The 415119-nt window shown below is 49.8% G+C and overlaps 131 protein-coding genes and 4 non-coding genes across 145 annotated transcripts; 65 read left to right on the forward strand and 70 right to left on the reverse strand.

The window, feature by feature from the left end:
- Positions 1-9111: 9111 nt before the first annotated feature.
- TrAFT101_009139 (uncharacterized protein) lies at positions 9112-9477 on the forward strand (the record flags this gene model as incomplete). Its single annotated transcript, XM_066128540.1, has 2 exons — positions 9112-9301; positions 9353-9477. The coding sequence occupies 2 exons, from the start codon at positions 9112-9114 to the stop codon at positions 9475-9477; spliced, it is 315 nt and encodes a 104-aa protein (XP_065984660.1).
- An 8052-nt stretch (positions 9478-17529) lies between these two features.
- TrAFT101_009140 (uncharacterized protein) lies at positions 17530-19097 on the reverse strand. The gene is made up of 4 exons (XM_066128541.1): positions 18997-19097; positions 18704-18942; positions 18053-18554; positions 17530-17997 (listed from the first exon to the last, which is right to left on the reverse strand). Exons 2-3 carry the CDS (start codon positions 18779-18781, stop codon positions 18336-18338), a joined length of 297 nt encoding a protein of 98 aa, XP_065984661.1. The 5' UTR covers positions 18782-18942; positions 18997-19097; the 3' UTR covers positions 17530-17997; positions 18053-18335.
- Positions 19098-19124: 27 nt separating this feature from the next.
- Positions 19125-19430, reverse strand: TrAFT101_009141 (uncharacterized protein; the record flags this gene model as incomplete). The annotated part of the gene is made up of 1 exon (XM_066128542.1): positions 19125-19430. One exon carries the CDS (start codon positions 19428-19430, stop codon positions 19125-19127), a length of 306 nt encoding a protein of 101 aa, XP_065984662.1.
- Positions 19431-22785: 3355 nt separating this feature from the next.
- TrAFT101_009142 (uncharacterized protein) lies at positions 22786-26646 on the forward strand. Its single transcript, XM_024904550.2, has 3 exons — positions 22786-23182; positions 23271-23873; positions 24645-26646. Exons 2-3 carry the CDS (start codon positions 23372-23374, stop codon positions 26048-26050), a joined length of 1908 nt encoding a protein of 635 aa, XP_024755691.1. The 5' UTR covers positions 22786-23182; positions 23271-23371; the 3' UTR covers positions 26051-26646.
- A 98-nt stretch (positions 26647-26744) lies between these two features.
- On the forward strand, positions 26745-28443 carry TrAFT101_009143 (uncharacterized protein). Its single transcript, XM_066128543.1, has 2 exons — positions 26745-26942; positions 27016-28443. Exon 2 carries the CDS (start codon positions 27259-27261, stop codon positions 28210-28212), a length of 954 nt encoding a protein of 317 aa, XP_065984663.1. The 5' UTR covers positions 26745-26942; positions 27016-27258; the 3' UTR covers positions 28213-28443.
- Positions 28350-30585, reverse strand: TrAFT101_009144 (uncharacterized protein). Its single transcript, XM_024901305.2, has 3 exons — positions 29965-30585; positions 29745-29876; positions 28350-29657 (listed from the first exon to the last, which is right to left on the reverse strand). The coding sequence occupies exons 1-3, from the start codon at positions 30381-30383 to the stop codon at positions 28559-28561; spliced, it is 1650 nt and encodes a 549-aa protein (XP_024755689.1). The 5' UTR covers positions 30384-30585; the 3' UTR covers positions 28350-28558.
- A 1004-nt stretch (positions 30586-31589) lies between these two features.
- On the forward strand, positions 31590-34545 carry TrAFT101_009145 (uncharacterized protein). The gene is made up of 2 exons (XM_024910328.2): positions 31590-32201; positions 32279-34545. Exons 1-2 carry the CDS (start codon positions 31926-31928, stop codon positions 34259-34261), a joined length of 2259 nt encoding a protein of 752 aa, XP_024755687.1. The 5' UTR covers positions 31590-31925; the 3' UTR covers positions 34262-34545.
- A 199-nt stretch (positions 34546-34744) lies between these two features.
- On the forward strand, positions 34745-36232 carry TrAFT101_009146 (uncharacterized protein). The gene is made up of 3 exons (XM_024908990.2): positions 34745-34904; positions 34972-34985; positions 35058-36232. The coding sequence occupies exons 1-3, from the start codon at positions 34883-34885 to the stop codon at positions 35979-35981; spliced, it is 960 nt and encodes a 319-aa protein (XP_024755686.2). The 5' UTR covers positions 34745-34882; the 3' UTR covers positions 35982-36232.
- TrAFT101_009147 (uncharacterized protein) lies at positions 36136-38089 on the reverse strand (the record flags this gene model as incomplete). The annotated part of the gene is made up of 5 exons (XM_024910327.2): positions 36136-36747; positions 36838-37446; positions 37514-37623; positions 37681-38001; positions 38060-38089. The coding sequence occupies 5 exons, from the start codon at positions 38087-38089 to the stop codon at positions 36369-36371; spliced, it is 1449 nt and encodes a 482-aa protein (XP_024755685.2). The 3' UTR covers positions 36136-36368.
- Positions 38090-38258: 169 nt separating this feature from the next.
- TrAFT101_009148 (uncharacterized protein) lies at positions 38259-38888 on the reverse strand (the record flags this gene model as incomplete). Its single annotated transcript, XM_066128544.1, has 3 exons — positions 38259-38408; positions 38505-38594; positions 38688-38888. The coding sequence occupies 3 exons, from the start codon at positions 38886-38888 to the stop codon at positions 38259-38261; spliced, it is 441 nt and encodes a 146-aa protein (XP_065984664.1).
- Positions 38889-39224: 336 nt separating this feature from the next.
- Positions 39225-39563, reverse strand: TrAFT101_009149 (uncharacterized protein; the record flags this gene model as incomplete). The annotated part of the gene is made up of 1 exon (XM_066128545.1): positions 39225-39563. The coding sequence occupies one exon, from the start codon at positions 39561-39563 to the stop codon at positions 39225-39227; it is 339 nt and encodes a 112-aa protein (XP_065984665.1).
- A 1888-nt stretch (positions 39564-41451) lies between these two features.
- Positions 41452-42154, forward strand: TrAFT101_009150 (uncharacterized protein; the record flags this gene model as incomplete). Its single annotated transcript, XM_024904548.2, has 2 exons — positions 41452-41896; positions 41952-42154. 2 exons carry the CDS (start codon positions 41452-41454, stop codon positions 42152-42154), a joined length of 648 nt encoding a protein of 215 aa, XP_024755684.2.
- Positions 42155-42844: 690 nt separating this feature from the next.
- On the forward strand, positions 42845-43603 carry TrAFT101_009151 (uncharacterized protein; the record flags this gene model as incomplete). The annotated part of the gene is made up of 1 exon (XM_066128546.1): positions 42845-43603. One exon carries the CDS (start codon positions 42845-42847, stop codon positions 43601-43603), a length of 759 nt encoding a protein of 252 aa, XP_065984666.1.
- Positions 43604-46240: 2637 nt separating this feature from the next.
- On the reverse strand, positions 46241-48900 carry TrAFT101_009152 (uncharacterized protein). Its single transcript, XM_024901331.2, has 3 exons — positions 47862-48900; positions 47531-47797; positions 46241-47432 (listed from the first exon to the last, which is right to left on the reverse strand). Exons 1-3 carry the CDS (start codon positions 48119-48121, stop codon positions 46595-46597), a joined length of 1365 nt encoding a protein of 454 aa, XP_024755682.1. The 5' UTR covers positions 48122-48900; the 3' UTR covers positions 46241-46594.
- Positions 48901-57659: 8759 nt separating this feature from the next.
- Positions 57660-60221, reverse strand: TrAFT101_009153 (uncharacterized protein; the record flags this gene model as incomplete). The annotated part of the gene is made up of 1 exon (XM_024904547.2): positions 57660-60221. The coding sequence occupies one exon, from the start codon at positions 60219-60221 to the stop codon at positions 57660-57662; it is 2562 nt and encodes an 853-aa protein (XP_024755680.2).
- Positions 60222-60257: 36 nt separating this feature from the next.
- On the reverse strand, positions 60258-60565 carry TrAFT101_009154 (uncharacterized protein; the record flags this gene model as incomplete). Its single annotated transcript, XM_066128547.1, has 2 exons — positions 60258-60431; positions 60491-60565. The coding sequence occupies 2 exons, from the start codon at positions 60563-60565 to the stop codon at positions 60258-60260; spliced, it is 249 nt and encodes an 82-aa protein (XP_065984667.1).
- A 519-nt stretch (positions 60566-61084) lies between these two features.
- TrAFT101_009155 (uncharacterized protein) lies at positions 61085-65009 on the forward strand. The gene is made up of 10 exons (XM_066128548.1): positions 61085-62319; positions 62389-62517; positions 62632-62811; positions 62870-62917; positions 63001-63069; positions 63188-63337; positions 63391-63507; positions 63568-63608; positions 63660-63820; positions 63875-65009. The coding sequence occupies exons 1-10, from the start codon at positions 62214-62216 to the stop codon at positions 64200-64202; spliced, it is 1329 nt and encodes a 442-aa protein (XP_065984668.1). The 5' UTR covers positions 61085-62213; the 3' UTR covers positions 64203-65009.
- Positions 65010-65621: 612 nt separating this feature from the next.
- On the forward strand, positions 65622-67054 carry TrAFT101_009156 (uncharacterized protein). Its single transcript, XM_066128549.1, has 3 exons — positions 65622-65677; positions 65790-65995; positions 66130-67054. Exons 2-3 carry the CDS (start codon positions 65880-65882, stop codon positions 66884-66886), a joined length of 873 nt encoding a protein of 290 aa, XP_065984669.1. The 5' UTR covers positions 65622-65677; positions 65790-65879; the 3' UTR covers positions 66887-67054.
- Positions 67050-68835, reverse strand: TrAFT101_009157 (uncharacterized protein). Of its 2 annotated transcripts, none has more exons than XM_024907094.2 (2): positions 68540-68835; positions 67050-68314 (listed from the first exon to the last, which is right to left on the reverse strand). In XM_024907094.2, the coding sequence occupies exons 1-2, from the start codon at positions 68659-68661 to the stop codon at positions 67153-67155; spliced, it is 1284 nt and encodes a 427-aa protein (XP_024755677.1). In that variant the 5' UTR covers positions 68662-68835; the 3' UTR covers positions 67050-67152. The 2 variants fall into 2 exon arrangements, with proteins under 2 accessions (XP_024755677.1, XP_065984670.1); XM_066128550.1 differs by lacking the exon at positions 68540-68835 and adding an exon at positions 68444-68539.
- A 206-nt stretch (positions 68836-69041) lies between these two features.
- Positions 69042-69536, forward strand: TrAFT101_009158 (uncharacterized protein; the record flags this gene model as incomplete). Its single annotated transcript, XM_024901302.2, has 2 exons — positions 69042-69224; positions 69297-69536. The coding sequence occupies 2 exons, from the start codon at positions 69042-69044 to the stop codon at positions 69534-69536; spliced, it is 423 nt and encodes a 140-aa protein (XP_024755676.1).
- A 769-nt stretch (positions 69537-70305) lies between these two features.
- TrAFT101_009159 (uncharacterized protein) lies at positions 70306-74593 on the forward strand. The gene is made up of 5 exons (XM_024901310.2): positions 70306-70359; positions 70430-70745; positions 70827-71039; positions 71116-73743; positions 73827-74593. The coding sequence occupies exons 3-5, from the start codon at positions 70938-70940 to the stop codon at positions 73926-73928; spliced, it is 2832 nt and encodes a 943-aa protein (XP_024755675.2). The 5' UTR covers positions 70306-70359; positions 70430-70745; positions 70827-70937; the 3' UTR covers positions 73929-74593.
- A 1243-nt stretch (positions 74594-75836) lies between these two features.
- Positions 75837-78368, reverse strand: TrAFT101_009160 (uncharacterized protein). Its single transcript, XM_066128551.1, has 2 exons — positions 78177-78368; positions 75837-78092 (listed from the first exon to the last, which is right to left on the reverse strand). Exon 2 carries the CDS (start codon positions 77428-77430, stop codon positions 77215-77217), a length of 216 nt encoding a protein of 71 aa, XP_065984671.1. The 5' UTR covers positions 77431-78092; positions 78177-78368; the 3' UTR covers positions 75837-77214.
- Positions 78369-78926: 558 nt separating this feature from the next.
- TrAFT101_009161 (uncharacterized protein) lies at positions 78927-79241 on the reverse strand (the record flags this gene model as incomplete). Its single annotated transcript, XM_066128552.1, has 1 exon — positions 78927-79241. The coding sequence occupies one exon, from the start codon at positions 79239-79241 to the stop codon at positions 78927-78929; it is 315 nt and encodes a 104-aa protein (XP_065984672.1).
- A 3487-nt stretch (positions 79242-82728) lies between these two features.
- TrAFT101_009162 (uncharacterized protein) lies at positions 82729-83085 on the reverse strand (the record flags this gene model as incomplete). The annotated part of the gene is made up of 1 exon (XM_066128553.1): positions 82729-83085. The coding sequence occupies one exon, from the start codon at positions 83083-83085 to the stop codon at positions 82729-82731; it is 357 nt and encodes a 118-aa protein (XP_065984673.1).
- Positions 83086-89001: 5916 nt separating this feature from the next.
- On the forward strand, positions 89002-91167 carry TrAFT101_009163 (uncharacterized protein; the record flags this gene model as incomplete). Its single annotated transcript, XM_024910326.2, has 7 exons — positions 89002-89036; positions 89095-89127; positions 89209-89250; positions 89315-89617; positions 89738-89965; positions 90031-90067; positions 90130-91167. 7 exons carry the CDS (start codon positions 89002-89004, stop codon positions 91165-91167), a joined length of 1716 nt encoding a protein of 571 aa, XP_024755670.1.
- Positions 91168-95541: 4374 nt separating this feature from the next.
- On the reverse strand, positions 95542-102463 carry TrAFT101_009164 (uncharacterized protein). Its single transcript, XM_066128554.1, has one exon. It carries the CDS (start codon positions 101771-101773, stop codon positions 95999-96001), a length of 5775 nt encoding a protein of 1924 aa, XP_065984674.1. The 5' UTR covers positions 101774-102463; the 3' UTR covers positions 95542-95998.
- Positions 102464-104869: 2406 nt separating this feature from the next.
- TrAFT101_009165 lies at positions 104870-104957 on the forward strand. Its single transcript has one exon. It is a non-coding gene; the product is annotated as a tRNA-Glu (tRNA).
- Positions 104958-105585: 628 nt separating this feature from the next.
- On the reverse strand, positions 105586-106347 carry TrAFT101_009166 (uncharacterized protein; the record flags this gene model as incomplete). Its single annotated transcript, XM_024904172.2, has 1 exon — positions 105586-106347. The coding sequence occupies one exon, from the start codon at positions 106345-106347 to the stop codon at positions 105586-105588; it is 762 nt and encodes a 253-aa protein (XP_024755668.1).
- A 3331-nt stretch (positions 106348-109678) lies between these two features.
- TrAFT101_009167 (uncharacterized protein) lies at positions 109679-110124 on the reverse strand (the record flags this gene model as incomplete). Its single annotated transcript, XM_066128555.1, has 2 exons — positions 109679-109829; positions 110015-110124. The coding sequence occupies 2 exons, from the start codon at positions 110122-110124 to the stop codon at positions 109679-109681; spliced, it is 261 nt and encodes an 86-aa protein (XP_065984675.1).
- TrAFT101_009168 (uncharacterized protein) lies at positions 109977-112539 on the forward strand. The gene has a single exon (XM_024907092.2). It carries the CDS (start codon positions 110655-110657, stop codon positions 111747-111749), a length of 1095 nt encoding a protein of 364 aa, XP_024755667.2. The 5' UTR covers positions 109977-110654; the 3' UTR covers positions 111750-112539.
- A 2313-nt stretch (positions 112540-114852) lies between these two features.
- TrAFT101_009169 (uncharacterized protein) lies at positions 114853-115062 on the reverse strand (the record flags this gene model as incomplete). Its single annotated transcript, XM_066128556.1, has 1 exon — positions 114853-115062. One exon carries the CDS (start codon positions 115060-115062, stop codon positions 114853-114855), a length of 210 nt encoding a protein of 69 aa, XP_065984676.1.
- A 2374-nt stretch (positions 115063-117436) lies between these two features.
- TrAFT101_009170 (uncharacterized protein) lies at positions 117437-121557 on the forward strand. Its single transcript, XM_024910325.2, has one exon. The coding sequence runs from the start codon at positions 117965-117967 to the stop codon at positions 120116-120118; it is 2154 nt and encodes a 717-aa protein (XP_024755664.1). The 5' UTR covers positions 117437-117964; the 3' UTR covers positions 120119-121557.
- Positions 121558-122389: 832 nt separating this feature from the next.
- Positions 122390-124214, forward strand: TrAFT101_009171 (uncharacterized protein). Its single transcript, XM_024908989.2, has one exon. The coding sequence runs from the start codon at positions 122676-122678 to the stop codon at positions 123879-123881; it is 1206 nt and encodes a 401-aa protein (XP_024755663.2). The 5' UTR covers positions 122390-122675; the 3' UTR covers positions 123882-124214.
- On the reverse strand, positions 124127-127486 carry TrAFT101_009172 (uncharacterized protein). The gene is made up of 3 exons (XM_066128557.1): positions 126297-127486; positions 125477-126237; positions 124127-125422 (listed from the first exon to the last, which is right to left on the reverse strand). Exons 1-3 carry the CDS (start codon positions 127256-127258, stop codon positions 124329-124331), a joined length of 2817 nt encoding a protein of 938 aa, XP_065984677.1. The 5' UTR covers positions 127259-127486; the 3' UTR covers positions 124127-124328.
- Positions 127487-128934: 1448 nt separating this feature from the next.
- SSH4 (Rsp5p-dependent ubiquitination, sorting of cargo proteins at the multivesicular body) lies at positions 128935-132060 on the forward strand. The gene is made up of 3 exons (XM_024907089.2): positions 128935-130077; positions 130144-130449; positions 130529-132060. Exons 1-3 carry the CDS (start codon positions 129825-129827, stop codon positions 131509-131511), a joined length of 1542 nt encoding a protein of 513 aa, XP_024755660.1. The 5' UTR covers positions 128935-129824; the 3' UTR covers positions 131512-132060.
- Positions 132061-132384: 324 nt separating this feature from the next.
- On the reverse strand, positions 132385-133825 carry TrAFT101_009174 (uncharacterized protein). The gene has a single exon (XM_024908988.2). It carries the CDS (start codon positions 133594-133596, stop codon positions 132598-132600), a length of 999 nt encoding a protein of 332 aa, XP_024755659.2. The 5' UTR covers positions 133597-133825; the 3' UTR covers positions 132385-132597.
- Positions 133826-135057: 1232 nt separating this feature from the next.
- TrAFT101_009175 (uncharacterized protein) lies at positions 135058-139591 on the forward strand. The gene is made up of 5 exons (XM_066128558.1): positions 135058-135329; positions 135396-136204; positions 136256-136942; positions 137009-137305; positions 137359-139591. The coding sequence occupies exons 1-5, from the start codon at positions 135226-135228 to the stop codon at positions 138921-138923; spliced, it is 3462 nt and encodes a 1153-aa protein (XP_065984678.1). The 5' UTR covers positions 135058-135225; the 3' UTR covers positions 138924-139591.
- Positions 139420-142190, reverse strand: TrAFT101_009177 (uncharacterized protein). The gene is made up of 4 exons (XM_024902145.2): positions 141819-142190; positions 140912-141748; positions 140315-140841; positions 139420-140241 (listed from the first exon to the last, which is right to left on the reverse strand). The coding sequence occupies exons 1-4, from the start codon at positions 141831-141833 to the stop codon at positions 139842-139844; spliced, it is 1779 nt and encodes a 592-aa protein (XP_024755656.2). The 5' UTR covers positions 141834-142190; the 3' UTR covers positions 139420-139841.
- A 956-nt stretch (positions 142191-143146) lies between these two features.
- On the reverse strand, positions 143147-144632 carry TrAFT101_009178 (uncharacterized protein; the record flags this gene model as incomplete). The annotated part of the gene is made up of 2 exons (XM_024901308.2): positions 143658-144632; positions 143147-143595 (listed from the first exon to the last, which is right to left on the reverse strand). Exons 1-2 carry the CDS (start codon positions 144517-144519, stop codon positions 143147-143149), a joined length of 1311 nt encoding a protein of 436 aa, XP_024755655.2. The 5' UTR covers positions 144520-144632.
- A 593-nt stretch (positions 144633-145225) lies between these two features.
- TrAFT101_009179 (uncharacterized protein) lies at positions 145226-147322 on the forward strand (the record flags this gene model as incomplete). The annotated part of the gene is made up of 10 exons (XM_066128559.1): positions 145226-145340; positions 145400-145723; positions 145780-145823; positions 145890-146100; positions 146171-146435; positions 146490-146595; positions 146652-146767; positions 146819-146975; positions 147024-147083; positions 147230-147322. The coding sequence occupies 10 exons, from the start codon at positions 145226-145228 to the stop codon at positions 147320-147322; spliced, it is 1491 nt and encodes a 496-aa protein (XP_065984679.1).
- Positions 147323-148669: 1347 nt separating this feature from the next.
- TrAFT101_009180 (uncharacterized protein) lies at positions 148670-150573 on the forward strand. Its single transcript, XM_024904166.2, has 3 exons — positions 148670-149249; positions 149366-150425; positions 150502-150573. Exons 1-2 carry the CDS (start codon positions 149096-149098, stop codon positions 149992-149994), a joined length of 783 nt encoding a protein of 260 aa, XP_024755653.1. The 5' UTR covers positions 148670-149095; the 3' UTR covers positions 149995-150425; positions 150502-150573.
- Positions 150574-151807: 1234 nt separating this feature from the next.
- On the reverse strand, positions 151808-152128 carry TrAFT101_009181 (uncharacterized protein; the record flags this gene model as incomplete). Its single annotated transcript, XM_066128560.1, has 1 exon — positions 151808-152128. One exon carries the CDS (start codon positions 152126-152128, stop codon positions 151808-151810), a length of 321 nt encoding a protein of 106 aa, XP_065984680.1.
- Positions 152129-155629: 3501 nt separating this feature from the next.
- TrAFT101_009182 (uncharacterized protein) lies at positions 155630-155893 on the reverse strand (the record flags this gene model as incomplete). The annotated part of the gene is made up of 1 exon (XM_066128561.1): positions 155630-155893. The coding sequence occupies one exon, from the start codon at positions 155891-155893 to the stop codon at positions 155630-155632; it is 264 nt and encodes an 87-aa protein (XP_065984681.1).
- On the forward strand, positions 155890-162477 carry TrAFT101_009183 (uncharacterized protein). Its single transcript, XM_024901317.2, has 2 exons — positions 155890-156803; positions 156920-162477. The coding sequence occupies exon 2, from the start codon at positions 157027-157029 to the stop codon at positions 161461-161463; it is 4437 nt and encodes a 1478-aa protein (XP_024755651.1). The 5' UTR covers positions 155890-156803; positions 156920-157026; the 3' UTR covers positions 161464-162477.
- Positions 162478-162596: 119 nt separating this feature from the next.
- Positions 162597-164200, reverse strand: TrAFT101_009184 (uncharacterized protein). 2 transcript variants are annotated; one of them, XM_066128563.1, is made up of 3 exons: positions 164057-164200; positions 163744-163979; positions 162597-163691 (listed from the first exon to the last, which is right to left on the reverse strand). In XM_066128563.1, exons 1-3 carry the CDS (start codon positions 164163-164165, stop codon positions 162795-162797), a joined length of 1242 nt encoding a protein of 413 aa, XP_065984682.1. In that variant the 5' UTR covers positions 164166-164200; the 3' UTR covers positions 162597-162794. The 2 variants fall into 2 exon arrangements, with proteins under 2 accessions (XP_065984682.1, XP_065984683.1); XM_066128562.1 differs by having other exon boundaries at positions 163744-164200.
- A 191-nt stretch (positions 164201-164391) lies between these two features.
- Positions 164392-168348, reverse strand: TrAFT101_009185 (uncharacterized protein). The gene is made up of 3 exons (XM_024910805.2): positions 166796-168348; positions 166552-166733; positions 164392-166495 (listed from the first exon to the last, which is right to left on the reverse strand). Exons 1-3 carry the CDS (start codon positions 167951-167953, stop codon positions 165229-165231), a joined length of 2607 nt encoding a protein of 868 aa, XP_024755648.1. The 5' UTR covers positions 167954-168348; the 3' UTR covers positions 164392-165228.
- Positions 168349-174429: 6081 nt separating this feature from the next.
- TrAFT101_009186 (uncharacterized protein) lies at positions 174430-178069 on the reverse strand. Its single transcript, XM_024910323.2, has 2 exons — positions 175924-178069; positions 174430-175851 (listed from the first exon to the last, which is right to left on the reverse strand). Exons 1-2 carry the CDS (start codon positions 177623-177625, stop codon positions 175292-175294), a joined length of 2262 nt encoding a protein of 753 aa, XP_024755647.1. The 5' UTR covers positions 177626-178069; the 3' UTR covers positions 174430-175291.
- TrAFT101_009187 (uncharacterized protein) lies at positions 177984-178175 on the reverse strand (the record flags this gene model as incomplete). The annotated part of the gene is made up of 1 exon (XM_066128564.1): positions 177984-178175. The coding sequence occupies one exon, from the start codon at positions 178173-178175 to the stop codon at positions 177984-177986; it is 192 nt and encodes a 63-aa protein (XP_065984684.1).
- A 660-nt stretch (positions 178176-178835) lies between these two features.
- On the forward strand, positions 178836-178914 carry TrAFT101_009188. Its single transcript has one exon. It is a non-coding gene; the product is annotated as a tRNA-Arg (tRNA).
- Positions 178915-179038: 124 nt separating this feature from the next.
- TrAFT101_009189 lies at positions 179039-179118 on the forward strand. The gene has a single exon. It is a non-coding gene; the product is annotated as a tRNA-Arg (tRNA).
- A 793-nt stretch (positions 179119-179911) lies between these two features.
- TrAFT101_009190 (uncharacterized protein) lies at positions 179912-181965 on the forward strand. Its single transcript, XM_024902838.2, has 4 exons — positions 179912-180162; positions 180216-180757; positions 180838-181445; positions 181510-181965. Exons 1-4 carry the CDS (start codon positions 179973-179975, stop codon positions 181670-181672), a joined length of 1503 nt encoding a protein of 500 aa, XP_024755646.1. The 5' UTR covers positions 179912-179972; the 3' UTR covers positions 181673-181965.
- A 4576-nt stretch (positions 181966-186541) lies between these two features.
- Positions 186542-186726, reverse strand: TrAFT101_009191 (uncharacterized protein; the record flags this gene model as incomplete). Its single annotated transcript, XM_066128565.1, has 2 exons — positions 186542-186671; positions 186701-186726. The coding sequence occupies 2 exons, from the start codon at positions 186724-186726 to the stop codon at positions 186542-186544; spliced, it is 156 nt and encodes a 51-aa protein (XP_065984685.1).
- A 6014-nt stretch (positions 186727-192740) lies between these two features.
- TrAFT101_009192 (uncharacterized protein) lies at positions 192741-193088 on the reverse strand (the record flags this gene model as incomplete). The annotated part of the gene is made up of 1 exon (XM_024904159.2): positions 192741-193088. The coding sequence occupies one exon, from the start codon at positions 193086-193088 to the stop codon at positions 192741-192743; it is 348 nt and encodes a 115-aa protein (XP_024755642.1).
- A 339-nt stretch (positions 193089-193427) lies between these two features.
- Positions 193428-193676, reverse strand: TrAFT101_009193 (uncharacterized protein; the record flags this gene model as incomplete). Its single annotated transcript, XM_024901336.2, has 1 exon — positions 193428-193676. One exon carries the CDS (start codon positions 193674-193676, stop codon positions 193428-193430), a length of 249 nt encoding a protein of 82 aa, XP_024755641.2.
- Positions 193677-199476: 5800 nt separating this feature from the next.
- Positions 199477-199791, reverse strand: TrAFT101_009194 (uncharacterized protein; the record flags this gene model as incomplete). Its single annotated transcript, XM_066128566.1, has 1 exon — positions 199477-199791. The coding sequence occupies one exon, from the start codon at positions 199789-199791 to the stop codon at positions 199477-199479; it is 315 nt and encodes a 104-aa protein (XP_065984686.1).
- A 1018-nt stretch (positions 199792-200809) lies between these two features.
- Positions 200810-201112, forward strand: TrAFT101_009195 (uncharacterized protein; the record flags this gene model as incomplete). Its single annotated transcript, XM_024904160.2, has 1 exon — positions 200810-201112. The coding sequence occupies one exon, from the start codon at positions 200810-200812 to the stop codon at positions 201110-201112; it is 303 nt and encodes a 100-aa protein (XP_024755638.2).
- Positions 201113-201301: 189 nt separating this feature from the next.
- On the forward strand, positions 201302-201763 carry TrAFT101_009196 (uncharacterized protein; the record flags this gene model as incomplete). The annotated part of the gene is made up of 1 exon (XM_066128567.1): positions 201302-201763. The coding sequence occupies one exon, from the start codon at positions 201302-201304 to the stop codon at positions 201761-201763; it is 462 nt and encodes a 153-aa protein (XP_065984687.1).
- A 1768-nt stretch (positions 201764-203531) lies between these two features.
- Positions 203532-204197, forward strand: TrAFT101_009197 (uncharacterized protein; the record flags this gene model as incomplete). The annotated part of the gene is made up of 1 exon (XM_066128568.1): positions 203532-204197. One exon carries the CDS (start codon positions 203532-203534, stop codon positions 204195-204197), a length of 666 nt encoding a protein of 221 aa, XP_065984688.1.
- Positions 204198-205567: 1370 nt separating this feature from the next.
- On the reverse strand, positions 205568-208683 carry TrAFT101_009198 (uncharacterized protein). The gene is made up of 6 exons (XM_024902837.2): positions 208015-208683; positions 207566-207914; positions 207345-207502; positions 207158-207292; positions 206390-207099; positions 205568-206334 (listed from the first exon to the last, which is right to left on the reverse strand). The coding sequence occupies exons 1-6, from the start codon at positions 208071-208073 to the stop codon at positions 205820-205822; spliced, it is 1926 nt and encodes a 641-aa protein (XP_024755636.1). The 5' UTR covers positions 208074-208683; the 3' UTR covers positions 205568-205819.
- Positions 208684-209681: 998 nt separating this feature from the next.
- Positions 209682-214378, forward strand: TrAFT101_009199 (uncharacterized protein). 2 transcript variants are annotated; one of them, XM_066128569.1, is made up of 8 exons: positions 209682-209747; positions 209806-211605; positions 211675-212223; positions 212285-212806; positions 212869-213007; positions 213080-213159; positions 213224-213297; positions 213352-214378. In XM_066128569.1, exons 2-8 carry the CDS (start codon positions 211436-211438, stop codon positions 214026-214028), a joined length of 2211 nt encoding a protein of 736 aa, XP_065984689.1. In that variant the 5' UTR covers positions 209682-209747; positions 209806-211435; the 3' UTR covers positions 214029-214378. The 2 variants fall into 2 exon arrangements, with proteins under 2 accessions (XP_065984689.1, XP_065984690.1); XM_066128570.1 differs by having other exon boundaries at positions 209806-212223.
- Positions 214379-215221: 843 nt separating this feature from the next.
- Positions 215222-216630, forward strand: TrAFT101_009200 (uncharacterized protein). Its single transcript, XM_024908985.2, has 2 exons — positions 215222-215595; positions 215806-216630. Exons 1-2 carry the CDS (start codon positions 215293-215295, stop codon positions 216511-216513), a joined length of 1011 nt encoding a protein of 336 aa, XP_024755632.2. The 5' UTR covers positions 215222-215292; the 3' UTR covers positions 216514-216630.
- Positions 216629-219253, reverse strand: TrAFT101_009201 (uncharacterized protein). Its single transcript, XM_024910321.2, has 6 exons — positions 218758-219253; positions 218325-218609; positions 217593-218205; positions 217387-217504; positions 217086-217307; positions 216629-217012 (listed from the first exon to the last, which is right to left on the reverse strand). Exons 1-6 carry the CDS (start codon positions 219032-219034, stop codon positions 216878-216880), a joined length of 1650 nt encoding a protein of 549 aa, XP_024755631.1. The 5' UTR covers positions 219035-219253; the 3' UTR covers positions 216629-216877.
- Positions 219254-220203: 950 nt separating this feature from the next.
- Positions 220204-223593, forward strand: TrAFT101_009202 (uncharacterized protein). 2 transcript variants are annotated; one of them, XM_066128571.1, is made up of 9 exons: positions 220204-220758; positions 220871-221026; positions 221108-221462; positions 221545-221672; positions 221745-221874; positions 221947-222043; positions 222103-222372; positions 222439-222523; positions 222608-223593. In XM_066128571.1, exons 1-9 carry the CDS (start codon positions 220616-220618, stop codon positions 222723-222725), a joined length of 1482 nt encoding a protein of 493 aa, XP_065984691.1. In that variant the 5' UTR covers positions 220204-220615; the 3' UTR covers positions 222726-223593. The 2 variants fall into 2 exon arrangements, with proteins under 2 accessions (XP_065984691.1, XP_024755630.1); XM_024901338.2 differs by having other exon boundaries at positions 220204-221026; positions 222608-222809.
- TrAFT101_009203 (uncharacterized protein) lies at positions 222778-224046 on the reverse strand. The gene has a single exon (XM_024908984.2). The coding sequence runs from the start codon at positions 223918-223920 to the stop codon at positions 222907-222909; it is 1014 nt and encodes a 337-aa protein (XP_024755629.2). The 5' UTR covers positions 223921-224046; the 3' UTR covers positions 222778-222906.
- Positions 224047-224159: 113 nt separating this feature from the next.
- On the reverse strand, positions 224160-226570 carry TrAFT101_009204 (uncharacterized protein). Of its 2 annotated transcripts, XM_066128573.1 has the most exons (5): positions 225905-226570; positions 225324-225841; positions 224927-225248; positions 224714-224856; positions 224160-224625 (listed from the first exon to the last, which is right to left on the reverse strand). In XM_066128573.1, exons 1-5 carry the CDS (start codon positions 226413-226415, stop codon positions 224437-224439), a joined length of 1683 nt encoding a protein of 560 aa, XP_065984692.1. In that variant the 5' UTR covers positions 226416-226570; the 3' UTR covers positions 224160-224436. The 2 variants fall into 2 exon arrangements, with proteins under 2 accessions (XP_065984692.1, XP_065984693.1); XM_066128572.1 differs by having other exon boundaries at positions 224160-224856.
- A 619-nt stretch (positions 226571-227189) lies between these two features.
- Positions 227190-228534, reverse strand: TrAFT101_009205 (uncharacterized protein). Its single transcript, XM_024908983.2, has 5 exons — positions 228341-228534; positions 227998-228222; positions 227855-227912; positions 227584-227751; positions 227190-227518 (listed from the first exon to the last, which is right to left on the reverse strand). Exons 1-5 carry the CDS (start codon positions 228434-228436, stop codon positions 227307-227309), a joined length of 759 nt encoding a protein of 252 aa, XP_024755627.1. The 5' UTR covers positions 228437-228534; the 3' UTR covers positions 227190-227306.
- Positions 228535-229973: 1439 nt separating this feature from the next.
- TrAFT101_009206 (uncharacterized protein) lies at positions 229974-231836 on the reverse strand (the record flags this gene model as incomplete). Its single annotated transcript, XM_066128574.1, has 1 exon — positions 229974-231836. One exon carries the CDS (start codon positions 231834-231836, stop codon positions 229974-229976), a length of 1863 nt encoding a protein of 620 aa, XP_065984694.1.
- A 1058-nt stretch (positions 231837-232894) lies between these two features.
- On the forward strand, positions 232895-233140 carry TrAFT101_009207 (uncharacterized protein; the record flags this gene model as incomplete). Its single annotated transcript, XM_066128575.1, has 1 exon — positions 232895-233140. One exon carries the CDS (start codon positions 232895-232897, stop codon positions 233138-233140), a length of 246 nt encoding a protein of 81 aa, XP_065984695.1.
- A 7903-nt stretch (positions 233141-241043) lies between these two features.
- Positions 241044-243685, reverse strand: TrAFT101_009208 (uncharacterized protein). The gene is made up of 4 exons (XM_066128576.1): positions 243202-243685; positions 242443-243147; positions 242309-242369; positions 241044-242231 (listed from the first exon to the last, which is right to left on the reverse strand). Exons 2-4 carry the CDS (start codon positions 242572-242574, stop codon positions 241237-241239), a joined length of 1188 nt encoding a protein of 395 aa, XP_065984696.1. The 5' UTR covers positions 242575-243147; positions 243202-243685; the 3' UTR covers positions 241044-241236.
- Positions 243686-245610: 1925 nt separating this feature from the next.
- On the forward strand, positions 245611-248980 carry TrAFT101_009209 (uncharacterized protein). The gene is made up of 3 exons (XM_066128577.1): positions 245611-246167; positions 246315-246869; positions 246954-248980. Exons 1-3 carry the CDS (start codon positions 246066-246068, stop codon positions 247767-247769), a joined length of 1473 nt encoding a protein of 490 aa, XP_065984697.1. The 5' UTR covers positions 245611-246065; the 3' UTR covers positions 247770-248980.
- On the reverse strand, positions 247871-250369 carry TrAFT101_009210 (uncharacterized protein; the record flags this gene model as incomplete). Its single annotated transcript, XM_024907087.2, has 2 exons — positions 247871-247881; positions 250054-250369. 2 exons carry the CDS (start codon positions 250367-250369, stop codon positions 247871-247873), a joined length of 327 nt encoding a protein of 108 aa, XP_024755620.2.
- TrAFT101_009211 (uncharacterized protein) lies at positions 249734-252936 on the forward strand. The gene has a single exon (XM_066128578.1). It carries the CDS (start codon positions 250495-250497, stop codon positions 252601-252603), a length of 2109 nt encoding a protein of 702 aa, XP_065984698.1. The 5' UTR covers positions 249734-250494; the 3' UTR covers positions 252604-252936.
- Positions 252937-253420: 484 nt separating this feature from the next.
- Positions 253421-256762, forward strand: TrAFT101_009212 (uncharacterized protein). Its single transcript, XM_024910320.2, has 3 exons — positions 253421-254643; positions 254728-256318; positions 256412-256762. Exons 1-3 carry the CDS (start codon positions 254444-254446, stop codon positions 256436-256438), a joined length of 1818 nt encoding a protein of 605 aa, XP_024755618.1. The 5' UTR covers positions 253421-254443; the 3' UTR covers positions 256439-256762.
- Positions 256763-256885: 123 nt separating this feature from the next.
- On the reverse strand, positions 256886-262090 carry TrAFT101_009213 (uncharacterized protein). 2 transcript variants are annotated; one of them, XM_066128579.1, is made up of 4 exons: positions 261776-262090; positions 259708-261715; positions 259080-259371; positions 256886-259013 (listed from the first exon to the last, which is right to left on the reverse strand). In XM_066128579.1, exons 3-4 carry the CDS (start codon positions 259335-259337, stop codon positions 257157-257159), a joined length of 2115 nt encoding a protein of 704 aa, XP_065984699.1. In that variant the 5' UTR covers positions 259338-259371; positions 259708-261715; positions 261776-262090; the 3' UTR covers positions 256886-257156. The 2 variants fall into 2 exon arrangements, with proteins under 2 accessions (XP_065984699.1, XP_065984700.1); XM_066128580.1 differs by having other exon boundaries at positions 259080-262090.
- Positions 262091-262395: 305 nt separating this feature from the next.
- TrAFT101_009214 (uncharacterized protein) lies at positions 262396-262956 on the forward strand (the record flags this gene model as incomplete). Its single annotated transcript, XM_066128581.1, has 1 exon — positions 262396-262956. The coding sequence occupies one exon, from the start codon at positions 262396-262398 to the stop codon at positions 262954-262956; it is 561 nt and encodes a 186-aa protein (XP_065984701.1).
- A 127-nt stretch (positions 262957-263083) lies between these two features.
- TrAFT101_009215 (uncharacterized protein) lies at positions 263084-265258 on the reverse strand. Its single transcript, XM_024901300.2, has 3 exons — positions 264596-265258; positions 263541-264524; positions 263084-263478 (listed from the first exon to the last, which is right to left on the reverse strand). The coding sequence occupies exons 1-3, from the start codon at positions 265139-265141 to the stop codon at positions 263329-263331; spliced, it is 1680 nt and encodes a 559-aa protein (XP_024755614.1). The 5' UTR covers positions 265142-265258; the 3' UTR covers positions 263084-263328.
- Positions 265259-265543: 285 nt separating this feature from the next.
- TrAFT101_009216 (uncharacterized protein) lies at positions 265544-268949 on the reverse strand. Its single transcript, XM_024902834.2, has 4 exons — positions 268424-268949; positions 267858-268040; positions 266995-267800; positions 265544-266936 (listed from the first exon to the last, which is right to left on the reverse strand). The coding sequence occupies exons 1-4, from the start codon at positions 268568-268570 to the stop codon at positions 265814-265816; spliced, it is 2259 nt and encodes a 752-aa protein (XP_024755613.1). The 5' UTR covers positions 268571-268949; the 3' UTR covers positions 265544-265813.
- A 319-nt stretch (positions 268950-269268) lies between these two features.
- TrAFT101_009217 (uncharacterized protein) lies at positions 269269-271637 on the forward strand. The gene is made up of 2 exons (XM_024908982.2): positions 269269-270039; positions 270093-271637. Exon 1 carries the CDS (start codon positions 269447-269449, stop codon positions 269975-269977), a length of 531 nt encoding a protein of 176 aa, XP_024755612.1. The 5' UTR covers positions 269269-269446; the 3' UTR covers positions 269978-270039; positions 270093-271637.
- Positions 269988-271324, reverse strand: TrAFT101_009218 (uncharacterized protein). The gene is made up of 4 exons (XM_024908981.2): positions 270594-271324; positions 270438-270537; positions 270321-270375; positions 269988-270259 (listed from the first exon to the last, which is right to left on the reverse strand). Exons 1-4 carry the CDS (start codon positions 270870-270872, stop codon positions 270163-270165), a joined length of 531 nt encoding a protein of 176 aa, XP_024755611.1. The 5' UTR covers positions 270873-271324; the 3' UTR covers positions 269988-270162.
- Positions 271638-272111: 474 nt separating the features above from the next.
- On the forward strand, positions 272112-273744 carry TrAFT101_009219 (uncharacterized protein; the record flags this gene model as incomplete). The annotated part of the gene is made up of 4 exons (XM_024901311.2): positions 272112-272249; positions 272323-272400; positions 272475-273320; positions 273376-273744. The coding sequence occupies 4 exons, from the start codon at positions 272112-272114 to the stop codon at positions 273742-273744; spliced, it is 1431 nt and encodes a 476-aa protein (XP_024755610.2).
- Positions 273745-274227: 483 nt separating this feature from the next.
- TrAFT101_009220 (uncharacterized protein) lies at positions 274228-274639 on the forward strand (the record flags this gene model as incomplete). The annotated part of the gene is made up of 2 exons (XM_024901328.1): positions 274228-274498; positions 274581-274639. The coding sequence occupies 2 exons, from the start codon at positions 274228-274230 to the stop codon at positions 274637-274639; spliced, it is 330 nt and encodes a 109-aa protein (XP_024755609.1).
- Positions 274640-276604: 1965 nt separating this feature from the next.
- TrAFT101_009221 (uncharacterized protein) lies at positions 276605-277699 on the forward strand (the record flags this gene model as incomplete). Its single annotated transcript, XM_066128582.1, has 1 exon — positions 276605-277699. One exon carries the CDS (start codon positions 276605-276607, stop codon positions 277697-277699), a length of 1095 nt encoding a protein of 364 aa, XP_065984702.1.
- Positions 277700-279696: 1997 nt separating this feature from the next.
- TrAFT101_009222 (uncharacterized protein) lies at positions 279697-281174 on the forward strand (the record flags this gene model as incomplete). The annotated part of the gene is made up of 2 exons (XM_066128583.1): positions 279697-280198; positions 280252-281174. 2 exons carry the CDS (start codon positions 279697-279699, stop codon positions 281172-281174), a joined length of 1425 nt encoding a protein of 474 aa, XP_065984703.1.
- Positions 281175-281578: 404 nt separating this feature from the next.
- On the forward strand, positions 281579-282460 carry TrAFT101_009223 (uncharacterized protein; the record flags this gene model as incomplete). The annotated part of the gene is made up of 1 exon (XM_024906273.2): positions 281579-282460. One exon carries the CDS (start codon positions 281579-281581, stop codon positions 282458-282460), a length of 882 nt encoding a protein of 293 aa, XP_024755605.2.
- Positions 282461-283236: 776 nt separating this feature from the next.
- TrAFT101_009224 (uncharacterized protein) lies at positions 283237-285283 on the forward strand. Its single transcript, XM_024907085.2, has 6 exons — positions 283237-283377; positions 283440-284174; positions 284281-284377; positions 284443-284681; positions 284733-285031; positions 285095-285283. The coding sequence occupies exons 1-6, from the start codon at positions 283265-283267 to the stop codon at positions 285145-285147; spliced, it is 1536 nt and encodes a 511-aa protein (XP_024755604.1). The 5' UTR covers positions 283237-283264; the 3' UTR covers positions 285148-285283.
- Positions 285284-285684: 401 nt separating this feature from the next.
- Positions 285685-288281, forward strand: TrAFT101_009225 (uncharacterized protein). Its single transcript, XM_024908980.2, has 3 exons — positions 285685-287143; positions 287208-287729; positions 287787-288281. Exons 1-3 carry the CDS (start codon positions 285734-285736, stop codon positions 288012-288014), a joined length of 2160 nt encoding a protein of 719 aa, XP_024755603.2. The 5' UTR covers positions 285685-285733; the 3' UTR covers positions 288015-288281.
- On the reverse strand, positions 288171-290179 carry TrAFT101_009226 (uncharacterized protein). Of its 2 annotated transcripts, XM_024908979.2 has the most exons (3): positions 289876-290179; positions 289487-289800; positions 288171-289412 (listed from the first exon to the last, which is right to left on the reverse strand). In XM_024908979.2, exons 1-3 carry the CDS (start codon positions 289961-289963, stop codon positions 288348-288350), a joined length of 1467 nt encoding a protein of 488 aa, XP_024755602.2. In that variant the 5' UTR covers positions 289964-290179; the 3' UTR covers positions 288171-288347. The 2 variants fall into 2 exon arrangements, with proteins under 2 accessions (XP_024755602.2, XP_065984704.1); XM_066128584.1 differs by having other exon boundaries at positions 289487-290179.
- A 2824-nt stretch (positions 290180-293003) lies between these two features.
- Positions 293004-294104, forward strand: TrAFT101_009227 (uncharacterized protein). Its single transcript, XM_024901322.2, has 2 exons — positions 293004-293262; positions 293334-294104. Exons 1-2 carry the CDS (start codon positions 293114-293116, stop codon positions 293965-293967), a joined length of 783 nt encoding a protein of 260 aa, XP_024755601.1. The 5' UTR covers positions 293004-293113; the 3' UTR covers positions 293968-294104.
- On the reverse strand, positions 294093-294846 carry TrAFT101_009228 (uncharacterized protein). Its single transcript, XM_024911102.2, has one exon. The coding sequence runs from the start codon at positions 294843-294845 to the stop codon at positions 294150-294152; it is 696 nt and encodes a 231-aa protein (XP_024755600.2). The 5' UTR covers position 294846; the 3' UTR covers positions 294093-294149.
- A 1756-nt stretch (positions 294847-296602) lies between these two features.
- TrAFT101_009229 (uncharacterized protein) lies at positions 296603-297261 on the forward strand (the record flags this gene model as incomplete). The annotated part of the gene is made up of 1 exon (XM_024902143.2): positions 296603-297261. One exon carries the CDS (start codon positions 296603-296605, stop codon positions 297203-297205), a length of 603 nt encoding a protein of 200 aa, XP_024755599.1. The 3' UTR covers positions 297206-297261.
- A 462-nt stretch (positions 297262-297723) lies between these two features.
- On the reverse strand, positions 297724-298166 carry TrAFT101_009230 (uncharacterized protein; the record flags this gene model as incomplete). Its single annotated transcript, XM_066128585.1, has 2 exons — positions 297724-298090; positions 298153-298166. The coding sequence occupies 2 exons, from the start codon at positions 298164-298166 to the stop codon at positions 297724-297726; spliced, it is 381 nt and encodes a 126-aa protein (XP_065984705.1).
- Positions 298167-298691: 525 nt separating this feature from the next.
- On the reverse strand, positions 298692-299300 carry TrAFT101_009231 (uncharacterized protein; the record flags this gene model as incomplete). Its single annotated transcript, XM_024910318.2, has 2 exons — positions 298692-299195; positions 299256-299300. 2 exons carry the CDS (start codon positions 299298-299300, stop codon positions 298692-298694), a joined length of 549 nt encoding a protein of 182 aa, XP_024755598.2.
- Positions 299301-299979: 679 nt separating this feature from the next.
- On the reverse strand, positions 299980-303187 carry TrAFT101_009232 (uncharacterized protein; the record flags this gene model as incomplete). The annotated part of the gene is made up of 7 exons (XM_066128586.1): positions 299980-300039; positions 300099-301816; positions 301871-301996; positions 302459-302675; positions 302742-302875; positions 302930-303086; positions 303167-303187. The coding sequence occupies 7 exons, from the start codon at positions 303185-303187 to the stop codon at positions 299980-299982; spliced, it is 2433 nt and encodes an 810-aa protein (XP_065984706.1).
- A 1308-nt stretch (positions 303188-304495) lies between these two features.
- TrAFT101_009233 (uncharacterized protein) lies at positions 304496-306145 on the forward strand. Its single transcript, XM_024901335.2, has 2 exons — positions 304496-304828; positions 304925-306145. The coding sequence occupies exons 1-2, from the start codon at positions 304798-304800 to the stop codon at positions 305872-305874; spliced, it is 981 nt and encodes a 326-aa protein (XP_024755597.1). The 5' UTR covers positions 304496-304797; the 3' UTR covers positions 305875-306145.
- TrAFT101_009234 (uncharacterized protein) lies at positions 305982-308633 on the reverse strand. Its single transcript, XM_024901341.2, has 3 exons — positions 308402-308633; positions 308074-308226; positions 305982-307996 (listed from the first exon to the last, which is right to left on the reverse strand). Exons 2-3 carry the CDS (start codon positions 308157-308159, stop codon positions 306268-306270), a joined length of 1815 nt encoding a protein of 604 aa, XP_024755596.1. The 5' UTR covers positions 308160-308226; positions 308402-308633; the 3' UTR covers positions 305982-306267.
- A 649-nt stretch (positions 308634-309282) lies between these two features.
- On the reverse strand, positions 309283-310505 carry TrAFT101_009235 (uncharacterized protein). Of its 2 annotated transcripts, XM_024908978.2 has the most exons (5): positions 310288-310505; positions 310217-310235; positions 310137-310162; positions 309938-310079; positions 309283-309885 (listed from the first exon to the last, which is right to left on the reverse strand). In XM_024908978.2, the coding sequence occupies exons 1-5, from the start codon at positions 310426-310428 to the stop codon at positions 309455-309457; spliced, it is 759 nt and encodes a 252-aa protein (XP_024755595.1). In that variant the 5' UTR covers positions 310429-310505; the 3' UTR covers positions 309283-309454. The 2 variants fall into 2 exon arrangements, with proteins under 2 accessions (XP_024755595.1, XP_065984707.1); XM_066128587.1 differs by having other exon boundaries at positions 309331-310079; positions 310217-310437.
- A 66-nt stretch (positions 310506-310571) lies between these two features.
- On the forward strand, positions 310572-312551 carry TrAFT101_009236 (uncharacterized protein). The gene is made up of 2 exons (XM_066128588.1): positions 310572-310945; positions 311003-312551. Exons 1-2 carry the CDS (start codon positions 310624-310626, stop codon positions 311869-311871), a joined length of 1191 nt encoding a protein of 396 aa, XP_065984708.1. The 5' UTR covers positions 310572-310623; the 3' UTR covers positions 311872-312551.
- A 725-nt stretch (positions 312552-313276) lies between these two features.
- On the forward strand, positions 313277-316046 carry TrAFT101_009237 (uncharacterized protein). The gene has a single exon (XM_066128589.1). It carries the CDS (start codon positions 314346-314348, stop codon positions 315453-315455), a length of 1110 nt encoding a protein of 369 aa, XP_065984709.1. The 5' UTR covers positions 313277-314345; the 3' UTR covers positions 315456-316046.
- TrAFT101_009238 (uncharacterized protein) lies at positions 315929-317595 on the reverse strand (the record flags this gene model as incomplete). Its single annotated transcript, XM_066128590.1, has 4 exons — positions 315929-316050; positions 316124-316528; positions 316589-316646; positions 316780-317595. The coding sequence occupies 4 exons, from the start codon at positions 317593-317595 to the stop codon at positions 315929-315931; spliced, it is 1401 nt and encodes a 466-aa protein (XP_065984710.1).
- Positions 317596-319812: 2217 nt separating this feature from the next.
- TrAFT101_009239 (uncharacterized protein) lies at positions 319813-320637 on the forward strand (the record flags this gene model as incomplete). The annotated part of the gene is made up of 1 exon (XM_024904538.2): positions 319813-320637. One exon carries the CDS (start codon positions 319813-319815, stop codon positions 320635-320637), a length of 825 nt encoding a protein of 274 aa, XP_024755592.2.
- Positions 320638-320650: 13 nt separating this feature from the next.
- TrAFT101_012054 (uncharacterized protein) lies at positions 320651-322750 on the reverse strand. Its single transcript, XM_024910803.2, has 2 exons — positions 322665-322750; positions 320651-322613 (listed from the first exon to the last, which is right to left on the reverse strand). The coding sequence occupies exons 1-2, from the start codon at positions 322728-322730 to the stop codon at positions 320817-320819; spliced, it is 1863 nt and encodes a 620-aa protein (XP_024755591.1). The 5' UTR covers positions 322731-322750; the 3' UTR covers positions 320651-320816.
- A 443-nt stretch (positions 322751-323193) lies between these two features.
- TrAFT101_009240 (uncharacterized protein) lies at positions 323194-324378 on the reverse strand. The gene is made up of 2 exons (XM_024908977.2): positions 323933-324378; positions 323194-323872 (listed from the first exon to the last, which is right to left on the reverse strand). The coding sequence occupies exons 1-2, from the start codon at positions 324142-324144 to the stop codon at positions 323620-323622; spliced, it is 465 nt and encodes a 154-aa protein (XP_024755590.1). The 5' UTR covers positions 324145-324378; the 3' UTR covers positions 323194-323619.
- On the forward strand, positions 324327-326005 carry SOD2 (Superoxide dismutase [Mn], mitochondrial). 2 transcript variants are annotated; one of them, XM_066128591.1, is made up of 5 exons: positions 324327-324545; positions 324685-324905; positions 324963-325430; positions 325489-325705; positions 325767-326005. In XM_066128591.1, exons 1-4 carry the CDS (start codon positions 324437-324439, stop codon positions 325609-325611), a joined length of 921 nt encoding a protein of 306 aa, XP_065984711.1. In that variant the 5' UTR covers positions 324327-324436; the 3' UTR covers positions 325612-325705; positions 325767-326005. The 2 variants fall into 2 exon arrangements, with proteins under 2 accessions (XP_065984711.1, XP_024755589.2); XM_024910317.2 differs by having other exon boundaries at positions 324513-324905; positions 325489-326005.
- Positions 326006-326856: 851 nt separating this feature from the next.
- On the forward strand, positions 326857-329132 carry TrAFT101_009242 (uncharacterized protein; the record flags this gene model as incomplete). The annotated part of the gene is made up of 2 exons (XM_066128592.1): positions 326857-326867; positions 327299-329132. The coding sequence occupies 2 exons, from the start codon at positions 326857-326859 to the stop codon at positions 329130-329132; spliced, it is 1845 nt and encodes a 614-aa protein (XP_065984712.1).
- A 212-nt stretch (positions 329133-329344) lies between these two features.
- Positions 329345-331366, reverse strand: TrAFT101_009243 (uncharacterized protein). Its single transcript, XM_024905591.2, has 6 exons — positions 331269-331366; positions 331134-331204; positions 330928-331058; positions 330749-330868; positions 329834-330683; positions 329345-329776 (listed from the first exon to the last, which is right to left on the reverse strand). Exons 1-6 carry the CDS (start codon positions 331288-331290, stop codon positions 329546-329548), a joined length of 1425 nt encoding a protein of 474 aa, XP_024755587.1. The 5' UTR covers positions 331291-331366; the 3' UTR covers positions 329345-329545.
- A 1481-nt stretch (positions 331367-332847) lies between these two features.
- On the forward strand, positions 332848-334122 carry TrAFT101_009244 (uncharacterized protein). Its single transcript, XM_024901316.2, has 2 exons — positions 332848-333404; positions 333464-334122. The coding sequence occupies exons 1-2, from the start codon at positions 333210-333212 to the stop codon at positions 333818-333820; spliced, it is 552 nt and encodes a 183-aa protein (XP_024755586.2). The 5' UTR covers positions 332848-333209; the 3' UTR covers positions 333821-334122.
- On the reverse strand, positions 333888-335816 carry MTS2 (26S protease regulatory subunit). Its single transcript, XM_066128593.1, has 4 exons — positions 335661-335816; positions 335539-335595; positions 334670-335476; positions 333888-334603 (listed from the first exon to the last, which is right to left on the reverse strand). Exons 1-4 carry the CDS (start codon positions 335661-335663, stop codon positions 334097-334099), a joined length of 1374 nt encoding a protein of 457 aa, XP_065984713.1. The 5' UTR covers positions 335664-335816; the 3' UTR covers positions 333888-334096.
- Positions 335817-337039: 1223 nt separating this feature from the next.
- TrAFT101_009246 (uncharacterized protein) lies at positions 337040-337995 on the forward strand (the record flags this gene model as incomplete). Its single annotated transcript, XM_024904131.2, has 3 exons — positions 337040-337300; positions 337474-337751; positions 337821-337995. 3 exons carry the CDS (start codon positions 337040-337042, stop codon positions 337993-337995), a joined length of 714 nt encoding a protein of 237 aa, XP_024755584.1.
- A 330-nt stretch (positions 337996-338325) lies between these two features.
- TCA8 (Succinate--CoA ligase [ADP-forming] subunit alpha, mitochondrial) lies at positions 338326-340227 on the reverse strand. Its single transcript, XM_024908976.2, has 5 exons — positions 339948-340227; positions 339835-339863; positions 339637-339763; positions 339485-339573; positions 338326-339410 (listed from the first exon to the last, which is right to left on the reverse strand). The coding sequence occupies exons 1-5, from the start codon at positions 340109-340111 to the stop codon at positions 338821-338823; spliced, it is 999 nt and encodes a 332-aa protein (XP_024755583.1). The 5' UTR covers positions 340112-340227; the 3' UTR covers positions 338326-338820.
- A 323-nt stretch (positions 340228-340550) lies between these two features.
- Positions 340551-342637, forward strand: ELP3 (Elongator subunit). The gene is made up of 2 exons (XM_024908975.2): positions 340551-340954; positions 341011-342637. The coding sequence occupies exons 1-2, from the start codon at positions 340660-340662 to the stop codon at positions 342432-342434; spliced, it is 1719 nt and encodes a 572-aa protein (XP_024755582.1). The 5' UTR covers positions 340551-340659; the 3' UTR covers positions 342435-342637.
- Positions 342638-342830: 193 nt separating this feature from the next.
- Positions 342831-342930, reverse strand: TrAFT101_009249. Its single transcript has one exon. It is a non-coding gene; the product is annotated as a tRNA-Ile (tRNA).
- A 303-nt stretch (positions 342931-343233) lies between these two features.
- TrAFT101_009250 (uncharacterized protein) lies at positions 343234-345653 on the reverse strand. 2 transcript variants are annotated; one of them, XM_024910802.2, is made up of 5 exons: positions 344820-345653; positions 343871-344761; positions 343649-343814; positions 343483-343596; positions 343234-343425 (listed from the first exon to the last, which is right to left on the reverse strand). In XM_024910802.2, the coding sequence occupies exons 1-5, from the start codon at positions 345330-345332 to the stop codon at positions 343337-343339; spliced, it is 1773 nt and encodes a 590-aa protein (XP_024755581.2). In that variant the 5' UTR covers positions 345333-345653; the 3' UTR covers positions 343234-343336. The 2 variants fall into 2 exon arrangements, with proteins under 2 accessions (XP_024755581.2, XP_065984714.1); XM_066128594.1 differs by having other exon boundaries at positions 343383-343425; positions 343649-344761.
- A 1901-nt stretch (positions 345654-347554) lies between these two features.
- TrAFT101_009251 (uncharacterized protein) lies at positions 347555-348418 on the forward strand (the record flags this gene model as incomplete). The annotated part of the gene is made up of 1 exon (XM_024898761.2): positions 347555-348418. One exon carries the CDS (start codon positions 347555-347557, stop codon positions 348416-348418), a length of 864 nt encoding a protein of 287 aa, XP_024755580.2.
- A 664-nt stretch (positions 348419-349082) lies between these two features.
- TrAFT101_009252 (uncharacterized protein) lies at positions 349083-351638 on the reverse strand (the record flags this gene model as incomplete). The annotated part of the gene is made up of 2 exons (XM_066128595.1): positions 351352-351638; positions 349083-350888 (listed from the first exon to the last, which is right to left on the reverse strand). The coding sequence occupies exons 1-2, from the start codon at positions 351364-351366 to the stop codon at positions 349083-349085; spliced, it is 1821 nt and encodes a 606-aa protein (XP_065984715.1). The 5' UTR covers positions 351367-351638.
- Positions 351639-352145: 507 nt separating this feature from the next.
- On the forward strand, positions 352146-354715 carry TrAFT101_009253 (uncharacterized protein). The gene is made up of 2 exons (XM_024901323.2): positions 352146-353867; positions 353924-354715. The coding sequence occupies exons 1-2, from the start codon at positions 352305-352307 to the stop codon at positions 354581-354583; spliced, it is 2223 nt and encodes a 740-aa protein (XP_024755578.2). The 5' UTR covers positions 352146-352304; the 3' UTR covers positions 354584-354715.
- Positions 354716-355037: 322 nt separating this feature from the next.
- Positions 355038-356888, forward strand: TrAFT101_009254 (uncharacterized protein). Its single transcript, XM_024905588.2, has one exon. It carries the CDS (start codon positions 355236-355238, stop codon positions 356634-356636), a length of 1401 nt encoding a protein of 466 aa, XP_024755577.1. The 5' UTR covers positions 355038-355235; the 3' UTR covers positions 356637-356888.
- TrAFT101_009255 (uncharacterized protein) lies at positions 356870-358528 on the forward strand. Its single transcript, XM_024908974.2, has one exon. It carries the CDS (start codon positions 356946-356948, stop codon positions 358305-358307), a length of 1362 nt encoding a protein of 453 aa, XP_024755576.2. The 5' UTR covers positions 356870-356945; the 3' UTR covers positions 358308-358528.
- Positions 358529-359093: 565 nt separating this feature from the next.
- TrAFT101_009256 (uncharacterized protein) lies at positions 359094-359267 on the reverse strand (the record flags this gene model as incomplete). Its single annotated transcript, XM_066128596.1, has 1 exon — positions 359094-359267. One exon carries the CDS (start codon positions 359265-359267, stop codon positions 359094-359096), a length of 174 nt encoding a protein of 57 aa, XP_065984716.1.
- A 1454-nt stretch (positions 359268-360721) lies between these two features.
- TrAFT101_009257 (uncharacterized protein) lies at positions 360722-361827 on the reverse strand (the record flags this gene model as incomplete). The annotated part of the gene is made up of 2 exons (XM_024901334.2): positions 360722-361365; positions 361446-361827. 2 exons carry the CDS (start codon positions 361825-361827, stop codon positions 360722-360724), a joined length of 1026 nt encoding a protein of 341 aa, XP_024755575.2.
- A 582-nt stretch (positions 361828-362409) lies between these two features.
- On the forward strand, positions 362410-363719 carry TrAFT101_009258 (uncharacterized protein; the record flags this gene model as incomplete). The annotated part of the gene is made up of 1 exon (XM_024911101.2): positions 362410-363719. One exon carries the CDS (start codon positions 362410-362412, stop codon positions 363562-363564), a length of 1155 nt encoding a protein of 384 aa, XP_024755574.1. The 3' UTR covers positions 363565-363719.
- A 1549-nt stretch (positions 363720-365268) lies between these two features.
- On the reverse strand, positions 365269-365598 carry TrAFT101_009259 (uncharacterized protein; the record flags this gene model as incomplete). Its single annotated transcript, XM_066128597.1, has 1 exon — positions 365269-365598. The coding sequence occupies one exon, from the start codon at positions 365596-365598 to the stop codon at positions 365269-365271; it is 330 nt and encodes a 109-aa protein (XP_065984717.1).
- Positions 365599-366087: 489 nt separating this feature from the next.
- TrAFT101_009260 (uncharacterized protein) lies at positions 366088-367230 on the reverse strand (the record flags this gene model as incomplete). Its single annotated transcript, XM_024907083.1, has 1 exon — positions 366088-367230. One exon carries the CDS (start codon positions 367228-367230, stop codon positions 366088-366090), a length of 1143 nt encoding a protein of 380 aa, XP_024755572.1.
- Positions 367231-367675: 445 nt separating this feature from the next.
- On the reverse strand, positions 367676-369458 carry TrAFT101_009261 (uncharacterized protein). The gene has a single exon (XM_024908973.2). The coding sequence runs from the start codon at positions 369439-369441 to the stop codon at positions 367912-367914; it is 1530 nt and encodes a 509-aa protein (XP_024755571.2). The 5' UTR covers positions 369442-369458; the 3' UTR covers positions 367676-367911.
- Positions 369459-369774: 316 nt separating this feature from the next.
- Positions 369775-372227, reverse strand: TrAFT101_009262 (uncharacterized protein; the record flags this gene model as incomplete). Its single annotated transcript, XM_066128598.1, has 4 exons — positions 369775-370113; positions 370175-371839; positions 372000-372042; positions 372195-372227. The coding sequence occupies 3 exons, from the start codon at positions 372225-372227 to the stop codon at positions 371637-371639; spliced, it is 279 nt and encodes a 92-aa protein (XP_065984718.1). The 3' UTR covers positions 369775-370113; positions 370175-371636.
- A 2085-nt stretch (positions 372228-374312) lies between these two features.
- Positions 374313-377929, reverse strand: CCR4 (Glucose-repressible alcohol dehydrogenase transcriptional effector). The gene is made up of 3 exons (XM_024910316.2): positions 377811-377929; positions 376161-377686; positions 374313-376082 (listed from the first exon to the last, which is right to left on the reverse strand). Exons 2-3 carry the CDS (start codon positions 377056-377058, stop codon positions 374893-374895), a joined length of 2088 nt encoding a protein of 695 aa, XP_024755570.1. The 5' UTR covers positions 377059-377686; positions 377811-377929; the 3' UTR covers positions 374313-374892.
- A 1913-nt stretch (positions 377930-379842) lies between these two features.
- Positions 379843-380241, reverse strand: TrAFT101_009264 (uncharacterized protein; the record flags this gene model as incomplete). Its single annotated transcript, XM_024910315.2, has 1 exon — positions 379843-380241. One exon carries the CDS (start codon positions 380239-380241, stop codon positions 379843-379845), a length of 399 nt encoding a protein of 132 aa, XP_024755568.2.
- Positions 380242-382034: 1793 nt separating this feature from the next.
- On the forward strand, positions 382035-385542 carry TrAFT101_009265 (uncharacterized protein). Its single transcript, XM_024901320.2, has one exon. The coding sequence runs from the start codon at positions 382882-382884 to the stop codon at positions 384730-384732; it is 1851 nt and encodes a 616-aa protein (XP_024755567.2). The 5' UTR covers positions 382035-382881; the 3' UTR covers positions 384733-385542.
- On the reverse strand, positions 384947-386043 carry TrAFT101_009266 (uncharacterized protein). The gene is made up of 4 exons (XM_024904534.2): positions 385918-386043; positions 385550-385693; positions 385466-385478; positions 384947-385195 (listed from the first exon to the last, which is right to left on the reverse strand). Exons 1-4 carry the CDS (start codon positions 385967-385969, stop codon positions 385141-385143), a joined length of 264 nt encoding a protein of 87 aa, XP_024755565.2. The 5' UTR covers positions 385970-386043; the 3' UTR covers positions 384947-385140.
- Positions 386044-386234: 191 nt separating this feature from the next.
- TrAFT101_009267 (uncharacterized protein) lies at positions 386235-387759 on the forward strand. Its single transcript, XM_024905586.2, has 3 exons — positions 386235-386804; positions 386892-387053; positions 387133-387759. Exons 1-3 carry the CDS (start codon positions 386451-386453, stop codon positions 387562-387564), a joined length of 948 nt encoding a protein of 315 aa, XP_024755564.1. The 5' UTR covers positions 386235-386450; the 3' UTR covers positions 387565-387759.
- Positions 387760-390739: 2980 nt separating this feature from the next.
- TrAFT101_009268 (uncharacterized protein) lies at positions 390740-394676 on the forward strand. The gene has a single exon (XM_066128599.1). It carries the CDS (start codon positions 391328-391330, stop codon positions 394271-394273), a length of 2946 nt encoding a protein of 981 aa, XP_065984719.1. The 5' UTR covers positions 390740-391327; the 3' UTR covers positions 394274-394676.
- Positions 394677-395594: 918 nt separating this feature from the next.
- Positions 395595-397443, reverse strand: TrAFT101_009269 (uncharacterized protein; the record flags this gene model as incomplete). The annotated part of the gene is made up of 3 exons (XM_024904533.2): positions 395595-396902; positions 396978-397159; positions 397239-397443. 3 exons carry the CDS (start codon positions 397441-397443, stop codon positions 395595-395597), a joined length of 1695 nt encoding a protein of 564 aa, XP_024755561.2.
- Positions 397444-400297: 2854 nt separating this feature from the next.
- Positions 400298-403084, forward strand: ARB1 (ABC transporter ATP-binding protein arb1). The gene is made up of 3 exons (XM_024904532.2): positions 400298-401252; positions 401333-402474; positions 402539-403084. Exons 1-3 carry the CDS (start codon positions 400659-400661, stop codon positions 402663-402665), a joined length of 1863 nt encoding a protein of 620 aa, XP_024755560.1. The 5' UTR covers positions 400298-400658; the 3' UTR covers positions 402666-403084.
- Positions 403085-403380: 296 nt separating this feature from the next.
- TrAFT101_009271 (uncharacterized protein) lies at positions 403381-404528 on the forward strand. The gene is made up of 2 exons (XM_024902140.2): positions 403381-403988; positions 404073-404528. The coding sequence occupies exons 1-2, from the start codon at positions 403538-403540 to the stop codon at positions 404387-404389; spliced, it is 768 nt and encodes a 255-aa protein (XP_024755559.2). The 5' UTR covers positions 403381-403537; the 3' UTR covers positions 404390-404528.
- Positions 404529-405243: 715 nt separating this feature from the next.
- Positions 405244-412733, forward strand: INO80 (Putative DNA helicase ino80). Its single transcript, XM_024901326.2, has 5 exons — positions 405244-405928; positions 406022-406653; positions 406990-407310; positions 407595-411942; positions 412016-412733. The coding sequence occupies exons 2-5, from the start codon at positions 406090-406092 to the stop codon at positions 412177-412179; spliced, it is 5397 nt and encodes a 1798-aa protein (XP_024755558.2). The 5' UTR covers positions 405244-405928; positions 406022-406089; the 3' UTR covers positions 412180-412733.
- An 891-nt stretch (positions 412734-413624) lies between these two features.
- Positions 413625-414098, reverse strand: TrAFT101_009273 (uncharacterized protein). Its single transcript, XM_024904530.2, has 2 exons — positions 413872-414098; positions 413625-413802 (listed from the first exon to the last, which is right to left on the reverse strand). Exons 1-2 carry the CDS (start codon positions 413998-414000, stop codon positions 413710-413712), a joined length of 222 nt encoding a protein of 73 aa, XP_024755557.1. The 5' UTR covers positions 414001-414098; the 3' UTR covers positions 413625-413709.
- Positions 414099-415119: the final 1021 nt, after the last annotated feature.

A 415119-nucleotide genomic window follows, 5' to 3' on the forward strand; every position in this document is an offset into this window, starting at 1 on the left:
AATTGCTCTGAGCTCGGCAAGATAAAGAGTATCAACATCCCCTCATAGCCCTTTCCTTGAAATGCATATTTACATATACTAACTACATTGTCTTTTCATCGCCCTACATTTTAAATCACAACCACCACCGCCCCCAACTTACAAACAAGTGGCCTGCGATGGATCCTCATAATAACCCCATCCCTCGTCACAGGAAATACCGCCCCCAAAGTTCTCAGACACGAAAACAACAGTCGCTTACAACATACACATTACTAGTACCTACCGTCTTGTCACATTCTCCCCAAATCTGAACAAAACCAGATTCCACACCCTGTATTCCCCATACCCGATCCCATCTCGCCAAGCAAAAACCCCCATCCCAAACCGTAACAGTTTGTTTACCTTCCAAATGAGAAACAAAAAAAAAATAGAACAAAAGGGGATAAGAAATCTCTCATAAACCCTGTACAATCTCATCATCCTCATCTGTCTGTTCCAAGGTTTCTTCTTCCGAACTTCCGAACTCTCCTCGCCCCATGCAAACGGCCCCCTTCTCCAAGGGGGGGGGAGAGAGCAAAATCCACGCGAGAGCCCTGTCACAAGATCACCGTTTCCGCTCCAGGGGAGGGGGTGAAGAGAAGAAGAAGAAGAAGAAGAAGAAAAAGGACGCAGTACTATGACTATATCACGATGAGAGTTTCCACAATGACAGGGTTCACTGCTTGTATCCGATAGAATAGAACAACAAGGGGCAGTAAGAGTTCTTACCTAGTCAAACACAGGGGTTGAGGTAAGAGTCACTCCCTCTCTCTCTCACTCACTTTCTCTCACTTTCTCTCTCTTTTGTCAAAGTAAACCCCCCCTAACCCCCTCTCTTGCCCTTGATCCCCATTCCCAGTTTTTCCTCACAAAAGCCACGTTTTAGATCAAAACGAACTTTACTCCACACCCGGTCTTACTATTTCGTACAAAAGGGAAAGCGAGCTCCAGTTACCAAGAACTCGGTTCGCCGTTGGAAAAGAAAAAAAAAAAAAAACGGCCCGAGTACTAAAAGAGCACGGAGTTTTGTCTCTGGTAAAATTGGGCATGTCTTGGATCAAAGCGTCTAAATCTCAGACACTTATTTCAGCGGGAGATACAACGGCAGGCAAAACTCTTGGATGAATGACGTGAGTTGAAGCAGGTTCGGTTACATTACAGAAGGAAGCGGAGATAAACAATATTACGAGTAGGTATTACTACATAGCTTTTTTTCTGCTCCCTAGTTCCGTGGAAAATAGTAACATTGTACCATCCGCAACAAGAGAAAATAGAGAAAGAAACAAGTTGACAATCTTCTCTCTATTCAATACACAATGTATAAGTCGTGCTAGTGATACTAGGTAGTAGTGTCTTCACACAAGCATAAAAATATCCAATACTATCCACTTATTCAACTACAGCCAGCGATCGACACTCACTCACTCACACAAGGCAAAAACAAAACAAAAAAGTATGACGAAATCAAATCTCAAAATGAGTAAATCTATGACACGGATATTCAAAAGACACTCTTAACTCGAAAAAACCAACCTTTGGCTTGCACCCCGGTTTCCTCGACCGAACTGTGGAGGAGAGCAGAGCGGGAGGGGGCCAGACTCAAAGATAGAGGAAACCCGATAGACATGCAGAAATAACGATGTATACTCCGTACACGAGAGATTAGCCTATCGCTCGCTATGCAGGCAGGGACAGGCTGCGTCACAAGTTTGACGTCTCAACTGAGACATACAGCCTATATCTTGGCCCCCCCAAACTAAGTACTGCATAACAACTTTAAGCCGAGGCGACATAGTGGGCCCTCGCTCAGCGTGATGCGATGCGATGCAAAGTGCGCCTTGTCGTCTCTACAAGTGAGATCCGCGTTGCATGCAAAGCGTGGATAACGGTGCCTCGATGTGCACATTCGTATGTCGTCTATGGACGCGGAAGGGGTTCCGCCATCGCACCACATCATACAATCATACTACAAGGACTCCATACGTGATGGCACGGATCATCCGTTGGCACGAAAGGGGGGAGGGGCCTTTCCGCGGCCTATTGTTTCTGTAAGAGATTCCTACATCCGCCGTTGCGTGGTTGGTAAGACGATGGATGGACAGTCGCTGGTCTGGATAAACTGGAGAAGCTACCACTATCGCCTTGAATCTTTTCTCCAGACTTCCCTTACTCCGATATTATCCACCGAATAAGGCATGGGCAAGGGGGGTTGACCAAACAAACACAGGGATGTTGGTGCTAGTTTCTGATGGTTCTAAGAGTATCTCCGAAAGGAAATTTCTTTAGAAACCAATAACGTAGACAAAACAGTGTTTTAGCTCCGAGATAGGAGAAAGAGACCACCGTAGTGGCCGAAGATTAAGGAATCCACGGGAACTCTGCCCCTCCTTGTCAACCAGGTTTTACAAAGAAAAGACCACCTACTCCACCAAAAACAGAGAGAGAGTTATGAATATGAAGCTCGGGAGAAGAGATAGTTGTCATGTATGTACAATTATGCACAAAAAAAAGTTTGTAAGGCTATATTAGTGCCCAGAAGGAGGAAAAAACGCCTAGATGTGGAGCTCGTACCTGCGGACTCCGTATGTACAAGCGCCTTACGGTGAAAGAAGTTTGGCGATATGCAAGAATGGAGGGGTTATTGAGTCAAGAAATGCCTTTGACAACCACTAGTCATTGGCCGAATGCAAGCTTATATAAGTCACAAAGGGGCGTGTCGCTCAATTCCCTGAAAGAGAGAGAAAATCGAGAGCACCCTTATTCGGATAGAGCAGATGCCGGCTAGGGATTGCGACGGCAGCAAATCGGTCGCTTTTTCCTTCCATCCAAGGATACGGTACGACATTGACGACAGGCACCATAAAAAACAAAGCCCGATCATCATTCATCTTGGTGGACACGTCTAAACGAGGAAAGGGATGGGCAGAGACAAGTCCATCGGGCCGTGCCATTGGTCAGATACAAACCACACTGACCCTTGACCTGCTGAAGGATGAGACGGAGCAGCCATTGAAATAAACACGCCAGATGGACCGGCGATTGGGTGCCGCGGCATGGTCACTGATTTGTGTCATTTGTTGTGTCTGTGTAACAACGGCAGGAAGATGGAGTAGTATTACTCGGCCTGTATGACCGAGCTGCTACCGTCTGCGCTCCGGACTCCAGACATGTTCCGTACATGCTGCTTGTCGGGCGGCCAATGTAGGTTGATTTAGAGGCATGCCGTATGTACCTCGACATGCATGCCAACGCACTTTGTACCTCCGGAACAAATAGTTTAATGTGCTATTGGTGAGTGGTGGGTGGTGAGAGGCAGTGTGATCCTCAATCGGGCGTTTTCACCGTTGTATTGGATGGCGATGAGCTGCACAAGGTGCATATTCGATCCAAATAGGAAATCCAGCATGACGGCACCCACCATATCATCATACCTGAAAGACCAGACCGTCAACAAATCGTCGTACGAGTGCGACGGTGTATTCCAACAAGAAGGCCCAGACAGGTCCAGGCCAAGCTTCTCGCCCCTCTAAAGTTCGGCCTGACCAAACGGTTGTTGCGACGACTCCAAATGGGCAGCATGTGGTAGACATATTGCATACTGTAGGCCTGGTGGCGGTACGGCAGTAGGCACGTCCTGTACTGTACATAGAACATACATGCAAACCCTGCACCTTTGCGTGCGTGCGTGCATCTTCCCCCCCAACGTGCCGTCGCATTCGTTTGGTCCCTCTCGCGCTCTCCGATCGGTCCTGTCTATCAACATGTTTCGGTAAGATAGGCAATGCATACAGTGCTGTAACGCATCAGACCATTGGCAAAAGAAGCCAACATGAACCGAATTCTGCTTGCCCCTCCCCATCCAGATCGCCTACTCTCGATTCGGATTGTTGCCTCCCGAGTCATATCGCGAATTCAAGCCCATTGCGGTCAAGCGCCCTCACTCGCGCCTCAGGCCATCGCTCTCTGGGAAATCGCGGGCGGAAGCGAGCGCCTAGCCATGACTTAAAGCAGATGCCAGCAAGAGCTCTGCAGATTGGGGCGAATCTCAGCAAGGCCTAGGTTCACCTCGCTGACCGGCTCGACAACCACACGTGGCCGAGCTTATTCCAAGATGCTTGGCCTCGTCGCCATGAGAGCGCCACGCCACGCCCGTCATCCCCACTCTGCCTTTTCTTGCTGTCTGTCCGTTATCTTGAGCCAAAGAAACGATATCCACCAGAGACGGAGACAGCAACCCCATGGCCATGGTCAACCCGTCATGAATGACAGCGGCACGCCCGTAGAGCAATCGTTATCCACCAGCAATGACGAACACCATCTAACCGGTAGTGTCAAAGTTAATAACAGACAGTAGCCGATTTGGTGCTTCGCAAGAGCTTCGCTTTGCGCCGAGGGTAAGACTTCGGGGAGGCGTCCACGCCAAGCAAACCATGAGGCTCCAAGCATCCAAAGAGTCGGGACAAGCAACATGCCTGGATAGCTCCCCCTCCTCGCCATCAAACAGCTGCACCGTCTGCCTCAGCACGCGCCCTCTAATCAGCCCCTTTTTCTGGCGTCTGGAGGTGATTCGTCCTTCTCCGGAATGCTGGTGCTGAAGCCGCCTTTCTGACCACGAATCTCTCTGTAGCTGGGGACTGTCCTCACTGGCAATTCGCCTGCCCTATGAGGGGTCCCCTCTCTCTCTCCCCCCCCCGTCACCCTTCACCCCCCCTGGCCACGATCCCCCGGCAACATCTCCACGCTAATAAGAGTGGTCGCCGACCACTATATTAAGCGAGCGCCACAATTCCCCGTAGTTAAGCGTTTGGTGCTAGTCGGGAGACGGACCCGAACGCAGAGGGCCTAGCGGATGTCAGAGCACATCCCTGGCTGGATTCACGCCGATTGCCGTCTGAGCATGTCCCGCAAGCCGCGCTAGACAAGATGGCCCCCAAAAAACTAAAAGCTGCAAAAATAGACGTGCTCAAAGCTTCTGTTGGTGAGCGGCGCATGAATTTGCAATGTTTTGCGCTGAAACACCCCCGCTCAAGATTCATGAAGCTTCCCGTCCAAAAGGAGGGGGCGAGTGCCATACGTCCAACACACGCATCTGAAAGAATAGACAGTGATCATCCCGTCCCGCCTAGCAAGTACGAGTTCGCCAAAAAGCTGCTTAGCGATGCTACTTTCTCCGCAGCAGCAGCTGTCATCCGTACGTCAGATAACCCTTCCCTGTGCTCGAGGAAACCACTTACATCACATTTCCAAGAGCCCATCTCCCTTCGTTTTCCTCTTTGGACAGCATGCATTGCATGAAGAACGCTAATACACTCGCAACAATACAATAACTTCAGAGGCCAACTAGGTATTCCAACAAAGATGTTGGGTTGCATTGGGCCCCTCCTAACAAGCACAATTGTTCCCACACACAAACACACACAAGCAGAAGTCGAGTGTCAAGGGTATCGGAGTGCCAGGGGGCAATCTCAAAGAGGTTGGCACTGCGAACGCAACGTCAATTTACCGTGATGGCCAATACATACTTGTACCGTGCTTGAGATATGTTCCGTGCCTCCGTACGGAGTCGAGCACGTTTCTGTGCTGCGTGAGCGTCCAAGTGAAGGCTGCGAAGAGGAACAGTAAGCATTGCTGCATATCCATGTATCTCGATTCGCACTCGTCCCAAGCCAATAAAGGCCTCGAATCGAATCCCTTTGCTAGCATTAGCCTTGGGCAAACCCCCTCAAGCCTAATGCATACCAAAAAAGGTTTCCCAGGAGTCAGGTGGGAGCCCTAGATTTCGGTTCTCCGCCACAAGCCCTACGAAGCTAAGCGTTTCCAGCCGGCTGGGACGGATAGACGCCGCCTGGAGAGACATTGCTTTCTCTGATCACAGCCTACCGGCAGATGGGACGCCTCACTTTGCGTGGACCAGTCTCGAACGACAGCCAACGGCGCCTAGAGGTGCTTTTTAGCTCATCAAGGCGAGATTGTGAATGCATGCATAGCCCAAGCCTCTTTTCCCTTGTCGTCTTTGGCTGCTCGCTGCGTTGTCCACACATGCCGCCCCGGGCCATAGACACGTCTTGCCGTGCCACGGTTTTACATGTAAAGGATGGGTGTAGGCGCAGCATTGTTAGCTCCAGCCTTGCCAGGGCTCAACCTTGAGAACGAGAAGCAAAGGGCGTTGGAACAAAAGACGGCACCAGCCGTTCCTGCACAATGTGCTGTACATCCCATGCCGCCTCCTGAGTTCGACTGCAGTGAGCACTTAATTACGCAAGCTAAACTGCACATTTGGCGCAGCACTTCGGCTACAAGATCTGCCTCGAGCGGTCACTGTTATATCTGCCGCTGCAAGGGAAATATGCACTCCTGTGTTAGCGGGCCTCACTAGTCGTGATGATGCTGCAAGTTGTCTTGCAATCCCTATAACTTACCCATGTTATTGATACAGCTAGTGGTTTGTATCGTCTTGGCCCTTTTCTGGAGGCCGTCTCGTAAACTTAAAGTTGTGCTCGCAGAGTCGACGCCAAGCATTCCTTTTTCGTGAGCTATATCGACGCCAGCGTCATTCCCAGCACGTCGGTGTCTGCCATTGCTCTGTTGCCATTTTTGGTTCGCCATAATCCGTCCTTTCCCTTCCTTTTTTTCAGCTTCTTGTGGTTATCTGGAATGGAGCAGGGATGCTAGTAGGACCCCCCTCCAGATTACCGGGTTTGCGTGGCGTGGCGGTCTGCCGGTGGCTTTCAACGTCAGGCTTGAAACCTAGGATGCATATGGATTAGCTGTGGGAGCTCTCCCGTGGCTCTGGACTTGGCCACCACCAGTGGCTTGAAAGCATCCTGAAAGAGCAATTTCCAACAGATGGCCAATGGCTGGTCAATGGAGAGCCGCTGGTGGCCGTGGAGGAACGTATGGCGCACCGCCATTGAGGGGTTCCGCCGCCATGGTAGAGCAAATGAAATGGTCACTGCCCTGCGTCTCCGTAGTGTATCATGTGCAGAGCACCTACTGGGTAACGCGTCCTACATACTCTGAGCACACAAGCCCAGTGCCGGGAATCTCCACTATTCACATGCCTGCGACAAGCAACCCTGCGAAAACATCGTGGGGTTGGGAGCGAAAATACGGGCTGGCCAATCAGAGGCCAAGGTTGGGGTCATGGCATATTGAGCCCTCCAGACAACCCAAAACGAATCAAATCAAATCTCATCTTATTCATGCGATGCAGCCGCTTGCCGCCGCACTTCAGCCCAACATTTGGCATATCTGAGCACGAGAAACACTAATTTCGCTCTCCTGATGTGTTTTTTTAGTTGTCATGGGCCGGAGGGCCAAGGGGGCGCAGAAAAGCGGTGCAGAGTCGATCGGTGACTGGTGCTAGTTTAGTGAAGCGCATGAACCGGTGTACTCGTATGCACTACTAGTCGACGATCAGGATCACGATCCCAACGTGGGCATGCAATCTATCGCAAACTTTGCAAGCTGTACATTCTGCATACAACGGTAGTGGCGGTGTGGCTGACTGACTGCATCAGCATCTTTTCATTCACAGCGCGAGAATCGTTGCCGTGGCTGTGTGTTCATACGGGCAGCAATCCGACCACCGAAAGGGCTGACGCAGGCTTTCCTTCTGTCCTTCTTCTTCTGGCGCTGGAATCACTGATGACCTGCTGTCGATCGCATCATGGTCCTGGATCCTGGAGGTTAGTCAGCGCTCGGCGAACCGAGTGCTTGGGCTACCGGATTGCCGGGGCTGCCAGGGTGTGGGAACAGAGAATTGTGGGCTTCGGCAAAGGGAGCTTCGAAACGCCATCCATACAAGCATACATACTTGTACACCTCTTGCTGCCTCCCTCGTCCCAGCGCTGCAGAACGTCCACACGCCCCCCTTTTCTCGTCCCTCGCACTGGTAGCGTCCCGGCCGCCTCCCACTTCCCTTGCACCCCTGCGCGACATGCTACTATGTATAAACGGGAGAGATCCCTGACGGCGCCTATCTGTAGCATAGTCGTGACAGCATTGCCAGTGATAGTCCATATATCGCGCCATAATACCGCATTCGGCGAGCCACGATAGCTTCTGTCGCAACGTCGAGCTATTGATATTCTCGAGTATCTTTCTAATCGCGCTATTGGTTTTGTGCTTCGTAGTCGGGACGAGTTCTATCATCTCCATAGCTTATCGATGTGATGAGCCTTGTATCATGCATGATGGGGGCTAGCGGCAAATAGCCATGCCTCTTCATAACAGCTCAGGCACTCCGGGGTGTTCGCCTCCAGCCAGGAGAGATGAGGGGAAGAAGCCGAGGACAAGACGCCGGTAGCGAATAGTCCTGCAATCGTGTGTTGGGGGCCAAAAAAGCCCACTGGATAGAATGAAAAGAGAGAATCACCTCGACGCCTCAGCTTCAGGGTAGCTAGCTAGCTTGAAAGCAGCCCTGCTAAGACCCGTGTCTGCCTCAGAACGGGGTCTGGGATAAGACTGTGACCTATTTGCCAGCCTAGCTACTGCATGGCTGATGGACGGCATCGTGAAATGGTTGTCAAAACAATACCAATGCTAGCGCTGAGATCTTGCAGCAGCACTTGCGCAGTTCTCGAACCATGTATCACGTCTATTAAGTCGAGCTTCTGCAAGCTTTGGAGAGAATAGGTAGGTCCCTCGTACGGAGCACAGAGTAAACGACATATTGACCCACACAGCTTGTGAGACATGTGAGTGACTAGTGGCATTGCCATGGACATCAATACTGTTTTTTTCAACGGCCTCGATTTGGACAAGATGCCGCTCAAGCCTGCCACGTTTCCCACCTCTTTGGACTGAGACAGGACGCCAGCTTTAACTCGGGATCCGACGGGCACGCTATGTAGGATCAACAAGAAGCGCGGAAGGGTGCAGAAGGACGACGGCTGGCCAACAAGATGGGGGAAAGAAGCTGCAGTAGGATTTTCCCATGTGCGCCGGACGTGTACTTGCAGGTGCAGTAGCAGGTGCCGCTATTGTACAAGTATTGTAAGGAGAGGCCCGACGAATGGGTGTGGCGCTGCGCTGTGGTCTTGTCTGCGAGCCATCGGAGGGTGCTCTGCGCAGCAGCGTCGGTTCTCAATGGGGAAGAGGGCCAGAACGCTGCATGTCGCGACTATTCGTTCCAAGCGTGAAAATCTATTTTTACGGCCTGTACTCCATAGGAGAGTGTACTCCATAGGAGAGGCAAAGACGCCTCGCGCCATCTCAGAGCAAGCGAGTCCTGCTCACCCAGTGACGCTCGCGCGTCTCGTGTCGGTAGAAGACTTTGGTTAGCGGTATGCTCCAATTGGAGACCGACGAGACTGATGAGGTGACGCAGGCGACGGTCGCCTACACTGCCGTCATACCCCAAGATCTCCAGAAGGCAGCGATGCATGCATCTTCCCCTTGGCTGCTAGCGCTGCCGAAGTGCTACAGGCATTGCACAGAATAACGGGTGACTAACACGGCCAAGGGCTTCCTCCCGACAAGGCTCTGCGAACAAGGCCTAGTGAAGGAAGGTCTTCATCCGCGTGGAGAACCGAGATCGAAGACGGGATGGCAGTATGACGCTCCGAGGACTTGTCAAGGCGGCTAGGTTTCTTTTCTCGCTTTGGCTGGCAAAAGAGAGAGGCCCAAAGCAGAAGCCCATTCGGCTAACCTTGAATGGCAAAGCTTAGCGAATAAGCATGTGACGAGGCTTTAACGGCGAGCTCTCATTGGCCCAACTACGAGAATCGAAGCACGAGCCAATCCGACCGTTGCTTGGTACGTACCTGTCTTGCCATGCCCTGCTCGTACCGTTTGGTGTAGCCAGACTCGGCCAATCATACGGCAGGGCCGACGGCTCCGGTTTCCTGCTAGGGAGAGTGTCTCAGAATGCAAAATCAGAAAGGCTCTCGGCCCTTACCAAAGAGGGACTAGTGTACGAGGTGCAGGGCTGTCGCGTCTGACGAAGGTCGCTAGAATACCTACAACTCATTTCGGAGCACAGTGATGTGATGGCTATGGAATTATTACCCGAAGTGGGCGCGGTAGTGAAACGACATTTGAATGTTCTGTCTCTGATGAGCTTAGCAGAAAGGGCCCGTGTTCCGTAGCCGTTTCTTTCGAGGCTGCCCCTGAAACAAAACGTTCGGCTTACATATGTACTATGTAGTATATGACCTCAACATAGCATGTGCGTGGGATAGACGGTGACCTCATGAAGACATGAAGAGGCATTCCGTATTTAGCCGTATAGTATATTTCGTAATTGGCGGAGGTTTTTTTTTTTTTTTTTTTTTTTTTTTTTTTTTTTTTAAACAAAAGGGGGCGCCCGTTAAGAACCTTGAAATCACTGCCATCGATGTGGTAATGATGGGCGTTGCCGGTTCCTATTATGGAAGTGCCTGCTGCAGCGTTGTTGTCATCAGCAGTCTCCTAGGCAAGGGTGGAGACGCCGTGATGTGATGGACAAATACGGAGCATGCCAGTCGCCAGGCCAGGCCAGGATACAATATGGTAGAACATGCTACAGTGGCATATTACGGAGCCTTCCGCATTGGTTGTGTACATATGGATATGGGTATTGCTCTCAATAGCCGGCCCCACATGTCCTATGGAATTAATTAACAACGTCCTTGGCCTTCCGCAGGCAGCAGAACTGCTGGTGTAAGGATCGTATATACGATATACGAGCAGTGGCCGACAGGCGTGTAAAACACAAGACTATGCTAAACATTGCTTTTACTCGGAGATAAAAGTAATATCCTAGATTTTGGTTTTGATTCCAGATACTACTCATTGCAATGATGCAGTGGAGGACATGCAGTAGCACTGCTACCAAAAGACGAAGCGGGATAGGCCGGCCAACTCGGGAAGTGGGCGCTCAAATGTTGCTTGTCGGCCATTCCGGCTCCGTAAATTTAATTGAGGGGCTTTCTTTTACACTGCAAACTGTCGTTACCCTATTGGGACGGTCCTGATAGTGTATGTTGGCTTCTTAGACAGTCTCGGGAAATGAGCGCCTATCACTGCAACGCAAATCGCACATCTCATCAATTCGTACGAAGATGCAGTGACACAACGCGAGAAACACCCGAGCCGTGCAGTCATGTTAGATTATTCCTGTTTCTCCTTGAATCTGTTTGCGGTGTGGCTGACATGTTGTGAAACTAGCTGAACGGCGAATGCGACTCTGACGTATATGTATATATATATATGGCAGCCTCACACAAGCCGCAACTGCAGAAGCACTGACGGTTGAGCCCGATGCGCCGAGGGGTCACCCATGTCGGTAGCAGTTATTATAACACCGTCCGCTCGTACATGCGTACAGTATAGTTGAGCGAGGGCTTCGGAGGCGGGCATGAGATGACAGAGTACCTAGTAGGGTGACATGCTACCCAATATACTCCGTACGGGAGTCAACCTTGTGTGCGTGTAGTAGTAGGGCGTCGTGGCCGAGCTTTGCAAAATTGATGCACATATTGTTCAGGAGGAGAAGCTTATGCTGAGCATGTGTATGCAATGCTTTCTTCCTCCCTTCCCTTTTCAGCCTCAACCAGGCATGGGATAGAAATACATCCATGGCGGTTGGCAATTTAGCAGTGCATACCAATACAGTGCGAGACACCGCAAGCTTGTACGGAGCAGCATACTTTCTTTGTAGGGCAACGAAGCAAGAAGAGCGGACTCTGCACTGTACTGCACTGTACTGTACTGCACTCTGCGCAGGGTCGACATTGGTGGGGCTCCGCAGAAACGAAAGAATTCGGGAGGATGCGATCGCACTGATTACCGCATTCGATTAGAAGGCGATACGTATCCTTGAGCCGCGAAGAATGAAGAGGACGGGACATGAAGCTCCAATAAGGGCTCGCAGGTAGGGGACTCAACACCCACCCACGACCAGATGCCAGGGTGAGATAGAGATGACAGCCCAGGGCGTGACCTCGTGGACAGAGATTGCGGATGGCACGCTGTGTGGCCGGGACCCTGACGAGATTGCGTGCCGGCAAGATGGGCCATGGACGGGACTGAGGATGAACGTCAGGGATTCGGCCAAAGTAGGGACAGGGTGGTGATGGGGTGCGAGTATCGCGGCCACGTCGTTGGTGCCGATAGGCGCACCCCGGCGGCCATCTAGCCCGACTCCCTCTTGGGAACGGCTAGCCACTACCGTACTGGACGATGCGTGCTTGGCCGCGGTGAGCAGGCAGCGTGACGGCACAAGAACAAAGCCGAGTATAGGCTAGCTTTTTGCTCAGCCCTACAGCGCAGCGCAGCGCTTGGTGCAGCCAGCCAAAGCCCATCAAAGCCACTTTCCGAATAGGGTTTTCTGGTGGCATCGCCGGCGAAGGGGCTTCAGGTTCCAAGTGCCGTGTTAGACGCAGCCACAATACCGATTGAGAGCGAAGCGACGCAGGCCGAAGCCGCTCTAATCTAAATCCAGTTCGCCATGCGTCTCCAGTCCCCCCGATGTGTGAGATGTTTGAACGATCTTGACGGGCGGGGCCCCGAAACGTGTGCAAGACAAAGGCCACGACCCTGCGCCCCTGAACGACCCTACAAGGACAAGCGGGACAACAGCAAAGAATGGCAGCTGTGATGTGCCCCCTGGAGGGAGAGCGAGAGGAGAGCAAGAAGAAAAACGAAGACAAATCCAACAGGATGGGTCAGAGGGCGACAACTTGAGTCCATGATCCCGGGTCAGGTCAATCAACGGGCGTGGCACCCTGGTCGAACATGATGTGCGCTTATTCCTTTCCTTCGAGCCAACGGCGCTCCTCGATTGGCTGTGTCGTATGTCTGCCGAGTCTGAGGTAGCACGGATGACAAGGTTTTTGGTTTGCGCTCCCGTGCTTACAGGCATGGGGCATTTGAAGGACAAGAGACTACTATCTCCAACCTAAAGCTTTTGCCAGCCGGTGCTCGGATGAACATCACGTCACAGCGTTGGCGCCTTGATTACATAACCCGGGGTTGACTCAGTCCTCAAGCCATCAGGACGGGTGCATGACAGAACAGATCTATGATACTTTGGATGGGCAGATGGTGCTTACTCGACTGTCAGTTGGAGCAAGGTCCCTATTTTCTCTTTCTCTCCTTGTTCTTTCTCTCATTTCATTTCTATTTTATATATATATATATATAAGGAAAAAAGAGGCAGCCAACCACTGTCTACTTTTGGCAATTTATATACGAGTGCTTTAGCACAGTAACAAGATTGAGCTACTTCTGTACTACTACTAGTCTAACTACATGTATACTGCTGCTGCTACAGCACTACAAGTACTTATGCTATTTATTAGTGCTACTAGCTCTGTCGAGTGTGCCTCGAGCTGCACGCCAAGATCCATTTAGCAGAGCGCGCTAAGTACCAAATCGACGGGTCAAAAACACCTGCCGCCAGTAGCGAAAGCCCAAAACCGGAGAGGGGGGGAGGGGGTTTGATGCGACGGGCCACTTCGCAAAAGTCATTTTCAGACGGCACAAACGAGACGGGCACTCAGGCCATGCAGCACCGGGTGATGAGTGATCATTCTTGCGAATAACCATGATTGATAGACTTTTTGTCTTTTTTGGCGGTCCCGGCCGGTATGGGGCATGGAGTTTAGGGTCCGGAGACTACGAGAGTATAATCGATGACTTTGTTTCTATTTCCAATGTTTCCAATGTTTCACCGCATACCAGTCAGTACCGAGCGGGAAAAAAAGACGAATTCATTCCAGTCTTTAGGTCCCATCTTGCTGGGACTGCCATGTGCTGCCTGGAACTGGGCTTGCGCAGGTTCGTAGGGCTGAGCTTGCAAATGAATTGCATTCCTCACTGCCAGCCCGTCCTACTAGGTACACACACGCCGCTAATAAAAGGGAGCCAAAGGGGCGGCTACGAGCTCTCAAAAACGGCAGCGCCAGTGGCGCTTGATCGGACCACAACCCCGATGGCTAACTCGGGCGCAGTGTCGAGTTCTCTGTAAAGGTGGGTGGGTTTGTGGATGGGTGGGTGGCTTGATCATGCGAAGTCTCTGGAGAGCATGTAGAAGCGATACTGCAAAGTATTCACGAGTACAGCCAAGAGCACCGGGAATCCTCTCCAGAGGCCAGCATGCGCAATCTTGTCTTGGCCCAACTGCCAATGCCATTCCAGCGCCCGGGGCTGATGAGATGCGCTCCCACCGCGCAGATACGGAGGGCCGGAGCATGTAGCTAATCTGTGCTCCTTATTCGGCACGCACCCTAGATCCCTGACGGCAGTCCTGACCCGCCAATACTTTCCAGTACGAGCACTACGAGCAGCATCCACAGCTTGAAGGATCGCAACCCACTGCGCTCCACACGCACCGCCGGGTAAACTCTGGCAGAGCAGATGCGACGGCCCTCTCGGTCCCGACCAGCTGGTTTGATCTCCGAGGAACCACGCGGTACGTACCTCGTACAGCATAGGTTAGTAGGGCTTTTGGCTCCAGCGACAGGCCGTGTGTGTGAGAGTAAGAATCTCATTCAACATTATCCTTCAACGGCAGTGCGAGTCAACGCCCGTTTCTGTCCTCCCAATTCTTCTGCGCTTGCAAATACTTTTTTTGGCCTCGCGGCCTGCAGGGGGTCCGGGGGCAAGGATGCGGGATGCGACAATACAAGCTCCTGGTGGCGTCTGGAGGCTGCAGCATCACGTCCCATCGTCTCGGCTGTCGCTGTTTGGGGGTGATTTTGCTTTTTGCTTTTCCCAAGCCATTCGCCATCCTGACCTGACCTGACCTGGCGCGTGCTTCTTTCTGAGTGCATGAAATGCGCCGTGGCTGCCAGCCGGGGCGCGGATGATTTACCCAGCAATCCGGTGTTGCACGGACGGTTTGGGGGCCAATTCTGCCTCTTTGAAATCTGGTCTTTGGGCTATGGCGCATGGCGGCGCTTCTGACGACCCAAAGGGAGCTGCCCAGTAGCAGCAGCGCGTTGGCTTTAGGGCGCGATCCACCTGAAGCCATGTGTCGCCAAGGTGGATGGGAAAGGCAATGGGTGTGAAGGCAGAAGAGGCAAAGGGCAAAAGATGCAGCTAGCATGAAGAGAGACGTGGCACCACTTTTGCTGTGCCCAAGCTTCTTGTTCACTAACGAGGTAGCTTCGTCTGATGGCTTTGATGCGATGCATCATGTGTGCTATGCACCGCCATCAGAGGCCCCGGTGGATGTTTCTGGCCAATCAGCGAGGGGTATATACCGTTTTCGTCCCAAACAGGCATTTCCAAGGAGAAACATGAGCTGCCGGAGTGGGGCTTAGGGACAAATAGTTGTGCTGCCTCTTTATGCTTGTTCATAAGAGTCGTCGATGGGCATAACGAAAGAACGAAGCTGCGGTATCTTTCTCCTTTGCCCACATTGCAAATAGCCATTGCGCCGAGAGACAAGCTAAGAGAAGTATTAAGATAATAGTTCACGTACGCCAACGCATCGCATCTTTCACATGCTCCTAATACAGGGCACATACATGAGGCAACACGCAAACTACGTGAGCGTGAGTGCGCGGCATGCACGTCAGCAGCTCTCCTGCGTTTTTGGGGGGGTGGCTTTGTGCACACTGATAGACCACCCAACACAAAGATCACGGGGAAATAAAAAAAGAAGCTCAAAGGCTTGGCATGCAAACCCATCTTCTTGCGATCCTTACCCTTCATTGTCATCCAATTTCCACGTAAGGAGTATTTTTTAAAAGCTAAAGCTAAAGTGATGAGATTTTCGTTCCAAAAAAAAAAAAAAATGGACATGGCATTCTTCGCTACCAATCTCTCTTACTATATTTTGGCGCTGCGCCTCCACCCGCTGTCTCGGGCTGCCCGGCTGTCGCTGGCAAAGCCCCCATTCCCCGCGTGGTAAAGCCAAACGCCAAACGCCAAAAACAAAAATTGCATGTATGTTAAAAGGAGATGAAAGGGAAGAGAAACTATAAGACGGTTTACGCCACATGGGATCTAGAGTACTTAGCCTGGGAAAAGGATGAAGGAGGGGGGTTCGTGCGTGGCCATGAAAGGCGGTGGCTTTGAGACACGTTGGAGATGGAGGGGCAGCCCAGGATAGGATTTCGTTAGGGACCACCCCCCGGTCTGGACTTCGTAATGAGAACCTGTAAAGAGCCATCAAAGTTGTCATCTGGCCAAAAGCAGAAGTCAATGACATTATACATGCTTTGACGAAATGATAAACTCGTAGAAAAATGAGGGGAGATGATTAGTGCAGGAGGAGAGCGAGAGCAAGAGGGGGGAAGGGAGAAAAACGAAAGCCACAGGGTAGCATCGACCACCATATTCTGCCAGCAGGTATTGCTTAGTACGTATCACCATGATGACAACATATCGACTATCTATACTCCTGTCTTCTTCAAGCCAGCTGGGGGCCAAAAAAAAGACAACGACAACAAGAAGGGTTAAGAAAAAAAAACGCACAAGATCTAGAACTCTTCCAGGGCTTCGGGCACCATGCTGCTTTCTTCGTCATTTCGCGCGCGTAACCCCAATATATTGGCATGAAACTACGCAAAACGCTCAGCTGGAGGTCTGAGCGAGACATGGCAAAAGGCACGAGGCTGATTCCTATAACGCTTAGGGTAGAGAAAAAAAAATAAATGAAATCCAAAAATGCTACCGTATGGCACGCCCATGTCATTCTTGCGCGGTCCGGCATACAAGGGCATTGGACTGTTTGGGAATAGTTGGGAGCATCATCTGCCATGGGGGTTCGCAAGCTGTGGCAAGCAAAGCATGGGTAAGAGAGAGGGGGGTTAAAGAAGAGAAGAGCATGGGCCGTTTATTACAGAGTTGTAGTACGGCATGGCATGGCATGGCATGTCTTTGTCTCTTACACGAGGGGAGCGCGCTCCGAGACATTACAGCGCCAAACACAGCAAAATATAGCTGTTTTAGCTCAACGTCCAGGCTGTTGTCGTCATGTAGCGTAGCGGAGGCAATTGATCGTATGCAATATAGCCTAGTAGGTAAGGGCAGAAAAAAAAAAAAAAAAAAAAAAAAAAACAGGGGGCCCCCCTAGCACGAAAATGGCCAAGCTTTTCCAAAAAAGCAGAAATCACGGCTATGCCGCTTTAGAAACCCCCGTCCCCACCGCGCGGGAAAAAAAAAAAAAAGTTTGGGGATGGATGACACTATCTGGTCGATTTGCGCCTTTCCTAAACGGGCTCGAATTCGCGCCGCATCCTAGACAGCGCGCTAATCTTGGAAAAAAGGCGGGACCTCGCTCACCATCTCATCCTACCGCATCGCACCGCGCGCACCAGGGATGGGAATCAGCAACAAGGTCGTAAAAAAGCCAGGAAATGCGAAACCAGGAAAAAAAGAAAAGAAAAATCAGATTTCCAATAAGACAGGACCCCTGGGAAAATCGGGGGGTGTTTGGAAGGAGGAGGAACAGCCGGGGGTTGACAGCCAGCGTGGTGCATATTTTATGGGTCGCAGAGCCTCGCTCGCTCGATTGCTTCCTGTTTCTGCCTGTGGGTATTATTGAGACTACCTACTACTGCTACTATACCCAGGAGAACTAGCATCATGGTACCTACTCGTAGTGCTACCCTCTGTTGATTCTCTTTGTCTGCTTTCATTCTATCCTATCCCAGGAGGACCAGCGGAGCAGGCATTTGCCATGTACAACTGAGCACACACAAACTCGCAAACTCCGCATAGGTACACCCCTATGTAAGCTCGGCCTGATTATCTTGCTCGTTTGTTCCTGCTTCCAAGTATTCTGCCAAGGATCTGGCCTATTCTCATTGCCAATGCCTGCCCCTCCTCTTCCAGATATGCCTGGCCTGGGGGGGCTGTCTGCCTACGGGCAGGCGCGCCAGAGGCATTATCAGATACCAGAAACGGATTCGAGGTCCATTCGATAGCTTCGAAAAAAAGGGAGGGGTGGTGGCAATGAGAAGCTGCTGCTGCTGCTGTGATTATGCCCCAGCTTCCAGGGTGGCCAAAGATGACTGTGAAGGAGTTGAATCTATCACACTGCTGGAATTGAGTGCCTGTTGCTGATGCCACGAGTTACTCGTATATCTCGTACCTCTCTCTATTTCGTAGGCGTGTGTAAGTCCGCGAAAACGCATATACCTTACTGGACTGTAGTAAATAGTACAAGAGCCGCGCATACAAACTGGCGCCAGGCTGCAAGTACCCAGCCACGGTCTTAGTCAGTCGCCCTTCTAGCGTTCCCCATCCAATCCAATCCGGCCCCCATATCCCTGTCCCTTTAATTTATCCAAAGCCCATCTACCGTCGATGCTAGTGCGGAAAGTTTGCATTGCTAGGGCGGAATCGATCTTTGCTCATTCTCGCATCTCGTCGTATCATTCGCCATGGGGGGGAGAGGTACATCGCTCATGTACCTTCTTACCGTCTGGGCATAGCACTGCTGCACTTGGAACCAACACAAGAAGCTTGCAAGAGTCATGAATCTGTTCGCGCAGCAGCGTGCAAAAGTCTCCCTTGTCGAAATGGGCAGAGGAGTCAAAGTGGTATTGCAGGTGTTTCGGCCATGTTGGTGGGCTCCTCTTAAGGTCGGCGAACTTTTTTAATTAGTATTTCCTTATTTTACTTTTTTTTTTTTCTCATATTCGTGCTGTTGGTCCGTTGGTTGCTTTCCTGTTTCTGCTTTCCGGAACAGAGAGAGAGAGAGGGGCTCACCTTACAAAGCCAAAAAAAAACTGATACATACAACGTCTTTTGCGGAATAAGTGCCGTTGGATGTCTTGGGGCTAAAAATACCTGGATTGTTTCCGAATTTATTTCTCATGTCTCGCGGTCTTACCCGCGCGAGCAGAGAGCGAGCGATGCTAGATGGGAGGCGTATAATGGGGCTCTGCTGCTAGGAAAATGGGGCTTGCCGGCAACTGCATGTACCTATCGACGGGTTCTCAGAAAGAGGTTCGGACGCATGTCTCACGGGTCGAGCTGCTAGTTTGCCTTGGTTCAATTAAAGTCAGTCGATATGTGAATCCTTCTGCTTACATGCTGCATCGTATCCGCGGAAAGGAGGGCGCTCAAGCTCAGGTCCAGGCGAAAGACAGCGCACTCGCAACTCTCGCAAACGCCTTGTGAGCCCTACCTGACCGAGTTGATGCACATCCCAAAGAGAGTCACCGGTTGCCATTCCGTCGCGGCTCATGCTGTGCTCCGTCTAATATTCCGTCCTCTTGAGCCGGGCCCAGACGAATTGCCGGATTGGGCCTGCACGTCATTGCCTGCTTGGAGCTCTGCTTGGCAGCCTCTGGGCCTCTTGGAAGACCCTCTTCGCGGTCCCGCTCCGCTCCCCCTGGCCCAATATCATTCAAATAGGTATCCCACGTTATACATTGTGCTACCACCGCCAACGGCCTTCTGCTGTGCCTGGGAATGCTGTTGTGCTTGTAGCAGTAGCTGTACAAGAGGTACTGATACTGCATGTCGGTACATTATTAATGTAAAGGATATATCAAATCTCTTCTTTTGCCTTCCTTTCCCTTTGTCTTGTTGCGTCCTTACCCACCGGCTGACAGAGGTTCTCTACCTATCGCCTTAGTATAGTTACCTAGCTATACCAGCGGACACCTGCACGGGCGCTTGTACCGACTACTGCTCGTCCTTCGTATGTGAGACGAAAAAGACCAGATCGCTGGCTGTGCGCGCACCCGTCGGAGCCGGCGCACCAACTCAACCTCTAGGCCGGATCCGAAGCTGTCATTGGCCGACTTTGTGTGTGGGCGTGTGCATGCAGGGGTGAGCAAGATGAAATTGAATCTGGCATACGGGTCTGGTGGTAGCACAAGCACCGCTATTAGCAACAGCACAGCAGCATGGTATAGTGGTGCACTTGCAGCACTTGCATTCTCAGTCTCCCTTCTTTCGTCCTTTCCGCGCCCTCCCGTGTTGTTGCTCCTGGGTTTGCTGTTGCTGCCTTGTCCTTGCAACTGGCTCGTATATCTCTCTCCTGCGTTGCCCATGTCCCGAAATAGCAGCAATGGATCATGATCGAGGGGTGCCTGCTACATAGTAATGTACCTGCTCCTTCGCGCAAATACGTCTGTGCCGACGCGCGGTTGGATAGGTTTCACAAAATATGCAATGAACGCATGGCGGGCAAGACAGCGCCTGCATGGTACAGGGTACATTCAATACTGCTTCTGGTTGCTTTCCGCCAGCGACCCCTGGCCTGGTAAAGCATTTATCCACTCTCGAAGCTGTATACAGCAAATTGTCCAGAGCAGGTTGCGAGTCTGCTCCATCCGCGGTCCGGCACAATGCCTAGAGACAATTTATTGGAGAGGGCGCGCGCGCGCAATCTGGGAGCTTCGAGCCCGCGGGCCATGTCCTGGCACCAACATGAAGCGGAGAAGGAGGAGGAGCGCTGTAGCCCACTCTGTTGTATGGTGTATATTGCCCAGCAGGTACTCGTACTCCGTCATAGTAGCATTGCTCCATAGTGGCGGTGGTACCCCATACCTACCAGAAGCGCTCTAAATTGCTGTAGCGGCAGTTGAGAGCAGGCATCCAGTAGTATTACAGTAGAAAATCAGAGCCAGGAGAGGTAATGGGATAGGGCCTAGTACCGGTACTAACTAGGTAGGTAGGCAGCATGGCCTTTGAGGAGGATGAGAAGGCTTGCTTAGGGGGCTGCCCCGTCATTACTGCTGTTAGATTCTGACCAAACTCCACCTGGTAGGCTCTGCATCTGCCTTGCGCCTACTGAACCGCTCATCTCTTTAGATACCACCAGGGATTGGATTGGGTGCTTGATGGGACGGAGCCGATCCGCTGCTTGGCCAGACCAGATTTCCGCATCCTCTGGCTCCGTACGGAGTGCCGTGCCTCATTATCGATCTGTTGCAACGGGATTGGCCTGGACTACGAAGCCCGCTGTAATTCTCCGTGCTCTTGAGCGAACCCCTCGATCTGGTGTAAGATGTGCGCCAAGGTACGGTAATGACCGCTGCAATAATATCCTTAAAAGTGCTCTTCTTGTTCCTTTATTCCTCTGCGTCGCGGGAGGATCAAACAAAGACACGGGCTGGCATGGGCACATGATATGTAATAGTTTTTCCATCTCTCTCACCTTCTCTTCTGCCGTATAGTCTACTGTAATCCCTCCCTCCCTGTATGTAGGCATCGTGCAAGTTGCTAGCTGGTCTGCCCCCCTCCCATCCCCAGACCATAACGGTTGGCTTGTAAGCCACATGCACCCAATGATTGACTCTGCGCATGCCGCGAAAAGCCTCAGCCCACAACGACGAGCACGCCAGAGCAGTTTTTAGACAGGCGCTGCAGGCACCGTAGGCAGGCACAGCATCAAATCACGGTCCGGTCTTCTTCTAAAACTTGCTTTCTAGGGCTCTGTGGGGGCCGAAGCAGACGTCTTGTCCATCTCTATCTGCTCTCGCCTGTGTTTTGGACAACCTCATGGCTTCGCTTAGCGACCTGGTCCCTTGCTGGCTGGCCGCCGGCACTCCCACGCGCCCTTGAAGGCTTGCGGCACCGTTTCTTAGTTCAGCCCGGAAGTCGACGTCTTTGCACGCATATCCCGGAAGAGGTGATGGTGATAGGCACTTCGTTCAGCCTCGCACGGAACGAGAGGGCTTCCGTAAAGCACCTAGCACTGGTGATAGAGTCATCAAACTCACCCGCGCTCAGCGCTGCTGATACCCTGCCCGAGCCCTGGTCTGGCCCCCGGGACGAGCACCGTGTACTTGGAACTGAAGCTGAGATCCTGTGCCAGCTCGCAATAAGCACGTTAATCCAATATATACAGAGCAAAAAGCAAGCAGAAGAGTGTGTCATGATGGCCCAAATAGATAGTAGGGACCGGGACCGGGGGGCCAGCAATCCCGTACCTGGATACAAGCAGCGCCACGAAAGTTTGGGGGCGCTCCAGGTAGCGCTACCTGCCCCATTAACCGCTCCCTTCAAGCTTCTGACAGCGCCTGGCAGGTCGCGGGCTGGCTGGCACCCGGAGAACGGCCCAAGTCGAAGCCGAGGTGGCCGGATTTGTCCACTGGCAGGTGGCTGCCGACAGCGCAGTTGGTGACGGCCAGGCCTGGTTTGGCGCCCATCTCAGCAAGCCCGGTACGTACATACTGGCGTGCCTTGCCCAGGCCCGGATGGGGATGGCAGCCTGGCTCCATCGCACTTGCCTGGGAATGAGCATGGGTATCGGGCTTTGAGATATCAGCACGCCTTGGCTGCAGCCACCCCCATGGCGCCCATCCACCCCTCTGCAGTGATACCGACACGGCTCTCCAGTCTAAAAGCTACTCGTACTTCGTAACTTTACATGCTTTTTTTTTTTTCAAGCCTCCCACCAGCACCAGGGCCCGGCATGGGAGGCATCACCACCCCCTTTCAGTGTCTGATCCATGCTCCTTTTCGTGCTGCTTCTTCTTCGCTCCTCGTTCTTTGCACCCCACTCTACTTGCACTGGCAGAGAAACTCTGTCTGGCTTTCCACCACACACACCCCCTACGCCTCTCTCGATGAAAGACTAAGACTAATACCGTCCCGACAGAGGCGGCTGTTGCTGTTGGCTCGACTGGGGGCCCTCCTCGAAGGGGCTTTGCCATTGCGTTAATCGAAGCCTGATGGTGGTCCCAGACACCCTGGTGCGAGGCGGCGCCTCTGCCCTACCATGCCATGTACTCGCAGCGTGGTACCTTGAGATGTACGAGCACTAGTATGAACCTCTGCGTACCTGGTCCCGCGGACTGCATCTTGGTTTGATGGACGATCCGAACTGGATCCCAGTAACCCACGATATACGCCGTGGCTATATCTTTGTCGGTAGCCCCCATCTCCAACCGAGCTTCTGGTGCCGCCAGACCACCTCAAGCAAGCATACAATTAGAGCTTGATCTCCATCATTATATATCCCCTCTCTGCCCTCGCAAGACCCAATTGTCTGCCTACCACGAAGCCCATCTACATCCATCTGCATCTGCATCTGCATCTACATCTACAGCAAACAACGCACAACGGACCCTCGTTTACCACCACCGCTGCCGCCACCATCTGCCATTGCATTGCATCACATCTTCACTTGCGCTCAAAGCCACGCCGTCCTTTTGCGCCAAACGTTGAAAGGACTACAAGCGCACTTGTCTTCTGCTTTGGCCCATCGCAGCAGTACCGCCGCACTTTTTGCGCTTCCACTCACGGCCGAGGTTTCCAGGTACGAGATCCGCGCAAGCATAGATCTCCCGCCCGAGGAGCCAGAAGAGCAAAAAGACCTAACATCTTGCGCCGCGCGCTTCATCCAGGTGAAGACGGCCTTGCGCGCGAAAGCAAATCGACTGGGAACAGCAACAGCTTCCCTCCAAGCGCAGGCGTTCGCCACGAAATCTCATCACAACCTCACACAATGCCGTCTCTAGCAGACCAAAGCTTCAGCATGTTCCCCCAGCAGCAGCAGGAGGAATACTCTCACTTCACCGAAGCCACTCACGGCCCCGTCTTCTCCTCCGCGACCATGGACATGGGCATCCCCGCCGATGCCTTTGTCTCGTACGTGCAGCGCGCGCCCAGCCAGGAGCACTACAGCACCAGCCCCAGCACCATCAGCTTCGAATACACCACCGACCCGGCGTCCACCTCTGCCTACATGATGAGCAACGGCCCTACCTCACCGGGCGTGTACGGCGACGACTACCTCTCCAGCCTGTCCACCGGCTCTGCATCTTCATCTGCCGTTGGATCTCCTCTGTCAAACCACGGCCAGACTGGCATGGATTGGACCGTTCAGGGTGGCCTCAACATCCAGCCTAGCATTGCCGGCGAATACCTCGACTACTCTGCCTTTCATGGATTGGAGGATGTGGCTGCCTATGATTTCAACGCCATGGCATCCGCCAAGTCCTATGTTGGTGAGTCTCTCCATTTTCACTCTTGTTTTTTTTCTTTCTTTTGCCATTGTTTGTCATTCATTCCTTCATTCATTCATTCTCCCCCTCTTTCATTGTTTCCCCCCTCCAAACTTCCAAAAAAAAAAAAAAACACGAGGCGGCAGCCTGTCGCGGGAAGATTTCCTGTTTAGGCGACCAATGGTGTTTTCTGTCCCCCTCCCCGCTGGATTGCCCCTCCGGCCCTCTGTGGCTGCTGCTGAAGTGCCCCGGACCGGTGGTGCCGCATCCCTGCCTCAGCGCTGCACAAGCACTGCATAGCCAGCCAGGCGGTGCCCAAAGCCCACTCTGCAGCTGCACCACTGCCGGCGGCCTCTGTTCAGTGACGGCAGCAACAGCGTAACCACCACCTGCTTCGGCATCACCGCCCAAGCCCTCGACCTCATTTCTGGCTCTGCTTATGTCTTGCGTCTTCGCCGTCCCCACCACTGCCCTCCCTTGGCACGCTTTTGCACATTCGTCATTGCTGTGTTGCATCTGCGACACCTGGTTGGCTCCCCAGCTGGGCTGATTTGGCTCGCTTGGAGCACGAGTTCAGCTCTTGGCCAGAAAGCCTCATTGCTCGGTCCCTCCCTTGGCTCGCCATTGGATTCATCAACCCGCAATTCCCCCGTGCGTGGCCGCCATTGGGTCCCTTTGACTGCATGCATCTTCTCTCTTTTTTTTTTTTTTTTTTTTTTTTTTTTGTGCGCCGGCTTATGACGATGCTTACTGACCATTGGCTTGCGCTTACAGATCCCTCTTTGATTCACCCGGAGATCTCCAGACCGCCAATGGCGATATCTCCGTTTGAGACACACTACCAGCCCGCAGTTCATTATCCCTCCTCACCCTCTGCCATCTCTGCTCCTTCTCCCCAGCCCCATATGATCCGCACCAGCAGCTCATCGCCATATCTGCAGAGCGGTTCCTTCCAGCCCGGCTTTGCTGCTAGCCCGTATGCGGCCTCCGCCGCAAACTCCATGTCTAACGGTGCGGGTGTTGGTGCTCGCCGCCTGAGCATGAGCAAGACTGGCGGCAGCAACAACTTCATTTCAGCCGGCTCCGCCGACTACCACAGCGGCGATGAGACCAAGGAGAAGCAGCGATGCACCTATCCCGAGTGCGGCAAGACCTTCAAGGATCTCAAGGCCCACATGCTCACCCATCAGACTGAGCGCCCTGAGAAGTGCCCCATCACGACATGCGAGTACCACATTAAGGGGTTTGCTCGCAAGTATGACAAGAATCGTCACACCCTGACGCACTACAAGGGCAACATGGTCTGTGGCTTCTGCCCCGGATCTGGTTCTGCCTCCGAGAAGTCGTTTAACCGCGCCGACGTCTTCAAGCGACACCTCACTTCTGTTCACAATGTTGAGCAGACTCCCCCCAACAGCCGTAAGAGGACTGGCGGTGCGCCAATGACCCTCGCCGGCTATGCTGCCGATGCCACTGGCAAGTGCAGCACTTGCTCGCAGACCTTTAACAACGCCCAGGACTTTTATGAGCACTTGGACGACTGCGTGCTGCGCATGGTTCAGCAGGAAGACCCCGCCGAGGCCATCAACGCTAAGCGCCTGGCTGAGGTTGCTGACGACAAGAACGTCCACCAGACTTTGGAGAAGAACAAGCTGCCTATTACCACCCAGACCACTCAGACCGAAGAATCTGAGGATGACGATGAGATGATGGATGATGATGAGGATGACATGGCCAACATGACTACTTACTCGCCCTCGAAGAAGAATGCTTCTCTCAACCGCATTTCCAAGTCTCGCGGCGTTACTCACTCCCGTGGCGGTGTTCCCCTTTCTGCCAAGCGTAGCCGCAACAAGCGCCGCGACTATCCCTCCTCTTGGGGCTTCAACAAGGGCCAGATGACGATGAAGAAGCGCGTCATGGCTGTCTTTGACGGCCCTCGACGCCTTGCCAAGGATGATATGATGCTCTCTACCGACCACGAGGTCCGCATCAAGCTCTCGGACGGCAAGTCTTATGTCACAGACCTTGACGTCCAGACCTTGAAGCGCGCCGAGGGCTTCCACAATGCCTCTGATGCGGAGAAGGGCCCTTGGATCTCCGATGACCCCACTGAGGAGCAGTTGAAGGAGATGCAAGAGACGCAGCGGATGCTGGACACCGGTGCTTCTGACTTGTAAAGTCGGAAAAATAAGACAAAAAAAGTCTCTACCTCCCAATATCGGGGAAGATATTGGGATACACACTCTTCACAAATTAACAACATGACTTTTGAACAAAGCATGGCAGACGGCGTTCTGGACCAGGGCATTGGGCTATTCTTGAATGGGAAATTTTTATAACGCTGGGAAGAAGCGGATAATCTGGATTTGATACCCTGTTTTGATATACTACTACCACTATAAATGTTGGACATTGAAGGCGCAGACGGAATTGAATGGGCATTATCAGGAGGACTATGTTACGGGGCATTGGGTATACCTATCTATCCTACCCCTCTGGGACACTAAAGCATGAACGTTGCTGTTTTTTCCAATCATTTTTTTTTTACCGCCTCTGGATGTGGTCTCATATGTATTAATACTTTTCATTTGTTTCTGGCACGATCTTGGAGGAGGGACGGGATTCTTTCTTTTGTTCTGGTTATGGGAGCAAGGAATTGTATGAGGCACTAGCATCTCATGAGGATTATGGCTTGGTTGTTTATGTAATACTATTAATGAAATCCTGCCAAAAAAATATGAATATCAAATCATTTATGGAATACTTGGCTACCAAAAGCGATTTTTTTAAGATGTCCTTTCCTGAAGGTTCAAAGATGATGCGCTGAGACTTTTGAACCGCATTAGTGAGTGAAGTTGCTGCAAGTAAATACGTGTGTGATTGTGTGGGTGGAGGCGATTGGCAAATTTTGTTTGGTTCTAACCCCCACCTCGTCGTCTTTTTGCTAGCCCAGCACCATAGAGAGTGTATCAACTTGAGAAGACTGCCGAGGCTAGATCCCAAGACTGAGAAGAGGAAAAAATAAAAAGAAAGAGGTATTTTGATTTCCTTTTCTTCTTCTCATAAACTGCAAGTTCTATCCTCCGGGAGCCTGGAGCAGCGGCGTGCGTGAGAATTCTTTGTGAGACTGACCCTTGACAAGGACGGATTTCTTCTACACTTATGGTACACTTTCATCCCTCTGAGTTGAACATTAAAGAAGTATAACAACTCGAGTTGAAGATCTTGATTTCTTCTGCTGGAGGAGGAATATTGGAGATTTCAGGACGAAAAGACGACACGGGGTCATAAGATCTCATCTGGGAACCTTTCCAAAGCGGTTCATCCAACATCAAGCCGAATAACATCCTCTATAAGAAGAGATATACACACAAGAGAAAAAAAAATGGCTACACTCACGTCCCGAATCACCCTCAAGGGAGACGAGCCCGCCGGCCCCGAAGACTATCTCTCCACGTCCCTCGGCGTCATCTTCCCCGACGACGTCACCAACCAGCACGGCGACGCAGAGCACTCCCTCATCTACGCCTCCCCGAAGCTGCCCAAGCCCTTGATGATTGAGCTCGCCGAGCCCGAGGGCGAGACGGACCGCCGCCTGTTCAGCCACTACCTGTGGAACGCATCGCTCCTGCTGGCCGAGTTTATCGAGCGGGATTCCCTCGAGACAACAACATCAGAGGCCGAGGCCGAGATGATTGGACTGGGCGAGGGACTGAGTTTCGACACCAGGGGCCTGGCAACGGTGGAACTGGGCGCCGGAACGGCCCTGCCGAGCATCATGGCCGGCCTGCTCGGCGCAAAGAGCGTCACCGTGACGGACTATCCCGCGCCGGCAGTCATGAAGACGCTGCGCGACAACGTCGCCCGCAACATCAAGCCCGACCTCGCACCCCTAGGCGCCGCCAGCCTCCCCGCCGTCACGACCGACATCACCGTCGAGGGCCACGAATGGGGCGTCTTTGGCGGCTCTTCTTCTTCTTCTTCGTTCCCGGCCTCCCACGCCCACGCCGCCGACCGCCTCTTCGTGGCGGATTGCCTCTGGATGCCCTGGCAGCACGCCAACCTGCGCCGCTCAATCAACCACTTCCTCAAGAGGACGGGCTCGGCGCGGGCCTGGGTCGTGGCGGGCTTTCACACGGGCCGGGCCAAGATGGCTGGGTTTTACGACGCCGACGCGCTGCGCGACGAGGGCGGCGTGGAGATTGAGCGCATCTGGGAGCGGGATTGCGATGGCGTGGAGAGGCCGTGGGATGTGGAGAGGGAGGATGACATTACGGTGAGGAAGAGGTGGCTTGTTGTTGCGGTGTTGAAGAGGTGTGAGGGGATGATTGAGGGTTAGTTAGATGGGAGGCGAGGCGAGGCGAGGCGAGTGAGTGAGCGAAGCGTGATATATCCTCTTCCCCATCCCCCCCCGTTTTTTAACTCTCTGATTCTTTCTTTCGGGGGAGTTTTTTTTGGTAAATAAAATGGTTTTCTTCTTTTTGTTTGAATATTTGTTTGTAAGCTAAAAGGTTTCTGATGAGCAGCGTTGGAGCTATCCTACTCTTATCTTATGTGACGAATAACATTTCATGCTACATCTCTTTACAATAATTCCTTCTCTGCTCTCCTCTCTCTTCCCCCAGCTTTGAGTGGGTAGTGTAACTTTTTTACTTTATTTTTCTTACTCATTTAAGCTTTCCCCCTCAGTCTTCAAGCACACGTCCTAGAACCTGTCCCATCTTCAGCTTCTGCCCCTTCTCTACCGCCCACTCCCATCCCTTCTTCTCCACTCCATCCGCTGTCTTCAACGTAGCTGGTGCTTCAAACACCAGCACAATGGTGCTGCCGAGCTGGAATCCACCCATCTCGTCACCGCGCCTCAACGCATGTCCGTGCAGAACTGGGCTTGCACTCTCATACGTAGCCTCCGCGAAACCGAGGTACGGCTCACCCCGCTTGGCAGCTTCCTCGGCTGCAAGGTCAGCGGCCGTATCCGTTGTGAGGCTGTTGGTGCGAAGCTCGCGGTCAAAGTTGATTTTGATAGAGCCGACGTTTGTGGCGCCGACGGGGACGTAGCTGAAGAAACCCCAGCGCCAGCGGCCAAGGAGGACGACTCGTTCGTTAAGAGTGAAGAGGCCAGGTAGAGTACGTTGCAGGTAGGGCGAGACGCTGTAGAGCTCGCCTGCAAAGTGGCGTCTGCTCTCAACAACCCAGTTCGTGGGTGAGTGGAAGCGGTGGTAGTCTCCGGGAGCAAGGTAGATGACGGCGTAGTACAAAGACGTGGTCTTATCGGGCGACAGTAGATCGTACCAGGGCTTCTCGCCCAAAGCAAGCTCGGCGCGGACCTCTGAGACGGCATGGGGAGATGAAGCTGCAAGCGATTCGTCGGTTACGGGGTGCGGAGGCTTCGCATCTTTAGATCCAGACATGAGGTCGGGTAGGGTGTACGAGATGCCGTTGACCTTGGCGAATTCCTCTTCCTGCTTGATAATCTCTTCGTCACCTACAGGTGCGCTGTGGCTTCGCTGGGGATGCTCTCGGGCTTGGCTGGATAGTCCACTGTAAATACTGGATGTCGGGCTGTGTTTTCCGAGAAGCGCATCAATGCTGTAGGTCATACCCTTAACCTGTTCAATGTCACCGCTTTCAATTTGGCCAAATTGGAGGACCTTGCCGTCGGACGGAGAGAGAAGAGCATGATGGTCTGGATCCAGTGGACGAGCACCTGGTTTAAGAGTTCGATAGAAGAAAGCCGCGAGGTTGGGATACACATGAAGGTCGGGTTCAGCCACCTCATCAAGGCTACATTGTGAAAGAGGGGGTTAGTCAAGTGAAATTTTTTTGCCTTGCATTCTTCTTCCACGTTGATCTCAGTTGGGGACAACTCACTTGACTCCAAAGATGAACGAATATAGCTTAAACCCAGGGACACGCAGATAGTACGGAATTGTCAATTCATTAAATTTTCCCCATAGTCGAGAGATGGCTTTGAGCGGGAGAGTGGACATGACTTGGACCTGCCTGAGATGAAACTGTTAACATTCTGCGCGCATATTGATCTTACGCTCCTGCAAAGAGTGAGAAACAGCTGGATGAATGGGCTATTTACCATGGTCCATCAGGGCGCACTCTTGGCCGAGGCTTCGGCGACCTAACGCCATCTTGCTCTTGCTGCCTTTCCCTTTCTCGCGATGAGACCTTGTAGAATTGAACCAGTCCCAAGAAACCTATGCCCAGACCCACGGGAATCTGATACCATGTGATTTTGCTGTTGCGCAGCGCTTCACCAAGCCTCTGAGAGAACTTGGGTCGCTTGCCAGGGTCCTGAGAAGAAAAGTTGCGGCGTGAGGATGGAATGCGCCGAGTAGGCCCTGAAGGAGTGGCCATTGGGCCCGTCGGACGTCCAGCAGCAGCTCGTATGGAACATCTTGCGCGCAAGGAGGATGAGAACGGATGGCCGAAGAAACTTGCTCCCCCACTACCTCCACCATGCACCAAACGGCTGGCACCAATTCCCCGCGTCGCCATAGTGGCATGCGCCTCTGAACAGAGCTTTGCACTTGGCAAGGGGGCTCAATTAGGCGATTTCGACAGGCATTGATTGAGCGCAGGCGATAAACATGCGCTTGAGGTTGAGATTTGGGTCGTTGCGAGATGACGTATGGGGAAGCAGGGCCGTCTGATGGTTGGTGCGGGCGGCGCAAACATCTGCCGAGGCCGAGCCACCGGAGCTTGGTTCCCAGAGCTATCGAAGCCATTTTGATGCCACTGAAATCGGTTGAGCAACATGAAGCACTGCTATACCTTGCCTACTTGCCTACTGCTACCTAGTGCCTAGTAACGACTTCTTAACATTGGATGGAATGTAATTTATTCACCACTTGCTTGGTAATACCTACTCGCGGAGTATTGCCATTACCTTGACGGCTGTTCAAACTTGCCTAGACGGGAATGTAGGCCGTTTGCTGAATGATGTGCTGCGTCGTTCCGATGGTCGGCAGCATGGGTAAAGATGCCAGATGTCCTTTGCTTTGTAACCACCACCAGGTTGCATCACGAGGTACACGATAGATACCGGCAGCTGCATGCGAGTACTATCAATGGCTTGGATTTCATCGATGCGATGCTGCAGCCTCACTGTTTCCATCCATCATATGTACATACACAGTAGCGTAGCAGCCAAGCAGGTACGAGCTGGCTTATGCACAGAGTCAAGCTCGGTCCAAGCTTCATCCAATCCCTTCGCTCACCAACTTCAAGCCGACGACGTCCTTCGCCACAGGTATCCACCTGCATCTACAGCATAGAGAGCTGTCAATTAAACCCCCTGCATATATTGGTGTTTTTTTTCTTCTGGCGTTTTTCTTCTTTTTCTCCTTCCTGCAGGTGAAGCTTCTCCCTTCTGGGCCAAGCTGCGAGCTCCTGGCGATACTGATGTGTTATGGCGGTACTTGGCTGCGTCGTATCCAGTACTCTCGCAGTCGCTGATGAAAAGGCACGAGATGTCATATAACGATACCCACGCTCCAAGTACACTCTACCTGGCAGCCCTGAAGACCGTCAGCTCAGCGCTATTCGCTTATAAACGCGACACCTCTCACCACGCATGGCGCTAAGCCGCATGGGGCGTCCTTCCAGCTGTTGCGCAACTTGGCCTGCGGTACGTACCTCCGAAGTACCTGGCCAGCCGACCGACTCGACTGCAATCTGTCCGACTTCTAGAAGGCAACGGGTTTGCCTTCTTGCATCACCGCCCTCCAACTGAACTGAAGCCCGCGAGCTTCCACTCCTTTTCCTCGCTCCCCTGCTGGCCGGCCTCTCTGCGTCTTTGCCGTGTCTTTCTCCACCAGAGTGATAGCGCCGCTGTGCGCCTTGGCTCGGATCCAAAAGCAAAACGCTGCCATCCCTGCCTTCAGCCTGTCTGACAAACACAAACAGAAACGCACGCTTCCCAATAGCTGGCGCTTTCATCTCCTCCTCTTCTTCGCCCTTGCAACCCGAAGCCTTGCCACTGTCCCTCTTCGAAACCCGCCCTTTGAAGCTTGGTAGCATGCAAGCTATCTCCCAATCATGGCTTCAGAGCACCAAATGGCCCAGGGCCCGGGTTCTCTTGCATTGCCCGATCCGCCTCCAGTGAACCTCCAGGTGCTGTCGCCATCAGTCGGCGTTAATCGACCTCTGATGTTCCCTGGACTCTCGGCTGCCACGACCATCAAGCAGCTCAAAGAGAAGATCCGACAAAGCCTCCCCTTGCGGCCGTCTGACGAAAACCAGCGTCTCATCTATCGCGGCCGAGCGCTTCTACATGAGACCGATACTCTGCTAGATGTGATCGGAGGCGATGTGGTCAGTCTACTTTCCCTCTTGATGGGATCACCAATCTACGCACGAAAGCAAACACTGACTGAATCATGTTGCTATAGTTTCGCCAACCCGACCTGCATACAATACATCTTGTCCTAAGAGACGTCTCTGATGGCGTATCTCCAACGCCATCTTTCTTATCTGGCACCCAGAGTCCAGCTTTGGGAAGCCAGCCCCCAAACAACCAGTCTCCAAGCAGCCAGCGTCAGACACCTCCACATCCCGCATTTATGGGACCTCCCGCTCCGCCTGGCATGGCAAGAAGACCAGTGATGCAGCCAGCTCATCAGAATGCCACGTTATCTCAGCCTCAGGTGCCGTCACCGGCTCGCCCGCATTCCCCAGCTCATACTCCCGAGCAGGCGGCAGCTTTCCAGCAGCAACACCAAAGCATGACGCAATGGCTAACACAGATCCAGAGAGAAGCCATGGCTAGGATGGTTCACCAGAATCAGCGCGGGAGAGCTCATTTCGGCATGCGCGGTGTTGGCGACACCGCGGCTGTGAACTACGGGGGGCATACTCCAGAGTCTAATAGTGGGAGAGGAAGCCCGGCCCCATCGCACACAGTTTATCGAGAAATCATTGGACCCAACGGCCAAAGCTATCATGTAGAGACAATGACCCGAACTGTAGCTGGTGGGCTTCCAGGAGCATCTGCATCGGCGCCGTCAATTCCTGGCGTACTGACCCCTAATGATGTTCACAACATTTTGCGAGGGGCAGACTCCAACCAGATTCCCGCACCCTTGGCAAATGCATTGCATCAAAGCGGCTTACGCCGAAGTGCTTCCAGTGCTTCGCTTCACAATCGGGCGCTCAATCAACCCTCCATCACTACCTCTGTCTTCGCTAACGGTGGCTCTCGAGCTAGCAGCGGTCGAGCTACTCCAGACCTAGGGCTAAGGTCGGTTTCTGGCTCATTTATTCCCACCCCTACATCTGCTCCTTCTCTTGCTCCGCCCCAGCCACGACAAGGCGTTGATGTGTATATTCTGTCGTCTCCTGAAGGCCCTCGCGCCCTCCTCTTCAACGGCAATGTGGCGGAGGCTTACTACACGCCCAGGTTGGCTATGCAGCCGCCTAGCTATCATCCGCTTCGAAATGCGACCAGCTTTCCAAGCTTGATTCAGACGATGCAGGCACAAAACAGGAATGATCATCATCAAACACAGCGCGTTGACGCAAGACAGGCTGCTCAAACCCACCAGGGCTCAGCGCCACAGCCTCCACAACAGCAACAACAACAACAACAGGTTCAACAGCCGCAGCCTTTGCAGCCTCCGCAGCAGGGTCAGCAACCGAGAATTGCCCCTTTACATGCTGGTAACCCGCCTGCAGCCGGGCTGGCTCATCTGATCGTGCAATTAGCTCCTCATATCTGGCTTATAGTACGCCTAGCCTTGTTTGTATGGTTCTTTACGCCCGTCAACTCTAGTTGGTCAAGATGGTGCACTGTTATTGCTCTAGCATTGTTCATGTTTGCCCTCACCACTGGGCTCTTGGCTGGCTATGCTGAGCAGGTCTGGCGACCAATAGGACGATATCTCGAAAATGTGCTACCTGGTATGGATCATAGGAATCCTGGACAAAGAGAGAATGCAGACCGTGATGGCGCTCCTAGAGCAGAGCGAAATAGAATGCCTGACCCTGCTGAGACGGCTGCCCGACTGCTTGCCGAGCGTCGCGGTCAAGAATCGTGGCTCACAGGGCAATTGAGGCGACTGGAGCGAGCGGGCCTCCTCTTCCTTGCCAGTATTGCACCTGGAGTTGCGGAGCGCCATATTGCTAATCAAGAAAGAGAAGCAAGGGCCCAGGAAGCGCGACGCAGAGAAGCCGAAGTTGCGGCGAGAGCGGCAGAGGCAGCAATGGCCGACGCCATGGCCGATGCTAGAGCTGCCGTAGCTGCGGAATATCACGACGATGAAGCCGTGCACGAGACAAGTGACATCCAACATCAATCTGGGGAGCCAGATGCGCAGCACGATTACGAGGATGCTGAACGAGACAGAGCCATCCGTGAGGAAATCTCTACCGCGTAGAGAGTGTATGAACGATATGAGCTTGGGAAAAAGCATAAAAGGAAAAAAAAATACACGAAAGTGATCATAATGTGGGATTTAGCGACTGAAGAATTCTATTAGGAGCAGGGGCGTTGAAACCAATGTTTCTTATAAAGCCCTCTCACCAGCAGAGAGTAAAGAAGACGGGCAGGCTCGAGTCTTTTTTCCCTCTGCTCTATTTTATGTATTTACTAGCTAAAGAATTAGAAGATGAGAGGGCCTGCAAATAGGGCTGAGCGAGGCATTCTACAAATAAAATTTATGCTATCTGTTTTTATGATACAGTCAGTGACTTGCTTGTATGAGGTTGACGCCCCTTGTTGATGACGCCACCAATACAAAGTACGTACTCGTGTGGTGTGCCTGCACTCAATGTTCTTATCTTATCAGCGATTTGACATCTACAGAGGTAAAGCTCCGAGGGCATCCCGCCGAAGCCCATCATCAACGGATAGCTCTCCCAAACAACTTGAAAACGCCTCTCTCTACCGCCACCACCTGGGGGAATTGTTATAACCACGCCAATCTTTGTTCATTCCTCTACTTTGTTTCTTTTCTCCAATCGGGGACTGTTGCCTGGACGGCACATCGAGTGACATAATGAGCGGCGGCTGGAATACAAGTGAGCTTCTATCCTAGCTCGCGAGGGTTCTCTCTTTCACTAACGCAACGCCTTCTTTTTCTTTCAGTTGAGTCTGATGCAGTACGTTCAAAAACCGCCTTTAACAGGAACTTGAAGAAAGAAAGCAGCGGCTAACTGAATGCCAACACCCAGGGCGTCTTCACTTCCCTCATCGAAAACCTCGGCGTCAAAAACGTCCAGTTCGAAGAGCTCCTCACCCTCGACCCTTCTGAGCTGCTGACCCTCCAGCCCCTCTACGGCGTCATCTTCCTCTTCAAGTTCCCAACCGACCGACCCTACGCCACGGCCGATGGCCCGCTCGACGGCACCTTCGACCACGATGCCTCGGAGCGCATCTTCTTCGCCGCGCAGACCATCCAGAACGCCTGTGCCACGCAGGCCCTGCTCAGCGTGCTCATGAACAAGACCGGGGACGTCGACATTGGCGAGCAGATGAAGGATTTCCGCGAATTCACAATGGTCCTGCCGCCCGAGTTCCGGGGGGAGGCCCTTAGCAACTCGGACCTCATTCGCGAGGTGCACAACAGCTTCGCGCGCAGCAGCCCCTTTGCCGACGAGACGCAGAGGACGGGCGAGCCATCTGAGGACGTCTTCCACTTCATTGCCTACACGCCTGTTGACGGCGTGCTGTACGAGCTAGACGGCTTGCAGCCCGCGCCCATCTCGCATGGTCCCTGCGCCACGGAGGATTTCCCCCTAAAGGTGGTTGACGTGCTGCAGCGCCGAATCGCCCGCTACGACGCCACCGAGATTCGCTTCAACCTGCTGGCCATGTGCCGCGACTTGCGGATCCGCGCGCGGGAGTTTGGCGACGAGGAGCTGCTGGAGCGGGAGGAGCGCAAGCGGAAGGATTGGCTGTTTGAGAATGCGTTGAGGAGGCACAATTTCGTGGGCTTTGCTGGCGAGGTGGTGAAGAAGGTGGTGGAGAACAAGCTTGATGCGGGGGGCGATGATGCAGTGAAGAAGTGGGTGAATGACAGTCTGGAGAGGAGAAGAGCGGCGGAGAGGGCCATGGGGGGAAGAGGAGGTGGTGGCGATGTAGATATGAGCGGGTGAGAGTTTTGAGAGAGCGATGGTGTGATATGATGGATGACTTTGGGGCAGAAGGAGAAGATAGAGAATATATACCCTGGCATTTGTTAAAGCATACACTATGTTCACCCAAGATCACTTAGAATGTGGGAGGAGAATACTTGTGATACCTACGCATCGAAATTATTATTTCAAGTGCTAGAGAACTCTTGACGAATACATCCAACCTCGGAAACCATAATGAACTAGCTAAGCAAATTCTAGATAAGCAATAGCACCTCCATGTTTTGACTGTCTCGACGAAGCTTTTCAGCTACTCGTATCTACATCAGTGCGTAGTTCTCGAAGCATCAAAAACAATTGGATCATTCTCTTCCCTCTTTCCTGTAATAGGGACATGAGCGAATGTGATCAACGAGCAATACCCCTAATGGGAGAGGAATGATGGTAGTCATCTTCTTCATCGTGATCAATCTGCAACACAGATTGCCCAGCTATGGCTGCAGAACCATCCCTGTTGGGAGGATTGTCGCGGCTTTGCTGGAGGCTAAGCCCGCGTTGGCTTTCGTTTTCATCAGCGGCAGGCGGAACTGTATTGCTACTATCCTCTGAAGAAGGTGAAGCGCGGTTTCTGTCTTTCCTCATGGCTCGGACAAACCAGGGTGGTCGGCCGGAACCCTTCCATGTCCAGTATTCTTTGAGGTCGTATTCCCGGGGTTCGATACGGTTGTTTGAGAGCAAAACCACGAGACCGATGAGGGCGTTGAGGATGGAATAGACAAATAGCCCGCTAATTGCGATTGTGGAAATAGGTTAGCTTTGGGCAAAAGAAGAAAATGTGATGGTGGTGGCTGGAATTGGGAAAAGGGGAATAACTTACGCAATGAGACCGTATGCGACGCTGTAGCTAAACGGTATGAACGACATGACAATGAAAGAAGGAAGAGCATCGCCAATGTAGCGCCAATTAACCTGTGTGACTTGGCGAATCATCATACACCCAACTAAGATGAGAGTACATCCCGTAGCCCACGGCGGAATAGAAGCAAATATAGGAGCAAAGAAGATGGAGATGATAAAGCAAAGCCCTGCAACCACAGCAGTGAAGCCGGTGCGCCCACCTTCTGCGATACCCGCGCCACTCTCGATGAATGCTGTGATAGGAGAGCATCCGAATAGAGCTCCAATCGAGATGAAGGCCGCATCAGTGCAGTATGCAATGGTTGAACGAGGGAAATCACCGTCTTTCGGATTGACGACACCACAGAAGCGGACCATGGAGTATAGAGTGGCAGTAGCGTCGATTATATCGACGTAGAGGAACGTGAAGAGAGCAAGAATAAAGTGAGAGGTGCTGGTAGATTCGAGGCCCCAGTCAAGCTGTTTGATGGTCTTAGCTAGAGGGTGCCATGCAACGATTTGTTTGAAGAAGGAAAAACGAGAGTCGCCTTCAGGGGTATTGGGAAAATAAGTGACTGGAGTGTTGCGGCTGCAGCAAGATGAAATATCAGTGAATATCCGTATCTTGATAGGATTTCAGGATAGTATTGACTCACGGCCAAGAAATGATTGAGACAAGTGCAATTCCAATGACGAGAGCGTACTTGACTCTGAACGCCATAAGGAAGGCCGTCACGACACCACCGCAAAAGACGGCGAGCCACATCTGTTCCATACAGGATGTCAGTGTCTTTCTTGCTTCTGATGTAAATCTTGGACGTACCGTTGGGCTCGACATCTGACCAGCATTACAGCCTCCCGTCTCTGCGTTGATCATATTAGGAGGGCAGCCGCCTAAAGCTAGAGGGGTCGATGTGCCGCCACCTGTGATGGCGCCAATGCCAGACGAGTAGGACAGCCCAATCTCTGTTAAGAGAAACCCAATTCCAACACCAGTAGCGGTCTTAATGGTGGCGGGGATGAGCCTAACAAGCCATTGACGCATCCCTGTCAGAGCGAGGAACATGAATATGATACCTTCAAAGAAGACGGCGGTAAGGGCGGTTCGATAGGAGATGGAACCAGAGCCGTTGCTGCCAACAACCTTGAAAGTTGAACTTGGTGTTAGTTAAGAAATAGACATTATAACTAATGCAACGTACTTGGTAGGCAAAATAGGCGTTGAGACCCATTCCTGGACTGAATATTCATGTCAGTATCAGTGCATACACGTGACAAAGATTGCTATGTTCCTTACGCAAGGGCAACGGGTAGATTGGTCAGCAGTCCAAAGAATAGGGAGGCGACGCCGGCTATGGCTGCCGTAGCTGTGATTAAATCTCTTCGTACCTCTACTGTAGTTTAGAAGATGATCATATTGAAGACTGAAGCAAGCACGGGATAAACAACGATACCTTCTTTGCAATCCGCATAATCATGGATAGTATCGCATTGGAATTTGTTCTCCAGGCTACACTCGCAAGTTCCGCCTGTCTGAGAGAGGATCGAAGCCTATGAATTTTTTGTAATAGTTAGCAAACTTCTCTACCAAGAAGGATGTTTCGCCAATGAGTAATTGCCAATGAGTAATTGCCAATGACCACATACATTCACGGCGATGATGTATGCCATAGTCGCAAAAGTTGTCAGCCCAGCGCGAATCTCTCTGAAGAAGGTTGTGCCTTCAAGTGCTTTGGCCTATTCATATAGTTAGCCCCGTTCGACAATAACAAAGACTCCCTCTCATCCTCTTTCTCTCTGTCTGTTATATAACAATTTGATGATACCTACATGCCCTGAGTCGGCCAGGCGAAACAGTCGCCCCAAGCAGGAACCGCTCAACCATTTGTCAACAAGATCGGCAAAGTCTCGAAATCCGCAGAACTTGGACCGGCCAACTGCAGGAACCGAAGGAAGCCTTGGAGAAGGTAGCCTCGGATCAGGCGTTCCGGGTTCTTGACTGTTCTTAGGGTGTATGGTAGGAGATTCCATGATAGCTAAAAGAGATGAGATTTACTGATCTTTGGGGGCGATTTGTTTTCGAGACTGAAAACACATTGGTTTGATATCTAATAACGGATACAAAGGACAGTAAAAGGTATCTTGGCTATTCGCAAATATGTAGGAAGATGAAACAAAAAAGATGGCTTGTAATGGGAGATGGAATGGAGACGAACAAATGGGAAAAGGCGATGATTTCTAGTTGCATGACTCAGAAACTTTGAAGAACATGAAGAACATGCCTACGGGCCTCCTAAGTCTTTGCCAGGACAACCAACCGCTGTACATGAGGCAGCACGCCCGTACGGCCCGTTTTGCGTTGGTCGATTATGCGGCAGCTGGTCCGCCGGCTGGCAGCATATAGACCATGGAATCTGAAATTATCACGGCTTGGGTTTGAGATAGACAGGCCACTCCAGCTGTACCAGGTGTCTCCGGAGAGGCACAAAGCGATCTCCAGACCTTCAGCAGGGAGCACACGTATCTCACGTTACCATGAAGATTCCCATTAGCGTTTCGAGTCCGCCGGTGCTTGTGCGAGATGGAGAGGAAACTAAAGTCCACGGCAAGGAAGCCTATATTGTATGCAATCTCTTCATCTGTCGTACGAATGCCACCTGGCTGGTTGGTATCTGCCGAGCTGCAGCCTTGGATGGCTTCTGCCATGGTCGCACATCTACACGTATCTGTCTCAGCGAGATAGAGGGAAAGCCATGGAGTGCAACTGACTGCGAGGGTGTATCCGCTCGGCTCCTGGCGCTTTAGCCAATCTATATGTGATATGGCTGATAGCCGAGAGCGCTGATGTTGTACAAACAATGTCAAAGCTGCTGGGAGAGTCGTGAAAGCTCGTTGCACGGGAAGTGATAGCGCGTGGTGGTGTTCGTACAGGCAGGCATTCGAGGTTAGAGGAGAAGCTGAACGATGGGCTTAGCTAATTGATCACAAGATATATGATTATCTGGCTTGAGAAAGATATTCAATAGCCGTGTTAAAAGTATGGGGAATGAGAATACCTTCTAGCATCTATGTTTTAGCCCTGCCTGAGACAGTTGCTAAAGAGTCAGTCAATATATGAGCGCATAGTGTAGGCAACTAGATATTCAGCTTCTCTGTATGACAAGGAGAGAGAATATCCCTTCAGCTGGAACTTCGTTCATCGAGATTACGAAGGGGCGAGACCTGCATGGTCGGAAGCTGCTGTCCATGTCTCATTTCCCTAGTTGGATAAAATATGGCGTGGCAAATCTGACGCGTTGGCGGATGTTGGACATTCGGCATCTGAGTGACTATTTAGAACAGGATGTAACAGACCATGGAGTATCGAGGCTTTGAACTGATCGATATCCGTGAACTGCATTATGAGCATGGAGCCGTCGATAACCTCATATACACTCTCTGGACACAGATCGCTGTTCCAACGCAATGTTTATCTTGTTCAAATAGAACCAACGTCACCATTTCAACTACAGAGGATTAATGGAAAGCCCAGATGGGTAAAGCCTTGTGCTCGCTCAGCTCACTGGTTCAGTTTGTGGCATCATATGTGAGTCGCACGGAGCGAAGGATCCACGACTCTACAAAGTAGCAAGAAAGTTGCAAAGTTGCTGCTATGCGGATATCTCGTTTCTCTCCTCTTCCGACCATCGCTTCTTGTATATGCGCAGCCCTCTCTCTCTCTTCAATCGTAGGCATAAATACTTTATGTCTATGTGGAAGTCATCGTTACTGTTGCTTCCTCCAGGCTGCTCTCAATTTCCCAGCAAACGCTCGCAAACACTTGCAAACGGCCGGTCAGACCTCGCTTGCTATCTGAACGCCACAACACGGGATCTTGCATCTGTTGTGTTCCCACACCCTGTTGCTTGTCTGTTGTTAGCTCAAATGATACCTTAGCTTGCAATTAGGAGAAGCTGAAGCACCTTCCGACTCCAAATTTAGCCCTTCTAGCTTCAACTATGCTCGTCTCGTGCCTCTATAATGGCATTTTTCCTTTGCAAATTTGGCTGGTGGCTGGTGAACAAATTCTCTCTTCTATTTCTCATTTCATTTATTCTTGATGCCAGAGGCCGTGTGTTTTCTCGCTTTGCTGATCGTTTCACCGTGCCCATGAACTGTGGTATCGGATATTGGATAGTAACGATCGTACCATATCTGATCGCTTTATCTCTTATCCATCATCTTTCGCAACTCAAAACCCAAAGCGGTGCAAGTCCTCAACCATTCTCCAACATCTGTCATAGTTCCATACCACTGTCAGAATTCCCCAACCAGAGTTCCTGGTTACAGTTGAACATTAATTGAGTCAAAGGTCAGTGGCATTCAAGCCACAAGCTGGTCAATCCGGCAGCAAGCCTCTTCCATCACTTCCTGCATCAATCATTTGCTGTTGTGACACTAGGCTCTCTTGGTTACGTTACTGCCGCTGTATCATAACAAGGTCAGAGAGGAGGCTTCACCTGTACGTTTGTGGTGAAATCTGCGTGTGCTGCGTTTGCTGTTTGGACGACTCCGATTAGGTGCTTCTCCTTGCCTGCAGGGGGCCATTGCCATCATGTGGGATGTCGTCTGGACAGACCCCAACACAGAACTGGTGGGAGAGCACAAATCGCGAAAGGAGAAAGAGGAGATGCTCAGGAAAGACGATAAAGGCCAGCCAAGACGCCGTTCGGCATCCACAGCCAGCTCGCGCTGGTCAACTGACTCCCCGTTTGCCATCTTCCGCACCAGAGGCTCCAGGAGAGCAAACGCGTCTTCTTCTAACCCGGAAATGGCATCGTCTACCTCATCTGGAGTTGCGTCCCCGGCCATAGCCTCTTCTGATCGCTCACCGATGTCAAAGACATTTGACGAGGGGAGTCGTCGAAGCTCCAGCCGCATGTCCACCAGTTTCCTAGAGAGATTCGCCAACTTCGAAAGTCCGTTGAACACCAGTCCATTGATCTCCGAGAAGAGCGGCGACGTAGGCAGAAGGCTATTTTGCAACCCTGAAACCGAAGGTGAGAACGACCGGCTTGCTTGGATAAAACTGTCCTGTTGGTGACTCTCAAATAGACATCCCTTCCTCGCCATCGGTAATCAAACGCTTCTCAAGCGCTGGCTCGGCATCCGATGATTTGACCGAGTCTGAGAAGATGAAAAGTCTGGTGCAGATATTCCGGCGAAGTCCATCGGCAGTCGAGCCAGTTGGCAACTGCCTGCTGCCGTCTGCGGGTGATACAGCCGCTCCTGACACTTTGGCATTTGGAGAGAAGTGAGTAGTCCGGCGCTGAATTTTTTCCTTTCCTTCATCATCTTCTATTTTCCTCTATTCTCTTCTTTCTCTTCTTTTCTTTTCCTTTCTTGCATTCAAATCCTCCCTCTCTCTGTTTCATGACCTGCGCTGCATCTTTCTTGAAGCTGACATGCCATAAAAGATCTCCATCTTCACCTTCATCGCCCACAGCCAAACCAAAACTTTGCCTAACAGCTATGCAGATTCCGCAGGTGGGCTCCAAGCTTGCCTCAGGGGATAATAGCATGAAGCCACGTATTACACCAAATAATGCCGAAGCTTGGAAGCCGGTGGATGAATGGGAGCCTCTCCCTCTCCTGCGAGGATCGCCCGAGCTCACCTCTTCGGATTTCCTTGTTGACGCCGACTACTTTGAACATAGCCGTGGAATACATAACGATTTTCGTTTACTACACGCAGCAGTTGTTAGCATGGCAAAGAAGAGTGCGGCGGAAATTCTAGTTATACTAGAGACGTTATGGAAGAAGGTCGCAGAGAAAGATGCCGCTGACCTTCTGGCAGACAGCCCTGTAGCTGAGAGTCTGCGCAGATGGATGCTTTCGACTATGATCCACATGGACCAAATTCCGACCCCAGAAAATCGAATGTTACCTCGTAAGGAGTGCCTCCTGACAGCTCGCATGGTTGTGTGTCTCTATGATTCAGCAGGTAAATGTTAATATTGCTTCATGTTGAGCAGCAATATGCTAATGTATATGTGTTTAACATAGCTACTGTCGCCTATCTCGCTGCACTTGAACCCTCGAAACAACACGACCATATCTCGCTTATGCCGACGCTGAAAGAAGATTTGTTTAACAACGTTCGGATAATTTCGGTTCCCAGAGTCTCGCCTACAGAATTTCCAATAGCGCCCCGGATTTATGAATCGGTTCATTCATTGACGCTTCCTTCTTTGTGTCCCTTGCCCCTGCTACCTGGGATACTCAATAATGTCTACAAATGCTTAAATAAAAAAGGCTTCATTCGGCTGATACTTATTGATCCACTACCTCGAGCTGCTACCTTGGGCACAAAGATGAGAACATGGATAGAGGAGAATCTACTTCGGAACCTAGCAAAACAAGGAAAATGTATGAGCCCCAGCACGGTCTTTCCGCATCTACTCGCTCAGGCTTGTCTCCGTGGCGATGGAAGCATCCTTACGACTACAAGGTTTTACGCCATGCCGGGTAGCGCAATAAGCAGAGATCAAGATGCAGCTAAAGGCTCAGTGCAAATGGAGAATGAGGACAAGGCGCAGGTTAGAAGTCTAGTCGGGCGTATGCTTTGGGTGGAGGTATGGGGCTCATATGTGACTTGTAATAGATGGTGGTGGGATGACCCGGAATGCGTCGCCGAGTGTCTCGAGCTGGGTACACTATGGGAATACCATGCCGTCAAAGGGGTCAAGGAACTGAAGACGGCGTAGATACACAGCCAGGCTTGACTAGAAACTGCCTATGAATGAATACCGACGAGTCAGTGTTGAAGAGCAACGATATTTGCCTTTTTGGGACAAACACTGAATTAACAGGGGGTGAATATGCGGTTTTCAGACCGGAACCTTGACTCGGCCGAGATGGATATTTTCTTTTCTTTTCTTCTTTCTTTGCGACTGATGGCTCTTGGCACTGAGTCGTTCGTTTTTCCAAGAAGAGTCATGTCGTGTATAGGCCGGCGTTGCTGCGGTTGGGATATTAGGGCGTGGAATTTGCCATCTAGTTCAGGGCACCATTTGTGGCTTATCGAAACCAGCAAGAAGATCATTCCCGTACCTGTCTCAAGCAACCCGGTTTGCCGTTTAGAGCTTGTGACAAGCAGCTCGGGCCAAAAGACTCCGCGAGCACCATATACAGATATCACTCCGTACTCCGTACTGCAACCTGTTTGGTTGCATCGCTCGATAGATCCAGTGTTACATGAGAAGAGTGGGACAGACGCAGGGGCCCCTTTCTGTTGACGATCAGCGAGGATGGTTGCACATCCAATGTCCGTAAACAGGGGGCTGCTTGGATGATGAACTGAAGTCCTGATGCTACGTCGATAAGGGGAGGGGGTTTGCGTTTGCGTATGTGATTACGAAACAGCGGCTGTGCTGTGCAATCATGCAGCCACGAATGGCAACCTGTTGGCCAACCACTGCTGCCCCGAATCAACGTCTTTGCAGATACCACCAACCATATACTACTACCTACAAGTATGCATCATGCATCCCCTTTAAGCTGCGAACCGTCCCCTAGCGGTTGTTTCGATTCTGCAGTAGTCTCGAATAAGGAAGTTGGTCCGCAGGCCAGTGCAGGTACAAACAGAAAGCATCCTTTGAGCCGCGGCTTGTGCGAGCTTTCTTCTGAATCTATTGCTTTCTCGGAGAATAAAACCCATTGCGATGGGCGCCTCTTTTCCAAATCCGACCATCTTTGAGCCGCTAGCCGTTTAATTTTTACCACGGCCGTGTTTTCCGTTGGTTGGCCTTTTCCTCAGTCTCTTACCCTAGCAGGGATGAGGGAATAATTCTTTCAGAGTCTTGTCAACGAATTGATTCAACAGCCGCTAACATTGCATTTGTGCCTAAATTCTTCATCCAGCAGCGCCATCGTTTCGCCGTCCCGGAAACTAGGCTCCTTTTGAATGCTGACCGACGGCTACACTTCTCCGCCCACTTGCGGATGTTGAAGGTTCCTCTGTCTTCTGCACACGGGGAGTATACGAGAGGCATCACAAAGACACGGGCTATTTGGCCGACTGTTGGCCTGACGCTGTTCATTTGTGCATCACTGCACTCTCCCGTTTTGGCAGGACCGTTGGGCAGGCTTCCCTTGGCAATGCTGTAAGTTGTGCTGACCGGGGGAGCCGTCTAGCAAGGGAATAATCGTGTCTAAAAGAGGGTATTAGCATCTGTCCGAGATACTATGTATGTAGCACCCGGCCACACGGATATCTGATGAGGAGAAAAAGCAGAGAAAGTTAAGCTACCAGCATAAATCACACCTCAGCCCTATAAACGCATACGGATAGACAAGCCAGGTTACCTAGGATTGCAATCCTATATAAGCACTGAGCTTACAGTGCTTTCTCACCCCGCGTCACTATGCTTCGTCTAGCAAAGCGGAGCGCGCATTTTCACGCTCGTGAATACCCTGGGCTCTTGGCCTGTACCCTTGCCTTTGTGACGATTCTGTGAAGTTGTTGTTGGACGCGACGTGGACGGGAACGATATGCGGGGAATAACAAAAAAAAAAAAAAAAAAAAAAAAAAAGAGCGCATAAATGCGGAAATAATTTGCTTGGGTGGCTGATGGCTGTATTTTGTGTTCCCCGAAAACATCGTCCATTTCCTCACCGTATTTCTCCGACTGTTCGGGAAAGGGAGTTTGCTCGCCGATGATGCTGATGATGGGAGAAGAATCCCGGGGGCGTAATATTCAGGGAATCGCAATCAGCTGCTGTTGGCCAAAGCTGCTGATGAAAGCTGATGAAAGCTGATGAATGAGGCCCGCAGCATTTCATAGGCCGAACAGAAAGAAAAATGGCCTGATACGGGCCAGCTAGCTGCTATATGGAGTAGTAGTTGCATATTGTACATACAGTAGTACTCCGTAGTAGGTGTCTGCAATGCACGCACTCTCTCTCACCTCTTATTAATAAAGCACTACTACTAATCAGCCCGCTTCTCTCGTCACGCACGGTTGACCTACCCCAAGCGTGCCGCTGCGGCGGAGATTGAGGGGACCCTTGTTCCTGAATCCTACCCGTGTTGTGTGCCACACGTGTTGACCCTTGGAGGCAGAGGAGGGGGAGAGGGCCTGGATCTAGATTGGAATACGGAGTAATCGTGTATGTTTGGGGCCAGCAAAAAGAAATTTGATCGAGGGGCGGCTAGTTGTTCTGTATCTGTTGACTAGATCGTCGGAATATGATGCCGAATGTAATTGCATTTGCATTTGCATTGCTCGTTAGCAATGGTTGATGGTTGATACTCCCGCATAGATTGAGTCCTTTCAGCCCTTGCAGATTTGGACACTACGATTCACAGTTGGAGAGTATAGTCTTTCGTACTGAAATAGGGAGGGGAAAAGATTAAGAAATCATTAGCGAATGCAGCGTAGTTCAGCTTCGATAGTATCTTGATAGTCATAGTAACGTCCTGGGTATCTTCCCGCCTTTTGTCAATTCCCAAGTGGCAAATCGCCATCCCTGAATACCTCTCAGAACTTGTCATCCTTTGCCGTCATAAACATACAGAAAAAAAACCAAAAAAAGGGAACAAAAGAGAATGCGAGAAGAAAAAAAAATAAAGACATTGCATGGGTAAAAAAGAAGCGAATGAAAGCATGTCCACCGGAGAGCATCAAACACTCGGTTGGGCGATTAAATAATATACTGGAAGTAGTAGCAACACACATTTTCCATCCTCATTATTTTTATCCAGTGCTTGAGCGTCCATACTGTGAGCTGGTCTCCGCCGAATGAGCATCTGCTGAGTGTGTCCGGGTGTTGGCCAGCTCCGTCATACTCTCCGAGTCGAGACCCTTATTCGCGCGTCCTGGCCTAAACTGGCTTATACGGCGGCTGTGGCGGCTGTTTTCGTCTTGCGCACCCATTCCTCCAACCAACTCCATCACCTCTGGCCGTTTGCCAGATCTTAGATCCTCAAAAAAGCTCTTGCAGGCACCCCATGATGTTACAGCGTAAATGAGAGCGTTCCAAAATCCCTGGAGCGGAAGCACAAAGGCACTCATGATTTCAAGTGGTGCGTTGATCTCCTGCGATTTCACCACAGAGTAGACTCGATTGGCACTTGACGGAATCCATGTAATGAGAAGTGCTGTAAAGAAAAGAAGAGAACACTTAGCGTAAGCCCAAGCTGCGTTGTTGATTTCGTAATTGCGTCGTCGAGCGTTCGGCGGGCGGTTTCCTCTTCCGAGTCTGGATTTCTTGACAGCTTCGATTTCAGGAGCTGGAACAGGCTGAATTTTGTCATCCGCGGCGGCCTTACTAGCCGAGATATGCACAGAGTAGTTGGGATTTTGTGAGTCGGGCTCTGTAAGAGACGGTCGGTGGCCTTGGGAGCCATTCGCGTTGAGGTTTCCGGGGTTGGCTTCTGAAGTGGTGACCGTTACTTCAGTTGTCCTGAGAGTAGTGATGACGTCGATAGAAGATAGGCCCTCAGATGAGTGAAAGTCGTTGAGTTGCTTATGCTTTTCGTAGATTGTTCGTCCAGCTCGGATATAGATGAAAAAGGTGGCGAAAATAACGACCCTGAACTGGAGTTAGTAAAGAGGTTTCACCTATTTCTTTTATTTGCCAAAAGACAATCTCTTCTTCAAATTTCTTCTTCTTAAAAAAAAAAAGCTTACCAAACTGGGCCATAGAACGTAGCGATACGGAAAATATCCCACTCAGTTGTGATCCAGCACCAGATAGTGGCATTACCATATGCTCGATACCCGTCCTTGTTCTTGAGAAAGATGTATACAAAGGCAGGAATAAAAGGAATACCATAGCAGCAAAGCAAGTAGGGTATCTCCATTCTTCGCAGCTTCCTAGCGTCATATTTGTGATAAAATGTCAGATAGACATTGAACGCCATGGCTAGCGTCCAGAATGCATCTGCAGGCATAAACCTAAGCTTTGTCAGCTGGACCATAACAACAAGAAATCATGTTTATCTCTGTATCAAAAGCATACATCTGAATGAGGAATCCTTGTAGCTGGCATCCGGGGGAGTTCGGTGAACTGAGATAGCTACGAGACATGAGCGTCCCTACATTGGTCATCATATTACCAAATGAGGCATAAAACACAAGTCTGTTGATAGGCTTGTGGAACGAGCTCGAGGCACAGAATGTAACCACGACGAAGACACATCCTAGAAGAGAAATGACCGAACAGACTCGTTCGATGTCGCTGATGAGATTCAGCTGATGCTGAGTGAGACCGTCAGACATCTTGAGTGGTCAAGAGCAAAGTGTCGAGAAAATGCGATTCATGAGCTTCGTATATTTCGAATTGAAGGCGTAGACGTGCCGGCAGCCCCGGTCCTCGTCAGTGAGGTAGGAGACTAATAATTCCCAGCTCAAGCGTATGAACTTTCCTCGTCAGCTTCTCCAGATGGGGAAGAGGGGAAAGACTATCAGTATTATATGTGCAGTTAAGAAGAGGTGAATCAGGGATTCCGCTGCAGTGCATGTACTACCCAACAACAGATGGCAGGGGTCGGTGAAAGGGTGCGTGAGAGCACTACTTCACAACTTCAAATTGGCAAAACATGGCAAGCTGGAAAGAGGATGGGAGAGAACACATAAATGCCAGCACGGAGTAGGCGGGAGCAAGCTCCCGTGCTAATAAACCGCGCCCTCTTAATGTAGTATCTGATCGACGAAGTAGACTCAGTAGTTCGCTGCAAGCGTACGGTCCATGTGCCGGCGCCAGAAGCACGGGCGAGAGGGTCTAAGATGGTTTGGAAGCGTGGAAAAACGGTCAGTGGCGCCTACGTCTCAGAATGCCTGCCACTGGGTGGATGAACGTCACAATCGTTAGGGCGTACGGGTACGCTTGGAAAGGGTTAAATCCAGACAAAACAGCCTTTACCCGTACCAGGCTTGCGGCGATACGAGCCTAGCGGACAGGACGAAGATGCTTTGAGCGGGTATTGAAAAATCCATAGCAGGATGTCTAGCAACAAGGTGGTTAGGCTAAGAGCAGGGGGGCCGAGACAACGGAACCAAGTCAATAGCATCCGTATGGCGAATATCACTCTGGGGCCGGAGATGAAGTCCAGCTTCATGCATAGTGTGAGTGGGTTTGGGCGAGCGGACGCGAGTGGAGATGTATCTGGCCAATGTCGAAGCGAGGTAACGACTGGATCAAGACCTCATTTAGCCCACAGAACCTTGCCCGTTGCCTAGCTAGTGTGCGAAATATCGGTACAAACGTGGCAAAGCGTTTGGGTTGGATTGACATGGAGCATAACTGGATGCATGCTTTAGCATCATAAAAATTTGTTCTAGCTAGCCGTCAGGGGCGCAACCAAGAACAATATTGCCCCCACATTCAAAGCCCTCTGGGCACATTTTCATGTGCCCAACGTCCATCCGGGGAATTGGTCGTCAGAGACCCTGATGTTGAAGAAAATGACGTTAAAACGCTCGGACAAAAATAGCCTGTAAGCAATTTTAAGGACAAACAGCGCGGGAAACTGTGCCAAGGCCCCCCAATGGCTTTGGTTCGGCGCCACCGTTTCCCTCTAGTCAATAGCTTGCTGGTTAGTACCGGACGTTACTTGAGTAGTCAAATTGTGTTAGAGCCGCTCCGTACTGTACGACGTGCGGAGTACGGAGCGCTACTCTGCTGCAGCACCGTCGTAGCAATCCTACTCTGAAAATAGGAATGGAACGGACGTGGCGGAGGTTCCCCCCGAGCAGTTCCCCATACTACCTTCAAAAACCAGGGCCAGGGACTAGCGTGGCCGGAGAGTCATAACCCCTGAAGAGTCCAACGACATGGCGGCTTTTAGACAGGCATTCCAGATTCGCCTCAACGGGCTCTAGCTGGTTTCGCGTAAGGCTAGCTGGTGCCTAGATGAAGGCCGCCTCCCATCGTGACGATATTAGAACTCATTTGGTGCTTGATCAGCACAAGCAATGAGACTAGCACTCCCACTCGTCCGTAGTCGTACGCCAAAGGCCAGAGTAGTACAGACAGTGGCGACACAGAAAGGTCAGAAGATTGCTTTGAAACAGTGTCGTTAAGGCTAGTCTGTCGTATGTACTGTAGCTCTGAAACTTTCTATTAAGAAATTCGTCGGACGCTTTTGTGAGGCCACTGATGCATCGACACAAAGATCGGCCGCATCGCGCGTCGGGGTCCTTCTTAGAATGGCTAAGAATAAGCAGCGCTATCATCGCCAAGGAAGACGGCATCGCCTTGACACACTCGCTTCCTGATCGAATCTTTGCCAAGAAGGCTGTCGTGCTCTCAAGCTCAACACTGTGGTTTTTTTAGCAGCAGCAGCAGCAGCAGCAGCAGTAAATCCCAGGCACAGGACCGTCTGCAAGGGCCTGGACCTGCAGAAGATCTCATATAGAAGACGTACCGCACTTGCGTGTACTGTCAATCAATCAAGGCCCCGCCCTCATAGCTCCAGAGCTATCCGCACAGGCCCGTGATGCTAACCCTCGATCTGGATGAATTGCCTCTCTAGCTCAATCTCCCCCCCTCTCTCCTTTTTTTCTCAGCTCTTCAGTGGCTAGAGTCTCGCGGTGAGCGCAACCAGCAGCCCACAGCGGGTCATAAACAAGGCTGGCCTGGCGTATTCAGCCTAAGAAGTTGGAATTGACATCTGCGGACTGTCAGGGACACCGGACATGTCTGCCGAATTGACCAAGCGGGGTCGAAATTGCATGTCTTACTGTACGAGTGGCTAGAAAAAACGAAGAGATGAAGATTTGCAATCCTCTTGTTCTTTGTTCTGCTCTTCAGCTGATGCCATATCAGCCCTGTGCAGAGTTTCCGCATTCTGCGCATGTAGTTTGAACAAGGTGCCGCGTGGCCATGAAACGGAAACGCGACCATTTCTGCAGCACATCCCTCGGACCGTTTCTCTATCCGTGCCTTCCTCGCCTTCCCACATGGCACAGGGAACACTGCCAGGTTCCTGTTTGCCTGTGCGCCGCTCAAGATACTTTGCAACTGATAGACGGACGCGCCGTCACAAGGGCAGGCACTAACTCGGCCCTTGTACCTCACCATTGCGTCCATCTTGTCTAGCCCGCCCATCTCAGTCCCAAACCAGCCTCGTCTACGTTCGCCAGTCGACAGTGCCGGCAGTAGAGGGCCATCAATACCGCAACTGCTAGAGCCTCCTACGACTAGCTGCCGACGATCCAAATTCTCCAAGCGTCAAGAGACCATCGCTCAAGGGTTCCAGCGCCAGCCGAGGCTCTGATCAGCGCTCCGAGGCCAAACCCGGCAACGTGGTTTTGCTAGCCCAGCGAGATCCTTGCATCGACGGCCAGCCATGATCGATAACCCATGATCTCTAATCCCTTAATAGATCCGATGTCTGATTCGTTCATGCCTGCGCTGCGTAAGGAGCGAACGCATCCGACCCACACGCATGTCCAATGCACCAGCACCTCGAATCTCCAAAAAGGCAGACAAATAAGGGGCCGGCCGTCGATGCTGGGGTGCGGAGCAGTCTATGCGGCCGTGTCTTATATTATCAACTCGCTGCCTCAGCGTTACAAATTCAAGGCTAGCAGCACCTACGAGTCATGGCCGTCTCTCCAGGCACAAGAGTCATGCCGGTGGGACCGGGCAGCACCGCGTCTAAGCACCGCACCTATCACCGGCCGGCGGCCGCACGGGACGGCATCCACGAAAATTTTGACGACTCCTCTCTTTGTCTCACAGCGGCAACTCATGGCATACAAGCACGAGCGTGCGGAAACCAGCGGAGGAATAGGAAACGCCGCTCATATAAATCCATTTCACGAGGCTTAAGGGGGGCGGGCACTAGGAAATAAAGCGGTAAGCTTCTAAAGACAAGCAATATTGGATGAGGAAGAAGGCGCGCGGCCGTGCCGTGTCCGTGTCCGCATCTGGCGGTGGTTGAAACTCTTTGTGGGTGGTTACGAAGTTTACATCGCGAGCGACTCAAAGTGCTGTCAGGCCTACCAAGCCCGGGATATCAAACCCTTTCCACGTCAGCCTTGTCTGGTCGTCTTGCATATCATAATCGACTGCAAATGGAAATCAAAGCATCGGTTCCAAAACGGCCTTTTTGCGGAGCCGCTATGTCACTCGCTTAGCTGACAACACGAAGCACAGGCACGTAGCATCTGTGGATACAATCTTCTAAACCGGTCAGTATGGTTCATCTCCGCAGAGCTATTGTATGGCTAGATAACAATAGCTCTGGGTTTCAGTCTCAGCCACCATTGATTCGACGACTTTGGAAGGCGAAAACACGCTGCGTCTCGCCAATCACCTCTGAAGATCATATGGTCGGTGTCGGTCTACTCTTCACCGATCGGTTATGCACCTGCGACGCTGGAACGCATTGAGCTGCCCCGGGTTATAGATATATGATTGATTGTCTTGCGGAAAACGCAGGTGGTTTTCGCCGATTCCTCTCCAAGGCTGGATAAGTCAACTCTGGCCTTGGTTCACTACTATCTCTTGCATGTCGCGCCTCGCCCCATGTTAAAATTTCACAACATCGTAAACCCTTTATTGATTTTGTATCAGTAAACATGTTGAGCCTTGATTTGCTGTGACATCACACATTATCCCCGGGCCTTGTTCTAGAAGTATCTTAGGCAGACAGGCCCGCCAAGGGAGTCCCGTTTTAATAAGATGCTGACAAGACCAAAAAAAAATATGCCCGAGAAACTTGTTGACAAAGCTACGCTCCACTGCGAGTACCTATCTCCGGTTGCAAAGTTTGCTGAAAGTGGCTCTCTCGTATCTTCTCTGCCCTTAAGCTCATCCCGCTCTTTCATCCGTCAATCTCCTTTGGGTTCGGATGACAATTGCAACTCTGCAAGGGAAACCATCTATGATCTCTGATTAAAATAAGACCGAAATGCAAGACTTGTTCCAGCGGGCGTTTTGCTCCTTGTATCGTGTATATCCCTGACTCAGGGGGTAATTATCTACAAGGTTGACCACTCACTTTCAAGAAGCGAAACAAAGTGATACTGATTCATGCTATCTACATTGAATAAAATTTGCCTACAGAAGCAACTTGCTGCTTGCCTGTAGGTTGAGCTCTCGGTCGGTAAAGCTGTACAAAGAGCTAAAAAGGCTCAGAATCTTAAAGTGTAGTGAACAAGCGGTAGACAAGTCAGCGGCTACAAAGCCAAGCGCAGAAAAGTAATACGGGAGTTAGTACCGACAATTTCGACTTTTCAAGCTTTCATTTTGATAGGGCTTGTAACCTTTTAGACGCACTCAAAAACATTTAACTAAAGTCGTGAGTGCGTTATCGTTTCCTTCAACTAGCTGATCTGGCCACGATGGTGGGCGCAAATGCACTCTCTTGGAATTGGCTCAATATTGGAAGAATATCCACTTTTCGCTGTTTATCGTAATGAAAATGTGCGCTTCATTGAACACATCTCTAGTTTATGTCGGCATTTCTGAGGAGAAAGAGGCAATCTCGTTATGATGCATCACTTTCCTCAACTGCCGTGAGTGATCGCAACGTGGTGTCGTTCGGCAGTAGAGTTGTATCGGTGCCGCCAAATTAAACGAATGCGACTCAGGTATCAATCAATTTACAAGACACCTAATTGCTGGCTAGTGCCTGTTGTCAAAGAGATTTGTCGGCTAATAAGCGGTAATAACGTAGATGAGGTATTCTCGGCTGGTGTTTAGACCTACATATAGGCGTTATCGGCCAGCGCATACCTTTATAAAAGCCTATGTACATGTAATTATCAATTTCCCAAATTATTCCGTAGATTGATGTTATCAAAGTGTGCTTATTTAACTAGATATAGCGCGTTTTGAATATTTGTATCATATTTACGGAATACTTCGTACATATCAGCCTCGCTATAGGATGCCTGCCTTGTCAAATGATACATATCTAAGTTATTTAATGCCAGCAACCCTCACCGCCATTTTAGTCTATGCATCCCTTGGAGATATTAGTTTCAATTCAAAAATACCAATATGATAGCTCGAATGTTACGTAGCAGTTGCCTATTCAACAGTTTCAGCGAAATATTTAAGGGGGAGCACGTCTAGGGTGGTTCAGGCATATATCAAGGACAATAGGTGCCATATTTTCCGTGTTTTTTTATAGCTCGTGTTACATAAATCTTCCTTTTTTTTGGTTTTTTCTTTTTTGCTTTGAGAATGCGTTTTTGTATGATTAATGGCGAAGCATTGCCGTGAATTCGCACACAGAGGCCTTGTCGAAGTCGTCTATATAGACAAACGCGGACGGTAGCAGGAAGTTGCCAGTTTCTGTTTTGCATTCTTTCAAAAACTAATACGTGTATCAAAGTCCAAGAAGTTGAATCATCTCTTAAGTTGAGATATAAATGCTTATAGAGCCCAAGCAAATTTTTGGGCTCTCATTCGCTCTTACTTCTCATTCTGCGCGCTTGCAGAGTTCCGGCACAAAGGATAATTACTCGGACAACATCTTAAAGCATGTTTCATTGATGCTCCGACGAAAACCTAATTGCTTACTTAACCTCTTTCTCAATTTTAAGAGCTTTCCTCGCAGCTTTTTAGGATTTCGTAGCGAATGATCCCTAAGAAATCTCGTCATAGCACAATATTCTATGCTGATGTACCTGTTGGCTTCGAGTCCTCAAATGTAACGGCATACTAGTCACATATTACCTTGGAATTTAATGGCGGCGTACAAAAGAGATGGAGGATAGTCTGTAAGGCCTCGTGAAGAGCTTGATACCAGCTCTTGAGAGCGAGCTAAAAAAAAAAAAAAAAAAAAAAAAAAAAAAAAAAAAAAAAACATTACAAGGGCTCTCTATTAACGGCGCTTGTCATATTTTCGAACTGTTCCCAAACTGAGGTGGTTCTGCAGGTTTAAACGGTTTAAAGTACTCACTTACCAAGATTTTCAACGAGATTTTACCACTGTACATTCCATTGTTAATGTGCTTAGTACCAGAAACATCAATATTACTAGCCATCTAACTCAAAGATACATGATTATTGAGAACAAGATATCACTTCAACTTGAAGATGAACCGTTGATACAAACTTAAGCTGTTCAAATATATCTTATAGCCCCACTATCAGACACAAATTTCATGCCGTAAGAGGGTTAAATATACCTATGTATATACAGGATCTATTTTCCTCTTTCTAGTATGGCTATTCTCCTATAATTATTATAGAACGAGGGGCCATCTAATCTCTAATCTCCCTAGTCATTCTTCTCTTGGTCACTTCAAAGTATGATTTACCAGAGTCTCAAAGACTAGATAAATCGGCGGTAGGTTATAGAATTCGCAGAGGCCAATATTACTAGGATAAAAACTCGCTTTTTCCTCGTGTTCGAAAGAAATCATGAATATAATAATTAGCTAACAGATTGAGTGGAAATCATTCATCATATGTGAACGGTTTTAAAATAAAACAACCATCTCAAACATTCCGCTCACGTTACGATATCAAGGCATACATGTATGGATGCATGTGGTATTTTGATCATATCATCTACGCAGATACTACTGCATCACCTTTTTTTAAGTGCCATTTTTATTAATGAGATCCTAACTTCAAATCATTTGTATATTTTCTATTATCCAACACTCCGACATCATCACCCTCAACACGGCCCGCAGTGCAAATCGTCGCCATCCCACCTCTCATCCAATTATCTACTACCACAGCCCAACCCTCCAATCGCAACCGCCAATTCTACCCTAGAAAAAAAAGATACGGTTCCCTCTGCTCATTCGACTGATATATTCTCCTTGCACGTAAAACTATGATCATATAATATTTAATATTCCGCCTAGCGCTAGACAGTTGTCAAAAGCCTTCTCCATAGATGCGCTGGCTAGTTGGCTACGTGTTTGATGATTCACTTCACTTATGCAAAGAGAAAACGAACTGCGTTGTCAGGTCCCCAAATTCTGACCACCTTCAAGTGCTGGCTACAAATATACTGTATAACGTAGCTTTTGTGGCGTGTGTCAGCCCACATGTATACAGGCTATCGTTTTTTATCACAATGATACAGTGAGCGTGGAGAATTTTTGTCATTCCATCAACACCAATCTCAATTTTGTATTTTTATATTTATTTTTATTTTTAATCACCACTAAGGGAGATTCTTACATTATAAAGGCCGCAGCGCTTGTGAAAAGAATGGGCGACTTTCGTCTCGCTACTGCTTACTCCGTTGGGGATTCCTTCTTTTGTGACATGTCTCTGTTTCATCACCAAATGGCCCCATTGTGGCATTAATGTGACAGATCGCATCTCGGTTATAGAGCGTCGGATCTACCAAGGTACGTTTGATAAGCCACCTACCGCCGCTATGTGAACAAATGATTGAGGGAATTGAGAGCGCGGCATTTAATCGAGCACACTCTAAGAAGTCGTATCGTTACTACATAGTATGTTGCCTGGCCTGGGGATATGACCCTGGGCAGATCTTTCCAGGACCAGGGGTTGTATGAGATGAAAACGCACCTAAAGCTGAGATTTTGCATGCGGCGATATTTCTCCGTCGATCTTATAGTGCTTTGCATGCAAAGCAGCAAGAAGCTGGGTCAGGCTCCTTTCACGCTATGTACAGTCTTACCTACTTATCACTGTTCAAAAAGGTATTTCCGCTAAATCACTCTCGTTCGCAGTGTCATGTATGGCTTAAATGGCACCACGTAGGGTTGTAGCGGGCATCACATGCATTGTCGCTATGCAACTTATAGAAACGAGTGCAGAAGCTCTAACGCGATTCGAACGAAAGGCGGTTCCGTCGTAAAGACCAACAAGCTGAGGGCCGAACATCTGCATATCCCGTGAATAAACGTGATGCGACCTTCCTCTGCGGCCACAGCTCATGTTTGATGCATGTAAACCACCTTTGTTGGCCTTAGAGTACTGGTACTTCCACCCGCCGACTCCACAGTCTCACCACGGCCTGGCTGGGTGGAGATTGAGGGCTCCATATTCCTGAGCAGGTTCTCGGGAGTTCCCCTTACGGGCAAGTCCATTAAACCTGGTGGTGAAGAGAGGACGCGGCCGGAATTAGTCGCATATTAAGCTGATGGTGATGGGAATAATGGACAGGCTGATATAATATTGAAGAAGTATCCGGCTTAATATCATGAGAAAGCAAACGCCACCGTCTGCTGGGCCCTCTTTGCCTGAGCCAGACTTTCCCCGGTATAAAAAGAGGGGAGGGTAGAGAAAGATCTCATATCAGAGCGAAACAAAATAGATTAAGAGAGTAGGAGAAAGGACAGAAAGCTTGCTATAAAAGCCTCGCGGCAGAATGCAAGAAAGTGGTCTCTGAGCACAGTACAAAATTTCCACCAGCAAATGAGCAATACAAGTACAAAAGAAGCCGATAATTAAAACAAAAGAGTAGGGCGAGATATAGCGGGGAAAAGAGGAAAAGAAGATATGGGGGCGATTAAAAGGACGATTAAAACAAGGTAAAGGGGGAAGGGTATCGCTTTTTTTTGCCTCCATCTAAAGCTCAAGCTAAATGCGCCTGAGTGTCAAAAGGCCAACCTCGAGTACGTTTTCCATCTATCCAATCCAAAAGAAATTGCTTCGCTGCAGGTCTTAATGTGATATCCAAACACCGAAATCCGAAAAGGCAATAAAACAATAGTTCCTCCGAGCCTATCTTGCAAATCAGCTTAACAGGCACCAACGTTTATAAGAGACAATGCAAACACAAAAGCAGCCTAAAAATTAAGAGAGAAGGAGAAATAGAAATAGAAGAGAAAGAGAAAATGAAAACAAAAGCACTTGGCAGATTTAACCATGCTCTGTCATCGCGTCACTATTGTCAACAGATGGATGCCGTTGATATATATGCCTAGGAACGCCGTCAGATGCGGCCCGCGACAGCTGCGTTGTCCCTACGCGAGATGAATACTCCGAGTTGTCACTTGTAATGGGCTTGAAGAAGCCATCTACTAGTGACATGGTGCTATCGCGCCACCAGTAATGCATAACATCGCACTGCCAGCGCCACATATCCCTAATCTTCAATGATCGGCTTGCTTGGAAGGTGGACCGTAACAGCACTGCATTGAGAGGGGACAGTCGCAGTTGGTGAAGGAGCCATCGATTCACGTAATCAGCCTTCTTCCCGCCATCACACTCTCGCATGAGGTTGTCAATCGCATACTCTTTCGACGCTAATCTCTTCTTCACGCCCTTTTCTGGGTGGTGATTCGGAAGTCGAATAGCTGCTTTGAGCGCCCCTAGTGTGGTCAGAGGCTCTTCAGCCAACACATGATCTGGCTGAGAAAGCAACTCATTGAACTCAGTGTGAGCTAGTGTTTTGCGGCGGCTCATTATCGTGTGCTCATCATCCAGATCCAGATCCTCATATCTGATCTGCGGATCTAATGCATATTCCATCTTGATAGACATATGCTTCTTCATGACTCCCCTGTCTTCGCAAAGTTTTTTGAGACCATTTACTTTGGATTCTAGGCTGGTCATAATATCATTCATCCGCTGCTCTTCGTAAGGGAATTCGTCAAAGAATTCCTTCATCTCCTGCTCGTCCGAGACCTTCTGCTTGGTAGTCTTTTTCAACTGCTGTTCCTCTTCATACTGTTGTTTAGTAGAAAGGAGGTCTGCGTATTCGTCTCGAGCGTTACCGAGGTATCCCACCGTTGATGTCAATTCCACATATAGAGGATGTGGTTCCTCAACAGGGCCATACGGAGATATGCCCCTGAGTTCATACGGTATCTCTGTCTGATCGATGCTAAAGTTAGCAGCGCCAGAGTCACTGGAGATGTCTAATTGGCGCTCCTCTTTAGTTTGTCCAGCAGCCAAGATGCTGAAAAATCTAGTTTCGAGGATGCTCAGATCGCGCTCCTCCTCGTCCAACATTGCCTCAAGAGCTTCATAGCTAGACTCCAGAACTTGATAGTCATCTCTAAGCTGTTGCATCTTCTCTAGCCGAGATTCAAACAGGCTGGCAGGGTAATCAATTAGCTCTCGTTGGCTAACCAGCACAGGTCGGACAACTCCCATGAATGCATTATCAGCGGCATCTTTCTCACGCCTTTTTTCCCGCAACTCTTTTCTCCTTGATCGCATTTTCGCTCTCGTCCCACTCAACTTGGCTCTTTTTTCTTTTAACTGCTGCCATAGCATTTCTATTTCGCCATGTGATGAATCATCAGAGTGTACAGAGCCATCTAAGCGGGACTCGGTGTCGGTGGGATCGAGAACTGCAGAAATGTCGCCGAGTCTTGAACGAGATCTCGTTGGGCTCCTTGACTTTTCGTATTGTGATACCCATGCTGTAATTTGATTTGCCGCCGAAGATCTACTCCGCGGAGCAGATGGTCCATGGGCCGGCCCAGCGGGCAGCTGGGGAGGAAACTGCCTAGCATTTCGATAAGCGAATGGATCTTCATTAGATGACGAAGAGGAAGAACTTGAGGTCTCGTCATATCCAGACCTAGTGGACGAGAAAGTCAGTGTTTCGTCTTCAAGCCCATCGCTTCGCCGGCGGAGCGATCGTCTTGAGTTCCGTTTGCCCCTTGACGGTCTTGGCCGTACGTGACTGTTTTCTAGAAAGCCGGGCGCGGGCTGAGCCAACTGCTGCATGCCGGCTGATGTTTGTGAAGTTAGAGAAGATGGCGGCTCAGGTCTCTCGCCAGCCAGGCTAAGACCCCCGCCGTTAATCGTTGGAAGACGGGGGCCATAGGAGGGAGGAAGAGAGTTGAGTGGAGGAGGTGGTGGCGGCGGCGGGTGAGGGGGGACATAATAGTGTCGAGCACCATGACTGTCATCGGCCCTGTTCAGCCTGACTGGTGATGACGATGGCGGCGATGCTTGAGCAGAGCCAGTGCAAAATAGCGGAGGTCGAAAAGGCCCATACCGAGACTGGTCTGCCGGGCCCGGTGGATAGGGTCGGGCAGCTTCGTTGGGACTCCTTGGGACAAATCGACCTGTTCCCCTGCCTGCGCCACGTCCTCTTCCTCGACCCCGCTCTGGCCCTCGCTGGAGAGAATGTGGGAGCGCGGGAGGTAGAGGGAAAATAGAAGAGAATGCATTGGAAACTCTGCCAGGGAGAGGCGTCCGACTGCCAGCAGATGCAAAGGGCGTCAGTGGTGGGCTTGACACCACGGGATCAGGAGTAGTGACCCTGCTGGATATTGTCGACGTATCGCTATGCAGCTTCCAGCCATCGCTCTCTTTCAAGTCCTCGTCTTCGTGAGACGACGCAGCGGCAGCGAATGTGACAGACGAGCTGTCGGCCGGATCGTCCATGTTGCCGGTGCGAAGGGAATCGCCCAGAGGTGCGAGGCCTGGGCTGGCCGGTTCCTGGCGTACGGCGGATTCCATGGAGGCCGCTCGAGTACGCTGGCAGTCGCTCGACGCTCAGCATTGCCCATCCATGGCCATCCTCCCGGCTCGATAACATCCAAATTCGCTGGGGCGTGATGGCTGGGAGAGGGAAGGAGGAGAAGACAACGCCAGAGATGCCGGATCGAGGTCAGACGAGGCTCTGCAGTCCTGGGGATGACGGCGGGCGGCGGGAAGCGCACGGCTCATCTGTGGACACAGGTTGAGTATGCGTCTGCTCAGCGTCTTGGCTTGGTATTTGCACCTACGGCGGCGAGACACAGGTCGCTTGATGCGGCGGACGGGACGGTAAGCCAGGAGAGATGTTCGATTTGCGGCCACATATGAGTTGCGCAAGTGGTGAGTGCGTCTTCTCGCAGCCCGTCCGGACTGTCAACGTGTGTCTGGCAGGCCAGAGGGCTCAGCATCTGACTGGCAGCTCCCTCCGCAAGGCAGCTCATGGCGCCTGCCAGAGAATGGCCCAGCGTGCCATCGGTTGGCTGGAGCCCCTGTGGCCGCAGGTGCTAGAACTGTGCTCGACGCCTCCCCGGCGCGCTAGGAGCGCTGAGCGCATCAGGTAGCGCCCACGCGGCAGCACCAGCCCACTGTGCCGCTAGCCCTACCAAGCGTGGGCGAGCCGTGCGTCCGCTAAAGGCGTCGCTAGCCCAGCACAAACGATCCACTAGCCACGGGTGCGCTGGGGTAGCAAAGCAAGAAAGCTTTCGGGGCGGTGGGGCTACCCGTCCCGAGCGGCGCCTCTCAGCAGCCTAAGGCGCTGTGCCAGCCCAAACCGGGCATGTCACTCTACCTCGACATCATCACCACCAAAGCTCCCGCGTCAATATGCCTCCACTCGGCGCAAGCGACTAGTCGCGCTGCATAAAGCACGCCGTGCATTGCGAGGATACGACAAGTGCAGCAAAACCACCTGGCCGTCGCTCAGCGCTGGGGCTCCTGCGGCCGTGCCACCTGACAGGGTCCTCGACCGAAGAGCTGCAGGCCAAGATGCAGAGTGGAGATGGCGCGACGACTCGGCGATCCCAGCAGCTGCGCTGGGAGGGATTATCGATTTGCTGTAGAGCACAGGTCAGCTATGGATGAAGCACAGCCAAGCTTGCACGGCGATTTGTGCTCAGGTTTTGCCCCGACCAGCCCAGTGGCCAAGGTAGCAAGGCAGCTCCAGTCGCTGACACCTGGCGTTGGCTCTGGCCAGCGAGTGGATGTGCTTCGGCATGCGAGCGCTCGAGCTCGCAGTCACAAGAAAATTTTGAGGACGGGGAAAAGAGAGCGCATAGCAGCACACCACCTCCGAATCGGAATTCGAGATCGTCCCATAGCGCAATGCGACCGCTGGCCAGCGTCAGGATGCGCACAAGGCGCCCGTTAGCCGGCTGCACCCATGTCTGCTGCTCTGTGCTCGATAGCCCGATAGCATTGCCATTCCGTCTGATACTGTACATAACGCTACGGCTGGACCATTGACTCGATCGCCCAGCTCGACGTAGCTAATCAAGCGGCGGCCAGAGATGCATGCCAGATGTCTCCATAATCCTATCCGCCAGCGCCGCAGCAGCTTGCTTTAGCAGCTCGCAGGTTAAATCCACTCAACCTTACAGCAGCCATCCAATACCAACATACCAGCAGGCCGGGGGAGCAGCACTCGGGCCAGGAAGTGGACGACCCACGTCGAGGCTCGCGCCAATCTAGGCCTATAGAGACAGACCCAAATGTTCCCCTCCCGCCCGCTGCTGTTTTATCATCTCGCGCTGCTGCTGCTGCTGCTTCTGCTCCCTACGGGCATTCTTTAAAAGGCGTTGAAGCCCGCATTGCTTCCGTCCTGCAGAGCCTCCCCTTCCCCCAGCCAGCCCCGACAGAGAGGTGCTTTGCGCTTGTGCTCCGATCATCTGGGCTCTCCCGGTCCTTTGCGCCGTCCAGCACATCGCCGAATGATCTTGTAGGTTTCCCGCGCTGCTCTGGGCGCAAAATGCCACAATGTACCACGGATCCAAGTCAGAATCCCATCAATGGGGCAGCTGGTCGGCTTGGGTTTTCAACAAGGAGCAGAGCCGCTACTATCGCTTTCGCCAGGATTCCGAAGGTGCGAAAACCCTCCCCGCGCTTGAGACTTCTCATCACCACCGCCAACACTTGCATGTGTACTTGCTAGGAAATTATGACTTTGACTGGGACCAGCACGACTCGGCCGCCACTGCTCATGCGCAAACTCCACGAGACACAACGATCAGCGACATAACGGAAGGCCTGAGAGGCCTAACCACCGATTATAACGGCTCAAGTGCGTTTTATCCGGCGCCTCATGGAGTCGCACTGGTTGCGCCTAGCACGGGCTTCTCTTGAGCCTCTTTTGGCGACCATGACTGGCATGCTTATAATTGGCGACTGACTTTAGAGAATTTCGCAGTATCCGAAGACCATGCATCGAAACCAAGATCCAGCAAGCACAGAAGCAAGCACAAACAACGAACAGGCTCCCGCGACGAGGATTCGGCTCAGGATGCCTACGGGACCTTCGCAGCAGATTCTTTACATGCCTCCCAGGCGGGGCAGTATGATTATACGGCTGGTCAATGTAAGTTGTGCTACCACTAAAACCATGTCTCAGCCACTGACAGTAATTCTACAATCAGATGTCCACGGATCGTCTGAAGCTCAATATTATCAGGCATCGACATCAGGTATACACACTCAAATAGCCAATATCCCCATGAATTGACCGCCGGCCGAACGACCGACTGACGAGTTTTTGTTGGCGGGGTAGACTCACAATCGGCTGCTGCGTACGGCAGCGGAAGGGCAGAAGGCCGATCAGCTGAGAATCACGCAGTTGGTGAGTGCGCCCACCAGTGTTCACTTTCAAATCAATCCACCTATTCTTTAATCGTTTTGTTTCATGTTCTCCCCTCTAAGCCGTCCATTGCTTGTTCAATACTGAAATTTTTACCCAGACCAACAAACCCACAGGTACAGCGATGAGGGGCATTACAGTCCTGACCAAGAACCCGAAGACGAAGAATTAGCAGACACTATTGCGGCAAGCCGACAGTACAATTATGATGAATATGCGAACGCTGGGGAATCATCAGCAGCAGCCTATGGTCTGTCTCTCATCCGCAGTGGCTTACAAATGCTAGACTAACACGGTGCACAGCTCCCTATGACGAAGAGGAAGAGGAAGGTCCTCCTACGCCAAGAGCCCAGTCAAGCGCCGGCAGCTATCACATCGCTGCCACTGTCCTCGAAGAGCCACCAGAAGAACTAGATCCACGTAAGCATTGTAAATGGCTCTGCAAGGCCCATGTCAGTGAAGCTGATGCTCAAAAACCAGGCTACCAAGTTGAACCGTCCATCAGGTTTCAGCCAGGGGAGGTGTGTATATATTCATTATCTCTTATGCTAACCAATGCTGACATTAAAAAGATATTCAAAGTGCATTGGTCAGAACCACAGGGCGCCAGCTCCGATGGAGCTCCGAGCGTATCTGGCAAACACGAGATCCAGAACAGATTTGGCACGAAATTCTTTGTCGGATTTCGACGCTTCATTGTGATAGCAAATGATCAAGGTCACTGTACCTGCGTGTATGTGCATAGTGGGCGATTCATCTTATGAACCTTTCTGCTGACGAATTACAGACCTATCCTCACATATGGGGGCAAAGGGTGCAAGAAGAAGGGTGTCAAGGCCGACAAACACGGCATCATTTACGAGCGCGGCGGCAAACCGCGCCTACTCGATAAGGAACCAAAGCTTGGGTTCCCTCCCGTTAGGGTCGAGATGAAGCAAGAGGGCGAGAAGCTCTCAAAAGAATCTCGCGTTAATTACTCTAAGCTGGTCACTGTGGAACACAACGTCAAAGTGTTCTTCATAGGATCTATCGTGTATAACGACTGGGAACTCGTTAGCGATGCCGTCAACCACTGCTGGAACAAGAAGAACCATCAGAAGCAGAGACACCGATAGAACTCAGAGAGGGAAAGCTGATGGCTAGCAGAGACACGTTTTTACTACCTCACACGCAGTTGCGCATTTAGCGCACCGCATTCGACACGATGGAGTTGCCTTGCAACAGCAGCGCATCCATCCACAAAAATACGTTTCTCGGAAATAGGCATCTTATGATGTCACAAATTCCTGCGAATCCTGTGCTAGGCGATCTTAGGATGAAAAAGCAGCACGGGTAAGCCCTTCCGGCGCCCGGATCTGCCTTTTCAGCATGGCATTGCAGCCATATCCCGGCACACATCTTTTATTCGGCATCTCGTTGCTATGCAGTGTCTGACTAGTTTCTGTTCAAGCTGTAGAGGCGTGATTGGAAGCGTAAAGTTTCGGCCGCATTAATGGGGGTTTTTGCATCTGCTTGCATTAGTCCATGTGGCGGAACAGGACACATTAATTGCTTGGCTAGCCGGGCGGGCTAGACCATCATCGGGATGCAGATTTTTATTTTACTTTCTATACGACAATGGATATATTGGTGGGCATATATTAAGTCTCTCTCTCTTTTTGTCTTTTCTTCTTCTTCATGGCATATATTTTGATATACAATCTCAATGCATGTTGTCGAGCTTATACTTGTAAGGCATGGGCCTAATGCTGCTGCTGAGATCTGTAGAGGAGAGATTGATTCGAGCATGATTTGACATCCTTCGGGGCTATAAGATACCAAACCATTACTATATATATAGGGTATGTATATATATATATATATATATGACTTAAAATTTATATAAAATGGGCGCGCAGTGTGCCACACAGAAGAGAGCAGAGGGTGAGGCGTTAGAATACCTTTAAGAGGTAGACGCGGGTGGGCAACTGGCAGCCAGCGGAGCCGCCGTAGATATGAAAGTACCTGGAGAGTAACTGTTCGGCTTCCGGACAATAACTCAACAATATCTAGAGCCTTAGAGCCTTGTCTTCTTGCTAGGAGCTAGATCCTTGCGGCAATCGCAACTCATGCCACACAGTACCCGTTGATTTAAGAAGCTGACATAACACTCTAAAGCAAAGAAAAGGCCATTATACTTTCCAGTACGGAGCTCTCCTTACTCTTTTCTAAGGCCGTCCACCTATTAGCATAGAGGATCACAGCTATCGATGATTAGCAGCGCGTTCCTTTGGCAGTTGGCAGATCTGAGTTACCCCATGATGTACTAAATCTCGTAGACAAAGCTGCTACCACTACCTAGCTAGCACATATCTAAAAAAAATTCCCGGGGCCGATATTTATGCCTCGGCATCCCCCCCGCAGTTTCACTCATCTCCGAAAGTACCGCGCCCGCAAAAATCAGCGATGGAGGTACCTAAGACCCCTGGTTTTTGGAGAGAAAAGCGTGTCCACTTTGCTACCCATCTTCACCGAGGATCTGGGGAGAGAAAAAGGGCTTTGAATGCGGGAGAAGACGATTGCGTATAGTTTTTGGCTGTATCAGGTAAAGGTAATAAAGTCCACCGCTGTTCATCTTCTCATCTCACTTTCTTTCTTTTTTCCTTTGGTGTGATCATTCTTCTTCCTCTTTCAACAATCTGCTGATTTTGCTATCGGCCAAGTACCACGTACGGCTTTATTAATAAACATCTCCCCTGAAACAAGAATCAAAGGAATATCATCAACGCCGAGGTATCCAACTTGTTGCCATAATGTCTGCCGCTATCGAGGCCAATCTCCATGACTTCCCTTCGCTCTTCTCGCTCAAGGGCAAGGTCGCCGTCGTAACAGGCGGTTCTCGCGGCCTCGGCCTACACGCAGCCTCAGCGTGAGTTGTCATCTTCTCACCCATTTTCCCGTCTCACTCAATCTCTCTCTCTCTCTATCTTTCTCTTCCCCTACACATTTTCCTTTCAATTTATTCTTAGTCTCACCCACCATACTGACATTTATACTCACCAGCTTCATCCAAGCCGGCTGCTCCAAGGTCTTCATCTCATCCCGCAAGGCCGCCGCCTGCGAAGAGGCCTGCAAGGCCCTCAACGCCCTGCCCGGCCGCGCGGCCGGCGCCGAGGCCATCTCCGTGCCGGCCGACTCGTCCACCATGGACGGCGTCAACAAGCTGCTGGCCGAGGTGAGCAAGCACACGGACCGCGTCGACATCCTCTTTGCCAACGCGGGCGCCACCTGGGGCGAGGCCTTTGACACGCACCCGGACCAGGCCTTTGCAAAGGTCATGGACCTCAACGTCCGCGGCGTCTTCAACACGGTGCGCGTCTTCACGCCGCTGCTACAGAAGAACGCCTCGCTGGACGACCCGAGCCGCGTGCTCATCACGGCCAGCGTTGCCGGCCTGGGCGTGGGCACGATCGGCAAGCAGGGCACCTACGGATACTCTGCCAGCAAGGCTGCTGTGCTGCATCTGGGCCGCAACCTCGCGCTGGAGCTGGGCCCGCGCGGCATCACCGTCAACTCCATCTGCCCGGGCTTCTTCCCGAGCAAGATGGCCAACGGCCTGCTGGCCATGTCTGGTGGCGCTGACAAGATTGCAAAGGCGAACCCCATGCGCAGGTTGGGCCGGCCGGAGGATATTGCGGGCATCGTGGTGTATTTGACGAGTCGGGCTGGATCGCATGTGAACGGTGAGGCGATTGCGATTGATGGCGGTGCGTTGTGGTCTCGTGGAGAGTTGCTTGTCGAGGACCAGGCGAAGTTGTAGTTTCAATCTTGTTTACCATTTTTTATTCTTTTATGATCAGCATCATCACTAGAGGGGAGGAGACATACGCATGGCGTGTCAAAGAATTTTTGTATGATAGGATGGCCATTGCCCAAAGCCTAATGAATACCGTATTAGTTAAGGAAATATATTGTCAATCCGTTCCTTGCTTGCATGATACGGATTTGAACCTCTGTACACTTCACATAATGCATCCATAAGTGCTCAATTATACAGGCTTTCTATTGTTTCTGTTTCATCATCCTTCATATCGTCGTATCTCTCATTTCACCCTTCGCTATAGGCTTGCGAGCTACCCAGGTTGTCGCATTATACACCATATGCAGCATACTATCCATGTCTTGAATGTACGGTGCCCTAATTCCCATCTCCATCGACTCTACCTCAAATCCTAGCTTCTCCACCAGAGCCATGACCTCATCGTTAGTCAGTTCAAAGCTTCCAGGGTCGGCAATGCCAGACGAGTTGTTAAAGTCATGTTCGCCGTCACCGTCGTCATCGTGGCCGTGATTGCCTGGCGCGTCATTTTCAAAGTGCCATAGTAAAGGACCGACGTTGATGAGGACGCCGCCTGGGCGGAGGCAGTGGTAGATGACCTCGAGGTATCGAATGAGATTAGGTGCCGTGTCGAGGAAAAAGACACTAGCCACGGCATCGTAGGATTCCTTGTGATCATCATCGCCGTAGAGACATAGGAAGTCTGCGGCACACATTGACATGGAGCCGATGTTGGGAGTATTGAGTAGGGCGGTGCTGGGGTGGATGTCTGGCACGGGATAGCTTCGGAGGTGGTTCTCTCGAGTTGTATGGTTGGAAAATGTGTGGATCCAAGGGTAGAGGGTGTGCTGTCCTGCGCTCTGACACTCGTTGAGAATATACGATGATGCTAGTAGCTGGTGATAGGATATTTCATTTCCTTCGGTATCATAGCCGTCTCGACATAGTTCAAAGACTAGCCTTCCTAGGCCCGCTCCAGGGACCAGGACTTTCAAACGGCTGTCTTCCGATACCTTGGCCTTCTCTTGTTCGAGAGCTTTCAGCACAGGGCCGTATGAGACTGCCCTTTCCTCCGCACCAGCTGCAGACCAGTCCCGATAAAATTGGCGGAGAGTGCTCCTTGCTTTGTCTATGTCAGCATGCTTGGCTATTCCAGCCCATTCATGCGGCATGACAGGCTGATCCGATTCTGAAGAATTGGGAGGAAGGGCATTAAATGAAGCCAATCCCGATTTCAGAATGGACCGGGCCAAGTCGGCATTGCTATCGATAGCCTCGTCGACTTTCTCTAGAGTGTCGAGGAAGTTGAAGGGAGACGCTGCGAGGAGCTTCCAGTGAGCCTGAGGGAGGGCGTAGAAGGACCGGCGGCGAAGATGAGTGACGTTGAAGTGGGCAACTTTGGCATATTGGCTGTAGAGTATTGTTAGCCGGAGGTCTTTGTCTTGAATCAGGCTACCCAATGTGATGTTATGAAAGACTGCGGGGGGGTTGAGTGTGATGAGTGAGAGTCGTATGTGAAACAGCTCATGATGAACATACAATCATAGCCATGTTACAGATATCCCATTCACTCCAAGGGCAGTCAAGCTGCCAAATGACAGAGTGAGGAACACGGTGAAACTCATTTCCACTTACGCAAAAGAATCCAAGGCGCAGAAGATGACCCGAATCTCTTCAGGATCGTCCATCCCGCCATCTACACTGGCCCATGCGCTCTTATCGTCCACGTCCAGCGTGGCTCCGCCGTCGTGATCCATCTCTCAGCCTGCTCAACGACGATGATTTTCAAGCATGGCCGTGGAACAGAGAGAAGGATCGAAGAGAGTCGAATGATCTCGTAAACAGAGTTTCTGCCTTGTTTTTTCCGGATCGCCGCAATCGGGCGTTTTTTTTTTTTTGGACCCCTTTGAATTTGTAACCAAGTTATCGCTTATAGTGGGGGAATATGGTTGGTGGTGGCATTTTTTCTAGCAGCGCTAGCTGCGAGATCTCTCACCAAAGCGGAATCATGTGATTTCGGCGTCTCACAACAGCCATAGTGTTGAGATAACATGGCTTCATCCTTAATCTCAGTTATATCCTTGTATATGCATATGTATATGTATATTTGATATATATCATCTGCAACTTAATTACCATGGCCACCGACCAAGATAAAGTAGTGCAAGTTTCCATTCCGCTGCCGCGGTCTCTGGATACTCGCATTTTCATCCGTTTAACAACTCAAGCGAAGGCTCTTGTGCTATCTCTCACCACCGCATCTCAAGAAGAGCTTGGTGCTCCTAGACCTATGGGATCATTTGTCTACGCACTGCCCGATGTAAGTCCCGTACATATGCATATGTGCCTGCATAAATGCTCCATGACCGGCGATTGTTGACTCCAGGGCCAGAGATTCAATCCTCAGCAGGCAATCGCCACAACACTCTTCTCAGCAGAATCATCTCTTGAGTTTACCACACGAGTTGCCAAGTTGGTTGCCCGCAAGACTCAGCTTCCCGTATATGTTACAAATTCCATTAGCCTAGAGAGCACGGGTATGGGCGGCACAGTCGAGGAGGAAATGGAAGCCTTCAAGGGCGTGGCTGAGGCGATCATCAGTAACCTTCCCAAGACGGTGCTGGCTAGTTAACCGCAATCCGTGAAGGCATGAATGGAGTTTTATAAACAATTCAAGATGGCGATCAGGCAGAGCAAGGCTTTGTAATGCGTGGCCAATGTGCTTGCGTATCTGTGATAGAAAGCATGCTCTGTCCATCGCCAGGGAAATGCCAAGATTACGGCGAGGTCATACCTACAGCATCCTTTGCTGGAGGTTTAAGAGAAATTCCAGAATAAGAGGCGAGCGATCGGCGCACATGGATGATCTTCAACGCTACGGTACATCATTTCGGCCTTCTTTATGAGAGAGCAGGCATTGGAGTTCACTTGGTAGCTGCATTTAAGAAATACAGTATTGATCTACTGAAGGGCAGCGGCTTCTTGATAACCCTGGCTCATATACACATGTTTGTACGGAGTACATGCCACATGAAATTCCATTATTCATTGAATCCCAGCGCTTAGGCGGGAAATCAAATCAGGCCGGGTGGGGGGGAGCATCAGCAGCTCCAGCAGTATGATTCGTAACAGAGAGAGCATCAAGCATCGTGCAGTTAATTGGATTCATAAGTTCAGTTTATTGGAATCTGCCTGGGGCACGTTTCCACCACAGAGTTCTCCATGAGGCCGTTACAGGCACTGCCCAATCGTGTTTCACGTTTCGCGTGCTTGTTTTCGTCTGATTATCTCATACAACAGGTACAAACAATAAGCACCGGTGGCTGAGCAGCACAAATCGAAATACTTGCACGGAGTAACACTGTAACAATACTATAGCTAATATTTACTATAGCTTCGCTCGCCATCCTTCATTGTCACAGTCAGCTAACTAGTGCTATCATTATTTCCGTACTGTATGTACTCTTTCTCTCTCTGGCAGGCGAATTTTTTTTAACCTGTCTCCGTTTTTTTCGCCATAGCCAGTCCGCGTCACGGGTTATCGTTATCGCACCCCGCTAACAGAGAAATTTGGCCGCCAGAAATGAGGTGGGCGTGCTCCCCGCCAAACCAGACCACTTGAGGGCGCACAAGGTTTGGCGCATCGTCTCGCTCTCGACATCGACGAGATCCTGCTGAGTTTGCGTGCTGCAAACATTCGAGCTTCGGCCACTCCTGAGCGCTTGGCTCTGCGACTGCCACACCCGCCTCTTGTAAGATCCCCTGCGGCAGCGCCGCTGATAACCAGACCTTCGCCCCCAGCCCGACTGTCAAGGGCCAATTGTGCCGGCTCCTTGCTCTCGTATGCCCTGTCGCCTTCTTGCTGCACTGTACATGCACCGGTTGCTGGTTTGCAGGATGCTGACCTTTTATCTCGTTGTAGCCTGTCTAGTCACCGCTTCATGTCCTAGAGCATCTCGACTAGGAAGCTACCCCTTTCGCGCATCGCATTGCTCCTCTCTCGCGCAGCAACAGCTGCCAATACCTGTCCATCATGTCGTGGCAACCGGCCCCGGAGTCGTTGAGCCAGCTTGCGGCATGTCTCAAAGACTCCCTTAGCGGATTCGACAAGAATGCCCAAAAGCAGGCTGAGCAGGTCAGTTTCGATCTACAAGTACCTCTTTTGTCTGTGTTACAGGATTCGATACTGACCGAGGAGTTGGGGGATTCAGATGCTTCAGCAAGCTAAAGCTTCGCCTGATATCAACAACTATCTAGCATACATCCTCTCTAGCCCCCAGAGCCCCGAGGGCTTGCAATGCAGCGAGCAAGATTATCATCTCGTTCGATCGGCCGCGGGTATCATGCTGAAGAACAATGTCAAGACAGAGTGGAAGTCGATACCTGAGTCCAGCTTACAACTCATCAAGCTCGCCGTCCCCATGTGCTTGCAGGACAAGAATTCACAGATTCGAAATTTTGCCGGAAACATTGCTACCGAGATGATTAGAAAAGGTGGCTTGTTGGCGTGGCCAGAGCTGCTTCCTCAGCTCCTCGACATGATCTCCAACGAAAATGGCCAGTTTTCCAACGAAGCTCAAGAAGGTGCAATGTCTGCCATGGCCAAAATCTGCGAAGATAACTTCAAACTTCTTACCAAAGAGATCAACGGCCAACGACCACTGAACTATGTCCTTCCTAAGCTGATTGCTGCAACCAAGAGCCCCCTCCCAAAGGTTCGCGCCGGAGCGCTGACCGCAATCAACGTCTTTACGCCGAGATCATCACAGGCAATGATGAATAGTGTCGACGACCTGCTGCAACACCTCTTCATTCTGTCCGCAGATGACAACACCGATGTCCGCCGACAAGTGTGCCGGGCTTTTGTTCACCTCGTTGAAACCCGACCCGACAAGCTACAGCCTCACATTACCGGATTGGTAGACTACATTATCAACCAGCAAAAGAGCGACGATGAAGATCTAGCGTGTGAAGCTGCCGAGTTCTGGCTGGCTGTCGGTGAACACGATGAACTCTGGGGCTCCCTGCAGCCGTATCTCAACAAAATTATCCCAGTCTTACTGCAGTGCATGGTATACAGTGGGGAGGACATCGCCCTTCTTGGTGGTCTTTCAGACGACGAGGATGAAGAAGACCGAGAGGAAGACATCCAGCCGGTTTTCGCCAAGAAAGCTTCAGCAAGGACTGCAAACGGCGAAGGAAACCTTTCGGCCGACCCCAACCAGAATGGCGGCGCCTACGAGAAGCTTGCCCGCATGGACGAGGGCCTGGAGGAGGGTGAGGTTGACGATTTCGACGATGGGGACGATGCGAACCCCGACGAGAGATGGACTGTCAGAAAGTGCTCAGCGGCGGCACTTGACGTCTTCGCCCGCGACTTTGGCGGGCCTGTTTTCGAAGCCATTTTCCCGTATCTCTCTCAAAACCTCAAGCACGATGAGTGGCCCTACCGAGAGGCCGCCGTCCTGGCGCTCGGTGCGGTAGCCGATGGCTGCATGGATACTGTTACTCCTCACCTCCCTGAGCTGGTGCCGTATTTGATCTCTCTTCTTGAAGATCAAGAGCCGGTTGTCAGGCAAATCACTTGCTGGGCTCTGGGACGATATTCATCTTGGGCAGCTAACCTCTCTGAACAGTCTCAACGAGAGCAGTTTTTCCTGCCAATGATGGACGGTATCCTCCGCAAGATGTTGGATAAGAACAAGAAGGTCCAGGAAGCAGGTGCCTCAGCATTCGCGAACCTGGAGGAGAAGGCTGGCAAAAGGCTGGAGCCATACTGCGGCCCCATTATCCAGCAGTTTGTTCTGTGCTTTGGCAAATACAAGGATCGCAACATGTATATCCTTTACGACTGTGTTCAGACGCTGGCCGAGCGTCTGGGCCCCTTCATTGCCAAGCCTGAATTGGTTAATCAGCTGATGCCAGCGCTGATTGAGAGATACAATACTGTCTCTGATCAGTCTCGTGAACTCTTCCCGCTCCTAGAGTGTCTCTCCTATGTCGCATTGGCTCTTGGTCAGGCTTTTACTCCCTATGCGCATACAATCTTCTTACGATGCATCAACATTATCCATGCGAACCTTGAACAGGGTATCAACGCCAACACTAGCGACGCCGTGGATCATCCTGATAAAGATTTCCTCATCACAAGCCTTGACCTCCTAAGCGCCATTATCCAAGCGCTCGAAGACGAAAAGTCAATCGAACTGGTCAAGAGCTCGCCACATCCCTTCTTTGAGCTCCTCAGCTTCTGTATGGAGGATCCCACGGACGAGGTGCGACAATCTGCGTACGCTTTACTCGGTGACTGCGCCAAGTACGTCTTCCCGGAGCTTCAGCAATACGTCCCCACCGTCCTCCCCATATTGTTGAGGCAATTGGATATGGATAGTATACTCGATGAGGAAATTGAAAGCGGGTTTGGCATCATCAACAATGCCTGCTGGTCGGCTGGCGAAATTGCCATGCAGAATCTTAAGGGTATGCAACCTTGGGTACCGGAGCTCCTTCAGCGCTTTGTAGAGATCATGACCAATCCTGGTGTACCCAAGGGGCTTACCGAGAATGCTGCGATTGCCCTAGGACGCCTTGGTCTAGGTAATGCAGAGCAACTGGCACCCGCACTACCGAAGTTTGCGGAAGAATTCTTGGTTGCGATGCAAGAGGTCGATCCTACAGAGGAAAAGGCCACAGCATTTAAGGGGTTTACATTGATTGTAGGACAGAATCCCCAGGCACTAGAGAAGGTTCTGTTGAACTTTTTTGTTGCAATTGCGCGATACCAAGACATGAACTTGCGGAACCCCATCAAGCAAGAGCTACATGAAGTGTTCCGAAATGTAAGAAGTGCCCCCAGTCTCCTATTCATTATTAAATGTTTTTTTCTTTTTAATATTATGTAATGCTAATCGTCATAATGCAGGTTCTAAACGTTTACAAGCAAATTATCCCGCAATTTGACAACTTTATTGGCCAGCTGCAACCTCAAGACCAGCAGGCTTTGAAGACTCAATATGCGATATGAGAGCAGCAACCAGTCTAGTTGGAGTTGTTGCAATACGAAAAGAAAACGAGCAATAACTGAGCTGGAGAAAAAAAATTGAAAGTTAGCGCTGGACGCAGAGGGGAAGGAGATGATCTCGTAAAGCGAATCTTTAACGGAACTTGGTGCGCAGAGGTCACTTGTGTTCCTGAGGTCCAGCGAGAGGAATATAATATGATTGTTTAAAACTCATAGCGATACTTTCACCGCCCAACAGCTCCATGGGAAAGGGGTACGCATGGTTGGATTGGCTGAATGACAATGGGAGCTTGCGGAATATGGAGGGCGCGTTAGCAAAAAGAAAACCAAAATACAAAGCGCGTGCTCTAGAGTGCCGCAAGCAGACGAGATACCTTTTGGAACGATGTGATGATGGAAAAAAAAAAAAAGAGAGAACCAGCATGGAGGAAATATGGGAACACAGGTGTCTTGAGCTTTTTTAAGGGGGGATGAGAGGGGGGGTTTCTTGGGGGCTACAAGCCCATATTCACCTTTATAGATAGATTTTTTTTATATTTTACTCTTTTATCTTATTTCCTCGACCATATTCTGCATACATACAGAGCTCTTGGTGGGAAATATGCCGTGCCGCGGTCCATATTAGTTAGTAGTTAGAATCCAAATAACGAAAGGTGACTTTATTCAAGTCGATCATCTAGTGAAGAGAGTGATGGATGAGGATAGTGTTGATCCTGTCGTTATGAATCGGCTAGTTGTGATACTAAGGCACCGATGCTGGTGTACATGCCCACTTCTCTATTTGGTATATATTAACTAGATCACCACCGCTTGTAAGATAGAGACAAGATGGGCATGTAAAATTGCGGGGCTTTATGTCTAAGAAAGAGAAAAGTTGTAGTTTCGACATCTTTCGGATTTTACAAGCTGGAAACAACACACTTTTAGTGTCTACTATCAGAACGAAGGGAAGATTTCCTCAAGAATGTGCCAACTATGCGACTGCCAGTCCTTCATCTGCACAAAATTCTCAATACCCGGACTCCTTGCCCTTAATGATAAATATAGGCGCCAATATTCGGTTCTTCAGACAAAGGCGAGGTCGTACAGACACGCTCTATTGAAAGACGGACTTGAAACGCTTAAAGGAGGAAGGGGGGAGCAAAGGATATTCGCGCTGATTCAAGATTCAATACCTATAATATTCGTTTAGTTAGGAGAACTACCTCGCTGTTCAAATGAACTTTTTGTCTCTAATCGATATTAGGCATATAGACGTTATTTAGTACTTATCTACGTGGAGAGATATCGTCTTCTTTGGAGAAAGTGAAAAAATGTGTGCCAAATGTCATAACCCCAACTTCACAACATTTCTTTCCATGTTTGCTACAAAAAGATGCCAATCAGATAAAAAAAAAAAGACAATAACAATAAAAACGGCAAATACACTCCCATCTAATCTATTCATTCGCCAAGCCCCCCCCCCCTTTCATCTCTCCATAGGATATGTGATGGAAGCGCGCAAACATGTTTCTACGCAACATATGCCCTTTTCAACCACATCAACGACTCAAAGTCCAACAACAAGCGAAAACGCCGCCTAGAAAAGAAAAAGTCTTGGTTTGACATGTGGTATTCGTGCATAAACTCGCATTACTTTCCCCCATCTCCCTTCCTCAAGAGAGCTGATATTTAACAGCAGAATACTACCCACCTATAGACATTCAAACGAGACAACAGTGACTAATATAATTACCTACCTATATAGATGTAATAAAAAGCTTGATAAGGCACGAAAATCGTTGCTTTTCTACTCTCTCTTCAGTACATGTACATTAGCAAAGCTTAGTGCAAACCTTCTCTAATTCACTCGCAATCATCACCAAGAATAGAAGCGAAGCAGCCATAACAACAACAATCGATATCAACGACCTTATCACATATGTAGCTAGAAACACACACTATAGCTATTCTAGAAACCAGTTCCTACAATATCCGCAGTATCCGACAGAACCAACATTGATAGTCACATAAGAAAAGGTATCATTTCTATTTCATCACACAGGCAATTACCCGATTAAAGTGCACACCTACAAGTGTATACTGAAGAAAGTAAAAACTGAAAGCAGACCAAGAAAAAAGGGCAACCCATTTTCTGTCATCTTAAAACCACCACAACATGTCTTGCATATTCTCCCCCGGTCCACAAAATGGAGAAACCTTGCTTAGCCCCTCCCTCCGTAAGCAAAATTCCAAATCTTCTTGCCATCTCCTTACTCACTCAAATAAGCATTTTCAAGAGAGAAAGGACAAGAAGAGAAGATGAAACGAAAACAAGAATGAAAGGGAAGGATAAGGAGAAAGGGGGGTCCAAGGTTTGAGTTGAGTTGAGTTGTTGCCAGGGAGTGGAGCTGCTGATGCTTACGCTGTTGTTCTGTCGTGGAAGGAGGGAAGACCAAAAAAAAAAAAAAAAAAAAAAGGATACTGCGTGCTCATCGCCATAATCTAAAGTTCCGAGCCAACCGCAGCATCCACTCCTTTACTAATGTTCACTGTCTCAAAAGAGCAAGAAAAAGAAAGAACAAAGCTGGGCCTGTGAGCATGCGTAAGCAAACGAACAGGGATGAAATGATGCGTAAACACAACCCTTGCCTGGCACTGCCATTTGTTTTTTCTATCTGCCTACTCTTGAAGAGAGATTTCTTCAAGGGCCAAGCCAGAGTAAACTTTTCTCCATCTCCAACCAGATGCGAACAAAACAGCACTACTAGGCTCCGTTCATATCACAGAATATGGTTACATGCAGCATATCCATTCCCTCTTCCTTGTCGTATAACCGTGCCCTGCTGCTTCACAGCTGTAATCCAAAGCGGATGCTTTACTTCAGCCCAGTCCAGATAAACGTCACTGACCAAGAATCCAGCTAGTCATCTGCCGGGGAAGAAGCCGCCATGTGCTAATTACTCAGGACCCCGTAAGTAAGCGAGAAAATATGCATACATAGTACGACGGGGGCGTTGAAGTAGAAATCAGGGCGTGCTCCATATGAGAGTATGTAGCAGTGGTAGTAACACTGTATCTCTAATAGACTGCCGAAGGCATCGACATGCTCACATCACTGCCGGTGGCCTGTCCTCGCTGCTGCATGCTCCCATAGGCTATGCACTGCGCATGTAATACAGGCGATGGCCCCTTGAATGCATAAGTGGTGAGATGGCATGGCAGAGGCGGTTGGGTAGATGCAGAAACGCCCCCCATGAGAGGGTTGCACTCTCGGCTCACGCGCCATTGCAAACGGCTATTCGCTGCGCTATTGCCAGATGTCCGATGCTATTCTTAGCTCATGGAGTGACAGCCACATGTGCATGATGCAAGCTGAAAGAAGATGGAGCGCTGGCATCCTATCGTTGACTTCACCGGAAAGCTGTCGCTTCAGGGCGTTGATGGAGAGGGCGGCTGGCTGCCTGGATTTGAGCCAGCAGTTAATACGGCCTGGCTGGCGCTGTGCTAACCGTTGATATTTCATTAGCAAAATACACAACCAGTGTCCACGTAGTCGCGGATCACACGACTAATAACCCCGACGGGAGCCACGGCCAAGGGGGAAACCCAAAAGTCCCAAATCCCAACGAGTCCCACACGTGCGTGAATGCCCCGAGGCGTGATGGCTTGAGCTCAACTCGCCATGATACGGGTTGTATAGAGTGTTGAAACAGCGCCCATCTGCCTGAACTCGCCTGTCAGCGCTTATTCAAGTATGTTTCAGAACGGCAAGACATGAGCATTGCCTAATTAGGCAGTCACAGGATGCCCTGGCTGGGCAGTCAGGGATCGGATCAACCAGGAGCAAAGGATTATGTGATACTAGTAGATACTGCATAGTACTGTAGTAATAGTAATATCGAGATGGTGGTCGCCGTGGTTATTTTCCACAGAGAGAAAGAGGGAAACAATCGACCCTCATCATCCTGCACATCAGGGAGCTGGAGCTGTTGATTCTGCGGGTGACTGGCCAGCCTGGCCCACCAGGAAATAGACGAGCGAGCGAGGATACATCAACATGTAGAGCTGTCCTGGCCCATTCACATCTCATGGGCTCAGATTTCAGATTACTAGTACCATTACATGTGCACATTTCAGCGGGTAGATTTTGTGGACAAATCTTTCCGGATCCGACTTACATTTCGCCTATCATGCATTAGCGACGGCTACGAAAAAAAAAAACACTCATATTGCGTGTGCTATAGGGGAAAATTGGATGGTCAAACTCACCAGGTATCCGCCCAAACGCAATTGAAGTCGAGACTGGCTCAGAGCTCTGGGTTTCGCGCTTTCGGTGGGTGCGCTCCACGTAGATTTAGTCTTTGCCGGTCGAAACTCACTTCGCCCCATATTGCCAAGGGCATTGGATGTTCTCCATTGCGAGTTCTCTGTATCAAGACATGGACAATGTGCTGTATTTGAATGGACAGGTTGCACCACGGGCTACTCCATACGTGCACCAGATCCATGCCTGGCACTTTGCCCTTGTTTGATAGCAGAACGAAGCAGATCGTTTCAATCAGCTTTTTGTTCTTTACAGCATCTGCTGATGTATTGCTATCTCTCTACTATTGTGCTGATTCGGGCGGCTCAATTGACTAGCTCGACTCTAATTATTGAGATAGCCTTAGCATCCGATCGCTAACCATCAGCCTAGATAGATGGCCGATACAGGGCGGTAGCCCCAAAACGAACTGGCATCTTTATTATCTTGCTGATGGTCTGAAACTTGATGGACTGCGTGCAAACCATTCGTCAGCAGATGAGATGTAAGCAGCTACTACCTACTACTTGCTACTGGGCATGTACTCGCGCAGTATTGCTTATAGTACAGTAGGTATTTGTCTCCACACAATGATTTCACGTAGGAAGAGAGACATGATGCGGGCATTGCGATAACAAGCCCCAGGGATATCCATGCTGATGACGATGCTAGCGTTGCCTAGACCGAGGACCTGTTCAGGAATCTAGCCCAGATAGTTAACCGGGGTGCATAAGCGATTTCCATAGACTCTGAGCAGCCTGTCCGCTAGTCCAAGCTCCCAGATGGGCCAGCAAACAAACAAACGAGGGAAAAGTTCCTGTCTTGACTTTTGTCATAAACATATGCGCAGCCGCCACCAAAGCCATCTCGCCATGTGATGCTAAAAGTAACTTCGCGGTTGTGGATATCAGGCTCAGCACCTCCATATAGGTATACTCGCCGCTGGGTCCGTCCGGCTTCCGTCTCTGGTTCTGGGTATTCGCTGCGTGTGAGTCAAGGATGGCATCGTCGGTCCAACAGCTCCCCAGCATCTCGCCTTCCCTCAATCCGTAATAGCAGCGGTAGCGGTAGCGGTAGCGGTGGTGGCGGTGGTGGTGCTTGTAATATCACCAGGCCCAGACGAAGAGAGGGCAAAGAAAAGAAAACAAAGGTACGAGTACTTGACGGCCCCATCCCCATAGCATTATGTTAGTGCCACACCATCGCTGCGTTAGCACCGCGTTAGGGTTATTCTATATTTAGGCACACCACCGAAGGTTTTGTCGAAGCTCGCCGCTCGGCCACTCATTCGCCGCAGCGGCAGAAGATCGTGCAGGACGAGGAGAGAGGCGGAGGGATGAGAGGAGCAGGGAGGATTGGTGAACGTCTTTCGTCATACTGTATTAAACAAGTACAGTACAAGCATATCGGGATTAAGAGTGGATGCTTCTCCCCCGCCTGAGACTCCCGCAATACCATGCCATGTCATTTGGGCTTTGTTGTTTACTCTCGTCCACAGCCCTCTCTGTGGCTGCTGGCGATGAGATGAGATTCTGCCAGGGGGCTGACACACCCCGCAAAGACGAAGAGCGGGCTGAGCTGCCCATTCTGGCCGCTTCATCAACCAAACTTTCTGCCGATCACAGACGATCCTCAGGTTCGCCCGCCAGGAACAGAGAATTCTGCTTGTCTTGCAGAGTGTAGTTCGCATTAATTCCACGGCAGGGACACAGGGGCGGCAGGCGGCTCGTCCGGGGCTCTGTGCAGCATGTCAGACTATCGCTCCATTGGTACTAGGCCATCCGGAGGCTTTAAAATGAGCGTACTGAGGCTGTGGTCATACACAGTGTCTCTTATGATGAGGGTTCGCTGCAACGGCCAGGCCACACGACGCAGTGCCAGACAAGAGCTATCGGACCGTCTGCAGCTGTGATCACCAGTTGCTCTGTACCATTTGAGGGATCCAGCTGTCCAGAAGTTCTGCCACCCCCAAAAATACCATTAGCGACTCGTCGAAGGGGTGCGTGGGCCATGTTGCTGCAGCCGCACGTATGGCGGAGGAGCTGCATATGAGAGGGCTGTGATCGATTCTGTTGGCCAGCAGTTGCACACCACCCGCCCCAGTCCTCTAGACTTGCCGACTTTCTGAGCGGCAGTGGTCCAGTAGCAGTACTGCTGCCGGTGAATGCAGTCAGTGAGCAAGAAACATGGGAAGAAAGAGGATGCTGGTGCGCTGACATTCCACGCTTGGGCGCCGCGCCGCATCACACAGATCACTGTGCATGCGCATGTAGACCACCATGCACTCGATTCTTCAACCCTGCAGGGTAGGATGAGCCAACCAGCATCGGCAAACAGGAAGTATGTAGCACACGGCCTCGTAGAAACCAAACTATCGAAAACTGCTGTGCGAGTACAGTTCTGCCGTCTTTGTGGCTTTTCCTTTCTTTCTCACCGCTTCATGTAGTGCACCATCGCCAAGCGAGCTGAGGCACCTCTTGATAGGATACCCCAATATGCATCCAAGACGTGTTATCCCGCCAGTCGTGAGATAATGACCGCATCGCCCAAGCATCAACGGGAAAGACGGGATCTAGCTATGGCGGCCCAGAATCCCACACCCTCGGCTATCGCCCAAGTATGTAATTGGCGCATCCTGGTCATAGGGTACAGGTACGGTACCGCTGCCGGGCGGCAACACAATCTCAAATCTCAACATTGATTGTGCCAGTTTCGATTATTTCATCTTTTTTTTTTACTTTAAAAAAAATAACATCCTTCTTGTGGGGGGGAGAAACGTAGGACAGCCGGTGCACGTGGATATGTGCATTTCACAAGCACTCTGCGGTCCTTGTAGCACTCGCTCTAAGTCGCTCCGGAGATCTAGAATCTCGTCCAAACCTCAGTCGGGTAGAAATGATACGGTAAGATTGATCATAAAGCGAAACAATCAAGTACCAGTACCTAGCTGCGCGGACGGCGAATGGCGGTTTCAAAGCAAACTCGAAGACATCTGTGCCTGTTCACACGGTCATCATAGGTGCTATTTCGTGCTAGTACATCTAGCCGTAGTGGTAGTAGTATGCTGTATTGGGTAGTCGCCGGATAGCGGTTTGAGCAAACTGTGAGAGTTTGTGACGCTCCAGCCATTCTCTGTCATACCGATTTGTAAGTGGAAAGGCCAGGCATATGCAGAATGGTATCTTTAGCAACAAGGCGACGGGTACTCGGTCATTGGACACCACTCTGTCCGTTAGTGCACACGTGTCGCTGTAAAGGATGCCGAGATCGAAGCCAAGTGCAAGCCAGTCTCAGTGGCGAGCTATGGAACGTTGCAGTGCTCCTCTTTTCTTTTTACTTCGAGCTACGGAGTAATATTGTCAGCACTTTTTTCTCTGATACTTTTTGATTTTTTTTTTTTTTTTTTTTTTGGTATTATTTTTCCTCAGCCGCCATGTGTGCGGATTGTGGCTTTGCCCTCGTTTGTCAGCTCTTTCGGCCCGCTTGTCTTGGCGACAGGAACGCTGGAAGCTTTTTGCTAGTCTCAGTTAGCAATCCTTCAGGTCCTCAAGCAGTGTGTGCTGCTGTTTCGCACTTGCGGAGTTTTATCTGTGCGGCGACGCTACACTCAGCGAAGGACAATGAAGATCAGCGTATAAGCTTCTTTGAGCATCAAAAACCGACGTCATTTGGGATGCCTCACAAGCCTCGGCACTTTGAGAGCCTCGGCGCTTTTCAAGACCCTCAGTGGTCCTCTTTTTGGAGGAGGTGGCCTGTCTCCAGTGGTGGTGTTTTCGATGGCAGCATAAACCGCCCTCGACTAAAAGCAGGATGCGTGCAAAAGTATTGGGCAGTGTGTAATGTTGTGGCGTTTCATGCAGAGTGAAGTAAGGCTGTGTAAGTCGCAACAAGAATGGCTGCACCACGGGCTTTTCCTCCCTTGTCACATTGCATAATGCCCCTTTTAGGCAATGAAGAGGCTGTGGTTCATTATGCCGCCCAGGAGTTCGGGATTGTTTCCTATACCGCATAAAACCTCGAGTGCTTGTACAACCTTGTCGTGGTGTCTTTCATACCCCGAAGTGCACCCAAAAGTGCCAGCTAGCCGTACCCCATAATCACGTTAAATTTGCACTGCCTGGCTGCCGTCTGACTCGTCGTGTCGCCATCTCATCGGATCTCATCTTCGGTTCAGGACTAGACGGCGCAGTTTTCCATCAGGCAATTCTCTTTTGAAGTGCAAGTCTGGAGTAGCATTCGAGTGGAAATGACATTTTGTGGGCCACCATGTGTTCCATATTGCAACCGCCAATGCCGTTGCTGTGTTCTGCATGAGCAAGCTCCCACTTGGAAGACAACCCAGCAAACCAGCGTCTTCCCAGTCAATATTGGGTTAACCTCCATGCCTTGCGCGCCATGAAGCCAATCGAAGCGACGAACGCCCTTGGCTGCGATCTCGTGTCTAAAAAAAGAATTGACCGATGCGGCTTCATGGTTGGCTACAGTGTCTTACCAGTAGAATTTGTCGATGAAGACAGTTCAATGTATTGGTGCTTCGCAAGTGCTTCGCGACACAGGCAAAGCAGAACCGGCACAAATGACAACAGAACCCCACACTTCGACTACAATAACAAGCAGAAGGAGCAGCAGCACCAGCATTAAGAGGCTGCGGCAGTGACGGTCGCTATTCGTGGACATCGGTAGTCTATAGCTTGGTAGGGTAGCAGCTTGCAAGCTTCCCTCAGTCGTCGTGAGGTTTTGCGGCACAGCCTTCAGCGTGCTGAGTAAATCCTGCGGCTTGTGAGACTGGCAGAGGACCCCGAATCGGCCAGCCCAAAAAGGGGTGGCCGCTATTCTTAGCGTGGAAAGCGGATTAATGGAGCCCCAGAAGGCCATTTCAGGACACGAGGTTTATGAATCTCCTTCGCAACCCATGATAATCTCGCTATGAATTAGATCTATGCCTGTTCCTGAGAATGGTGGCAGTAACCCCTGGAGATACCCTGGACTCTGCTCGGGGACTTGAGCGGGCCCGTGAAGCATGTTTCTGGGCCTAGAAGCGGCTTGGATAGCATAGTATGGAGCCTAAATGTATCATCGTTTCGAAAGTTGCCGTTGTTTGATTGGAAATCCTTTGGTCATCCGTCATAGTCCAGTAGAATGGGGGAAGCATTGCCAAAAACGGAAGTAATGGTGATAATAATAGCAGTAACAAGATTAGCCGTAGACTATATTGGCGCTATTTGGAGTATGATGTCTTTGGCACGGCACTACTGAATTATTTGGGACACTTACGCTGTCTGACAACCCAAACCGGGGAGTTGCCCGGGTCTCTTGTCATTGCAAGACGAGACTGTACTTGACTTGTTGAAAATGCGCAAAACAATAGACGCTGCAGAAAGAGAGGGCATTTCACAATGCTGCTTCGTAGGCGGGTCACTGTCTATACGGCGTGCCCCTTTTTTAATGACAGTTCTATCCGTTGGGTTGCTTTATGAGTGGGCAAGGCCAACCGGAAAATCTGTCGGAAAGCTGAGAATTGTATTAATAACCACCTATCTTTGGTGTCTAGATAGGTAGACTGACGATATGGAATAGCGGAATCGGCGGCTGCAATGCCCCTCTGTCCTGGATTGAAGATGTTTTCCCCTAGAGAATCAGAGAATCCGCTTGGGAAATGGAAAAAGCTAGCCTAAGACGGTACTGGGTATAATTGCCGTTGGCTGCCTCCGTCTTGGATCCTTTTTCCTGTGCCTTTGACGTGCTTTTTGCTTAACGGGGGCAACGGATGAAGAACCGAGTTTTGCATCCTAGCCGCGATATAGAGGGGGGGTTCAGGGTCTAGGGCTGTTTGCGGCTTTCGGCTTTGGTGAATTTGCTTAATTAAGCGTAGCCGGGCTAAGAAGCTATTCTAACTGCTGAAGGAAGAGTGTGACCTCGTATCTTTAGATGATGAGACGATTGACTAGAGACAAAGCCTCTCGCTCATTTCCTGTAGATCAGGAACGCGCTTGATCGGAGCGGGGCCAGTAATGAGAGTGGCTGAGATGTTATGCAGTGGTAAGGCCAGCCAGCCAACCACAATGGCGCTGGCGCTGACGAGTAGCCTATTCAGGACAGAAGGCTGAGGATTCGATTACTGACTCGATACGATCAGCGCTTGCTTGGCTACGAGATGCCAGCACGGATATGCTACTATTACCAATAGCGCTTGGTAGTAGGTAATATGCCGCGCTTGTGTACTTGATTGCTACCGTCGTCCGTTGACGACATTGACCACGGTTCGGGATCCAGCTGACAGGAGATGGCAGTTGGATGGAGTATACATAGGCTCCGTGCGGTCGCCCCATAGATTTGCTCGGCCGATAAATGCACAATGGAAAGCTGCCGATATCCGCGGCAGGATCTGCACGGACAAAGCACAAGTAGGATGACCGCCAAGTTTCTTCCTGGCTTCTCGAAGACCAGGGCCTGGGGTTCAGCTGGCTTCGAGCAGCGCGCCAACCAAGTCTGGATATATTTGTACGGTCGTATGCAAGGCTATACGGCAGTTGTTTGCTAATTACTGCTGTTTATGGACTTGCCTCCTGGCACTGACATGTCGGAGATCCAGGCACTGAGAACCTTCCGGCCCTGGCTAGCCGTTTGATTGGAGAGATAGGCGAGGCCGCTGGATAATCGCCGTCACTGCGGCCTAGCGGCAGATGTTGTTGTGGTGACGGCACTCCTCCCAGGTAGACACGGTACCTGACGATAGGATAATCCCCATAAAGTACGAGCAGTACGAGGGCAATTTGCTGGTAACGTTAACCTCAGCCGGGATACTAAGCAAGCAAAACGCCCCCCTTGCTGTGCACTGACCGTTGGAGGTGCTCTGAGACGCGCGATGGAGGAGCTGAGAGCGCTTCGCCTCAACGCCTCAAAAACCCAAACATGAACCGGCCGTTTGGACTTACGCCGAGAGTAGCGCGCCCGGTGCGGGGAGTGCGGCACGGAGCATCACCTGACGGCAAACGCCAAAGGTATTATCCGTGCATCACGTTATGCTAGGACCTAGCAGCATTCCTGCATCATGGTTTGAATCGAGTATCGGCTTTCAGGACCTCCTGGTCAACGGAGACCTCACCGGCATTGCCTAACATGGACTTAATATGGGCGACAGGGAAAACGGCTTGAGACCACATGTACTTGTACTACTGCGAAGTCCTTGGGCGGCATTTCTGCGTACAGCGGCAGCCGAGGGCTCCGCGGCGGCCAAGGCGCTAGGTGCAGTCGCTTGTAAAAAGTACTAGCAGTGCTAGCACCCTGGTGAACCGGCTTGCCGACTTTTTTAGACAGCTGCTCCAATATTTGGTGGGTACGTGGCGGGTTAATTGCACTTGACCGTCCTGACATTCTGCTGTGGGTAAGGCTTGGCAGGTGTCTCTTGGCTTACATACAGGTGCAGTACTACCTTTAGGACTTACTGTAGCGAGAAGACTATGAGTACAGTTAGTACCTTAGTAGTTGATCAGTGTCTTTGCCCAAACTCCATGTTGCAATAAACAGTGCAGCAGAGAAGTAGGAATCAGGCAGGATTCAAAGCGAGCATAAATGGATAAATGGCCGCTTGTCGGAAATGGTGGCATGAGCATGAATGATACTTTCTGAGTTGCGCTTACCCGTGGTAGGCACCACATAGGTAAGTTCCTTAGGTAGGTAGAGGCAGAGAAGGAAGCAGGGCCATGATGTGATGCCAAGTTAGACGGCAAGCGCTACCAAGAACCTAGAGCTGTACCTTGCCGGTCCATCCTGCACAATAGACTGACAGGTGCCTGTGGATGTATAGAGGCAGTACCGGCAGCACTAGCCACATCTAGGCTTGCATATAAATTAGCATTAGGGTTCTGTTGCAAGAGCTAATCGGCGCAATGCTAGAGGGCTGCATGTGCATGCGTGGTGGCGCTTTCTGGGAGAAGCTGCCTGTGACGACAGGGACCCACACCCAGCGGTGGGCAGCGCTTCTGGGCCTCTCTGGTGGGCGCATCTCATCTTAGGAAGCCCGCCGAGTTAAGCTCTTGGTTCCCGAAAACTTTTCGGCTAGAGCAGTTTGCCCACCAGCGCTAGCACTAGGACAATAGTTGACGATGATGAACTCTGCTGGCTCGCATCCTTTGACGGTGCCAAATAGGCTTTCCATTCATCTCCAGCTCTCTGTTTAGCATTTCTGATGCCGCATATCGGGATGATGGGGGGCGAATTATCTTGAAACTCAAATACTCCTATCCTCAACGGGCGCGGGCTCGACACAGCCAGTGAGAGCCAAAGTACAAGTTGGGGCGTGATAATAATAGCATAGCAGTGTGTCCCTTTCTTCTCGTCTCATTTCTAGATACGAAGGGAACAAAAAAAGAAAACAAAAAAAAAAAAAAAAAAAAAAGGCTCCAATGGCAGCGTCTCAGCAAGGCTCTGGGGGCCTCACTCCCACAGCACTGAAAAGAATTCTTCCGCCGGCCACGATGTGCTGGCACCACGGCCGGGCTAAGCATCTGATCCTCGTCTGATGGCGTCGAATCGCGCAGTCGGTTTCACCCTGAGCTAGAACGCCGGCCCCAACTAACGCTGTGCCATGGCGTCTGGCCCAGAAAGCCTAAGCCCGCCGGGTCAGGGTGAGAAAAAGCAACGAGGTCTTGGTTCCATCCCCCACATTGCCCGCACCCTGCTGGCCAAACCAGGCCGACGGCTCGCCCCAGTTGTTATTTTTAATTCTGGTGCGTGGGCATCGTGCCATGTGCGTCATGCCTCTTGGGCGAGGAGCCAAGCCTCATCAGGCCGTCACACCCCTAGCCCGAACTGTCCAGTGCCTTTCGCCGGCTCGTACGAAGCATCATCGTCCATCACCAGCCATCACCCGTCTCGCCCCCTCTCCACTGCGGTGCCGGCCGGAAGCCCTGCTCAGTTCGGTTCTGCTCTGCTCTGCCCTGCTGCCCCCGTCTCCTCGTGGACATTATTCGTGATTGCAGGCAGATGCTGTGTTCTTGGCACTGCGAGAATGCCGACTGGTCCCTTGCCTGGGATCATGCCCGCTTGTGCTCCGTGTTTTGCGTCTCAGACATCAATGTGCAGGCAGGTCAAGTACAATACCCGTAGGTGTGTGGTGTTCTGGGTATCTGGCAAGCATACATTTGATGTAATCAATCATATTGGCTGTGTGCTCCCATCACCTAAATATGTACTTGCAACAGCTCTATTGGAGCTGGGCATTGGCCCTTTGTACAGTACCGCTCCGCTCCGCACCATGTGCCCTGACAACAGCACAGCAAACAGCAGACAAGTGCAAAAAGCCCCCCACTGCATGTACCTAACCGCTACGACTCACCACCTGAAAACCCCGAGTCGCACAGCGCGTGGCACCCCCTTCCACCCCCCGTCAGTCGCGGGACATGGCCGCTGAGGGGCCTTTTGTCAACGGGCAAGTACCTGCTGTACCCGTCGTCTCCTGCCAGGCTAAGCCTAATGGGCCTCTCCCACGTCGGCGGACGAGCAAAGCTCTCGCTAGCAGCAGCGCTCAGAGTGGAAGGATCTAAGCAGCTAGCAGCAGCGCTACAGGTTCGGCGAGGTCAGGCCGGGGCCAGGGTAGGCTGCGTCGGTACCTGTACCTGCACCCGTACCTGTACTCGTGCCTGTGCTCGTGCCTGTACTCGCGCCTTGTACAGTGCCAGCCCGCATGGCTGAGTGGCCGCCTGTAGGGGCTGGTTGCCCTCTGTAGCATAGCGCAGCATAGCGTAGCGCCCAGCCTAGCCCAGCAGGCGCCGCAGCACGGCACCGCACAGCACGGCACCGCACGCTTGGGGGAGAAGCTCGCTGAGCGCCCGGTGGGATGCCGCCGCCATTATTTAACATTCCCCAGTCCCCCAAACACCTCCCCTCTCTCTTCCCTCTCCCCTGGTCTTAACACTCCAAATCTTCTCGATTCCAACGTTCGCTCTCCCACATTCGCTTCCCACCTTTCCTCTCGCTCCTAGGAAGTCCTCGTTGACTCCTGTCATTCGCTTTTATCGGTGCTCTCGCTTTTTTGATCCTCCCCACAACCGCCACTTCCGCCGCAACTTTTTTATCCGCCGACTCCGCCGCCACTATTTTACTTCGAAGTCGCCCGGATCGTCAAACTATAAAGAGAAGATCTTATCTGAATCGATAAATCAAAATCTTTCTTGCACGGAATTCATTTATTCAGCTACGCATTTCGAACTGCGCAACATTCGAAACATACAGACTAGCTGCTAGCCGCGGGTTTCAAGTCCTCGGGGACCGAATTCGAAGTCGCCGTAAATGTCTATCTAAAAGAGCTTCTTTCTTCGCACCACCACAATCGCTTTCCACAATCGCTACTAAATATACAACGAAAAAAAAACCTTTTAAAAAAATCTTTACGACCAAAACAATTTTACGTTTAATTCAGAGTTAGGGAGAGAACGACTTTTTTATACGCCATATTCAATCGCTAGTTATTTTTCAAGAGAGAGACGTTAGAGCAAGGATCCAGCAATTAATCGACACTAGCTACTGCACAGCACAGCTAGCTATAGCTTGATAAACCAAGTATTTGGGACGACAGCCAAGTAAACCAGCATCACAATTCTCGCTCGCTTTTCAAGCACAGCCGTTTCCAGCTGTGTTTTCTCTTACGTATGTGACATCTGTTCTGCTATTCTACCCCAACTCGAGCATTTCTTTGATTTCCCACCCTTGGGTACATAAAATCATCTGCTGACCAGTACTTGTTCTTGTAGGTCACCTGTCACTAATCTCAACACTTTTCCATTATCAACAATGGCTGGCCCTGGCGGTGGTCCTCCTCGTCGCAGGTTTGTATCCCTCTTCTCTGTTCGCTTTCTGTGCATCAACTGACCTCGTTCTGAACAGTCACACCAAGTCTCGCAAAGGCTGTGATACGTGGTACGTATTAATACCTGCTGTTGCTTGGACAGCAGCTCTGACGAAACTCCCTCAAACATTGGTCTAACTATGGCTCTACAGCAAGCGTCGCCACATCCGTTGCGATGAGAGCTTCCCTCAATGGTGAGTTTGGCCGATCCTGATTTTAGCTGGATGCCTCTCTTTTTTGCTAACGCCATGCCCCCAGCCGCAACTGCACCAAGCACAAGATCCGCTGCCCGTACAACGACGTGCAGGTCCCTGATGCTGGTCGCTCAACCACGCCGGACAAGCCCGATCTTATGTGGACTCCCGAAATCGAAGCTTGCATTGACGAATGGCGAAGGACCGGCATGTTCCCCTTCCCATCGCTCGGCATTTATCCAGCTCCTATGCCGCACATGTTTTCCGTTGAGGATCTCCGCTTGATTCACCACGTTACCTCGCTGTACGTTCAGCTGCAGGCTTTTGGCGCCAACAATTTCACTCTGTGGACGCGTCACATCCCGACGTAAGTTTTCACAGGAACCATCCTTCCCCTACTTCTCCTTGGGCACCATTACTCCGGCGGCAACCTGCCGTCGCTAGTGGTCCCACACTGTTCAACCAGACACTGACTTGATGTTTCCAGTCTTCTAAAGATCGGAGCCACTACTCCCTATGTAATGCATGCGCTGTTGGCATTTTCCGCCATGCACCTGGCCTTCTTGACCGATTGCCCTCTAGTCGGCAGCATGGCGTTTGAGCATAAGGGTAAAGCCTTGAGCGGTCTACACGCGGCCATTGGCTCATTCTCTCGCGATACATCTGACGCTATTCTTGCGGCATCTCTGGTGCTGTCGTGGCAGGCCACGGATTGGTAAGTGTCACTCTCCTGCGACCTTTGCGTGAGCAATGTATAGCTAACTGGATTTTCCTCAACAGGCGCAGCTGGACCCAGCTTATGCAAGGCACTTCGACGGTACGTTTTCTTTTTCTTTTACCAGCACATTTGCATGACACCTTACTGACTTTTCCCGTTAGGTGATTGATGCCATGGAGCCATGGAAGCACGAGTCTGAGTTCACAGACTTCATTGCTGAGAGCAGCACGTTCCCAACTGCTCCTGCTTCTCCGGACCCTGAGCATAAGCCCACTCAGCCGCGAAAGGACGACATTGAGGCCTATCAGCGGACCCTCGAGCAAGTCATCAAGGTGGAAGCTCATCTGAAGCATTACAAGGAAGACACCACTCAGATGCAGCACTTGATCAGCTTTCTCAAGGGTTCTCGCAAGATCAGCCCCACTCTGTCCATTGCCCAACAGTTTGAGCGCCTCCAGCCCCTGAGGACTTGGCTTTTCTGGGTTCCAGTCGGATACCTCCAGTCTCACCAAGCCTCTGCTAACTCTCTGGTTGCTATCGCTCACTTGTACACTGTGGCTTTGTTGATGGAGCGTCTCTTCCCCGAGATTGGTGCAGCCTACTTTGGCAGCCTGTCCATGACCCCCATTGAGGAGATTGCTCGGCGGCTCATGTCTATCAACGTAGCGAGCACTGTCAAGGGCACCTACCAGACCCCGCTTACGCTTATGGAGTTTCCCATTGATACTGTCAGTGAGTTCCGGTCTCGCATGGGCTGGATGAGTCCGCAGAGGACGCCTTCGTTCCCCACGTTCCATCCTCCCAACTTCCATCATCTGGAGGAGGTGCCACCAATGGTCCCTGCAACGGAGTCCTACATGCCATATGGAAACCCGGCTTTCAGCTACAGCGCTGAGGAGATGCCAATGCTCAACAGCCCCGCCGCGCCTGCTCCCCATGGGTCGCTCAGTCCGCTGGTCATTTCGTCTCCCTATCCTCACCAGCAGTATCTGAATGTCCCCTCTCCGTCCTTTGGTGGCGCCTACAGCCCGGCATCATCAACCTTTGAGGCCTCCATCGCATACAGTGATTCGGAAGAGTATGGTGCGTATGACATGCGAAGCTTTCCTCCTGGCCAATCGCCCGTTTTCGAGGATGCGCACTACAGCAGTAGCTACGGCGTCGGGTTCGTTACTCCCCAGCAGCCCGTGTGGATCTAGGCACACACATTCGGCTCTCTAACCCCGGCTCGAGGAAGCACAATCGGAATTGACCGTTTGCCACCCAGGAACTCCAGTACATCAGCGTATCCGCCTCTAGATGGTTCGTCGACAATGGCGCCATCCCATCCGCCACTTCCATCGCCATCGCCATACCAGTTCCAGGACCCTCTCGGCATGCTTCCTCTTCCCGAGTCTCCAGTCCAGCTGTCTAGCAAGCCGTATCACCGACATCGCCAAACCGCTTCGGCGTCTTCCGCGCCACACCCTCCATCGCCGCTGTCACGCGCGCCTCTAATTCCGAGTTCTTCGGAGCCGCAAGGCAAAGGCAAGCAGCGAGCGGTTTGATGGAGTAGCACACTTGGTCACCATCAGGTTCCTACACCACTCCGCGACGAGCCTCACCAACCTCCTCCTATGGACAACCAACCCGACGCAGCTGGCATCTGCTTCCTTCTCCTCCTCTTCTCTTGATTTTTAACGCAGACGCAAATGTACAACATTCCTTAAGACGCTCGCTACCATACAACACAACTACGATGAATGGGCCTTGTTTCTCTCTTTATTGCTCCTGTCAGCCACAGCCTGCTTGAGCCCAACGCCCGACGACACTCCTTTTACAATCTCGAGTTGATCTCGACAGAACAATCCTTTAACGACACGAATAATTACCAACTAAATATTAATGTATTATCTAATACGCGACACTCCTTTTTGAAATGATACCCACCAGCTTAATCGACAATCCTTTAGACGAAGATACCCCGGATCCCCCGGATCGCACACACTCCTTTATGAAATTATTACGTTATGACGAACATTAGGTCGACATAGAGTCACTCCTTTATGGGATAAACAAAAATGGTAATTGGGCGAATTGAATATCACACTGCATAGCGACTGTTATTTCTGTGCTGTTACGCACATTTTTATCGGATAGAATATGGCGTTTTCGCGGCGTTCAAATGAACACACGGCGGGAGAGAAGTTTTTGATTGAATTTAGGACTTTTGTTTTATTTCTGGAAAAAAGCAGCAGGCATAAAGTGCCAGTGATGAATTGGGAGCGTGTATGTGACAGATGTGTGTGGATGAATGTTAATAGCTGTTGCAGAGGTGTATGGGCAATGCTGCTGCGAAAATGATTGTGGACAATTCACGTATTGCCTCTAGTGGCAGCCTGAATTTGGATTAATACTATCTTGTTCGAATATGTCTATCTGTGTAACCCATGAACCCCAAATTTGATCCAAGAGAATGTTCCGTACAACTTCTGCATCCATGTGTCTACAGAATCCAATTGGCTAAATTCCAGGTCATGTTCTATACAAGGTACGATGCCTCAGCGAAATCACGATTCGTGGATAATTACTGATACTATTTTTTAGGTTCTTACTTGTTCTGTTTTCTTTCTTTTCATTTCTGTCTCACGTTGGTTCCGAAACTAGCCCTGCCTATTTCTAAAACCGATTTTTAAGACGGCGAAAGTAAGGTGACAACACAAATCCGACCTCGAGAGGCCTTGATAGCCTACGCTCTACAGGCCCCAAGGGTACGAAAGGCCTCAAAGTGGGAATTCGGTTACCCTACTTTGGACTACTAGGTACTACTGCTATCGGGTAATCTCTGGGGTCTACTAGTAGTATTATCGGATCATCTTTAAAGAAGAGAGTGGGCTGGTCTGGACTAGCTGGTCTATCGGTTGGTTGACTCCCCTTGACTCTGCATTATCTTGCCTTTTGTCCAGCCAGCCCAGCCCCTGTTACCCCAACCAGACTCTCAGCTTGCTGACTCTAATAGTTCCTTCTGGGAGATTCGTCCCCCATCATACTAAGCGCCCTGTTCTAGATTCTTTTTAACCTGCAGTAGGTCATGGCGGCAAAATAGGGCCCTCCCCTTCTCACATCATGGTACCACACACATCACACATATCCTTGGCGAAGACGAAACGGTGAGGTGGAGAGTGTGGCAACGGCGTGCCCCGTAACGGCCGGAATCTGTTCAAGTATCTGTTTAACCATGCTATTTTTCCAGATTCTTACGGGCCCTGGGCGGATGGACTGGGAGCATGTTGTATATGATACGGAAGCCCAGACTGGAAAACGGGATGGGGGTCAGCAAGGGGCACCTTTGAGAGATAAAAACGGGGAGACAGGAAGACGAAGAACAAAAGATATCAGCTTGACTAGGGATTATTTAGGCGATGGCGGATATCTGCGCCGTTCTAGGTCTAGCCAGTCTACGGGGTGTGGGCTTTTGGACTTGGGGGACGCTTGTGAATACGAGAAATGGGTGGCAGGGGGGGTTGGTTGGTTGTTTATTGGGGTGGCAGGTATCTATTTATGTATATGCTCGTAACTGTAGGTATACATACAAAGAGGAACAAGAAAACAATTGAGCATAAAAGCGTGCATAGGAGGGGTGGAATCTTTTTTGTGTTTTAGTTCTGTTTTGGGAAAGGGAGTGGGTTCTTTTGGCGATGATGGGGCTGTAAGTTTATTTTGGTGTTTTGTATTTTTTTTTTCTTAAAGAGACAAGCCGTACTTGGAGATAATAGTAGAATAATTTTCTTGGAATTTTTTTTTTAATTCTAGTAATTAGGAGAAGCAAATACCTTGAAGAATTTGGACGGGGGCGGTTTTTTTTCCCCCAGTATGAGACGCCAGATGTTTTGGGGGAGAGGAAGGGCCAACTAAATACGAGGTTTTGCGGTCTTTTTTTTTAGGAAGACTGGGCAGGACTATTAGAATAGCTTCGTAAAAGAGAGAGAAAGGAAATGAGAGTTTTTATTTTTTGTTAAATTGTCGTATAGAGAGATTATTTTCAAATGTTTTCGTGAAAACGTTTACGAGGTCTTTTTTCATCCTGGCCTTGTTTTTTGAGAGTTCAACTTGTTTACTAGGGAGAGAAAGGAGAGCATAACATGTTGGAGATTTTGCAATACGAAAATTTCGAAAAAAGAAACTAGATTAAGAGATTTAGGCGACGGGGGCAGCTTCTAGAATCACGAATACTATTCCATTCTGAACCCTCCCCTGTTGTTATTATTAGAAGTTGACTTGTGATATTGATTCTTTACAACTCTATTGGAGACTTCAACACCTTTACCCTTGAGATGGGCTATATTAAGGAGTCTTTACAGGAAATCACACTATCTCTACTTTCTCCTCGGGACTATCTGCAAGCAACGTTGTATTCCTAAACCTAGTTTGAGCGTCTTGAGCATGGCGTTTGCTCGCCCCAGGCCGTAAACCTTCGCCTCCTGATCTGCGTTGAAAAAAAAAAAAAAGGACTTGTCATCATGTCGTACCGGACCAATAGGACCACGAAAGGACAACTCATTATTACTCACTTATCCTGCAGCTCCGTTAGTTAGATCCACTGAAACGACGCAAACAACTTCCTTCCTCCCTCCTCCTCCTTCCCCCCTTTTAGCAAAAAACCGCACGCACCCACTGGGGGACTTTCCGCTGCCAAAAAGCCAAAACTATCCTCTCGCCTCGATCGAAACATACGTCCCAAACCTTTCTAGTTTACTACTTCGTCTGTAAAGGCACGCAAATTTCATACAAGAACACGAGTCAATCTTGCACTCCTCTCGTCGGGTTCCCTCGTATTCCAGCCGCCCCCGGTGAACGCCGCTGGCTAAAAGGAGGCGGAGTCAAAAAAAGGAGAACAAAAAAAAAACAGGTGCTCCAAGCTGGGTCCAATGAGAAAAAAGACAAAAACTTCCTGCTAACCAGAGTGACGATTTACCGCCCCGACCCGTGCTTTAGCGCTTAGGTTTGTGTATGCCAATCATTTTTTTTTGTTTCTAGGTAAAATGAGCCTTTGGAAAGTTTCAAAGATGACATGTAACATGGGGAACTAGATGGGCTATTTTCAGAGACAAGGCTGCTTTGGAGTTGACTAGCAAATGTATTTTTAGGAAATATGATTTGTTTCCATATCAAATGCCGTAAACGAAGGTTTGATCAAGTCTTTAGGTAGTAAACGTGACTGATATGACGATCTTTCAGGTGGTTTGGGAGATTCTGGGTTACCTAGTTGTGTCGGGATATCCCGGCCTAGGAAGATCGTCGATCAAAGCAGGGAATGATGCATTATTCATAACCTTACATGTTTTCCGCTTGAATAAGGCTAGGTAGTATGATGGGAAGCTCTGTGGTTAATGCGAACTTTGGGAACAGTGCACCAAGGCTACATAGTGAGCAACATATACTGACATACCGCACCCCGTATATACCGACAAACTCTGCGTATATGCTGACATACTGTATATATACTTGCATACTACACTACGTATATACTGGCATAATACTAGGACTTAATAGAACATAATTCAATACATCACAATAATGGTCTTTGTAGTATAATTCTAACTTTATTCAAGCTGCCTCCTAACAGCGATATGCAGTCCAGCTAAATGATATACCAATCACCCGCCTCTCCCTTCCTTTCCCTCATGCACCACTACTATCTAGAAAGAAAGAATAAAAGATAAAAGGCTCATCCGCCATCGCCCCTCTCACCACCACTCCCCCTTCCCTGAGACTTCCCCTCATCTAAATACAAATGCTCTTCTTATATACAGGTATCTAACTCCTCGCTGTGTGGCGAATTAACGGGATATAGTGTAGCCACGGTGATACAGCAGCAACAAAAACTAATATAAAAGACGTGGTATGTATGCATATAGCAGAATGGATAAGAAAAAAGAAATATAAAGGATAAAAAAGCAAATATACTTGCCCCGCGGATAAAGCAAAGGCAAAAAAAAAAGACAGTCATCTTAGCTTTGAGATATATCGATAAAGATATGGTTTAGTCAATCATGTGGTAATGACCTCTTGGTGAACCAGTCGAATCACCCAACTGGCTTCGGCTACGCTGGCAAATTGGAAACACCACTTCTTAATATTTCCTCCTGTGGCTCCGTTCGCTGGAACACCACCAATGACGCCATCACCACTCTTGACTTCCTCCCAGACACCGCAGACGATACCTCGACTACCCATAGGCGTGAAGCATCCACTTCCAAGAACAGCATCCAATAGGATAATCGCCTTCTCAGAGCTCTTCTTCGGTATAGTCGTAACCGTGACTCTCTTTTCGAGGCCATGGTCTGCTCGGAGGGCTTGACGCCAACCTGGAGGCGGCCGGCGGATTTGCAGAGTGCAGTTACCATAGTCTTCCCACTTGGCAGACGAGACGAGAAGATGTAGCCGGATGCGAATATTCTCGGCGTCAATATTCACAGGCCCCTCGCCGCTGTGGTCGACGCTCACGGATGGCGATCGAGGCGTTCCGTATCCTGATGAAGAGCCAGATCCGTAGAGGCTATTGTGGCCGCTTCCACCTCGGCCGCCGCGCTTATCAACCGATGATCGCGCAAGATTGAAAGACAGATTTCCAACAAGAGTGAGTTTCTTGAGGAAACTGGACGCAGATAGAGCGGAGGACGGTGTGGTACTGGCCCCATCTTGATTTTGTGAAGGCGCTCTGACCGAGCTGCGGTAGCTATTTTTCCTACCGAACCAGGTACGGCGGCGGCTGCTCGTGTCTCCATCTTGAGGAGGGGCCGGTCGCTCCCCAAAGCCTCTGAATCTGGCTTCGTTCTCAAGCTGGATGTACTTTTGGTTGTTGAGACGGGCATGGTGCACCGCCGTGTAGAGAAGATAGCAATCGGGGCCGTTCAAGCAGCGGAAGCGGAAGTTGCCGCCTGGGTAGACTGGTGCCAGCTTGCTATGGGCCTGCATTGAAGACCTGATTTCAAGATCGACCGCAGTACTTTGTCGAATCAATACCAGGGGAGTAAGATCCAGCGCGACGATGGGCTTGTCATCCATTTGGGTATAATTGCTGTCTCTGAAAGCGTATGCCTCGATGAGACCATCGGAAACAATAATCGAACAGTGGTCAGGATGAATGTCCTTCCAAGCACCTTTGTCAGACCATCTAGAGATGGTAGCTAAGCATCGTCCTGACTTTGCAACACTACCATCCTCTGACGATGGTTTTCGTCCATGAAGACCAGCTTGAGAAGCAGAATTAGACGGTGTCAAGCTGACTTCAGATCCGTGAGTATACGAGGGCGCATACGATGGGGCCCATGAAGGAGCATATGAGCCTCTTCTCCGATCATCCTCTTTTATGCTATAGCCAAGCTCAGTCTGAGGAACATCAATACTCTCCATTTCCTCATCAGAGGACTCGGATTCAGACTCTGTCTCAGACAGTTCATCTTCTCCTTCTGTTTCCGTTTCCTCCCCTTCTTCCACTATCGAGGATACAGCAGAAGAAGATAAGCCAGATGCAGAAGACACTTCGGAAGGTAGATACTCATGCTTGAGAGGAGAGGAACCTATTCTCTTAAGCCCGCCGCTGACGTGGTGGTCAACAGGTGGTTTAAGCAATGACTGAGACTTTGCTGTTTGCTGGGGCGTGGGGCTAAGAGTTCGGTGAATAGGCGGTCGCGGCGGTGGCGTGTCGTTATGGTATATGACGGGAATTGTCTTAGAAGAACCGGACCTCCCAATTTCTTGTGCAGATGTCTTTTGTTTTTCTCTGCCGGGAGACCCAGGCGCAGCTCGTGTAGGAGTTGGTGGAGTTGATAGCTCGCTGCCAGAATCATCTTGGTCGGTGATTTCGGATCGAGACGCCGCGCTTAGCATGCTCTGAACTCCAACTGGAACGTCAGGCAACCTACCTGGAGAGTCCGATCCAAGATCGGATTCATCCAGGATGCTGGGTTCAGGTTCTCTGGGTGGGACGGGAGATGATGGTAGGATATCCAACCAGTCCAGAATTTGCTCCTCTTCGTCTGCCCATAGATTAAGGAGCTCATGCCATGGCTTCCCATTGTGGTTGCCACGAACCATAAGTACCAAGTCCAGCTTTCCATCTCCTGCGCGAGCAGAGACAAGAGACATAGAAATGGGTGGGAAAAGAAGATACGAATGTCGGCCATCTCCCACTTCTCGGATGAGAAGGTCTCCCTGATCTCCAGCCAGGCTTTGATTGTCCCGGTGCACCAGCTCCACTTGACATTCCAACCTTTGGCCGTTGGAGTGGGCGATATCAAGCGAAAAAATATCCTTGGCGCTGACTTGACGGGTTACTTCAATAGTAATGGATTTGGTCGGGCCAAGCGTTCTGATGTCTCGAGCTCTTGTAGTATCCGTGTTGATGGCTTCCTCATCAATGATCCTAGCAACCTCCTCTCTGTGGCGCCGGCGTGCCTTTTCTTGCAAAGCCTCGAAGTCTTTGACTAGCTGGCTAGTATCGGGAGAGGTAAACATTTGGTCGACACAAACGATTAATCTGGCCATCTGTTTCACGCGGAGGAGCGGCTTCTTCAAAAGGTAGGCGACCGCCACTCGCTCTCCTTGATCATTGACCAGATCTCCATTTGCGTTTCTCGGCAGGGCGTCAAGAAGAGAATCATCCCCTTCTGCTACGCCTCGCCGCGGCGCGAGATTAATTATCAAGTCCTGGAAGCCCAGTCTCCAGACACTCAGGTAGTTATTATACAGTGGGACCACACCATGTGCCCAGTTAGCCATGCGGCGGATATCCGTAAGAGGAGCCTTGGAATGTGCGTTTTTGAGCTTCTCAAGCGCGACTCCCATATCGACAACTGACTTGGATGTAGTGTCGACCTTGACCTTGGGGGAAGATGTTCCAGAGGTATCGGTTACAACGTGGGAGAGAAGCACGGGCACCACGCCACCCACCAAGGTTTTGAGCTCTCGCTGATACAAGTTCTCATCATCGGCGAACTCCTTCAACAAATCATCGGCAGTTACATCATTGGACAAGCCGCGTGTCTTTCGTAAGCTCGGTCTTGACCTATTATTCATGACTCCTTGAGGAACATCTTTGTCATCAGGCAGTGAGAGCACGGAAACCAGGTCAGAGTGCTTTGTTAGTCTTCTCTTGAGCCCTGAGCCTTGCCGCTGTGGGATTTTCGGATCAGTCGGCTTTGAGACTGTCGTTGACCGAGTGAGAGTAGATTCCGTCGCATCTGATTCTGTTTCCGAATGACTAACACTAGAGCCAGCGGAGAGGATTGTGGAAAGTTCATACTGGCCCTTTGTAGGGGGTCGGAGACGCGGGCCGGCCATATAGGGTGCTCCTCTTGAGCTATGAACAGATGAATCCCGATCAGTGCTTGAGCGCGTCTCTGTAGAAACCCAGCTACTCAAATCAGAGTTAGATTGCATGTACCGGGAATCTGCGTCAAATTCTTCTTCTTCTTCATCCTCAGAAGATTCAAATTCGATTCGGCGCTCTTCGTGGCTCTGATAGCTCTTTACGGGCTTTGCAAGCTCTGCGGATTCCCCTTGAAAAGCTTCCTTCAGAGCGCCAAGGAATGGTCGCCTCTTACTTCCTGATTTTGATTGCGACTGTGAATCTCTCGTGGCTCGGCTCCTCCGCAGCCCATCTGAAGATGATGACTTCTTTTTGGAAAGCTCTTTCCCCTTTGATGTCCCTGATTTTAGCGTTGAGTTTGCAGAGCCAGGGGCACTCTGAACAGTCTCCTCTGTCTGTGTTGTTTCCACGCTAGAAGTAACATTGGAAGTAAGTTCAGAGGTGACGTTGGAGACTACACGCGAATCAGATGCCATTGAGCTCTTCGTCTCTGCTGAAGGTTTCCTTTTGGGCGTAACCTTTTTTGGCGAATCTTTAGACGAGATTTCCCTAGGTGTGGTTTCGCGAGCCATGGTTTCGCGGGGCACTGTTTCTCGAGGTGCGGTCTCTCTGGGCGTTGTCCTTTTAGGTGCTGCCTTTTTTGGTGTGGTCTCTCCGATAGTAACGTCATCGTCATCGTCAGTCAATGTGGACGTAGGTGACGTTGGTCTATTGTCTTTATTATAAGGCTCAACAGTGTTGTTGAGCCACTTTTCAATGCTGGGAGGGTTGTTGGGTACAGCATGCCGTGGAGGTTCATTAAGATCTTGGATAATCTTTCTGCCCTCCTCCACCACCTTCTTCAGAACGTTCGGCATGGCTTTCAGGCTTGCCGCTCTATCCATCTTTGAGCGCTTTGGCTGTTGCTTTGGTCTGCTCTTGGGAGGGCCCCGTAGAGGCAAATCCAACTCACTAAAGGCGGAATGCCCAAATGGGATATCCCCCGGAATGTCAGCCAAAGATTTGTTTGATAAAGATGTGCCCAAGCCTGATTCCGGAAGAGGCTCCTTGGCACGCGAACTGACGTCTACTGATTTAGCTCTGGCAGCGGGATGCTTCGTTCCACTCCTTTTCACGCCGGATCGAGGCTTCTGCTGGGGCTCCTGAGCCGGGGTATCGAGATCTGACATTGATAATTGGGTTGCTTCCTCGACAGCCTTGATCAAGTCGTCAATCGTATGCTTTTTGGGTGTAGCACCCGCAGTTTTGCTTCTCTGGCGTGCCGGTCGTGGCGCCCCCGGTTCCGATCTAGAGTCGGCCATTGGCTTTACTCTAATACCGTCATCCTGGGTTGCAGATGACGGAGGTTTCATAGGTTTAACGCGGATACCATCATCCTGGGTTGCAGCTGGCGAAGGCTTCATAGGTTTGACTCGTATGCCGTCGTCATCTGGCTGCTTATTTCGTACCGGAGCAACTCGAATTCCATCGTCGTCGGTTTCCTTTTTTCGTATAGGCCGCACTCGAATCCCGTCGTTATCGTCTGCGCCGGGCCTGAGAGGTTTCTTCGCAGTGACTTCGGTTTCTGTTTCTCCATCATCACTATCTTCCTCATCGTCCTCGGAGGAAGTCGATAAGTCGGAAGAGAATGAGCCTCTACGGCTTCGTGGAGGTGGCGTCACGACTTTTTCGGCCCATGCCTTGACTTTACTCTGAAAAGATGGATTGGGCACTGCTCGAAATGCGAAGCCGTTTGGAACTCGGGCTGTCGGATTGCTCGGCTTCCTAGGGCGCGGCGAGACCTTGCGAACTGAAGGCTTCCTAACAACTGAAGGCTTCCTAACCTTTGGCCGTACCCAGTTATCGTCGCTAACGATCCTCTTCTTAGGGGGTGGAAGAGGCGTTTTCTCTGGCTCTTTACCGCTGGTGTTGTTATGGACGACTACTTTTTTGGGTGGTCTCTTCTTTTGTCGCATCTTTATCCGTACTCGATCCTCCTCTGTAACGCTTTCCATCTCTTCTCCAGCAAACGCAAGTTCCGTTGGTTCCGTGGCCAGATCTTCTGGATCGGCGTCCGCCATGGCGGATGCATTGGCCTTTTGCCATGCCTTGACCCTGTCATTGACACCACTTGGCTGCTGTAATTTTCGCACCAGGTTCTGTTTCATATCATGTCGAACGTCTGATCTGACTGTGCCAGTGCTTTGTCGTCGCTTACGCTCTGCCTCTAGTCTCGCCGGAGACGGCCGCCCTAGAAGAAAGTCGTGGAGTAATGTAGGGGGCTCCGGTTTCTTCGTGGTGTTTGCTCGTGGACGATTTCCCGTAGCTGCCGCTGGCGTAGGCTTAGGGGCTTCTCCAGGAGTGGCCTTGTCGTCTGCCACTTTGCCATCTTCGCTGGTATCAGGGATATCGTTCGGGTTCGTAGGGTTGGATGGCGCGGTGCTCTCGCTTTTGGAATCGTTTGGCGAGGTCATAGTCTATTAATCTGCTCTACATCTACACCATTAATCCCAATGCCACCGCAAAAAAATAGAAAGCAAAAACAAGGTTGACTGGAGCAGCGATTCCAGCATGTAACGTATGAACCAGGATCTGATGGCGTTGGATGCAAAGACGGAAGCAGAGCTGCCCAAGCTGCCCAAGATGCTTCAGCTTATTCGCAATGGCACTCGTCCCAGGGGAACTGCGTTGGTGCGCGAGGGTCACAAGCCGCAAACTGTCACTGCGCTACTCACTTCATTTGAGCAACATTCTATTCGCATCGAGGGTTGGAGATTCTTTGTTCGACGTAGTATCGCGTTGGCCGTTACACATGACAGCTGAGCTCGACAGCTTGAAGCTTCCAGGCCAGCTGTATCAGCCTCGTAGGCGCTCCTGAGGAGAGTAGGAGAAGAAGAGAGAAAAAGAGAGAAGGGAAACGTCGTGAGAAAGTCGATGAGTTCGAGCCGCGTTGGAGGGTATCAACCGGGCGGAATAAGGAGCGCGGGGAGCAAAATGAGCGACAGCGGGAGGACGGAGATTGTGACGTTGGCGTCTGGGCCACACGACGTGTGCGACTATGTACAGGTGCGAGTCGGAATCAATCGATTGCTTGCCCGCTATTATGAATTATGATTACAGGCTCTGCTTGGCCACTGCTCGTGCTTACGCTGCTGGCAATGGCTGTGGCACCTCCATAGTCCAAGCTTCGAAATTGCTGCTCCAAAACGCCTGCTGGGTGCCGCAGTAACCAGCGGGGTCGCCTCTAAAAACAGCTGTAAACAACAATTTGGAACAGCTGGAGCGTCACTGAGAAGCCACTGATGGCGCTGGGAGGGCCGGGCCGTGGCCAATTAGAGGCGGCCCTGCTTTTTCGCAGGACACCACTATGAGCTTTGTGGTTAGTGCCGCTAACGCTAAATGGGCTGGTGGCTATTTTTGTAGCTGATTGGGGATCCACGAGCATGATAGCCCGGATCCCTCTGCCTTGATTTGTATTGTTTTTGTTTTCGTTTTTGTTGTTTTTCTCAAATCGAAGTTGAAGTTGGCCTAATGGGATGACGAGGACGATTACAAAGATCTTGACGCCATGAGGATTGTTGATTTTAGCCGCTAGATTGCGAGATTGCAGCAGATTATCTTTTGTATCGCTTGGCCGCGTAGATCAATGTCATAAGATTGACTCTAACAGACAAACTCTCGAGGGGAGACAATGGATTTCCATAGTATGAATGACGCTACCACTAAAATAAAAAAGACCAACAATACTATTGCATTGGACAATTAAATGTACCGCCAATAGGTTCAATTAAAAAGCGGGGTCTGAAATTTTATTGCCCTGAGGGGGCTTAATAACGCTGTGAAGGTACTAAAAGACGTACTCAATACATGACATGTTGACAACCAAACCGAGCAGAGCGCCTCAACCGATCTGAGCCTCATGAAGTGCCGAATTGTTTAGTAGAGCCAATTCTATTGTTAAGCAAGAATATTAGTTAAAAAAAAAAAAAAAAAAAAAAAGTACAGCTTTAATAGAAAAGCATGGTATATCTTGTGATTTGGCCCCATGCTTGCGCCATCTAAATAACTCTATGGCTCTTTTGGCACAATAGTGTAACCTCTTCTCTATTGCTCTCGACTATTTTATATGTACGAATGCTTGCCCCTAGCACCCGTTAGTTGCGCCCTAATATAAAGGAAAATGGCCGATGTGGCTTTTCGACTAAGCAGTATTTTAACGCAAGGCTGGGCTTTAATATGGCTTTAGGGAGGGTTAAAAATGCTGCAAATATGCAGCGGGCTGACTTTATGCACTATGAATAGTGTAGATAACTCTTACGTCGGAATAACTGAGAAAAGAAAGGGGAAAAAAAAGACTAACATTAAATATAGAACTTTCATAATAAATAAATATAACTATATAATACAAGCAGGCAAAAGAAAAAAGATAACCTTATGACGCTTATATAAAAACCTGTATATATTAAACATGGCAGTAATAAACTTCTATTCATTTTGTAAAAACAACTTAAGAATTCGATTTGCAATAGCTAGCTAAACTATTATTTAGTCCAAATATTATTATCTCACAATATAACAGCTTTCCTCATCGCCTTCAGTCTCAGCAACGATATATTCTAAGCTCCAGCATAAACATACTCAAATCCTACGTGCAACAACTGCAGAGCGCAACCACTTGCCATCAATCATCTGACAAGCTCATGTTTCTCAACTACAAGTCCATTTTTTCTTCCCGGCAATATATGTAAATGTAATGATTGCATTTCCTGCTGTTTTAACGTCAGTAACCTCTCATTGCCCCTCCTCCAACCTCTCATCTCCCCCACATCCACATTCGTATAAGAGCTCCAACCCCCCGGCACAAGTGATCGTGCCAGATAGTCACAAGATGTAATCGGACTCTCCACACACACTCTCCCTCGTTATCTCTTCATTCTTTCTCCGTACCAGTCTCTCGATTGTGTGTCTCTCCCCCAAACTCAATCCCCTCATACATACATGCACCAAAAAAAGAACCACCCCCGGATCCTCCGCTCCTCTCATCTTCTCATCCCTCATCAAATCTCACCTTGAACAAGGTCAAATGTCACAAAATCCCATCATTTCTCATCAGTAAGCGCCCTCTCTCTCTCTCACCATTTTCTCACCGAAGCACCCGCACCATCTTATTCCTCGCCTCTACCTCACAGCCTCTCTTCACAGCCCGCACACACACACACACACACACACCATTCTCACCGTGAACATGCATTGCATTGCATACCAAGGTCCAGCTGATCATCCTCCCCCCCGGAACCCACAGCGATAACCCCATGTCCGCAGCCAATAAAACGCGCAAGTGTGCGATCAAGTTCCGATGACAGATCACGTCTTGCGAAAATCGTATGTGCGCAAATCATGACCGCATGCATGCAAGTCTCAGTTGAGCTACTGGCACTATTTGGGTGCTACTGCTTATCGGCCTGCCTTACGTATGGATCAAAGACGCTGATTTTATCTCCATGGTGGCGATAACCTTTCGGCGCTCAATCTCTGATGGGTAGAATTATCTGCCAACAATAGCATCTCAATCCGATATGGTGTAGTGGCTAACATCGCTCGCTCTCAACTTCCAGTTGAAGTACCGAGCAGCCCTGGGTTCGATTCCCAGTATCGGAGAGTTGATTTCCCTTTTTAGTGCTTTCACAAGCAAACTTTCAATTCACAGTCTGCGACGGTCTTTTTTTTTTTTTTTTTTTTTTTTTTTTTTTTTTTTTTTTTTTTGGAAGTGTCAATATGTAGAATAATGAGAAGAGTCAATTCATGGTAGATAAATAAGCATAGCACATAAAACAGTACCATTAATCAAAATACCGCCAACTCCATCCAAACCGTGCCTCCAAGTGGTATATATATGAGTGCAATGAACAAAAATAAACAAAAAGCGCACCTCCATCCATGTATTATTATGCCTTCCTTCCACCGGATGTCCCAGCTCACGATGGTCAGTCAATAATGAAGAATGTGAAAACAAATCAAAAAAAAAAAGACAAAGAACCTCCCTCCCTCCTAAATATGCGTTAAAATAGCAATCGAGCCGCCAAACGCCTTCTTTCAGAATGCCATACCAAGTAGCAAAGAGAGCAAATGTAGAAATCAAAAGAACCTCCTAACCGAAACATGAATGAGAAGAAGAAGAAAAAGAAAAGAAAATTCAGACCTCCTTTAAACGCCAACCTTCAATGCATGATGGATGATGGTTGATTAGTTATATGCAGGATGAAAGGGATGATGATGCTTCGTCTTGTTACTCGTTGTCTGGGAGCACGAAGCGCACCCTCTTCTTTGGCTTTGCAGCCGTGATGTCTACACCGCCGTCGCTCATCAACTCCTCTTCAGTCTCCTCTTCGATGGACCACACGTCGGGACTGGGTTCCCTCCATAGGTGGTTCTCTCGCACACGAGCAGAAAGGCTCCGGGTCTGTAGGCGGGGAGATGCCCGGTTGTTTGTCCTGCCTCTGCCCCTGCTGCTGGTGGGTGCCGGGAAGGAGTTTGGCGAGAGCAGGGCATTGGCAGTGAGGCCAAAGACGGGGGTCTTGGCTCTGAAGCGAAGGCCCTCAATGGCAAGATCGCGCAGTGGGGAAAGCATGGACGAGGGAGATGCAGGGGAGAAGCGAATGTATTCCTCTTCGTCGTCGTCGTCGGTGGTGAGGGCATCCGAGTCGGACTCTGGGGTGGCCGGGCGATTGCTGTCGGGCTTGCGAAGGCCCTCGAGAGAAGAAGGGCTGACGCTGCGAACAGCTTCGCGAGGCTGGCTGGCGTCTTCGATACCAGCATCAAAGTCCATCATGTCGGCATCCAAGTCCAAGTCCATCATCATCTCATCATCCTCATCCTCGGGGGGGATGGGAGTGAGGAAGTAGGTGAGAGGATTGTCATCAATGTCCTCCAGCAGCGGTCGAGGCTCAATGCTAGATCGCTTCTTGATGGACATGTTTGTTGGAGTCAAGCGGATCTGGGTTGGTGGCCAGGATTCTCGACGCGAGGAGAAGACGGATTCCATGGGCATTTCTGGAAAACCGGATCTGTCTGGGGGGAAGATGCAGAGTTGACAGAAGCGGGATATGCCGGGGTTTTAAATAGGGCTCTAGGCAGGCAGAACCAGCACTAGGTCAGGTAGATAGGACTTTTTGTTGATGCCTTCACGCTGCAACCTTATTGGGTGACTCAGACGGTGGGTGAAATTATGAGCAAGCCTCTTGGGATAAGCCCTTAAATATTCACGTGTGATTGAAGCGATAATAAAAAATGACAGAAACTGGGGAAAAACGAGGGATAGATGTCAGTGGCTGGGGCGGCGCCGCCGACGGGTATGGTGAACAGCCACGGAGCGCAAAGAGCTGAAATCCTTCACGATGGACCAACGAACGATGGTCCAGAATATCAAAAGAAGCCTCAAGGGATGATAGCCAAGTAAGGGAGTGAGCCTGGAGGTGAGGCAGCGAGATCAGCCGCAGACTATATATGCAATGCAGGCAGCGGGTATGCCGACTGGACGAGGTGAGCGACTGAGATATCCAAGCCGGGACTAAAACGTCACCAATGCATCTCATAGTCGCTCATAGTGCCGGTGGACCAGGGTGGTGGGTGTGGCCTTGTGAGGCCCAGAGCCCGTTCACGGTGGTCATCAGCAGGCTGTAGATGAGAAGAGCTGCGCCCACGTGAAGGCGGCCTATGAAGGAGGGATGTGTCTGGGGCTCTGGTCCACAGTTGGTGTGCTGCCCTATCACATCTCACAAAAAGCCGTCAACACACGATGTCGAACGCTGCTCGCCCGGGTCGAGTCATGAGAGACGAATCAAGGGCAGCAGCAGCGGCGGGCTGAAAAGGCGGCGTGCCTCTGCTTGGCTGTTGGTGGTGTGAGAAGAGGCAATATTTGCCGCATGAGGCATGTAGCTGTCGAGCGATTCGCAGCCATGGAGAGAAGAAACGGTGTGGCCCGAGCTACGCATTCCACGATGGCGCAGAGTCGAGTCGAAAAGAGGTTGGCCGGGCTAGAAGGCGGCGAATGAGCGGCCCGTGTTGGACGAAACAAAGAGAGACGCGGGGACGACAGAAAGAGGCTGCGCGGGGCTGTCAAAAGCAGAGCGTCTCGTAAGCTGAGACTAGGGCGCACCACCAGGGAAGCCATATGACTCTTTTCGCGAAGATGATGCTATCAAGACCGTCCACTTACATGCCGTGGATACATGTGCGGTGGGGTTTTGGAGCCCCAGGTCATGCCCTCCCGAAAGCCGAGCGTGAAATTCCATCTGCATGATTTGCATTTCATCACTCCGATCGACCTTTTCTCTACTGGATCGGCGACACTTGGCCAGGGGGGGATGCTGGCCTGGGCAAACACGCTGCATGCTGCTAACAGACGAGGAGAGGAAAGAAAACATGCCCCTCTCGGCGATGCATGGTTCCTTGCATGATGCACTCCCGGGAAGGGTGGGCTGCCGCACTCAGATCACGGAGGCAGCGTACCTGTTTGCTTCTTCTTTGTGCGCAGATGCCGCCGTGTCGATCAAGACGGTGATCGTCCAGCAGAATACACGGATAAGAGGGAAGAAGGGAGGATAAAAATGGAAACTTCCGCTGATTATCTCTGAGCGACAGCCGTGCCGCGCGGGAGCTTCGGCCGGGCCCAGAGGTGGTGCTCGTAATCGTTTAACTCGGTGTGGTTTGATGCTCCTACAACCTGCAATAGCATCATACAATGGATGGATGTATTATTAGAAGGACTTCCATTTACGGCCACCATACCACGCCATTGCCATATCGTACCGTACCGTACCGCACCGCATCATACCAGAAGGTCGCCATAGACTAACACGCTTTTGCGCCATGAGCGAGCTACTGCTGCTAGATCCAGCACCATGATCAGCCATTTCGAGTGGTGGGGTCGGCTGATTTGCCCCAAGCCTCTCTGCCGCATTCGTTCGCGCGAACGAATGCGGCCGTTTCGAGCTGAAGGAAGCTGGCGTCGATGGATCCAAACGTTATCGAACGCCCCGTTCAGCTCGATAATCAATAACAACTTCTAGTGCGGGCAAATAGACGAGTCATTCACAGAAGCTGCTAAATGGAATGGAGGAGCAGTTTATTGCAAAGATAAAGACGAGCTGCCACACCCCGATATACAGCAAGTTGCCCGGCTTCTCTGGCATGCAACTCTCTTCCTCATCTTCTCTTCCCACTTATCGCGATACTACGTATTGATTTACAGACCGCCGGAGATGACCCAAAAAACCCTCCGACTCTCATGAGACCGATGTACTACTAAATGTCGCCATTGTGGTTCTACCCGGTAGTTAGAAAAAAATGTGACTTGGTGCCCCTGCCGAGCACAGAAATTCACTCAACCGACGGAAGGGAGAGAAGAAAATACCCTGTACGTCATAGAAGCTGGGCAAAGAGACAAACACCCTTTTGTATCTGAGTGGTTCTTTAATATCCAGCATGGACTTACGGTGAGCATGACCAAGACAGCGCCGAGCTATAAACCACTTCATGGTCATGCCAGCAACTTCAACTAGAGTGGTGGCTCCAGAACAATACTGAGACATGTCTACCACCTCCCTCATTCATTCGCCAGCTTTGTTCTCATTGTCTCTACTGTACTTGTCCATCTTTTTTTTTTCAATGCGCCAAGAAACCCCATCAAGCAAGTCGCAGGACCCAGGCACCTGATCGGCTCGTTTGATTTTTTTTTTCTCTCCCCCTCTCCTCTCTTCTTGTCTCTTAAAAACCAACGACCCCTGCTCGAATCCCGGCGCTTGCTGCGGCACCAGCCATTCGAGGGACAATGGATGACGCCATGTCGGCTTGATCGGAGACCCTGAGGCGGGGGAAGCAGAGCTTGGGTTGCTGCAGGGTCGCAATTGAGCTCTTGCATATTCTCCGTGACCCCGACATTCGTCCTGCGACGTGCGGCAAATGCCGATTCTCATGGTCGTTGGTGATTGCGCGCGTGCATTTAGACTTGCCTACTAATTAATGTTGGTATATGCTTATTTGTGTATGCACCTGTACCAGTATCGAGAAATGCATCGCTTGGAGCGCCAAATCTTAAAACCCAGTATGTAAAGAGACGCTAATAGTATTAAAGGAGTTGTCTTGCCATTATCTACTGTTGAAGCTTCACTTGTCAAGGCAAGACGACTGAGCTTGCGCGGCGATTGCGTATCCCGCCATCCCGCCATGTTCATATTTGGGAAAGCCTTTACCCTGGCGATGGCAAGATGAAGAGCCTCGACCGCTATGCGACCCAAGCTCCCGCCTCTCTGCACAACCACCAACAGAGCATCTGCCTATATCGCGGTCCCTATCGTGTATGACCTAAGCTACTGCTTGTGCTACGTAATACACGCTTCCGTCACCTCCTCCGCGCCACGTGTATTTTCCGCGCAGTCGGCTTCAGATGTGCCGGATGGATGAGCAGAAGCCACCAAAGCTCTTGGCGCGGGCTCGTCTAGGCGCAAAAAGAGCTCGAGCTGGCCGTCTAGCCTATGGAGATTCCCAATAGCCTATCAGCGTGCAGAGACGCCGCACGGAATACCGTAGGTCTTTGCCTTGGCGTAGCACAGCGTGTTGCCAATTGAAGATAACAGGCCAAGACGAGAAAAAAAAAAAAAAAAAAAAAAAACCTGGCGTGCACTATGGGACGGCGTTATCTCTCTCTGCGGTCGTACGGGCGCTCGATGCCGACACGGCAGAGCCAGTCAGAGTCAGCCGTCTGCGCCAAGGCCATGCATGTCTCTCTGCAAAAGCCACCCTTGTCTCCTGGTCCCTTGGCTGGCATTTTGCTCGGCCCGCACGGAATTATAGGCTGTGACGACGTCGACTACACACGCTTTTGGTTGAGCTGCTTCCGTGCTCAAAGTCAAAGTACGTCCGCCGGATCCCCGGATTAGCAAGCATCGGGTTCGCTTCCCGTAGAAGAGAAACAAGAATTTTCTAAGCCAAGTCATTATATATGGCCCAGTGCACCGCATCGTAGCTTAGCAACCCAACAGCGCTTCCCCCCTCCTCTCCTAGTTTCCCAATTTCTTATCAAACGCCTTTTGTGGCCGTCCCTCGTGGTGGATTCTCGCTCTTCTACCCGCTTCTCTCGACTGCCCTTTTCGGGTTCCTAATAGAGTCCGCGTCTGCAAGCATCTCGCCTCCCCCACGTGACGAATAGTATCGCTCCGATTGATTCCCGGATTCATCCATTTCCAAGGGTTTGAAAAAAAAAAAAAAAGAGAGTCACCTGGATAAGAGCTTAAAAGAGGCTCGGTGCCCGCCCATTGGTGCCACCGTCGCCCTTTTTGCCCTGTTCCTTTTTTTTATATGGTAAACGCGAGATTTGCAGCCAGCCGTCGTGCGTTGCGGTCGTCCATCATGTTCCGGTCAATCGTTGGCGGTTGTCTGCTATTCTGCGCCTTGATTGCCTGGAGCAGCACTCTCTTCTACTTACAGGGCGATTCTCTGGCGGCCTGGTTCGACTCGGCCGGCAGCCGGGACGCAGGAATCATGTCCTACGATAAGCAGCCAGAGCTGGATTATGAGCCCACGCGCGTGGACGTCACCACTCTCACTCCTCGGATGCCGCTGAGAATCGTCACTTTCAACGTCCGATATGCCACGTCAAGCCCGGTCAGAGGCGAGAAGCCGTGGAACGAGCGAGGACCCAAGCTCCTCAATGAGCTGAATTTCATCACAGCCGGCCATGAAAACGCTTTCCTCTGCTTCCAGGAAGTCCTGTACGATCAGCTCCAGGATATCCAGGCTAGCCTAGGCCCCTCGTGGGCCTCCATCGGCAGGGGTCGTGATGACGGCAAGAAAAAGGGCGAGTTCTCCCCTGTCTTTTACCGCTCCGACGTCTGGCGGCTCGAGCGTTCGCAGACACGCTGGCTGAGCGACACTCCCGAGAAGCCTTCATATGGCTGGGGCGCCAGTCACAGAAGAATTGTCGTCATGGGCGAGTTCTCCCACAAAGTCACCGGCACAAAGGTCGTCGTCATGAGCACGCACTTTGACTACCAGATCAAAAAGGCCCGCAAGCACAGCGCCGAGCATCTCTTGCAGTACGCCCGGGAATGGAGCCAGGGCAACGACACCTCGGCCGTGCTCATTGGCGGCGACTTTAACAGCACGCCGGATGACGTGGCCTACAAGCTCATGACGGAGCCAGGATCTGGCATGCACGACATATCGGATTTGCTCCCCGAGGAGAAACACCATGGAAACCGCCTGACTTACACCAGCTTCGGCGAGCCCAATGAGTGGCCGCAGCGAATTGACTTTCTTTTCATCCAGGAGCCAGTTACCGCAGTTGTCAAGACTTTCAGCGTGCTGGAAAATGTCTTTGACGACCGGATCCGAGTGTCAGATCATAGACCCGTTGTATCGGATCTGGAAATTGTTGTCGATCCCTCAGCGTGAAAGATGGACCAAGGAAAAGAAAAAAAAAGATTTGAATTGTGATGTTTTTTGATGACTCAACGTCTCGTTATTTTGTTTTAACAGCATATGCGGAATCTCGGAGAAATTTTAACAAAGATACCCGGAGCGTGCTTTTTGAGAGGCATAGTCTCCAAGCAAAGGAGTTACGAGCTATATACCCTCGAGCAATGTTTATAATCAACAAAAAATAAAAAAAAAAAAAGTCATTACTACGACCATCATCCAACAAGACAGAAGGCCAGACAATTGCCGTGAAAGCATCCGGCTGCATATGAGCCTTGGGATTGTGTCCCGAGCTATGCAAGCTACAGAGAGAATTACGAGGCAAGACTATCACCTCGACAATGTATAGACTCGGATTGCTCGCGCCTGCGATTGGCAGCTTACCTGCTTCCACATCTCCATCTCTCAGCATAATCAATCACTACCACCACGCCGTCTCGCGCAGCCGTCGCACTCACGCGCGTCGCGTTCACATGTCAAATGGAGAAAAGGGCTGGATACAGCATGCAGCGCATGAACGGCCGTGGTAGGCATTCTGCAGATTTCAAATAGTTTATATGGAACCCTGGAACTTGCATCATGCACGCGTGGCTTTGCAGAAGAGGCGGTGAAGAGTGAAGCTGCTGCTTGGATTTGTTGTTCTTATCCTTTGGATGGATGCCTTCTCTGGGATGCAAGAGAATTTGTTTGGATGATGGAAGTAGATATATCGTAAATAGGATATGATGAATATGTAACGACCTCTTTTATCATCTGTACTTGTTCTATACGCAGCGTTGACCTATCTGAGGGTTATTCCTACGTGCCCTGCACGCGATATTTGATTCCTGGCGTATTATTGCCTGATGGTAGGGATAAATAACACGTCATGAATCCTCATATAGAACCCTTTCCTGTGAGAAACGCAGCATAGTACAGTAGGGTCGTATGCTTGAATCTCCAAGACGACGTTGACGTGTCACGAATGTCGGAGCTGAGTTCTGAGAAACTCTACAGGCCGTATAGTATCTTGGCAAGAAGGACCAGGACTAGGACCATTAGGAAAAATTCATGAATATGCCCCAGCCTGAGATTTCCCCTTTTCATTGGCGATCGGTGTTTCTATAATGGAGTTGAAGCCAAGGCGTCCTCGAGTTACATGCACACTTGAAAGGCTTACTGCAGATAGGATTACAAATGTATAATACCCGTCCTCCCTACATATGAGCTGACTGACCGGCAGCATGTAGTAGTATATGTAATACATTTTTCGGGAAATGAGAGCTGGTGCACAAAAAATATCACAGTCTGAGGGCAGTCTTACCTCTTATGCGTATAAGCTGCAAAAGTGAAGAGCTATTCTCAAACTCAACACATACGCAGTATTACGCGGGATGATACCACAGGGAATCTTACATACAGGACGTATATAAGCTCGAAAAAAGGTCTAGTGAATCTCATGCACGGACGACATCTTCCGGCCCCCAAAACATCTACTACCAGACATTACTAAATGTCAATAGAATGACGCCGTGCATATATCATTCGCTGTAGTCTGAAACAAGAAGGGAAAAAAGTACATACCTGCTTTTCCTTGTCCGAGAGAAATAACCCCACTTTCGCTCTCTCTGATATCACCGATGAAAAACAGGAAAGGCGTCCATGGATGAATTTACAATTTCTTCTTCTTTGTTACTGTTATGTTCACTCACGTAACCTGGCTGGCTGGCGATCTTTTAATGCTGTACGCCCGCTGCTTACTGTGAGACAGCATCAAAGTTGGGAAAACTGCAGGCTCGTGGTGCCGCTGTTACGACTGCCACGCATCTCACTTACACATGAAAGAAAAAAAAAAAAAAAAAAAAAAAAAAAAAAAAAATCTTGGAATATATTCATGTGTAACCTTCGTAAAATTTGCTACGGCCGCAGGGGGGTTCCGTCTTCTCATGGAGCAAGATGAACACGTAGATCAAGCTATACCGTAGCTCATATTCGGTAACGGTATAAATGATGTACTATCTGTAGAGACAAATAAGGGGTGGATAACAAGATTGTGTTGCCTGCCGCGGCTGCCGCCAATCAAAAGAGAGATACTTACCGGCCATGACAGTCTTTTGGATCACGAGATTCCAGAGTGCACCACGAGGTAGCGGGATATAGTAATAGTGCTACGCTCAACGTGTGGGAAAAAAGACAACCCTTGTGGCAGAACCCAAGCGATAACTGTAACCCGCATCATATCATATGGCTTGTGGAGGCAGCAGCTAGCTACAATACACAGTTAGAGTGGAGTAAATGCCTCGCGTGGCCAAGTTAGATGTAACCCTGTTGCATTCCTTTGAAAGCATATTTTTGTGAAGAAAAAAAAAATCATCACCGAGATGTTTGTTGTTTGCAACGAGCGCCCATGACATATCTAGTAGTTAGGCTTGCCAGCTTGTGAACCCACAAATGGGTATGAGCCGGGCGTATCAGCACTGGCTGGATAGATGTGCGCAACGACTGATATCTAGAGAGCATAACACTTTGCTTCCATGCGCCAAGCTGAATGGAGGCCAGAGCTGCTGTCAGTATCCTATCCAACGGTGTTGGTATCGCGGATGGTGTGAGGCAGTACGAGCAAGGCCGGAAGCCGGGACATAAAAGTCGGGGGCCGGGAGTGGATCCATGGCCGGACTGTCATATACGAGCACGGAGTATGGTATGCGTGCAGCACCTATTATAGGATCAGGATCGCCATAGGCAGACTCAACTAGCAGAAGGAGAGACTCCATAGCATTCGGAGGACCACTTTGCAGCCGCAGCCCGGCTGTGAGCTGCGGGACAGTCCTACATGGTCCATGTAGGACTTGCCGGCAGCCTGGGATGTGGACACGGATACCTAGCATTGTGGACAAGGGCGTGTGCAGACAGTTGATCATGCAACTTGCTAGACGCTATAACAGAATACTGTGGTAGCAAGTAATAGTAATACTAGTGTCCATATAACGGAAATCTCTTGAGTCATCGGCTGAGCAGCGTTTAAAAAAAAAAAAAAGATTTCAACTCTTCAAGAATATGACTCGGAAGACAAAACGAGAAAGGGTGTGCTGCTTGCTGCTTAGCCCAGCAACTGCCGACCTATGAGGAGCTGTAAAGCTTGCATGACGGCGAACGGCGACGATTGGGCCTCAATGGCAAATGGGGGGCCGGTGTGAGCTGGCATCAACGGAACATCCGCATCCACATGCGCCCCTCCTCCTGCAACCAGGCAGAGCAGGCCCCCGGACGCTTCTCTCCACGTCTTTACATCAGCTTTTGGAGACGACATCTCGGCCGTCGCATCGTGAGAAATAGACGCAAGACGAAACGGTATGGTTGAAAGCTTCTTTTTTCTTCTTCTTCTTCTCTCCCCATTCCCACCGCTCAACGAGCGCTATAAGAGGCAAAGATGGAGAATTATTCTTTTGCTCGCCGCCCTTTTGCAGTTGATACCCAACAAAGGCCTAAGAAGAATTTTCCGCCAAGTTGGGCAGGGAAAGGAGGAAAAAAAGGGAAGTAGCGTCTGTAGCAATAGGAGCTTGGTGGTGGTAGTAAGTCGTCGCAATAGCAATAGAGGATGTTGTTGAGGCTGGGAGGTGTACGTGTAATATCCGGACCCCCGTATTGTGGTCTGCGCTTCTTCGCCATTGCTACCAATTGGCGTGTCATTAGTCCCATCGAGGCTGGCACCAGCCAGACCGTATACTGTAAGAATGGAAAGAATTTTTTTTGTTCAATCTGTCCGGGGAAAAGACAGCTGGCAGTTCAACTAGACGCTGCTGTCCAACGTTGAGCTGTCCAGGTATCCACGGTGGCAATGTTTAAGATAACATACCAAACGCACAAAAGCACAGTTTCAGCCAGACACCGTGTTTCACAATTCGCACATCAAGACATCAAGAACAGAAGGCGATCCAAGGTGGCGGGGCGCCAGCAACGGGCAGAGACGAGCCGCGCAGCCTGGCCCCGTCGAATCTCCACAGTTGGGCGTGAGTGCTTTTTTCGTCTTCCACTCTGGCCATCCCATTTGGTAGCGGCTCTACCCGGAGCTCTCTGGCACTAGATTTTGGTGTTTCCACACGTCCTGAAGTCGGATATAGCAGAGAAATGGAAATGGAAGGTTTTTCGCTGCTTAGCTTGTCATCTCACCATGTCTCTTCTAATCCTTGTCCGAGCCGAGGGATTGGTGTTGGGAGCACTGGTGACGTCGTTCCCAGCTGCACGGAGCAAAAATTTGTCGTCGTTGGGCCCGTCTAGGCATGATTCCAACGCTGCGGTAGTCGTCACCGTCGGCGGCCAGGTTTAGAGCCTGCATTGCCGCGTGCAGGTCTCCATCCGTCCTTGAGAAAAGGTAGGCGAGATGGGATATTTCCATCTAGAGGGTGAAGAGTGCTGCTGTAGAGGGCAACTAAGAGGACCACCCCCCTTCTTTCGATCAAAGTATGAAGATCCCTGTTCGAACCTCTTTTCTTCCCACCGCATTGCATCGTCCCGCATTGCTATCTTTGGCGAGCGCTTGCTGCGACAGACAATCGTGCTCGCAGCGCCCCGTACAGTATATTCGTATATGTTGCTTTCTCTCATCTTATGCTTCGTAAGAGTAGTCGTAGTAGCAGATGCCCTCCTGACCCTCGTCAAACCCTGCGCGAGACTCGCGATCCTCGCAACTCGCCCGGCTTCCCATTCGCCAGCGTCCATCGTCGTGCTCGAGGCAAGAAAAGGTGGTGCGGCACCTCCGCCCTCGGCCACTCGTTGAGACGGGGCTAAGCAGCAACTGGAGGGTCAGGCGGTGCCAGCTGCCGATGCACTGTGCAGCGCTGCAGGCCTGAGACTGGCCCACGACCCACGAAGAAAAGGCGAGACGGCGATTTGAGCTGCGTGTATCGCGTTGTGGTAGCTCAAACGAAGGAAGCACCGGCTTTCTGGATGGTGGAGAGAGGACTGACACCCGTCCATTCGGGAGACATCCATGGCTGAGCCTTAGTCCGTAATGAGCAGAGATTGATTCTGTAGCACAATACAGTATGATGCCTCTTGCAACAATAGCATGAGCATGAGTTTGACCGTCTGCAAGATTTGTGAGAGTACTGTACATCAGCAGAAGCCACCGTCAGTGATCTTACATACATGCCTTCGCATGAGGTAGCATCTCCTCTGCAGCCTGCAGGCAGCATCCAGCCGCGCGATATTGGTGTCTCGTCGAGCGCCGTAAACACACCACCATCTGCCCAGTGCACCTGGATTTGCAAGCAATAGTCGCCTCGCCCATCTTGATAGTCTGTTGCCCATTCTTTCTCTTCATTTTTCATCTCCCTTTCCTCCCGCACAGACGAGCACCCAGAGACTGGCCAGCTCTCGCTCCTCTCGCTGCCCAAGCTCAAGCCCGGGCGCGCTCCCTTGCCATCAGCTGCTGCCAGCATCCGTGCAGTCATCATCAAACCACTGCGCGCTGGCACAGCACAGTACCGGGCTGTCCTTTGGCGCACAGCCGGCCGACAGACAGCGCATAAACCCCCCTAGAGCACGCCCCCTCCGCCCCTCCAAACCCCTCCCTAGCGCACCCCCTCCCCCCGCTCCATGCCACACAACCTGAACCTTCGCACCCCTCAATTCCCGCCCTCGTAGCGCTGCTCTGGCTGCCCTGCACACACTTCTGGCCATTGGATCAGCGACAACGGGCGATTAAAACCTCGCTGCTGCGCTGTCAGTTGGGTCTGCGTCCTGTCAACAAAGCGCCGTCCTCCAGTCATTTTCTGCTGCAGCTGCAGGCGGGAGAAGAATAAATTTTTTTTGCTACCTGGTGTCATCCTTTATTATCTTACGCTGCCCGTCACTCTGAGAGGAGGGGCTCATCTCATACTCATACTCATTCACACCACAACTCAACTCTCACTCATCCGCACTCCCGCCGGACTCTGCTTCATCCCATACAGCGTCCGCCAGAACTCAGACTTCACCGCATTGCCAGTATCCACGTTTTTGCTCTAGCCGCTGATCCGACACGAGACCGGTTGTACGCCCGACTGAACTAGTAGTCGCTGCCTAATAGACGGCCGCTCTTAACGGCGACTCAAAACGACCCAGATTCCCCGCCCTGGCGGCATCTCTTTCTACTTATAACCACCAGGCGATTTTTTGCCATTTATTAACCTGCTCCCTTCCGGGGCGATTCAACCTTCCATCTAGACATCATGTTTAAGAAGTCGATGGTAGGCTACGTCGAGGACATTGACGAGGACATCAGCAGCACCATTGGCGTTGAGGGCACTCGACGATACGCCGTATCCGAGTACGCCAAATCTGAGGCGCCGAGAAGTCCTGAGCGATCCAACACCAGCAAGCCCCGTGGCGACAGAGGCTACTCAGACTCCGAGACTGACGAGTCCGACTCCAGCCTCAGCAGCGTCACTGACTCTGAAGACGACACACGCGCACCTGTTAAGAGCCAGAAGATGAGGCCTGTTGCTGCTGACACTCGACGCCCAATGCACACAGACCGGGAGCCTCGCCGCGATCCTCGGGACCTTCGAGACCCTCGCGGTCCCCGAGAGGCCAGAGACCGCCCGAGGATGGAGAGGAAGCCCAGAGAGGATGACGACCAGAGGAGGATGAGGCCCGAGCCCAAAGACAGAGACCCCAGAGCCCCACGAGAGCCCAGAGGCCCCAAGAAGACTCGGCCTGGCCCTCCCAAGCACGCCGCTTCCCAGCCTGTTGTCAACCAGAATGGCTATCGACGAGGACAGTTTGAGGACCCGGCTGCTTACGGAATCCAACAGCCTGCTGCCTCCGGGCAGCGACCTCGAGCCCATACTCGTCCTGCAAGCTACTACGCAGGCCAGCCACCCCCACCGCCTCCTCCTCTGGATATGGGCTGGAATGGGCCTCACCCTCCGCCATTCGGCATGCCAGGCTTTCAGCCTCCGCCTCACATGTTTTCTCCTCTTGGCCCTCCTGGGGGCCCTCCTGGGGGCCCTCCAATGCACCCTGGCATGCCACCTCAGTCTCCCATGGGCATGCCACCACCGGGATACTTCCCTTTTGAGGGCCCAATGGGACCACCTGGGCCACACGGTCCGCCTGGGCCGCCTCCTCCGGGCGAGCAGCTAAGGCATCGCTTTGATGGACGCCCCTCTTCTGCCATCGGCTTTGGCTCTCCTCCAGAGGCCTTAGAATACTTTCCCGAGGAATTCGATGCTTATGGCGAAGAGCCGGCCCAGAAAGTTGCCCGCCGTCCCTCGCGGCCCAAGAAGCCGGCGATGCCAGAAGAGCGCAAGAAGATGCCTCATCCGGAATTTGCTCCAAAGCGTACCCAGTCGGCAAGGCCAACTGCAGGCGCCTACAAACCGCCCATGACACCGCGCGAGCCCTTGCGCGAGCAGCCGCGAGAACATCAGCCGCGAGAACACCTGCGGGAGCAAGCACGGGAGCACATCCGTGATCAGGTACGTGAGCGCCCACAGTCGCGACCAGCTCAGCAGCGACCACCGCCGGCCCACCGAAGGTCAGTTGGCTTTGTAGACACGCATGCCTTTGATGATGACGAGTACTTGGGCGGCGAGGTGGACCTCTACCAAGAAGTCTCTCCCAACCAGCGCCGTACTGCCCTTGCTCGGCCTCGACGCAGCCACTCTGTCGCCTATGATCAAAACGGATATGACATTGTTCCCGCTGGCAACCGGGGCCGTCGCGCGTCCATGTACGGACCTGGGCCTCATGATTCTTTTGGCGGTGCCAGCCTTGAGGAGGACAACCGGTACTTTGATGCTCTGCGGTACCAGGAAGATGTCAGCGGAGGCACGCCGATGCCCTTGACTGCTGAGTCGCTACGCAAGGCATCCAAACGTGGAGAGTTGGCCAGCAGCCGATCCACCAGGAGCAGCGGAAGCCACGACGAGAGCGACTACAGGCGAAGTCACACTACTGGCCACACCACTCAATCTTCCGCAGCCCACGATGACTTCACCATCAAGGTTTCTGGGCAAGCAGTCGTCAAGATGCCCGGTGCTCAGATTGAGTGCGACGGAGGCGAAATCACCTTCAGCAGCGGTCGAGGCGGGGCTCCGGGTTCGGGGCCCCCAGGCGCTTCTCGTGCTGGCAGCGATAAGGAGAGCACCATTTACCAGCTTGATGATGCCCGAAGCTCTCGCATGGAGCGCAAGGCACTACCTCATCGCCCTCGCGCAACCAGCCAGTCCGATGTCCACAGCCGCATCTATGCTCCGCTGCGTGGCCCATATGAGCATGCCCCGTATGAGCATATCCCATTTGAACCCTATGACTCGTATGAACGCATTACTTATGAACATGCACCCTACGATCCATCTCTTGCTGCTCACGATTATTAATGATTACGACCAAAACATCATGTTTGATGAATAAAATAAATTCACGATATAAAATTCACGACTAATGACATGATAAACAAAATATGCAGCTTTCTTCTTTCATCTTTTGTATCGATCTCGATTTGCGGAAGCAAGCGTCTTAACTCCCTTTGGGGGTTGCCTGCTGACGATATTTCTTTTTTGATTTTCAATTTTCGTTTATTTTTTTACAAATTTTTCTTCTCTTCTCTTCTCTTCTAACTGCCTTCACATCTTGCGCTTGTCTTGGTGGTTCATATACCCTGCCGCCATTCTACGGCGGTAAACCATTCTGATACCCCCAAAAAATAGTTGGCGATGGAAGGATATTGTGTTGAGGTTTCTACTGGGCGGACACGTTGATACATGCGGACGGTATTCTTGGTTTATTTCATCTTATCTCATCTTTTCCTTTCTTTTTCCTTCTTCTTCGTTTACATGCTACTCTTGCTTTGCGAGTCGTGCTGCCTGCAGAGCGTGTCGGTGAGATAATTGAGCTCGATTGGGCGAGCTGAGAGAAGCTGGTCTGACTCCTCTCCCGACCTTGCCGCATGGGAAATGGCGCCATCTTTGAGGAGGGCTGTTTCTGCTGGGCATAATCCATAATCCCGACAATGTCCATCTCCCGCCTTTTGACGGCATTCCCAAGGCTAGCACGATGTGGAAGACGTATTGGATCAAAGTCCTCAATATTTTATTTTTCATTTCTGGTTTTGGGACATATTCAGTCTATTATCTTAGCGGCCCTTTTTGTGTTAAGAGGAGGAAATCATCGAATTATTTGATCTTATTCATGTCTCATCAAATGTTACGAAAGCGATAGAATGTATGAGCAACGGGGGTTCGCACCCCCTTCACTCCCTCTGCCGTATACACGCGGGGCTCTTTTTTTCTTGTTTCTCAACTGGCATTCCAATCTGTCTCCCCGTGCTCCTTTCTCAACTCTTCCCCCCTTCTTCTCCTTTCATCCTTCGAAAGAGAGAAGATTGCTGTGATTGGCGACCACGTGCATTCGAGCCGGACTCAATACCCCTCACGGCTTACCCTTGTGGGCTAGCACGCATAATGCGAGGAGTACTACATGCATGCATGGCTCGAGGAGGACGTGATATTATGGACTAGATAGGATTGCTTGCTGCAGGGAAAGGGAGTCTTTTTTCCTCTCTTTCTTCTTCTTTTTTGTGCTTACGGAGCGAGGGCGGAGGGGTGTTTGGATAGCAATGCGCCTGCTGGGAGGCATGAAGAGGGATTGATTGATTGGCTTGATGACTTCGTTCATGACATGATGATGAACCAAAAGTGCTTTTTTTACTTATTTCATTTTTGTTGTTTTCTTTTCTTTTCTTTTTCTTTTGAAAGACATGTATTTATGATTTAGCTCTAGCCTTGCTTTCTACTGTCACAATTAATAGCCTCTGGGGCGTTTCTTTTCAAACTAGCATACCAAAATGTGACCGATTTCTTTGCTGCAAAGTACCGATCCGATGGATACCAAGGCACTTTGATGGAATGGAGCAAATACGCCCAACTCCATCGTAATTTCTGGTCCTCATGCAGGGAGCCGGCCCAGGCGGTGAATCACAAAAGCTGAGAAGCCACCACGTAGGTCCAATGTGGATCAGCGGGTGTTTGTCTCTTGTCTTGCCATGCACGCTATTTTTTTCGACTCGCAAATATGTACTAGCCAACCAATACAGTACTCCATAACAGCACGGAACTTTCTATGTATCCACTGCGGAAAATGAGTAGAAGGTAGGTAGAATTTTGAGTCCATGTTGAATTTCGTGTACTCCGTATAAGCTTCGTCGGGCTGGATGCCGGGCGTCCATCTAGTAACTAGATGGCCTGGATAGATGGGCTTTGAGTTCCGGGCGTGATTGGATGGATCGATCTTGTGGGGCGTTGCTGGGCCAGCGAGCTGTGCTGCTTACTGCACGCTTGATGCTGTCACTAGAGAGCTATTTTTGGTTTACAAGTATTGAGGTATCTAACATTGATGGCGTAACTTCAAGTTATTTGATAACGTGTGAAATTTTAAGAGAAGCCGTTGATGCATTGTTTGACTGAATAGACGTAAACTTTAGAAAGAAAAAAGCATACCCGAATTCACATTTTTTTTTCTCGCCATTCAAAGCAAACAAAGTTAGCGGATTGGCCTGCTGCGGGCGAATCGTCGTCAGCACTGCCAAAAAACTCCACGCCCACCCCAGCCCCCTGGTTTCTGGAGGAACAGCACTGGCTGCAGGATTCTGCCTAACCACTTGCACGCACGCACGCTTTGTTTTCGTTAGCGCTTTTCTGCACTCTTCAACCTCAACTTTTGTTGTTGTTGATAACGTCACGGCATTTTTTCAAGAGTGAGATAGACAAATCTCGTCTTGTTTTCTCAAGCGCATAGCCCAGGCTCTTTTGGAGAGGCTCTCGCTGGCTGACCGACACGACAGCGATTGGCCCATTCGCAGCTTTTCCACGTTTTATTCAATCGGCGAGACATTCCGCATTCCAACACGGCGGCCCAGTAAAGCCTCCATCCATCAATATGGCGCCGGCGCTGGCGAGTGCCGGACAGGCCCTCACCGGCACCCAGACTGTCGATGTTATCGACACCGACACCTTCCCCAGCTCTGCAGATGGCCCTCTCGCCGAGGGAGCCCGCCTCTTTGCTCGACTCGCCAAGCGAACCAACGATCCGTCCAAAGGTGTTCTCGACCCCCACGACATCAACAATGCCGGCTTCTTCTTCCTTTTCGCGCTCATCGGCGTTGTCTTTGTCGTAACGGGCATCTGGTTCTTCTTCTGGGCCAAGAACGGCGGTATCCACTTCAAAGACGACGATTGGGACGACTACAAGTCTACGGTTCTGCGTCGCAAGGGTCCCAATGGAACGATTCTCTCCAATGCCACCCGCTCGACTGATCTGGGCGGTGGAAGTGTCTATAAGCGCTACGACGACCACGAGGATGATGGCCACACTGTAATTACGGAAAGCACTGCTCTGAGCGGCATCACTGCCGGTGCGAGTGACATTTTTGCGCGCGAGAAGCGCAAGAAGAAGAGGGAAGCTCGCGAGGCTGAGCGCAGAAAGCGACGCGGCGAAAAGGGTAAGAGCACCAGCTCAAACGAATTCGAGGGCGTCGTGGATGAAAAGGCAGAGCGAGACGCCAAGAAGTTCCTGCGCAGCTACCGTCACGAAAAGGCCGCCCGCGTTGGTGGAATCAACAAAGAGGCCGAAGGCTCAGAATGGGAAGGATCTACAAACGCGGCTGAATCTTCCGTTGGCGCAACGTCCGAACTGCTTCTTCACCAGGAACCCACGCCTACTTCGGACCCTCCTCCCAAGGCTGAACCCCCCAAGACTAGAAGCGGTGGTATCCGAAAGGTGTACTCGACCGCAGACCGCAGAGAGAACAGGGAATCCGAGAGACTGCGCGCCGAGGCTCGACGACTGCGGGCGGCTGACAAGGTTGCCCAACGAGACTTTGCCTACCAGCGAGCTACCGGCGCGGCAACAGACAGCCAGTTGAGCGAGAGTTTGCTGTCTGGCACGGCTAGTGGCAGTGGTGGCTCGACTACTCTTGGTGAGAGTATCCCTGAGGAGGGCGAGAGTGAAGTCGGCACCAAGAGCTACCACCACCCGATGCCTGAGCTGAGAGAGCAGAGGAGGAGGGAGAGAGAGGAGCGCAGGGCGAGACGAACCAAGAGCGGTTATCGACGTACAAACACTGACGAGAACTCTGAAATTTGAAAGGGAGAGGAGAGTTGTTGATATGATGATGGGATGATGGGATGCCGGGTTTACTTATGGGTTGGCAAATGTGGAATAATTGAATGCTGTTCTTTTTTTTCTCTCTTGAAGACTTGGCTGGTTATTATTATTGGTACTTTTGATGAGGTTTGGGAAGTGGGTGGTATGGATGTCTCTTTTGTCTTTCTTTCTTTTGTATGCAGACAGACACGGCGGTCACACGTAACGCAACGATGAACGAAGGCTGTGATTTGTGATTTGAGATATATAGTTATTCCCCCCAGTTTTTAAATAAATGACGATTTCACCCCGCTTATATGAACTATTCCTTTGCTGCCCCCCTTCAAGTTTAAAGTGACGCTAGGTAGGTACTCTATGTAAATCTTAATACCTAGGATCCAAGCAGGACTGTACAAAATAAATTGGTGTAAGTTAAGGTATTAGTAGTTACAATATAATCTCCTCCAATCTCTTTGATAACCACATAACGTCCTGGGAATATGCTCCAAAAGCCTGCAAAAGGCCCTCGTGTGCACGGAGGTAATACTGCCTTGCGTTTTGCAATTCGCCATGTTTGGAGCAAATATCTCCAAGGCTCATGAGGCAGTCCAGTCTTAGTTCGACGGCGGTGTTAATTATTGATCCGTCTTCTAGTTCCTGCACTTTCTCAAACCCTCGAAGTGCCCGTTCATACATGGCTTGAGCTTCCTTCAGCCGGTCGTGATAGAAATAGAGGCCTGCCAGATTGTAAACTGTGATAAGGGTTGATTTGCTTTCTGGCCCACATGCTTTCTCGAGTTTTCGAATTGCCCGCATAAACACGGCTTCAGCTTTACTGAACCGGTCTTGGCCGGCAAATATGGCAGCCACAGCATGCAATAGCCCCAGCTCTTCATTTTCTATATGCATGGTATCATAGCATTGTTCTGCATGTTTTAGGAGTCGCCGTTGCTTCGACCACCAAAGCTCGGGCTGTTCTTCGTTCGGGGCATGAAAGCCTACGCAGTGAAACGCCGCTCGAGCTATCTCCTCGCAGGGCTTCTGATCAAGGACATGATAGAACATCCAATATTGGACGATTGAATTCACGCTATAACCGTCAGACTCTGTATGATCCATCGTATAAGGTGTATTGGGTATATCAGCCTGCACAAGTCCGTAATTGCATAAAAGGCCCATTGTAGTATGAAATGTGAGGCTATCTCTTGTTAATTCCCGAAGCCAGTCTGGCTTGTATTCGCCGTCCTGTAGTAACTCATACCACAGGTCGTTACAATCGAAGTATACCCATTGACGGAGTAGAAGGGCTGCATTTGCGTTTTGCTCCTCAATGTGCGCAAGCGAGATATTCCATATCGCGCTCAAGGTTCTAAATGACGATTTCAGGTTTGGATGGGTTTCATCCATTTGTGTCAAAGACTTTTCGTATAGTTGGAGATATTCGGTGCATGATATGGACGCTTGCTTCAAATAAGCTCCCACTGATGCGAGGGCCAGAGGATGTCCACTAAGCTGCCGCGCAAGAAGGACCGCCGATTTGTCTATCTCAAAAGTTGCTTAGTCTGTTGTTCTCAAAGATGACTGAGACTGCTTACCTTGTCTTATATTCTCCCGACAAGACGAAGATGATAAAAGGTCCAGGCTATCTTCAACCTGCTCGAACATTCCAATTTCAATGCAATGCCCCAGTTTACTTAAAAATCGTGGTGCAGTCACGATGACAGCACCATGGTTAGACTCTGGTATGTATTTGCGAATATCAAATGCCCTCTGTGTCTTTGCTTTTCTCGAGTTAATAGAATCTGTGTGGGAAGTGTTCTCTTTATCAATAAGTGAAGTATCTATAGTATCCCTGGTATCCTTAGAGGTATCCTTAGTATCCCTAGTATCCTCAGTATCGAGAATGCTTGGATCTGGAAAAAGATGGTTATCATAAATAATCAGCCAAGAATCGTTCGCAGGCTCATCAAACCACCCTTTGACTGCTATCACGATTTCGTTTTGAATTTTGCTTTGAATCGCATCAGAGATGTAATTCGCTGATGGGTCATAGCTGAAGATCCATGTCGCCAATCCAACGAAGCTTTGGTTAATCGCTGTTTCATCTCTCGCGTTTATCCAAACAATTGCCGAGTAATCTTCACGGTGCCGCTGAGCGTATTCGATGGCTAGCTGGGTCTTGCCTCTACCTCTAGATCCATGAAGGACAACGACACGACGAAGCTGAGCCGTGCCCCTGAGAGCCTTTTGCATTTGTGCAAGCTCCTCTTGCCTAGAAATAAACTTTGGGACCCGATTCTCAGGTAGATAGAATGGAAGCCTGTAAGCGGTTGGTGTATAGTGACTATTAAATGTTCTTGCTTGAAGAGTTAGTTGTATAGCTATTGACCAGCTACGCCACAAGGTTATGCTTACCCCTGTTCTGAATCGATGGGTAGATGAAAGAATAACTGCCTAGCATAAGCCGCGGCGGCCGCTGCTGCAAACCCGTCCCAGATGCCGTTCTTATGGGAGTCGCAATAATTGGAAATGCCCCGAATAACCATACAAGGGAAACCGGTAAGTGCTCCCGCGGCCTCCATCTCAAAGCATAGAACTCCGTGTTGCTTCGACAGGCCATCTCTCTGCTTAGCATCTCTAATCGACAGCTCCCCAGACGCTATATTGCCTCTATGCACAACAACAAAAGCCTCGTCGTCATCCTCACCGACTGGTCTTGGAATTCGTTGCTCTGAACTGCATCCTCCTTTCTCGCAAGACACTCCCTGTTGCTGATGATCGTAATCTGGCAGATACAGATGGTCGTTCGCGATACCCGGGAACTTGAACCGCCGCAGTCCTCGGCGTTCTGTCTTGAATCTCAGTGTATCTTTCCAAACAGGATCGTAGTCCATCCTATCCCGTTGCACGGCCAAGGCTTGTGCAGCGTTGAGGAGTACAGCTGGCGGAGGCATAATAGAACCGGTACGTTCAAAAAGGCCATTCCTTGCCTTACCGTGGTCAAATTGAATCACTCCAGAGTGCTCGCCAGTCGGTTTGCTGACCACCACATGGCCCAGCCGGATCATCCCATTGTCTGTCTCTACCGGCACACCACCTCCAATGCCAACTAGTAAGCCATATCTGAGGTTCTTGAATGTCATCCTCATCTGTGTAACGACTGTAGCCGCAGAACAATTGCCTGTCTGATTGAGGCCGGCAATCACAACATTGTGGCCATTTATGCTGCCGAGTTTGTAAACGTTGTGATCTGTAAAGTCTTGCTCGATAGGCATGTGTTCTTCATCCAACATTTCCATCGCTGCGATCTGTTCTACTTCTGACGGACATATCCACCCCACTCGGTAGCTGTCAGGCATGAGCCTTTTCGGCGGCATCGTTAATATGGTTAAACAACAGATTAAATAGCACTTAGACAACGGCACTGAAGACTTGGAAAGAAGAGAGCAGAATGTTGGACAGACGAGGGATTGATAGTGGGACAATCAGAGAGGATAGCTGGAGTTTCTACCTGATAATTAGACGCATCTTACGATGGATTTGGCCAATTTTGCTGCGCTTTCTTCATTAAGCGCCAGCCTCGTGAGAGGCGCATATCGAGCGCATATTGCATATTGTCGGCCAATCAGACGCATGATGCAGCTTTGATGCATGGATGTTCTGAACCATGATATGGGGTAGAGAAATCGCCTATATATATAAACAGTATTTACTGAGAAAAGAATTGTATACTATTAGACTCCTAAATAAGAGTTGTGGCGGCAATTAGCAGGACTGCTTAGCAGCAGAGATCCCCCTTGTACACGGCAAAGGTCACATCGAGATACATCCGGGCAGCGATTAATACTACCTAGTTGGGTATTGTATTTTCTGTTCAAAGTCAATGGACAAGGGACAAATACGACAACGCTTCATTATTGATTACAAAATATTTCCATTTTGGGCTTTTGGCACTTGCACAAGTAGTAATACAACCTTGCAATATCTAATGGCACCAATTGGGCAACTCAAAGACAAATAAACACACAGGGGAGGCTACTGCTATAAAGTATGCTCAAAGCAATACCAGGCACTATTTTAAAGATCTTACGTGCGTGTGGTGTGTGTTACAGTATGCGGAGATTCAAGCCAGGAACCAGAACCAGAACATTGGATAGCGGCGTGGTCTCACAGTGTCCGCCCTTGCGCCGCGCTTCTTTTATTTTTTTGGTATGAAAGTATGTATTCAAACGGTTATCAGTGATTAGGCTAACTACGAAGTAGATATCCCAATGACTCTCCAACATACCTAATTTCGATACGGGGTAATAGGTAGTGGTATCAAGTAGTACTACTGCTCCGGACTCTTACCTGAGATGCTAGCTGAGCGGCTGCGTGCTATGAATAGCAGCAATTGATACAACCAGAGCCCCTGGGCAAATGGCACGCATAAGCCCGCATTGACAGGCCGATACAGCGTGCAAGTGGCTTGAAACCCGAGCTGTGTGGGTGAAACTACAGGGGCTGCAGCTGGTCAAAGCTCAATGCTCTGAATTAGACGCCGGGTCGTCCGAAGGGGTCCAGCTGGGAATGTGCGGGAAGAGAAACAAAAAAGAGGAGTTTGGAGGTGATATCCAGACTCGGTTTGCACAAGCAAATGCGGCGGCGTGTATGGGAATGCAGATGCTGCCATGCCTCAGCGTTTCGGCGCTGGGCCGGCTGGGCTGATTATTTGCTGCGCGCTCACGAGGCTGCGCCCATACGCAAAGCATTGCGTCACACGATCCACTGGCGCCAGAGCGAAAAAAAAGAAGCGCAGCTCCCGCCATGTCACCAGTACCCGGCCAGGCAGACGAGTCTGGAGCAGCCGCCGGTACTTGGGCTCCCCCGCTGCCCAGATAGCCGCTGCCCCGGAGCCGTCACGCAAAACCCTATCTGCCGCATCGCTGCCCGCATGTACTTCTCCGCCCCGGCCACCATGTACCCTGTACCAGCCGTCCCTTGGCCTGATATTCCACTTTTTTCCCTTTTCTCCTCTGCCCGTCCCAGCCTTCGCCCAACGTGGAACGCAAACTCTCTAGATCGAATCCTTTGTCTTCTCCGTTTCTCGCGAGTTGTCGTGCAGCAGCTGCGAATCATTGTTTCTTGTTCTTGTTCTCTTGTTGTTTTCTTGTATTCCTTCCATTTCTTGGGCCTCTACAGGCATCGTCTCCTTTGTTTCCCCCCAAGTTTTGCCCCTTTCCTTTCTCTATTGTATTCGCGCACGCTGGCATCGGACGCTTCTTCTGCTGCCATCCAACCCACTTGATCTCATCCCTCTCAGCCTTTAGCCCGTATTCCTCTAGGCCTCTTTTTCGTTCTGGGTCCCTGCCAGAAGCCCGGCGCTGGTTGGGTCTTACGGCTGTGCTGTATCCAGGCATTCGCCGCTATAGCTTTAGTGCCCGCCACTGCCTGCGCTCAAAAACAAGCACGTCGCCGGTACTCGCTACAACGCCTCACAACCCGTTCCAGGCCACCCTTCTGAGTCGCTCTCCCTCCAGGTGTGGCGACCCGAAAACGCAAACTCTCTTCCATCAACCGTCAACTTTTTTTTCTTGTGCCCTCTGGTAGCGGCAGCTCCGGAACGGTCCGATAAATCATTTTTGTTTTCCTCTTGCTTCGAACGTGCGGGCGACGACACTCTCGATATTTTGTAGCGAGTCCGGGGTCTGCAGAACCGCTTGCAGCTTTGCGCCCAACGTTTCTGGCTCTTGACGCTGCAGATCAACCTTTGGAGCACCATCCCCCGCAGCCTCCTCACCAACGCAAGGCAACGCTCACGGCGCTGCGACCGTCGCGGCGGAGACGCCGTACCGTCTTTTTGACTCTGCGGAGTCTGTCTTTGTTTTCGCTGCGAGCGAATGCTAGATTGTGACTTCACTTGCCGCACCGACCCGACGGCTTGATTTGAAATCCTCCGTTACCATGGCGTCGTCACCGTCTTCCGCCTTGACGGGCGTCATCATCGGTCTGGTGTCCTCGTTTGGCTCCATCGTCCTCATCTTTCTTATTGTATTTATCTTTTGGGCATCTGGATGCGCTGGCTCAGGCCGAATTATTCTCGATCGTATCGGCCGACCCGGTGAATATGACGATGAGCAGGCATTTGCAAGAGAAGAGGCCGAGGCCTTGGAGAACATGGACGACATGTCAAGGACAGAATACTTGAGGGCTAAAGGTGTGCTACGCTGCCAGTGCATTATTACTGCCACTGCAGACGATTTACTAACTATTTGAAACCCAGCATTCATTACTGCGAATCCTCCCGAGTCCGCGCAAACAGACATCTCGCTCTCACAATACCTTGCTATCCAAGAAAAAGGTGTCTCCGCCTGGGAGTTTGAACCCGAGCTGGAAATTGCGAATTGCTTCGTCGAGGCCCGAACCGAAATTGAATTCTTCGACTCCGAGTGCACCGTCATGAGCAACTTGCCCGTGCCTAAGCAGAACGACGTCTACTACTGGGAAGCCAAGGTTTACGACAAGCCCGAGAATACGCTGATCGCTATCGGAATGGCCACCAAGCCATATCCTCTCTTTAGGCTACCAGGTAGGTTTTTATTTTGTTTTTCTTGGCTTGCATAACGACGAGCGTAATTTGTGTCTCATGGTTCTAACAACGGCTGTAGGCTACCACAAGTATTCCGTCGCGTATCACTCCAACGGCTCACGACACTATAACCAGCCATTCAGCCGAACCCCATATGGTCCTCAGATTGTCACTGGCGATGTTGTTGGCGTTGGATACAGACCACGGACAGGCGTCATTTTCTTCACACGAAACGGCAAGAAGCTCGAAGAGGTGGTTCACGGCTTAAAGTCCCAAAACTTCTTTCCAGCCATCGGAGCGAACGGCCCCGCTTCAGTCCACGTCAATTTCGGTCAGTCTGGCTTCGTCTTCATTGAGGCAAATGTCAAGAAATGGGGTCTAGCCCCTGTCACGGGCAGTTTGGCTCCCCCGCCCCCGTACGGTTCTGAGCAGGGCAGCATTCTCCTGGAAACTGGTACCAAAGACGGCTTTACGTATTCACAGGGCCGCGGTCATCGGCACTCTGTGAGCGGCACACCGTACAACGTCCGAGTTGGTGAAAATGACATGAACTTGAACGCACAGCACGGGCGATCACGGAGCGGAAATTTCAGAGTTCTTCCCCCCACTAGCCCCGGTCCCGTCAGGAGTCCAACCGATATCTCCCTTGCCCAGCTCGTGCCGTCAGATGAGAATGGTGAGCCTAGTAGCAGCAGCACGAATCCCGCCGACGAGCGGCATTTGGATGAGAACCCCCTCCAGCTCCATCTTGAAGACGCTACCAACCCGCCGCCCGATTACTCAAGCCCAAGGCTCCACCAGGGCCGCAATCGACAGTATAGCAGTGACAGCGAGGAGGAGGAGTACACGCCTCTTATCCATGTTGTGAACCGCAGTAGGGGCGAATCATCGGCAACAATAAGGCCTGCAGGACACGGCCAGCCAGCTTTACCCGAGGATCCTGTTCCAAGCTACAGCGATGCGATACAACAGGGGGCGAGCCCACTACGCCGTGAAAGAAGCGGCAGCTCTGAATCTAACGGCTCAAATCACAGCTCGAATGGCGGAACTTCATCAAGCTAAGATAGACTTGCTCAACTTTTAGCAGCAGACGAATTCACGAAAACGGAGATACCAAAGTTTAGATCTCGAAAAATCCGTTACTCATCACCCAAATACCAATGCGATATCAGGGCCATAGGTATAAACGGAGCCACCAAGCATTGCTCACACCCTCACGTTCACACATACCACATATTCACACTATACCATTTTGCACATTGTTACATATCTTTCGCACGGGCGCCTTGGAGTTTGTATAGCATTGGGATTCACCGCCACGGCGGTAACACGTCGACTCAATTGGGTCTTTTTTTTTTTTTTGTCTTTATATGTGGCACTGCCTCTTCTCCTCGAAACCTTAGAACAGGCCCTTCCCCCTTTTTTTCTGCTATGGATGGAACATTTGCACGGAACACCTAGGTGGGCCATGACACGATACCACCCCTTTGAAGGCCCTGGCGAACTGCGACTACTTGGATTTTTCTTTTGTCTCTTCTGCGAACTCTGAGAGGACTGGGAGGTGCTTTTGGGATAGCATGAGTTGTAGAGAGCTGATTAAATAGTATAAGGACTTCATTTTGGCAGTAACCTTGTTTGACTACTTTTGTGATCTTGCTAATGGAAACTGTGATGGCTTCTTACCGGTCCCCTGGAGTTCGAGTATGCCTTACGAAGAGCTGCCGAGCCTCGTTATGGACGTATTTGTATTATGTACTGCGAACTGTATTTAGAAGCTCTAGGCACCTACATATGACATGTCTTCTACTTTATACACTGCTAAGTAGGCTAAATATGCCTGCATAGTATTTCACTCGATGATATATTGATCCAGCATTCGGCAGTGAATCCTTTCACGTATGTTGGGTTAAACAAACAGTGTATACATCTGAGTACATGTAGGTTTCGCAATCAAATCAAATGTCTTTAGCTAAATATCATTTCGCTAGCTAGATCTATTAGAATATAGTTTCGCCGGCTCGACCCACTAGATCTAAGGTCTCAGCCCAGCACAGATGCCACTGTTTCGCCCGCTTCAATGCTTCCGTAATGTAATCATGAGTCTCGTAACGCTAAATGAGTCTTTACCCAGAGCCAATGCTGTCCTTCTTATCCCACCACTTCAAAGTCATATCCTAGTTCCTCCGCAATCGCGTCATACTCAGCAGCACTCTCCTCCTCCTCGGGCCTCCTCACTTCGTCCATGCCTCCGAGGAAAGGCTCCGAGTTCCCCTCTACAGCTCTCTCCACCATTTCCGGCCAGTAGTCGAATCCGTCGCGTACCGTGAAGCCGCTCTTGTTGCCGAGGAACATTCGTCCCAGCTTTGCCCTCTTACCCTCCACCTTCTCGAGCCGTACGAGCCGGTAGCCGAGAAAAATGATGGTCTCTTCTTCATAACACGCTGAGTATCCCTTTTCGCGATGGACCTGGAAGCGGCCGCCAGCACCGACATTGAGGTTGAAGCTGGGATCGGGCACGGGGACCTTTACTTCGGCGCCAACTCCGGATGAGCGGCCTGAGGCGTCGCTGATTTCCATGTTTGTGAGGGTGACGATGTCGGTGATGAAGTAGCCTTGTCCGTGGTTATCCCGTAATAGGTCGAACAGCTCCTCAAAGTACTGCTTGTTTTTCAGGAGCTCCTTGAACTTTTCGCCTGGCGAATCCATGTGCCACACCCGCGCTACAGTCGCCATCTTCTCGCTGGTATCCTCCTTGGCCCTATCGACAAACGCGTCGAGAATCTCATTGAGCTTCGCAGAGACGCCGGCATCTTTGATGCGTCGTGTCCAAAACTTGACGTCGCGGACCTGTACAGGCTTGGGATCGAGGCTGGGAACCAGTTCCCGGGGCATCTTTGTGCCCTCGCGGTAGGGGATGTGTCGCTCGGTGGGGAGGTCTGGGTATTTGACGACGCTGCCGATCAGCTTGTCGCGATATTCGCCGGCGTCGAGGCGCGGGTGGACGAGCCAGAGAGGCTTCGTCTCGTGAGCGTGAGGCATCGCGGGTGCGACGTGGCGCTCACTGCGCTGTGAAGGTGCGTCGATTGGAAGATGTTGAGTAAAGGGATGTGGATGTGGATGTGGATTTAGGACAGCAGCGGTTGGCATAATAGGTATTATGGGTGAGATTAAAGAGGAAGAAGGAAGAAGGAAAAAAAATTAGGAAAGGAAAAAGGGTATAGGTCGAAACGATAGTGGCAGTGAGACGATCGACTAGATGGATCTTCAGCTGCTAATGCTTGTTTGTGCTATAGTTGTTCTTGCAGGAAGCAGAAATTGTAGAGCGCCTTTAGAAAATTTATAGAGAAATATATATATATATATTTCGATTAATAGATTATCCTTAATAGTGTCTATTTAGCATTCACCGAGGTGTGACCAATCCTCCAGAGGCTTCGCCGATGCTCATATACGGCCGATGACAGCCTTGCGCGGCATGTGACGATGCTGTTCCTGGCAGGGTCGAGAGGCCGCCACTGTTAGCACCAAAGTCTGGATTAGGCTGCGCCACAGTCGGTCGCCTGTGATTCAGAGTACCCCAGCTGCGCCACATATATGAACTGCTGCGCATTGGGCTATTGTAGAGTTCAGCCGATGAGTAAAGGATCCGGCGGTTATTCGAGGAACGTGCGACATGAAGGCATGAAATATACGAGTCACTAAGATTGCTGTGAAGAGGCTTTTACTGTATGATGGGAAGTTGCGGAAAGCAGCGGCAATTTTGGTGAGATTTACAGCTTAAAGAGAGTTGATGTACTCGCACCAATTGAGGCAACAGAAAGACCAAAGCCCTCGAAGTCTCTCGGACTGCCATCCGCTGACTGTTCGAAATTTTGACTCATACTGCACTGCTGGTAGGTATTTAGCAGCACAGAACACTGCCTCACATTGAACCTTTTTAGAAAAGTAGATGGATACAAGCGTTACATCCCGACACCTGGTGGAAAACCCAATAATCTGGAGGCTCTATGGCTGGTTCTCTGTAACATATCGCCACCTGAACTGTAAAAACTGTCTTTCAGTCCAACGCTGCCCACCGCCCTCTCTTCCCCCAGCAGAATACAAAGAATAGCTCTTTCATATCAGGAGTCACAGTCTATTTCGGAGCCACGGTTTAGATCTACCAACACACCCAGCTTATAAGGCGTCCGATGCCTTAGGTGCCTTAGGTGCCTGAGTAGCTAGGTAGCCTTAGCCAGCGGGATGGCTATAGCCGGCACCAAGTCTCGCGCCACCCGGTCCCATGATACCACCGGGCTGCGGAACAACGGCGTCGCTCAGGAATCTGCACTGCAATAAAAGGCAGTGAACTGTCGAGGCTGGCTAGATGTACTAGTATAACACACCATGGGCTGAAAAGTAGAACTGTAAATTAAGTACTCCATACTTGTATAGAATGGGATTACTCACTGTATATTCCATGGTGCACAACCAGATGCTGACATTCAGCCCGCTAGCAGCTTTATGCCCAAAGCAGGAAGTCGCCTTCGTAGCACTACCTGACAGCTGCACCAGCCACATAGCCTCTCTCTCTCTCTATTTCTCTCTCACTTCTCATCCATCATTCATCCTTCGCTTCGCTCCCAGATTTGAAGCATTTATCCTGCAATCTTTCAAACAAGCAGGCTTCATGTTTGCGCATTGTTTCCCATCGACTGTAAAACACCCACTGGAGGCATCATTTACTCATACCGCGACAGCCTCTGCACAGCCCCTGGGCGCTTGTATCCGAGCCGAATGGCGGGCCTGTTCCAGCGCGTACGAGGGGCAGTAACGCGGCAGAGGAGCTCAGAAGGGAGCGGCTTGAAGATTGTGAAAGATTCTGAGGGTGCGGATATAGAGTAAGTTTCATAGTGATGGCATCGTATCGTCATCATTCGCAACACATGAACTAACCCCTAATACAGCATCGTAGCCGTCCATGGCCTTGGTGGGCAAGGCTTCAGATCATGGATCTCACTTGAGGGCGGCAAGTCCAAGTTCTGGCTGGAAGATCTTCTCGGAGAAGATATTCCTAATGCGAGGATCATGACATATGGCTATGTTTCCGATGGGGCTAACTACCGATACCTTGTGCACAATGTGCTATATGGCAGAGCCTTGGATTTGGTCAAGGAGCTAGGGAGTCAGCGAGATCGTGATGGAACGAGTAGACGCCCACTCTTCTTCATCGCGCATAGCCTAGGAGGGTGGATCGTCAAACGCGCACTTATCATCTCCAGCGAAGCCGTAGACGCAGAGATCAAAAATATCGAGTTATCGACTTGTGGTGTGGCTTTTCTGGGAACGCTGTCTCCTGGTAGGCCGTTGTCTCCAACGCCGCTCGCGTATGTAATTCGAAGAACGACATCAGGATTTGATGAGCTTCCAAACCGCAGTGCTTCTCGGACACCTACCATGCAACCCCAGGCCAGTGATATTGAATGGCTGGAGAATCAAATGGAAGCGTTCAAGGCAATCACGGAAAACTTGCCGCAGATCTCCTTCTACGAGACGAAACAAACAGCCGATGGATTCGTTGTCGAGCAGCGGCATTCTACGTCCAGCTCCGACGGCGTACAAATTGGACTATCCGCCACTCATACCGGCTTGATCCAATTCCAAGGTCGTGACGCAAATTACAAGATATTTGTCAACAGATTTCGCGAAATGATTCACAAGGCTAAAGCCACTGGTCTTTTGGAGATGAAACGAAAAACATTTGACGTCGCCACAGGTAAGAAGGGATCTTGGACCCTACATGATAGCATCACTAATTTGAGCCTAGATCGACAACTTGAGTACTTGAGAGATAACTTTGATGTTCCATACAAGCTACCCGGTGAGCCTTGCACAATCATACACAGAACAAGTTTGCTTGAGCTGCTCGAAGCTAGCTTTAACCCGCCCAATGATCCGCAAGCTTTGCATATCAGCATTGCCGGCCTATGGGGAGATATTGGAGCCGGTAAAACTACCCTGGCAAGAGACTACGCCGAAATTAATAGGGATAAGCTTTCCTTTGTTTTCTGGATCTGGGCCGAGAGTTGGGAGACGGCTGTGACAAGCTATCTAGAGTTCGCCAACAATCTTGTTCAATACTACTCCAAGGACATGCCTCGAATACAGGTAGAAAACGATCTTGGACTCACTGGAGTCGAGGACATGCTCAAAGTAAAGAACATTCAGCAGCTGGATACATCAAGAGTCAAGTCTGTGGTCCGGGCTGTTAAGGACTGGCTTATGAGACCAGACAATGACAAATGGCTCCTCATCCTCGATAACGTGGAACCGTCGTTTGATATATCCGACTTCATTCCTCTTACACTCACTGGTAAGATCATCTTAACTTCAAGGGAGAGCAGTGGCTGTATCTGGGGGACAAAACTACGCATTGGGCCTATGCTGGATAAAGAAGCAGTGGACCTACTTCGTTCAGTAGTAGGGGACGATTCTCTGCAGAATGACCGTGAAGGTACAAAACCATTCTTAAAATTCTGTTCTTACTTGAAATCATTACATAACTAACGATTACGATTAGTTGAAGCGGCTTACAAGTTGGTGCGCCAGCTCAAATGCCACCCTCAGTCTGTAGCCCTTGCAGCTTCTACAATCAGCAAGAAAAGTCTTGACGTGTCTCATTTTCAGAGCCAGCTCCAGTCCAATATGCCGCTTAGGCTATTAGGCTCAACTCTTGATCAATCTTCCGTAACAAGGACTGTGCTTCGTGTTAGCGCGATGCTTTCGTATACAGTGATTCCAGTTGCTCTTTTCAATCCATCGAAAGGGCCAAAGAATATTCCAACGCGATTTGCAGATGCTTTTGCGGAAATTAGAGGTTCGTCATCATGACTATTTATTGGGTCAAAAACGGTACTAATTTTAACACAGCATTTCGAGATGCGCACAGGCTTGACGACGTTTTGCAGTACCTCTTTGATCAGAATTTCATACAGACTTCTTCTACTGAGTCACCACCAGCATCAGCGACTTCATCGCCTAGCTCGCCTTCCGCGTCGCAAGATACAAATTCCTCTACAACATCCTTTGAAACTTTCATACTTGACCCTGCAGCTCGCGAGTACGTGCGTGCCACGCTAAAAGATGATGAACAAAAAGGAAACGCATGGCTAGCCTGCAATATCTGTGTAGATGGAATTCGGGAACAAGAAACGACTTCTTCATATCTGCGGGAAATTCATGACTTTGGAAGAATCATGGCTCCTCATGCAAAAGCTTGCTACGATGACTGGTCCAGTATCCTGGAGCATGACGAGGACGACATTGCCTGGCAAGTCTTGGGAAATGTGTGCATGACACAAGGTGCCTTGGAGCAAGCTATCGGTTGCTTTGAACTCTCGCTACAGCAAAAGTCGAACGTTGATGCCAGTGAGAGGATTCAGACCTCTCTGTCACTTGCGTTGCTGCTTCAGCAAACGGGACAGCATGAAAAAAGCGCAGATGTCTTGAGGAATATTGACTTGGCATCTATTGACAAAGCCCTTGGGTTTAGAATTGCATTAGCCAAAGTCTCAGCGGCGGCTGCTCAGGGGGATTTCGATTATGCGGAAGACCAGTATGGTATTATTGAACATGCGCAGGAGGAAGAGCTCGGGCCTACAGATGCGACAACTGTGAGTACTGTGCAAAAGCTCGCGTCTACGTGGGAACAGCTGGGGAAGCTGGAAGAGGCTCAGGCGCTCTACCGCCGCGTATATATCTCTTACCTGAGAATGTTTGGCCAAAGCCATCCCCTTACTGTTGAAGCTCTCGATGAGCTTGCACACGTCTCAAAAGCCAGCAACGCCATTGACGAAGCCGAGACTCTCTACAACAAATCACTAGAGATCAAAACTAGGACTCTTGGGGCAGAACATCCTAACACTGCCGATGCTTTGCAGAGGCTTGCCGTTATTGACGATGTACGGTGCCGTTACGAAGACGCCAAAGTCAAGTATCAAAAGGCCTTGGATATCATGGCTGCGTCACTCGGCAAAGCTCATCCACTATACACAACCACAATGGAGAATCTAGCATTAAGCAGTCGTCTACGTGCCAATGCATTTGGCGAGGATGATGATACTAGATCGATAGTATCTGCCGAAGGAGGTACCAGCAATCGTGCTTTCCGTCACCGCGCTCGCCGTCGCCTCACGGCCACCTCAATAGCTACCATTACTCGAGAAAGCTATGCTACAAATAAATCCAAAGAAGAGGCCGTGCTTCGTGATGCCTCTCGCCAGCGCGCTTTTGCCGAAGCAGAGAAACTTTATCTCGATGCTCTAGGCATCAAAAAGTCTGCGACTCAGCTGTACCACGAGGAAGAGGTGGTTGAAACAGCATCAAAACTACGAGAGATGTATGAAAACGAACCCTTTTTTGAAGACTGCCGAGATGAAAAAGTCTTTGCCTTGATGGGCCTTTTGAGAGAGATGAAGAGGAGAGGGACATTGTAATGTCTTTTCCTTCTGCGATTTGATTTCAACGTTCGAATGAGAAGCAGTTGTTGTCGCCGGCTATAATGAGGGTTTCCGGTGTTTGAGACAACAACAAGAAGCAGGCCGTGTGGCTCAATGGCAGAGCGTCTGACTACGATTAAGTAAATCAGGAGGTTGCAGGTTCGACCCCTGTCTCGGTCAATCTTTTTGATCTTTTTTTGGTGGCGTTTTCTGGATATGCGCTAATTCCCACCTATCTCGTTTGGCCCTTTTTTCATAACTATTTATACCTTGGTTGTTTGTGTGCCGTCTTTTTTTGTTTGATGAGTTAAGCGAGGTGTTTACTTTGGTGTTGTTTTAGTTTTCAAGTAGGCGTTGTTATGAACGACTGGAAACGATTCTTTTATGTTATGAACGTTTCATCTTTTGGGTCGGCTGTCTGATATATTTTGGAGTGGAATTTTGTCACTTCTTGAATGGCATATGTCCTGGGTTTATGGGAGTTGGAGCAAGAGGCTAGATAAAGCCAATGTGATGCATATATTTGTACTTCACGGATGTTATACACAATATCATAGGTTCTTTTTTCCCCCTCTTAACAGAAAATATTTGATATCATTTGTGTGGAGATGCGTACGATCCTTGCTTGTAATCAACAAAAAAGTTTACATCGTTCGAACTCCAGCCATATCCAGCGCCAGGTCGTATGACGTTATCATCCCATCCAATACACCTGATTGATTGATTCGAAGGTTGAACCCTCGCTCATCTGTAGTTGTAAAAAGAGGTCCGTAAGTAATGATTACTCATATAACCAACAAGTGACGGAAATACACCAGTCACTCCCCAGTCATTCTCCATCAAGGGAGTCTTATAATCGATATAATAATCTGCGATATATATGTATAGCTTCTCGCATATACTCTCTCACACCCTCTACTGTTGCTGCTGCTGCTGCTGCTGCTCCTGTTGTGGCTGTTCCTCCGGAGGCGGCGGCGGCGGCGGCGGCGCAAAGTACGCCTTTCCAGCATCCACCAGAATCTGCTGATCGATGCGAGCCTCTGTATCGCCGTACTCGACCCTCTTCCACGTCGTGATGCGCGCCTCCTCGGTGTCGACCTCGAACATGCGCAGGCGGCGGACGTAACCGTCGTAGCCGGCGTAGCCGCCGAAGCCGATGCCGCCCGAGTAGCACATCCACATGGCGGGGACCCTGGCGGCTTCGTCTTCGGGCTTCTTCTCCGATTGGAGGGGTAGCTTTTCTTCCCAGCCTGGGAGGAAGGATTTGGTCTCGTCGCCGTGGCGGGAGAGGGAGCAGTAGTCGTTGACGTGGTCACTTTTTTTTTGGAGGAACGGGTTAGCACATAGGCAAAAATAAGGGGAGAGAGGAAGGAGGGGGGGCTTCTTACTGTCCGGCGCTGACCATGACAACGCCTTGCTCGACGAGGGCATCGTGGAATCCAGTGTTATAGACGGGGGCGGTGACGCCCTCTTTCCATTCTCCTACGCGGGGCTTATCCCAATCCGCGTATTCTATCAAGGGAATATGTATAAAGGCAATATCCATATGTCGATGGGTGTATCCATCGTGGTTCTTCTTCAGGCTCGCGTGCGTCTTCTTGAACCAGTCAATCTGATTGGGCTTGACCCAGTCATAGCCGGGGAAATGACGCTCGTCAGGAGAGTACGAATGCGTGTCGAGGAGATAGATTGTCAAGGCGGAGTGGTCGTTGTGGCCACGGGCCAAGACTTCGATAAAGTAGTTGCCGACGCCGTCGACGTCTGCGGGGCCGGCTTGCGATAGGGAGTAAGGCAAGGTTTCCATCAGGGCCATTTGGGCCTCTCGCGACATGGACTTTTCGTCATCGTGGTTGCCAAAGATGGCGGCATATGGGATTTTGCGCTCGATGAGAAGAGAAGCGTATTTGTATATAGCCTAGCATTTTATCCAAACGTTAGTTTCATGTATACTCTATTCATCTAAGGGGGGAAAGGGGGAATCATACCGAAGGGGCATCGGGGGCCGAATCGCCGTTAACCTGGTCGCCGCTCAAGATGACCAAGTCGGGTTTCTCCTCGTCAAGCATCTTGGTCAGGAAATCAAGCGTCCTGGGGTCGGCCTCGCATTTGCCTCCCTTGTAGCCGTCGGGAACTGCCTCCCGACACTCGCCCACGCCAGTGCTAAGGTGCAAGTCTCCCACTTGCATGATTTTGAATCGGCCGTTGTCGGGGATTCTAGGCTTTGGCTTCTTCAGCTCGTGATGCGCGCCTCTCCTTACAGTCAAGTGTGCGCTGAGGAAATTCGAACCGGTATTGAGATGTAACGGCCTTCCTACAATGCCCCAGCCGTCGCGCGCCTCGGTGGCGTCATCGCCAAAGACGACATCCACGTCCGTCACAGCAGCATCCGAGTCGCTTGATTTCTTATTTCTGGATCGCTTCAGCCATATGCCTCCGGGTCTTGGTTCCCAGTGTTCGCTGTCGTCAGAGACGTCTCCGGGGTTCAGCGATCCAACAGAGACGCCGACGACAACTTCGTCTTGGTCGGTCAAGTTCTCTTCGTGCTTGCGACGAACGTATAGATATGCGCTCGATGTCCACGCTTTTCCTAGGTATAGATCTTTTTCAATGCGATGCCATTCGTTCGGATTCAGCTCGCAGGAGGAGAAGGGCTTGAGGCTGGAGCAGGTCGTGATGGTGATGTCGGTGACCACCAGGCCAGGATGGTGGGAGGGCATGTAGTTGTGGAGGGCATTAGGAAGGACTCTATAGTTGCGGTCGAGGAAGAATATCAGGATGGTGGTGAGGAACGCTACGGCGCCCAGCTGGGTGAGCGTGCGAACCTAGGGATTGAAGCGACGGGTCAGTGTCCAGAGTCTTAGGATTCAAGCAGCACGGTGGCGGCGAACTCACAATGCGTCGCGTCATCTTGGAGGGCGCCCGAAAGGGAATGTAAGCTGAGTATCAAACACCAGGGTCGGTTCTCAGGGATGCGCCGTGCAGCAAGGTCCGCTTAGTATCGCGAGGTTCGCATCTTCATGAGGAGAAAAATCGCATGGCGGATCGTGCAGGCAGAGGCGAGGGTGCAGGTCTCATGTGTCGATGCCGCGACCGAACAACTGGCCTCGGCTTTGGCTGCTGGCCACCGGCAACTAGCAGCGCTTCGCTTCGTTCTCCTGTTGGGATCCTCCAGGCGAGGCTGTTGGAGCTCAAGTTTCGAGTCTCGCGTCGACAAGATGCGTTGACGGTTTTGCATGTGCCGCCTTTTTGCTGCGTCGCACTGGATAAGGCCATGTATCGATCCAAGGGGTCAATGCCGGGATCAGCGAGATGAGCTGCCGCAATTGGTCCAAATGCCGCGAAGCCAAGCCTTCCATGGCTCTAAAGAATGGCTGCAGTGGGGTCGGCCGTTGAGCTGTAGCGAGCTCCAAAAGCCTGTAGCAGCCCCTAAAGCTGGGCCCTTGAAGATGCCTGGCACTAATGCAACCAAGATCTTGTGTGCACATCATTGAATGCCACGGATTTCAGAAGTCATGTCATAATAAAAAAGCTATCTTGCTATAGTCTTAGTCTTATATTCCTAAAAAATATTTTAAATACCAAGTTATTTTCAGAGAGTGGATGTTCAGTTGTTAACAACATCAACGCTAATATGGCCTTGTGGAGCAAAAAGAGTTGCATCGACCCTTAACAGATCTATCAACAAAGCTCTACCCATGTCGTTGACGTAGAGCTTACCGGCCATCTAATCATAGAGATCTTCATGTCAGCCCCTGCTAACAGGCACATGTCTTTTCCTAAAGAGTGAATATTTGGGGTTGCATTGCTCGAATTCCGTTCTCGTATTCAGTCAATGGGTAGACTAAAACGACGCGAGCCCAATATGGGATAGTACTCACGCATCCTCAGATGAAGCGAGAACTTGCAGAAGCTTGTTGTGAATATGTGCATTGTCTTCTCAGATTTACTCTTCTACATTACCATTACAGAATATTTCGTGGGTCGACTTAAAGTAGTCGAAGATGACGGTCGTTTATCGAGGGAGCATAAGCGCTGGTCTGTAGCCTCTCGCTATATTAAAGATGAATATACTAGAGCTTCTACCGTCATAGAGAGCTATATTATTCGCCAATTCGCTTTATTCTTATAGCAAATTTTTAGAAAGGAGGTGTTATCTTTGCATCTTATTGTCATAGACTATTATCTTGTAACGCCAACGAGGAAAAACATCAAAAGTAATATCATGTAGAGGGTACTGCCATGATACACTGAGCCTTCTCCAATATCTTAAAGCCCTCTCCATGAATCTTGGCATGTTTAATAAGGGCTCCAAATATTGGGAACGCAAATTCCCCTGTCATGCCCGAAACGTGAGATATCTCTCCAATTACTTCATATAGAGCTTCTAACCCCCCGAGTTGATATCCTCGAGAAACGTAGCATTCAAAAGGCTCTAGTGAATTGCGCATTAAGAGTCGGAGAGTCCATGCCTCTTTGCAAAGCTCTCGATAAGCGTTTCTCAGCCTCGCAATCTGTTGTGCCGTCGCCTTCTCAGAAATGAATCGCTGGAAGCAATCAAACATAGCATCTCCGTTAATGACACCAAAGTCCGTGTCATTTCCACCTAGGCCAGCAGCCTCGATACATTTGAATGTAGATAATCTCCAGTTGACCAACATGTCGTGATTAACTTTCATCCATTAGCTTGAAATCGAAATCAATTGCTAGAATGATATTTTCAAGGTTTCTTACCGCCACGATCGCTAATAACGCGCTCGAAGAGGCTAAATGCTTGGCCTAGACTTGGAATAGAGCTGCCAACACCTGCTAGGCTTGGGCTTCCATTTGCGTCGTTGATATCGAAAAGCAGTTTGTCGAGAATATTAACATTTAGAAAATGGAACATGAGGCTCCGCAAGATAACCAATCGGCCTGGCTTTGGTGATTCTCCCCATAAAGCTTCGATATATCTGGGCTCGAACCAACTTTCGTTTAGTTCTAGGTTATGGAACTCTTCTATGTTATGGGCCTTATTTGAAGCAAGCCACTGTATGCGCTGGCGGAGTTGAGTAAATTTCTCGCGCACGTCTCTATCACTAATAATTTTGTTATGGCTATTTTCGATAAGAAAATCCCGCATGCTTCGCTCCTTGTCTTGTAACCGTAATACTTCACATTGAGAAGCGTAGAGTTCGGCTTCATAGTGGTGTAGCGAGTCTTTGTGTTGACGCACCTCACTATTAGCCCGGTGTAGTTCGCCATAGGCTTGCTGAAGTTCACTGTCAGTTTGTTGCAGCTCGCTATGCGTTTCCTGCAGTGAGAGTGCTAAATGATCATAATCGGCAGCAAGCTGATTGTACTCTTTATTAGTCCTCGTAGCTTGCCGTGCTGGTAACGCGTGCGATATTGTGTGTACCAAATTTTTCATCGTGCTAGCAGCTTCTCTCTCTGTATTGTCTGCTCTCTCAGATTGGCGTCGAGCTTGAAATGCTCTGGATGATGAAGATTCGCTCTCCGAGGATACAACTTGATTGACGCTTTTGGCTGGATCAAAGCAATTGCCATTGTTTGACAGCCCCCAACGCACTAAAAAGTAGTTACATATCCCGGACATTGGATAAGCATAATTATGAAAGACGTTCTAAGATCATCGACTTGAGGTAAAAGGAAACTTGGGTTATAAGCTTGATATAATGTATATATGTCTTGTCAATAAGGTTGTGTAATAGATAGCACCTGAGTGCTGTGATGCAAACTTGTTGAGTTATAGCTTAGTTTCTTGAACGCCAAATTTATGATACTCAATCATAACATACCAGTCATTCGTCGCATATGTAGAGTAACTTTATAGATGTTAAATAAACTTCACTCTCAAAATTTAGCGTTACTGTATACACGGAAATTAAACTAAATCTCAAGCTAAATCGAAATTTACACTTTTGGCATATTTATCTAGTGTATAAACTTCCCATTCCGGCATATTGCTACTTGTATAAACAAGTTAGACAAAGACTTTAACTACGAGGAGTATGAGGAGTATCGTTCCAGTTGAGAACGCCATATCGCATCTCGGTTGCGACCCTGAAGTTAACATTGTAGAAAACTAAAGTTGAATTGAAAACGGCTGCGAAGCCGTTCTTTGGAATGTATCGAGAATTCCAAGGCCGACAGCCTCAAGTTTTCTGTACTTGATAAGGTTAGGTATTTGCACAAAATTGATATATTAAAAGCAATACTTTAACTTTGTTAAGATTCGCTCATCCCCGCAGGTTGTCTGCTCCCTAATAAGCATAGTAGAACTAGAACCAAATCTATCCATTATGGACGACAGCAGGCTCATTATCGCTGTGGACTTTGGTACCACTTACTCTGGCATTGCTTATTGCTTTGCAAACCAACGAAACAGCTGTCCTATTCCCATCGATAACTGGCCTGGTAAGCTGTTCCTTGACTCTGTCAATGTCAAGATCAAAATCTCACAAAGTAAACCTCAGGCGCCACTGGCATTGATGTGCCAAAAACTCCCACTGTTATTTGCTATGACAAACAAAACCCTCGGAATTTTGTCTGGGGTGGTAGTGTAGAGCCCCAGGCTGACAGCATATCTGATTTTAAACTATTGCTTGATCCATCGCAAAAATGGCCAGAATATATCCCCATAATTAACATTACAAAAAAACTCGAAGAGCTGCCGAAATCGCCTACTGAGATCACTGCTGATTTCATAGGCGCTATATATAACCATGCAATTGAGGAGATATCTAAAAAGTTTCCCAGAGATTACGTTCAATTATGCCGCAAGGAATATATATTTTCTGGTATATTAATGATAGCAATCCAAGTACATGCACCTCTCTTCTAATAATGCTTACAGTACCGGCTGTATGGTCTGATGCTGCTAAATATGCTACATTAAAGGTAGGCTTTGGATGACTGAGTTGATGTCATGATAAGATTATGAGCTCATACATATTTTTGTCACAGGCCGCTCAGATGGCGGGTCTTACCCCTGTTCAACTGATCAAGGAGCCCGAAGCTGCGGCGTTATGGATAACTAAGAAGCTCAATGTTGCTCTCAACTCTGGTGACATCTTTGTTGTTTGCGATGCCGGTGGTGGTACAGTTGATTTAGTATCTTATGAAGTCGAGAATACCAGTCCACAGCTACAAGTTAAAGAAGTGGTACCAGGCACAGGTTAGTCAAATATCTATTCGAGCAGCGTTCTACGAGGTGTGTTCTCAGACTAATATTAAGCACACTCTAGGCGGTATGGCCGGATCTCTAAATCTCAACAAGCGTTTTGAATGTGCTGTCAAAGAGCTTGTTGGCGAAAAGCAGTGGAGCGCGCTGCACCCAAGCAAAGGCTTCCAGCGTGCAGCATCGCAATTTGAAAAGGAGATCAAGAAGGGATTTCATGGGGGTTCCGATGATGACTGCTTTGATGATGAGTTCTACGTAAATTTTTACCCGGCAAAGCTTGCGGATAACCCTAATTGTGGCCTGGAGTCGAATACGTGGACAATGGTCGAGTACGTAAAAGACACGCTTCCCCAAACGGCTGGCAAATGCTCATGTTTCGTTAGGGATGACTTGATGGATATATTCAATCCTGTTATTGGTGATATTCTTAAGCTGATCAATGAACAAGTTGAGCGCGTCAAGGTGAAGATGGGAGGAGAAGGGCCAAAGGTCTTTCATCACATTTATCATCAACTACGGAAAGAGTCAAATCTAACTGCTTACAGTATATTTTCTTGGTTGGCGGTTTTGGCAGCAATCGATATTTGATGAAACGAATCATGAACAAATATTCGAATATTGAGGTTTTACAGCCACCCGATGCCTGGGCTGCAATTGCCAAGTGAGTCATCATAAGTCTCGAAGAAAGTGGGTTACTGATCGTGCAATTTAGGGGCGCCGCGCTTTCTCGAATGTCAAGCGAGGCAACTGTTACAAGTCTTTCCGCGACTCGCCATTACGGTATTGCAGTTTCGAGTATATATGATAAAATTGAAGACCAGGGAAGACCCTTTAGGGAGGCTATTACCGGCCGAATTGTGACCACAAAAGCAAGTACTTTTCTTCATATATACTTGGCCTTACTAACTGAGATGCAGATGTTGTGGTATATACACACAGGAGATAATCTTTTGAAGAGTGCCCGCATTCCATTCCCGGTACTTCGTCATTTTACTCAACATGAATATGAAACAAAAAAATTTTGGTTATTCAGCCAACTTTTTGAATCTCAAGAGGAGTATGTATAAGTAACCTCGGATGATTTATTTCCCTTATTGATTGAGCCACTAACTGGACGATTCAGAACGGCGCCCCGATATCCCTCAGAAAACGAGACCTTCCGTGTCAATTGCGAGTTGATGTGCAGCCTCTCCAAGATGCCAAAACGCCTATTTAAGAAACATATTAGTGAGTTGTGAGCCCAAAAATTCACTGAAAATTAGCTAATCACAGTCGCATCGGCAGACAAGCATAAGCAAACCTAGTAAGCCCAATCTCACCTTTTCATGCTCAAGGGATGGTATTGACACATCATTTAGCTATTCAGTTGCATTGAATTTAATCATGACACTTGAAGGCGCGCTAATGACATTCTCCTTGGAAATTGACGGTGTGTTGTATGATTGCGTTGAAGCCAAGTATAGCGCATAAACGCAAGAAAAGAGTATGTATGTAGTAGCAGGAAGCAGCGATTTACTGTTCAAAGTACCTATATAGCCAGCCTACATCTAACTCCAAATATCATATCATTGAGTGACATGTAGGAATTGCTTTTTCCCTTTGGGTTTTGAGATGAATAGGGAGTTGGCAACGGGTTAGGCCTCATTTACTTGAAAAATCACCTCCTCATTTAGCACGGAATCGACGTTGCCTTTGGCTCAAGCCCGTAGGCAGCAGCCGTCATGGCTAGGTCTGCATGTTGATATGTCTTATATGATGCGGGCTTTGAGCTCTAAATATTTGAACCCAGAGGCAGCCTAATACGACAGTACAATTTCCTAGGCAAAATATTGTGGTGAGTGGTGATCTCAGTAACATTTCATGGTGGCTGTATCACAGGCAGTCCGTACTAGTAGTAGTGGGCAGGCTACAGACTGAATAATACAAGACACATAAAACGATCTAAAATGCATACAAGTTATCTCCCTTGAACATACAAAAATTGATATTCCTAACTATTTATCAATCCCGATGGGCATCAGCACCACTTACCCTCGCCACGTGGCCATGCATCACGTTGGTCGCTTTTTGTTGCTTGCCGCAGCGCGTTGTTAGCATATAAAACATCCATCTTTGCTGGTATGGTGTGACGTTCAAGGCATCGGGTGAGCTGCCTGTCTGGTCCAGCATTTTTACGGAAAACCAAATTATTGAGTCCTAGACAATCATAGAATCGCTCTCGTTTCTTTTTCTCTTTCTCCCATGATTCAAAGCTGGCTGAAAGTTACAAAGATTACCGGGTAGGCATTTAGAGAGGTGGAACAAACTCAAGGCAGATATACTGTGTATACAAGCGCTGTCAGTTACCTAGTAGACTAGAGTCGGAAAACCGCAGCATTAGCTTTCACGAATGCGTGTTTATTGTGCAAATGGAATCGAAGCTTTGGTGCTAAAACGTTGAGTAACGTGAAATGTAAATAACTACATAGTAAAAGAATATCTCCACCTACTCTGGTGACACAGAGTTCATTGGATTTAATCCGCAGCTTTCTTTCAGAGCGTTCAGAGCTCAGTGCTCCCTTCAAGGCTTACGTGGTCCGTGCGCACTGCTGTCAGCCTCTTCTCGCAGCTGCAGCTGCATCTCGTAATAGCGGCCCGGATCGCCGCCGCCATCTACCGCGTCGGTCTGGCTGCTCGCTTTCTTTCACAACCTCGTCGCTTCATTATCCAACACCCAATTTTATTTTTCCTCTTCTCGCGCACTTGCATCCTCTTGATTCACCATCAATTGTGTGCGCCCGTATCGCCCGCGCGTCGCCCCCGATTTATTCACCCCCTTTGTTCGAATACCGCTGCTATTCTACTGTTCTACTGCTACTCCTGCCGCCTACCTGGTAGCGCAGCTTCTTCTTCCGCTCCCTTGAGCCCAATTTAATTTCGTCACCGCAACTGCGCGCCATTCCTTTCATCCCGACCCGAATTTCCATCACCTTTTTTTTTTTCTTCCAAAATGTCCGACTACGCCTCCCTCAAAGTGCCGGAGCTGAAGAAGCTCCTGGCTGAGAAGAAGCTGTCGCAGACCGGCAACAAGGCCGATCTCATTGCGCGCCTGCAAGAGGCCGACAAGAAGGATGCCACCGCGTCAGCAGAGGACAGCAAGCCTGGTATGTAGCGACTGCGCATCTTCTTTTACAGAATTCACGTTTCGCATCCTATTGGCGACGCTTTTGTCGCGCTCAGCCTTTCGATAGAACAGCGACGCTAACGTTGGACTGCCCAGCCGAGAACAAAGAGGACGAAATCAGCTACAGCGACGACGAAGCCACTGCCGCGCCGGCCGCCTCAAAACCTGAAAAGGCAAAAGCACCAGAGAAGCCCGTAGAGAAGCCCACCGAAGCGCCCGCCGCCGCCGCAGCAGCCCCAGCAGACACGGAGGAAGCGACGAAGCCCGCCGAAGAAGAAAAGCCCGCTGCCGAGGAAGAGGCCAAGGAGCCCGCGCCATCCTTCGCCATTGGCCTCTCGTCCACCACTGCCGACGAGGAGCTTAAGAAGCGCGTCGAGCGTGCCAAGCGCTTCGGCACCGAGCTCGACGAGGAGACCAAGAAGCTGGCCGAGCGAGCCAAGCGCTTTGGTATCAATGACAAGGAATTGGCCAGCGGATTGGACGCGGCTCTGCCCGAGAGATCGCTGAAGCGTGGCCGCGGCCGTAACGAGGGCGATGGCAACAGGCCCGGCAAGCGACGCAGCCAGGACCGCAAGGGACCTTCTGCCAACGAGAGGCGCAGCGGCCGCAACAACAAGAATCAGGGTGGCAATGCCTCGGGCAAGCCCAAGTTCGGCAGCATCATAGAAGATCCTGCCGAGAGGGCCAAGGCCGAGAAGCGAGCTGCTAGATTTGCTGCGGCGTAAGCTGTTGGAAGAGGTAAAACGATGGAAAGCTACTCAAGCTGGAAGATGATTGGCAAAGAATGTTGATTTAGCTGGGCTGAAGCTTAAGAAATGTGAAGAAAAAGAAGAAAAAAAACCTTTCTGGAGATCTAGGTCTATAATGAGAACGTCTGGAAGGGAACGGAAGGGGGAACACAGAATCTGGGATGGGATGAAATGGCATGTGTATCATACGATAGCGCTTTTTCTAATAAGAGGCAAAAAAACGGCGTTTTTGGGTTTTGACAAGATTGCTGCATTTTGCTGTGAGACAATGCTGCTGCTGCTGCTGCCTGTTGCAGCTCTGTGAGAGATGCAAATGCCTGTGCATAGTATTCATACCAGCTGTTGGTCGGTATATGTGGCTGGCTGGGGGACCTTGTCTTCCGACAGGCTGGCTCATAATAAATATAGTAGGTACTATGAATAAAACCTCGTGCTGTGAAATAAAATGATGTTGGCCCAAGATACTAACTAACATACACGAAGTAACCACCTCCCTTCGGTACTAATGCTAAAGGGGTTAATAAGCTTCAGGGTCCGAATGAAGCTCATCTGCCAGCTTCCCATATCGATGAACCGCTCTAAATATCCATCACTACCCTTTTTCATTAACAAAGGGCATTTTCTAATCTAGGAGAGAGGTACTTTTGCAGAGTCGTGATCCATAAAAGGCCCTTCTCATCACGCTTTCAACCAACAGCAATGTGATAACTTCATCTCGACTGAAAAAAGAACGCAGTAATTTTATACAAAGAGAAGTGTGATAAAAACGCGCACACATGTCCTTCGGCACATGTCATCACAGTTATGAGATTTCTTCCTCCCTTAAGAAAAAAAAATACATGTGCAAAGACCTATATCAAATCACAATCACATTTTTACTAAAAACCCGTGATCTCCGCTATATGCCCACATCCTAGCTCTTATCACACATATCACATCCCTTTCCCCCTCTCGATGGAGAGGAGCAAACGAGAGGGAAAAAAGAGCGAAATGAGATGGCCTGGACGGGGGAACAAGGGGTGAGGGGAATTTGTCCGTGACGGGCAGTTAAGCACGCCATCTCAATTTCTTGCATTTCCTTTAAATGTGATGTGTCGCCTTAATAACGTTATGTCCAAGTATATCGTTATGTACGTTTTACTCGTGCACGATGATACTGCTTCATAGCGCTAGCTTTACACGGGAGCCAAATCTAGTGTTGAAGCTAGGATTTGCTTTACGGGTCATTGTATTTTGAAGAATCATTTTTTGACTGCTTACGCGCCCGGGGAATGTAGGTTGAAGGATTCAGTAGTAGCTGCTAGCACTACCATCCAAGAGTGGGCTTGACAGAGGGCCAATAGCGACGATGAAATCTTGGCGAGCTTCTGCTTTGGAGACGTACTATAAGTATATCTGCAGGCAAAGGTGGACATGCTCGGGAAAACGTCAGAGCGTTTAAGAGCAACGAAAGGGTCAGGGGAGGGGATGCTAGATGTTTCTCCTCAGCTGAGCTTGATTTGAGGTTGTACGGATGATACGACGGTGATTCGTCTTCGGTGATGCGTCTATCGCTCTCCACCAAGAGAAAATTGAAGAGGATTGCGTACACGCCTGCTATATTCGAGCCCTTATTAGATCCTTTGCTGCAGGCCAAGGAAGGGCACCAAGCTGATGTCTCAGACGAGGCATCCAACAACACAACAGCAAAAATGAGGTTTGCTAGACAATATGCAGCAAAGACAAAGAATAGTTTAGCTCCGCATGTAGTCAGAGATCAGCCGCTGCGCCAAATCAAAAGAGAGGCCAATCACTCAACGGAACGGGCAACTCCTTCAAGCTCGCCGCTCAGTTGATATGTCATATGAATGGACCAACAGGACAAAAGATCCGTTTCAAGGCTGTGAAGGGACCAAGGCACTAATCCTGCGGTTGGAATAATAAATAGCTTCCCGTGGCTGCTCCCCTTCTGCCGTAAATCAAGCGCTCCAACCAACGACCGCACCAAAGAGCCAAGTCCAGCGGCGGAGGTGTCGGTCATCGCCCTTGGAGGTGAGACGGAGCAGAACTTTTCACCTCGGCGAGCCAACATACCAGGATTGCTCCCCACGTGCAGACCCGTTGGTAGCATGATTCAGCGCTGAAGAGCTGGAGTGGTTGGACGGCATTCGAGACCGATGCAGCTCGGGGCCACCCTCCCGTCACGTTACTTGGAGACCTTCAAATTCGGGAACCAATGACAGTCCCGAAACCCTTGCTGGGCTAAACGAGATGGGGTCCTCGCCTGGCGTCTACGCAGTTTTGATATGGATAGATGGGTAGATAGGGTGTGAAGCAGTGGAAAGACAAGGGACGTGGCTTGATTCGCTGCTCTTGCCCCGGGATTTTCTTGCTTGGCTCAATAGCAGCCTGCTGTACTCCATCCATACCACCTACTATGTACATTAGTAGTAGCAGCAGTAGAAGTAGGCATGTACAAGTATATGCCTGTTCGGTAGGTAGTTGTGCTTTTGCCTGCCGATACTAGGCCTTGCTAAGCCGACTAAAGGAGACCGTTGTCAAGCCTCGGGCCCGGCGGGAAGGACAAAATACTCGGGTCTTGAGCCCGAGTGACTTCCGAAAAAGGCAAGGGATAGAGGAAAAAAAGCCTGGCGACGTGTTCACACATCACCATCCATGCGCGGCAAAAAAAGAAAAAAAGAAACATAAGAATTTACTACGCCACAAGCCAGCGAACAGCATATTGCCGTCCGCAAAAGCGGCATCGGCGGCGACCGCAGATCTGGCGATTCGATTTGGCAACCAGCCACAGGCCACCAGCCCCACCAAGCCGAAGCCACCGCGGGAACGGCCACAGCGGGACGTGCCACGTCACAAGCCTCACCTTGTTCCAACTGGTGTGGCGAAGCAGCTGCAGGACTTCAATGCACGTTGACGACAGCGCAGGGTATTCTTAGCTCGCAGGTTGCCTCCCATCCGACTTCATGATATCGCTGGCCCGGCCTGAGTATTTTTATCTGTCCCTGGAGACACCCAACAGGCCGCATAGATAGCGCTGCGTCAGCAAATATACCGGCAATTGATAGACTTGGACAGGGCCAACGCATCCTGTCGCCACTAGCTTCCAATGCCAAGGGATGTGGTGTTCAGCTCCGTTGTGCTCCCCGAGCTGTTGGGTCAACGGTCCACGGTCTTGTCATCCCATTACGCTGACAATTCCGGTATCTGCCGTGCTGTCTAGCGTTATGCTGGGGTCGGATCGAGGCCTGTGTTGCTATTATTGTCATTTGTATTCGCATGACTCTGATTTTGATTCCCTATGAGGTAGGGTGTAATATGCAGTAGACCTCGCAGCTACTGTCTGCCTTGCAGGGGCAAACAGTCAAAAATGCTGCTCCCTGGATAGTAAGCTACCCATTGAGCAAACCGGCTTGACAAATTCAGCTATCCAAGTTATCAAGAATATCTGTCAACATTTTTGCGATAACGATTGATATCGAGTCAGGTGCTGCCCGTATTCCGCGTAGGCCATCCAACTGAGCATAGTGTTATTGCCATGCTGGGGTATGTTGTTCGTTTCCTATGTAGGTGTAAGTTAGCAATATGGAACAAGGCGTTCTGGCTATCCGGTTATCCTAGCTAGCAGGGGATAGCATGGGGTCGGAAATAGTTTAAGAAATGTGATTGGGAGAAAATCTCAGAATAGAGGCCAATCAGAGTAGAGGGGCAGCCGCCATCTCATAATATAGACGAATGGCTGTTCCTGGTTTCTCCAAAAGTACTCCGTAGCGGGACTTGCGTTTAGGAATAGAAAGTGGGCAAGTGAGCCTCCAGAGCTGGCACTTTGCGAGCCCACTTGAAGCGATTGACCCCTGCCTATTTGGCTCCCGCGATGTGATAGTGGTGGTGCGACAATTTGCGGCTGGCTTCACCCGGTATTACCTGTAACGCGAGCACTGTCACCGTGTGATGAAGTCGGAAATGATGAGAGTGAGAAAAAAAAAATTGCTAGGCGCAGTGCTCTGTGACCATCGCCAGCCTAATTTCCCCTTCCGCCGAAGGCCTGGTCGAAAGCACAGAGTTGCCTGTGGCCACAATGCATGATGATCTACCAATGGCCCCTCAGCGGGTTACATGCAGATGAGAGATGCAGGAAAGGGCCATGCGCAAGCACCCTCCAAAGGTGAATAACGGCCGACATCTGTCCGTCTAGGTGTCCGCTTGGAGAGACCATTATTGAATACGGGCGTAGGATTCAGTGCTACACCGGGCACATGTTAATATCGAGCTGGTGGTGTCTTTGCTCGGGCAGCGGGGTGACTCTTGCCCGTGCCCAGCGATGTTTTGGAAGCGAGAGGACGCGAGAGAGAGAAATATGTATGCAAGGACATAGTATTAGCACAAAGTAGTATTTACTTGTCGGGACGGGGGCCCAACTGGCCACTGAGAGGCTTCAACGATATCCATCTGCGGCGATTGTTAGACATCGAAGTGGGCAAACGGCGCACTAGGGACCAAGGCAGCCAAGCGTGTCACAGGCCCTAAGCAGAGATTTGAGAACAAAGATGACAGAAAAAGACGGCGCGAGATGGAGGGAGATGGATCTATGCGGGGCAGATACTTGTAGGCAGATAGAGGCATACTTGGGGTACTGACATGTGGAAGTCGCTTGCGAGCAACGAGCAACAGCACAAAGGATGAGAGAAAAGGTGAAACTTGCGGAGTAATACCTCGGCGCATGTACCGTTATAGCACTATCTACACCTGCTAATCCTACCAGTATACCTTTTTTGAAGGTATCGACCAGTGGTACCTGAGGCAACACATACGAGGCCCCAACCTTAGTACCTACACACCCGTCTCTCACTTACCCTCGCCATCTCTCTCACCATCCATGTCTGCAAAATTTGACGCCCAGACGCCCACCGCTGATGGCTGCCCGGGATGAGAAAGGGTACAGGCTAGCGACGCAGATCGTGCGGAATGCTGAGACATGCAGACACCTCTTTCTCTGGATCGACCTGTCGGAGTCGACGTAAATGAGACATGCAGGCAAGATATGTCTGAGACATGCATATGGCCTCTTGACCCTCTAGCAAGTGATAGACCACAACACTCGGCTGTGGCTGATGCCTGTACCCAAACGGGCGTAAGCGGCCGGTAAAGGTCGGCGACTACGCCCATGGGCAGGAAGAGAAAGGAAGGGGATAGGACGTGGAGTGACAGAGAGAGTGACAGGGAGATAGAGAGAGAGAGAGAGAGAGAGAGAGAGAGAGAGAGAGAGAGAGAGAGAGAGAGAGAGAGAGAGAGACGGTCACTGCCCCGGCTGCCAACTCATCCTCAGCTCTCTTCTCCTTCATGGTGACGATGATGGTGACGATGGCATAAAATCAACCTTGGCCTTGATCGGCCAGACCAAGATGGAGAGAGTGCATGTGGCTGGTCTCTGCTGCTGAGCAATAGCGCTCGTGGTACTTCATGCGATGCAAGCCTCGACCAGACCAATTGCAACGCGAATTCGACGCCGCGCGCCAATGAGTCTTTCTTGCTGCACCGTGGCCCTGTCGGCCTAGTCTTCTCCATCAGGAACCACGGTAGCCTTTCATCTGCAACGGAGAGGCCTGCCAGACCCTCAGTTCCCCACCGCCTCGGGCGCTATCTTGAGGATTTTGGTGCTTGGACTGCCAGGAACAGACGCCGCTCGCCCATTTGCTGCCAGGCCTTGCATCCAATCGCCGCCTCGCTCTGCCCGACCGGCCTCTGGCGACATGCAATAGGACGATGCCCTCCCAGGCCGCGTTTTCATGCGCATGCGGCGCAGCTCCAGCAGAAGCGCAGTGCCACTGATCTCCCCAAAGCTTCTGGGGACCCTGGTCTGGACGACTTGCCAGTGCATGGTCATCGCACTGCCTCCGATCGGCCACAATTGACCGCCGTCCAAGCCCGCAGGATATCATTTTCTCTGCTCTGCACACGGTCAGTCAGAAATTGCCATCTTGCAGTGGGGAGGGCAGAATGGGCCATCAGTGACGCCCTAAGGCTTTCCAGGTACTCTCGTCGCGGCTGCAGCCGACCACTCACGATGCTCCATCCGGAGGCCTTCATGGCCTAAATAGGCATGCAGCCCACAAGATGCCAATGTTCGCGTTTACAAAGACTGCATCTTTCTTCATCCACTCCAAGCAGCCTCATCCACCAGCGTCCCCGCTCTCGTGGCCCTCTTACAACGACTTCTCGTTGGTGTATCGCTCGTGCAAGCTGGACCTCGTTTCGCCACTCCACACCTCTTTGCCACGCCCTGTATTCGCACAAGCAGCCAATCGATTCCCAGCTGGCGAAATCCTTTCCACGCCTAACGTCCCCCTGTTGATTGCTACAAGCCAAGTGCCCTCTGGCCTGCTATAGTCAATTTTACCTTCTCACAGGCGCTTTCAGCAGCACTAAGCTACTCCGTCCCTAGTCAGCTTATTCCCGTCTCGGGTTGCGTCTCCACTCCTCCGGTCCTCTCACTCAGTCTGCCGGTTTCTTTTATACTACCGGCACTCCATCGTTACATTGTTCCCTTTCCGTGCAGAATAATTTCTTTTCCCTTCATTTCGTTTGTTCTCGGGTTAGCTACTCACGCTCGCTTTATCAAAATCTTGGCAGAAGCTTCTTTTTCTGGCCTAAAGCTGTTCAATAAGAGACAGTGGCCATTTGGTGTACTCCATTGTATACAGACTGCTATTATTATCAACAGGAAGAGAAAAGAGAGACCAAAAATATACACAAGTAAGAGGCGTTGATCTGAGCTTGTGGCCGACAGGGTAAGTTCTTTTTCATTCTTGGTTGCGATGGGTCGAGTTTGATCTGGGTTGCTGCTACCAACCCATATTCTACTTTATACTTCACAGTTACGTTGCATCTGCTAATTTGTACGCAGAGCAAGCTTCAGCTTTAAGAAAATTATCTTTGGGCGAAATATGCATCTCTATATATCATAAAAGGCATGTTTGGAATACTACAAATATCCCACGAGGTTGGAACAGTATGGCATCCCCCAAGGCGGGATACGGACTACCGGCCAAGCCTACCGATGGCTTTCGAAGACGACCCGAAGACTCGAGAATGCTGAGCGGCATCCCAAAATCTACGTTCCGGGCGAGCGAAAGAGAAACAGACACATCGAGGATAGCAAAGCAGGATCAGTTGCAATCCCGTGGGACTAGCCGGGTCCCTCTCCCATCTACAGCACGCCGTCCCTCTGCTTCCCAAAAGCCTGTTTCAAAGCTTGCCTCGGACCGGCAATCAAAGTCATGGGGCTCAGCAACTAGCTCCTCTGGCCACTCTCGGTCCCATACGCAGACTGAATCAGGCTCGTCCTCTTCTAGCCGGTCATTCGATAGTGGCTCAAGGTTGGGACAAAATGTGCCGAGACGGAAAAATCCTTCACTATCACCCGATGCCGCCAGCTTGCTTGGTGATTCTCCCAACTTGGGCTCAGGTTCTCCCAAGCGCCGGTCACAGGTAATAATAGACCCGGCACTTGGAATTCAGCTTGATCCAGGTGTGATTATTAGCCCTAGCAGCGTCTACAACGAAGAGCCATCGAACGTCTCCAAGCCCGTTGGCCAATCTCCGGTGATATACCCTGAGCTAGATCGATATCGCCACCACGATCGAGCACAAAATGTCTTGAACAGGCAGATTGCGGACATACCTTATCGCCTGGCTACACATGATCTACCACCGCCAACACCTGGGAGCTTGCTCTTTTCTGCCAACAGCAGCCAGGTTAGTGCCATCAGCGGCAGTCCTTCGACAAGATTTTCTGCATCTCCCGGTCCAGGACCATATAGCCGAGACACTACTCCAACTTCAATATCTTCACAGTCTCCCGGTCTTTTTGTCCCTAGTCGAGGCTTCCCCCTGACTAAGACCCGGCAACACAGTCCTGCCTTTACTCGCCCGCCAGTGACTAGGCGAAGAACTGGGAGTATATCAAATGAAGTGGACTTAATAAGCGTTGACCCTCATGGTCTAGCTGCAGTTAGAGAATCATTGACTTCATCATCTTCGAGTTCTACAGTTAAAGGGAGTGTGGTTAATACAAAAAGAGAGAGGAAAGGCGGAAAGGTTCTAGGAGTACCTCCACAAAGCCCACCACCACGGAAATCTTCCCAGAGATTCCGCACGAGCCAAGACGATGAAGAGCTTTCTCCTAGGCAGCATCTCCAACAGAGAGCTCAACCCATAGAGATGTCACCCCCGGCAAAGTCCAGTCTCTCACCTCGCAGTTATCAGTCGCCATCACCACAAGCTATGCCGCCACGCCGACCGAGCCGGGATGGAACTGCTGATCTCAAGTCCCAGCTGTTCACCCCAATCCCAGTCATTCAAAGTACTTTAGCACTCCGCGCAGCCAATATGGAGAGGCGTGATAGTGAATCTTCAATGGCTCACCCATCTCAGCCTTCAGTTTCGCAGGCCAACAAGAGTGCCTCAACATCAAATCTTCTCACGTCTGAGCAACCCATCCCACCAAGTAGATTGGCGGGTCGGAGAAAGCTTAGCGTGTCTGGCATAGTCAAGCAGACTGATACATCAACCTCAACTGCCAAGGCTTCCGGTTCTCGATTTCCATTCTTTGGGCGCAAAAAATCTGCTTCTGAGAGCGCAGCAAATGACAGAGAAAAAAGGGATAAACAGAAAGTGCCCAGAAAAGGCCCAGCGGCTGGCACAGGTCACGAGGGTTACGGACGAATCGGCGCTGTTCGACGACGGAGTGGGATCATTCCGAATCATCAAGTATCGAATGAGAGCCTTGTTAGTGGTGACTCCTTCCTGGCCGACCGCATAAATCCTGTTATTATATCAGGAGGAGCTATCGTTGAAAATCGAAACGCCAGTGCCGAGCTCATCAGGTCAGAGAGCAACCTGAGTTTATCAACAAACGAACGCCCAAGCATCGATTCAGTAGCAGCTTCTACCATCTCTTCTGCTTCAAAAGATGTGCCAAGAACATCTTTCTGGCCTTCAGCCATCCCTCGTGGACCTCCTAATGCTCGGAGGCCATCTGATAACACCGATACCAGTAGCGTGACCATGGGATCTACTTTGGCATTCCGGCGATCAATTCAACGACTAAAGTCGTTTCCGGACAATCCTTTGCAACTGCCACAACCGATAAACACCAGCGGGGCAATTTCATCGCCAATGACTAGCTTTGATACCAGCATTATGTCTGATGAGTCTTCGCTATTTAATATTCAGCAACGACCATCTCATGAGTTGAGAAATGCCCAGCCAGCACCTAAAAAACTGCAGAAGAAGCCTCGATCTCCAAGAAAGTGGAATTTCTTCAGTAGATCAAACACTCAGCCCAAACCGAAGAAAGCAAGTGAGACAGTTGCAGTCACTGTTCAGCCTGTGGAGAAGAAACCTGTGGCCTTTTATACCATAATGGACTCGCCTGAACAAGAGCCTGTAGACCTACGGGAAATTCTACGGGAAGCTGACGCCTACTCACGCTCGCCTGCCGAGATAGGTACCCCTGAACTGCAGGCAGCTGAAGGGCAGTCTCCCATTCTATCGCAGTTGCAGCCTCCAGCAAACATCATACCGCAGCGTCCTTTGCCTAGCCAGGAACTTCAGGCCAGAATACCCGAACCCATCCTTCCACAAATTGAAGGAGATGTTCCAGTTGCTATGACGCTAAGCTCCGGAAGGCCCAGTCGACTACCGCAAGTAGGCAGAATTCCCCATGTGGTGAGCAACCGTCCAGAGGCGACCTCCCCTCGTAGCTTCTCACGACCGTTTGGGACAAATCAGCCGCTGGCTTTGCATATACCTCCAACGCGTGGTTTAGGCATGAACTCTAGGGTGCCTAATTTTTCCAAGCCATCCACACCCATCCCGGATGCAAGCGGTGAAGGCTCAACCACCGACGCAGGGACAGAATTTTCCTTCTTCAGCGAGCCTAGATCACATATATCTCCCGGTCCTCCAACCACACAAGAGTTCCTAGCATTTTCTCCTCGAAAGAATTCGGACTGTACCAGTTCGACTGAATCTTGTGTCTACAGCTATGTAGAGGCGACCGCTGTCATCCCAAAGCCTGATGATCCACCTGCAGAAGATGAGGTTTGGGATGAGTATAATGATCTTCTGGGGGAAGAAGCTGTGAAAGATCGACAATCAACCACATCTTCCAAGGGCGTTCCTTTTCATCTCGAAACATATCAAATGAAGCTCATGAAGGAAAAGTCTCTTGAGTCTCCAACGATCGTCACTGATAGCCGCAAACTGTCGACTCTCTCAGATGCCCCAACAGCTTCCACTTCCTTTAGTGCTGATATGACGGAGAGAATTCGGAAAGCCTTTCAGCCTCATCCCAGCCCTACCGTACCCTCGCCGGTGCCAGAGGATACAGAGCAATATCATGGTGGGCATTCAAGGAAGCCTAGTGCCGCTGAGACGACTCGACACAGCACTGTTTCTTCTCACAGGTCCAGGCAATCGAGTTCATCCAACTCTTCAGAAGAAGGAACACCTCTGGCTCAGGTGAATCTTCGTGTAGGATCTATGACCGTTAGTAAATGGCTTACTTTTGGCCAAGTTCTCTTCAGCGACATTCGCCATGGACTGGTGCGGGGCCAAGAGTCCCTAGAACGCCCCCAAGTTCTCGTGATCGATGGGCTCGGCAACGATGACTGGTCATTTTACGCTGCGGAAACATACTCAGCCGCCAGTTTCTTCAACTTATCCCCACGTGCTCCTTTACCTGCCGAAGTACAGAGCTCTCCATCTCGCTATCCCTTGAGCCCACCCAACCATCATCAAGTTCAGTATCTTTCCCATCTTGATGAGTTTCCATTTGATTCGCAGACTTTTAATTGCGTTGTTTATCGTTTCCCAGCCGCCGCCACGGAGGCGCATTATCAGAATGTACTTTCTGAAGCCCGTCGTGTGCTCAAGCCGGGTGGATATCTTGAACTATCTATTCTTGATGTCGACCTCAATAACATGGGTAATCGCGGGCGCCGGGCCATTCGTCAACTCAAGGAACGCATGAATGGAACATCGCCAGACACCAATCTAGCGTCTACTGCCGATCTAATTGTTCGTCTCCTGGGAAAGAGTGGCTTTTCAACTATCAAAGCTGCCCGTGTTGGTGTCCCGGTGGCAAGCTCAATCACCTCCTCTGACGATAACTCTCAAGGCAAAGGCTCAGCTGAGATCAAGAAAAAGAAACCCAAGGATCAGCCTAGCCTGGCAGAAATGATGCGAGATCATAGTTCAAATGCAGATGAGGGTATCACCAATATGGTGTCCCGAGTAGGGCGCTGGTGGTATTCTCGATGCTATGAGAACGCAACTAGTCATTCTTCTGGGAAGAGTATCTGGAACGACAAGGCTTTACTCAGAGAATGCGAGGAGCTGGGCACTAGTCTCAAGCTGATGGTTTGTTGTGCTCGTGCGCCTTGAGTGGATCAACAGTGTCTTTGCACATGACACCCTGTGTTTTATCACGATATACGCGTGTTCGTTTCTTTTTATTTTCTTTCTTCTCCTCTCTTTCCATAAGCATGTGGGAAAAAATTGGTATTGAAAAAAAACCAAAATTCCAAGATTGGAAAATAAGGCGCAAGCCTATCCTCAAGACTGGGTCTTCAACGAGCATGATGTTACATTCCTTTCTTTTCCTTTTCCTCCGGTTATTTTGGAAAAAAAAAACCTTTAGGAGCTGGAGTCTTTAATAACGCAAACTCGACTGTTTTTCATTTTGCACCCCTTGAGCGGAAGAGCCGCAGGCAGCATATATGCATGCAGTGGCTATGTAGCCTCTTTCTAGCGAGCATTTGACATTCTCAGCTTGATTTATACTATTGATTTTCTCTATTTGTTTTCGTTTCATCTGTTCTTATCTCGCCGCCGGTCGGAAGATTAGCTGCCGGACACACAAGACAGTTCTCTTTTCCTTTCTTCTTTCTTGTTTTCTTTATAAATGGGGCCAGAGGTTAAATATTAATGGAAAGTGCTTCGTTTAGAAGGACGTTGAAACAGATGTAATGGCAGGCCGGTGCATTCTGTGGATGGTTCTTCGAAATGGATATCAATACTTTAGACGTATTGAGAAGAAGAGCGCAAAGAGGAGAGCTATAAAGCAAAAGGAGGAAATGGCGAGGACTGTGTTTTTTTTTTTCTTTATTCATGAACGCGATTATGACGATTATGACGATATACCTGAAAATTCTTTATTCTTAACGCTGTATATAGAGATACCCGCCATCAATTTGGTAGATGTTTGAGAAGCGAGAATGAATTTTGGCTGGGCTTTTGTTTTATAAACTGCAAAATTACAAGCGAGAAGCATATTTGGCTGAGTTATTATCTTTTTGAGCATTATCATTCGCTGTTGGTGATATCGATATATGTGTTGTGTTTGGTAGTATAAGCAAGCGGTTTCGATTTTATACGCGTAGAGTAGGAAAAATAAATTAGAAAACATGACATCTGAGATTAAGCATCCATCTCTTACTCCACAACCATTCAGATAGGCTGAATGCCCTTGGCTAGTACGGAGGCGTAGTTGAGTATACTCATTGTTCTTTGGTGATCTTGTTTTCATATGCGGCTGTACAGGCCAGGTATATCCATGTGACGTGATTACATGTGTATTTGGTATATACGTATAATAGCGACATTATGTACAGAAAAAGAAGAAACTAGCCAACCGGTCGTCCATCTAAGACATACACTCTATAATCATATTCTCATGAGAGGACTAAAATTTCTCCAGCGAAGCGATGTCGGACTCACTCCTCAGTCTCTGCTTCTTCAGGGGATACTTGAGCTAGCTCTTCAGAAACAGGCCATCGGCGTAACACAGCCAAAAATCCACCGCCAGCAACTCGCTCCCCTACCCTTGGCCGCATTACCTGTACAGGTTTCTTGTTCCCATCTTCACCTTGCTGCGCCCTTGGCACAACCGTTTTCACATCCCAGTGTCTTCCGCCGGAGCTATCATGCACGCCACCTTCGGAGGCAGTGGTGGCGTATAGCTCAATTACTTTTTCCGTGCGCACTGGCTGCTTTGTCTCAGCTGACCAGGCTTGGAAATCAGCAATTTGGCTGATGGAGGGTTTGAAGAGGATGAGGAGACCGTTGGGATGCAATGCCTTGATCACGAGCTCGGCGTTTTCATGCGCTGACGGAAGATCGAGAATCGCGCGGGAAAGAAAAGGTCGACCTCCGGTCTGCTCAAGTCGACGGCTAAGGAACTCGTCTATGGAGCCGACGTGAAAGTCCACTGCAGGTAAGTACTGCGCACGCCGAAAGTTGCGTACCAGCTTATATGCAGCTCGGGCATGCTTCGTGTTGTGGTCGAGTGTATGCAGGATCGCGCGGCGGGAAGATGCATACGCATCAAACGCGGATTGGTCTTCGGGAGATACTTCTAGGCAGCCTCTTGAGGCGGTAAAGTCGTAATGAGGTTTGAATGGGGAAGAGATGAGGGTTCGTCGGAGAGGAGCTGGGAACGTCGGATTTGCGGCGTACAAGGCGCGAGCAATATGCAGAGTGAGGCTGCCCATGCCAGTGCCCGCTTCGAAGATTTCAAAGGGAGGATCTGAATCACCTTGGTCGTCTTCCCCAGGGCGAGATGGATTTAGATCGAGGAGGGAGACAATAGTGTTGGCATCGTTGGGATAGATCTGCAACCGTTCAGACATGTCAATTATCAATGCGACAGAAAGAGGGCCTTACCGGCGTGGCGAGGCGCTCGCTATTAATGATGTAGCTTGCAAGAGACGGCTCATGCAAGATTACAGAGTTGCCAGCGCTATCGCGAACCACATCGAGGATGCGACGGCCGATCAATTCTCTCGCCGGGACGGTGGCGCCATACGAGAGCTTCACACGAGATTCCGGGCGCAGGGGGGCCGTGAGGTGCCATTTTGCGTGTTTGACGCCATGCTGACGGAGGAAAAGGACGTCGTGCTCTGTAAAGGACGAGGGGGGTTTGTTTGCTGTCTGTTCTGCGCCTTTGGGCCGAGTTTGGTTCAAGAGCGTAGCGTACCTTGGATTGTGCGGCTTGAGGAAGAGTAGAAGCGGCAGAGGGTCTTGCTACGGCTGGCTATTAGTCGCTGAGGCCGCTTGGAGCATAATTGGCAGCAGAATAGCGACATGGTCGTGTTCGGGGAGAAAGCGACTTGCTCACTGGAAGACGTTGCGATGCTGTACTAGTTCGATGAGGTCACTGGGAACTATTTTTTTTCCTATTGCGCCGGTGATACTTCGGGGAGTCCGCTCGTCGTTTCCTTCCAAGGCTCAGGTACTTAAAGAAAGGGGAGTACATAGAGTAATAAATACCATAAAAGCAGCAAGAACCGGCCAAAAATGTACATGTACAATGTCATCATGTCTTTATTCATTACCAAAAGTTTTAATACTAACAGGCAAGTCGATAGAAAAGAAGGTGCAATGGGAAATCAGTGGGCTGCCGCTCCTTCCCAGAAGGACGGTCTGGTTCTACCATCTGCATGACAATTGCCTCCTCGTCCGTTCCTGCCATCCAAACTCCAGCCTGCCGTCGCCTTCCCAGATAATGCAGGAAATGCTCGATAAGGTATTTTTCTGCTCAAGTTCCATCAACTCCTCCTTCGCCCTTTTCTTTTGAAAAGCCCAGCCTGGCTTCGTTTCTGCGCCACCACAGCTCCAAACATCATGCTCGCCTCCCTTCGTGGTCTCCAGAAACACACACAAAAAGAGCAAAGCACTGCAAAAAAAAAAAAAAAAAAAAACAAAAAAAAAAACAAAGAAAAAGCAAAAGTCAAGAAACCCACACACACACTATTATACACGGATGGACATGCATCCAAGTTCAAGACCTCCAAAAATAAAACGCCGGCTCGAGGTGCAGTAACTGCATCAAACAAATTAAGGAAAGGGGCTCGTCAGCGTCAACTAGATGAGAAAGGAAACTTCACGAGGGTGAAAATATCAGCCGTCCAAAACTCCAGGCTCGATATGAGATGGAAATGAAATCGTCGCTATGCGCGCCATAACCCTCTTGATGCTGGGTATCAACCATCCGTTGAGACTCGACAACGAATCTCAACAATCTATGCTCGTCAAACGCGCATTGTAGATGTTCTTTCTTTCCTTCTTTCTTAACAAGAGAGTTGTCATAAGTAAACGAGTGACAAAGGTAATATGATACCTGCTATTTGTGCCATTTGGGACATTTCGCTAAATGAAGCCCCAGGACCTATTTGTTGTGCCCATCTGGAGAGCTGCCGCCCACGCATTTTGGGGTTCTTGGGCATGCTCCGTCGTGTGAAAGTCCTCTTCAAAATAAGGATGAATTTTCACTCCGACAAGCTCTTCCATAATGGTTACGAGTGGGTCGTATCGCCTCCGGCATCTCTTTGTCCACGGATCGACCTTGAGTGGACTGTGATAGCAGTAGCTATTCGGACGCGGGTCTCGCATGGGGAACATCGTGTTCATACTCCGTAATAGGTTCCAAAAATCATTTGCAGCCTGTTTCGCGGTATCGGAACTCGGAGATGCAGCATACAGCAACTGCAATATGGAATATCGGATAGCTAGTACCTCGACACTGGTTTCGCCATGCCGCTGCTCGAGTTGTTTTTGAAGTGCGCGAAGTTCGACGACCAGCTTTTCAATTCTCTCGGGATTCACCTGGTTATAAAACAACGCGAGATCGGACCATGTTCGAGCTACATACGGATGGCGGCGTCCGTAAATCGCTTCGAGTTCTTCGGCAATTGTAGAGATGCTAATCCACAACAGTTCGGAGAGTGTCTTTGCACCATGCTTCTGTTGCACTTCATATAAACAAGTGAAAATTTGCCGAAGAGGATGTGTGCGTTCAAAGTTTGTTGACGAATATGCCGCCAGGTATTTGCAGAGGGCCGTCATCATGCCAGGATCACCGTTAATCATACCCAAGATTAGCTCCATGATACCTTGCGGTGAAAGTTTCATCAAATCCACTTCGAGCTGTTTAAAGGCTCGCATCATATAGTCGCCTCCTTGGTCTGCATCGCGTGCTTCGAAATGAAAGTTGGCCTCGAGCAAGAGGTCGCTTGATCCAGCCCCCCAAACCATAATTGATGGCCAACTAATTTGGGTATCCGTCTCCATCTCAAATTGCCGGCAGTGTAAAAATGCTTTTCGCATGTTTCCAACGACAAGCTCTTGAGCGCGAAGGAGGTCAGGGGATCGAAGTGCCGGAGGTGGCGTTGGCGTTCTACATCGAATATGGGCTGGAAGATCGGCGGGCAGCTCGAAATCCACCAAATCATACTCAGTCACTCCCTTTCGTTTCAGATAAGTACCCAGGTTAACCACCCTGCCATTTCGAACAAATTCGGAAACTTTGCCCTCGGCATCTCGTTGAAATTTCATCGACAACAACCGCTTGACTTCTTCTTCCGTGTTATTCTTCACAAAACCCCATTGAGAAAACCTGGTCTTATACATCTTTGGTCTGGGAGGCGAGCCGGGTCAGCATTCAGAAACATCAAGAAGAAGGACCAGACTTACGTGGCTTGGAAACCATATTGTTCAGACATGATGCTCATGACTTCTTTCAATGGTTTTCTTTCCTCAAGATAAAGAGTTCGGATTGTGGACTTATATTGCTCCCACGCCTCTGCAGGAACCTGTTCCCGTGACGGCCTAGTACCTGCCTGGGCACGAAGAGAAATCGAATCCTTCCGCTGTGTCTAATTGTTTGGTTAGTGCCAACGGGGGTGAGAATTATTCTGGCTTATTATCTATGACTCACGGTAGAAGGGGTTGATGATGAAGAAGAAGAAGGGGGTTCTGAGGGTCGAGGCGGTTTTGGAGGAGGAGACATTGGTCCTGGAGCTGGAGCAGCGGCTGGTATCGGTCTCGGTGTTGGGGCCTGCGCAGGTGTTGGTTCTCGCGCCGAAGCTTGTGTTTGTGTGACGGTAGTAGGCTTCCGTGGAGGCAATCGCGGCCTTGGTGGTTTCGCTGGAGCCTTCCCTTTGGCTGCTTTGGCGGCGCTTGGGTTGAATTCCAAAATGAATTGATTGCCTGTATTCACGACAGGCTTTGGCGTCGTAGGTACCGGTGGTCTGAAATAGCCTGCAAAGTTGGTCGCGTTGGTGAGACCAGAGGGTTCCTGTTTGATCCCTATTGAGGGAGGAGGACGCCATATCTCGAATCCAGGGGTGCCAGGCACTGTGGGCGTAACTTGACTTGGTGTAGATACTATTGGGCTGGCCACCATAGGCGTCGATACCATCGGACTATTCACACGGGTAGTGTTCATGAATCCATCCATGCTACCAAATGGTGTTCCAGCACCAGGACTGTGCACTTGCTGGGTGTCATGAAAGCTGCCAAAGTGCATACTACCGGAGCGACCCATACTGGTGGCAATCGGGCTGGGAGTCGGCGGCGAATGAATACCAAGAGAGCCATATTGAGAATCACCTGAGCTGGCAACGGGACTCGAGATCCTATGCGACTGGGCTACGGAATTTAGACTTCCAAAGTGTGACGAAATTGAGGGACTGGTGCCAAGGTGGTGTGTTTGGTGATGCGCGTTAATGATGGGTCTCGGAGGCAGTGGAGGGACATATCCTTTGTTCTCGAAATGCGCGACCAAGCGGCCAACCCCTCCTCCTCCTCCTCCTTGAGTCGAATTCATACTGCCCATTTCGACATTCTCTGGCGGCGACATGGCAACTCCATCGCCGTTATGGTGGTGAAAGGTTGCGTCAATCTCGGGCGTCCAGTCCATCACAGATGCTGTGGAATAGGCTCGACCGGTTCTCTGCATGGGCTGAGGGCCCGGGGGCGGAGGCGATGACATATTGCTGAAGCCATACCGTTCCCAAGCCTGGCTGGCAACAAACCCAAACGGATCATCATCGAAGCCAGAAGCGCGAGGCTTGTCTGGCGGTTGATGGAACATGTCAACGTGCCCACGCCAAGCAGACGGAGCAGTTGGTGCTCAGTCCGCCGGCTATCTGTCTGTCAGTCACTGACGGACCTGGGCAAGTCAAAAGACTCGGCTGGAATAAATCAGTCTCCAGCGCGATGATTCATCACTCTGCTGGAGTGGCGAGCGAGATTGCTCAATCAAATCAAGGTCGTAAAAGGGAGGCGGGCAAAAGTGCCCATAGTCGCCGAGCGCAGATGGATAGTAAAGAGAAGAGAAACACAGCGGCAGAAAGGTCTACTAAACGAGCGCCGAGTCCAGTACAAAGACCAGCTAGGGGCAGATATCGGTATCGTTCCCCAGATATCGGCTGATGTGGGCGATGCCTTGATAGGGCAACAGTTTATTGTGTAGTTTTATTAGGACAAACAACAGAGCAAACCCGCGTGGGAGGAGGAGACTAGGCCAAGCCACGAAGCTCAGAGAGGGCGAGCAAAAGTTCCCTCGTCTAGGCTGCCGAGAATGGAAATCCCATTTGCCGTCGTTCAGTTTAGAAGGCCCCCGCTGAGATAAGAGGGAGAGATCCCCAATACACGCTGGGAAACAGGACGGAGCGGAGAGCGCTGCTACAGTATGCTAGTATGCTTCTACGATTACTAGCACCATTGGATTAAACAGCGACGGGAGAGCCTAGGCACGAGAGCAGGTGGAGAGGGGCTAGCAGCAAAGACAGGCAGGCCAAAGATTGGATTAGAGGGGATGTAACCTAATGCAGGCTGGTGGCTAACGACTATTGCAACAACGATGGCGAAGCAAATAACCAGGCCGGGGAAACAAGTAGGGCTGCCGGCCATTGAGCTGGAGTTGCCAGGGGGGTCGGGCGTGTGGGAATGCCACCATCGGCCAGAAACAGAAGGTGATATGGGCTCAAGCCACCACCCACCAGACAAAACCACCAATCATAGCGCTCTGATACCAACCCCTGGTGCCATACACACGAGGACACTGTACTGGGACCATCGATGATGGCATTCGACTGTTAACGAGGGCCTCAGTTGCACAGCTCGATGTGCCTGTTGGTAGGCAGTTCCAGAAGGATTCTGCGTCTTGTGGTGGCTCCGGAGTGCGAATATACAGTAGCAAGGTGGTTGCGAGATATGCAAGCCATTCAAGCGAGGGGAAAAAAAAGGCGCCACAAGTTGAACCACCACCACTACAATTCGCACCGGCATAACCGATTACCTCGGACGCCGTTACCAGTTCGAAAGGAGTGACCGAGCCAGCGGGCGGGAAGGCTTAGGGCTCACACCATTCCGTCCAAGTCGCTAAATAGAATGTTCTTTGCGCATGATAGTCGTCTTCGACCTGGTGTATCGCACTGCTAGCAGGATACAGAAGATGCATGGGGTGCTTGGGGTTGTTACTCCAGCCCCTAGTCTCAGCGCCGTACGCTAACCAATATAGCACCACTCCGCAAACCCATATTGAACACACTTGAACGAGAGTAAGTGTCTCGGAGACCGCCAAGGGGTTCCATACAGTATGCCTGGGGCTTTCTCTCAACGTTCAATACCAGCTATCAACTGACAGTAACTCCCGCGACGACTCTACGAAGAACGTTGCAAGTATGCACTCCATTAGCGCTGCTATAGCTGCTTTGCATTGGAAGGATCGTCCATACGGTGTCGTAAAATCCGTCGGGATGGCACTCTTCTGATCCATGCGCAATAGACGGTGGGCAGGCGCAGGAGCCGGGCCGACAGTCTCTTGTCCATGGCGACTTTTGCTGCTCTTTGATTTGAACAAAGGCTGATTGCAGCGAAAACACCAAGCTTGGGGAGACAGCATTGTGGGGCGCAACGCGATTCAGCGGCGTGGCACAGAGTACGGAGTACGGCGCAACATACTGCTGGCGCCTTCGGCCACCGCCGTGGGTCGAAACAGAAGCCTATCGAGGGTCTGGGGCTGACCCGCGCCGAGACGCGGTGTCAGCAGCTTCTGCGGAACTAGCAAGGATTGCTTGGTGTCAGTCGCAGCCCTGAACCCGCTCCCTTGGACACTGTGCTTGCTGCTGTGGGTGGCATGCCACGAGATCTCAAATCACTCGTCTATTGCGAAGTACTGCCGTCCGATTTATTGGTGTTGCAAAAGAAGCTTATCATAGATAAGCACGCTCAAAGTCCTGCATCGTCATAGAGACCACTGCAATGTCCCCCGATAGAGGCTAATGGCCAGAGCGGCTACGCCTTCAGTGGTCAACATTTGCCCCAAGTGGGCAGAGCCTTCATGACCAAGCAACCCAGGCCCGCTATCCACGAGAAGCAAGGCTTGCGGCAAAAAATGCGTGCTATTACGAAGTGCGTGCTACATTCTCTGCTGGCGTTATCTCTATTGGCGTCTATCTAGCGCAAGAGCCCCGGCGATTTACGCCATTCTCAAATTTTTTTTTTCTCTCTCGCGCCTGAAGGCTTGCAAACGAGCTTCTGAGAATAAGGAAATTCCAAATCAGCTAGGGCAGCATAACGCTAATATCAAGACGAAAAGAAAGTGCTTTTAATGCGCCGTATGGGATTGCGGCAGTCGCCGAGCCACATGTGAAGAGTACTTTGGAAATGGTATTCCAGCTACTTTCACATGACGGAGAAATACATGTACCTAGGTAACTGCGGCACACGGATCCCCTACCGTGCCAAGTGCTTAGTTTCGTTTACCCGCCTGGCCATCAAATGCTGCTTTCCGAGCCTCGTCTACTGGCGCGGCTGCTGATAAGAGCTCACTTGGATGTGATTAGCTAATTGAAGCGACAAAGGATTCATCACTCGCATATCATAGTCATGTCGTGTGTACCGAACGCCTCAGCTCGTGGGAATCTGCAGATTTTTCGATGCAGTGAGACGATGGGCCAGGGTACCCGAAGTACCATGGTACTACCGCAGAGAGCAGCGTGGCTGCTTTGGGGCAATACGATAACTACTACGGAGTACTAGTTAGCATACTTCGTACATACTAGTCGTAGCTGGTCTCGTGCATCCGTGGCTGATTCCCGAGCCTGGCATGACAACTGAGTTGCTACTAGTCTTGAGTACGAGTACTTAGTATTGCCGCCAACCAGACTCCCTAGGCCAGGGCCTTTCCAGGTCGAGACCAATGACGTTGGGTCGCAGACAAGCGAAGCAGTGGCTTGTCTTAGCAGTATGACGAATCGCATGGCCTTGAATGGATGCCAGGATGTTATCCCGATTTGACGGGGGGAGGCGCTCTTAAGTTCGGGAGGAAGCCGCTCGCATCATATTCCCCTGAAAACCGGCCTAGCTCCTAATAACAAGAACTTGGGAACCGTATCCTAAGTTCCAGCAAACGAAGTCTTTACAGAGACCCTAAAAAGACTATCGGGATGGAGATTGGTTGTCAAGATTTGGATCTAGCCGGGACACTGCCGAATTACGTGAAAGCTATTCGTGCCCCAAGGCCTACCAGTGATATTAATGCGGGGACTGACAAGCGGAGCTCAGAGTTGCCGCCGAAAGCTGGACAATGGAACCTTGCCGAAATGGCCTTGAGGCGATCCACCTGCTCGCTACATTTGCAAGAGGCGACCCAGCCGACGGCATGTCCATGCGCGCTGCAATTCCAGCTCCCTCTACCACGCCGGCCCATCAACCGATGTTGAAACAGATATCGGCTGTCGGAGACACTTGCAGCTGCTACAGGTAGTTGTGCTTTGCTCATGACTAAAAAAAGCACCCGAGGCACGCAGCGCGCAGCCTGTTTGAGGCGGAGGCTCAGCTTGTCGCGAAAAAATTTTCGGAGGCGGCTCGGGCTCTATCGGGTTTCTACTGTGTGGCTGCCCCGATTTTGTGCCCTCCTGCTGCTCTTCGCGCTCTGCCGACTGCGTGCTGCTTCCTCACGGCCAACTACAGAGTACAATGCCAATGGATTCACGGGATGAACTTGCATCGCGCGGCCGCATCGCATCCCCCGCAAACAAGATGACGGGGTTTTATTTCTATTAGTCGTGATTTTCCAAAAAGGTCCTCCAAAGTGGACATTTCCCCAGGAAATGCCATGCTCTCACACCACCAAACAGTGCATGTTGCTTCCCGACGATAGCCGCCGGTCCGCCGTGGCGGTTTCTGGGGATTCTGACCTCCTTTTCTGGGGTAAGGCTGGCCAGCCTCGCTGGAAATCGAACAAATCAAGCAAAAATAGACTGTTCCATCGTTTCTGCAGAATGCTTGAAGCCAAGACATGTCAGCATGGTTGTATTAGAGACTATTGGCTTACAAGATTGAATCCTACCCGTGAACCTAGCGTTGACATGTAGGGAAGCTCATTCTAGAATCCATACACACCATAGAATGAATCTGTGGAGAAAGTTTATTTGAGATCCAAATCCAACGGAGCAAACTGCGCCTTTTACGAGCATTTACCTCTCTCTCTCGCTCTCTCGCTCTCTCTCTGTGTGTGTGTGTGTCTCTCTCTCTCTCTGTCTCTGTCTCTGTCTCTCTCTCTCTCTCTCTCTCTCTCTCTCTCTCTCTTACGGCATCAGAAGATCCAAAAGAATGGGACAAAGTAGAGTTTCCCTCCGTCTGGACCGGTTCCTCGTCTAGCTTCTCCGCATATCGTTCACACTGTCAAGTAACTACCTCGTGTTTTCCTCTCCGAACTTAAGTCGTCCGAGCTCATCCAGGGGCAAATGATGACGGCTACTGTGTGCGGATGCCACGCCGCCGAATCTAAAGTGACATTCCTTGCTAATCCGTTATGAGAGCGGGCGTCATGTGTTACGCTGCGGTGACGAACCAGATTTCGTGGAAAGAGGTGAGCAATTTGAGCTACGGGAAAAACTTTTCTCCCATATCAAGGAACTTACTTTAGGAGTAGTGCTCTACAATAAAGTATTATTCGTCACGCCTCATCTCTCGAGAGCGTTCCTTTGTTAGTATGGTGGTGGTGCTGTTAACCAGCAGATGTTTTATTAATCAGCAGATGGTGTCTGTAGGCAAAGCCGTGAGCTTGGAGAAACAACTCTCTTACCCACGAAAGGGTCACATGCATCCGCGTAATGCCCTCGGTAGAGAATACTAGAAGGCTGGTCGTAGTTGCGCCTCGTGTTCTGTGTCTCAGATGGACAGACAAACTATTCAGCCCTGTGTCTCTGATCAGTACTCAGTTGCCTGCTCTATACCCACCTGTCAACTGCTTCTTGCCATATGAGTCGATATATTAAAGCGCGCTACTGTAGTCTTTCGGCAAGTATTGTTACACAAACATGGATTCCCGAAATCCTCCGAGGAAAGAGTGTATGCAATGTAACTCGTTTGTCCAGCCTATTCAGTCTAGAAGCTCAGGAGAATACAAAGGAGGCAAGCAGCGCGAGAGAAAGGAATATGTGTCATGCTAAAAACAAATGCCACGGCTTGAGCTGGTGAGGATCAAGGTGTGTATTTTTCATGTGATGTCCAATTTTATTTTATATTTCCCTTTTTGTTTCTTGCTAGCATTTAAAAAACTAAGCACGGACTCTTTGGCAGACCGTCGTTGCAGGTGGGAAACCAGGTGCATTAGTTTTAGTCCTTTAATGGGGTACTATCTCGTATACCCTGCCGGCACAGCCTCTTTTCTCTCTCTCTCTATTCTGTTTGTCATGGGACTCGAATCAAGTTTCAGGTTCAGCCTATGAATAGTCCTCCATATGCGCGTATCAGCAGTTTGTCCTGTAGGATGAGACAAATGAGGAATAGGAGAGACGGCTGAATTCCGCGTCTTGGGGTGTGATTTGAGTCATTATGCTTGTTTTGGGGTAGCAATTTGCCACGAGGGATGGATGGATGAGGTAGCATGATAGGAGAGACGGGATGGGGTTTGTGTTACGAGATGGAGAAAGTGGTCTTTTGGGGTGTTGGTTGTTGGAGGCAATTTTTTTTTATGTATAAATTGTGAAGGCGTTGTGTGGCTTCTGTATTAAATGTGTAGTGTATATGTGGAGTAGATACTTATGCCTAAGTATTTTGATAGTGTAACAGTTTGGAAAGAAAAAAGGGGGGGAGGAGTATCGTAAGGAGGCGTGTTTGATAACATTAAACGCGAGGAGTTTTCTATTTAACACGGGTAGAACCTTTGAAGTAAGCTGTAGTTATCTTGTTTCATATACCATGTCTATGACGAAGGTAGCAAAGGTTGATGGAAGAGATCTTTTCTTGGCACTATAGATAGATATGCACTTGATAGTTAAAATATGCTTAATCTGGGTCCCTGTAAGGAACTCTTCTTCAATGTTACCCTGTATGAAATGCTTGTGTCAAATGTAATACGGATACGGACGTCTGCTCTAAGAATATACAGAAATAGTATGAAATGATGGGTTATATAAATCAGACATGACGAAAGGTGTTTGTCTAGATATTAGAAAAGAAAATATGCGTTTTGAATACTCCGAGGCGTGATTGCAATACACAGCCTTGGAACTCAAAAATCATGTCATGTAAAAAGGATTGAAATGATACCATCAGCTGCGAAATAATATATTAAAATTATACTTCAAATATAATCCAAAGAAGAAGAACACACTACCAGCATCTCTTGATAGAGACGCTACATATGAGGCCAAGAAATAGGAGGCCAGCTACTAATACAATACTACCAATACATCTAATCTATCAGACTCCCCTGGTCAAGTCAAATAGATTGCCAAAATTAAGAAGATGACAAGTGACACGTCACATTTATTGTCAAAACCAACAGCAGGAAAGAGCAGTCCAAAAAAATACACATAAAAAGCAAAAAAAAGAAAAAAAACCTTTGATTCCCAACCAAACACCCAAAACCTAACGCAACGCTCGTCCATCGCAAGAAGTCGGCTATACGTGACCAAATGGTCTCGCATATACCCCTCTCCTCTCTAGTTGGAACCCCTTCACTTTCCTTCCAAAAACTGCTCATAGACCTAGAGCTTTCAAAAAAATGTGTTTCATGCGGTAGAATTGTTGTCCATCTACCGCCCTTATAACTCCTGTTCGTATGATGGGCTTTTTACCCGTTTTCGTGGTTGATATAGTAATAGCGCATGAATTGAATGTAGATGCCAGTTGAGTTCTGACGTGGTGAAGAAAGAGGAAAGTAGAACGAAGAAATTGTAAAAAAAGGCTCCGAGGTATAAAAGTGTAAACCGGGCCAAGAGAACAATTGTATCATGACTAAGTAGTTTTTTTTTTCCTTTTTCTTCTTTTTTAATAGCCCCGAGACAGAGCTAAATGCAGCGTTTCTCTTTTTCAGTGCCTCTTTCGAAGAAGAGTCTGCTGAGAAGTGTATCCACGTCTTCGGTATATTTGAGGGGCATAGAGGTAGACGTTGATTTGGTAGTCTCTACCATCATACTTCGACTCCTCCGACTTCTTCTCTGAAGCGTATACCGCCTTCTACGGTAATACCAGCTTGCACCCAAGGCGTGTTAAAGACTTGCTGTAGCGTCCAGCGGCTTCGTGCACGCTTGAGAAGGCCCTCCGTGATGTACATGGCGTCCAAAAGGCCTCTTTCTTTGAAACGGGCTTCGCTGCCTTCATGGTCACCGTCTTCGCCTCCGTACTCGATCCAGCGCCATTCACCTCTTGCAATCCGGTGGCTCTTTCGACTTCTCATTTTATGAGAGTCATTCATACCTGGAGGAGGATCAAATGGAAGTCGAGATTCAAGGAGAGCGTATAGAAGCACGCCAAGTGACCACGCATCAGTAGCACGCCCGTCATAGGGCTGACCCATGATGACCTCGGGAGCAGCGTAATCTTCTGATCCACATCTTGTCTCAAGTTTCTCATCCTCAGCAATTCGTCTTGATAAGCCCAGATCAGCCAGAGCAATCACTGAATGTGGGTATGTACTCCAATTAACTGATGGGTCTGCAAGCTCGTTGGGGGTAAGATTGACAAGAACGTCTGCAGAAAAGGTAGGTGTTAGTGATGCTGTCTCTTCTCTCTCGTATAAAATAAAACTTAGCACAAACTTACTTTCCAGCTTGATATCACGATGGACAATCATTTGGTCATGAAGATATTTCACAGCACCAACCAACTCAGCAAAGATTCTTCTCATGAGAGGTGGCGTCAAAAGCTTTCGGTGGGTCGTAGCGACATCAAATAGGTCTCCTCCAGGAGAGTAAGTCAGGACGAGAATGGCCCTCGTAGGTTCTATGCTCCACGCCTTAAGGTCAACCAGACTAGGATGATGAATGCTTTGCATGATTTCCAATTCTCGCTTGAGGCTCATCTCAACGCGTTCCTCACTGGCTCCTCCTTGAGGACCATGCTCGCACACCTTGATAGCTACCAACGTCTTGCGGTCAAGCCGGGGGTCTGTCACGGCAATGTTATTTCCTGAATCGGCAGTGAGATTTTTAGGTTGATCCATCTGACTGGTAGCCAATACGACTCTGCTAAAGGTGCCTTGACCCACAGTTCGTACTGAGCGCCAGCGTCTCCGTTTTCGATCATGTCGGTCATAGGCTTCGAAATACTCATATCGTGAGGATGATGAGGTATCTGCTGAGTCCCTGGATGATTCGCTGGGAGGAGGGGTTGGCGGTTTTGTAACACTGGGAGAGAGGCCGCGTGATTCTGCCAAGTTTTGCTCTCTTCTCATCTGAGGGCCTTGGGACTCAGGTTTTGCGTGAGGGCCAGATACCGAGACAATCCTCTTAGGAAGGGAAGTAGGATCTGGAGCCGTATATTCACTAAGACTTCGATTTCTTGTATGAGGTTGAGACTGAGACTGATGCTGATGCTGATGTTGATGTTGATGTTGATGCTGAAGTTGTTGCGAGAGTTTGGGCAAAGGCTGACTGGCCCCGTCATTTTCGGCTAGGCTTACATATACTTTGCGTCTCGAAGAAGAAGCCGCTGCATTGGAGCCTCTCATTGGCCCTGTCGGGGCCATTGAGGGCAAATCCTCACCAACACTGCTCAACAAACTGCGATGTTGAGGCGGGGATACAGAGCCCACGGTCAGCTTCTTCCACGGCCCAGGGGACTCTCCTGACAACAGAGGGCTCGGCAAAGGCGTCACATCCCCCATTGCAGTAATCATAGGGCTTGAAATGACGCTGCTAGTACCGCTGGCGGATCCAATTGAATGCGCAAGGGCAGCCCTGAGACTGGGGGTTCGCGTTAGTAGCCGTATGCTGCTAGATGATGTCTTGTGGTTTAAAGGCGTGGGGATACGGATTGGCGATAGGCTTGTGTGGCCAGTGGGAGACTCGCGACGGTATACGGAAGGTGAAGCTGTGGGAGAAGAGGACGATGCAACGTTGGTCGAAATGCGGAGCGAGGAAGTGGCATCGTGAGAAGAGACGCCAGGGTCTAGAGCGGCCCTGCCTCGATGACCAGCATCTTCAAATGGAGCAGACTGGATTGGAGGCGTTGGAGCAATAGTTGTGGTCTGGAAGTTGATAAAGTGCATCGGAGGATTACAATCGGCAGCTGCGGTAGCGGTTGCGGATGCGGTTGCAGCAGGCAAAGTTAGTTCATCATCTGGAACAAAAGCTGATCTCTCGTTGCGCCGATTGGTGTTGGATCGGATCTCAGAAGCACAGCCGGAGCCCGAGCTCGGGGTCAGGTTCAGATTCTCAGAGCTTGATGTCGAGGGAGCACGGGGCCCATCGTCGTGGGGAATCGAGGTCGAGGTTGACGGCGGGAAATAAGAGGCGTTGCTCATGGCTGGACAGTTTGTCAAAAGCCCTGTGTCGAAGATGAGTATCCATCAAGCGGACTTTGCAGCGAGAGCCTAGGCATACCCAAGGCTTATCACGTACGTCAAGTCGAGCGCAGAACAGAGGCTGGAGCGGCCGCCTTGGGTGTTCAATGGCGCTGTAGACTGTCTGATCGGCAAATGACAGGAGCTAGAGGTCAAGAGGAGCAGAGGAACACAATCCCGAAGGCACAGACGAGGCACGCGGTCCAGCCAAAGCAAGGGCGGCGCGAGGGAGACGGGACGTCGCGGGCGGAATGAGGGGTTTCGCCGGGCAAATCAGGAGCTGCGCTCTCCTATAAGCCTATAAGGGCACCGTGGACATCTAGGGCTGCTGCTCCGGGTCGTTGCGGACGATGCGACAGCGGACAATGACCGCTGGAGAAGGCTGAGGAATAACCAGAGGCTGTGAGTCGAGCGTCGTCGCGAAGGAGTCAAAAGCCGTCCAGCGACGTTGGCCCAGTCCGATCCAGCGGCAGGTGCCAGGCTGGACGTCCCGGGTACAAGCGAAGCGCATGACATGCTGCGGGCCTGCTCCCTGCTCATGTACGGCAGCGTGTAGCAGGTACAAGCGCCCCACCGGCTGCCGTAGGGCGAGCCCAGGTGGGAGATAGATGGGGCTACAGGGCCAGCGCTAGCCCGAAACAGCCCGCGCGGTACGTTACATAAAAGTACTTGACCGAGGGGCACCGGCTTCGGGCCCAATCAGCGGCGTTGGTGCTGCACCAGCCCGATTTAATGAAATGAAATCGATGAAAGTGCAGGCCTGCTCCTGGTTGTGCTTCTGCAGTGCGTTTCTTCTTTCTAAAAAGGTGGCCCAGGAAGCAGTTTGTTCGGAAGGGGGGGTTCATGCAGATGGCAAGAGAGAAGAGCTTCGACTTGCAACAACAAGCGACATGTACAACTTGGTACCTGGACAAGTTACTTGCCATAGCTCCATTGCTGAGATCACAAAACATCGGCACTACAGATGCCATCTCCTCTCACCATAACGTCATATGCTCACAAAAGCCAGAACGTGCATCGGTTTTGGCGAACAAGTGGACTCAGGCGAAAAGCGGGGTCTCGATGGATGTGAGCAACCTATTAAGACGCTGGCAGGGGTTGCTTTCTTTCATTCGCTCGTTTCATCTCTTGAAAGACTTTAGCGGCGGCTCTCCCACGTGACAAGCATCCCGGCCGTGTGGCTCAATGGCAGAGCGTCTGACTACGAATAGTATATCAGGAGGTTGCAGGTTCGACCCCTGTCTCGGTCAACGATATCGTCGATCCGCTTCCATTGGAAGTGGCTTCTTTTTTCTTCTTCTTCTTTTGCACTATTGCCTGGGCGGTCGCAACATTCTTGAGCCACTTGGCCCTGCCCCTCAACCACAATTCAATGGCCGTGTGGCTCAATGGCAGAGCGTCTGACTACGATCAAGTACATCAGGAGGTTGCAGGTTCGACCCCTGTCTCGGTCACGAGATCGATCCCAATTCTGCGGAAGGGGATTTAATTTCTTTTTTTGTTTCGCCTTTTGTCCCCTCTGTTGTGGAATGTTCCGTGCGGGTTGCCTGTTTCGGTAATTGGGTTCACGTTCTGGCTGGTCACCAGTTCAAAAAGACCAGCGCTAAGTATCCTGTCTGGTACACTCTGTAGACGGGCAAGCGATATTGGCAAATGTCATGTAGAGAGCAACGGCTTACAGGGCTTCATTACCGATTGCCAGCACCCATGTCTCTGAGGACCGTTTGTGGGACGATGCGTCTTTAGCATTGGCATATTGACGGCGGATCGTAATGCTTGGCATAGCCGTAGAACACCTGATTTAGACTTGAGAACTGTGATGAACAAGGACCTTTTGAAGCACACGTGAGATCCAACAGGGCCAGGCAGTACTTTTAGGCTCCGGTAAGCCAGCTGAAGAAGTGACAGAGCAGGTAGGTACTGGGAAGTTCAAGTGAGAATGATTAGCTTGATTAGCCAACTATTGACATGAATGCAGGTGGTAATTGCAATAATGTCGCTCTGAGATTCGCGCACTTGTAACGTCCTATTGCAAGTGACAAGTCGTTTTTTATGCTGCGCAATTGGACAGCTCGATGATGGGTGGCAGGGCTGGGTTGCCTGTACCTACTGCTATAGCGTTGGTCCTGGCGCAACAAAAGTACAGGTACCAAATTCGATGAGCTTAATTGATTTTGAGCTGCCCCACGTCACAACGCGTCGAGGCGCGTCTCTCCACACTCAGTCTGCGATTCACAACGCAAACCCATCAGCTTCAACGCAGCCAGCTGTGATTCCAAACCAATCTCACCGCCCACAGACAGCAACCATGATGCGGCAGGACCACAACAGAATCGACCCAAAGAGGCGAAACGTCGTCGATTACCGAAAGAAGCAGTTTGCAACGCCCCAGTTCAAGGACACGCAGTATCCCCACCGCTTGAACTTTTACGCAGATGCGCCCACAGCAGACATTACGCTCGAGCAGTTTGAGCAATGGGCCATTGATCGGCTAAGAGGTAATGGGCGCTACTCTTGTTTGATGTTGCCTGCAGCTTCTGACGCTGAACAGTTCTGGCCGAGCTCGAGGCCTGCTCTTTTCGCAACCGATCGCCAGCCGAGACGACATCCCACATGAAGCCCATTCTTGACAAATATCTCCCACTCGACTCCAACAGCTCTAGCAACACAAAGCTATTTTCACAGCGGCAAAAGGACCATTACAGCCATTTCATCCTGAGGCTAGCTTTCTCCTCTACCGAAGACCTTCGGCGGAGATTCTCTCGAGTCGAGACGATGCTATTCCGGATGCGGTTCAATAGCGATGATTTGAGCGAGCGGTCTGCATTTGTATCCAGCCTGGATCTCGACTGGTGGGAGCCAGTGACGGACGACGAGAAGATTCGGTACGCCGCCGAGCTTGCGGCCATGACCAGCGGAAAGAAGATGAATAACGAGGACGGGACTTGGTTCAAGGTGGACTGGGAGCGAGTACCTGACTTGGTGGAGAGTCGACGGGTCTTTTTGAAAGCCGGAAAGGCATATGTGCCTGGGCGAGAGCAGTCGAGCATGGTTGTGGCGGAATTCACAAGCCGGCTTGAGAGGCAACTAGAGGTGAGCCATGGGTTATGCCTTGTCACAAAAAGTATCCTCGAATCTATTACCGCTAACGTTGGGAATTTCTTTGCAACTAGCTTACGGCCCGAGCTCTGCCGCGTCTGGACGAAGACGACAGATTAACACCAATTCTAAACCATCTCTCCAAGAATTTCATCACCCCTGACTCCGCTTATATGTCTGGGTCAACGGCACCCGCCGGAGCTCAAATCTCGGCTGCCAACATCGACAACCTTTCACAGCATTTCCCCGCCTGCATGTCCAACTTGCATCGATCATTGCGTCGCGATGCTCACCTGAAGCATTACGGTCGTCTCCAGTACACTTTGTTCCTCAAGGGCATTGGTTTGAACTTGGAAGAAAGTCTCATGTTTTGGCGGAGTAGCTTCCACAAGGTCACAGATGACACGTTCAACAAAGAATACCGATACAACGTTCGCCACTCTTACGGCGACGTTGGTGGAGATTCCAACCGACGAGGCGGCGGCTACAGTCCGTTCAGCTGTCAGAAGATTCTTACTGAGCATCCCCCTGGTCCTGGTGAGGCTCACGGCTGCCCGTACCGGCATTTCAATTTGGAGAACTTGACTGCTTTGGTACAGGCCATGGGAGTATCAGACAGGTCGGTGCTGCAGGGAGTGAAAGAGGATAAAGACAACCAAAAATTCCACATGGCATGCAACCGGTAAGTTGTTCTAGCATCAAAGCCCCATTTGTAATTATCGCAGAGCGCTAATTCGACTCCCCAGAGTGTTTGAACATTTACACAAGGCTGAGATTAAAAAGGCCAAGGATGAGGGTATCATGACATCCAACCAGCTCGAGACGATTGTCCACCCCAACGAGTACTTCAAACGTAGTTATCTGCTGAAGAACCTCGGCAAAGAGACTGATGTGAAGATGGAGGGCTAAAATGGTGGGTTTTGCGTATCGCATTCTATGCACGTATTGCATTTAAAGGAGGAAAAACATGCAAACGATTACATGATTGGTTATGGGTGATATGAATCATAGCATCATGCTTCCTTGAGCTACGTACTTTTTTTTTTTTTTTTTTTTTTTTTTTTTTGAGTAAAAATACGTGTTGGATTGGGAGTAGTTATGCTATTGGCGTTTGTTTTTACGATCTATATTAAAATACAAAGGGGAGAGGGATAATACCAAGAGAATGAATATTGTTTGAAAGCTGTATATAACGTGGCGAGGCTTGCTAGTTTATCTAAATATCAGAGCTCGTATATATTGCCTTGAATAAGCTATTGACTAGCACGTTTTGTAATACTAGATTGCGTTGTTTTCTCCTTTTTGTGGCATACTTTCGAGGTTGGCCAACTGTTTTTTAGCAGTTGTTCCATCTTTGGCAAGTAATTGTACGGAGAAGAAACCATATTACTGTAATTACGTTCTGATAGTAGTACCTCTAGGCAAAGCAATAAGCTATCAATATCCTAAACAGACCACTAGTTTGGCCATACTTTGTATAATACTACAAATGAGATAAAAAGCCAGCTCTTTGACAGCGAAACCTAAAAGGATAATTTCTGTTGAGCTGGCTACCAAGCAGTTATTGTGAGAAAGCCTACTTAGTCTAATGCCATGACAGCCTGACCACCTCCTGTTAAGCACAAATACCTACCCCCTAATTATATCGAATTGTACAAGAAAGGGCCAAGAATCCATCCGCCTATATCATATCTCAGCGCAAGTGACATTTGGCTCCCGTGTCATCTTTAGCGCTGTAGTCTTTGTGCAGATCACATCCTCTTACGCGCAAGCGACGGGCAGCAGCCTTTTGTAACGGAAGACGGCACTACCTTGTAGTTGAATGCCCCGCCGTTACAACAACCGTCTGCTTCTGTGACTTTTACAGAAGTGGCCGAGGGGCTAGATTCGGAGTTAGATACTAATATGCTCTTGAATTGCTAACCTACGCATTCATGGCTGTCATATCCAGGCTTACGGTAGATAGCCTATTGCTCTCTGTCCCATTGTATACTCGCAATTTTAGTGTTCTTTGACACCCTGCACCTCCAAGTCTGGCTTGTCTCAAACAAATAAGTATTTGGCGAGTGTGAATTATGAGTTATAGTCTCATCATACAGCAAGGTTCTAGACCAGAAATGACAGTACGGTCTGCGTTTACCCTAGACTAGCTGGCATTCAGCTCGAGCGGTAGGGCCCCTTTCTTTTATCCCAGCAGAGTTTGCCATAGAGTTAGATAATCCTACAAAAATAAAGTCCTATATAAACTCGACCTGATGAGATTCTTAGGAGGTTGATGTAAGGTATTCAAAAGTCTTTTCGAACCCATCTTCGAAAAAGTATGTAGATAATACATCCAAACTCATCTGAAGAAGGCATCAGAAATGACTATTCGCTACTTGTTATAATCTAGAAGTCGGCAGGAAGTAGCCAGGACATTTAAGATGTAGGATAAGAAGGGTGAATGTTGGAAGTGTGTCCCTTACCATCTCCTTTTGCCACACCTTGTGCCCCAAGTATACCTGATTCTTTCGTGGTCACTGGATGAGGTTGTGGAAAGGATGAAAGAGCCCGAGTGCATCATGGCCCTACAAACGCTGCTTAGTTATGCCTTGTGATGCTGTTAACATGATGGGACTTTACGTTAAATGCCTCTGAGTGTCTCATACCATTCAGATCCCATGTCTTGTACACGAAAACGCGTCTATGATGCAGATTTCTGGAAATCGATATGCTTGGCACCTCTTGAGATTGCAGTTATGAAAAAAAAAAAAAAAGTCATGCGCTTTTTGTTCGAATCCATATACGACCAGCCCTCTATCTTTCAAGAGTTTAGCTCGGCATACTATCCAATCACTCATGGCAACTCTCTTAAACTGGAACAGTTGCTTGTTTTAGGTCATCATATGGGACACGCAACATTTCCAAGCTATTGCTTCTGCTTTGCTACATCTGAATACCGATTTTGCCTCATAAGATGCGTGATAGAACGGCACAAACAAGCCATCAATGTGGGGGATGACTGTGGTCTCGCTACTTTTATAAACTCGATCCCATTCGATAAGCTTGTAAGTTACCCTACACCAGATATATACTACTCTCTATACATCAACATTAGAAAGCCGATAGCCCTTTTCTCGTACGTCGCGCCTCAACCATTGTAGGAGTCTCATCTCGCTCAAGAATGTCAAGATCAAAAGTAGTGTTTTAAGGCTATTGGCTATAGGTGATACGCTTGCCAAAAGAAAGCAAATATATTCTTCAATGAGGCAGTATTAGAATAGATCACCTCACTAGAAGCCAATCGCGATTTTCTTATTATCTTAACTTACAAGCTATAACTTTATAACTGACTTGATTGCAGGTTATACTGCGCAAATTAATCGTCGCTATTCTCTATTCTCTTTAAGCTTGGTCAATTACTACGCATGGTTCGATAGGTGTCACTACAATTACCTAGTATCTGCTGCGGGCTCTTTTGGCTAGATCTGGCACTCAACTGTTGACCAAATAAGCCATGAATGTACAAATTCTCTTGGCGCTTTGTAGTAGCCATTACATCTATTTCGCAATACCGTATACTGCTTTCCCAGGAATAGTCCGTTGTATAGTGAAGCTCTTACTATAATCTTGTTTAGAAACACCCCTCGCGCGTGGGTATGTCTTATGCAAACGCCTAGGTAGATGATGTATGTAATAAGTGATGCATACCCCATATCACCGGTAGTATTCCGGTTTTGAACTATGTAGAAGTCTAAAAGAGAAAATGAAGTCATTGGACGGTTTGTCTAGCTGTGTTTACAGTTACCAACATGTTGGCAACGGACACGACTTACAAGCCATTGATGTCAATCAACCACGTCCACCAACCCCAGTTCTTCATCACAACGTCACTGGCATCATAGCCATGTAACTTTACTCTTATCTCAACTACATGATCGCCCAACCCCCATCCAAAACCCACCACAACCTCAAAAGCCCAACGTACCCTCCCGTCCACCCCCCTCTCATTCTCCGCCCAAGCCCCTACACAAGCTAAGGCAGGCGGCGCCCCGTCGCGGAAACAGCTGCTATACTCAATGCCGTAGGCGTTTGGTTCATGCACGCACAAGCCGGTTTTTGTTCAAGTTTGTTTTTTTAACTCGCGGTACCTACATACGACGTATAGACCTTTATGCATCATCTCATCATGATCGACGAAAGAGACACCCTTGGCCATCGGGGGATTAAACGCTTTAGACATACGCCCTGATGTGTACGATTGTTTGAAACCCCCGATTTAAAGATCGGAGAAGGTGTGTTTATATTTCGGCATGATGGATATACGTGTATTCTAGACTTTGGCTATCAAACTGAATGGTGGAGGTAAAACGGCAAGCTAGCTGCGGAGATAGTTCGTGGTCTAGTCGTTTTGCCTAATTAGATTACCTTTGGTTATACGAGTCATTCGATATAGCTACGACTGAGCAGCTCGATCGGCTGACGGAATTATATGCTATTCTGAGGGGGTCAGCAGTTGAAAATGGAATGATAACGGAACTACCCGGCTTACACACGGAAAGGCAAGTATTCATTCTGTAAAAATTTGTTCTTCCACGCAGCAAGGTTGGCGTATATTCACCTAGCCAATATACTGCCGGTCCGTTTCCCATTTAACCGTCCGAAACGGGCTTAAAATAGTTATCTCAGCTAAGCCTTTAAACAACACGAAGCTAAAGTGGATGTCCTAAATCCCTGTACAAAGGTGCCATCGGAACAGGACAAAAAAAGAAACATACACAAGCAAAGCCTCAATACTTGTAATTTAGACAAACCGCTACATCGTATGAACTGTTTACAGCAATATAGCCCAATATAAAAGACCTTTTTAATCCCGCCGTCTTATCGGAATATGCATGTACCTTTCCCGCTATCGTGAAAAAGACAAAAAAAAAAGAGAGACTTAAAAAGCCGAACAAGGGTCTAAAAGCATCAGGCTAAAAAACGAAATCTGCTGCACAATGATATCACAGCTACGCAGGAGGGCGTGCGCGGGTTTGAACAAGAAAGAAAGAAAAAAAAGCGCGAGAAAACATGCAAGGGTTCGAAGCGATGACGACACTAGACATATAGGATGGGCCGGGGGTGGGAGAGGGTCTCTCGCTAATTTTATTCTTTCTTGTCCTTTTTGTCTTTTGCTATACGGGATATGTGAATGTGAATGATTTGCTGAAACCTGCAAGGTTGGTGATTGGCGTTTTGGCTTCCGATGGGTTAGAAATGAGAGACGTGAAGCTATTCCCGGGCTAAAACGAGACTGGGGTATGAGTGCCCAAACTGAGAGATGCTACTGCCCGCTGTGTGATCTTCGTCTCTGGATGTGATGTATATGCTATGTACATACATACAAGCGTAACATGTTTAGCGAAGCGCGAATACCTACCAGGTTTCAGAAAAGAAAAGGATAGGAAAGTGCCGTATGGCTGTCAAATCTGGCCGAACGCTGAGACATGATACGACAGTGTTGGAGGCTGCGCCAATGCCGATGGGCTTCGATCGACTAGGGCCGTAGTGCATGTGCGCTCGCTTTTGGGCGTGGATGCTCGTTATCGGCATCTCGATGACAGAGAGAAGAGGGGATGTGTCTGCTGTCGTGTAACCACCAGCATGCCATTCATCTGTATGTAGACATTCATTCCTGCGGGCAAAAGAAAAAGGGGCCAGAGGGCGTTCCCATGCTGCTTTGCTTTCCATCAGCTAACAACACCCATGCGCAAAGCTGAGAAGAGCTGCTGCCGCTTTGCAAGGCACCGCATTGCATCAATAAGCGGCCATGATGGATGGTTCGGGGTTAACAGTCTGGGGTTTTTGAGCAAGGTACTGTAGCACAGGGCCGCGAAAGCGAGGCTGTCGCTGCTTATCGGCCAATAGAAATTGGGCACACGCGTCTCTGCTGCGTTACCGTATATACGCACTCACTTTGTCAACTCCATGGGCCAAACCATTATCGCGACACTGGGCCAGGGGGGAGCACCCCAGGCTGCGCTGCGGGCTGGACAACAGCTGAGCGCGCGCTGGAGCTCAAGGCACTGCATTTGTTCCCAGGCCCAGAGGTCAGCAGCACCACGATGTTGGTTTAGCGGCTCACAGGATTTTTCCTATCCAGCCTTGATCGTACAAGGAATCTGGTTTCCCGGGCGTCGGTAATAGGCGATAACGCGAAGCCAGGAGTTTACTGTTTACTGTAGTACTAACAATATTACAAGCTTCACGATCCTGGTGATGCGCCAATATTCGGCGTGTGCAGCGGCACCACTGCCTGACAAGAAGACAGTCCCAAATCCGGCCAGGCTTCTGAGTCGAACCACAACATACATGGTAGATACTACTAGTAAGTAGCTCCCCCCTCTCATGTGAGGGAAGCCATCGTGAGAGAGTCGTCGACGCGATGTGACGTGTATTGCGCCAACAAGGGGACCGCCAAGATGCGGGGGAGCTGCATCCAAGGGGGAAGCACAGCAGCAGAGACAGATGCAGGATGCAATAATAGGGTCTTGGGGGACCCGTCTGCGCTCCCGAATGCTACTCCATCCGGTGTTGGAGGGTTCAGGCTACGTAGGTATGAAGTATACGCAGCGTCGCCAAACTTGCTCTGCGACTTATATGCTCAACTCCACTCCGCAAGGCCGTGATGCGCACATACTTTGTGCTTGTTCAAATAGCATTAAAAAAAAAAAAGTGTCTATGCAATGCGTCAGCGTGCTATTATTATGTATGTACTTCCTCCACCTTGAAGCATCATCGTTCGGCAGCAAAACACCTTGTTATATTCCTTCTTCTTCTCCTCCTCCTCTTTCTCCTCCTCCCCACAGCCAAACCTCCGCTTACACCAAAGCGCCCTGGATCACCACTGCATCACAAAAAACCCCCCCATGAACACGGGATGACAATTGCCAGGGGGAGAAAACAAGAGCGCCAACTACTACCGTCCCTTTGGAAAGGACTTCTTTTAGACAAGCATCCCCCCCCAAAAAAAAACAGCGGCAATAGCCGTCCCTTGATAGAGGCACCGAAAACAGTAAGACAGGATTGGAGATCTAAAGGGCGGTAGCGGGACGATCCCCCAGTTGGCTCTCACCCTTTTTTTCTCCCCTCAGCCCCAGTTTGTAGGAATGCCTATTACAGGTAAATGCAGGGCGCGCAGTGAATATACGGAGATCTGACATTTGACATGTACTGCCATGTAGGAAGAGATTATCGTTGCCATTACTGTAAACATGCCCCTATATTGCTCGTACTATTTGATGAGTGCATGTATCACACGCACATCCCTTGCTTGCCATGCTACATATTGCATATTCCCGTCCATGTCTTATCGCTCCATGTCTTTTTTTCCTCGGTTGGTCTTCTTCTAGCTGGTATATTACTACATGTACATGTACGTATTACTATTAACCGATGTGCTTGCTTTGCTTCATCACCCCCAGCCAATAAAAACGTCAGGGGACCTCTCTGCGCTACTCCATATTCGAGCTCTGCTCTCTGCATGTGGTTGATTTTGCTCTTGCCGCGCATGGCGCCCATAAATTTCCAGGCTCGCCATTCGTCGCTTTAGCCAAGTCAGCAGCCGAATGTTTGGTCCAATGCGGAATTTGCAGGACCGCGCATTTGGCCTTACTTGTATGTATGGACCACCTAGAGCCTTCACGATGCTTCCAACAGGTATGTAGAGACTGGGGGGGTTCACATGACCTTGGACATGTTGCTGCTGTACTCCTCATTCTCTGCCTCTCCAATTCTCCAAAACGCCTTTTTTGACATGGCCATGTTTCCGTCCCTGTGTGTTTTTTCTTCTCCAATTCCCGGGAGTGTCCCGGAGATGCTGCGTCTCAGCATAACATGCGCCCCTGCACCACCCACTTATACCACGATGTTTGTGCAAAGCAGCAGCATAAAAAAGAAAAAGGACACGGTTTGATTTGGGCAGCAATCGCCATGAAAATTCCCCCATGTCCATTCTCCCTTGCTTCTTCGCTTTCAATGCCCAGTCTCGACGTAGTGAGTCAATACCCCCAGAGATCGCGTAATTCTCTGTCCATCTTCCACCGCCGCATCCGAAAACACGGGAGTGATCTCCGTCTTAGTTTCAGGAACAAGCCTCGCTCGCTTACTCCAAACCAAGACAGCGTAAGAAGGAAAAGAGGGAAGGAATCCCCCCATCATACGATTCCTCATGCCATGATAGGAGAAACAAAAAAAAAAAAAAAGGCCTAGATAGCGGAAAACAACCCCTCTAAGCTCAACAGTTATGCTGCTACCTTTCAAGTTCCTCGTATGCTCTCCTCTCTCGTCAACAACGCCCTCCTTGTGCGCACAGCTCTCCATACTCCCACGACGCATGTCTCACTATTCCTCGCATAAAATCTAGATTTCACGCTCCTCTTGTTGGGGGGGCTAGCCGACCCCCCCCCCCCGCTTTGCTCTGCGGAATTACTGCACACTTTACTGGTACAGCAGTTTGGCATCGCGAGATTGGCTATAGATGACATTTGCCATGTCCACGGCTTGGACGCCCAACTTGGCCGCGCGCCCTCTCTGCAGAGCGCCAAGGAAAGCAATGCATCGGCCTAGGCATCTGCAGAATGATGCATCTCATTCTCGGTTTATTGCCGTTAGAGGCGGGAAAAAATACCTCTCTTGTTAGAGACACGCACACGCATACATGGTACGATATAGAACATCCACATGGTAAACCGGCACGGAATGCTACTCCAATGCGCCGCTCTTCATAGTAACTGGGCCGAAAGTACAGCCGTCTGTAACAAGTGGTGTATACACGTATAAAATAAAACTGCAGCTCGTACTATTCAGAGAAACGTACATAAAACATGCTCTGAAAATCTGCTTTTCGGTAGAGGCGGGAGGTAACCAACCTAATCTCGCTCCATCGCCACCTAAATCTGCTGTATATTATACAACTTCGAAAACAATTACAGGGACACGATGAGAGAACATCAAGTTCCACTAATTAGTCCATCAGTAAAATGCCCATTTGTAACGATTCATTTCACTCCCCCTCACTTCTTCCCCAGAATTTATCTGTTCGGCGATCATTTAAATAAGATATTCAGGAACAGCGCCCGCCAATCTCAACCCGCTAATTAGCCCCAGGCACAATAACGTAGTAGCCTCTTTTTTTTCCCTTTTCCCGCGCGCGCCCGTCCCTTTTTCTTATAAACGTGCACCCAACGTGTATAGATCAGCTATCCCTCCCACCCCACGGTTTCAGCCCTCTCTCTCTCTCTCTCGAGTCAGGAGAAAAGAATGGGGAATCAAACTAAAAAGTTTTGTAAGGAATAGGAAAGTATCTACAAGATAAGAGGACCCTTTTTTTATTATTGGGGTTTCAGCAATGGAGAAACACGTGGAGGGATTTTGCCTCTTGGAGGAATTGATGTGAGAGCCTTACATAGACTGGGCGTCACACAAAAGCTCGTTTGCGACGAAGTTTCTCCCTGCCTGATATCTATGATGTAATGTATGATGATAGCCCTTGATAGTTTGAATCTATTTTGAAAAGAATCGAAATTCTAGGAATCAATATAGTTTGCATCTTTTTTTTTTTTGTTTCTATTCATAGTCTATCAAGATGCGAGCACAGCACAGCACAGCACAAACCAGCACAGCCTCGTCTTACCCAGCCATCGCGCGTGCATAAAATACCACCCTTCAGCTAGCTACTTGCACGCATAGATCACGACACCACAAATTTTCCAAATCTACATGAGCAAACCTGCAGAAAAAAAAAAATTGCTGATGCTTTTTCGCCACCGCAAGCGCATTACTAAATTAATCTATATTTCCATCTCTTGCATCTACATGACACCCACCTCCTTCACAGCACCAAGTAGAATCATAGCGCATAGGTAGAATGCACACTCCATCACCCTCAGATACTTCATCAATCATCCATACCATAGTCCCTTTCCCATAAACAAATAGCCCAATCAAACCATCACGACCTCATCGTCACTAAAGAAAAAAAAAAGTAAGCCAAAAATTGAAATTGAAATGACAAGAACCACGTAGCCTCGCATCACATGGCATTACATCGCAGCAACACACACACACACCGCACAAATAAGAATGCCCATATACGCATTTTACCTGCATATGCACTCGCATCCCCTGCCCAACAATTGGAGCAAAAAAAAAAAAAAAAAAAAAAAGGGTCCCATCTATCCATCTACTATCATATTGCGCATGCACGCGCAGCATGTGCGTACGTGCACCCTGCGTATATGTAGGCCTCGCAAACAAGTCACACCGCAGAATCAACAACAACAAACCTTCTCATATATCATCAGCGCAAATTAAGAAAAGGACATGTTATAGCCGCATGGGTCCCCCCATGTACTGTAGCCTCGCGCAGCAACTTTCTGCTCCATGAATCATTCATACATCTGCTCTTGCTTAATGTAAGACAGCGGCAGTAGTACCTAGTAAGAAGAAAAAAAGCGACAGAATCTAGAGTGCGTCGCAAGTCATGATATGACCGCCCAGGCTTGGCCGGCCTTGGCCCCAATACGCATGCAGTTAGCTGCAGTCAAACTCACAAAAACACCATACGATGCGCTATTCGCAGCATAGCGAATGACAAATAGGCGATGCACAGAGAGGAACCATAATTGTAGTCATGATAAAATGATTTCGCATTCTAATAGTAAAAAAGATAGAGGCTTCGCAGGCCCAGATGGTATCATTATAAAACTAAAAAAAAAACAAAGTATTCTCGCAGTCTATATCGCAGCGCACCAAAGGAAAAAAAAAATAAAAAGAAATAAACATAATAAAAAGGTGATACTAGTCAATGCACGTGTTGCGGCCTCGCGCAAACAGAAGAAGTGAATAGTAGAAGAAGAAAAAGAGCAAATATCCATTTATCCCGGCCCCTTTCAGTTCCATCCCGTCGTATATGCATCATGTCGGGGTCCTCCCCTCTTGGCGCTCAGCGCCTAGGTGGGTATGCAAGGAGGAAAAAAAAATAATAAGTGTACAACAAGTAATGAAGACGTCAGTGGCTATGCCAAAGGAGCTCTGCAGAAAAGAGAGACAGAAATAGCAAGGACGATGCGTGCCAAGGAACAGGAATAGACTTGGTTCGTAAAGGCTAGCCTCCGAATGACGAGCGGCGGAATCCACTCGCATCTTTGTCGCTGGTTCGGCATCCTCTTTTTTTTTTTTTTTTTTTCTCTTGCTCTCTCTTGGTTTTTTTGCAAGAGCCCAAGGCTAAGACCCCTGTCGCGCATATGAACTGGTAGGCCAAGCTATTCGTCACTTGCAGCTCGGCGCGGCCTAGCGGTACCCGTCTTTTCTGCCCCAAAAGTCGCCGTGCATAATTTAGCAAACATGGGGGTATCTCAAAAGAACTTATGCGGAACAAAGGAAGCAAAAAATAAAACAAGTAAAAAAGAACCAAAATCATGGCTGTGATCGTCATTTCGTAGTCTTTGTTCGCATGGTGCCCCGAGGCTAAAGAACGAGAGAGAGATCCCCCTCCCATCTGGGCCATAGAGAGCGAGGCATCGTGGTTCCAGTTCCCCAGACAGGTAAGCCCAGTTTCGGTTGCAAACGACCTGTCACAAAAAACACGGCCGGGTGCTCTGTCGAATCAAGACCGCTCAACAGCATTGCCGAAATGCCGCAGCCTCCAATTGGAGGCCCTGTCTGCGGGCGACGTTGCGAGGGCGCCACCTACGGCTGGTGCATCGTAGACGAGCGATGCAAGCGAAGGCCGTACGGCACCGGCACCGGCAAGGGCAAAGGGGCCATGCGCCTCGTACGCTTTTTTTCGGGTAGCACCGCATGTGCACACTCGTGGCGTAGATGCAGATGCACATCGCTCAGAACAGCCAAGAGAGGCATCAGGGTCCTGTCCGGCGGCAGCTCGGTGTGTGTGTGTCCTCGCTGCTCCCTTCCATGAGAGGACGGCTCGAGCTCGGATATGCCAAATGCTGTGTCACTCTCTGCCATCCTGGCGTCCCGGGCGGTTCTCAAACGGCCGCTGCATTCCCGGGAAGCGCGCATCAGGCCATGCCGCATAGAGTGCTGACTGTTTGAGCCGGCGCAGCGGGTGACGAATCCCATTATTTGGGCGCTCGCGGGGCTGGTTGCAGCGGGAGACATGGGTGCGACGGGATAAACTTAGCATCAGCTCAGCAGTAATTCCACAAAGGATCTCCCGGGCAGCGGCCGTTGGAGTGGCCAGGGCTTTTGATAGTCGTTTGATAGTCGGGACAGATCCGGATGCTTCTGCTGGGTTAGAGAGAAGGCCAGTGTAAACGGACGTCTGACCTAATCCCGCCATGGCCCCCAGAGATGCAAGTGAGAGCTCGACTTTGACAGGTTACATTTCAGCCAGGATTCGAGGGAAGAGGTGCAGCAGCCAGAATGCGTTCACGGCTGCGAATAGCCGTTGCGGAAAGCTGCAGGTGATGTGTCCGATGTCGTTTCTATGGCGCCGAAAAAAAGGGCGATGATTTTCCGTCTATAATATGCCGTATGCTCGCTTTTCTCAAAATGGAAGGATAAAATACAGCGGGAAGATGGTGTCGCAGCTGCGATACTAGACGAATTTTTGGCTGCGTGGATGCGGGTGTTGTGTGTGGAGAGGGAAGGACAGAGAGAGAGAGGATATCTCGTCCATTTATTTGTAGCCCACAATCTTGGCGCAGCGCTCACAGTAGTAGAGGTTGTGAGAGATGCGCACCATGCCGGCTGTGCTGGCGTCGTCGGTCGTTGTGGTCTCGGCAGATCGAGCGCACCGCATGCAGCGCAGCACCAGCACGGAGGCGCTTGGTCGAGGGTTGGAGTCCATTCTGGCTGACGAGGAAGAGACGCCGGAAGAGGAAGAGGACGCTGAGGCAAAGTTGGAGATGACTGCAGCAGCGGGCATCTTTTGTGAGTGCTGTGATGGCGAAGGAGGCTCAAGTCTGGGTGGGACAGGCTGAAGGCAGGACGGATGCTGAAAACGTCGATCCGAAGCAGGCGAGCCGTTGGTTATTTGTATGTCCGTGTCGTCTTGCGAGCCGGAGGAGTCGGCGGGGTGGCTTAAATCGCAGCTTGCAGGGTGACGTGACTCGGCCAGGGCTGTGGTGTATGCAAAGCGGCAGGCGGTAAGCTGATCCTGTGCAGGAGGATGTGAACCAACAACAGCAGTGGTGGTGCAGAGTCTTGGTCAATTCCGGTGATGTTTGCTTGCTTGCTTGCTGGCTTGCTTGCTGTAGTTTTGTGCTTTGATGGTGATCGAGCAGGAGGAAGTGGAAAGGAGGAAAAGAAGGTTTGGACGCAAACGGTTTATACTTGTACTAAGATGCGTCCCAGAGGGAGGACGGGCCTTGTTTAAACTAAAGGAGCGGTAGGGCGGTAGAGGGGTGTGCGTACAGAAAAAAGGGTTCCAGCAAGGCAGCAGAGGGATCCACGGCAGGGTGGGCGATCGTCGATGGCTAGTCGGCGTCCAGGATGACAAGGGATCGGCTGAGGCCGCGAGTGCTGTGCTGCTCTTGTTCGGGCGCCGGAGAAGCAGCGAGAGAAAAGCAGGCGGGTGCTGCGGGCGTGTGGATTCGGCATGTGCCTTGTGTGCCGTTCGTTTCAGAGCTGCGCTACCCATCCGGCCGTGCAAACAAGACGTCAATGTGACTTTCTGTTGCGAGCACGGCCTGCATGCAACGATGGCTCGTTTTTGCGCATCTATTTCGAGGCACCTGCGAGCGAATCTCTGGTCCCGCACCGCACACTGCTCGCACAATCCAGGTCCCCTGCACACGTACGCTTTGCCCGAGCGTTTACGAAGCAGGACGCCGTTTGGCAGCTGGGCGACAAGAGCCAGCCAAGGCCCTACGCACAAGGTTCACGAACGGGCAAGTATGAAGATAGGGGGGTTCAGCTGGAATACGGGATAAGTGCAAAGCTGGCAGAGGGCTTAGCAGCAGCCAGGGGTGGGGAGGGCGTGCGCAGCTCAGCATAGCCGGGAAAACGGGCAGGGGCCGGGGCGTATGCATTTCATTGGTGGCATAGCGTTTATGTGCATATGCAGGATACGAGTTCCCTTCTGGCGCTGAGGAAAAAAAGAAATTGCTGAAAATCCAGAGCTTTCAGGGCGTTGTGCTAAGCTCAAAAGGCCACTTTTTTTTTTGTTGAAGGGGGCGTGCGTGGGCGCTGGAACCCGGCCTGTCTGGCATTTCGAACAGAAGCTCGGTCCACTATGAAGTTTTTTTCTTTCTTTTCTCTTTTTGCCCGACGGTTTACAGATATGAGTAACAGGAAAAGCAGCCCGTCCGATGCTATTCTGCACACATGAAAGGCACGTTGTATGCTTCGGGCTCGATGACTTGTGGATTCCAGTCCATTCACATTGATGAAATTTTTTCTTTTCTTGTCCATTGTGGATCTTGCAGTGGCATGTTTGTCAAAGACAGGATAATGAATGAATGGCGAAAGAAACAGGAAAGCAGTCAATAATTAACAACGCGCATTGCAGCGTAACCGTCACCGTTCTTCGCCTCACTGGCTAGCCTCAAACTAAGCAAGCTGTCAGCCGGTTCTCCAGCTGGTTGGCCAGACGAGCACGGGAGGATTCGACAGCAGCGGCAAGCCTTGCAGTGCAACGCAACGCCGATGGCCGTGCCAGCTCCGACGAAGCTCGACATGATGCATGTCTTGGGCTTCTGGCCCTTTCCGGGAGGTTTCCCTCAGCTAAGCTTGTGTCTGGCAACGGGCCCCATGCCGTTCTTGGCGGCGTTTGAGGGAAGCTGTGACGAGCCGCCCGGTCCGAGACTCTGTCTTTGGTAGCGTGCAGCAGAGCAATCAAGATACTGTACAGTAGGCTGTCGCTTCTTTGGTGGCTGTACACACCACACCACGATGGCGCCTGTCGTGCATGCATGGCTCCGAAGAGAGGCAGTGGTCCCAAAAAAAGAAACAGCAAAGAGAACACGACAACAACAAAACACACGAGCACAAGCCCGTGACGCCGGCCAAACCAGCTAGGAATGCCAAGCGTTATGCAGAACTGCGGTTGCTGTGCTGTGCACGTTGTAATTAGACGGAGGGGGAACGTGCATTTCATTCATGGCGCCCAAAAGACTCAAGTTGAAACGCTCAAAAGCTTACGACGACGAGAATAACATGCCAGCGAAGCTGAAAGCTCGTCCCATGGCTTTGGCCAGCCACGAGCCCAAGGCAAGCCGGGGACATCCCAGACCGAGGTGTGAAGGCAGAGCTGCCTACCAGGTAACCATAAACTCATCCCAACGTGCTCCGTGCACGCGCAAACCACACAAACGCTGCCTAACCGCAGCGTAGGTTTGTTGTCTCGAATGCTTAATGCGCCGCAATAAGCCACCATGCTGGGATAGCGCTGCGTAGTTCCAAACTGTAATGGAGAAGATTCGTGCCCAAAGCCGCGCGTTTTCGCACTTGCAACGGCCAAGAGAATGAGTAATATAAAACAAAGGCTCGGCCAACGGAGACTAGACAGCCCGCCGAGGTGCAAGCCACACAAAAAAGTAGAACAAAGCTTACTGGTGCTAACATACTAGCAACAATTAGCATCGTATCTGTCGTATGGCGAGAGCATGAGATTCTGTTACAGACGGGTGCTTGGACAGTGGATCACAGATTGGAATTCCGAGCTGAAGAGGATCCAGGCTGACGCGCAGCAGTGCTCATGTGAAATCTCGGGTCGGACAACCGTCCGATCATCCGGGAGTTTTGCTTTCAATATTTCTGGAGCCCGCTCAGAGGAAGGAGAAAAAAAAATGGGAAATACGGAAACACGATCCATACTAATGACACCACTCTGAGTGAACCCTTTCAATCCAAAACTGGTCTGCTTCGTACTAACGTCGGGCACCCATATCGCGGCCCCCTCCCATCATCCACAGTCGGTTATCGGAAAAGAAGAACCCACGCGAGAAAAAGAGAGATTTCTTTTCCGCATGAAAGAAACAAAACGCTAGATGGAAACAAAAAAAAAAAGTTCCAGAAACGCCCACAGAATAAATGAAAGGGGATACCGATGGAATGATAATATGTAGTAGTCAGCCAGTAGTTGGCAGTAGTAGCCCCCTCTCCTATTCTGTTTTCTTACTTTGCAATCAAGCTGAGGCAGCGAATCGATGGACTATGCGGCTTACCAGACTCCATTTTGTGGTCCGGCTGAAGCCCTTTTTTTGTTGTATGTGTTTTTTATCAAGTGTTTTTTTATCTCTCACTCTATTAGAGTGTATACGCACCCTCCATTTCGGTCGTTTCTACCTCGCATTCTCTTTTGGGTGCGGTGATTCGAGGCAATTGGGATCCCGCCATTGGAATCTTGACAATGAAAATTGGAACCAGGGCACCAGCGTGTTTCAGATTTCCGCGATGGCGCTAGGCTTGAAACAGTAGGGCATCGAAACGGAAAATTGTGCTTAACTGCATAAATGCGCCTTATTTACTTACTGAGGCCACTACATACACAGCCCAGAGTAATACTGTATGTACAAGAACCGTATGCCTGTTCGCTGGAACTAAACATTGCGCCGTTTCTGACATTTCAACCTTCAAAGCACAGAAGGCAGATGACTCATCCCCTTGCAATCTCCTCCCCCGCAAGGCGGTCTGATTCATCGCTGACTGGCTGCGCGAGGCTTGGTCTGGCCGGTTGATGAAGATGGCCCCCCATGCATTTTTCCTGGTGCAGTGCAGGCTTACGCATATACTTGTAGGCATATTACTGAACAGGCTGGGGACGACTCTGGCTGCCTCCATGGACTGAACAGCGCCTCCATGGGAACGAACAATACGCAGCGCACTAAACCGAACCTGGGAATCCGTTCAAACGATGTCAAGGTACGGCACTGATTAGATTAGCAGCGAGGGTGAAGCGGGCAAAGATCGATGGGCGCACACACGGCTCAACGCCATGGTCCGATCGGCTGATAGCAAAACGACCCTGGAGAAGCAAGTAAACAAAAATATCCTACCCTTCTTCTTCTTCTTCTTCCCCACGTCACCATGATTACAAGGCCAATGTCCTTCTTTTGGCAGTGAGTTCGTGTTTTAGTACCTGCAGAGGCGACTCCGTCATCAGCCAGTCCACAGCCAGCGATTGGCTCTCAGGTACAGTATGCAGGTATGGGTTCGTTCCTTTGATGACCTGTTCCCCCCCTTCATACATGCAGTGCCTTGTTTGTTACTGGTTCTGGCATCAACATACAGCAAGCCAGTGGGAATAGGAGGTGCATGTCTTTGCCTCTGTCCAGCTCGAGCGCTCACCAGTCAGCGCTCTCTGAATCTCCCTGCCTTCCTTTCTGTCCAGCATCGTCGTCGCTCATTCTCCTTTGCTGGCTAGCGCCATCGGCCGCTCCTTGATTTCCCTGCAAATCTCCGATCCTCAGCCCCTTGGCACAAGGGCTCCAGCTCCCCCCAAAGCCTGTTTTCCAGCAGAGAAATACAAGCAGCAAGCAAGTTCGAAATGGTGGCCGCGCTGGACGGGCACAGAGTTAACGCCGTTCCAAGACATTAATTGATTACGGTGGGGGGGGACAGAGTCTCTCTCTCTCTCCTCATCTCGGTTTGTTACGTTGAGTCGAGGTGTTCACTCGCCACGTTTCTTGATGTGCTCCAGTTTTCATCTTACAAACCGTTTCATCCTGGACACACGGGCATCCTTTCCAGGCCTAACTCGTCGTTGCACGGCGTCCAGCGTGCATACGACAGGTTCGGTGGCTTGCTGAACTGGCCTCAAGCCAAGCCCTCCCAAGCCTCTCCCAATTCCTGTTGACTTGTCAGTTTTCACTTCATCACAAGGCGGCCCGGCCTGGGCGAACGGGGGGGAGCTCTTCACACGGCCATTCTTTGCAGCTGCGTTTGTCGTCCATGCTTGCAAGCTACTCATGCGTGCCATGACCAATCCGCTCGTGTCATCTGCCCCTAACCTCGACCACTCATGTCTTGTTTTCTATTCATCAAAATGATACTACAGCACAAGTATGTATACTAACCAACATGCTGCTGCCTTGTCGCGACACACACCTGGGTACTGCAGCCAGAGCACGCAGAACAGGACGAGTACTAGCAGTATCAAATATCAAATCAAACCAGCCCTATTATCACATGTAACGCAGGCTCGGACTTTGCCCTGGATGGTTTATACACCTCCATCTGATAAAACTGTGGCTCCGTTCCACTGGATGAGCCATGTATTACACAGTGTTGTCGGTCTCCCTGGAGCATCTCCGCACTGATCGTCGATTCCCAGCTACCGAGAGGAAGGTAACTTGTGGGTCTCGCGTTTCGAACAGATCCAGTCTGACAGTTTGATCAAAGATTCCAGCAGAGCTTATGGAGCAGCGTTGCGAGTAAAACACTCGAATTTCGCCGACGTGAAGTGTGTAAGCCGGGTTTAATGCCTCATGGGCGAGTCGTGTGTCAAACGACGCTTTGCGCGTAACCATCGTGCTGCAGGCTAGCCCTCCTGGCTCATCACTGCTGGCTCCCGTGCACTTTGTCAACTGTCTCAGATGTAGTAGCGCGCTGCAGCAGGCTGGAGTTGGAGTGGCCCTGCGGCCTATGTCCGGAGGATTCAGGCCGACGATCGTTGGAAAGGCCAGCCAGCACTTTAGCAAGATGCCCTGCTAAACTCTCGATGTCGCGAAATAGACTTTCAGGCCGTGGGCGGGTGCCGCTCACTCAAAGCAAAATACGCCAGCTTAAGCCCGTCCCGCTTCCATGCAATCTTCAGGCCTCGCCACTTTGCATGGCAAGATGCATACAGGCGGTATGTGTAAATTACCGGGTGGCAGTACCAACTTGGGGCCAGCAGAGCAAAATGCAACCCATCCGCCAGTTGAGAATCGTCCTTTTGGTTTTGCATCGATGCTTGAGCCCCACGGCGCCGGCAGCTGCAGATATCGACTCGGCCTAGGCTGACGAATCTTGCTTATTAGCCCTTTGGCCAGGACCTTGTGACCCAAGGCCGAAGAACGGCGTGAGTCGTCGATGAGTTGCGTATCACTGAGGCGCATTATTCACGGCTAATACGACATCGCTGCTTTGACTTCGGGGCCGTGTCAAAGCCATGCAGCGCCGTCTCTCCAGCCGGCCTCGGTTGCTCTCCGATATCGACGCAGATGGGCTTCTCACAAACAAAACAAGCCGCCAAGCCATTGCCACCGGGCACCCGCTCATAAAGTCCGGCACTCTGGAGCTCTCCACGGCCACAAAAGCAATAATGTTACACTCGCAGTCGGCTTTAGTAGCCGAGAGGGTTGGGCTGGCCCCCAACTAAGATTTTCCCATCAAGGAACCCGACCGAGCCGCGGCGGGCAGAGGGTCTAGACCTGTCCAGACCACCTTATCGCATACCGCCTTTGGCATCAGCAAACCGAGATGCAATATTCAACATTGGCATCCGATCGCATAGGCCGTGGAGACTCCGCCAATGAGCTGGCCGTGTTGCACGCTTTGCTGCAGGAGGCTTCACGCAGCCTCTTCTGCACGTAGGGTCGAGACCGACAGGGCGGCGCGACACCAACAATGGAAAAAAGGCAAAATAAAACAGACGACGAAATGGAGAGAAGCAGAGAGAAGAGCCACCCCCAGCGCCGCAGCAGGCTTACGTTTACCCTCCCCCCCTTGGCCTGCGACGTGGACTATTGACGAGTCCATTCTCGAAACCGAAGCGTGCAATGCACGAAGGGCCCAGCACATCACGAGGCGGCAAGAGATGCTTCCAGGCCCTTTTGGCTTCACGGCACTGCCAGGCGGCGACGGTTGAGAAACCGGCCCCGACCCTCGCAAAAGTCTAGGCCCTTGTATTATTTTTCCCAGCGGACAGGCGGGCTTAAGGTCTAGGCCAGCGGGATTGAAAGCTGTCAGGCCGTCCCGCGCTCTCGCTTCCCGCCTTTTAGGCCTGTCGACGCTATTGGAGACGCAGAAAGGCGACGCTCTCAGAGGGCGTTGGGCGCTAATAGCGTGTAGGGCTAGGACTTGGTAGGCCTAAGCCGCATTTTTTTTTTTTTTTTTTTTTTTTGGCTCCCATTCATGCCAGCGCAATTCAGCCCTGCCATTGGCCTGTGGTGCCGGCGCTTCCCCAAAACCACCCTAGAAGGACGGAAAGAAACTTTGGCCAGCCTTCTAGCCTCTTTGTCTCTTGTTGGTCAGATCCAGAGCCAAGGGAAAAAAGACAGAGTCGAGAGCACACACCCCACGGCCGGCTTTCTATTGTGCCTTACTTTATTTTCTTTTTACTTACTCTTATTGAGCCTGGAACAGGGCGTTTGCTTTCCGACGGCGAGAATGGCTGGTACACTCTCACACACTCCCCCTCCCCCTAGGGAAGCTTAGAACAAATGTTTTCTCTATACGCCGTTATTCTCTAGATATGCGATATTTGGAGGCTTACCTGAGGCGGGACCATTGCGGAGCGAGCTGAGTCTATTGTTTATCGCTGTGTATCTTTGGCCGTTGGATCTATTTGCTTGGCTTGCGAGATGGCTTTCAGTGAGTTTTGTTTCATTTTAGCCTTTGCAGCTCATGCTACTACTAGTTGACATGCAGCTACACTTGGAAGAAGCCACCGCCAAAAACACCAGCGTTGGAAGCATATTTCATCTCAGCTGGAGCAAAAATATAACCTCAGCTGATACCAGCTATGCAACTCGTACTATTCATTCATGTTCCAGCTCATCCTCGGCCAACAAAGCCACCACGCTGCTTCCAAAGAACGTTCCATACATATGCAAAGTTCCGGCTCAAGGAACAAAAGGGCCCTTGATTCAGTCACTTCATTGGCCCGCTACTCTCTTTGGCCCCCGCGGGCTTCAAAAAACTTCCGGCGCTACGGGACTACGGCTCGCCCGGGAGAGCTGTGTGAAAGTGCTTCTTTTTCTTTCGCTTCCAACGGCCCGAGCAAAATATGATCGATCTCATTCAAGCGAGCCACTTGAATTTATTGCTCTATTGTTTGAAGATTGTGATTTTCCGATTTTTGCCTAAAACGATTCCAGCTGTACACCATTGCGATGCAACGTGTGAAAATGCTAACTGTAAACGGGCGGGCAACAAAGGAGCAAAAAAACGTGGCAGCGTGTTCAATCCACGGCTGCTAAGCATTAGCTTAACCTTCAAAACCGTCGTGTTAGTAGAGGCCCTGTCAGCTCATCAGCGAGGCGGCCACTAAGACATTGCAGAAAGCTACTATCCCGGCATTTGGCAGCCAAAATGCTTTCAGGCGGGCCTCATGGCGTTTCTTTCCTCTTCTTGCTTCCATTATTTGTTGACCTGTGAGGATATGGGCTATGCTGCTGCGGATGACTCATCGAAACATGTAGGAGCAACTACATACGTAGTATTACAAACGCTCCAAAGCTCGCTCTTCGGGTAAGGCGGGCGAGGCGCGGGTTCACGGGACTGGAATCTTGCGTGAACGTACGTCAACCCCGCGGAGACGGGGGATATATTTGCCACTTCTTTATTCTGTTCCTGTGATTGCTTTAATATTTTTGAGGGGCTATGGTATCGTACGGCGCGGGCGAGGGCGAGGGCGAGGGCGTGTGAGAAACTTTGAGGAATCTCGTGATATTGACTGACTCTTTTTTTTCTTCTTCTTCTATGTCAAGAGATGACTTTATCTGTTTTGATGCTGACACGTCTTATTAAGATTCAGAATCTAGGACAAAAGGTTCAAGCATCCTCGGTTATTGTGCATACACCCTTTTACTAAGCTCCGATTTAGAACCGACCTCATCTTTTAATACTAACTCTTTGTTTATTCTAAAATCTCATATCATGTCTAATTAAAGTCGTGACAATGTGTGTGTTTTGTCGCTTATGCAGGGACTTTGTTCTCGTCTCACCTCCCGAGAAAGTATGAACTCGGGTTTCGGGAACTTTGATAAGTAATGCTCTTTACGGATATTAGGAGAGAAAAGCGTGTTTAGCCATTTTAGTAACTAACTAATTACCTAGGTAGCCTAGTGTCTTTTGACTTGGAGAGGTCCTATTTGTAACATTGAAGCTGCTAGCCTCTTCTTGAAGCTTCTTTCAGAGTCACAAGTTTCATTTGTCATCGATGTTTGAGTCTCTTATAAGTAATACATAGTACATGCATTCATACAGCTTTATTAATTCAGACTGAACTTTTCCTAATTCTGTATATTCTAGTCATAGCCACAGTTAAGTTTTTGGGAAACACGTATGTATCTATGATTACAGCATCTTTGATGATGTGGAGCATTCCGCACCCCATGCATCGATCATGATAGTGGCAATCACCACAATGTACCCCGCAGCGAGCAAAGGAAGCAGCAATAGCAAAGCCCTCCTATCTCATTATACTAAGATTCATCAGCAAGTAAAGAAGTAGTACATATATATGTACAAGTAGGATCTGGCACCGGAGATAGTGTGATAAAAGCCGCCCAAAGAGGGGAGAGCCTCGTCGTTAGCCTGCATGATCGCCATTGTGGAGTGCAAGTTTAATGTGGAGCTTGGAGCTAGAACTAACATTATATCGACTTAGACCGATAGCCGAAGACAAAAGAGCTTCAATTCGCAATACAAGTACGTTTTGCCATGTTCTAACTCAATGAGTGACGAATAAAATAAAAATAAAAATAAAATAAAAATAAAAAAAAGAGGCTATGCTGTTCCACGTGGACTTGATAAAGTGAAATCATTTAAGTCAACATTGGAGTTTGTTCAGAGACCTCAAAGACTGACATTTCTCACGCCATACCCATACACACCCTTAGAGACCTTGACCATGTCAGACCTTTTCAACTCCACCAATGGCGCCATGGGAATCATATCTCTAGGACTAACCATCGCTCAAGGCTTGTTCCGAATCGCAGACGGCATCGGCTCCGCAGGACGAGAAGTACGCGGCTACGCACAAGAAATCAACACCTTCTCCAAACTCCTCAAGTACATCAAGGCAGAACTCGACAGCTCGGCAGATGTATCCATCAACATCCAGAGCCTCATAAACGACGTTGTCGACATTTGCGATCGAGTTTTGACGCCCTTCGACCACTTACACAAATTACTGAGCCCCCTTCTCGACCAGTTCTGCACATGTCCTAACAAGCTTCGACAGCTAGGACTCAGGCTACAATGGATGTTCAAGACAAAAGCCAAGCTGCTCTTCTATCGCGAGACTCTAAAAGAGCAGCACCGGATTTTGGATACGATATTAGAAATAATCATCCTGCAGAGGATGAGAAGAGACTGCAATCTACATCATGTCGGATATGTTTTTATTCGCCGGGTATTTATTGTGCAACTCCACAGTCGGATATCCGAAATAGACTCTGAAGATTCTTCCCCTGCTACGCTGGCGACAGCACGAGATTTACAACTACTTGATGGAGCTATATATACGCCACTTCTTCTTGAAGGAGCAAGAGCCGGGCACAGAAGAAGAGCCTGACGGAGATGTCGTCGAGCATGATACCTGCTTTAGCAAGCCTCGCCAATACATTACACGACTCCAGCGAGCATCTCAGAGGGCAAGGTCGCTCTCAGCGTCAACAGTGGTTTGAAGGTCATTTTTACTCTGAACCGCACGAGTTATCATAGGAGACACAGCATGGCTATTGTGCTTTGCTATAAGAGAAGAAGAAGAAGACGACGACGACGACGACGACGACGAGGAAAAGGCCATTACAAATACTTCACACATACTAGAAGGCGAAATTTTCAAGTGTGAAATGAATGACAAATTCATAAGAGGAACAGCAGTGAAAATCCTCGACAAAAAAAAAAGAACACCCAACGAATTCTACGATGCAATCTGCGCCTTCTCTCAGCGCAATGGTCCTGCAATACGAACGGACATTAAACGAATACAAAAAAAAAAAAAGGCATCCGAATTTGGCTTTATAGCGTTTGACAAACAAAAACCATGGGCGATATATCTCATTTGAACAGCGGTCGATGGCGAAAAAAAAAAAAGATATTCTATACTTTCGGTGAAATAGCTTGCAGCGTCGAAGACTAACGAATTACGACTACTGATCGATGTGGAATTGAATGTTGCGCGTTGAGAGCTTGTCAACGATGATACCTATCCTTCCCGTCAGGGTAGATAGAAAAGAATGAACCCTTAATGGATTCTGAGGAGAAGACAGTGTTGAGATTCTTTGCCAATTCATGGTCGGAGGTCTTGTAGCGCCGTTCGAGGTCGGTTCATGCATGGTGGAAAGCGTCCAGATGTCGAGCCAGATCGTCTGACTTATTATATCGCATAAAGGTCAGTTGTCGAAATTATTGTCTCGTTAAATGGGCCGTGTCTCAATTAAAACGGTCTTGCAGAATTATCCACTCTTGGTGTACTGATGCCGCAGTGATTACCAATATAACAATATCCAGGTGCACCGCAGATATAATCATTACCATGGCCTTGTTGTCTTCTTTAGACCATTGGTTGAGTAGAGCGGTCTGCTCTGTTGTCGCGGGCGTGGTGAGGACAGGACATGGGGCTGTATTTTCAATAACTCCCTAGAGGTCTGCAAAAAGAAACGCAATAGTCCACGCCACTCTCGCCACTCAGCATAGTTATCTCCCCGGCTGGTCAGCTAGGGGAGGCTCAAGGGGTCGAGCTTGAAGGTGAACGCGTTGTTTAACATGGTGTTGTAGAGCTACCTGTCAGATCGAGTGAGTTTGGGCAATGAATATGATTTTGATAATACACCCTACTTTCAAATATAAGATTAGAGGAACATTACCGTCATCTTGACAGACAATTTCCCATTCAACTATATCTAGCTATTGAGAGTCGTCAAAGCAATGATTTAGTGGATTAAAAGCATAGTTTCAAGCAGAGATAGCGGTCCATTTAACATACAGACAGTATAATGAGGCAACTTGTGAACGTATGGTGCGGTTCTCATTTCCATCGTTGATTAATATTACTACATCGGGAAACTCATCACATAAATCTCCAATCGCCGTAGCACATAAACTTAAATACAAAAAGAAAAAAAAAAGGTATCTTATAAGCCCATCCATCTCCATCCAACACCCAACGCTAATAGTATTTACATCTGGCAATTAGGCCCTGCCGGCATTGGCCTGTGCCTGGTTTTGATCGTGGTAAAGCTCAGGGCAAGGACCATTCTTCTGCAAGAAGATGTATCTCTTGATCCACCACGGCAGCACCTCGGTGAGCTGGTATTGGGCGTGGCGGTGGTTTGAGACGCTAAAGACATAGTCGAGTTCCTCGAGCGTCTTCTGCTTGGTTTCGGGAACAAAGAGGAAGATGAGAACCAAGGCGACAATGTTGAGACCGGCGTAGAAGCCAAACGCTCCGGGGGCTGTCATGGCAGCCAACATGCGTGGGAAGGTAAGAGAAAGGATAGAGGCCCAGAAATTGTTGGTAGCGACAGCCCAAGACATGCCAATCTCACGATGGGACAGCGGGAAGACCTCAGCAGAGTACATGAAGGGGACGGGACCTTCTCCGGGAGAATAGAAGGCGTCGAACAGGTAGACAAAGGTTGCGACTGCACCAATTCGAGCCGTGCTGTTCTCGACGTCAGGCTGGATAAGATAGCAAAGACCAGCAGCTGTAAAAGCGGTTAGCTAGAGTGTCGGTATAAGAAATTGATCGCGACAACTTACTGAGAAGAGTCCAGAACATGTTGGGGAAGGTAAAGAGAAGAAGGGCTCGTCGACCAAAGGTATCAATGGTCCACACAGCAGGCCAAGCGAACAAAAAGTTGATCAAGCCAAAGCCCCAACTGGCCCACAGAGCAGTGTAGTCGGAAATTCCGCTCTGTCTGAAGATGGTGCTAGAATAGAAAGAGATGATGTTGATACCGCACATCTGCTGAGCAATCATGACAATACCAGAAGCCCAAGTGGCGCGTCTGATACGAGGAATGGAAAACAGCTCATAGAAGCGAGTGATGATGTTGTTAGTCTGGGTGAGGCCGGCTTGCTGGACAAGGACTTCCTCCTGATCCAAAATGCACTGGATGTAGTAGAGATCTCTAGCGGCCTGAAGAGGGGTGTTTCTAAGTCGCAGAAGTGACTTCCAAGCCTTCAGGTGCTTTCCCTTCTTCATGTACCATCGGGGACTTTCAGGGCAAAGGAAAGTACCAATGACCAAGGGAACTGCGGGGATGAAAGCAGAGCCAAACTGCAGGCGCCAGGCGATATCACCGACCTTACCGACAGCAAGATTGGCACATGTTCCCAAGAAGATACCAAAAGCAGTCCAGATTTGCCAAGACATGACAAGACCACCTCGGATAGCAGCAGGAGCATTCTCAGCGGCGTAGACAGGAACGGTCACTTCTTTCAAACCCATACCGATACCGAGGAGCACACTAGTAGACATATAAGCAGCTGAACTAAAAAAGCTAATGGGCTGGCATGTTTACTTACCGACAGGCAGCCAGCTGTCCCCAAGTCTGAGAGACGGCCATACCAAAGGGGGCGAAAAGAGAGAAGATGGCGCCAAGGAAGATTGTGCCACGACGACCGAGCCAGTTGTTTAGAGGATCAGCGATCCATCCAGCGCTAATAAAGTGTTAGTTACTTTCTTTCAACAACAGGTAAGCAATTGACTTACAAAAGGCAGATTGTGATATAAGGTAGCGAGTTCACCAGACCAATGAGCCAGCTGTTTCTGGCACATGTACCAGCGTTGGCGTCAGGTCCGCAAAGTGGCACATTGTCTGGAATACCGAGAGCTTGGGGGAAAGACAAGTTGGCACCGTTTGATCCAGTCTGGAGAAGTTGTTAGTGGAAAAGGAGAGACGCCTGGTTAAGGAGTAATTGCTGGCCACTTACTTGATCCCAACCCTGAATAGCTGCGGCAATAGAGCTAAGGCCGATGGTGTAGTAAAGTGACCATGGGTGCTTCCATCGGTGTGTGACCTCCTCTCTTAGAGCTTGCTTCTCGTCCTCTTCCAGCTCATTGATGCTCTCGAAAGCAGCAGGGTTCTGTGCTACGAGGGCGCCCCTCTGGAGCAGAGGGAGAATGTCGCTGGGCAGGCCCTTTGTTCTCTGGAACTCTTCAACATTGGCGAAGAGGGTGTCTTGGGGGATGCCCTTGAGAGGATTTCGGATCTCGCCTTCAAGGTTTTCGGTCAAGGCAGCAAGCTTATTGCCCGCGTCTGCAGGGGAAGAGTCTCGGATCCTGTATAAGACGAGGAAGTGTATTAGTTTCACCGCTGCATATAAAAGGCAAGACACACACAGCACCATGGGACCATGTATCAGGAACTCAGATGACTTACATCTTCTCATCGTGCTCTGGATAGGCCACCTCGGCGGCGATCTTGTCGTCTACACCCATTGTGTTGGAGCCACGAGGCCAATGATTCACACTCTGAGACAACTGATTGAGACAAGACAAAGACAAACAAGTATTGTTGGAACCAGAGTTTCTGCCAGCTGCCTATTGATATGAATCAGAGAAGCCCAGCTGTGCCCTGCATACTCGGAGGTTTCATTGAGGGTGGACGGCCCTCTTATATATACACCATCACGTCGTACAGGAGGCACCCGGATCAGCAATCGACATCCCCAAATCTCCCCATGGCGAACAAGAAACCGGGACTAGCGGTCCAACACGCGAGAGGGGCATGCAAAAAAAAATTTGAGGGGCCCCAGCTTTGAGGCCAGGAGACAGGCCATCCCATGGGGGATCTTTGGCGGATGAAGTTGGAGATGGATGCTGCTTGCAGGCTGTGGAGCGAGGCATGGGGGCGTCGGCTGTGGCCTCCCTGCACCTGATCATTGAAGTGGAGGGCAAGCAAGTACAAGGCGGCGAGTCACTTGGGCCGGGGAGCGACAGCGTCGCATGGCAGGGCGTTAACGAGGCCATCGCCAGAATTGCAGCAGCACCCGGCGGCAGTTGGCCATGTGCCGTTAGCCCCAGATCGTTGCGCCAAGTACCTCGATGCCGCCAATGACCGCATCCACAGGTACTTGCGGAGGATTTCGACGCCGCCACACGTCCAGGAAGGGGCAAGGCGCGCACGAGGCGTCGAATGGGAAGGCGCTTGGCGCCAGCCCAGGGCGCTCTGATGCGGTTAGCTCCAGGCAGCAGAATAAAAATCTGGCAGGGGCCACGGGCTAGCATAGCGCGAGCTTGTTTCTGTGGCCGGTGGCGTCGAGACAACAATACGGTGGATTCTGGAAGAATAAAGGGAAGCAGCCATGTGTTGCCGGCCAGAGTCGCGGTGAGGCCCAGGTTTGGTGTTGCTGTAATACCTACTGCTGCGGTGCTAAAACAAAACTGACTAAAAACCCGCCTCTTGGCAAGGCCATGCAAGTGTGTACGGTATCTGCCAAGATGTGCGGCCGGATTGGGAGAAGAGCTGCGCTCTGCATATGTACGGGCTTCATGCGAGTGCGGAGAGACTTGATTTCTGATTTTTTTTTTTTTTTCTCTCTCGCTCATGGTGGAGCGATTTTTCTCTCCTCTTTTCCCCTTGCAGAGACCAGGCGTTTCTTCACAAGCTCTCCAAGTGGGCCTCGTCTCATTGAGTTCAGCAGAGTAAACAATATCGGATAGAGCTTTGACTCGAGCATGGCTCAACTACGAGGACTAGTCCCCCGGTCTGGGCTTTGACCATTCGTCGACGCTTCATTCGAGTGGAGATGCGCTGATGAGAGCTGGCAAAGAAGATGCTAATCCATGCACTTGCCACCGGTTAGCGACTCGAGACCAGGCCTGGCACGGCAGCCGAATGCGGTCATCTCTGCCGGTGATGCCCTCACCATCTGGCCTTGCCCTTCGTCATCAAGCAGAAGCCCGTGTAAGCCCAGGTTGTACTAGCGCAAAGAGGGTGTCACTTGCAACCCACAGGCCGCTCTCTGGCTCGCCTATTTTTCATCCTTCGTATGCTTGCATATACTGTACATATAAGACTCACCTCATGTTAAAGGGATGGGCAGACTCGACCCCTTTCGTTGGCCGTGCGACTCGACAACGCCCGTACAAAGCTGAGAAATCAGATGGTTTGTGAGCAACTAGACTATATGGAATTACTGCATGATAATATCTCTACTAACAGCAGTAGTATTACCGCTACTCCAGACTACCGCAACTATACGCATTGGAACTAACAACTCAAACGACCGGTAGCCAGGCAGCAGTTTAACAAGATGACAAGATGGAGAAAAGCGGGCAGGTTCGGACGCCATGTGGCTACGTCTCTCCAGCTTCTCCATCTTCTCCATGCCAACTCGATGGGACGGGCTAGTCCGGAAATCTGCCACGCCAATTCTCCCTTTACCGGTTGGCGGGCATGCCGAATTCTGAACAGCCAAGAAAGCGCACATGTAAGACAACCTCTGCCACCACTAGTCGTTGAACCGCCTCATCCTCCAAGCCAAGCTAGCAGATGAATTGCTTGTCGTAGCCTCGTCTGCTGAGCTTATGGAGTTCTCCATGCTCTCTTGCGGCGATCGGCAATCTGGAAGGATTTGGCATTCGGGTGCTCAAGTAATCGAAACCGGCGCCGGTTACCCACTTTGCTACTCATGTATGTACAAGTATGCAAAGATGTTACTCAATCATCTGATCTCGGAGCCGCGTCTCAGCATGGTAGAGAAGTCGTGCCATGGAGATGCTTGTTGCAGAAAAAGCTGATCCTGGAATCGTTCCAGTGACTGAATCGCACCCGCCGCATCCACCCTCCCCGCGGGATCCAAGTCTTCTGGGGACAGATTCCCACTAGGCAGCTCTCCGATGTGAGACAGTCAGCGTCCGTTGAGCACCGGCGCGCAGTAAGGGAGAGAGACGGCAGATGAAATGCCCTTCTCTTGCGAAGCCTGGTTTCATCATTGAGGCAAAAACAAGATCCTGTCCCAGAGATGCAGGATGCGCGGCAAATCACATCACGGAGCGACCTGACTGGACGATCCGATACGAAGCGGCAAGGGACAGGCTAATTCCAAAGCCTCTAGTACAGATGTGGAAACCATGGCCAAAGAGGCGGCGATAATTTTAGCAACCTGGCTTCCGGCCTCTTACTAAACATCCGATTGCGTGCATTTCCGGAGCAACAGCTTTCGAATCTCTCGCAGTCAGAATCCTAATCTGCATCGTATCTGGCCAAGACACCGCTTGTGACAAATATTCCTCGCTTGTCGAATGCTAGGCTATGGAAATCGTCAATGGGCATGTAACCTCAAGGCAAGTCGGCACAAGTACTTCTGGGCTGCGACGCAATCTATCTAGACAGCGGCAGCAAGAAGAGAAGATGAGTGAGTGAGGGTGTAACCATGGCGCCGCGCCCTCCTTGTCGACGTTGTCTTCCAAGTGCCTGAGCATTGGCTTTGTGAAGATATTTCGACAGTGCCAGTTATACAGTATGTCTCCTGATAGGCTGCAAGACCGGCATTCGGCATTCGGCAAGGCTGCATCTAACCCGATTTTTTTTTTTTTTTTCCTCCAGACTGTGTTTCGACTCGGATGGCAGCGCCGGAGAGCACGGCTTAGGCCCTTCCTTATTCCGTGTAATTTGGCCATTCTGCACTGTGAACAGCGCCTCCTTCTTCGCATGCTATCAACCCGCCGCTCCTCGATCCCGGCAAGCATCAGCTGCCTCCTCAAACTTATCCCATTCTCTGCTAGAGTGATCGTCTTAGTGCGCGACTCGACGCGATCCAGACTTGCTAGAAGGTGCAGCGAGGCTGTAGGGCACCATGGCTGAGCAACCGCCCCGTCCGAAGCAGGCCGCCTGTCTGGTCTGCAGGCGCAGCAAGATCAAGTGTGATTGGATGCCCTACGAGGCAAAGTGTAGACGCTGCATCCACCTAAACTGCGAGTGTATTCGCCCAGAGTTCCATCCTGGCAGGCAAAAGGGCATTAAAAAGCAAGCTCCCAAACCAACCATGATTCTCTTCACATGCACCAAGACAGCCGTGCTGACCAGGCAGTAAAGCAAGCGTGTTGGCATCGACAAGGCGCTGTATCAGATTGAGCAGGCCGTCAAGCGCGTGAAGTCGGGAGAGCCGCGAGGGGCTGAGGACAAAAACCTCGTGGCCAGCCTGAGACAGCTGCTGGATGACGTAGACGCTAGTGAAGATGCCGCCGAGCATTCGTCAAGGCAAGGGTCACAGAGCAACACGCAGGAGGAAGAGGGAGGCTTGACCTCTAGTGAGGAAGACGATGAGAACGACAGCGCCGGCCAGCGGTCCATGGCCGACTTTGTGCAGCGCACAGAGGAGAGCCTGGCCATTGACGATGCCGAGAACCCTCTCCAGCTGCTGGCGCGCGCGTCCTACTTTCACCCGCCCAGTGGCCGTCGTAGCCGTCGAGACTCGCCTCAGAATCCGCAGCATGACCCATCCTCGTCCAAGAAGGACCCTGAGTCTGCTAGGGTCCAGCGGTTCTTCTCGCAGGCAAAGGTGAAGCTCGATGTTGGCGAAGACCTTGACCCTGTCGATCTCGGCCTCGTCACCATGGACGAGGCTGAGTCACTGTTTGACTAGTAAGACAGATTTTTGCCCCTTTCCATGAGAGCGCATAAAAATGCTCATGATTATTTGCAGTTACTATTCCAAGCTCGTACACACGAGATGGGGTCTCTCTCCTCGAGTCCATACGGCGGCTTACACGCGCAGCCGATCTGCATTTCTTTTTACGACGGTCATGGCCGCGTCTACGCTTTTTATGCCTACTGCGGGCCCCTTATCCAAGAGGCTGTTCAATCATGTCAAATTGCTGGCTCAAAAGGTGATTAACGACAAGTACAAATCCGTAGAGATTGTCTTGGCGTTCATGACCCACATTCCGTGGATATTTCCGGGAGACCATACCATGGATGATGAAACATGCATATACATCTCGATAGCGACAACCATTGCGTTCGATCTCTCCCTTCACAAAACATTGATGCCCAGGGATGCTCTGGAGTCGGGGTCAACGACTGTATCAAGGGGAGAATGCCTGGATCCGCGAGCTGCCCTCGCCATCGATGGGTTTCCAGATGTTGATCCGTGGTCAGAACAAGGCCAGTTATTGTTGCGGGCACGAGAAAGATGCTATATTTCTCTGTTTGTCGTGGAAAGAGGGTAAGTATCGTTTGAAACTTGTATATCTTATATAGTAGCCTCGGTTAACATGGAGTTTTTAGAATGGCTTTGGCTCGTGGTAGGCCGTTTATGATTCCCATCACACGAAACATCAAGGATGTCGATACTTGGCACCGATCCCCGCTGGCAGATGAGCAAGACGGTCCCGTGGCATCTATGGCCGCAGTGAGAAGAGATTTGGTAAGACAATATGAGTGTTTCCGAATTGATCTCTCCCTATCAAAGCACTATTTATTGATACACATATCGCAGGATGCTCTCTTCAATACAGTTCGTGCGCTTTGCGATGGCTCTCAGACTAGTAACAGTGATGGGTCGCTGGTAGCTCGATCGTACGTCTTTTGCTTCTCTCGTATTGTTGATCTCGTATTGTTGAATGTCTAACACGCTACCCAGGATACAAGGATCTATCGAACGATTTTTTGACCAGTGGCTTGCTGAATGGGGTCTGATGATTGGTTTGGGTCCTGGTAAGCCATCTAAGAGCTGAGAGTGAGAAGTAAGCTTACTGATTCAAATCACAGAGCGTCGTCTGCCCCCATATGTCGAGATTCTCTTCGCACATACTCGCCTCTCGACCTATGGGCGCATCATCAACCACCCAACAGCACCAGTTGAAGTTCGTATATTTTTCCGAACTGCTGGGCTATCGGCAGCCCTAAACGTGATGAGGGCGGCGATACAGGGAGAGTCGCAGCTGCAGTCGATGCCCAATAACACGGCCATTATGATTTCCTTTGCGGCTTGCTTCGCTTTGAATATCAGCTCGTATGCGCCGGATGGCTCTGGGCTTGCGCCAAGTATCAGGAGGTTGATTGAAGAGGCCACTGGTGTACTGGAACGGATTGGAACAGTCACTCCGCATAGAAACGGACTCTCAGTCTTGTACGGGAAACATCTTCAGCACCTACTACAAATATCAGGCCCGCCAAAGATCAACCGAGCACCAAAGCCAAAACGGACAACGCCTTCATCGACGGAGCCAATGCAAGAAACGCCACCAGCACCACCAAGCAGCTTTATGGACCAGCAGGTGTTGTGGCCAGATATGGTACAGTTTTCGACCATGTCGGATGACCAAATTACGCAAGTGCTGAACCAGCCCGGCAACGTGTTTGAGCCATCATTTGGCGGCGGCATGTCTTGGGAAGACATGAATAATTTTGATTGGCTGAACTGGCCAGCTTTCAACGCGAACTAGTAGCGAATGCATTGGGAGTCTGGCGGTTTTTTTGGAATTTGTAGAAGGTTTCTTTTGTTTTGGGTCATCAGCGAGTGCCTAAAAGATATTTTAATGATTCTAACTTGGTTATGATTAGACAGCTGGTGGACGATTTAAGAGCGGCACATGGATGGTGGTCATATCAGAAAACCAAGCCAAAAATGTGGGGGAAAGGCTGGCAGGCGTGCTTACAGCTTTAGTCTGTTTTAAGCTTCACGCATATCGTTGCCCGTTTCAAGGGGATATTTATTGTATATACATTTACAAGCAGATGAATGAATTACGACGTACGAAAGACGATTGGCTCGCATCAAGGACTCATCTAAAACAGAGACAGATCGTACGATTTTTCTTTTCCTTTTCCATTGTGCCAAGATAGGAAAATATGCGAGTTTGCATGTGCTTGACGGCACCTGTCCGAGCCTCAGATGCAATGACACCCTCCCCCTCTTCCTTGCTGGTTGATATCATTTTTCAGTTGTTCCGCTCTTACTTGTACTGTTTATTTCGTAAGTCGTATTTTTTTTTTTTTTTTCTTTTTTTGGGTTTGCAAGGGGGGAGGGCGGAGTCGGTGCTCAGATGTAGGCGGCATTCAGATGTGAACTCCGTTTTTAGGCTCTTATCTCTGCTTTAGTTTTGGGTCTGGATGAGGGAAGAGGGGCTATGCTTGTAGAGGAAAGGGTGTGGCTGATGGTATTAGCATGTTGGATTTTTATATATTAAAAAATGACTCGAGGAGAATTGGAATGTTGATCATGCTTCGTTGTTTGCATACATGTATCTGCTTGGATGGCTGCCGGACTAATTGACACACCCTACACATATACTATTATATAGGTATATGCACTCTGTAATAGGTAGTATTATACGCAGAGCCTACTATTAAAGTGGGATATAACCCTGCATTGTCAATTTCTACAAGAACTTACTGTTAATAATGATACAGAATATTAATATAATTATATTATACACTCCGTTGAGAAAAAACAACTTTCTTTGACATCTGCTCTCTACCAGTTCATGTCGTTCTCCCCGGCGCCATGTATAGCCGAGGCCCGGCCGAACGGCAACCGGATCTCGAAAGTGGGTTTCGGGTAGCGGCAGTAACAAAACCGCCCCCCCGTTTTTAATTCTCTCTTTTGTCTTGGGCATTCCGATTCCGTTATTATGTCATTGTTAATTGAGAAGGGATAAAAAGCAGGTCCATTTATAAATTAAAAAGAAGCAAGACTTGGGTGGAGTTATGACGGGGGAAGTGAAGCTGCCTCTGCGCGCTGGACGGGAACAACAACAGCAACAGCAGCCGCTAAACTCACCATCTTCATCTTCATCCTCATCCACATCAACCGATAAGCGACGCAGGCGGCGCAACATGTCGAAGCTCTCACCAGGACTGAAGGCGCTGATCAACGCGCCATTTGCGAGGCCCGGGCCGTGCAGGGTCGCAAAGGGCGCTGCGTCGGCGGTGATGGGGGAGGTGTTTCGGGGCATTGCGCGGGAGGCGAGGGGGAAGGGCGTTGGCGCGAGAGCCTGGCTGGCGATTTCTGTGAGTGCCTTCTGTTTGGTGGTTTACTCTATGATTGCTTTTGAGTTTGGTGTAATTCGTAGAGAATTGCGTCTTGCTGCGGCTTCACTTAATGTGAAGTGTTATAAGAGCCCCCTCCAACGGGCTGATGGCAATATCAGGGGAACGAGGGGAACCAAAAAGGACATCAAATAATATGATGAAATGACTGATAGAAAAACAAACAAACAGGCTGCTGCTACCTTCACTCTCAACTCGCCTGACGCGCTCTCCATCCTCCACGGCATCGCCACAGCCGAACGAGGAGGCTCTCCAGCAGCCGAGGTGCGCACCGCGGAATTCATCCGCGAGGTCGGCCTCAAGTGCATCTCCTTCAACGGCATCCCGCGCACCATCAACTGCCTCAACGCCTTCCACGCGTCTCTCCCGGAGCACGTCACGGCAGCGCTGGGCAGGGAGCCGTCGCGCACGCTGAAGGCGGACAACGTGGAGGGCGTGAAAGCCCGGGGCAGAGGGCTGTGGGATTCGATCTACGCGCCGTTTGAGGACAAGCTGGTTGAGAAGCTGGGCGTGTCGCATCCGGATCTGCCCGTGGTGATTCTGAATTGCCATTACGGCCCGCTGCTGTCTGATCCGGAGGGGGGCCAGACGAAGAGGGGGCTGGGGAGGGTCATGACGAGCTTGGTGGCGGTGGCGGCCTTGAGGGCGCAGACGGGCGTTGGGCCGCAGGTTTTGTCGCATGTGTTTGGGCTGAGGAAGGCGGTTGATGATGGGACGTTTCGGGATGATTTGGAGGTTGAAGGTGCGGGGAGGGAGGAGAGTGAGAGCGAGGAAGGGGTGAGGTGGTTGGCTGGGGATGAGGGAGGAGAGTGGATGTTGAAGGCTGTAGATAGGATTGTGGATGGATTGGGAGGAAGTAATTTTGGAGCGAAGCTATGAATGGCGATTATGATGCTTTTGTAATGAGATGTAGATTTGAATACTGTTAGTCTTACTTTTTACAAATATACACGTAGACAAGTTGTATATCAGGACGGAATTACATGTACAAACGGGAATATGGTTTCATATGCATGCTAATATATTAAAGCTGTATGCTATGCCAAACACTCTTCTCTTTCAACTCGTCCAACACTAACAGAATAATCCGAATGGTATATATAAAAGATGACTATATCGGCCCATATGCTCTCTGAACTTCAACCTAATAACTCCATTTATTGCTAATGTCCCTGGTGGGTATCTCGTTCCTCCTCTTTTTACACAAGATCCTATTCTATTCTATTGCCAATCTCGCAAAAATTTATTCCATGGTGATAATATCATCCGCTACCGTAAATGCCGCATCTGTCTTGCTCTTTACTTCCTCAACGGTAACACCCGGAGCCAGTTCAGTGAGCTTCAGGGTGCCCTGCTCGCGGTCTACCTGGAAGACACACTATTAAAAAAGAAAAAAGAAAGTTAGTACTCGGCTTTTTTCAAAAGAGCTTCAAAAGGGGGAGTGTAAATACCAAGTCTGTGATGATGGTGCTCACGCATCGAGCTCCCGTCAGAGGCAAGCTGCACTTTTGCACAATCTTGGACGATCCGTCCTTGGCGACGTGCTCTGTCGCGACAATGACTTTGGTGTTTTCCGGGTTGGCGACCAGGTCCATTGCGCCGCCCATGCCCTTGAAGAGCTTGCCGGGGATCATGAAGTTGGCGAGATCGCCTGCTGCGCTGACTTGGAGGGCCTGAGAGAAGATGTCGTTAGCTTTGTGAATTTTGATAATCGAAAATGAAGAGTTTCTCGATAGTGGACTAGGTACTTACACCGAGGATGGAAACGTCGACGTGGCCGCCGCGGATCATGCCAAAGGACTCTGAAGAGTCAAAGGTCGAAGCACCGGGAACAAAAGTGACGGTCTGCTTGCCGGCATTGACAAGGTCGCTATTAATTTGGGAGTCAGCTTCCAGTCTCACAAACTCATTGCACCAAAATCCACATGAAATATTAGAAAAAAAAAATAAAAACTTACGCATCAACTTCCTCCAGCGTGGGATGCGGTCCCATGCCCAAAAGACCGTTCTCGCTCTGCAGCCACACCGTCCTCTCCTTGGGCACAAAGCACGCCGCCATGGTCGGGATGCCCACGCCCAAGTTAACATAGTAGCCCTCCTTCAGCTCATCAGACGCCCTCTTTGCAATGCGTCGCTTGCGCTCCAGGCCGGGATTTGCTTTGGCGTCCTTAGCTGTGACGTTTGCCTCGGCCTCGGGATCTCGCAGCTGCAGACACTCGACCTGCTTCTCCACCGTGGCCTTGACGACTCGGTCCACGAAGATGCCCGGCAGGTGCACGTCGTCGGGGTCGATCTCGCCCACGGGCACGATGTTCTCGGCCTCGACAATGGTCAGCTTGGCGGCTTTGGCCATGAGCGGGCCAAAGGCGCGGGTGGTGCGGCGGAAGACGCAGTTGCCGGTGGTGTCGGCCTTCCAGGCGCGGATGATGGCGACGTCGCCGGGGAGGGCGGTTTCCATGAGGTATCGCTTGCCGTTGAAGTCGCGGATTTCGCGCTTTTTGCCGTTTTCGAGGGGGGCGCCGCCGGAGGGGTTGTTGCGGATGGGGATTTCGCCGTCTTGGAGGAGAGTGTCTGTGGTGATGAGGTTAGTTTTTGCCCGCCATGTTCGCATGCATATATATATATATATATATATATATATATATATATGGGTAGATAGTGTTAAAAGTGTGAATAGTCGTGTCACGTACATGCTCCTGTAGGCGTGTAAAACGCAGGAATGCCTGCTCCGGCTGCTCTCAGGCGCTCTGCCAGAGTACCCTGCGGGCACAGCTCAACTGCCAGCTCGCCATCGAGGTATCCCTTCTCGAGCACCTTGTTGCCACCCGTATATGATAAAATCAAGTTGTTGATTTGGCCAGACTCGGTAAGGTGGGAAAGTCCGCCACGGCCTTCCAGGCCGGCATTGTTGGATACGGCAGTGAGGGAGTGTAGCGATTCGCGGCCTCGACGGTGGAGAGCTTGAATAAGAGTTTCTGGAGATTGGGAGAAAAAAAATTGATTAGTTTCGATAATGCAACTGCTTTGCCTCTTTTGAAAATTTAATTTATTCCTTAGTCCCCTCTTTTTCCAGGTGGATAGACCAGACAGGCAATGACGGGTGAAAATCACGAGATGGCATACCTGCAATACCACACAAGCCGAATCCGGAACTCAGAATCGTAGATCCGCTTTTTACGTCTGCCACGGCGGCATCGACACTTTCGTAAACCTTTGACTTTGGTCGAGTTTGCTGTGCCTGTGACAGGCGGATGGTTGTCGTCGAGAGGAATCGTATTCTTACGGGGCTGGCTCTTGTGGTTTGGCGAAACTGAGCCGCTGCGGAGTTGAGAAAGGAGGATCTGGTAGAGGCTCTTGGGAGGGCCAGTTTCGGATGGATTGGTCGAAGTAGGGTTGCCATTTTTTGTACTGTGTTGGCTAGAAAAAATAGATAGTTGTGGGAAGAAAAAAAAAAAGAATAAAATGTATAGATAGAGATGGGGTGTGCAGAGAGAGGGAGCTATGCAGCTTAACACACTCAATCAACTAATCATGCGAAATGAAGAAGAGAGAACAAAAGAGAATGTTATTCTTTGACAGCAGAAAGTAAATAGAAAAATGACTCGATCCAAAAGCTACACATCAAGAGTCATGGCGAGACGCTATTCTTTTATATCGAGCTCTCGGCATTGCCAGCATTAAAGTTGTCCCAAATACGGAACTTATTCGGGAATATGCCCTAGCCGGCCGGCCGGCCGGAAGTTTTAGCCCACGGTGTGGTGGAGCGGCTGGCCCGAGGGCCGGGGGGCGAAAAAAAAAGAGGGAAGAAAAGAAGAGCTTTCTCTGGATTCCCTGTGCTCCTATTGGCTGAGAGGAGACGAACTAGACGGGCACAGGGGCGTTTGCACTATTTGGAAAAATCGAGAAGTGTCGCCGATGATCTCATAGATGGCAATTGTTTGTTCGCTGCGTTTGCTGTCTATGCTGCGTTTGCTGTCTATGCTGCGTTTGCTGTCTATGCTGCGTTTGCTGCCCCGTGCCAAGTTCCATTGAGGGCATTGAGGGTCCATCAACTGGAGCGTCATAGCGTGCTCGTGCTGTAATGAGATGCTACCAACTACGGAATAAGAGGCAACAAGTCCATGGGAGAGAGAACTGCGGCCTGCGCATTTCAGAATAGTAGTATCAATGTGTGCCTTGTATCTCTGCTGCACAGCCTGACTCGAGTACTGTGCATACGGGATCTCATGTTTTAGTTCTTAGCCTACCCTGGAGCAACCCCCACAGAACGGCATCTGTAACTAACACCAGCAACCGTAGCTCCCGCTGTGAGATGATACAAGCCAGCTTTGCCAATTGCCGGCCTGAGAGTATAGCTTGAACCCGTCCGAGAGTAAATAGCCGGAACCATCACGGCATTTGTATTACGGCGGATGACAAGCACTATTCGGACACGGCCATTTACAAATATATCATCGCCATAGCTGTCCATCACGGTTCACCGTACATCTCTGTCTATAGCTTGACGCTGCACCCAATCGCCCTCAACAATCTACCAGCAGATCTGCACTCACCATTACCCCATATTTCACCTATCCCCAACGAGTCATAGTCGACATAGACGAACCTCCCTTGTTCTGCTTTCGTATGCAAACGACAAACGAACAAGGGTTCGATGCGGGGCAGGCCGTAGTGCGCGGTTGCGGAGAGACAGAAACCGCCGCCCTGCTTCCCCCAGACTCGCGAATCCTGCGCAAGAACAAGACGGCATTTGCTTAATCTGTGTTGCCCCCCCATAATACCCTAGCAGAGAAATAATGGGGAAAGGGTCAGAAAAGGTATATGCGGAGAAGACAGATCGGTAGAGCACAGCACCAGTCCCGGGGGAAAGCTGCCCGAAGCTCTCCTCAGTTCTGGTGTTACCTTTTTGGCTTTTACATTACATCCCTTTGGGCGGTGAGACAGACGCTTCTTCTTCTTGTAGTTGTTTTTATTCACTGCAATGACCATTTCGCGTGCTGGAAAGACGAACTTTGAGGACGAGAAGCAGCAAGAGCTGGAGCTGGAGCATGGAGTTGGTTCTGAGCAGGAGCGCCAGCAGGAGGCTGCTTTGGCGAGGAAGATTCTGTTCAAGATAGACACAAGGTAGGATCCCAAGCTCTCAGTGGGAAAAAATGTCTATGATGGATAGCATTGCGTAACGTCATCGCCAATAATTGCCATTATCAATCGATGCTAACCAACGCTGCTTCTGCAGAGTCATGCCCATTCTGGCTCTTTTGCTGCTCTGCTCGTTTCTCGATAGGACCAACGTCGGCAACGCCAAGATCCTCGGCCTCGAGTCCGATGTAGGCATCACAGACGGCCAATACTCGCAAGGCCTCGCCGTCTTTTACGCCACCTACATTGCCTGGTCCGTCTTCTCCACCATGCCATGAAACTTACAATCATCACAATAATACAGCAATAACTAACATGATACCTTCTCTTCCAGCGAACTCCCCAGCAACCTCGTCCTCAAGAAATTCTCCCCGCGCATCTGGCTCCCCACGCTGACCGTCGCCTGGGGCATCATCACCATGTGTCTCGGCTTCATCCGCTCCTTTGGCAGCTTCGCCGCCGTGCGCGCCCTGCTGGGCATCGCCGAGGGCGGCCTCTTTCCCGGCATCGTGCTGTACCTGTCCAGCATGTACACGCGCGGCGAGCTGGCTCTCCGCATCGGCATCTTCTACACGGCGGCGTCGCTGTCTGGCGCCTTTGGAGGGCTTTTGGCAAGGGGGTTGTCGGCGATTGGGCCGCGGGGCGGGCTGGAGGGCTGGAGATGGATTTTTATCGTCGAGGGCCTGTTGGTGAGTTTTGTTTCTTTCGTTGATAAGAGGTGTGCAACCTGATGAATTGTGGGTGGGTGAACTGACTTGTAAACAAAAATAGACTGTTGCTTCTGGCGTCGTTGCCTTTATCTGGTTGCCGAATGGCGTTGCCAGCGCAAAGTTTCTCTCGACAGAGGAGCGAGATTTCGCTTCTGAGAGATTGGCAAACGACAACGGTGGGCGCTTCAAGTACGCTCCCCGTATACTTACTCTGCGCTCTTCTTAGGTAGAACCAAACTGACTCACTTCATCGTCATATAGCCCGGCACTCGAAGCAGAAGAAGCCTTCAAGTGGTCCGAGGTCCGCCGCGGTCTCTTCAACGTCCAGATTTGGCTTACCTCGACGGCCTATTTTGCCATGCTCTCGGGAGTCTACTCGTTTGGTCTTTTCGTACGCTTTCTCAAAACATTCTTTTTCTCCCTTTATACATGATCAATTTGGTTGATGCTAACTTGACGAAAGCTGCCTACGATTGTCAATGCCCTTCAAATCACGACCAACGCCAACAAAGTCCAGCTCTGGACCGTCATTCCTTATGCCGTGGCAACTCCCACTACCGGTGCGTTCATATATCACACTCATACATGAATAGAAATGCTAACATGTCGCCCCGCCAAGTTGCCGTCGCCCTCATCTCTGACCGCATCAAGCTCCGTGGTCTGCCCATGCTCGTCATGCTCCCCATCTCCATTATCGGCTACGCCACAATTGCCCACGTCCAGTCAGCCAGTGTCCGCTTCGGCATGACTTGCCTCATGGCCATGGGCATGTACAGCTCCGTGCCGTGCGTGCTGGTGTGGAACGCGAATAACTCGGCGGGACATTACAAGAGAGCGACGACTTCGGCTTTGCAGCTGGCTGTAGCCAACTGCGGAGGGTTTGTTGCGAGTATGGCTTCCTCTTATAGAATCTTCCTCGATATTCAGATGGCTAATGAGCGAATTGTGTTTACAGCATTTGTGTACCCGAATAGAGAGGGGCCCGTCTATCTAAAAGGACACTCTATCATTTTAGGATTGCTGTGCTATGCGTGGTTTGCGTAAGTTTTTTTTTTTTTCTTTCCTAATGCATCCTGTTTATTGTCTTCTCTGGAAGAACAGGGAGGCTGACTGCGAACAAATAGTGTCTTAGCCAATGTGCTTTGGCTATCCAAGATTAACAAAGACAAGAAGATGGGCAAATACGATCAATACGCCGGCTGTGGCGATGATCGCGATCCCGAATTCGAAATGATTCTGTGAACAAACACTTTTCTTTTTTTCTTTCTTACGAGACTATGTGATATCATAGCTAGCGGATGAATTTGGTTAATTTTAATGAGCTGATACACACTTATCCCACATGTAAAACATGCCCTCATATTTGCCCCTTGTAACTGATTTAACCTCGCGAGAGAGTGTACATCTATCTTATCCAAGCCCATCATCCCAGCAACACCCTGACCACTTCTTCAACCTCATCCGTGTTTCCAAATATGATGCCTCCCCGCTCATCACAGCCCTCCACCCCCTTCTCCAACACATCCCGCCCATTCTCATCCACAGCTTTACCTCCAGCACACTCCACCACCAACCCTACAGGAAACAGCTCGTACAGCTTCCTCAGCTTCGCCTTGCTCGCCCGCGTCACAGGCGAAATGTACACGCCGTGGCCTTTGGTAAGAATGTGGCCCAGATCCGGAACAAGCCCCCCGCTATACCGCAGCGTGTACTTTTCCCTGATGAAAGAGGCAACAAGTTCAGCATAGGAAGGTGACTCGGCAGCAGCCCGTAGATTGGCGGGGGCAAAGTATCGCGTTTTGTACGGCGGCGAGGAGAGCCTGACGTTTGGCCGGACGAGCTCAATGTTGCAGCCGCTGTCGTCCAGCCCAAGCTCAAAGCATAGGCCGGCATCTTCCGGCTTCTCTCGTATGGCCACGATTGCAGTCGTCCGCGGCCCGTAAACGCCCAGTATCGAGCAGATTTGCTCTTTGGGGCTTTTGCCCAGTGCGGTTTCGCCTTTCCAGATTCCCAAGATTGTGCCCACGGACCAGTTTGCGCCTATGATGGAGCTGCCGTCAAGAGGATCAAAGGCAACTGAGAATCTCTCATCCGAAGCAGCAGCAGCAGCAGCAGCAGCTTCTCCTCCCTGATGGACCTCCTTCTCTTGCGGGTCTTCCTCGCTGCTTGCTGTCACTACAAGCGGGCATTTCGCCAGCGCTGCGCGAACCGCGTTCTCAGCCGAGACGTCCACGTTGAGCTGGTCGTCTCCAAACAGGTTTGCTGATCCGGCGAGAGCTACGTGATGCGAAGTACGCAGCGACGCGCCGATCTGGGAGATTGCGGTGAGGAGGTGCGGGAGGAGAGACGTGCTGAGAGCGTGGAGAGTCGGAGATGGTGACTGAGAGAGCTGAGGGGGCAGCCATGGAGGCAGAGGAAGGGGAGGTTGTGAAGACATGTTGTGAAATATTTTTTGATGCTGTTTGAGGGAGAGAGAAAAAAAAAATTGTTTGTTGAGTCTTTTTGGTTTGAGAGGTGAGATTCTGGAGATGCGAGTTTTTGGTGTTTTGGTGGAGATAGCGGGCTACGCTTAGCGGTTCAAAGCGTGGATGATCGACTTTTTAAAGTTTCACTCGCTCTTTTGTCTTTAAACAGCATCATTCCGGTGAAACAATCAGACACAGTTAAAACCATAGTGTGTAACTTCAATTGATACTTGGCTCTTTAGTAGTACGCAGTACCTCACTCCTGTAAAGCTGCTACTCAACTTGTGTAATGGAACAATTCAGCAGGCCAAATATTTGGTATTCTGGAAAAAGTGAAATTCAAGATGATTGACGACATATGAAGCACCTAAAACTATCATGATGCCACATTACTTCAACTACACTCTATATAACAAGGCATCCTATGGCAAAGCGGGCCTCATAATGTCGCACATGGCCGATTTATCTCATCGATTCCAGGACCTTGGTTAACCATGAGTCTTTCGCAAGTTGGCTGGGTTCGCAATAAACGCGGCAGCCACTCCAATGGCAGCCACCAGAGTGGTTGCAACAAAAGCAAGCCTCAGTCCATCATAGTATACTAATCGAGCGCTTAGCTGGATATCAGGCGGAAGCGTGCGCAAGGCTTCCACCGAGTGTCGAATCTCATCAATAATCTAGACAAAAAGAAATGCTGCGTCAGTTGTCATTTACCTCACCACTTAGAAAAAAATATTGAAATCGACATAAAGAAAAGGGTCGTACTCTCCATTTATCTGGTACCTCGCTCAAGACCTGTGGTAAGCGTACACTGAGCGTGTTTTGAACAATAGCCGACGTGACGGACACTCCCCAGACGGTTCCGAGGGATCGAACGAGATAGGTAGTCGAAGCGGATACGGCATGATCTGCAAACAAATGTTAATCAAGATCTACTATCAAACAGTATTGGGCTAGACCACATGTATAAGGACATACCTGAATGAGCGTGGGATGCAATCGATATAAACAAAATCGCCGGATACACCATTCCTGTGCCCAAGTGAGAAGGAAATATATACCAGACATACTTCCATGACGCATCTGAAAAGGCCCACGACGAGACCATAGCTTGGCCAACCGTCATAAGTACAAGTCCCGTTCGCATAAGTGGAATCAGCTTTCCCCACCGAGACATGACTGTGCCTGAGATCAAGCCTCCCAAGGGCATGGCCAACGAAGGCAGAGACAGACGAACGCCCGCTTTGGTAGCCGAATCTTGAAGGACGGCCTGGAAGAAGAGCGGAAGCATGAAGAGATACTGCCCAGCAGCTGTTAGTTGAACAAACTTGACAAACTTTCATAACTGATACTTTGTGGGAGGATTAAAACGAACCCCATACATGGACATGCCCGCGCAAAGGTTGGCGACTTGCGTGGCAATCGGCATTGTTCCCTGCAGCATCCTCAGCGGTATGATTGGCATGGCCGTCGTGTTGCCCTCGACACGAACGAAGACGGCAAACAGCACAACGCTAATCGCCAGCGCTCCGATAACCCAGGGACTGCTCCAGGGCAGTTCATTCCCGCCGAGGCTCAGCCCAAGCAGCTGCGTCGAGACAGCAGTGACGAGCAGCAGGGCGCCCGAGAAATCGACTCTCTTCCACAGAGCGCCAAATCCACCTTCGGCGGCGATCCCCTGGTGCTGGTTCTTGAGCACGAAATACCCGGCGATGAAGGCAAAGACCGAAAAGGGCACCTGCAAGAGGAAGCACCAGCGCCAACCGATGTAGTCGGCAATGGTGCCGCCAAAGGAGGCTCCGCAGATGGCTCCGAAGCCAACAACGCCGTTTTGCATGGCTTGATACATGCCGCGCTTGCGAAAGGGAATCATGTCCGAGTTGATGATGGTGGCTAAGGCCGTAAAAGTCAGTACAAGTAAATGTAAAAAGTAACCAGAGAAACAGTTAAACACACCCATCGTCATCAGTCCCGCCCCGCCAACGCCAGTAATGGCCCGCATACAATTCAACGTAAAGACGGTGCTCGCCACGCCGCAGCCGAGACATCCCAGCGCAAAGACCACCGTCGACACGAAGAAGCACGCCCGCCGGCCAAAGATGTCAGACACCCGGCCGTAGAGCGGCTGAAAAGCCGTGGCGGTGACGAGGTACGACGTGGTCAGCCAGGAGGCGCTGTTGGCGGCGTCGAACTCGGAGCTGATGACGGCGTACGTGGCCGCGGTGATTGTGCCGTCGAAGCCGTAGAGGAAGACGTTTGTCATGATGGCGAGCTGGATGGGGATGAAGCCCAGGGGAGGGGACCAGGCTTGGGACGCATCGTCGCTGTCGTCGGGCGTGGTGAGGAGAGGCGTGTCTTCTCGGGAGATTGGGGAGGATTGGCGCTCGACGTCGATTGAGGAGGACTCTGGCAGATTTATGGCCGGCGGCGATATAGGCGGCGGCGTGGCTGGTGCTGTTGAGGGCATGGTGATGTGAAACTACTGCTTACGAGAGAGTTGAAGTCTGAGTTACGGGTCGCTGAAACTGAAGATAAAGGCGGCTTTGCTTCTTTTAACCAACACGACGAAACCTGAACAATTCAATCCCACAATTGCGCAAAACACATTCCCATGTAAGACGGTTCGAAAGCCTCTAATTTTTTTTATATCATTTTTTTTTTCCGGTTCTTCTCCCCCAAATCACGCACCAGGGATCTTCCCTGCCGCCTCTACAAATCCACTCACCCACACCAAAAGCGGGAATTGCACCATCGCCTTGTGCGTCTTTCGTGATGCGCCAAACTCGGAAAAGAAATACTACCCTGGGCTTTAATGCAGGGGGGTTGTTACTCATTTTTTTTTTTTTCATTTAATTGAATGAATGAGAATTCTAAATAAATCATTGGCTGGAAGCCAAAAAAATTGAAAATGAATATTAGACGAGAATATAACTTACACACGTTGTGTGGGGAGAGGGGCGATTTCTTTGGTTGGGGAAGACCGGCGAGTGAGTAAGAGCCGATGAGCCGCTGGTTCGGATGTCGTCTTGCTGCTGTTGAGCACGCAATTAGCAAGCATGTCGATCTGGATGATGGTTATTAGTCACACGCTTGACTTTGTCATATTTTCATACGATTTCACAGCAAAGGAGCAAATTGTCTCACATGACTAACTACTAGGCGTAGGTAGAACTATCACCACTACTTGCTCAATCTCTTACGGCATGAGCTCTGTTATAGGACCTCACTCAACTCGCAACGAAGAAGATAAAACTTCAATTTTCATTTCTCGTATTAGCGGTATATTCATCGCCACTAATAACACATTCATTCTCAGCGTCACGCAAAAAATGCCACACACATACACAAACGCTCTCTCTCATTTCTTCGCATCATCCTTCATGCCCTGCTGAATCCACTCCCTCGTCTTCGCCGCCATCTCATCCATCTGCTCAGACGTCAACTTCGCCGTCTCAAGCGCCGTGTGCTTGTCAGGCACATTGCGACCCTTTTCGAAGCCCGGCCGCTGGAGAAGCGTGTTGAGCCACTTTTCGACGTGCGGGAACTCGTCCAGCGAGACGCCAGCATAGGCTGAAGAAGTGTATTAGTTCAAAACTTTCAAAAAATAAAAATTAAAGATACTACGTAGATCTTACCGTGAGCGGCAACCCATCCCCAGGCGGCAACATCAGCAATGGTCACGCGGTCGCCGACGAGGTAGCCCGAAGTGGACTTTGCGAGCTGTGCTTCCATGACGGAGTAGAGACGACGGGTCTCGTTGACGTAGCGGTTGATGCCGTATGGGATCTTCTCAGGTGCATATCCTACCAAGCGTGTTCAGTACTGAATTGCCCTTCTCCCTCAAGTCGGGATCATATGGAGAGAGAGAGAAAAGACATAAGGAAGAAAAAAAAAGGGGAAGCGTACTGTTGAAATGGTTTGCCTGTCCCTGCATAGGACCCAAGCCACCCATCTGCCAGTGAAGCTATTTTGCACAGAGTCAGCCAAACACAATATCTACTTCCACCACTAAAGCGGGGAGAAGAGAGAGGGGGAATGATTCTCCTCACCCAGCTGTTCACCTCCCACGTCTCCTTGGAGTCCCTGGGATACGAAACCTTGTGGTCCTTGTCATAGCGGTCCACGAGATACTGCAGGATGGCGCCGCTCTCAAAGACACGAATGTCGGATCCGTCAGTCCACTTGTCTGTGATGGCGGGAATGCGACCATTGGGGTTGATCTCAAGGAACCAAGGCTCCTTTTGCTCATTGGTGCTCATAGTAATTTTATGGACCTACAATAAAAAGAAGAAGAGAAAGGCAAGTTATTAGCTTTACACAACAACGTAGGACTTGTCATCTAATACGCGTATATGATTTTTTGAGGATATTGAAATGGCAATGGAGATTCACCTTGTACTCTAGGCCAAGCTCCTCCAGCAGGATGGAAACCTTGATGCCATTGGGCGTGCCCGCCGTGTAGAGCGTGATATCAGTCGGGATACCCATCTTGGTGGATAACTATTTTTTTTTGTCTTGATTGCGATGTACGAGTTGCAGCTGCTTAGTACCGCACCGATTTAGATACGTACTATGTCGATGTATAGGTGTATATATACCTATGGCAAAGACGTCAATATGAATAATGTTGAGCTGCTTAGAAATCCTGCCACTATTTCAAATACAGCTTCCCCACTTTGACAAAGCGGAGATGATGGGCCAAGCTGTGACATGCCTGCACTTTAAAGGAAGTGCAGCGGAGACCAGCCTCGGGTGCCAATATAGGGCGCCTCTAGTTGAACCGCTGTTAGTTTATTAAGCGCTGTGCTGCGGAGAAGGAGTTAAAAAAAGGGAACAAGACTGGCCTCTAACCCATCATCTCGTTCGACTCTCGAATGGTATAGTAAACTGTGATGAGAAAGTTAATTCAACGTCATAAGTGACCAAAAAGCATTCGACTAACCAGGCCTCTCACTTCATAAGCTGTGGAATTTGTTCCAATTCACTGAAATTCTTCATATCACCATCACATCCATCCAAAAGGTAAGGAAAACTAGTATTCGGCTTCAATTCTTATGTTCATATTCATATTCATATCCTGCCTTATAGTCGCAGATAGCTAGCTACATATTTGTCTTTATCTCGAATAAGTTTCCAATGCGAAAGAGAGAAAAGGAAAGTAGGAAAAGAAAAGGAAAGAAAAAACAAATCCCTGATCAGGTAAAATGGCGTAAAGCAACATCCGTCCAAAAAAAAAAAAAAGTTCATCAAAGTCATCTCGCGTTCCGGCGCGCGCTGTCATATCACGGCTCTATCCAATAAATAAACAAGTAAATGCTTCGTGGTTTCCATCTTTCAGCCGTTGTTCTGTTCAATCTCTGTCGTCCAACAAATTCATGCCCATGTTCTAAAGAAGAGAAGAAAAAAAAGAGCGAATGGTATCCTTGGGCTTGTCATACTGATGTAGTTCCTCCAGAAAAAAAAAACGCCAGGTGGCACATTTCAAAGGACTGGGCCCCTGTATCATGTGCGCATGCAAAAACAAACAAATTCTCCTCAAGCCAAGGTACATTGAGTGAAGGCTTCACTTTCAGTGTCCTCGAATAAGTAATCTCAACAATCATGAGAGATATAAGAAAGAGGGAATAATACTGCCACCGTCCAATATACACGCTCAGAAATAATAAGAAAAGGTGGGGGAAAGCCATCATCCCGTATCGTGGACGCAACACCAGTGCAGTCCTCATTGTGGTTAAATCGTAAAATAGGTCATCTCATCTCGTCGTGTAGGTCAAAACCAAGACTGAATCGGAAAAGGAAATAAGCGAAAGAAATGTCGAGATAAAGAAAGAGAAAAGGAGATTCCAAAAAAAGACAGCATATGCGAACAGTTCTGTTAATGAGACTCAAAGGGGTACCAAAGCTCCCGTGGAGGATTTTTATTTTCAGTGAAATATCGCCGAGTTAAGACCAGGGCCAGGTCATAAATAGGGAGACACAGTAGAAAGAATATGAAATGGAATATAAGAATGGAAGCCAGGTGCCGTCAAGCGTACGTAGAATATTCTTCGCGCGACTTGGGGGTTTGATAGTGGGTGTAATGCGCATCCTCGTACGAGTAGTTCTTGTTGGTCTTGACCTTGGAAAATTGCGCGGATCCGGCCGAAGTAGAGTAGCCGCTTTCACGGGTTGGCATGGAAGGTCGGCCGTCACTGTGGCCAGCAGCGTAATAGGCATATCGATCCTGCTCAGGCTCTGCGCGACGGCTATACGATGGCTGTCGGCCACTCTCGTATCCAGCGTATCGAGAGGTTTCTGTATAACCTTGGTCCATGGATTGATCTCTCCTGCCGGCACGGTTTCTGCGATCTCTTGCCTGGTGATAGTCATCTGAATCATCCTCTTCGTTGATTTGCGCGGTATAGCGTGAACGATTCCGTCCGCGAACTTCGAATCCTTCTCCATAATTGTAGGTTTTAGAACGAGTGATGGGCACAGCTCTCGCATAGCTGCTTGGGTCAGCCGGCATGGTGTTTGTCCTCGACAAATGAGGGGGGGAGCCAGACATTGTCGGATGGGATGTGTGGCGTGGGGAGCCCATGGGACCAGAGTCAGCGACGGGTTCTCGCGATGACTTTCTGTATTTGGCACGATTGCTTTCCGTCGAGCCACGGCGAGGTCGCGCCGCCGCCGATGAACGACGAGCGTCATCTTCCTCGGGGACGGGGAAAGGAGACGTTTGGTTGGGAGCAGGTGGGGGAGTTGGGACAGCGGGAGGCTGGTTCATGTGGTGGCTGTAAGTCACAGACCGCTTAGGACCACTAAGATTGCCCTCCTTGGCCCGAGTCATATTAATGTAAGAGGCAGCATCTTGCAACTTGGCGTGGGTATCCTCCCAGGACGAAGACGGCTCTGCAGCGACTGGCGCAGCTCGCACAGGCTCATACTTGCTTGTAACGTAGTCAGGATAAGACTGGACAAGGGGAGGAGACACTATGGGAATAGCGTCACGGTGATCTCGGTCTCGCTGCTTGTCATCGTACTTTTTGCTCGCCTTCTTCTTGTCGGATTTAGGGATGGGAATGTTATCGTCGCTAAAGTCATCGTAAGCAGTTGCCGACTTTGCGTGCTTCTTCTTGTCGTCCTTCTTCTCCTTGGTCTTCTTTTCTCGGCGAGCGTCTTTGGCATCCCTCTCAGCGCGGCGAGCGGCCTCTTCCTTGTCGGCTTTCCTTCTGCGCTCGCGCTCTTTGCTATCCTTGTCGCGCTCACGTTCGCGCTCCCTTTCGCGTTCACGTTCACGTTCTCGTTCACGTTCTCTTTCTCGTTCTCGTTCTCGCTCTCTCTCTCGTTCCCTTTCCCTTTCTCTTTCCCGCTCGCGTTCCCGTTCTCTCTCGCTATCCCGCTTTGAGCGGCTATCCACGTAGGTAGTATCCCCTCTCCTTGTGCGCGAAGAGCTAGTCTGGTATACCCGATGGCTGTAGGGCAGATCATCTTCGTAGGATCGCGATTGCGCATATGATTTTGAGGCTGAGGGGGGGACGCCAGGGGCCGCCTTGTAGGACGAGGCGCGATGCGGGTCGGCAGTTCGAACTTCAAAGGTGCTAAATCTGGTCTTGGAGGCTGATCGCGGCGGGGTCGAAACGGCAGTCTTGCGCAGCTGCTCTCTCAATTCGGCCAATCTGATCTGGTCGTCGTACTTTTTCCGCTCCTCTTCGTCGGTCAGCAGCTCATATGCCTGCTGGACCTTTTGGAACTCTTCCTGTTTCTGTGCCTTGAGCGTCGGGTCCTGCACCTTGTCGGGATGACACTTCAAGACAAGCTTGCGATAGGCCGTGCGAATGTCCTTTTCCTGAGCATCCTTGGCAACACCGAGAACCTTGTAATGATCCGGAAGGGACGAGGAGCTCATGGTGGGTGGTACTGAAGGGGATGACGGGAGTGCCTTGCAGCAGTAAGAGGCTGTGTCAAAGGTCTAAGCTATAGAAGCGTCCTGAGGGCAGCTTGCATCGAGTCCACAGCGACGGGGAGTGAGAAGCTGCGACAAATGCTTGAATTGGTCTCTCAGTCCAAGAGCGCGCAGTCAAGAGAAAAAAGGGGGCACTGCGGTCAGAGATGGCCTGAGGATGAGGGGGGCAATTTATGAGTAAGTAGGTAGCAGTAAAAGTTGTACTAGTATAGTAACAAGTACGAGTAGCAAAAGCTGTATGCAGGCGGGAGGCGAATAACAAAAACCCAGCTGCCTGCAATGGAATGCCAGCCGCCGCTGATTTGGCTGAAAAAGGAATGACAGCCTTCCGGGCAATACGCAGAAAAGGTCGGAAGCAAAGGGAAGGGAAATCAGACAACCGGCGACAGGGCAGAGCCAGAGGCAAAAAAGAGGCGGGCTGGACAGATGCAACGAAGCACACGCAAGGCTTGCGGGAGAATCAAGATGGAGGCTCGCCGTCCCCTTTTGGCTTGTTTGGGGGGAGAGGGATCGCTGGTACCTTGGGCCTTGTACCTGAGGTCGTGAGGTCACGGGCCCGGACGGCGGCTGCACGAGGTGATTCGGCAGAAACGGGCCAGGGCTAGAGGGTGCTAGCCGTGCTAGAGGCGCTGGCGCTGGCAACAGGGACAAGGCACAGGACAGGCACTAATAGCGGAGCGCAGCACACGAGGGGCGCCGGCCTAGGCAGGATCCGTCGCTGCTAGAGGCGTAGCGCAGCGAACGCTCACGTACCTCGTAGAGGGTGGTGGGGGAGGCGAGTCGCGGATGGGTTGAGCGGGTGGGCTGCGGATGGTGAGATTTGGTCGGTCGAGTCGCTGTGCGTGTCGACGAGGGGTGGCCTCTTAGCCTCTGCGCCGGGCGGGTGGCGGGAGGCGTGGCGGGTTAAAAGCTCTCCTGGGACGGCGAGCAAACGTGGCTGAGGCTTGACGTTGACGACGACGACGGCAATGACAATGGCAATGGCAATGGTTAGCTAAGCGATGACAGCGACACGAGCCGTCGGCATTCAGCAGTCTCGGCACCCGTCTTCGCCCGTCCTCGTCCAAGCGCCTTTTTCTCTCTCTCGCAGCGTTGCCGGCGTCCTCGGTTCGGAGAAGGCGACAGAAGAATATGGAGGCGGTGGGATTGGTCAGAGCCCGGCGCTGGAGCTGGAGCGAATCGGAAGGGGGACAGTGAATGCGTCAGCCAGACAGGCTGGGAGGACAGCGCTGGGCTGGAGCGCGTGACAAACCCAAAGCAGGGCAGCGCAGAGCACCCGGATGAGCAAGCGGTGCGTGAGTGAGCGAGCGAGTGTGAGTGAGTAAATAGGTGAGTTAAGTGAGTGTAAGCGAGCGAGTGTAGGTATGTATGTGATTGTTTGTCGATGAGACTCTCTGCGCTCTCCTCTCCTTGCGTTTATAATCGATCTCAAAGCAGCAGCCGCCGAATGAGTGCACGTACAGTATGGATGAAATCAGACAAAGATTAGGTGATGACTCCAGGGCTTTATTATGCAGCTCACACAGGCACACAGTAGAATGTACCTGTAAGCAGCAATCGGCGTTACAAACTGCTTAGAAGTGAAGCCAGGGGGAGGAACTGGGTGAGAGAAAAGGACGCGAGGGGTACCAGGTCGCAGGTGCGCAGATATCGGCTGACGTCTGGTACCATCCGAGTAGCAGCGGCGGGATGGGTGTTTCGCTTTAATAGACGAGCAAAGAATCCGATGACGATGCCGATGACGACCGACAATTGAGCAATCAATGACTTATTGCTTCACTCTCCTCAGATCTAACAAACGGACAGAACGACAAGATGAGTCAATTGCTGGGCAGGGCTGGTGTAATTAACTGGGTATTCCTCAGCGATTCCAGCGTGGCTGGTGCAAGGCAGATGCTGAGTCGCTGCAGCGTGTGCTGGAGTGGCGAGGCCTGCTTCTCGCATTCAGGCGCTTATAGGAGCCGCGTGTTAAATGCGGAGATGGATCTCAAGCGCCAGAACGGTCGATCAATTACTGCCAAGGCAAAATACACGCAAAATACCGAATGGTATACTAATGAGAATGCGGCAATCAAGGAGGCAGCGTAATTGTACATGTAGAAGCGCATGGGACTCGCTGTGTCAGGCAGTCGATCTCTGGAGACGCACAGGCGGTGTAGGTCGAGGCCGCAACAAGGGAGCTAGCGATGGCTTGGACGTGCAAGGAGTGCTGGACAGTAGGTAGTGTGCGTATTGTATCAATAATAGTGAGTCGTATTCAGAGCGCAGAAGGAGAGTGAGTATACAGTCGTAGTATGGTGCTGTGACAAGCTGCTATTGGGCGTAGCGACGAATTCTCGTCCCAGTCAGCGGAGCTTGGATCCTTGGAAACCCTCCCCACAATCAGCTATCGGTGGGAGAAGGACTAGAAAGAAAGCAATTGATTAGGAATAGCGAGAGGGAGCCAAAGAACAAGCATGGAAGACGCAGATGGAGCAGAGTCAGATTGTGGAGATTGATAGAAGGACGAGATGCGAGGTGGTGCTGCTATCTTCCAAAACGAGAACGAGGTGTGTGTGTCTTATTGTCATGTAGCTGCTGCCCGCTTCCCGCGTGCAGGCCGCGAACAAGTTGGTTGGCATTCTCTTGCGAGCCCGGCGTGGAGGGTTCTTTATTATAAGTTTTACAGAGCATGTGTCTACAGAATGGCGCACCAGAGATACGCAAGCACGGTTCCAGATGCGGAATGGAATCATCTACATGTACTCCACGGCGCCTCGTGGTGGTGGCTCCCGCATCAAGGCAAGAGCCTCAGCGACAGCACAGCTGCTGGCAATGGCTCCAAGGCGCAAAGTAGCTCCAGGTATTCCCGTGTCTTGCCTCCTTATCGCTTTGGGCGCGGCACAAGCTGTCTATAAGCCCCGGCGAGCATCAGCAGCTCCTGAGAGCCTGTCGCCTCCAGTCACGAGAAAGGGTCGACTCCATCGCTCGTCGCACGCTCTGCCACTCGGCTACCTGCCCTTGCCTTGGTTCAGCGTCCTTCGCTGGACAGCAATCACATCCCATGAGCGTCTCCCTCCCCGGATGCCCCGAGCCTCCGTGACCTGCGTCTGCGCTCGCCAATGGCGTGGCAGCTCGACGCCCTCTCAAAGACTCCAGGCTTGATCCTTTGCCTCTCTTGGGTAGGCCGCTTTCGCCAGACAGCAGCTTGTACATATGCGAGGCACAGTCTCCAAGATGCATCCGCGCTGCCGGCCGCGGTAGACCGGGGTCCTACAGGAACAAGCACGCCAAAGGAGCGAGCGAGCTGCTCCCGACTGCGGGGAGGCCATCAAGGGGACCATAGAGGGGCATATACTACATGTATGTAATAGCGAGTAAAGCAAAACAGGCTGAAGAAAGGCGAAACGCAAACAATGGACTTGGCCCCTCCTGTCGCCCAGAGCGACCATCTACAGATGTCAACAGACTGACCCGCAACGAAGTTTCGCTCTTTGGATCCCCCCCGCTTTGGAAGAGACCCAGCATGGGCCATTGCTTGTACATACATACGAGACGGCAGAGCGCTGTCTGCATGTTGGACCTGAAGAGAGCAGAGAAGCTGCAGGATTACCGATATACGGAGCAAAGGCCACCGCACGAACACGGAGGACATACCTGATCCTTACATGCTCGTAAGCTCCTTGCTTCAGAGGCATGTGAGGACGCATGTACTCCATACATGGACCTGTATGTGCGACGCGGCAGAGCAATGTTGTCCGCATCACGAGCCTCCACGGGGTATACAGGTATCTCAAGCTCAGACAAAGATGGCCCGGTATATCTACTTGCATTTGATGTCCTGCCCCGCCATGACAGCAGTCGCTACAAGGTATTGATACCAGTGCCGCCCCAGGGGTATCCATCCAGATGCATACTGTATCGCATCGCATCACATACTGATATCGCATATCGCCGACGGAGAGCTTGACTGCACTTTCTGGCCTACGACTTGCATGTGGCCGCGGGCTGCAATTCGCTGCGGCCAGAAAGCAACAAGCGTTGCTGCATGACACCATCTGGGGCTTTCTTTCTCTTTTCCACCATCAACCAACGGCCTATCACAAAGACAGACGCGCCTCACTCACCCCTCTCTCGTAGCCAATACATATGGGCCCCCCATGGGCCTCCCACACCCATTCAACTTCGATTCACCTCGCCATTCGATGTGGGAAGTGCCAGCGTGGAGCATTTAGTCGAGAAGGATGGAGGCCCTATGGCTTTGGTTGGCGGAAAAGGGGGAATCTACGCAGGCAACGTGCCTCCAACCACCGCTAGATCCAGGAACAGGTTGTCGTGTCGTCGCCTCAGGCGGGCCAGCGAGGCTATGGCAGCAAAAAGAGACGCATCCAAGCAAACGTGCGGCTTGGGCGGGCTTCCGCACCTCTTGGCGCGTGATTGGACAGGGCCCCGGGACCTGTCAGAAACCCCTCCTCCAATCCAGCTCTGAGCTTCCAAGACATTCCATTCGACGAAACGGCCACTGGCCCAACCAGGTGACGACGTGCGGCCCCAGTGAAACCCGCGTGGTGGACGAGCAGCCAAGCCACGCTCTCCTGACTGGACGGCTTGGGCCTGACACGAGTCGAGCCACTTGAGCTAAAGGGGAGAATTCCGTCACTCCTCCACAATAAGCTTCCCGTCGAGTCTACTGCTAGTTTGCTATAGTACAGTGTAGAGCAGCCAAGTATTGAGCTGAGCTGTAGGTCTGCGGGGAGGGAGAGGAGGGGCTTTTGCTGCCACTACCCGTACTGCGACAAGCACATACTTGGGTATAAGCAGGATACTACTACTAAATACTACCTAAGTAGGTACTCCCGCATCGCCGCTTCAAAGACCACTGCGCATAGCAAGCAGAAGGATGAACGACGAAGCCCCGTCAGGATCCAAAGATGGACCGTTGGCGGGTAGCTTGTAAGCAGAAGCGGGCAACACCAGCGGACGCAACAAGACAATGGAGCTGAACGTGACCTCGAGCAAGCGCTGGGGTGATGAACTTGTCAGAACCGTGTTGGAGGCTTTTTTCCTGTAACAAAGAGCAAAACGGCAGCGGGTAACGGTACGGTGCGAGCGGGGCGTTTCCACATGGCGGCTTGGAGTGGCTTGGACAAAGGAAGAAGAGCAACAGCTTGTATGTAAATTCTTACTGACAAGCATATAGCGCCACTTACAATCAACTTACCTACCTATACATGAAGGGTATATACAAAGTATATGCAAAGAAGAAAATTCGATCGAGACTCCATAAGAATTCTAGACTCAACATCTAGAATGTCCCCAGCAACCATATGCATGACAGTGCAAAAAGAGAAAAGAAAAGAAAAAAAGTCGAGGGTCCAGAAATGCCCCATCTCGCAGAACAATGACGATAGATTGCAATGCTAGTAGTGTTCTATTGTATATAAGCGGATGATCCGCTGGCGGCCGTCTCTTAGCCCGTCGCTCGCGCTAAAAGCAATCCATCACAGAAGCTAAAGGATGGCGGTACTTGTGATGAGGGCTTTTATTGTGCTACGGCCCATGTAGCTTTTTCAATCCTCTTGGTCTTTTTTTAACATTGCTGCTATCGCGGCAAAAGAGATAGCTGAGACAGCGGGGTTTCTCTAAGCTCATGTGAGGATAAGAGGTTTTTTTTTTTTTTTAAGAACTTTACTTCCTCTTCAATGCAAGATGTTGAATGCCTAACTTGATTTAATGCCTCTATTGATAGACTAGCTTAGGTACCGCTGAATTGCTAAAGATTGATTTCGTGTTTGAGTCACAGAGACTAGACTCAATCGATGTCGGTGATGATCTTTGAGCTTTGCTTGTGCAAGGGTAGCTTGGGGGAGCTCTTTGTGCATACATCTGCTAGCCGCCGCAGCTATTGGCTCCCAGCCAAGCCGTGGCTCTCTTGATGGAGGAGGGGGAGAAGCTGTCAGTTGATCCCCCGCCAGACACGGGGAATTCTTGCTTGCCCGTCAAAAACAAGCTGCAAGCCATCAAGAATACGTCCCTCTCGTATTCACTGAGCATGGTCGGCGTCACCATCATCATACATTCTTGGTACAGTACAATTTAATTTATTTATTTATTTTAACTCCGTAGAGCAATGCAACATTAGATCAAGAATCAGGGCAGCTCTACAGATACATGTAGCTAGCTAGCTCCATGAGCCATTAAAACCAAACCAAAACAGAGAAGCACCGTCACATCATCACAGCGCGATAATGCGGCACCGCCATCTGACTTTTTGGGCTAAAATGAAGAGCGCAGAGTCCTGTGACTGGCCACGTGGAGAACGAGAGCCGGCTTTTGCCACAGTGGATGATTGAGAGAGAAGCGAATAATTAAGAAATAAAAAAAAGAGGAGCTGTTTATCTTTTTTGTTCTTGTCTCTACCCAAGGTATCTTTTTCCGGCGTGGCTTAGATGGAGTTGCGAGTTACTTACATAGCGGGAGAATTTCTGGGCCGTCCATCTGGTGACTTTTTTGTAAAAGCCGAAGCATACGTTTCTTTTTGCTTGCCGGGCGCTTGCTGCTGCCGTGTCATTGGCGCGTAATGGAAAAAAAAAAAGCACATGTGTACAAAAGAAAACGGGAGAGGGTGATTTACGGAGATGTCAAATCGTCTGATCATTGAACTACTAGCGTCAAGACGGTATGCGCCATTGTATGATTGTGTGATGTTACGCCAAACGGAGGATTCATTCTTTTTTTTTTTTTTTTGCCGTTAGGACTAAAAGAGGGAAAAAAAAAGGTTCCGTTGGAAAGCTGGGATATTTTGTTGATCGCATCACACGCCCATCCTTTTCGTGTCGTGACTAACATTGATTGTGTGTGTGTGTGTGTGTGCTCCGGCACTTTGCTGCATCATCTCAGGCTCGGGCGACGATTAACATCCCATCCAGGGGGAACAGGGACATCTAACTGTAGTCACGTTTCCCCAGGGCGAGCAGATCGAAGCAACAGCGATGACGGTCACCATTTTTTGCGCTCGTGATGGGCGGCGCTGTGGCTCAGCTTGTGCTTCTGCTTCTGCTTCTCTTTCTTTTTTCCTTGATTTCTTCTCCGATTGTTCCGCAGATCCGGCTTCTTGGAGGGGGAGGGGAGTCCACCGCTGCACACCATTTTTTTTTTCTCTCTCTCCACCATCTTTTCAAGGCAGACAAAGTAGGTACATGCGTTGCGTTACGCGCTGGCGTCAAGCCCGTGTAAGCTCTCTCTCTCTTCTATCCACGGCTTCGCGATGCGATGCGATTACTTTCGGCATGTAGGCGCGCCAAACGCGGGCATAACCCGTGCCGCAAACTTCGGTCCTTTGCAGAGTAGTATTCCGTTACCTACTACATACCCACCGTCAACATCCATTCATTCTTGTAGACTTTCAAAAGATCAATCCTCTACTGTGCATAGAGAGCAGGTATTTTCTTCACTTTGGCAACTGTGATAGGCCAAAAATCCAATCACCAGTCCCATTAGGCAATGCCCGAACAAAAAGGGAAAGCTACTAATACCCTCTAGCCGCAAGCTATCAAAATCTCATTCCCACCAGCTCCAGCCAATGGAAACAGACGCAGCAGGACCATTTTAGAAGGGGAACATGCCTCCATCCCCATCCAATGATTCTTCTCCAAAAGCGGCAACAAAAGCAGCCCGCGAATGGGAGCCGTGGCGGTGAGCACAAAAAACATGACCACGAGATTTGCCCAAATGGAAACTTGGCGATCTCCACACACACGCATACTACTACTACACGCACCTCTTTTTTTTTCTTTTTGCTGCGCGAACGCGAGACACGCTTATAGGTTCCTTTCTTTTTTTTTTTCAACGGGCTTCTGGCTTCGTGGGGCGTCGAAACGTGACACGTCTTTTTGGGGGTGGGTTTTTAGCGTCCACTGATACGTTCAAGCGAGCTCTTTTGCCTTTTATACTGGAAAGATGGATGTTTATTCGTTGAAATTATGGGCGGCTATGGTGCCGCTTCCAATGACCCTTCATGCCTACCCTACACTTTTTCTATTGAATCACAGGATTCACTAAACAAACAGCTACAACTACCTAGCATTAAAGTGAAAAAGGGCGTCTCTTAGCACCAGATCATCTGAGACCCAGCCTCACCATTTCCATCAAAACAAGGCGCGCGCAACACTAAAAGGAATACTACTATACCCAACTGTATACACGAAATCCTTCAAAGAGGCGCCGCCACAGCGCACCGCGTCTCTTCCAATCAGACACGCAAAAAAAGAACTCCCATCCCCAGCCTCCATATCACACACACACATCGCGCGCTTCATGTCTGCCTTGTAGCCTGGCTGTTTTTCCCAACTCCGCGAATCCCCTTGTTCGTGACTTGGCATTTAGGCAAGGGACCAAAAAGTAACCATGTCTGCGATCCTTCCTTTTGTAGTGCTCTCATGCATACGACGTACGGAGTGCATATTGTTCCGATGATCGGAAAGCATGTCATGTAGGGGAGACTTGTCTGAAACAAGAAGACCTTTCTTTTTTGGTGATTGATGGAGCTTGTATTATTTTACCCCAGGAAATTGTAAATCTTAATTGCAATTGGCTGCATATGGACATGGCATGTTTAACAACTGCCGGGACACCTTTTGCTACCCCTTGCAATCGTTGAACACGTACTTTCCCGCCCTCAACTTTGACAACCATCCCCCCCCCCTTCAAACTGGCCGTCTCTCTCTTTGTTGTCTCCCCAGTCTAGGCCATTAGTATTTAGTCTATTATGCAATGCGTGTGATAGGGCACCGTCACAACTGCTCTCGACAGGTACTAGACGCAGGGGGGCCCCCGAGATAAACGAACTAAAAAGTTGGAGGAGGGGGGACATATGCGTTGGCCCTGCGTCTTTGGGGGGCTACGACCCTTTCCGAGTAAGAAGGAAGAATGCGTTGGCCGAATCCTTATCGAATGCACACATAGCTTGGGAGCTTTGATAGCTTAGTGAGGCTTATCTAGGCATGTGCACCTGTTTCTTCGCTGGCATGAGGCTTCTTTGTGAACATACTCGGTGTACTACCTTCATGTTAGTAGGTATCGTGGCTTGTATGGTGTTGTACCACCAAGTAGACCAAAGTTCTCTCATGGAAGCTATCTCGGACATTTTTTTCAGCAAACAATTAAAGGATCTTATTATAGCTATCCAAGTTAAAATCAATGGCTCATGTACGTACAATGCATATATGCAAGCTATTACCCTAATCCCTTGCCTTGAAGATTTACCAGCTCTAGTCCTTTTCCTGTCCTTTGGATTGGAAAATAATTCGCTTACCATTTTCGAATCCAGTCTTTCCCACTTTCTTTTTTTATGGCCTTTGAATCGTCAAGCTTCGTTGTTGTCATCGTCCTCTTGCCACACGGGCAAAAGTAAGTCCACCACAATGGGTTTGCTGAACAGTTTGCCTTCGGTATGAGGATAGCTGCCCTGCATGATGGCCGCGTTCACAACACATGTCTCCTTGCGGCCGGTTCTCCCCGCCAATGCTTCATAATCACAGCCATCGGATTCCTCATCACCCCCATAGCCCACTACATGCTCGTTGCTGATGCTGTTGTCGCCACTGGAGCTATCACGACCGCCTTTCTCTTGGGCAGCAACGCTAGAGCCCTGCTGAGCTGAGATTTCCGAGAATGCCTCCGCGGACGCTGATGTCGTGTTGGCTGTTTGTTGGTCGTCCTCATAGCTCGGCCGACCCGGATGAGACCCGTCGTTTGCGAGGGCCGGCATCTTGCTCGTTTTGCCGGTGAGATCAACCAGGCTCATCTTGTTGTTACCCGCACCCGGGTCCTCCCAGCCGATGGAGACTCTCTCAGCGTAGGGCTTGTGCTTGTTCTTCAGGTCCCAGAGCACTCGCTCGGCCCCCCGCCCGTCGTGAATGTGGCCGCAGACAGCTAGCTTGGGTCTCACTCTCCAGAGCGCGTGTCGCAGGGCCTCGCAGCCGGCAGGTCGCCGACCCTCCGGTGTATCGCAGTGTGTACGTGGCGGCGTGTGTGTCACTACAATGTCTGTCTCGAGCGGGATGAGTTCCCACAGCGAGGTGAGATCCGTGGTGCTGTCCTCGAGGCTTTTTGGGGCCTCATAATAGAAAGCCCAAAGCCCGCTCCGAGGGGAGTATGGCGAGCCGAAGACGGTAAATTCCGTACGCGGCCCTGTGGATGACTTGAGACGGATAGTTGCTGAGTCGTGGCACAAATAGGTGATGGACGGCGATGAAGTCAGCAATTGGATACACTCAGCCGGATCCTGCTTGATCTTGTTATGGAAGCTGTCGCCATGGTGGAAGTAGAAGTCCTCATCCAGCGTGACATCGTGGTTCCCTGGAAATTGCAGGCTTCACCATCAGCACAGAACAGATCTGGTCATTCTCATTTCAGAACAGATGGCAGGCACTTACCGGCCACGACAATTTTGGCCTCAAAGTCAGCCTCTTCGAGCCATTTAACTGCTCTGGAGAGCTTCACGTCGTCACAATCGACTGGTTAGCTCGCTGCATAGAATCATGACGTCAAAGGCGCTGCAGTAACTTACCTCCGACTTGCTTCCCTTGTTGGTGAGATCTCCAGCATGGATCAAGATGTCGCCGGGCGGGAGTTTGACGGTGCAATTGTGAGTATCCGAGATGCAGACGATTCTCGTCTTCCGCAGCTTTCGGGTTGCCATGGCGATTGATTTCGGCGCCGTTTATCGCAATAGGTGCCCAAGTAAGAAGGGATAGATGAGTAATTGTCTGCTTTTCCAGGAAGAGAATGGCCAGCTAGAGTAGACGCGATGAGTTGCTATTATATATGTGTGTGGGAAATTATGCACCGTCTTCACAGGCACGTATTGATGCGTTCGATGCTGATACATGTACTTGCCTGCCACCTTGAGTACCACCAGTATCTAGCCGTGACGCGTGATTGGCCGACAGGGGTGCTGCTGTGCAACTCCATGTACACCGGTTCTCTCAACGTTTGGCTATTGTTTGCGTTGCGCTGCAATGCCATTTGGCGGTTTAGCTGATTGAGCCCTCAATTCGCGCAGTGCTGTCCAAATATAGATACGCAATTGGACTATGAGGTCATCATACACGCGTACCACCGTCCGTAGGCCTCTGGTAATTTCTCGTTTATGTAGGTAGGTTAGATTAAACCTCATGCTGTAATACTCCCACAGATGCAGTTTAGAAGAAGCATCTTGAATCTGTGATGTGATGTGATGAGCCCCAACAGGGTGTTTCCACCGTGCCGGGATCTATATGGTGTTAGCTTTTGAAATGCCCTGCAACTTCGCACCGTATATTCATACACAATTACATATGCAGGTTAGGATTGGAATCCTTGATAACGACGCCAGCCACGCCTCTGCACGGCTGTCACGCGGGTTTTCAGCTTTACAGCTTGAACTGCCTCTTGGGCTCGAATAGGTATTCATTGGCCGGCTTCTCATCCGCTGTGTGTAGGCCTTGTTGTTTGCTGAACTAGGTATATTCTCCACCGTGGCTGGACTGAATGCCTTCACAGCTCACCATTCCCAGAGGCAGAGAACCATTGTCCCCGGCATTCAGCTGAACTCTGGCTCCCTGCCGCAAGTCTGGCCTCGTACGGCGTTAACCGTGTAATTGATGCACTGACGTATGTAGTCATGAATTTCGGTGAGCTCGACGGTAGCACGGAGAGAGTGCAGGCAATATTATGCCGTAACTTGGCATTTGGTTTTGACAGTGAAGTTGCATGCTTTGCTAGATGCTAGAGTTGCAACGCACCAGCATTAGATTACATACAACTGCATGATGACGACGGCAGAGCATGTATAAGGGAGACGGCGGTTGAGCATTCATGTGCATGTACGGAGTACAGTATGTAGCCATGCGATGCTTACTAACGCTGCAAGGACGTGCATGTACATGTATTCGGATTGTGTCGTGCATCAACATGTATTCAGATTGTGTCGTGCATCAAGTGCTTTCCACGTTCTTGTTTTCCAGAGACAGACCGCTATTAATTAGCGTACTTGCCTCATGTATCGTTGCCTCACTTTTTTGTCTTCTTTTTTTTTTTTTTTTTTTTTTTTTTTTTTTTTTTTTTTTTTTTTCGCTAGCAGGCTGAAGGAGACAATGACGCATGCAGCGGCGGCTGCACAGGAGCTGTTACGCGCTCTCTGGGTGGTGTCATTCAATTTCTCTTATAGGTACTGGTGAGGCAGGGCTGATTCTATGCCACAGCTTCTTTCCCTTCCTTTGTCACAAATCTGACTCTGCAGTGCATTGGCTATATAAGGTACGTGGCGAAATGAGTAATTCGTATGGATTGTTTACACACATATGAGGGCATCGTGAGGGTCTTGAATAGAAGTCGAAAGCCTCACATGAAGCAGCACTTGCAACACTTGTGCAGGCACACGGGCAATGCCCCCTTTCTTCTCACCCCATTTATGAGCTGTCTTTGAGCTGCTCGCTACTGGCAGTGCTTGTACTTGTACGACTAGTCCCGACAGAATTTTCCCTCCGTAGCAGTATCCGATACCTCGCGACGGTCCCGTGCACGTACTCCGTGCCACGGCCCAGGTCGGTTGCGGGTGAGAGTTTGCAAGGATGGGGCCTTGTTGTCTGGGGCAATACGGAGTGCAGGCCCGGGAGCCACAGCAGGGCGCTTTGTCCCAGGCAGAGAGAAGAGCCCACTCATCTCATCCACGCAAACGCTGTGTTATACTTTGCAAGCCGCATCATGTGTTGGTGCTTGGCTGTGACGGCGTTTGGCAGCATGGCGATGTGACCTTGGTGGTGTTGACTTGCAATATCCGGTCTCGCGTCCAATTAACTTCGGCAATGTCAGATAAGGAATCAGGAGGCACTGCACACATCAGGTGCACCCCAATTACAAGCGCCACCACTTCGAGGACCGCTGCATGCTACTGTAAATATGCGGTGGCAGGGGTCCGACGTCTGCCTCACAGCGCTCCGTGTCTGCTGGAAACTGGCGGCAGGGCTCTGTAGCAACATGCGAGCCCCGCCATCATTACATGGAGCCACTAGATACCTGGTATTGCTAACTGCGCAGCCCGTGCTCTGATCTTCCTCTGTGCTTCCATCTTCCCTTCTCACACAACAGAGTGGGGGTTTTTGCAAGGCTCAAATGAAGAAAGAAAAAAATAAGAAAACTGTAAACCCGCTTTGCAGAAAGTTTCTTCATCATGGTAATTAAACGCAGTCAACAGCAATAAGTTTGAGTTCCACCAAATGCTCATCCATGTCGAGGAAATAACCCAAATAGACCTGGCGTCATGACAGGCCCAGGCCTTGGTAAATTAGCGGGTGGGCCAGGCCTGGAAAGCCCGCCAAACCAACAGAACAAGAGCGGCGGTATGGCCGGGATGCGCAGCCAGATCCTTGACCGCATTGAAGCCAGCAATTAACAGCCCAGCTGCAGACCAAGGTACTGCTACTCTGCTGCTGCGGGCAATCCATGCAATGCTGGCGCAAGCACGCTGCGCCGCCAGGTTCCGGCTACTTGCAGCGCCGCCTGTACATGCGCTGCAGCACCACCACGGCACTGCGCTGCGTCCCCTTTAGCAGCACCACCAGTAGCGCTGCTCGCTAGAAGCCAGAGCGGTTAGCCAGCGGACCAGGCCAGCCAACCACGACGCCTCCTCCAACCTCCATCGCCAACTCGGCCTCTAGCTCGCCTCTCTCCCCCTTCTCCAGCGAGATTGCAACACTCGCAGCATCTTCTTTCGCCTTGCGGCTGGAGCTCCTTGACTTGTCGACGCTCAACTGGTTCTTTGTGGCGTGTGCATTGGCCGGCTTGATTCCCGTTGTGTTGTCAGGAGAGCTTCTTTGTTGCGTGAGATTTAACCTCGGATTCTTTCACTCGTTTATTTGCAGCTGAAAAAAAAAAAAAAAGAAAAGCCAAAAAAAAAGTTACTGCATGTCTCAGGGGATCGCGACAGACCGACTTCACGAATCTTGGTGAACTTGGTGGGCGCGCGAATCAACCACTTTGACCGCCACTACCAACCACTTTCTCCTTCTCAACTCCATATTCGATCTACCATTTTTTTTATCACTGCCGCATCACATTTACTGCACAGCTGTCATTTCTTGACCCGATAACGCATACGCCATATACGCAATAAGAGCAGAGTTGCTGGTATCACTCGGTTCGACTACTGCTATGGCTGCCATTTCAGCGGCTCGGGGCGCTCCCACGGCCCTGACGCCACCGAGCAGCAGCCATGGAGACGAACCATCTTGGAGGTACCGGAACCAACACGAAGTAAGTTTGCGACGACGGCCAAGTTTTCTTTTCTTTCACCGCCACATACCCATCACTTGTGCCATCGCAACGCCTGCATGATATGGTCTGATGGGATCCTTTGGAATGTTGGGGGGGACGTGGACTAACCTAGTTGCTGTCGTTTAGGAGGCCTATGACGAAAATGGTGCTGGATATTACGGCGACGAATATCCTCGCCAGAACGGACACTTCGACTCGAGCTATGACGCAAAGACACGAAAGATGCATTCGGCGGATACTCTATCGAACACCCAGTGGGATGCACATGCCGAGACTGGCGTCCAGTCGCCCGTCGAATTCGACAACATCCGGTCGGATTGGTCGACTGGCGAGCCTGAAACGGATGAGACGACCCGTGGGCGGGCCGATTCTACGGTCACCAGCGAGGTGGAATCCAAATGGATACACCGGGACAAACTGGCACAGATAGAAAGCGAGGAGCTGCAGGCAGCTGGCTTTATCCCCAGGTCACGCGCCCCCAGCAAGCAGCGAAGAGACAAGAGTGCCCGGCGGGGCACCGACGCCGGTGAGCATCTCCGATTGAAGCAAGATCAGGTACCCGAGTCTGGAGAGGCCTCGAAATCTGCTTTGGACCTGAGAACCCCGGAAGAGGCGGCGGATGAACAGGAGAACAACTCTGCGCAAAACGCAAAGGGGGGATCTCGGATACCTGTTCCCAAGGTGAGTCAAGCAACACATGCACCACAGGTGCCATGCCGGGCCAGCATTGGCGTCATCTGTTGACGTGGGCTAATCATTGTACAGACACGCTCCAGGAGTGCCAGTGCCACTCTCAGAGAACTGACCACCAACATCCCTCCCGAGAAGCCTAAGCCGGCGCAGCGCTCTGCTACAGAAACTTCCCCCAAGAAGATTGGAGCCGCTGGCCGCAAGAACTCGGAGCCGGCAAACGCGAAGCCGAAGACGGCGGCTGGTAGACCCAAGACTCGCTCAGGTCCCAGCAAAGATTCTACAACTACACGACCTACTACACGCTCCGGAGAGGCTTCTCTGAGCAGTAGCCGTCAGCCCGAGGGCAACCCACCATGGATGGTTAATAGCTACAATCCCGATCCTCGTCTGCCACCCGAAAAGCAACTCATTCCCACCGTCGCAAGGAGACTTCAGCAAGAGAAGTGGGAGCAAGAGGGCACATTTGGTACTGCTTATGATAAGGACTTCCGACCCTTGAACGACAGCTCGCTGGTGCGAGAGAATTCCATGCCGTTGGGAGAGCGAGAGCCTAAGCAGGAACCTCCAGCTCAAGAGGAGATGGAGATACGAGCACAAACACCCGAAGCAGGGACGTCGGATGAGTGGCCGCTCAAGGCGGAAGCTCCCAAGAGCCCTCCTCAGATGCGGCTGGGCTCATCCTATTCCACGATGCCCAAGATCTCAGACATGCAAACACCAAAGAGCCCTCTCCCTGGCCAACGACCCCCCATGACTCCTCAAGGAACCCAAGGAACAGCTCAGTCTCAGAGCCAGCTCAGCGAGAAGCCCCAGACCCCCCAGAGGATCCCCGATGTTCCCGACGACCAAGACCAGAAAGGCGGCTGCGGCTGCTGCGTCGTCATGTAAATCAGAACTATGCAAGCAAGCACAGCGATGCAGTTTTATTTCTTCTTCTTTCTCTCTCAAAGCAACTGCGAAACTTTTGGCATTCACACATGTTATTATAACTAGGCAACTACTACCAAAGAGCATAAATCAACTAATCCGTACATATCGAGAACACTCTTTTTTCTTCTTTCTTTCTTCAGCATCCTTTCTTCCTTTTTTTTTTTAACGACGTTACGAACTACCCCCAAAAAGCTGTTTGACCTAAGCCGGCAATGTTTTCCTCTTGTTAAACAGCAGCTATCTGTCGGCCAACTGATTACCCAAGCGACTTGATCGATTTTTCCTTTTGTCCCCCCCTTTATTTTTCGCGCAACACCCCTGGTCGAGCCCCGAGCTAGAGTTTTAGAGAGAGCAGCGTACAGCACATGTGTTGAATTTGGGGTCTCTGATCCAACAACGCGAGAGACTGCAGTTAGCCCTCGATGGGCTGTGGATGAAAATATGCGGCAGTTGATGAGAGCAGAGAGCAGAAGACGAAAAAAATACATATATACCATATCGCCTATATACACAAGAGAGGAACCTGCTCGGGGCTACTACCGCATTCTACTACCGCATTCTGTACTTGTTTTATCAAGCAGATTCTGGTTTGATTCCTATGATGGTTTTGACCCGCCAATCTTTATATAATACTCTCTTTTTTTTTTTTCTGTTTTGTTTTTGTATTTTTGCGTTGCGTTGCGTTGCGTTTTTCCTTTACTTTTCCTTTTTGTTTTTGAGTCTTTTCAGTTATTCGTTACAAGAGGCGGCCTTGTTGTTCTTTTCAACCTGTCTTGAATTTTCTCTCGCTTTTATCTTATTGTTACAAGCTTTCTTAAGAGAAGGGTGTTTTGGGCGCTGGAGCTTTTTTGGAGGGAAGGGTGGAAAGGGGGAGGGGAGGGGAGGGAACTTTTTTTTTTGTGATTTTTTTCTTCTTCGCCTTTTTAGGTATTTTCTGAGAAAGACTGAAATCCTCAAATCCTGGAGAAAAGAAGAATGATTTGCCGGTGTGCTCTATGGTGATGTATGTGTCAAGATTGGTGGATTTTATGTGAAAATTTGTAGATTGTCGTTTTTATAGAAATATTCCCTCTTTTTTGCTAAGCGAGCGGGTACTTGGCAGATGAAGTTACTACTGGTAGTATTACATCCAATTTGAGATTCTTCATTATAAGAGATTACCATCTGGCGACACGATAAAAGGGGGGCATTGTGATGAGCAGCCCTGGAAAGCTTAATATGTTTGTAAACAGAAACCGTAAACTCTAGCTGGGATTTTTACGCGTGTTGACAAAGTCAAACTCAACCCTGTCATGGGGGCTGTCGTTTGCTAAGGAGTTCACGGATCAATGACGTTTGTTTACTGACTGCCAATTATCACATCTATTCAATAACGCCTGCTCAATAGCTTTCTTCCCCCCACGCAATGAATTTCTATTCCGGGAGAGACATCAGTGGGACGCGCGTACGGACCAACCTGTCTCAGGATCACACATAAACAGCAGATCGAATGGAAAGCTTCTAGAAACCAGCTGACTCTTTCAGGACTGTCCTACGAAAAAATGAGGCTGGACTTCCTAGACGCGGGTGGACAGGGCGCGCACTAACAGCGGCCACGGGCGTCAATCAGCCCTTTCCTTGGCAGGATTGTAACTGCCGCCTTGGCCTCCAATTCACATGTGGCGTTTTGACGGATACAACGCTGCATCACAAGGACAGTACATCTGAAAAGGACGATTCCGGCGAGGATGAATGATGCCCAGTTTAGGCATCCAGTGAGAGATTTGTGTCTTCTTTTCTTTTCTCCCCCCATCGCTCCCTCTCATGTCGCCTCCCTCTCTTCATGGCTGATTTTATTGGACGAGAGTGAAAGGAGAGAGATTCGACGTAATAATGCCACTCCGGCAGAGGCTGAGCCGCCGCTGAATCAAATCAAGTGAATGATAGGCCCGGCAATGGCGCATTGCTTAAATTTGCGGAGGCGGAGACTCGCCCCCTGCAACAGCTGCAGCATTTCCATTGTTGTAGGGCCGTCAGCAGCCCCTCTCTCGCTCTCCCACCCCCTGGGCAGGCGCCGCGGCACTTGCTGCTCCTCGCCCTGAGACAAGTTTCCAGCTTGTCCAAATTCGTGCTCTGGGGTCACTTTTTTTTTTTTACTTTCTTTTCTTTTTCTTTTCTCCCTCTTTCTCGTCCTCAGTTGGCGGGCGCGTGCTTATTTCTGCGTCTATCCTGCTTTACCCTTGGAGACGTTAATTGTATGTACAGCCCTGCTTCTTTGATCCTCCTTGCAGCTGTTGACGTGTCCCTCTCTCTTGTGCTGCCTTAGTGGCCTGTGGCGTTGTTACCGAATACATATACCCAGGAGTATGCGAGCACAGGGGGCGATAGCCTGCGAGGATACGACGAGCTAAGACGATCGAATCGAAAGTCCCGGACGAAGCAGACTTGCTGAAAATCCTGGCTACAACTACAGCTACAGCGGTAGCAGCAACGACAGCGACGGTGGCGGCAATAGCAACGACAACGGCGATTCCAGCAATAGCAGCAGTAGCGACAGTAACAGCGATTGGCAACGACATCAACAATTCCAGCACTAGCAGCACTAGGAGCCAAACTAAGAAGAAAAAGAAGAGGAAAAGGGGAACGAGCAGAATATGCGGTCGCGGGGCGGCTATCTTATGCTACGAAGACTCGGGATCGGGCGATGGATGTCGTTTATGTACGATGGCATGCAGGGGAGCCCCAAGAGGTAGCAGAGGCGGTGGCAATGAGTGCAACTATACCAGAGGTCGCAGCGGCACCAGGGATCGAAGCTATATCCGATATTGCAGCTGCATCAGGCATTGCAGCTACCAAGCGAACGTGGAAGGTTACGGTACAGGCAAACGACCGCCCCTCGTTTGTTGCCACCATCACAGACCCGTTCCTTGAAGCAGAGTATAAAGATGTGTTTGAAGACTATCTTCGGAATTCGGACCGGCAGCATTGGAGTTTGCAGAGCTTAGAGCTTGAAGATGGCACAGACGACATATCACGCGCGGAAGATAGAATACAGGCGTACGGGGAGATGCTGCTTGGTGAAATAGGCCTGTTTAGACCCGGGCTGCTTCGTGCGGAAATCAAAGAGGTCCAGCTTGTCATTGCTGAACATCATGATCACGCTTCATCCGAAGAGGGGGTGCGTGGAGGCATCCACTGCCTCGCATGGGAACTTCTCGAGTCTGTCAATCATCCGCTGCGGCCGGACTTGCATCTGAAGGTGACCAGAGTGAGCGACTTTGACTTTGCTGGTCAACCACATCGGCCTCTGGGGCCGCCGCGATCGCTATCGAGCGTACAAGGCAGTGTGAACGGGGTCTTTCACGTGCTTCTGGTGATTGCTCGAGACTTTAGTCGCAGGGGTGCAGCTCGTGACCCAGAGCCTGATCTTGCGCAGTGGCCGCTGATGAGCGTGCAGAAAAAGTTAAAGAGCCGGATGCTGCTGGAAGTGGTGCGGCCGGGCAGCATTGAAGAACTGGATGAGCATCTGAAGGTGAGGGCAGGGCACGGGATGGTGTTTAATTTAGTGCACTTTGACCTTCACGGAAGGATCATGCGTGATGAGTATGGCAATCAAGTGCCCGGGCTTCTCTTTGCCAAAGGCTATCAGGCATCCAGCCCTCACAGGCATGCAGTGCCGCCAACGCATCTCGCTAGGGCAACAGATGTTGCCAAAGTGCTGGCGGAATGTCGTGTCGAGAACGTGGTCCTCAACGCGTGCCTCTCGGCCTACAACCGAACGGGGCCGACAACGAATCTGGCACACATCTTCCTCGAACATGGCATTCTCAACGTGTCAGCCATGTGGTTCTATGTGCACTGGAAAACGGTGACGACCTATCTCGGGGCGTTCTATAACGAGCTTCTCATCAAGGGCACTGACTTCCACCTGGCCGCGCAGCGAGGACGAGACGCCATCCGGAAGAACCCCACATGCAGGACGGGAAAAGCGTATGAGGATTCCTTCCTGTGTGTCAATTACACCAGAAAGTTTAGCAGGCTTGGTGCAGTTCAACGAGAGTCAAGCCCGACGCCGTCCACGCACTCTGCAGATTCGTCGACGTCCACTACATCGATGAAGAGCTTCATGAGCGGAAAGTGGCGAGGCTCGCCCCGACTCAGCGACAGTTTTCTCGTTGCAGATGAGCCCATCATGCGATTGGAGCTCCATTTACTGGAGCTGGAGTACAAGCTCATGACGTCTCGGGTTGTGTACGCGAGCGACTTGCGCAAGGCCTCAGACTCGGACCTAAATGTGACCATTGAGAGGATGGTGAGCATGTGGCTGAACACAAACCTGATTGACGAAGTCTTCTATTACAAGGCCAAAGACTTTGCCAAGCCCAGGTTTCTCGCGGGCACGGTTTCGCACCGAGAGAAGCGCACACGGGCATTTAATGGAGGTTACTTGCAGCTGCTCTTCCCGCGGCCGGTACGGGCTCTCCGGCAGACGCTGCACATCATCCGGGATGTGGACCCGGTGGTGGATCCCGGCACGCAGGCCGATCCGCTGGAGAACCAGCGGAACGAAGACCGGCGCGTCCTGGTGGAAAGGGGGTTGCAGAGGTTCGCGGAGCGGCTGCATGAAGAGGGACACAGCTATATGCTGTTCATTGGCAGTCGGGATGCGCAGTGGTGGCGCGAGCACTTACAGCACCTGAGCGGCGAGTGGTGGTTGAACATGGCATGGAAATATACGGTGCATAGCCGATATGTGAGGGATGTGACACTGCTGGCGGGAAATCGAAGGGAGGTCCCGCGGACTCTGCAGTGATATTTCTGACTCAGCGGAAAAGGCGAGCTATCGGTCAGCCGAGGTAGGCTTTTGATCGAGGTTGTGTGGTTGATTCGGGAGGCCCGGCGAGAGCGGGCTTGGCTGACCACCATCCAACTAGGAGAGGCACCAAACCGAATAGTCCGGGAAGGTAAGGTGGCATGATTGTTGTTTTCTTCCAGAGATGATTTGTTGGGAGTGTGTAATTATTTCTTCATATCTTGTACATGGAGCGTTGCATAGGGCATGGACAAAGGAGTCAAAATCTCAAGGGTTCATAATTAGAGCATGGCATGGAGTATAAAGTCAGGTGTTATTTAGTTTTACATGGACTTGAATATAATGTTTAGCATTGTAAAGGCTACTGGCCCTTGCATCCATTACCTCTACTGCATGTTTTACCTTGGTATATTTAGAGCTGCTGCTGCTGCTGCTGCTATTACTGATCAATATTTTCAAGCATAGTTGGAATCGAGATGTATAAGCTTAAATAAATTAATATAAATGGCAGTTAGTGCATTTGGGCCTAGCCAGTTACGTGTATGATAATTATGTAGACTATGTATACACTTCTAACAATCGGTATGTTTTCTGCATGAACACGCTATGGAGCCAATCCGAAGCGCGGATCGCTCTGATTGAATAAGCCATGCATGTCGTACATCACATACATTACATACATGATGCAGGCCAAGACAAGGATGCTTTTAATGGAGAATGGCAGATGCTACATAAAGGGAAAGGGTCTGCCAAAGTCGGGTAAGCATGACTTCATCCTCCGCTGATCTTATTCTCTTCTCCGGCTTTCCACTTTGCGGCTCGGATACTTGTGCTGTTGCGCCTTGCCGAGCTTGCAGACACCAGACGCTGCGACATGCCTCGGACGGTCGGAAGATCCGGCTGGGGATGCCGCTGGATAGGGGTGGTGGTGATGATTCAGCGTAAGGCTGAGGGGTGCGAGTAGCTGCTACTTGGCATGTCGCCGGGGCAGAGGTCGAGTCCGCGGCTCCGGGGGGGATATTCGGGACAGGAGAGCAGCATCCGAGTGGAATATTCTGGCAATCTGGCGAGTGGCTTTTGATAAATGCCCATTATCGAACCATCTTTGGCGACGGTTGGAGCTCGACCGTTTTATATCAAGCCACTCACTCTGCGTGGCTGCAGCTGTCAAAGCACTACAGGCACTATTCGCAAGTACCGGGTACGCAGCATCCTCGATTTCATCGGCGTCGGACGGTGGGGCGTTGCGCGTTAGCGAGGGGAGACAAGTGACGTACTGGTTACTTCGTTCTTTCGCCTTCCCAGCAAAAGGCCGTCTTCTGATTTATGCTTCATTCTAATTTCTCATTCTTCCCTCACACGAATTGATATCGGCTGTCATCGTATTCCTCCTCCCTTATTAGCGAGCGCCCTTTTTTTTTATTCATTCTTTTTTTATTTATTCAGCAAGCAGAAAGAAAAAAAAAAGACCGATACGGGAAAAGCGGACTCGCCGGCGCGGGCAAGCGATATAATTATATCCAAGGACCTCCTAATCTGTTTTACCCTGCGACCTACCTATTCGTATACCTTACCTCTATATCCACCCGCCTCCTGAACAGATTCATTCGACTGCCGCAGAGCAAGGCGAAGCAGAAGAGAAAAAAAAAAAAGGAGGCTTTGATCTCAATTGCTATTTTTGGACCCAGCTTCTCTTGCTGGAGCCGGTGCATCGCGTGCATCCCGCATCTGTTCTATATCTGCAGTCTGCCTGCAACTAGTGCAACCCAGCGCCGGCCTATCAAGGATTTTGTTCTGCACAGCGAATGAGCACATCACAGCGACGCTACTCCGGCGCAACATGAGCTCGACAGACGTCGTGGCCAATGGCCACAGCCACGACTTCGAATACAGCTACAGCGAAGACCAGGTCTTGCGCCCGCGGCCGCGAAAGCCTCTGCATACGCAGGTGTCGCAGCTCTCGGCGGCGTCATCCACCGACGGCGACAGCCAGCACCTGAGCTTGCCGAGCGAGAATGGCGCGGGGAGTGCCACCACGAGGCGAGTCTTTTTTTTTTTTTTTTTTTGCAGATGAAATGTCTTACTTTGTGGCCAAAGCTAACAATTCTTATTTCTCAAAAACAGCGGCCGCTCAACCCCCGTCCCAGACAACGCTCCGCCATCGACAAAATCGCTTTCTTCTGCGCGCAAGCAGGTTCGCGCCGAGCACCACCGCCGCATCTTCCCTACCATCGAGTTCTCCTCGCGCGTCTCCCACTTCGACCCCGAGAGCGACTACCGCGATTTCCATGGCTTCTTCAATCTCTTCTGGATCGGCCTCGCCATCATGGGCATCACCACCATGCTGCGCAACATGAAGGATACGGGATATCCCATGCGCGTGCAGATCTGGGGCCTGTTTGCCGATAAGCTGTGGCACCTGGCCGTTGCCGACTTCCTCATGGTCGCCAGCACGGCCGTCAGCTTGCCGCTGCACCGCTGGGTCAGGACCATGCCCAGGGGAGGTGTCTGGGGCTGGAGCAGAGGCGGCATGGCCATCCAGAGCATCTACCAGGTCTTCTGGCTGGCGCTCTGGATCGGTGTGCCCTTTTGGCTGGAGTGGACGTGGACGGCGCAAGTCTGTCTCCTGCTGCACACCATGGTTCTGCTCATGAAGATGCACTCGTACGCCTTCTACAACGGCCACCTCTCCGAGACCGAAAAGCGCCTCCGCAGCCTCGACGAGCCAAACGCTTCCAGACAAGATCGCAGCCCTGCCTACGTCTATCCGAGCGCCGACCACCGCAAGGGCAGCGTGTCCGGAATCCCCATGCCTCGTCCCGCGGAGCCCACCATCTACCAGGAAGACAAGAAGGACAGGAAGGCGAAGAAGCAGCAGCAGCAGAACGGCGTAAACGGCACAAACGGCCACCTTCACGCGGATCACGAGCCCACCAGCGCCGACGAGATTGACGAGCTGCGCGAGGACCTCGCCCGTGAGCTTACGAGCCCCATTGGCAACGTCACGTACCCGCGCAACCTCACCTGGCCCAACTACATCGACTTCCTGTGCTGCCCGACGCTCTGCTACGAGATCGAGTACCCCCGCAACGCCACCATCAACTGGACCTCGCTCATCTCCAAGATCATCGCCACCTTTGGGTGCATCTTCCTCCTGACAATCACCTCCGAGGAGTACATCCTCCCCGTCCTCGTCGACGCCTCGCACCGCCTTGAAGCCGCCTCCGCCTCCTCCTCCGTCGTCCTCGAATCATGCCTCATCCTCGCCGAGACAATCTCCTGGCTGCTCTTCCCCTTCATGCTCACCTTCCTCCTCGTCTTCCTCGTCATCTTCGAGTACGTCCTCGGCGCCTTTGCCGAAATCACCCGCTTCGCCGACCACCACTTCTACGCCGACTGGTGGAACTCAACCGACTGGATGGAGTTTTCGCGCGAGTGGAACGTCCCCGTCTACTCCTTCTTGCGCCGCCACGTCTACAGCGCCTCGCGCCCGCACACGGGCAAGGCCTTTGCCACATTCATCACCTTCCTCATCTCTGCCGTCGGGCACGAGATTGTCATGGCCTGCATCACAAAGAAGATTCGCGGCTATGGCTTCATTTGTCAGATGCTGCAGCTGCCTATTGTCATGCTGCAGCGCACCAAATGGGTCAGGGGCCGCAAGACGCTCAATAATGTCTGTTTTTGGTGCTCTATGATTTTGGGCCTTAGCTTGGTGAGTAAAAAACTACTTCTCCTCCTCTCTCTTCTCTCTCTCTATATATAACATATGTAAATGAATGTTTGTTGACTAACTGACATGAAATAGATTTGCGCGCTCTACGTTCTCGTATAAAAAACATAATACCCCTTGTGGGCGGACTCATCATCACACACACTCTTTAGCATGTTTCCTTGCATATCTTCATTTTTTTTTTCCGTTTAAAGTTACATAGCATACATCATCCAGACTGGCTTTGGACTTTTGTTTTGTTTCTTTTTTTTTTTTTTTTCCTTTGTATTAATCAAATCAATAAATGGGCAGGTTGACTTGTGTTTTTTTTTTTTTTTTGCGCTTGGATAAGTAGAAATATCTTATTGGCAACATGGTTTCCTGTTACTTATAGCATCAATATATCTACGTCTCACGATGGCTACTACTCCATATTTTGATATTGGCCATTTTGTTCAACCACAAAAGTCCACTGAATATAAATTGAATGAACTAAAAACCTTTTAATATACTACGTCTACGTCATCACAAAGTTGTAACACATCTACGTCACCGGCACAAGAGGCAAGATTATATGATTGCATTCCATTTATTCATTTCTCGTAGAGATGACTATATTACTCCGTCCCTCGCCTCTCTTGGAGGGGATATCAAGGGGATTATAGGGTAAACGCAACTCTGGGTCCGTTAAACCTAGGACCTCCTAAAGTAGTAGACAAAGGAAAATAAAATAAAAACCACGTCCAGACCATATTTGCTCTAAAACCATTCAACTCCATGATGATAAATCAAACTTTTTGTCCCTGTATCCCGAATTCTTGATCCATGACAAAAGGGTCGTTTAGTCGACCTCCTCCATGGCGCTGTCGCCGGTCTCGACGGCAGGGGTCTCCTCGGCGGGAGCGGCCTCAGCAGGGGCGGAGTCATCCTCCTCAATGTTCAGGCCGAGCTGGACAAGCTTGTGGATGCGCTCAGCGAAGCCGGCGGGCTCATCAATGGTGAAGCCAGAGACGAGCAGGGAGGTCTCGAACAGAAGCTGGACAATGGACTTGACGGTGCGGTCGTTCTCGCCGTCAGCCTCGACCTTCTTCTTGAGCTCCTGGATGATAGGAGACTTGGGAGAGATCTCAAAGGTCTTCTTGGAGGACATGTAGCTGGACATGGAGGTGTCACGGAGAGCCTGGGCCTTCATGATACGCTCCATGTTGGCAGACCAACCGAACTGGCCGGTACGGATGGCGCAAGGGGAGAGGCCGAGCTTGTCGCTGACAACAACCTTCTCGACCTTGTCGCCGAGGACGTTCTTGAGAGCCTTGGCAACGTTCTCGTACTCCTTCTCCTCCTGCTCACGGGCCTTCTTCTCCTCCTCGGTCTCCTCAAGCTCGAAGTCCTTGGTGATATCAACGAGCTTCTTGTCCTCGAACTCCTTGAGCTGAGTCATAGCGTACTCGTCAATGGGGTCAACGAGGAAGAGAACCTCGAAGCCCTTGGCCTTGAGGGCGTCAAGGAAGGGAGACTTCTGGACAGCCTTGAGGGACTCGCCAGTGATGTAGTAGATGTTCTTCTGGTGCTCGGGCATGCGAGTGACGTAGTCGGTGAGGGAGGTCAGCTCATCGCCAGACTTGGTGGAGTTGAAGCGGAGGAGCTTGGCTAGGATGCCACGGTTCTGAGAGTCCTCGTGGATACCCAGCTTGAGGTTCTTGGAGAAGGCGCTGTAGAACTTGTCGAACTGCTCCTTGTCCTCGGCAATCTCCTGGAAGAGCTCAAGAGCCTTCTTGACAATGTTCTTCTTGATGACCTTCATGATCTTGTTCTGCTGGAGAGTCTCACGAGACAGGTTGAGAGGGAGATCCTCAGAGTCGACAACACCCTTGATGAAGCCCAGCCACTCGGGAATGAGCTCGGTGGCGTCATCGGTGATGAAGACACGGCGGACGTACAGCTTGATGTTGTTCTTGGTCTTCTTGGTCTCGAACAGGTCGAAGGGAGCACGCTTGGGGACGAAGAGGATGGCACGGAACTCGAGCTGACCCTCAACGGAGAAGTGCTTGACACCAAGGTGGTCCTCCCAGTCGTTGGAGAGGGACTTGTAGAAGGAAGCATACTCCTCCTGGGTGATGTCCTGGGGGTTGCGAGTCCAGATGGGCTTCTGCTTGTTGAGCTCCTCCTCCTCGATGGTGGTCTCCTTGACCTTCTTGGTCTTGGGCTTCTTCTCCTTGTCCTCCTCCTCATCAACCTCCTCAATCTTGGGCTTCTTGTCATCGCCCTCCTCCTCCTTGACCTCCTCAACCTCAGCATCCTCATCAGGGACCTCCTTCTCGGTCTCCTTGGTGACGTGGAGGTAGATGGGGTAGCTGATGAACTCGGAGTGCTTCTTGATGACCTCCTTGATGCGGCTCTCGTTCAGGTAGTCAGCCTGCTCGTCCTTGAGGTGGAGGACAATGGCGGTACCACGGCCGAGCTGCTCGCCCTCGGTGTCGGCGGTGATGTTGAAGGTACCACCGGCGCTGGACTCCCAGATGTACTGCTCGTCATCGTTGTGCTTGGAGATGACGCTGACACGGTCGGCGACCAGGTAGGCGGAGTAGAAACCAACACCGAACTGACCAATCATGGAAACATCGGCACCAGCGGTGAGGGCCTCCATGAACTGCTTGGTACCGGAGCGGGCAATAGTACCCAGGTTGTTGACAAGGTCCTAGCGTTGTATGTTAGCAAATATGTTGCGGTGCGTGTAATGAGATTTGGAGAATTCAAAACTTACAGCCTTGGTCATACCGATACCGGTATCACGGATAGTGAGGGTCTTGGCCTCCTTGTTGGGGATGATGTCAATGCGCAGGTCCTTGCCAGAGTCGAGCTGGCTGGGGTCGGACAGCGACTTGTAGCGGATCTTGTCCAAGGCATCGGAGGCGTTGGAGACAAGTTCTCGCAGGAAGATCTCCTTGTTGGAGTAGACGGTGTTGATGATGAGGGAGAGGAGCTGAGAGATCTCAGCCTGGAACTCGAAAGTCTCAGACATGATTGCGGCGGGTATCAACGGAAAACTTGAGAATCTGAATCGAGGATGGATGTTAGTTTACTGTTATCTGAGCAATTCCAAGTCTTTCTTGGAGGGGTTGCTGGTAGAAAAGATGACTGGGAAAGCGGAAAAGAGGCAGAGAAGGAGAAAACGAAACACGGTCCTAGATCAGCTTGATCTTGGATTTGCAAAATCCCAAAAGATTGAAATCTTCTCTCAATCAAGAATATGCAACACGCCCGATCAAGAATCCCAGGCAAGGCTGAAAGCTCTCGTTTTCTCCCAAAAATGGCGGGGTGATAAGGGGACAAAAAAAAAGCACGGGCTCGAAGGGGAAAGTGGGATGATAAGATTGCCGGCTACTACTAACCTTGATGGTTAAAAGAAAAAGACGGGCTCAGCTGAGAACAAACGGATCTCGAGCACTGGAAGGGGGTATTGCGGAGAGAAAAAAGTTGTTTGTCAAACAGAAAAAAGAAGAGAATGGATGGAGAGGAAAGAGAGGAAGAGAAGGAGGAGGAGCAGCCGCAGTCCTAATAAAAAAGGCTGCCAGTTGCTCGCTCGCCTATCCAGAGATTCCATGAGATTCTATGGTCGGTGCCCGTCGCCTGCGGGGCGCTGATTGGCCACGCCGCCTGCTGGAGCCTTCTAGACAGCCCGAGCCGAGTCTCAGAAGGGACCAGAAAAAAAATTAATTGGGCTTTTCTTTCGTTGAGGCGGCACAAGGCAGCGACCCCTCCAGGCCCGTTTTGCGCTTAGTGAGGGGAGGGCGGCGGCGACTGCTGGAGCATGCTAGCACCGGCGCTGTGCTGCCATTGTGTTTTGGTTCTTTGCGATTCTGTCCACCAGGGTGTTTTGATGCATCTGCTTTGACTCTTTGTTTACTCTGTTACGCAGTTACTGGCTTATTCCCTCTATTCTCTTCTTTCATCAGGCGTAAATCACAAAGAACCGGGATTCCATGACGTTTTCGATACATTCCTACTGCCTGCTTCTCTCCACGCCCCATGTCTTGTCCACCTGCTCTGCTAGAAGCTTCCAATGTCCCGTCCGTCTCATCCCTTCACCTCCGACGAGGCTGACGATGAGGGGAAACAGCCCAGCCGCAGGGCCCCCCCATTCCCCCTCCAGGTGCAACTGGGCACCGCTGCAGCGACCCGACAGGGGCAACGACGGTCGCTCTGCGCCACTGAAAAAACTCAGCCCAGCCTATCTTATCGAGAAGTGCCACTGGCGGAGCTAAACATCCCACCTGCAGTAATCTAGCATGTGTCTGGCTTGCCGCTAGTCTGCCAGTGCCTTGCTGTCGCCTTGCCGTCGCCTCTGACTAGCCGAGTTGGAGGCAACTCGAAGGCAATAGAAGTGTGCTGAGGCGATTCTGATACCTAGCCTGAAGCCTGCAGCGATGCACCAGGCATGCTCCAGCTCAAGCAAGAAGCCAATAGACGCGATCGTCAGGGCCGCTGGGGGTTTTGCTTAGCGCCCATCCACTGTATCCGCCTAGCAGGCAGCTGTAACCCCCGCCATGGCTGCGTTCTGGAGACCCCTCCCTTGCACACATGTGAGTCGGCCCCTTGTGATACCTCTGAAAGACAAGACATGGATGCCATTCACGCATCCGATCCGACGCCTTGCATTTGTCTCGTTACATGTAATCTTACAGTCCATCTATCCGTTTCTATCCAATTCCTTTGTACTCGCTTTTCATGCAGCAAACCCCGGCCCTTTGTCTCGCGTCACCTTCAGCCCTCAGTCTTGCAAAATGACCCTCCCAACCTGGCGATACTTTCGATCCGCATATGACAGCCCAAATTTGTTCACATGGCTCCCGGATATCAGTTCCACGACCTCTCCCACGACAATGACATGATCCCTCACTCTCATTAGTCCCCTCGTCGGCTCGTCAGGTAATAGTCTACACCTGAGCGCGTACATGACTCCCTCTTCCTTTAGTAGAGGAGCTCCGTCTGTCTTGTCTGTGTCGTATTCTATCCCTTTAAACACGTCGTCCGTGTTTCCTTTTGTGAATCTATCCGCTACTTCCACGCCCAATTCGTCCCCTGACATGACGTGTATATTGAAATGACGACTCGCTATTATGGCGTCTAGTGTTCGACTTGGTGTGGCAATGTTGAAAGATATTAATGGAGTTGGAGAAAGAGTGAGGGAAGTGAATGATGACATGGTCATTGCCCTTGGCGTTTCTCCGTGTGTCGATGTACAGACAACGACGGAGTGCGGTAATAGTCGCATAACAGAGCGTATTTGTTCTGGGAGATCGGCTGGAGAGGTAGGGTCTGCGGTCGGAGGTATAGGAGGCGAAGTATGCCATGAATGAGGGCCATGGCTCGTGTGTTGGAAGCTCGCCTTATTTTCACCTGTTGCGGTTGTTGTTTAGCAGAGCGGAACGTCAGTATAATCAAGTTCCGGATTCTCACGTGTAGTAGTATCTTGTGCGGCTGGGCTCGACCTTTCAGCCGTTCGAGATGGCCGCACACCCGTCGCATATTCCCCTAGGGATATCGCATGGCCCACAACATCATGAACGCCTCTCATCAGCCGTAGAGCCCAGAATCCTCTTCTTTGCACGTTCCAGGCATCTCCCAAGCCGCGGCTCACATTCCGACTTGCGCCGCAGCATCCAAGCTGCGACAGCTGTCGCACCGCCCTAGCAGCCCTCATCGAATCCCATACGGTATTGAGGCTTATTCTTCCTTTATTCAGACGTACAAATAAACCTAATTGAAGAATAAATTTTCGAGGATAAAGGAAAATATGCAAAGCTAGTAGCAGTAGCTGGTCTCTCTTTCGCTTGACGTTCCGGCACTGCAAGACCAATTCCTTATCGATAAGCACCGTTCACTGTGCCGCCACTACGGCAAGCGGGCCGGAAATTTTGCGACACCAGCACCAGCAAGATCACCACATGCGACATTGATACCAAAAAAGCTCGCGAAAAAGCCCGAAACAGCAGCACCGCCAATTCTCCTCAATTGAACGACACTATACTCTAAATCAAACAAACAAAACACAAGCACAAAGAATCAAAACCGCCAAAATGGGGAAAATCCCCACCCCCGCCGCCGCCGGCCTCCTCTCCTCCTCTCCCCTCCGCCCATCGTCCACAACCTCAAGCTTCTCAGCCCACAGCAGCTGCCTCCGCACGCAAACCCGACACGCGACCTTCATCCCCCGACCAAGAAGGCCCTACACCTTCACGCAGCTCATCCAGCTCTCCGACGGATCCACCTACACCGCCCGGACAACCTCCCCGCTGCCGCTGTACCGCGCCGCCAAGGACACGCGCAACACGCTCCTGTGGCAGCCCAGCGAGAAGAGCTTGCGAAACGTCGAGCTCGACGAGGCCGGTAAGCTGGCTGCCTTCAGAGAGAGATTCGGAAGGGCGTACGATGCTGCCGCGCAGGCTGTAGAGGGCGAGGCAAAGGGCGATGAGGCTGCTGCTGCTGCTGCGGCGGCGGCGAAGGAGCAGGCGGCGGCCAAAGCTGCCGAGGAGGATGCTGGATTGAACTTTGAGGATCTGCTGGCGGAATACTCGCCGCAGGATACGAGCGCATTGAAAGATTCAGGTCCGAAGAAGGCCCCCACGCGAAGAAAGTAATGAATGTGTTATGATATGAGGGGAAAGAAAGGAGAAAAGATGTATTATATATTTTGTACGAATGGCAGATGGAAAAGGCTAGGCGCAGACAACTTCACAAAAATGGAGAGATATGGAAAGGCAATAGACGGAGGAGAGAAACCGCATTGGATTAGAGAATCGACTCTGTTCAAATATGTACAGCACTTTGAGCCTGGCGGCCTGCAATGATATAACAAAAAAGGGATGCATCTCCGAATTTTGAAACGAATATGAATAGTAGCGCACTCCCGCTTCCTCCCTCCCGCTTTCTACCCCCCGCTTAATTTGACCATTTCTCTCATAATCGTAGTACACTCCTGGGGATAGACTATTACAATATCAAACTAGCTCTTAGTCCGAATCCTCATCTATAGTAGCCCGGGCACGATCAATGGCGGTGTTGCCGGGAGGCTTCGTCTGATAGACGGGTGGCCTGTAGAAAGCAGATTCATCATCTTGAGCATCTAGCTGCATTAGGAATGTCTCCCACTTCTCAATCAACTACACGCTTGTTAGCAAAATCTTGGAAAAAACACGTTGTAGAACAAATATCATTCACTTACTTCCTTCTGTGCTTCAACAGCGCCCTCGAGGAACGTCTCGACACCGCTCTTGAAATCCTCCACCTTCTCCTTCTCGAACCGATCCAGCTCAGCCCTCATGGAGCGGCCCATGTCCTCAAACAGCAGCCGCGCTTGATGAACCTTTCTCTCCGATTCCTGCACCTCGGCATTCATCTGGTTGAGTCGGTCTTGCTGGCTCTTACCCTGTCGAAGCAGCTTGTCTTGTGTAGTCTTCTTCTTCTGGAGCTCCGACTCAGCTGAATGCCAGGCGTAGAAGCCCTTTTGGCGCTGGCTGAATGCCTGCTTGATTGACCCGATGAGACGAATGTACTCATCAATGATGATTCCAAACGTTAGGACGTCCTGTTGGGCCTGGCGATCATACACATCGCGGATGGTAAGCTGGAGGTCAGAGAGGGCGTCCAGGGGACCAGAGAGTGAGGGCGAAAGCTCAACAGTAGACAGCGCATGGAGAGAGGCAGAAAAATCAGCCGCAGCCTCTGCCATCATCTTTCTCTGGCTAACCATGGCATCCATTGCCTTCAGCAGACCCTTTAGCTGATTCTCTAAGGCGTCAAGGTACACTTTGCGATCATGGAACCAATCGTCTTGCTCCACAAATTTGCTTCCTCCTCCGACGTTGATGCCCAAGGATCCCAATACTCCCTTACTCTCAGTGGGCAGTGGCTCTCGTCTTTCTTTGTGTTTAATGTCAACATTAAACGCCTCACTCTCCAAGAACAGCTTTAGATCAGCGTCATGCTGAAGAACAGGGTGCGCTGCAGTCTTGTTGAGCATCTTCTCCAGCGCAGCTCTTCTGCTTTCGACAAAGTTGCTGTCGAAACGGCCAACAGCCTGCTTCTCAGGAGGTGGCGGCACCACATATCCGGGGTTGTTTCCATGCAAGGTATTATAGAGCCATAAGAAGTCTCGGTATCGACGCTTGACTTCAAATTCGGGCTGCTTGTATGCTCTGGAAGTGGTCTGATAAAGAAGAGTTTATTTTAGCTGAGGCGATTCTTCGCCCGTTAAAGGAGAGACCAGGGATTACTGACCTTGGTTCTCACAGAGTACACAATATGAGAGCTCGTTAAATCTCCAATCTTCACTGGATCTCCAACCGTGATATAGAACGTTGGCTTCGATGCCTCCTCCACGCTCACGCTCGGCTGCGTGTTGCTCCGTATACTACTCGGTCTCGCAGCATCTACCGGAGGTGGTACTCTCGGGCCTCTCGGGCCGTCCAAGTCGTCATCGTCGTCAACATGGTGAGGGTCGGCAATCCTTCTCGCCGCCTGCTGTTGCTGAAGCGGCGCCATCGTCGTCCTGATCACCATCTGCTCCTTCTGAGGCGGCACCGGCGGGGCATCCAGCGCAGCGGCATCCTGGGCTGGTCCAGCGCTCAGAGGGCCGAGGGGATCGTCGACAGCTTCTAGCTTAGTAGGCTGGGCGACGATGCGGCGAGGAGCGCGCGAGGGTCGAGGCGCTGACGAGGTCGAGGCCTGTGATGTCGCTGGCGGGGAAGCAACGGGCTCGCTCTCGGCAGGCGGCTCAGGGGGGGTCTGGCTGGAATCAGCCCATGGCGATTCTTCGACGTCCATTGCGATGCGGGGATTTGTCACTACGGGTGCGACGGGCCAGGTTTTGGCGGAGCGAGTTGAGGAATTGGACGCTGGCGTGGAGCTGCGAAGAAGGACAGAGCAGCTTGCTCGACGCAGAGTGGCGTAGAGCGATTGGGGACTACCGGTGCCCGGCTAGCGCCTGTTCAACGTCAGCGGTTGCGTACCTGTACGAGGCTGCCACCAGCTGCCTGCTAGTGAGCTCCCCCACCAGCACTTCAGCAAAGGCCTCAGCCTCGAGGTATTCATTTGCTGCATTCAGCACCTACCCAGTATGTACTCTGCAACATCAGTCCCTATTTTGTGCCCTGGTGCCGCCGAATTGAAAAAGAGCTCACAGAGCAATATGAATGCTAATATATGGATATTATTATGCATGAGAAGGAAAGAAATAATAGATATTAGATTCTCATTCTATCGTTATTCCCTATAACAAACAAAACCAAGAAATTCAAACACCAATTCCAAGTCTGTCCTCATAGCACGCATTAAATCGCCCCTTCCAATAGTCCTATATCCATTTGTAAGTGCTTAGTTTCCGTGATACATTTTATTATTCCCCTAATCAGAGCTGTATGCTTGATTATCCATTTGCTGGCTATTTGCTTCACTCGTCGCGGTCAAATCGATGAAACCCCTAAACCCCTCGCGGATCTATCGGTCAGGGTCGTAGCATCCGCCAGCTATAACGAGATTCATTCGAGTGAATTTGACTTTGGTCACGGGCGTCTTCTTTGTTGGGAAAGCCGAGATTTGATCGGGAGTTATCATCACTTCCTTGCTCTTCTTCTTGGTGCCGGTGGTCGCACCTGTAGCAGCGGACTGACCCGAGGCTCCCGCGTTGATCCGTGATGCCTCACCGTTGGGACCGTTGATAGCTATATCTGTGCCCGCAGTTGCAGCCTCGAGACCGGCTTGTTGAGCTGCTTTATGAGGATCCGCCGGCGATTCGACGTCCCACAATCGAACAGTGCCATCTTGGCCGCCGGATGCGAGAACGTTGGATTCAACGCTAAAACTGAGCGACCAGATACCTCCTTTCCCGTGCCCACGAGAACGCTTGATGCGGGTTCCCTTGACCAGATCCCAGAAGAAAATGTTGCCGGCAATATCTGCACTGGCCAAGATCTTACCGTTGGGAGCACATTCTAGAGCGCTTATGTACTCTGTGTGGCCCGTGAATACTCTTACGCAGGCACCAGTAGTTACTGACCACATGCGGATTGACTTGTCCGTCTCATCTGAGGCTGAAAAGACGTACATACCGTTGGGGTGCCATACAATGGCCGAGATGGCGGTATCGTGGCCGACAAGAAGCCGCTGGGGTGACGCGTGATCCTGCATCCAAACTCGAACAACCTTGTCATAGCCACCGGTCAAGAAGTAATGTCCGTGAGGGCTCCATTGCGCCCTATAGACAGGCCCATCGTGTGACTTGTACACACATAAGCAGGTCCAGGATTCCAAGGACCAGAGCCGTATTTGTCCGTCTCCTGAACATGACAGCAGTAATTTTGGTCGCCCATCAATGGCTACATTTTGTCGACCTTCATCGCCAAAGAGTTTTTGAGGGGGTCCCGAGGCTGAGTCTGAAAACGAAATATCGTATACGGGCCCAAAGTGTCCAATAAGTTTTCGGCTGTTGAACTTAGTGCCCTTTTCGTGAGCATTTGAGCTGGGGAGGGCTTTGCCGTCGAGGGACCAAACGCGGATGTAGGATTCACTGGTACCAACAGCTGCTAGTTGTCCATCATCAGAAAATTCCATGCATGAAACGCTATCTCATGGTTAGTCTATGCGCCTTTCTTAGATGCTTGGAGAGCAAAGTTACTTACCTTCCAAAGGTGTTGTGGAACGTAAACATGCAAGCGCTTACGGGGACACCGACGCCGCCTGTTCGCCCTTCGATCTTGAATCTGTCCCTGTTCTCTCGCAGCTTTTGCATCTCAAGCATGATATCACGTGGTCGAGACGGCGGCAGAGGTAGGTCTGATCTGTTTGGAGCATCTGCACTCTCTTCCCTCTTAATCTTCCGATCAAGTTCTTCTATCAGGCTAGCCCCACCGGGGGGTGGCGGAACTCGCCGCTCCTCGTCTTCGATTTCAGCGCGGACGTCGTCGCGGAGATCTGCATCCATTGGTAGAGGGCCGAGGCTAAGGGGCGCTGCCGGATCCAAAATATCCTTGTTAGACAATCCGATGTTGACTCCAGGAATGCCTTCTCTGGCGTCGATCTCTTCGATTTCTAGACTCTTGGACTTTCTAAAAACCGCCTCAAAGCTGAAGGGGGTAATCGGTCCACGAGCAGTTGAATCGACTTGACAATACGAGACAAGAAGCTGTCGGATAACAGAGCCGCCGTGATCAGACTCTCGCTCAAGAAAGTTAAAAAGGTCGCCAGTCGCATGTTGATTCAAGGGAATGCGATACTTGTTTTCCTTGTACAATTTGGTAACAGGGTTCTCGTTTACATGCTGGGGGAGTGTAATTGTTGCGAATATTTTTAGATCATCAGCGTGTGATGCTTGAAAATGTTGGCCGATGTCTCTCAGAAATAGTTTACCCTCTTCCGTGTACCCATTTCCGACTAGCTCGATGAAGGAATATACGAATGTAGGCCAGAGAAGTTTGGATAGCTCAAACTGTATACAATGTTTTTAGTAGGTGGCAATGGGCCGCTGGTCGGGAGCATTACTGACTTTGTAGATTTCAAGATTATTTTCAACCCAATCCCTTAATAATCGGAACGCTCTGGAATACTTTTTGGGACCCAAGTTTGCTAGTTGTTGAACTGGTTTACCGTCATTGCCAAGATGTTTTGACTCTTGTCGGAAAACTTCTTCTGTCCTATTGAACCCCCTTTTGAGAAGGTAGTCCGTGACCTAGTAAGATATCGTTAGCCAAGATGTCTTGGACATTCCAGAAACACAAATAATAGGCCGAAGAAATAAAAGACGGAGATGAGGGGATGGGGGTTCAGGGGTAACGGAAAATGAACGCAGCAGCCATCTTGGAAAGCTTGTGCTAGCCAGAAAGATTCTGACCAAGTCTTAGAGGACAGTGAGTGGTGTGCCATGATGTGGCATCATCATATAGCCAGAAGCGGTGAAGGTACTGGCGACAAATGGAGGGCTACAGGCACCTCAACACAAATAAGATGAACACTGATATTAGATGGAGAGTGAAGATATGTTCGTCTCGTGCCAAGATGGCCTTGAGACCTCGAAAAGAGCAAAGGCTTGACGCTTGATAAAGCACCACGTACAATCTGGTTAAGATTCTGATTTGACATTGCCCCTCCAGTCGTGCCGGTTGTGGTGGTTGCGGCAGGCGGGCCAGCTGGCGACGTTGCTGGTTGTCCTCCATACGAGTTGGCCGCACCAGCTCCCTGGGCTGGTACTTGAGCTGCCATCGTGAGAAGAGAGAGCAGACGCCGCTGTTATATAGACAGAAATGAAGACGGTTTGGTGTGCCTTCAGAAATACCCAGTCTCAAGGTGACAGTATCATATCAGATCCTTGAAAAGCGCGAGGTGGAGCGAAGCGCAAATTGTGGCAGCACGTCCAAGTGAGATGAGCTATGCCTGATTCTCACGTTCTTGATCGTGTGGCGGTATGTTGATTGGGGTTTCTCTGGACAGGCGCTCAATGAGACACGCCAAGATCGCGAATTCCGCCTGGTATGTCGTTTACGTGGATTTTGGTGATAAATTGGACTCTGCAGACGACCAAAAAGGCACTTTCTGTGATGATTAGATTGTTGGGCTTAATGTGAAAGCATTAGAGTTTAGGTGACGGGGAGAAATCGCGAATCGCTGGTGGGAGCGGGATAGCCGATGTTTAAGCGGCGCCTCTCTCAGATGCTGCTCAGCTGCAGCAAACGGAGGGCATGACCCATTTGTTTGCATAGAATTTCTCATGAATGTGATAGATATAGCATTATTTCGAATAATCCAAGGCATTATCGCCTTTGTTGCAAACGCAGGAGTTACAGTTTGTGGAAGGTTTGTGATATGGGTTACCAGACGATTCGCGACATCTTATCGGCGCGTTGGGCTGACCCACAGCGACTTAACAGCACTCTCTTTCAAAGCGCACCTCAAGCTTCATGTTCATACCACACTACCTTCTATGGTCTTCATCAAAGTTTGAACTTGCAACTACATAGAGCTCATTCCAATTCAAAATACCACCACATACGGCATTTTTACCCCCGAGGATCCTCGCAAGGGATCGCGCAGCTCTGCCCAATTTCATCCAACCGAGCCTGTTCGCTCAATCCCACAGCCATGGCTTCACCAGAGGATATCGTTATGGGGGATGAGAGAGAAGACGCCGCTCAGCCCCAAGCCCCCTTCACCTTGGAGGAAAATATCGCTCAGCTCAATGCTATCGACAAATCTATGGTACAGCTTATGAATCACACTGCCGCTGCGCTTGGCGCCCTCACAACACCAGACTCGTCCGACGACAGCGGCCCTTCGGCATCAGTAGACTCGGCAGCGCAAAAGGAGACATTTCGACAAGCAACAGACACTTTTCTGAGCACGCTCCACAGCATTGATGTGCGAATGAAGCGGCAGATTCTCGCACTGGAGGAAGCGGGCATCGTCAACCTTTCTTCCGGCGCACCTCGTCAAGGCCCCAACCCTGGCACCAAGCCGTCTCTGAAGCCTAATGGAGTTGGGGCCATCGGGAACCTCGATGTTGGATGGCTGAATAGCCGGGGCACCAAAGTAGAGCGAGATATGGAGCTAGAGCTGTGGAAAAGGACTCGGGAGATCCTTGAAAAAGATGAAGGCAATATCAAGAAGGAGTGACGAATGATACGACGCGCTTTAACGAATATACATTTAGAGTACTTGGGTATATACACCTTACGGCATGTCAATCCCATATGTCCACAGATGCGACACTACTAACACGATTTTGCAGGTGATAGCTAGTAGAGAACCACTGTTGGTAATACTCTTTACCTGATGCCGCAACGATTCACGCCTTCTCCTCAGATACCCGCTTCCTTATCACAGAGCCTGTTATAGGCATGTGTAATTTGATCAGGACCATCGCGTGGTCGTGGTATAATATTCTCGGGTTGGATGCTAATATTGGGCGTCAGTTTAAGGACGAACCCTAGCATTTATGGATAGCATTGGCACTTACAGGGCGTCAAAGAAGTGGCAGGAAAACCCACCTGAATTAGGCGTTGAGTCTTTAGCTGGAGGAGGAGAGTTAAATTTTGGAATGGCGAAATGAACAGAATTGATTTAAAAATCTTACCCTGGTATCCGGCAAAAGAAACACAGTTTTTCCTCGCGTTGCAGCTATACTGGCACCTATTCTCGGCCCATGGGACCCACGTGGTACCCAAGGTGAAACGCTGGGTATGTTAGATGATGGCATTTCCTTTAGAATCATGAATGAGGCGGCTCTTACATCGGTATCGCCCACGGTTTGATGGCGCGCTACCCAAGCTGGATCGAGAATCAATTGGCCCGGAAACTGGGATGAAGGCTTCACCTCGTGGTAGTGAATCGTCCACTGATCATACGTTTTGGGAGATCCGAAGACACAGGCTTTCATGCGTTGTTGACCACCCGCAATGACTTCTTGGTCATGAGTCCAGGGATTACTGGCAATGGCGCCACTCAATGAGGCAGCCAATAAGATCAAGACAAGGCGAAACGCGGCGGAAAGGCTCCATGGAGGAATCATGGTGGCCGAGATGAATTAGTGGAGGAGTCGTATGGCGGCGACAGAATTGTCTCGATCAACTGGGTGTAGGGCAAAACGACTTCAAATTTATTTTGAGACAAGCTGGATGAGTGCGGCTGTTTGATCCAGCATTTTTCTTTGGCAGCGATAGTTTGTCGTTTTGGTGATTAAGAGCTGCCCCTCTCAGGCATTCGCTCCCGTGTCATAGCGTCATCATAGGCTCGTTTTGCTCCCGCCTCTAAGCACAAGGAATAGGAAGCAGCTAAGAGAGCCACTGCCGCCTAGCGAATGCTTGATTTGGTGTCCAAGTTGAACGCTCTCTCCAGGTCGATTTGACGACGGCTTCCCGAATTAAAGGGACTGGATTTTGGCAAGGTGCACCGCCCATTCCGTGCTACATTCCGGCATCTCACTTTACAGCTGCTGGATGGCAATGGCAATCGAATAGGCTACCTCGGGGCTTGGCGTTCTAGCATGGCAAGCGTGGCTCTCCCCGTGCCCACGCCTCTACATTTATAGCATTTATTGGTCACTACCAAGCACTTATCGCGCTGCATTGGGCTCTTTCGATGGGTGGAGCGATAAATATTATCCATGTCGAACTATGGAGCGCACCGCTGGCTGACACCATGTGGAGGAAACCAGATTCCCTTACTTCGGCGGCACAGTTGTGATACGATCCCGACTCTAGAACTAAGATCTAGGAGCAGTATTTGTTCTAGCATAGTAGGTAGTAAATAGTAAGCAGTACCTATCTTGGACGTGAATACCATAATAGCCGCGCTTGGCACATAGGATTTGCCGCGTCTTTTGCTGCTGGTACTACATGCTGCATGCAGTATCTCTCATGCCTCGCCCAATGGAGCTGCGGCGATTCTTTTTGCGGGGACGCATCCCGGCCGCTGGGTCTCGCCTTGGCTCTGCCACCAGTTCGTAACGGAGGTACTTTGTTTTAGTGCGTGCGCAATAGTGCATTGCAAGTCTCTTGGTTCGTCCGGAACAACGTCGGTGCCAGGCCTCCCTGCGCGTCCCCATGAATTTGGTGGCTTTTCATCTCCGATCAAGCCGCTCGACCAAATGTTTCGATCTCTGGTAAACACCTGGCCGAGGTTTCTGGCGTCCACTCGCTGCGATTGCAAGGACGTCGAAGCATAGTGCAGTCGGACTGTAAGAGGTGAGAGAAGAGAATCGCTTTTTTCTTCTCTTTCTTTTCATCTTCTTTTGTTTATTCATATCAAGATGATGCAGCCATCACGGCCAGCGGCCATGGCCCTGCTGCTGTCGATCGCATCCTTCGGGGCGCTTGTGCATGCTCACGACCACCACGGCGGCGAAAGTCACATCCCCGAGGGAGAAGCGATATCATTTGATCCCATCGTGAGTTGCCCATGGACAATACCGGAAATACAAAATCCAAAGAGAACTTAGACGGAATTAACATCAAGTACAGGACAAAATCCTCTGGGTCCACATCCTAATCCAGATGCTCGCCTATGGCATCATTTTCCCAATCGGCATGGTCTTTGGTGTAAGACTTCACGACTCTGCTGCCAGCCACTTCTCTGGAAGCAAAGTGTTTGATCTGATCTGACATGTCCATAGATTACCAAGTCACGATGGCATGTTCCCACGCAAGTCCTCGGCTCTGTTCTCGCCGTTGTCGGTTTCTTTCTCGGTCATGCGCACAAGGGACGCGAGTTTGTCGAAAACAATGTGCACTCGATATTCGCAAACATCCTGCAGCTCCTGCTTGTCGGCCAGGTGGTTCTAGGCCTATATCTGAAGCTCCACTGGGAGAAGGGCGTCCTGGGCGTGATTCGCAAGTTTGTCCGACCCTTCCACTCCATTATTGGAAAAGCAATGCCTCTTCTGGCCTGGGTGCAGATGATTTTTGGAGGCATCACGACCCTCGGCTTCTGCCAGGGCGACCACGTCGGCCAATGCGCAGCTCATTTCATCATGGGTGGCGCATTTATCGCTTACGGCATCATTTTGACTATTATCCTCCTTGCCGGACAGGCTTGGGTTCGCCGCACAGGCCGATCTCAAGAGTTTTACGACAGCTCCATTATTGCCATCTGGGGCTGTATCAATACATTCACGGAGCATCGCTGGGGTACCGCCTGGGTCAAGAATGATTGGCAACACACTACAATGGGTGTCATCTGGTGGTGTGCCGGTTTGGCCGGTATCTGGCTGAGCCGAGATCGCGACGGCAACCCGAAGCGCAACTTTATCCCGGGATTCGTCATCTTCATTACCGGCTGGGGCATGTCCGCGCACCCTCAAGAGCTGATGGTCAGCGCCATGACACATACCATGTTTGGCTATACTTTGATGGCTGCCGGTCTTACACGCATCATTGAAATTGCGTTTGTTCTGAAGGATGCTCAGTCTCTGGCTGACGATGGCCGTTCGTGGAACAGCTTCCAGTTTATCCCTGTTTTTGTAAGTACATATTGCAGTTACCACACCATACGACGCCATTTCTAATCTCTCATAGCTCTTGTACGCCGCCGGTTTCCTCTTCCAAGGTGCAACTGAGCAACAGATGGCCCTCCTCGACGGCTCCAGCATGGATGTCATTTCTTATATCCTAATTCTATACTCTCTCGCATTTTTAATGTTTTTATTCGTCAACATGCTCATCCACCTACACGATCGCCTTTCCAACCCGCCGTTAAATACTAAAGGATTCGCCAATGGCCATACCCACTTAAACGGACGAGCGGTGGAAGACGGCCAAATCCGGGCGGCAGAGGAGTTCGAGCTTGAGGGCTTAACATCCGATGACGAGGACGATGAGAGACAGGGAATGCTAGCAGGGGAAGGGAGCCACATCCCGAAGCGATCCGCTGCAACTCAGTCATAAGCTTCATGTGATAGTTGAAACTAACGCCAAAGAGAAAAGCATATTTTGGAATAATTTGTTTACATAAGGTGTAAGTGTGTTTTGGAGTCTGCCTATGCATAACGTCTGTATACTACTGGGAGGTAAAGCAATGATTAAGGTCTGGGGCTATTGTTACGGCTAGAAAAGTAACCTCATGTAATGATATAATGGTATTGAGTGTAGCAAATTTACCAGTAGATTTTGTCCTCGGCTGCGAGCTAGATTTCGTGATCAACAATTCTGATCAGCGTATCGCATCCAGGGACGAAGTACTTTCGTACCTGTATATTCCAGGGTCCGGCCAAAAAAAGCTAGGCAGGTGGCTGTTTTTTCAGGTGGGGCACAACTTTTTTTCTTTGGTAGCACTTCCAAACCTCCAAGAACTTTCTACGAAACTACACAATAAACGAATACAACGTTTGTTTCGGCCATATATCAGCATAGCTCCACATTAAAATCACAATGCCTTCCGTCAAGAACCCCAATCGCCCCTCAAAGAACAGGCTCGCCGCCCGTGCTGCCAAAGCCAAGAAAGCGAACCAGAAGCGCGCCGACCCAGCCAACCGAAGCAAGATCACCAAGGCGGACAAGACGAGAGGCGCAAGACCTGGTCTGCTGCCGACAAGCGGACCGAGGGCTCAAGTTAGCGCCAAGAAGGCGAGGAAGCTGGAGAAGAAGATGGGTTATGCGCTCAAGAGACAGATGGAGGCCGAGGGAGAGGCAGAGATGAAAGGTACGTTTGGACATGACGATTTGAAGATTTAGCGCCATGAAATGATGGAATGGGGCGAGAAAAGAGGCTAATATGAGGATAGATGCTCCGGTTGTTGAGGAAAAGGCGGCGCAAGAGGGCGAGGATGTTGAGATTCAGTGATTTGTTTTACATGGAGATACGACATATTGCACGTAAGTTATCCAGACCCTCGGGAATAGGCTCGCGTGCTGACCTGATGATGGACGTAGATTCAAAAGTTAATGGCTACCTAGTTTGGTTTCTATGGTATAATGGGACACATACACATACATGGCGCAGGTTGGGTCTAGATTTTGAACTCAGTTTATTACACTAAATGCTAAATATGAGCATTGTCGAAGGGCTGTCTGGTACGCTACAGCTATCGAATATAACGTTTTTTGTTTACCATCACGGAATTAAAAAACTCAAAACATGGCGTGAAACAAACATGGCGTGAAACAAACATGGCGTGAAACAAACATGGCGTGATTGCTCAGGACCCTCCATTTCCCGGATATTGCATTGGCTCGTGACTTCTATATCCAAAGTCCTTTCCCGGCCTTCTCCCCTCTAGTGTGGCTTCAGAATCGCTTGATTGGTCTTCAAAGCGGAAGGAGCCTGTTTCCGCAAAAGAGTCTTCTGAAGAGAGCGAAGGTGGGTACGATGTTGATGAGCCTTCGCTTTGTTGCGCCGAGAGGAAATAGGAGCTAGAAGAGGAGGAGGAATCATTGTCGTCCTCATCCAAACAGATCTCGAAGCATGCCTCTAATGAGGATTCGAGGCACGAGAGGAGGTGTTGATGATCCTGGTTGTGAAGCTGAGGATCAAAAGTGCCATAGTTTGGGGCACTGACAGAACTCGGATGAGAAGGAGGAGAAGGAGAAGCGATGTTGGATGTGTCTGTGCTAGCTTGGGAGTCTCCTCATGCGTCGCTAGCCGAACATGTTGTGCCGGAGAGCTGGGCTGTATCTTCACTGTTGGAAGGCATTTTGGAGTGAATTTGGAGTAAGGTGTAAATGTTGTATAGAGTTTGTATTGATTTGAAGGGGGAATCCAGTAGGAGTAGGGGTAGAGAGCCGACTTTATATTCACCTCACGGAGTCTAATTTTGGACCTTTTCTTAACTTTTAGGAATATATTCTTCGGTAAACTATATATTTCATGGAAACAACGGTAAACTATATATATCATGGAAATTACATTTATTTGCATGGACAAGTGCTCATGATTTCGTGTACCTGCTGCATTAACTTTGCCTACATATCGCAGCTCTACGCCACCGATCACTCGATTACTTCGCAACGTAGCAATAGTCATCGCGAGTTTTAGAGTAGCTGATGATTGGGTTTTGCCACGTCTTGACGCCGAAGACTTTGCAGAGAACACAGGCGGCCAGGATCATCAAAACCTCCTCTCGTGCCTCGAATCCTCATTAGAGGCATGCTTTGAAATCTGTTTGGATGAGGACGACAATGATTCCTCCTCCTGTTCTAGCTCCTATTTCCTCTCGGCGTTTCAGGACATGCGCTTGGGAGTAATTGGGCTGTTGGTACACTTCCGGATATTGTGAGCTGCTGGAGAAGTTAAAAGCGAGAGCATGGCTGAGGTAGGACTAAAGTGTATCTCTGGGTAAACAGGGGAAGGAAACCCAAAATTAATAATAGTAGAGGTGATAGAGGTAGTAGAGAAAGTAGAAGTAGCAGAGTGAATGTATCTCTGCAGCAAAGGTGAACCCGGAGCGAAGAATCTCTACATTGACCATACGAACCGTTGGCAATTGTCTACTTGCATACACAGCAGTTCTGCCAACTGACGACAAACTCTCCTCTTTTTATCATTTGGTGTTTTGCTTGCCATAAAGTTACTCTATGCTCTCACACTTTTGCCTTCCCGAGGCTCCCTTATTCTCATTATAATCTTTCAGGCGTTTCTAACTTTTCTCCATGGCAACCGACGCCTCCAGTGGAGGTGAGCTGAGCCTATATAATTTGCTCTTCCTCCCCTTTCTTTTCGTTATTTACTTGCTCTCAAATACACACGTGACCTTCATCATACACGCTCGCTATACACACTCGCTCGCTCACATCTTATATCACCACAAACATGAGCTCTTTTAAGACTTCCGCGCTGTTCGGGCGCAAGCGACCAAACCTGATTGCGTCCGATGTCGCCCAGTATATCCAACAACAGTCCAACGCTCGTTTGAAGAGGGCAGTTAAAGAGAGAGTCCCCCTGGATGATTTATACTTTGGAGATGATTGTTACCCAGCCTGGGTTGACATGTGCGATGGCAAAGCCGAAGAAAGCTACCATATTCAAATCCAAAAAAGGCTGCTCAATCTCGACGCCTCGCTTTTCGTCGACAGCTGCCTTCGAGAGAAGCTCAGAGACACATGCAATGCAAAGCTTGAAGAGGCACGACTACTAGGCCTTGGCCTCGCAGACATCAGGATAGGAGACGGGCTTTTACCCGAGTGGGATCAATCGGCCGTCGATATGGCAATTCCTCTCGAGGTTGAGCCTGTGAAGGATGACTGGGAGGATTCGGCTGAGCGAGACGCTCTTACTTTTGGAGCCGCTTTAGTACGCAACAAAGCCAAAGCCAAAGCCAAGTCGACAGCCCCGGAAGACAACACTGCCGCTCTGTTCAAGGACGATTCGTCAACCGCTTCATCAGACACCTGGGATAGTAGCTCCTTCTTTTACAGCGATGACAAGAACGAACATGGAGAAGCCGTTGACGAGCGCTATGCCATGTTCAGTGGGGGCGATCCTCAGCCTCTGCCCCATCGCTACTCGGAGAGCGATGATGAAGCCCCACACATTCTTTTCGATGTTGAGATGTTGGGTGGTCCTGATGGCACCTACAATGTTGATATGGAAGTTTACGAGGCTGAAAGCGATTCAGATGTGGATGAACTACCTGAAGCTGAGCTCGCAGTCGACGCTACCGCCTACGAGTTTTTCTTCCCTACCACAGACGCTGTGGACGCGAATCTCCCTGGCATGGACTTGGAGTGCTCACTCGAAGGCCCATTCACCGAGGCTGACTACCTTTCTCACGCAGCTGAATGGGGAGACGGAGGCTTTGACCTTGGCTCTACAGAGGAGGAGGAGGAACAAGATGAGGAAGGGGAAGAAGCCATGATGATGGACGGAGAGAACGAACTTGATAAAGATGTCATGATGGAGTTCTAGGAGAGTCTCAAGAATGTCATGACTCGACTCTTAAGAACGATGCGGAGGAGCAGAGGGATATGCGGGAGCAGGCTGCTGGTATTGCGGTGACTGACGATGGAGTCACTTGGCAAATTGCAACGATCAAGCAGCCAAGCCAACACAATATGTCTTTCTACTCTTGGTGCTTTTCTCAACTTTCTTTCTTACTCTTTTCTCTATTTTGGTTTCTTTCGTGCTTTATTTTGGTTGCTTTATTGCTCTGTCTCTCTTTTATTTCCTATTTCTTATAGACTATTATGGGCTTTGGTTAAAGGAGAAAAGGGAAAAAAAAACGGAGGTAGCAATTTGGAATTCTGGATATTGGAAGGTACATGCTTGGGTTAACACAAAGCGAACAAGGTAAAGCCTTGGTTCCTTTCGCTCCTTTGGCTTCTTTTGGGGAATATGGATATCTGGGCCCATGAGGACCAGCGTTTTAGTTAGTAATTGGAGTATTTGTTCAATCATTTTCTTTGGCCAACGTGAATGTCAACTGTTCTGAGCTGAGTCTCCTTGAAGTCCAGCTCCCTTCTCTTTGCCATGTGTGAATTATTCTTTTCGTGAAATCTTTTGTGCGTTCCAGACATTGGAGTGTACGATTGCTGACTAGTAGTCAAATTTGATGCATCGTGTTAGAACCTTGGATGAGGCAGGGACGAGGCGGCCGCTGACATTCTTGTTGTCCAAAGCTGGGTCATACGGAATAGAATCACATGGATGCTAACAAAGGTATTAGCTGATCAAAATTGCATTTCTCCGCTGTAAGCATCTCTTTTTCAAAACCGCATGGGAAGAAAATTTCTACATAAACTAGCGGAGTCTACTTCATACACGCAAACGTTTAGTTTCACATCTTGACATCTTATGAGCGCAATTCTCCTCTTCCATCCCCATGATACTTCATTATCAATATGCCGCCAAGATATAAGCATCTTGTAATCATTATCAATGGAGCTGGTTGGTAAGGATTTGAGGCATTAGTAGCAGATTGGCCGGATGTTTAGCGGAGCCCGATCGAAAGGAGGCAGCAATAATTTCATTATTATAACGAGGCAGCCAGCCTGCAACACAAGACAGAAGAAGATGATAGTAGCTGACATATCCAAAATATCGGGTTTGCCATGTGTCGGATATATCGATCCTCCGAAAAGGATGGAAAGCCGAAAGTGGATGCTCAGCGCCCATCGTAAACTCCGATGTGGATCATGAAGTTAGGATTGAACATAGGAGTGTTAGCAATAGGATTTGGAGTAATAGGCGGCTCTAACTAAGCTTTAATGTTGCAATATCGTGCAGCAAACAGGTATGGCATGCCATACATATATACGCATGAAGATTTTACGATGAGTCATTAGCTATTAAAAAGCTGCGAAATATGGAAATTGAAATGTACAACTGCCGTTATGCAAATTAAGATGGTGGTTGCTATCGTGAATTTGAATTGACCTGTTTCGATTCGCTTCTCTAGCTGCGGGCACATGTGAAGTGGTTAGATCCATGACTTATTGTGCAATGGTTATGGAGCTTGGGGTACATTTCTGGGATTAGCTGTAACAAACATTTCGGCATTGATGTACGGCATCTCAGTTCGTTCATTGAGTAAGCTCGCTTGCTTCGCGTGAACATACAACGCCGATGCCGGTGTACAGTTTCTTAGCGACTCTCGGAAAGAATAGCCATTGAGAAGGAAATCCAGAACTGGCTCTTTTCAAGGAAATTAGATAGTAATACTTGTGCCATTTTCGGACTTTGATACTTCCCAGTAAGAGGTGGATGCAATGGTCCCAAAGTAGTATGATGAGGTCTATATGCTTTGACGTAGTCAGGGCGAGTATGTGAAGCCAAATTGGTACAAATACCATCAATGACCTGTAGTAACAATGCTTCCGTTCGACATGATAGAGTTCATCATTCCTTGACTTTTCATACCAATATAACAACAATACCTCAAACGAACATCTTCGATATCACCCACCATGCCTTTTCTCACAGGTCCCAACGGCGAGCAAGTCGTTCCAATCCGAATCAATGGTGTCTCTGAGCCTCTAGATCCAACTCGTCTTATTCCAATTGAGTCTAATGGTCAAGACAAAATCGTCCACTACGCTCAAAGCGCAACTCCTGAGATAGCCATCAAAGCGGTCGATGCATCTCACAGAGCATATCTGAAGTGGAAGAACACTTCCTATGTTGAACGTCGGGATCTGCTCCTTCGGGTGGCTGATGTGATTGACTCTTGGGTGGAGCGTTTTGCTCAGCTGCAAGCAGAGGAGACATCTAGCACCATAGCTTGGGGCCGAGCAAACGCATTCATTTTGACTAGATTCATCCGGGAGATAGCAACTAGCATCTCAGATGCTACGACAGGAGAAATCCCGCCTTTGGAGCAGCCTGGAGCAATTGCATTGGTGTACAAAGAACCAGTTGGCGTTGTTCTCACAATCACACCATGGAATGCCAGCATGATCCTTTGTGGAAGTTCTTAGCTGCTCCCATTGCTGCTGGGTGCTCGGTTGTGCTAAAGGCTTCAGAAATGTGTCCACGAACACATCACACCATCGTCGAGGCATTTGAGGAGGCCGGTATGCCTAACGGCCTCATCAACGTAGTTCAAGCCTCGCGTGAAGATGGTCCAGCAACGACGGAAGCTTTGATTGCTCATCGAGCGATCCGCAAGGTTGCATTCACAGGCAGTGCTGCTGTGGGAAGAATCATTTGTCAGACGGCGTCCAGATATTTGAAGCCTGTCTTGATGGAACTCGGAGGGAAAGCCCCAGCTATCGTCCTCAAAGATGCTGACGTTGAGCTCGCGGCCGACAAGATCATTTATGGTGCGTTTTTACACCATGGGCAGATTTGCATGTCCACCGATCGCATTATAGTGGTTCAAGAGCTTGCAGATGAGCTCATTCAAGCGATGAAAATTGCTCTCAAGGCACGATTCCCCGACGGAGCAGGTTATGCTGGCAGCAAGAGGCTGGCTAAGAGGGCCCATGATCTCTTGCAAAAGGCTCACGCCGCAGGAGCTCATTTCGTCATTGGCGATGGAAGTCTCAATGCAGATGGATCTAACCTGACACCAACGATCGTCACAGATATAAAGCCCACGGATGAAATCTTCCACGAGGAGATATTCTCTCCTGCTGCAATTCTCACCATTGTCAAAGATGAGGCTGAGGCTGTCCTTTTTGCCAACGACACACTACATGGCCGCAACGCTTCTGTGCACAGCCGCGATATTCTCGCTGCGATCCGGGTCGCCAAGCAGATTGAGGCTGGGCAGGTTCACATTGGTAATCTGACAGAGTTTGACGAGCCGAATATTCCGTTTGGCGGAACCAAGGACAGTGGCTGGGGAAGAAACAATGGCAAATATGCTTTAAATGAGTTTTTGATTGACAAGACTATTACGATCCTTGATCCAGCCGCGGATGAGATTCGATTTGGAAAATAGCTGTCAGCATTGATGTTAGCACTAGCCAGTATTACTCAGGCCGCGAAACGCCGCAACATGTTGATTTACAATTTAGTTGAAACTTTATTCGATCATTGTATTACGCTGTGACAGGCCATTTGGCTTTGAATCCAGCAGACGAGATTAACATTATGTCGAAGTGCTAATCTAAATTACCGTGTCCGTATATGGGTCAACGTCAGTAATATGGGTATTACTGACGTTTTGTATTACCATCTGTCTGTGAAACAAAACTGCATGTAAGTGGCGTGTAATGCTTTAAAAATATAAGAAGGCGCTGTAGCTGCAGTGTAATTCTCGAGTGACGTCGATGAAAATAAACCTGTAAGAGTTACAAGTCAGTTTGAGAAGGTTTAACAAACTACCCTCTGGTTATCGCCATTATGCCTTACGTTCCAGAACCTTGGTCGTTTGACGATGTACTGAAGCTCACCAAGATCAGCCCAGCCTACTGGAGAGCAACTTTCAACGCTCCGCCGTTGAATCTCTTTACGCCGCGAACTTACAAGGCATTGCGCACGCTTGTCGAGTTGCTCGAAAATGACCAAGCTGTCAAGGTCATCGTTTTCGACAGCTCCGCCCCAGACTACTTCATGGCCCATTACGACTTGTTAGCTAGAGAAGGGAACGAAAACACAGAGGGTGCAGAGGCCTCTCCAGAATCTGAGTGGCCCGGCTTTGTACTACGCTTTGCTCGCCTTTCCGCAGTTACAATTGCTGAAGTTCGTGGTCGCGCTCGTGGTCTTGGCAGTGAATTCATTCTCGCGTGCGATATTCGCTATGCCAGCCTCGAGAAGGCAATCATCTCCCAGCCAGAAGTCGGCGCTGGCATTACTTGCGGTGGCGGCGGTATCGAATGGCTCCCCATCGTGGTAGGTCGTTCGCGGGCTTTGGAGATTCTACTGGGTAGTGAAGACTTTGATGCTGCGACTGCTGCCCAGTACGGCTACATCAATCGTGCTATTAAAGATGCGGAATTGTCCGCTTTTGTAGACGGCTTTGCCCGTCGAGTAGCTGGGTTTGATAGAAAGCCGTTGTTGGAAACCAAGCAAGCCGTTAATGATCGTGCCGGGTTGCCTCGCCTGTCAGACCTCACAGCATCATTAAATACCTTTTCTAAGTCTTGTACCTGGCCCGAGTCCACAAAGCGAATTCAGACTCTCTTTGAGATGGGTTTGCAGCAGGATGGGCCTTTGGAGAGGGATATGGGTCAGCATCTTCCTAAAGTATCAGTCAAGTTGTATGGAAAGAAGGAAGATGCTTAATGGTTTGGAGCTTCAGTGAGTAGTCTTTAGACTTTTCGCAGGTTGCTCATGGATATCTATATAAGAATACCTAAGCTGCTGTTTATTATGCGATTACGCCAACTAAATGCATTTGAAACTTGAAGTCATGAGATGCCGTTATTTAGTAATCTAAAGGCGAGACTTCATCTTCTGAAAAAATCGTCCAGTATGCCATGCTGTCAGTTATCTGAAATTAACATAAAATTATACTGCTATACAATTTTATATACGAAGGTAGAAACTGAATAGTAAACAACAAAGAAAAGAACAAGGTCGCAAAAGGTACAGTCGAAGAAGCCAGAAGAGAAATACAAATTACATATATGTAGCAACGTGAAAACAATCAGGCATTAGAGTACCGTAATTAAACCAGATATTTTTCTGATTACTCCCTTTTAAACGCCTTATACAGTAAAAGCACGCTACTCTTTTTGAACTCCCGGCGCAGCAATGACATGACTGAATGGCTCTGTCAATCGTAGCATTCTCACCCATACGCAACAAATAACAACATCAGGCTGACTAAAGTTCAAACTTTGTCACCGTCAGCTGGCTGGCAATGAAGGGAGCGTTTCACTCGTTTGAGGAAGATAAACGGAACTCGGATTTATGTATAGTAATCAACAATTTGATCTTACAAACACTCCCGGGCATCGGTCTTTTTAGCTCGGTTGATAAGTCCGCATATTCCCGCGCCGCTTTTCTATAAGGCCGCGTATTCCTAACTTGTTACACTCTACAAAGTCCGCTGCCCTCGAAACCCCGTCATCAGCACGCTTCATCATGACCAACAAAGGCAACTTGGAGAGTTTGGCGCTGAAGTGGTCGTGCTCTGCATGCCGCCAGTCGAAACGCCGATGTGATAAGATGTACCCCGAGTGTACGCTCTGTACACAGTCAGTCCACTTTATACATTTTCCGCAGTGTAGCAATTAGTGACTTGGGGGACATTGTATAGGAAAAATATTGCCTGTAACTACCCGGGCCGTCGGAAGAGAGGAAAAGCACTTCATTATGCCAAGGCATTATCGCCCTTAGAGAAACCCACCATCTCTCAGACTTTAGTTGTTGTGACTGAGAAAGGGAAAGAGAAGCCCTATCAGGCATCATTCAGTTGTTGCAATTCTAGCTTCATCGCTGAGCGCTTTCTAGATCCCGTTGTCTTCTCCCGTGCGCAGTTATCAGTAGGCAACATTGATGTGGCGGTAACAGATGAAATCGCTCAGCTGGTTGGGAGCGTATTAGACATTCAGGCTGTTTCCGATAGGTTCTTCAAATCGGTTCACATGTGGATGCCGATTATATCAAAGATTCGATTTTCCAGCACCCTGCTGAATCGATTAACTTACAAGAAGGCTGAATTATACTTACTGGTGCTGTGCATGAAACTCAGTTTCTCACGCAGGGCAACATCAAACGCCACTCTATACGAGACGGTGAAGTTGTTCCATTTTAAGCTGCAGACATCTGGGGTGCTATCTGTCCTAGTTCTGCAGGCCTCCGTCCTCATTGCACTCTACGAACTGGGACATGCAATCTACCCTGCGGCCTTTCTGTCTATCGGATCATGTGCTCGCTACGCAGTAGCGCTGGGGATTGATAAATCTATTCTCTCTTCAAGTACTGAAAAAAGTCAGTGGATTGAAGAAGAGGAATGTCGCAGAATTTGGTGGGCGATCTTGGTTCTTGATAGGTAGGCACACCGATGAGCCAGAGCACAAACTTCTTTCTCAGCTTCGCCTCCTTTTCTAATATTCATTGATTGCTCTTACATGAGGCAATGCTAATGTTGCTTCTAGGTACCTTAACTTATGTGATCCTCAACGGCATTTGATGACGCAGGACGCGAGCCTAGACAGTTATTTGCCCGTAAATGATGCGGCATGGGACAAGGGGGTAAGCTGTTTTCAGTATAATTTCAGTCTCCATCTTGTGGGGTGTCTCTAAATGGGCTATTATAGGAACCTGACCCTGATCATTTATACACTCTGGCAACAGCTAATAGCTACCACCTGGGACTGTTTGCGCGATTCGCTCAAGCAGCCCATCTGCTCAGCCAGGTTCTACGTCATGTATCTGAAAAACATTCGAGCGAAACTTCTCAGTTGCGGCGCACGATATTTGCGCTTGTACAAGTTTCCAATATTGAAGCATCAATGAGAAGGCTAGAGTACTGCAGCCAGTCAGCGGTATGCTACAGGTAAGGCTGTCGATATTTCTCTCGCTTTCAGTCAACCTGCTAACGACGCAGTGGCATTATCGCGCTTGACGATTCGTTCTGTGATAAACGACCACCGGGCTCCGGCGCACATCTTTCTAAAGAAAGCTCCCTTATTTCACAAGCAACTCTTCACATGGTCTCAATCTTCAAAACGGACGTTGCAGAGGAAGTCTGTGACGTCGCCAGCCCTTTTCTCGTGCATTTAGTGTACAAAGTGGCCTTAATGCACCTGAGAATCGCTCACGAGTCTCCAACAGCTGCTGCTTTGGAAGAGCTTCAGCTTTTAAAGCACACATTAAAGGTTGTTGGAGGTCGATGGCATTGCGCCCGTAAGTATCTGCCCAGGTAAAGATTCGTTTTGAGCTACGTTTATACTGAAATGTATGACATAGACGCCTATCTGTCGCTATTGGAGAAGCAAGAAATTCTTTTAGTTGTGCAGTAGCAGCGATGTTAACGATCATCCCATTATATATTCATGAGTTTATAATTGAAGCATGAGGATGGAAGCTACGATATATGCAATTATTTCCAGCTCATCAAATTTTAGTACCAGTAGTACAGAGCATATAAAATAGCGATTGTAAATTTTATTTCGAATTAATGAATAACTAAACTTGCTTATGCTGGTAGTGCTACTCTAACTGTGGCCGTCTATACGCAATAACATCCTCTTACACCATAATTTAATTCAATCTTGCGCAAAAGGGTCCAGTTTGCACTGTATATATATCCATCCTGCAATGTCTCATTCCTACCACATCCGTCTGCAAAGGCATTGTTGCCACATCCAGAGACAGCAGTAAACTTAGATAAAGCCTTAATTGCCAACTCGAGATATTCCGCAAGCAGCATCTGAAAACTCCCAAAACATACTGAAAGCGTACAATTGCACTCCATTTTTTTTTTCGTCAAAAAAATCTATCATTAATAGAAATATGCTGCATCTCACAAGCAAACGTCGGGAATTTCGTTCGCCAGAAGCGCCAGACAAACCGACAGCCTGAAGATTAATTAGACCCTAACAAACCATGACTATATCCGCACAGAGCAAAACTGACCCTGCAGATGGCAAGTTTAGCCATCTGCGAAGTGCTAAATCTAGCCACCGTTTGAACCAAATCGAAAAGATTAGGGCTCACGGTGTCGGAGATTTGGTAGCTTTGCCGCAGCTGGTCGTATGCGGAGACCAGTCGGCAGGGAAGAGCTCGGTCTTGGAGGGCATAACAGGCATACCGTTTCCACGACAGGAGGGACTTTGCACGAGGTTTCCTACCGAAATCACTCTTCGCCATACAGAGAGCGAGACAGTTACTATTACTGCCAGTATCAGACCTCATGGTTCACGGGCGCCAGAGGTTCAGCAGACACTTGCTGCTTACCGCAAAGAAGTCGCGGATATGTCAGAGCTCCCCGATATTATCCAAGAAGTCTCACGTTTAATGAACATTCGTGGGTACTCAGACAACAATGACGGATATGCTTTCGCACCAGACGCCCTTCGCATAGAGGTAGCCGGTTCTATTGGCTTACATCTCAGCGTGGTGGACTTGCCAGGACTGATATCCGTTGCAAACGAAGAACAAACCGAAGAAGACGTGGAAGCCGTTCATAGCATGGTTACTGGCTATCTTCAGAATTCAAGAACAATAATTCTTGCTGTTCTCCAAGCAGGTAACGATATGGCAAATCAACCCATTATCAAACTAGCTAGGAGCCATGATACTTTAGGCCAACGAACTGTTGGAATTATTACAAAACCTGATTTGATCAACCAAGGTACTGAAGCCAAACTTGCACTTGTGGCTAAAAATCAAGACAACATCAAACTCAAACTGGGATTTTTCCTATTGAAGAATCCTAGCCCTTCAGAGCTCAAAAACGGGTTGACGATGAGGGAGCGTTCTAGTCGTGAGCTGCGCTTCTTCTCAAGCGCTTCTTGGGTTGACCAAAATCTTGACATGAATAGAGTTGGGGCGGAAAAGCTTCGAATATTCCTCCAAGACCTACTCGATACACATATAGAGAGAGAGCTGCCTAAAGTACGAGAAGAAATCAAGAAGCTGTTAGTTGTGACGGAACTTGAGCTGAAATCCATGGGAGATGCTCGACCTACCATTGATCTAATCAGGACTTTCCTCACCAGCCTGAGCATGCGATTTTATGAACTTTTGCAAGCGGCCCTTGATGGCAACTATTATAGTATTGACGCAGCATTCTTCTTGGGGAGTGAAAGCTCCAGATTACGAGCCAGTATACAAAAAATGAACACGTCATTCGCAAATCATATGAGAAATTCCGGACAGAAGCGAAAGATGACAACCGATCTCGAACCTAACCGCTCGGTTCCCGAGGTAAAAGATCCAAAGAATCATGAACCGGCCTACGATATATCCCAGATTTTAGTTAGTAGGAAGGGGATGATACAGTGGGTGAAGCAGGTGCGAATGGTTCTTAATTTTCTTTTCGTCTCTTTCGATATCCCCAGTCTAAAGATAGATATAGGTCTATTCACGTACCAGAGGAAAAGAGCTCCCTGGGAATTACAATTCCGCGCTTTTGGCTGAACTCTTTCGAGAACAGTCGAGTCGGTGGCCGGATATTGCTGAGACACATATTCACAGTATTCTAAAGACAGTGACTCAGTGGATCCAGCTTGCAGTGGAACGGTTGATTCCCGATGACAACATGCGCAGCCAAATTCACATCATTTTGCAAGAATGGCTTGAGCACACAGAAAGGGTCGCATTAGAAGAGTTGGAAAAACTTATTGCAGACGAACAACGCACCCCCCTAACTTACAACCATTATTATACAGACAACGTCCAGAAATATCGACTAGACACGCAAAAACAAGCTGTACAGAAAGCAGTTCAGGCAGAGCACGATCTCCATGGGAAGCTTCACATAAGTAATGTTTCTGTTGATATAGAGAAATTTATTGCTGCAATTGGGTCTCGTATCACGGTAGATATGGATGAGCAGGCGTGTAATAACGCCATCACAGAACTACAAGCATACTACAAGGTGAAAAAACGCCGCACATTGATTCGCAATCTGTTTTATATTGACAATAATTCTCAGGTGGCAATGAAGACATTCGTTGATAACGTGGCGCGACAAGTTATTGAACGACATATAATAGCACCACTCCCAGGTGCATTCTGTCCAAATTCCGTCTCTCAGCTTTCTGATGAAGACTTGCTCCGAATCGGCTCTGAGTCAGCGAAACAAATTGCTAGGCGAGAAAAGTTGGCTGCACAGGCTCAAGGCTTGAAGAAAAGTCTAAAAGATCTACAAAAGCCCGTATGACGTTATGACTGGCGGTCTTTGAGTGTATATTTATATCCTTTTTGCTCTAAATTCGCCGTGTTTTTCTTTGTTTATGTGATGATATGGGTTCTTTTATCTGCTTGATAGTGATTTTTTTTTGGAGTTGTCGGACTGTAATATCGATTCAGTTAGGTGCCTACTTCTCAGCTCTGGTTTTCCCATTGGGTTTTCCCAAAGCTTTAACGTGAATACGGAGGAGTTGTAATAGAATATTTTCAAGAAAATTCAAGACCAATTATATTTTCGGATAGTCAATACCGTTTATTGATTCTTTAAGATGCATATTGACAGGAGTATTATGACATATATGATCTACGAATTGCAAAGCGCCACAATATCCTCTGGCACATACGTTTGAAGAATGTCAATCAACTGGTTCAGCGGGATCCAATCCATGTTACCGTGAATACTGCGCAATGTGTGGCCCGAGTATAGCACACGAGCATAGTAAGCCCTCTTATGTTGAACAGTCGTCTCCCAAACTTCAATTGCAATGTTGGACGCCATTGCAGGCCACCTCAGCTGCTCGATTCCGAGAGCACCCAAAATGGGACCAATGTCTCCGTCGTGGATGAACGTGTGCGCGTAGACGTATTTCTGCGTCTTGCCCAATACAGCCTGCAGCCGACTAACAATCTCCCCGATGAAGAGGCCCTCAGTAACCTGAATATACTTGGTCACTAGGCTATTATTGCGCCAGTAGTGATTCCATTCCCAATCACCCGCACGGAAAACCTCTTCAGCTTGTTCTTGAGAAACACATTTGGACGCATCAGTAAAGCTGCATGGAAGCTCATATCCATTGCAGAGTCGAGCCTGAAAGTTATCGGAAAAGTGATCAAATGTGCTCTGCCAAGCGCTGCTGGTGGCACCGAGGATATCTCCCAGCGATTGCCTCAGCTCGGCTGTCACGCTAAGATGCTCATTCCAATCATCGGTAGACTGAATTGATGAGAGGATGGAGCCTCTAGCATTGCATGGATACCCGTTGTTGACGGTGTCGACGCCTGCTTGCTGGTGAAGAGGCACGGAGCCCGAGTAATGCGGCCAGAGACCGCGCAACACGCCTCCAGCACTCTGCTGGGTAAGAGAAGCAGAGCTAGAACGTAGCCATACTTTCTCGTTGGGAGATCTTGGTATGAGGCCAAGCTTCTCACCATACAGAGCCCAAAGATCTTTGCCGTGCTGAATACCATCAAGAAACCCACCAGTAGTCAACTGAGGGAAAAAGCAAGTCGAATTTACGTACGGCAGAGCATCCACGAAAGGGTTGCTCGGGTCAGTGTACACGCTCGCAAAGGCTTGAACGCCATTAGCACCGTGGGCTTGGCTGCCGTACAAGTAGCCCTCAAATGTTGAGCAATCAAATGGTTGATTCTAACGCTGGGTTGTCAGTTGAATTCATCCATGATGATACCATCTCAATATGTAGTAGCTAGACAGCCTCTTACCTCTCCGCCTGGGGCTAGGTTGTACATGGTACGTCTCTGATGCCTCTGCATATACTCCAGGTACACCAGCTTGGCATGACGATCGCCGGGCAGCTCATAGCCGTTCACCCGCGGGTGCGGCATGGAGCAATAGTCGTACACGCCATACGGAGAGCCTTGAGAGGCCTTATTGGCTGGGGCCGTGTAGATGCCTCCATATGTGCCCAATCCGCTGCTGGTAATGTACCCAGTGTCATTGAGTCCAGGCGGGTAGAAAGTGTCGACGGGGGAGAGATTCGCCCCGGCAACCAAGACGCCCTGGGCTAAGACACCAGCTGCCACAGCACGAGTCAGCATGATGCGATTCCGGTGAGTCGAAGCCATTGTCGGTGATGCTCAACCAACCGTACCTTGAATCAACTGAGCCTGGGAGACATCGGATGATATAGGCCCCAGGACGTGCTGCAACGCGACCACGTGGCTGTGTCCGACCTTCATCTCATGCAGGAACAGCACGGCTAAACGGTATCATCTGCTGTTGGCGTCAACTAGCGATCCATGGATTGATGCCAGTGATTGGCGGTGGTTGCAGCAGCAGCAGTTGTGTAAGCACCTAGTTTTAGGCAATGCAACTAACACTTATCAACACTGTCTATAAGAGAAGCACCGGCGGGGTCCAAAGAGTCTTGCTGCTGCGCATTCCTTGGTTGATTGCGGTGACATGTCCCCGTGTAAATGCAAACAAGAGGCGCCAGTGACCTCCGCAAGCCACTTGTTGTAGATGCTGCATGCACGTGCCATCTGCTGGCGAAAATAAGTGGCGGGGAGAAGACACGGGAATAGCGCTGTTGCCCACTAAAAGTAGATCGCGGAATAGTCAAGACTCTCGATATCTCTAGCTCTGATTACATGTAGAGAACTTTTGGAGCTCATTACCATATCGCCTTGTATCATCTGGCGCCAATTATTGCTAATGGCATTGGATAAAACACGATCCGAGAACGGTCGGCTGAATTCTGCGCTTAAATATGTTGGGAATGATGAGAAGAAATAGCCAATGCAAACCAGCCAGAGGATGCATCTAGGCCACAGTTTACGTTCAACTCATCTCTGGCAGAATTTTGCTTTGCAATTTAAAACTCGTGCTATTGAATTTCTTTCACATATACAGACTTTCTGTGATGCAGGACATCTAACTAGTTTCTTGAGGATGGTCTCAAAATATATAAGCCTCATACTGACGGGACTTGCGTCCTTGTCATGATTCTTTCTACTGCGTAGTAGAAAACCAAAACAATTTAACTTATTTCTAGATATATTATAATTAAACCACATAGACTTGTGCCTCGTCATATTTAGACGAACAAGTGGAGTGTTAAGATTTCCTATTACTGTCAAAGATGATCATACCAGCGTGACCGTTGCCAATCACCCAGACAAGTATATCCATTGTTACCATAGTGCTTGCGGAGAGATGTGTGTTTCATTTCAACTCGATCATCCATCGATAGTAGACACGAATAGCTGCACATATTACTTATTTATCTATGCTAACCCATGTTTGACGGCTTGGCTCCCGTTACTGAATCGTCGACGGCTCGTAGTCCCCGTCCAACCTTCGTCTTTTCATCTTAAGCCACTCGCTTTAATTATTTGAGACGGTGGCTGTCCCAAGTCCCGGGGTGAGCAAGATTTGAATTTACAACTGAGACATTTGAAGATCGCTGAAAGGTAAGACATGTTATTTCCAGACCTGGGGGCTAAAGTGATATGATTCGAGAGAATACGATTTGCAGGCTGGGCTCGCATGACCATCCTCCCTGAAGGTCCGGAGCGTGACATCGCGCAGTCGGTAATGACAAATAGCATGTCTAACAATACGAAGGGCTGAATGGTAGCCAAAGCAAAGTTGGGGGTCGTGTATGCAAGGACTATCTCTCCAAAGGAATGAAACATCTCGAAACTCATCATCTTGCCAGCTCTGATGTGTGCAGTTTCTATACGTTGAAGTCAAACAGCCACGTCACCGTTGTGAACCGCTCCGATAGGATAGAATTTGGGTTTTATGAGGTTTATACAAGTCAAAATATGAAACTTGTGCCAACCTCTTGATGAAATGCTACTGCCCGTTCGCTTAGTTAGTGAGAGAGCTAGAGCTTCAGCTGCAAGGGGAGCAAGACCTCCACATCGGATCAAATCCTATACGTCGATCCTATCCACCTGCGAGGGGTTATTATATGTACCGAAATTGTGGAAAGCCAGGGATAACAAAAATATCCCAACCACCACCCACCAGCTAACCGCGTCATGTCTCTGCTGTTCCGCTCAGGGCAGCAGGTGATCGCTGATTGTGGGCAAAAGGCGGAACGAAGAGGCCTTATGTGGAGCCGCGGTTGGAGATGGGGATCGTCCAACGTACATTATTGCGGGCTAAAAGCTGAAGAGGCGAGTCTCCCAAGACATTGCTAGTATATTGGGTGGCAGTACGAGATGCTCTGTGCCATCGAGTTATTTGTCATGATGGTAAAATGTGTAGTGCATACTTCTGAGGGGCAGTTGTGTCTTTTCCTCAGACAAGTCAGCGATTGGATTATGATTTATGCATCTATCAGCCGTTTAAGGGAGCCGCTCTTAGACCAAGATCCAGCCGCTTATCCGCCCTTAGCGTTTTAACCCATACAATACTATTGGCTGGTACGTCTTCTTCACAAGATGGTTCTCATCAATTCTCCGGTTGTCGATATCGATGATTGGTCTGGTGGAGTGTGTGCATAATTTGTATATATTGTGAAGTCACTCCTTACTTACATGAGAATAAGCCAAATGAGGGCAAGGGCTGGGTTTTTGTTGGGTCTCTTCCCGAAATTGACGCTGATAGATGAGACTAGAGGTATTGATTCGCTACTAGATGGGATAACCAGAACAACTCTTACCGCTACTTTGACAAGCTACATCTTTAAGATCAAGAAACTATTTTTAGTTATTCACAGAACAAAGAGTGAGGGTTTCTCAAAGCATGACACTCCTCTCCATGACACTGTAACATCTTGTTTGCGGACTACTTGTATGCCCCTGTATTCGACACCGAACATCTTTCCCACAATTCAAATCAGCAGTACATATACATATGCCAAATCTCGCCTTGTAAAAGCGGACTAAAGATCCAACTACGGCTCGCAGAATGACAAATTCATAGCCCCAGATATTCTGGTGGGTCGTTCAGATCGGAGAAAGATACATCGGCCCAACTACCAAGTACCAGACACAGACAGAGACAAGCCGTTTTTCAGGCCAAACGGGCGCTTGGATCGAGTGGATCGCGCTACTGCACCTCTAAACCCTTGAGATTTGAGATGTAGAGACTTAAAGAAAAGTAAATTGCGTCTTTTCATACGAGATGTCTCAGGAGGGAATCCCGAGTTTGCCGCGAGGTGCAAACTGACAGAGAGACACGGGATCACGGACACTAATTGTTTTTTTCTTCTTCTTTAATGACTGTTGGGTGAGAATGCTGCTTAGAGCTTTAAAAGGGCGAGCTCTCTCTCTCTCTCCCCAAATTTGCATTGTTCCTTTGCAGATCCTCATTAACTTCACTGGCTCTGGTCTCATATATATTTATTGCCCGTTAGATCGATATCAGTATTTGTTATGATGCTTTTCTTTGCCACTATCTCGTTTGCTGCCCTTGCTACGGCATTGCCTGCCAGTGTTCAAATCCAACCATGGATACCAGCTGGGATGTACGATTCTCGAGGGCCGTGCCCGATGCTAAACACTCTAGCAAACCACGGCTACTTGTAAGACTAGCCTTTTGCTCTATCTACGGTGATCTCTTCTTGAACGTTGGAACTAACAGACTGTCTCAAAGGCCTCACAACGGGCGCAACCTCACGGCTGCGTCAATCGAAAACGCTTTTACCAAGTTCCTAAACGTTGAGGCAGGATTTGCGGCAGCCGTCAAGGAATTTACTCACGCTTTCGGCAACAACGTGTTTAATCTCGATGATCTCAATGCGCCAGACATTCTACAGCACATCGCATCCCTCACCCGAGATGATTACACATCTCATGATCCACACATCAGGCCAAATTTGTATCGAATCGAGAGTCTCTTCGATGATAGCCCCTCAACGCATATCGATATCGACTCCATTGCAAAGTCTCGGCTGCGTGTTCAGGCGGAATCGCATCCCAACACCCTTTCCAAGGCTAGATTCGACGCAGCTCTCTTTGAAGCCGCAATGGTACTGGTGATGATGTTGGATCATGCTCCCGATGCTACCAGCAATCCTCCTCTGTCGGCGTACCGAGCTCCCAAAGACCGTTTACGAACGTGGTTTGAGCAAGAGAGGTTTCCTATCGAGCTCGGATGGCAGCCATCAAAGAGGCCAATCAAGTTGGCAGATCTGGATCCTGCAATCAAGGCAATCACCGAGTCAATGGAGCGACAGGAAAAAGAGCGTTCAAAGTCCCGCATCGCGTTGAAGGTAGATGTCGAATAATTTGGCGTATTCTAAATAGTGGTACTAGTTTTATTCTGTGTATATGGTATAATGGTAAATTTATGTAATTATATTAGTCTTATTAGATGATCTTGCTTATGAGACTCTACAAGCATTTATATGAACACCGTCTTGGGACAGTAAATATTTGACCCTAGTCGCTCGTGAAACATCAACTCCCTCTATGCTTTCCATGGGCTCCGTTCGTGCGCCTTTTGCCATTTACTCATCAACTCCTGGTCAAAAGTAACAAGAACCTCAAGATCACCGTTCGGAAGTCTGGGAAATACCACCGGATACCGCTTCGCTTTCAGCGATGACAGTCTTACAGCTTCACAATGCCCCATTTCAACGCCCCAATCGAGTTCGTAAACTCCCTCATCTGCCCAAGAGACAATTGAGACATCTGCAGCCTGTTCGCATAATTTGAGAGTTGTGACATCTGCCTGAGAAGCCAAATGGTTGACGACGCGGTTCATGCTTTGCCCATTAATAACGTTGATACTTTGCCGTACAGCTGCTGCAATATTTGCGATTTCTGACGTGAAGATTTTCTGTTCGGTTGAGCTTCCAATGGCGACAAGGTCGGCTTTCTTTGCGGCTACCAGGGTCACCCCAAAGGAAGCGCCGAGATATTCCCTGGGAAGTGGTGGTTCGTAGCGACTGCGGAAATTAACAGCCGTACGCATGAAATATTTACCATCTGCAGTAGTATTATCATCATCTAGAAATTCAGAATGGATAATAGAGCCCCAGAGGATCGCAGTCAGTATATCGCTTGTAGATACCCATGCGGTTCCATTAGGTAAATGGTTGTTCACTTCGGCTTTCAAACGCTTTAAATACTCTCCAGAGAATTTGAGATATTCAGTCTCCATCTTTGCAGGTTTTGATGGTTGGCCAGAAAGGACAGCCTCTTCTTTGTGAAGAAGCAGCGGCGAATCAGCAGGCGCATCATGAGAGCCTCTCACTATCGCCGTGCGATCTAACCAACTCTGGTCGAAATCAACGCCTTCAGAAGAGCCCGTCCTACAATGGCATGCCCATATCTTCAACAATGAGCCGTATGCTGTGATATCAGCCGTCGAGTGATGTAGGCTAACAGCAAGCAGACACCCTCCCTTCACCAGCGATAAGACTGCGCGAAAAACAGGGCTAGGGGATGTATTGGCCGGACTGAGATCGGCAGAAAACCAGCTCTGGTCATCAAAAACAGACGGTCGAAAAGCACCAGACTTCAAAGCATCGTAATCAACATCCGTGTAGGTGTTGACGCGGAATAAGTCACTCAGTGAGTCACACGGCGAGCTCAGAGCAACGGATCCCTTGGGATGAGCTCGAGCCACTATCCTGGAGGCGAGATATGGGACATCTTTTAATGTGCCCGCGAGACCATCTCGGAGGACTTCGGATATTCGAGGGTTCGACGATGGGAAGCAGAGGATTTGGCTGATGTAGGACCGTGGCATAATCCACTCCAGCGGAGATAGCTGGCTGGGTCCTTGAATAAGTGCCTGTTCCCCCATCGCTGGTGATAATAAACCAGTGACTTTTTAACGTCCAAAATTCTGTGTAATATTTGAGCGGTTAAAGGTTAAAGAATGCTACAAAGGCTGCATGGAGGACAGATTTGGGGGGGTTGTGAAATATGATCGGCATTTACTGTTAGTGCCGGATGTAAGTAAACGTCAGCATCGTCTATCGCACTTGATACAACGCCGATCTAGAAGTAAAACTACCTAGGAGCCCGAGGGTGGTTTTTTGTGAGAGATATGGCAAGACGGAGGTGATGGTAAGAGAGAAAAAAGAGATCCTGTCATAGATTCAAGCTGCTGGTGACTCTTTTTGCTTGGAAAAATCCTCAGCAGAGCTCTTGCCAGAGCATACTTCTTGCCTGATCTCTTACCAGAAAACGCCCCCGCCTCGTAGGTAGTAAAAATATGACCACATTGCTATACATATATTCTATGGCTTTAATGGAAAAGTTTGTACATGACCATACAAGCTTCTATTTACGGCCCGCAGCGGCGGCAGATGGCATTAATCAGAGCAGAAGAGCAAAGCCTTATGAAACAGTTAATGTCTGTGGCAGACTAGGTCGTGGATATGAACACAAAAATTAACACAACTTTGAGAGCCCTTACTTCGGAAGAGATAACGGCTATTAATAACTTATAGCTGCTTTCATTCACCAGCGTTCCAATAACATTTCAAGGGGGGCATAGTAGAGAGCAAAATAGTTCAATATAACGAAATAGCATAGAATTGACTTTAGTCTCATAGAGATCTCAAACCTAGCGCTTCACATCCAATTGACTGCTAGTTTTTCCATCATGGCGTTTGCGGTCCGCAATAGCCGCATGAAGCATCAGGCACCAGCAAGGCTGAAGGGAAAAAAAGGAAAAAAAAAAAAAACGGAAGCCGAAGCCAAAGACCGAGCGATAGGAGATTTTAATTGGCAATATTCCGGATTGTAAGTTGCTCAACCGGACTTTTTCTCAACCGGACTTTATAACTCGGCTTCGTTTCGACGGCAGTGTTTCCGATCTAGTCGTACCTATCTATATAACAGCCTTCGCCACGGTTCTGAAGAACCATTGCCAACCTCATTCTTCATTAAAAACAGCCATTCATCATGACAGCACCCAAATCCATCGCCGTTGTCATCTGCAGCACGCGCCCTCACCGCATCAACCCCTTTGTCGCCGGTTACGTCGCCTCTGTCACCCAGTCTGTACCTCAGACTACCGCAAAGGTAGAATTACTCGATTTGGCAACTCTCAATCTCCCACTGTATAACGAGCCCGTCGTGCCAAGCTACCTACCAGCTGATGATCCCACGCCGCATTATCAGTACGAATACACTCGTGCTTGGTCAGCTCTTGTCCGCAAATACGACGGCTTCATCTTTGTTACACCACAGTACAACTGGTCTGTTCCGTCGAGTTTGAAGAATGCGCTGGACTACCTATTCCATGAATGGAGTGGGAAGCCCGCCGCAATTGTCACATATGGAGCCAGAGGGGGGATTAAAGCCGAGAATCACTTGCGAGAAATCTTGAAGGGGCTTAGGATGAATGTGGTTGAATCAACTGTGGCGCTTAAAATCCCCAGAGGAGATGCCAAGGGGGTAGAGGCAGAGGCGTTGATGAAAGAAACTTGGGAAACTGACGGGGCAGATGAGAAAATCAAGGCGTTGTTTGCCAGCACATTGGAATTTTTTAGAATAGATGCATAGAATCAAGATATACGTTAATACTATTAGCTAGACCTTTTATACTATTTACTTTTTTTTTCCCCGAGGGCTAAGCAGTGGCATAATGTGTATTCAATCCTCTAGTAGAGCCTTCACTACTACTGCTAAAACTTAGAATTTCTCTTCTTATCCACCAAGTAGTTCACTTTCATTTTCACCATAACTCTTCTTTTTAGCAACATCTTTGAGCATAAATGTTTGCTATACAAATTTAAATCCAGCCACTCATGTTGCTGCCATGGATGCGGCGTTCCATTTTGTCCACCTTGTGATGCCCATAAACCCACCCTCTATCAACTACGCACCAAATTCGGCAATGTCCAACAATTTCATTACTACCGTAATATCAACACCCATCTCAATATTCTCTTAGAATATCTCGTTTATAATCCATTGTTTAGCCCGCTTCTATGTTTCAATCTCGAAATCCGTCTTAAAATCGATATATATCCACCTTATAAAAAAGAAACAAACACAAATAAATCGCTCTCTCTGGTATCTCATACGCCCTCAAGACTCTCCCTCTTCCGTCCCTTCGCCATCATCATCGTCTCAATCACATCGCTCGGCACCAGCTGCGGCTGCGCCTCTCCATACCGCTGATGCTCCATCTCCTCCGCATCGATTTCCCCCTCTGCACTTCCTCGCCGGCCGTTTCCAGACGTTAAGCCATGCTGCTGCTGCTGCTGCTGCTGCTGCTGTCTTGAATCCGTCTCTGGTCGCTGCAGCGGTCGCAGCATAGACTTCTCCTCTGGCATTGCCGGCATCGAGGCCTTGGCGTGACGAGTCGCGTCTTCAAGGCGATGGCCGTCTCGGAAAGCAAAGACTCTGATAGAGTGGAATCGATCAAATAACTGGCGCAGCCACCTGTATTATTATTAGCGTCAGCTTTGCTGCAATCCCGAATTGCCATGCCGCCAGCCTCTTACACGGTATTGGTCATTATTATGTAGAAGCACTATCATAAATAGCAATCTGTAGGAAACAACCCGAGGCGCATCTGCATTATACTATATAACCATGAAGAGAATGGAAGCTGAAAAATCAATCCCCCCCCCCCCCCCCCCCCCCCTCCCTGTCTTTTTGCGTCGTCGTCAAGGAAGGCTCGGCAAAGCTGGAAATGCTGGTGCCTAGCTGCCCGTTTCACGATTCGCCGTCAGTGGCGGGAACTTGCATACACTAACACAAAGTTCGCTGATCAGGCAGCAAGTAAGGGCCATATGCCAGACATGTAATTAAAAATATGTTTAATATGCAGATAATGCCTAATAAGCACTTTGGTTGGCCATCAACTCTGCGATACCTGCTGTAAACAGGAGTCACACACGCAATTAATCCATCCACCCATTCATACTCGTGCTCTTGTCACTACCAGTCATAGACAATCTTCCACTTCAAAACACACTTTTGTCACCAGTCATGCACAATATCCAAGTCGTCGTGCACAACACTCCAGCATCCCAGCAACTCACAAAGAAACCTCATTGTCCAACGCATCATACATCGTCTCTCCCGCCAACTCCCCCTGCCTGGGCCCAGCTCCTCTCGCCCCCAGACTCTGCCTCTGCAGCATCTGCCTCTCCGCCAACCTGCTCGGATCATCCTCACTCCCCGGCTCAGCCCTCAGAGCCCTCGCAAGCCCATCGTTCTTCTCATCAGTCTTGTCGCTCATCCCTTCCTTGACCTTCTTCCCATGATGGCCCTTTGCGCCAGTGCTGTGCTGGTCTGCCGCGGAACTGGGCGCCTCGCCCGCAACACCACCTTTTCCTTGTCGACCGCTGGCTTTCTGCTGACCACTGGCTTCTTTTCGACCACCAACTTCGCTCTGGCTGGACCCCGAGACGCCTTCGGGCTGGGCGTTGCGGTTCTCGGAAAATTCGCCTTCGTGTTCGTATGATTCAGCGGCGAGCGATTCCGATTCGACGAGCCCTGCGGCTTCCTGGCTGACTGGAGCCTTTTTACCCAAATCGACCTTTTGAGAGACATGTATTAGCGGGAATTCCTGCTCCGAGGTAGGAAGAGATGCGCATACCTTGGTGCCAGCACCGGGATTCTTGCGTTCTCGCAGAGTAGGCATGTTTGCTTTATTTATCACAGCTTTGCTTCGTTGGACAGGCTATTGATTGCGGATGTATGCGTTGAATTGAGATACCATTCCAAATAGCCATCTTCCAGCCGCTGTGGCTTAAATAACCATTCCGTTGATATACTCGAAGCGCGACCGCGGATGACATCACGACAGCGGCTTCGTTACACCCACGCAATAGCCACGTCAATCAAAGCTTGAGGGTCAATAGCATCTATGAGACAAAGCATAAAATCTCCACCAAAAAGGCGGCGCTTTGCTTCACATTACAGCATTGCATCATAGAAGCCACCCGTCTGGTCTGGTCCTCGCTGATCTCCATCCGGCAATATATGCAAACTCAAGACACGCACATTTCATCAGCTGAGGGAAAAAAGAGCGGCGCGCAAAATTCCATATCTGTGAGCCCAGAAACTTGTATAAAAAATGGCGCAAATTTCATCAACCAGCTTTTTCGTAAAATTCATGCCCTTTAACCATATATACCCTTCCTTATGATATCAATTCCTCACAAGACCCTTCGCAAGCCATTCCAAACACGCCGCCGAACCCTGGTATAAATGTAGAACTCCCTAAAGGGCAAATGCAAAAATGCCCACAAAAGCCAAAAATAACCCGTGTTTTCCACTGTATGAAACTAGTTTACAACCTTTGGACCCATGCTTTTCTTTCACGGCTCTCCCTTAATCTTTTTTGTTGCTTTTGCGGTGCCAATGTGTGTATTGTGTACCTTGACGATGATTAGTTAAACAGTCTAGATATGGAATAAATGATGAGTTCAACTCTTACCTTTGTAGCAAATCTTAAGCTAGTGAGAGTCTCCTTTAGATGAGTCTCTAGAGGTGATACCATGACGAACATGAGTGTCTTGCTGTTTCCACCAAGGCTGTACTGCAGCAGGTGTGTCAGCTTAGAGTTTCGATATGGAATATGGCCTGAGCCTCTTCCCAGTGCCTCAATTACGTCTCCAAGACAGCTCAAACTCTTGTTGATATTCTGCGTCTCCTTCATCCTGTCGCCCTCGACTTGCGAATGCTTTAAGCGCTCTGAACCAGCCAGATCGACCAAGTTGAGCGTGCCCTCGCACCGCTCGCCTGTCGCTGAGTTTTCACCAATGAGCTTCAAAATGAAGACACTATGAGACCGTGAAGATCGCTCATTGGCCTTGGTAGCCGCTACCGATCGATTCTTTTGTGCTTCTTCTAGCATCAACTCCACAGTATCGGCAGAGTTTAGTCGAACGGACTTGCAGTTCAAGATAGTAGTCTGCTTCCGGATTTCGTCATGTCGAATTTCTAATTTCCTTGATGATCGACCATTTGTGGTATGGTCATTGGGGGTCAAGAGATCGTTTAGATCTTCGTTGTAAACTTCGACAAAGGAGCCTTCCATGGTGTACTCCCACGACTTCTCTTTCAATTTCGTTACGGTATCGTAAATCATGTGCGTGGCTCGAGGGATCATGCCATCAGGAGACGACATTGTGTATGTCTTGCCTGATCCTGTCTGGCCGTAACAGAAAATGCACACGTTATAACCGTCCAAGGCGCTCTGCACCAGCTGGGAGATTTCGTCGAATATCTCATCGTTTCGTATCTCTGGCGTAAATACTCGATCAAATTCGAAAGGGTAATTCTTCCTCGAAACGACTCCAAAGCTAGACTTTTCCTCTGGCCCAGCCACCATGATCTCGGCAGAGGTCTTGTCATCTGGATAGGAGAGTTGGGCAACCTCGCCTTCGCCATCTCCAAGAGGCGGTCGCACTCGGCACATGACACGGATATTGCCCTTGAGCTCCTGGTATTTGTTGAAAAGAATGCGTCGCTCAGTTTCTTCCTTCATCAGCCTTTGTCGTGCCTCCTCAGCGACTCGCAGTGCGTCTTGAAGCCTAGACTCCATGGCAGAGAAAGCATCGGATTGTGCCTTGGTATCGGATTCGAGAAATTCGACCTGGGATCGTAGGGAGTTGATCTTCGCTTCGAGTGTTGTGTTTGAAGCTGAAAGCTCGGATATGCTCGTTTGTAGACTGCTGGTAAGCGCCTTCTCACGCTGGAGTTCTGACCTTGTGCCTTGTGCCTCTGTTCGCATCTCTCGCATCTCTCGATCTTTCCTTTGCAGAACAATCTCCATCTCCTGTTGGTCGTTTCCTACTTTGCTTCGTAAACTTTGGAGTTCTTGCTCTCTTTTTCGCTGCTCATCTTGTAGCTCTTCTTGGTGCTGCTTTGTCAACAGTTCGATCTTTTGCTGATGTTCGTTTGCCTCTTGTGTTTTTAAACGTTCTAGCTCCCGAGTCAAGTCATCCATTGCCGTACAATGCTGGCGTAAAAGATCTTCGAGTTCGGTCTTGTGTTTTCTGGTAAGGTCGTCGATTTGTCGAGAGTGGTCCCATTCCAATTTCTCTATCTCATGCTCAAGCTTTCGATTGACTTCCTTTGAAACATCAAGATCTGTCCTCAGTGAGTCGGCCTTGCCCTCTAATCTAGATTTTTCTCCTTCCAGCTCCGAAACTGAATTAAATATTAGCGCCGTTATAAAGCTATGAGGGATCACTGCGTTCGTACCTCGCTTCTTGGCTAATTCAAGAGCATCGTCCATGCCTTTTCTGTCGAGCAGCGTGGTATCCACCATTGCTTTTAGCTCTTTAAACTGCGACTCGATATCGCCGACTCGACCGTCCACATCAAAGGCTACAAATCCAGTCAAATTAGAATCCTTAGTCAGATAATTAGAGCGCATGGGTGATTTGGCAGGGGACTTGTTGGGAGAGTTGGCTTTGAAAAGAGCAATGCATCCTTGAAGCTTTTCAACCTGACGCTTCACCTGCTTGTCGCTTGGCGTCATCAAGGGGCCTCCCTAGGTTCCCTGTACAGCAGCCAAAGCGGATGATATTTGCTTGTTGCTTCTCTTCTCATTGCCGGGACGGTGAATAGTGATGTTGTTTAAAGCAGATGCAATATTCGGGGGCGAAGTTGTCACTTGACTTGTGCTGCGAAAAGAGTCTTTCTCCTCAATACAAAGATTGTTGAATCTCGTTGTCAGAGAGCTATCTCTTGAGGAAGACAAGGTCGATGTAGATTTTGTAGTTCTAATTTTGCGGTGGGAAATGGTGTCGAAAGTGAAACTGGTAAGTTGCTCGGATATGGCCGTACCATTATTGGGTTTCGCATCTTTGTCCTGTTCCTCCTCCTCTCGATGTCCGTATGCCGAACGAGGCCGAGCGACTTGGCTTGCTGATCTCGCATGGTTCGCACGTGTGTTCGGTCTGGGGACGGATGATTTATCTGCGGCGCTGTGCCCGATGCTCTTAGCAAAGCTGCTGATTGGTGTAGGGTTTGCGAGGGCTGAAGCTGGGCGTGGTCGCTTGAGCTATTGGAGATCAGCATTAGAATCACCCAGGATGATTGCTTTGATCTTGGTCTGGGAGTTCCTCACTTGTGATATGCTGGCCAAAGTCTGACCCTTGACTGTGGATCGCGGTATCTTTGGCGTGGCTATTAAAGAAGGCTTCGATGGGTATTCGAGCGCACGTTCGGAAAGAGGTCTGCGCTTCGGTTCGGGTTGAGTTGCTGGGAGGTGTTAGCATGCCGTAGCACTTTGGTGATGATCGTCTCTTTTTGTACCGGACTGGGGCAGCTCGCGCTTCAGGTTCTTCATCCCGGTGGGCGCTGGGATTGAAGATTGAGTGCGAGCATTTTGTTGTGACTCGCTCCATTCGGTCAAACTCCCAACGTTCGTCGTCGGTCCTGGCAAGCGACTAATCTTGGAGACCCGCGTGGTCTGTAGGGCGAGCAACAGTTAGCCTCTGCGATATTTTTCCCTACATTCATAGTGATCCGTGTTTATGCGGAATGGCGAACCTGGTTCTCTGTAGTATCCATCGTAACGATGCCAAAAAATGAAACCTTGGCGTATCAAATCGTCGCAAAAACAGTAGAGCCCGAAAAAGTCGGGAGTCGCGTCAAAGCAATGGGAGCATGCGCCCCAACGATCACAGTTCGCACCGCAGGGTAGGAATATTCAAACGCTGATGGAGGATAGGAGCTTGCAGGAGCGAAATGGTAGGTCTCAGTCTTGACTTTGCCGTTGACCCCCCTGGCACGAATGTTGACCATGTAGATTATGTATTTGCATGGAGCCACTTCTCTGCGTTGGCTTTGTGTTAACGGTGTGGAGAAGGCTGTCAAAATACAATTGTTTACTGCAAGACGCGTGGGCCAGGCAACAGTGGCTGAGGCGCTGTGGCTTGCCTGTCCTAATTAGAGGCGTGTGGCGCAGGCGTCTTACATGTACAGACTCTCTTTAGCAGCCATCGCCAGCGTCATGCGACACTACTGCTACTATTCTACTGCTGGAATAATTACTGCGGTAGCTCACACTAGTGAATGCCCCGTTAGGCAATGATCGAAGCTTGCATCGTATTTTAGCGACGCCGAGTAGTATAATACCTGGTAATGGTATAAAAAGGTTCTCTAAGCAGGCTCACTTCACACCCGTGTATCGACCTGTCAATTTCAGGGGGGTCAAGCAAGAACGGAGAATTGGCTGAATAAAGCCGTTGACAGCTCACTAATTGACATTATATCCGCTGATTTCACATGCTAAAAGACAATGACGTCTCCGACTCGCCGACCTCAGAAGTAAAGACATGTACTGAATACAAGGTTCAGCTGGGTAGATGGTGCCAAGGCGGCTTAGTGCCAGCGCCGCTATAAAGAGATGCTACAGCAGTATATGAATACTATCACATGCCAGCTTGCCTCCCCCTTTCTATAGATTTATAATGTGCATATCCAAAGAAAGATATAGCCTATCAAAATCATTCAATATACTTTTTGTATTCAACAATTCGAGATATTATCATTTCTGGAGATAACACCCATAAATTGTACTGGCAAAGTATCAATCGCAGCGCATGTCAGCTGCCCTCACCAGACACCGTGTTCAATAGCTTGCACTACTACAGATAGATAGGTATTTGAATACGAAGTCCATACCACTAAATGCCAGCGTGTTTCACATATGAAACTCTCTGATTCATGCAACTGGCAAAAGCGTCCAAGTCGTCTCTTCCAAGACACTGCAAAATGCGGCCCCCCACTACTTCCCAGCTCTAAAAGCAGCGCTGCTGATGTAATCCCACCCCTCCAAACCTTCACAGGTCAGCCCCAGGTTATGGAGACCTCTACCCAAGTAGCTCTCCGTCCCACACAAAACCGCATCTCTGGCGATGCTCCACCTAGCCTCGCTGTCTCTTGCCCCCTCCTCTTTATTCTCCCCGACGCGATTCTACTTTGTATTCTCTGTTGAGTGAAGAGGAGAGAAGAGGGTTCCATCCTCTTCGGCTTTGGGCAAAAACTTCAATGCCTCGATAGCGAAACGCCACGTCTTTTATCCACATCCAGACAAAGTCGCTTCTTCTTCTTCTACACCAACAATCGAAGCACATCTCAGAGGATCCAGCAAAGGACAACATTCAGCTGCACCCATCATGGAGAAATACAGCCAGTATCGTGATAGAGGTAACCTCCCTCCCTTTTTATCTTCTCATTCTTTTGCCCAGGATACCCACGCTACAGTCAATAAGACCAAGCAATAACTGACTTATACGCAAAAAGCAACCGGCATCGCGCCCTTCCTCCCCGTCACGTCCGCCAGCTCCGCCATCTCGACTCTCACCCACAGCCTCCTCTTCCTCGTCCGCCTGCCCTTCTTCCTCACCTACGCCTTCACCTACTTCCTCATCTTCCACCCGCTGCCGATCCTCCCCGTCTTCCTTCGCAAAATCGCATTATGGGGCCTCATGGCCATACCGGGAATATGGTGGATCGATCTCCAGCTCGACGGCGTGAAGCGCGGCACGTTGTCTGAGCAGCCGCGCGAGAGGGTGCCTCATCCCGGATCGATTATAGCTGCGAATTTCACGAGTCCGATTGATGCCATCTACCTGGCGGCTATATTCGACCCGGTCTTTACAGTCTCGTACCCGAGAGAGCGCAAGGTCAGAAGGATTGGATTGCTGTCAGCCGTCATGATGGCGCTTGCGCCAGTGGCAACCGGCCCCCCAGCAGGAGCCAAACTGGTCGATTTGAAGGATCTGGTCAAAGAATTCCCAAACCGTGTCATCGCCGTGTTCCCCGAAGGCGGCACCACCAACGGCAAAGCGATCCTACCTTTCAGCCCCAGCATTCTTCAAACTCCCGCCGACGTCCACATCTTCCCAGTCAGCATCCGCTATACGCCTTCCGATATCACGACTCCCATCCCGGGCCAGTGGTTGCGCTTTCTCTGGACCTTGCTCTCTCGCCCCACGACCTGCATCCGCGTGCGCATCGCTGAGGGCCAGACGAATAAGGCTGCTGCGAAGACCAACGGCGACAGCCCTGCCAGTGGATCTGGAGACTTGACCTACAGAGGTGGAACAAGCACTGGCCTTACTGGCGAAGAGCAGAAATTACTGGACTGGATTGGAGAGGCTCTGGCAAGATTGAGCAGAGTCAAAAGGGTAGGCTTGACGCTGGATGACAAGGCTGCATTTGTGAAGGCATGGAGCGGGAAAAGGGCATAAAACATCTTGTACTTGGATGGTTCAAACATTTGTAGGCTAATAGGGCATTGTACATTGTATTTACATCGCGCTGTGGAACGGCCTGCAGCATAGCATCAAAATCTCATTCGCATTCAAGTCGCGCCTGTCTCATGGTCTTCCGCTGCATGTATTGTTTAAGAAGCAACCCATCTTGGATAGCAAACAAAGTATCATCTGCTACTTCTATGAGCATTACCCATTTAATACGTATCAATTATTTTGACATCTCATTCATGAATGAAAACTATTTTGGGCTCTCTCAATCCAATGCATCCAAATATCATGACAAAAACTCCTCAGGCATCCAAATAACCAAACATCATACCCAACACATTCCGCCTTTTTTTCTTCTGATTTCTCGGTTCTCCTGCTTTACGCAATTGGACCATCCGTAACACATCCTGTGCTAGCATCGCTAACCACTCTAGCATACTTGGCCAACGTTCCCTTGGTATATCTCGGCTCGGGGCGCTTCCACTCCTTTCTTCGCTTCTCCATCTCAGCCTCGGAAATCTCTAAGTCGATGATGCGCTGCTCAGCGTCAATAGTAATTGTGTCACCGTCTTTGACAAGAGCAATGGGGCCGCCCTCTATAGCCTCAGGAACAATATGTCCAATGATGAAGCCGTGAGAGCCACCAGAGAATCGTCCATCAGTCAGTAAAGCGACATCCTTGCCCAGGCCAGCGCCCATGATGGCTGAAGAGGGCTTCAACATCTCAGGCATGCCAGGGCCACCCTTGGGGCCGTCATAGCGGATAATGACGACAGTCTTCTCGCCCTTTTTGATCTCGCCCCGTTCTAGGCTGGCAATAAAGTCAGGCTCGGAATCATAGGCACGAGCTTTGCCGACGAATCGAAGGCCTTCCTTGCCAGTGATCTTTCCGACACAGCCGCCAGGGGCCAAAGAGCCACGCAGAATCTGGATGTGACCAGTAGGCTTGATAGGGTTGGTGAGAGGCCGAATAATCTCCTGGTCAGCAGGGAAATCGGGAGCGCTCTCAACGTTCTGCTTCATGGTCTTTCCAGTCACGGTGACACCAGAGCCATCAATGAGGCCCTCCTTGATGAGGTACTTGAGAAGGCCAGGGGTACCACCAATCTTGTGCATATCGGCCATGACATACTTGCCGGAAGGCTTCAGATCGGCAAGGAAGGGCATACGGTCAGAGACGGCCTGGAAGTCATCAATGGTCAACTTAACGCCAACAGAGTCAGCAATAGCAATCAAGTGCAGAACGGCATTGGTGCTTCCACCGAGAATAGTGGTAACAATCATGGCATTCTCAAAGGCCTGTCGCGTTAAGATATCGCGTGGTCGGATATCTTCCTTCAAGAGGTTCCGGATAGCATCACCAACGCTTTCACACTCAGCCTTCTTCAAGGGGCTCTCAGCAGGACTGCTGCTGCTGCCTGGTAGAGTCAAGCCCATGGTTTCAATAGCTGTCGCCATGGTGTTGGCAGTGTACATGCCACCACAGGCACCGCTGCCGGGGCAGGCGTGACGGATGATGTCATATCGCTGGTCCTCGGTGATTTCTCCAGAGATGTATTGGCCATAAGCTTGGAAGGCAGATACAATATCGATGGATTCACCAGATTTTGTGCAGCCGGGCTTGATGGTACCACCGTAGACCATGATGCTGGGTCGGTTGACACGGCCCATGGCCATTACAACTCCAGGCATGTTCTTGTCACATCCAGGCAAGCTGACATTTGCGTCGTACCACTGTCCATTCATGACAGTCTCGATACTGTCGGCAATGATTTCTCTGCTCTGCAGCGAGTATCGCATGCCAGTAGTGCCCATAGAAATACCATCACTGACACCAATGGTGTTGAATCTGTAGGGCACAAGTCCGGCTTTGGCCACTGACTCCCTGACAAGAGCAGAGAGGTCCATCAGGTGCATATTGCAAGGGTTTCCCTCGTACCAAACGGAGGAGATACCGACCTGCGCCTTGCTCAAATCGGCGTCTGTGAGGCCAGTGGCGTACAGCATAGCCTGGGAAGCGCCCTGAGACTTAGGCTGTGTGATGTTTGCGGAGACCTTGTTGAGTTTCTCGTCCGCATATCGGGCTGATGAAGTCGAGAGGAGGCGACTGTATGAGCACGGCGGATTGTTAGCGGATGCGCCTGGCTAATTTGCATTGGCTCCTGTGCTTGGGGGTTTACTTACGCTTGATTCCTCGTAGAGAGGGTGCTGGCCCTTGACAGGGCATTGAAAGCCCTTGATGGGTTCTTGAGCATCGATCTGGCGAGCATCGTGACAACTGCAGGGAGCGACGATTGGTCCTATTATCGGAGCAAGAGTTAGACGCCTGCTGACAGCCTAGCGATGGTTGTATTTGGCATTGAACGAAGCAACTTTGCAAAACTCTCCTGGTGAATTGGACAAAGAGAATGGCAGCTCCCCAACACCAATGTATCGTGACACGAAGAGGGAGCAAAGAAAGTGTGCAAAAATCAACAATGCCTTGGGCGAGCTGCCAGACGTATGTACGTACCTATTCCCAAGCCCAATAAATATCCCAAACTCTCGCGCGCCAATCTCTGCGCCGCGATGCTGCTGCTTTTCCAGAAAATAGGAAGCAGGATAGAGTTGGCGAATTGGTATGACTCGACGCCAAATTGATGTCCAAGTGGCCGGACCGCAATGGCTGACGTGAGTCTCCGATTTTTAGGTCTCTGTCCCTGTGATCTTCCCTGTGATCCGGACAGCTCGCGCGGGAAGCTCTCACTAAAGTGATGGCATGTGGGAAAAAAGTTGCCCCGCACTGGAGCTGGAACTGGCAGCGAGCGTCTGCCAGCAGGTAATTGGCGCCACTCTATTGGCTGGGTCAGAACTTTAGAGGAGATGCTCCCCTGCTAGACTTGGAGCAGCCCAGATTTCTAGTGGCTGCATCTCGCTGTGCTATGGTGGGCTGTTTCGTGCGCCTACAGGAACCAACTTTTCGTGCGCTCCAACTCGTTCCTGGGCCACGCTGAACACCACAAAGGGCTTTTCACTAGTTATTGTTATAGCCTTGATGCTTGTATTTCGTATGACATAAATTTTTTTAGAAGAGAGCCAAATTGATATAAAAACCCTCCAAAAAAATCGCTTTCGGCCTTACTACCGCTGTCCCACTCGAGCAGAGCTGTCTGTGGAGATGCCCAATTTGAAGCCTGCCGATATCGGCATGGCAGGATCTCGGGAGAGGATACATAGTAGTTTAGCACGAATCTTTGTTTGCGATAGAGCATGAGAACATTACAATATTTTAAATCGCCATTCAAAGTTCACTTCTTACTCAGCAGGAGACGACCGAGGCAGACCACTGATTGATATCGTACAGGTAGGTGTTGGTAGATTGGCATAATATCAACCGATATCTTAAAGATGGTGGTTTGCATATAATGGGAATAGCATCACCAATGCTTGAGCAATCAGTCTCGATTAACACCAGCATTCATTGAAAATTGGGATACAGATATGCTAGAGGCTCTCCTCGAAAATCACTGTTGCTCTCACCTCATTAAGAAGGAATTTCATGTAAAACATTATCACCTTTGCGTAATTAGTATTTCTTCTCTTCTCCTTCCTCTTTCTTTGGCTGATCCTGATCTTTCCTCGTTGAAAATATCTCGTCAATGACTCCGAGCTCCAATGCTTCTGTCACGCTTAGATATTTGTCTCTCTCCATAAGATCGTTAATCTCTTCTAGGCTATACTTGTCGAATCCCTTCGCCTTGTTCAGATGATATTGCATGATTTGGTTCGACTGCTCTCTTATCCTTTGGATCTGGTTTGCGTAAATCAAAATATCCGACGCCTGCCCTCTAGTGCCGCCCAATGGCTGGTGAATCATTATGGAGCTGTGCGGAAGAGCACAGCGCTTGCCTGGCGCACCTCCAGCAAGCAGGATAGCTGCCATAGACGCCGCACCTCCGACACATACAGTTGCGACGGGAGACTTGATATAAGACATCGTATCATATATCGCCATGCCTAAGGCCACTGTGAACTTTGATGGCCGTACTGCGGAGGGGAGGAAACGCACCTGACGTGACAGAGCCACCCGGTGAATTAATGTACATCGTAATCGGCTTCTCCGGGGAGTCTGATTCTAGCCATAGAAGCTGTGCCACTATAGAGGCTGACATGTAGTCGTCGATTTCGCCGTTTAGACATATTATTCGTTGCTACGCACGTCAGTCCTTGTGTCTGTAGAAGCTTGTGATGGATGGACATGGCCAAACCTGTAGTAGCTTTGAAAAGATGTCCCCTCGAAGATGTAAGTTCCCTACTCATCCGGCGCAAAATGAAAGATGCAGCGTACATGTTTTTCTGCCAGTTGCCTGTTCCTTTTTAGCCAATTGCCATGGCGCCAGAGCTGATGCCGCCGCTTACTGATGTCTCCTCGATATACGGCATTGGGATGTTCATTGACGGCGCACTGTTGGCAGGAGTAGCAGTGCTGGAGAAACCAAAGGATCTGGCATGTCGCATTGGCAGTGCCCGTAGGGCTGGTAGCAATCTGGATCGTAGCATGTTTGGTAAATGGGCTGATGTCTTGAGCAGAGAGAAGCTTGGAGCTTAGAGGTGGTGACAGCTTAAGCATCGGTAATACCCTGGTACTAAAGCTTATCGCTATCGCGCGTCATCGAAAATTGGTTGCATGCAACATCTGTCACTTAAACACCACACAATACACAACATGATTCTTTGGAAATCGGCTGCCAGGCGATGAAACGATGTACTGCGCTCCGCCCGAGCAGCCTTGGGGCTTTGAATCCGCATCTGGGCCAAAGATGGCACTCCTACGATAAGGCGTCTTTGACACGAGAGGCCCTTGCACAGAAGGTCGAAGCTGGGCTTGGACACGATGCGGACGGCAAATCACTAAAAATCAATCCTGAGGCGAAGACGGTCTCTACTGCCGCAGGAGATCTTCCCATCTCACCCATATTTGATCCAGCATGGATGCAAGCCAGGCGAAAGACTGCAAAGTCTGCTCCTGGTCCACCACTAGGCAGATTTCGACGAAAGCTCGCAAACAATCCCTTTGGTACAGCAAGCTTTGAGCCACGGCGTATCTAATGGAGACAAGCTAATTGGGAAACAGCACAGGCTCTTGCTACGCCGATCCGCAGATGTCCAAACAGCGCCACCAGCCTGCCGCGGTATTTCTTACAGGACTTTGAGATGATAAGACACCCGGAAACAGGTGCTGCATGGTGGGCTCCCGGCCCGCTGGCCTTTGAACATGTTCTGCCTACGAAGCGACCAGACGAGCCACAAGCCGACAGGAATGGCGGACGCGACAGAGCTGCTGCGGCTGCGGCTGGACTCGTGTCAGCATCTGCACCAGCCTCGAACGATACCATAACGGGCCCGGCCCGGCCACGGAGGTCGCCAATAACAAGTTACACGCTGAGTCGCAAGTCGCTGGTTGATATGATTGGCGGACCAAACAAAAAATATCTCGCCCTTTTGTCAGCGATCCGAACCGGCATGGCCGTAGCTCCGGATAATAGAGATGCGGTATGGAGAGAAGATATGGGGAGTTTGCTGCTGGGGATGATGCGCAAATACGTAGTAGATGCGCTGATTGTTCGCGGCAATCGACCACACGGGCCCAAGGACAGATTCATCCAACCTTGTATCAGTTGGAAGGATGTCGAAGGAGTCAGAATGCGGGGTTGCGTTATTTGGCTGCCAGAGAAAAGTGATGGTCCGAAACAATACGCTACACTAGACGTGGAAGGGGCCCGATATGGAAGGAAGATGGTGGTACACAACCTACGATACCTCCTCGGCGACGAAGAGCTGCAGCGGCTAAGAGACTCGGCTGAGGTGTTTCGAGAGGGAGAGATATTCGTGCTTAAGCAGTGGGCGAGCACGAGCATGATGAAACTGCATCTCTTACTGTGGAAGCTGCAAGGATATCTGGCGGCGGAATCAGATACAGGCAGCAGTTTAGAGAGGCGATAGCGGGACGAAGATTGCCAGTTTAGGCAAGTAAAGTTAGCCCGGCGTGATCAAGTACCTGCATTACATGATCTTCTCCCGCCGTAGCAGTGGCAGCGGTTCAACGTGGATGGGCGAGGCGTGCAAACCATGTGTCACGTAGTGCAAAGTGCTAGGTACCTAGCAGCACTACTGCAGACACTTGTGTGCCTTTCCTCTATTCAGACAAATACCTACCTTGTCCTGCCGTTGACCAAATGAAGATGATCCGGGGTGTTCCCCGCGGCGACGCCGAAGCCAGAGCCAAGATGGATTTTCAGAAGGACGGCAGAAATACGCCTCTCCGCAGCCAAAGAATAGCACTATAGATTTCTTTCTTGAAACGGCGATGTCTCTCATCCTGGTGCATGACACTCCGGGGAAGCCTGATGCCTCTGTTCCTAATGCCCGACTCCTGATGCCTCTATTCCCAATGCCCGACTCCTAATGCCCGACACTCGGGGTAGTGTGGCCTCTAATCCTAATACATGGCACTCCGGGAAGACTGATACCTCCAACACTAGTACTTCAGACTTCTGTATTATTAGGTATGCAATAGCAGGTAATACGGATTCCAAATCCCCGTATGTAGCACAGCGTAATGGCCCTACTACTCCATACCCAAGTAAAGTACGTAATGGAATTCAAATTTGCATGTGTCACGGCCGTTCTACATCATACAAGAATCCAAATTGTTATTTCCGTACATTCTGCCACATGTACAGTTACCTGTTTTACCAGCCTTCTTGCAAATGGGCTCATGGATTTGGACACATTAGGGTCAGCTGGCGCCTTGCAAACACAGGATGGTATGCTTGATAACTCTTTGAGACCACCAGAAGGGCCTATTTCAGGTAGCCACCTATAACAGAGTTGTAAAACACGATATTCACTATTTGTGCCTTTTTGAAGGACTTGTTCTTTTCCTCTAAAGGATTACAAGCATGCTCTATTATTTCATACAGCAAGGTACTGAATGCTAATCCTTGCTTGTACCCCGTAAACTGGGGAAACTCAACTACTAAATAAAGCAGATGATCGTGGCATGTATATACGAGATGCTCATCGGAGACTTCTCACAGCAGCAAAGAATAGGTACACTTGGTAAGCGCCGAAATTGCCAGGCACAGAATGTATTCGGAGGGTTGAGTGGCTGACAATGACAACCCTCCGAGTGCAGTTGCCCGGGTATGCATCTATTTACGTGCGCTATTCCGCTTCCAGCCACGAGCATTCCAGAATCCTGCATCAGTAGTGCGGACTCCACCGCTGCAGAGCGGCATGTCTCGGGGCCCACCCGGATTTTGTTGGGCGAATTACATTCCATTGTATAATGGCACCTTGGCCAATGTTATGCATGCGGATTCGAAGAGGTGACAACCTCTGCAAAGGTGCAATACAATCCCTATCAACATCCACCATCATCCACGCAGGAGCAGCACAAGGCGTCATGAAGTAAAGAGGTGCAGCGCTAGCAGCAAGCCCGACGTGTAGACGTGGCTGTTTGGCTGCGTGAAGAGGATCCGCAAAGGACCGATTGCGTGCGATAGAGATTCACTCACTTACACGTTCCTCTCGTGCAGACAGCAGACAGCAGGCTCGTCGACTCATATCCCGGCCCGGCCTCGTTCGTACAGGCCCCTCTGGCCATCTGCAGATTCGTGCACGGGTCATTCCCTCCCTGCCATTCCATCCTCGGCGTGCCAATGGCACATGGAGTCCCGTCAGCCGGATCCCTGAGCGTCCATCAGAGACAGGCAAAGCACTCCTCCGTCAGCCCGATCCCTGGCCCTCTGCGGTCATTTGTCAGAGATGGGCGGAATGCTCCTCCCGGCCCAGGCCTTGGTTGGCATCTCTCGATATACCTATATATGCCCTCATTCTCCCTTGATCGTGTTTCTCCCCTCTCTTGGGCCTGATCGATCTTATCGGCCTGTGTGTGCGGAGAAGGAAGCTCATCTTGCATGCCGAAATCGTAACGCGGCAGTGGGCCCAACAAAAAGCATCGCGGCTTAGAGTTTGACATAATTGTTATCACCGATCCAGACGGCTATGAAATCATCGACTGCCAGGTTCTGATTTCTTCTCCTCGCATCTGGAATCTAATTCCCCAGATATTTACTTAAGAATTTCACCATATCTCTCCGCCTTTGGGCAACTTATTCGCTTAGACCGTGGTTGTTGATCCTTTTCCCCGGCCTAAAAGTCCAATGGGCGAATGAGAAATCCGTTGGGTAGTCGCTTCGAGTAACTTTTTTTTTTCACCCCAACAACGTCAGGGCGGAGCTCCACTGATAAGCGAAGCTAATTGCTGGAGAGCTTGGGGAACCCGCGGGAACGTTTGCAGCTAAATAACGATCCCTTGTATCCCGAAGCTTCCAGCTGGACGGGGTTACTTGGTTCTCTTCTCTTTTCTATTTATTGTTATTCTCTCCGACAACCTGCTACTTCGTCGAGCCATGTTATACGCAAGCAAACGCAGCTTCGGCGCTGAATCACCGACCTTACACGACGCGCCGCAGAGAACAAGCCACCCGTCACATCGCCAGCCACTCACAATGCGGTCTCCAAGCCTCCAGCTCATCCAGCCTGAGAACTGGGCTCAGCCAAATATGCCCACCTACAACACTCCCATCTTCCTGATCCACGACGGCAGCGGCACCACCTTGGCCTACCAATTCCTGGAGATCCTGGGCCGCTACACCTATGGCATCCGCAACCCCTACTACTACTCCGGCCAGGTCTTCGAGGGCGGCATCTCCGAGATGGCCTTTTTATACGCGTCATGGATCCGAAAGACGGTGCAGGACAAGGATTTCCCTGCCAAGAAGAGGAATATGGACGGCAGCACAAGCATCTTCCTGGGCGGCTGGAGCTTGGGCGGCCTGCTCAGCATGGAGATTGCGCGACAGCTGGCGATGGACGACGTCGTGAGGGTCTCGGGCATCCTCATGATCGACAGCGTCTTTCCTGGCGGGTCAGGGTCTCTGCCTGCACGCTCGGCCCCTCTTGCTCCCACATTTGGAGTGCCTATGGCAAACAGGTTCTCCGGCGTTAGATTCCCTGATGTTTCTGCACGCGGGATGATTTGTGATGACGACGTGTCCAGCGATGACGAATCGCTGCCAGATGATGTCTTGACCGATGACGCTTCAAGAGATGGCTCATCGGAGGATGAGTCGTCAACCGACGAAGAGGAGGCCATCATGAACAAGATTCGCTCCAAGAACTGCATGGCAGAGGCTGTGCGTATGGTCCGGCAGTGGCGTCTTCCCCAGTGGTCAGGCAGACTCTACGACCGCCGACCAAAAGTGGTTCTACTGCGCGCGAAAAACTACGTGCCGGCAAAGGAAGGCCGCACTGTCGGCCTGGATCTAAACAGAGATGATCCTCTGCTCGGCTGGGGCGATTACGACGAGGAGATGTTTAGCCATGTCTATGATGTTGACGGACACCACTTTAATCTGTTTGAGTATGAGAAGATATCCAACATGACGAGGACGATCAAGAAGGGCTTGGATAGGCTGGAGGAGGCCTCCCAGATGATGATGTTTGGCGAGGGCTGGTAGTGGAGTTGCGCTTTTTTTTTCTTCGCATTGGCTAGGGCGTTGGAAGTCTTTTCTCTTTTTGTTCTTTTTTTTTTTTTTTTTGGCAAGCTTGGGAAATTACGGGATTTGTTTTATCACTGCATGGCTGGGAGCGAGCTGCATTGGTTTGGGTCTATTGTTCTATTCTAGTTTCACACTGCCCACTGGCAGAGGTTGCGTCTACTGAGGACTTGGGAATTGTTATAGCGTTCTTTTATACGATACCAATAACACACAAACATCGCACAATTTATTTTATACCCTCAGTTTTGATGTCCGACGCGTGAAAATCTAACAGCATCTTTTCAACAAGGGGCATGTCATGAGAGTGTCGCCATTACTCTACACCTCCCCTGCGCATATGATACCCAAGGCAGCCAACAATACGGAAACTTTTTATCAAGACAAAGCCCCAGACTCAAATTTAGGCAACCATCTCGCATGCACAAACAACATCATATCGTCTCCAAGTTGTGATCGTTCCTTAAAAGGGCTTTTATAGCCTCCATGCCTTTATTCGGTGCTGCAAAGTCGACCCAGTACCCTCCCTCGCCCTTTGACATGATTGTCGCGCTCACTAATAGTCGTAAAGTCAGAATAATTAGTACTAGTCATATAAATAATGGTTGGAATGAAAACCGACCACCTACATCGATTTGGATGATTCCTCTCAAGTGCATGCCCAAACACAAGCGGCGCTGGAACAGCTCCATCGCCCTCCTCCATCTTTTCAACACCTTGCTCAGCTCTCCTAATGCTAGCAGCAGAAAAGTCAATCCCATGCCACGCATTGCACCAGTTCGTCACGCCATAGCTAAACTCCCACGGCTCGCAGATGTGCATCAGGATGTTGTGCAGGTAGAGCTCCCGCGCCACTGCGAGGCCGCGCTCCATGTTGGCCGGCTGCAAGCTCTGCACTATCGCGAGCCGGGTTCTGTATGCAATCTCGGAGGCTGGTGGCTTGGACCGGCTGATGGCTGCGTGGGTAGGGGCGAAGACGAGGGCGTTGTGTAGATATTTGTGGGATTTGGGGAGGGAAGGGTGAGATCCGCGGACTGGGAAGACGTTTTAGCCATGTAGATGTGATTGCAGTCAGGTGATGAAACTAAATTTACCGTTTACTGCGCTTGTAAAGAGTTGTTTCTTGGGATGTTTGCGATGCAGGTTGGCGAACTAAGTTGCCAATAGTAATTAGCATAAGATTATCGTGGTGTATCGGGAAACGAAGAAGGAGCATATATATATATATATATATATATACCTTGATAACAATTCCAGCAATCGCATCTCCATTTGTAATAGTCACTGCCTCAGTGCCGAATTTTGCCTGTATCTCATTCTGCCATCGATCACGTATCCCATTAATCACTTCCACAGGGAAATAAAGAGTGCATCTCGTCTCTTTCGAGCGGGTTACTAGCTCTGGAATAATCCCCATCACAACTCCCACCCGGTCTGCCTTTGTCTTGAGCCGAAATTCGTATTTCTTATGCAATTCTTTTTTGGACATTGTTTTGTCACCCTCGAGAGCACCCTCTGGAAGGTCAATAAATGGCACAAGTTCTTTGTTTTGCATGAGGTCTGTCCAGGAGCTGATGACACTACCAAGACCCAATTGATCGCTCACGCAGTGCGGCAAGCTAACAGCAACTATTGTGGCATCGGTGTAGTATGTGAGATGAACCAGCAAGAGCGGCGTTTCTGGCTTGTCTTGGTTGCGGAGAATGGGCCAGTCGGTGGGTGTCCAGCACGATTCTAAGACTGTCACATCTGGAAGGATGGCGATGCCCCTTTGGGAGTTTTGTTCTGGTACAAGCTTTGATTCTCCGATGGTTGTCCCAACATTGCTAACAGACCAGCCAAATATGTCATAATTGTCGGGCAAGGGAGACGTTAGATGGTATTGGAGCCAGCCGTCTGTTCCGCTGGGTTTTATTCGCGAGCTTAGAAGAGGGATATGCTCTGTGATCAACTTGTCCAGAGATTCTTTCATGAGTTCTCCATCGAGGATGTCACGGACGACAATAAAAGCTAGAGAGCGGATGTTGCTAATGGGCCGCCATTGGTCTTTCGCGGAAAGGGGAATGACTTTCTCATTGGAGGGTTTCGTTTGGACACTCATGGTGTCGCTCGTCCGGATACTCAGCAAAAACAACAAATTTATCAAAAAGAAGACGAATCAACACTGGAAAGAAGTAAATTATCTTAAATCTCTGTTGGTGGCTTGCTGTATATATGCTAATTCCGTAGCTGCCATCAACCCGAACAACTCACGAAGAGAGTTTCATGTTAATCCCGTCTTCACAGTTAGCGCTTAGGAGGCTTGGCTGAATACCACTAACAACGCTCCGAAGACGTCTAATCGGGCTTTAGTATTCTAAATGATAATGCCAGCGTGAGAACTAACAACTTTTTAATTGTTGCTGGAAATGGTGCCTAATATGTTCCAAGAATCGTTACTGTACAAGTATGCTATTGGTGACATCCAAAGGGTACTGGTGAGACCCTATCAATTAGCCTATCCCAGGCCCCTTTCAGCTAAAGAAGTGATGGGTCAACCTTATAATTAAGCAACTAACAAGTCGAAAAAACAGTCAACAGAGCCTCTTATCCTTGATACACCATGTTAGCAAGTTCTCTAGTGCTGTCTTACCGGAATGCCGGGTTTTCGGATGGTAATCAGTATCCCTGGTTACCTTTGCCAGAACGACAGGGATCTCGGGATTCTTGTCAATAGTCTTATATTGTGAAACCAGCAATTTCCGTTACTCGAATTATTGATCTCGCACGGGCATTGGTGAGCGCAACAAGGGTCAAAGCCGACATTACCATCGTTACATAACCGCTGTCGGTTAGAAAACAGATTTTCGGCTCAGAGTTGCCAAGATATAGGTATGGCACCAGACTTTCTCAACTTCCTCGGTTGAAATGCTGCAAAAGACTTGTACGATCTCGATGAACCACGACAATCGCCACTTGTACCATCAAGCCTTAGCTTTCGTTGCGGGGAAAAGCCCAAAGAGATTCACACATCTTCGTTTCGAAATAGATTAGAGAAATAGTGCTACAGTAGGCTTACATCGGAGGGTTTTTGAGCACTAGGGACGGTAATGCGCACTATTAGCTGTGGCAGCTGGTATTTGCCGTTGAACCTTGCTCAGCAAAATGTCAGCTTCATATGAAGGAACTAGAAATACGTGTATATTAAGACTACAAAGGATGCCCAGCTGCAATTGAATTTGGAAAGCATTAAAACATAATCTTGACTTGATATTCAGGAATTAATCGCGTACCGCACTTATAAAGTTCAAGATATAACAATATTACCTATTATAGGTATATATTTCCAGCTTAAAACATTCAGCATCTGCGCTTTTCCTCTTCACCTGAAAGAGCAGAGAATGCCACTCAAGTAGAAGACTGGTCCTTCCAGAGTTTAACCAGAGACTTGGGGTTTCCGATTTCAAAAGCTACATCTGTTTCATTGTCAGATAACGCCAAGCGCCTTGCTGATGCGTCCCGAGTGATTTTCAAGTTATTCACGGAAGCGAATGAACCACCTTCAAACTACTGTTCAGCAGTCCCAATATAATCAATTATAACTTGGTGGCAGCGAGACCCCCTATGGGGAAAAGGGCCATTCGTTTAGCCAGATCCCTGCTTATAGGGCTGCGGCCTCAGCAAAGTAAATGTAGGTAGGCCGTCAGGTTGCTCATGAAGGCGTTAACAAAGGCAATAGTGATTTACACTGATGATTCTTAATTCATAAATATGACCACCTGTAAACGGAAGGTAACCATTTGTCCTCGTCGTTTAGTGTGGCTTCATCGGTCAACTAGGACAAGCTGGCTGTCAACAGCTGCAGTTTTCATATGCTTGAAAGAAAAAAAAAAGATGTGCAGCCAAACTCATTTTCCCATTTTTCTCAACAGCTGTCAATCTTACTAACAGCACAAGCAATACACCTCAAATAAAGCCACTTACCTTTCTACTCATCTCGCACATGCATACACTCACACAAATATTTCCCGTTCCTACATAATAAGTCAACATCCAATCAGGTGGATCACTCGGCGCCGATCAGGGATTCGAGCGGCGACGCTAACGGTCCGTCGCCGCCGCTAAGACCAAAGCGCCGATGCCATTTCCACCCATTGCACGTATGAAGCAGCATCGAATATATAGATTCCTACAGTTAAGAAAAAGTATATAGAGGGAGAAAACACCCGGTCATTGTAAAGCTGATATTCTCATCAATAAATACACTCTTCTTTCGATATAAAACATTGAGTCACTACAAGTCCCATCAAGTTCAAAAAATACACCAGCCCTCACCACAATGTCTGCTCTCAAGTACACCAACAAGCTCCAGGGCCATCGCGTCCTCGTCGTTGGCGGCTCTTCCGGTGTAGGCTTCTGCGTTGCCGAAGCAGCCCTCGAGCACGGCGCTCAAGTCATCATCAGCAGTTCCAACCAGACCAAGTTGGACGGCGCCCTTGCCCGTCTACGAGAGCACATCAAGGCGGCCAACCTCGGAGACGCCAGCAAGCTGATATCGGCCAAGACGTGCGATCTTGCAAACATCGAAAAGATTGATGAAAACGTTGTCGAGCTCTTCGAATTCGCCACTAAAGACGGAAAACTCGACCATGTCGTCTTCACGGCGGGAGATGCTCTTCGCGCTCCTGGTCTTGCCCATGTGACAGTCCAGGACATCCACGCCTCTTTCCAGGTTCGCAACACAGGCGCCATCATCATTGCAAAACACTTGTCAAAGTACATCAACTCCAGGGTCCAAAGCTCGCTCACCCTGACGGGAGGAACAAACACTCATCGCCCACTGCCCAACTGGTCCATCGTTGCCGCTGGAGGAGGCGCCGGCGAAGGTCTGACTCGTGGGCTCGCCGTCGACCTCCGGCCTGTGAGATGCAACAGCGTCATGCTAGGTGCCATTCATACCGAACTGTTTGGAATGTTTCCTCCGGAGCAACTCGAGCCGATATTGCAGAAGTTTAGAGAGGAGGTCATTACTAGCACCGTCGCGACGCCTGAGGAAGCGGCAGAGGCTTACATCTACTCTATGAAGGACTCTTTTGCTACTGGAGCAATTATTAAGACTGATGGAGGTCGTCTTGTTGGTGATAGCAGGCCCCTTGTCTTGTGAGACGGTCAAGCCGCGATAAAGAGCGAACAGCATGGCGGAATGATATTTAGTGTTATAGAATTAAAGGCCGTATAAGAAATGATGCTGTCCTAATGTTTATCCCATTATCCATTCCTTGGTATTCAAATTGAAAATTTCCCCAATTCAATCCATCAAGAATTCTTTTCTTGTCACTTTACTCAGGTTGGAATATCCAGCTTATAGTCATCAGGAATAGTCCCCCAGTTGTCGCATACTCCAACTAGACTTCGAACGCCGGCAACCTTTGACTTTCGCGCAAATTCTGCTCCTTGATGCAGATAAAAGTACATTCCTTTACCAAACTTTTTACCCAGAGCGGGCCACTCCTCCTTCATTCTCGCATACGCCGAAGCAATAACTTCTAGGTCCTCTCGCACCTTGGGATCGCGACCCATGGGTGGCTGGACACCGTCTGCGCCTCTAGCTTCTCTCTGGCGCTTCGAGGGGCAAAAGTATTCATTCGTCAGAATCCTGCAGCTGGGGAAGAGCAGGCATGGAATATGTGCATTGCCCACGAAATCTATGGATACGCGAGAAGCATCTCGAAGGACAGCTATTGAGGCTCGAGCGGCCGCGACGCAGTGTGGCCAATTTATAGCTAATTCCGTTCCAGCATCGTCGAGGGACTCGCCTTCGTTAAGAGGCCTCTGGTGTAAAAGGATAGTGCAGGTATTCAAGGCCATATTCAGCCAAAGAACCTGTGTAAATTCGTCATAACTGGCAAATGAAAGCTCTGTAGCAGAGCGCGGAAGCATCAGGCGAATTTTAATAAGATCACTGCAAAGCGATTCTATTCGCTCTTTACGCTCTTCTTCATCGTCGGCAAAGTCAAGCGCTTCGCTTATGCGCCCTATAAAGGTATATATCAGAATGATATACTGCAGTTGATTTGCCGCGCCCTGCAAGTTGTTTTCTCGAACGGTTGAGATCAGTTTACTTAGGTTATGTGTAAAGCGGCTGGTATGTTTAGAAACGGGTTCATTGACGCTTTGAAAGTCATGCTCCGACATTGGAAGCTCAATCGTCATCCTCCGGTCGTCTATTGCATGCATCAGTCCGATCGGAAAACACATGGCTCGATCCATGATAAACAGCATCCATGAGATTCGTATAGTCTCCTCTCTCTCTATCCACGTCGCTTTTTCTTGGGTACCTAGCGATTCTACAATCATCTTTCTCAAACTATCGCCATAGCTGTGGCCAATAGCAACAGTTTTTCTCCAAGCCTCGCCAAGAACCACAATACAAGGCGAATAATCCACAAGTGCAAGCCCTAGATAGACCACCAGGACTGCAGCCTGCAAGGTTTGCAGAACATGGTGCGACAGTTGTATATCTTTTGAAACCCGGTTCTTTGCCTCTTCGTACCAGATTCTCTGAGATTGTCGGATCCGGGAGTCGGGATGGCCACTGGTTGAAACTGCGATGATGGCGAATAACAAGACCGGCGGTACTCCCTGGGGACCTTGAGACTCAATGGCAGACATCAAGGTTTGTCGGTGGATTATGGGTATGTAGCGATAGAACTTCTCAAAGAACAAGTCGATCAACTGCAGTAGCTGGGGCAGCTCTGGTAGTTCTGGCGGTGCCTTTAGAGGCGTGGGTAGCGTTGGTGAACCAGTATTTTGAGGTATGGCGAGGGTCTGATTAATGCCAGGACAAGAAGCTTGAATAGCAGTCCCTAACAGCTCATTGTTGGGCATTATCCACTCGTAAGAATCCTCCAACTGAGGCCCAGCCATAAATGATGGGATAGTTTCAGTGGGCTCCAATCCTAGTAACGCGTCGACCTCGTCCACCGGCCATGAAGTCCAGTCTTGGAGGGCGGGGTTTCTGGTAGTCCCTCCATTTACATGGCCAGAAACTCGATCACGACAAAGATTCCGCCTGTTACTCCTTTCATAGTAGCAGAGCTCACCTCTCACGGTGCACGATGAGCAAGACGGTCGATTACCCTATGAAGCATTAGGTAAGCAGGCCAACGAGTCTGTCTTAGTTCATCTCACATCGCATCTCTTCTTTCTTGACCTGCACCCTTTGCACACGTTTTGAGGTTTCGCAGGGGTAGACATTTTGCATCTACCCTATTAGAAGTCGATTTCAAAAGGTCAAAGCCCAGCCGAAGCCTTTTGGACGGTCTGCAGCTTTACCCCGTAGGATGGATCACGTAATGCTCGCAGCCCGGATTATTTAGCTCCTAACTCCGTCTGGCAGAAGTGAAATAACACGGCCATACTGTACAAAGCATGAGTCTATAGGTGAATAAGCAGATGTTGCAACTTGTTTTTCAAAACGAGTAATTCTATATAAACATACGCCGCAAGTGAATACCAAAATGAATAAAATAACAGTAATGGCAATGGTTGAATTCACACGTAAAGGCGCACGATAATGCTGGTTTCAACGCTATCCTGGCGAAGGATTTCGGACATGAAATGGTCCGACCCGGGTTCTCGGACTCGTTCGAGCCTTTGCTTGGTGCAATTACCATCATCATCATCCTCACGCATTTAAAAAGACATCATTGAAGATAATTCGCATTTATTCGCTGCTGTGGCTAAGCCAATATACGCTCCAAATTCACGCAAATTCAAAGTTCCCATTGCCCGTTAGTGCTCCAGTGCCCCTTGCTCGAATTGAAGCCTGTCCTAATAACCATCCCAAAGCCACGTTGCCGGGCCCGTTCCGTGTATGCCTGTACTCCAGATTCCTGCCAAAATTTGCCATCGCTAAAATAAATATCCTTCTCGCATTAGGTAAGAAATTCCGCTTTCGGCTTCTTCTCCTCTGGATCCTGTGTTTCCAGGGATACGCATCATGTCTTTACCCCTGTTATCCATCAGGGTGCAAGTGCCCGCCTTGCACGATGCGCTTTCGCAGGTGTCGCCATCAGAACCTTGATGGCTCTGACGTGCGTGTTTCTGTCTGCTGGTAGTGAAATGATTTGTCACGATGCATCGCCTACAAGCACGGCTGGGCCCTGCTGAGAAAGTTGAATCCCACGATGCCTTCGGCTACCAGCCGAGTAGGGGCAGAACGAGAGTAAAGTGACACTCGCCGGCCGATGATTCCATCGTTTCCGACTTCTAGTGAAAGCGGCTTATCGAGAGGAAGCTCAATAAATGACTTGTTGCATGAGGTTGGCACTGCAGGAAATCGAAACTGCTGAAACGTGCCGCACTCCTCTGGTGTTCTTGACAAATCTCCGCTGGAACTATATTACACTATTAGCTGTGAGTCTTGATTATGAAGGGCACCTCAAGCCACCACGCACTGGATGACAATATGAAGATCTGATAATATGCTGGAATCATAATCAGCATCTGGCGTCAGTCTCGCATGTGTCGCTTCGTTGCTCTCCGGGTGGCCCGGGGTGTGAAATGCGAGATCTGCGCAGATGGATCGTAGTCGATCGGCATCAATTGGTGAGCTGAGGGCAGCAAGTGCGCCGCCACGAGGCTTGTTGGTGAACTCTGGTCCGCACATGGTGATTTTTTTTATCAATATTCTTATTAAGAAGGTAAATGATATAGTGTGATGGATGCTGTTATTTTTTTCCCCCTCTTAGTTGATGGGTAGAAGAAGAAGGATTGATGGAGAAGAGGTGTAAAGGGGCGATTGCGATGCTGCTTTTCGTTTGTGTGTCTGTGTTGTGGCTTTGTTGAAATCCCAAAGACTTTATATACGCAAGTGCCGGCCCTGTTCAGCTTATATGAGAGGCTCTGAGCTTGTTTGGCAGTGCTGAGCGTGTTTCATCGGCTCTGCCTGTCATCCACCGATGTTTGAGTCGTGGCTCGCCGGGGCCAAGCAGTCCGCGTCAAGCTACCTGAAACGGCCCAATCACGGCGCCGCAAAAGTCGCCCCCTTTCCCCATCCGGCAACCTCAGGTGAGCAAGTTTGAGAGGGAATGCTCACGAAACTCCAGAGCATCAGGAACCTTGATAGCGAGCCACTTGCGAGGTTGCTGCACTACACACATTAGTCGGTTTTTGTCATTCGCGTTCTGACTGCGCTGCGTTAAAGTAGAAATGGCGTCTCGGCTCGTTCTTCTGGCGGCGCTCTCCCTGCTGCCCCTGCCTTGTCATTCTTCATCCCCGGACCCCTCGAAGCCGGAATTTGCCAGCATCGAGATCAACGCAGCTTACGACTCTGAATCACCCCTCGGCCAAGCACGCTTTGTCGACTCATTCGAGCCCACGATGTCTGTTGGCACCTTCTCACTGCCGGCGCTGCCATACGCCTACGATGTGAGTCTTGCCCTGGCCCACCGATGTTCTACAGCAGCTAATCATCCCCCATCCAAGGCTCTCGAGCCCAGCATCTCCGCACAGATCATGGAGCTTCATCACAGCAAGCATCACCAGGCCTATGTCACCAACCTGAACAGTGCTCTCAAGACCTACGCCACCGCCATTGCTGCCAACGACGTGCCTTCGCAGATTGCGCTGCAGGCTGCTATCAAGTTCAATGGTGGCGGCCACATCAACCACTCTCTGTTTTGGGAGAATCTGTCGCCATCCTCATCGCCGGATGCAGATTCTGCCAGCGCCCCTGCTCTAACTGCTGAGATTGCCAATACATGGGGCAGCTTGGAGAAATTCCAGGAGGCCATGGTCAAGGCTCTTCTGGGCATTCAGGGTAGTGGCTGGGGCTGGCTGGTCAAGGATGGTAATGCCTTGCGAATTGTCACTACAAAGGATCAAGACCCCGTGGTTGGCGGAGAGGTTCCCATCTTTGGCATCGACATGTGGGAGCATGCATACTACTTGCAGGCGAGTCTTCTCCTCCGCTATCCTATTGTCGATTATCCTTAGCTAACTCTGTGATTAGTACCTTAATGGCAAGGCTGCATATGTCGAGAATATCTGGAAGGTCATCAACTGGAAGACTGCTGAGCAGCGCTTCAAGGGGGACAGAGATGACGCTTTCAAGATCCTCAAGGCCTCATTGTAGAGATGATTTAAATGAGTAACTAGAATGAATTATGACACACACACAGGATGCAGGCCCTTGATGGGGGAAAAAAAATTCGAATATCCGTTCCTCTGTTAGTGCCATCGCTTCCACTTATGCATGTGTTGCCAGAGCATTTCGTAACCCCTTCGCAGTCCCTGCTGCTTGACAGCGGGTGCCGAATACGCATAAATGAGTATCATGAGCTCATACCTCATTTCGCAACGTGACCAAATCTGAGATGTCAATCCATAATTACCCTTCAAACACACATGTACATAAAATTGTTTCTTCAGCTGGAATCTCATCATTGTATCTAGGTAAAGTAGCACAAGTACACCCATAGATTTACTCGAACCGTATTATGAATCTGAACCAGTGTTGATTCACTGCGCCACCAAGGCACTTGCAAATCTCTCTGAGACTTTCCCATGTGTCTATCCGTCCCAGCCATCTCTGGTTACAGAACAGGGTCGTACTTTGTGGTGCCAAGATGATACCCAAGTTTAATCCTATGATGACACTTTTTTGTCCGCGGGTGCGCAAAATTGATACCGCTATTTTATACTCAATGAGGTTGTTCGACATCATGGGAATTCCAGAGAGTGGCAAAGCAAACATGCTCTCTATGCTGAAAAAGAGGCTGGAATTCCCAAAATACTAAAATTCTCCAAGTTGTGCATAATGTTTCGAAATCTCATCGACCCGGAGTTAGTTCTCGAGGACTGAGCAACCCAATCATGCAGGTACCCAGAATAAGAATCCTTGTGCAAGCAACAAACGGGAACAGGCATATCATTCGCCAAGTTTCCCGACAAGCTAGCCAGCTGTTTACCCATGCATGCAATTCACGATCCGATCGACTATATCTTGTCACGAACTAACATAATAGGCCATGAAAAAACCGTGGCTGAGATGTCCATCGTACAAAGCACGCACAACATGACTTTCCGCTCCACAGCAGCTGAGAAAATAATTCAAATCCTGAGTACTTTGCGGATCATGGCATTATGTGTATGTGTGCCACCAGCCAACATGTGCCGGAATGAAACAATAGCTTTAGGTACACAGCAGCAGCAGAGGTTCTACCAATGAACGAAGCTGGAGGTGAACGCCCAACTTAATTGCTCAGCAGCAGAGCATATATCCGTTCAGGGGGATGCGGAGGAAAATCTTTGAGCAGTACTCGTATGAGAGAAACTTGATGAGGAAAGACTAGATCCATTGGGGTAACCTGTAGCGGAAATGAAGGAGCGGTGCGAATCCCGTCGCGGCGGGAACACGCAGCACAGCAACACGCAATACAGACTCAAACGGGAGGATCTTATTGTTCAATCTTGTGTATGGTTAAAAAAAAAAAAATGGGAGGCCTTACGCATAGCTCTTTAGACAGTCACGTATAAAGACGGCAGAATCTCAGCATCTTTGAACGCAGAATTCTGGTTTCAGCACAGCAATCGCAGACCGAAGCCCAGTCTCTCACTTACAGTCATTCGTTTCCATCACCCTCGTTGAAATTTATACTTTTTATTGTGTTTGTTAAAAAAAAAAAAAAAAAGCTCCCATCAAAATGGTAAATAAAGCAGTTACCTTTACCCTATTGGGAATTGGGTAAGTTGAGCAGAAAATTGCGGCGAGTGAGAATAAAAGAAGCTGAATGTTTATAAACTAACATGAGAGTAAATAGGGCTGCTCTTGTTGGCGCAACTGACCATACTGTGACCGTCACGACGACTAAGACGGAGACGGTCACTGCTTGTGCTTCGTCGTGCTATTCGATCTTGACTAGCTGTGCCTCGACTGTGTCCTTGACTTCGTCTTCTTTGACTATTATATCAAGTGAGACTACGCCTACTGCTACTTCCACTCCAGGCTCTAGCTCGTCTGGAACAATCTCCACCTCGTCTGGAATAAACTCCTCTCAGCCAACATACTCTGTGCCGTCGACATCTTTGAGCACGTATCAAACTAGCACAGCTACAGCCTCAGCTGGGACCTCTAAATACACCCAGAGCACCACTTCTACGGCTTCTGCTATCACTGATAGTCTCGTCTCGAGTCAGCGTCACAGCAGTTCCTCAAGCACTGTTGCTACTTCAACGCCAACAGAGACCTACGTATCCACAGAAAGCGTTGTTTCTTCATCTACTATCACTCCATCTACCACTACCAGTGCTGAATCGAGTCAAATCCTCAATACCTCCTCCATCTCTACCACAAAATCATGTTCTCATCCCTATAGCTGTGAATCTTCCACCACCGTCGGAAGCACAGAATCGTCTGCTCTTGCCGGTACTGCATCATCATCATCTTCGCCGTATTCTACTCCTGTTTCCTCGTCTACGACTTCATATTCTGGCCGAGAGACCACGTTCGTCTTCCCAACCACAACCCAGGCTCGAGCTCCTCCAGAATCATCTGAGAGCACGACAGAGACTACAGTCAAGTCGACTATTTCTCAGACTGTAACTCTCACTAAAAGCTCACAATCTCGAGCATCAAGCCAAATTTCAACAGAAACTGCTTCCAGATCCACAGCGACTCTTTATAGTACTGCATCCATCACAAGTACTTCTTCCACCACGTCCAGTGCAGAGACTTTATCCTCATCTATCTCAAAGACCGCATCCAAATCTTCGAGTGAATCTGGATCTAAGTCCTCTACAGTGACTGTTTACTCCACTGGTTCTCTTACAAAGAGCAGTACCATACTTTCTACACAATCTTCATCCAAACCCACTTCAGCAACAACTGCCACGCCATCATCACAAACAACATCCACAACACCGTCAGGTTCACAATCTACCACTTCAAATACCTTCGCTAATTATACAACTACCCCATCTGGAACTCCTTCATCTTCATCCGCCGTCGTAGTGTCAACAGAATCCTCAGCCGTGGCCACTACCACTACCCGGAGCAGCTACAGCTCCGTATACACACCCTGTTCAGAGTCATCACTGAGCCATTCCCGGATTTATACACTCACCAATTCTTCAACTTTTGCGACAAGTCACTACTCAGGCACTGGAACGGGATATTCTACCACTCAGCCGACTTCCTCCAACACTGGCTCCACTACAATCCAGACATCAAGTATCACAATCGATTCTACTGCTGCGCCGATTACTGCTTCATCTTCGACGAGCAGTTCATACTACTCTCTTCCAACTAGCCAGGCATCCACTCCATCATCTTTCTCTCCACTGCCTTCTTCAGCATCTTCTTCCTCGCCTTCTTCAACCACTCCAACCCCATCGGGCTCTTCCACAGTCTCATACGCGTCCTCCGCCAACGCTGCCACCCAGCCCGCAACCACATCTTCATCCTTCACGTCCACCACTTTCTACACAGCCACCACAAGCAAATCAACTTCACAAACGGCTACTTCAACTGCATCTATCACTTCCACTACCGCCTACCCTCCTCCTACTCCACCTTCATACGGACCACCGTCTTACGATCTCCCATCGTATGGACCGCCACCGTCGTACGGTTTCAAGGGTCGAAGGATATGGTAGGCGATGGATGAATAGCAGTAAAGAAGGGGCATGGAAAGAAGAGAAAAGGAGGAAGGAAAGCAATCGGCTGGCATACAAGATGATGGACAGTTTCTTGTTTTCTAAACGCTTGAGAAACAGACTTGATTACCTAGTATACTGTTTAAATTGTATGAGTTGAAACTTCGTAGTATAGCTTGCAATAATACATGTTCAATCACTTCGCAGTTATTCTACAGACATATTTTTTTCATTGACAACCCCTCATATCGTATAAAAGGTATAAAGCAGATATTCTATAACATATAATCCATCCTGGGTAGGCTCTATAATTTCTAAAAATCTATGAGTCCTCTTTCCCTTCTTATTTTTTTTTTTTCCCCTTTAAACTCTTCCATAAGAAATCACAATCACGCTTAAATTTCACATTGCTTTTATTTACCCTCAGACAAGCACACCACCGCCCACTTACCGTGCCAAGCCCATCGCCTGGCACCGGAATCACCACCACCTCCCTCAGTGGCTCTTAGCTCTTCGTCTTTGCCAGCGGGAAGACCGACAACAACATCAGCCTTACATGTTCGCAGAGACATAACGTTGACGCCAGAGCCGGCACCCATGGGGCCAAGAGCCTCGGCGAAAGGAGTTGTAGCATCCCACCAAGCCTAAAAAAAGTTAGCAAAATAAAGTAGATAACCCCCATTTTTAATCGCGTCACTTACATCGCCAACCAGCTTTCGGTAGTTCAAGTCACCCTTGAAGATGACGAGCTCGGCCTGCTTCAGATCCTCATGCAGTTCAGGAGCTTCATGAGGTAACCTCCAGAAGGAACCACCAGCGGTCCAGTATCTGTTGGGTCGGATAGCCAACTGGCCTTCACCGTGCAGGGTCGCCCAATCCTGAAAGACGTAAAGCAAATCTTCGACCTCCTTGGGCGCCAGAGGCGCGGGTGTCTTTTCAGTGACCTTCTCCTCCTCGGTCGGGCTCTCGAAGAAGCCCTTGGGGTTGGCGAGGGCACTGAGAAGGGCAGCAAAGTCTGCCGGAAGAACATCGGAGACAAACCAAGGAATTGACTTGGGGCGAAGAACAACATGGGTGGCAAGACCAGTGTTGAGGAGGAAACCAGCCAGGACCAGGTCGACGTAGAGCTCGAAACCGGCATTATCGAGGACAAAGTCTACGCGGCGCTCTTTCTTGCCTTCTGCCTGAGCCTTCTTGAGCAAAGCGTACGCTTCGGGAAGGTTGTTGACGAGGATATTCTTCTCGGCGGCCTTTCTGGCCTCGCTGCCCTGCAGCTTCTGAATGTCCTCGTAGGTCATGTTGGTAAGCAGCGACAGGTCAGTCGCGTTACCCCACAGGCAGACCTCGCACATCTCAGCGAACAGGATCTTTTCGGCCTCAGGATCATGTGTCACATCCGTATCAGCGCGAATCTTCTTGATGATGTCTGCGTATCGGGCGGCAAGCTCTACGACAGCGTTACGAGAGGTTCGGAAAGTATCAGTCTTCTGGCGGGCGAAGAGATCGTAGCCCTTCCAGTGGTTGGTCAGGGTGAAGAAGGTGCTAAGGCGTCTGCAGCACGCGGAATCAGTATGGAATATTCAGAGTATGGATGATCAATTGGGTTTGTAGCGTACCGATACATGTAGCACTCAGCAAAGAGCCAGGGGACTTGGAACCAGGTGGGATTGCCTAGCTGCTCCAGCTCCTTGTTGTAAGCGGCGGTCTCGTCAGGGAATCCATCCTCAGGAATAGGTCTGTATGAGATTAGCCTCGCCTTGACTCTAATAAAAAAACCAAAGATTGGACACCATACGTCAGCTGGCGATCGTGCAGCATCTCATACTTGAGGCTGCCGAGCTGCTCGATAATCTTCTTGCCCTCAGCCTGCTTCTCAGCATCATCGGTGCTGGAAATAGCCTTGTAGATGTCGTCGACGGCGCCGGTCTTTGAGATAAAAGCCAATTAGACAGACAAATTCTTGAAGAGACAGATCGAAGTGCGGCGAAAGGGGCATCTCACAAGAATGACAGGCCATCGCATGCGAACGGATTCGCTAGCGAAGGACTTGGGGTCGCTGGTGACCGATTTGGCTGCGTCGCGAGTTAGCCAGCGCTTGGTTACATGAGGTAGAGCAGCAATTGGACATTTGCTTACGAGTCTTGGTATCGTATTCCATTTTGCCTTTCGTGATGGCAGTGGATTTGGTTTGCGACTGGTATTCTGGCGGACTGTCGAGACAAAATACTGGAACCAACTTTTGGAGGGGCTCAATAATGCTTAAGAAAAGACACAGCGGGATTGGCGGGGCATTTGGCGGGGTTGCTTGGGGTACCTTGAGGGCGCGCAAGACTTGGCGGCGCAACGAGGTATACCGGGTGTTGCTTAGCGGCGTAATTAATACCGCCGCCGTAAGGGGCAATTCCGAGCTCGCGGATCCATATCTGCGTCATACTGGAGGCGCCGATACTCGAGCTTTCTAACTCGCTCGGGCGTGATCTGCTTGTTATCGCGTCTCTGTGGTGGATCGAGGCATTAATGATGGCGAATGAGTTTGCGACCCGCAGTGCTGGCGCTGCTCTGCAGTGCCTGAATATCATAAAGCACAGCCGCAAAGAGGTGGTTAAGCCGAGAAAAGATTAGTGAAAACGGCGAATGGTAACTCGAATCTCGCAGGTGAAGCTGCAATCGCTACCAAGAAAGGCATAGGTAGATTTCTCAATATGCGTGTTTGTGTATGAGAAGAGCAGCCAAGACTGTTACTACTGGGGCCATGTTTCCCATGCTGACTGCACCGTTAGATGATTGGACGAATAGAGAGCAATGAGGCCTGATTTTCCTCAGCTCACTGATAGCCAGTCTCTAACTTGTAGAGGCGGTGAATGTGGTTCCAGCCGGCATACCGTTTTCGTTGTCTGGGCATATTACAGGGTACAATTTACCGATATGTGACATTTCACTTTCTCGTAGCGGTCGATACAATTATAACATGTGAAAAGAAGGATGACGAGCTTTTCTTTTTTTCTCTTTTTTTTTAATACTTTTATCAGTGCATACCAATTCACCAAATAACACATGACCAATGCAAATACAATATAATGCAACTACTAGAGATGGTAGATCTGCCAGAGTAGCTGCGAGGAGCCTCCAAGCAAGCAGGCGCTGTGATTGCGTGCCGCGTCTCTAATATTCCAGACGCTCATGCTCCCTAAAAGTATTGGCAGAATTTCACCTATGCAAATTAACTTTTCATAACGAATCATGGGACTAGAAATAAGGCAATAGCACCGGGTATGCTTTACCAGAGTATGGATTACGAGATACAAAGTACAGCACGTGTAACTGCTGTAAGTCGCTGCTGCTGCATGTACCTACTAATCTCGTGAGTTCCCCTAGCAAACATCTAAGGTCAGCACACGTACAGTGAGTTGCCAAAAATAACAGAAACTACCTAGTGCTTCCCTTAGTATGCACTTATAATTATGCTGCGGTCAATTATCTGTATAGTAGGCATCTACATAGCATGTACAAACCAGAGCTCTGCACCCCTGGCCCCTAAAACGACGTCTGGTAATATTACTGGGGTCCCAGATACCTGCAAACACAGCACATCGCCATACCGTCGGCAGTACCCTCACCAGGCTCATGCCGCTTACCGGCTCCTCCATATTTCCCCATTAATTATTCCACGTCCTCCCTCATCCAGCATGCCAACCATCTTCCACCCACGTGGCCAAGCGTCACCCCATATAGCAACGAAATACACGCCATCCCAGCCCCCTTTCTCAGGACTCCCATTCTCAAACTGCAAGAAATAGAAATTCCATCTCGCACTTCCACTTCCACCTTGCTCTCTTTGCCAAACCTCTCCATCTCCACCTCCGCATTTCTCCCTCCTGCAGCTGCAGCCGCTGCCGCAGCCGCTTCCCTAGCTGCCCCCACTCGCCCGCCCATCAGATCTCATTTCTGCCCATCTTTATTGCCATCCCAACCTCTTGCATCATATCTTCGCAATCGCCACGATCGATTATATAGCGGCAGAACAAGCTTCAAATTCTACAAAAACAAATACCGGCTGCCATCACCTAATCCGAAGCAATGGCCACTACAATGGCGCTCACCAAAAACGACGATTCCCAAGCTGAAGAAGATGCACGCCAGACAGCAACAAGTCTCCTATCCAGCGCATCCTCTTATGCGCATCGCGCCCTCGACTCCATCATCCCTTCCTCATCTCGCCAAAGCGCTTACGACAGAACCTCCTCATTTGCTTCCAGCCAGCCCATACTCTTCGTATGTGCCCCCCTTTTGACCTCAAGTATTCTCCCGTTAGCTAACAAACTGCTGTGCAGTCATTCATCGCCTTTCAAATCCTCTTCTCGCTGCTCCCTATCCTCCTTTTCCTCTCCTTTGCCCTCTCCACCTTCTTTCTTACTCTTGGTGCTGCCGTCATCTTTACGCTCTTCTGGGTTGGTGTCGCAAGTCTCTTCTTAATTCCTACGCTATTCATCACATCGTCTCTTGCGGTGCTGTGCTGGGGATCTTCGTTAGGGAGTTTTATCGTCGCTAGATGGTTGTATCACCATGCGCCTGCGAGTGTTTTCTCAGGCAGCAGTGATACGTCGTCAACAGGAACTGAAGTCACGTCTGATGGAGCATGGAAAGATGTCCAAGTCAAGCAATTTGACGATGTCAAGAGCTTGGAGTGATAGCTAAGCGGGGAAGATATGGTCTTGCTAGGACTATGATGTGTATTAATTGATATCCTTGCGTAATTTGGTCGTTGGTAGGCACACTTTATGGCATAATTACTATTTGCTGTGTGATTGGGTCATGGTTTGGATTATGATTGCATTAACAGTAGTTGAATAATGTTCCCCATAGCCTCAACCACACCTAATGTTTCTATAAAAAAAGATACGGGCTACAGGCACCTCTCGCTTCATAAAGCGCTGCTACTAACACCGCCAATATAGTTCCACGCATTATAGATATAGACCCTCCGGCTCACCCTCCTGCTTAGTACGCAATACCCGCTCTCGAGCAGACCTGAAATCTGCCATCTGAACGCGCATACGCCGTTCACGGAGGGCCATCATACCAGCTTCTGAGCAGATGGCCTTAATGTCGGCACCAGATAGATCATCCTTTTGTGAAATAAACTCGTCCAGGTCAACATCGTCGTTCAGGTTCATCTTGGACGTGTGTAGAGTGAAAATCTTGCGCTTCGTGTTCTGATCGGGATTCTCAAACAAAATCTTTCGATCGATTCGGCCAGGTCGGATCAAGGCAGGATCTAGCGTATCAATCTTGTTTGTTGCCATGATAACCTTGACGTCACCGCGGTCGTCGAAACCATCAAGCTGGTTGAGAAGCTCCAACATTGTTCGCTGAACCTCTCGCTCTCCTCCAGATGTAGAATCGTATCGCTTTGTGCCAATAGCATCAATTTCGTCAATAAACACGATTGAAGGTGCGTTCTCTCCAGCAACCTAGCCTTTTTGTTAGCGCCACATGCTCATGAATTGCTCTAATCAGGAAATAAGGGGTTAACCAACCTGGAACAATTGTCGTACCAACCGGGGACCATCTCCCAGGTACTTCTGAATTAGCTCACTGCCCACAATACGCAAGAATGTAGCAGATGTCTGGTTGGCAACAGCCTTTGCCAAAAGCGTCTTTCCAGTACCCGGGGCACCATACAGAATGACACCCTTGGGGGGCTTGATGCCCATCTCCTCATACAGCTCGGGATGCAGTAGGGGCAACTCCACTGACTCTCGAACTTCTTGGATCTGCTGCTCCAGACCACCAATATCGGCATACGATTCCGTTGGGGCCTTGTCGAGTTTCATCACGCTAACTATCGGATCCGCATCGTCGGTCAGAACTCCGACAATGCTAACGCTCTTGTGGTGCAGAAGGACGCTGGCACCGGGCTCGAGAAGGTCTTTGTCCACAAAGCTCATGATGCTAACATAGTACTCAGGACCAGTCGTGCTGCTCACGATGGCATGGTCGTCGTCAATGAGCTCTTCTAGCGTACCGACGCTCATTGGGCTTCCTCTCATATCGTCCACCCGTCCACGTTCGTCAGCTAGGCGATCAGCATCGACATCGGGGCCAGCCGTTTGTCCTTCCTTGGCAGCCTTGGCCTTTCGTAGACGCTCTTGGTTCTCGACGTATTCTTCTTCGAGCAGCAGGTGATCGTGGATTCTCTGCATACGAAGCAGTCGAAGCTTGCATCGGCTCGTGGGGTAGACTGCTGGGAGCTTGGCAGCAGCGCTGCTACCGCCAGCCTTTCTCTTCTTGCGGCCTACTCGGGTTGTTGGCCTTGGCGGGGGCTCGTACTTGGGCTTGTCCTTCTGCGCTGGCTCTTAGTTTCTGTCCTTTTCCATCGAGTTCAAACAAAGAGGCGATTGCATACCTTCTTGTCTTTCTCATTCCTTCCCCCTTCACCTCCCATGCCAGATGGTCCTTGACCCTAGAATAGCAAATGTCAGCACTACGCAATCACAGTAAGGTCAAGGATGATGCAATAGAGCTCACCATTGTGACGAGTCAAGCTCTGGAAAGCTATTCTTCGGAGCTTTTGTTGATTCGCTGTTCTGCTCCAAGATGCACGCCTATATGAAAGAAGTACCGTTGGAGAAGAGGCGGAATTGCTGATGTGATGAAGAGGTTAGTCGCTACTTGACTAAGGCGATACGGCTCAGAGCATCCCAGGCTGCTCCGGCTAGGCGCCAGAAGAGACACGACAGCTCCCACCTAATCACGTGCGGAGCTGGCCGTGTGTGTCACGTGACTATGATGGTGACGACAAGAGAACGTACAATTGTCAGCTTCTTTTGATAGGCACCTAATCTGATTCTAAATTTGTTCTAAAAGTAGCCTTCAGCTCTACTAAACCATAACAGGACTAGAGCTGTGGAATTCCAAGTTGTCTGCCATGGTTGTCTGCGTTGGAATCCATGGAACTACTGCCTGGTAAATAGCACTACAAGCAGCTGAGAGCTCACATAAGCAGCAGCAGCTATGCTAGACGTCAACGTAGCCTGTGTGTTTGGCTTGGCTGCTGCAGCGTACATACATACTTGCATGGGTTGAATCTTCCCGTGCTGGCTACCACTTTACCTTTTCGCCGTAGAAAGCGCCTACATTTGCTACGCTACTTTATGTCAACCAGCCACCTCGGCCGCGTCCGTTTCAGAGCGCTACGAGACTTCCCGACCCATGCTTGATTCAGAAGCCAAGGCCACTTTGTCTGCTCTTACACGCGAGCACAGACGCCGATGCTGGGGGCACCTCAAGATGGGCACCGCCGCCAGCTACCCACCGCGCTCCAGAGTGCGCCGGAGAGTTTGCACCAGATTCTTTGGTGACGATGCCCACGTCTGATTCGGCGCAAGTCCCTCTCCCTGCGCATGCCCACAGACGCACAGCCCGGCCAATGCCAGCTCCCAGGGCACACTAGGCACCATCCGGACACGCTGCTCGTGGATTTGGAGGCGATTGCAAGGTGCTGTTGCTGTTGCTGTTGCTGTTGCTGGACATGCTTCAGTGAAATTAAGTCGCACCCCGCTAAAGCGGTGGTGTCCCGCAGTGGGAGACCCGGTCTGGCCTGACGTCGATAGCCGCTGCCGCCCCTCATCCTCAGCCATGCGCCACTGAGATACTGCTGGCCTTGGTGCCTTTTCTGCTTCTGCTTCTGCATTCTCCCGTCTGTCCGCCGGCGTCTTGACAGCGACTCGACCTGCTCCTCTCGCTCCCTCCCCCCAGAAACGACTCTCAAACGACTCTCTCCGCTGCCCCGACAAGCTCCATTAGCGTTGTATTATCCGGCAGCACGCTCTCTGCATCGACCACGTTCTTTCGCTCTCTTGTCCAACTGGAACCACCCGCTGCGTCCGCGATAAACTCCGGCCACAATGTCCAATAGCAGGGATCGCCGCATCATCAAGGAGCTGCAGGACTTGACAGAGGACAAGGACAACTCCGGCATCCACGCCGCTCCCGTCCAAGAGTCGTCGCTCACAACTCTCAAGGGCTGGTTCCTTGGCCCCGGAAACACGCCGTATGAGGGTGGCAAATACGTAATTAAGATTGTTCTCGACAACCAGTATCCCTTCAAGCCTCCGCGGATGCAGTTTGAAACAAAAATCTGGCATCCAAATGTCAGCAGCCAAACCGTACGTCCTCTCATCCCTGGATTCCCAGCTAGCTCAACCCAAATCCCCCCCCCTTATATGGCGTGTGGTGTGGGGGAGAGTGCAGAGCGATGATGTGACTTTCGATCACAAAGTCTTTTCTTTTCTTTTCCTCTCTTTCTTTTATTTTCACTTTTACTAATATTTGCTCCAAGGGCGCAATTTGTCTCGATATTCTCAAAACCAACTGGTCACCTGTCCAGACTATCAAGACGGCTCTGCTTTCTATTAGAATGCTCCTCGAAAACCCAAACCCGTCGGATCCACAGGACGCCGAAGTCGCCAATATGCTTTTGACCGAACCGGATTCATTCGTTGTCATGGCTCACGAGTGGGCTGTAAGACATGCTGGTGCTCCCCGCCAACCAAACCTTGATACGACTAGATTTAGGAGTTTGGCTAGGCTACCGGTCGAAAATGAGGATGAGCGCCGGTATGTCCGGAGTAATGATTTGCGATGTTGAAAATTAGAAAAGAAAAACTAACTCGACATGCGTTATAGATACCTCGGGTACAACCGCCAGCTAGTTGACAGATTCACGAGTATGGGATTTGAAATTGACCGCGTAACGGAAACGTTACTCTACTTCGGCATTGACCGCAATAACGGCAGAGACTATCATTTGACAGAAGGCCAAGTGGGTGATATCACTGCGCGACTTCTTGGCGAGCAGTAGATGCAAATATAAACGCCTCATCTATCGAGGTAGCGAGAGGGCGGTTGTGGACTGGAGTTTCTTTGATCTGCTGATTGGACTTTGGTTTTCAATTTTGTTTTTGCCATATTTTTATATCTCGGAGGTGTTGCTTCCCTTTAGGACTATCGATCTGCTAAACAGGTCCGTAGTTAGCTTGAAATCTCCAAAAGGTGTTTGGTTTCGAGGGTTAAGCATGAATGGCCCCAGAGAAGCGCATTCAAATCGGGTATATCATTCATAACAATGGAGTTATGCGGTCGGAAATAGCATATTACATTCAATAAAGCGTCTGATACTTTTAGTTATACACTGTCTTTGGAATTGCCACATCCTATTACTGCTCTCCCTATTAGGTTTACTTTCCCAACTTTTGCGCTCTTGGATGTAAAGTCTCGGCCTTTTCCATGTAGGTACTCTAAGCTACGACCTATCTAGCATGATTTTACAAGATAAACTGGAACAGACTCTTGAGAACGCGCAAATGGTACAATTGCTCTCCCATGGCACCTATTCTATCACGTATCTACGACAATAGAATTAAATGAAAACAAAAATAGCCCCTTTCTATGGAAAAGGAGCTTATTCTTCCGTTTCCCTCCTATCCCCATGCTCCAGAAACCTATCACCAGCCATTTTCTACAGCCTCCACTCCCTCCGTGTATGAATTTTTTTTTTTTTTTTCATTTATTTAATGGATTTAAATTATGAATATGATTAAGTCAAAGTCCACTGTCTTACTTTTTTTTACCGTAAATCATCTCATTTCGCCAAGAAAGAGGAGAAAGAAAAAGAGAGACTTGGGATTTACAGCAGGTCGCGGCGGACAAACTCGTTGTAGAGGGCCTTGCCCAGACCAGCGGGCGAGCGCTCCACAATAACACCGGCGTTCTCCAGAGCAGCGATCTTGGAGTCAGCACCACCCTTGCCGCCGGAGACGATGGCACCGGCGTGACCCATTCGGCGGCCGGGGGGAGCAGAGATACCGGCGATGAAGCTGACGACGGGCTTGCCGCCGTTGACGGTGTTAGCCTGCTTGAGGAACTCGGCGGCGTCCTCCTCGGCGGAGCCACCAATCTCGCCGATCATGATGATACCGTCAGTCTCCTCGTCCTCGATGAAGACCTTGAGGCAGTCGATGAAGTTGGTGCCGCTGAAGGGGTCACCGCCAATGCCGACGACGAGAGACTGGCCAAGGCCGGCCTGGGTGGTCTGGTTGACGGCCTCGTAGGTCAGAGTGCCGGAACGAGAGACGATACCGATGCGGCCGCGCTTGTGGATGAAGCCGGGCATGATGCCGATCTTGCACTGGCCAGGGGCGATGATGCCGGGGCAGTTGGGGCCGACCAGACGGGTCTTGGACTGGGTCTTGAGCATCTGGGTGATGCGGACCATGTCTAATATCCGGGAAATTTCGCCATGGTTAGCTTTCGGGACTGGGAGAAGACATATGGTGGGGCTAAGCTCTGACCATGTTGAGGAATTCCCTCGGTGATGCAGACGGCGAGAGGGATCTCAGCCTCGAGAGCCTCCTCGATACCGGCGGCGGCCAGAGGGGGGCTTGGAACAGTTGGTCAGTATCTAGCGGCGGCATTATAGTTGGGATATATGAGGGTCGCATACGGGACGAAAAGAGCAGTGGCGGTGGCTCCAGTCTCCTTGACGGCGTCGGAGACGTTCTTGAAGACAGGCAGGTCGAGATGTGTCTGGCCAGCCTTCTTGGGGTTTGTGCCACCAACAACCTTGGTTCCTAGACGAGCGGCGGTGTGAGCATTCGCATCCAACTTTTGTGCGCGGCGATATTCCGAGGCTTTATCGTACCGTACTCAATGGCCTGCTGGGCGTGGAAACTGCGCATTTGTACAATCAGCATCCACATTGCGACGACGTTTTCTGCTCAGACGCTCTTGTCCCAAGGCCGGGGCAAAACATACGTTCCCTGCTTTCCGGTGAAGCCCTGGAAGATAACCTTGGTCTCGCTGTTGATGCGCAGGTTCTCGATGGTCTTGGAGTAGGGCGAGCTGGCCGAGCTGTAGCCACGGCGGGCAGCGTTGCGCAGCGCCGCAGAGCGCGCGGCGGTTCTGGGGATGGCCTGCATGGCTGTGAGGGGGGGGAGGGAAAAGAGAGGAGAGCTTCTAGGGGAGACAGAGTCTTGAAAAGAAAGCGCCGCGAATGCAACCCTGGGAGAGATACAGGGAAGAGCGAATTGGAGAGGTTTTGAGCTACGTCGATACGGCAGCAAATTACCGGCTCTGGCAGCTCTGAATTCGGGTGCTGCCGGGGACCCGGCAGTTTGCTTTTTCCGAAGCGGCACGTCTTTTTTTTCCTTTCTGTGGTCCAATCAGAAGCAAATTTTGGCGCAAAGGGGAAGAAAACGGAGAGGGGCAGCGTGTATGGAAGAAAACGGGACCAGGCGTTTTAGACTCCGCAGTATCAAACGGATATGCTTTGAGCCTCCGTTTTCAAATCTTGAAAAATTGCCCCCACTACAGCGATAGTCCACCAAAAGTTCTTATCGAACATCAACGAGAGGGGCACTAAATATCAGCATTCTATCGCTCTGGAGACGCATAAGTCGACCTTTTCAAAGCTGATTTGTCGCCATAAGCAACGAGTTCACGGCTAGTTGGAAGAAGATCAACGAAAATGGCGACTGCCACAATTACGGCGACGGCTACGTCGCAGAAGAAAACCATCGAACTGGCGCCAGAGAGCGAGCGCTTCCTGCGATGCTGCGCAGATCTCGCCAACGCTTTAATTGAGGATCATGAGGCTACCAAGAATGGCCGGCCGGGAAGGGATATTAACCTGAACTCTCTGCGAGCGAAGCTGGCAAAGAAGCACAAGTTGGCCAACATTCCTCCTCTTACGGCCATCATTGCTGCAATCCCCGAACACTACAAGAAATATATCCTCCCTAAGCTGATCGCAAAACCTATCCGTAAGGCTTGGACATACACAAGGACAATACAGAACTCTAAGCTAATCTTGTGATAGGAACATCTTCCGGTATTGCCGTTGTTGCTGTCATGTGCAAACCTCATCGATGCCCACACATTGCATACACTGGAAACATTTGCGTCTACTGCCCTGGAGGACCCGATTCGGATTTCGAGTACAGCACACAGTCCTATACCGGCTACGAGCCGACCTCAATGAGAGCTATCCGCGCTCGCTACGACCCTTTCGAGCAGGCCCGAGGCCGAGTGGACCAGCTCAAGTCTCTGGGACACTCTGTGGACAAAGTTGAATATATCATCATGGGAGGAACCTTCATGTCACTACCTGAGTCATACCGAGAAGACTTCATCGCTCAACTACATAATGCTCTGAGCGGATATCAGACATCCAAAGTTGACGAGGCAGTCGAGGCCGGAGAAATGAGCAACATCAAATGCGTTGGCATCACCATTGAGACACGGCCGGATTACTGCTTGCAGCCCCATCTCACAGACATGCTGAGATATGGTTGCACGAGATTGGAAATTGGAGTGCAGTCTCTGTATGAAGATGTTGCGCGAGACACAAACCGAGGCCATACGGTGGCGGCCGTGGCAGAGACATTCTGTTTGGCTAAGGATGCAGGCTACAAGGTAGTCAGCCACATGATGCCTGATCTGCCCAACGTGGGAATGGAGCGTGATCTTGACCAATTCAGAGAATATTTTGAAAATCCTGCTTTCAGAACTGATGGTTTGAAAATTTATCCTACTCTGGTCATTCGAGGCACCGGTCTTTATGAGCTGTGGCGGACAGGAAGATATCAAAATTACACACCCAACGAACTCATTGATCTGGTGGCACGGATAATGGCACTCATCCCTCCATGGACCCGTATCTACCGTGTCCAACGAGATATTCCCATGCCTCTGGTTACCTCTGGTGTCGAAAACGGAAACCTCCGAGAGCTGGCCTTGGCTAGGATGAAGGATTTCGGCACGACATGCCGAGACGTAAGAACCAGAGAAGTTGGAGTCAATGAAGTCAAGCACAAGATTAGACCGAACCAGATCGAATTGGTCCGCCGAGACTATGCCGCCAATGGTGGTTGGGAGACATTCCTCGCCTATGAAGATCCGAAGCAAGACATCTTGGTCGCTCTCCTACGACTTCGAAAGTGCACCGAAAAGTATACTTACCGAGAAGAGCTTATTGGCCAGCCTACTAGTATGATCCGAGAGCTCCACGTCTATGGTACTGCAGTGCCTATTCATGCGCGTGACCCTCGCAAGTTCCAACACCAAGGATTCGGTACCCTACTGATGGAAGAGGCCGAGCGGATAGCCAGAGAGGAGCATGGCAGTGACAAGATCAGTGTCATCTCTGGTGTCGGTGTAAGAAGCTACTACAAGAAACTCGGGTACTGGCTAGATGGACCGTACATGAGCAAGTGGCTCGACGGACGCGAGCAGAAACCATGAGCGATGTGCAGCTACGGTAAATTTGGGATGCAGGTGCAATATCAAAATGTGCAGGTTATTGGCGCAATGGGTAGGATACTTAGAGTCATGTTTGGAATTTTTTTTCTAGAACACAGTTAGCATATTTATGGTATGATGGGAATTGAAACTTGTATGAATGGAATATCCCAGTTCCTAATTTATCCTTTACAACGTCGAAGCGTCTATCTGCTAATTGTTTTGCAAAAGAAATGCGAAACTGCTCGTTGTTACATGATAAAGAATTGAATGCTCAAATTATACGAGAATACACACCAAAAAGTATGTAAGAAGAAACAAAACAATATAAGAGGATGAAGTTAAGCAAGCCTCTCCCTCTTCCCTCTGTCTGCATGTTAAAAAAAGGGGTAAAAAATTTGCTCACGGCAGGGCTTGAACCTGCGGCCTCCGCATCACTAAGATTTCAACAGAAGTTGAAGTATTAGTACGAAGCTCTAACCAACTGAGCTACGCGAGCTGACTAAGCGACTTGTCCAAGCGTCTGAGAGGCACTTGGTTTGAGCCATTGGTGAAAGGGTTGTTTCTATTAAGCTATATATAATTACTTATCTCCCAAAAGACCACGCATGTAGAGGTAGAACCGTATTGGCAGCTGCGCACAGTGGTGTGTTGATTTCCTATTTACTAGAGCAGGCATATGTTTAAAAAATAAGTATCTTCATTTGTTAAAATAAATGTATAAATAGATAATTAAACTGCTGTTAAAACGCCTCGTCAAACTAAGTTTAATGTTACTGAGGAAACACATAAGGCAATGCCTAGCCGACCCAGTCTAATTCTCAAATATAAAATAGCAGGATATAAATAAAGCTATTTATTATAATTTTTTTTTTTTTAATTTTAAATTTATAATTAATATTTAATTATTTAAATTGAGAAGTTAAAGATAAAAATTGTTCAAAGAAAGCTGTAATATCTTTAATATTATCTAAAGAGCAGATCTTTGCAACATCTATCTATAGTTAGTGTACTCCGTACCTGTGCATAAATATAGAATTTAATAGCTTACATTGGTCTGGGCGGATAACAACCACACAGCCTTCAGGGTGAATGCCGTAGGTTTTGTATGCTTGTCCATGCCCCGCATTGTAACTAGCATCGTCCACAAAGATCTTTTGGAGATCTACTTATGTTAATGCTGGTCTGGAAATATACGGATTAATATGAAGACCTACTTTTGATCTTCCACTCTCCTGTCTCCGGTGTAAAGACGTCAGGGATCACTTTTTGCTCCACCTCGATGCGCTTTGAAGCAAGCACGAGGACGCCCTGGATAACAGTGTCGGCATCCTGGCCAGTCGGTGTAAACATATAAATCATGTTGTGCAGTTCTGCTGCGACCTATGTGAACATAGCCTTTGTCAGTGCGGCTCGCTACGCTGGGGACTCTGACGGACCTTGGCAAGCCGGACGGCTGCAGCCTGTTGCAAGATATCTCCTGCAAATACAACAACATGCCACCGAGAATCGGCAGGGAGCGCCGTCATTAGCTGCATCGGGCGAGCGTCGCAGAAGCGTACAACCTGGGCGCTGGGGAAGCGCATCCCAACAACGACGTTGCGAGCTAGGTCCTTGTCCGTCGTGCTGGGGGATATAAAGATGGATTCCTCGTATTGCACGCCCTGGCCGGCTGTGTATCGCCCCGCCTTGACAAAGTGGTCTTTGAAATCTTGCGCAGTGATTCCATTCTCCTGTCGGTAGGAGGACGAGAAGAGTTTTGTGAAGAAACGATCAAAATCGATAAGCTGTGCGGCCGTCTTCTGACGCTCCGAGACATATGTCTCAAGAATCTTGGCCGAGCACTGGCCCCGTAGGACGGCTGCCAGCTTCCAACCAATGTTGAAGCCGTCCTGCAGGCTTACATTCATGCCCTGCCCAGCTTTTGGAGAGTGAGTGTGGCACGCGTCGCCGGTCAAGAAGACACGCCCTGCCTTCTCAAAGTTGTCAGCGAGGCGCTGGCCGATGGAGTACGCTGACCACCAGATAGTTTTCATGAACTCGATAGAATAAGGGTGCAAGATGTGGCTCGCTCGTTCTTGGAGGTCGGCCAGGGTGACGTCCTTGACCGCTGCTCCGCCGAGTTCAATGTAGAAACGGACCATGGAATCGCCTTCACGAGGGATGATCATAAGGTTCCCAGCATGTGATTGGATGATGACCTTCTTGCGGATGTCAGGGAAGTTAGTTTTGGCATGAATGTCCATAACACCCCAGACGGCATTGGTGGAATCGCCGACCATAGCAAATCCTAGGGATTTCCGAATCGCGCTATGCGCCCCATCACAGGCCTTGCCCATTGTTAGCATTAACGGAGAGATGTGATCAAGGGGGGGCTTTCTAGCTAACCAGCACATATTTAGATTGAAAGATCTTTTGTTGCCCGTTTGAACTAGCTGTTGTGGTAACGCAGTACGCAGCTGGGTCTTTGTGCGCAGTATCGTCAACTTCTACACTCTGGACCTCACAACCGTACTCGATCATGGTTTTTTTGGACACCCGCTTCATCTCTTTAATCAGCATGCCATTTACTCTCGCTTGGTTGAGAATGACATGAGGCTGGTGGCTTAAACCCGGCTCCGTGTCCGCTGTATAGTGCGTTCGCTTGATGCCCTCGCCCTCTGCCGCCCAGAAAGCAACCTCGAGCACATGATATGACTCCTTGAGGAGGTCTTCGGCTATACCAAAACTTTCGAAAATTTCCACAGTTCGAGTCTGAACGCCGTCCGCTTGGCCATTTTCGAGCGGGCCAGCTCGGCGCTCCAGAATCTTATAGTTTATGCCACATCGTGCGAGCCAGACTGCTGCACAAAGCCCGGCAGACCCACTGCCACAGATGAGCACATCGACCTGCTCAGCCATAACGTTGTATCGCGGTTGTGATCGGTTGATAAAGGTGCACAGGATTAGAAGCAGCCATCCGATTCATTCGATTCAATTTCCAAGGACCAGACACGTCTAGTTATAAGAATAGCCTTGGTCGAGTCTTCTAAATACTTGCTGTAGGATATCTTCAGTACCCAGGTTATAAGCAGGGCCCCATTGCATCAGGGTCCCATACTGAATTAGCGTCTGAGCTTGCAGCTGAATCGGTATTTGAATCGGCATTTGAATTGGCGGGGTTAAAATAGTTGAGCAAACTACAATAAATAGTATAGTATACTGGCAATGGCAATACGTGACGAACCGTACACTAGATAGTAGGTGAAGTTCTAGGTTTATGTGAGCGGACAGGTTAGAGAGATCTATGGGCAATGTGTCATATAACGAATAAGTGTCACCGGCAGGTAAGAGTTAGAAGTCATCACTGACTAATGTCTAGCTGGCACAAGATCGGAATGAGACAAAGATGCAGCAGCACCATTTTGAGGTTAGCAGTTTCTGGGGAAGCGTAAAATCCCCTCCCCCAATTATCCCCAGCCGTACTATTGACCCTAAATTAATTTACGGGTAATTGATCTAACGACTTGAATAGGGTGCAAAAACGACACACTATCTAAACGTTCATTTTCTTTGGACCAGATGGAGATGCCTAATAGCCGCTTTCTACTACCGAACCATTTAAGGTTCGTAGTTTCTGGCGAGGCGTAAAAAACTCCCGCCTCCAGTATCTCGGGCCGTATTAGTGACCCTAAATTAGTCTAAGCATTGTTGATCTAAGGACTTGAGCGAGGTGCGAAGATCATACATACTTTCTAAAAAAATTGTTTTCTTTGAAGGAGATGGGGATACCCAACAGCCGCTTTCTACTGTAGAACTATTTTAAAGGGTCCGTATTTACTGGGGAAGCATAAAATTCCCGGCCCCCAGTTGCCTCTTGGACCGCAATAGCGACCCCAGATTTATCTAAGGATGGTTGATCCAATGATTTGAATGAGATGAGAAGATGACACATGCTTTGTGAAAGGTCCCTTTCTTTGGAGATGGCCAATAGCTGCTTTCTACTTCCGAGCCTCACAGACTTGTGGGTAGCAAATGGTACAGATTCCAGATGCATCTCATTCCTCGCGACTCCACTAGGTTACATTCAGCCACCCACGTGGAAATCTATCTTCTCAGGGTGGCATTCCCTCCCTAGGTAGCTAGAGATGGGAAGTGGCAGGAAGATGCCTATCACGGTCGTATTTTAACGGAGTGACTTATGGCACAACTTTATGACCGACTCTGAGAGCTGCTCGTACCATTAAATAAATAGGTGGCCCCTGGCAACATATCGTATTCGTGTGACATCAGGTATGGAACTTATAATTTGGAGGCGCTCGCTCCCGGCTTAAAGACTGACCGAAACTGTTCTCCAGAGAATATATATAAAAGTAAACTTTCATTATACCATTCAAAAAGTTCCTTAATGCTGGGAAGGTTTTATACTTGAGATAACTACCTAGGCATTCGCCTAGTCCTGGAGAATGTTGACTGACGCTATGTAATTACGCGATGCCTATGTTCAAAGATCGCGACTGTATAAAAAGATAGCTGTAATAAGCGCCTACCTCGCTGTATATGTCATAATAGCTGCCAATTTATTGGTTGATTATACCAATGTTGTGGTTTCAAAAATTCAACGTTTCTGACACATTCACTGGACTGTTCTACGTCGTGGCGCAAACAAACGTTGATGGCGTGCCGCAACGCCTATTTATCCTTTATTTTCTCATTAGCGAGTCTCTTCAAAAGATGGTTTGGTCAACAGAAAAAGCTCCAAAACATAGAAAGCAAGCCAGAGCGAGAATCGTTATGAAACAAGCCCTTGAACTCGCGGCGCGCCGAATTAGCCTTGATGACGCTACATATCTAGCTTTGACGACGTGTATAAAGAAGCGCTGACTAGTCTACATGCATATGTTCTTGAAATCCCGCACAATGCTTCAATTTTTTTGAAACAATCTTTATACGCAGCGCTCAATATGCAGTCCAGCACACAGCTCTTTCGAAGGAGCATCAGTTGCCCGCCCAACGTAAGCAGAGACAACAACAATACCACCATTCTTCAACTGCCGCTGGACGTGATACTGCTAGTTGGAAATTACCTATCTTTACACGACAAGTTCTTTCTTTCGCAAACTTGTCGAGCTTTTAGAAACATCATGGGGCAGGACTGGGAGTCGAAGATCTTGAGAATCTCTCCAGCCGATGAGCTGACATTTTGGGCAGGCCTGGCATTTGTTTTCGTGGACTATTGGGCTTGTCCGAAATGCTACAAGCTGCATCATTTCATTCCTTTAGACTTACTAGACGAGAGTCTGTCCAGGCACCCTCCTCTCTGCGGGGTCGATCTCTCTCGAGGGGCGTTTGCAGAAGAGAGTTATCGTCTCCAGTATCACCACATACAGCTCGCGCTAAAGTTCTCCCGCCTGGGCAACAGCTACTACTCGAAATACCTGGCAGCATTGATGAAGAAGCATACGTATACGGACGCGTCAACGAGAGACCTCTTTTCAAAATCCTACACGGCCGAGCCCAGGATTATAGACAGCCGATTCTTCCTGCGAGAAGAGTGGAAGATCAGCAACTCCATATTTTCCTTGGTCGACACCATCGACATCCACCGCTTTCTCATCCCCGTATGCCCACACTTACGCATCATCTGCGGCGGAGTCTGGCTTTCCCGCAGGTGCAAGGAGGCATTCGGCAGGATATCTAAACACGCACGTGCCATCACCGGACTCGAAGACGGGATCGAGTCGGCTTTGGCACACCCAGGGCAGTGGATATCTGTTTCTTGTCCGCGTTGCCCTACCGACTGCGATATCAAAGTCTCCAAGGGACTGAATAAGGTGAAGGTTATGGCTTGGCACGATTTTGGGATAGAAGGGTCGCCGTTGGATGGCGGCTGGGAGGCCCATGTTGAATCTGGGTCTTACACCGACTGGCTTACGCCAGGGCCTACTTTGGCCGATCGAAACAACAGTGTTCGAAACATATGGTCGGATATTACGCGTAATAGGTGAGTGGCTCTAGAGAGTGAAATTAAAAACCACAGTCGCTGCTCAGAAACGTTGAAATATTAATTGCAACACAGGCGTAAACTGGCGTTGCAGCGTCCGAATTGACAAATGTCTTAAGAGAGGGTTTTACCATGCGAATTCTGAAAAAAGTTTATCTCTTTATTATTTTTTGTTTAATTTGTGCATCAGCCCCGATAGACTTAGATTGAAATAGATAGCGAGTTAGCCGCCTCACTATTTCTCATATTCGGCAACCAACCGATATAATACGCCCCCCTATTGCATCTCCAACATGGATATATCTCTTTTCAAAGTTCATTTAGGCCATTTGCTCCAAAGATTTCCAAAGGCTCCTCTCAACTCTCAAGGCCTCTGAAGATTCCGCCGCTGCACCCAGCCCTGCCAGGATAACGACCATATCTTCCGAGCCGGACACATTGCAATCGGGCCATTCTTCAGCTACGCCGCTGCCTCCGACCCTGTCAGATTAACGACCATGCTAGAAGAACGCGCCAATTGCATGTGAGCCGTTAGTCGAACAAAAAGGCTGCCCGCTGCCCCCGGCCCTGCCAGGTTAACGGGTATGCTTCCAAGTCGACTAGCACTTGGCGCTGGAGTCCATTATATTTTGCTTTGAATTTCATGTTATCACCAATAGAGACGAAAGCTATGTCCGCTTTGTACTCGTGACGGCGCAAGCCACGGAATTATCACCAAGAAACCATAGCTCCTGTCCGGGGTCTCTTCTAGACGACCGCGTGGAGCGTAAAAGCCGTTGTGTGGAAGGCGAGGGCTTTCGCTCTTGGGGTTTGTTCCGACGAGATTGTTTCTTCGGCGCAGATGAGCTCTGTTCTTTGATTGAGCGTCTCTTATCGACTCGTTGCCGGCTCGGGGCTCGGGGCGTTCTTGGAGGCTTTCTTTGAAGCTTCTTTTTGGGCTTTTTCGTCTCTGTTGCTGCAGTAGATATCTCAGGAGTAAGTCCATGCACAAGCCTATCCTCATCGGCTTGTAGAATCTCTTGGCTGGCATCAACGACCTCAGAACTTGTCCCTGATGCTGGCTGGCTGGACTCTTCTATGTAGAAGGCTCTGTTTGGGTCTATGATTTGGTCGTCCGTCTGTACCCATACATGTTCTCCACCATGCTCTTGCACGGGTAGCTGCGTTGTATCATTGATCTCAGATAAAGGAGACGGGCTAGGATCCCCTGTATCAACAATACTAGGATTTCTCTCCGAGGGTGATTGCGTGCGCTCTTCTATATAGAAGGCTTTGTTTGGGTCGAGTATTGAGGGGACCCTTTGTATGCGCTCCTCGTCTACCGTATCTGGATCGTAGTTGGAAGGCACCGCAGTAGAGGGAATACTAGAGTCTCTCTCGGCCGATGATGGAGCCCTACCTGGTTGGTCCTGATTAGCTGATCGTCTTGGAGACTGCGTTGACCTGTTGTGTAGACTGTCGGTTGTTTTAGTCCTCTTCTTTCTTGCTTCGCCCAGGGAATCATCTAATGATTTCCGTTTCTTGGAATGCGCAAAAGTCGGCGCACCCTCGGCACCTCTTGATTCGTCTTGCTTGGCAGCACGTCTCCCTGGATCGACATCTTCGCCACCAGTGTCCTCGCTTGCCATGCGCCGTCTCTTCCTAGTCGATCTATGCGCATCTTCGTTACTTCTCCTCTTTCCGGCTCTTGAGCTCTCGGTCGTTTGTCCAGGGGATAACCCGTCGGCGCGGCGCGGCGGGCCGGGCCGCTTCGAGGACGATGGTGGCCGTGACTTTTCGCCAGCAGCTGCTGAAGCCGAAGCCGAAGCCGCTGAGCTTCCTGAAGCCGGGACATTGCGAGACGATTTTAGCTTGTTGCGTGCTATTCTGGGAGAGGTCCTGCGAGGTGAGTCTGGAATTGCTGCTTCGATGGCTCCAGAAGCGGCGGCTACGCGCTTAGCGGCTCGCGCCCTCCGCATGCTCTCCAGACCTTCGTCTGCCCAGCGCCTGATCTTCTCCTGTTCCTCTCTTTCATCTCTCACAAAACCGTCAAAAAACCTCACTAGATTATCAAAAGACATGTAGCGCGCATATTGTAGAAAGGCAAACCGCCGCTGGCCCATCGAGTCATTTTTGGTGCCTGGCTTCATCTTCACATCACGGGTCTCTGGATCGTAGCATAACTGGCAAGATAGTAGAGTTGGAAACGATACAAGTAAAGTACTAACTTCATCCCATCCCTCCGACATTTCTTCTATCCGTTGAGCCTTACGTTCTTCTAGTCGAGAATAAAACTCGTCTATTGTGTCAGAGCTGTCAGCACATTCATAGACATCCCGGTGGAATGCAACTGGGTCTTGTAAAGGAAATGGTCTGGTATTAAAGCGATCATGAAGAGTGGTGAAGAGATCATTGGGATCGAGAGGAAATTTTTCAAAAGGCCAGTACCACTCCAGATCATGTCGGTAATCTGGCTTGGGAAGTGCAGGATCCATCTGAAATAGAATGGCGATAATCAATCATCCCATGTGTACGGCTTATAGAAGACCAGAAATGATTGGGGCGGTGGAAGCATCAAGACAGTCCACCCCCATAACTCACGTGATGGAAGCGCGCACATATCAAAAAGAATGCGCAAAAACTCGGAAATGCTGAAAGAGGGGAGACGAAATAGGAAGTTGGGCACAACTAGGAACCACCTGATTAAACTGCTCAATTGGGTATGAATCGGGCAATTCAGACAAGGAGAAAGATGTGAAATCGTTTCTAGGGAGCATCATACAAAATGAAATTCAAATTCAAATGTAAAATTAAAGGCTATTATGCGAAACCAGAAAACCTCGAGCCACTATATCAGCTACTAATCAAAATGTTTATAGGGACAAACAAAAAAAAAAAAAAAAAAAAGAGTAAATGATCAAGCACATAGGAAAGTATGTCTAATTAATACCAATACACCGTACTCAATGACATATTTCAAGCGTTACCCAGTGTATGAATTATTACCTCAGTACGTATTTTTGAATTATACGAATACTATCAATCAATCTATTATCACAACTTGCCGTTATAGTGAATGAATGTCTGCTCAACTAGTTAGCATCGTTAGTTACCTGGAAGCATTCAAGAACAAGTCTTATGGAGCACTGGAGTCTGGTGCTAAAGCTAGAATCTAGGGGCTCCATGTCATCAATGCTCGCTAGTACTGCCCGCATCCCCGTGTATCAAAATGGCCAATGCAGCAAGTGTATGGTTATATCTACAGAGAACGGACACTAGCAGAAATAGTCGAATTTCGTAGATGTAACCTTTTGTGCCACGTCAGAGAGGCTCCTGCAGTCATGAGCTGTTATGCAGCCACGGCTGTACATATTGGTCCAGCTGCATTAGAATAGCTACCGCGATCGGCATCGTTGCCACTAAATCCACTCATTCAGCTGTTGCAATTGATCATGCAATCCCCCTCAGTCTCTTCACCCATGCTGACTGCATCCATTCATACACTTGCAACTCCTCAGACCCCTCTGTGGCCAATGGCTATGAGCGGGATGAGCCAGGGCTTCTGCTCTGTACAGGAAATGGCGTAGCTCACGTTAGGCGATGGCTTGCTACTGTAACTGATATGGCGCTATGTATTTTGTAGCACTGTCTGTTAAACGCAGGTGCACTTGGAAAGCATTTGAAGTTGATATGCCGAGTAGTAGGCAGTCAGGTGCTAAGTCTAACGGTGATTTCTGTGGAGAGAGCGAAAATGCAACTAACACGACACTGTACGATTACAGCATTTCAAAAGTTGTCCTATCTTTCGTAGATTTAGATACACTTATTTCTCTAAAATCCTCTGTAACAATGCCCGAGAAGTAATAGTGCCAATTCCTCTATTCCATCCGAGATTATATTCAACATTATCAATGGAGCAAGCCGTGCAACAAGCACCCGACGAGCACTACCAGCTAGCATCCGAGCATACAAACCCCTTCACTTCTTCCGAATTGAAAGCAAATGCTGAACATAATGGCTGGTGTAATGCTCAGTCAAAGATAGCACAGTCGTCGACTATTAGCACCAATCCTTATACAAGTAGCGAGATAAACGCGAACACAACACACAACGAAGAGTGCAACACTCCAATAACGAATATTCAGTCATCTAATGATACCAACCCCTTTACCGCCTCCGAATTAAAAGCAAACATCCACCATAATAGAGATTGCACTACTCAGCCAAAACATATTCCACCATCCAACAATACCAACCCTTTTACCGCAAGCGAATTCGATGCGATTCTCAAGCAAGCGAACCCTCAACCAGAGAGGGGGTCTTCGTCTGGCGCCACGAATCCCATCGCTTCGACCGAGCTTAAGTCAATGGTTAAGCATCATAAAGAATCAAACTCTCGATCGGAGAGGAGCGCGACGAATAATGAGAGCAAAGGGACAACGAAGTCGCACAATAATATTGCCGATGACAAAGACAGCGACAAGAAGCAAGTGGGCAATCAAAAGACATGCCGGAAATGCATTAGAAGAGCCATGCTTAAATTCAATATGAATAGTGTGGTTAATATCAATACCCAAGCGATGGGAATGGCCGGAACGCATATCCCCCACACCGCTGGCGAACTGGTTCTCATTCAATCGCAGCACGAAGTTGGTTATAGCATACAGATTGCAGTATTACCAAAGGACCAGAGACGTACTCGCCATAACAGTCGGGGCAAAATTGTCTGTCTAGACTTCATGTTCGACCCGAGCAGCGACTTTATACTGTTGTGCAACATGACCCAAGTCACTACGGAGCCGATTGTTATCAGGCCGCTACCGCTATCTCGTCGGAACGAACCATTGAAACTCGGGTCTCTCGGGAAAGTCCCCCTTAACTCCTCATACGGTATCTACGCTTGGGGCGAGCATCTCTTCGATGTTACTGTCTTCCCACGCTGCTATATTTCCGTTGCAGAGCCTCCCAGCCACATGATGAGGATTAATAAAAGAGCGTTTGAGCCATCATCTTCACAGCCGGGCCCATCGAAAGCCAAGAGGGCGAAATTAAGGGAGACAATCGACGAGTCAAATGCCACTACCATCATCCAGACAACAGCACAACCACCTCCACCACCGGCCAAGGAGCTGGTTGCCGCAAACACAATTTCAAACACAGACAGGACAGATATAGGCACCGTTTTAAGTATATGTCATCCGCTGGAACACCTTCGTATTGGCGATACTGTGAAGATAGCCGGCGCTACTGAGCAAGAAGACTATACACTTACTCGCAAGGATGATATATCGGTTCAAACAAACTCGACTGTTTTCAAAGCAGACCACTCAAGCTTTTCGGAGAAGTCAATAGCGGTCAAAGTATGGCGAAGTAAGTTGGATCACGACCCTATTTCAAAGCAAGGAGTGAATATCTCTACCGTCGGTAAACATTGGTTGAATGAGGTGAAGAATCACACCAAAGTAAGCCAGCATGTGAGTTGAGACTTATTGTTAACCAACATTGACATTCAACGCTAATGTAACTCTAGCCCGCCATTGCTACTGTTTTTGGCTTTGACGCAAGATTGCTATCGCTATATATGGAACATGTAAACGCACCTAGCTTACAATGTTATCGCGAACGAGGAAGAAACCCTTATTGCACTTTGAACAGTTTCGACGCAAAGCGAGTGCTCTATAGTATAACTGATGCACTCCAGTTCATCCACAGTAAGGGAATCACGCACGATGATATTAAGCCAGCGAATATTCTTTACTCCAAAGAGAGGGGACCGGTTCTTATCGATTTTGGGTGGTCATCTAATGGATATGTGCACACCGCGGGATCACCATGGTACATACCGCCTGAATATGAGAAGAAAGGACAACGTGGAGCCGCGGGTGACATATTTGCACTCGGCGTCGTTATGCTCTTTCTCTTGGGCATGATTCCCCTCCCAGAATTACAGTCGCCACCCTTGATATGGCATATTTCTCGCCTAAGGGGTGGAGGCCCGGAGACTTTTGCGGCTGTAGAAGCAATGAAGCGGTGGTTGATAATTGTTCAAGAAGCTGCAAAGGAGCTTCTCGTGGATTTGGATGACTCTCTTATGGGTGTTGGACGCATTGTTGCTAAGATGGTAGATAAAGATGTCAAGAGGCGGATTACGGGGCCTGAGATAATCCAAGCATTTGATGGGCACATGTAGATGAATATTATTTCTAGATGTCATTAGATCTTCATTGGTATAAAATCAAAATGATCCCAACAAAGATATTGGGGTAAATGGTCACAAAATATGTGGATTTAAGTATAGGGTAAGGCGGTTGAATATATATGCACCCAAATGCGTTTCTCTTTTGAAGGCAAAATCTAACCTTGCTCAAATGAATAAATAGGTAAATTAAACATTCAATTTGCAAACATTCTACTACAGGTGTATTGAAGCATAAAAGACGGAAATTTCAAATCCGTCGTTTTTGCTTACTCATTTATCCGGAGACAAGATATTTAATTGCTGCAGCAAATAGATGATGGATGCTTGCGTATCCTATTTTGGTGATTCGACGTGCATAATGCGCTGCCTTTTCTAACACGCCGTATTCTATTATTTCAGGCTGCTAACAACACATGGGAAGACCATACAGGAAAGATAGGCTAACAAAATGATGAAGCGTCTTCTACGATCAACGCTACGCTCATCTCCCTGCGTTAATATCCAGACCCCTGCGCTTCGAACCAGCCCCTCACTTTGCCCTTGGCGCTTCATCATCTATTACTCATATTAGTCTCTCATTAAGCTTTACACAATACACAATCGCTTACGTCTTCGTTGCTCCTTATCTACGAGGTCAATAGCAATGACTCTGCGCAAGATTCCTGTCACAAGCGAGGCAAAGCTTCAGACGCGCGCTCCGGAACTCGGCATCACAGATGCAGGTTCTGAGCCGGATCTCATCAAGCCGTGGAAACTTCCCCCTCCAAAGATATACGTATTTAAAAATGCGAATGTCGTGGATGCAGCAAATGGACATATTGTCCCATACCAGACTGTCCGGATATCAGATGGACTCATCCAGAAGGTTGACGATGGTAATAGCGCGCACTTATTTTCTGGCGACGCCATTGAGATAGACTTGGCAGGCAAATATCTCTGCCCTGGGCTCATCGACTGCCATGCCCATCTATCTTCTGTGCCTGGGGAGGAGGGTCTTGCAGCGGCTGCTAATCATGCCGACGCTGCTGTATCTTTACTGCGCCAGCCATACATGGCCGCTCAAGTCCTATACCGAGGCTTCACTACAATGAGAGATACCGGAGGTGCAACGCTGGCTCTTAAAGAGGCTATAGCGGATGACGTGTTCCATGGGCCGCGGCTTTTTATTGCTAATAGAGCGCTCTCGCAGACTGGAGGCCACGGTGATTCGAGATCTGCCCATGAGAGCTGCTGCGGAGCAATAGCTTCGCTTTCCACTCTCGTCGATGGTGTCCCAGCCGCGATATATGCTGCTCGAGAGCAGATTCGCACGGGAGCAGATTTCATCAAGATCATGGCGAGTGGAGGCGTTGCATCCCCTACAGATAGAATTGATCACATCCAGTTTACTGCTGCTGAGATCCGGGCGATTACCGAGGTTGCGGACACTTACAATACCTACGTGACTGCTCATGCTTACACTCCTCGATCGATCAGACATGCCGTCGACAACGGTGTCAAGGGAATCGAGCATGGCAATCTGATTGACAAAGAGACTGCAGAATACATGGCCAAGAACAATGTATGGTTCACTCCGACGCTTGTCACCTACCACGCCATGGGCTCTGACAAGTATGCCGGCTTCCTACCTCCTGCAAACCGCGAGAAGAACCGCCAGGTGCTGGAGCAGGGACTTCAATCTCTGCGCTTGGCAGACGAAGCTGGAGTTACTATATGCCACGGCTCCGACCTCCTCGGACCTCTGTGGGCCGAACAGAGCAAAGAATTCGGTATTCGAGCACAGGCTCTTAGTGCCACGAAGATTCTCCAGGGGGCCACCGTAAATGCGGCGAGAATGCTGAAGCAAGAAAACTTCTTGGGCCAGATAAAGGAGGGATTTGCGGCAGATGTATTGGTGCTGAATGGCAATCCGCTTGAGGATATCACAATTCTAGATGAGCCGGAGAAGAATATTCTGGCCGTGTTGAAGAATGGACGGGTGTATAAGAGCAGGTGGACGAAGCTGCCGGATGACGTTACTCGGGCCCAGACGCTGATTGAGTGATTCATGCATGGTTAAAAAAGAAATCCAATACATGATTAATCGTAGAAATGATTTATGAGTTGTAACTACATATGTATGTATCTTGGGCAAGCGGGTTACAGTACGATCACCGTGTGGAGATGGCAGATCTGACTAGATCGATGGCCGTCTTAGTCAGCAAGATCCGATATCTAGTTCCCGGTATTAGGCTTCGACATCTTCCTTTTCTTCTTCTTTCTTTTCAAAACTCGCATCCTCTCATACCCAAGCTGCGCATCTCCTAACGGACCCCGACAAGCGCTCGCTCACCCACAATGAGCCGCAAAAGCCATGATCTCCGGCCGCTCTAATGCTCTCCCGTTGGATCCCCCCCTGCCGGACTCCACCACCGGCGTCCTCCCCGTGCTTCCTCCAGGCGTCGAGCTTCCCGATCGCCAGCCGCGCAATAATGCAGCCACAGCAGCTTCGGCGGCCGGCGTGAGAGCTCTCAGCGCGCAGCTGGTTGCTTTTTACTTTCGCGCCCCCGCCAAGTCCTTCTTCCGAACGAGAGTCGACTATTTGGCTTATGCCCGGACGATACACCACCAGCAGACAAAGAGGCTAATGCAGGCCGTTGCCGAAGACGCCTCCCCGACGAAACTGGTTGCAGCGCTGAGACAGACATGGCTATGGATGCGGAGCACAACGCCTGGAGTGCTGACGTCGGCGATCAAGCACGAGGGCTGGGGCATTGTGCCGCATCAGATCATGCCGCCGCTGATTGCCAACATTGGCGTCAATGCTGTGCTGTACACGGGCTACCTGCACATCCTGGGCCATCTACACGAGGAGAGCTCCAAGGCTACCAAGAGGGTATACCCGCCGCCGCCGCCGCAGGCCACTTTTGCGGCTGGGTTCCTTGCGGGTGGACTACAGAGTGTCTTGGCTGCGCCACTGGACGCATTGCAGGCGCGGTACGACCATCGCGATATGATGCCCAACGATGGCAGTAACCGGCCTCGAAGCATGTGGACCTTTAGCGCCGAGAAGTTGAGAGAAATCGGACTACGGGGAATCTTTGCCGGATGGGGCGTATCGTTTGTAAAGGACAGCGTGGGATGCGCCATCTTTTTCAGCACATTCGAGTACATCAAAGCCCAGTCGTACTATCGCTTTGTGGCATGGTATTACGGAGGCCTAGAAGAGAATATCGTCGATCTTCTTGCGACAAAACGCCCTACAGACAAACCTACGGATGGCGGCATTCAGCTTATTCGACCACACTACGCTATTGAGCCCGCCTTCCTCCTAGCCGCTGGTATAAGCGCCTCTTTCTCTCAGCAGCTTCTGCTCCACCCCCTCACTCACTTCCAAGTCAAACACTGGGACCATCTGGAAGATCTCGACGCGAAAGCAGCCCGGCTACGCGCTTCCCGTGCTGCTAATCCAGACAAGCCTCAGCGCCGATGGAAGATGCTGCGCGCTTACTATCACGCTTATCAGGAGACTTTCGCAGCTTGTACAGCCGAGGCTTCAGCGGAAGGACTGAGTCTGGGGAAGTGGCTGTATCGGAGATTCTGGTGGAATACGATTCGGCAGGTGCCGAGTACAAGCGCCGGCTTGATCATCTTTGAGCTTATCCGGCGAAAGTATGGGTTTGGGATGGATGAAGTGCGGATTACCAAGGATGGATACGACATCTTGCTGCATTAGAAGGCAATACAAGGATTCATGACGCATATAATGTTTTGTATTAGAGTACATGTATATAGTATACGCTTCTCCTCCCATTAGATATTGGACATGATAGATCTACGGCAAATGAAACTGCCGATTTGACTATAGTTGCTTGAAGGATTAGCCAATAGTCTGATAATCTGCTATATCAAATACGCTCCTCTGTTGATAGCTCTGTTGATAGAACTAATCCGTCCTTACGCAACATAATCTTACTTCTCAGCTTGCAAGAAGTGCTCAAGCGAATCCTTCATGCTGGCTTCCAAGGTAATACACTTGATTCCCACAATCCTCTCTGTCTTGCTTCCTTTTCCATCAAGCCGGTATACACTCTATTTGGCCAACACACGGGGCATCGTTCCGCGCAGCCTATCTACTACGCTCTGCAAATCGAAATACTGGCCGCAGAGAAACGGATACAAGTCAGTGTGAGAGAGGCTTTCCAGCTTCCAACCAGTCCCACACGGCTCTCCTTGGAAGCGTAGGATGCCGCCGCACCGCCCATCCGAATGGCTTCTTTCGCGCGTCGTAGGATTCCAGTCTTTCTCTGTGAAGGTGTACCTGAGGCGTAATCCATAGCTGAGATCACGAATAGCGAGAAAGGACGAGGTGTAGACGAATCAGCAGACACTAGATCCATATTGACGAGTCGCCTCGAGCGTACTAATAGTGCCTGTAAGTGCCGGATCCAACACCTCCCTGACAACATCTGTGGCTGCTACTTTGAAGAGACTAGCGACATGTATGACGCATGTGATGGGCCTAGGAGTAGAGTTCTCTCCTGAATAATTCAGAGATGACGGCCCCTGAGAACTGAGAGCCGTAGTCGTCAAACGTGCTGTGAGCCTTGTGTGCGAGCTCTTTAGACCGCGCTGCTCCTTGAATGTTGTATCCTCTGTCTGAAGCTTGATTGATAGTGCTAACCGACGAAGCCATCGGCTCCGGTGATGATTAAAGTTTGCTCGGATGGAGTTGACATTGTAGTATCAGTGAGGTTGCGGTTTATTTTGATGATTTTGTAGGACTCAGGAGAGATGGTTACAAGTGCTTGCGTGGAATGGTGGCCGGGATTATGAGCCGAAGGCAGATTCGAGTGAAGCAGAGAAGCTGCTCACTATGCTTATAGTCACCGGCCAAGGGCACACCAGGCGGTGGTTCTAAATGGGATTTTGGCGTATAACTCGTGCAGAGTCTGAAATGTGCGGGCGCTCTTGGAGACTATTACGGTAGCTTGGCCAAAAGCTAGGCTATAAGCACGACGTTTAAGGTGGATTCCACATTGTACTATTCCCGACATACGTTGAACCCACAGTTCTACTAACTGAATTGACCCTCGCAGTATCTTCGATTTACATATGGAGCGTTATTACTGCCGTGTAGCTCAAGTGTATGCTGTCGTTTTGCTCTGCTGGCTGGATGGTTGGAAAGAAGTTGTAGACACAACCATGCTCGTACGTAATCGATCTTAGTTATGGCGATTGAAGTACTGTAGCCTTATATGAAATATATTTTATATATTTAACGATCGAGGGCGTTCAGTAAGCCATGACATATGATAAAGCTTCAGATATAGTTGGCTGGAATTGGAACACCGCCACGGGACAAGATAGTGAGTAGTAGATATACCTAGAGCTACAAGCAAGGAGAGACATTTGTAGGGAGAAATGTGTAGGTGCTTTTTTAGTGACGTGTAATTCATACTCGCTCATATCTCTAATATGCTGTTTTGCCTCCTTTTTATCCAGCTTCTGCTGGCACTGGAGACTGAGCTTACATGGTGCGGAACCAGCATTTTTTGAAGTATTTGTGAAAAAAATCTTTAAATTTTCCATTTTAGCAATTAGGATATTCTCATCTACAGCCATATTCCTAACATACGTGCGCGGCAAAGAGCGGATCTTGCTAGGGTGACATATCGAGAGAAGAATACATGTAGCCCCTTACAATATAGGGCGTATTTGATAGAGAAAAGCGGAAATTCTACAGAGTTTTCGACACAACAGCGATCTAGAGTCCCTACAGTTTTTATTTCTTTTCTTTTCTTTTCTTTTCTTTTCTTTTCTTTTCTTTTCTTTTCTTTTCTTTTCTTTTCTTTTCTTTTCTTTTCTTTTCTTTTCTTTTCTTTTCTTTTCTTTTCTTTTCTTTTCTTTTCTTTTCTTTTCTTTTCTCCCTTAAGTATCATACATAGAAACCAGGTCATGACGATACGTTCAACTTCATACGTAGCAACTCAACTCAGTTAGTAACGGGAATGATATTTTCACAACGTTGATGAACCAGCTAAAGGTCAAATAAAATGAATTCATGGAAGTTTTTTTGTTGACAATTTGTCTTGTATATACACATGGTCACGGTGAAAACACCCTGAATATCATCAGAGAAACTCATTTTCAAACTTTCGTATTTAATCCAATCATGCCCAAGCTTATATCCCAAAGGCGCGCTGCACTCTCACCATCATGAATATGTGGTGCATGCCCTGGTGCAAGAACCGTCCCATCTCCACTCCACAGCTCGCTCTCCTGGCAATCCTCCAAGAAAACACCGCCCTTTGCTTCCCAATCGCGAGATATCGCCGCCCATACAGTCGTGGCAGCGCCTTGTTCGGCATTCTTCATCCTTCTCGCAACAACAGGATCGCCCGTGAGCGCTTTGAGTTCCGACTCTGGCGTCATTCTGTTGAGCCTCGTACCGCTGATGCCTCCCGGATGGGCCGCCAAGCCGTGCAGGCCGCTGGCACTGTAGCGCCTTTCGATCTCGAATGCCATGTAGATGTTGGCTGTCTTGGATTGCGCGTACGCTAGTAGAGGCTGGTATTCACCTTCACGGTCAAGGTTGAGGTCGTCGAAACGTATGCCCGATTGGCGATGACCGGACGCCGATAGACAGACTACACGGGATTGGAAAGAGGGCGTGCTCGATGCTATTAGAGCATCTTTAAGAGCTTGGAAAAGAGCAAAATGCCCGAGGTGGTTAGTTCCAAAATGTAGCTCAAAGCCATCTTCGGTCTTTCCTTTCGGATATCCACGAATCCCTTCAATGTTAATGTTAGATATGGAGTAGATATGGAAAAAAACATATCCCAAGAGAGGATGGGACAAATCGTCAACTCACCAGCATTGCAGATTAAAATATTAAGCTTGCCCGATGTTCGGCTTAAGAAATCGGCAGCGAATTCTCTTATACTTTTAAGAGAGTCCAACCTCATTTCCATATACTCCAGTTTTCCTGGCTTATTATCGTATCGGAGCTCTTCTTCAGCTCTCTTGCCCTTTTCAACATCACGGCCGGTGAAATACACATCGGCACCAGTGGCATGCAGAGCACGCACTGTCTCAAATCCGATCCCAGAGGTGCCTCCAGTTACGAGGATTACTTTTCCCCTTAACTGGCCATCCAAGGACTGGCCTCGTACGATCTTGAGGGCAGTTGGACGAGCATCTCCAGGGCCATTGGTGTTCTTGTGTTCTTTTGCGTATGGGGCAATGAGCGACATGATTGTTTTGTTGCACAGCTGATATTTAGTCAGTTGATGAATTGCAAGATTATCGGCCAAGATTTATGGTGAAACTTGAGCTCGGGTTTTTTTTAAAATGCTTGTACCTCGGATAGGCCAGCACCTCAATCTATATGTACTACATCTTGATATATCCCCTGCGGCGGCGGAGAGTTTAACAACTACACACATGTGCCTCGGCTATCCTTTAGTCAGACTAGCTCAACAAGTATTCCTAATCACGGATTTTTACGGATATAAATCAACAAAGTCGCAAGACCATCAGTACTAACAGGAAGTTACCCGAAGCAATAGATATTTTAGAATATAAAAGACAGAAGCCCCGGTCGAGATCCATTGCTCGCCGGCAAAAGTGGGGCCGTGGAAAACGGATTTACCGGCAATAGGCCTCTTAAATAACGAAGTAGACGGCATCTCCCACATATAAAACTTGAGATTTGTATCTTGCGTATTGGATTTCTTGAAGAAAAGAGCATATAGTGGCTTCAATTTTAGTATAAAAGACGTATTAAATAAAGGGCCAAAAAAAAAAAAAAAAATACTTAGCTCGAAACAGGCATAATGGCTTCAGCAACGACGCACGCAGAGTTTGGCATTCGTACAACAGCCTTGACTGTTGCCGCTGCTTTCCCCTCTGTTATCGCAAACAAGACGATTCTAATTACAGGCGTCAACATCAAGGGGCTTGGCTTTGCCACCGCTCAGGCTTTTGCCTCGCAAAAAGCCGAGCTCCTCATCCTCGCGGGCCGTACTCCGGCCAAGCTGCAAGAATCCGCCGATACCTTGGCCAAGGAATATCCCGGCACCAAGTTTCGCATACTAGAGCTAGATCTCAGCTCTCAAAAGGGCGCCAGGGCAGCCGCTGCTACGCTAAATGGGTGGACTGACATAGCCGCCATCGACATCCTTGTCAACAACGCCGGCATCATGAATATACCCACACGCCAGCTCAACGAAGATGGCATTGAGCGGCATTTTGCAACAAACCACGTTGGCCACTTTCTCTTTACGAACTTGATCATGGGGAAGCTGATTGCGGCCGCACAAAAGCCCGATGCTGTTAAGGGTGCCACCCGAATCATCAACGTATCTTCCACGGGCGCCAACTTTAGCCCGATCCGCCATAGCGATATCAACTGGGAAAAAGTAAACGAAACGATACCTCCAGTTGAACAGCCTGACTATCAGCGGTTTTCACAAATGCTGGGCATTGACCAAGATGTCATCAAGGCGGACAGTTACATCTCCTTGGGAGCCTACGGACAGTCCAAGACAGCCAATGTGTTGTTCAGCCTTGGTCTCAACGAGCGTCTATACCACAAGTATGGCATCCTAAGCTTCAGTGTGCACCCTGGCACAATCATCACTGAGCTTGGGCGAGAGATGGACCCCGAGGTATGGAGGCAGAGAACAGAAAAGTTCAAAAAGGCAGGCATGGCGTTTAAGGATCAGTACCAAGGTACTAGCACAACTTTGGTAGCTGCTGTGGATCCAGCACTGACGCTGCCTACAAAGAGGCCTCTTGCAAGCGAGGACGATTTAGCAAAAACTGGCAAGGATTTGAAAGGGGAAGATGGGGAGTGGGAAGGCAGGGGCGTGTTCTTGAGTGATTGTCAGATTTATGAAGATTCAAAGGTGTGGTTTACGAGCTGGAGCCAAGGAGAGAAGCTTTGGGCAAAGAGCGAGGAGCTTGTTGGCGAGCAATTTGCCTTTTAAGACTATTTAGATATTGACGCATGGTGCTGGCAATAACGCTCCAACAACTAAATCTTGCATCAAATTCTTGACAAGGTCTGTTGGTAAAATATTTTAATTTTTACTTATATGGAACGGTAGACATTTTATAGTATTTAGGAATAATACGATGGCACAGCTTGTTGTTTGCGGCAAGGCCCTTTTTTTTTTTTTTTTTTTTTTTTTTTTTTTTGGAAGCCGCATACGGCTCCCTGGACGCATCCCTTATACTCCATTAGTGTATATCATAGCTTATTTCCGTGACTTCATCTAAATTCGGACGTAAGCGGCCGCTTGGAGTGTGCATCAGCATCCGGAGTTAATTCACAGGCGAAGCGAAACTGCGACGAAGTGGCGGGGTCATGCATGCTTTAATGAACCGTCATCATGGCGGATTGTCATGGATGTGGTTCTTGAATAGCGAGGATAGCACTTGATAAGCGTTTTATATATTGGCGTTGAGCTAGTAGAATCATCGAAAAAAAAAAGAGTAATAAAGAAATAATCTTCAGATGATTCTTCTTGGTACATGCTCCAAATCAACCTTCTTTCCGCATGGCACGGTGTATCTAGAGATGGCTGCTTGTAAAAGACGTCCCAAGATCAGCCACCCACTTCGCAACACTTATGTCGCAACACTACGTACCATGAACTTCAGCCACTCATAAAGCACTAATAAGCAATCCTCGTGCATAAATTCAGAAATAGTAGTAGTTTCAACTACGTCAACAAAGATCTTCATCCACGCTCGCTTGTCCATCCGAAGTGGACCTGTCTGACGTGCTTACTTTAGCCTCTCACTAGGCAGATCCGCGCAGCCAATCAAGCAGCGCCTAAACAAGCCTCGCATCCGAATCGGGCCACTCAACGCGTGCCACCTGGACCCCAAGAAAAGCAAAGGATTCTGCGAACGAGGCGCGCATCTCCAACTCGGCAATCACCAGACCGCCACGTCATAATTGCCAGCGTAACATGGGGGTTTTCTCGGCATATAATCTGTTGGAGAAATGGAAACTGGCTCATTGAATGTTGGCCAGCACTGCCTGCCCTGGGGAGAAACGGACTCCATTAGCCAAGTGTAAAATACATGTAGGCGGAGAGGAACATCTGCTTCATCTCGCGGCGAGTAAATACATCAGATTCCGCCATGTAGACCACGGACAAATAGAATGAACCAACTAATAGAATACAACTCAATCACAAATCCTTATCTAAATTCCAAAACATGGCTCTATTTTCACCATCACTAACCAACTGTCTACCACAACCGCAGATATCCTGCATCGTACAAACAACACATTAGGCATAAATGATGCCCAACTCACAATCGCATATGCCCCAACTCAGCATTCTTCCCAACCCAGTCTCTACCACACTAAAACTTCATTCTTCATCTTGAAGAAAAAAGAAAAGAAGAAGAAAAAAAAAAGGGACAATTCCGCATAGACACGCCTCAAACATGCTCCCTCCCAAATCACACACATCCCAATCCACCGAAAACCTCCTCCTCAAGTGCCAAAAAGAAGTCTGTCCTCCCTCCCCTTCTCTCTACAACCCACCAAATCTCCATGTACAACGACAAACAACTAACACCTCTCCCTCCAGACTCACAAAAAATGCCTCCCCCCAGAATGGTCCATCCACCCCCCCAACAAGGAAATCCTTCCTCCGCCAGAAACCCTAGCCCTAGCCATCCAGATCGAATCCTCGTCCCCAAACCGCGTCAATTTCTTCGAGGCCGACTCCAACCGCCCCGTCGGGTCCATCGGCGCCGAATACCGCGGCTCCATCGTCGTCGTGCCGTGGCGGCCCGGGCTCAAGTTTGTCTGCGTCGCAACGTGCCGCCGGAGAAGCGGCTGCCGCGTCGGGGTCGTGAGGGAGGCTAAAGGGATTATTAGAGCAGCGAGGATGAGCAAGGACGCTGCTGTGGTTGCTGATGCCGTTGCCGCGCAAAATGCTGGTGTCGTCAAAAACACTAGCAGTAACAGTTGCCTTGACGTCCATAATAACCGTCATAGTACGACTGTCTCTTCTGCTAATGGTGGCAGTTCGACAAGGAGTCGTATTCCCACTCTTAAAGGGCAACGCATGAGTATCAAGAGATGTGAAAATAGCAGACACGTGAGCGTCAACGCTTCCAAGATCAATGGGAAGAAATCAAGAATTCCAACGAGGCGAGCAGCAGTAGAACAAAGCTGTTAGAAGGTTATAATGGCGAGCAGCCAACCGAAGGATACGTCAAGATATCACAGGCTATCTGATACAGAATGAGAGATATCAATCATTAATGAGTTACGAATACTTATATACCAAACATCTATATCCATTAACATACCACAAGAATCGCCATTTCGCACCAGATGAATATATATAATAATGGTCATATTATCTCGCTGCTCTCAGCAGCTAATCTTTACTAGCCAAGTCGCTCATCGCTATTCTAAAGCCACAATGAGATATATCCATGTAAAGAATGAAAACATCAAAGGAAAATGGCCAACAAACTCAAAAGTAATCCGTCCCTCCACCCAATTCCCCCACGCCCTGCTCGTCCATCAAGCGCAGATATTCCAAAGAGTGTTCCCACAGGCCCTTCCACGCACAAGATCGAAACTCCAAGAACCACTGGTACGTCTCATTGTATAGTTCGGGGTGCAAGTAGTACATCAAGAAACAGTGTATTGCATCACACATATTCTTGATCTCGCCTTTGCTCGCCCGAATCGGCATATGCATGGCAAGGCTAACGTAGAAGCGGATGCCGAGAGCCTTCCCCAGAGACCAGCTCGATCCATTCATTTCTGCCCACACTAAGCTGTCGTTACTATTCCAGCATTTGGCAATGGTGTGTACGCTGCAGCACCAGATGAGCTCGAGGAAGCTTTGCACACCGTCACCAGGGCCCTCTGCAAACATCCAGTCGGGAATGGGATGCCCAAGCTCGGCTACTCTGTCGCAACGCAGCTTCAGCTCCGCGGCAAACATCTCGCGCTGAAATAGCGCCATGACCTCTTCGTCGTGTTTGCTTGTGGGCTCTGCGCCAGGATACTTGTCCAGAGATGCGTCTCGTATATCACAGAGGCGCCGGGCTACCTCGTGCAGCCTCTCCTTTGTCCACGGACAGATGTACACGGGGCCAGAAGGAATGAAGCCGTCCGGCCAGCGGTCCGCGTATTTTTGCAAAGCATGTCGCCAAAACGAATCCGGGTGCTTTGCGTAAGCGTATACCGTGACCAGGTAGTGAATATGGACGGCCAGGTCGAGCATGTTGCTGAGTGTCTCGGCATCACGGATCGTTGCCAGCGTTGGCTGTCGCGAAATTGCATACAGACACCTCCAAACGCCACTCTTTTGGCGAGTTACTTGCAGAATGCCCATAGTCAACAGACAAATGCCCAAGTTCGAAGGGTGGATGATATTCTTGATGATGCTTTTGAGAATGGGAACCTTGTAGGCCTTGAGGACGCCGGCAAAGTAGGGCGAACTCGCAGCAAAATTTCTCAAATCATGCTTAGTAGGGAGGTAACCCATGATCTCCCCGATCATCTCAGGAGGCAGACTTTCTATGGACGCGTTCGATGTTCTGCTTTGTCGTTCTAGAGCGAGACGAGGCGTCGGCAAGGACGTGAGTTTGTTTGGCAATTCCATTGTGTGTCTCTAGGATAGTTTCGTAAACGACAGACAAATTTTCCATAGTGATATTCAGTAGCAATGTTGGCGAGTCTGGATCTTTCTATCGATGCTGATGGGGTTGGAGAGTGAGGAGAGCAAACATTGCTCCTGGTGTCTGCTGCTTTGGGCTGGAGAGGGAGAGGGAGAGGAAGAGAGAAAGATGTATGGCTCCTGCTCAACGTTGATGCCTGACACACTGCAATTCTGGAGGTAAAGAGCCACCATTAGACCAATACGTTATATGTCAACATTTTGTGTGATGAGTTCCATTCGGTGTGCTGTTCAGTGCAGAAGCACGTAGAAATCTTCATCGTTTGTACAGGTAGAAGTGATATCTGCCACTTTCATCATTGTCGAGGTAGTTTACGCGCAAATGAAATACTAAGATTACACACAACATGCGCTGTTCTATCACGCAGTCCAATTACTGTATCTATAGTAGAGTCGTCATTCGGGTGCAACTCTTCAATATAAACGGCATCATATTAATAACTCCATGTCAGCTACGCCTAAAGAGAACAATACCATCTAACAATGGATCTTTTATCAACCATGGAGTAGCTATATCCCAACAACATCTTTGCCAGTATCGTGGATATGCCTCGCCAGGCATAATTCTATTAATCCACAGTCACCATTACAGTGAGCAGGGTTATATTAACAATCGCCAGCAACATGTCCGAGACCTGTTTGACAGCTGGTTACCTTGCTGTTTTTACTTGTCTTCTCTTGTGCTTGATTCAGCATTTGGATGATTTCCTTGACCTTGGTATCCTTCATTAGGTGCGCCAATAAACTTCTAGCTCTTGCCGCTTGACTCATATCAGTATTGTTATTTTGGTTCAAATGTTCATTAAAACTGCTTGGGTTTTCGTTGTCGTCTGCACCTTGGATTGGTTCATGAGTTTTTGGTCGTTTCACTGCCGGACATGCTTCCTCTATCTCGGCATAATCCACGGGAAAGCCTGCTTGTTCATAGCGTCTCTTGTAGCCAACCTTGAAACCGCTTGCAAATCCTGCTTCGTAGGCATCCTGATAGCCACCCAGGTATTCATCATCATCATAGGCAGCCACAGGGCCGTTATCGTGCAGTACAGGCTTATTTCTCCTACTCAAGACGGGGTTAGTGAGATTAGTAAGAGGGTGAACAGCTGAGGAGTCAACGGAATTGATCCTCTTGACAAGCCTCCTGAAGTTCTTCTCCTCCTGGCCCCTCCAATAGCTAGTTCTCGTTTCCTTGGCCCATACATGTAGATCTTTTGGTCGTCGAATGCAATGCAGCACAATTTCCCTCGCCGCCAGTGCATTTTCCAAAGGACATGGTGCACCTTGTTTGATTTTGATGCCAACAAATTCTGCGCAAACCTTCTCCAAAGACGGTCTATAACGATGCCGACTTGTTGACGGCCTGTAGATGGCAGATGTAGTAAGTATTTGCGAATCAACAATCTGCTTGTGGAGCAAACGCAGCATCTCCAAATTAATTTGTGCTTTGTGTCCGACAATGACGGTATCTTGGTCAATAAAGTCGAAAAGATTCGCTCGCGCCTCTCTCCAGCCATGAAGGCTCTCGCTGCGAGAGGAGCCGTTCCAGCCTAGATTTGGCATGACGCGCGAGTTTATCAAAACTTCCCCAGAGAAAAAGTCGACTGCAACAAAGGCTGATAACTCAACCGGGCAATGTTTGGGTTGGTGTCGAACGCAATGAAGGGACACGGCCTTTCGTTTCTGACTGAAGGGGTGTGTCTGTGGCGCCCACACAAAATCCTCGATGTGAAGCCCTTTTCTGATCTTGTGTGCGGGAAGCGGCTCATGGCCAAGAGGGAAACGCTCCCGTAGAAGCACATCCATTGAATGGCGCTGCACCAAAAGGGCCTTGTAGACGGCAGCTTGCTGGTTGCTTTCGAGCTTTGTGTACAAATTGCCTTCGTGCTGCAGCATCGGCGGCGGTTCTTGTACAGGCGGATGCTGCATTGACGCGATCTGGGCGTGTTGATGCATCCGTGAAAGATGGAGCAGCGAAATGCTATGACAAGAAATGTGCGTTTGGTTGTCGTGTAGTAGACACCCGCTGGGAATGAGAGAAACGGAGGAGAGGAGCAAAACATTGAAGACTGATGGAAAAAAGAAGGAGGAAAGCTGGGAAGGCGGTGATGGCGGATAATTCGCTGCCGAGGACCGCAACATACAAGTGTCTGCGCTGGCCCTGCCATGGCACTGGCGCCGAGAGTATCTGGTTCAAGGCACCTGCACCTAGACAACAGCTTTTCAGCCTCTTCTTTCGTACGAGCTTCGTCGGCCATGGTGTTTCTGAGCTTTTTGAGATCGATGGCGCCGCTGTTCGCATTAATGACGCATCACCTATCGGTATATCCATCTGCAGCATCAAAAGCATATGACGCCGTACAATGGATTCCCAGCAAACAGATTGTCTTATAGCTGATTATAGCTATTCAAATTAGCTGGCACTGTTCAGACGTCTAGTGCCTCTGTTGACACACACACACGCCCACATTTTGTCTCGGGTCCAAACTTAGACGCTGGAAAACAACATAATCTAGATTTCATCTCTTTTTTATAGCTTTTGAACATTATTTATACAACAATTTCTAAAGAAGAAAAAAGAGCGACATTCGACCACAGCAGGTTCATATGCAATTTCGTATCCAATATCACGGGGCACTGCTACGGGATACCTTTGTAAATAACTTTTCAAGCGGAAATCCCCATTTTTTTCCTTTCTTGTGATACAATCTCAACCATAAGCTCTCAATCTGGTATACAGCCTAACTTCCACACTCTGGTTCCAACTACACCACTCTCCTTGTGGCTTTATCGAATTCACGCTCCAAACTGCTACTGCCACTGAGATTAGCACACGCCTGAGACACCACGAGAGGGAAGAAAACGGAAGTCGTACAATAAAGATTTGCCCAACCATACTACCATTTTCACAAATCATTGCTCGGCAGAAACCATCGTCGTACATATAAGAGAGCGAAAAAGTACCGCTAGGAATGGCGAGTGCATTCAGGGGGCAGAGCTGGAGCACATGAAATCAGTTACAACGTGCCAGACGCCAGTCCGTTATACTTCTCCACTTGCTTTTTTTTCCCCTATGAACGAGTACAAAGAGAGGCATAGCTGGATTGGTGATCCGGCACACATGGTTCGAGCTAGACTGGCCGAACCATGTGTGCCGGATCACCAATCCAGCTATGCCTCTCTTTGTACTCGCTGCAAACTTCAATTCTTCGATTTTTGACTCCATCAAACCACCTTTCAACAGCGCATTTATTTTCTGCGTCTTTTTAAAAAGGGGGAAAAAAATTGTCGTTCTTGATTTGTTACCCCATGATTGGAGGTTACGTCCTCCTGCAAACTTGTGCAGTTTTCTTCATGGTGGGAATAATTCATTTCCCATTCGTCTCCCGCATAATTGCGCAACCTGGCCATTCGTTCCACCTAATGCTCTCTTTTTTGTTTGACTTTGATGGATATGTCTTTGTAATTGTCTCTTCATGTCGTATCTGAATGTATCTATACATGTATTAATAGATACTAGCGGCTCCAAGCAGCATTCATACTTCAGTTTCCAGCCATATGGGGCACTCATCGAACATGTTATCCCCAAAACGAAACATGGTCCCTTTGGTTGCCGATCGAGCGCTCCAATTTATTCGAATTAATTCCGGATTCACCTTCTACCTATATATTCCTGTTGCGCAGACACCAACCAACGCAAGAGCAAGGCAGTTGGGCGAATCCGGAACTACGCTTCACGCTTGGTTGCAATGGATTATTTCCATCACCCAATGGTGAAGTCTTCCCGAACACAATGGCTGTCGTACTTTTTGCAATAGCCTAGTTAGTTAGCCACCCTAGACTATCACCTTCCCCCCCCCCCTCTCTCTGCCAAGTATAAACTCGTTTTCTGAGAGCGCAGAGAGTAGTGTGCTTCAACTGGGCAAACGCATACCGTTCACCTAGATCCACCAAAAGGCAGGCAGCAGCCTAGCTAAAGCAATAATAGTAGCAAGAAGAGGTCATCTTCGGTACATCTGCACATGTTTGATAGATCCGCATCCCGTGCCGGCCAATACCGGTGTTGGCCGGCGGAAAGCAGATTTCTTTACCAACGTAGTGCTTGAGCAATCTCAGGGAGGTATATCCGGGTTGAAAGGCGACAAACTCAACCCGGACAATGGGGATAAGAGGACCTACCTCCCTCGGCCCCCGCAGTCGGATCGATTGGACGATATATAGTTAACTCTAGACACGGGCATTTCAGCTCTCGTAACGCACACACAATCCATGTATTCATCTCCATCTCGGCCTCTGGTCCCTTCCGCCTGCAAGCTCCAGCTTTTATCCAGGGACCCCTAGGCTTGGTGTGCGTGAATTGTCAAGAAATGCCAGCCGACAAACGCCTGTGCAAACTTGGCTGCATCTTCGCGAGTCTGGACGGCTGTTAGCGCATTTTTCCTGCTCGAAATGGCCTCACTAACCTGTCGGAGAGTTTCAAGAAGCTTTTGGAGTGTATCATCCAACTGTGTGTCTGCGTCGGGATCACCAATCGATCCGACTGCGGGGGCCGAGGGAGGTAGGTCCTCTTATCCCCATGAAACCGTTCCTGTAAAGTGCCCAAGATGCACCGAGAGTCATAAAAGAAAAAAAAAAAAATAGAACAATTGCGGGGGGCCACAGTTCCATGATCTCTCGCATTGCGCGTAGATGGACCAAACAGCCTTGGGTGTGGCTGAGGATGGGGGATGGGTTTTGTTTGAGCTTGGAAGCAAATAACATGTCAGCAATCATGAGTTATAGCAGAGGATGAAGTGGAAATAGAGTTGAATATATAGAAGGAAGACTAAGTAATCTCCCAAAGCTATATTCTACCTACATCACGCCCTATAGAAAAAGAAGGTGAAGTCACATACCTCTGTATTATAACCCATTTCACAGCCACTCATAATTGTAAACCAATATAAGTGGTTCTTCAACTGGATCCCCAAACGGCTATGGCGAGTCCTATAGTAGCCGCAGATATACCCCATGATGTTATATGGGGCTGTATTAGGTAGACGTGACATTTAGAAGATGCTTCAGTACAAGTGAATTTGTCGACAGTCGACCGTGTTTCGGGGGGTACTGGCAGATCATACAGCACCAGCCTCGCCACCCACAGTTGGGTAGGCAGATACCCCGACGGCTAGAGACGCAAGGCTGGTCCAGAGTGCATATTCTCGATGGAGAATGTTTCGTTTGCCTCTCTATTTGTACTTAATATTGATATCCTCGTAAGCAACAAGCATTCTCTGCTGGTCCCTGATCTTTCCGTTGATCTGACCCTCCGCTGCCAGGATGTTGGCGTGCTTATGTAGGAGCTTGGATTTCTGTTGGGAATCGTAGGTACCTCTCGTGATTAATATATCCCAATAGACGGTGGCAGGGGACCCCAGGCGCTATAGCCGACCAATTGCCTGCGAGATGGTGTTTGAGTTGCGGGGAGCTCCAAGATAATGCCGTGGCTGCAACGAGTATGGCAGTTCACTCCGAATGTCGACAAAGCCATTGACGTAACTAGGCAGTCAACTCCACTGTTCTTGTCTCTGAATTCTCGCTGCACAATACTGGCCAAGGCGGCTCAACAGTGGCTGATGATCTCCTCTGCGGACGTCGGGGCGTGTAGTTTGCTTTGTACCTCCATCTGCTAGTAACAGGTGAGGTTGGTCATGACTTTTTTTTTTTTTTTTTTTTTTTTTTTTTAATAATGATATTAATGAAACGAAATATTTGTGGTTTGTAATTGGCCATCAGGGGCCAAGTCCGGGTGTTATGCCATAGTATTATAACGCGAGAATGCGTTGAAAAAAAGAGACACACGGCCTATAATCCCGATAATATTTTGGCATTATGAAGCCGGATTGCCAGGGAGATGGATATAACGCTCATCCATGAATTCTCCATAGCGTATGAATAAAAAGGTGGTTATAAAGCAATCACCGCGCTGATATCATGCGGCAAGATGGAATGTTGCGCGGTAGTATATTGGTGAATGTGGGTTTCCATATTACGTATTATACGCCCATATTCTGTAATAAAGTCGGGCACTAGATACGCCGCTCATATGTAACGGCTTTGGTACGTTCATGGCGTAGATGCAACTGCAAAGACGAATGCCCCAGAGCCGATATATATGGTGCTGTGAGCTCAGGCTCTGAAAACAGAGTAAAAGGATCACTGAAGTAATTCTGGGAGAGAGAGCGATTCTCTGCTCCAAAATCATCAGTCTGTAGGCGAAGCCGTCTTTGCACGTATATGGTCAAGGGCTATGTGCAAGATTGATCAAGAGAGTTCTATTCCTTAATACGGCGAGGGATGGCTCAGTGCTAGTCGAAGAAATCAAGTCAACAATAGTTCATAACAAAACCTTAAGCCCATTCAACATACTTAGCAACCAGAGGGTCGACATGGCAAGGATAATTGGCCGCGCCCCCACCAGCCTCAACTAATAATTGAACTGGTCAGCCAGATACACACCATTATCACATCAATACAACCAAGAGGAAGACATCATACTTGGTAGAATGGATGGATTACAGAGAGACAGCCGTAGCCATAGGCTCAGCTAAAAAGGCTGGTCCATAGTCCACGTGCAACCCTTCGTAACCCATGGCTGGCAATTTATTTAGATAGAAAGGGAGGAGTTGAAAGAAAGAAAATGGTTGAGGAATTTCCTAGAGACTAACCTGGGAGAAACGACAGTTTATATATCCACGTAGTTCAACTTATAATAGACACCACTGGCAGCAATATATCCCCCTCCTCGCACAGGAAACTCTGGGTAACCGCACTCATCAACACCTCACGACGAAAACGAAAATGAGTATTACGCACTTCCAACGTCACAAATACACCCTCGCGTCTTTCCCCCGCAGATAGACGCGATATCAAGCGTCAAATGAAATTGCAAACTCATGAAACCACCCTCAACAATGCTGCACCCAGCAGGGTTGCCCGCTCTTGTGTAACCCCAAATCATCCGACAAAAAGAGGGGGAAAACATGTTCACCAATCACGCCAATACGATAAAGGGACACATGGCATAGTACAGAAGTGTAGAGCCTAAAAGCCAGTAATTTTACATTTGCAAGGGGGAAAAAAGAGCATAAACTCCTACCAAATCCTACCACACACCGCTTCAATCCCACCCTTCCGCTTGTTTGTTACACCATACATTTGTTTACATGCACTTGACTTTGGCCGCTTCTTCCCTCCTTACTCCCCCTTTTCCCGCTGGGCCTGTGGCCAACCGCGTTCAAATCCACGCGAAACAAACAAAGAAAAAGTTTGAGAGAAAGAGAGAGAAAAACACACACAAAAAAAAAGAAGAAACTTAGAAAAAGATAAAGAGATTTCCGCGTACTCCATTTACAAAACCCAAAACTACATCCAGATTTGAGGCATAAGAGGTTTTCCATTCGTTCAATCACTAACGGTTTCGTCCTACCCTTTGTATCCCTCTACCCACGCGACACCACCCACTTTGAAACAACCAAAAATGAAGAGAGAAAATGAAAAGATAGAGACGAGAGTAAAAGGAAAAAGTAGAGGTGGAGGTAGAAGAGATCAGTGCTACTGTTCGCGTTCTGACGCCTGTTTCTTATCTTTTCGGCTCTTGATGACGAATTCGGACATGATCTGAATATGATCGGCCGGGAAGTGCCAGTTGGGGAACGCTGGGATTCGCTTCATATAAGTCGGGTCAGGAGGGCCCAGCAATTCAACGACTTCCAACGTATTGGCTGAATACCAGATGTAATCAATGACGTCGGCAAATCCAGGAGTGTAATTAGTAAAGGGTAGCTCATCGGGCGTGTTTTGTATGGGTGCGTAGGCGTCTCGTAAGCTGAAGGGATGCTCGATACCGTCGCGCGTGAAGCTTCCGTAGTGAAAGTTGTTCAGCTCCAGGTGGTCTGGTGGCACACGACCCATAGACATGAGCTCCCATACCGAAGAGTCCCTGGTTGAGTTGAAATCGCCGCAGACTAACAGAGGAATCTCGGTATTGGATCGATATTCTTGACTCGGGCCTGGCTCGACTGGAGGCGGCGGCGGTGGCTCATCTGCATCGTCGGATCTCGGCAACGTAATCATCTTCTTATCCTTGACGGCTGGCCACCTTGCATACTTCTCCGCCAGCTTGGTCACATGTTCCATAAGAATACCCGTCTGGATCAGTTTGACGTCTGCAAGAGCTGAGTCCCAGGTGAGATGGGCATTGACTAGGATAATGCGAGCACCTGTCAACCGGGACTCAAAGAAGCAAATAACAGCAATGTTGTCCTTGGGCATGACCCGATTAAAAACGTCGTGCTGGTTCTTCATATCGGGTCGGTTGATGGCAATCGTAGCGAATTCAATTAGCTGCTTGTCCAGCAGAATAAACTTGCTCTGCTTGTAGAAGACTGCGCAGCCGTCGACGGTTTGCGCATCCTTTTCAGACATTGTCTTAGCACGGGACTTGGGCCAATGCACGCCCTTGTAATCCATTTGCGCCAATTCTGGGCTAAGATCTTCCTTGAAGGCGTCGGTGGAGACTTCCTGGAGAGCGAGGAAGTCGGCATCACGTATCCGGAGCTCCTCCAAGATGCAATTTTTGCGATACTCCCAGCTCAATGCCCCAGTGGGTGTGTATCCGTAGGTCTGCGTTGTCGCATACTTGTCGCACAGAATATTCCAAGAAAAGACCTTGATTCTCTCCAAAGCTTCGGGGACGTCCTCCTGAATGATGATTTCTTTACGTGGTGTAGGGGGTAAGGGAACTATACAAGGAAACAAAATTAGCCATCATCATTGCAAAATCAGAGCATTAGGAATTGCAGTAAAGGTGGGAAACATACTAGGAGCTCCTTCCATTAACGCATTAATCAGACTCTTGGTGCCCTTTTCCATGATTTCCTGTTTTATGCTGGGCTCTAATGGATTGCCTTCAATGCCGAGCATTTCCAGTTGATGGAGAGAGCCCAGCTCAAAGGGAAGTTCTTGGAGGTTGTTGTTGAAGAGGAGTAGCTGTTTCAGGAAAGTGCACATGCCCAATTCCGGCGGCAGCTCATTGATTTGATTGTAGGAGGCATCGAGGTGTCGGAGTTGGCGCAGCTCTCCAATGGAGTTGGGAATGCGCGTAAGCTTGTTGGAAGCAATGTAGAGTTCGTTGAGGAACTGATACCGGAACAGTTCGGGGGCGAGATTTCGAAGTCCCTGGCCGCTCATGTCCATGTTGTGCCAGTCTTGGCGAGTCGTACCCTTCTCCACGTTCAAAGGCCTTCTCCTATCTGCGGGGTCGTTCTCGCTGTCTGCTTGTGTTTTGCCGTTGGAGGGAGGAGGGCCGCCTATGCCTCTATTTTCTGACGCTTTGAGCCTGGCGTAGTAGTGCGGTTGCTGCTGTTCGGTCATGGCAGCATGTGCCCTCTCAGCCTCCTTGTGTAGCCGCAATTGTTCCTGCCACATTTCGTTCTGCGGGGCTTGGCCGGCCCTTGTGTTGGTCGCGTGTCCATTAGAGAGGGCACTGGAGTTGAATGTGGCAGAATTCTGGAGAATGCCAGCAGTGAAGGACGAATGATGGCCCAGTCCGTTGGCATTGGGGATGATATGCTCATGCTGCAGGCCTTGGTGATGCTGGGGCTGGGCGGGGTGCTGATGTTGTGTGTGTTGCTGAAAATTATACATCATGTTGGGCATCCCCCGCCCCGCCCCATTCAGCCGGGCATTGTGTCCCTGCTGGTGGCTTTGTGAGTACATGCCGCAGGAGTGGTATTTGACTTGGATGTCGGCTTTGGAGCCGCGGCTTTTCACGAACCGCGCCGACGACGGTTCTACGGAGGGCCTAGGCTAGAGGACAGAGAGTATCGGTGAAGGAAGGTGGTTGGTGGATTCGTCGTGGCAAGCCAGTCGGAAGCAGATGGCATCTGTTTGTCTAGTACGTGCTGGGAAAGAGTTGGAGGAGAGTCCGAATAGGACGGGTGGCGGAAGGTAGCTGTCCGCTAGACGCGCTGTTCAAAACGAGGGACGTAGGTCGTATATCGTGTTTGCGCATGGGGCCAGCGAGATACGAGCCACAGCATGTGCAATGGAAGAGATGCTGCGCAATCGAATCGATATAGAGCTGAGGCCGACCTCAATTGTCCATTGGCAGCTGAGCTCGAGGAGGGTCGAGGAGGCGAATTACGTCGGGGAGCTGGGAGCCTACGTGAGGAGTAGCAAGCCGCGGGGTTCGTTCGGTTCGGGGGGCGTATAGCTCGGAACGTTCGAGTGAGGGTGCAGAAAAAAAAAAGGGCAGAAAGAAAGAGGGGAGGCGGGTTAAAAAAAATTTTTCCTTGAGTTTTGGATATAACAAGTGCAAACGGTTCGCTCGGAGCTGAAACGGCGACTGGACAGGGAGATATCAGTCAATGTCTTTCAAGGCCAGGACACGCGAACGAAAGCGGGAATTGGCGAGGTCCCACAGCAAAAAATGGAGGGGCCACGTTCTCCTGAGGGCGATGGCGACTCACAGGAAGAGGAATATAATGAACAAGCGAGCGCAGTATGGAGATGCTATCACCAGATAAAATTCAACTAATATTTTGAGTGGAATAATAGTGGCTGTCGATATCGCGAGTGAAAAAATCCGGGCCGCCTTGGAGTTGACGATGTGCATTTGCGATGACAAACTGCGACGAGAGGCTGGAAAGGCTGAATCACGTGCTGCTATCCGCTCCGCCTGGACCGAGTGGCGGAGGGGAAAAATCATGTGACTTTATCAATGGCGCCGATAAGAGCTGCAGAGAGGGAAGGCTGAACGACAGCACATAGTCCATTGAAGCCATGCTGACTCGGAGCAAGGTCAGATTTGCAATAACTGCACGTGAATGAATCATCTATAATGTACAGCTAAGGACTGAGAGTTCTAACCAAGGCATCAAGATGTCAAGTCTTCATGTACATGTAGTTATGCGACAGCCATTGATGTTGACTAGGTACCTTTTCCCAGGTAGGATGCAGTTGCTCAATACGACTTTATAGGTCTTGGCTCGCTATTTCTCACAAAAGCTCTTTTGTCCCTTAGAAATAACTATAAACAACTACAAGCAGAAAAGTGCAAGCTATAAATAAACTAGATTACTTGGAAGTCCCCCATGAATTGAATGTTGCTGTTTCGTTCCAATTGATATTAAATGTGCGCGGCTGGAACCATGGTAAAGACCTCTTTTATACGAGAAACGGTGCAATGCGATCAGAATTGATATGTTGCTGCTAGTAGTACATAACATTATAAAACCAATCTGCGGCAAATTTAACCAAAACAAATGCTACTCATTAAGCGATATGCATCTTTTTATAGACCCTTGGATTATATAAAATTGCATTGCATTGCTCATAACCATCATCGGACTTGTTAAGCCGTATAATCGGTCTATTTCGCATGACGGACGCAAGCGAGAACGGGAAGTAAGCGCACATTGCATTGTTTTCAACGCTTAAAAAAGTCTATCTTATTTCGCATGAAATAGTCTTGCCGCGTGCAATCAAAATAGGTGGCATCAACAAGTGAACAGATTGGCTACGGGGCTTATTCCGCATCCGGGAGCGCAGCCGAGTCTCAGTTGAGATTAGCATCATCGCCTCCATACAAGTATGGAAATCTGTTTTTTGGGGGGTCAACGGACGCGTCTCAAGCACGGACCTGCCACTGAGCGGTAATGATGGCGAGTGGAAATTGTTATGTAAAGCGAAGGGATACATGCATGTACTGTATGTTCATGTACTTTAGGTTCCGCGTCGTCAAGTCTATCAAAGTCTCAAAGGCCCAATTGACTCCAGTTAAACAATCTAATGCTGGTTAGCGACTCGGCTGGCTCTCGATTTCAGGATTAGACAGACCGGGCCGCACTCCGTAAATGTCCTTTTCTTGGCATGCACATGTGATCATCGGTTAGATATCCGTAACAAATTGTCACTAACGCTCCGGGCCTGCCTTTTCCTGAAACATGTCCGACGCCTAGAATCGATAGAAGTTGATCGAATAGAGCTGGAGACAGCCACCGTAGATGTAGTTTATCCTACATAAACAAAGTATGTCAAGGAAGCACCTGATGCCAGCGGGGCTCGTTGTGGTTGGTTGAACAAGGCCAGGACGCTTATCGGCGACGGTGAGACGGCTTGCAAGGTGTCACGCGGCCACCGACTCGGTGAGCTCCCTTGGCAGAGCTGATCTGCGGCCAATGGGATCCGACATTGGGTTGCTTTTGATCATCTGTTGGGGGACAGCAGATGTGCCTGTTCATAAAGCTGCCGTAACGTTCCCTATGCCTACTCCTACCCATCCACCTGCCAGGCAGCATGTCCGGTACAGACGGCTCCGACTGCGAGAACAATCCACGAGAGGTACTCTGTAGGAATAAACAAAGAGTGCTTGGTTAAAGGCGTGCTCGCGTGTGAGCTCCATAAGTCCAATAAATCCCCCACTTGGATCCAGCCGCGGATCCTGCGCAGGGCCAGTAGCAGCCAAAGAGAAGAGCCAGCCAAGGCTCCAAAGGCAGCGGACTAGAGCTGCAGCCAGCCAAAAGGGCGAAGGCGCGCGAGTAGCACGGGCCTTGTCCAATTTGGCAAATCAACAATGATCCATGATGCCCAGCAGAGCTGCGAAAGAACTTGAGCCCTCAGCACGGACGCCAGCAGAGCTCCAGCGAACGCGGGGAAGCCCATGGACCTGCTCCACATCTCCACCGACCGGACAAAAGCAGCGACTTGGTCCAGCAAGAGGAAGAAAAGACGGTCTGGTTTTACTGCTGGCAGAAGGGCCCAATCCAGGCAGTGGTGATTCCGGCCAGCGAGATGGCCAGCACTGGACAGATCAAATGTGTCTGAGAATGGCGGTAGTGCAGTGCCTAGACAGAGTAGTGGGATTAGCAGTCCCAGCAGCAGCGCATGTATGGAGTGCATGGAAGGTTCTGCAGCCAATTGAGACGACCACTCCGAGCTAGCACAGCGCTGGTGAGGGAGCTGTAGAGTAGCTAGAGAGCGCCCTCGGGCCTATCAACGATCGCGAAGCAGCCCTGTCATGCAGCGAAATTGTGCCATTTGATATAGCTCCGGGAGCGCTGCATGGAGGGTGGGCGGCGCAAAAATAGGACGGGGCTTGGGCTGAGCAAAAGTCCAAGAAGTGCCGAGATAAGACGGCCATTCATTTCAATGCGGGAAACGGCCTGGTCGGCATCAGGGAACTTTTTCCCTCTCTTCTTACCTCTTCTCTCGTTTCTCTCTCGATAACAGCACGGCAGGCCGCCCAAAGATCAAAGATCGGTGTGACGTCCGTCCTGCGCTGCAGTTGCGCCTTGCACCACTTCGTCCCTCGCCACCGTCAACCGCCTGCGCTCGCTGCTATTCCTGGCACTATATACAGGCATTAATCTCCATCACCTGCCACGCTTGTCAAGTGCATAACGGCCGAACGACGATCAAACTCTCGCGCAGGCTCGCTTACAGGAGACCATCAGATACGAATCCCTCCCAAGTCTCCACACGGAGCTGCTTGGTTCGGCCAGAAGGGGCCCAGGCAAGATTTCCCGCTTGTCGCAGCCTTGTGTGTATATGCCAGAGTTGAATTTGGCAGCGCGCGAAGCCAGCCCCGAAAGAGGTGCGCTGGACGTTTAAAGCAAAGGACATCCCCAAGCCCATAAGCACGACGCAATCGCACACAGCGTCGAAGGGCCGAAGCCGTGTGGTTCAAAGGTCAAAGGAAGGCGAAGAGACATACGAAAGCCGGCACCGGTGGCGACTTTTGCCGGATTGTTGCATCGTTGCATCGACAAAAGCACACCGTACATCCATACACGCGCACACGCGCACAGACTCATCGAGACAGTCGCGCTTCTTACATGTACCCTTTTTTTTTCTCTTTCACGGCATCCAGGAGGATTGACTGTCAATCCGCGACACATCTAAGGAGGCGGGTCTCTCTATGATTGGGTCGTCTTGCACGGAGTATCATTACGACGACCGATCCAGCATTGCTCAAGGCAAGAGAACCAGGAACTCCATCCTCCGTGTGGCTTGCACAAGGTCTGAAGTGCCGTTTCTGTACATAACTTACGCGACTCCGGAGATTGTGACCGAAAAGCCTGCTGCGTAGGCCGGGAATAGTGTCTTGAACGTTGAAACGGCTGTGCTCAGCCTGCTTGGCAGTTGGTTTCAGCATCCTCAGCCTGCTATTGGCTTGATTCATCACCTCGCTTCAACCCGTGTCTCTGCTGCTGCTGGGAACGGGCAGCAACGCCACTGAATCTGGGGAATCCCCAAAAGGCGCGGAGCGACAGGGAGTTTGGATGAGTGAGAGGTAGAAGGATCGGAGAAAAAGAAGCACAAGGAGCCAATCACCACACCCTTTTCTGCAGCTTGGAAGGATAGCACCAGGGGTTGCGAGGGTGCTTCTCCTTACTGACGACGAGCCAACTGCCGCATCCAGACACCCATTCTTGTTGCTGCCAGTACGAGTAGCGCATTCATACACTCATCCGGGTGCTACGATCTGTATACGAGCAAATACCGTCCAAGTCCGGAATACGGACCAGCGAAACACTCAGGGTAAACTCGCGCAGTGCAAAAAGGCGCGAAAAACAACCAAACAAGCCACGCTCTCTGGTCCGGCGTGTTTCAAACGGCCGGGGCGAAATCTCATTCCGACGGATCAGGCAAGGCGACAAGAACCAACTTTTTTTTTTTTTTTTTTTTTTTTTCGTTTCTTCAGGTTTTTTTGCCGGTCTGGCTTGCCGGGCGCTTGCCGGCGCAAAACGCGAGCGCCAGAGCAGGGCAGATTTTTTTTTCCAGCACCTCGACAGGCTGCCGGAATTGAGGACCCCTGGTTCCGCGGTCTCAGATTTTGTTCTAGAAGGACGGATCAGCGGCCTTGGAGGGGATTCGCCGACGCTGGTGAGTCGCTCTGACAGCAGCTAGCGGGCGGGCTGCATACGCTGCAGAATCCGGCGAGACCGTTGGCTGGTTGACTGATTGACCGATTAACTAATTGATACCGGCGTAGACGCATTGCTGCTCATTGGAGAGCGACCTATTATCCGAACTGGTAGCGGTGGACAAACCGCCGTATGCTGCGTTAAACGACTCCTGCCAGGAACAAACACTAAACTCGAAACGCGGGCTTGGAGAAAACAGCAGAGGAATAAGAGGCGCGCCGAGAGCCCTGCCTCTGACTGTCGTCGAAGAGTCTGTCTGAGCTAAACGTGCCAGCCCGTGGTCCGCGATCCGGCCGGAGACGCACCGCTTGCGGCCCTTTGCCAAGACGGGCTGCGCTGCTGCAGCGTTTTTTTTTTCTGAACTCTGCCCCTGGACGGGCGCCACAGCGGACGAAACCCCCCCTTGGGAGTGCAGCAAACAAGGGGCTAGCTGGGGGAGGAGAGGCGAGAGAAACGTTTGATTGAATCAACCAGCCAGCCAGAGTCAGGCAATCCATTCGGCCACCCAGTCTCCCAGCTGGGCCGTGCCGCCTGGCAGCACTGCCAGCGATCCGCCGCTGGAGCCCCGGCGGCGCGCAGTCCCACCGCTGCGCTGCCCTCTGCAACACCTACCATGTCCGACTACAGCGCCATCTACCTGTACGCCAGCACAATTGGCGCGCCCATGCCCCTCGACAGGGCCTCGCGGCGAGAGAAGCAGGCCCGGCGCCCCAATTCCACGCCCGACGGGTCCCTGGCGGCGCGGCGACATTCGCGCAGCTCCAGCAGCGACCAGGCGTCCATGAGCAGCCGCTCGTCGCACTACACGGCGCGCCAGCTGTCGCTGTCCAGCTCGTACTCGCAGGGCCCCGCCGCGCCTGCTCCCGTGGGGCAGCCCCAGGGCAGCGCCAACGCCGCAGCTTCTAATACTGCCGGCACCACGACCTCTTCTCCTAATCTTACAAGTAGCATCAGCAACAACAGCAGCAGCAGCGGCGGCAGCTCCAACAAGCACGGCAGCAATCAGCAGCACAACCCGCCTCCCCTCGCTCCCCTCGCCTCGACTCACGCATCGGCGCAGCTCCCGCCGCAGCCTCCCACGCCAGGAAGGGCCGCCAGGACCCTCTCCCGCCTGCATCGCGCCAGGCTCAGCGGCTCGCTCCTCGATGCGGGCGCGGCGAGAAATGCACAGGATCCCGACCCGACAAAGTTTGTGCGACAAATGACGGGCTTTCCGGCCAGCCGCGCCGAGTCCGTCTCGTCCGCCAGCGGCCAAACCTCAACCTCGTCGCGCACTGTCCTCTCTACCGATCCCTCGGCCAGCCTCGTCGCCGCACGGCCCTTTGTGCAACGCAATGGCCGCACCTTTCTCAACGATGAAACCCTCCCGTATCCCCTCCCCTCCGACCTCACCGAGCTGCATAGACAGGCGCTGCGGACGATGCTGCTGATCCAGGTCATTGGCGCACCGGTTCTGTCGCCGGGCCTGATCAAGAAGCCGCCGCAGCGCGTGCTGGAGATTGGGTGCGGGTCTGGCTTCTGGAGCACCATGTGCCACCAGTACTTCAAGAGTCGCGGCCATGGTGGTTTGTCCTTCACGGGCATCGACATTGCGCCCCTGGGGCCCGACAGCAGCTCCAGCGCCTCCGACGACGCCATGAAGCCCAGCGGCGACATGCAGTGGAAGTTTATCCAGCACGACCTCCGCCAGATCCCGTGGCCGATCCCCTCGGAAGAATACGACCTTGTCATGGTAAAGGACGTAAGCTACGCGGTGACGAACAAGATGATGCCGACCTTTATCGAGGAGTGCGTCCGCATGGTCAGACCTGGGGGAACGTTTGAGATGTGGGATTCAGATCATCTTATCCGAAGCTTGCGGCCTCACGTTCCCACGTCCACAGTCTCGGCTGAAGATGCCGAACAGCAGGCAGCCGCTGCCAGCCTCGGCGCCTATGTCATCAACCCTCAGACCCCCCTTACAGCCCCGTCGAACGACTACATCAATGAATACAACTCTTGGCTATCAAAAGCACTGGAAGCCCTTGACATCCACCCTCTCCCGTGCACCGTCATTGGCCCTACCCTCTTACAGGAGTACGAGACCTTGGGTGATGTCCGCTCGCGGCGGATAGCCCTCCCCCTTAGCGAGTTCCGCTGGGAGAAGGAGGGCATCGGCGGTGTCATCACCACCGACGCCAAGACCGAGTCCAAGGGCAAGGAACCGCCGCCAACGCCGAGAGCAGACAAGAAGACGTTGACGGCGGGGCAGATTGCCCTGCGGCAGACGGCCTTGCTGACTCAAGTGCAAGAGATTCAGGCTCTCGAGCCCATCTTGCGCGAGGTCAGCGGCAAGAGCCAGGACGAGTGGGACATGTGGCTGGGTAAGATGATGAGCGACCTGATGGATGACAACAGGACGTCCTTGAGCGAATGTCTCGAGTTTGGGGCCTGGTATGCGAAGAAGAAGAAGGTGACGGGATGAGAGAGATATTTGCGCGATGAAAAGGGAAATAAAAAAAGTTTATATATATATATACATATATATATGTGTGCTGCGACGGAATACCTCTGGATATTTTGGCTTTTCTTTTCTTCCCTCTCTGCTGTTTCTCTTTTTACTGCGATAGTGGTACGAAGAAAGAAACAAGACATTACCTGGATATGAATGTTTTTGTACATCCTTGATATGCATTTATGGCCGCGAGCTTACTTAGCGAGAGATGTTCTCTCTTTTATGTTGGTTTTGTTTCGTTACTTATCTATATATTACGCCCCATTTTTTTCTTTAACATCAACATTATTTATTCTTACAATCCTCACTGCCAATTTCCTTTAAGATCAAACGATAATCTTGCTTCCTCCGTTCTTTCTTTTCTCTCTTTTTTTTCACTCAAGCATCGCCATCATATCGTTTTCTCAATGTTCGATATCGTTTCAAATAATACCTATTATACCCCAACGGCAAGGAGGAGAGATGTGGGTTAGTGGATGGAATGCTGCGGAATGGGAGAATGAGTGCATATTTTTGTGGTGCGGATGTGGAAGGCGGGTTTTATGGCTGTGAACAGGGTGTTTTAAGTAAACAGATTGTTACTTTATGCTCATGAAGCTCCTTTTTTTTAGATGTGGTGTGATGTGACTGTGTACGGTATTTTTTTATGATGTCTTTCATAAAATGAATCTTCACAATGGATGCACTCGGGAATAAATCTTACAGAGCTTCGATTTCTACACACAGTTGTCAATCCCTAAGCTTCACACATGCCCAGGCGAGAAATGAAGTAAAACTGAAGACGCACCTTTCTTTACAAATTCAGCTTGCTTGATGCCAGAGCGAATCTTGTCCTCGTCTCGTTCAGCCGCACGCGACATGAAGGCTTTGTGAAGGCGGGGGCGGAAGAAGGAGTAGCCGAGGGGGTATTCACGGCCGAGATAGAGGAGCTCTAAAGGGAAGATGGTTAATGATATGCTTATAAAAGAAGGTGTGTTTTTTTTTTTTTTTGTATTCGTTGGTGCAAATAATAATGGGGTCAAGGCAGTGGCTATGGGGGATGAGATGCAGAGTTTCTTTCTCTTTCGATGCATGATGCGACGATGAAGGCGAGGCCGACTGTGATTCGGCAAGGAAGAAGACAGAGAGAGAGAGAGAGAGAGCTGTGCAACAAACCTTTATAGATGGCAATGACTTGCCTTCTGAGCTCAGGATTAAAACTCGACATGTTGTCATTTAAGAATTCATGGTTCAAGCACGTCAAGTGCTTCCAAGCAAAGAATGATATGCAATGTGTAGGTCAGTAGATGAAGCTCCGCCATTGATCATCGTTTGACGCGCGCCCCGCCCATTCGAAGCTTCAGCTAATAGCAAGTATTACTACTATGTAATACGGCTACTGCTAGTACTTAGCACGAGACCCTATCAAATGCAGGCTCTAATGCAAGGCTGACGAAACGCCACAATTGAGTAGGTGGTGCAACTCCATCGGCTGAATTTCATCACCTCCCTCTGAAATCGATATCGATTGTAACAAAAAAGAGGAAGAAGAAAAGATCATGATTGCGCAAACTTCGCCTTGACGAGCCATTGCTTCTTAATACAGCACCCTAAAAAAAGAAAAATATTCAAAATCTAAATACCTCATAATCCGCACAAACACACACACACACACAGAGAGAGAGACAATCCACCCCCCCTCAGCCGTCATGCCTCGCCTCGCTCCAGCCCTCGACGTCTTCCCCACGCTCGTCCGCTTCCAGACCATCCGCCCACGGCGCCTCTTCGAAGTCCCCATCGGCGGCCCCTCGAGCAACGTCTCGGCAAAGGCCCTGCAGCAGAGCGCCATCCACCTGTACCACGACCTCGGGGTGATTGTCTTTGCGGGGTGCTCCGTCGCGGAGGTGCGTAGGATAGGCGACGTGCTCAAGGAGGTTGTCGCCTGGGGCGGGCAGGGCGGCGTGGTGGCGAGGCTGGATGCGTGGGAGGGGGAGGTTGTGAGGAGGAGGGAGAGGAGTTTGAAGGGGAAGGGGGAGCTGTATAAGGATTTAGATGAGAAGAGGGTGAGTTTTTTTCTTCGTTGGGGAGGGAATTCCTTTTTTTTTTTGGAAAGTTTTGTTGAGCTGACGATGTTGGTTTTGGGGTGGTAGACTGGTATTATCAAACCCGAGGTGCTGCTACAGCTGGCGACAACACGATTCGAAGAGACGCTCAAGGAGAGAATACCGGAGCTGAAGACGGCAAAGGACATTGACATTCGAGAAACACAAGTCATCCTCCCCGGATCACCTCCCCCAAGAGGGGTCATTAATGTAAATAGCCTACGATATAACCCCCCCCCCCCTTTTAAACTTCCATGGATGCGTACAACTTACACAAAGACGTCTATAGAAAACGGTCAATGGCCCGCGCCGCCTCCCAATCGAATCATTTACAACAATGGGTGTCAACCGCGTCAGCGGCTACACCATTGGCGAGACGCGCTTCTTTACAGTCGGTTCGGGCAATTACGTTGGCGGAGCACGAGTCGATTACCTGATGTTGAAATACGAAGAGGAGAAGCGGAAGAAGACAGACGAAAACGCGCAAAAGAGCACGGGCATTATTAGCGTAAAGCCATACTGGGGACACGGGAAGCTCAAGCAGCGACGGAGGGCCAGCGATGAGACGCAGAGTGCCATCTTTGACGAGGTTGTCAGCAAGGTGATGCAGCCGCTGTGGGATCTGGAGCGCAGCGTGTGGGCTGTTAAGGCGGAGGAGCTGGAGAAGCGGAGGGAGAAGAAGAAATGGGGAGGCGACGATACCCAGGTGAATGCTGCTTAGGCGCTTGTAGCAGAATATACATGTAGTACCTACTAGTCGCGTCGTGAAAGCGCCCTTTCCGCAGCACAAAGGGGGCTTTGGTGATGGCTTCACGCACAGCGACTGGATGAGAAGCTTCCAGCCTTCCATCAAGTGCCACGCTTACACCTTGATCCGGGTATAGACTTGAGATGTGGCCGTCTCTTACCCTCCATCTGCACCCTCGACATGTTCGAGTCAAGCGATAAGTACTCTGTAAAAGAGAGGGGGGGCAGGAGGATTTGGTCCTTGCCAAATATGTGCTCTGTACTACCACTCAAGGTAGCAGCCGGTAAAGCCTATTGGCATTTCAGAGTCAAACTGCCGAGCCCACCTAGTCGCAAATTTGTTTCGCTCTAGGTACACCTAGTTTCTTTCTGTTGTCTAATTTGTAAACCAAACACTCGACTACAAAGGACGCAAATACTCAAGATCATGGCGAATATCGCGGTAATCGGAGCCTTTAGATTAGCCCATATCCCTCAAACGCTCATCGGCGCCGCATGCTCTTAATGCCGCCTTCTCTGCTAGCCCACAAGCGAATGACACCACCCGTCGTCTAGGATGAGTATGGAGGTCACGTTGGTCGTCCTGAAAATCCCTAGTCGGCGACGATCAGTTTCCATGCTCAAAATGTCTATCGCGGGGTATCGCGGCCCGAGGAGAAACAATTCTGGGCCAGCCAGAAACCCTGCTGCCAGCATGATTAGCACGCTGTACGGAGTATGCATCCTTCGCTCCGGGCAGATGTGACTCGAAGAATCGTCCGTTAGGGGATCCATGGCTGGCTGTGCGTGCTCCTCTTTCCACGGGGCAGCACGTGTACGGAGTATGTTGATGGTGCTACGCGCCGCTCTCTCTGTATGCCGTAAGCTCAATTTGCTAGCTTCGCAAGCCCCGTTTAGCGTTTTGGCGGCTGAGAGGCTGGATCGGAGATTTCTACCTCTTCTTCGATTAGTATACTATACTGTATTTGCTGTAACCCTGACACGGCAGCGTTAGCGGCCGCGCCACAAGGGAAACAGAACAGGCCATCGCGATACCCAGCCATGGAGCGGTCAGAAGCGGACAACTGCATATGGATAGAGTACCATGTAGGCCTAGAGTCATCAATAGGTACCTACGAGGCGGGGGCGTTTTCTGGTAAGAGATCAGGCAAGAAGTATGCTCTGGCAAGAGCTCTGCTGAGGATTTTTCCAAGCAAAAAGAGTCACCAGCAGCTTGAATCTATGACAGGATCTCTTTTTTTTCTCTTACCATCACCTCCGTCTTGCCATATCTCTCACAAAAAACCACCCTCGGGCTCCTAGGTAGGTATTATTGCTAGCAGTGGTATTAGTGGAGTGGCACCAGCATGCTACAGTATGTAACAGCTCTGCTCACGCTGATTCTCACGCGCCCTGCTTGTCCTCTGATTCGACGCCTCCTGTAGCCTCCTTTAGTGGGATTCGAAGCCCATGCGGCGGTGGGCAGTCAAACATCAAAGCTGCATCGGCAGTCAGTGATGAGCAGTGGGGGTGGGATTCAACTGGCAGAAGTGCTCAGAGGCGAGCCAACCAGCGGTAGCGGCAGCAAGTTTAACCAGCGTCTGGTTGTGCCTCCACTTCTAGTCTTGGTGATCGCTGTTTAGACAAGAAAAAAAGGTGAGAGCTACTATCGTACTATCTTGAGCCGGGAAATTGGAGGCTCCATCAGATTTTTTTTTGTCCCCTCTTTTAGCGCATAAAAGCGAGGCAACAAGAAATCAGAGAGAGAAGCTCGTGTGTGAGTGGGACGAAAATGGCCGTTTCTCTGTGAAGCATCTGAAAGCGGGCGGGGCACTGGAAAAAAAAATGCTTGCACGTGCAAACAAGGCGATGCACAAGTACCAAGTACATGGACGCAAGCAGCACTTTTTCGAAACACGGAGCGCGTGCCCTCATTCTTCTCTTTTCCCCAGGCCTTGATTGGGGGCTCTTGGATTTTTGGTCCGTGGAATGCATGGAGCGTTAAACCCGCTCTCTCTTCTGCTTGATGCATTCATTTTTCTGCTTCATGATGCAGCACAGGATATTCCCCTCTTCATTTCGGTACGTGGTAGCACTGACAGCCACAGCCAACAGCACTGAACTGGGGTAATCGACGTCAGATCCCTTGCCGCTGGCCCTCCTTTCCGTGGGCAAAAAGCTTAACCTGCCCTAGCAGCGGCCCAGCCTATCGAGAGTTTTTCCGGCGGCCAACAGCCGACAGCCTCAATCCAAGTCCCGACGCGTGGCCGTGGCCAGACATCAGATTCAGCTGCTGCGCTAAATTGGCTTGAGGATTCAGTGCTTGTTGGCCCGCTGATCCGGCGGCTCCGGGAGCGACAAGCGCAGCTTGCGGCGCTGTGCTGTGCTGTGTGCTGTCTTTCCGGGGCTGTTTGTCCCCCCTAAGTGGTTTCAGGCGCCGCTTGAGTTGGAAACCAGCATACAAATACACACAGCTGTAGGATGTGCTACTGCTAACACTACATCGAAGGTACTCGGTAACAAAATACTTATCGCGCAGATCCATAGGTACTGGGTCGGGCTTGCTCGGTGGATTTCGCTCGGCATTTGCTAGCAATACTGACCTTGGGCTAGAGCATGAATGAGTCTCTCCCCCTGTCTACTTTAGCTGCCGCGCTTGCAGCACGATATGGCCTTTCTGCCGTGATTGAATCCTGCCAACTGTATGAACCTCGCCAGCTAGCCCTTGTTCTAGTGTTATGACATGCGTGCTGGAGTGGACTTGCATATTCTGCCTAGCGCTGTTAATGCTACAGGTATTGCTCTGCACGGCATGCGAGACTCTGAAAGAGACGGGAGCCTCGAGGTTGACAATAGTGTCTCTGTTAACAGCTTCCATATTCTTGTTACTGGCTGGATATAGGGTGCTAATCCATTTGGCCGACCCTAGCAGTGCCCAATGACAATATTCCGTGCAAGTACTCCATACTTCAGTGGCTGGCAAATAGGCAGTATTACTCCAAGGCGTCCTCGCAGCATCCGCGTAATTGATTGCTTCGGCCTGAGAAAAAATGCAGTTAAAAGAAGAGGAAATTATATCAGCAAAGCCTCGTGCAACAGCGTCTTCCTGGCACCGTCTCTCCTATCTCCCCCCTTCGCCGAATCTTGGCTTTGTCCTCTGTACTTGTGACGCTCTCCACAAGTCTCCTAGTTAGCGTCTGTAAACGGTAGATCCAGGGCCCGCCCTAGCGCCTCCTGTGCCCTGGAAGCCGCCCAAAGGCCCTACAAGTTTCTAAGTTGCACGTCCGCTACCGCCTAGCAATAATCCCCGGTTCGTGGGTAGTCGGCTTTTCTCTTTTTTTCGCTTCCTCCACCACCTCCAACATCTTCTACTTGATCAAAATCTCACTCCTTCAACAACGCAATTTGTCACCACCACCGGCCGCGACTGCTGACGGCCGGCAACTCGTTACGCACCGGACGGTCAACAGGCGCTCGCCTCTGTGCCGCGGCCAGACCGCACTGCGCTCGTATGACGACAAAATCTTGGAATTAGCAGCCTTTTGATCCCTTTTTTGTTCCATCTGCCTTGCAGACCTGTTCTTATTCCCCCCCACCATACATCTTCTCGGACACGCACGCACGCACGCACCAGCGTCGAGGGCCGCAGACCGCACGCAAAGACCGGATACTCCTCCCATCCCGCTGCTGCTGCCCCTGGCCTTGGAAGAGGTTCCCAGGGTTGCTCGGCAGTCAGTGGGGGAGAGCACACGCCGCGCATGCCTCGCGCATCAGGATCGGGCAAGCGACATACAGGTGGCGCCGGTCATCGCGACACGAAGCACGAGAATGGGCTCGTAGGCCCGGCGAAACGAACCACTGGCAGGAAGAGCCTCAATCATTCGGAAGGCCCTGCGAGGCCCGCCGACCATGGCGCCGGCCACGCAGGGCCGCAGCTTGTGACGCAGGGCGTGCCCAACAGCAGCTCCAAGTCCAGCATCGACTTCGCCAGCCACGACCACCGCACCGCCGATACCCGCAGGTCCTCTGTCGGCAACGATTCTGAGACGTCCACCTCCGAGTCGTGCACCTCCCACATGGCATCTGGCGGCGCCGTCGATGGCGGCCATCGCCAGATCGACGTTAATGCCTTGAAGAACACCGATGTGCACCGCGACTCGAGCCCCCTCGACATGGTGGCCACTGTCCTCAAGTCCCTGCCAATGCAGGATACGCTCGCCATCCTCATCATCCTCATGCAACTCCCGACTCTTTCCCTCTCCATCATCTACGGCATCTTTACCTGCTTGACCTTCGTTCCCACCGTGACGACGAGCTCGGGCATCAATCTCAACTTTGCCGAAATCTTTGATGGCCACTCAACCATGCCTTCCTTCGTCACCATGTTTTGCATGGATTTCTTTTTCCTCCTCATCTGGCTTTTTCTCTGGCAGCCAATCCAGGACGCTATTCTGGATCTTGCCAAGCCCATCATTGCCATCACTCTCGGCGGCGGTGCTACCTATCGGAATGGCAGCTCGAGAGGAATCACAACCTGTGTTGTCTGGATTGCGGGAAACCAGTTCATCCGCAGTACGCGAAGCCATTGGTCCCGCTTTGCCAGGCACATCCCCGAAGACTGGCCGGTCCCTTCTGCCCTGAGAGGCACGCTGGAGTCCACATCGCTCATGCACGATAAGAGAAGTGCATTTGCGTGGGTGCGAAGTGGATTAGCCATTCATATTCTAACTCAGGGGCTCGTCAGATACATCCGTGAATGGTATCTAAGGAGGGAAAAAGCCAGCGCGGCAGCTGGCCAGCATGACCCCGAGGCTGGGAAATCTGTGGCTACCATATCCATTAATGGCGAAGTTCCGCACGATACTGGCTTCAACACTCCGGACACGGAGGCTGGATGTGCTCAGCTCCCACCTCCACCCCCCACCAATAAGAAAAGAAGAAAGCAGGGTACGCAAGTCAGACTGCAGCAGCCGCTGTGGGCAGCGCTGGCCAGTACCAAGATTGTTGTCATGAAGGAATACGAATCGTCCCACGTGTCCTCGAAGTCACTTGGCGTCAACACGACAGACATACACAATCTGGGAAATGCACCTTTCAACACTCAACCAAAGCAAATATGGATATCGTATATTGGCTGCGACGAAGCATGCTTTAACACCAGCAATTTCCCCGATGTCGATGACGTGCCGTTGCCCCTTACTACCGCCAACGGACAACCCATCACGCGACCTGCTGGCATCGACACGTCCAAACCTTTCTACGTCAAGGTCAATAATGCGTTTTGGCAGCCCACTCGCATATTTCCAGTTGTTGATGAAGACGATAGCGGCCGAGGAGGTGAAACTCGCTGGACGGGAGACATTTATGGCCTCCGGCCGTCATCAAAATACGTGTGTGAGTTTGTGGACACGAGGACTGACAAAGTCATCTTCTCGACGAATATCCGCACTGTTAAAGAGCCAGCACGCGAAAATGACAGTGCGCCTGTCGCTGTGTCTGGGAGCCAGCAATCCCTCCAGCCCGATTCCCCAGCTACCACTCTTCGTATTTCCATTGCGGCCGCTGAAGCAAAGCTCAACGACGAGAAAAATCGCCTCAAGACCTGGCGTAAGGAATGGAAGTCGCGAATCAACGCTCTCAAGAAGGAGAACGAACTCCTGGACAACCAGATAGGCTCGGCCGGCCACAACGACGACAAGTATAGACAAAAAGTCCGCCAGCAAGAGATACAAAAAGCACAGGCCGAACGCGAAACGGAAACCATAATCGAGCAGCTTAAGAAGTTTGACAGCTCTCCTGAACTAGCCGAGAAGAAGCAAGGAATGGAACGGACCTACACCAATGAGAAGAAGTTATATGATGCAGCTCAGAAGAGTTTCCGGGAATACAAGGCGAAGCTAGAGGCTGAAGTTCACACAAAGGAAAACGAGAACAGCAACCTAATCACCAAGCGCAACAAGATCGCCACTCGCATCGCCAAAGTCGAAAACGAGCTTGCCAACATTGCTGATGCAAACAATCGAGGCCTCAACGAGGTGGAGCGGCGAAGGCGTGAGCGCGCGAACTGGCAGGAGCAGGTCATTAATACGGAAAAGGCCTACCATGATCAGCTCGGGCAGATTTATGCAGCGAACAATGCAAAGGTCGAGCATATCCGCAGCCTCCAGAATCAGATACAAGGAATTCAAAACTTCTTGAGCCAGGCTAGTAGCATGCCCGTTGAGATGGCCCCTCTCGATCCCACCGCCGTGGCTGCGCATCCTGCGTTTCAGTCACCGCGGCCGCCACAGCAGCAACTTCCCCCGCCTCAGGGCCAACCGCAACCCCCCTGGCATCCCAACCCGATTGGTTTTCCGCCCAACATGTTCGTGCCACTGCCAAACGGCGAGAATCACTCAACCTCGTCTCTCCCTTTTACTCTGCCCGGGATTGCTGCATGGCAGTCGCCGCCCATGACCACCTTCGAGAATCGCGGCATCAAGTCGCGAGGTCGTAGCTCTAGTATGCTCAGCGATGTCAGTGGTTTCACTCAGCCGAGCGATGAGGAGCCCCGGTCTCCCGTTGGCATGGCTATGAACATGGCGCGACGGCCCATGTATACGAAGCGATTCGGCGTTCATGACAGCAGAGGGAGCTCCGGTAGTGGCGGTAGCGGCGGTAGCGGCGGCAGTGGCAGTATGGGTGATCCGTCAAGCCCTGCTTGATCTTGCTTTTGGTTCTTCTCTTCTAATTGTATCTTTTGTTCCCGGCTGACTTGCTTCCTTTGAGATTTGAAAGATGGGAAACGAAGTGGTTCGACGAGGCTGGCAGTGTGTGTTTCTGTCTCTCTCTAGACTATTTCTCTCTCTCTCTCTCTCTGTTTTTGTCTTTCCTATTGGCTTGAGGGGGATGGGGCTACAGCAACGCTGGCCCTGTGTCTAACTGGAGGAGCAAAAATGTACGTAGTTTGGCTATAGTCAGATCGGCTTTTGGTTCGATGAATGAAGCAGCGCTTTTATAAATCCTTTGTGTGTCTTTGTCTTGTGTCTTATGTAATAAATGTGTCTTTGTAAGGATTATTTATCTGCCTGTGCACCATAATGTTCAACTACTAGCGCAATAACCGCCAAAATATAGCATGTGAAGGATCATCAGGACTGTGGAATCAATATCCTAATGATAGCACTGACTACAGTGGCACAGGCGCTATAATGAGAATTTCTCCTCTCAGCTTAGCAGAGTGGATAAAGGGCAGCACAATGGCGGGTCTTTTAGTAGGTATAACCGGTCTCTCATTTAGTGAGTGATAAATTTAAAGATTGTAAATAAGCTTAAGTTAAAGATACACATATAGTTTAAATTTTCGATTTCCCCCTCTGTAGTTCCATGGAATGTAACTGAAAATGTGTGCTATTTATATTGGCTCGCAGGTTCTCTGCTCCTTACACGCATCATATTAACAAAGACTCGCCGTCAGTAATAGGATAGTATGAGCCGCTAAATGATATATAGAGATATGTAGCGGTTTGTTTCTGTCAAAGACTGGGCTACTTATGGCCTTAATTACAGTCTGGGTATATACCAATTCTTTGGAATAAGCACGCTAATACTGATGATTTGGCCAACTATATGAGATGACGAATGGAGGTGATGAAGAGCAATATGCAGAGTTTCAATCAAATTGCTTAAGTTCGTCTGAGAGCGAAGTAACGGTCTATAGAACGCGATCAAGTATTTCTGTGGGTCAACTATGGAAGGGTAACAAAGAAAACACGACCTTGGGACATCTAGTAAAGGCAACTTTGTTATACACGAGACAGAGGAAAGTTCCAAACTTTAAGGCGAGTATGAGGGATTGTATTGCAAAGTATCTGTTTGAAACACTGACTTTGAACTGCTTCGGCGCCTCCAATAGATCACCCCATCTCACCATTTGGTACCTACACTTTTTTCTTGTCCTAAAACTGCCCATCTATACGTGGTCCATCTCACCCTGGATACCTACACATCCGCCATATCGAGGTGTATCCCCTCATACCTAGGGAGCTAGGGGATCGGCATGGTACCCTTGCCCAAAGTCGTGCTAGCTGGCTGAGAGATGTTTCGTAACCCTGGAAGAGTAAATGACTCTGTGTTGCTTAGGCTCTTCACTCTTCCCAGCAACTTCTCTATGTGGCGGAACGCAGCCGCAGGTGCGAATTCGGGTCCTTGGTGTCCGGCCAGTTTTGTCGCTACGAGTGTGAGACCTCGTTCATGATGGGTTGTGCCCAGAACGCCATGCGATGCTGGTAGGTTGGAGCCATATCCAGTGAAACCACCCGGAATGCGTGTGATTCCGTAGTCTGGTACGTAGAATGGGTCCTGCGGTTGATATTGGAAGCCCAGCCTGCCACCCCACGTCATGTTTTGAATCCCCAGCACTATTCCGTTCAAGGGAACCAATATATCGACACCACCTGCGGCGAGGATGACATTTTGGGTTGTGTCGATGACATTCGGGAGCTGCTTGAGTCCTGGGGGGACAGAAGATTGTTCCTTGCTGTCGTTGGTCAAGAAGACAGACTTAGTGGCGCACGGGACCCAATCTGTTGAAGGAGAGGCATGAATGGCAATCTTGACTTCGCGGCGGTCAAAATAGGGGACACTTCCGTTGGTGTTGTTGACAGGATTAGCACCTACGCTGTTAACAAAGGGGCAGTAGTCGATGATATTGTACGTGTTGAAACAAGGGTTCGCCATCCAAGCCATATTACGCACTGTATCCCATAAATTAGAGCAGGTTTCGTTGTTGGCGCCCGGAATGAGGCCAGGCTGTATTCCCGAGGGGGGGAAGACAAGATATTTGTCAAAGTAATCGGTGAAGCCGCAATCTTCATGGATACCACGGAACTTAGACAACTGAAGGTCATCAAAAGGAAGTATATCCTGATAGCGGTTGATGAACGGCAGGATTGGGATGCTGCTCTGCGCAATCGAGTCAAACATGACTCCATCGTAAACAAGCAACCCCCGCATGTTGTAATATTCTGGGTCCTTTGCGTCGATAAAATGGCTGGAGATGTATGGGCCGTACATGCCGGCATACGATTCTCCTGCGATGTAGACTTTCCAACCGTGCATGCCAAAGGTGTCAACAAAATTGCGCCAGAAACCCATGAATTGCTCGGCCAGCTCGTCTTCGTCTTTGATGCTGGGCTCGCCCTTGGAATAACCCGTGCCGACAGGCTGATCGATCCAAACGACGTTGGAGAGGAGGTGCCAACTGAAGGGATTGGGGGTGGGTTTCAATGTCCCGGGTTGCCATGAGAAGGGGCCATTTTCCTGAAGTATAGCCAACATGGACGAGCATCCGGGCTATAATGAATTCGTTTCTTGGTTAGCATACTGAATGAGCAAAAGGTTGAAGCTTGTAGACGCAGATGAACTTACGCCGCCACTGAGCCAGATGACAATTTCTTTGTCATTCTGGTGCTCCTTGTTGGCTGTCGGAAAGAACCAAAAGAAGAGCTCATCACTCTCGCCGGGCTTGGTGCTAACAGGGAGATTACCAGCGTACGATTCGCCCACATCAAAGTTGATCTCAGGGAGAGTGGTGCCGTTGACATAGAAACCTACACAGGTTGCAGTTCAGCATTTATTAGCAAAGTCTGCGGCAATGTTGTGAAGCCCAAGGACAGCGGTTTCACTAACCTTTCGTGACAGAGTTGTAAAATCGCGGCTCAGGCTGTGGCTGGGAATCACACCCATCGCCGCTATCCGGGAGGGAAGGGATGGCAGGACCAATGGCACGATTGTCAAGACCAAGAGGGGGAATACCGAGGGAATGATTAGCAGAGGGGGCTGCGACGACGGTGCAGGCGGTTGCCAAGAGGCCCAAAATCCATTGGAGCTTCATGGTATTGGACCGAACCAGACAAAGGATTTGGGCACAGGTATGCAAAAGTAAATCAAGCTAATAAAACAGAAAGAGTAGCAGGAGAACAGAATGGTAAGTGAAACAAAATCCAAGATGTAGAAAATAATATGATATTCCGAGATGGAATGCATACAGATGGTGTAGGTGGGAAAAGTGAAGATAGACTAGAAAGAAGATTGACTGAGAACAGGTAGCTGTTGTGATGATAGTTGGCGTGAGTTGTTGTTTTCTCTGTTCAATCTACCAGAATCTGGTTTCTCTTCGCTCCTTATATAATTTTCCAGACAGGCATGTCACCAGCAAAGCCACTTCCAACTTCTTCCTCTTCCCTACATGTTTCTATTCCTTCTCCTCAGGCTAGACGAAGGGATTCCTACCAAGATACAAGTTGACGTCCTCTTTGTAAAGTACGCGAGTAAGGAGATGCGGCTGCTTCAATGGAATACTCGTATTGAGGCCAATTACAGGAGAGGATGAAACCGCGCTTTTCCGTATTTCGCGCACGACATGTCCATTTACAAGTTTGTATAATGCGAGGAGCCGTTTAATCGTGAGCGGTGAGTCCGACAATGCTTCAGCTCCCTTCTCATTTCTATTGTCATTCTGCTTGCTCCCGCTTGTTGTTTGTTCATGCCCACATCATGTGTAACAGCGATTCAGGAGAAAGATTTGGGATGTAAAAGTTGACGCCAAATACCAATAGGCCGCCACGTTTCAGGAGAAGCGCGGCGAAGGATGAAGCGCAAAGACCTAATTCTGTGGAGGAGATGGCGGAAGCTGTGTCATCTGTGCTACGGCAGCTTCCCGTGCAGGGCTAGAGATTTCCCAAAGGTCTAGAGATGCTTACCAGCTAGATATGCAGTCATATGTAATATAGTGCTGTAATGGAACATCATGATGCTTGACGTGATTGAACCAAACTCAGCCTCAGCCACGATCTATGCTTTTATCGCTCAATTATGCAACGCTAAAGCCCAGGGTTGGGACTGTATGTAGATTTATTCTCTCCATTTGAGGATATAAGTGCTTATTAAGTCCATGTGTATCGAGTATAATTCTCTTGTGGAAGCTTTGTGGCCTATGTCTTCATAACACGGGGCGGGGGGGATAGAGCGGAGTGTCAACTACACCGGTACGTGTATATAATCGTCACTAAATACTTCGCAGCGCTCTTTATATTTTTCAGGCTGTCTCGCTAGGTACCTTTCTCTTTCTTTATGCTGCCTTTTTCTACTGGCTTCCATGATAGCCTTGTAAAAGCAAAATGAGTGCATGACCAACCCCCCTCATCTACTCAGCTACAGAGGCTAGATGGCCAAACACCAAGACAAACTGTGGCCAAAGGCGATCTTTTCCCAACTTCGTTCAGTCGTAGGGCTCTCAGACGCACGTCATGAATTTTGTTTGACTCCGTATTCCCGTACGCACCATGAATTCCTGTTACACAATGCCGCACCGGCCACATTCTAATTAAACTGGGCTGCAGCCGTCGGACTCGCAAAAGTCCTATTCGGCCTCGGCGTTGTTTAGTAAACAGCAGCACTCAATAATGATCTCTTTATGCAAAAGAACGGTGTACATACTCTAGGAAATTTTGAGGAAGATGGGCAAGTCTAATGTAGGTTTCCGTCAAGGTTGAAGGATGTTGTTGTGTGTAATCTTGAAGTAATAGAAGCAAAATGAGATGAACACTTGGACTGTATTTTGTGTAATATAATATAATTCCCCTTGGACTCAGATGGACGCTATCCTAGCTCAGGCAGCTATCCGCAAAGCTGGAGGAGCTGTGTGTTGGTGTCAAGGGAGGGAAAGGATCCCTGTCAATAGACTCACTAGCTGTCAGCTAGGTGTATAAAAATTATTCAGGAACACAAGCCCTTTCATAGATGCAGCATCACATTATATCTTTGTCACCGACTCTACGCTGATTTCTGTGAAAATATGGTTTTTGTAGAGTATAGCGACTGGGGTCTTGGGACTACATGTACTTATTGCTAAGTATAGTGTACACTGGATACATTCTTCAGGGCAATGTGAATCGCTGGGATAAGAAAGCGACTTGAGTTGGTAGATAATTGGCCTTGAAATAGGTATGTATAATATTCATCACCATAGGTAAGGTACCTATCAACTATTCACATGTGCCCAGCATGCAACTTCGCACTCATGGTTCTGCGTTGAGCCATGTTGATTGGCTATCGGGCAGCCGTTTACCCGGACCGATACTCCAATAGAACAGAGGCACTTACTAAGCCATAGACGCGCGACACTGCTCTGCACTGCGTTTTACTCTTCACAAGTACACAGCTTTGCCAATCACGCGCACTACGGCAATAATATTATTGCAACCATAGTATTGATACTTCTTACTAGGTGTATCTCTTCGCTTAGAGATCGCTATTCTCAGATACCTATTAAGTCGCTTAGGAAACTCGCTGTACCAAAGCAGAGAAAACTCTGATACAGCGTGTCTGATAATGGCTGACCCACTAAGGCAAGTTGTGACGTCAAGCTGCTTAAGAGTGCTACGTACAAGTACTATTCTTTGCATACCTGAGTACTACCTTATAAGCCGAAAGAAAAGGGAAGGGGGGAAGTGATACATTTGGATACAGGCGGCGTCTATAAAATTTAAGAGGCAAGGAGAAGCAAATAGAACTAGCGTTGAACTTTTCTTGAACTTTTCTTTTTTCCTCATGAGCTACGAGGATAGTAGCAATTGGCGCACTGCTAGTGGTACTTGGTGCTACCACTGTTAATGCTGCTGCCGTAAGAGTACAGCTGTTCATGCCTTAGTTTGATGCCTGATTGTGGCTCCCCTAAGCCCCCTTATCAGAAAGCCAAAATTTTGATACCGCGCCCCACCATTCAAAAAAAAAATTCACCCCGCCCATGTCGAAGAATTTCAAGCCTCTTTGCCTGCAGACCAGCAACCACCGCCACCATCCTGGTCAGCCCGTAGTTTCGCCTCCCGGATTTTTTCTTTTTTCCTCTTCTTCTCTATTGTACAAAAGTGGTATTCAGCGACGTTGAATACTACGCCTGGGAAATCGGGACTTCCTTTTTTTGGTGTATTTTTCTCTCCTTTTTCTTTTTACAACTCTCCCGCTCTTTGGTTCCATCTTTCTTTTTCTCCTTCAATCCCAACATCAAACCAAAAGTTGGAATAGAAATCCCCAAGTCACACCGCCACAATGCCTTCAGCTTCCAAGGAAAAGAGACTCGCGAAGAAGGCTGCCGAGGGCAAGCTGGACAAGAAGGGCGGAAAGGCTAGCAAGAAGCAGCAGGAGCCTGAGCTCGATGCCTTTGGAAACCCCGTCAAGGATACTGATAGCCCCGCCACTACTGACGACAAGCTGGACGAAGTGAAGCGCCTTGCCGAGCAGATGGACAAGCACGGCATCTCAGACCGAGTCACCACTGGTGTGTTGTCGTCCACCCAGCAGAGCAAGGACGTCAAGATCACCAGTGCCTCCCTCGTGTTCCACGGCCGAGTCCTCATCACCGATTCGACTCTTGAACTGTCTTTCGCCCGCCGATACGGTCTCCTTGGTGAGAACGGCTGCGGAAAGTCCACTCTCCTCAAGGCCATCGCTGCCAGAGAGTACCCTATCCCTAGCCACGTCGACATTTATCTGCTGAACGAGGGTGCTCCCCCCAGTGACCTCGGTGCCCTGGAATGGGTTGTCACAGAGGCCGAGAACGAAATGGAGCGTCTTGACAAGTTGGCAGAGCAACTTTTGGAAGACGAAGGCCCTGAAAGCCCCGTCTTGATTGACCTTTATGACGTATGTGCTCCAACCCGATTTGCCTGCAGCAGTTCAATACTTGTCGAACAAAGTACTAACTTTTTTTCTTCTCACGACAGCACATGGACAAGATGGACCCCTCTACCTTCTCCACCCGCGCGTCCCTCATTCTGACTGGTCTCGGTTTCAACAAGAAGACCATCCACAAGAAGACCAAGGACATGTCTGGTGGTTGGAGAATGCGTGTTGCCTTGGCCAAGGCGCTGTTTGTCAAGCCCTCACTACTCCTGCTTGACGACCCCACCGCTCACTTGGATCTTGAGGCCTGTGTGTGGCTGGAAGAGTATCTGAAGAAGTGGGATCGTACCCTGGTTTTGGTTTCCCACTCCATGGACTTCTTGAACGGAGTGTGCAGCAACATGATTGACATGCGAGAGAAGCAGCTGCTCTACTATGGTGGTAACTACGACTCTTACGCCAAGACTCGCGAGGAGAACGAGACCAACCAGATGAAGGCCTACCACAAGCAGCAGGAGGAAATTGCTCACATCAAGAAGTTCATTGCCAGCGCCGGTACCTATGCCAACCTGGTCCGTCAGGCCAAGTCCCGTCAGAAGATTCTGGACAAGATGGAGGCAGACGGCTTCATCCAGCCCGTTGTCGCCGACAAAGTCTTCACCTTCCGGTTCGCCGATGTCGAGAAGCTGCCCCCTCCCGTCTTGTCCTTTGACAACGTCACTTTCTCCTACTCTGGCAACCCCGAGGATGATCTCTACCGCAACTTGGATCTCGGTTTCGACATGGACTCCCGAACCGCCCTGGTCGGCCCCAACGGTGTTGGCAAGTCAACGCTGCTTCGATTAATGACTGGCAAGCTCTCTCCTACTGGCGGATCTGTTACCCGTCACACTCACTTAAAGCTTGGCTTGTACTCTCAGCACAGTGCCGAGCAGCTCGACCTGACCAAGTCTGCCCTGGACTTTGTCCGTGATAAATACAAGGAGAAGTCTCAAGACTACCAGTACTGGCGCCAGCAGCTTGGCCGCTACGGTCTCACTGGTGATTCTCAGACCGCCCTGATGGGAACGCTGTCTGAGGGTCAGAAGAGCCGTATCGTCTTCGCCCTGCTCGCCATTGACGGCCCCAACATGCTGCTGCTTGACGAGCCTACCAACGGTCTCGATATCCCCACTATTGATAGTTTGGCCGATGCCATCAACGCCTTTAGCGGCGGTGTTATTGTCGTGTCCCACGACTTCAGGTGAGTCTCATCACGTTGACTTATTTTATTGTTTGATAACCGTTGCTAATACATTCCCTCAAAGATTGCTTGACAAGATTGCGAAGCAGATTTTGGTGTGCGAGAACCAGACTATCCGCCAATGGGACAGCACTATTGGCGATTACAAGAACTACCTTCGCAAGAAGATGATTTCCGCTGGTGCCGTGTAAAAGCGGAAAATGCAAGACGAGCAGAAAAAAGGTTTTGACAAAATTTTGCAATTGGAATCGCAGTTGAAATTCATATAGAACGGATGATCAATGACAGGGAATTGAACGGCGGTATATGGGATAGATTGTCACACGCGGCAAAATAAAAAAGAGAGGCAATCAGGGATGAGCCGCGCAAAAAGTGCACATGAGCTCGGCCGCGATACCCTAGAGATGCAGGATGCATGCATTCATGATCAATGTTTTTTTGTTTCAAATTACGGCATAGACTCGGTAGTGTCATGAGTTTTTCTTGGGGGTTACTACTACTGCTGCTATTTACTATGGAGGATATGGGGAGAATCTTAAACCAGAATGAAATGAATCCAGAATGGCATACGATAATGAATCGAATTTGATAGTGATGTATGTATTGAGAGTGAGTGAAGGCCATGGTCAGGATTCTCTCTCTCTTTCTCTCTCTAAACGTAAATTAGTATATATATATATATATATAATTACACGTTATATACAACGTATAAGTGTGTGGGTTTGTTTTATTTATTCTTTGCTCTCTTTTTTTCTCCTGTCCAAGTTTTTTTTTTCTTGGAGCGGCTAGTGGGATTTGTTACCAGATTTGGCGCCGGTTGACTCACTCCGGGGAGAATAGTCGGCAATTTTAAAGCATCTAAGCCTACCTAGTGTCTGGTTGTATCAAGGCCCCTAGTCTTTTAGGGTAGCCCGCCGCTACTCAGCACAGGTTACGAGTAGTATATATACCTGATATCAATATCTGCAACATCAAAGTTTACAAGCACACAAACTTCTCGCCAAACCTAAGGCCTATCAGTGTGGTGAAAGCTTTAGGGGAGATTTAAAAAGACACGTTCATAATGGCTTCAGTTAAACTACGGCCAGCTCAGCCAGCGGATGCGGCCGCCATCGCAGATACTCACTATAGAGCCCTGGATCGGTATCACGAGTTCTACGGTGCATTTTTCGTCTTGGATCCGAGAGAAATTTTGGCAAAATCGACACCTGTGGCGTTATCAAAGCCAGAAAACATCATGTTGGTCGCGGTAGATGAGGAGTCAAGCGATATTATTGGGATTGTGAAGTACACTGTTGAGGCAGAGAAAGTGGCGTCTACTACTACTACTACTACTACTACTACTACTACTACTGCTGCTGCTGCTGCTGCTGAGGACTCTACTTCTGTCCCTGCCGGGCCTTCGTTTACCGCGATCAAGGAGCATTTGAAAGAATTGTGGACAGAGTTTGGGAAGAGGAGGGACGAAATGGATGAGTGTTACGAGAAGGCTGCGGATGGGAAGAGGCATATCTGTAGGTTTTCTCAGCCCAACAGGAATTTTATTGAAAGTTGGGTGAACAAGGATGATGGCTAATGTGACTTTTTTTTTTATAAAGATATTCATACTTTGATGATCAGCCCAGATTATCAGCGTAGAGGTGTTGGGGGCAAGCTGCTCGCTGCAGTGCTGAAACAGGGTGACGAGGAAGGCATTCCGACATTTTTGGCGTCAACGGCAGAGTCAATCGGGCTGTATGGCCGGGTGGGGTTTGAGAGCCTGGGGACATGGCCGATTGATAATGAGTATTGGGCCGGGAGGGTAGTTGATCTGGAGAAGGAGCTCGGAATTGCTGGTCATGAGGGGCTGCAAGAGACATTTAAGGGGGTGAGAGAGGTTGAGGACGTGATGGTGAGGTGGCCGAAGAAGCAATGAGTGCGTATGTATGGAGACAAGTTATTCGGAGGCAAAGCCAGTTGTCAAATGCAGCTGCGAAGTGTATTTGCAGTAGCAAGGGCGTGCTTAGCTACGTAGAAGATCTATTAAGCGAATGAAATATACGCAATACCTACCACTAGATATGTATTATTGTACCACAATCAAGGTATTACCCTATACTGTACCTGCTAGGAACTTATATGGATCGCGACAATATGGGGCTTATGTAGCATGGAGAGATATTTAGGTATACAGCACCAAAAATGCATATTCACTGTTTTGCGGAGGGGAAGAGACGCTGTCAGATTGGACGGCACTAACAGGTACACGTACAGTGCAAAGTAGCCGGCACGCAGGGGTTTGGCGGGTGAGACTAGCGGCTGAAGTATGGGGAGCTGCTGCAGAAAGAGAACAGCGATTTCGTCCTTCTTTTGACGCTGGAACGTCGCTTTTGGAATTCAATGGCATCTGTATCCATCTCTGATGTTGCTGCTCCGTATATAGGTACGTAGCGAAATCAACGCTCTCGGTTCTTCCATTCCGTGGCTTTACCGGGCCAAGGGGCTGAAGCCCCATCCTGCGGCAAATACTGTACGCTGCAATCTACTGCTAGTGATACTCTGTATGTCGCCGCCGTGATTGGCCCACGATGCTGGCTGGGAGAGGCACAAAGCACAAGAAGGGATGAGATGATGGCTCCCCACCTGCTGCACCGTCCAATCACCACTGCGGGCGCTGCTGGGCCCAATTTCCTTGGCCCGCCACCGGCAACGTCCAGGCCCCAGACGAAAATGTACTGTGCTCGCCTTGTAGATCCCAGATCTCCAGACAAGCAACAAGGCCCAGGGCGCGCGGCCTGACCGGCTCCAGAACTCGGTTTGAGCCAACGCATCAGTCCACCATCGCCGTGCTGGCTATGCTCTGCGACTCCGCCTGACCTCCATTTGCAGCCGTAGCCCGTCGTGAACAATGAAAGCATCTGTAGCGGTGCTAGTGGTGTCAACCCGGAGCCTGTGATTTTGCTGCCTCGTGCCCGTCGTCATCCTGGAGCAAAGCTCGATCTGGGGTGTTTTTGAAGCCATCGCCATCACCTTCATTATCGCCCACACCACTGGCTGGTCTTGGCGTCCATCCCGCATTGTCCCTGCCCTCGCCGACGCACAATCAGCCACCTTGATTCATGAATTGACACGACGTGTATTCTCTCTTCCGGACTCTGTATACCTGCCTGCTATCGAGTACACGACCTGTTTTGCGCATTTGCTCGACAAGCCGCAGCGCAGTCGGCAAAGCACGGCTCGGCGCTCATTTGCTGCTGCGTCGTCACCAAAGCCTCGCATCGCTTTTGGCGAGGCTTTTCCTGCCAGCTTCTAGCTCCGGCTTTTGTCATCCACCCGCCCATCCAACGCGATCCTTGGCCGCCCTCTTAGTTCTCACCATCTGCCAACCTGATTCTCGTTGCTGCTCGAGCGGTCCAAGAAATAAAAAGCTCTCTTGGTCGCCAGCGCGCGCGTGTGCGGAAAGACAATAGAGAAGGTACATGAGCTCGTAATATATTGGCCACAACCACCGCCGGCCATCTCTTCTGTCTTCGTGTTCTAATCTTTATTTTTTTTGTCTCCCCGTCAGCCTCGCCTCGCCTCGACTCGACTCAACTTGCCTCGCCTGGCAGTTGGGCGGACACCGACACCAGCGCTATGGACTCGAGTTTCCGATCGACGGTGCTGCACCGACACGGCGACGACGACCGAGATCGTGAGCGGGATCGAGACCGAGAGCGAGACAGAGATCGAGAGCGCGAACGACGCGACGTGATGAACCCGGCCAGCTCGCACCGTCACTCCACCTTCAGCCTGCGGTCTCCCTCGACCGAGTTCCATCCGCCGCTGCCCTACGCGGCCACGGCAAATCCGCATCACCAGTCGCCTCCTCGACTGCACCAGAGCCGCAGCCCATACATGCCCTCGTCGACGCCGGCATCATCCGGCGCAGCTGCTGGCCATCACTACGGCCCGGTCTCTTCAGCATCGCCGCTGCATCCTCCCAGCGCCTACTACCCGCCCCCGGCATCGACGCAGCAACAGCCATCTGCTTCCTCAATCTCGACGCAATCGCCTTCTGCTGACAGCCACCATCACCATCTGCGCGACAAGCAGCCGCAGCCGGCCAGCGGTAGAGTCTACGACCCAACAACCGACACGACCAAAGAGCGCCCCATCGCCGACTCGAGGCATAACGCGCCGCCGGTGGCTACGCCAAAGGTAAGCAGCTCAACTCTAGCCATAGTGCACTTCCACTTTTCGGCCCTTAAGCCCACCACGGCATGCACTTTGCCTGTGTGTGCTCGTTGGATTGAACTATCCATCCTTTACTTTTTTTTTTTTTTACCACCGTTTCTACAAAGCAAACCACGAAGGCAAAAAAAAAAAAAAAAAAAAAAAAAAGAAAGAGAGAACACGACTTCTTCTCCCCGCCCTGAATGCATTTTCCCGAAAACCTCCCATTCACCACCCTTGCCATGCTACATTATCGCCATCCCTGATTTTCCAACGCGTCTTCTAACGTGATTTTCCTTTTCTTCTTCTTCCGCTCTCCAGCCATACCACCCCCGCGAGCCATACCAATACCCGCAGTCAATTGACCAGCAACACCAGTCGTCTTACCGCAACGGCGACAATTATCCATCGCCTCGACCGAGGACCTCTTCCTTCAGCAGCCGTCGACCGGCAAGCCCTCTCTCGCACTCTCACCCAACCCTTCCGACCGGCTCCCACAGTCCGCCGAGTCGGCCTTCGCACATGACCTCACCAGGTCCGAGGCACGCAGCCGCGACAGCGCCTACCTCCTCCACAAACGGCACGTCGCTGCCCTCCATGATGAAGACCGAGATCACTCACTCACCGCCAAAGCCGGCTCCTGTAAGTGCAAATCAGTCAATTGTTTTCGACTTCTTCGTTTAAGCATTGCAGTCTTCCTGCACCTCTCGCCCTCCTTTCTGCCTAAAAACTTCCTCAGCTATTCTTCAGCTATTCTGCTTCCGTCAACCTCTCTTCCTACCGGGTTTTCTGCTCTCGCTTTCCACACTTTTTAACTTGTTAACTATTTCATCACTTCCATCTTTTTTTTTTTTTTGAGAATCTTTTGACTTCCGTGATCCAATCTTTCGCGCAAAAATCAATAGTGCTGACAGTATCATTCAAAGACCCCGAGTCGCGCTGCGGATCCAATGTCTTTCTCCAACATCCTCTCCAGCTCAGAACCCGCCCCTAAGCCTGCGGAAAAAGTGCCAACGCCCAAGAAGGAATCAGAACCACCTACACTTGAGATGCGAGAGCCCGACAACGATGGCGATACCGAGATGGAGAAGGAGGTTGATACCGAGCCTGAGCCTGTCCCCGTCAAAAGGGCAGAAATCGTCATAAAGAAAAAGATTTCCAAGAAGCCTGCCAAGGGCCGTGCGTCTGAAATTAGAGAAGATGGCCTAAAAAAGAGCCGTCGATCATCGATCAAGAAGGAGTCTCCCACACCTCGGATAACCTCAAAACGGCAAGCAAACGGCCAGCCCAAGCCCAAGACCTGGTCTACCGAAATGGAAAAGTCAATCCAGAGCTATGAGGCACAGCTCGACAAGCAGGCCGAGTCTCTCGACGATACCGAATTTAGCGACAGAGCTTACAAAGAGCGTGCCTTCAAGCGCCAGCGCCTCATGGCTGAACTGGACTCGGATAGAGGCCATGTCCGGCGCGAGCAATTTGTTGGCTCTACGGGAAAGCGACTCGCCGAGCACTCCGACCTAGGCAAACGACGATACGACGACGTGTTTTACGACGAAGCTTTGCATGAAGTCCGCGAACAAGAGCTGTATGCCGAGAAGGAGCGCAAGAAGGACATGCAACGCAAGCGACGACGCGAAAAATCCATGGCCGTCACCATAGAACAGAAAGAAGCTGCTCTTGCTCGGGCCGAAGCTGCCGAAGACGAAGAGGAGCGCCAAAAGCACCTGCGCGATGCTGAAAGGGCAAATAAAAAGGCGCAGCAAACGAAGCTTATTCTGCAAAAGGGCATCAAGGGTCCTGCCCGCAACATCGAGCTCAACCTCGAAGGTGGCACCATGTCGAGCTTCCTGGCGTCCGATGCCGAAACTCCCAAGAAGAAGGGCCGCGGCGGCGCACGACCCAAGAAATCCAAGGAGCAGAAACAGGCCGAGAAGGATTCTGCAGAGGCTGCCCAGGCGGCCTTGGATGCTGGCGAGGAGCTGCCGCCCAAGGAAGAAGGCAGAGTTCGCATCAAGATCAAGGGCAGCAAAGCCAAGGCTGACGGAGAAAAGGCCGGCAAAGAGAAGGCTGAATCTTCCAAGGACAAGGAGAAGGTCGATGACGTGCCGGATCTGGAAAAGAGGTTCATCTCCAAGGGCTACAACCAAATTTACGATCAGATTTGGCGTGACATGGCCCGCAAAGATGTTAGCAAAACTTTCAAGCTCGCTGTCGACTCTTATGCCACCCGAGGCTCCAATCTCAAGAAGACAGCCATCCTGGCGTCGAAGGAGGCCAAGCGCTGGCAGCTACGAACGAATAAAGGCGCTAAAGATCTCCAGGCTCGCGCCAAGCGAGTTATGCGTGACATGATGGGATTCTGGAAGCGTAACGAACGTGAAGAGCGAGATCTACGCAAGGCTGCCGAGAAGCAAGAGATTGAGAATGCCCGAAAGGAAGAAGCCGATCGCGAAGCCGCTCGCCAGAAGAGAAAGCTCAATTTCCTCATTTCTCAGACCGAGTTGTATTCACACTTTATTGGCAAGAAGATCAAGACGGACGAGGTAGAGCGCAGCACCGACAACCCCGACATTGCGCCAGATGCGCGCCAAATCTCTGAGAACAAGCTGTCTATTCAGGAGCCGACCGGGCCTCTAAGTTCCAAGATTACCAACTTCGAGAACCTAGACTTTGACAACGAAGACGAGACTGCCCTGCAGGCCGCCGCCATGGCAAACGCTCAAAACGCCATTGCCGAGGCCCAAAAGAAGGCTCGCGATTTCAATAACCAGGGCCTGGACATGGATGACGAGGGAGAGATGAACTTTCAGAATCCTACAGGTCTCGGTGACGTCGAGATTGAGCAGCCCAAGCTCATTAATGCCCAGCTCAAGGAATACCAACTCAAAGGTCTCAATTGGCTTGTCAATCTTTACGAGCAAGGTATCAACGGTATCCTGGCAGACGAAATGGGTCTTGGCAAAACTGTCCAGTCCATATCTGTCATGGCCTACCTTGCCGAGAAGCATGACATTTGGGGCCCCTTTTTGGTAGTGGCACCCGCATCTACTCTTCACAACTGGCAGCAGGAAATCGCCAAATTTGTCCCCGAATTCAAAATCCTCCCCTACTGGGGTAGCGCTGGAGACCGCAAGGTGCTGAGAAAGTTTTGGGACCGGAAGCACACCACGTACCGAAAAGACGCGCCTTTCCACGTCTGTGTTACATCTTACCAACTAGTCGTGTCCGATGTAGCATACTTCCAGAAAATGCGATGGCAGTATATGATTCTCGATGAAGCGCAAGCCATCAAGAGCTCGTCTAGTTCCCGTTGGAAGTGCCTGCTGGGCTTCCACTGCCGAAACCGTTTGTTGTTGACTGGTACCCCTATCCAGAACAATATGCAGGAACTGTGGGCTTTGCTGCATTTCATCATGCCGTCGCTCTTCGATTCCCACGACGAGTTCAGTGAATGGTTTTCTAAAGACATTGAGTCCCACGCCCAAAGTAACACAAAGCTTAACGAGGATCAGCTGAAGCGTCTGCACATGATTTTAAAGCCGTTTATGCTGCGTCGTGTGAAGAAGCACGTCCAGAAGGAGCTTGGCGACAAGATCGAGTTGGATGTCTTCTGCGACCTCACATACAGACAGAGAGCCTATTATGGCAACTTGCGCAATCAGATCAACATCATGGATCTTGTTGAAAAGGCGACGATGGGTGACGACCAGGACTCAGGAACCTTGATGAATCTGGTTATGCAGTTCAGAAAAGTCTGCAATCACCCGGATTTATTCGAACGCGCCGAAGTCACTGCACCATATTCCTTTGGATACTTTGCTGAAACCGCTTCCTTTGTCAGGGAAGGCAGCACTGTTTCCGTGGGCTATTCTAGCCGAAGCTTGCTGGACTATGAGCTGCCGTCTCTTGTTTGGACCGAGGGCGGCCGACTTGACAAAGCCGGAAGTGACAACCAGACAGCTGGCTGGCGCGGCAAAGCATTAAATCACATGTTGAACATCTGGACACCAGAACACGTTCGAGCCAACGCAGACAGTGACAAGGCATTTTCATGGCTTAGGTTCGCTGACACGTCAGTGGGTGATGTTTACGATGCTACGCACAGTGACTTATTTGACCGCGCGGTAAAGGAGCTTAAGAAGCGTGACAGGCTTGGCCACATGAATGTTGTCTATGATGAGGAAGATGAGAGTTTTACCCCCACTCACTGCTTGTTCAAGATCCAGGAGCGCCGCAATCGGCAGCCCCTGGCAGAGATTACCGGCGAAGGCATTTTGAACAGCTTGATGAACGTCGCAAAGGTGGCATACCAGAACTCTGGCATCAACCGGCTAGAGCCTGCGGGAAGACCTCGCGCGTCGGCCCCTCCCATCGAGGTTTCTTGCAACAAGCTGAGCGCAGTTGCTGAGCGTCAACGCATCATGTTCAACACCCATATCCGCCAAACGTTATACGGACCCACGATTTACGATGAGCGAGCCCTAGTTGAGAAGAAGGTACCATTGGAGCTGTACCCTATCAACAAGATCTTCCCTCAGCCCGATCATGACAAGAAGCGGTTCACCAACATCGCCGTTCCCTCCATGCAGCGCTTCGTCACTGACAGCGGCAAACTGGCGAAGCTGGATGAGCTTCTATTTAAGCTCAAGGCAGAGGGCCATCGTGTCCTGCTTTACTTCCAGATGACCCGCATGATTGATATGATGGAGGAGTATCTCACGTACCGCAATTACAAATACTGCCGACTGGATGGTTCTACAAAGTTGGAAGATCGTCGTGACACTGTGCATGACTTCCAGACTCGACCTGATATTTTCATCTTTTTGCTATCTACTCGTGCAGGTGGTCTTGGTATCAATCTTACATCCGCCGACACTGTCATTTTCTACGATTCAGATTGGAATCCAACCATTGATTCGCAAGCCATGGACCGAGCTCACAGATTAGGTCAGACGAGGCAAGTCACTGTCTACCGGCTAATCACTCGTGGCACAATCGAGGAACGTATTCGAAAACGTGCTCTTCAAAAGGAAGAAGTCCAGCGTGTCGTCATCCAAGGTGGAGGTGCCAGTGTCGACTTTTCTGGTCGCCGTGCTCCGGAGAACCGTAACCGCGATATTGCCATGTGGCTGGCTGACGACGAGCAAGCTGAGATGATTGAGCGTCGTGAGAAGGAGCTACTCGAATCTGGTGAATACGAGAAGCAAAAGAAGAAGCCCGGCAAACGGAAGAGGATGGATGCTCCCGCCAGCTTGGACGAGATGTATCACGAAGGTAAGCATATACCTATAGCCGTTTCAATATTGCATGGTGATGGGTAGTATAGATGCTAATCATTGTTTCACAGGAGAGGGTAACTTTGATGACGGGAGCAAACCCGGTGCGTCTGGCACTGCCACCCCAGCGGAAAGTGAACCAATGGGCAAAAAGACTAAAGGAAAATTAATCGGCAAGCGAGCGAAGACGGCTAAGCAGCGCCTCGCCATTGCCGATGGTATTGTTGATGCCTAAACGGAGCGTATTAGAGATGGTGAAAGCACTGGATTTCTTTCATGTTAAGCCGGCACATTATGTGGCCCTGTGACACAACCTCGCGGTTCACATCAGTAATAACTTAGTTTTTTTTTTCGCGACTTTCTCTCTTTGCTTTAGGGGCTGATATTAGATGCAAATGGCAACCATGGGAGGTGCATGGCGCAGAACACAGAAAAAAGACTAAAACTCACGCTTTTGAGAAGAAAAAAAAAACCCCCCTTTCTGAGAGGGTATGGGACAGGAATCTATTAGTGGTGAGAAGGGAGAAATATAAAGAGGGCCAGATATGCTGAGGAACTCAGACGGCGGGTATAAGGCGTGGAATAGCGAGGATTCGGAATAATGTATGACTATTATTTGTAGAGAGGGAATGTATTAAAGTACCAGCAGCAGCTACTTGGAATTTGGCGTTTGATGTAAAAGTATAAGTGCTGTAGGTTTGGCTTATGTGTGAGCAAGCACTATCTATGCATTTGTAAAGAGTCCTCCTATTTGGACCGTAGAGGATTCCTATTTGGACTGTAGTGGCCCGTGCACCGCGCTAAGTGGCCCGTGCACTGCAATTTTCTAAAACCACTAAGGTTTTTATATAGGTATATTATAGTTAAATAAATTATAAAAATTTTTTTAAAAATTATATATAAATAAAGCTTTTTTCAATTTATATAATTCTTTTTTTTATATTAATTTTAATTAATTATTAAGCTAATAAACTTATAAAAACTTTAACTATAGATTTTAATAGCTATATATAAGTTAAAATAAATGCATTAAAACTTTTTATATAATTTATATAAATAAAAACCTTATATAAAAAATTCAGTTTATAAAATTAAAAAACTATTAAAAAAATCCTATTTTAAAATTTAATTTTTTAAGCTTAAATAGTATAGCTATTTTTAATTATATAAATATAAAAAAAATATATTATATAGTTTATTTAATAAAGGATATTATACTATTTTTTAAAATATTTTTTAAAATTTTTATTGTTATTAAATTAATTCTTAAAATTAATTAATACTATAGAAAATTCTAACGCACGGGCCACTACGGTTCAAATAGGAATCTTCTACGGTCCAAATAGTAGGACTCTTTGTAAAAGTGCACTGACATCCAACCGACAAGTCACAGAGACTGCATAATGGTACAGCAAATAACATACGTTGACATACTGGTGCATGGATATTGATTAGTGCATAGGTATTGGCCAAGGTTTTGGAAAAAGCTTTGACATCTAGGTAATATTATAATCGAATACGGCGTTGGACTGTTTGACGGGAAGAAAGGGTTTTAGTAGAGCTGGTAAAGAATGTTAGTAGAATTAGATTACAATCAGCGGTATAACGAGATATTTAAGAAAACAAGGGCGCATAAGTAGCTGTTAGTACAATTGATAATATTGAATAAATGTAAATTTATGCGTATATTAAGCTGTAGCTACATATAGTATAAATCTTATTCTAGCTAAGGATAAAGACCATGCCCTAGCATTTAATCAAAAGATTACCAGGCATTTCTTAGCTCACAAGCCCACGTAGTAGGGTTGCATATGCAAGTGTCGCAGTATTCGTCGCCCTTTTCTTCAATGCAGGCATACTAAGTTTTAAAGTACAGTATTAATAGTTTTCCTTTTTACTCTTTTAAAGAGCGAGAATTTTAACTTACGTATGCAGGGCAGGGCTTGGGGTAGTTAAGTCTGGCGGCGAGATCGGAAGCAGGAGCCTCGGGGGAGGCAGCGGCAATAGGGGAGGCCATGGCCATAGGGAGGAGGGTGAGAAGGATGGAAAACTTCATTTTGTTGTTTTTTGGTAAGTGCAGTTATTGGTATTGTAAGTGTAGTTATTGGTGGTAGAAGATTGTAGATAATATAAAGGAAATATAGGGCTTTTTATAAAAGCTAATGAGGGGATTTATTGTTATTGTAATTATATATTATGTAATTTGTCTTTACTTTCTTACATTGAGTTCTATTGTATTCTAAAAATTACATGCACGGCCCTTGTGTGAAGCTGTGTTTGTGTAAAATGTTTCTGCACAGACCGCGATGCGGTTCATATTGCGTGAATAAAATTTCTGCAGAGGACAATGAGAACAATATAAAATCTATACAGTATTACTTAGCCTGTTTGTGTTAAATACAGTCACGGAAGATTCTAAAGCTTAGACCAGTGAGAATGAATTTTACCTTTTACTATAGGAGTTTAAATATAAGTAAATTCTGTAATTAAGGGGAAGAACAGCATCTGTAAATAGTGCTATTACCCCGGATATGTAGAATAGATGGTCATGAAATTAAGAATTTATAAAAATAGACAGTATATAAAGTAATATTTACTTAACTCCCTTGAGGAACTATTTGTAAGGTTATAGCTCCTGTACTATACTATTTAGAATACAGGAGAAGCAGGGGGATTTAAAAAAATTATAACTAGAAAGCTGTAGTATAAAACTATTATATAAAAATTTAATATATTATATAATATTCTATAATATTCTATAATATAATTATATATATGTACATATATATATATTTGGTAGTAAGTATATATAATATATATATAATTTAAAATAAATACTATATTTCTAGTATTTAATAAATTCCCTGAATTAACATACAAACAAATAATTTAGGGTTGCACATGCAAATGTTGCAGTTGCTCTGTCCCTTTTGTTTAACACAGGTATCCTAAGTTTTATATATATATTAATAGTTTTCCTTTTTACTTTTAAAAAGAAATAATTCTTACATATTCAGGGCAGGGGCGAGGGAATTCATAGCCTCTGGCGGCGATAGAAGCAGGAGCCTCAGGGGAGGCAACGGCAATGGGGGTGGCAAGAGTGTTACGACCCGCCTCTTATAGTCGCAACAATGGGCCTACAGGGTAGGCCAAACCGGATTAACATAAGACCGAC

This window comes from Trichoderma asperellum, chromosome 5, assembly GCF_020647865.1.
Source record: "Trichoderma asperellum chromosome 5, complete sequence".
NCBI lineage: Eukaryota > Fungi > Ascomycota > Sordariomycetes > Hypocreales > Hypocreaceae > Trichoderma > Trichoderma asperellum.

Excerpts from the sequence above, each read along its gene's own strand:
- TrAFT101_009145 (XM_024910328.2), top strand. The coding sequence starts at position 31,926 with ATGGCTTCAGAGCACCAAATGGCCCAGGGCCCGGGTTCTCTTGCATTG. Across the intron at positions 32,202-32,278 it reads ATGTGATCGGAGGCGATGTG|TTTCGCCAACCCGACCTGCA; the intron begins GTCAGTCTACTT and ends ATGTTGCTATAG.
- TrAFT101_009205 (XM_024908983.2), bottom strand. The coding sequence starts at position 228,436 with ATGGGTATCCCGACTGATATCACGCTCTACACGGCGGGCACGCCCAAT. Across the intron at positions 228,223-228,340 it reads AGCTTGGCCTAGAGTACAAG|GTCCATAAAATTACTATGAG; the intron begins GTGAATCTCCAT and ends TTTTTATTGTAG. Across the intron at positions 227,913-227,997 it reads CGTGGGAGGTGAACAGCTGG|CTTCACTGGCAGATGGGTGG; the intron begins GTGAGGAGAATC and ends TGTGCAAAATAG.
- TrAFT101_009267 (XM_024905586.2), top strand. The coding sequence starts at position 386,451 with ATGCCTCGCCTCGCTCCAGCCCTCGACGTCTTCCCCACGCTCGTCCGC. Across the intron at positions 386,805-386,891 it reads AGGATTTAGATGAGAAGAGG|ACTGGTATTATCAAACCCGA; the intron begins GTGAGTTTTTTT and ends TTGGGGTGGTAG. Across the intron at positions 387,054-387,132 it reads CCCCAAGAGGGGTCATTAAT|AAAACGGTCAATGGCCCGCG; the intron begins GTAAATAGCCTA and ends AGACGTCTATAG.
- TrAFT101_009175 (XM_066128558.1), top strand. The coding sequence starts at position 135,226 with ATGGCGGGCCTGTTCCAGCGCGTACGAGGGGCAGTAACGCGGCAGAGG. Across the intron at positions 136,205-136,255 it reads AACATTTGACGTCGCCACAG|ATCGACAACTTGAGTACTTG; the intron begins GTAAGAAGGGAT and ends ATTTGAGCCTAG. Across the intron at positions 136,943-137,008 it reads TCTGCAGAATGACCGTGAAG|TTGAAGCGGCTTACAAGTTG; the intron begins GTACAAAACCAT and ends GATTACGATTAG.
- TrAFT101_009204 (XM_066128573.1), bottom strand. The coding sequence starts at position 226,415 with ATGCCCTCAACAGCACCAGCCACGCCGCCGCCTATATCGCCGCCGGCC. Across the intron at positions 225,842-225,904 it reads GGCGGGACTGATGACGATGG|CCACCATCATCAACTCGGAC; the intron begins GTGTGTTTAACT and ends TTACGGCCTTAG. Across the intron at positions 224,857-224,926 it reads TGCATCCCACGCTCATTCAG|ATCATGCCGTATCCGCTTCG; the intron begins GTATGTCCTTAT and ends ATTTGTTTGCAG.
- TrAFT101_009152 (XM_024901331.2), bottom strand. The coding sequence starts at position 48,121 with ATGTCTGACGGTCTCACTCAGCATCAGCTGAATCTCATCAGCGACATC. Across the intron at positions 47,798-47,861 it reads CAAGGATTCCTCATTCAGAT|GTTTATGCCTGCAGATGCAT; the intron begins GTATGCTTTTGA and ends GACAAAGCTTAG. Across the intron at positions 47,433-47,530 it reads ACGTTCTATGGCCCAGTTTG|GGTCGTTATTTTCGCCACCT; the intron begins GTAAGCTTTTTT and ends ACTCCAGTTCAG.
- MTS2 (XM_066128593.1), bottom strand. Across the intron at positions 335,477-335,538 it reads GGAATGAGAAAGACAAGAAG|AAGGACAAGCCCAAGTACGA; the intron begins GTATGCAATCGC and ends GAGCCAGCGCAG. Across the intron at positions 334,604-334,669 it reads TGGTACGACAATTGTTCCAG|GTTGCTGGAGAGAACGCACC; the intron begins GTTGGTTAACCC and ends CAAAAAGGCTAG.
- TrAFT101_012054 (XM_024910803.2), bottom strand. The coding sequence starts at position 322,730 with ATGTCTACCCCTGCGAAACCTCAAAACGTGTGCAAAGGGTGCAGGTCA. Across the intron at positions 322,614-322,664 it reads CAAGAAAGAAGAGATGCGAT|GGTAATCGACCGTCTTGCTC; the intron begins GTGAGATGAACT and ends AATGCTTCATAG.
- TrAFT101_009224 (XM_024907085.2), top strand. The coding sequence starts at position 283,265 with ATGACCAACAAAGGCAACTTGGAGAGTTTGGCGCTGAAGTGGTCGTGC. Across the intron at positions 284,175-284,280 it reads GCGATCTTGGTTCTTGATAG|GTACCTTAACTTATGTGATC; the intron begins GTAGGCACACCG and ends TGTTGCTTCTAG. Across the intron at positions 284,682-284,732 it reads CAGTCAGCGGTATGCTACAG|TGGCATTATCGCGCTTGACG; the intron begins GTAAGGCTGTCG and ends CTAACGACGCAG.
- TrAFT101_009244 (XM_024901316.2), top strand. The coding sequence starts at position 333,210 with ATGGCCACTACAATGGCGCTCACCAAAAACGACGATTCCCAAGCTGAA. Across the intron at positions 333,405-333,463 it reads CCAGCCAGCCCATACTCTTC|TCATTCATCGCCTTTCAAAT; the intron begins GTATGTGCCCCC and ends ACTGCTGTGCAG.
- TrAFT101_009227 (XM_024901322.2), top strand. The coding sequence starts at position 293,114 with ATGATGCTTTTCTTTGCCACTATCTCGTTTGCTGCCCTTGCTACGGCA. Across the intron at positions 293,263-293,333 it reads CTAGCAAACCACGGCTACTT|GCCTCACAACGGGCGCAACC; the intron begins GTAAGACTAGCC and ends ACTGTCTCAAAG.
- TrAFT101_009265 (XM_024901320.2), top strand. The coding sequence starts at position 382,882 with ATGTCCGACTACAGCGCCATCTACCTGTACGCCAGCACAATTGGCGCG.
- TrAFT101_009174 (XM_024908988.2), bottom strand. The coding sequence starts at position 133,596 with ATGCCAACCGCTGCTGTCCTAAATCCACATCCACATCCACATCCCTTT.
- TrAFT101_009164 (XM_066128554.1), bottom strand. The coding sequence starts at position 101,773 with ATGACCTCGCCAAACGATTCCAAAAGCGAGAGCACCGCGCCATCCAAC.
- TrAFT101_009201 (XM_024910321.2), bottom strand. The coding sequence starts at position 219,034 with ATGGCAACCCTACTTCGACCAATCCATCCGAAACTGGCCCTCCCAAGA. Across the intron at positions 217,505-217,592 it reads ACGCTGGAGGAAGTTGATGC|CGACCTTGTCAATGCCGGCA; the intron begins GTAAGTTTTTAT and ends CCAAATTAATAG. Across the intron at positions 217,308-217,386 it reads TCGACGTTTCCATCCTCGGT|GCCCTCCAAGTCAGCGCAGC; the intron begins GTAAGTACCTAG and ends ATCTTCTCTCAG.
- TrAFT101_009225 (XM_024908980.2), top strand. The coding sequence starts at position 285,734 with ATGACTATATCCGCACAGAGCAAAACTGACCCTGCAGATGGCAAGTTT. Across the intron at positions 287,144-287,207 it reads TGATACAGTGGGTGAAGCAG|GTCTATTCACGTACCAGAGG; the intron begins GTGCGAATGGTT and ends AGATAGATATAG. Across the intron at positions 287,730-287,786 it reads AACTACAAGCATACTACAAG|GTGGCAATGAAGACATTCGT; the intron begins GTGAAAAAACGC and ends AATAATTCTCAG.
- ARB1 (XM_024904532.2), top strand. The coding sequence starts at position 400,659 with ATGCCTTCAGCTTCCAAGGAAAAGAGACTCGCGAAGAAGGCTGCCGAG. Across the intron at positions 401,253-401,332 it reads TCTTGATTGACCTTTATGAC|CACATGGACAAGATGGACCC; the intron begins GTATGTGCTCCA and ends TTCTCACGACAG. Across the intron at positions 402,475-402,538 it reads GTCGTGTCCCACGACTTCAG|ATTGCTTGACAAGATTGCGA; the intron begins GTGAGTCTCATC and ends ATTCCCTCAAAG.
- TrAFT101_009172 (XM_066128557.1), bottom strand. The coding sequence starts at position 127,258 with ATGCCGCCGAAAAGGCTCATGCCTGACAGCTACCGAGTGGGGTGGATA. Across the intron at positions 126,238-126,296 it reads CCCATCGATTCAGAACAGGG|AACATTTAATAGTCACTATA; the intron begins GTAAGCATAACC and ends TCTTCAAGCAAG. Across the intron at positions 125,423-125,476 it reads TCGGGAGAATATAAGACAAG|ACAAATCGGCGGTCCTTCTT; the intron begins GTAAGCAGTCTC and ends CTTTTGAGATAG.
- TrAFT101_009233 (XM_024901335.2), top strand. The coding sequence starts at position 304,798 with ATGGAGAAATACAGCCAGTATCGTGATAGAG. Across the intron at positions 304,829-304,924 it reads CAGCCAGTATCGTGATAGAG|CAACCGGCATCGCGCCCTTC; the intron begins GTAACCTCCCTC and ends ATACGCAAAAAG.
- TrAFT101_009213 (XM_066128579.1), bottom strand. The coding sequence starts at position 259,337 with ATGTCTGAGACTTTCGAGTTCCAGGCTGAGATCTCTCAGCTCCTCTCC. Across the intron at positions 259,014-259,079 it reads GTATCGGTATGACCAAGGCT|GACCTTGTCAACAACCTGGG; the intron begins GTAAGTTTTGAA and ends ATACAACGCTAG.
- TrAFT101_009155 (XM_066128548.1), top strand. The coding sequence starts at position 62,214 with ATGTACCACGGATCCAAGTCAGAATCCCATCAATGGGGCAGCTGGTCG. Across the intron at positions 62,320-62,388 it reads CTTTCGCCAGGATTCCGAAG|GAAATTATGACTTTGACTGG; the intron begins GTGCGAAAACCC and ends TGTACTTGCTAG. Across the intron at positions 62,518-62,631 it reads CACCGATTATAACGGCTCAA|AGAATTTCGCAGTATCCGAA; the intron begins GTGCGTTTTATC and ends GACTGACTTTAG.
- TCA8 (XM_024908976.2), bottom strand. The coding sequence starts at position 340,111 with ATGCAGGCCATCCCCAGAACCGCCGCGCGCTCTGCGGCGCTGCGCAAC. Across the intron at positions 339,574-339,636 it reads GCCACTGCTCTTTTCGTCCC|CCCCCCTCTGGCCGCCGCCG; the intron begins GTATGCGACCCT and ends AACTGTTCCAAG. Across the intron at positions 339,411-339,484 it reads CGAGGGAATTCCTCAACATG|ACATGGTCCGCATCACCCAG; the intron begins GTCAGAGCTTAG and ends CCCGGATATTAG.
- TrAFT101_009234 (XM_024901341.2), bottom strand. The coding sequence starts at position 308,159 with ATGCTCGCCAGATCGATGCTCAAGAACCCATCAAGGGCTTTCAATGCC. Across the intron at positions 307,997-308,073 it reads CTCTCTACGAGGAATCAAGC|TCGCCTCCTCTCGACTTCAT; the intron begins GTAAGTAAACCC and ends GTGCTCATACAG.
- TrAFT101_009144 (XM_024901305.2), bottom strand. The coding sequence starts at position 30,383 with ATGGCGACGCGGGGAATTGGTGCCAGCCGTTTGGTGCATGGTGGAGGT. Across the intron at positions 29,877-29,964 it reads GTGCGCCCTGATGGACCATG|GCAGGTCCAAGTCATGTCCA; the intron begins GTAAATAGCCCA and ends GTTTCATCTCAG. Across the intron at positions 29,658-29,744 it reads TCGTTCATCTTTGGAGTCAA|CCTTGATGAGGTGGCTGAAC; the intron begins GTGAGTTGTCCC and ends TTCACAATGTAG.
- TrAFT101_009170 (XM_024910325.2), top strand. The coding sequence starts at position 117,965 with ATGTTTAAGAAGTCGATGGTAGGCTACGTCGAGGACATTGACGAGGAC.
- TrAFT101_009261 (XM_024908973.2), bottom strand. The coding sequence starts at position 369,441 with ATGTTGCGGTCCTCGGCAGCGAATTATCCGCCATCACCGCCTTCCCAG.
- TrAFT101_009226 (XM_024908979.2), bottom strand. The coding sequence starts at position 289,963 with ATGAAGGTCGGACACAGCCACGTGGTCGCGTTGCAGCACGTCCTGGGG. Across the intron at positions 289,801-289,875 it reads CCAGGCTCAGTTGATTCAAG|CTGGTGTCTTAGCCCAGGGC; the intron begins GTACGGTTGGTT and ends GTGCTGTGGCAG. Across the intron at positions 289,413-289,486 it reads ACCTAGCCCCAGGCGGAGAG|AATCAACCATTTGATTGCTC; the intron begins GTAAGAGGCTGT and ends ACCCAGCGTTAG.
- TrAFT101_009216 (XM_024902834.2), bottom strand. The coding sequence starts at position 268,570 with ATGGCAGCTCAAGTACCAGCCCAGGGAGCTGGTGCGGCCAACTCGTAT. Across the intron at positions 268,041-268,423 it reads ATCAGAATCTTAACCAGATT|GTCACGGACTACCTTCTCAA; the intron begins GTACGTGGTGCT and ends ATATCTTACTAG. Across the intron at positions 266,937-266,994 it reads TTCCACAACACCTTTGGAAG|CGTTTCATGCATGGAATTTT; the intron begins GTAAGTAACTTT and ends ACCATGAGATAG.
- TrAFT101_009159 (XM_024901310.2), top strand. The coding sequence starts at position 70,938 with ATGTCGTGGCAACCGGCCCCGGAGTCGTTGAGCCAGCTTGCGGCATGT. Across the intron at positions 71,040-71,115 it reads CCCAAAAGCAGGCTGAGCAG|ATGCTTCAGCAAGCTAAAGC; the intron begins GTCAGTTTCGAT and ends TGGGGGATTCAG. Across the intron at positions 73,744-73,826 it reads TACATGAAGTGTTCCGAAAT|GTTCTAAACGTTTACAAGCA; the intron begins GTAAGAAGTGCC and ends GTCATAATGCAG.
- SOD2 (XM_066128591.1), top strand. The coding sequence starts at position 324,437 with ATGTTTGAGTCGTGGCTCGCCGGGGCCAAGCAGTCCGCGTCAAGCTAC. Across the intron at positions 324,546-324,684 it reads TCCCCATCCGGCAACCTCAG|AAATGGCGTCTCGGCTCGTT; the intron begins GTGAGCAAGTTT and ends GCGTTAAAGTAG. Across the intron at positions 324,906-324,962 it reads CGCTGCCATACGCCTACGAT|GCTCTCGAGCCCAGCATCTC; the intron begins GTGAGTCTTGCC and ends CCCCCATCCAAG.
- TrAFT101_009160 (XM_066128551.1), bottom strand. The coding sequence starts at position 77,430 with ATGAAATATCAACGGTTAGCACAGCGCCAGCCAGGCCGTATTAACTGC.
- TrAFT101_009255 (XM_024908974.2), top strand. The coding sequence starts at position 356,946 with ATGATCTCCGGCCGCTCTAATGCTCTCCCGTTGGATCCCCCCCTGCCG.
- CCR4 (XM_024910316.2), bottom strand. The coding sequence starts at position 377,058 with ATGTACTCACAAAGCCACCAGCAGGGACACAATGCCCGGCTGAATGGG. Across the intron at positions 376,083-376,160 it reads GTTAATGGAAGGAGCTCCTA|TTCCCTTACCCCCTACACCA; the intron begins GTATGTTTCCCA and ends TTCCTTGTATAG.
- TrAFT101_009250 (XM_024910802.2), bottom strand. The coding sequence starts at position 345,332 with ATGGCTGAGCAGGTCGATGTGCTCATCTGTGGCAGTGGGTCTGCCGGG. Across the intron at positions 343,815-343,870 it reads CAGCCGTCCGGCTTGCCAAG|GTCGCAGCAGAACTGCACAA; the intron begins GTCCGTCAGAGT and ends ATGTTCACATAG. Across the intron at positions 343,426-343,482 it reads TGTTATCCGCCCAGACCAAT|ATGTTGCAAAGATCTGCTCT; the intron begins GTAAGCTATTAA and ends AACTATAGATAG.
- TrAFT101_009212 (XM_024910320.2), top strand. The coding sequence starts at position 254,444 with ATGAGCTCGACAGACGTCGTGGCCAATGGCCACAGCCACGACTTCGAA. Across the intron at positions 254,644-254,727 it reads GCGGGGAGTGCCACCACGAG|CGGCCGCTCAACCCCCGTCC; the intron begins GCGAGTCTTTTT and ends TCTCAAAAACAG. Across the intron at positions 256,319-256,411 it reads TGATTTTGGGCCTTAGCTTG|ATTTGCGCGCTCTACGTTCT; the intron begins GTGAGTAAAAAA and ends GACATGAAATAG.
- ELP3 (XM_024908975.2), top strand. The coding sequence starts at position 340,660 with ATGGCGACTGCCACAATTACGGCGACGGCTACGTCGCAGAAGAAAACC. Across the intron at positions 340,955-341,010 it reads GCTGATCGCAAAACCTATCC|GAACATCTTCCGGTATTGCC; the intron begins GTAAGGCTTGGA and ends ATCTTGTGATAG.
- INO80 (XM_024901326.2), top strand. The coding sequence starts at position 406,090 with ATGGACTCGAGTTTCCGATCGACGGTGCTGCACCGACACGGCGACGAC. Across the intron at positions 406,654-406,989 it reads CGCCGGTGGCTACGCCAAAG|CCATACCACCCCCGCGAGCC; the intron begins GTAAGCAGCTCA and ends TCCGCTCTCCAG. Across the intron at positions 411,943-412,015 it reads GGACGAGATGTATCACGAAG|GAGAGGGTAACTTTGATGAC; the intron begins GTAAGCATATAC and ends ATTGTTTCACAG.
- TrAFT101_009203 (XM_024908984.2), bottom strand. The coding sequence starts at position 223,920 with ATGTCTTCACAACCTCCCCTTCCTCTGCCTCCATGGCTGCCCCCTCAG.
- TrAFT101_009140 (XM_066128541.1), bottom strand. The coding sequence starts at position 18,781 with ATGAGAAATAAATTCGGAAACAATCCAGGTATTTTTAGCCCCAAGACA. Across the intron at positions 18,555-18,703 it reads CTTATTCCGCAAAAGACGTT|TTCGCCGACCTTAAGAGGAG; the intron begins GTATGTATCAGT and ends TAATTAAAAAAG.
- TrAFT101_009157 (XM_024907094.2), bottom strand. The coding sequence starts at position 68,661 with ATGGATCACGACGGCGGAGCCACGCTGGACGTGGACGATAAGAGCGCA. Across the intron at positions 68,315-68,539 it reads TGCGCCTTGGATTCTTTTGC|CCAATATGCCAAAGTTGCCC; the intron begins GTAAGTGGAAAT and ends AATACTCTACAG.
- TrAFT101_009254 (XM_024905588.2), top strand. The coding sequence starts at position 355,236 with ATGACTCTGCGCAAGATTCCTGTCACAAGCGAGGCAAAGCTTCAGACG.
- SSH4 (XM_024907089.2), top strand. The coding sequence starts at position 129,825 with ATGGCGTCGTCACCGTCTTCCGCCTTGACGGGCGTCATCATCGGTCTG. Across the intron at positions 130,078-130,143 it reads AGAATACTTGAGGGCTAAAG|CATTCATTACTGCGAATCCT; the intron begins GTGTGCTACGCT and ends TTTGAAACCCAG. Across the intron at positions 130,450-130,528 it reads TCCTCTCTTTAGGCTACCAG|GCTACCACAAGTATTCCGTC; the intron begins GTAGGTTTTTAT and ends CAACGGCTGTAG.
- TrAFT101_009199 (XM_066128569.1), top strand. The coding sequence starts at position 211,436 with ATGGCTGAGCAACCGCCCCGTCCGAAGCAGGCCGCCTGTCTGGTCTGC. Across the intron at positions 211,606-211,674 it reads AGGCAAAAGGGCATTAAAAA|CAAGCGTGTTGGCATCGACA; the intron begins GCAAGCTCCCAA and ends CAGGCAGTAAAG. Across the intron at positions 212,807-212,868 it reads CTGTTTGTCGTGGAAAGAGG|AATGGCTTTGGCTCGTGGTA; the intron begins GTAAGTATCGTT and ends TGGAGTTTTTAG.
- TrAFT101_009235 (XM_024908978.2), bottom strand. The coding sequence starts at position 310,428 with ATGCTACGATCCAGATTGCTACCAGCCCTACGGGCACTGCCAATGCGA. Across the intron at positions 310,080-310,136 it reads TCTTTTCAAAGCTACTACAG|CAACGAATAATATGTCTAAA; the intron begins GTTTGGCCATGT and ends TGACGTGCGTAG. Across the intron at positions 309,886-309,937 it reads GGGTGGCTCTGTCACGTCAG|GCATGGCGATATATGATACG; the intron begins GTGCGTTTCCTC and ends CAGTGGCCTTAG.
- TrAFT101_009156 (XM_066128549.1), top strand. The coding sequence starts at position 65,880 with ATGTCTGCCGCTATCGAGGCCAATCTCCATGACTTCCCTTCGCTCTTC. Across the intron at positions 65,996-66,129 it reads GGCCTACACGCAGCCTCAGC|CTTCATCCAAGCCGGCTGCT; the intron begins GTGAGTTGTCAT and ends TATACTCACCAG.
- TrAFT101_009143 (XM_066128543.1), top strand. The coding sequence starts at position 27,259 with ATGGCTACACTCACGTCCCGAATCACCCTCAAGGGAGACGAGCCCGCC.
- TrAFT101_009268 (XM_066128599.1), top strand. The coding sequence starts at position 391,328 with ATGCCTCGCGCATCAGGATCGGGCAAGCGACATACAGGTGGCGCCGGT.
- TrAFT101_009208 (XM_066128576.1), bottom strand. The coding sequence starts at position 242,574 with ATGGCAACCCGAAAGCTGCGGAAGACGAGAATCGTCTGCATCTCGGAT. Across the intron at positions 242,370-242,442 it reads ACAAGGGAAGCAAGTCGGAG|CTCTCCAGAGCAGTTAAATG; the intron begins GTAAGTTACTGC and ends GACGACGTGAAG. Across the intron at positions 242,232-242,308 it reads GGCCAAAATTGTCGTGGCCG|GGAACCACGATGTCACGCTG; the intron begins GTAAGTGCCTGC and ends TGCAATTTCCAG.
- TrAFT101_009198 (XM_024902837.2), bottom strand. The coding sequence starts at position 208,073 with ATGGGTGTAGACGACAAGATCGCCGCCGAGGTGGCCTATCCAGAGCAC. Across the intron at positions 207,915-208,014 it reads CCAGAGCACGATGAGAAGAT|GATCCGAGACTCTTCCCCTG; the intron begins GTAAGTCATCTG and ends CGTCTTATACAG. Across the intron at positions 207,293-207,344 it reads TATATCACAATCTGCCTTTT|CGCTGGATGGATCGCTGATC; the intron begins GTAAGTCAATTG and ends ACACTTTATTAG.
- TrAFT101_009266 (XM_024904534.2), bottom strand. The coding sequence starts at position 385,969 with ATGTCGAGTTTTAATCCTGAGCTCAGAAGGCAAGTCATTGCCATCTAT. Across the intron at positions 385,694-385,917 it reads AGTCATTGCCATCTATAAAG|AGCTCCTCTATCTCGGCCGT; the intron begins GTTTGTTGCACA and ends TCTTCCCTTTAG.
- TrAFT101_009271 (XM_024902140.2), top strand. The coding sequence starts at position 403,538 with ATGGCTTCAGTTAAACTACGGCCAGCTCAGCCAGCGGATGCGGCCGCC. Across the intron at positions 403,989-404,072 it reads GGATGGGAAGAGGCATATCT|ATATTCATACTTTGATGATC; the intron begins GTAGGTTTTCTC and ends TTTTTTATAAAG.
- TrAFT101_009236 (XM_066128588.1), top strand. The coding sequence starts at position 310,624 with ATGAAACGATGTACTGCGCTCCGCCCGAGCAGCCTTGGGGCTTTGAAT. Across the intron at positions 310,946-311,002 it reads GCTCGCAAACAATCCCTTTG|CACAGGCTCTTGCTACGCCG; the intron begins GTACAGCAAGCT and ends ATTGGGAAACAG.
- TrAFT101_009171 (XM_024908989.2), top strand. The coding sequence starts at position 122,676 with ATGGCGCCGGCGCTGGCGAGTGCCGGACAGGCCCTCACCGGCACCCAG.
- TrAFT101_009185 (XM_024910805.2), bottom strand. The coding sequence starts at position 167,953 with ATGTTCCATCAACCGCCAGACAAGCCTCGCGCTTCTGGCTTCGATGAT. Across the intron at positions 166,734-166,795 it reads CATCATCAACCCCTTCTACC|ACACAGCGGAAGGATTCGAT; the intron begins GTGAGTCATAGA and ends CCAAACAATTAG. Across the intron at positions 166,496-166,551 it reads CAATATGGTTTCCAAGCCAC|ACCAAAGATGTATAAGACCA; the intron begins GTAAGTCTGGTC and ends CTCGCCTCCCAG.
- TrAFT101_009253 (XM_024901323.2), top strand. The coding sequence starts at position 352,305 with ATGGAGCAAGCCGTGCAACAAGCACCCGACGAGCACTACCAGCTAGCA. Across the intron at positions 353,868-353,923 it reads ACACCAAAGTAAGCCAGCAT|CCCGCCATTGCTACTGTTTT; the intron begins GTGAGTTGAGAC and ends ATGTAACTCTAG.
- TrAFT101_009142 (XM_024904550.2), top strand. The coding sequence starts at position 23,372 with ATGCCGTCTCTAGCAGACCAAAGCTTCAGCATGTTCCCCCAGCAGCAG. Across the intron at positions 23,874-24,644 it reads ATCCGCCAAGTCCTATGTTG|ATCCCTCTTTGATTCACCCG; the intron begins GTGAGTCTCTCC and ends TTGCGCTTACAG.
- TrAFT101_009177 (XM_024902145.2), bottom strand. Across the intron at positions 140,842-140,911 it reads CGGCCCCCGATGCCCCTTCG|GCTATATACAAATACGCTTC; the intron begins GTATGATTCCCC and ends ATAAAATGCTAG. Across the intron at positions 140,242-140,314 it reads GTCATGGTCAGCGCCGGACA|TGACCACGTCAACGACTACT; the intron begins GTAAGAAGCCCC and ends CCAAAAAAAAAG.
- TrAFT101_009273 (XM_024904530.2), bottom strand. The coding sequence starts at position 414,000 with ATGAAGTTTTCCATCCTTCTCACCCTCCTCCCTATGGCCATGGCCTCC. Across the intron at positions 413,803-413,871 it reads CCAAGCCCTGCCCTGCATAC|TATGCCTGCATTGAAGAAAA; the intron begins GTAAGTTAAAAT and ends TTTAAAACTTAG.
- TrAFT101_009200 (XM_024908985.2), top strand. The coding sequence starts at position 215,293 with ATGACGGGGGAAGTGAAGCTGCCTCTGCGCGCTGGACGGGAACAACAA. Across the intron at positions 215,596-215,805 it reads GAGCCTGGCTGGCGATTTCT|GCTGCTGCTACCTTCACTCT; the intron begins GTGAGTGCCTTC and ends ACAAACAAACAG.
- TrAFT101_009228 (XM_024911102.2), bottom strand. The coding sequence starts at position 294,845 with ATGGAGACTGAATATCTCAAATTCTCTGGAGAGTATTTAAAGCGTTTG.
- TrAFT101_009180 (XM_024904166.2), top strand. The coding sequence starts at position 149,096 with ATGTCCGACTACGCCTCCCTCAAAGTGCCGGAGCTGAAGAAGCTCCTG. Across the intron at positions 149,250-149,365 it reads AGCAGAGGACAGCAAGCCTG|CCGAGAACAAAGAGGACGAA; the intron begins GTATGTAGCGAC and ends TGGACTGCCCAG.
- TrAFT101_009218 (XM_024908981.2), bottom strand. The coding sequence starts at position 270,872 with ATGATTCCTCCATGGAGCCTTTCCGCCGCGTTTCGCCTTGTCTTGATC. Across the intron at positions 270,376-270,437 it reads TTCTTTTGCCGGATACCAGG|CTAAAGACTCAACGCCTAAT; the intron begins GTAAGATTTTTA and ends CTCCTCCTCCAG. Across the intron at positions 270,260-270,320 it reads TGCCACTTCTTTGACGCCCT|CATCCAACCCGAGAATATTA; the intron begins GTAAGTGCCAAT and ends GCCCAATATTAG.
- TrAFT101_009183 (XM_024901317.2), top strand. The coding sequence starts at position 157,027 with ATGGCATCCCCCAAGGCGGGATACGGACTACCGGCCAAGCCTACCGAT.
- TrAFT101_009202 (XM_066128571.1), top strand. The coding sequence starts at position 220,616 with ATGACCATTTCGCGTGCTGGAAAGACGAACTTTGAGGACGAGAAGCAG. Across the intron at positions 221,463-221,544 it reads TTATCGTCGAGGGCCTGTTG|ACTGTTGCTTCTGGCGTCGT; the intron begins GTGAGTTTTGTT and ends AAACAAAAATAG. Across the intron at positions 222,524-222,607 it reads CTGTGCTATGCGTGGTTTGC|TGTCTTAGCCAATGTGCTTT; the intron begins GTAAGTTTTTTT and ends GCGAACAAATAG.
- TrAFT101_009237 (XM_066128589.1), top strand. The coding sequence starts at position 314,346 with ATGTTATACGCAAGCAAACGCAGCTTCGGCGCTGAATCACCGACCTTA.
- TrAFT101_009240 (XM_024908977.2), bottom strand. The coding sequence starts at position 324,144 with ATGTGCGGACCAGAGTTCACCAACAAGCCTCGTGGCGGCGCACTTGCT. Across the intron at positions 323,873-323,932 it reads GATCTTCATATTGTCATCCA|TTCCAGCGGAGATTTGTCAA; the intron begins GTGCGTGGTGGC and ends AGTGTAATATAG.
- TrAFT101_009186 (XM_024910323.2), bottom strand. The coding sequence starts at position 177,625 with ATGAGCAACGCCTCTTATTTCCCGCCGTCAACCTCGACCTCGATTCCC. Across the intron at positions 175,852-175,923 it reads TCGTGATATCAAGCTGGAAA|ACGTTCTTGTCAATCTTACC; the intron begins GTAAGTTTGTGC and ends CCTTTTCTGCAG.
- TrAFT101_009217 (XM_024908982.2), top strand. The coding sequence starts at position 269,447 with ATGGCTTCACCAGAGGATATCGTTATGGGGGATGAGAGAGAAGACGCC.
- TrAFT101_009146 (XM_024908990.2), top strand. The coding sequence starts at position 34,883 with ATGAGCGGCGGCTGGAATACAA.
- TrAFT101_009209 (XM_066128577.1), top strand. The coding sequence starts at position 246,066 with ATGGCTGCCATTTCAGCGGCTCGGGGCGCTCCCACGGCCCTGACGCCA. Across the intron at positions 246,168-246,314 it reads GGTACCGGAACCAACACGAA|GAGGCCTATGACGAAAATGG; the intron begins GTAAGTTTGCGA and ends GCTGTCGTTTAG. Across the intron at positions 246,870-246,953 it reads CTCGGATACCTGTTCCCAAG|ACACGCTCCAGGAGTGCCAG; the intron begins GTGAGTCAAGCA and ends ATCATTGTACAG.
- TrAFT101_009184 (XM_066128563.1), bottom strand. The coding sequence starts at position 164,165 with ATGTCGCTATTCTGCTGCCAATTATGCTCCAAGCGGCCTCAGCGACTA. Across the intron at positions 163,980-164,056 it reads CTCAAGCCGCACAATCCAAG|AGCACGACGTCCTTTTCCTC; the intron begins GTACGCTACGCT and ends CGTCCTTTACAG. Across the intron at positions 163,692-163,743 it reads GCGAGCGCCTCGCCACGCCG|ATCTATCCCAACGATGCCAA; the intron begins GTAAGGCCCTCT and ends GAACGGTTGCAG.
- TrAFT101_009190 (XM_024902838.2), top strand. The coding sequence starts at position 179,973 with ATGATGCGGCAGGACCACAACAGAATCGACCCAAAGAGGCGAAACGTC. Across the intron at positions 180,163-180,215 it reads GGCCATTGATCGGCTAAGAG|TTCTGGCCGAGCTCGAGGCC; the intron begins GTAATGGGCGCT and ends GACGCTGAACAG. Across the intron at positions 180,758-180,837 it reads GGCTTGAGAGGCAACTAGAG|CTTACGGCCCGAGCTCTGCC; the intron begins GTGAGCCATGGG and ends CTTTGCAACTAG.
- TrAFT101_009243 (XM_024905591.2), bottom strand. The coding sequence starts at position 331,290 with ATGGAATACGATACCAAGACTC. Across the intron at positions 331,205-331,268 it reads GGAATACGATACCAAGACTC|CCAAATCGGTCACCAGCGAC; the intron begins GTAAGCAAATGT and ends CTCGCGACGCAG. Across the intron at positions 330,684-330,748 it reads GCTGAGTGCTACATGTATCG|ACGCCTTAGCACCTTCTTCA; the intron begins GTACGCTACAAA and ends CGCGTGCTGCAG.
- TrAFT101_009215 (XM_024901300.2), bottom strand. The coding sequence starts at position 265,141 with ATGGACGTCGAAGAATCGCCATGGGCTGATTCCAGCCAGACCCCCCCT. Across the intron at positions 264,525-264,595 it reads TGTACTCTGTGAGAACCAAG|ACCACTTCCAGAGCATACAA; the intron begins GTCAGTAATCCC and ends CTTCTTTATCAG. Across the intron at positions 263,479-263,540 it reads CTGTTGAAGCACAGAAGGAA|TTGATTGAGAAGTGGGAGAC; the intron begins GTAAGTGAATGA and ends ACAAGCGTGTAG.
- TrAFT101_009211 (XM_066128578.1), top strand. The coding sequence starts at position 250,495 with ATGGATGTCGTTTATGTACGATGGCATGCAGGGGAGCCCCAAGAGGTA.
- TrAFT101_009168 (XM_024907092.2), top strand. The coding sequence starts at position 110,655 with ATGGTAAACGCGAGATTTGCAGCCAGCCGTCGTGCGTTGCGGTCGTCC.